The 576,716-nt window shown below is 37.5% G+C and overlaps 3 protein-coding genes across 3 annotated transcripts; 1 reads left to right on the top strand and 2 right to left on the bottom strand.

Annotated features, from left to right (window-relative positions):
- Positions 1–175,523: 175,523 nt before the first annotated feature.
- Positions 175,524–437,535, bottom strand: LOC150081813 (mitogen-activated protein kinase 1-like). Its single transcript, XM_090379718.1, has 12 exons — positions 437,416–437,535; positions 407,832–407,958; positions 365,630–365,685; positions 350,594–350,783; positions 331,131–331,263; positions 322,969–323,040; positions 306,023–306,102; positions 287,985–288,063; positions 256,982–257,091; positions 211,631–211,782; positions 194,439–194,614; positions 175,524–175,744 (listed from the first exon to the last, which is right to left on the bottom strand). The coding sequence occupies exons 1-10, from the start codon at positions 437,532–437,534 to the stop codon at positions 211,651–211,653; spliced, it is 1,098 nt and encodes a 365-aa protein (XP_090235844.1). The 5' UTR covers position 437,535; the 3' UTR covers positions 175,524–175,744; positions 194,439–194,614; positions 211,631–211,650.
- A 4,798-nt stretch (positions 437,536–442,333) lies between these two features.
- LOC150081812 (zinc finger MYM-type protein 1-like) lies at positions 442,334–443,095 on the top strand. The gene has a single exon (XM_090380326.1). The coding sequence runs from the start codon at positions 442,334–442,336 to the stop codon at positions 443,093–443,095; it is 762 nt and encodes a 253-aa protein (XP_090236452.1).
- A 22,912-nt stretch (positions 443,096–466,007) lies between these two features.
- Positions 466,008–574,565, bottom strand: LOC150081811 (uncharacterized). The gene is made up of 6 exons (XM_090379717.1): positions 574,549–574,565; positions 572,820–573,062; positions 544,996–545,223; positions 512,750–513,006; positions 481,023–481,244; positions 466,008–466,442 (listed from the first exon to the last, which is right to left on the bottom strand). Exons 2-6 carry the CDS (start codon positions 572,824–572,826, stop codon positions 466,020–466,022), a joined length of 1,137 nt encoding a protein of 378 aa, XP_090235843.1. The 5' UTR covers positions 572,827–573,062; positions 574,549–574,565; the 3' UTR covers positions 466,008–466,019.
- Positions 574,566–576,716: the final 2,151 nt, after the last annotated feature.

Raw genomic sequence — 576,716 nt, 5'->3', positions numbered from 1 at the left:
CTAACTTTTCTTAACTTACTGGCTGTACTTAAACTTATCTAACTTCACTACTCCATCTTAACTTTGTCAGAACTTTCTCAACTGGCTGACTTTTTTTGTACTTATCTATAACTACACAAATTACTACTCCATTTTCCCACTAATACTGTCAAAAACTCAACTGTGTCCCACTAACTCATTTTCATAAACACCCACATAAAACTCAACTCTGTGTCCCTTCCTAACTCATATTAAAAAGCACCAACAAAAACTCAACTCTGTCTTTGACTAACTCATATTTACCGACAAATATCTTAACTTTCCCTGTCTTTACTAACAGATTTCCACAAACACCGACAAAAACTCAACTTTGTGTCCCTCTTGGCTGCGCACACTCTCTTTTTGTTTTCCGAATTTGTGTACCGCCCTTTTGTGTTGGCCCACCTTCGCCCAAAAATTTAACCACTTGTACATCAATATTTAAATTTACATCCTGACTATTCGCTAGTGTGGGTTTCCCATGCTATGTCCATCCCCGCTAGATTCAACCTCCCATTTTAATATCACTGTTCCCTTCCCAGGCCGTCTGTTCTCTTTTGAAAAAGTTGACATTCTACAGACACGTGTTACTAGATTCGCACCTACCATAAATTTCTTTGGGACGAGCTATTGCAGACTGCCAGACGCTAGCCCTATTGTTTTGGACACAGTATTAGTCTTGTATTCACTTCCTGTTTGTCTCCGATCAAAGGGATGCTCCGACTAATTCCGCTCACCTTTCATTGTTCTCGAGCGACCCCCCCTTGTCGCCCATTCACCGATGGTTCAGTTTTAGATCTTAAGATTTGTTTACGGTACTTATAGATGAGTGTTTATCCATCTGTTGGTAGAAATTTCGTTCAGTAATTCCTATGGCTCTTCCTTGCCTTCGATTAGCCCTCTCCTTAATTTAATCTTCCCCATATTTTTTAACGATCCACTTTGTTCAATTTATTTGATTTGTTATATTTTATTTTACAATATAACTATTCCTGACGTATACTTTCTTATAAAATTCTCAGTTTGGGAACGACGATCTGTTATCTTTATATACAATTTACTTATAAGATTTTACATCTTACAAAACACTTTTAATAGAGAGCGGCCCACTGAGATCGGTCTCAAGTCCTTAGTTTCCTTTGGGTTTCTTCTTTTGGATATGGGTTGTACACTGTAGTGATTCCACATTACCATCTTTGGACATACCATCGACACCCGCACTGACTGCAAGCAAGAAAAGAAAAAACTAGCTGCCATGCTACTACAAATCTGGAAGACAAGATGGGAGGAGACGGACAAGGGCCTGATAACTAAGAAATTCATCCCGGATGTCAAACTAGTTTATCCAAAGTCGCCGCCTTGGTTCTCTCCTGGCCTCTACTGTACATATATTATAACTGGACACGGCTCTATAAATCATAAGTTGACTACCTTGGGAATCATCAATAATCCCTACTGTACATGTGGAGAAATTGAAGATTGGGACCATCTTCTTTATAACTGCCCAATTTATAACGATCTTCGAGGAACACTGTACACCAGGCTACAACACATACCTCAAGGACAGGAGCACCTGCTAATTTCTGAAGAACAATATTATAAATCATTAACGGAGTACGCACAGAACCTCTTTTCTAGGCGCAGGACTCTACAACCAACTCAAGCCAGGGATAGAAACTTGTAAAGGACTTACTCAAACTCGAAATAAAAAAATCTGTACTTGACTGTTTTACCAGCATCGACTTGCTAACCCTGGAACATCCAAAGTAGGATTACCTGCTAACTTTCCATATGGTTTGGTAGGCTCCAGTGGTCTTGACCACTCCACCGCAAAATATAAGTCGCGCTCAGCACTCTCGCTGAGTGGTTTTTCTACCCTTCTGGAGTTATCCCCTCCCCCTTTTCTCCTGGTGGGGCATATGCTCCACTGTCAATTTATGGGATGCCCTTACCTACATCCCCTTACTCTTACTTTCATCCCCCATCTTCTTCCGTACACCCTGTACTGCCGCACTCTACCTTATTTTTTTATTTATTATTTTTTTTATTATTTTTTTTTATTTATTTTTATTATTTATTTACTTATTTATTTTTTTATTTTTATTTTATTATTATTATTTTTTTTTATTTTTATTTATTTTTTATTATTATTATTTTTTTTATTTTATTATTATTTTTTTTAATTAATTTTTTTATTTTATTTTTTTATTTATTTATTTTTTATTTATTTTTTTTATTATTATTATTTTTTTTTTATTTTTTTATTTTATTATTATTATTTATTTTTTTTTATTTATTTTTTTTTATTATTATTTTTTTTTTTTATTTTTTTATTTATTTTATTTTATTATTTTTTTTTTTTATTATTTTTTTTTTTTTAATTGGTCTCCGTTCAGGAAGCTCAGGCGACTCTGACGGAGACCTGCCAGAGAATAATGGGCAGCCTGGCTACCTCCTAGTGGTGTGTGCGGGCAACGTGGGGTTCCACCAGGGGCCCTGCGGCCAAATGCCAGGACATACAACAGAACCCAACACAAAACTACACATTCAACACACTACACTTTTTCTGGCATTTACAGTGTTCTGTATTTCTTCACAGTGTACATATGGCGCAGATGTGGGAAACCACAGGTGGCGCCCGACCCTAACACTATGCACACTATGCACACTATGTCGGGATTGATCCGGACTTCAATATATGATTAAAGATTATAAGAAGGGGCTCCGCAGTGAAGGCACTACACACTTTAACCATGAATAGAGGGAAGCCGTCAGAACCAATTGTAGGTTTATTAGAAAGTCTATTGATGGTATTTATAAGGTGTTGTTTGTTAGCGTTATAGTTGAAAGACGATGTCTGGAGTGCATGACGAAATCACGAAGTATTATTAATAATTATTATTATTAACATGACGAAGTATTACTAATATTATTATTAATATTAATAATAATATTATTAATATTAATAATTATTATTATTAACATGACGAAGTGTTATTAATATTTACAGAAGTAAATATTAATAATACTTATTAATATTTACTTCTGTCCCCGGGAATAATAATGGTGAATGTTTATTTTCCTATTTGTAGAAGAATAAGAGAAGTTTACCTCAACATGATACGTTGGGGTGGATGCCCTCGAAGGATATAAATTGAGGGGCCTATCAACTCTCAGCTGCCCATATCAACACCAGAGCTTGCACTTGGTCATTGCGCGACACAGCGGCAACCCCCAAGGCAGAATGCGTTGGTCCCACAGGAACTAGTAGTTGTTGGTGTCTCTATTGTCAGGGAAACGGGAACATGCTTTTTAAAACCGATAGGTGGAACAGGACCAGGGTATGTCTGCCAGGGGCAAAGGGTGATGACGTTGTAGATCGGATATCATCTTTTAAGGGCACAAAAGGTGATATTGTTGTACACGTTGGCACTAATGATATTAAGAGTAGGAGACTGGCAGAATTACTTAACAAGTACAGGTCACTTGAACAAATGCCATGAATTAGGGTTGAATTTGAAAATGCCTGCAATTCTGCCCAGACACGATAGGAGGGAGTATATGATGAGAGTCTTGTCGATCAATTCGGCCCTGGAAAGATTGTGCAAGGCTCAAGGGATAGAATTTTTTTCAGCCTGGTCTGTACTTGTTAACAGGAGAAACTGCTTCTACAGGGATAGGATACACTTAAATAGAAAGGGTGCAAGAATATTTGCTGATGCTATCGAGGCAGTGTTAGGTGGGTCGGAAAACTGCTCGCTTGGAGGGGATACAAGGACTAATAGTTTAACAGTAGCCGCAGGCAGAGGTGAAGGTGATTCTTGCACAACTTCTATTAGAATAAGTAGCGACCTGGAGGGAGGGGTGTTGGGGGTTTCTGGGACGGATGGCAGTCATCGTGAAATAGGTGGGTATATGCGATGTGTTAGGGTAACTAGGAATAGGAATAGGTGCCTGTATGCTTTCCGCTTTCCGTTTAAAGTAAATAAATTTGTTGAATTTGAAGTGTTGGTCAAGACATCAAAGACGGATATTGTTGGGACAGCAGAGACGTGGTGTCGCCCAGATATAAGGAATGCAGAACTGGAATTTGGGGAGTACAATGTGTACAGAAAGGATAGACAGGACAGGAAGGGAGGAGGTGTTATGCTTTTAATTAAGAAACACATAATATCAAAAGAAGTGCATCCGGTTGACATGGGTGGACAGTACATTGTTGAGTCAGTTTGGTGTGCCATAAGCACTGGGAAAGAAAAAATAAGAGTAGGAGTGTGTTATAGGCCTAATGACTCGAACGAACAAATGTACAGAGAAATAAAGTGGACTAGTAAATCAGAATGTCTTATAATGGGGAATTTTAACTTCCCAGATATTGACGGGAACTTGTGGGTTGGTCACTCACACACTAGTCAGAATTTTGTGGATTTATTGGATGATTGTTTTCTGCAGCAGCATGTTCGAGAGGCAACCAGAGAGAGTAATACTCTTGATCTGGTTATCAGAAGTGATCATTCATGTATTAAGAATTTGCAGATAAAGTAAATCCCACACCAGTACACTGTATCACTGCCACACTAGGTAGCAGTGATACAGTGTACTGATGTGGGATTTACTTAAAGATTTAATTACCATCAGGGGTAAAGGAAAGGGTTTTTGCTTCCGTAAAGGTGAATACAGTGGTCTCAGACAGTTTTTAAATTCTGTACAGTGGGATCAACTGACGATGTTACCAACAGTAAATTCTAAGTGGGAAGCATTAATTCAAGGAATTAATCGTGGATGCTACTAAAAGTTTCATAGTTTCTATTAAGAAATATTGTTCAAGGTTTAGGCCTAAATGGTTATCAAATGAACTAATGAGACTCGTAACAGAGAAGAGAAATGCATGGGATGCATATAAATTATCAAGCGACTCAGAAGCCTATGGCAGATATAAGCTAGTCTGTAATCAGGTCGCAAAGGAGGTTAGGCAGGCGAAGGCAGATTACGAGAAATCTTTGACAAAGGATGCTAAGAAAAACAGCAAGGATTTCTTTACTTATATAAACTCTAAAAGGAAGGGGATGAATCTGATTAGTCCACTTGACATCGATGGTTCGACTGTTGATGATCCTGCTCACATAGCAAACAAACTGAATGAGTATTTCGCATCTACATTCACACGTGAGGAATTATTAAGGTTTGAAAATGGCAGAAGGTTATCAAATTGCAGCAAGATACTTAATGATTTTGTAATAACTGAGAGCAAAGTGGAGGAGAAATTGTTGAAGTTAAACATAAAAAAGGCACCTGGGGTGGATGGGATCTATCCAGTTATATTAAAGGAAGCGGCAAAGCAACTAAGCAAACCCTTAGTCATAATCATAATTATGAGAGCATCCTTGGGGAGGTTCCCACGGACAGGAGATGTGCAAATGCATCCCCAATTCACAAAGGGGAATCGAAAGGTTACACGAGTAATTACAGACCAGTTAGTTTAACTTCTGTTCCAGGTAAAATAATGGAGTCACTGGTTAAAGATGCATTGCAGGATCATCTAGACAAGACTGCAGCAATAATTCAGACACAGCATGGGTTTGTTAAGGGAAAGTCTTGTCTGACCAATTTGATTGGTTATTATGATGTGGTTACAAAGGAACTGGATGCAAAAAATAATTTTGATATCATATATTTGTTTGTTTTTCAGGAAAGCTTTTGACACTGTTGCGCATGGAAGACTATTGTACAAATTGGAGCAGAATGGTATTAAGGGTAAGTTGCTACAGTGGATAAAAGGATGGTTGAGTGGGAGAAGACAGAGGGTGGTAATCAATGGGTGCTGCTCTTCGTGGACTAATGTTATTAGTGGAGTCCAATAGGGTTCGGTGTTGGGTCCACTGTTGTTTTGTATATTTATCAATGATATTGATGAAGGTATATCAGGCTTAGTGTCGAAGTTTGCAGATGATACAAAGTTTGGCAGGGTTGTTAATGACAGTAATGGCAGTGTGCTACTGCAACAGGATCTAGATAATTTGGGCAGATGGGCTAAGAAGTGGCAACTGAAGTTTAACGTTGACAAATGCAAAGTACTGCATATGGGTAGAAGTAACCCGAGAGAAAAGTACCAATTGTGTGGTACTACACTTAAGGTGGTAGAAAATGAAAAAGACCTAGTAGTAATTGTGCAGTCAGATATGAAGTTCTATGAGCAATGCAGACAGGCTGCCAGGGCAGGTCATGGGGTTTTGTCAATGATATATAGGAATTTTGCTAGCAGAGAAAAGGAGCTGATTGTCCCTCTGTATAAGGCAATGGTCAGGCCATGCCTTGAGTACTGCGTACAGGTCTGGAGGCCTCATTTTAGGAAGGATGTCGATTTGCTTGAGCGTGTACAGAGAAGGGCAACAAGATTGGTGAGGGGAATGAAGGGATTCTCTTACCAAGAGAGACTAAAGTTCTGAAAAATTGCAGTGGCTGGAGACTAGGCACCTGCGCGGTGATCTGATTGAGGCGTATAAGGCCTTGAATGGGTTGAGCACGCTGAATTCTGATGGGATCTTTCCACTTGTTCAGATTACGAACCTAAGAGGTCATAAATTCAAATTAAGAAAAGACAGATGTAGAATAGATGTGTGGAAATTTGCCTTTAGCCAGCGGGTGGTTAATTGCTGGAATAAACTTCCATCTGTCGTTGTGGAAGTTGATAGGTTGAATAAATTTAAGGAGCAACTGGACAGGCATTTGGAGGGAATGGTGTGATTTTTTTTTTTTTTTTTTGACTGATGCTGCGTAAGCTCATACACTTGCTTTCTTGCATCACATGCCACTACTACTACTACTACTACTACTACTACGTAGAACACTTTGGAACATTGTGGCCATGTTTTGAAAATGGATAAGTGGGACAACTTGAAACTGTAATATGTAAAATCTTAGAAATATATTATTTTATAGAAAAGTGAGATTTATTTAAAGTAAAACTTATAATATGGCAATAGGGGGAGACAAAGTTTAGATTGTTGTCGGCGTTTGGGAAATTGAGTTAGGACAGAGAGTTGAGTTTTTTTCGTGTTAGAAAATGTGAGGAGAGTCAGAACCCCGAGTTGAGTTATGTGGGTTTTTATGGAAATGAGTTAGGGGAGACACAGTTGAAGTTTTTTTTTGTGTTAGAAAATGTGAGAAAAGACAGAACCCAAAGTTGAGATTCATGTGGGTGTTTATGGAAATGAGTTAGGGGAGACACAGTTGAAGTTTTTTGTCGTGTTATAAAATGTGAGTAGAGAGTCAGAACCCAAAAGTTGAGATTCCTGTAGGTGTTTATGGAAATGGGTTAGTGAGATTCTAAGTTGAGTTTTTGTTGGTGCCAGGAAAAATGAAATAGTCTGCGGACACAGCAGTCGAGATTTTCGTCAATATAAGTAAAAACGAGTTAGTAACATGGACAGTTGAGGGTTCTGTTGTGGTAGGAAATGTGTGTCAGTTAACAGTGGAGTGTTTGGTCGTGGTGGGAAAAGAGAAGGGTAGCGCCTTGGGAAGTTTTCTTCTTGAAAGAGTTCTTAATAGGTGGTGCGATAAAACGAGGATAGCATCCTATGAGTTTTTCCTTGTGATAAGTTTTAATAAAGTGGAGTATAGAAGGAGTTAGTGTGAGATGCCCTATGAGTTTTCCTTGTGATAAGTTTTAATAAGGTGGAGAGAAAGGGAGCGAAATCCGCAGAATCAGTAGCTCAAGAGAAGGAGCAAAAATGCGGAATTAGTAGCTCGATGAGAAGGAAGGAAGCAGCGAATGGAAAAGATAGAAGTAGCCCGAATAAGGTGGAGAAAGAACGCCAGTCCCAGTGCAGCAAAGAGTTCCTAAAAATTATCTGTAGCAAATCCAGGTGAAGCAGATGAAGGAGATCCTCAGAGAGCCAAAGATGGAAGGTTGAAACCGCCCAGGAAAGGAAAGGAAGAGAAAGTAAAAAGATAGAAGTAGGTGAGATATTATTAAGTACTGAAAGTTAACAAGGACTGTTAGTGAAACAGTATAGTGATTAATTTAAAAAAAAAAGGGGGGGGGGGTAGCACTAGAAATAAATTGATAGATAAATTATCTCTGAAATAATTTATATATATGCTTATACCAGAGTTATCATGTTAAAAAAGGGTTATTGTAAAATGCAAGAGAAACGAAGGATGAGTAATAGATTAAATTGTTGTTCAGATGATTATAATATGTTAGAAGGATAATTGAACTATATAAAAAACTTTGAATGTTTTAAGGACAGATAATTGAATCCTATGAGAAGTTTTGATTATGTTTTAAGGATAGATAATTGAATATAGTGTTTGTATTTATGAAAAATTGTTGGTTCATCTGAAAGACTAATAACAAATAGAGAATTTAGGAAAGTTATGATTGGTCTTCAGTGTATTGTAACCGAATGGTGAGAACACAGAGTATAATGATGAAAGTAGCATATTGATTGTTAATATAAGAATAATATTGGCAAGGTATCCTTGATTTAACTTTGTATGCATATTACATGTTTTTTTATTCAATTGTATATTATGTTGTATATATGTATGTAAATAAACTTTGTTGTATATTAATTTGTGCTTTTGTCATTCATGAAGCCACAGTCTTTCCGAAGGGAATTATAATTGAGAAGTTCCCTTGGACCTGGAATTCTCCTGTGAAGCTAAGTCAGATGCGTAAGTGGGGGAAATAAGAATAAAGTGGACAAACGCATAATAGGGAACAAAACGAAAAAAAAAAAAATAATAATAATAATAAGAAACAAGGAATAAATAAATAGGAATTATATAAATAATAAAATAGTTCCCTCCATCCACCTTTTCACCCCCCCACAAAACGAAATATGTAGTATTGCATTTTTTCCTTCAAAAAGTAAAAGAAAAATATATAAAATTACAATTTAAATAAATTTTTTTATCAATCAATCACAGTATTTATTTGTTATATGATTGTTGTTAATATGTATTTGTCCTATAAACTATAATATTATTTATAACAGTTATTTTAAAAACAGCAAGGAAGACTACTTTTACTTTAGATTTCGCTACTTTTAAAATTTCTTCTCCTTCCGAAGATTTTAAAAAGTTTTTTAATTCTGAACAGGACATGTTATAGTTTTCTTTCAATATAAGTTCGGCTTCTAAATTTTCTAATAAAAGACGGTTTCTCTCTTTCCCCCAAGTTTTTCAGCTTTCATTAAACTGAAAACTATTTCTGATGAAGCATTTGAATGTGGAATGCTTATATGAAGCTTGCAATTTGAAACAAATTATTTTCCTCCGGAAATTTCGAGAAAAATTGCACCCTTTTTGTATCAACACGCATTTTCTTTTCTTCATTACTCAGTGACGAACAAAATGACTTCAGATTTTCTCTTGTTATTAGATTTAATTTTTAAGACATCCGTTAGATTCCAATAAGAATTAATTTAAAATACGTAAAATCAGGAAATCAACAGTTTTTTCTCTCTTATCGGGACAAATGATGGTATTATCGGGAAGCGGGACTTGAAGTTCTAAATCGGGACGGTTGGCCACCCTGCTTCCGTATGATACTCTCTAGAAATTAAAACGAATATAATTAACGCAAAATGACTACAGTAAAAAATTTAAAACCATAAAAAAATCAACTGAACACAATTAAAAAAATTAAAAGTTTAATGTAAATTTTTAAAAACGATTTTACTTCCTGAAGCTGACAGAGCTTTTCGACCATATGTCGTGATCACAGGAATGGAAATTATAGAGTATGTGTGAGCATGAATCTTAAATAAAGATTATTTGTCTTCGTGCATGCGCGTAAAAGACCACGAATTGGAGATTAGATATGGATGGCGAACATTAATAAAATTCTCATTTAATTTGACTTTGACAGTTTCTGCAATTAATAGTCTCGTGTAATTACGTTGTGCACTAAGTATTTTGGCCTCGTTGAATAAAAATGTATGTTTTCGTTAACGGCATGAAAGGCTAATTCTGACGCTGAACTGTGGACGCGTGTTGTTTTACTCTAAAATTCAGAGGAAATTTCGTCGATCCTTGGTAAGACGAGTCTCAGGTCACCGCGGGCAATGTTGTATACCAGGTCATTTATTTGTGCCGAGAAAGAGGAAAGGGCTGAGAGTTTGTTCAGTATAGCGTGTAATTTCCGTATTGGTCTGGCCACACTCTTAAAATCGAATCTTTAAAGAATATGTTAAGCTGCTTGTGCCACTGTTCAACGTATGGAACAGAAATAAAGTATTTTTTGATGTTACTATTCTTGGTTGGTATAATTGTTTGTATCCTATCCTATCCTATCCTTACCTTGTAACCTAATTCGGTTTATTGTAACAAGAGAGTAACCCCTGTTTAAGAATCTTTTGGTTAATACCTGTATTTCTGAGCATAAAGCAGATTCCATCGACACTGAGATATAGACACTGAGAAATTTCTCAATAATTAAGCCAGGGCTGGATTTACGTATAAGCAAAATAAGCAGTAGCTTAGGGGCCCCGAAAAAAATCCCATAACTTCCCACGAAAAGATGTCGATTACTTTAGATTTTTTTGGCAAAATTACAAGACTTAGCTCGCGACATGAAACTGCATCTATAGCTGATAAAATGGAGACTTTGGAATTCGTTTTTATGTTGAAGCTCTGGAAATACATTTTAGATGAATTCCATAAAGTATCTAAAACTCTTCAAGATCCAATGACATCCATCACTATATGTTCGAAACTGTACTCCGCACTTACAACCTTTGTACAAGATACTCGAAATCAGTTTGATCGTATCGAACATAAAGCGATAGAAGTTTTACCAAATGTTGATTATAAACCTGCAACATCTAGAAGAAAGCAACAGAAGAAACAAGTCAATGATGGCAACGCACCTGATGTTATTGAAAATATAACCCCAAAAGAAAACTTTCGAATAACATCTTTCATTCCGATAATAGATTCGTTATTGGTAAACTTGAAAACACGGTCTGTAGATTACAAAAGTATTCTGGACACGTTTTCATTTTTGACTGACTTGAAAACAAAAGAATCTGTTGTGAGAAATAACGTAAATCAGCTGCTTAAGAAATATCCAAAAAATCTAAATACTGATTTTACTGTTGAAATTTAATTTTTTTTTACGTATGTGAAAGACACATACCCTAATACCAAGTTCAATCACGAAGAGCTGTACTATTTTATATGCCAGGGCAACATTTTTCTAGCATTTCCGAAAATTGAAACGATTTTACGTTTGTATTTAAGTTTGATGATATCGAACTGCACTGGAGAACGATTGTTCAGTAAACTGAAAAGAATAAAAAACTATATGCGCACGACTGTCTCAGGAAAAATTAGTCGACTTAAGTATTCTGAGTACGGAACACGATAATCTGCGAACTCTTTGCTTCAACGATATAAGCAACCAATTTTCCACTGTCAAAAGTAGAAAAAAAATGTTATAATGATTTTGATGTTTTTGATGTGAATGAATGTATTTAAATCGGAAATATAATATATATTTTTAACTTTGTAAGTAATTTTTTTCTTTGTCGCATTTGTATTTATATTTATTATATATAAATTAGGTATTAGGTATTAGGTATGTTCGGGGTCTGACGGCACCTGGGATTTCTCCCATCTCCGCGTATGTTCTCTGTATCGGACAAGCCAGAGATTTAAAAGTGTGTGGGATATGTACTGTGTAGTTTGTTGTGCCCATTGTTCGTCCGGCCTGTTAGCCGCCGGGCCCCTAGTGAGACCCGACGTTACCAATACCTGCCACAGGGAGGCCGGCCGGGTGTTACCAATATTTGTACTCTGGCTGGTCTTGCCACTTACTTTCCTGGGATTTTAGTGGCTAGGACCAAAAAAAAAAAAAAAAAAAAATCGAGGTTGATATTAGTGATACTTTACAAGTTAGTATTAATATTGCGCGACGTGGGGCTGTGCGGTGAAAGTGAGTTTTAAAAACCAAATAGGTTCGGGCAAGAATTTTGATGTTCTCTTTTGATTTTGACATGTAGGGCTAAACGCTGTGCAAGACAAAAGTTTGGGGGGAGGATGAAGACTGGGGGGAAGAAATTGGAAATAAGGGGCCGACAGAGTAGATGGCCCCTGCAGGTAGTGAGGCATGCCCGTGCCCCACCAGAGTGAAAAAATTGGGGAGGCAAGGAGAGGCAAGCCTCTCCTCCCCAGGAGTTTGGAAAGAAAGATCCGCTCAAGAGAGTGCGGATTTGGGTCGCCAATAGGCTGTTCCGGCGGGAGAGTGCCACGTATGTCGTCTCCATCAGTTTGCAGGCCCTAAAAAATTGGCCGTTGAGTCTCATCTAGGTGGGACACTAATAGGGGGTTAAATCTGGATGTCATCCTTCCAGCCTGCATGTGGTCTGGGGCTTATTTTCTGGTCATTATCTTGGGGTCATAATCAAGTCTACTGGCTGTCATTATGGGGTTTTATCCCTTCCGTGATGTTTGCTAGTCCTTACACTACCTTTTGTCATTATGTAGTGGGTCTATGCTGCAAGGTCTTGGGGCAGTGTCCCTTTGTTCTGATGTCACGACTATTTAAAGGTGTTTTTTCGCTTCTATTGGCGGTAATCATGACTCTTGTAGTTCGACAATCTATTGTCACTTGTCTTTTCCTAGTGCATTTTGTAGTCAGTCCAAGGTCTGTATAGTCGGTTCCTCTGTGTCGTCTCGCTGCTATTTGCAGTTTTGTTTTGTCTCATTCCGTTAAGGTCTTCGGTATATGGCGGCTAGTGTTTGGCGCCTGCTAAATAATCCCTGGGCAAAATCAGTTAAGGCTAAATATTCTTCTTGTGTATCTAGTAGATGTGACTCGAGATCCCTCGGTAAATAGTGAACTCTAGTTATTAGTCTGCATCTAAGGTCTTCGTATTGGACACACTCAAACATAATGTGCACCCAGCTTTCTTGTTCCCCGCAAGTACAACGCGGATCCTCCACTATTCCCAATGCTGTAAGCTTTGCATTGAAAGCCCCATGACCCGTAAGGAGGTAGGTCGTGTAAAGTCCGGGTTGCAGCCAGGTTGGAAGAATGGGGTATACTCTGTCTACGTCCGGGATGAACTTTTTGGTGATGTTCCCTTTTGTTGTGTTTGTCCAGCGGTATTGCCAGGTTTCTTTTAGGTATTTCTGCAGCCTGTTCTTTTCAGCCTTGTGGGTTGCATTGTTATCCACTGTGTAGTCTTGGTGGGTGCAAGGCATTCCTTTGGTTATATAATAGGCTATTCCAGTACGTATGATGTCCAGGTCAAGGGGGAAGGGCTCCGGCCAAGACCTGTAGGGCAACAGTGCTAGTGGTGCTACAGGCTCTGGTAATGGTTAACAGGATAGTTCTATGGATTGAGTCGATTATGCGTCTATTTACGGCGGTTGATGCCTTGTGATACCAAACCGCAGAGGCGTATGTTATAGCTGGTAGGAATGTCGTTTTATAATATAAGGAGAGCACGCGACGTTTAAGTCCCCAGTCCCGACGAACCACACGTGCTAACAGTGCAGAGTACTTCCTTATCTTTGTTCTTAAATGTGTGAGATGCTGCTTGAAGGAAAGATTACAATCTAATATCACCCCCAGGTACTTAAGCTGGCTTTGGAGTTTCACTGTGGTGTTGTTCACCTTTATTTGAGGTGGCCTGTGCAGGTCAAGGGAGCCTTTCAGTAAGATTGAGGATGTCTTAGTTGGTGAGATTTTTAGGCAGTGTAAGATGGTCCAGTCCTGTAGTATCCTGATGGCATGGTTTGCTTTTACCTCCAACTGGGTTCTATTGTCGGCAGCAATTTTCAAGATTAAGTCGTCGGCAAAAGCTTGGGTTTGGACGTCACCAAGGTCCATGGCCAGGAACTCATCCAAGACAATGTTCCACAACAGCGGCCCCAGGACAGAACCCTGGGGGCAACCCCTGCAGACACGGCGGTTTACCCTACCATAAGGTGCCACGACACTAATACTCCTGTCGGTAAGGTAAGACTTGATAGTGAGATACAAATTGCAGGGAAGGTTGGCCCGCCTTAGCCTTGCCAGGACACTTGGCCACCAAATGGTGTCGAAAGCCCCGGCAAAATCTATGGAGATGATTAGGTAGTATTTACTGTTGCAACTGGCCACACCGTGCAGCAGATGTCTAAGTGCCTCTACTGTAGAAGACTCAGGCTTAAAGCCGAACTGGGTAGACATGTGCAGTTCAGCACTCTTGTAATGTGTGTCAATTCGGGCATATAGCATTCTCTCAAATAGTTTGCTGATCACTGGTAGCAAAGCTATCGGTCTGTAAGTGGTTGGCTGTTGTGGAGGCTTCGTGGGTGTTTTTGGGATCAGCTTCAGTCCCGCAGTCTTCCAGTTTCTTGGGAAGATGCCTTGATGCAAACAGTTGTTAAACAGATTTAGAAGGAGTTCGGGGTTCAGATCCGTTACTTTTTTGACAATTTCCGGTTCGAGATAATCGAGGCCAGGGCACTTATTATTTCTTACGTGATTTGCCGCGGATTTGATGTCATCTAGCGTGAACGGTGGTTCACGGGAGTCAGTGGTGTATATGTCATTTTCTTGACATATTCTATGCTGTTCAGGTGAAGTAGGCATGGCAGTCTCCGGGAAAATAGTGCCCAGAATATTTGTGATTGACTGTTGCCATGTGGTGGTTTGGCTCCCCTGTGGTGTCAATGTGGTAGAAATAACTTCCCCCCTGGGGAGTTTGTTTGTGATTATCCTATAGACTACCCCCCATGGCTCATTATTTCCTGTTATGCCTGCCAAGTTTTCCCAGGCTCTTTGTTTGCTCTTGTTTATCGCATCCGTATATCTGTTTCTTGCTTCTCTATAGTGCTCCTTTAGTATCTGGACCTCAGCAGCAGGCCATGTGCGTCTTGCCCGTTGAAAGAGTTTTCTTCTTCTCATGGTCTCCCTTCTGAGTTGCTGGATCTCGTGAGTCCACCACGGGACTGCTCCCAGTTTGGGATTTCTCCTCTTCATTGATGCTTCACTCGCCGCAAGTATTATTTCCGTTACCCTCTTTTGATTCTCGTCTGGATCCCCATTCTGGTTTGTTGTTTCCAGGTGTAGGGCTGCAGCGGGCATTAAAACCTCTCTGAACCTTTCCCAGTTCGCCCAGCTGATGGCGAAGCGATTTAGTGTTTGTTTAGGTATCAGTAGCCTGTTTAATGATCTTCTGATTTGGCAGGTAATCATAAAGTGATAATAATAAGTGTATTTTTAAAATTTTTTAAAATTAAACTTTTTTGTGGGGCCCCCAAAAATTTTGTGTTTAGGGGCCCCGCAATACCTAAATCCGGCCCCGGGTGAAGCCATTTTGTCTCTGGGTTTGAAGGGATGAAAATGATAACTCTAATCATCTATATACAGTATTGCATTATTATTACTATCCACACTACTTCTAGCATTCTCTATTTTTACACACTTCCACATATCATTAGCAAGAGAATTATTATCTGATATTTTGAGAACACATTTCGAACGGTACTGATAGGAAAAGAAACATTATCAAAGTATGTATTGCTATAAATTTCCAATTCCGTTATAATTTATGTATCACCAGTTCCAAACCCACATTACACTATCAACCTTTTCGAAAGTTTTTTAACTGAGTGAAAATGAAGTGGATTTTTAATCTTATCATTGCATCTAAAGACATTTTATTTAATTTGCGGGTGTTATTGAATTTTACCGGATAAAAGAAAGGAAAAAAAAAACGTTTACAGGTCACAGTCAGGAATTATTAGAGATCAAACTGTGTTTTCAGATTTCCTTTGCTGCTTTTCCACGTTATTAATGACTCTCTATATTTATGAGGATTTATCCGTGTGTCCAGCTTCCTTACCACATCCCTTGTGGTGACCTGTCGCATTGATATATCTGTTGTCTACTCACATCTACCTAGTAGGGGCAGCCTCAGGATATGCTAGGCTGGCCGTAAATACATGAGTCGTTCTGTTGTCTCCCAGGTGATCGTCGGTATAGACAGTACTGTGATGGACGCTGATTGGGTCAGAGTGCACAGTCCTAGAGCGCTGCTCAAAGTGTTGTCTCTTGGGTATCCTCTCTTTTTCTACTATGACAGATTACTTTGGGTGCTTGATGGCGAGGTACCTGAGGGAGCACTTGGTGTGCACCCGCATACTTCTGTTGAATATTCAGCGGTAGAACAGTCGAAACAGTCCGTTGATCACAGAAACAATGTGAATGACAGATGAGCTTGTATCTGGCACCGATCAAAGAGACGCTTTGTAAATTTCTTCAGGCTATTTTAGCTGCTGTTAGGAATGAGCATTCGTAAGAAATAATATAAAATCATTTGGCCTAAATAAAAAATAGTGATTTAAAATGAAAATAATAACTACGTTATTGATTAGAATACGAATTCTGTGCTACTTCGATCACAATATCAAGAACTTACTAAAGTTTAATTAAAGGGACCTACCAAATTATAAAGATTACGCAGACGAAAGATAAAACACAGGAGAAGGTAAAAAAATTAATGCAGTACGTTCACCTTATTCATTACGCCCATATTCATGGTAACTAACTAGCGTAAATTTAATTTATGATATAAAGCAGTTACAATGAAATATCGTTGCAATCATTATTCTGTAATACTCGTCTAATTTATACAAATTTGTATACTTTATATCGATAAACATTACATTGGCTAAATTTTGATGCATTGACCACTTTGGCATCAGAGTTGTCTTTCAGCGGTTATAAGTAGCACAAGTATGTAGTTAAGAATACAAACAGTATTATGTCTGGTAATATAAATGGAAGTACAGGATTTGTGACAATCATCATCTGAGCAAGACTATTTCTGAATATGTCCCATGTAAGTAGCATAGTGGATATAATCACCATCCTCCCACAATGGGTGGAAAAGGCCTAGGTTCGAATCCCGTCAATGGTGAGAGCAATTTCTATTGGCTTTCTGCACAACGTGGCTGAGTTAGTCGGTCTCAGGCGAGGGCTGTATGGTTTTTCTTCCGGAAATTCGGGATTTTCAACCAGGAAACAGGCAAATCACTACACTATACACTCAATTAATAGATACAATTTGCTGACGCCTCCTAGCCTTAGTCGCTTTGGCGCTAAACACACACCTGAATTCTGAACACGAAGTCTTCGTTTCCCAAGTTATTGTCGTTCGTTGTTGGGTTTTAGGCACATCAGCGACTTAGACTTTATTCCGCCGTATGTATTATGTCTCTAAATTGTGTGCGTTCTGTGGTAAATTTGCTGTTTGCTGGATGAAAAACCCGACTGATCGGGAGAAATAACCATTCGTCCCTCCCTCGCCCGAGAACGACTAACTCAGCCATGTTGTTGAAAAGACTCATAAAAATTCCTCGCGTCATTGACGGGATTCAAACCAGGGCCATTTTACCCGGCATGAGTAGGACAGTGATTATACCAACTGTACTTCCCACGAGGGCGTTCTTTTGCCATAAATGTCAGTGAAGGTGGATAAGTATAATAGTATCATCCCACAACATAGACATTCACACCAGACGTTCCTGAAACCACTATGATCTCTCCTCGTACCTGCTCTTCCCTCATCACCGGCCACTATCAGAACTGAATGAACACCTAACTGGACATCTTCCACGTTGGAACGACGGCACTGAACTGATATATATATCAAACGCAGACACTTCTCGTTGCACCTACCCAACTTTGCAGACCTCCCTTGTTCTGCAAGCTGTCTTCCTTTCCCTGGCCTTCGGTGGGCTCCCAGACCAGGGGTGATTTCTACTGCCTACTTTGACTCCACCACTTCTACTATCTTCCCCACTCTCTTCACTTTTTTTTTTTTATTTGGTCTCCGCCCGGAAAGCCCAGGTGACCCTGGTGGAGATCAGCCAGAGTATGAAGGCAGCCTGGCTCACCTCCCAGAGGTGGTGGCGGGCAACGTAGGGTTCCACTAGGGGCCTGCGGCGAAGTAGCCAGAGACACAACAATAGAACATAACACAATACTGCAATAGACCAGACACTACACTTTTTCTGGCTTATGCAGTAGGTCTGCATTCCATCACAGAGTACATACAGCGCAGATGTAGGAAATCACAGGTGGCGCCTAACCCTAAATACTATGCCACTAGTGTCCTAGCAAGCAACATAGTGATTGTAATCACTATGTTGCTTCCCGCACCGGGTGAAAAAGGACCTGGTTTTCTAATCCCCTCACTGATGAGAGGAAAAAACTTCTGCGAGTTTTTTTCACTCTGAATTGGTCGGTCTCAGAAGAGAATACCAAGGTTTTTTTTCCTTCTGGGAACTGCTCTTTTTTTTTTTTTTTCAGTTATTAGGCATTGAAAATGAGAAATGCCTTCTATTGGTACTGACTGAGCTAATTGGCAAAGGCTTCTCTAATGTTCTGACCGACTTAGGCTATATTGAGCAATGATTGCGCGTTTTATTTATTTATTTTTTCGGAAATATAATATCGGGTTTTCATTCCACAAAAGAGGTAAACCGACCACAGAAAACCAGTAATTTACAGACGCGATGAGCTAACTCCTTATGGTCTATGTTTCTTTGAAACTGACTTGTTATAACCCAAATATTTATTTGATTTTTGCTTTGTTTGTTTTTTAATTATTATGATTCTTTACTGACTCTTCTATGACTCTTCTCTTGATTTATTAATCTGCTAGATCATACAACAGCCCTTGTATTCGTCATTCGACATCAAACTCGATAAAAGAACTTCCCTTTCGTTCATTTCTTCTGCTTTCATTCTTTTGCAACAATCTTCTTATGTTGGCCTCGCAGTATCCACAATTTACGATGGCAAGCCGTCCACAACGTGGCCGAGTTAGTCGGGAGAGGGTTTGTTTCATCTCCCGGAATTTTCATCAAGCGACCGAAGATGTAAGCATATCGATCGGGTTTATGATGCCTTATAGCAGCGTTTCCCAAACTGGGGTTCGCGGACCCTCTAGAACTGGTCAAATTATTCGTTCTATGTATAGTAAATTGATGATAAATAAAGTTTTTATTATATATTTATGTAAAAATAAGAATAAAATTGAGTTGTTTTAAACATAGAACTTTGAATTCATTTTATTTTCAGAAAACCCAGTGTTTATACATACAGTTTATATATATGTATAAGGGTCTGCAAACTTATATTGATTTTTTAAGGGGTCCGTAAACTTTTTTTGATTTTTGAAAGGGCCATTAGGTCTCAGTAATTTGCGAACCACTGCCTTATAGCATTAGTTGCTTTGGCGCTTACTGCATGTATCAGTATATGCATTCATCTTCCGTTACCATAGTCTTAATTTTACATTTCGTTTATTAAAGATCATTAAATTAAAATACTTCGTTAAATCTTATTTCTTTGATCATGTGAGCAGTTTTTGTATTTATTATTCTTTTTTTGGAATATTTAGTAAGTTGCATTAAGATTTAGAAAAGTACCAGCGGAAACAATCAATATTCAAAAAAGCTGAACAAATTACTGGCATCATAGGCGATTTGAGTCCGATACGTTTCAAACGAGTGACAAATCGCAAATCACAAATTTCTGATAAAGTGCGTTTGTTAAATCCAAGCCATTTTTTTTTTCTTTTCGTGTTTATCTTACTGTTACTAAATCAACTAAGCAATAGGTGTTACGAGCTTTTCAAATGCATTTTGTTGTGCTGTACCGTCATCGAGTGAAGTGCTTTTGGCAATCGAATGTTATCTTTTTGCCAGATATCAAAGACTAATTTTACAGTAATTTGAAGTAATAAATTAAAATATCAGGATTTCAAAGTACGTAATCACATATAGTTTTTTACTAATCTTTATTTACAGGGACAAAATTGTACCTCATCCAGTCGCCTGTGACTGGGTGAGTGATAGCTATCTGACCCACGACAACTTTCGTTTGTCCCATAAACACTCAAAAGTACCGGCCGTCGCCTGTAGGCACATTTTTATTTTGTCTGTTCGTAAATCCCACATCTTAACATAACGGGTTTTGAAAAGAGTTATAAATATTTTAAATATATTAATGCTCTTATATGTTTGTTTGAATGTGTTAGCACAGAGTAATATAATACTCGAAATTTTTAAAGTACTCCATCGTTAAAAAATATATTTTGTTGCAACTTTGATAAAATTATATATAATAATATTTTATGATATATAAAACTTTTCAAAGCTTATCAAAACTGCATTTTAAGAATGCATATTTTGTTCTATTCACGCCCAATTAGAAAATAATTTATAAATAAAAATATCGTCTGCTAACAAAAGTACTGAGAGGGAGTAATGTGCCGTTTCATTATTCAAGTAGAATCCGCGCTTTGAGTTCGAATGGAATATTTTTGAATGTAGTGAATTCTGTGATGAATTTAGTAGGTGAGAATACAAAGATTAAATAATAATGAAAGGTGATAATGTAAGTATTTTGATATGATAATGTATTCAATTATTTCAAACAGTATTAAGTGTTTTTATAATACTCAAATTAAAATTAAATCAAATTTTGTCGAGTATATTGTTTACGCTAGAGAGAATGGAAGGTTATTTGGTACGATCCATTAATGCTGTCGAGGGAAGTAGCAAAGCCGTGCCAATGTGTATATCCAGAATCAAATTACGTAATATTTTTTGTAAATAGTTACTCAGCAAATGTAAGCAAAGTTATTTAAAAAGCTTGTACAAAAAATACGATAAGAACTTCGCCTGAAGTGATAAAGAGTAGTAGTAGCGGTAAGGTATATTAATATAATTTCCTAAACGTTTAATTAATTTAGGAAATTAATCTGACTTCCTAAAATAATTTCCTAAGCATAAACTGTACAAGTTTCTCTCGAGTCAGGAGATACAGTGTGAACTCCCTGACCTTGTGGTGATCCCGCAGTATAAACAGAAAATTTATTTTCATTTAGTGATATTTAAGGGTTTGAGATAAACATTTTCTTCGATGATTTCCACAAATGCATTTCGCGTGACTGGAGGGATACTGGTGTGCGCTTGTGAAAACATTATACTATCATGAGAAACACATAGTAGAGGAGTTTAAAGGCTTATAGTTCTGAATTAAGTATAACGTTTAAGGTTTTACTGTCACTTGAACCTCTAAAATTGGTATCACGTTTTGACTTATCCAGTGGCGCATCCAGCCGGACGATAGCACCCCCTCCCCACGCCCCGTGTAAATTTGAACAAATGCTGAGTGTTTTGTGATATTTAAGTTGTTTGGTAACTTTTCGTATTGTATGTGTATTATACGGTATAAAGTCTGTTTAAAAATTCGAGATCAATTCAAACGAAATCTCATAAGCATCATCATGTTGTTGTACCCGTTTTAAAAACACTCTAGACCGTCCCTTGCCTAATTTACACTAATTTGATGCCTCTTCTAATGAGGTGGTAATACCAATAGAATAGTACTAGTACTTCACTTCAAATGAATGGATAATACTTTTTTTTAAAAATTTGAAATTACTGGATTAAGGAATGCAGTACTAAGGCAACTCTGTAATAGTGGAAAAACCACTGTGTGAGAGATCAATGATTATTGTTATAGTTCTTCGTAATAATAATAACAGTAACCTGCCACATTAGGGCTACACGAGATCTAACAAATTGACCCGTGTGTAATATGTCCATGAAGAGCGTGTGTTCTCTGGGTGATCTCCGTGTTTTGGTGGACGGAAAACCCGAGTTTCCGAAGATAGTAGAACCTGTTGTCCACGCCCGAGGCCGACTAACTCAGTCACGGAGTGGAAAGAAGAAAAAAAAAAAAAACATTAAAGTTCATTGTGTCATTGACGGGATTCGAACGTGGGCCGTTTTCACCGGTATGGGGAGAACGGTGATTGTAACCACTACCCTACCCACTATACTGGAACAACCACTGTATGAGAGATCAGTGCCATCACAAAGGATTTTTTTTTTTGTTTGCATTTTGCTATGTATTCACCTGTAGCGACACAGTTTATATTGTATAAAATGCTCGATAAAACAAGAGGTGTTTTGAATAAATATGCGCATGATCATTAGTGAAATTAATAAAACAGACAGTGAATTTGAGGGAAAAAACCAAATTTATTTTTTAGAATCTTTTTATAAAAATCAGCTGGGATGAATAAAAATATTTTTGGACAATTTTTTTTATCCAAATTTACATGTTATTAAACACACTAAAGCAAAAAGGTCATAATACATATTCCGTTATGTTTTACTCCTGAATGAAACGTAGCCGAGTGGTCAGGAGTGTGCGTGTAGTAGTATAATCCCTTTGGTGAACCGGGATTCAAGCCCGTGAATGCTAAAAAAAAATATTTGTATTGATTGATTTATGGTAAACTTCACTCACCTGGTAGTCATGCCGGAGTATAAACAAGAAATTCTTTGAGATTATACTTGTAGGATCATTTTCATCTTTTGTTGTTAAACACAAGAGATGATGTGAACTTTTATTTCAATTTTCACGATTTTATTAATTTGTGATATGTTTCGCCGTGTGCATATTACAGTTAGCACATTTATGAAAGTAGATCCGACCGTGGTTCATGCTCATGTGACCGTAAATTCCATTAATGATCATATTCTTGTCAAATGACTGATCATAAACTATTGTGACTTATTGTGGTCGTGCCTCAGTATAAATAGAACTTTTTTTATATGCTTGAACCATATACCACGCATTCGTGCTTAAAATTCTTTAATTTATGCCAATTTCAGAGTATGTAAACAGTTTGATGCACCTGATTTTTGAGTCTTGAATACGCAGGTGATATTGCTTTACAAGACAACGTAGCACTGACGCGCTTTAGGAGATTCTCTCTGTAAGCCTGACGTAGCGGATTGATTTATTGCAAACTCCGCTGACCTGGTGGCCGTGCCGGAGTATAAACAAGAACATATTTCCTTAGAATGTTTAAACCTTAAAGTTTGGTTATGGAGGACTCCCAGGCCTTTCATAGATAATGACATACGATACAGTATTATTATTTCTCTTGGAGTATGTTAGATGTTAGACGAAAATAAGTGAAGTAGAAGACCATGGTTGCGTATTTGGCTGTGTTGAAGTTTAGATTGAGAAGTTTCAAGCACTCTGCAGGGTATGAATCCTTTCTTTTGTGGCAGTTAAGATGGCATCTGCGAGGACTGATTGGTTGACTGTGAGCAGTTTTATATCATATATGTAGACTTTATGATGTAGACATGTATAGTATCTTATGTAGAACGGCACCTGAACGAAAGTTCAACTCCGCCTTTGTACACTGTGATGGTTACAGAGCACTGTAACAGGCCGGAAATGTGTGTAATATTATGTTCGCGCAGTGTGTGTGTGTGTTGTTTAGCTATTTCTGGCCGTTTTGTCACCAGGCAGGCGATCACCTGGAAAGCCTGCCCAGTGTCCGTTTACACCACGGGAAGGTAGGCCACAACTACGCATGAACTATGGCCAACCTCAACAGTCACGCACTGAATGTCCAAAGCGAGTTTGGAGCCATTCAAAAGAACCGCGTGCCGGCAACAGCGCACGCACACACACACAGCCATTCCCAGGAGACAGGACAGCAGAAGACGAAGAAATAAAGAAGAGAATAGCATAAAGTAAAATAAAAATAAATTAATTAATAAAATATAATACAAAAAAAAATAATAATAAAATAATTAATTAAAAAAATCTTTATCTATGTCTTTGCCCACGTCTTTATGCAGTGCTTCCCAGAGTAGTCCACAAGGAGAAAAGATGTACAGTCAAACAGCAGTAGTAATGTCATTCAAAAACAAGATCAGCAGGAACAAGTTCTAGATATAATTCTGTTAATCTGGAGTGGTATCAGAAGTCACTGGTTGATGACGGTATCACTGTGTAGAGGAACGATTGAGTTGTGGAGAGTCTTGATAAAGGATGAACCAGAAAAATGCAGCATCTGTTAAAATCTTCGTGTGTTCTTTAAAACCAGCAAAATGTTGGACATTATGTTATCAGGACGACAAACGAGGCAATAGGCTGTATTATGATTTATCATGTATTTTCAGTTTGATTGCTTGCATTAACATTGGGGATGAAAGTTTTCCTGCGATTAAAAGCAGCACTGCAGGTTTGAAAGATATGAATATCTTCTCACATCCGGGAGACAAGTTTGGTACTGTTGCTTTAAGAGCCAATCTTAGGTTCTCGTAAATGGAGCATTCAAAAAGTATGTGAGTGGAGTCTTCCGGTAGCCTATATCGACAGGAGACTGTATTAGAAAGCCTGAATTGGTAGAGTTTTGCGTTAAGAGAACCATGTCCAGTTAGTATGTAGGAAGTAAACAGTGAGGGTGAAAACCATTTTCTGGTGGATGATGAAAGTAGTGTAGTTATGTCAGGAACGGAATTTTTTTGTAATGGCTCCTTTTTCGGTAGAATTCCATCTATTCTGCCAGGTGTTCACTAACAAATTCCAACATCGCTTTCGTTCAGTTTTGGGATCAGCCTGAGGATTGACAGTGATTCCCTGAAATTCCGTAGAAATTCCTCGGCGAATGTAAAAGCAAAAACTTCTAAACACAACGTGCAGGTCAAGTGGTATAATGCCGGCAAGAGTATGTAGAGCTGGAGTTCATACTGTTCAGCAAACATGAAGTAGGTTAAGGAGAAAACAACGTTGAATAGTGGATAAGTTAGTTTGTACAGTTTTAAGTGCAGTACGTCTAAACCACTCGGCCTCCGTAGCCGAGTGATCAGGAGCGGGAGTGCAGTAGCACACGCTCTTTGAGTAGACTGGGGTTCAAGCCCCTGACTGCTGAATACTGTCGATCTGCCAACCCGCAATGGACCAGCGTGGCAGCTTATGGACCATTTCCCTCAGCATGAATTGTTGAGGAGCTTCCATCCTGCAGTGGGTTGATAATGGCTGCACTTTACCTTTTTTTTTTTTTATGTCTAAACCAAAGGCTGGCAGCATAGGTTGTATTTGGGATCATGGCAGCATTATAAAATAGACGTAATATAGACTATGATGTATTTTCTGTATAGTGAAAAGAAAAAGGATGGTCGTATATAAGATCCCGGACAGAACCCCCCCCCCCCTTTCCTCTCCTTGAAAGACGCCATGCGAAACTTGGAACGAATGCCTGGAATTTATTTATTTTTTTTCTTTACATTTGTTCCCCAAAGCAGTTAAGGTTGTGATTCTCAACCCTGAGTGCCTACAAATTAGAAGGCACCGAGGATTGCGCTTTATGGTTTTTCGGGATTACACTGTTTCTCGCTCTTCATTCCAAGCGCCTAGAGCAGGGGTTGTCAACCTTTTAATTCCTACCGTCCACTTTTGTATCATTGTTGATGATAAAATTTCCTTACCGCCCACCGGTGCTTCAGTAACTCAATTTAGTCCCTCGTCCACGAGTATTTTGAATATTATCAATATTCAAAATTTAGAGATGGAATTCAAAAGTAAATTGCAAAAGCATATTTTAAAAAGTCAAACTCGCGAAGTTGTTAGCAATGTATTCGATATATGCAGAAAGAACAAAATTTGTAACAACGGACAAAAACCCCCACCGCCCACCATGAAAACTTGAATCGCCCACTAGTGGGCGGTGGGGACCAGGTTGACGACCACTGGCCTAGAGTGACAAATGTTTCAAATCACTGAACTAAGGTTATGAGGTGCATATTTTGGTGAGGGGGGAAAAACAGTTCTGCAGTTTTACACCCAGTAGTGAAAGGACAATGGTCCTCCTCCTTACTACTTTTACCACTCTGCTACCAGCAAAGGTGGCGCCTCCGTATCCAGGTGTGCAGGAGCAGCAGTGCGTAGCACACGCTTCTTGATTAAACCGGGGTTCGAGCCCATACCACCAAATACGGAGGATGCGGAAAGGTCAGGAATGACCACCGCATATCCCGGGAGCAATATGGCCTTAGTTGCTAATGCTCCTAAAAACCAAAATAACAACAACAACCAGCAAAAGTAGCAGAAAATGGGTTTCATCGTAATTGTAGTCAGTTGCTGTCATTATTATATTAATTATTATATTATTTCTGCCTTTTGGGGGTTCCACCCCGTGAAAATACTATGATGTATTTTCTGTATAGTGAAATGGTACTGGTACCAAGTGCACGAGCAGTTGTTATGTCTGGTGTTATGGGGAACTCTCTGACCACCCCACAGGTGTTCAGGATTGCGAATTTCTGAGGAATGTGTTCTCTTTGAGACCTGTTGCTACTAGTCTGTTATGTAGGGTTTTTTGGAACCATACGGGTGGTTGACACGATGATCGGGATGGTCGTTACTTGTTGCATATGCTCCATCGCTTTGATCTCCTGTCTTAGGTCCGCGTACTTCCTGATCTGTTCCTCGTGGATTTTCTGTAGGTTACGAGTGTTGTGCACCGCTATGTCAATCAGATAGGGAGCCTGTAAGATCCCAATCTTACAACTCCAGGAAAATAATAAATTTTTGTAAAGTTTTGAAATTTATTATATATATTAAACAGACAGGGTTAAGAAAATTTCTGTTGCGTTTCCACAGTTGTTTGTTTCAGTTATAGAGCGAATTAGCGTTGTCAATAGGGGGGCAGTTCGGACTAAAACTGAATAATAGGAGTGTTAGTTAGAAGCCGTTTTGTTTACGGTAATTAGAGCGGGAGATGCACTTCAGGAAAGTGAACAAAGGAACACTCCCCCCCACAAGAAAGGGTTAGAACTCCAACAAAAAGAAAGGCCCGGAATTCTAGAGCAAGCCAAGATCTGATATCATAGCGCTGAATAAACAGGCCGACCCCGAAGTGCACTCTTATAAATTTCAAGGGCGGTCACTTCAAAAAGGCATAACGAAAGGGGTAAGTGAACAACGACGGTCAGAAGAAGTGTTCCAGAAATTTCTAAGCATCCAAATGTCCCTGCTACGACTAAAGGAACCCGACCTACCATGGGCCGAGACAACGGAAAAATAATTGGACGAATAAGAAAAAAGAGAAATTAATGGTGATTGGTCAAGGAAAAGGGGAAGAGGGATGAACAAAAAAGAGAAACAAGAATAAAAGAGGAGTGAGACAGAATCTTTGGGGAGTGAGACTGGGTTTGGAAGGTGTATGGAGATTTTTTTGGTGATGGGAGTGAGAACGGGGCCAGCATAGTTCAATGGGTATTAACAATAGTAGAGTAAGGGAAACGATTCAGAAGAAAATCGGCTCGAGTTCCAAGGAATGGCCAAAGCAGCATCCCAGAAGCAAAGCCCTTGTATTGTGGAGGGAACCAACAAAGAGCAGTCCAGAGATGTGCGCCTAGTGAACCAGTAAAGGCCAGGCCCAGGGAGACGACCGCTGGAAGAAGACGTGAAGCCGGAAACCCCCATCGAGGCAGAGGGAAGAAAAGAGAAAGTTAAGTCCTGAAAATTTTGATTATGCTAGGTGTAGAAAACGGGGAAAATGAATAGGACTGTTAGACAATGAATAGGTTGACTGAATACTGTATTTTAAAGGAAAGGAGGGGGAGGAACAGTAGTAGATAGAGAGGAAAAGAGTGAGAGAGAGAGAGTTACCCATCTGTACTAGAAGCATATGTAAAAGAATATATTAGATGTGTTATGTTATTAACAAATAGTCTGTGCTCAGAGGAAACAACCACTAGTCGTTCATAACCCACTGAAGGCTCTGGGAAGGTTGTATGCAAAATTTGATGTTGCCATGTGACAGGAGAGAGGTGGAATGTAAGGTAATTATATACAGGGTGTCTCAAAAATACACTGCATAACTTCAGGAATGAGTTTCTCATGTGTAGACAATAAAAATATTTTGTATCAACATAGTTCCCGAAATGCTTGGTTTCTGAGTTTTGAAGGTCTGTCTATGACACTTAACTGTTCTCATCACCTTATAGTAATTGTTCAAAATGTCCGCCTTCTGCCTGAATACAGGCCTCACATTGACGTCTCATGGACTCGCGAAGACGATGCCAAATTCTTGGCATGTTTCGTATTGTCTCACAATCTGCCACAATTCGATTGGGGAGAGTTTCCACATCAGCTACCTGAGTCGAATACACCAATGACTTTAAATGGCCCACAAGGAGAAATCTAGTGGGTTTAAATCAGTGAGCTAAAGGCCAGGCAGTTGGTCCACCTCTACCTATTCACCGACCAGTAAACCTTCGATTCAGGTAATTGCGGGCTAGGTGGCTGAAAAGTGCTGGAGCGCCATCGTGCATGAAGTGTGCTTGTTGACGAATGATCAGGGGTGTGTCGTCCAAGAAATCAGGCATGTTGCTTTCCAGAAAGTTTCTGTACGCCTGCCCTGTGAGTTTGTTTGGAAGTACATGGGGCCCAAATAACTTATCATCAAAAACACCCGCCCAGATGTTGAGGATGAACCGCTGTTGGTGATGTGATGGAAGAATTGCATGTGGGTTTTCCTCAGCCCATACATGCTGATTGTGAAAGTTTTGGATTTCGTCTCGTGGGAACTGTGCTTTCTCTGTGAATATCACTAAGGCAGGAAAGTGAGGAGTTGTACCACACTGCTGCAAGAACCACTGGCAGAACATTACTCGCGCTGGGTAATTTGCTGGTGACAAGACCTGTACCCGTTGAAGATGATAAAGATACAGTTGGTGTTCTTGCAACATTCTCCAAATAGTCGAACGTTGAACAGCCAGTTGCATTGCTATTCTGTGTGTGCTGATTCCACGAGTCTCGTGGGAACTGTGCTTTCTCTGTGAATATCACTAAGGCAGGAAAGTGAGGAGTTGTACCACACTGCTGCAAGAACCACTGGCAGAACATTACTCGCGCTGGGTAATTTGCTGGTGACAAGACCTATACCCGTTGAAGATGATAAAGATACAGTTGGTGTTCTTGCAACATTCTCCAAATAGTCGAACGTTGAACAGCCAGTTGCATTGCTATTCTGTGTGTGCTGATTCCACGAGTGGCATGCACAACATCCAAAATCTCCTCCTCTACTTCAGGAGTCGTAGATCTTGGTCATCCTTTGTCGGCAGCACGAGGTGTAAAGGTCCCATGTTCACAAAGGCGGTGATGGATACCTTCAAACGCTTTCCTGTCTGGACGTCTTCGTTCTGGGAACCTTTCGTGGTACAAACGACGAGCCTCCAGAGCATTGCCGTCCGCCAAACCGTACATAAAGTGCATATCCACTTGCTCCTGATTTTAGTACATGGTCGGAATGGAAAACCACCAGATTCTGTCAGTACCTTGTGATGCCACGGATGGGCTTCGGCCCAGGTAGTGGATTCTATAATGGAGTACCTTGTGATGAAGGAAATCACTTGGGGGAGATAAGACATTCCGGTTAATAACTCGGGAACGAAGCATTTCCCGAACTATGTTGATACAAAATATTTTTATTGTCTACATATGAGGAACTCATTCCTGAACTTATGCCGTGTATTTTTGAGAAACCCTGTATATGTGTGTGTAAATATATGTTAGGTTGTAAGACACTTTAGGGAAGTAAGTCAAAGATGAGAGAGAGAGAGAGAGAGAGAGAGAGAAGTTCCCACTATTGGTTGTTGTAAAGCGCTTTAACAGAAAAGAAACGTATGTCTGAGTTTATTAATTTTGTAGAGTAGGAAAAGGCTATGGGAAATAGTATAATCATGAATTATTTAGTGTCTGTAATTTCTTTATGATCCTAACGGTGAAATAAACTTTGTTATGTTGATGATATATTTGTCTCATCATTCAAGAGAAATACATACAGCTCTATAGTAAATAAACGGACTTATCCTGGATAGCTTGTAGACCTTGGAAGGAAATCAGGAACCTCTGTTCTGGAATTTAAACACACATCAACAGTCCATAGAGGTTCCAAGGTAAGCTGGGGATAAAAAATAAATAAATAAATAAATAAAATTAAATAAGATAAAAGAAAGACCGGTCTGGGATTGTCCTATCCGTTATTACGGCGCTGTCCCAGTACAGCTTGTAGGAGAGGTGTAAGCTGTACTTGTAAAGTGTCTAGTACAGCTTAGGGTGGGGATGTGGTGATCAGGTTTTGCCACTTCCCACCTGCTAAGAGCCATGTACCGGCCGACAACTTAACAACAGACATATCATAATATTTACTCCCCAACACTACACACAAATGGCCGGTTTTACCTTAAGCTTCAAAATAAGATGTTCAATAGCGGCTAATGGGTGGAACTCCTGGGTTTCCTCCACAACAATACATGAATATCCCTTTTCGGCCATGATGTTCTGGCCCTCCAAGTGGTCTGATATCTTCTTGTTTATGCAGCTGGTCAGGATCTTGTACGTCGTTAGGAGACAGATGATTGACCTGGATTTTGCCAGTTTTCTTGTATGACTTTTGGTCCTCAGCCTTCAGGTACGTAATTCCTTGAGTAAGGAACTGTGAGACTGTCTCTGGGTGACATCATCCAAACTATTACATTAGGGTCACCTGGTAGTTATTACATATACCCATGTATAGTGTCGGTAAATTGCGTGTATGTATTCTCTGGTCGATTTGCCTGTTTTGCTGGACGAAAACTCCCAGTTTCTGAGAAAAAAACCGTGCTATCTACGCCTGAAACTTACTAACTCAGCTACGGAGTGAAAAAAAGCCCAAAAAGAGGTCCTCGCGTCATCGACGGAATTCGAACCCGTGCCTTTTCCACCCGGTGTGGGAAGGACGGTGACGATACCACTGTGCTACCCGCGCATATGGTGACTTATCATCCGGGTGAACTTCTTGTACCAGTAGTTGGGGTATTTTCTGTTTCTGGGGTTCTCCATTTGTGGGACTTCATGAGCCACTGTTGTACTTCTTTCTCCGATTCTCTCATCTCTTGTACATCCTTGTTTTTCTTCCGTTCTAGTTCTATCCATGGGACTTGGCTGTTATGTCTTACTTCACTGCTTCATATGTTTCCCCAGAACAACTCGATCCTCTTCTGTTCGGGCGGTCCGTTCCAGTCTCTTCCGTCTTGTCCGATATTCCTGTAGAAAGCTCTTTGGTCTTCATCGAAGATTCGGTTTATTTTCCTCTGGGAGCTCTCTTTGTATCGGCGTTGTCTTGCTGAGTTCAAGAAGTTTCTGCTTCATTGTGTCTAAGTAATCCCCTGGTCTCGTGTTTGCTGTGGACGTTGTCTCTTTTGAGAATGCTCTTCACTTTTCCCAATCAGTTTCTTACTCCTGTTACCCCATTGATGATGTCAATTGGCTTATCTTGCCTCTTAATTATTCTGCCGAAGTCTTCTTTCCTAAACTGGCGATTAGGAAAGAAGACTTCAGCAGAAGAATTAAGTCTTCTTTCGTAACCCGGCGATTCCTTTTTTTTTTTTTTTTTTTTTGTCTCGTTTCTCTTCCATAATCCTACTGGCTGCTATGGCAGCACAGTACACGGTGTGGGGATCGCCTCCGGTATTGCACCGTTGTTGTCGAGGTAATATGGTATGGTCTGTGCTTCGGTATCACGTGGTCTTTGTGGGTTTGAGTCCTTCGAATTCTGCTAGGGCTTTCTTCCACTCGTCTTATATTCTGGATATCATGACCTCTTCTCTTTCCACTTCAACTGCTCTGGGTTGTGTTTCCTCTTGCTCTTTCTCCTCTGGTTCCATGCTGTCTGTGTTCTTTGTAGTTTGGTTGCTCAGTTGTATTTCCATGATTGCAGGATCCATCAGTTTCTTCTTAACGTGATCCTTCTCTGGTCGGCTGTTCGCTGTTCGGTGACCTAAATATCTGGGAAATATTCCAAACACTTGGTATGTAGTCTCAACCGGTAAATTGTCATATCGGTCTCTATCTTGGTTATTTCGTAGTATGTTCACATGGTGAGCGTATTCATCATGCGATGGTTGGGCTGGATGCTCTTGCTCTTCCCTTGTGGTAGCCATACGGGAGACAGCGCCACTTCCTCCACTGTCTTCATCTGGAGACTGTCTCCGACTTTACGAACCGGCCCTTCTGCCTAAAGCCAGAACGCGAGTGGCTTTATCTTATCAAGTAATAATCATACTGCATCATACTTGATGCAGTATGATTATTACTTCTCTTCGACATCATCATCATCCATCTGTAGAGGTGGACCTCTCTAGCTTCGTCTTATTCAGTGAGTGTTAGTCCTTGGGACCGACACCAAATGGCGCAACTATCTGCCTTAGCCGTCAGTTTGGCCTTGAGGGAGTAGGTCCTCTGAAGCGACTTTCGCAGTGGTTTATTATTATTATTATTGGTGGAATTAATCGATTTTTGATTTTTCCCCTTCTTTTAAATGGGAGGTTGAAGTGAGAATTTTATATCAGTTTTTGTATTTTTTTTTCAAATGCCTGATAATAATTTAATAATTTTAAAATCTTAAATAAAACTAATACTGTTGTATTCTCTTAGTTTAACTAATCTCTTTTTAGTACAATTCTTAAATCTTTTATGTGTTACTTTTAAGAAACTTGTCCATAGCCCATGAAAAACGCTTAAACCTAAATATGTATGGTTTGTGTGTTTTGGGATGTTAGTACAGCACTATTTTTATATCATAGACAAATCACATACAGAAATCATTCAAAGGGGATCGTTATCTTTTGTGAGTTCTTTAGATCAATGATCTTTATATCCGAACCGTTTTTCCAATACAGACTATTTATGTTTCAGGTAGAAACCATGGACTGTTGTAGTTGAGATAGTCTACGGCTAGGGAAAAAAAAAAAAAAAAAAATATATATATATATATATATATATATATATATGCAAATATATTAATAACTTTTTTTTAATTCAATGATGTGTACTCATACTTAATGTATGTAGTACACAAATTATTTTGTATTTTCAATCACTATTTTTGCCTACCCCAAAAAACAACTCTTTTGTCGTCAGCGGACCTCAGAAAACATTGCTTTAGATTACTAAGTAGGCCTATTTCGTATGTCATTTGCAATAATAAGCAAAATGATATTAGGGAACGGTATTTGTTTTGTCATTGTAAAAGATTAAATTGAAAAAGCACTCTTATATTAAATGAAGCGCTTTTTCGCTAGTTTTGGCAATCTTTCTCTACTTAGGTGAAAACGAGATTTAGTGAAATCTCGAGGTGAGCAGTTGTCTAATAGCAGCATTTCAGTAAATAACACTTGGTATAATAGTGCTTTTTTAATAGTTTAGAACGAGAGAGCTTAAGTTTTTTTTTTTTTTTTTTTGTTAGTTGTTGGCGCAACGGCTTTTGTTGCCATAATGCACCTCCCAAAGTTTTTGCATTTTACTCTGATCCAAGGCCGAGGCGGGATTCGAACCCGCGACCTTTGGGTTCACAAGAAAAAAACACTGATGCTTTACTATAAAACAACCTTCCTGCCAGCAATCACCTACGCAGCAGCAGTGGTGTGGTATCCAAAAACGACACTGGTAGTCAACAAAAGAACACTAGAAATGACCCCAAGGACCATACTGCTATCAACAACGCGCGCTTGCAGCACGGTAAGTACCCTAGCATTGTAGGTACTTGCTGGAGCGTTCCCTCTGGACCTGGAAGCTGTTCGGTCGGGGGGTACTGTTTTTGCTGGCCAGGGGAGTGGCCGCTAGCCACCAAGCACGACTGACCCGAGGGGCAACCTAAAAAACGAAAAAATTAGGCTACAGACCCACCTCCTAGATCTTTGGAAAAGAAGGTGGACAGAGACTACAAAAGGCGAAGTAACAAAACGATTTCTACCAGACCTCCGGAAAATATACCCAAAGCAGCCGGCCTGGTACTTCCCAGGGTACCATATGACAACACTATTAACCGTGCACGGACCCTACAAGGAGAAGCTCTTTGGCTTCGGACTCGTTGAGTTCCCCAACTGCATATGTGGAGAGAGCGAAAGCTGGAGCCACATAGTCTATGATTGTCAACACTATGAAGACCTAAGAGTGCTACTAATAACAAGGTTGAGATACCTCCCAAAAGGACTGGAGCACCACTTCCTGGACACTGAGGATGAATATAGGGCGCTCTCCCAGTATACGCAAAACCTATTCACCAGGAGAAAAACGCTAATAGCTATCTACAGCAACGTACATAGAGATCGACAGAAATCGCCGCCAAATGTGACAGAAAACTGAAACCCACAGGGGACCAGTACTTGGACAAGAAGAGTGCTGATCACACGGAAAAGAAAAGCAAGGACGGGGCTCGCCCCATGTGTGACAAAACAGAACAGAACGCAGTGCAGAGAGTAGAGAACAGACTGAACGCAGCACAGCTGCAAACAGCCTGATGGCAATCTGAAGAGGGCACCCTAGCCCTCTTTACCTATTATTCCCACTTCCTTGGGGGGGGGAACGTTTTATGTTCCCTCTCCTCCACCCCCAAACTTCTACTCTGGTGGGGCATGGGCATGCCCCACGCCTGTCTGATTCAGGCTTTGGGCAGCATAATCCAATATTTTTCTCATTTCAGCAATCTTGGCTCGCCTCAGTGCGAAGATTTCTTGCGCATACACGGTTAGTACCTTGTGTGTGTTTTCATCAAGCAGTAGCGAGGACTGCTGATTACGTGGATTCCTTTGAATTGCGGTAACAAATTCGAATCTACTGTTGTCATAGGCAGGACACTCATACATGAGGTATCCCCAGGAGTCTTCTTATCCACAATGGCACCGCGGGTCTCTTTCAATCCCGATAACCGCAAGTTTCTGACGGAAAGGGCCGTGTCCAGTGATGATTAACGTCATGTGCAGACCAAGTGAGAACCAGGGAGGGGGGCTCTTGGTGAGTTTGGTTTATAGTTGGGAGGAATCGCCTCATGAGATCTCCTTTCTGCGTGGTTTCCCAGCTCTTTTGCCATATAGCTTGCAGGTGTTGGGTGATTCTCCTCTTTTCTGTCTTGGGGTCATTTGCAAGATCCAGCTGGAGATTTACTATTTCGGCTGGTGTTCCTTTCCTAAGGTTGTAGAATAGGCCTCACCTGGGGCAATAATGGCAGATGCACAGAAACGAAATTTCCTCCGCTCGTGCTTAGTATTTAGGGTTGGGCGCGACCTGTGGTTTCCCACATCTGCGCCGTATGTACTCTGTGATACTTAGAAGACTAAATGCACAAGGCATATTATTACCTACACCATTTGGCATCTCTCATATTGTGGAATTAACTTCACACATGCCGCGATGGCAAGTTTGCATTACCAGGGTACTGTCCGCCCACCGATGAGTGAGCCAACAAGCTCCGATACGGTGTCGTCTGGTTGGTGGTGCTTACTGAGAATAAATAACAGTAGTCTCCTCTATTAGAGAAGCGTTGTTTATTGGAAGTAGTGCAATACCTGGTATCTCGTTGTGAAGGTAGCCACAGTATGAGATAAAATCGAACGATGCCTTAACACTACTTATGTACACTGGTGTGCAAAACCTAAGGACCAACACTATTTCTAAAGGTTACAACCACAAAATCTTTACTTAAGGTACTCTTTATTGAAGAGAATAGATTCAGTCTCAGCAGCGATTCTGTACGTCAGCTAATCTGGCAGGAGGTTGGCACACGGTATCACCCCTTCAAACATCACTGAAAGGGATCGATATGGCGGTCGAGTTGTTCTCGTCTGGGGAGGCGTTATCTTGGATGGACATACACAACTCCAGATACTGTAAGGTGGTACTTTAACCGGTGCACGCTACCGATTGGCCCCCGAGTTCGTGTTTATGGATGATAACGCCACACCCCATCGCACTGCAGCTGTTGATATGCCTTTGGAAAGTGAGGACATTATTCGTATGGATTGGCCTGCCCGTCCCGCGATCTAAACCCCATCTAACACATATAGGACGCTCTGGGGAGATGCCTAGCGGCACTTCCACACCCACCAGAAAATGTTCACCAGCTGAAGATGGTGCTGACACAGGAATGGACGATGTTACCGCAAGAACTTATCAACTCTGGGGAGGCGTTATCTTGGATGGACATACACAACTCCAGATACTGTAAGGTGGTACTTTAACCGGTGCACGCTACCGATTGGCCCCGAGTTCGTGTTTATGGATGATAACGCCACACCCCATCGCACTGCAGCTGTTGATATGCCTTTGGAAAGTGAGGACATTATTCGTATGGATTGGCCTGCCCGTCCCGCGATCTAAACCCCGTCTAACACATATAGGACGCTCTGGGGAGATGCCTAGCGGCACTTCCACACCCACCAGAAAATGTTCACCAGCTGAAGATGGTGCTGACACAGGAATGGACGATGTTACCGCAAGAACTTATCAACAACATTGTTCTAAATATGGGCAGGCGGTTCAAAGCCTGCATCGACATTAGGGGTGGCCATATCTCCTACTGAAGACCACCTCTTCCCTTTGTTCCATCTTTGGCAGTGAAGCATCTGTATCATGGCAGCCAGTGCTATGTTGACATTTTTGAATAAAATCCCTCTGTACCGTTTTGTTTCCGTTGTTGTCGGTGTTGTTTCCTTCATCATTTCTGTACCTCATGAGGTTCCTTTGGTATGTTTTTGCCATATCCACCCCACTCCTATGAGAAGCTATAGGTGAAAACCTGACTGGTCCTTAAATTATTCACACCAGTGTAGTTAAACTTACGGGTAAACTATGATGTATTTACACCAGTACTCTGTGGTGGAATGCAGAACTACTGCATAAGCCATAAAAAAGTGGTGTCTGGTTTAAGCAGTATTGTGTTATGTTCTGTTGTTGTTGTTGTGTCTTTGGCTATTTGGCCTCAGGGCCCTTTCAAAGTAGGCAAAAGGGGGAGGAAGGGGAAAGAAGGCATCCTCCAGCGGAAAGAAGAGGTGGGAAGGGAGAAGTAGGAATCACTCCTGGTCTGGGAGCCCGCCGAAGGCCGGGGAAAGGAAGACAGCTTGCAGAACAAGGGAGGTGTGCAAAGTTGGGTAGGTGCAATTGGAAGTGTGTAAGTTTGATTGCTATCAGTTCAGTGCCGTCATTCCTACGAGGAAGATGTCCAGTTGGGTGTTTATTCAGTTCTGATAGTGGCTGGTGATGATGGAAGAGCAGGTACGAGGAGAGATCATAACGGTTTCAGGAACGTCTAGTCTGGATGTCTATGTTGTGGGATCAGACATGGAGAGATGATACCAACGCCTCTTGAAGACTGCTGAAAGCTAAAAACGCTTCTTGCATAAAATTGTTGCATTTTTCTCTCTGGCTTTCTTTTTTTTTTTTTTTTTTGTTTTGTATAAATCATGAATTATTACAGTTTGCTAACCCGCCGGTAAATGTAATGCACAAGATACATTAACCAATTTGTTTTTTGTAACGCTGGTGCTGAATAAGCCTGTCTTCCTTTCTTTAGTTTCCTTTATTATTATTATTATTATTATTATACAGCGTTTTCGATGCATAATACTTGTAGAAATCTTTATAGACCTGAAGTTATAAACGCTTCATATATTTCATAGTTTACAGGATATCTCCAAAAATTTTGAAATGAGAGCAAATTTAGTGGGAAATACTTCCATTTCGCTACAGGATATAACGGCACATTGTCTTCATATGGATCCAGATGTGGCTTGGGTGCAAGCCTCCTTCAACCATTATGGTTCCACCTAAAAACGATTTTTTCATACAAGATAATGATAAAAATAAGCTATTAAGTTGTTGTTGAATTGTTTTTATGTGAGAATATTTTGTTTATGAAACAAAATTCCCTTTGTATTGAGCCTGAGAGCACTAAACGGAGAGGGGATGGAAGATAATTCTACACGACGGGAGATTTTACGTTCTTGTTCTGTCTTCTGGAATATTAGCCGACAGCTAGTCAGAAGTGTCGCCAAATGCCTTAAAGAAGCATCATGTCAGCATAAATGAGGTCTTTTTCTATTATTATTAAAAGCAGTGTGGGCGAGAGTTTTACGTCGTCAGAGGCTGTACGGTTCACTTTTAGTACTTCCACGAGCTTTCATTTCCGCTGCGACACTGGACTTTCCATACAGACAGCGACACGTGAGTCGTTATCATACACTGCTATCTGGATTCTGGCACGTTCTCTCTGACTTCAAGAGGTGTGTGTGCTGCATTTCCCATACTCTACTGCGGCTACATGGAAAGGACAACAGCACGTGCACAACAACAGGATAACTTTTAGATGCCACTCTATGCACCAGCACCAGATAGTGAAGTGGGGACATGCTTTTATTCTGGCCGCACAATAAACGAGTTTGTTAACTCAGATGGTTCCGGTCGATTGTAGTAGCTGTCAAAGACGGCAAGAGAAGCAGAAATCGTTTAAGCAATGCATGGCAGTATACGTGGGTGTGTGCGCGCGCAGGCAAGAGAGCCGCCGTAAACTTGTTTGTTAAATATTTTCATGAATTTGCTACAGTTGTAAGAAACCAGCTAAATATTTTCGTGAATTTGCTACAGTTGTAAGAAACCAGCTAAATACAGTCGCTGTGACAAATAATGGGCAGTTAGTTCTGTCTGTAGAAAGATCACGGAATTGTTTAACTCGATTATTTAAAAAATTATTTTATGAAATTAATTTTATATGAATCTTCAGTGCCCTCAACTCAAGGTTTCACTTTTTCTCTCTCTCCATTCATTTATTGTATTCGGGGCCCATTGATAGTTACAAGGGATCATGGGAAATGTTTCAGGGCCCGACTTTTTCTTAACTAAAACTATCCCTCACAGATCGAGGGGGGGTTAGTGGCCGGCAAACCTTTGCGATTGACAAAAACTGTAAAAGGCAAATACTTAAAAGGGCTTGATGTAAGCGGAGTGTTTGATTAAGTACGCTAATACACGTGCTAACCATGTTAAAGTTCTTATGACTGCTAAATACGGTCATGCTTTTTTTTTAAATTCTTTATCGTGTAAACTTCTCTGATTCTGTGTGGCCGACCAAGAGTATAAAAATTAAATTTAAATAAATAAAAAATTTTAAAAGTTTTAAAAGGAGAGTTACGGCCCAGCGAATTGAAAAATACGAAACGTAATTTTTAAGCAATAGACACAGGAAAAATATTAATGATGTACTGTATTCATGAATAGAGGCTTCGGCAAAGATTCATACGATTATGACCAATTGTAATCGTTTGGTGTTCCTGACATAAGCTATCTTTTTGTCTCATGTCAACAACCGATCCAAAAATGGTTCATTACGTATTGTGAAGTGAAAGTTTATTTTCTGTTATGAATTTATGTGGAACCAATTTCCTCAGTTTGTACTGAGGAAATGGGTTCCACATAAATTGTTTACACCTGCATTGACTGGAAAACATACGTTTTCCAGTCAATGCAGGTGTAAACGATTGGTTTCATCGCTCACATTGAATCTTTCTGCAAGCCACCTGGCATGTGAATCTGGCTTCAGTTTGTCGTCTTCAATGGTGATTGAGTCGTCTCTCACGGGTGCGTCATCAAGTGTCTCATCACCTGATTAAATTATTTGAAAGTAATAAATTTATGCCTTTTCACCATAAATTTAAGGATGTGTTCTCTAATTTCTAAAATGCGAAAATAACACACAAAACTCATTTAACTTAAACTTTAGTGCTTTAACTTTAGTTTAATGAAGGTGGATAGAAATAACCTAAGTAAGTTTCTCAAACTAAACTTCAACAGCAGCACACAATTATTTGTCGTTTCAGAGATTCTTTGATCTCTCTTTTCAAGGTGTTACTATTGCATTGTGCGGTTGTTGTCGTTGTGTTTTAGGCGAATTTTTTCTGTGGTCGATTTGCTGGAAGAAAAACCCGAGTTTCCGGTAGAAAACCATGCTATCCTCACCTGAGACCGACTAACTCAGCCACGTTGTGAAAATGACCCATAAAAATTCCTCGCGCCATTGATGGAATCCGAACGCGGGTATTTTCCACCGGGTGTGAGGATGACTGTGATTATACCAACTGGGCTACCCACGAGGGCGCATTGTGCCGCTGTAACAAAACAAGTCTAAATTTTTTTTCTCATACATAAACACTAAATTCAAAAACGTAGTTTCAGTGGACGGTAAATCGCCTTGAATCGCATCTGAATGTAACCTCAGTGATTAGAAAATATGTTTATTATCGGGGATTGGGGCTTGTATCATAAAAAGTTACCCATTCCGAAAATAAAATCAGTAGCCTTAGAATTTATTTAAATTATAAGGACAGTTCTTTGCTCCAATTCTAAGTAATGAAAGCCAAATGAAATGACATTGAAAATACGCCCATTTTAACTGTCATTTTTACAAACTGCGAACCAAGTTTTGTATAAAAGAAAAATGTCTTTTATGCCAGTTAAATTCTTTTATCTCCAATACAAACCAAACCAAGCTTTGTAAGTCTAGAATACGAACATGAAGTTTGTCCAACTGTCATATTTCATCTTTACCCAAGTATGAAGCCTAAACTTTATGGTAAAGTAATAGAAGTTATTTGAGAACAGTTTGCTACTCACTTATATGCATCTTTGCTGCTTTTCATCCATTTGAAAGTTTCTAATGGATTCAAGCAAATTTTACTGTCTTTATAATCTTCAAACCTTCAGTATGCTCAGCCTTGCATTTCCCTAACTTTGTATACGACTACTCGTTGGCGTCTTTCGTTTATCCTTACAGCAACAACAAACATTACCTCCCCCTCTTATAAGTTGTGTTTGTATGTAAATTTTCTTTGCCTTGTCTGCACTTCGTACTTTCATTAAACTGTGCTGGACTCACCTTTCAGATGTGTCTTTCCACCGAACTACTTTGTGTACTGAAGTTCGCTTTTACTGTCGAAGCTTCTTCAGGATCAGTAGCATGGAATAATCAGCCTCCTGAATAATGAATAACAATAAATGCCACAATAGAAGGAGATTGGCATTCCCCTCCCCACCCCACTCCCGTTGTTTATTTGTTTTTGAGGAATTCGGTAATATCTAGTGAGACTCTTTTTAGTGTGTCCCTTTTTTTTTTTCTTTTTTCTTTTTTTTTTTTTTTTGAAGCGCCTGTTGTCTATACCACGTTCGCCTTACCCCGTGTAAAAAAAAAAAAAAAAAAAGACTCTGGGTTGATGGATTTTTATGAAATTTTATATTTGCATTTATTATAAAGATTTGTCATGACACTCGAATTTAATTAAAATCAGACAAATAGAAATCCGGCAATTTTTGTTTTTCATAAACGTTTCGAGTTCTCTATATATTCGCATAAACGACAGTTTCGATTGTTCGAACACCATTCAATAAGAAAATGTGAGATCGACATCAGATTTTTCAGCATACTGTAAGTGGCATATATATAAGAAAATTTATTGGCACTTAGCTCCGAAACTGTAATTGTGCTAAAAAGTATGCAGCAACAGAGTTCTCATTAGAAACTTTCAGATATTACCATTTTATAATATCAGTGAGCTCTATTTACTAACTTTAGTCTTTGTTTTTTTACTTATGGCACGCGAAAATTGTTATACGAGTATTTTTGTTCCATCTTATTCTTGGCACGCAGACGCTTTTAATCCACGAAGTACTTTCTAATCGAACGCATCTGAAGGTAACCTCAATGATTAGAAAATATGTTTATTATCGGGGGTTGGGGCTTTTATCATAAAATATTACCCATTCCGAAAATAAAATCTGTAGCCTTAGAATTGATTTAAATTATATGAAATAGATTATTAAAAAGGTCAAAAATAACACAATCTGGAATTCTTTAAAATTCCGCATATTGTACAAAAAAAAAAAAAAAAAAAAAAGAAAAAAAAAAACCATATTGCAACCAGACATATCGAATTATGAAAGCAATCCGACAGTTGTATTAGCGATCTCATTTGTCTATCCATAAAAGAGTGACATTTCTTCCTTTGAGTTGCTTTCGGTCCTTTGATTTGTTTATGCGGCCAGCAGGATTTAAATTGTATAGGTAATACAGTACAATGATCTTAATTCTTACAACAGAACAAACCTGTCAAAATCAGCGAGTTGTCCTAGTATTGCATTCTTTTCAAAGAGATAACCTTGCCAAAAGGTTAATCGGCCATTTGTTTAAAAGGTAAAGCTGCTATGACAGCCTGTTTCAGCACTAATTGGTCTCAGTGGATAGCAGATGGGCTTTAAGTGGCAAATCGCAAACAGAACGAATTGTAAATAAATTTTCAAAGTTGTAATATAACTACAACTATCTGTAGAACGTTGTGCAAATACTACGGGAACTTTTCGTGAAGGCAGGTTTGTTCTGTGAAAATTAAGACCGTTGTATTTTCCATGCAGTCCACAAAAACAAATGAAAGGACAAGACAGTCATTACAAATTTTTACAGTTGTAAATAAGTTCAGTTGTTTGTGCGTGATGTGGTAATATTCACTGAATATTACCACATGGATGACTGTTGCCAGTTTTTAACTGACACTCCTCTTTGAAGAGAAATGTTTTCAACAGTTCTTTAGTATTTTTTATACTGCAGTTAAATAATTGAATCGTAGTGAAGTGAAGTAATGAAATAACGTTTCATTTCACTGAACTGTATAAAAAGTTGCACTAGCTACTTGTAAGAACGCCATCCTTCGGCTGCTCGCGGAATTGATTCAATTCGATATACTTCAGTTTTGATTCTCGTAATGTTACGTGAACGAACTGTTACGTTATGGCAGAATACTGAAGTGTGTGCATAGCCTTAAGCAGAATAGGGACCTGCTCTAGAGCCCAAGTCTATACAGCGTGCGCAGCATAGTTGAAGATGACGATGTCACTTGTTTATAGAATACGGGTTATTGGATTAGCCTGTGCCGGTAGGAATGTGCCGCACAGTTTCAGCCTCTAAAGAAGTGGAGTGGGTCGTAGTGGACGAAGAAGGGTGATGCGTCGTAGCAATTTCAGTTATTGTTATATGGGAGGAAAGGTAATGCTTTTGTTTTGCCTACTTCAGGTGCTGGTGTTCTGTTGAATGCATCAAAATTACCCCTGGGCTTCTGGCCGTGAAGGATTTGTACAGTATTACTATTCCTTTTCTCATTGTACAATAAAGATTATTTACAATAAAGTGTAATTTCCGACCGTGTTAGCCGACCGGGCTAGCCAGGTGGGTAAAGTGCCTGCCTGGCAACCCAAAGGTCGCGGGTTCGATTCCCGCCTCGGGCTTGGATCAAAGTACTGCAAAAACCTTGGGAGGTGCACTATGGCCACAGAAGCCGATGCGCCAACAACTACCAAACCGACCGTGTTGACATCACAGATGCAGAGGATTTTGCTTTGCAATCCATTGGTATTCGGTTCAAAAATGAACCTCGTATTTAGCAGTTACATGCCTAGGTCTCTATGACTGCTGACCACTGATTTATGGGACTACGAAGTGAGGGTGAATTTTTGTCAGAAAGAACATAATAATTTCGGATTTCAAGCGTAATACAATAATACAGTCGGGTTATCTTATTGCTAATGGTTGTTTTGATGATGGCAGGATGAGAAGGCGGGACCATGGTCAGGAGCTTTATTTATTAGCTTTATGGGTGATAACTATCTTTGCTAGTAGCACAGTGGTATGGTCGCTGTCTTTCCACACCATGTGAGAAAGGCTTCAGTTCAAATTCGAAGAGAGGGGAGGAGTTTTTATTGGCTTTTTTTTTTTTTTTTTGTCATACTGTGATCGAGTTAAGTCTCTGTCGACAGACGGGAACACTGACATCTCTGCATTAGTTGCTTTGGCATAGAAACAAGTTGTAATTTATCTTCTATTTTTTTAAAATGGCCTTTCATATTAAAATATCATTTTATTCCCTCGGTACACTTTTTTAGGTAAAAGAAAGGCGAGTCACTCTCCAGTAGAAATTTCATATGCATGTAATGAACATATAATTTATTTAAACATGATGTGAAAATAAAATAGTTATTTCTAATTCCAGTTTTATGAATTCAATATGTTCAAGATTAAGCAGCAATTTTCTTTCTTATTTACGTTCAATTATTTTATTTTTTTCTGACCCTGTATATTTAGGTTAATATACATAATATACAGGACAATGGAACCAGAGCCAATTTTCATTATAAGAAATGATAAATTAGTATAAGGCAGAGCTACGATGCTCAATACGTTCTACGTTTCTTCTACAAAGAAACAATAAAATACTGTATAAAAGAGGATTTTGTAACTGTAGACCGAACTTCGCTTTTACCACGAGTTGCCTCGGTGAGGAGGCGGTATCTAGAGATCACTGTCTAATGATGAACCAGCAAATCAGAAACAGGCTATCATAAGTCCCACCTTTCATATAAATCGCAGATCAACTTTTTTGGAGATGTCATTTGTTTAAAAGTAGTTTAACATCATTCAATCATCCGAAGTAACTTCGGATGATGGAATATTTCACGCAGATCAGTGTACAGTATTTGAAAGTATGACTGACTATCTAAAGATGGAGTGGATCACAGTTCTATAAAGGCAGTTAAGTTCAGAAGAATATTATCATTCGATGAATCAATAATTATCCACAAACGTGCTGGTCGATATTGAACTCGTAGATCATAATTCCCAATACAGAAAAATCAATCATCCTTTACTACGATAGGAGGGCAGACAAAATCACGAGCAGTGTCAGTGCCTTCTTTATGGCTCGAAGCTAACGTACTAGACTATGCGTATGATACAGGTACGCATCATATCATACGCATAGTCATATGCATCTTCGACGGCACTTCATCACTTGTAACTTCTCCCGAGCACAATTTCTGTAAATTGTCGTCTGAACGTGGATATCCGCATCTCATTCACTCACAAGTTCATTTTTATTCATTTTTATATCGTAAAGCCACTTGTAGATTTGTTATTAGCCAAAGCTATTTGCATTATGGAAAACTATTTTTCCTGCTCCGAATATTCGAATCATGCTTTCTGACTTTGTGGGGGCTCTTGTTTCAACGCTAATATTCTGCAAATAATTTGACGCATGACTACGGAAGATTTTCGAACGTAGGTACGGAATAAAGATTAATAATGACATACAGTATTCCTATGGAGATAACAGACACTTCATTTTGTAATTCATTTCTAGAAAGTAAGAAGGCAGAAGAATAAGAAAAAAACATTTCTTAAACTTTTTATTGATGTACAATGTAGCAATCCTTAGAGAAAGGATTTTTTTATTTTTTAAATCTAATCTAGAAGTTTCTGACTCCTACCATTTATAAAAAAAAATATGTTTCCTATTTGCCTTCGTACACATCTGTCTTGAGTATAGCTCCGCATTCTTTTAAGTGGTTAGCTTCGGAATTTGTGAAAGATTATTTTTGGCGAATGTCGGGTATCGGGAAGTCGTTCGATATCATATTTAGTACTTCACTTACATAACAGTATCAGATCAGTTATAGTGAATCAGTGTTATATGTCGTTATATATAACGATATATAACACTGAGTTATATATCGCTGTTAATATGAATATACAGGGGTTGGACAAATTAATGGAAACACCTGTGAAGAGTTACAGGCATTCACTAATATGGTGTTGGGCCCCCCTGCTTTTAAAATAGCTTGGATTCTACGTGGAATAGATTCAAATAAATCTTGAACTGGCTTAGAAGGAATACTGAACCATCCTTCATGGAGGAACGTTTCAAGTTTCTTGGGTGATAAAGGTGGAGGAAATCTGCCTTTCACTCCCCTCTCCAAATATTATGCTATGCACGCAGTGGTCCAACAATGTTTTTAAGTCTGGTGATTGTGCAGGCCGTGGGAGATGCTAAGGCTCAGTTTCATGCTCCTCAAACCAAGACTGCACACATCTGGTTGTTGTTATTGGAGCATTATCATCTTGAAACACAATCGTTTGTGGGAAACAATATTTGCACCACAGGATGAACCTGGTCACTCAAAATGTCAAGATAATCAGTGGCAGTACCCTGCCCGTTCAGGATGTTGAACAATACCAAGATATTGCTGCACTAAACAACTGTTGATCCTCATTCATGTTTAATAGTTGCCACAAGACTCTCAGGATCATAATCTTCTTTGGCATTTGCCAAATGTAAACGCTCTCTCTCTCTCTCTCTCTCTCTCTCTCTCTGATGTTAGAAAAAGCGTGAATAATAATTCTTCTGAAAATATGACACGTTTTCAATCATCAGGTGTCCAGTTACACCATACACCATTGCATCCTCTTTCTAGTATTATTATCCCTAACGAGTGTCAAGGCACTCTTTAGGGATAAATTTCAGATTTATGAAGTTCTCGCCGAATCGTTTTGCTAAAAATTGGATTGCTGAGACTCACATTAAGTTCTGAAGTTATTTTTGAGGCAGTAGCTTTATGTTTTTCGGTTGCAATCTTTTTCAGTGTTCGGAGGTGTCTTTCAGTCAACTTCGATTTTCTGCCACAGTTCGTCCTGTCAGATTTTGTTTTACCATACTTGGTGAATGCAGACATCACTTTCTATACAGTTGCTCTAGATACATTAAAAAAATCAGTTTTAATCGCCGATGTCCCTGCTAAAGGTGTACCAACAATTTGACCTCTTCAGAATTCAGACAGGTCGGAAAATTTTCTTCATGGACCTTTTTATATCATCTCTAAATAAGCATCAGCTTTTGCCGTCTTTCCTTCGCAATACTACTTTCAAGAAACAAACAGAAAAGATCATCAGTGCCTATTCATAAATAAGTTATACAGCCATTACAAAAACTACTGCTTTCATACCAGATGTTTCCCTTATTTTGTTCACCCTTGTATATCTGTTTTAAGAACAAAATATAATATCGAGTGAGTCTCTGATGCCCGGTATTGGCCTTATTCTCGACTTATTTTCGGTATATTATCACTTAGAACTTGGCAGTGAAAAGAAGAGGGAAACTTTCTTGCCACTTTTTCATGAAGAATAAGATGATTATGCTAGTACGCCTATGGATTAGGCTATCCGCCTGTTCCGATCTCGAAGAGGTGTGGGGGGTTGGGTTTTTTAATTTGTAATGTTTATTATTTTTATTTTCTCTTTTATTTTCTCAATGCATTAAATATTTATTTTCTCATTTATTTAATGCATGTGTCTTGTTTAATTATTCCCTGTACTCTACTGTGCCCCCGTTTAGTCCCCTCCCACTTTACACCTGACTTGTTTGTCTCCCAGAAGATTCTAGACTCGAAGGGGGTCTCAATATTTTAGGTATTCCTCCGCTGGATTGGCTGAAGTTCAAAATGACTGACTGACACTTAAGTACCAAAACATAATAATATTTATTGACACTATATATATACATTTCCAATCAATAGCTACGATTAACTGTGAACTTTATTAAGTGTGTGGCTTTGTTAGACTGCTAGGCTGTATCTGTGTAATTATCCTTGTAATTCAAACTACAGAATTTTCATACATATATACATATCATCGTGTTCTTCGTGTGTCTCATCCTTGGGTTGTAACAGATCTAGGAGTTCATTACATCTCATAATCCTTACATCAGCTTTCCTACCAATCAACTGTCCTAGTAGGTTTACAAGTGGCTTTCAGCGTGGTAATAGGCATTTCAAGTAGCCATATATACATATTTATATCCCTTTCCAAAATTATCACATACATATATATATATATATCTCAGTTAGAAAAACCTTTCCTCAACTACAGACCTGTTCATCATTCATAATCAACAATTGTAATTAACTGTCTTCCCGTATCTAATCCTATAATTCTTTAATTAGCAGGGCACTCAATCAGTGTTTTATCCGTTTAAACAATTTCTATCACACTAAGTTATACTCTCTATAAATCCAAATTCATTATAATATCATATTCAACTACAATCCTTTATTACCTAATTAGTCATTCCCCCAAAATTAACTATTATCTCAAAGTGTCCTTTCTACCCATTAATAAACCTTTACCATAAGGTCCTACTCTTAATTTCACTACAATTCTGTGTACATGGGTACAATTACATTTAGCTTTCTCCCATAGGTTAAGTATTTCCCCTAGAGTCCTTCCTTCACTAACTTAAGATTTTTCCTTACTGAACTATCACTTACTGGTTTTCCAAGTGATTTTTCTATTCAGGGCTGCCATAACCATTAGCCTAACGGCATAGACTAGAAGGCGGGCGGTTGCTCATCCTTGGAATACATCAATCTACCTGAGGTTCGCTCTGTTGAGTTGAATAAGGATCCTTTTCTTACGTCATTTTCTAGGATTCTCCTTGGGCGCTCTCCTTCCTGCACTATGAATTGCATCAGCTTCTCACACTGTTGTTGTATACATTGGCTACTGCTGTATCTTCTTTCTTCTACATGGACACATTCTTTCCCCAACTTTAGACTTACGAAATTTCTCACAAGGAAAATTTCCTTCCCATTACTAAACCATCTCCCCAAAACTCAACAACGACTCTGCCACACGACCGTCTTCCTCCATGCACTTGCAAAGACTCTCCCACACGACTGTCTTCCTCTACACACTTCCAAAGACTCTCCCAAAAAATTCTCTTTCTCCCTACTCTGAATTTCAAAATTTCCTACTCTTTTCACTCTGGCCAATCACTGACCTGTACATCCCTTCCCATGTAATTCCCATTCGTCTCCTATACTCTTTCGTGGGCGTGTCTTCCATCCTTTATATGAGAAGGCTTCCGATTTTCCAGCAATTTCTGGAACTTTCTAGAAAGGTAAACGGAAGTTCCGGTCAGCCAAGAAGTTTCCGGATCTTCTTTGTGACCTCACATCCATACCCATCTACGCCCTGTATTTGCCTGGCTACACCTGTCGTTAATTGCCCCCGTGAAATTTTTAAGGTGTGTACTTAAATTTCTTGAGTATCTCCATTACTGAGCTCCATCTCTATCTTAATTGTTTTTGTTTCGGCTCATTGTTCTTTAGGGGCGAAATGTTTACTCTGATCTGTGCTCAATAACTATGGTCTGCTCCATCAGTTTCCTATTGTATCGCGTGTTCGAAACGCTCCCCCCCCCGTTGCTACGTTAATCTTCCTCTTGCTTAAAGATAATAGGCGAAACGAGCACAATTAAACCTGGGACTTATCTGAACTATTGTATACAAATTCTGTTATTAGTTTTGACCATATATATTTAAAATAGTTGTCTGTATTAATATTCCTTAATAATTTTTCAATATCAATAACTCTCATTATTAAATAACAGTTGTAAGGACAGGTCCTTACAGAGGTCTGCCCATCTTTTCTTTGGTCTTCCTCTGTCTCTTTTTCCTTTTGCTCTATATGTATAAGCTAGTTTAGGGAATCTATTATCTTCCATTCGTTCTACATGTTCTTTCATCTTTGTCTGTATTCTATAATTTTTCCATTAATTGAGTAAATCTTTAATTCCTTTCTAATATTTACGTTTGGTATTTTATCTAATTTTGTACATCCTTTAACATATCTTAAAAATTTCATTTCTGCAGCTTGTATTTTATTAATGTCTCTTTGTTTCGGTATCCATGTTTCAGAACCATAAAGAAGTGTTGGTATTGCCATTACTTTGTAAAATTTCAATTGTGTTTCTTTCCTTGTTTTCTTAGCTAGAGTTCTTTTTATCGTTCCACATATATTTTGAAATTTCGCCAATTTCTGGTTCGTATCTTCTTCGACATCATATGTTATATCGCATCCTAGATATTTAAAATGTTTTACATGTTCTAATATTTTATTGTCTATAACTATTTTTGTTCTCACCGTATTTTTCCCTTTAAAAGCCATTGTTCTAGTTTTCATCGTTGATATTTTAACTTTTATATTCTTCTGTTATTTGGCTTAATTTAAATACTGCTTTTTGTATTCTATCTTTTAATCTTTTACTTGATCATCTGCAAATAACAGTGTATTAATCCTATTCTTTGTATTTAAATATATATACCTGTATTAATTTCTTCTTTCATTAACATATTATATCCTCGATATATATATTAAACAGCGTTGGTGACAAGCTACATCCCTGTCTAACTCCTTGATTTGTTATACTTTCTTCTGTTACCTGTATCTGTTACGATTTTTGTTCCTTGATATAAACTGTATTATTTCTGTAAGATGTTTTTGGTATTCTTTATTACTCAATACGTCCCATAGTTTTCGTCTGTTTACTCGATCAAATGCTTTTTCGTAATCTATATATGCTAAATGTGTTTCTAAATTAAACTCTTTTCGTTTTTATATTATTTGTTTTATTATAAATATATTATCTGTACATAAGCTTCCTTTTCTGAATCCTGCCTGTTCTTCTATTAATATTTCATCAGAGATAATTTTAATTCTATTATTTATTATTTTGCTATACATTTTATATACTGTATTTAGTATGCTAATCCCTCTATAATTCTTTGTATCATTTCTATTTCCATTTTTAAATATTGAAATAATTTTTACTGTCTTCCATTCTTCTGGTATTTTATATTGTTCCCAAAATTTATTAAATAAATTTAATATCCTATCTTTTAAAAAAATTCCTCCATACTTTATCAGTTCTGCATTTATACCATCCATTCCTACTACTTTCCTATTTTTTGTAGCTTTCCATGCCTTTTCCAATTCTTCCTTCGTTATCGGATCTGTCACTAACTGTATCTCTTCTGTTTGATATGTTGGGTCTTTCCACAATTCCTCATAATGTTTTTTCCATTGTTTTTCCTTTATTATATTTATTCTTGAAGTGTCTTTCTCTGTGCTCTTCAAGTGTCTCATCATTTTATATGCCAAATTTTGTCTTACATGAACATCGAGTTCTATTGTGCTTATAAATCTATCCCATGACTCTGCTTTAGCCTTCATTATTATATCTTTAGTTTTATTGCGTTCTTGTTTATATATTTCTTCTTTCTCACTTATCCTGTTTTGTATATATTTAAGATATTTATCTTGTACTGCTTTAGCTATTTCTTCATTCCATATCCCCCCCCTCTTCTTATAGTTTTTCCTGAATTGTCCTAGTGTCTCTTTTGCTATCTTTTGAATTATATTTCGTATATTATTCCATTCTTCTTCTTCTTCTTCTTCTATTTGTTCTCTCTCTGATGTTTTACTTATTTCGTCTTTAATCCTTTTTTCATATAAAATTTGTGTACTTTCTTCTCGAAGTAGATATATTTTATAACCAAACTTCTACTTCCCCTGTTTAATAGCTTTTATTTTCTTCCATTTAGCCTATAACTCTATTTTTGAAGCCACTAAAAAGTGATCTCAATTAATATCATATCCTCTAAACACCCTAGTATCAAAAATTAGCAAAACAAAACATTGTTTTGCTAATTTTTATTTATTATTACATAGTCTATTATTGATTGTGTACCTCTTGCCGACCATGTATATTTATGTATACATATCACGTTTTCTAAAAAAATGTATTTGTTATCTTTAAATTATTAAATGTTGCAAAATCTCTTAATTTATATCCATTTCCATTTACTTTATTTTCTCCATAACATCCCATAGTATTTTTATTGGCTTATTCCCTACCCGAGCATTATAATCTCCCAAAATAACTATATGGTCCTTTTTTTTATATTCTTATCTAGTTATTTTTGTAGCTCTAAATAAAATTTATCTGTTTCTTCCTCTTTTCCAACTTCTGGAGCATAAATTCCAATTATATATAAATAACCTCTGTCTAATTTAAAACTTACTGTTATTATTCTATTATTTATAAGTGTGTAGCTCTGTATTTTGGTTTTCCAATCTATTAATATTGCTACCCCTCCACTAGCTCTTTCCTTTTGATCTACTCCACTGTATATCATTGTATAATAATCATAACCTTTCGTACCTTTTAATTTTTTCTTTGTTTCTGTTATTACTGCTATATTTACTTTCTTCTGTTTTAAATGTTTAAGTAGTTCGACTTCTTTATATCCTAATCCTCTTCTTATGTTCCATGTTGCAATATTTAAAATGCCCGTTATTCCTTTTCGTTTCTTTTTTCCAGTCCGAGTCACATCCCTTTGTCCGTCCAGTTTTCCTCTTTGAGCTTTGAGTTTTTTTTACATGGGGAGGGAACCAGCCTTCCGCACAACTCCCAACCTGGAGGACCAGTATGTTACTCTTTGCAAGAAACAAACAGAAAAAAATCATCATTGCATATTCATAAATAAGTTATATAGCCATTACAAAAACTACTTCTTTCATATCAGATGTTTTTGGCTTGCACAGCAGGATAGCCACATCCACAATACTCAGGATGCCAAGTCAAAGTCGTTTAGATTCTCTGAGATGCGGGAAGTTGAATGACTTGAAGCCAGACAATCGCAGACTGCATAGAATATAATCTTTCTTGTAATGATAAAATATAATCGTTTTCGCCGTAATGTGCCACGCAGTGTCGTATCGGCACTATGGAAGCAATTTCAGGAGACAGAAACCATTACAAAGCGAGCTGGCCAAGGTTTCCCGAGGGCTATGTTAACAAGAATAGACCGCTATCCGGCTCTAACAACAAGACGGGACCCTACGATGTCCTGTCATCAACTGTCTCTTGAGGTTGCTGCGGCCACAGGTGTAAACATTTCCAACCGGACTGTGTAAAAAAAGCTCAATTCAAGTGGACTCTTCTCAAGGAAGCCAGTGATTTGTGTTCCGTTAACCCCAAACCACCGCAGAGCTCGTCGAAACTGATGCCATGAACATGTGACTTAGATCCCTGACAAAAGGGATACAATTCTGTTTTCTGATGATACCCATTTTAGCCTACAAACAGATTTTAAATGTTACTTCATCTGGAGACAACGAGGAATGCGGTACCATCCCTCCAACATCAGAGAAATAGACACTTACGGTGGAGGCGGTGTTCTCGTGTCGAGCGGAATAATGATCAACGGCCGCATCCCTCTTAATGTTTTCGACAGTATACCGTAACTGCGCACAGATGCGAAGAACAGATCCTCGAACCTTATGTGCGACTTTTTAGGGATGCGGTCCAGATTTTCTTTTCATGCACGACAACGCCACTGCATAAAGAGCTCAAGTGGTGGAGAAATATCTTAAAACTGAAGATGTCTAACGACTGCCGTGGCCAGCACGATCACAGACTTAAATCTGATCGAGCATGTCTGGGACGCCCTTGGACGTTGAATTGCACGCCGACATCCAACTCGGTCACTTGGTGAGCTAAGGTTGCGTTGGTGAAAGAATGGGATTTGCTATGATATCGATCATGGGTAACCGCTGTCAGGCCTGTTTATCGTTGGAGGATCGTACGCCGTACAATCATGTGGCCATATTTTCGAGCATCTTGTATCGACTTCTGTATTCTGATGTTTTGGTATTTCTTATTCAACCCCTATAAATGTCTCTCATACCTGTCCGAAGTTTCTCACTGTCTCTTCATTTCATCGTTATTCTATGGTACATCACCATACTAAATTTTGTCCTGCTGTACGAGTTACACCACGTTTTCTAGGCGTTCTGGTTCTTGCCCTCGTGGGTAGCGCAGTTGATAGGATCTCCGATCTCCACACCAGGTGTAAAAGACTTTAGTTCGAGTCCAGTCGATGACAGGAGGAATTTCAATGGTCCTTTTTCACAACGTGGCTGAGTTAGTCGGTCTCAAGCGAGGGTAGCATGGTTTTTTCTACCGGAAACCCGGGGTTTTCGTCGAGCAACCAAAAAACGACCTCGGAACACACGCTATTTACAGACCATATACATGCAGCAATATGACCTTAGTCACTGATGCTCCTAAAACCTTACAACAGCAACAACAACAACAACGTATTCTGTTAATTTTGTCGAGCAGTGTATTATGATGGTACAGTAGTAAAGAAAATAAACGAAATGTAAAGTTATAGAACTTAAAATATTGCCTTCGTAAGAGTTGCCTGCGGTTCTAGGAGTGGACGATTGTCCTTTCCCCCTACCGATTACAGCCCTTTTGCGGCAATCCCTTATGCCAAAGGATGCATATGAGACGCCCCCAAAAGGCATGACGAGGTTTCATTTAGTGGTCCCTACATGGCATGGTCACGAAAGTCGCCAGAAGATGCCGAGTCTTGTTTAATCTGACTGAAGACTACACGCAGTTATAGACGCAACGTGTGCCTCATGTCCTAAGCTACCTTGGCGCTCAACGAACACTCCCCTTGAGTTATTCCTGGTTTGGGTTTTTCGGCAGCCAAACATGTAAATCGGCTCGTGAACATGTGCAAAGTGTGTTAGTTGTCTGACGGCACCAGGAGTTTCCCCCATCTCCGCGTTGTATACTCTGTTTGTGTAGCACAGAACTCTATGAAGGCCAGAGATTTAAAAAGTGGAGTGGACGGATGTGTAGTGTTGTGTACCATTGTTCTTCTGACCATTTAGCTGTTGGGATCCACCGTTATTGCACTTGGCCCCGGGGAGGCAGGTCAGGTACCCAGTCGATTTTTTGTACTCTGGCAGGCCCTGCCACCTAGTTTCCGAAGATTTGAGTGGCACGGGCCTATGTAAAAAAAAAAAGTGGGGGAGGGGGCTAACGCTAGAATATAAAAGGCTGAGAGAGGTTTATGTAAGCGCGGTTTAAATTTGGACATTATTAATTGATAAGTTGCGTGGGATATACACTGCGAGTTAGACAGAGTGGGGGAGACTGATGGCTGGGGGGAAAGACAGAGCTATGGGGACGATAGAGAAGGCGACCCCAGAAAATCATTGAGGCAGGCCCATAATGGGCTTTTTTCACCAGTCAGAAGAAGGGGACGGCAGATGTGATGAGATAGGAACCTGTCTCCTCCCCGCAGCCGGGGAGGAGAGTAAAAGAAAATTAGGCAAGAGTGCTCGGTTTGATTGCCAATGTGGCTTGTTGCAGAGAAGCTGCTGATGTCTCCAATGTCTGGGTTTGGAGTCTTGAGTGGGATCAGGTCCCAGTTGATCTTGCCTGAAGATTCAGTTGCAGATATCAGCCCGATGGAACTTGGATGACGGAAGTGAATTTCAGTTAAATGCTTCGATGAGGTTGGTAGTTAATTCTTGAGCTTCGATGAGGTTGGTGGTTGATGCTACTGGAGAGGGGTACTCAGAATCTCTCTCAGGCTAGAGTGCCCGGTTTGATTGCCAATGTGGCTTGTGGCAGAGAAGCTACTGGTGTCTCCAACGTCTGGGTTTGGAGTCTTGAGTGGGATCAGGTCCCAGTTGATCTTGCCTGAGATTCAATTGCAGATATCAGCCCGATGGAACTTGGATGAAGGAAGTAAATTTCAGTTCAATTGAGCTTCGATAAGGTTGGTGGTTGATGCTACTGGAGAGGGGTGCCCAGAATCTGTCTCAAGTTAATTGGTCTTGGTGGTTTAGGCTCTTTAATGTTCTTCGTCTGTTGAAGACATCCTGTCTGCGCGGGTTGCACAGTGGTATCGTCACCGTCCTCCCCACACCGGGTGGAAAAGGCCTGGGTTCGAATCCCGTCGATGACGCGAGGAACTTTAATGGGCTTTTTTCACTCAGTGGCTGAGTTAGTCGGTCTCAGGCGTAGATAGCAAGATTTTTCTCCCCAGTAACTGGGGTTTTTTCGTCCATCAAAACGGGCAAATCGACCATAGAACATACGCAATTTACAGACACAAATACGGGTTAATGTATTTAATTACGGGCAACCCTAAAATAATAAAAATTTTTGTTGAAGACATCCTGTGCAAAAGTGGTGAAGTATTTATAATTTTCATGGGTATGAATTAGTATATGTTCTTGGTCCTTCGGCAAATTAATAATCTTTGTCAAAGATTATTAATAAATAGTCAGGACAGTCATACATTTTATGATGCCAAGATTCGTCAGTGCCACAGTGGCAGCGTGGATCATATCTGATGCCCAGAGACGTTAATTTTTCTTGTATCGACTCATGGCCTGTGATGAGGTACTTTATGTATAGGCCAGGGGAAAACCGGCTTGGGACTTTTGGGAACGTGAATCTTACTTCAGGGATGAATTTCTTTGTAATTGCTCCCGTAGTGGATGTCGTCCATCTGCCCTGCCAGACCTGCTGCAGGGGAGCGAGAAGGCGCCTTTTCTCTGTCTTGAGATTGATTGCTGGGTTGGCAGCGAATCCAATGGTGGTAGTGGAGATTCCTTTGGACAGATGATACAACATGCTGCATCTAATTATTTCAACGTCTAGAGAGAGGACTTGGAGATCAGGAGTGTTCACCGTGCAGCAGGCTCTGGTGATGGTAAGTAGTATTGCTCTTTGAATGGTGACTAATTTCTTTTGATTTGTAACAATTTTTGCCCGGTGATACCAAACCCCTGCAGCATATGAGATGACTGGAATAAAGACTGCTTTGTAAAGCAGGGCTAGGTACGTCGGTTTAAACCCCAGTCCCTGCAGGTGACCCTTGCCACCAATGCTGTGTAATTTCTTATCTTCTTTTGGATATACAGTACTGTGATGTGGGAGGAAGAACAGTTTTGAGTCCAGGATTACACCAAGTGCCTAAGCTGGGTGCTGTGCTTGATGGTTGTGGCATTGATCTTAATCTGCGGTGGCCTGGTTGAGCTTTGGTTCCCTTTCAGGAGGATGGTGGAGGTTTTCTCAGCCGAGATTGTCAGGTTGTGCTGGATAGCCCATTCCTGGAGGAGCCAGAGTGCTCGGTTAGCAGAAATTTCAAGCTGGGCCTCATGAGCTGGCAGACACGGAAAAGATCAAATCGTCTGCGTAGGCTTGGGACATAATATGCCCAAGATCTTGATTTAGGAACTCATCCAGGACCATGTTCCAGAAAGTTGGTCCTGGGACCGAGCCCTGTGGGCAGCCACTGTGGATCTTTCTGATCACCTTGGAGTAGGGAGTTTCTACACTGACAGATCTGTCACATAGATAGCTTTTAATGCAGGAGTAGATTTTAAGGAACCTGTGCTTGCCTGAGCCTGCCAAGGATGCTTGGCCACCAGGGTGAGTCAAATGCCCCGGCGAAGTCGACTGCAATTACAAGGAAGTATTTCTCAGGTGTGGATTGAGCAGATGTTATCAGGTTATTTAGTGCGTCTGTTGTCGAGCGCCCCTGACGGAATCCATACTGGTTGTTGGCCTGTAGATTTGTGTTTGTATAATACTTGTGAATTTTGAAGAAGATGTGATGTCTCTCAAAGAGTTTGCTGAGAACAGTTAGGAGGACGATTGGTCTGTATGATGTTGACTGTTGTGGCGGTTTCTTCGGATTCTTGAGAAGAAGAAGAAGATTAGCTGTCTTCCAGTCAAGTGGAAAGGATCCTTTTGCCAGACAGTGGTTAAAAAGGTACAGCAGTAAGTATGGCTTGTAGTCTGCTACTCTTCTGACCATCTCGGGGTACAGAAGGTCAGAACCTGGGCATATCCTGTCCTTGAGTTTCAGTACTGCTCGATGAAGTTCCTCTAGGGTGAAGGGCTCTTCGGCTTCCTGTGTGGTGTAGCACTCATTGGATTGGAGCTACACAGTTGGGCTTGTATTGGTGTGAGGTCAGAGATTGGTGGCTAGAAAATGGTATTCAGTATATTATTAATTGACTGCTCCCAGGTAGTGGTTATTGTGCCTTGTGGTGTTGAGAGTGGTTGTCAGAACCTCTCCCCTGGGGAGTTTATTGGTGGTAATTTTATATACAATCCCCAAGGGTCAGCATTCCCAGTCGATGCCACCAAGTGCTCCCAAGAGGTCCTTTTCCTTTAGCGGATAAGAGCCGTATAGATGTTCCTGTTTATTCTATATTGTTGTCTCATGATCTACTTGCTCTTTGGAAAACTTTCCTTTTACTATTTACCTCTCTGCAGAGGCGCTGCAGCTCTTCGAAGAAGGAAACGTTATGGTTGGGATCAATCGTCATGAAACGGACTGCCACCATTAGTGCCAAAAATCCGTTCCTCGTCGTACATTGGCATTTTGGACAACTCCGCAGAATCTATTTCTGCCAATTCCTTGCAACTGGGCCTTTCATGTTCCAACGCGATAATGCTGATTCCATAACGGCAGACTTATGTGCGTCTAATTTGAGGAAAACGAAGTCAATAATTTGTCTGCTCGTCCCACAATCGTAATCCGAAGCCCAAACAACACTTGTGGGATCTGTTGAAATTCTTCACTGTTGCAATGGCAGCGAAGAAGGAATGGAGGTGAATTGGGACTAACCATTGTCGGTAACTGCTTGAAAGTGTACCATGAAGGGTAAATGCTGTCGTGCGGACAAAAGCTAGCCCTCACATTAAAATTTCTGTATTAAAATCTATTTCATTTAACATTACCGGTTTGGTTTACAGAGGACAGAGCATATGCATAAAGGTAATAAGGTTTGTATTGGTGTTACTGTTCTGTTACCCAAGCATTTTTGCAGTAAACGTTGGTCGAGTTCCAGCGTGTGTAAATTACGTATAACGAGTTGTAAGAACAAACCGAGAAAACATTTTACTTTGATGCAATAGACTACAGCGCACGAGGAGAGAAAAGGGAATAAGATGTCAACCTAAGTGCAGATTTGAAATATAAAGAGGCCACAGTGGAGCGTTCTCTTTAAATCTGTAGTTATCATTTGACAAGATAGATAGCACATTTTAACTTCCGAACCACTACTAAAAGACACTGGCTTAGCCATCTGCGTAGTCCAGATAAAGTGTGAACGCTGTTCTGCCTCCCCGGTTTTGTGACAGATCAAATAAAGTTTCCAAATGGGACTGTTAGTGAGAAGTAAGTGTTTTAAAAGCTCGTGTCGGTCTCTAGTTGCCTGCACTATTGCGTTGGACCAAGAGACGGATGACTCGCGTCCAATTTCTTAAAGCCGTTACCAAATGACTTTAACTAAAGCGATAAAAGCAAGAATTCTTTCTTTAGTTTCCCTTTTATTCTCTGCTGAAGGCAGAAACTATCTGTAAAAACCTCTTGAAATTCACAAATATTTAAGATATTTTCGTATTGCTGAAAGGATTTTAATTTTCAGTGGGAAAAAAAAATCTGATTGATTGTGTTGCTGATTTAACATGCAGTATCAATTTAAACGCACCCCCCCCACACAAGCTAGAGTGTGTGATTTTCGCGCACGAGTAGCTTGTCTCTCAACAGATGGATAATGCTTTGAAATGTATCTGATAAACGTAGAGGCATATTTAAAGTGAAGTTGCAAGAAAAAAATATTAAAGCTATATTTCCGCTATCTTTCCAGATTCAGTTTCTTAAGAACAGAAGTAAATTTAAAAACTTACCGTGTTTTTAAATTTATATAGGGGTTCTCTAAAATGTACTCACTTAGAATTTGTTTATTAAAGGCAAGATAATGTACACTACTGTTTCATTCATCACTCGGCAGGAGAAAAGGGGCAAAATTTTATCAACAAAGATTCAGACGCTGTTTTAAGATTACCTCTAGGTTTACCCCGAGGATATGTATGCGCATACATATCCTTGGGGACTACTTCGCGGATGAGCCCTTCTGTTGTCAGTTTATTTGCATAGACATTGTCCTTGGCAGAGCCTGTCCACCATAGTTAAAAAAAAAAAAAAAAAACACTAAGACTTTACATCTGGGAAGTGAAAGGTCCAAAAGAAATGTTTTTTTGTCTGTAAAATATTTCTTTTATAATCTCAAAATTGTTTTGTAGCAGCGCCACTGTTGCGTTTGAATCAGCTGTGCACACGCCCACCCTTGTTACTGTCGATTAACTTGGGTCCTACCAGGATTTTGTAGGGAATTCAGGGTCAACTTTTAGTCTTCTTCTCGAAAATGTTAGTCGCAGCCCTAGGTCCTAGAAACACTTAGTGAATCGAAGCACAGAGCACGTGCACTTTTGCGTCCACGCGGTTGACCACTGGAGGACACAAAAGTGCAGTGCTTTGATGGCCGTGGTTCAACTCGCGTGACTACTAAAACCGTATTTATGCGGTAGAACGATCTTGCGAATTTTTCCAACCTTATGTTGTGGACCCGGAGTATAAACAGAAGAAAGATCTCTCTTCAACTGTAGTTATTTTGACACAGATCTTATCATTATATTTAGTGGTCAGGTAGGTTCAGTGACGAAGTTATGCACTGGCACTACTGGGACTTCCGTCATGGGGGCAAGAAGTGTAAAGTAAAGTGTAAAGTGTGTTTAGGGTCAAGCGGCACCAGGGGTTTCCCCCATCTCCGCGTAGTTTACATTGTGGGTGAACCAGTTGACTGGAAAAGCTAGAGATTCAAAAGTGTATGGACTTTGTATATGTGTGATGCCTTGTACCGTTGTTCATCTGGTCATTTAGCCGCCAGACCCCTACTGAGGCCCGACGTTGTCCCATTTTAGCCCCTTGGAGGCAGACCAGGTACTCACTAGTATATAATTCACTCTGGCAGGACCTGCCACCTAATTTCCTGAGATTTCAGTGGCTAGGACCTAAAAAAAAAATAATAATAAAAAAAATGGTTCGGAAGGTCTTGGAAAGGTGCTGTAAGGGAGGGCCCACCAATTGACCTCGCCCCTCGAATTCTTCAATCCTAATCCCTCGCTGACTGGACTCAGATGCTTTACTGACTTAGACCACTCAGCTATATCAGCTGGACCTCTGCGCCACGTAGGACATTATTTTCATAAAACTTCAGTTCAAGCCTTATTTTAATATGTGTATGGTTTTTTTTTTTTTTTTTTCGAAGAATGCTAATACTTTTTATGATGCTTATTTAATATTACACCCATTGTCTCCTTGCGATTTAGTTAAACAGGTTAGCAGGTTAGCTATTGCGATGAAGCCGTACTTGGCCTTCACATGAGCAGCGAGTCAGATTATTGTCATCTTTGAATAACCATTTAAATTAGAATTGCAGGCTTCAAGTGAAGAAAACAATTGTGAAAAAATAATAATAACATGTGCGTAGACACACTGTGTAAAACAGTTTAAACACATTTGTTCATGCATTATATATGACATCACTATCACGTAAATGTTTACTTAATATCCATACTTAAAACTTTATCACATCCCCCACGCGCCTCCTATCTTGCTATCAATCTAAGGATTATGCCTGTGGACAAATGCTTTTCTAAAATATAAATAAACAACGTCAGGATTATTCCTACATAAAGCTCGTGAGTGCCCGTTTCTGGATAGCTAACCAGAGCAGTTGAACAAAATTTTTAAATTTTCTCTTTACAATGCACGGATCGCCCGCTTCTAAAGGTAGAAAAGCTGGCTAAGTTGGTCATATATATATTATTAACGCAGTATTTGTAGCACGTCATTTCACTAACCCCAATACTACTTCCATACTATTCATGCTATTAACCATATGTACAGTTTATTGATTGTGACGCTTACTTATTTTATCGTTTTATTTATTCAATCCCTTAGATATTTTGATGCCTCAGGTGAAGATCGTTAGAGATTTCAGTGAAAAGTTAAGCTGCAGTTACAATTATTCTGTAAGTAACATTACTTGTGTCTGATTTAATTATAACCACTTTTCGTAACACAGTTTAAATTTTTTTTTTCTTTTTCTTTTTTTTTTTTTTTTTTCTTTTTCTTTTTTTTTTTTTTTTTTTTTGGATTTATACGGTAACCCTATCAAAAGTATTAGGACAAAACACTATCATCTTTGGAAAAACACGAGTTTTAATGAACAGATTAATAAGGTAATGTCCTTTGGTCGGCCAGCTCAATTCATTACGATACACTTATGATCAGCTTTTTGTAGCAGGAATTTGTGTCCATTTCTCCTTCGGAGCAGTCTCCGGTTCAGCTGTAGTGGAGGAATGTACTGGCCGCGTCCTGATTCGGTGTTCCAGTTCATCCCAAAAGCGTTAGATCAAATTCGGATGTGGTTAGTTGTGGATCTTCAGGTCAGGTTTTTACGCTGCTTGCGGTATGGAGAGGAGCATTATCGTGCTGATCCCTGGAGTTCTATGGAAATGGCTCCACCCATTTCCATAGAACTGACAGAACGTGGGCACCACGGAATTGGCCAAGATATCAGTACAGTATATGACTCTGCATTAAAGGTTTTTGGCACGTACAGCCAGCGGTGCGATTACGAACCATGGGCTACAACTCCACGTCATGACTCCGTCTCTTCAACTCTACGTTGTGGGCACAATACTCTGTGTTAGATTACGGTCTCCATGCAATTGCACATTTGAAATTCTGTGAGCGCTCTTTTGCGACTCGCACATTTTTAAACATGCTCCTGCTTTACACACATCGCTTTAACTACATTGAGATGTATCCCATTAATTTTGCCAGGATAGTATATATATATATAATAATAATATGTAATTGTTAAACTTTTAAAACTTACCAATAGAGAGTGGTGACCTTTTATCATATTCATGCAGATATTCTATCTCTACATTTATTAGGAAAATTAATTTGAAACCATTCCATTGCTTTACACACATCGCTTTAACTACATTGAGATGTATCCCATTAATTTTGCCAGGATAGTATATATATATATAATAATAATATGTAATTGTTAAACTTTTAAAACTTACCAATAGAGAGTGGTGACCTTTTATCATATTCATGCAGATATTTTATCTCTACATTTATTAGGAAAATTAATTTGAAACCATTCCATTGTATAGCTGCCATTGTTATAGTTTTAAAAGTTGAAGTATTTTCAGGATAGTTGCTCTTCATGGGAACTGATAATCATCTTATGGGAACTGGAATACAGACTCCGCGATAAGTTTTCAAAACGTTTAATTCATTTTTGGGTTAAATTTCAAAATATGGCATAATTGTTCAGTGCCCTTATCAGTACTTTGGTCACATCATCTTTGTGGAGCCTGAACGAAAAGGTTTCCTTTGTTTGCAATTCCACACACGACCGGACTGAAAGAATATTTAGTTGTGATATTGCATTTAACTTTGGACCGAAATGTAAAGCCTAATCTGATTTAACGGATGCTACAAAGTGGTACAGTGTTAAGGATGATGGGGCCGGATGACATTTAAGTAACTGTTTGTGTAACTGATGCAGCTTCAACCTCAGAGCCAATGATGTGTAAACGGAGATGAAGACATAACTAGTCACACGTGCAGCGACCATATCTTTCAGACAGTAGCGTAGTCACTAGAAGCGTCTGACAAATGCTTTCACATCACTCTCCCGATGTGACAGGCAGAGAAGGGGAAACCATAACTGTGTCTGCAACCCCCCCTATCTATCGCCTCCCATATCAAGCAACCATTGACAGTGGCACTGCCAGAAGTCCTCCCACAGTGTTACGCTATTGGATTTGTAATTTGGGAAATTCTGAAGAAATTAATTTTCTGCCAGAGTGCAGTGCGGTGGCTGATGCAAACTTCAGAGAATAAATTCAGCGTTAAAAGTTGATAAGAATGTCATCATCAACCTTGCCGATCGAACACGGCAAATCGATAAATCCACATCCTACTTGCTAGAACTCTGGCGCTTCCCCCGAAGGAGACGTAGGTGACGATAGTACCTGCAATCGTTATCGCCAAACGAGTCCATCATTCTAACGGTGTCTGTAATGACTCTGAGTACAGCTTACTAGGAAAGGCAAGGCATCATCTCTTCTGAAAACGCCGTAATAAATATTCAATAAGTTCATTACGAAAAGTTAAAAGATCGAGAAACTCTTTCGTATTAAATTCTTAAGCATTTAATTGCTTCATTCATGTCGAAGTAATAAGGATTCTATTAATAATTTCCAGTTCTTAGATTGCAAACTGTACTCTAATTAATGTTTAACTTAGAGGAGACTCCAGATGTATTTCTGGATGTTCATTCCAGATTACATTAAAAGTGGATATTTTCTTCTCTCTCTCTCTCTCTCTCTCTCTGTTTCGTTAACTGCTTTCTTAAGAAATATCAAACACGGTGATGTTAATCGCAGTTTGCATGCCGCATATATTTTTTAAATACAAAATCATTTAAAAAATTATGCATTCTGTTTTTATTCACTAACTGAAAATATAATTAAATTTTCATGAATAGTGGCGCCTCCGTAGCCAGGTGGGCAGGAGCAGCAGTGCGTAACACACACTTCTTGATTAGACTGGGTTCGAGCCCGTGACCACCAAATACGGAGGATGCGGAAAGGTCAAGGAATGACCACCGCATATCCCCGGAGCAATATGGCCTTAGTTGCTAATGCTCCTAAAAACCAAATAACAAACAAACAATCATGAATAGTTAAGTCTGGTTTTACTTTCAGAGCTGCTGAGGGAAAGGAATCAATTGATTTGTAGTTTAGTTGAAAGCAATTAAAATAAATCTGCAAGAGCGTTAAAGTTAATTTATTTATTTTTCAGTATTAAATAATTTATAACATCTGTTAATTTTAGCAATTTTTTAAATTAAAATCTAAGTTGGTTATATTTAATTTTGTATTATACGTAGTGGTATTCTAGATGTTTAAGGGGATAATGCTCATTTTTAGGAACAAAAATTAAATTTCTTACCAAACGCACTGTCATTTTTAATTAATCTGTGGATGCATCAGATTATGCATGTGACGGTTGCTCTCTCTGCAAGCGGATGAAGCATAAGAATTAAGTTTAAATCGTAGTATTTGTCTACTGTGACTTGGTAGCTAGGTAACAAATTCCTTTTCTTTTCTTCTCTTTTTTTTGTAATTTCTCGCGAAATTATGCTATATGAATTCAGACTTCATTTAAGCAAATCAAACAATATTTGCGTTTTATAGTAGAATAATAACAAATGCAGAACTCTAAAATGTATAATTTTTGTGCTAATAGAATATAATTATTTTCAATATTTTTACTGAAATAACTGACATACACTGACTTTTATGAAATGCACTGATTGGTTCATTTTACAAAATAAAATGAAAACGGTCTTCACGCTTATGATTGTTTTAATGAAGGGAAAATGCCTTCATTTGGAAATTACTCCAAAACCGTATTTCATGATTTTTACGATAGTAGATTTCGTTAATTGTCCATTCCGATTAGCATTCAGAGATATTCGCAAAATGATTTACTTCTGCAGCATATTTTGTTTTGATGAATAGGTGTGTAGTCATTATTTTTTATTGCAATTTTACTGATTTAATGTAGAAGGTTCTGAAGTTATATTGAGACCTGTTACAAATACAATAGTTCAATGTCAAATACTAAAAAAAATCTATTATGTACTCAACAGTGTGTTTAGTAAATTGAATAAGAAGTTCTTCATTGATAGTAATCATGATCAAAAATATTAGTATTGATTGAAGGTGTTTCTTTATTGGGGAAAATTTTATGCTTATTGCAAGAATCATTTATGATGCAGTCACATGAAGATTGTATTAAAAAAATTTAGTTTCTGAAACGAAACGTTCAAGATTGTCTTGACTTTTATTTATTATTATTTGGTGGGGGAGAGAATGAGAAGGCAGCTCATTCCCCAAGAGCAGATCCAGCCTTTAGGATAACAGCATAGAAATATCATTCTTTTTTATTCGCAGATAACACAGAAGCAGAGCATGCAGGAAAATGCTTTTGGAATAATCATAGGGTAATTACTCCAACGGAAACGCCTGACCAATTTTATGCATTATAAAATATTGCAACAGTTGAATTTATATCGTTTTAACAAGTACTAAAACTACTACTATTTCTAAATTCATTAAGGCCATAACTAGCTAGATATAAAAATTGATTAATTTTAAATACAATTTTCTAAATTCTATATACTTCAGTAATTCCAAATACTATTTTGATTATATTCTGTTCTAATTATTTCTGACAGCCTACATGAGACTATTTTAATTATATCCTAACAATCTACAGTCTAGACCAGTGGTCTCCAAAGTGGGGTGCGCGGATGATCCATGGGGTTATTTGGTAAGCAGAGCGAGCGGTGCATTCCTTCCATTTGGATCAGTGACTTTCTTTGCAATGATTATTAAAACCCCACGTTTAGAAATAAACTTAACTTGGAACCAGATCTTCGGGTAGCTGTGTCCCAAAATATGAAACCAAATACAAAGTAATAATGAAAAATATTCAAGCACTAAAAGTTCCCACTAAAAAGTGCTGTTGATTTGATTTATATCACTTTGAATTTCAATTTCCTTTTTTTTTGCTTCGAATTAGATTGTGATTTTATATATGTGATTCTAGATATAATGCATACCATGTAAATTATTTATAAATAAAACAAATAGTATTACATTTCATTTGCTACACTTGTTACATTAATGATTTCATATCATTTTGTGCTTGAACTTCAATTTAATTTTGTTTTGTATTTTTATTTGTGATCTTTTAAAATTATATGTGATTTTAGATATAATGCCTTCCATGTAAATGATTTATAAATAAAAATATATATATATATTAAACTTATATATTTAATTTTTTATTCCGGGATGCGCGCTAGTCCTTTTAAGTAACATAAGGGTGTGCGACCAAAAACGTTTGGAGACCACTGGTCTAGACATCATCTAACCCACGACTAATTCTAATCCTTTAACCACATTAACTTTGAAGTTCACTTTGATTAATAAATAAAATTTAACTGTAACACAACACAACACAACTCAACATCAAAGAAGGACCTTACCACTTAGCCCCGACTGAAGAGAAAAGAACACTAGGCTGACAACCTTGCATACCCCAATGGGTCGGGTTTCTGTCCCTGCCACTGAGAGGTGGGGTGTACCAACTAGTATGCACTATCAATCTGGTCTTACTTTTGCGACAGTCATTAAAATAAGTAATAGGACTGACTTGCATTAGTTCCGTTTAAACGGTTAGTAAATGTTATAATCTATAACAACGATTAGTAAATCAATAACACAAGTCATTGTCTTCAAATCATAAAGACCTTATAGAGAGAACGACTTTTGACCTCGCAGATCAGTAGGAATCCTCCTCGCAGTCAACTACAGGTCCTTCGTACAAACCGTGCGACATAGGGGTCTTATCCAGTAGAGCGAACCTCTTAGCTGAAAGCAAATGCTTCATAATTATTAATAGAAATATATGATACCAAGCATAGGTCAAAATGGAAAGCAAGCATTCGTATAGTAAATTCAAAGATTTTCCTTTTATGCTCTAACAGCTCGTCAGCTCGATATGTAATAACTTTTTATTAGATATTAAACGTTTAGCATGCTAAGTAAAGCATAATTGCACCTTCGCATACAACCCCAAATATAGTCATACTTCAGTGATACTCCCTGGCCTTCACCACTGGAAACTGATTCTTATTCGGTCTGCCCTTCGGCAGCATATGTCTTTATGACCAAAATTTCAAGTTTGTATTTCCTACTCCAATTCATTAATTTTTCCTAAACAATTTTGGCGCTAGTTTCGATTTTCAGAATTAGCATTACTACTTATCAAAATGACAACTTATCCGGATGAGCAGTAGAGTTCGTTCGCTCAAACTCAGTTTCTAGAAACCGGTCCAGAAACATGTTCTAGGCCTATGGGCTGATAACCGAGTTGTGGGGATACACTCATTCAACACTTAAGGAATCAGTGAAATACACAATTTTGGGGAGTACGGTAACTAGAAGGCTGGTTCTCGTGAAGTTTGCTTTCTGGTAGCGTGTTTTAGATCACTGGAATGAATTGCCTGTCACAGTGGTCTGGGTTGATAGTTTAGTCAAGTTTCAAATTGGAAAGCCACTTTTTTGGAAATGTTAATATTACTAATACTTCTATTAGTAATATTAACATACTTCTCGTATGTTCAGAATACTTTCTTCTTACATAAGCCTTTTCTTTCAGAGAAATATTCCCTGGATACAGAATATACGAGTAAATTATTCACAACTCTCATGGGCTTCAGAATGTCCCCACCCTCACAGCAAGTTAAAAGTCCCACAAAATCAACAAACAAACTCAAAACATATCGCCCCATATATTCATCCACTTTTAACACCTGACATATATGGCATTCTCAGCGGATTTCTCCTTCTTGAAACTATTTGTTCCTCTGAGGATAGATTAACTTTGTATTTAATCATGAATCTGTTAATACGCGACCTTTCATAAAATTTTGCCTTTACGGATAGGAGAGCAATTCTTACACAAAGAAACAAGGCCAGAGATTTGCAGAACTGCCTTCGGCAATCTCTCCTCCCTAGCCAGGCACCCTCATTGCTCTGGATCATATGTTTTACTGTTCTAGTGAGAGACGTAAGTTTATTTAAAAAGTTATATTGCACCACAGCAGTATACGAGTACTATAATTATCACAGTTAATACAGCGCAATACGCAATTACAATAATAATACTACTCGTACATTGTTCCAAGTTGCTATAGCAATATGTAGATATTAGATAAAATTTATAAAACAGTTGCATTATTAATTTTGTATACCTACAGAAGAAAATATTCAAGAATTTTACTTAGGAAGTGCCTTCCAAATTAGAGGCAACGGCTCAGTGTACGTTAAATTATAACACCCTTATATGTTTAGATAAATACAAAAATTAGTAAACTGCGCGATTAACGCACAATCAAAACTATTGCTTTTCTCCAAATTACACTGCTATCTAGTGAAGCAAAGAAACCCGAAAATTATTTTTAAAAACATGTCTTGAATTTACAATATGAATTCATATGTAACGTAGTAATTTTACCGTCGGATGCTGGGTTCTCTGATCAAATACCGTCTATTAATGTTATGATTTGAATTATAAATCGAGTATATTAGATTAAAAATGTTTTAATGTACACGGGAAACAGCATAGCCGAGTGGTCACGAGCGAGAATGCATAGTACGCGTGCCTTGAGTGGACCGGGTTTCGAGCCCGTGACTACTAAATACGATAAATATTTGTATTCACAACAGATCAACAATTACAAACCTCCTTACCGTGCAAACCGCGATACTAAACGCCTTCCAAGCCAGAAATCAAGTTGCAATGGTATATGCAGACATAAAGGCCGCCTTCGATAGCGCGAATGTATATGCCCTACTACGTCTGCTGCAAGACGCCTTCCGAATAAAAGGAAACTTGCTTGAGTTCCTGCATTCCCTTCTAACTTGCCGTTCCATTTACTTCCATACAGACAGTCTGATCCTCCGACTAATCCATACAGGAGTTCCGCAGGGTGGCGTCTTATCCAGACCTCTTTACGGCAATGATGATCCCGTTCTGTAAGAGCAGGGACGATATATACACGTACGCAGATGACATTAAGATCTTAACGACCATCCAGCCGTCCTTGTCTAATAGTGCAGTGTGTGACCAGATAAATCATAAGCTTATAGAGCTATTCATATATTTAGATAAATTTGGCCTGCCCCTAAATCCGCAAAAGACTGTAATGATGGTGTATTCTCTCAAAAAATCACCAACGCTCATATATCCAAAAATAAATGGAATGCCCATCCCTATTGTCACCACTCATAGAGATCTGGGGATAATTTTTGACACCAAACTTACGTTCACGTCGCATATTAATTTACTGGTAAAGAGGATGAACTATCTACGTTGGACATCCAAACAGCACCTTTTGCACGTCAGGCAACCTGCGACAACCGCACGATACATAAAAACAACAGTGTATTCGGCCATATTGTACGGTGCTGAATTGTGGGCGTCTACCACCCCCACCCACATTAGGAGAATATATGCTACTGAATTCTGGCTGCTGAAGTGGGCCAACAATAAGCACCATCTCCCTCATCAATTAAGGACCACGCAGCTTGCGCAACTGAAACTATAGCGTTTACCAGACATCATTGCCTGGAAACACTCATAACTTCAATTAAGATGATGATGATGATGGGCGTGATATCCTCACCGTGCTTTTGGCAGATTTGTGAGTGGCACATCCCGCCATCGGCCTGAAGAGGCACAAAATCTTTGAGGATGAAAGCAAACAGACTGAAGATGGCTGATGGGTTCGTACCAGCCAGGGCGTTGGAATCAATCTGCTGCTGATCTGAATTGACCTCGAAAGGCTGATGGAAGATCCGAAGTACAGAAAAACAACCGCGATGTGGTTCGCTGAGGCTACTGTCGTCTAACAGTTGTGCGCGTTTTTGAAGTGTGTGTACTGAATTGTGTGCTTCTTTGAACAAGTATCTAGTGTTTTTCAGTAGTTGTTATTCTGAGCAACTTTCACGTGAACTGTCAGGACAGAAATGCAGTGTAAATTTAATGAATCTATATTTTCTATTTGTTTATATTGTTTTTTATGTAAATCTCATGGCATTTACTGCCGTGAAGGGAATTTATCACTCACCATTGTAGCAACTTATTTAGTATGGTAGGACAAATAAAGATTATTTATTTATTTGTCAAAATAGTACTTTCATTTAAAGTTCGCGTAGTGCAATACGGTGAAGTTGCTCCAAAATATGAGTTGGAAGCACTTTAGCATTAAACTTAGTTTACTGAATGAAAAATTCAGACTGAGGCTATGGATTATTCAAAACAAAATATAGGAATGTTGTATTACAAGGACTACGCCCTCCTTGGTAGTGTAGGGTATTTTTAATTAGCTGGAGATGTGTAGGTCCAGATCCCATTCAATAGGCGGAGGGAAGTAGGGTTCCCCCTGGTTTTTGAAGTGAAACTTCTTTAGGTGCGCTCCAGGCAGTTTTCAGATGGTATTAACTTGTGTTCATGGATTAACAAAAAACGCAACGAAAGTGCGCTGTTGAAATAAGTAAACGCATTACAGGCTCTATGAACAGTCAACTATCGTATTAGGATAAATGCCCCGGTTTTCTTGCAACCAACGAAGTTAAGCAGCGTTAGGCTAGTAATTAGATGGGTAATTACCTGGGAATACCCGGTGTAGTTGCTTTCCTTTCTTTTTTTTTTTTTTTTTTTTTGTTAACCGCCATTGTAACCTGTGGAAAATATTCTTCCGATTTGCACGTATCTCTTTATTTTGTTAATTGTAAGGTAATAAAGTGTAAATCTGTGCTTTGTACAAATGTATCTCTGTTTTCATAGCCTGTGGATAATATTCCTCCTATTTTCGCTTATTAGAATCGCCGTTACAATAGAATTAAAATTCAATTCATAAACGTGATCACAATGACCGGCGCTTACGCACCGTTCACTATAGGATATGTATAGAGAACAGTATTTTGTTATGGAGTGTCCATCGTAAAGTGTAGTGAGTGTTGTAAGGCGTATACGTGCAATGCGTGCGTGGAGTGACAAAAATCGCCAATAAAATGCCACACGAAATGGTTCATCTCCCCCCCCCCCTCACCATTGTATCACTCCGTACCAGGCACGAGCGATGCATGACCCAATCAGTACCCCTACTGATTGCGTAATTCTCGACTGTATTTAATAAAAAATTTCGATGGAAAAAAAAATATATAATTCAACATGCCGAAGACTAATCGTGAGCATTGTAAGGCGTATTAGAGCAAGTATACGTACAATGCGACCATCGAAACCACCTCCATTCAGTACAAGGGAGAGATCTAAGCTATTTCGACAGCTGAAGAAATTACAGCGTGCGATGGAGTTGAACAAAGAAGCAGGATAAGGTCCATCCACATCTTCAAAGCCTTACATCTCTCCAGAAATGTTAGAAGTGAATTTCGAAGGAGTCATGGAAGTTAATACTGCAAATGAAAAGGGTGAAGAGTCCTCGAAGCCCAGTCGTAAACGAAAAGCGAAGCCAAAACCGACTGCCAGCAGTACTTCATCAAATCGTTCAACACGCAGCGGGCGTAATACACAGCCGGAGCAGCAACAGGATTTTAAGAAACAGGAATTATCCACGTACAGTTTAAACGTACATTCCTGGATAATGATTTCGGTTCATTCTGTTCCGTGTGTTTTGTTAAAGATTGTAGCAGCTCGAGATAACGCTCTTCTTCAAACAGCATTTCCAAATGAGAATGTAAGTCAAATGTCGACCTGTAACAGCATTTCCAAATGAAAATGTAAGTCAAATGTCGACCTGTAACAGCTGTCGTGGCTCTCTCAAGAACAAAGTGATTCTGGCTCTATCGAAGTCAAATGGTTTTACATATCGTCCAATCCACAGCACTTGCCGAAACTAGATTTGGTAACAGAACGTATCATATCTCCGAGGTTCCCATTCATGCAGATTCGTCGCCTGCTGCATTCATACGGGCAATACTGGATCCTCGGTCAAGTGATAAATGTTCGCCTAAAGAAGTTTCACTTAACTTCCACTATGCGTGCTCGGCACACACAATTTTTTTTCCCAGCTGCATAATATGCAAATCGGCTCGCGAACATACCCCTCTAGACATAATGCACACAATACAGGTTATGTGGAGGATCGTATGAAGTCAGCTTAATAAGATGCACCAAGTAATTCCCGACTAGCCTATACTACTACGCAAAAACAGCAGCATTGCTGTTTTATCCACACGCTGAGAAACGATTCGCGTCCCAGCGTTACTGACAGATTATTCTGTTTCGTGTTCCTTTGAGTTGAAGTCCACGTATCTTTTGTATTGTTCTTGAAAGATATTATAATCTAATTAACAACTAGTAACCCGAGAAACTTTCCTGATTCTGAATCTCTGTTGGGAACAAAGGTTGCATTGCATATATGAAATGTTAAGAAGATTTCTATGCATGAGTAATCTATTTTCTCTTGATATTATCTGGTAAGGTTTCTTGCCCTTTGCATTCATCCCTACTTTTATGTGTATGTAAATAAAACTGCCCAACAAAAGGCTTCAACAGCAGGAAAGGGAACTCACATCGTTTACCAAGTCTTAGATCATATCTCCAGAGCATTGTATCAAAGAATTGTTAGCACTTCATTACCAGTCAGGAAAGCCAAGCTTGACAATAGAATATCGCAGCTGTGACCGTATCTATGGCTACTCGGAGGCAACCAAATCAATAGCATGTCGGCAGGGATTTGATCAATTATCGATTTCGGCGCCTCTACGGAAAAGTCATTAAGTAATCTACACCAATATCTAGCTGAAGACAGCGGCAGGCTTTGGTGGCGAACAGCGTTATAGGAGCAATGAAGCATTTAGGGCAGTAATTAATGTGATTGTCCCATTTAGTTCTGGTTTGTCGAAGCCAACTTGGGATTACAGCACAGCAAACATAACTGCTTCGGTTACACACATGACAAAGCGATAAATGGAATATCCGTCGCGTGCGTTGTTGATAACTTTTTTTTTTTTTTTTTTTAATATTTCGTATAAATAAGCGATGCTTTCATCAATGAGGAGTTAGCTTTAATGGGTGCAGATTTCACTTTTTTTAAAAAAAAATTGCGTTAAAAATCTTTATTATTATTTTTATTTTATTTTTACAGTGCGATATCGACTTAAAAATGTGCTTATTTACTGTTCTCTCTAAAATATTAATTTTTATTCTCTACTTCCATTTAAGACTTTGGGCTGCATTAGTGAAACTTATTAAGTCTAATAAAATTTGTTGTATAAGTTAGATTATTTGGAGGCACAAGAGCAATTATATTTAATTGTGTTTTGAATACCAATGGTAAAATTATATTTTAACAGACTGTTCCGTATAGTTCAAGAAAACAATATGACCATAAGAGCATCGTATAATGTAATGTAACTCCATGCAGTCGATAAAATATTTATCGAATTCATGGAGGTATAATTCGATAAAACTATTTATTGAATTCTTATACTAAAAATAATAAACGAGGAAAGAGGGTGTGTAGAGACCGTACAATTATTGATTACACTTTACACTGCTATAAGTTTAGCCTAGAGGTCAAACGTAAGGGTAGTACTTTAGTACACGCGTTTCACTTGACGTGTTCTAGCGCACGTGACTACCGAATACGCTGATGTTCTTGTGTTATCTCTATTTTGTGAACTTCTCTGATATCCTTATGCGGCTTTCCCGAAGTATTTCAGAAAATTTATTTTAATTTTAAAGTTACGATTAAGGATTTATGGCATAGCATTTGTGGTCTGAAGATATGGTTCGGCAAGAGCCCTGAACGTCTGCTGATAACAAATTTAGTGTAGTATCGAGCTTGTATTATATGAGTTAAATAAAACCGTAACGTACTTTCCCAGTTATATTACAATTAATGATATTTTATATTTTGCCCTCTTATTTTGCAGTTCATATTAATTAGTTCATCTATCCAAGTTTTTATTTTCCCGTTAAGTATTCTTTTCGAACCTTTTATTAGGAAGCCGTTATATTATAAAGTGTAATTGCACTTTATAATATATTGAATTTGGTCGAAACTTGCAACGTATTTTCTAAGAACGATTTCATGACACAGGGTGGGACTATTATAATTTCTCTGCATGCTAGGCTTAAGACCTAAAATCCAGAAAATTTCTTTTCTGGCACGCATCCGGTCCAGGGCTCTTCGGATAACGGATCTGGTACGTTATAAAAAGAAGTTTTTACGAAGTACGCGATTCTCCGTTAAGGAAGGCAAAGAAAGTTTTTCAAGCTTAAAAGTATATCATTCAGACGGTTGCATAGCTACAGAGATTCATTAAATAGACAGCAATAACGGGACTGTGATGGATGCTTGTTCCCTTGGCTACCGTCTCAATGATGGATTGCTTTCCAGTTCGGTTGAAGCAAGTCGCACACGGTTGATATATGCGAAAACGGTAAGTAGGCCTTCAAGGATGCAAGTGAAAAAACAAAACTACAGACAACACGTTTAGCAATCTGAGGAAATGCAGAAATCCGTATAGGAAATATAGTTTTCGGTTTTTTTATGGAAAATAAAAATATCTTACAATAAGATTCACTTTTTCCCTTGCAGAATTCAGAATACGAGTGCATTCAAGCCTACTTATGTATATGTGATACTGCAGTCCATTATCACAGTAAGGCCTCTTAAAATGAGCTGAAAACGATTCCCCCCCCCCCACTTAGGTCTGTTTTATTGTATGCACTCATCTTTATTTGGAAATTATAAAAATAATAATATGTATTTAATTAATTACATTTAGAGAAAATGATTCTGTATGCAACCGACAACAAGGTCTTACCTTGAACATAATACAACACAATAATGACAAAAACATTTTAAAAAAAAAGTATTATGTACTTATTATTGACGTTGTCCCAGGACAAGATTTTCCTTTTCTGAATTTCATATTGATGCGCTAAAGATTTGGGTCCGTTTAAAAAAAATAAATAAATAAAATAGCTAATTTTAATATTGATACTGAAAATGAAGAGTAGTTTTTACTTAATTTGATGTATGGATGTGGGCCTTGGGTCTGGGAACGAAAAGTTCCCACAGATATGTTTTGCCAATGCGAAGACTGATGAATGCATGTTCGTAAACTCTATATGTAAAGTTTATATCCAAAAAAAAAAAAAAAAAAAAAAAATATATATATATATATATATATATATATATATATATATTAATTGAGGGTGGTAAATAATTTTTCCCATAATCATTTAGGTATGTCAGTTCTCATGGAACCCGGCCCAACGTATACGAGTAATTTGCAGGCATGTAATTGTGTGGAATGAATTTTTCACAAAATAGGTTACAAACTTAGGAAAGGCTTCAAATGCCATTTAACTTTCTCACTCTTGCAACCCTTTCACCAGTGTAGTGTGGGGGGGGGGGATAGGGTGGTGTATATGCCGTATATTGCCCGCTTCTTTCAAACAAATATCATATGCCGTCCCTCCCCCTTTTTTTGATTAATTGCCATTGGGATGGCTGTCTTACTTTTGCATACGGTCTTCCCAATGCATTATTCTTTTTATTTATTTATTTATTTTATTTATTTATTTTTTTTTTTCACCACAGCACACTGTATTTCATATCTTCATGCTACTTCACTCCAGGTGTATGGGAAACAAGAGACGCTTTCAAACGATCCACAGTAAGTGGCGCCGTTGTTTTCTTGGTTAAGTTAACCTTGCGATTGGGCATGGCCTACCTTACAGTTCAGGAGACACCCTCCCTGACAGCTAATCGGCACCATTCATCGTTGTCGGCTATTCGTATGGGTTTGATGTCCGTCAACGACGGATGAATTTCAAAAAGTCCTCTTCATTTGAGTCTGTAGTTAGCCGGAGTGAGTAGGGTTCCCCTATATACGCCGCCTGTGATCGGCTAACTATAGACGTGAGTTATTCCGTGTTTTTCATCCTGCACAACATGCAAATTGGCCGTTGAACGCACACCTCTATAGACATAACACAATACGGTTATGAGCGCACGCTTGAGGGCCGTTAATACTTATATATATATATATATATATATATATATATATATTTGAATAATGGCTTTAAAAGTTAGAATGAAATAAAAAAATAAAATAAATATAAAGCTATCATTAGAGGCAGCAAAATGCACAACCTCCACATGATGCCCAGTACATAACATATAATTAATTTAAAAATAAAAATCAAATTAATACATATGCCAGTAGCATGGCAAAACTGTAGAGCGAAAAATTAACATAAAAATTAAATCAACAGGGAGGGGGAAGTAAAAGTAACAAGACTGAAACTGTAGCCGAAAGTCTCCAAATAATTTAGAAGTTCAATTAAATCCAATTAATAATAAATCCATTTTAAATTTAATGACGTGAAATATCACCAAAACGGGAGTAAAACTAATATTTATGGGCCAACGCACTTGCAAGAGCAATGATGCATTACGACCATAATGTGTATATAATATGTTGTATATAGCAATTAATACTGAAGACAATACCAAGATAGATTTATAGAAAACGCAAGGGATAATGTAAGGTTAGTAGAAGGAATGTTATTATTTGGTTTTTAGGAGCATTAGCAACTAAGGCCATATTGCTCCGGGGATATGCGGTGGTTATTCCCTGACCTTTCCGCATCCTCCGTATTTAGTGGTGACGGGCTCGAATCCCGGTTTAATCAAGAAGCGTGTGCTACGCACTGCTGCTCCTGCCCACCTAGCTACGGAGGCGCCCTTTTAGTAGAAGGAAGAAAAAATATATATACAAAAAAAAAGGGAGAAAGAAGAGAATATAAGTTAAAATATATATACACAAAACTTAAGTTCTCCTACACTCTTTGTTCTTATTTCTCCGAAATTATTAGGGTAATCTGAGGATGTAGAAGAAATTACTTCTTATTTGTACTACTATATTTTCGCTTTCATGGAGTTCAGGTACTATTATTCCTACTCTATTAGTTTTTATTCACCTTACTATCCGCATGTTTCTCTTTGCGTTAACTTAATTTTAACTAATTGGCTATTTACCACTTCCATCACATAGGGGTCACCACATGCATATTAACTCTCACTAGAGGGATTTGCATTTCTTTCATAACGACTATTGTTGTTATTACATCGCGTCTTGGATACGGTAGATGTGCCTTACATTTATTCTTATTTTAATTAATAAATTACGTTCTCTGTCGGGTCAACGATGTTCTTCAATATGTGCTTGCATTATTACTTTATATTATCTTTCTTTGGATTCTAAATTTTTAACTACCTTTTATGGTTTAGTATTAGTAATGGCCACATGGTGCAAGAAGCCTATAGCTTATGCTGCACCAGCCAAAAAAATAAATAATAATAATAAATAAATAAATAAATAAAATAAATAAATAACTAAATAAATTAATTAATAAATTAATTAAATAAATAAATAATAATAAAATAAAATAATAAAATATAAATAAAATAAAATAAGAATAAAAACATAATAAGAATAAGAAAATTTAAAATAAAATAATAATAAAAATTAATAAAAGAAAAGGAAATGGACAACCTATTTTTCCCTCCTCCCTTAGGTAATTATCTAGCTGACCTTTGAATTTCCCCAGACTGTCAGCCTCTACCACCCATGTAGGTAACTTATTCCAGTAATTTATAACTCGCTGGCTAAAATAAAACTTCCTGAAATCCAGTCTAAACGACTCCTCCCCTCCCGTAACTTGAAATTATGGCCCCCTAGTTCTAGAATCATTTATAACCGTGAAATTTTCGTCCTTATTCATTTTGCTTATGCCTCTCAGAGGTCTTAAACACACCTCAATCAAGTCTCCGCTAACGTGCCTAGTTTCCAATCCCTGCAACTCACATATTTGAAGTCTTTTCTCATATGGACGCCCTTTTGCCGTTCTCACCAAGCGAGTTACCCGGCTTTGGATCCTTTCAAGAAGAACAATGTCTTTTTTTAGGTCTGGTTCCATACTTGAACACAGTATTACAAGTGTGGTCTAATAATAAATAGCCTTATATAATGGGATTAGACGTCTTTATCTCTACTAGCGATTGTTCAATAAATCATCCATAGGGCATCATGGGCCCTCATTGCAACCATGTAGACATGTATAGTATCTTATGTAGGACAGCACCTGAACGAAAGTTCAACTCCGCCTTTGTACACTGTGATGATTACAGAGCTCTGTAAGTGGAAATGTGTGTAATAATATGTTTGTGCACTGTATATGTTTTTTTTAGTTGTTTCTGGTCGTTTTGTCACCAGGCAGGCGATCACCTAGAAAGCCTGCCCAGTGTCCGTCTACACCACGGGGAGGTAGGCCACAACTATGCATGTACCATGGTCAACCTCAACATAGTGGCACAATGTTTTGTGAAAGGCGCCACTGGTGGTTTCCCACATCTGTGCCATGTGGCACAGATGTGGGAAAACCACCAATAGACATTCTGTACTTCTTCACAAAGTACAGCATCTCTGTAAAAGCCAGAAAAAGTGTAATATCTGGTTTCTGTCAGAGTACCGTTATGTTTTGTTGTTGTATCTCTGGCTGCTTGGCCGCAGAGCCTCTAGTGCGACCCCCCGTTGCCCACCACCACCACCACCACCACCACTTGGAGGTGAGCCAGGCTGCCCACCCATCATACTCTGGCTAGCCTTTGCCAGGGTTGCCTGAGCTTCCTGACAGAGGCTAAGTTTAAAAAAAAAAAAAAAAAAAAAAAAAAAAAAAGGAAACATAAAACAGGGATACAGTTTAGAAGGGACAAAAAGAGGGCGGACTGAAAGTTGAGGAGTCCGCTCTTTGTGAGGCGAAAGTAGGGATCTGGGAGAGGGAGTTAAAATTGCAGGGGGCAGGTGCCCCTGTATGTTCACCAGAGGCCAGTGGACCCTGTATCCCGCACTTGTACAGTGCCAGCAGTATCCAACCCTGGATACTGGTTGGAGTCTAAATCTCGCACTCAGGTGTTCTCCAGAGTGCCAGCAATCACGCACCAGAACGGTGCCGGCTGATCCTACCCTATAAGGGGTTTGCAGCAGTATCCCGCACCAGAATGGTGCCAGCGGTGTTCCTAATCTTAAAGGATTTCCAAGTTGTCAGGGCACAACAACCAAGCAAGAGGCTCAATCTATCATCACCAATCCAACAGTCAGTACCCTAGGTCTTACAGCAGAAATCCCTAAAAAGAGAGGCCCATCCATACGTATATTTGATGTGGGCAAGGATATCACTCCAGATAACATCACAGATGAACTCTTCAACAGAAACTTCCAAGAATTAACTGACATAAGTAATGCCAAGGAACACATCAAACCAAAATATCACACTAGCTCCAAGTCTCCCCAGCTATACAATTGGGTGGTGGAGCTTTCTCCACAGGCATGGGCCGACCGGGCTAGCCGAGTGGGTAAAGTACCTGCCCGGCAACCCAAAGGTCGCGGGTTCGATTCCCGCCTCGGGCTTGGATCAAAGTACTGCAAAAACCTTTGGAGGTGCAATATGGCCACAGAAGCCGATGCGCCAACAACTACCAAATCAAAAAAATCAAACCACAGGCATGGAACATCCTCAAACTACAGGACAGAGTCTTTATGGGTTGGAGCAGTCACCGCTTCAAGGAGCACGTGCCTGTTCCAAAGTGCTTCCGATGCTGCCATTTTGGGCACACCACCCACACATGCATGCAAACCGTGTCTACCTGCGGGCACTGTGCCCAAAAAGGGCATGACTATAATTCTTGCCCAAACAGATCTACAGATGCAGTTTGTGCAAACTGCAAAGCAGCAAAGCTCGATGCAGCACATTCTCTCAGGGACAGTAAGTGCCCTGTTTATCTAAAAGCTAAGAGGAACCAACAAATAAAGACCGATTATGGCAGCACGCCCTAAATCATTCAACAGCAATATCATAAAGTTTATCCAACTAAACGCCCAGCGAGCCCGTGCAGTAAGTGCCCAGATTAGAATCAGAGCCGAAGAGGAAAATGCTGACATATTAATTCTACAGGAGCCATATACCCATTCAAAGCAAGTCAGGGGATACCCCCTGACTTTCAAAATCATACATACAGATGAAGATACGCCCTGGGCTGCCATAGCTGTCCGTAACCCTAACATCATGGTTACAAGGATTTCCTCCCTATGCACTGCATGGGCGGCGTGTGCCCATGTAATTTGCCCGTTGGGAGCCTTCTACCTCATCTCCCTCTACTGCAGACCTGGCCAAGATATCACTCCAACAATAAATTATCTACGTACAGTCCTTGCTACACTTCCCAACAGCAAGATTATCCTTGGGGCAGATGTAAATTGCCGCTCTCCTACCTGGTACAGCCTGACCACTGATCGCTCTGGGTGCTACAATGGGCAGCTTCTTGAAGATTTCCTGGCCACTTCTCCCTTCCTGGTTCTGAACAAGCCCAATAACCTGCCTACCTATTCCAGCACTCTGTGGGAATCCACAATAGATATCTCCATAGCTACACGATCCATTTCCAGCAAAATTTCTGGGTGGCAGGTCAATGAGGCCTGGACCACCTCAGATCACAGAGCTATTACATTTCAACTTACAAGATCCATTGATCCAACTCCACCACCTCACTACAATATTAGTCGCTATGCCATTAACAAGGCCAATTGGGAAATCTTTTGCTCCACGCTGCAGACCATGATCCAGAACCACAACTCTTCTGATCTTCCAGCACTGGACCACAACCAACATCAAAAGCTCACAACAGAAATCATCATCCAGGCCTGCAATCAATCAATTAGAAAGAAAAGACCAATGCCTAATGCCGTCCCATGGTGGTCCCCAGAGCTGGAGCACCTTCGCCGAATTGTACACTCCAAAAGAAAAGCCTTTCAGAGAGCTCGTACCTCTTGGCCCCCAAATGAGGTCAACACCCTCCGTGAAGAATATCGAAGAGTCAGAAACGACTACACCTCCCTTATAAGGCAGTGTAAAAGATCATCTTGGGAACGACTCGTCAAAACGACTGGCAATACTGAACCCTGGGGGGTGGTGTACCGCATCACCACCAACAAGCTCCCGAGGGGCGAAGTTATCCAATCCACTCTCACACCAAACGGCACTATGACTACATCGTGGGAGCAGTCTACGGCCAATATTCTGGACACACTTTTTGGTACAGATACTGATCCTCTGACAGTACAACAGCAAGAAATATGCCAGGCAAACAACATGTACTTCAACAGTGCTGTAGAAGACCAATTTACCACAGATGAACTGCAGCAGGCTCTTACCAAAATGAAAGAGAGGAAATGTCCCGGACCAGATCTCATTGAACCCGAAGTCCTTAAAAAGACCGCCCAAATTAACATCCAGTTTCTACTCGACCTCTTCAATAAGTGCTTGTCCCATGGATCTTTCCCAGAAGAATGGAAAAACGCCAATGTAAAACTGATCATAAAAAATCCGTCTAAACCACTCCAACAACCAGAGTCATACCGACCCATTGCCCTTTTATCCATGGTCAGTAAACTGTTTGAACGACTACTCCTAGTACGGCTCCAAGACCATTACACCAAAGCTGGGCTCCAGTCCAACTTCCAGTTTGGATTTCGACCTGGGCGTTGCACAGAAGACGCACTGCAAAGGATCATCTCTGCAGTCTCAACTTCTACCTCCAAATACTACCTACTAATAGCAATAGATTTCGCAGGAGCATTTGACAGGCTCTGGTGGGCAAGTATCCTTCGCAGACTTAGGCAAGCAAATATACCATTAAATTTATACAAATGCATCGAAAACTACTTATCAAATAGGAAAATTACAATCTCCTCAACGTACCGAAGAATTACCAGGTCAATCTACAGAGGTTGCCCCCAGGGTTCAGTCCTTGGTCCTTTTTTGTGGAACATTGTCCTGGATGAGCTCCTTGGACTGGACCTAGGTCCTGTAGGTATACAAGCCTTTGCTGATGATGTGACCATTTCGATTGAGGCTGACAGCAGAGCTTCTCTGGAAGCCAGAGGAAACCAGGCACTTCAAATCCTTCAGAACTGGGCAGCCCTACACAAACTAAGACTCTCACCCCAAAAGACACAATCCATTCTCCTGAAGGGATCACTGCAGCCTACTAGAAACCCCACTATCAAACTTCTAGGCCAAACCGTCAAGCTAGTTTCTACGTTAAAACTACTGGGAATAGTACTTGACTCTAAGCTCACTTTCTCTCCGCATCTTGCACACCTCCACGCGAAAGTGAGAAACTACACTGCTCTCATCGCACGGGTGAGTCGTCGCGATTGGGGATTGAACCGACGCACCCTTAAGATTCTGTACAAATCAATCTTCCTTCCCTTCATAACGTATGGATCAGGGGTCTGGTTTCGCAGGGCAACTCTTTACAACAACAAACCTAAACTGGGAACCATCCAGCGCACCATCCTTCTTACTATTACAAGGGCATGCTGCACAGTTAGCAACCCAGCCCTTCAGGTTCTTGCGGGCGTCCTTCCGCTTGATCTGGAGGTTATTCGAAGGGGCCTCCACTACTGTCTATCCAGGGGTATACCAGCAACTATCCTTGGACACTCCATCAATAACCTGAATGAAATCAGGCAGGAAAAGAAAAAAATTGCCATCCTACTACTTCAGACCTGGCAGGACAGATGGACTGCTACCGACAAGGGCCCAATCACCAAGAAATTTATACCTTATGTGAATGCCGTATTTCCTAAATCTCCAACTTGGTTTTCTCCTGGTCTTCATACCACCTACCTCATCACTGGACACGGATCAATAAACCATAAATTAACATCCATGGGAATCATTGACAACCCCTACTGTGCATGTGGTGAAATAGAAGACTGGAACCATCTAGTATATACCTGCCAACACTATGAGGACCTCCGCAGCATCCTGTTTACTCGTATACAAGATAACCCTCAAGGAAACGAACACTTATTCATCACAGAAGAAAACTACTACTATGAGTTTACCAAGTTTGCACAAGCCCTCTTCACAAGACGGAGCACCCTATTGCCAACACAAAATAGGAACAACCCAAACATCTGATCCTAACCTAACTGGCCAACCGATCTTAACCTGGATAGGATCAACTGACGTATGGACCATCTCATTCCTCAGTGGCAAATTGCACACGGCTCTCTTGCTGCCTTATTTATTGTCCTTCCCGGGTTCCCCTTTCAACTGATGGCGCTTATTGCTCCATTGATAACCTGGAGGATACCTTCGCCTACATCCTCCATATTTCTAGCTATACCCTCCTTTCTTGCGTACACTCTGTACTTCCCCAACTCTACCTTTTTTTTTTTTTTTTTTTTTTTTTGTCTCCGTCCAGGAAGCTCTGGCGACCCTGGCGGAGACAAGCCAGAGAATAATGGGCAGACTGGCTACCTCCTAGTGGTGTGTGCGGGCAACGTGGAGTCCCACTAGGGGCCCTGCGGCCAAATGCCAGGACACACAACAGAACCTAACGCAATATGTCATATACAACACACAACACTTTTCTGGCATTTACAGTAGTACTGTATTCCTTCACAGCGAACATATGGCGCAGATGTGGGAAACCACAGGTGGCGCCTGACCCTAATACTATGCACACTATGCACACTATGTCAGGGCAGTGTCCTCTAGCAGAGAAGGAGCTAACCCACGCCTGTGTGATTCAGGCCTTGGGCAGCATGATCGAACGTTGTTCTCATTTCAGTAATCTTGGCTCGCCTCAGTGCGAAGATTTCTTGCGCACACACACAGTTAGTGCCTTGTGTGTGTTTTCATCAAGCAGCAGCGAGGACTCCTGATTACGTGGATTCCTTTGAATTGCGGTAACAAATTTGTCTACTGTTGTCATAGGCAGGGCACTCATACATGAGATGCCCCCAGGACTCTTCTTCTCTACAATGGCACCTGGGTGTCTTTCAATCCATATAGCCGTTAAGTATCGTCACCGTCCTCCCCACACCGGGTGGAAAAGGCCTGGGTTCGAATCCCGTCGATGACGCGAGGAACTTTAATGGGCTTTTTTCACTCCGTGGCTGAGTTAGTTGGTCTCAGGCGTAGATAGCAAGGTTTTTCTCCCCAGTAACTGGGGTTTTTTCGTCCAGCAAAAAATTTACAGACACAAATACGGGTTAATGTATTTAATTACGGGTAACCCTAAAATAATAATTTTTTTTTGTTCGGTACACTATTTCTTTTTACTATTGTAAACTGTTCTCTTCTATTTCAGGGGATGTCTATTTTTCTTCCCCTTATCTTCTATCCAGCTTTCCCTTCCCTTTCCTTTCAATCCGCATACTTCTCATTTTTATTTCCACTTCCTTTCCCTCCAACACCTTGGGGCTCCCAGGCTTGCCTGATAGCCCCAGTAAGTGTAACTGATTGGAGGTTTTTATAAGATGGTCTTGGTTGTGTTACATAATCACGTAAACATCACTAAGGCTACTTCCATAAGTGTTTTAAATGCACCGATGGTAAAGGGAGGAAATCAGCCTCTTTGATCTCGAGCTCCTTATTTTCATTCTGATTGCTAGCTTGGAAAATAATTTTTGTATGCTTATTGGTAGCTTGTGTAAGTGTCTTCCATAGATTTTCATTCTGTTTGCTATCTTGGCCAAATAATTTTTATATGTGGTAAACTGCTGATGTTATTTGTTGGCCAGTTAAGAAGTAGATGTTAACGTTAATATTGGTAATTTTAAGTTTTTGAAAAAAACAATGTTATTTGTTGGTCTCTTAATTAAGAAGTGCATCTCGGTTTTGCATACACACTTTAATTGCTTGACAAAACTAAATGGTTAAGCGTAACATGTGTGTTATGGTTTCGTTTTTGGAAATTTAAGTCGAGTCAAAAACGCACTTGATAATTCTAAAATATACAGTTTTATTCTTGATGTAACATCGAAAATAACCTAAAATATCAATCTTAACGTTAGTAATTTTCACTTAAACTCATTTAAACAAGTACACTTGATGTCGCTTAATATACACTTTTATTGTTGTTGTGACAGCTAAAACGCCTAACTTAACTTTGGGAACTTTCACATTAACATCTTCTGCTAACCTCTAAAACAACAAAATTACAATCTTAAGGAAAAACTAACTGTAGTCACTGAGAAATGGTTTTGCGAAAAATGAACACAAACGGGCGTCAGAACCACTAGCGCAGCGGTTCCCAACTTTTTTTGACTCGCGAACCCCTTTCAACAAAATATTTTTATCGCGAATCCCTAAGCCTATATTCTCTGAAATCGTATAATATTTCTGAATTTTTATTATAAAATATTTCCAGTACTACGTTTTTTATAAGCGACATTGCGTAATAAAACTTATTATTAAGTATTATTTATACTTTGTAAACAGTTATTAATTAGTCCAAACTGGATTTCGAACAGGCTAAGAGTAGAAAACTTGCTTCTTATCCAAATGGTAGCCGAGCATTCTGGTCTTTCTAAAGCTATTGGCTGCAATTTTTGCCCATCTCTGTTCCCGCCTCTGTCAAAACCAGATGGTTCTGTTGAAACATCAGCCAAAGGTAAAAGCTGACCTGCTAGCAACCTATTTTATTTCCAACTCATGTATAGATGATCTTGGTAAATCACCTGAAACCGTCCCAGTGCACTCCATTCAATGAATCCTGTGGTTTTCCGTCAAAAGGATGTCAGAAAGGTTTTGATGAATCTGATGCTACGAAAGCTCCAGGTCCTGATGGTAGTTCTCCACTTGTTCTCAAAACCTGTGCCAGTGAACTTACTGTTTTGTGTCGTCTTGCTTCACTTTCTTATCCCAAAGGTGTTTTTGCTTCTGCTTGGTAATTTGCTCATATCCAGCGAGTTCCTAAAAAAGGGTAACAAATCCTTTCCTTCCAGTTATCGTCCCATTGCGATTACTTCTACTCTTTCCAAAGTAATGAAGAACTCAATTAACTACCAACTCTTAAACTATCTGGAAATCTTTCAACTGGTCAACGATCGCCAGTATGGATTCCGTCAGTGTCGTTCCACTGGTGATATTCTTGCTTATGTACATTTATGGGCAAATTCAATGGAAAAGTTTTTGGTGAAACTCAAGCCATTGCTTTTGACATTTCAAAGGCTTTTGATCGTGTTTGGCATAAAGATCTTTCAAACAAACTTCCATCCTATGATTTGCCAACTGTTCTTTGTAATTGGGTATCCAGTTTTCTCTCTGACCACTCATTGCAGTTGATAGTAGACGGCTCTCTGTCTTCTAACGTCTCCACTAATGCTGGTGTTCTCCAAGGTTCAGTTCTTTCTCCCACTCTTTTCCTCTTGTATATTAATGGCCTTCTTCCTTTGACCGGAAATCCTATCCGTAGTTTTGCTGGTGATAGCAAATTACTTTCCACCTTCCAGTTTGAGAAACCTTGCCCAAACATCTTCAACTTCACTAGTATCCACTGCCAAATCATTAAATGCTGATCTCCAGGCAATTCTCCAGTGTGGCAAAGAAAACTTAATTTCAATCTTTCTAAAACTCAGTCCTGTCTTATATCACGCAAAAAGGATTCTTCTGCTCCTATGCTTATCTTCGATGACACTCCGATTTCTAGGCAAATACCCTGACTTCTAATCTCTCTTTGCACAAACACATTACAAATATTGTTTCCTCTGCGTCTAAAAACTGAGTTTTCTCTTTCGCCCTCGGTGTTACTTTTCTTCCAAACAGTTGTTGACTTCGTAGAAATCGCTAATCCGCCCTACCATGGAATTTTACACCCACAAGTGGGGCGGTGTCCCCCAAACCGCTCTCAGGCTTCTAGATTCCATACAAAAGAGGGCAGTTAGGTTAATTAATGACTCATCTCTAACAGAGTCTCTCCACTCTCTGTCTCATAGACGCTTTATAGATATTTCGCTTTATAGACGCTCATAGATATTTCCATGGGCATTGTTCTTCTGAATTGGCTTCTATAATTCCCGCTCTCTCTTTTAAAGTAGTCCGAACACGTGATGCAACCAGTCAACATCAACATCCTTTTACTGTCCAAGTTCAATCCCCAGAACCAACTTTTCTTCTTCCTCATTTATTCATTCAACTTCTGTTTTCTGGAACAACCTTCCTGAAAATTACAATCTACATAAGTTCAAGTCTAATGTCAACAAGTATCTTCTTTCATATGTTCAACCTTCAACCCATGCACGGTACTAAGTACTGTAGGTTCTAAAAAAAGTACCTATACATAACAATGATCCTTGAGAATGAAAAAAACAAAACAAAACAAAAATAGTATGGAAAACATTTATTTAAAAAAGGTTGTTTAGGCATGGGTAATGCACTTCCATCATTTCTACTACCGAGGTAGTATGAATGCACCGTTTATTCATATCTCATATTGTGAATCAACCTTCACAACGAGTGGCCGAGGTATTGCATTGCTTTGAATAAGTAACTTTACCAGTGGAGAAGACTGAATGTCACTTATTATCGGGGGATACCACCACCCAGATGGCACCGTTTCGAAGCTTGTTGTCTTACTCATCAGTGGTGGGCAGGTACCCTGTTTTTGCAATAGTGACAACCCGGTTATGAAGTATAACTCCACAATATGAGAGATGCTTGATGGTGTGCATAGTTTAATCTAAAACAATTTCAAGACTAAATATCCAAGAGTATGAAAAAGGTTGTTTATGAATGGGTAATGTGCACTTCCGTCATTTCTACTACCCAGGTAGTATGCTCGCATCGTTTGATTATATCTCGCATTACCCCTGCATAAACAACCTTTTTCATACTCTTAGACATTTAATCAAGAAATAATTTTAGATATTTATTTAATATGATATACTGTAAGATAGTAAAGTGATTATAAGTAATTGTGAGAGATGTGGTTTATTTCTTTGGCAATTCTTTACTTTTTATTTAATTTTATTTTTTATTATTAGTTATATTTTTTAGTTTACAAGAATATATCTATGTAAGCAGACGCAATTACAGAATTTTCAGTGCGAACCCCCTGGAATACTTTTTTTTTTTTTGGTTGGGAACCGCTGCACTAGAGGAACAAACAAACAAACACAGGTTTAATTTTCAGCTTTTCAAGAACAGGTGAAGTTTGTAAACAGTTACTGTGTCTGTGTGACTCTTTAGTATTATACAGAAAAATGACCTTTTAAGTGTTTAATAACTGTTTAATCATAAATTTTACCTTGGAATAGATTTTATCTCATTTTATCTCATCAAGTATATATAGAGATTTCAGAAAATAACAATCACTGCAGATAAACTTGATAAGACTTCAAGGAAACACAGAGGTTTAATTTTCAGCTTTTTAAGAACAGGTAATAACCTTTTAACAACTGCTTAATCTTAAATTTTATCTTGGACATCAAGGTAATATTTTATTTCTTCATATTTTACACATCAAGTAGCCTTCAGGGACTTAATCTTGGAGGCTAATAGGCTTTTCATTCCAACTAAGAGATACTGTTCAAGGTTCAGGCCTAAATGGATTGTCAGACGAATTAATGAGGCTCGTGACAGAGAAGAAAAATGTATGGGATGCATATAAATTATCAGGTGACACAGAAGCCTATCTCAGATATAAGCTTGTCTGTAATTAAGTCACAAAGGCGGTTAGGCAGGTGAAGGCAGATTACGAGAAATATTTGGCAAAGGATGCAAAGAAAAACAGCAAAGAGTTCTTTACTTATGTAAACTCTAGAAGGGAAGGGAAGAATCAGATTGGACCATTTAACATACATGGGTTGACTATTGATGATAATGCTCAGGTAGCTGATAAACTGAATGAGTATTTTGCATCTACATTCACACATGAGGAGTTATTCAATGAGGGGAATGCGAGAAGTTTATCAAACTCTAACGGGGACTAAGTGATTTTGTAATAACTGAGAGCAAAGTGGAGGAGAAATTGTTGAAGTTAAAAATAAGGAAGGCACCTAAGGTGGACGGGATATATACAGTTATATTAAAGGAGGCAGCAAAGGAAGTAAGCAAACCGTTAGCCATAATTATGAGAGGTTCATTGGACTCAGGGGAGGTCCCCATGGACCAGAGGTGTACAAATCTATCACCAATTCACAAAGGGGATTCAAAAGGTGACACAAGTAGCTGTAGACCTGTTAGTTTAACTTGTGTTCCGGAGAAAATGATGGAGTCACTGGATAAAGAAGCATTGCAGGATTCTAGACAAGACTGCAGTAATAATTAAGACACAGCATGGATTTGTTAAACGAAGGTCTTGTCTGACCAATTTGGTTGATTACTATGATGTGGTTACAAAGGAACTGAATGTCAAAAATAAGTGGGATTTACTCAAAGAGTAAAAATCCCAAAAATAAGTGGGATTTACTCAAAGAGTAAATCCCACTTATTTTTGGGATTTACTCTTCAGGAGTAAAGGGAAGGGTTTTTACTATCGTAAAGCCGAATACGGAGGTCTGAGACAGTTTTTAAATTCTATACGGTGGGACCAAGACCAAGTGATGATGTTACCAACAGTAAACTAAAAATGGAAAGCATTCAAAGAATTAATCTTGGAAGCTACTAGGCTTTTCATACCAACTAATAAATATTGTTCAGGGTTTAGGCCAAAATGGAAGTCAGATGAACTAATGGGACATGTGGCAGAGAAGAAAAATGCATGGGATACATATAAATTAACAGGTGACACGGAAGCCTATGATAGATATAGGCTGGTCTGTACCCAAGACACAAAGGATGTTAGGCAGGCAAAGGCAGATTACGAGAAATCTTTTGCAAAGGATGCAAAGAAAAACAGCAAAGAGTTCTTTACTTATGTAAACTCTAGAAGGAAGGGGATGAATCAATTGGTCCATTGGATATCGATCGTTCAACTGTGAATGATCCTGCTCAGGCATCTAACAAACCAAATCAGTATTTTGCATCTACATTCACACATGAGGAGTTAGTCAGGGAGGGGAATACCAGAGTTGAATTAAACTCTGGCAGTAAGATAATGATTTTGTAATAAATGAGAGCAAAGTGGAGGAAAAATTGTTGAATATGAACATAAGAAAGGCACTTGGGGTGGATGGGATCTATCCAGTTATATTAAAGGAGGCAGCAAGAGAAGTAAGCGAACCCTTAGCCATAATTATGAGAGCTTCCTTGGACTCGGGGGAGATACCAATGGACTGGAGATGTGAAAATGTGACTCCAGTTCACAAAGGAGGATCAAAGGGCGACACAAGTAATTACAGACATGTTAGTTTAACTTCTGTTCCAGGGAAATTAATGGAGACACTGGTTAAAGAAGCACTGCAGGATCCTCTAAACAAGACTTTAGTTATCGCTCGGACACAACATGGTTTTGTTAAGGGGAAGTCTTGTCTAACCAATTTTATTGGATTCTATGATATGGTCACAAAGGAACTGGATGCAAGGAATAACTTTGATATCATATATTTGGATATTAGGAAGACTTTTGATACTGTTGCACATAGAAGACTGCTGCACAAATTGGAGAAGTGTGGCATTGGAGGCAAATTGATACTATGGATAAAGCGATGGTTGAGTAGGAGAAGACAGAGTGGTAATCAATGGACACTGCTCTTCGTGGACTAATGTTATTAGTGGAGACCCTCAGGGTTCAGTGTTGGGTCCATTGTTGTTTTCTTTATTTATTAATGATATTGATGATGGTATACCTGGCTTAATGTCCAAGTTTGCTGACGGTACGAAGGCTGGCAGGGTTGTTAATGACACTAATGACAGTTCGCTGCTGCAACAGTATCTAGAAAAGTTGAGCAGATGGGCTGAGAGGTGGTAACTGAAGTTTAATATTGACAAATGTAAAGTACTGCGTATGGGAAGCAGTAACCTCAGAGTAACGTATCGACTGTGTGGTACTACACTGACTGTGGTAGAGAATGAAAAGGGCCTGGGGGTAATTGTGTAGGCAGATATGAAGTTTTCTGAGTAGTGCAGACGGTCTGCAAGAGTAGCTCATGGTGTCTTGTCAATGATATACATGAATTTTCTAGCAGGGACAAGAAAGTGATTATCCTCTTGTATAAGGCAATGGTCAGGCCGTACCTTGAGTACTGTATGCAGGTCTATAGGTCACATTTTAGGAAGGATGTAGAGCTGCTGGAGCGAGTGCAGCTCTACATCCTTCCATATTTCAATATTTCCAAATACTATTTCCCACCAAATCGGGACCCGCCTCTATCCCCGAAAAATCGGTTCATATTTTGGGACCCGCATCCTCCTGGGAACCCGTCCCCGCAAATTCCGTTCCTCCTACTTCCAATACTAGTAACTAGAAGTATGGTGCTTTACGACAAAAGTCTTCAGCGCTCAATGTTGAGACCGAGGGGTCTGAACACTACGATTCTGACAGTGGGGAAGATGTCCCACATTTTTTGTAAAATTGATATCGCCTTCCCAAAGAATTATTAGCCCGTTGGACTAGGAGAGTTGGCTGGAAAAGAAGCTTCCTATATCTAAAATAAAGGTAATCCCTGTTGTATTCATAATAATACTAACGTAAATAAATTGCGTTTTTGTAGCTATTTCTGTTTTCTTACTTCGCTTCGCCAGCTATATTATTTTATAGTGGTGAGGAATCACCGCACCTTGTTAGTCTAAGGGTTTTGAAAATTTAGTAAAACTGGATTTTCAATAAGAAGCAATTCCTTTCGCTTCAGAGTTCGCACTAGTGCATATGCGCGCTTTGTCAAAGACTTAGTAATTTGGAATCTACTATTTTTTTTTTGTTTTTTTTTATCTTCTCTGGCTTAAAATCTTTCTACTACCACATTCTGGAAAATTCATCTGTTGCCTCTATCATAACTCCACTAATCACTTGGAACTCTTTGACTTCCTCTCTTTGAAACTTTACTTTCTCCATTCCAACTTTCCTAACAGTGCGGTAATTTTCCTTGGTGTTTTTAATGTTCACAACTCCAGCTGGCTCTTCCATATTCAAGTCACACGGACCGAGCTGGTTGAGATGCTGAAGCTTTTGCAATTACTAATGACCTCGCACAGATTGTTCATTTACTTACCAGAATGCCAGGCAATCCTAATAACACAGCCAACACTCTTGATTTTTTTCTCACAAACAACCTTTCTAAGTACACAGTGGAGGTAGGTGGTCCTCTATGAACCTCGAATCACAACTTTGTGATGATCTCTTCTTCTTCAGGAGCCTTTCTCTTGTGGCCATTCTCAACCTCTTGTTGTTTGGCATTGCAAGAATGCAAAATGGGACGATGTGCGAGATTTCTTTTCCATTGTCGGATTACTGTTTCAAATCTTCTGATGTGCCCTCGTGGTTAGCATAGTTGGTAGGGTCGCCGTCCTCCCCCACACCGCGTGGAAAAGACCTGAGTTTGAATCCTGTCGATGACGGGGGAAAATTTTTATGGGTATTTTCACAACGTGGCTGAGTTATCGGTCTCAGGTGAGGGTAGCATGGTTTTTAATCCCGAAAACTCGGGATTTTTGTCCAGAAAAACAGAAACTGACCACAGAATACAGGCAATTTACAGACGATATACACGGATATACAACAACAACAATCTACTGACGTCAGCTCCAGATCGTGTCAGCGAAATTATTCTTGTAGGAATGAAATTCTTTATTCCACCCTCCACCTTAAAATCTCTCCTTTATCAAAACCTTTATCATCTTGAACAGCAATAGCACCAGATGTGCTAAGACTGTTCAAGATGAGTTGGCTTGCATTCAAATCTCCAGATTCATTTTCTGCCTGCATGAAAGCACGCAACAAAAAATCAGTCCAACTAGATTTTTAACAGGCTATTAATAGAAAACTTGCTCCTTGTCTAAATGGTAGTCGAGCATTCTGGTCTTTTGCTAAAGCTATTGGCTGCAACTTTTGTCCATCTCTGTTCCCGCCTCTGCCAAAACCGGGTTGTTCTATTGCCACATCAGCTATAGATAAAGCTGACCAGCTACCATCCTATTTCTACAAGCCAGTTTTTCTGCCTGTAGTTACGTACGCAGCATCAGTATGGGTATTTAATGTGCCCAAAATAAAATTTAAGGCTAAATTATATTCAGTGCAGAGAACAATGTTACGGTATTATCAATTCAAAGAGTGTGTGTTATATGACTGTTTCAATACATGCGCTGCAGGTTATTGCAGGATATATGCCTTTAGATTTGTATGTGGTGTAAGAACTTTTTGCTGTTTTATACCCAGAGGCCATCAATTTGAGTTTATGAATTTGTCATATGATATTCCTGCAGATGTTAAGAAAGAGAAAAAGCGTATTCTCGATAATTTAGTAGATATTTGGCAGAATAGGTGGATTAGTAGTCTAACGGGCTCAGTTGCGCGTTTATATATGCTTGATGTCAGGTTGTTATATAAATGTTTTTTTCCTAGTATGGAGTTGTATTTATTTACAGCATGGTTCACTTAATGAAAAGTTATATTATTTTGGATTGAAATGTAATCCGTTTTGTTTATGCAGTGTTGAAGAAACATAGCATCATATATTATATGACTGTTCCCTGTATAATGAATAGAGATCTAATTTAAAGTTAGTTTTATCAGGACTACATAGGGATAATGATCACATTATTTGTTGAATAGCAACCGTCTCTTTTTTTTTTTTTTTTTTTTTTTACGGGTGTTCAGCATGGTCTGCTGGCACGGGATTGGCGGCGTATCAGTCTGCATTTTTTTTTTTTTTTCTGCTGTATGTATACTGATATGTAGCGTGTTTTTTTTTTTTTTTTTTTTTCTTCTTCTTCTGCTGGTGTTTAGCATGGTTTGCTAACACAGGATTTACGCACATCAGTCTTTACTTTTTTTTTTAAATGTTACTGGCGGTGTTAGCATAGTTTTCTGCTGCAGGATTATTGTAAGCTGATGTCCGTTTTTTTTTTTTTTTTTTTGACACTCTCAGGCTGGGCAACCTGAGTGTGGAGGGGTTTGGCACTCACTCGTATAGCACTACCTCAGGTGAGTGTGGAGTTGGTGTAGATCACAAAGACCGTAGAACTATAACCATCTACATACTTTGTATAACAGTAGCCATTTATACTACGGGAATTTGGACCTAAGTCTAGGGGCCACCTAAGAACATATACATACTTATACTTAGCATTCTGCTTTCCTTCTAACTCGTACATTGATGATCTGGTAAACCACCGCCTACCATTCCCAGTACAGTCCATTCAATGCCTCTTATGTTCTGTCAAAAGGATGTCAGAAGAATTTCGAACAGCCTTGATACCAAGAGAGCAATAGGTCCTGATGGCATTTCTGAACTTGTTCTGAAAATCTGTGCTCCTAAGCTTCCTTCTGTTCTGTGTTGCCTTTTTTCACTTTCTTATTCCACCGGTGTTTTCCCTTCTGCTTGGACATTTGCTCATATCAAGCCAGTTCCTAACAAGGGTGACAAATAACTCCCATCTGATTATCCTCTCATTGCACGTCAACTCTTTCTGAAGAAAGGAGAAATCTATTAACCACCAACTCCTGAACTATTCAGAAACCTTTTGTCTGAGCAATGATCGCCAGTATGGATTCTGTCAGTGTCAATCCACTCGTGATATTCTGGCTTATGTTACCAATCTATGGACAAATTCAATGGAAAAGCTTGGAAAAAGCAGTTTTCCTTGACATTTCAAATGCTTTTGATCGTGTTTGCCCTAAAGGTCTCCTAAATAAGCTTCCATATCTCGATCCCGAACATGACTTCGAAATAGTGGACCACTCACGACACTTTCGCCACCGCGCATGGCTAGAGTCACTTAATATATTGAACAATCCGAAAGCCATAAACCGCTGCAAAGGGATGAGAATGCACCCCAGCCAGGAGACAACCATTTTACACCTCGACAAACACTGGAGTAAAACAGCGCATGTCCGTGCGACAATAGGAAACCAGCTTGAATAACGTGACTTCACTCTCAGCTCACTGCACGCATAACTATATCAGTTGCATTCAAATTTCAATCTATTAGTTGATAAAGAGACTCGTCAGCCTCGAAAGCTTCTACTGTATCTTATTATATTTATTGTGTTATTAAATACATTCACTGGATTATACTGTATTTTTTTCTTAACCATGGACCCCAGTACACCAGGCCTTTTCGTGATAATAGCTTCCATATGGTTTGCCAACTGGTTTTTTTTTTTTTTTTTTTTTATAATTGGGTACCCAGTTTTCTCTCTGACCGCTCACTGCTTCCAAACCAGTTCGAACACGTGCGGGAAACAGCCAGCAACTCCTGAACTTTCCACAATGCATACCAGTTTGGAAATTATGTAAACAAGTTGAAGGAATAGCTGTCAAAAAGCTTGAAACACTCTACGCAATTATTTCATAATTTTTTCTTTCATACTTGTTATTGTAAAAGTACTCACAATGTAATTATAAGTACTGTTGTTAACCACGCGACATGTGTGGTTAGTTTACGAAGTCTCTGTAATGGAATGTAGAAATATGTCCGATTCATGGTGTATCTGGTTTGATTGTTATCTTTTTCAAAGGGAACACCCCCTAAAAAGCCACTGGCTTATGTGTTCTCCCTCCCTCCCTTCTTGCTGTTATCTCCCAACAATTGTAACACGAAATAGGGATAAATAAATTATCAATTATCAATTATTTTACTGTCTAACTTCAAACTCACTGAACCGACTTTTCTTCTTCCTTATTTATTCCTTCAGCTTCCGTTTTCTGGAACAACTTCCCTCCATACGTATTTCCTGAAAATTACAATCTACAGAAATTCAAGTCTAATGTTAACAAGTATCATCTTTCAAGTTCTAAACTCATGCAAGGGATAAAGTACTATAGGTTCTAATACCTCTCGTGTTTGGGATTTTTATTTAAAAAAAAAAAAATATATCGTAAACCATTTGTGAGTGAGATTTTATGTATCTGCTGTGCACTAATTGCGAATAGACACTGATCCTGCTAGTATAATTTAATCGATTATTTATTTATAAATCAGCAAAAATTAAGAACATAGCATTGAATTAAAGCAACGTAGTAACAATGTGATAAACATCTGCAGATCTAATCATACTGTTGCCTTTGGAAAAGTAAACGTCAGAACAGCGTTCTTCCAAAGTTCTTTTTAAGCGAAGAGCTGCTCTTACCTTTTTTAAAAAAACAGCAGATTTCTTTTGTTTGCAATATGCGCAAAGTGAATTAATTTCCTTCCACTCCTAAAATCTGTTATAGATAACTCTCTGTGAATATTTACAGGAATCTCAGCGTGGATGATTTACTGTAAACGACAGCGCTGTTTTTTTTTTTAAAGGGGAAGTATGGCCTCTTCATTTCGCTTTCGCCTTCATTATTTATCTGCTACAAGGCACAAGGAATACAGCTCAACCTCCCATTGCTTGTCTTCCGGAGGCGTGGAACTGAAACATGAAAACGGCGGGATGCCCTCCTTTGCACTGGAAGGAGGAGGTCGCCCGTCCTGGAAGACTGTGCCGCCTCCTTCCCACAAAGTTCATGTATCCTTAATTACTTTATTCTCTTTCACTCAGCCGCAGGGACGTTAGAATTTTACTTTAACGGAGGCTGCAAATTTCGCTGGGAAGTCCACTTGTTAGGGGAGGAAAAAATAGGGAAAAATCCAATTCAACAGTTTATTGAAAGTTGAACTCAGTGGGATTGCATGATCTGAGGGAATTGGACGTTCAATATTTCGATGATGTTAGAGAATATATTTATAAAAAAAAAAAAAAAAAAAAAATAGAAAAAAGATTAGGTTGATCTAAAGATATATATAATTCGCCGCTGTGCGCTGAATTATATTATATTTTTTTCCCTGAGGAATTCAGTTAAAAATCTGTCAGTGATGGGCGTATTTAATAAGGATTTATCCCTTTAACTCCCATTTGTTCGCCACCGTTGTTTATGTTAAGAACTCTGATTATTGTTTCTTTGAGTTCATCCACATTGCTTGATTTTGTGCTATGTACTTCTTCCTTTACCCACTCCCACAGGAAGAATTGATATGGGAATAAGTGAGGATTGGGGTAGTAGGGAAAGGGAGTACATTCATGTATGCCACATCATGCGGTCTTACTGGGGAATGTACTTGTGCAGCGCCTCTCACATAACTTTGGTGGTCGGGGAGTGCTCCATCCAGCCTAAAGCGAAGATATTCAGTGATATTCCCACAATATCCTGCTGGACATACTGTCTCTTATCCTGTTGAGCCATCTGAGAAACTGACGTTCAAGCCCTATAACGGCTTTAAGATAACAACTAGTCCTGGCGTAGCCTAGTGGTCAGGAGTGAGAGTGCAGTAGCGCATGCTCTTTGAGTGGACCGTGATTCAAGCCTGTGACTACTTATTGTAGTTGATTGTATTCGCATTTTATTCTGAACTCCTGTGACCTGTGGTATTAGTAGTCTTTATTAATTAGTACAACGAAAATCTCTATGTGCAAATGGAATGGGCAAGCAAGTGTGAATGCCTTATGGGTGACTTCAGTCTGCTTCTAATCGTCATGCGGAACAAAATTTTTAAATAAACTAGGTGATTGTTATTTTTACCAGCATGTTAGATAAGCTACTAGGGCGCCTTCGTGGGTAGCTCAGTTGGTAGAATCGCCGTGTTCCCCACACTGGATGGAAGAGACCTAAGTTCGAGTCTCGTCGGTGACGTGAGGAATTTTTATGGGCCTTTTTCACAGCATGACTGTGTTAGTCGGTCTCAGACAAAGGTAGCGTGGTTTTTTCTCCCGGAAACTCTGGTTTTTCGTCCAGCAAACAGAAAATCAACCACAGAACACACGCAATTTACATACAGGATACGCAGAGCAGTATGTCCTTAGTTGCTGATGCTCCTATAACCTTAATCAATAATAATAATAATAATAATAATAATAAAATCAATAATAATAATATTCTTCACCTCATCATTACTCACGAATAAGATGACGTCATAGGGCTTGAAGTACAGGAACCATTGACAGGTAGTGATCACGCAGTTTTTAGTTGGAAGATGCAGAAAGATGTTGCTGTAGTTAAAGGTAAAAGCATGGGCTTTAATTTCAGAAAAGGGGACTAAGGCAGTTTAAGGCGCTATATGGCGTCTATTAATTGGGGATTTCAGAGGGAGGGCGAATACAGTAGAATTTTGGAATACCTTCAAAGCAATAATCACGGAAGCCATGAACGCATATTTTTCTATACATGAAAGTAATTTTCCTACTAGTGATATTTATTCAGCCAATGAGAGAAGAGGGATGCGGGTTACCTGGTAAGTTGTGAAGCGATTCCACAATATGAGAAATGCCAAAAGGTGCACAGAATCCTTTTGGTACAGAATCCATCTCTCATATTGTGGAATCGCTTCACAACTGGGTTGGCATGATCGCAACGCCAGGGTACCTGTATCGTCCATCGTCGATAGGCCAATAAACCTTGAAACGGTGCCGTCTGGGTGGTGGTGACCACTGAGAATAAGTAACAATAGTCTTCTCTATTAGTGAGGCGTTACTTATTCCAGGTAGTGCAATACTTGGTAACACGTTGTGAAGGTAACCACAATATGAGATACAATTAAATCTGTCTTTACACTACGAATGTTTATTTATTTTATTTATTTATTTTATTTTTTCCTTCTTCACTTTTTATTTGTATTTATTTACTTGTTTACTTTTGCTGGTTCCCTGGGTTTGGGCTGCCCGATGGACAGGATTTATTATCTAGTTTTTATTATTTTCTTACATATATATATATATTTTTTATTTATTTATTTATTTATTTATTTTTGTTTTTATTTTTTATTTTTTGTTCTGATATTAGGGCAGTAAGAGCTGGTAAACCAGAGTGTTAGGAGGGCGGTCGCGATACATGCTAGTTGTGGCCTACCTCCCCGTGGTGTAGACGGACACTGGGCAGTCTTTCCAGGTGATCGCCTGCCTGGTGACAAAAGGCCAGAAACAACAATACAACAACACACACACTTCACGAACATAATATTACACACATTTCTGGTCTTTTTCAGTGCTTTCTGTAATCAACACAGGGTACAAAGGTGGAGATGAATTGACGTTCAGGTGCCATCCTACATAAGATACTATACATGTCTACTACGAATGTAGTTAATTTTTATGAGCAAACTATGGTGTATTTACACTGATATTTTATAGTTCATTCACGCTCATATTCTATTATGCCTCGTGAATTTATTTTTATTACAGTAGCGTATTTATGTGTGTGTTTCTTCCTTCATAGCTGAGGAAAAACACACACGGTAAGTATTTTATTTTATTTAAAGCAGCGAGCAGGGGACGAAGCCCCCTAGTATACCATTAAGAAAATATAGCACGAGGCTGCTGGAATGGGTGAATACCGAGGTGACCAGTCTAATAGAGCAAAAAAAAAGACAGCACGGAAAAGTTACAGAGCGATGCAAAGTACTGAAGCCTACAACAGATACAAGCTGATTTGTAATAGTACCACAGATAAGGTTAGGGAGGTTGACTATGAGAAAGCACTGGCTAAGAAAGCCAAAAAAAAAAAAAAAAAAGGGGGAGGGGGGACAAGGAGTTTTTCATGTATGTGAATACAAAGAAGGGAGAAAAACATCGCATCGGACCCTTCTGTACGGATCGGAGAAGTGTCAACTTATCGCCAGTATATAAAAGGTAGTTCCAATGGTGAAGTCGGTAACTAAAGACCGATTAGTCGGACTTTAATGTTCGGGAAAATCTTAGAGGCAATGATTAAGAGTGTAATCATAGGGACATTGATAGAAATGGCATTCTGAAGGACACACAACGTGTTTTGTGTTACAGGGAAAAATCATGTTATACTAATCTGGTAAGCTATTTTGACACAGTTACTCATGAGGTAGATGTAGGGAACAATTTCGACATACTATTTGGATTTTAGCAAGGCATTTGACTCAGGCCCTCATGAGAAGTACTGTATAAGCTCGAACACGTTAGGACGACTGAAAAGATTCTAAGATGTATTGTAGGATGGCTGCAGGGCAGAAGGTTGTGATTAGTGGATTTATGGAAATTTTTTATTTCCTAAGGAAGCTAATTTGTAATTGAGGGATGAACCAGGCATTCGCTGTATCCGAAAACCTGATGTCCCTTAAAGCATCCTCCAGAGCAGTTGGAATAATTTGTATTCCATCAGAGTGGTGATTTTGTCTACAGATTTTGACAGCAGGTCATTCCAGTTGTATTCAGTAAGATTTTTTTAAAGTGTGATTTCGGGCTTGACGTATTTCATGGAGAAGATCCTCCTGCTTAGTTCAGAGTTCGGGCCATCTTCCTGTATATGCTTAATTCATTTTTAAAGATACCTCAACAGTTAATACACCATGATCAGATTGAACTTACTGCAGTTGTTAAATAACGTAATTCTCAAGGCAACATTTTTATTGTTCGAAAAGGCTGAGGCTTCATACAATATTATCCATAATGGCAAGCAAATGCCAGGAATTTCACATCAAATGAATATGAGTGGAGAAAAGTGATGTGAGAAGCGGCTCACTTTTTCATACTCTGGATTCGGAGGACTGGGGGGTTTGGTAAATACATATTAACAAAATTTTTAGAAGTACATACAGTCATGATACGTGAAATATATTAGGAATCAGGAAAAATATAATAAAATCTTTTACGCCATTTATACAGAGGAAATTTCTATACCATATTATACATATTTACAGATATTTTATACACATGTACTAACACAGCTGATTTAGATGAATTGATTTTCAGTCCGAAATGGGCTAGGTACTCTGCCATCCGAATGCGATTGTGGGTTATTTCATTAGTAACACGTTGAGTGTTGCCCTGGTTGCGGATAGATATCATCAGTTTAATGTAATCAGTTGAATGTCTCTTCTTCTGCCAAAGACGAAGGGGACTAGCAGAGTCGTGGAGTGGATTCCCGAGAGAACCCCTCTTTGAGGAACCGTTAACTTTACCTATATATATAGGTTTTGTCATGAGATTTGAGAAGAAGCATCCTTTCTTGGAAACGGAGGTAAAGTCCGTGTCCTTATACCACCTCTGGGTATCAAGTTGCTTTAAGTTAATAGCTTCAAGAACTATGTTGATTCATACTTAGGCTCAGTGGCATATTTATGATCTCTGGTAATTTTGTATCTTCATTTGGATTTAAATTCGTAGCTAGTCAACTAAAAAGTTCACCTCTGGATTCTTTTGTATGATTTGGAGGGGAAATATATTGTACATATATAAAACTGTGTTTTGTGAAGTCGCACTGGCCACTTCAAAATTTTCTGAGCTGGATATTCTCTCCTTCTTGGATTAGTATCTGTCTTGCTGTCTGCTCTCTCACTTCTATTTGCTATCTCCCTGCCTAAACACTTGTAGTTAGCGGCATTAGCTAATTTGTCAAATGTTCTGTTAACGCATAAACAGGTTTCAACCAACCAAATGAAGTCTGGATTATCCTGCATCATAAGGGATTATAACTTGTTTGTCTCACTCCTTACGCTTTGTTCGAAGCAGGTTATAGTTTTCTTTATTTCATCAGCGGACTGTGCTTTTCTTAATTGCTACGAGCGCTACAAGCTGCTCGTATTGCTTGCGAACTATGATCGCCCATATATATTTCATTTATTATTTTCTTTATTTATTCTTTCTTTAAAATTTTTAAAATACTGAAGTCATCAGCGGACACAAATCGCAACTCTGGCTGCAATTTTCAGAAAATTCCAAATTCTAGGGTGTGTAAAGCGGTGCGATAGCAGAGCTTGAGGACAATTTTTTCATAAATAACAACTTTTAATAAGCATTATACAGGCAACCCCCGTATAACACGGTTTCACCCTAACACGATTGATAAATTGCGACAATCCTCGCACAACACGGTACTTATATAACACGGTTTCTCACTAACACAGTTAGAGAATTGCAGCAAACCTCGCATAACACGGTATTTTTGAACTTTTGTGCGGGGGGGGGGATTTTTTTGGATTTAATTTTCAACATTTCCATTCTTTTTTGTGAATCTCCGCTGTTGACTCACTAATCGTTATGCAAAAAAATTATTTGAGGTTCTGTGCTATTGAACTTGTGCTTGTTTGAGACCAAAAAAAATGTGACTTCGAAGCGTGCGCAGTTCGTGACTTTTAAGGTTTTTGTAAGGTTATTTGGTTTTTATTTGATCGTTTATAAATTTTCCGGTATGTATTACTTAAACTTTGCTCTTAAGAAATGTACTGGAATGATTTGTTTGTTGTGAATTAAATTCCAGCCATAAATTATGACTAAGGAACTTAGACATAAGTAGACTAACTGCCGATTTATTTAAAGAATGGTTTCTAAATTGTTTTGTGCCAGCTGTGGAAAACATTTAAAGCGGCAAAATATAGATTTCAAAGTTTTATTACTATTGTATAACGCGCCAGGCCATCCTAAACGTTGAAGTAACGTTTAGGATGGCCTAACTACCACCTAATACTACTTCTTTAATTCATCCATTAGATCAAGGCATTATATCTACCCTTAAAACTCATTACATCTGAAAATCGGTATAATGGATTTCGGAAAAAAATTGATTCCGAGTCGATTGAAGTGATGGAAACATTTTTCAATTATGGACTGCATCGGAATCATAGCTTTATCGCTCAAAGAAGTGAAACCGTCAACACGTGCGCGTTGGAAAAATGTATTGCCAGAGTCAGCTCATTCAGAAAATATGGTCGAACCGCTAGAAAACAGAATCGGTACGATAGTAGAACTTGCTAAGTCGGTCAGAGAGGAAGGTTTTGATGATATAACTAGTGAAAATGTTGAAGAATTGCTTATAGAAAAAGAGGCTGGCGAAGCGGATTTGGAAATAGCATCGGAGGTAAACCAACTCAATTCAGAGGATGATAGCGCAGATGAAAATTCTGAAGTTCCAAATTTTACACTAGAAGGCATATGGGAGGGTATAAAGTTAGCCGAGCAATTACAGTCTTATTTTTTGAATGCAAATCCTTCGACTGAAAGGAAGACAAAGTTCAAAAGGGAGTTTCAAAAATGCTTAGCTCCATACCAAGAAATTTACAAAAATCTATCAAGCAAAAACAAACAAATCCAGATTCTGATTTTTTTAAAGAGAGCAAAAGATACACGAAATCTAGATGCTTCAGAAGAAAGTTCAAAAGGTGAAGATATTCTGCAGCAGAGAAAACGTTCTCGTTTGATTGTGCTTAGCAGCAATGAAGAGGAAGGAAGTTAAATGAACGTACATAATCTGACATATGCATCACAGTTTTCAAGAAAATGGTAATATTGAAATATTTTTTATTGAAAATAGTAATATTTTCAATAAAAATTAAGTTTCCGATAGTTATAAAAAATGAGGTATTTTTGTTAGCTTTTAGAACATAACCCCATTTTATGTACTGGTTCTTACTCCCGTACAACACGTTTCGCAATACACGAGATTTTATAAGAACCTAACTACTGTGTTATACGAGGGTTACCTGTATAACAATTGACATAAATAACAAAATTTTTATGAGACTTATACAAAACAAAATTTAAATATATACATACAAATTCCAAATTTAAATTTACTTATATAGGAACTATGATACAAGACAATTCACTATCTCACACACACATCGTCAACTATTCTCAAATATTCCTCGTACGCATAATTTACGTTGGTTAACACAACCATTCCCTTCCCTTTTCCTTATTGGTAATCTCTCACACACAATTAATAAATTCCAACTATTGCTTAGGAAAAGGTGCTTCTCTTCCTTTACAGGTTTACACATATCACTTTACATCAGTTGTCTCTTACTTACTACAGACCAACAATGTTTATCAATCACCTACCAAATCAATTACTATTTTCATCACTTACATTAGTAATACTCACTACAACTCACTTGTTTCTATCAAATCACCTATCTATCAACATCTATCTAATCAGTTACTACTTTCATCACCCTACATTAGTAGTACTTACTACAACTCACTTATTTCTATCAAATCAATTACTATTTTCACCTTATATCAGTAGTGCTTACTGCAACCTCCCACAAGCATCTTTGTTACTTCCCTGTTCTGATACAGGGTAGGGTTCCCCTTTTCTCTCAAGGTTTCTGAATAAAAATAAATTTTTTCTTCCTTTTATACATTAACACATTACCTAGAATCTTATCTGTTATTTTATCATCTGTAACACATTGTCTAGAATAATAATATAAAGTTACCACCTTCTCAACCTACTACGCCCAAGATTTATTCTGTTATTAATTCCCTTATATATGTTTTTTTTTTTCTTTACCCCTTCAGTACCCTTATATCATGGTCATTAACTGTATCTATAATCTAACCTACTTAATAATTTAATTGTACGCAACAAAAAAAAAAAAATTCCATTGAAAGACTCTCCAATAATATCTCAGATTTCAGTTTATAAGTTCGGGTTTCAATAAAGCTGAACACAGTTACCTTCCGAAATGGGCCGCTACTTTCAGTTCTTTTGCACATGGTTTCTCACATCCGTTTCAAATCTTTCTGGTCACCCATGACTTCTTCAGGGGCTCATGGACTGGACAAGCCTTCTCACGTAGATTTCTCGACTCACATATCTACATAACTGACTCATTCTCGACAGGACCGGATATAGACTCAAGTGTAGCTTCCTACATGATTATACTTCAGAAATACAGCATGCGATTTCGTTGCTAGATATGCCGACCAACCGACTACTGGACACCCTCCACCTTTACTTTATACTTTGGAACACATGATCCCCGCTCGTTCGCACTTCCAAAAAAAAAAAAAAAAAAAAACAACTCTCTCTCTCTCGTTTCTTTTCTCTCGTCTCACCTCTCTGACCCGAACTCGTCATATCCTCACCTCCTCTCCGCCTCACTTCCACACCTTTTTTTTCTTTTTCATCTCACTTACATAAAATCCGAACTCTCTCTCTCTCCAAATTGTAATTCCCACAAACTCTAACAAACTCAACTCCAACTCACTTCTCCCCCCTCCGACTCGCATCTCAACCCTTTTCCCTCAGCAGTTTGAACCTCCTCCCACAGAACTCTCAACCAATCCCACTACTCTACTAATTTCTCACTCTTTCCCATTTTTCTAAAAAATCTTACCACAACTCTCTCCCTCGTAAACAAACCAAACTCCTCTCTTGTAATTTTCTTGTTTACTTTATTTCTGACCCCCCCCCCCCGCATTAATCTGGACATGTGTATATGTAAGGGCGGCACCTAGAACGTTTGTTCAACTCCGCTTCGTATCTCGGTGAAGAACAGTATCACTACAAATCGGCCAGATGTGTGTGACGTAGGTTTGTGTGTATTACGTGTGTGTTCTGTTGTTGTGTCTGGCCGCTTGGCTACCCAGAAGCATCAGTCACCTGGAGATGATTCTGGGTACTCGTCCACAACACGTGAAGGTGGGCCAGTCCCAGTAAACACGTACCGTCTAGAAAGATACACTGACCCACCTGGTGTTGTCAGTAGATGGGCCAGGAACCTCTGGGGGCCCATTCCAGAGGGAAGAGAGGAAAAAAACAAAACACTACCCGTGGTGCAGGTTGTAAAAAAAACATAATAAAAAAATAATAAATAAATAAATAAAATAATAATAATAATAAAAATAATTAAAAAATAATAAAATAAAAAATAAAAAAATTAAAATAAAAAAAATAATAACAATAAAATAAATAAAATAGAATAAAAAATAATAATAAAGCTAGTAGTGCATGCAGGTAATATATTATAATAATAAAGTAATATATTTATATGTGAAAAATAAAAATAAATAAAATAAAATAAAAATTGATAGTATGGCAAATTTTGCAAAAAGAAAAAAAATAACCGAACTAAAAAAAAAAAATTATAACAATGATATATAATAATAATAAAAATAAACACTAAAAAAAAATATATATATAGAAAAAAAATTTTGAACTTAGCCTTCTCCTTGACAAGTGTGAAATCTAGGCTGTAGAATTGTTTGTCTGGTTTTGATTGGCATTGGCATACAAGGTCTTTCGCTGGGTAAAAATGCCGGATGCAAAGGCCTACAGGGAGGAAAGATTGTCTGGAGTCTGGATTAGTTGATCCACGTTGTCTGGGGAGAAGTTCAGAATGTCTCTCCGAAGTTGACCTCTGAGATCCTCGTACAAGTCATAGTCAAAAAGAAGGTGGTACCAGTTTTCCTTGCCTCCACAAAAGCATAGGTCGGTAGCGAGAAGCCCCAGTTGGTACAGTTTTTCATTCAGGGAGCCGTGGCCGGTCACGGTAAAGGGGTCAGCTAAGGACTAAGAACAGTAATCAGCATTTTGTGCTCGAAGATCAGCATGTTCGGGAAGGTCTTCCAAGGGGTTATCAGTTGGGAAAAGATTGTCCAGAATGAGAGTCCGAGTCGTGCCAATTAGTTGATTCATTTGTTCCTACGACCACAGACCCTAAGATGTCTGAGGTAAAAGTCTTCCCCCTTGTAATTTTGTAGAAGAGCCCCAGGGATTTGCATTGCCAGCGTCCTTAACAAAGTTGGGCACGTTTCTTTTTTCCTGTTTGCTATTGTATACTGATTCTTTTTAGTGATGCAGTCATTATAGAGTCGGGCAACATCTGGAGGAGGCCATCCACGATGCCGCTGGTACTGTTTACGGGCATGATGGACATCTTTACGCAGTTTACTAAGTTCCACTGTCCACCAAGAGCAGGTCCTGGGAGTGAATGTCTTCTTCTTGGCTGATTTGTATGAGGCTTTAGTTAAGGATTGCTGAACGAGATCACATAGTTCGGTGGCCAAAGCAGTGTCAAGATGGGCCAGCATGGAGAGTGGGAAGTCATGCTCAATTGATCCATCGAAGGCTGCCCAGTCAATTGATTTTGTGGAGAAACGGACAAAGGCAGGCATTCTGAAATGAGAGGGACAGATGGAACTGACAGGAGCAACCCCGCATTAATACTCTTTCATGTCTGCCGACTCCAAAAATACCTATTTTCGTGTTTACACTTTCTATGCTAAATGTTGCCAACTTACCTAAAATCCGCCACTCTGGCGCGGTTTTAAGACACTACGCCAGACTGTTCCAGTTATTTCTATTTCCGTCAAACTGCGTCCTATTGTTTTGCCCTTAGTAATCCCTTACTCGCCTGTTCGCAAACGACCACTCTTTCCCAAGCTTCCTGTGATTGCTCGGCTGGCTGTTAACTGACTGTGACTTTGTTATTGGTGTTTAACTGACTGTGACTTTGCTACTGGTGACTGCAGGACTTGCTGGATGTCTGGATGTCACACAGTTAACTTAAGCTGTTTATTAGGTTTGTGCCTGCTTCTGGGCTAAAATGCTTGTGTCAAGTTTTGTCGGTTGAATGGTACTGGTCTAGGCATTTTTATGCTTAATTTTTTCTTTGACCTTGTATATAACCTTTAATTTTTTTGATATTTATGTTAATTTTTAAAAGTTAACGAGATAACTTGCATTGTTTACTTTGAAACCTCAAAGTATCATCTGTTTGCCTCAATCTGTTGAGGTTAATCTTGTGTACAGTATTTAATTTTTGTATAGTTGTATAAGATTTTTTTTTTTTTTTTAACTATTTTTGGCTAGAGTCTTTGGCTCGAACTTTGTTGGGCTCTTGGCGTCCTTCTCTTCAGCTGCCGCCGGTTGGTAGTAGCCCCTGGTCTACCTTCCCGTGGTGATGGTGGCGCGTTTACGATCTGCTGATTCCGGGTAGCCAAACTGCCAGTTCATTTCGGGCCATTTCTGCAGAGTCCTGTATCTTAAAAGTGAAACGAGGCAAAGATGAACTAACGTTCCAGGTGCCGCCCTACACAAATACATACATACATTCCCAAGTACGGCCCCTGTTGTTGTTTATTCTCAGTTCACCCTCTTCGTACTACAGTACTTGTTACTTCTGGTCTGCATTTAACTGCTGCTTTAATTCACACGTTTATAACCTCCCTATTTCTAAATCCGGTATTTTCCAAACATTAACATTCACCATATTCAAACCTTAATATTTATCATATTTCAAATTTAATATTCAAACTTTATTATTTATTCTCACTTTTCTCTATCCTACGTGCATTTAATTCAGATAAAAAAATATTTCCATTATATTTGTAAGTGTGCTCTTAACAGAACCATACTAAAACCATTCAGGGATAAATAGGCAAGAATTTTGAGAACTACGTTCTTAGAATTCTTGCCGATTTATTCTTGAATGGTTTTACCAAGGTGCCAAGAAGGCGGGACCCATATCCAGGAAGACATGAAATGATGAGAGCTGTAAGACGGGCGCCTCGTTTTCACTTGCCTGACCTCCACGACCCGCGTGTTCGGCTTCACACATGGTTTTAATCTTAGTAGGCTTTATTGTTGTTGTTGGGCATGACCGATTCATTAGATTATGGCAGATTATTATCAATTATTCAACAGGATCCCGTTTTAACAATTCACTATAATGGAGATATTTCTAGGTTCTAGTCGACTTCTCTTATTAATAATACTTTGTAAATCTAAGGCGACTGCTGTAGCCGAGCGGTCAGTCTAAGGTGCATAAGTACATGTGCTTTGAGCGACCGGAATTCAAGCCTGTGACTGCTGAATACGGTGCTGTTTCTTGTATTCTCTCTATCTTGTGAATTCCTCTGGCCGTGTGATCATTCCAGATTATAAACAGAAAATTTATTTATTTTTTTAGTTTGAACGAAATAGTTCTGACGAAAAATTCAGTCCACCTAATGCCAAAAATATATTGGTTTTCCTATGTGAAAATTACTACTTCAGTTTCGCACCCTGTGTTAATTTTACCACATTTTTGAATGATTATGCTCAGGTCTAACAGGGTATGGCTTATCAGCAATTTTTCACACCACTACCCCACCCTGAAACGTGGACGATGTGAGGTGATGAATTTATGTAACTACCATACTTCTTTTTATTCCTAGTGATGAATATAAAAAAACCCATCGAACTAGAAGGAAACTTTTCCCATTCTTCGAGGAAGGGGGAAGGCCCTTGAAATACGGAGGGTTGATTCAGCCTTTTGATAACGATTTTGACAGTCCTTTAAAACTGCGAAATTCCGTGCTGCCACCACCGGTTGTGTTCTATTTGTTTTCCCTGCTCATGTACTATCGCACGGCATCGCAATTTCTATTCAAGTAAATCCCGCTGCAAAACTGCCAAGTCGATCTTGTCCCATTCCTGTTGACAGACTTTCCAGAAACCTTCAACAGTTCTGGGGTGGCGGTTTCCAAGAGCTCTTTCAAAAGTCCGAATGCACAAAAATACATGGTTGCGGAGTCATGTGATTTAACAGGTATACATATATATTCAAACGAATACCTGTCACCGCTTCCATTCTCCGCCAAAAAGCGCAGGTGGAACGTGACTACGGCTGGACGCTTTATCCTGGTGCACTCAGACCTTTTCAGCGTCAGAACCGTACAATGTGGGTATTTCACGTTCAAACAACGGCTGTAGAAGTTCAGTCTGGTATACACTGAGTTGAATTTCACGTTTTTAGCGACTGTACGCAACTTAAATTTGCCGTTATAAGAAAAACCGGCTACAATCGTAAAACCTCGGCCAAAACTTTCCTTGCACTGATGTGCCCATGCAGCAGCTTCGCGGAATTTTCCTTTGCCATTCAAAACCTTATGGATACCGAACTTCGATACACTAAAATTTTTGGACTTGCACCTATCAATAAATTTCGCATAACTGTACCCTTCTTCGGAAAGTGCGGTTATGTAACCTTCCAACCATGAGTCCAATTTCTTAGGTATGTCGACATTAAAACAACTTCTACAACTGATACACCTATTCATAAGGTCTGGGACTGCGCCTGCGGGAAAAAAAAAAAAAAAATTACATTGCTGCCATACGTCACAAGCAGGATTAATGTCAAAATCGTTATCAAAAGGCTGAATCAACCCTCCGTAATCTAATTTAACTTAAAACGACGATGTGAGTATTCAAGTGCAACTTGAATACTCACATCGTCGACTGCACAAAAGTTAAAATTTTCGTACTAATTCGTGAAAAAAAAAGTTAATTATTAAAAACAAAAGTTGACATTAATATATGCAAAATTACAATTTTACATGTTCTGTGCCATATTTCTAAAACTGTGAGTTATTAGATTTTATATGATATATATCATTTCTTATAAACACAATGATCTCTGAAACAAAAATGTTTACTTTTGTAGTACCTACGTGTTTTGTCATTTTATTTATTCATTATTGATTTTAAAGTCGATATTAGAGTAAAATAAACCCGAAATTGCCTCTATATTACAAAAGTGCATTAGACAACTATTCAAACAAAATAATTGGTACTTTGAAATAACTTCGTCAACATCTGGGTTAGTAACGATTATTCTATTGCTAAGGACATTCCGAATGATTATCAGTATTTGTTACTGGTCTTCGAGGTTTTGATTTCGTTCAATTTACTTTAAAAACTTTCGTTCAAATCACGCAATTTGCAAATGGTAAATGAAAATGTGTGTGTGCGGCGTTGAACAATATTATTACAATTACTTAATAAGAATGTTATTAGTGCCATATGATATTCGTACTTAATGTAAAATGTTTCGTGTTTAGTGTTTAAAAATTATATTGTAAATATAAGTTGATTTAAAAAAATTTAATCTTAATTTGAAAAATGCATAACTATTGGTAAGGAACTGTTCTTGTTGCCCGCAAACTTCAGCGTATTATCTTTTCTGGCCTCTTAATATATCCGGGTTTTTTTTTTTTTTTTTTTTTACATGCTTATTTCAAATATGGGCGAAAATATTTTACAGCACCCTTACGTTTTCAGAAATTTCTAGCTTCATTTTCCATAAAAATACAAAATTAAATATTATTCCTTGCAAAAAAAAATAAATAATAAATAATATATAAATGTTTGGAAGATTTCTTCGTTCGCCTATTATTTTCATGATCCTTTTTTGGGAAACAACTGATATTGCTGAAACGGAGAAGTGTGAAATGTACTTTCTTTCAGTTTCCTTCGCTTAGGATGTAACCGCCATTTTCAAGAGGAAATTTTTATTTTATTATTTATTTATTTATTTTGTGCTAGAGAGTGCACCAGCGATCTGGTGTCGTCTGCCCTTTTTAAGATATACTAACTTTATATTATATTTTACTAAAGTAAGCCATCCGTAGTTTCTTCATTATTCGAATTTCAAATGAATTTAATAATGATTTTTAGCAAATGGTTGTTTTGCCTCGGCTCTGGTTTGGAGTGCGAGGTGCTGTAAGCTTCTGATCTTATTACAAGGTTAGGAAAACTTCCATTCAGATCCATGACAATCAGTTTTAGGATTGTCAAGAAAGAAGTGCATTCCGAGTTATAAAAAGAGGTTATGTATTACTAAACTAAGGTATCTTATTGGACAGGCAACTTGTGTAGTCGAGACCCGCTAATTTTCGTAAAGTCGGACAAATGCTAACTTATTGTGATTTTCTCTTGTAGATCTGTGTTCTCATTTTGAATAAATGTGGTTTCATGGTTTAATAAATGGAAATTTGCTTTTATTCCTTCGTCCTCTTACTGGGTTTATTTCATTTCAATACTATTGTAATTACATCTTAACAGGATGCAGCCATTCCTGAATAAATCTCAGGTAAGAGAATTTCTGACTTAAAATATAATATTCTAACTTAAAATATAATATTTCTAAAATTCAATATTCCAAAAATACTTCCTACTTCCAAAAATACTATTTGGTTAAATTCGCACCATTAATTTTAAATTCAAAATGAGAATACAGATCTATAAGAGAAAATCACAATAAGTTAGCATTTGTCCGACTTGACAAAAATTAGCGGGTCTCGACTACACAAATTGTCTGTCCAACATGTCTAATAAAGTTTCGAGACTTTAGGATTTTCATAATTTTTTACACTATGTCATGCAAACTAAGATATCATGAATGACGTTTGAGTGCTGCCATCTGACGGTACGATTTGTCACTGTCACTAATTCATTTTAGCACTGTAACTCTCTTAACTGCTATCGCATAGGGCCAGTGGTATCCAACTAGGACTTCTCAAATATAGTTTTTTCCTTCCCGGGAAATTTTACCGATTCCCGGGATCCCTGGAATGGTTGTATAAATTTATAAAAAAAATCGACTGTTTATGTTTATATATTTAAAAATTAAACAATTTACAGGAACAAAGAAAGACTAGAACATTATATTTCTTTATTTCCAAGTAAAATAAATTTCTTTGTGAAAAAAAATAACAAAAAATTAGCTTTCATTTTAAAAAATGAAGCCTTTTTATTTAAAATTTCGACATTTACAATCAAAAATGAATTTTTTTAATGTATTTTGATAACTCCTTAAAAAACACAAAGCATCAATACTCCTATCACTAAATCTAGTTCTCAACTTTGTGATAAATAAAGCGACTGCAGAAAATGCTCTGTCTGATTCAACAGAGGTCGGTGGAATGGTTTTTAGTGAATCAACTAAATGCATAATGTTGGAAACTCCGTCCCCAGTTGCCTCGAATAATTGCAATTCTTGCTTCAGAACCAGGCCAAAACACTATTTGTGATCCTGAGAAAAAAGTTTTGTCTTAGATTGAATCGCTGCTTCTAACTTGTCTCTCAATGTCATGGGACTCGTGGGCTGCGCAATTTCTTGATTTTCTTCATATACTGATTGTGAAGAATTCCGGCTATATGGATATTCGTCTTCGTTGAAAAGTCTAATCAATGTCATCTTAGCAAATTCAAATTCTTTTTTTTTTTTTTTTGGTAACGATGGAAGTGAATTCTGCAGGAGTCACTGCAGAATTCACTTCGTTTCCCCCAGTATTTAAATACTGAAGCAGGCCGACCAAATTCGTATTCCTTCTCTCATTAATCCATTTTATAAGAGAATTTTTCATCTTCTTGGCAAATTCTGACTTCTGTTGTTGTAACTCAAAAAAAAAAAAAAAAAAAAAACCAACCAATAAACTGCGAGATCCCGAAATCCCTGGAAAGAAGCCCTATATTCAACCTTTTTCCTACGGGGGGGGGGGGGGCATATTTAAAGTTAGATTTGTTTCGCGGGCCGCACTGAGTGATTCGAGAAAAATTAAGTGTATTACATTTTCCATATCTTGTTACTTGTAAAAGGAAGTTTCTGTTTTCGTCTACCGTTTTCAGGCTATACAAAAAAAGTGCAAATTCCCAACACTTATTGTGCAACAAATCTATGTCAGTGATTTATTTTTTAGATTTTATGAAAACTATAAAAATATTACTTACTTTTGTTTTTTAAAAAAAACTTACTTTTCTATCTATAGGATCAATCTTTTCTATTTTTTAGAAAAAATATAAAACTATTTTTTATATCTATGGGATGAATCTTACAAAACGACGGATCATCCCAAGCAGAGATCAATACGAGAATTACAGACGGCAGAATGACTATCGGCCTGTTAAATTTCATTCTATGGAGCAGAAATATTCTAAATAAAACAAAGAAACTTATATTTCAAACGATAGTACAAAGTCTTTTATTATATGGAGCTGAGACCTGGACTTTGAACAGGCGAGGGGAAAACAAATTGCTCTCCACAGAAATGGATTTTTGGAGACGCTCAGCAAGAACTTCTAGGAGAGATAGAAAAAGGAATGAAGACATGAGAGAGAGAGAGAGAGAGAGAGAGAGAGAGAGAGAGAGAGAGAGAGAGAGAGAGAGAGAGAGAGAGAGAGAGTGTGAAAAGGCATATAATTGCTATTATCGGAGAGAAGCGTTTAAAATGGTATGGACATGTAAAACGGATACAAGAAACCAGATATCCAAAGGCAATCCCGGAATGGGTACCACCAGGAAGAAAGCGAAGAGGAAGCCCTAGGAGGACATGGATGGATGGAGTACGGGAGTGCATGACAGCTCGAGGTCTAATTGACCAAGACATTTTGAACCGCACTTTCTGACGGGAAAAAATTACCACCAAAATTAACTTGTAGGTTGAGGAAAACCATTGCAATTAAAAATACTCCTCTATAAAAAAAAAAAAAAAAAAAAATCCCTCACTTTAGAATATTTAAAACCTGAAAAGGATCACTGCTTTTCAATAAATAAATAAATATAATGATACACCTAAAATTGAAAATATTCGAAAATTTTATTAAGTACAATACACAGTTGCATTTAGTGAACAAAACATTTTTAATTAGAAATTTTTTTTCTTGATTATTAACAAAGTTTTAAATGTTGTTTTAGTTCACTTTATGCGCGGACTGTATAAAAATAATTCGGAGGCCGAATATGGCTCGCGGGCCGTGGGTTAGACACCACAGACCATAGGCCTCCCTTCGAGGTAATCGTTGCGTAGAATTTTACTGAACTAGGCTACTTAATGAAAATATTTTGTAAATTAATTATGTGTACATAAAGTTTCTACTTCGAAGCGGGACACTGACTTCAATATTTGCCCCTTAGCCTCCGTGATATGTCCACAGCATGCTTGGATGAAACACTCTTCTCAGATTTTATCACACCTCAGAACAAGTGAATTTCCTGCCAAAGAACGGTAGATATTCTTCTTCAGCTTTAAGTTGCATTAATATTACAGCAATTAAAATGTGGCGATTTTTTTTAAAAAGAATGTTTCTTAAATACTGTAAAATTATAGGTAACTGCCGGTTTCATTATGTTTGAGGAAAAGCGTGTTGGTGAGCATATGGGAATCATTGGCACACCCACCGGGGGGGGGGGGGGGCTGAATGGTATAAAGCCCCCTAAGAACATTAGGTTTTACATTATATAATTATATTATCATGTATGTACGCTTTTAAAAGCCAAAACAAAATTTCTGGCTGCGTTACTGATGAAAATTATATTTATAGCCAGACCTCATATGTACGTTTCATAAGTTTGATTTTACTTATACAAAATGCAGTAAATTCTGATTTTAACGGACTTCAGAAGTAATGAAGCTTCAACTAATAACCAAGCTTTTCGTCCTTAACAAACACACACAAAAAAAAAACTATTATTTTTAGGCCACCCGAATAATTAAATTCATCTGCGTGTATTTTATAGTCGATTTGTCTGTTTTGCTGAACGAAAATCCCAGTTTCTGGGGGTAAAAACCTTGCTATCTCCGCCTGAGACCGACTGACTCAGCCACGGAGTGAAAAAAGTCCTTTAAAGTTCCTTGCGTCATCGTCGGGATTCGAACCCAGACCTTTTCCACGCGGTGTGAAGACTTTAAGTGACGCTACCACTGTGCTAACCGCGCAGACTCCTTAACAAACATGGTGAGCGACTCCCCTCAGTCTGATGGTATTTACCATCGGTTAAAATATTTTCACAGTAAAGCAGAGTTCCGGGGAGCAGGATTTTCGCCATCTTTCAGCCTGTCAAGGGGGAAAAGATGGCGAAAAGATGACTTTTGGGAGTCCTCTGGACTTCCAGTGATGGTACTGGAGAACTCTGTGAGTAGAACTTTTACTCGCAGCAGTTTCCATTGCTATATTATACTAACTGCAGAAACTACTTTTAGTCAGTTTCTCCACTGCAACTGTAAGACATTTGCAAGCGCTTCTTCTGCACACAGTATAGAACTTAATATTGTGCAGTAAAGTACAGTATTACAGCATCTGATGTTATCATTATTGCTTTTATATTATTTCTCCCTAATTGGGGGTTCCACCTCGTGACGGATAATGCTACCAAGTACACAGGTCGGTTGTTGTTATGTCTGGTGTTACTGTTGGTAGAGGATGTCTTGGATGGCGAGCATGAATCCTTCAGTCTCGGGAAAGAGCGTCCCGCTCGTGAGCCATGCATTGGATGCAGTTTTATTTGTGTGATCTTGATGGAGGTCATTGTAGTGTCTGCCCTGGTGTGTCTTCTTTGCCCATCTTTCTAGCTTCGTTTGGGCCTTCTGGATGGGAGGAGACTCCTCGCTTAGGTTGAGTGGAGTATACCGCTTGTTTATCTTCCTTATGTGCTGCTGTGTCTTTCTGGAAGTAATCCTTCAGGTTAGCAAATGCTGTTTTCTGTTGCTCGATGAGGTCTATCAAACCCCTTCCTCCTTCTTTCCGAGCAATTGTCAGTCTCTCCACGGCTGACTTCGGATGGTGTTGGCAACTCTTGGTCATCATTGTCCTTTATTGTTATTATTATATTATTTCTCCCTGATTTTTTTTTTTTTTTTTTTTTTGTTAGTTGTTGGCACATCGGCTTCTGTGGCCATAATGCACCTCCCAAAGTTTTTTTCATTTTACTCTGATCCAAGCCCGAGTGGAGAATCGAACCCGCGACCTTTGGGTTGGCAGGCAGGCACTTCACCCACCTGGCTAGCCCGGTCGCCCTCTCCCTGATTGGGGAGTTCCACCTCGTGACGGGTATTACTTCCAAGTACACAGTCTGCGCAGGTAGCACAGTGGTATCGTCACCGTCCTCCCCACACCGGGTGGAAAAGGCTCGGGTTCGAATCCCGTCGATGACGCGAGGAACTTTAATGGGCTTCTTTCACTTTGTGGCTGAGTTAGTCGATCTCAGGCGTAGATAGAGAGTTCCCCCTCCCAGAAACGGGTTTTTTGTTCAGCAAACAGACAAATCGACCATAGAACACACGCAATTAACAGACAAAACACACACACAGCACGGCAGATGAATTTAATTATTCGGGTGGTCTAAAAATAGGTTTTTTTTTTTTTTACCAAGTACACAGGGTGGTTGTTGTTATGTCAGGTGTTACTTGATGGTCAAGGAACTCTGAGTATTCCACAGGTGTTCAGGATTGCGATTTTCTGGAGTTCCTTGTAGGTGTTCGCTGGGAGATCTATTGCTGCTAGGTAGGGTCTTTGGTACCCTACCGGTGGTTGACACGATGATCGGGATTGTCGTAACTTGTTGCATATGCCATATCTCTTTGATCTCCTGTTTTAGGTTCGTGTATTCCTGATTTTTCCCCATGGGTTTTCTGCAGGTTGCCAATGTTGGGTACCGCTATGTCAATCAGATAGGTAGCCTTTTTCTTCTTGTCCACAAGGGTTATGTTCAGTCTTTTGTGCGGGATTTTCGTATCCGTTATGATGGCTCGGTCCCAGTACAGCTTAAGGGTTTGGGTCTCTAGTAGTGCGTGGGGTTCGTACTTGTACACTTTCTTCGATCAACTGGTATTTTCTTGCTAGCTTCTGATGTTTTATCCTGGCTACCTGGCAATGTCTATGAGTGTACTCAGTCTGGGTGATCACCTTGCATCCCGCGGTGATGTGTTGGATCGTTTCTGAGGCCAGGTGGCATCGTCGACATGTGTTATCGGATTCTCCGGGCTCCTTGGCGACAAATTAGTTAGACCAATTGGTCGGTGTTAGACCAATCTATGACCCCGAAGGAGTATGTTAGCACTGGGAATGCATAGGTTTTTATAGCTTTAACTGCATTCCCTCCGTTCAGCTTTGATTTCAGCAGACGTCTGAGTCTCTTCTGATGGTATTTTTCGGTCAGGTAGGCCTTAATTTCCTTGTGCTGTAACTGCTGAGCCTGCATCATCCCCAAGTATTTGTAGGCTTCTCCCTCTGCCAATGGATTCGATCTCTTTACCAGTTTGCAGCTGGTAGTTTCGGTAGTATGACTAATTTTCCCTGGTGCATTCCGTGAGTCTTGCATTTGTCTAGACCAAATTCCATCCTAGTATCATTGCTGAATTCTTTGGTGATTCGGAGTAGTTGCTGAAGTCGCTTCTCCGTTCCCTCGTAGATCATGATGTCATCCATGTACATCGGGTGGGTGAGGGTGTACAGGTTCTTCCTTCCTTCTTTGAGGTTGTATCTGTACTTGCTACTGTTGAGCATGGTGGACAGCGGGTTAAGTGCTAGACAGAACCACAGTGGGCTCAGGGTATCTCCCTGAAAGATTCCTCTCCTGGTGGGGATTGGCCTGGTTGTGATGTTTTCGACCTTAGTGGTGGTAATCCATTTCGCCATCGTTTCTTCTAGAAAGTTTGTCACTATCGGATTGACTTTTTAGAAGTTTAGCGCCTCTATTAGCCAGCTGTGAGGCACAGAGTCGAAGGCCTTGCGGTAATTGTTGTAGGCGGTGTACATGTTGTTGCTCTTCTTGTAGGCTTGCTCTATAACCGCGGCATCTATAGTTAATTGCTCATTGCATCCTTTTCACAGCCGCTTGCACCCTTTCTGCTGTTCGGCCATTATGTTCTGGCTCTCCAAGTGGTCTGATATCTTCCTGGTTATGCAGCTGGTCAGGATCTTGTACATTGTTGTAAGGCAAGTGATTGGCCTGTATTTCGCCGGGTTTCTTATATCTTCGTCTTTAGGCTTCAGATATGCGATTCCTTCAGTGAGAAACTTCGGGATTGTCTCTGGGTGCCTTATCATTCGGGTGAACTGCTCTGCCAAGTGCTTGTGTGTGCAAGTTAGCTTCTTGTACCAATAGTTCTGGACGTTATCTATTCCTGGAGTTCACCAGTTGTGCGAGTTCTTGATCGTCTGTTTTACTTCTCGAATCTCCCACTCTCTCATCTCTTGTACGTCCTTGGTTTTCTTGCGTTCTAGTTCTATTCAGGGTGCTTGGTTTTATGTCTTACTTCCCTGCTCCATATGTTGCCCCAGAACTCCTCAATGTCTTCTGCTTGGGTGGTCCGTTCCCTTCTTTCCCGTCTTCTCCGGGGCTCCTGTAGAAGCCTCTTTGGTTCTCATCGAAGATTCGGTTGTTTATTTTCCTCTGGGAACTATCTTTGTATCGGCGTAGTCTCTTGCTGAATGCGAGGAAGTTTTGCTTCAGTGTATCCAAGTACTCTCCAATTCTGTGATTTTTTTTTTTTTTTGTCTCATGTTTGCTGTGGACGCTGTCTCTCTTGAGGATGCTCTTCACTTTTTCAATCAATTTCTTTCTCCTATTCTCCTATTACCCCGTTGGTACTGGGTCAGTTGGTCTATCTTGACTCTTAATTCTTCTATCTTCTGCTGAAGTCCTCTTTCCCAAACTGACGGTTCCTTCTCTTTTCGGTACTTCTGCTGCTGGTCTCTCATTTCTCTTACATTAATCCTAGTGGCTGCTATGGCAGCACAATACACGGTTGTGTGGATGGCCTCCAGTGTTGCACCATTGTTGTCGAGGTGATGTGGTATTATTTGCCGATTGAGGTGGTCTGTGACTCTCCACAAGGTTCTATTTGGGCCTCTGCTTCGGTATCACGTGGGTCTTTGTGGGGTCCATTCCTTCGCATTCTGTTAGGTCCTTCCTTCACTCGTCCTATATTCTGGACATCACGACTTCGTCTTTTTCCACTTCAGCTGCTGTGGGTTGTATTTCTTCTTGCTCTTCCTCCTCTGGTTCAGTGGTGGTATGTTCTTGCTCCTGTGGTTCTAGTGTTGACCATATTCTTTATCCTTTGTAGTTCAGCGCTCACGTCCTGCTTGATTTTTTCCAAGATTGCAGGAGCTATCAGGTTCTTCGTGACGATGGTGTCCTTCTCTGCTCCGTGACCTGAATATCCTGGAATTGTTCCAGCCACTTAGTATGTAGTCTCGTATTGTCATATAGGTCTCCAGCTTTGTTATTTTTTAGTATGCTTGCATGATGTACATACTCATTTGGATGCCTTGTCGTTTTCTTCCTTCCTTCCTTCCTGCGTGGTCACTAACGCAGTTGCGCAGGAAGTACTTCCAGTTGGTGAGGCTGGATGGTCTTTCCCCTCTCTCTGGTAGCTATACAGGGGACAGCGCCACTTGCTCTACTGCCTTCCTTAGGAGACTGTCTCTGAATTTTAGAACCGACTCCTCTATCTAAGGCCTGAAGCGAGTGACTTTATCCTGCGCCACACTTGATGCAGTATGATTAATATTTCTCTGCGAAAAATCATCCATCTATGGAGGTGGACCTGTTTAGCTTCGGCTTATGTCTAGTGGTAGTTTTCGGGAGTGACACCAGGTGGCGCCACAATCTGTCTTAGCCACCACTCCGACCTTGGGGTAGGTAGGTCCATTGGAGCAACTTTCACGATGTTTATTTATTTATTAATTTTTTATTACTATTAATTTATTTATTATTATTATTCTAATTCATTAATATTATTATACTGCTCTGCCATCGTGATGGAGCCGCCAAGGCAGGACTTGAGCCCGGGTCCATCAGGCTGGTAGTCCAGTGTCCTAACCACTGGGCCATTGCGCCCCTAATTATTCCAACAATAACAACTAACTAGGGGGCTTGGCCCCCTGCTCTTTAAAGTTGGTCTCTTAATGGTTGTGTTATTGGAATCTTTTCTGTGAAGTTTTCTTTCCAGCATGTTTCTAGTCACTTTTTGCCTTTAAAATTTACGTGGAGTGCAGTGTTGTTTAATCCCTTATTAGAATCATAATTTTTGTGTTTGTAGTGGATACAGTTAATTTATTGAGGGCAGTCCATTCTGAAAGCCTGGATAAGGTGATATTGCCTTGAGTCTCAAGTACCACTCTGGAGTTACCACGGATGAGAATGTAAAGTTCATCTGTATTATGCTAACATTTTGGCGTTGGATAACAGCCTAAAGCCTAATATACAGCAACTGTATGTTAGGTTTTATGTAACAGGAATTTTATAGTTAAAATTACATTAGGGTTGTACTATAGAATAAGGTAAATACATTCGGATATACATATATAAAAATTAAATTGTTACCTGTTGTCAGACTCCTGCTTGCTGATGCCTTCAAAACGTGTTGTGCATACTGGCAAGAGGTACTGCCAACAGTTACATTATAGGATTAAATCTCTTGACCAATAGTAGAGTGCCAAGTTTTACTATCGTCGATCCAGTGGTTCTTGTTTGAGGTGCGCTACCTTCATGTTCTGAACATCTGCAGGCTGGGGGTCTGGAGGAGGTTGTGTGTGGGCTGCTCTTTAACTATACAAATCTTTACCTTGAATTCCCTAAAATTCATAATTAATAATTAATTACGAATGTTTCCAAATTGTAACGTTTTATATTTTCTCCCCCTAACAGCCAATGTATGGTCTGATAATACGCTGCAGTAAGTTGCCCGAAAAACATCACCTTAAATGTATAATGGCTTGGGCAATGCGAGCTGAATAAACTATATTAATTTCTCATAGTCGAAGAGTGGTTATTACAACAATTAATTTTCATGGAAACAACCACGTAACGTCCTTCCCTAACTATATTATTGCTACTGATTTTGTAAATAAGTCCATGAGATTCCTTATTGCCCAAATAGTTAGTCTTCTTGCCAAGATTTTATTTTATTATATATGGTTTTGGCATATTGTTTTTTGATGATTTTGTATTCCTAATGTAATCTTAAAGCCTCTGAGGAAGAACAGTTGTCATTCCTTTCTGCCTTTTGAAACTAACTTTCGTGGTGTGAACCCTTCGCCAGTTCGAATCTTTTTCTTGGTTAGTTTTGATATAGCTTTTTGTATTATTTGTTGAAAATATACAGCCAATTTTTCAGGGGTAAAAAATCAGTAAAAGCCTGAGTGTCATCGGCAAGAAGGTTCATTCAAACTGTAGATTCATCACTTTTTTCATCGATTGTTACGAGGGGAATATCGTATTAAATCCCTAGGTGGAATAGTAGTAGTTTTCATTGGATGCCTAGAAAAGATCACTCTATGCTGTGAAGTTGTTATATCACCCTTTTTGCCTCATTTTTATATTTTTTGCCTTATTGTTCTTCTGTTTTTGGCGCCCCTGGCAAGGACCCTTGCTGACCCGTACTTTAATCCGGCACTGAAAAAAACGTAATTATTTATTTTTATCAATTTGAAATTAGGAAACTCTGAAATACAAGATTTACAAATTTCACCCGTGGTACTGCACAGTGCTGGGTGGGGGGGGGGGGGGGGTACGTAAACAAAATTAGGACATAATTATGATGATTGTGGGACAACGATTTCAGTTCGTTTACAGCTATAGTCAAGTCTATAAATCTTCAAAAATTCTGGTTCTGTAGGTTTTGCCTTCACAATGAATTTAACTTCAGCGATAATTTATGTAATTTTTATTCTTAATAATTAAAATTCAGTTCTCCATTCTAGAAATTAAAAGAGTACGACCAAGTTTTCTTAACCGTTTACGTTGTGCATGATTACACAAAGTTTTCTCTGAGTTATCTTTCTCTCTGTCTCCCCCATTTTTTTTTTTTTTTTTTTTGTCTCCCTCAATAGAAGACATTCACGTGAGCCACTGTTGCCATAGCAACCAATTTTTGTTGTCTAACTTAATGTAACTGCGAGAAATCAATACCTCGATCAAGGTTCTATCCCTCCTTAGTTGTATACTAGACACGGCACTCTGGCAGGAAGTCATGCACACCGAAGGCACGCAAATTAGCACGAGATTTTTTAGGAGTCTACGTCCTGCACGTTGATACAGAGTTGATTGCAGACGATGCCCAAGTACATTTATTTAGACACTCTGTCTTGCCATTTACCTTATACTCCTCAATTATTTATTTTTATTTATTTATTTATTTTTTCCAGCAGACAAAGTTATATGTGGCAAACTGAATTTCAAAGTATGGACAAGTGAATTTCTCATCTTATCACCATAGGAATTTAGACGAATGAAAGAAATGCAGGAAAGTAAGCTTGCGCTTGAAAGGATATACTATAGTAATAAAGAATTAGAATAGTATGAGAACGAGGCCACGTGAAATTAAGAAAAAGTTTCAAGAAAAGAATTTTTCGTTATTTTATATAAAACTATATAGATAATTAAAACCACTTTTCTTCAGACTTCTTCTTTTTAATGAAATTTATATAACTGGATACTTTCTCATCCCAAATTTATCGTATTTTGTAAGCGAGCAAGTGAATTTGCTCTAAATATATAGTAAATTCAAGATTTGATGTTTTCCAGACGGACTGCATATTTCGCGAGTGTCACTTCGATTATTATTTTGGGATGCTCAGTAGTTTGCACATGAGTTACTTGCGGCATCCCATTACACTTTATCCTACCAAAAGTATAAGAGTACTTCTAAATGTAGTGAACAGTGCATATGAAATGTATGCAAAACAAGTTTAAAAGTGCGCGTACAATAGCAGAAATAACACAAACAGGTAGAACAAGTCACGGCAATTCGCTTATGGTGTTTCTAACAGTCTTAATCATTGGATGTTATATTAGCAGTTTTGTTATTGAGTGCGAAACCTACAAATTTGAACCTCCCAAAGTCAATTGTAGCTGATGTAATCAAAGACGGTTAAACGAGGAAACGAGGGATATGTAGGTATGCACAAATAATCAGGTAGGCCGAAAAAAAAAATAAATAAATAAAATAAGGACGAATGGGAATCCCGATCTCTGATGAAGGTGGTAGAAGCGAACCGAGCGCACTTGGAAAACGTCACATCGAGGCGCCAGGTGTCCACGTAAGTAGCCCATAAGTGCGGCATGGTCCATAGAAAGTGCATGGCATAAGATTTCATAACAGAGCTGCTGCCCTCCCCTCCCCACGTCACACCTTGCAAAAGACTAGCGAACGCTATGTCTTTTCAATGACGCTTATCCCATCGTTCTTGGATCATGGAATAGTGGAAACGGGCTCTGTAGAGCGACGAACCTCGTTTTCGGAACAGAAGGTTGCCCATGGGTGTCGGAACTGTCATCTTATAGCAATTTATTATGCCCACAATTAAGTTCTGACGAAGCGGGTCATGGTGCGAAGTGTGCGTGCGTTGTGTTTTATATAGGACAGCTCCTGAACCCTAGCTCAACTCCGCCGTGGTACACCGTTTAAATGAGTACAAAGGCCAAAAGTTGAGTAAATAAATAAATAAATTTTTCTGTTTATACTCCGGGATGACCAAAACGGTCAGAGGAGTTCACAAGATAGATAGAATACAAGAAACAGCACCGTATTCAGTAGTCACGGGCTTGAACCCCGGTCACTCAAGGCACCTGTACTTATGCACCCGCGCGCCTGACCATGTTTGTGAAGTGTGTCTCATTACCAGGAAACAGCAACCATCAGGCAGGCTGCTTCCCAGCACGTGTACAGCTGTGGCCCAACAGTGAGGTGGACCACAATTGTACATGTACTGTCCTAATTGGACTAAATCTGCACCAATGGTCCAAACATCATACGCCTTCACAATTGAAGAGACTGAATAAAAAAAAAAAAAAAAAAGAACTGCACTAGCAAGGCTAGTTCTAGCGATAGCCAGAGATTTTTCCCATGAAAATAGTAAGGATCTTGCAAGCCTCATTCTTCATTCCAATGAGGTAGGGCATTTTCTTCAGCCCTACCTCATTGGGCTGAAGAAAAGAGAGCTTAGAAGTAGAAACAACTATAGATTGTTAAAGAACATGAAGTATCCCTAATTATTTGAGGGGGCGTCTACGTGATTGTTCTTTAAAGTTATTATGTTAATGAATTTATAGACACTACACTATTATATCACATGGTATATTAAGTTATTGAAATGGGGTGAATTGAGGTGATTCAGTCCCTTTAAATTGTATCATTTCAATAATCAATAACTTAATCTACCACATGATATAATAGTGTAGTGTCTATTAATTCATTAACATAATATGAGGTAGTTATGTAGCACGCCCTTTTATGTACTGGAATTTAGAGCAATTAGGATCCCTTACATTGTTCTTTGCATTTCAGCCTCCTGGCCTTGCAGTTGGAGTAAGCAGGTGATTCTGCTTCATCAAGACAATCGATAAATATTGTCAGACTTGCAAAGGCGATAAATATTATCGCCTTTGCAAGTCTGAGGAGAATGGCCGAAGCCGAGTTTAACATTTAGTTACTACTGCAAAGATCCAAAATTTGTAGGCAGTCCGGTCACCATATAAGCGTACAAGCCTGGATGACAGTGACATAGCCCAGCAGGTACGATTTTTAGAAGTGGCTTTAGGCGAAAAAGGGAACAACTCCTTCAGCAATATCTTCTTGCGTAAATTCAGAGTCCTTCGGGTTTCTGAAATATAGATGCTGAAGAATGTGTGTTTCAGTTAAATCCTTTTCAAGGTCCTAGACAAGCATAATTCGCTTTTTTTTGGTGTGACTATGCCGAAATCAGGAACAGGCTGGAAAGGATGCAATCCTGGCAGCAGAAACGTAACTAGGGTGTAGTCCCAGCCGAAGGCGCTGAATGGAGTTAAAGACTGGATTCATAACTTGTTTTAAAAATGGCAATTGTTATTATCTAAATCAATTATTATAAAAAACCACCTCATGGATTAATAATTTAATAATTATTTTTATGAAAACAAAGGTGTTTTCATAAAAATACCTTTGTTTTCAGGATGTTTAGCACCCTGAAAACAGCAGCAGGATGTTTAGCCAACGAAGTAGGAATACTTGGAATAATATTCTTCTGAGTTACTGCAGCTTACGATATAGAGGATTCCAGAGGTTTGAGAACGTTTCTGGAAATTCTTCCAATAAAAAAAAAAAAAATTCTGTTTATACTCCGGCACGACAACCAAGTCAGTAGAGTTTACAATAAATCATCAATACAAATATTTATCGTATTTAGTAGTCACGGGCTTGAACCCCGGTCCACTCAAGGAACGCGTGCTACTGGGCTATCTCATATACAGTTTCTGATTGTCAACGAGGTGACGGATCACCTGCGGAGAATTATTGGATAGAATGTCCTCCGGTTCTTTTGCGGTCAAATGTAAGACGACAATAAGGAGTATCCGCTACCTGTCAAGCACAAACAATGAATACCGAGTTCTCAAGCAAAGCAAAAAAAAGTTAACTGTGCAGGTTGGACAAATAACTAACGCCAACTCCATGCAGGAGTTCCACAGGGTGGAGTTTTATCAGGACTCCTCTTTACTGCCATGATGATCCCGTTCTGCAACGGTAGGGATGATGTATGCACTTATGCAGATGATATTAAGATCCTAACACCTATCCAACCGTCCATGAACAATAAGGCATTATGTGAGCAGATTAATTATAAGCTTCTGAACTTATTCGTGTACTTGGACAAATTTGGCTTGGTCCTAAATCCGCAGAAGACCGTAATCATGGTGTACTCGCTCAAAAAATCGCCTACGCTCGTACACCCGAAACTTCATGGCAAACCTATCCCAGTTGTTGAGACGCATAGAGATCTCGGAGTAACATTTGATACGAAACTCACGTTCAACTCTCATATTGACCTGACTGTAAAGAAAATGAACTACTTACGTTGGGCAACAAAACAGCACCTCTTGCACGTGAAACAGACTGCAACAACCGCACGATATTTAAGAACCACAGTGTATTCGGCCATTTTGTATGGCGCTGAATTGTGGGCGTCAGCCACCCCTACCCACATTAGGAGAATATATGCAAGTGAATTCTGGCTGCTGAAGTGGGCAAACCATAAGCACCACCTCCCACAACAGTTAAGGACCACGAAGCTCTCTGAACAGCTTAAACTGCAGCGTTTACCAGACATCATTGCCTGGAAACGATTAATAACCACAATCAAAATGATGACTGGCACGATATCATCACCATGCTTCTGGCAGCTTTGTGAGTGGCACATCCCGCCATCTGCATTAAGAGGTACAAAATCCTTGAGAATGAAGACCAACAGACTGAAGATGGCCGACAGGTTTATACCCGCCAGTGCGTTAGAATCAATTCAGTTCCTAACACATATCGGAATTGACCTACTAAGGCTCATAGAAGACCCTAAATATAGGAAACAAACCGCAGTGTGGCTCGCTGAGGCTACTGTTGCCTAGTAGTTGTGTGAATTTCTGTCAAGAACTGTGTACGCAATTGAATAATGTATATCTCGCACAAGTTGATCAGTGGATGTGATGTTAAGATGAACTTTTGTATTACAATTGCCAGGACTCTAGACAGAAATGTAGTGAAGAGTAATGCAATTTATATGTCATTTTTTCGTGTATATTTATTGTATATTTGTTGCCCTTTCTTGTATATTTTAGACATTCTTTTATTCACAGTTTATGGTAATCCCCTGGCATTGTCTGCCGTGAAGGGAATTTGTCGCTTACCAATGTACGCATATATTTTAAATTTGGTAGGACAAATAAAGATTTATTTATTTATTTATTTAAGTTGCTGTATCTCAAAGTCTTAGATCCCCCCCCCCGTTACAGAAATATTCAGTGTAGAGTATTTAACCAATTTCATATTGGTTATACAATTTGCAAAAAAAAAAAAAAAAAAAAAAAACGATTAAGGTAAACTCTCACTTTTCAATAACAGATTTAGCATTTCGTTATAGCTGGTAAATGTTATCTTTAACACTAGCATTCAGTCCAGTAGCCCAGGTAAAGATGAACACGTTTGTTTTAAAGTAAAGAACTTTTCCATTGCAGAAAACCACTGTTAGCAAACTTGTCTCTCTTTTGTTGCGTTTACTTTTTTTTGTTTGACTAATGGACTACTGTTACCGTATTTCCCCGTGTATAAGACGCACCTTAATTTTGGTGCCCGAAATTTAAAAAAATAAATAAAAAAATATATTACATAAAGTTATTGAACTCAAGTTTTATTCATAAAAGTCATACAACTCCTCATAACTTGAATTTAGCACTGTACGAAAATCTTTTCTGAGCCATTTCTGGGCAGAACGTGGCAAAACGTAACCTAATATACCGGTAACAAGTGCGAAACAATGAGCGCAAAGATAACAAGCGCCAAAAAGCGGGAAATGCAAGTAAAAAAAACTACAACCACTGTATAAGACGCACCCAGTGTTTTGACCCAAAATTTTTCGAAAAAAAGGTGTGTCTTATACATGGAGAAATACGGTAACTTTCTGTTTGGAGTCAACTTCGAAATAGTAGTTCGAAATTCGCAATTCCAACTTTCAAAAGAAAATAATTCTCTTCTTTCTCTAAATTCTGTAAGCCTGACTGGAAAAAAGTACAACATTACCAAAATTAGCCTTTATCGTCTGTGAATTAGAATTGCCCCGTATAACAGCTGGATAAATCATCTGTATCCCCTTTAAACACACATTCCTCTCTTATTGTATACTGTATCTTATAAAGATGCTCCTTGTTATCAAGATGTAATCGAATTTAAACATGCGTGAATTATTTCTCTAAGCACATTTGTAAAGAATTCTCCTTTCTGTAACTAACATTAAGAGACAACCACAAACTATTTCCTTTCATTCGCGAAACTCGCCCGTTCTTACAGGAATAGTTTCACTTTTTGTTTAAAAACTCCATAACATTCCACTCCATTTAATGGAACAAGACAGCAAAGTTTAGTCTGTGGGGGGTGGATTTGAATTTTTATTTTTCTTTACTGGGGGAATAAATGTTATTTTGTGGAAGAAATAGAATTGTGGGGGATGAATAGAATTCTTAGCTTTATTATTATTAATTATAATTATTAATAAATCTCTTTAAACTTTCAGACCCACCTCTCTTAACTTTGTATTTGCCCGTTTATTTTCCCCCTAATTTACCCCCTCCCACATTAACACCTGACTTGTATACTGCACAGAAAATCACAGATTCTGGGTGAATAGAAGTTCATGTATGTCTCCTCTGGACTGGCTGAGTATTCAGAATGACTCTTACTACACTTGGTAAACATATACAATATTGTTTATTCACAGTATATATATTAGAAGAATATATAATACATCTTCAATTGGGAAAAATGTTAATTACTAGCATTATATGTGTGCTAAGATGTATAGATAATCACAATTCATATATCTTCATGTCTTTCTGCCTTTTCTCCTTCTGGTTTAGGTTACATCTCATAACATTCTCTTGTCTTCTAACAATTTAAACTTCCCAACTGGGATTACAGCAGTGAGCATAACACCTATATGTGTATTTTCCCAGATTTATAAATCCCCGCTATAATCTTTCTATAATTATCCCTTACAAAATAATTACATGTGCATAGAACATAATCTCAACTTAAAACACACTAGTCTCGAGTACATATATCTAAATCTTCCTTGCTTAATAACTTATCTTTGTGATGAAGCACATATATTTTATCTTATGAACTTTCTCCTTCCCTTTATGCTAAACAATATCAAATCAACTATCAACTAATCTAAAACATTCTCTAGAGTCCTTTCCTTCAAATCAAGCTTAAAACTGTTATCTGGTACTTACATAACAGCTTAGGGGATCATTCTTTACACAACCTTTTTCTCAGGTCAGGGGCGGCCATCATCATCAATATAGGGCATCATCAGACTCCTACTGGAATTAGTCATCGGCTAAGGAACTGCTGCTCATCTACAGGAATTCTCCTTCGTTCAGGAACTCACTCTTTTCTCCATAAATGGGTTGTCTGGCCCGCTTTGGGCGTCTGATTAGCTCGACGATACTGGGGTGCATAATAAAATTATGAAGACTCTCCTTACTGCTTTATCGAGAAGCCAGACTGTATAACTCTTCCTTATCTTTCTATACCGAGACTTTTCGATCCTTATCACTCAGCTCCAGCATATGTGTTTCCATCTTTCATTGGGCATCTCCTTCATATTTCTACGTTGCGGCTGACCTCTCCCAGAACTTGCCTAACGAATTGTCTTTGCGACAAACTGCTTCAATTTCCACTACCACATTCCAGCGATTCTCCCGGCACTTCTCGGGATTTCTTTCCGGCCGCTCATCACTCAGGCACACCCACAGGAACTCTCAAAACTTCCAAAAACTACCCAAACTGTCCAAAAACTGGAACTGTCATTCCCACTCTCTATCTTGCATCTCCCTTTGTTTCAGCCACCCCTTCTATTCTGATCCAATCGCAGTTCGTTCTTCATCATCTCTATATTCTCATTCGCTCTCTCCCACTTCCTCCGTTTTTCTGGCCCTTCCCTTTTCTGGGGAAACATCCGATTCTCGAAATTTCTAGAAGCTTCGATGAACTTCCGGAAGTCTAGAAATTTCTAGATATTTCCTTGTGATCATTCCGATTCACTTACCGCTATTAGTCCACTCTGTTTTTTCTCTACCGCTCCTTGAAATCAGTAAGTGCTCAAGGAGTCGGTTAGTTTTATCTAGCGGCTAGCCATTACCACAGGTGTATGCCGCATCCAGGGTCCCCTCCACCCTCTTAGTCTTTAAAATTCTGCCTCTCCACAAGGGGTAGTCGGTTCCCTTGTTCTTTTCTTCCAAAGAGTTGCTCACTTTCTGTTTATAGCGACTTGAACTGGCCTTACGGTGCTCCCATTGTACCTTTGTGCTCTGTCCAGCTACCCCCCCGTTGTTACGCTAATCCTCCCCTACTTAACTGTACGGTACAGAGCGATCGCAATCTAAGCTGAAAATCATCCTATGTAAATAATATTATTTAATATATACATATATTTTCTTGTTATGTTATAATATTTATTTCATAACATTCCCTAGGATAAGTGTAAGAATTGGGTTCTTACAAGTCATTGAATATCTATGCCAACTATACATTTTCGCCTTTGCGCTTCATCTTGCTCATTTACACGCACGCATATATACGTACAGTACTTAACAGAGTATACAAATAAAATAAAATAAATAAATAAATAAATTTTCTGTTTATACTACTTCCGGACAACCACAGGGTCAGAATCCTTTATCGTGGTGCAGTATAAATGAATATATACTGCATCAGTATATAATTTCCACATTTGAAATACTTTATTTCATTTTAACTGACACTTTATTAAGCCATTAATTTCATTAGAATTTTTTTTTCCCTATTTTTACCGATTGTAAATGCTATGGAATGCATTTATTTTCCCATAATTATTTATAGTATAGTTTTAAAAACTGTAGTAATTACGGGGATACACTGTAAAATATCAGTTGTTATATTCATAACATCAAGAAGGAAAAAAACAAGATATTTTTATTGAAAAATCTTAATCAGTTCAAAAAAAAAAAAGAAAAAAAAAGTTGGCGATCGTAATTAGTAAATATTAAGAAAAACAAAGTTTGTGCTATGATTTGATTAACTGATTGATATCCTGTCTAAAAATGATTGTGTGATATGTATGAAAAAAGAAATAATTTCTATTGATCCGATTTTAATGAAATTTGGAATTACCCGACAATTTTTTCCTAAAAGAGCCAAATACAAAATTATATAACAATCCATATACAGTAAGACCCCCGGTATCCGCAGGGGATACCTCCCAAGACCTACCGTGGATGGCTGAAACCGCGGATATAAGCGAACACCTGCTGACCCCATATATACTATAACGTGATTTTCTTGTACGTACATACGTATAATAAAGTTTAATTGATAAATTAAACACACAGTAAGACATTACCAACATTAAATATGGTAATAATAAAGTACAGCAGATTTACCGGGATTGGATTAACCGGAATACTTCAAGACTCCAAATAAAAAAAAAAATAATAAATAGATAAATAATCAACCAGAAATCATAAAATTCAAGTAATAACTAGAATAGTTATTATACAGGTATAAACAGATATTTTGCAAGTCCTAAATAAGCGACAAAAACCGCTGTTATAAGTCCATAAGTCGTCATTGGGAGATTAGATCTTGAAACCCCCCTGCTGTCTTCACACCTACCGCTCAAAAAAAAAAAAAAAAAAAAAAAAAAGAGAGACCAAATGTTTATTATGATTTAGTGCATCGCGTCGATTGTTGTGTTCCGTTGCACTGCAAAAGCACAAATTTTGTTTCGTTATTTATGTCAGGGATGTCGGAATTTTTTTTTTTTTTATAGTAAGTATTTATTTTATTTATTGTGTAGAAATCGCGAAAATGATGGGCAAATGCAAGAGTTGTGCTTTCAATTAAACAAAAACTTTAAATTATTCAAAAGTTTGAAAACGGTGCATCCGTTAAATCTCTACAGAACCATTATAATGTTGGTGACCAAACTATACGCGACATTGTAAAAAATAAAGGGAAGCTATTAGATTTAAAATGGACATCGTAAAAAATAAAGGGAAGCATCGTATTGGATATGCCAACGGTGGGCAAATGTGGCTCTCAGAGCCGCATGCGGCTCTTCGTTGAGTTAAGTGCGGCTCGCATTGAAAATTTAAATCCATTTTTTTTTATTAATTCAGAACTTCTTTCACTGAATGTTGTTAAATTAACTAAGTAACTAATATTTTGTTATATGGATTTTATGCTGTGTTTATTTTATTTTTTTTTATGTCTAGATATTTTTCTATTTTTATTTTGATTATAAATAAATCTGTGTGCATTTACACTGCTGGCGCCATCAGCGGACTTGTGCAACACTAAACCGGGAGTGGTTAGAAAATGCGACCAAACCTCCCATAACAGTTTCAATTTCAGACTTTGGAATTAAATTTATTTAAATTTTTTGATAACATGACCTCAGAAAATATCAAAACACGAACAAGAAAATAGAATCTTTCAAGAAGAATGGGTAGAGAATTTTGCTTTTATTGACAATAATGGAAAGTCATGTCTTATTTGTAAAGTTACAATTGCAAACTACAAAGTAAGCAATTTACGTCGACATTACGAAGTAAGTCATCGCCACTTTTCAACTCAATATCCACTGAATTCAAAATTGCGAACAGAGAAACTTAAGTCCTTGCAATCTGGTCTTCATAAGCAACAAGGACTCTTGTCTTCTTTTAGTTGTGAAGATGACAGAGCAAACAAAGCTAGTTTTTTGATAGCTTGGAATATTGCTCGTGCCAAACGTTCATATGGAGAAGGAGAATTTATTAAAAGAAACTTGGAAGAAGTGGTTAAAGTTTTGGATCCAGATAACACAAAACTGCATAAATTGATCACACAGGTTCCTAGGTTCCTATGTCACACCGTACAACTGAGCATTGTATTGGTGCAATTAGTAAAAATGTTGAAAATAGTTTGATGTGTGATTTAAAAAAATTGTATAGCATTTAGTTTAGCTCTCGACGAGTCTATACAGACATTCAGGATGTTCCACAATTGGCCGTTTTTGTCCACTATGTTTCTGTAGATGTAAATATGAAGGAAGAAATGTTAGACCTAGTAGCTCTTATCGAAACAACTTGCGGTATCGATGTTAGAAATGCGCTTGATGAAGTAATGAACAGGTTTGAATTGCCTCGTGATAAACTTGTAAGTGTTGCGACTGATGGAGCGCCTGCAATGATAAGGAAAAACCAAGGTCTCATTAGTCTTTTAAACAACGATCCTAAAATTCCATGTTTCTTACCTCTTCACTGCATAATTCACCGTGAGCATCTCATAGCGAAGTACTTTAAATATGACAATGTGTGGAAGATGTTTTGCAGATTGTGAAATTAATTAGAACAAATGCCAAAACACATCATCAATTTAAGAACTTTTTAGAAGAGTTGCGGGTGAATGACGAAACAGATGAATTGCCCAGTGATTTATCCCTATGGTGTGTTGTAAGATGGCTGTCAACTTACAATGTTTTGAGCCGTTTTGTGGAACTCATAAATCCTATCATAACATTTACAAAAGAAAAAGGAAAAAAATACCCAGAATTAGAAAATGAAACTTGGCTTTCTGACTTAATGTTCCTTACAGACATTACAGAACATTTGCAAACACTTAATTTGGCTTTACAAGTAAAGGAAAAAATTATTATTGATCTGTCACAAACTGTATTTAGTTTTGAAGCTAAACTTCGGTTTTTTGTGTACGATCTTAAGAACAAAATATTTAATAATTTTCCACGAGTAAAAGCAAATATAATTAATATTAAAGAAGAAAAGTTAGACGGATACAAAGAAAAATTGGAAGAATTGCAAGCAGATTTCAAACATAGGTTTGAAGATTTGAAAAGTTTGAAATCTACATTTGCATATTTTGTGAACCCATTTATTTGTGATATTATTGAAGATGGATTTCCAATTTCTGAAATAATACTTGTTGAAAAAGCGGCTGGGGAATTGGTGGCGCTAGCTAAATTAGTGCGCCCTTAAAAATTAATAAATAAAGAAGGTTTTCGGGAGTGTTGCTCAAAAAGAAGTTATATTTTAGATAAAATAAGTGTGGGTGAGTGATAGGTTAAGATTTGAGACCTAAACGTGGTTTTATTTTTCGGACTGAACTTTTTAAAATGGTTATCATTGTTATGTTCGGACATAGGAAATTTCAAGGTCATTAAATTTTTAAGGAACTATAATCAGTCACTGGGAATTCTTAGTAGAATAGTTGTGCTACATGATAGCTTTGATGTAGAAGTTTTCAGGATACGAAATTGTATTTAAAAATACTCACGTTTTGCTGAGTTATAGGCCGCCGTAGCCTAGTGGTCAGGCGCGCGGGTGCATAAGTACACGTGCCTTGAGTGACCGGGGTTCAAGCCCGTGACTACTGAATACGGTGCTGTTTCTTGTATTCTGTCTATTTGTGAACTCCTCTGACCGTTTGGTCCTCCCGGAGTATAAACAGAAAATTTATTATTTATTTATTTATTGGTATTTTCAAGGTCACAGTAATTTTACCGAGTCAGCCATTTGGATGTTTCCAGGAGATAAAACTACAGCAGTGCCACCTGCTTGGTCAGTGGTGACTAGAAATTCGGCATAAATTGCGTAAAATTATGACATCACGAGGCAGCTTCATCACCGAATAAGAGCTACTCCATTTATATGGCTGCGGCAGGTTTAGTAGTTTAATTTGTTAAACTACTAAAGCACCGAAAGATATATGCTCCCAGAAGGGCCTTCCATGACGGAAAGGTTTCAGTGGAGACGTCAGACGAAACCCGTTTCAAAAGGTCCACACACGACCTTTTCAACTAAATTGTGATCCAAGAAAGCAACGGGAAACTACTTGGATTATCCTTCCCTTGAAAACTTCAATGATAGCAAGCAAAATAAACCACGGCCCCGAGTCTCGGCGTCCCTTGAATGGGACAGGGGTGCTAAGAATCTCCGAGTTTGCGTCGAAGAATTTTCTGAAACTAGCTACATGGAACGTTAGAAGCCTACTACAACCAGGAAAACTAGCCAATGCTTTACAAGAAATGGAACGCATTAACATCAACATACTTGGGCTAAGTGAAACCAAATGGCCTGGAACAAAGAAGTTTATATCAAACGACCACCACGTCTTCTGTTCCGGAGGAGAAGAGAACACCAAGCAGACGTACGGCGTCGCTTTCGTTGTCCACAAACAACTGGCTAACAAAGTCACCAGTTTCACCCCAATATCGGAACGAATCGCACTACTACAGCTAGCAGGCAACAAGATCAACCTGAATGTGCTCCAGGTCTACGCACCAACAGCGGACAAAGACGATCAAGAAATTGAATTGTTCTACGACAAGCTAAGCAACACTTTAAAGTCGCTGAAGAAGCACGACATGACGGTCATCCTCGGTGACTTTAATGCCAAAATCGGTCAAGGAAAGCTACAAAACATTAGTCGGAGAACATGGCTTGGGGACACGGAATGAACGAGGCGACAGACTCGTCCAGTTCTGCCAAGAAGAAAAATTTAGCATTGCCAACACTTGGTTCAAACTACCACCTCGACGACTATACACCTGGACCTCACCACAAGACTCTGACAACAATATCGTCAGGAACCAAATTGACTACATCTTAATCAACATCAGATATAAGTCAAGTGTCCTCAAGGCAAAAACTTACCCCGGAGCTGACATATCATCAGACCATAACCCAGTAATAGCAACACTACGTCTCAAATTACGAGCAGTCAAACGCACAAGCACAACAAAAAGAATCGACCTGGAGAAACTGAAGAACACCGCCAACAGACGCCAAGTACAGCTTCATCTCAACATTACAATCCGATCGATCGAAGCAGTAACAACAGATTTGCAAGCATTCGGGCGTTCACTCAAACAGTGCATCAATGAAACAGCAGAAACCCTGCTAGGACATCAGGCGTCGAAAAAGAAACAACGGTGGATGACCCAGCACATACTAGACCTAATGGATGAACGGAGAATATTCAAAAGCAACAACAACCGGGAAAAATACAAAGAAATACAACAAAAGATCAAACAGGAAATCCGGAAGGCGAAGGAAAAATGGATGGAAGATCAGTGTGCAGAAATCGAAGACCTAATCAAGAAAAATGACAACTATAACCTGCACAAGAAGCTTAAAGAAGCTGGAAACATCTACAAACCGGCTCCTATCCCAAGTTTATATACGGACAACAATCAACCTATACTAAGCAAACAAGCCAAACTCGACACCTGGAAGAGCTATATATACAATCTGTTCGGCACCAACAGAAAACCGGCAGAAACGCAACAACAAACACAGGAAGACAATCTCCACATATTAACATCTGAAGTGGAACATGCCATCCGAATAACAAAGCCAGGCAAGGCCTGTGGACCTGATCAGATTCATGTGGAACTGCTGAAACAACTAGACTACAGCAACATCCAACAACTAACGAAATGGTTCAATCAAATCTACAACAACAACGACATTCCATCCGAATGGCTCCAATCCATCTTTGTGGCCCTACCAAAAAAGGCTACCAGCCGGAAATGCGAAGACTTCAGGCTGATCAGTCTAATGAGCCAGGTGCTAAAAGTCTTCCTCAAGGTGATTCAGCAAAGGATAAGATGTAAGTGCGAAAGTGCACTAGGAAACACACAGTTCGGATTCTGCAGGGGACTAGGCACCAGAGAAGCAATTTTCTGTTTACAAATATTGCTACAAAGGTGCTATGAACATCAAAAAGACGTGTATATATGTTTTATTGACTACGAGAAAGCCTTCGATTCAGTAGACCCCGACCGCCTAATTGACCGACTGAGAAAACTTGGGCTTGAAAACAATGATATCAACTTTATTACAACTCTCTACTGGAATCAAACAGCCCGGCTTCGCTATGACAACGATCTGACAGACCCAATTCCAATAAAAAAAGGCGTCCGGCAAGGCTGTCCATTATCTCCCATTCTTTTTAACATCTATTCGGAAATGATCTTCGACCAAACACTGGCTGACAAGAACATCGGCATAAAAGTTAACGGACATTGCATCAATAACTTAAGATATGCCGATGACACAGCACTAATAGCGGATTCAGAACAAGATTTACAGACCATCTTGAACGAAGTGGACATAGAAAGCCAAGCATAGGGGCTACGAATCAACAAAAAGAAAACAAAGGTGATGAAGGTCAGCAGGACTGCAAGCAAAATCACGATCAAACTAAACAACGAAAAATTAGAGCAAATACACCGCTTCAAGTATCTCGGAGTACTCATTGATGACCAGCTGAACCATGAGGCCGAAATCAAAAGCAGAATTGAACAAGCCAGGCAGGCATTCACCAAATGGAGAACCCTCCTCACCGACAGAAGCTTGAACATCATGCTCAAATGACGCACATTGAAATGCTACATCTGGCCAATACTGCTCTACGGTGTAGAAACCTGGACTCTAACATCAGCCACTACAAAAAAGCTCCAGGCCTTCGAAATGTGGCTCTACCGAAGAATGCCGAAAATTCCGTGGACAGCCAAGATAACCAACGCACAGGTCCTGCAGGACATGCACACGGAACGGGACCTGCTCAAAACCATCATCAGCAGGAAATGCAAATACCTAGGTCACATCGCTAGGAACCAACAAAAATATCACCTACTACCACTCATCCTGGAGGGAAAGATCGAAGGCAAGAAACGCCCAGGCAGACCGAAAATGGCATGGCTAGATAACATCAACACCTGGCTTCACATGACAACAGCACAAATTCTACACGCAGCGCTAGACAGAGAACAATATCAAAACGAAGTCGCAAACGCCATTCGGCAGCATTAAAGAAGAAGAAGAGATGAAAGAGGATCAGGCATTGCAAATGCAGCACAAATCTACTTCTATAATTGAATTTTGGAAACTCATGTCAAAATCAAAATATCTACATTTAAAGAAAGCTGCTTACCGTCTAATTTCAATTTTTGGTACAACATATTTCTGTGAATCTTTGTACTCCACAATGAAGTTCGTGAAGTCGAAATATTGCTCACAGTTGACCAATCATCATCTCACTGAATTGCTGCGAATGGCTTTAACGAATTTTACGCCAAATTTCAAAGATTTGACCAAAGGTCTTCGTTAAACGTTATACTTTTTATTAATGCATTTTTATTATATTTAATTTTTATTATTAAAATTTTGAAATAATTATTTTATATTTTCTTTCTCTTATTTATATTTTCTTATATATGTATATTTTACATAGCACTTAAGACTTGTGTAGAATATGTAATCATATAAATTAAATTAAATTAAATTTGAATTTGTGTATTTAAAACTAGGTAACTATGGTGTGGCTCTTTATAATATATGAAAAGACAAGGGACAAGGTATTCTTGTATTGATTGCGGCCTCCAGGGTTACCCCTATATACCGCTGTAGCATCTGTAGGTTATTTATAGCCGGCAAGTGTGTGTAAGTGTGTGTGTGTGTAAGTATATATGTGTGTTGTGATGGTTGTTGTTTGCCGGCCCTGGAGTCTTAGCAGCCGGGAGGCAGGGAGCAAGCTACCTGCGTCCCGACTCCCGTCCCTAGCCACGTGGAGGCGCTCCAGGAACTATCTAAATTACACTTAGTGGGATTCCAACAAGTGGAATCCCGGTTATAGTAAATAATGAATAGGGAGGATAAAGTAGGAGAAAAGAAAGTAGAAGAAGAAATGAGAGCAAAACACTCTCTCAGGAAAAGAAGAAACAGGAAAGAGGAAAACACTAGTTGGAAAATCTAACAAGCGAGAGAGCTTGAAGAGGTAAAATTTTGAAGCCTGAAGGCTTGTACATTTGAAAGAAAGATTCCCCAAGCCGGGAAGGAAGCCCAACTTGCACCGACAAGGGGAAAAAGAAAAGTCTCAAGGAAAGAACATAGGTAATGTACAAGTGGCTATTAGATAGCCACTTAAAAAAAAAAAAGAATAAATTAAGATACATAATGAATACTTATGTCACCGATATGAAACATAGCAGTAAACATATTAACAAATTACACTGCATAAGCAGAGAGTAAAATATACAATATTTACAAAGTAATTAAAATCTTGGCTGAAAATTAGTCAACCAAGAAATTAACAGAAATAGTCATCCAGAAGAAATGTAGAAACATATATACAAAACACAAAGAGACAAACAGAACTCACCCAAGGCAAATATATGCCAAAGGCAAAACCAATAAATACTGTACAAATAAATTAGTTAACCGAATCAAAAGCAATTCTAAATTTAAATCTAAGTATAACAGATCAAAATAATAAGTTAAGTATTAAACAATAATTAATTAATATGCAGAGAAGATGTCTCTGCACAAGTAATCTAATCTATAAACATATGTACATAACCAGCAAGTGCAAAGCTGCTACCACAAGCTGCGAAAAACAAAACTTGTTTCAAATAACAAGACACGTAGAATTAACAATAATGCATTGGTAAGCATTAAAAAAAAAAAAAAAAAAAAAAGGATGTCAATTGCCAACAAAGCAATTGGATCTGAGAGGGCGGGGAGAGGTCCATCCCACCCCTCAGAACCAAAACCCATTTACAACAAAAAATGCTAGACTAAGAACTATATGGTACTAGCAAAAACCCAACTGATTGCAGCTGCAATCAGGCAGGAAAGAAAAATACAACAAATAATCAGCCCCGCAGGAAAACAAAATTAAATCAAAACACAAGCAGCAAGAAAAGCAGCCAGCAGTAAGACAGGCTAGAGAGGAAAATCATCTCACTCAACCAGAACAGCCAACTGAAGGTTGGATCTGAGGGAGCAGGGAGAGGTCCATCCCACTCCTCAGAGCCAAACAGACAACGCAAGAAGAGAAAAACTGTCTCTTCAACATAATGAGCTAACTACACAAGTAATGTACAATATAAACATTTAAGATTAACTGCTGATTTAAAACACAATAAAATCAGTTACTCTCAGTTCTGAGAGCAAACAACAAATCAAACAAAAGCACCATGATATTAACAAGATAATTACAGTATTTACAAAATACATACAATTTAACACAGAAAATCATTTCAGGCAACCCGGACAGAGTTCGAAGTGGGAGAGGGGAGGTCCATCTCTCCCACTCGGCCAGGCAAAAACCTGAAACAAGTCTCCAGAAAAAGACGCAAAAACTCTGCGTCCAAAACACAAGACAATTTAGGCAAGGAAGAAACTCCTCTCGAAAAAAAAAAAAAAAAAATCAATACAGTAATATATATAAATATTAAGAACAAATAACGAAATCAAGGGTTATTCCTTGATAAAGCCGCTCTTCTCCGGAAGACACAATTAGCAAAAGAAGAGAAGGCAGAAAGAGAGTCCGCCGACCCAACCAGGCGCCAAAAATCATCTAAATTATATACATTTGTACAGATAGACAATTGTTGTCTTAAATCCACATAAATCCACATATAAATTACAATGTAGGACAATATGTTCAACCGTCTCCTCAGAGCCACAAGAGCAGAGAGGAGAGGGGACGAGTCCAAATCTATATAAACGAGAATTAATTCCATGTCCCGTGATTAAGAAAGTGGGAAATAACCCAAGTTGAAGCCAGTTAAAGTTTTTATCTTTAATAAAAACACGAGGAAAGAAAGCGTATGTGATTCTGCCGAGAGAGGAATCATCCCAAGAGTGTTGCCACTCTTCCAAAGCAAGATTGGAAAGTCTGGCCAGATCAACATTTGTAGAGTTCTCATAATTATTAGCAAAATCTCCCACCGAGGCAGGAGAGAGAGATTTCCTATGGTAAGACAAGAAATGCAATATAATTTCCAGGTAGATAGGGAGACGACCATTAATAACAAGCAGGGCATCAGTAGAAACAGTTCTACATGCCCTGCAAGTATAGAGAAGGAAGGACCGCTGCGCCTGCAGAAGGTATTTTTGGACCAGTGAATTAAGAATTCTGAAGCCCCAAGCGCCAGCACCATATCAGACGATGGGGATGAAGATACACTTGTAGTAAAGACCAAGAGAAGACGACTTAAGATTCCAGAGGGAACGGGCAAGACGCAACAGCCAGCCGGTAAGAGAACGGATTTTCTGCCGAAGGTACTTACAATGGGGAATGAAAGATAAACGATCATCAATCACCACCCCAAGGTATTTATATTCACTTACCAATTTAACAGCCTGGTCAAGAATTTTAACCACAGGGGGACGATTACGATTCAGTAGGCCTTTCAGAAGAACCTGTTTAGTTTTAGGGACTGAAATGGAGAGTTTATGGAGGGAACACCACATGTGAAGATCATCCAAGATGTGGTTTGCTTTAATTTCCAATTCTAGACGAGAATTCCCAGGTACAAGCAAGGCAAGATCGTCGGCGTAGGCAATGTTGCCAATATCATCATGAGGGGCATTTAGCCATCCATCAAGGACCACGTTCCAGCAAACAGGGCCAAGAACGGATCCCTGAGGACAACCCCTAGAAACCGGCCTCGTAACCGAGCAAAAACCGGAGGAGACCACAAGGCTTCTATTATCGAAATAACTAGAAATTAGTTTGTAGATAGGACAGGAGACCTCGGCCTCCCGAAACCTCGCCAGGACACTCTGCCACCATAAGGTGTCAAAGGCCCCTTTGAAGTCTACAAAGAGACCGAGAACGTATTTAGAAGGAGATGCTCGAACAGTGCTCAGGAGAAGATTAATTGCATCTGTAGTTGATTTACCTTGCGTGAAACCAAACTGGGAAGAAGAACAAAGATTTTTTGAGTTATAGTAACCCTTGAAACGTGAAACCAGAAGTTTTTCCAACAACTTTCCAAGAAAAGGAAGAAGGGAAATTGGACGATAAGAAGAAGGAGAGGCAACTGGATTGCCAGGACTCTTGGGAAGGATTTTTAAGTTGGCAATTTTCCAGCGATCAGGGAAAACACCAAACCGAAGGCAAGAATTCATTAGGATAGAAATAAGGATAGGTTTGATTTTCCAGATTCTTTTAATCACAGAAACCTCCATGAGGTCCAGACCTGGACTTTTGCCAATAGTAAGGGTATTAATGGCAGAATCAATTTCTATATTAGTGAAGGGATCCTCAGAAGAAGAGCCTTCAAACACAAGATGCTGTAATCTAAAAAGAGTTTGTTCATTGCTCTCAGGAACAGAGATGTCCCTGAGAAGCAATTCATCCAAGATGGCATCAACAGATGCCGACCAAGTTAAAGTTTCAGTGGAATTTGGAACATGGATCGAGGTCTGAGGAATATGTGGGTGGAGTTTAGAGGCAATGACTTTATAGGGTAAACCCCAAGGATCTGATTTAATAGTTCTTTCCACGAGACGAGCCCAAGCCTGGGCCTTCTCCTCTCTAATACTGTTAAAATATCTGTTGCGAGCTGCCTTATACAAGTCAGCAAGCCTATTTACTTCAATTGGTGGCCTGTTATTCCTTCTAGCTCTATTAAGGTTTCGCCTGGTAGTCCTAAGATCTCTTCTAAGAGAGTAAAGACCATCAGACCACCAGGGAACAGAATTGATTCGACGAGATTTTTTAAGAAAACTAAGGTCAGAGACCTCAGTAATAATTCCAGTTATCTTTTCTTCCAGGGAATTTGGATCCAATTCAGAAAGATTAGAGATGAAATCCTCATTAACCAAACTCAAAAGATTAGAGTCGAAAATGCTCCAGTCAGAACCCTTAGTTTTATAGCGAGGGAAATCATGATTAACTCGAGGGGAAGAAGGCCTAACAGTGGTGACCAGGTCAAAAGTGATAGGGTGATGGTCACTGCTCGACCAAGAAGTACGAACCGACCAATTATTTATACCGAAAGAAAAAGCACGATTTGAAAGTGTGATGTCAATGTAAGATTGACCCTGCGAACTGGAAAAAGTTGGGGGATGACCCTGGACATTATGGACAATTAAGTTTTTTGCAACGATGAAATCCTCAAGGAGATCACCCTTGGGGTTAGAAGTAGGGCTTCCCCAAAGGGGAGAAGAAGCATTAGAATCCGTCATAATGATTAACGGAAGACCAGAAAGTCTGGTTAACAACAGTTCCAGGTAATTTAAGAACGGCTCAATAGGCTGTGCATACTGCGAACATCGCATGTACAAAGAGACGGCATAAATCCTACCGAAGGAACCCTCAAGACAGGCACAAGCAGCAAACTTGGAGCAGAGACTATTGATCTTAGTAACCGTGATCAGAGGGTCCACGATAACCAGAGCAGCCCAAACCCTAGTCACCGCGTTGCCTCCAACCCCAGACGTATCAGGGATAGATTGAACTAACTGAGATTGACAGGGCAAACCCTTAATCACACCTTTATAGGAGTATGGCTCCTGGAGAGCCAAAACAGAAAATTTATGTAAAGAAATTAAACTAGATACATCATTAATAACAGATAAACTTCGCTGACAATTTAATTGAAGGAATTTTACACTCATATTTACAACTGTAGTATGGGGTACTATTCATAAGATGTCCTGAACCTCACCTGGTCTTGGGCCCTGAGATATTCGGGACAGGAAATGTCCTTGTAAGAATGGTCAGCTTCGCGTTTCCTAATTTTACAGTTGGGACAAACTATGGGGGAAGATTTACTGGGGCAATCAGAAATTTTATGGCCCTGACAACCGCAGTGCCCACAGGTGTGTTCAGGTGACCTACAATTTTTAGATGAGTGGCCATAGCCCAGGCATTTGAAACATCTAGAAGATATTATGAAATCCTTAATACCGTGGACTGACCACCCAATATAAATTCTATTATTATTTTGTAACAAAATACGCCTGATGGGGCCAGGGACCTCAATCACCCAGTGCTGGCAGTCCTTTTGCTTGGAATTCATCTTAAATCGAAATTTAACTAATTTCTTAAGATCCTCAAGGGAATAATCAGTGCCAATGAAGTTCTTATCATGAAGATCCTGGATGAAATCATCTTCAGAAGTGTCTTTACCAATGTCGTAGATAACTACCGTAGGATTTAATTTCTTTGGAGTGTCAAGAGAAAATTTTAAGTCTTTGAACTTCTGACACGATTGCAGGGAAACAAGGTCGGCTTTAGAAGCTGTTTCGATCACAATACCACGGTCTTAATTTTAATCTTTCTAAATTCGTCCCTGAATTTAGTAGTAATTTCTTTCTTTACTTCCTCACTAGTTTTTAAATCCGAAGATTCAGAAGCTCGAACGATGATTATGTGTTGCGGCTGAATTGGACGCTGAGAAGATTGGGCCGGTGCCGTAGATGCCATGCTGGCATAGGTATTGGAAGGCAATGGAAGAGAAGCCAAAGGTGCACTGACAGAAGGAGCTGACCTTAAGGCACAAACATCCAGGTACTTGTGTTCCAAAACGTTAAAGATCTTAGTAACTTCAATCACAGTGGTTGCAGAAATATTAGGATCTGACTCCAAGACGCGAGTCAGCAGGTCCCGCAAACCAAAAACCGTGTCCACAGAAGCCTTCACAGTAGGGTGAGAGGGAGTAGAAGAAGTAGAACCCCTCTCATTACAAAACATATCAGGGAAATCTTTACCAATGTCACTAACCATAAGTATGGGATTCATATCAGCTCTCAATTCCACAGGGCCAATAGACAGGTTAGGAGGAGAGGACAAAGTATAGGTAGAGTCAAATTCTTGTGCACTTGAAGAGTCCATTTTAATAACTCAATGACGAACAACGCTATAATAACCAAAGCTGGCACACTGAAAGATATGGTAGGGAACAGTCCTCACACCAAAATCAGTCAGAAACGCCCAATAGAACAGGTATTATGGACAACTCAAAACTTTACCACTAGAGGGCGCTGTAAAAATTCCAGAAATTAATAATTGAATTTTAAGTATTCTCCCAAAGAATGAGCTTTATTTAGAAAAATGCAACAGGAAAATTTTGTTTGATCTCAGCAAAAATCAGGAGAAGAAATCGCACTAAAATGAAAGTAATCCTTTAGTTCCCAGAACTGGCCACCAGGTGGCGGTGTCAAACCGAATAACAGGCTGGGAAAAGGCTGTATACTAAATTTCACTTAAATCGGTTAAATAGGGGCTGAGATATGCCTCCTAAACGATTTCACATAAAAATGACAATTTCCGGGATGAAAATAGGGTTTTGGTGAGCTGGTAATATCTCCGGTAATTATTAGTCTATAGAGATGAAACTTCGTGGGTAGTAAGAAATGTCTGTCTTCATTACATATATGCAGTTTCCAGAGGAATAGAGTCACTAGTTGAGGAGATATTTTAGATCTCGTGAGCTGACCACCAGATGGCGCTGGCGATCACTCCAGAAGAAAGAGGACAGTCTAAATTTGTCATTGAAAGTAAAACCAGGATGGTAGGGTCCATAGGAGCTGAGAAATATCCAGTTTTGATAAACAGCCCAAAATAGCCCAAAGTCAATACTTAGGCTTAAGCAGATGAGGGTTGAGCTATGTCATCAATATATAAGTCACACGAATGTTGGAACACTTCTTACCTGTTTCTGAGGTAAAGTTAACTCAAGTCTCACCTAAACTTTTTTCACCTCAGTATACATAAAAAATAAAAACATCTTAAAATGAGAAAAGCAAAGTGGGTTTCTAATAATATGCACCTTAGTATAGTTATAAATGCAATTAGACAAGTCACTATGATTTCTTGCACCCCAGTGTATATAGAAAACTTAGTGCAAGGCAGTATCTACTCTAAGAAAGTACCCATGCTGCATCGAGAAATGGTGCTACTAATATTTTTTCGCAAAGATACAGTTAGGCCTAACCATAACCATAAACACTCAAAATGGCGGATACCACAGAAATCTATATTCACACTTTAAAATGGCAGCCTCCACTGTAGGCAGCCATTAAACTAAACAAGATGTCAGCCTGCATAATAAAAGTTCCCTCCAGAATAACCGGTAGTGATCGGTCATTGGCTGACCGAACGAAGAAGAAGCAATGGCGTCAAGTCGAAACCAAAACTAAAAATCTGAGGGCAAAGCCAAGTAAATACAGTTCTCTTTTATGGCTGGCTATTGACACATAAAAAGTTATCACCATATCCCCAGTGTCACCATCAGCCACCCTAAAGTTCCAAAATTGCTCAAAAACCCTTAACACCCCTACCACAGAGGGTCAAAGGCCAAACACAAGAAAAGTAATCTGACAGCAGAGGAGACAATGTTAATTAGCAGCCATTTTACCATGTTAAAACCTGTTCCAGTAACGCTAATTTTAAGAAATACAAGGACAGTTAGCAGAGCGCTACCCCTGTGCTGACAGACAAACTGAAGGTGTCAACAAACTCACCACAACTTCTTCTAACAGAGGACAAACTTTTAACTTGGGGGGGTGGCCTGAAAACACATTTTTAAAAATAAAATCCAGGAGACTCTGAAAACACGTCAACACAAGGCAAATGCTATCCACGAATTCAATATATGAAAAACCAGAATGCGGCTCTCATTGATCTCAGGCGTGCCCACCCCTGGGATATGCGGTAGTGCATGGTAAGTTTTTTTGCTGGCTAACCGCGGGTAACTGAATCAGCGGATACGGGGCACAACTGTAGTGTGTTTAGGGTCTAACGGCACCACAGGTTTCCTCCATCTCCGCGTAGTATACATCGTTTTTCCTCCAAACATTAATCCAACAACAACTGAGCAGCATGAGATCTGCAGAGAAAATGAAACCTATTGGACTGGACAAGTTGAACCGCAGTTCACACAGGAAGAACTCCTAGCCGCAGCAGCTCTTATCAAAGGGAAAAAATGTCCAGGGCCTGACTTGTTCGAGCCTGAGATTGTGAAGAAGGTTGTGGAGCTTTCCCCGGAGCTATTGCTGCACCTATTCAATCTCTGCCTACACACTAGCACCTTCCCTGATGACTGGAAAGTTGCAAATATGAAACTTATCCTTAAAAATCCGACAAAACCACCACATCTACCAAGTTCGTACAGGCCCATAGCCCTATTGTCCGTATGCAGCAAGCTCCTAGAGCGTCTCCTCCATGTACGGATCCAAAGCCACTATGAGAAAGCAAACCTAATATCTCCAAACCAATATGGTTTCAGACCAGGGCGTTCCACGGTTGATGCTCTACAGGCACTGCTCACTGAGGCCCACCAAGCAGACAGAAAATACTTCCTGATGATTACAATTGATTTCGCGGGAGCGTTCGACACCCTTTGGTGGCCGAGCGTCCTCCGCAGACTCAGGCAAGCAAATGTACCGGACAATTTGTTCAATATCATGAAAAGCTACCTCTCAAATAGGGTAATCACAGTAAATGCACCTTATCAGAAACTCACAAGACGGATACACCGTGGCTGCCCCCAGGGCTCGGTCCTGGGGCCGACCTTATGGAACATGGTGATGGACGAATTTCTATGCCTTGACCTCGGGGAGGTTCGTTCACAAGCCTTTGCTGATGATCTCATCCTGATGGTGACTGCAAATTCCAGGGCCCAGCTTGAGACATTGGCAAACCATGCACTCCAAATCCTCCAGGACTGGGAAAAAACACACTGCTTGACCATATCACCATCAAAAACAAACTCTCTGCTTCTTAAAGGAACTCTCTGTATTACAAGACCACCACAGATTAAAATTGGAAACAAGACCATAAAGTTGTCAGAGCAACTGAAATATCTTGGCATAGTACTAGATAGAAAACTCTCCTTCCAAGCTCATCTCAAATACATCAGAACCAAAGTAAGAAACTATACTGCCATGGTTGCTAGGATATCCCGTCGGGACTGGGGTCTCAGCAAGCGAACCCTCTCATTGTATTACAAGGCTATCTTCATCCCTGTGATTACGTATGCAGCCGGAATTTGGTTTGGCAAGGCTACGACTGCAGTAAACAGACGAATCCTGGATTCCACTCAACGTACGGTCCTGCTCTCCATCTCTCGTGCCTGCTGCACTGTGAGTACTCACGCCCTCCAGGTCCTGGTGGGGGCCCTCCCCCTCGACCTGGAGGTGGTGAGAAATGGAATGTTGTATCATCTGTCTAAGGGCGTGTCTCAGACCTGCTTGGGATTCGAGCTGAATCTTACCAACAACCAAAAATTTGAGAAGAGGAGACTTCAAGCACACATGCAGTGGGTGTGGCAGGACCGCTGGACAAATTCAACCAAGGGGGAAATCACCAGGAGATTCATCCCAGATGTTAGCAGAATCTATCCAAAATCTCCATTATGGTTTTCTCCAGGCCTGTATGCCACGTATTTGCTTACTGGCCATGGTTCAATAAAGGCAAAACTAACAACCTTTGGCCTAGAAGAGGACTCAACATGCGCCTGTGGAGGAATTGAGGACTGGGATCACCTCATGCACGAGTGCCCCCTCTACGATGACCTCCGCTGCCAGCTTATCACAAAGTTGACTTATATACCAAAAGGCAAAGAAAACCACTTACTGGATACTAAGGAAGAGTATCAAGCTCTCACCAACTATGCACAGCAGCTTTTCTTGAGGAGAAGACAACTAATTGCAGCAACATGATAACCCTCTACTAAATGAACCCAGGGACCCTGATGGTACTGGAACCAGGCAGCTAAACTTAACCAGCATTACCATCATTGGTGTGAACTACTATACTTTGTACATTCTCCAAAATGTCACCCACCAATGATAACTACCAAATACCTACCTTTGAATAGAGACAACCCACAAATTAAGACAATCTAAGAAAGACAAAAGGTTCTTATTCTTCTGGACTTGTCTCTCATGGATGTGACCAATAAGACAATCTCCTAGATAAAGACTGACAACGCCACCGGCATGCCACTAGATGTCAACTTCTTTTCTTGGCCAACTAGCTTTCCGAACCATGTACCCTAACTTGGTTCACTTTAATACCCCCTCCCCTGGTAGGGAGAGGGAGGGGACGGGTTTCTGTCTCCCCTCCTCCCTGCTACACCCTTTTTTTTCTCCTAGTGGGGCCAGTCTCCACTGACCTTTCTGGGGTTGCCTTCCCTATCATCCCCATATTTCTATCTGTCCCCCCCCTTCCTCAGTCTTCACCCCTACTCTAACTAAATATGCATTTTATTCTATTTTATTTTTATTTTATTATAATTTTTTTTATTATTATTATTTTTTTTTTTATTTTATTTTTTTTTTTTTATTTATTTATTATTTTTTTTTTATTTATTATTTTTATTTTATTTTTTTTTTTTATTTTTATTTATTTTTTTTATTTTTATTTTTTTATTTTTATTTTTTTATTTTTTTTTTATTTTATTTTTTATTTTTTTTTTTATTTATTTATTTATTTATTTAATTTTTATTTTTTTATTTTTTTTATTTATTTATTATTTATTTATTTATTTTTTTTTTTTTTTATTTTTTTTTTTTTTTATGCCACCTAATTTCCTAAGATTTCAGTGGCCCTTGCCACTGAAATCTTAGGAAATTAGGTGGCAGGGCCTGCCAGAGTAATTACTTCTAATGCGATCCCTCTATGCCTGACCTGCCTCCTCGGGGTTAAGTGTGGGCAACGGGGGGTCCCACTAGGGGCCCAACGGCTAAAAGGTCAGAGGAACAACACAACATGACACTATACAACATAAACATGTACCTTACACTTTTTAAAATCTCTGGCCTTCACAGTGTTCTGTGTTTCACAAACAGAGTACACAACACGGAGATGGGGGAAACCCCTTGGGCCGTTAGACAATGAACACTTTACACTTTATACATCGTAGTGTGATACAGAACACTCTAGAGCCCAGGGGTTTAAAAGTATATGGATATTGTGATGTGTAATGTACTGTTGTTCATCTGGCCTTTTAGCCGTTGGGCCCCTAATGGGACCCGCCATCGCCCACACTGTGCCCTGTGGAGGCAGACCAGGTATACCAGTATTTTTGATATTTACTCTGGCAGGTTCTGCCAGCTAATTTCCTGAGATTTCAGTGGCTAGGACCTTAAAAAAAAAAAAGAGGGATGGGGAGAAACGCTAGAAATTGGGTCAGGCCGAAAGAGATATGCGGGGTAGAGTTAAAAATTTTGAGCGTGGGGCTTGTGTAGTTTTGACAAGGGCCAAACGCTAGTCGTGCGATAGCTAGAGGGGGAAGGGAGACTGAAGACTGGGGGGGGGGTGAGAGACAGAAGTATGGGGACAATAAGCGCCTCCGTAGCCAGGTGAGCAGTGTGTGTGTGTGGTTTGGTTTTTAGGAGCATTAGCAACTAAGGCCATATTGCTCCGGGATATGCGATGGTCATTCCCTGACCTTTCCGCATCCTCCGTATTTGGTGGTGACGGGCTCGAACCCCGGTCAAATCAAGAAGCGTGTGCTACGCACTGCTGCTCCTTCCCACCTGGCTACGGAGGCGCCCAGGTGAGCAGTAGCAGCAGTGCGTAGCACACGCTTCTTGATTAGACCGGGGTTCGAGCCCGTGATCACCAAATATGGAGGAACGGAAAGGTCAGGGAATGACCACCGCATATCCTCAGAGCAATATGGCCTTAGTTGCTAATGCTCCTAAAACCAAATAACAACAACAACAATGGGGACAATACGGAAGACGGCCCCAGAATATCAGTAAGGCAGGCCCATGCCTCACCAGGCGAAGAGTGGGGTGGTGGGGAGGGGAGACACCGTCTCTCCCCGCCCAGAAAGAAGGGGAAAGATAGGGGCATCTCACAAGAGAGTGAGGTACAGATCGCCAATGGCGCCAGCCTAACTAGAAGTTTTCACAGTGTTAGAGTCCATATCAGTTGTCGGAGGTCCGCTGTGAAAGTATTTGCTCTAACGGCACCAGGGGTTTTCCCCATCTCTGCGTTGTATGCATTGTGGGTGTAACACAGAAATCTGTGAAAGCCAGAAATTTACAAAAAAATAGCTTCGAGGAGATTAAATCTTCTTCGATGTAAAACCAGCATATGACCGTGTCAGTATTGATGCATTGATATATATCTTGGAGAACTATTTCAACGTGACTGGTAATGCTCTACGAATTTTACAAGTACTTCTAAAACATAGATAGCTTCTAATCATCCATCAAAACTATCAATATAGGTGCCTTGTCACTAGAGGAGTACCACAGGGAGGGGTCCTTTCCCTCTTACTGTTTGCTGTAGCCCTTGAACCCTTCCTTGCATCACAGCAGGACTTTCTGTCTTATGCAGATGACATTAAATTCTAGATAACATCATCTAATCCTAATCAAGCAGCTACCATCAATAAACTGGCCAATCAAAAAATACAACAACAAGAAATGTATCTAGATTCAATCAGTCTAGAATTTAATCACGCTTAATCGGCCCAAATGACCTTTACAAACAAAAGGTTAAGGAACAATATACAATTCTGTATCGCAGAGGAACCTGTAGCATAAGTCATCTCACATAACGACTTAGGCTTAACGTGGGATGAGGGCCTCACATTTCAGCAGCACCTAAGCGTCACCAAAACGAAGACCTATGCAGCAATATGGCTGCTACGCCAAGGGCTCACAGGAATACATGATCCACAGCTAATAAATAAGATCTTTATTGTAAAGTTCATCGGTACACGCAGGTACAACGATCCTACAATACCCTTCACGGCATCAAGACAGGTCATCCGATATGTCCAACGCTGCCCTTATCCCATTCCATTATATTCCTCCATCATCTGGTCCTCACCGCCCAAAACCCACTTTAACAAATTTCTCGGGTTAGGGTACTGGATCCTTAAATGGCTTAACAGAATAACAGGGAGACAGTATACCATCTCTAGTATACAATAGGCGCCTCCGTAGCAGCAGTGCGTAGCACACGCTTCTTGATTAGACCGGGGTTCGATCCCGTGACCACCAAATATGGAGGAACGGAAAGGTCAGGGAATGACCACCGATCGGTGCTCTACTCGAATTTAGACGTGATGCTGTCCAAAATGTTCTAACGCTTACTAAACTCATAACCGGATGCATAGATGCCCCCAGAATGGACGACATCGTTAGTACTCCAAAGAGAGCAGGACGCTACCAGACGGACCCTCGGCTTCTTCTTCAAACAGGGCTAGACAATCTAGGTCGCCTATTTTCCCCGGAAACACTATCTAGCTTATCAACAGACTAGCGGTTGATCTAGACAAGTTCTGTGACTCAGTAGGATACAGAACAGAGAAACTACAGGAAATTTTCACGTCGATGGAGCTCTAACTTCTGCCCCCACTGGAAAAGCTGTACCTAAATTTGTTTACTGTTAAATCGGCTACTGAAATTTGTAAATATTTCATATTTATGGCTGTTGTAAGTTGACATCCACTAATTGCAAAAACTGATTTATATTTTTCATATTTAATGTAAACTTGTTTGTTTATATAATGTAAATAATTAAATGTATTACGGATCGTCTTCCTGGCTGAATGGCCGCGTAAGGGGTACAGACCATATTTATAGGCTCAATAAACTGATTTAATAATAATAATATGGGCAGTGTCCTGTTGTATGATGTCATCGTATGTTGTACCTCTGACCATTTAGCCGTTGGGCAATATGGGACCTCCCGTAGCCCACACTTGCCCTGTGAAGGCAGGTCAGGGTACCCAGTAGCTTTATATTCAACACTCACTCTGGCAGGTCTTGCTACCTAGTTTCCGGAGATTTCAGTGGCTAGGGCCTAAAAAAAAAAAGTTGTGCGTGGGGCTTATCGCTTTAGTAATGCTATTCCAAAAGAATTAAAGGTTAATTGAATTTTGGAGTTAATTTAGCCCGAGGGCTGACGTACATGGTTACAAAAGTTAGAGTGGGGGAAGAGATTGAAGGCTCGGGAGGTAACAGGTAGAAATATGGGGCTACGGGAAAGGCACCCCCAAGTTTAGCAGTGGTATGAACCACCAAAGGGAGAATGGGGTTGCAGGAGAGCGAGGCGACGAGTAGTCTCGTTTTATTCCCCTCCCCCTGCCGGGAACGGGAGTAAAAGAGAGAGAGCCGGCTAGAGTGCTTGGCTCTGGCCGCGAAAGTCGGCCACTGTTCGTCGTCATTCAGTTATTTTGTCCATCTTCATGGTTGTTCGGCAGGGGGCCAAAAAATCGTTCCCTCACCAAGGGAGAGGAAAGGATGTGGGTCGGCTCAGATGCCTCATTGGAAGCTGCACCCCAGTAGCTCTTTCTCATAGGTGCAGCTGAGTCTGCACCTATGAGAGAGACCATTTACGTGCAGACTCAGTCTGTCTTCTGGGGGGCTTCCTTCTCATTTTTATGACTGCCATAGTTTGTTGAGTTGTTGTGCAATCAGATTCCGTCTTCGCTTGTAGAGATCTGCAAATTTGGAGAAAGCTATATAATCCTGTTTGCTGTCAAGAAGATGGTTTTCCTGGTCTCTAGGCAGGAAGGTAATCCTAGTGATAAGTTGGCGGCGGAGGTCATCGCAGAGCTGACATTCATGCATAAGATGGTGCCAGCTCTCAAACTCTCCACAGCAGCAAGCAGGATCGTCGGGGATGCACAGGCTGTGAGTTTGGCTCTGAAAGCTCCATGTCCAGTGAATAGGAAGGTTGAATGTAGTCCAGGTGAGAACCATGGCGGTGCTTTTGGGAATAATTTGTCCACATTTGGAAGGACCTTTTTAGTGATTTCTCCTTTGGAGGTGTTGTCCCATCTAGATTGCTAATTTTTTGTGAGATTGGCAGTAAGTCTCTTCTTTTCCATCGAGCGATTGGTGGCAGGGTCCGCATTGAAGCCCATGAAGAAGCATGCCTTACCCTGTGATAGCTCATAGAGGACTCCACATCTTGCCACTTCGAGATCGAGTGGGAGGGTTCCTGCCAGCACCTGCAAAGCATGAGTGCTTACTGTTCTGCAGGCACAAGTAATAGCTAGTAGCATGCCTCTGTGGGTGGATTCTAATATTCTATGGTTGACTGCCATTGTCACTTTGGAGTACCATGCTCCTGAAGCATAATATGTTGCTATTGGAATGAAGGCAGCTTTATAGAAGAGCTTGAGTGCTTTGCAGTCCAGTCCTTCCTGGTGACTAGGGCCGTGTAGCATCTGATTTTTTCCTGTGTGTACTGGAGGTGCGCCCTTAAGAAGAACGTGGTGTCGAGCATCACTCACAGGTACCTGAATTCTTTAGATAGCCACAGTATGGTTGTGCCGATCTTGGTTTGAAGGGGTCTTCTGTAATCAAGTGTTCCCTGAAGGAGAATGGAGTCTGTTTTGGTCTCCTAAATCGTGAGGAAGTGTGTGTGTCTTGGCCCACGTTCGCAGGATTTGAATGGCGTGATTTGCCTTCACTTCAAGTTGTGATCTACTGTTTGCAGCGATCGTAACGATAAGGTCGTCTGCAAAGGCTTGTGAGGAAGCTTCACCAAATGTCCATATTAAGGAACTCGTCCATGACTATGTTCCACAATGTTGGTCACAGTACAGAGCCCTGGGGGTATGCTGTGCGTCATTCATGGGGAAAGCCCCATCCGGTGAGGTAGTCTTGATGTTGGTGGTGTTTGGGCTACTCGAGGTTCAATTTGCATGACTCGCCGGGTTATACTTATGTCCAACCAGGGAATGAAATGTCACATTTGCAAATTTCCTTTGTGTGTTGTCTCTTCTTCATCTAGTTGCGTTTAGTGGGTACGGTGAATAGCAATCAATGTTCTTCTCCTGGAGAATAAGTCCTTGGAAAAGCGTGAGAGCGCTCTGCAGTCGTCCTCCGTTTCGAGTAAGTGCTACTCTTGATTCAGCGGCGTGTACCTTATCCTTGTTATTAGGAGGCATCGCAGGTCCTTATTTTGTTCATATCGGTGCATGAGATGGTCCCATATTTCCGCCTGCCCGCATATACACTATCAACCAAGCCAAAGGCTGCCAATTTGACGTTGTATGGGCCTGTCCTGTAATTAGAAAGGTCATGTTCAGTACTGGATGAAACTAGGCAGGAGGCCGGGGTACACCCTGTCAATATCTGGTAGGAATTTCCTTGTCACTTCTCCTTTCGTCGAAATCGCCCATCTGTTCTGCCATGCCGGCTGCAAGTGTTGGATTAGGTTGGCTTTCTCCATCTTCTAATTGTTTGTGGGATCTATGGTGTATCCAGCAAAGGTGATGGGGACTCCCTTTGCAAGGTGGTATAGCATGATTGTCTTGATTACGTCTAGGTCCAGTTGGAGGGCTCCCGGGAGGACCTGCAGAGCATGCGTACTAACCGTACGGCAGGCTCGGGTGATAACAAGGAGTATAGTCCTTTGGATGGTATCGAGGGTTTTTCTGTTTACAGCAGTTATGGATTTTTGGTATCATATATGTGAGGCATATGTGATTACAGGGATGAATATGGTTTTGTAATATAGTGACGCGTTTTTTAAGTCCCCAGTTCCTCCTGGTAACCCTTGCAACTAAGGCTGCATAGTTTCTTATTTTACTCCTTATATGTTTCAAGTGAGGTTGGAACGTCAAGTTGGTGTCCAGAACGACGCCTAGATATTTAAGTTCCGTGATGAGCCTGAGGGTTTTAAATCCAATCTTTATTTGTGGCGGCCGTCGAGGATCCAGTCTTCCTTTCAGGAGGATGGTGAAAGTCTTTGTGGAGCCCTTGCAACTAAGGCTGCATAGTTTCTTATTTTACTCCTTATATGTTTCAAGTGAGGTTGGAACGTCAAGTTGGTGTCCAGAACGACGCCTAGATATTTAAGTTCCGTGATGAGCCTGAGGGTTTTAAATCCAATCTTTATTTGTGGCGGCCGTCGAGGATCCAGTCTTCCTTTCAGGAGGATGGTGAAAGTCTTTGTGGAGGAGATTTGTAACAATTAGGTCGAGGCCCATTTCTGTAGTTTTGTCGTGGAGATTGGGGGGAACCCCTGGTGCCGTTTTACACTAAACACACTTCCGTAGTTTTGTCTTTGCCTGGCTTGCAGTTATCTCCAATTGGGCACTTGAGTCTGCCGATATCATAAGGACGAGATCGTCTGCAAAGGCCTGGGAGCAGGCATCACCCAAGTCCAGGACGAGGAACTCGTTGAGAACCATATTCCACAGGAGCATCCTCAGGACCGAACCTTGAGGTCAGCCCCTGCGGACCGGTCTGGTTAGTCCAGTTGGAGGGCTCCCGGGAGGACCTGCAGAGCATGCGTACTAACCGTACGGCAGGCTCGGGTGATAACAAGGAGTATAGTTCTTTGGTATATTAGGAGTCGAGTTATTACATGCGGATGGATCTTAGTGTTCTTCTAGATGACCGTCTATCCTTCACTTCACACTTACAGCATCTCTCTAAAAAAGATCAAGAACTTTACATCAATGCTCTTCACAATTTCTAGGAAAGAATGGGGACTAAAAATCAAGTCTCCGTATCTTGTATCGTACTGTCTTTATCCCAGTTCTATCATATGCCTCCTGTATTTGGCTTCAAACGGTCAGCCGTTTTACTGTAAAATCCCAACTGGAAACTATACAAAAGTCTTTTCTCTTGGCACTGCTTCGAACATGCCGTACAGCCTCCACATCTGCGCTACAAGCTATCTCAGGCACTTTACCCGCTGTGCTTCGTGTTATTTATAAAGGTCTCTGCTATTATATTAGGAAAGGAATACCTATTACCTGCCTAAATATTACTCTCGATCCAACTTCTGACCCAAAGAAAGAAAAAGAGAAATGTTGGAATCTTCTCACCAACTGTTGGCAATCCAGGTAGTCTTTGTCTACTAAAGGTATTGTAACCAAGTCGTTTATATGAGTATCTGATATTTCATTTACCTTTTATAATATTGTACAGAAATGGTTCTTCCCCAGAATACTTAATAACAGATCATTGAATGTGATGCTCTTACAGTTTAATTTCACCTCTATTGTTGCTTAGGACTGTCAACACGTAATTTATTCCTGCCCAATTTACCAAGACCCTCGGCAACAGATCTAAACTACATCTCATCACTTTGCTCCTGGAAATGAACACGATTTAATTGCAAATAAGGAAATTTTTGAAATTTTCCAAGAATTTGCATAGAAATTTTTAACAGACGGCACCAGTTAACCGGCTTCCCTTCTATCAGGATATCTACCTTATAACTGAATTGTAATTCCACCTATATTGTTGACTGTATATGTTTTTCCTCTCTTCATGCGATTCTGGCATCAATTCTACTGAGTCTTCTGTTCTGCCATGTGTTGCCCTGGCCAAGTCTACCTGAAATTTTATTATGCAACAAGGGCTACCAAACTTTACCTACTGTTTTCTCTGACGACTCGACTACTGCTGATTGCCATTGGATCACTAAGCTACGTGTCGACTACTGAATTTATTATTCCTGGTGGCTTTTTTATGTATTTATTGCTTTTATTTAATTATTTAAATTTTTCTTTTATTATTTTTTTATATTATTTATTTATTTTATTGTTATCATTTTATTTTTAATTCATTTATTTTTATTTAATTTAATTTAATTTTTTTTTTTATTTGCTGGTACCACCGGTTTGGGTTCCAGTGGTAGAGAATTAGCTGGCATCCACGGGAATTAATTTTTCCTCCAGTGGATGTGGGATTCTTACCTTGTCACTTTCGTTTGACAGTACACGTATTGTTGTGGCCCGCCTCCTCGTGGCGTGGACGGGTACTAGGGAGCAGCCATCCTGGTGATCGCTGATCCCTAGTAGCTAAGTGGCCAGATACAACAAAACAACAGAACAAGACACACTTCGCAGACATAACACCACACTCGTATCTGGACATTTCACAGAGCTCTGTATTCATCATAGTATACTGTGGCGGAATTGAACTAACGTTTAGCTGCCCTCGTACATAAGACACACACATGCCCACATGTGGACGGATGTAGTGAAAGCAGTAGGCTGGTTTTTTTTCCCTTCTTTTTTTAATTTTCCCCCTTCCGAAAAAAAAATAAAATAACAAAACTCATTTCACTTGCCCATTTCTTTTATTAATGTGTGCAGTCGAATAAATTTAAAGTACTTACTTCCTCCATAACAATCACTCTTTGAAGTCCGTTTTATCAATTTATGGCCCCTTGTGTGTGTGTATGTTGCTTGAGAAAGAGTAAAGATACGATTAGCATGTAGAGCACACTGAAATTTACAGAACCCAACTTGTAAGAGTACTTGTATTTTGTGCTTACCGCTAATCTTGATGCCGTTCTGGACATCCATTCCAGCAGACCTACGTCCTTAAAATGAAATTTCCAAACCAGAAGGGTTTAAGATTGTGAATGCACCCCAACTTTATTAATGCAGTATTTTGAAATCAACGTGGATGGTGCACATATCTAATCAGGGCAATATTAAGATTGAAGACCGCAAGCTCTAATAGCAGGCAAAGTGAACAATATCAGTATGGCCTTTTCATAAAATGCGGTGTTGAAAATGAATTGAGTATTACTGTACTAGTCTTTTCATTTGTGATGAGGAGGAGGAGTCGACATTTTCTTGTATGTCTGTCTATGGATGTTTAAAAATCTCGGCCTTGCACCAATGTAGATTTACCGTGTAGATTTACGAATTATATTGCGAAACGCACTATGCGAGTTTGCTCTCTAATTTATCAACTACATAAGTGTGAAAATTCATTGTTAAACTCTGTTTATATCGTCAGAAATAAAATGAATGCATACAGGAAGTCCTCAATTTACGAACGTATTCTGTTAATGTTTCCCTTAGAGGTTGACTACATCTATGAGAAAACGCGTTTCTAACGTTCACAATTCTGAAATTGTGAAGGTTATTGTGATTTGCTGGAACGAATATGAACTTTATTATAAAAATAAAATTCATAAAAAAAATGCTGTCGTTAAACACACACACACACACACACGCGCGCGCGCGCGCGTACGTACGTCGGTCGGTCGGCTGCCCTTTCGTATCCGAGTGGTTACGAGCGAGAGCAATAGTACATGCTCTTTGAATGAACTGTGGTTCAAGCCCGTGACTACTAAATATGAATTAACAGTTGCATTCGTGATTTACTGTAAACTTCTCTGACTTGATGGTATAATGGTGGTATGATGGCCAGAGTATAATCGGGATTTCAGGAAAATCATCCTCAGTGACTTTAACTGCTGTCTATCTTACAAATTATGTGGACCGGCGATCTGATTAAAAATAAATCCAATATAAATAGGGGCCTTCTGTTCTCAATTTAGTATACCACTTTAATTTATTATCCGCACATTTAGAACAATTACTTTTTTATTTTGTCATTCCTACAGTACAGTGATAACAAAAACGAATATTCAGTTAGTTCATTCACTGATTGCGACGGGTGGATTTTTTTTTTTTTTTTTTGGTAGTTGTTGGCGCATAGGCTTCTGTGGCCATAATGCACCTCCCAAGGTTTTTGCAGTACTTTGATCCAAGCCTGATGCGGGAATCGAACCCGCGACCTTTGGGTTGCCAGGTAGGCACTTTACCCATCTGGCTAGCCCGGTCGGCTGCTACGGGTGGAGATTAACTGAGAGTTATCAAAGTAGTCCAACGACCTTAAAAAATACAGTAAAGTAACAAATAAAGTATATTTTGTGCTGTTATTTTCGGTTTATCAAGTGTGTGTGTGTTGTGGACATGTGTCGTGCCTTATGTATGGCGGCTCCCTAAACGTTAGTTCAACTATGCTTTGTTACTCTGTGATGATATACAAAACTCTGTAAAAAAAAAAAAGCCAGAAATGATGTAGTGCTATGTTTTTGCAGTGTACGTGAGTTGTTCTAGCCACTTTGCTACTGGGAAGCAGCGATCACCAGGAAGGTTGCTTCCCAGTATCTGTGCACGCCACAAGGAGACGAACCACAATTATGTTCACATACTGTCCTTCGTGGACTAAATATTGCATCCACAGGCAGTAGTGTACGTCCTATGGGTGCCAACATTCCCGTGCCATTGATGCCTAGGCTTCTGTGGCCATAATGCACCTCCCAAAGGTTTTTGTAGTACTTTGATCCAAGCCCCGAGGTGAGAATCGAACCCACGACCTTTGGGTTGCCAGGTAGGCACTTTACCCACCCGGCTAGCCCGGTCGGCATTCTGTCCCTTCACAAGAGTTGAAAAGGTGAGGAAAAAAGAAAGAAAAAAAAATAATAAGAATTAAATAAATAAAAAAATTAATAATAAAATAAAAATTCTGCACCCACAGGCAGTTGTAAGTCCTGTGGGTGCAGGATTTTTATCTCATACCATTGACGTCCAAAGAATAGTACTAGCAAAAAAAAAAAAAAAAAAAAAAAACAAATAATGATAAATAAATTAATTAATTAAATAAATAAAAATAATAAAAATAAATAAATAAAAAAATAATAAAAATAAATAAAATAACACACCTGAAACTTTATGGTGCAGCACCCAAGCAAAGTCCTAGGTATATACAGGGTGATTCACTACCAGTGCGACAAACTTGCAGGTGTAGGGGGCACAAAGACGAATCGGAATCACATAGCATTGCAGGGTCCGAAATGCCTTTGTCATGCGGGAGGTTGCGTGAACAAAGAAGCAAAGAAAAAAGAACAGAAACAGCAACTCGTTAGTGTAACAGAAATCATTTTAATGACAAGTTTTAAATTGGCAAAAAGTCGTGCTACAGAAGGTGTTCGAAAGTTCGACCAGAAGTCACACAGGCTTCACAGTGCCGCCGCATGGAATCCCTAACGTTCTGGAAGATTCCTGACATGTCTCGAATCTCCCCGGTAGCTACAGAGATGCGAGCGACTAGGTCTTCAACTGAATCAACAGGGGTCTCGTATACTCCGTTTGTATATCTTCATTTGACCCCAGCAGAAGAAGTCCAGGCATGATAGGTCCGGCGATCTAGCAGGCCAATGAACCGGACCACCACGACCTATCCAATGCTGTCAAAATGTAACGTTTAGGTGTTGGCGGACGGCATTGGTGTAATGTGGGGGAGCCCCATCATGCTGGAACCACATTGAGCGGCGCAACGACTGAGGAACATGTGCTTCTTCAATAAGTTCGGGCAGGACTTGCTGTAGAAAGATCAAATATGCCATACCGTCCAACGCTAGTAACCCCAAGTAACCCTGAGAGAGAGAGAGAGAGAGAGAGAGAGAGACAAAAGTAGAAGGAAATCACCAAGAAAGAGAAGAATGACGATATCCAGCTCAGGACCATGGGTGTGCCAAGCCCATACTCACCAGATGTGAGCCCCTGATTTTCTCCCTTTCCCCTCTCTCAATGCTCTAAGAATAAGACAAAGGATAGTCAATATGGAAAGAGGTTACAGCAACGAAGAGTATGTGGATATGCACTTTCGTATGAAAAATCCAACGGCAGTGCACTCGAGGCTGCACGTTTGTACCAAGAAACATTTCCCCACCGAAGGCAGCCCAACAGGTGCATATTCATCAGGGTACAGGGTACATCAGGGCCTTAGAGAACATGGGAGCTTCGCACATGTACGAGCAGGTAGGCCCAGAAACATAACACCTGATGTTGAGGAAAGGGTGTTAGATTGAATTTAAGTCTGCTGACCATGCTGGCCAGGGCAGTCATTGGATAGCTTCAGTTTCAAGATACTCCTCCACTACTATGTGTAGTGATGTTGTTGTGCATGAAAATAAAATCTGGACCTACGCCCCACTAAAAAGTCGGTTTTAGGATCTGTTCTTGGCACCTCTGCATAGCTACGGTACCCGCCTATCAAAAGCGTAAAGAGGGGTGCGGCCGTTGATCATTGTTCCCCCTCACACGAGACCCCAACCTTCACCGTAAGCTTCCCTTTCTCTAAGGTTCGAGGGATGATAACACATCCTTCATTTCATGAAGTGCTGTTTTTAAGCTAAAACAGCACTCATCAGAGAACAGAAGTGTACCCCATTTGGCTCCAAGTCACATGTTCATGGCACCAGTTTCGAAGAGCTCTGCGATGGCTTGAGGTTAATGGGACACATTTATTATATTAAGGTCACCCGTAATTCCTGCATTTGTGTCTGTAAATTACGTGTGTTTTCTGGTCGATTTGTCTGTTTTGCTGGACGAAAAAAAAACCATTTCTGGGAGGGGGGTACTCTTGCTATCTACGCCTGAGACCAACTAACTCAGAGTGAAAAAAGCCCATTAAAGTTCCTTGCGTCATCAAGCGGGATTCGAACCCGGGCCTTTTCCACCTGGTGTGGGGAGGACGGTGACGATACCACTGTACTACCCACACAGACTGGTTAATGTACAAAAATCACTGGCTTCCTTGCTTAGTCTACTTGAATTGAGCCTTCTTCATACAGTCCAGTTGGAAATGTTTTCATCTGTGGCTGCAGCAACCTCAAGGAACAGTTGATGAGAGCACATAATACGGTTCTGCCTTGCTTTTAGGGGCCAGATAGTGGTCTGTTCTGGTTGGCCATCTTGGTCAACTCTTCTTGTAATGGTTCCTGTCTTCTGAAACTGCGTCCGTAGTGCCGAGACGACACTGTGTGACATATTACGCCAACATGGCACTTCCCTGCGACTGCTCGGCTTCAAGTCATCTAACGGCCTGCCATCTCAAAAAGTCACCTAAACGATGATGACTTGCCATCCTGAGTACTGGAGATATGGCTAGTTCACTGAGCAAGCCAAAAACTGGGAATGAAGTAATGTGGTTGCAACCCGTGTTTTTTTTTTTTTTTTTTTGGCATGAATATTTTGCTTAATGTGTGGCTCTGTAAGGTGGTAGATCGATTTCTATTGGATACTCAGACTTTACATGCCAGAATGCCTATTATATGAAATATTCTTCGGCGACACTTTTCGCTCTTGTAGTTAGCACAGTTAGTAGAATCGGCGTCTTCGTCACACCGGGTGGAAGACATCTGAGTTCAAGTCCTGTCAGTGACTAGAGGAAATTTTACGGCTCTTTTCACGTGGCTCGGTCTCAGGCGAGGGCAGCATGGTTTCCTCCAAGAAACTTAGGTTTTTCGTCCAGCAAACCGAAAATCGACCACAGAATACACGCAATTTACACTAGTTCCATTAGTTGAAGCAGTTTTGGTAGGATGGCCTTCTCAGAGAACTTATAGACTGTCTATCCAACTGAAATTTGTCTTAGGTCTTTTGTACCTTTAAGATGCTTGACTTGGAACAAGTTTTATGTAATACTGGCTCCTGATTGCAGGGATCTTAACCTCATTTAGTATTTGTTTGTTTTACAAGACCAATAATATAGACACTATAAACTTTCAAGATAAACATTGGAAACCCACCTGAACCCAGTGTAGTTTATTTTACTTTTTTATTACCTGAATTACCTGGTCTCACGTAATTTCAGTTGATTCAATGGCTAGTCTGTTGCATGCAGGAAGTGCTGAAAGGAAGCGACCATCGTATTCTTCTGGTAGGCGGTTAAAACTTTTCTGCCTATTTATCAAATATAATTTCTGAGCGCTACAAAAACAACCCAAAAACACATTCAGGAAAATCATCTTAAGTGCTATCAATATTATTTGCTTGTTTAATTTTAGAGCCCACTGAATCTGTTTCAGAACTCAGAGCAGAACAGAATAACATGCCACCCCTGCGATCCCCTACTGGGATAGAATAATGCAATTTACCCTGGGTGCAGGATACTCACAGGAGCACCTGCTCCTGTAATTTTCAACTCCCTTCTCCATCCTCTTCCTTATAGTGGACTGCCTTCCCTCTTTGGTCCACTCCAACTACTGTTCCCCACTTTTGACCTCTTCTTCTTCTCTTACTCTCCCCCCCCCCATATGCTCTCTTATCTTTTTATTTTATTTATTATTTTTTTATTTTTTTACAGCCTCAACTTTTTTTTTATTTTCACTCTTCATTTTTTTATTTATTTTTTTATTTTATTTATTTTCATTTTTTTTTTATTTTATTATAATTTTTTTTATTTTTTATTTTATTTATTTATTTTTTTATGGCTTCTGTCAGGTAGCTTAGGCAACCCTGGCAGAGGCAGCCAGAGTATAATGAGCAACCTGGCTCACCTCCCAGTGGTTGTGGCGGGCAACGTGGAGTCCCAGTAGGGGCCCCGCGGCCAAGCAGCCAGACACAACAACAGAACAAAGCACAATACTACATTACCAGACATTACACTTTTTTTCTGGCTGTGCAGTAGTTCTGCATTTCATCACAGAGTACATATGGTGCAGATGTGGGAAACCACCGGTGGCGCCTGAACCTAAATACTATGCCACTATGAATCTGTCGACCATGTCAAAGATCTATGTGTTAAATTTTTATCCTTCCTATATTAATGTCGTTATTCGCTGGATTTAATTAAACGCTTATGGAGATGATTCCGATATTCTGATGATTAGAGATGATTCCGATATTTTGATGTTATACAAGCAACTTATTCTTCCTATACTCAGAGCCAGCGTTAGGCGTGTTTAATGTTGTGTAGAGTGTGTTTAGTGTCAAACGGCACCAGGGGTTTCCCCCATCTCCGCGGGCTATACATTGTGGGTGTGAAACAGAACACTGTCAATGCCAGAGGTTTAAAAGTGTATGGATTTTGTACATGTGTAGTGTCGTGTACCGTTGTTCCTCTGGTCATTTAGCCGCTGGGCCCCTAATGGGACCCAACGTTGTCCACACTCTGCCTCGTGGAGGCAGACCAGGTACACCAGTATTATAGTTATTTACTCTGGCAGGTCCTGCCACCTAATTTCCTGAGATTTCAGTGGCAAGGACCTTTAAAAAAATAATAAAAAATAAATAAATAAAAAAACACATTATAGTTATGGGTCAGCCAAAAAGTACTATTTATGCAAATAAATGTTAAGTTTTTGGGTGTAGGGCTCAAGAAATTTAACAATGGTTCAGACACTAGTAATTATAATTAAGAGAGAGAGAGAGAGAGAGAGGGGTGGGGAGACTGAAGGCTGGGGGGAAAAGACAGAAATAAGGGGTCCATAGATAAGATGACCCCCAAATCAGTGGAGCAGGCCCATGCCCCACCAGAGGGAAGAGAGGGACGGCGAGGGGAAGAGACCAGGTCACCTCCCCCTCCCGCCCGGGAAGTGGAGGCAAAGGGCCACACAAGGGAGCATGGCTTAAAAAAAAAAAAAATATAGAGTCCCAAAGGAAGGTCTTGTATCTGGATGAGAGCCAGTTTCGTTGAGTCCAAGGATGGTTAGTTTAGTCGTGGTGACTGTTCTTGATCCCTGTAGACAGCAATAAGTGTCCTCCTTCGGGTGAACAGTCCCTGGGCGAATTTTGTCAACTCCTTATACTCCTCTTGCGAGTCCAACAGGTTTGATTCCCTGTCGCGAGGGAAGTAAGTCAGCTTTGTCATCAGGAGGCAGCGGAGATCCTCATAATTTTCACAGCTGTACATTATGTGAGACCATGTCTCCAATTCCCCACAGACACAGCGGGGATCGTTAACTAATTTAAAACTGTTTCGTTCAGGGCCCCATGACCTGTTAAAAGATACGTAGTGTACAGTCCAGGGTGAAACCATGATGGTGCTTTTGGGTATAATCTTCCGACATCCGGCAGAAATTTCCTCGTTATTTCCCCTTTTGTGGATTCTGACCACCTATCCTGCCAGACCTGCTACAGGTGGGTGGCGAGTTTTGTTTTTTCTCTTTTCAGGTTTCCTGTAGGGTCAATGGAGTGGCCCAGGAAGGTGCAGGGAAGCCCTTTTGCGAGATGCTGCACCATGGCACAACGCACCACCTCGAGGTCAAGGGGGAGTGCTCCCGCCAGAACCTGCAGAGCATGTGTACTCACAGTGCAGCAGGCCCGTGTAATAGAGAGGAGTATTGTCCGTTGGATGGAATCGAGTGTCCTTCTGTTAACTGCAGTAGTTGCTTTCTGGAACCAGATGGGTGACACGTAAGTTATGGCTGGTATAAATGTCGTTTTGTAATACAGTCCCAAGGTGTGCCTCTTGAGTCCCCAATCCCTTTTAGCTATTCTTGAGACGAGGGCAGAATATCTCCTGATTTTCTCTCGGATATGTTTCAAGTGTGGGTTGAATGATTGGTTCTTGTCCAGTATGATTCCTAGATATTTCATCTCACTGAGTAGTTTGATAGTTGTATTTTCTACTTTAATTTGCGGTGGTCTACAGAGATTTAAATGTTCCTTTCGGTAGCATTGAGTAGGTTTTCCCCAGTGAGATCTTAAGAAAATGGACCTTCATTCAGTCTTGTAGAATTTGGATTGCTCGATTTGCCTGGGTTTCCAATCGAAGTCGATTGTCTGCGGCAACAGTCAGTATCAGGTCATCTGCAAATGCCTGTGAGTGGACTTCTCCCAAGTCGAAGGACAGAAACTCATCCAATACCATACTCCAGAGGAGTGGTTCCAGTACTGATCCCTGGGGGCAGCCCCTGTAAACAGGCCTGGTCAGTTTCTTGTACGGAGTCACTACTTGGATTTTTCTCTTGGATAAATCATCATCATCCATCATCAGCCATTTTCAATCCACTGCAGGATGAAGGCCTCTCCAGCAACTTTCAGTTCCTTCTGTTTTGGGCGCAGGCCATCCATTTACTACTCAAAAACTCATGAATTTCATCTATCCATCTCCGCCTTTGCCTTCCAGGTTTTCTTCTAGCTCCTCTTGGATACCATTCTGTTATTTTCTTAGTCCATCTGTCATCATGTCTTTGAGCTGTGTCCTGCCCAAGACCTTTTTAGTTTTGATAAGAATGTCCTTTACTTGAGTTTGCTGCCTAATCCATGTGTTTCTCTTCTTATCTAACAGTCTGATTCCCAATATAATTCGTTCCATTCTTCGCTGTGTAGTTCTCAGCTTCTCTTCCATTCTTTTGGTGAGTGCCCAAGTTTCACTTCCATAAGTCATGGTGGGGAGTATACAGTGGTTCATCATTTGGTTTCAGACAAACTGGGATATTGCTCTTCAGTATGTGACTATATTTTCTGAATGCTATCCATCAAAAATTTATTCTTCGCTTGACTTCCAGCCATTTATCATTACTAAAGCTAATAACTTGTCCCAGATAATGACTCCACCTTTTCAATTACTGCTCCTTCAATCATTATTTCCCTTTCTGTAGCATACTTGTTCATCATTACTTTTGTTTTAGCCATATTCATCTTTAGTCCAAAATCCTTACTAACTGATTAAGATTTTCCTCTAATTCTTTGGGATCGTGGCTTATGACCACAATGTCATCTGCAAATCGTAAATGGTTTAGGTACTCTCCGTTCACATTGACTCCTTTCTATGACCAGTCTGATCTTCCGAAAGCTTCCTCAAGGGCAGCAGTAAAGGAGATATTGTCTCCTTGTTGAACTCCTTTCTCAATTTAAAATTTCCTACTGTCTCTGTCTAGTCTAATAAAGGAGGTAGCACTCCCATATATTTTCTTCAAAATCATAATATACAGGGTATCTATGCCTTGTCTTTGCAGTGTCTGAAACATTGCCTTATGCTTATGGAGTCAAATGCCTTTTCATAATGCACAAATGCCAGGCATAATGGTGTTTTATATTCATTTGCTTTCTCCATTAGCTGTGATATTACGTGAACGTGATCCATAGTTGAGAATCCTGTCCTAAAGCCAGCTTTCTCTTTCGGTTGATTCTCATCAAGTATTCTTTCTAATCTGTTAGTAAAGACCCCTGTGAACAACTTGTAGATGTGGGATAACAAGCTAATTGGTCTAGAATTTCCAATTTCTGATTTATCTCCTTTCTTATGCAGCAAAACTATGATTGTATTATTCCACTGCTTAGGCATCACACCTTTTCTAATGCACTTTGTGAATAGCCTTGCGAGTTTTTGTGTTATATCTCTTCCTCCCAATTTTAACAACTCTACAGTAACTTCATCTTCCCCTGGGGCTTTCTGATTTTTCATTTTCTTCAATGCATGTTCTACCTCATCAGGAAGAATATCGGGTATGTCGTATGTGTTGGTACTTTGCAATCCATCTTCCCCCACTGCTGGCATCATTCCCCTGCTCCTTGTATAATTCTTTATAGTAGTCTTCTGCTTTTTGAATTATGCCTTCTCTGCCGTTTATAAGTAAACCATCGCTATTCTTCAGTTTCAGCATCATTTGTCTTTCTGTATTACTGCTCATGGCTGCTGATTTAAATTCTTTGTTTTCCCTTAATGCTTGTTCTACTTTTCTTGTGTTAAATCTTCTTATGTCCTTCCTGAGTCTCTTTCTAATGGCTTTGCATAACTCAATTTTCTCCCTCTCAGTGTTTTTCTTGCTTTTCATTTGTCGTCTTCGGTTCATCATGACAAGTGTTTCTTGACTAATTTTTTCTTCTTTCTATTTCTTTTTTCCTATAGGTTTCTTGGGCGTTATCACTTTCAGAAAGTTGTAATATTCCTCATCGATATCTTGGTCCTGAGCAGTCTGAGAAGCTCAAACTTGTTCTTAAGTTCCACTACATACTGCTTTTTCTCCTCCTGTTATCTCAGACCTTTGTATTATTTAATCGAGTCAGTTTTTTCCTTTCCTTTCCTACATCTATATCAAGTCGAGCCCGTCACCACCAAATACGGAGGATGCGGAAAGGTCATTCAGGGAATGACCACCGCATATCCCCGAGCAATATGGCCTTAGTTGCTAATGCTCCTAAAAACCAAATAACAACAACATCTATATCAAGTGTACATCTTACCATTCTGTGAACACTTCCAACATTTAACTTATTCAGGACGGTAACATCATTCACGATATATCTTCTGTTAGTGAGGATGAAGTCGATTTCATTAGTAGTTAATCCATTTGGACTCTTCCATGTCCACTTTCTGTTCACCCTTTTCTTGAAAAAAAGTGTTCATTACTGACAGTCCTTGAGATTCTGGAAATTCCACAAGTCTTTCACCAATTCCAAAATCTCCTATAGTTCCCCTTTCTGTGCTGTTTTGTCTTTTTTCAACCTTAGCATTGAAGTCTCCCATAATAATAGTGTAGTGGGTTTTCTGCTCATCTAGAAGACTCAATTTCGGTGTACATTTCTTCAACCTCTTCATCATCATGGCTCGATGTTGGTGCACAAATCATTATAATCTTTAGCTTGTACCTCTTACAAATCGTGAGTACTAATCTTGACACTCTTGGTGATGTACTTTTGAACTCCAAAATGTTTTTAAAATCTTTATGGACTAGAAACTCAACTCCACCTTCACTCCTTTCACTGTTTCCATTGGTGTACAGCAGATTTCCACTTGATAAACTTATAAGTGATTCATTTCTTCTTCTTGTTTCAGCCAAATCGATGATATTCCAATTCACATTTTCTAATTCCTTTTCCAGCTCTAATATCCTGTCCTCACCGATTTTCTGCCTACACCAAAGCTTGCAACAATTGTAAAGCAGTTATTAATCAGTCCAAACAAGAGTTTGAACAGGCTGAGTAGAAAACTTCCTTCTTGTCCTAATGGTAGCCGAGCATTCTGGTCTCTTGCCAAAGCTATTGGCCGAAACTTTTGCCCATCTCTGCTCCCACCTCTGTCCAAACCAGATGGTTCTGTTGTCACTTCAGCCAAGGATAAAGCTGACCTGCTAGCATCCCATTTTTCTTCCAACTCATGTATTAATGATCTTGGTAAAATGCCTCCCACCATTCCCAACACACTCCATTCAATGCCTCGTGTGGTCTTCCGTCAAAAGGATGTCAGGATTTTGACGAATCTTGATGCTAAGAAAGCTCCAGGTCCTGATGGTATTTCTCCACTTGTTCTGAAAACCTGTGCTCCTGAACTTACTCCTATTCTTTGCCGCCTTTTTTCACTTTCTTATTCCAAAGGTGTTTTTCCTTCTGCTTGGAAATTTGCTCATATCCAGCTAGTGCCTAAAAAGGTTGACAAATCCCTCCCATCCAATTATCGTCCCATTTCAATTACTTCTACTCTTTCAAAAGTAATGGAGAAATCAATTAACCGCCAACTCTTAAACTACCTAGAAACCTGCCGTCTGATCAACAATCGCCAGTATGGATTCCGTCAGTGTCGATCCACTGGTGATATTCTGGCTTGTTACCAATTTATGGACTAATTCAATGGAAAGGTTCTGTGAAACACAAGTAGTTGCTCTTGATATCTCAAAGGCTTTCAATCATGTTTGGCGTAAAGGTATTCTGAACAAGCTTCCATCTTATGGTTTGCCAACTGTTTTTAGTAATTGGTTATCCAGTTTTCTTTCTGATCGCTCACTGAGGGTGATGGTAGATGGCTCTCTGTCTTCTAACTTCTCTAATGCCGGTGTCCCCCAAGGTTGTTCTTTCTCCCACTCTTTTCCTCTTGTATATTAATGACCTTCTTCCATTGACTGGAAATCCTATCCATAGTTTTGCTGATGATAGCACATTGCATTCCACTTTCCATTTTGAGAAACCTTGTTCTGCTCAATCAGCTTCAATTTCTTGAAAATCTGCTACCAATTCCTTAAATGCCAATCTTCAGGTAATTCTCCAGTGGGGCAAAGACAACTTAGTTGATTTCAACCCTTCTAAAACTCAGTCTTGTCTTATATCTCGCAAAATCTCTTTCTTGGTGATGCCTTTCTACTTCTCTCTCTCTCTCTCTCTCTCACACACACACACACAGGGGGGGTAACTCGTGAATTTTTTTTTTTTTTTTGGCTGGTGCAGCATAAGCCTCAGGCTTCCTTGTACAATATGGCTAATAATAATAATAATAATAATAATAAAAAAAAGGATTCTTCTGCTCCTATGCCTATCTTTGGTGACACTCCGATTTCTAGGTAAAATGATATATCTCTTTTGGGGATTACCCTGACTTCTAATCTTGTTTGGCACAAGCGCATTACAAATATTGCTTCCTCTGCATCTAAAAAACTTGGTTTTGTCTTTCGCTCTCAGTGTTACTTTTCTTCCGAACAGCTGCTCACTCTGTATAAATCTGCCCAGCCATGGAATAGTTCCCACAACTGGAGTGGTGCCCCCAAAACTTCTCTCTCGGGCTTCTTGATTCCATTCAGAACAGGGCAGTTAGGTTAATTAATGAGCCAGCTCTAACAGTCTCTCCACTCGCTGTCTCATAGACATACTGTTTCTGCTGTATGCCTCTTCTACATATACTTCCATGGGCACTGTTCTTCTGAATTGGCTTCTATAATTCCCGCTCTCTTTCAAAACAGTCCGAACATGTGCCACAATCAGCCAACATCCATTTACTGTCCAACTTTTCATCTTCCTCGTTTATTCATTCAACTGCTGTCTACGAACAACCTTCCTTCATACATATTTCCTGAAAATTACAGTCTACAGAAGTTTAAGTCGAATGTCAACAAATATCTTCTTTCGTCTTCTCAATCTCCAACCCAAGCACGGTACTAAGTACTATAGGTTCTAATACCTCTCGTGTTTGGGGTTTACATAAAAAAAAAAAAAAAAAAAAAAAAAAAAGTTCGTGTAGGGCTACTTGACCCACATGAATTTGCTTGGTATGTTAATCCGAATATGGCTCGTTTTACAGTAGGAATATACTGCAATTGTCTTTCCCATACTGTTTCAAGTTGCTTATTTAGGTGAAGGCAGTGGAGAAGGTTCAGGCAAAGATTAACCTGCAGGGCGTCACTTCCATCCCTTCTCCATACGAGGCTCGCGACCTTGACGACTTAGCTTGAGCAGTCCGACCATGCGAATAGTCATTTATTAACAGAATTCTCGAAAAAGTTATTAAAGGTTTCACCTGCTGTACCTCTCCTATAGAATGGAGATTAACACTGTATGAAGGGTGCATTGCGTCCTCACAATAGGCAAACTTTCAACACCGTTAGTGACCTAGTAAAAATGTGACCGCACTGATGTATCTTTCCCTGAACATTAGTATGCACAATATATATATTTTAGTAAAGGGCAGTCTGGTCATATAAAAACAGATGAAATATGGATCAACATGATTATCTAAAAAATCTCTGAAATGCTCTCTGACTGCATTAGAACCCCATGGGCTCACATCTGGTGAGTATGAGCTTGGCACATCCAGGGTCCTGAGCTGGATATCATCATTCTTCTCTTTTTTGATGATTCCCTTCTAATTCTGATTCTTGTACTCTCTCTCTCAGGTTAATTTAGAATTTTTTTTGGCTGGTGCACCATAAAACTCAAGCTTCCTTGCACCATATGGCTAATAATAATAATCAGACATACATGTCAAACATAACACCTTCGTGCCAGTTAAATGCACACCCACTAAAGCAATCAAGTGTCCTTGTGGGTCAGTCAAGGACGCTTGCTGCATATATATTGATTGCGATATATTTTATTTCTTGCCATCCCCACCTTCCAACAACCTGCAGAATTCAGTTCCAGGTATATATTCAGCATGGGAGGATTAAACCAATGAAGTCTCAATTATGAGTTGGGCTGTGAAAGTGACTGCCCAAGTTGGGGAACACCACTGACCACCCTAGTTCTTTGAGAACTAGTAATATGATTTGATTGCAAGTGTGAGAACTCTAGCTGTGAAAATTCAGAATTGGCTGATATTATTACATGATTCAAGACACTTATGCCATGAAAACATTAGAGTACCCGTACAACTATCTTTGAGCAATTATAGCTAATTAAGTCCTTAGTGGCATACACCCTGTGGGTGCACAATGACCATGAAGGGATGCAGATGGTCTACAAGGATGGATATGTAACTTGGACCATTCAGAGATGCATCTAGACATACCAGGGACCCGTGTGCCAGTTGAACATGCCCCAGACCATTACCGACTGTCCACCTGCCTGAACGGGTCCTTGTTGACACAATGGGCACATACTGTTGTGCAGTTTCCGCTAGATACACACCCTCCCATCCCCTCGAAATAATTGGAAACGGGACTCATTGGACCTGCCTCAAATCATTCAAAGTTCAGTGCCAATGTTCTTTTGCCCAATTGAGGCATAGAGTCCTGTGCTGTGGTGTTAACAATGGGACTCTGGTGGGTCAGCAGTTCTCATAACCTATTGCTACTAATGATCGCCTGATGGTCTTGGTGGAGACATTTTTGGCACCTCTCTTGTTGAAGTTGGCGGTGATTTGTGCCACTGTTGCTCTCCAGTTGGCTGAAACAGTGCAAGACAGATGTTGACGGCCATGTTCATCCACCACCTTTCTCCACACAGTGCTGTCTAGAATGTTATTCCAGAAATGGCATATTCCCGCTACACTCTTGATACTGTTGAACAGGAAAAGTGCAATTTCTATACCACCTCCGCGATCAAGTGACTCATGCATCGGGCATCCACCATCATCATCCCTCTTTCAAAGTCGGTTAACTCACAATGTTTAGCCATACTAACACCAAAGTGTTATCTGTGTGAATGCATTGTACCTATATACCTGCCAAGCGGTGGGTTCGTCCAACATTCTCAGGAACTCCATGAATTCTGTCCTCAGTGGATTTCTTGTTTAGTAAAAAAAAATCTTTTGTTTAATTTACTCACGAACCTGAGTTTAAAACATTTTAACTCTTGAACTGAATTGGTTCAAGATAATTTATGCATCTGAAACCTTGCCACCAGAAGAGTAATGTTACATTTTGACATCCATGACCAAATAAATATTAGAAATGCACCTGTTTTTATGAAAATAATTAAATTAAAATTATAGTTATGTTGTATTATAATATATTATTATTACTAGCTATATGGTGCAAGGAAGCCTGAGGCTTATGCTGCACTAGCCAAAAAAGATATTCCTGAGTAACCCTGAGTGAGAGAGAGAGAGAGAGAGAAAAAAGTAGAAGGAAATCACCAAGAAAGAGAATGATGATGATATCCAGCTCAGGACCCTGGGTGTGCCAAGCCCATACTCACCAGATGTGAGCCCCTGGGGTTACAATTATTATACATGAGATAGTACTTTCATACAAAAAAAGTTTTTATAATAACTGATTTAGATTGCTAATTGCTGTTTTTAACCTGGCAGTAGTGGTGCAGACCTGACAGGTCTTTTCAAAAATGCTTTGCATTACTCTTTAATTAATGATTAAAAATCTGAAATTCTTTCTAGCTTCTTAAATGTAATCAAATTTTTACTGCAATAGGTCCTGATTTTTTTTATTATGGTTTCCAAGGAGTAAATAAATGCGAGTACCTGCCAGGTGCCGATCCACCATTTGTGTAATGCCTTTTCTATTTGCATAAAAATTATTTTTTTTTTACTGTAAAGCAGTAGTTTTACAGCGTGCAAAACTGCTACTTAAGTAAAATGATTCTGATTTCTCTCACTTGACACTGAACTTGATTTTAGTCTGTTGTACGCCTGAATACATTCAACAAGCTGGATATCATCATTCTTCTCTCTCTCTCTCTCTCTCTCTCTCTCTCTCTCTCAGGGTAACTCAGGAATTTTTTTTTTTTTTTTTTTTTTTTTTTTTGGCTGGTGCAGCATAAGCCTAATAATAATGTGTATGTTAGTACAATTTGGCTGGTGCACCATATAGCTAATAATAATGTGTATGTTAGTACAAATGCACTTATAACTGTTTATTTTCATTAAAAAGAAACTGCACAGTTCGTGAAATGGAATTTTTATACTTGAAATAAAATCCCTGCTGAATTTCTATGAGCAAAGTATATGAACAATCTTAAAAGTTACAGACAGAAAGAATGAAAGCTTCTTTAAACATTTTACAAGCTTCACTTATAAAAAATAAAAATCCAAAGAAGCACCATTTACTACTAAATAACATGTTTATACGTTGTAATGATATGTTTACAGTTAGCAATTTCAAAGTGTATTCTCATCTTTTTACATATATAAAAATTGCTTTGCTATTTATATTCCATGCAAACACATATAACACTATCACTGCTGAAATCAGATAACCAACTTTAATAATATAGGTACAATATAGTTACATTACTGATAATCACAATTTAAGGAATGTTTGGTCAAAAAACAACAAATTTTAGAAAAATTTTACTCCCAAGTTCAAAGTCTACCAAGTAAACAAAAACAGCTCTTTTTTTATTGTATGAAAATGGTTGCTTAATAGAGTAACAAGATTATCAACATATCAACTTTATTTCATCTACAACTTAGAAAAGCAGAGGACACAAAGGCACTTCTATATAAGTAATATAATTTTTTTTTCAAAAACAAAGTTTAACTTTTGTGTGGAACACTGGGTACTTAAATAATAATTATCTTCACAATCCTTGATTTTTAAGAATAAAGTATAGGTGCCAGGGAAAACTGCATAGGATATGAAATATGTAACTGAGAAACTATATGGATAATATTATTTTGGATGGAAACCATTATTCAACTCTGCCTCTTATTTAAAAAAAAAAAAAAAATATACAGTAAAGAGCACCAGGCAAATTCAAAATGCACACCTAACAATCATGCAGTACAGGCCTACAAACTGTGTTTCCCAGACACCTAATATATATATATATATAACCAACAACTGTATACATGGAAATGTGTATGCATATGCATTCACTGTAGCATAATGTGCTCTCAAATACAAATAAAATCACAATATTTACATATAATTACAGAATATGAAAACATAGAATATCCAAACTTGTATATAAGTGACTTTTCAAAGCAATATTTATAAATCAAAAGATTTTATATTTCTGTACAGGTTTTACATACCAAACACAATTCAGATTCCAAATAAAATTAAACTTCTGTGTATTCTTACCTAAAGTCAGACACAAATAAATAAATAAAACAAATATTACTGCTTGAATTGCCAGTCATATTTCATGGAATGTACATATATTATTATATGTAATATAAATGAATGCAATGCAATTATACTAGCACATGCACATCACCAATAACACAAATATTTTACCTGAAAATGAGTATCTGCATTCATTTTCATTATTCCAAAGTTGATTAATTTTTCAGTTTACGTTCTAATTTACTTATGAGGTTTTAAAAGTTTTATATTTCCTAAACTATGCAAAAATATTTCTTTTTATAAAAAAGATATTAATCCAAATAAATAATGTAAATTCACAATTTATCTATTTGAAAAGTTAACTCATGCAAGAAGTTTGAATGAAATTTATTTTAAACTGTTTGAGGTGGATAATGAAAGTAAAAAAATAATTTTTATTTATCAATCTTTATCACTAGGTAGGCTAAGCATTTTCAGATAATAAATGGCATTGATTTGGCAGAAAAATAATCACTGAGAATCTATATTATTTACATAAAGGAATAAACTGAGGTTTTGGTTTTTCTGTAATTCAGGGTATTGGAGCACATATATTAAGTATTCTGTTGTAGGTATAGCTGGTTATACTGGAAGTAAAGATTAAAAAAATAAATAAATAAAAATTATTTGGAATATGTTAACAAATTAGCAAATTTTATTAGATATACTAAAGTTTCAATGACATATGAAATAAAAGCCAAAATTTCCAGACTGGCCACTTGGAGCACTAACCATATGTAGGATAGCAGTGCACCATTACCAGAAGTAGCACTAGCGTTTGTGGTGCCCAAGGCAAAACCTTGTCACAGTGCCTAATTCATATCGTATCTTAACAAGCATATATATATATATGCAGTAGTGCATCTAGCAACACCCATTTTAGGCAGTGCTTGTGAAAAGTGCCTCACTTGTGCACCCCCAAGTTCCAGGCCTGACCATTACATACCCCTGAAGTAATTTATTGTGAGTTGGTATGTGAGTTTTGCACCAATAGGATGTTATGCAATTAGTGTTTAAGTGTGTTTCTGTTGAGCACGCCTTGCAATTTTTGTAACCAAGTAGGATGGTGGGCATTAAGGAACGGTGAATTTACATCAAATTTCTTAAACTCATGACAACAGCTTTGCTGACATACAAAATGCTTAAAGAAGCATTTGGTGATGATGCTATGGGTAGAACACAAACTTTTTAAAGGTATTTACATTTCCAAAGCAGCCAAACTTTGACTGAGGATTTTTTGCACTTAGATCCCCCATTGGCAAGTCGCACTGTTGAAAATGTGTATCAAATCATTCATGAGGACAGGTGGCATACGATTAATGATTTTTCTAGGCCTGTAATATGGTACATACTGACACATTTTAAGTGAAAATTTAAATGAGGCAGATTGCTGCAAAATTTGTGTACCATTTTCTGAGTGATAAACAGAACCAGCTTTTCATGCACAGGGACCTGCAAGCACACAGGCTAGAAAGGACAGAAACCTCTTTTCTAAGATCATAACAGGAGATGAAACCTGGGTTTATTGTGGAAGGCAGTTCAGATCCAGTGTTAAGAGAATGCTGTTTGTTTTCTTTGACAGTGAGGAAATAGTTCATCAGGAGTTTCTTTTGTCAGGCTAAACTGTAAATCACCAGCTCTACAATGGGGGCCAAAAGGCAATTGAGGGAGGATGTCAGGAGAAAATATCCAGATAGGTGCACTTAGGATTGGCTTCTGCATCACTACAATGCTCCGGTCTACACAACTTTGTCGGTTCAACAGTTTTTAGCCAAGATCAAAATGGTGATGGTCCCGAACCCCTCCCTATTCTCCAAGCCCCCTTGTGATTTTTTTTCCCTGTACCTGAAATGAAAATCAAATTAAAAGGACAAAAATTCAAAGACACTGCAGAGATTCAAGCTGAATCGTAGAAAATGGTGGACAGCATAACAAAACAGAAGTTCCAGAGATGCTTCAAATAGTGGAAGAAGCACTGGGATCGATGTATAAACTCTAGAGGGGACAATGCCAATATGTAACTAATGCAAATCTAAATTAATTTTATTTGCCCCAGTCTGGAAACTTTTGCCTTGCATCTTGTAGTTACTAGAAAACATTCCAGTTGGCATTTCCCATTACTAAATAAATAAAAAGAAAGACAGTTATAAACTTGTGTACATATTGGGATATTTTTCTGATAAATATTAAATAACTACTTCATAAGATATTATAAAACAAAATTTATAATACATAAACTTGAGTAATAAATTAACATGTAAAATTTACAAAGGGAACAGCTTCATCCTATGCGTGTCTCCATGGCCGAAGCCCATATGCACATTTACAAAGGGGAAAACAAATAGAAATGTTAACCTACTTTGGGACGTCTCTGTGCAAAAGAAATATACCAAGGGACTTGAAATTATCAGAGGCCACTACAGTTAGCATAAAAAAAACTGATAAAGACTGTGCAGTAAATATAGGCACAGGATTTAAAAAAAAAAAAAAAAAAAAAAAAAGGAACAGTTCCTTTCTCTCTTTTTGAAGAGCCCTGTGCAATTGCAGCCATGCTATTAATATACAAAGAAAAAAAAAAAAAAAAAACAACACACACACACTGAATTATTTATGAATTTATTCTAGGGAGCAGGAGGTATTCCATTTCATCATAGAAAAGGTAGATAGTCACAATTTTCCTTATGCAACAATTTTGAAAATACTAAGGAATATCATCTCAAGTTTGTAGTTCATCACATATTTTAAGTGACTAATTATTATATCAGTGCAATGCAAATATACTACCAACAATTTATTAATAACACTAATCTGCAAAGATTTTAAATGGTTTATAACAAGTATTGTATGTTGAAACCAAGAATGATATTCTGTTTTACCCAATTAGGTACAGTTTTGCAGATAGCAATGTAATTTTATTTAATATTTCTAAATAACTATAAAGATCTGTTTTGATTATGCAGTTTTTTGATATTGGATATAAGTACATTAGCAGTAAATTCACTTTAATCTCTCACTCATGAGAGATTAAAGAGGGAATAATGAACCAAGGTGAGAGAAAAGCATTGCTTATTATTCCAAAATGTTATTCACAGCTTCTTGGAAGAAGGAAGATCTGAATTTAAAAATGACTGGTGAAAGCATGTTCATTAAGTTTCAAAAGTTCAGTTGCAATACCAGCTTAAAGGTTCCCTTCATGCATTCCCACTTGGAAATCCTTGTAGTGTTAGTGTAGAACAAAGAGAAAGATTTCACTAGGACACTAGAGAGAAAGATTTCACTAAAGTCAATGGAGAAGTATCAAGGGCTGCAGAATGTGAACTGTTGATTATTTCTAGTCACTGAAAAGGCAGATCTCTAGTGAAACAAAATTAGAAAAAAACCCAGAAAGCATTACTTAATTGTACATAATTCATAAAATTAATTTCATTCCTTCATTTGACAAATTGAATTAATTAATAAAAACCTTTGATAAAAACTTAGTAAAGTCTAAAATCATACCATAAGTCTACCAAAACAATTTTTTTTTATTAGGAAAAAGCTCAATAATGGAATAAAATAAATGTCATATTTGCAGTTATTGCATTTTTTTTTTTTTTTAAATTTGCAACCTGTCTATCAACTAATCTCAATTATTTCAGAGCTTAAAGTTTAATACTACTAATTTATATGGTACTTCAACCAGCAGTGGGAACACTTGAATCTCGTTCATCACTTCAAATTTAATATTAAAATATCTATTCAAATTATGTCTGTGTGAATTTTAATGTGCCTTTAGTACAGTTCAGTGTGCCTGCTCATGTATAATTTTCCTCTAGAGTTTTGGTTTCTGCTTTGATTTCTCTTGCTCTGTATTGGACATAACTTTTAGGATAATAAAGACTATTGTATAACTAAAGATATTTGTTTTTATTATCCAATATTGTGTCAAAGTAAGAATAGAATTATTAAACTATTTTTTGTGTTTTTATCAAAAAATTGAGATTTGATATAATGCAATGATATAATATAAAAACACATGCTGATGTATTTTCAGAAGTTGCAGAAGCATTTGGATCTGTGTATACAGCATCAGGGAAATGCTGTATACTGCTGTGAGACTGTTTTCATTCAAGAACCAATATAATGTAGCAGTATTTAAAATTGGGTAAGTTTTTATCTCTCACATTTGTAAGTTAAATAAATAATCCATATTGAGACACCAGAGCCTAGTAATAAGGGAGAGGCACATGTTCATCACAGCAGTATACAGCATTTCCCTGATGCTGTATACACAGATCCAAATGCTTCTGCAACTTCTGAACGCATTTGTGATAGGCTTCTTTTGGAATTGCTATTAGATCCTGTGTCACATTGTTCTGAATAATTTCCTAGTAGCTGCAAATTTGTGACCTTAGGGGAGCCTAATCTTAGGCGGAAGTGATTGCAGGGAGCTAAATCCAATGAGTATGGCAAATGGGTCGATGGATAAATGGAGGATGAAAAGTGCAGTGTGCAAGAGCATTCATAATGCAAGCTGCAATTCTCTGAAGCCCATGTTCCTGGCTTTAGCATTAGTAGAGGCATATGATGCAAGAAAGCAAGCTTATGCAGCATCAGCCAAAAAAAAAAAAAAAAAAACCACTTCCACTTCACCCCTCTGTTCGTTCGAAATACCTGTCCAGCTGAGCCTTAAATTTATTTAGGCTATCAACTTCTACAACAGGGGATGGAAGTCTGTTCCACCAACCAACAACCCGCTGGCTAAAGGCAAATTTCTGCACATCTATCCTACATCTGTCTTTCCTCAGTTTGAATTTATGCCCTCTCAGGTTATTATTCTGAGCAAGAGGAAGAATCCCATCAGCATTGAGCATGCTCAAACCATTCAACACTTTATATACCTCTATCAGATCACCTTGCCGGTGCCTAGTCTCCAGACACTGTAATTTGCAAAACTTCAACCTTTCTTTGTAAGAGCAACCCTTTGTTCCATTCACAAATCTTGTTGCCCTTCTCTGTACTCGTTCCAGCAGCTCTACATCCTTCTTGAAATGTGGCCTCCAGACCTGTATACAGTACTCAAGGTGTGGCCTGACCATTGCCTTATACAAGGGAATAATCACCTCCTTATCCCTGCTAGAAAAATTCCTGTATATCATTGACAAGACATCATGAGCTACTCTTGCAGCTCATCTGCACTGCTCAGAAAACTTCATATCTGGCTGCACAATTACCCCCAGGTCATTTTCATTCTCTACCACTATCAGTGTAGTACCACAGAGTTGATACGTTGCTCTGGTTGCTGTTTCCCATATGTAGTACTTTACATTTGTCAATGTTAAACTTCATTTGCCACCTCTCAGCCCATCTGCTCAACCTTTCCAGATCCTGTTGCAGCAGCATAGTGTCAGTAGTGTCCTTGACAACCCTGCCAACCTTCGTATCGTCTGCAAACTTGGACATTAAGCTTGATATACCATCATCAATATCATTATAAAAACAGAAAACAATAATGGACCCAACACTGAACCCTGAGGGACTCCACTAATAACATTTGTCCACGATGAGCAGTGTCTATTGATTACCACTTTCTGTCTTCTCCCCCTCAACCACCCCTTTATCCATAGCAGCAATTTGTCTCCAATGCCTTTCTGAATGGGTTTCTCAGAAGAGCATCAGGTAAATGTGGTAGAACTGTTTTATAGTGTTCATGGTTTACTGTTTGACCATACAGGCCAAATTTATAACGAACAAGATCCTATGAGTCAAGAAATATGATAAGCATGCCCTTCACATTTGACCAAGATTGTCTTGTTTCTGAGCCTTGGAGGAGGAAGGTGGGAAAAGGTCCACTCCTCCCAATGGAAGGCCCAAACCTTTGTTTCCAAGGTCATAGCCGTGCACCCACAGTGTCTCATCAGTAATGAAAGAACAAACAAAGTGTAGGTTAGCAGCAGCAAGCTGTTCTGATAAGCACAAACTCTGCACTCACTGTGATCATGGGGCACAAGATCTACAAAGCACTAATGATAATAAGAGTTTAGCATTAGCAGAGTCATATATGCAAGAAAGCAAGCTTATACAGCATCAGCCAAAAAAAAAAAAAAAAAAAAAAACCCCTTCCCATTTCATCCATCCATTCCTTCCTTGAATTTATTTAAACTATCAACTTCCATAACAGATGGAAGTTTGTTCCAGCAATCAACTACCTGCTGGCTAAAGTCAAATTTCTGCACATCTATTCGACAACCATCTTTCCTCATTTTCAGTTTATGCCTCCTCAGGTTTGTAATCTGAACAAGAGGAAAATCCCATCAGCATTGAGCCTGCTCAATCCATTCAAGGCCTTATACACTTCAATCAGATCACCTCGCAGGTACCTAGTCTCCAGATGCTGCAATTTGCAGGACTTAAGCCTTACTTTGTGAGAGTGTCCCTTGTTCCCCTCACCAGTCTTGTTGCCCTTCTCTGTACTCATTCTAGCAACTCTACATCCTTTCTAAAATGAGACTTCCAGACCTGTACGCAGTACTCACGGTGTGGCCTGACCATTGCCTTATACAAGGAGATAATCACCTCCTTATCCCTACTAGCAAAATTCCTGTATATCGTTGACAAGATCACATGACCTGCTCAGAAAACTTCATATCTGATTGCACAATTACCTCCAGGTCTCTTTCTTTCTCCACTTCCCCAAGTGTAATACCACACAGTTGGTACATTTCTCTGGGGTTACTTCTACCCATATGCATCTGCAACTTTTCTAGATCCTGTTGCAGTAGCATACTGTCGTTAACAACCCTGCCAACCTTTATCATCTGCAAACTTCGACATTAAGCGTGATAAATACAGAAAACAACAATGGGCCCAACGCCAAACCCTGGGGAGGGCTCCACTAATAATTTTAGTCCATGCAGAGCAATGTCCATTGATTATCTCTCTCTCTCTCTCTCTCTCTCTCCTCCCACTCAATCATCCTTTTATCCATTGTAGCAACTTACCCTTAATGCCATACTGCTCCAATTTGTACAGTAGTCTTCCATGTGCAACAGTATCAAAAGTTTTCCTGAAATCCAAGTATAGGAAATCAAAATTATTTTTTCCATCCAGTTCCTTTGCGATCACATCTTAGTATCCATGGCCAGACAAGACTTCTTCATCTTGACAAACCCATGCTGTGTTTGAATTATTACTGCAGTTTTGTCCAGATGATCCTGGACAAAGCTGCAGTTTTGTCCCCGGAACAGAAGTTAAACTAACAGGTCTGTAATTACTCATGTCACCCTTTAATCTCCCTCTGTAAATTGGAGATACATTTGCACATCTCCAGTTCGTGGGGACCTCCCCTAAGTCCCTCTGTAAATTGGAGATACATTTGCACATCTCCAGTTCGTGGGGACCTCCCCTAAGTCCAACGATGCTCGCATAATTATGGCTAAGGGTGTTTACTTCCTTTGCCACCTCCTTTAATATAACCGGATAGATCCCATCCACCCCAGGTGCCTTTCTTATGTTTAATTTCAACAATTTCTCCTCCACTTTGCTCTCAGTTATTACAAAATCATTTAGCTCCCTGTTAGAGTTTAATAAGCTTCTGTTCTCTACTTCCCTATAGAGTTGTCTGGGCCCTGGAAATATTTTTGGTATAGTTAAATTTTCTTCATTAATATAACTGCCACAATGTAAAAAAAAAAAAAAAAAAAAATGTAGAGCACCAACTTTTTTAATTTTTTTATTAACATATCTAACTTGTATGCTTAACCACTCATGATGAAAATTGAAAAAAATAATTTTTTTTTGTATGGCAGGACATGCTCCACTTGTGACAATACCCAAATGTAAAAATTGTCACTTCTGGTCATTTAGGCCTGATGTAGCCCAGAGTGCATAGCACGCATTCCTTGATAAATATTAGTATTAACGATTTATTGTAAACTCTACTGACTTGGTTGTCGTGCCGGAGTATAAACAGAAAATTTATGAGATATGTAATGAGTCTCAACACTGCTTGTCTTGTATAAACATACACCTGTTTATATTATGCCATTTATTTCTTTGAAATGAGTTTGTGAAGTTGCACAGCATCATATAAATAATAATTATGTTTACTTATGAAAAACAATGCAATTTCATTGTTTTTCTTCATAAGTACAGACATGAAACCTCCACCTGACACAGTGGACAGTGAGAGCCACAAGGCTCATCTCGGAGTGAAAACTAACAAACAAGTGATGTTTTGTTTGATGTGCTTCTGTGTTAAATATTAACCAAAGTATTAGTAATATGTGAAGAATGGTTTTTACAAGGACTTTGTGCACTATAACAACATTATTATTATTAAAATTTTCCAATGTAAAAGCAACAATAATTTGAGCATTTAATTGTAGTATAAAGATTTTTATAAAATTTAAAAAGTACTCTGTGGTATATGAGGTTTTTTCTAACGAAAATTATGTTTGTATTTATGTTATGTTAATATTTATAATATAAACACTGTTTACAATATTGTTTTATTGTATTTGCATTATTGTATTTTTTTAGGGCGGTTATATAGTTCTCCCTTTATAACAAAGGAAACATAAAATGGAGTGTCCAATAAAGCTTAATAATCTTATTAGATAATTTCACATCCCTAGTGGGAAGTGTACTTTATACTTCCCACTGTCTGCCATCTCAGAGATCATACGAATGAACAGCATAACATGGCAGGTCTCGAGGCCTCTTGAACTGTAGAGAGTGAGATACAGCTCTTGTGTCACAGTAGTTATCAGTTAATATTTTACGAGTTTTCACTGTAATATTTTAAGAGTATTCACTATATCATATTTAATAATGACAAAATATTAATAATAATAAAGATAAAAAATCAGTTACAAAACTTAAATAAAAAATCAACTTTTTAGCAATGAAGTCCATAAACATTTTTCACTGTCACTGACAGTTTGATGTGTAATCATTACTACTTGTTAAAGTTTTAACAGAAAAATTAAAGGTTAGGCTGTTCATGAAAGGGATTACAAGTTGCAGTGAGGTAGATTTATTTTAAACACACAGGCAATTACCCATAAGCAATTAATAGGTGATACCTACCTGCCTATGTGCTTAAAGGAAATATGTACTTTGAAAAATCAGTGATAATCAAATCAAATCACAATAATTTAAACTACAAAATCTAACCTGTTGCATTATGGTTACACCATCTTCTAGTTTTCAATTCTACAAATACCATCTTGTCAAATAGTAGTTTGTGTTTAAACAAACAAACAAACAAACAAACAAACAAACAAACAAACAAACAAACAAACAAACAAACAAACAAAAACCCTAATGATATTAGCTGTGGATGCAAAGAGATTCTTAGAGGGAGACAGTTCAAGGCATTTAGGACTTAAAATGGTTATGTTAATAAGCAAAACATCTGCCAACCCACACTGTATCAGAGTGGCAGTCCATTCCCTTAACATGGCTTCACAACAAAATAAATGGCCCTCATTCCCTAGAGGCCTGGGAGCTACTACCTATGTCAGCAGGAAGATCAGCTCAATGGCAGAGGGTGCTAAGAATCACTGGCTCGATCAGGCTGCCATTTAGGAATTGCTATTGCATTGGACTTGAGACATTGGAGCGCATAACATTTGGTCTACGAGTACAGAGTCATGCTTAGTAGAACTATTACAAGAGCTGAAAAACATCACTTAGCACATCATTGGTTTTTATGTGAGATTTAAAGAAAAAAATGAACATTGGCTGTCCTACGAAGAAACAAGTAATGGGCGGTGTGGTGGAACTGGGTCCCTGATTAACAAAAGACTAACAGATTCAACCATAAAAGTAGAAAGTATTACCGAAAGAATTGCTTGCTGTGCTATTAAGCTAAATAGTCGCTATTCTTTTCAAATTATTCAAACTTATCCCCCTACAAATTAATTTTTAATTTGTAGGGGCATAAGCTTCAAATTATTCAAGCTTATGCTCCTACACTGCACAAAAATGATTTAAAGTAGCCATAGTGGTGATGGAGTTGAAGAATTTTATGAAGATGTATTGTGCCTTTACAAGCAGGACGACTACCATTATAAAATTGTAATGGCCAATTTTAATGCGAGAGTTGCTAAGATCCAAAATGGGGAAGCTCTGTTGGCTCATATGGAACTGGAAAAAGAGATGATTGAGGCAGTCTACTAACTGAATTTGTAGAGAAATAAATATTTGTTTATCATGAACTCATTCTTCAAGAAAAAGGCCCAAAGAAAATGGACATGGAAAAGCCCTCTTGGAAATACTAGTGAAATTTACTTCATACTGACAAACCATTAAATGATATTCATTGACTGCTCAGCCTTGAACTATTTTAACGTTGGAAGCGACAATCGGTTATTCAAAAATTGATTGCATGAAAGAATGAAAGAAATTGGTCAGATCAACTAAAGTGAAGAAGATTGACACTAACCAACTATTTAAAAAATCAAGACTTTGAACTAGAACTGTCCAATCATTTTTGTGTACTGCAAGACCTTCCTGACACAGATATTCCAACTGATAATGACAGAAGAACACTAGAAGAAAAGGGATAAAGAAAGCAAAACGAAAAATGGTTACACAAAAGAATCAAATGTTTGCTTTGAAGCTTTGAGGATGGCACAACAACAAATACTAATGCAAATGGAAGAATTTTATTCAAATCATAATAAGGTTAAAGTACAACTGGATCCCATACCAGATGCAAAAGCTGTACCTTTTTTTGGTAAAAAAAAGTAGATGTTATAAAATCAATGAAAAATGATAAAGCAGCAGGACCCAATAAAGTCACTCTTGAAATATTGAAACCTGAAGGCCAGCCAGTATATGAAGCTCTAGCTAAACTATTTTCAAAATGGCTTCTACTGCACAAAAAAAAAGGTGACAAGGTTTATTTAAAAAACTACTGATGAATAAGCCTATTTCCAGTTGTCTACAAGGTTTTCACTAAGGTCCTTTCAAGAAGAATAGTCTCAATACTTGATGCAGCACAACCCAGGGAACAAGCAGGTTTCAGAAGAAGCTTTAGTACAATGGATTACATCCAAACAGTGCAGCAAGTTATAGAACTGCACAAATACAACCTTCCATTATGTATATAGCCTTCATTGACTATGAAAAAGCATTCAACTCAGTCAAAAAACAAGCAATAACAACACCCTAATCAACCAAGGTGTAGGTAGAGCTTACATCAATATTCTCCAATCAATATATGAAAAGCACAACCCAGGGAACAAGCAGGTTTCAGAAGCTTTAGTACAATGGATTACATCCAAACAGTGCAGCAAGTTATAGAACTGCACAATGAATACAACCTTCCCTTATGTATATAGCCTTCATCAACTATGAAAAAGCATTCAACTCAGTCAAAAAACAAGCAATAACAACACCCTAATCAACCAAGGTGTAGGTAGAGCTTACATCAATATGCTCCAATCAATATATGAAAAGGCAACTGCATCAATATGGGTCAATCTCCCCGAAACTATTTTCTGCTTGTTTAGAAGAAATTTCTTTGCAAACTAAATTCAGATAATAAAGGACTCAAAATAAATGGAGATTACCCAAAAGCTTATGTATATATAAAGAGGGACTGGATTAATACTTAGAAGAAACGGATAAAATAAGTTCATTACAATTAATGGAATCTTTAACGTCTGACACTATATAAGCATTACTTCTTTGACTCATTTTGCCAGTATTAATATACAGATCAATTTACTTTACTTGTAATTGTCTGATTTGCTCTAATATTACTGTAAACAAATTGAGATTATTGTAAACACTGTTAGTGCCTTGCACACCTATTGTAAAACAAGAAAAACCAACCAGAAAATGTGCATAAAAGAAGAAATGCACAAGTTTAATGTTGATCTTGTCAGAAGGACACTAGAAGAAAAGGGCTAAAGAAAGCAAAACAAAAAATGGTTACACAAAAGAGTCAAATGTTTGCTTTGAAGCTTGAGGATGTCACAACAACAAATACTAACACAATTGGAAGAATTTTATTCAAATCATTATAAGGATAAAGGACAACAACTGGATCCCATACCAGATGCAGAAGCTGTACCAGAAATTTTGGTACAGAAATTACAGAAATGTGGAAAAATTATTATCTTTTCCCTTAATGCTAAAAGTGACAACACCATGTAAGTATTAGCAAACTGATTACAATAATCTTTGAGTATAAGCATTACTTCTTTGAATCATTTTGCCAGTATTAATATACAGATCAATTTACTTTACTTGTAAAATTATCTGAGCTGCTCTAATATTATTGTATACACATTGAGATTATTGTAAACACTGTCAGTGCCCTTGCACCTATTGTAAAACAAGAAAAACCAACCAGAAATACACAAATTTAATGTTGATCTTGTCAGAAGAACACTATAAGAAAGGGGCTAAAGAAAGCAAAATGAAAAATGGTTACACAAGAGTCAAATGTTTGCTTTGAAGCTTGAGGATGGCACAACGACAAATACTAACACAGGTGGAAGATTTTATTCAAATCATTATAAGGATAAAGGACAACAACTGGATTCCATACCAGATGCAGAAACTGTACCAAAAATTTTTGTACAGAAATGTGGAAAAATGATCTTTTTCCCTTAATGCTAAAAGTGACAACACCATGTAAGTACAGTGGATTCCGGTTAATCGGGGCAGCCATTTATTTGGGGCAAATCTTAAAAAATAGAACCCAATCGAGAAAATAGCCAGGGTTTACTTCGCTTAATTGGGACAACATGCCGTTTAATTGGGGCAGGAGACCGTAGCACTGGAGATTACCTTACGATTGTCTCCGACCGAACCATGTCATTTGGTTGGATTTTAGGAGGTCAAATCTGTAACAAAAAACAATTAGCAGTTACCTGGTTTATTGGGCTTTTCTGTTAGTGCAATCTATCATAAACGGATAGTAAACTTGATCTTATTGAATTTGCAATAATACCGACAGCTGGAATTCTGTGGGTTATTATGGTGAAATGTGTTTACACTTCCATGGCATCTTCAATCATATAAAAAATCATTTCCTATTTTTAAAGGAAATAACTTGTTACTTCATAACTTGTTACTCTGTTCTCACTTGCGCGTATCGTGTTACTTGCAATTTGTGTGTGCTGTGTTCTTTTTTATCGATTGCTTATCTTTTTATTGTTTTATATTTTAACCCCCACCCACAAATGTCAGTGAACAGAAATGTCAACTAGTTAGTTTGTACATATTACAGTACATATTAATTATTCCGATTATCACGTATCATTTAATTTTTTAATTGGTAAGGTAATAAAGGGTAAATTTGTGCTTAATATATCTTTACTTTTATAGCCTGTGGATAATATTCCTTCTATTTTCTCTAATTAGAATCGCTGTTTAATCGAATTAAAATTCAATTCACAAACGTGATCACAATGACTGGTGCTTACTACACATCATATAGTGAACGATACTTTACTATGGCGAGTCCATCATGACGTGATTTGATTGTACAGTGAACCAATTGTAAAGCGAGGGTTCATTGTATTTTTAACTATCTACGTGAAACTCTGGATAACTGGGGCAGCCACTTAATCGAGCCGAAATGCACTAGTCCCAATGTGTCCCAAATAACCGGAATCGACTGTATTAGCAAACTGATTACAAGAATTCTTTGAGTTATACTTAAGCAGAAAAAATAATGCACACATTCAGTGACGAAGTTTAAAAACTCATCTTACATAAAAAAATATATTTATTAATCAGAAACAATTACTGCCAAATGCCAATTTAGTGTTCTTACATTTAGTGAAATTATGTATTTATTTAAAAAATTTTCTGGTCCCACTTGATGTCCAGCATAAACAGTGTACAGGCATACCTCGGTTAACGTTACCTCTGATAATGAAGTCGGCAATTTCAAACCTCATTTAACATAAAAAAATATTCCAGTTTAATCACCTGAAATCTAAACAAACTGAAGAAATTACGGAAACCTTTGGGGCTTCTCGTGGTTGGTTCGAGAAATTTAAAAACCGGGCCAGGATTCATAGTCTAAAATTAACAGGAGAAGCTGCAAATAAGTTTCCAGAAAAACTAAAGGAAATAATTGAACGTGAAAATTTTCCAAATTTGGTGTTCAATGTTGACGAAAGCGGTTTGTTCTGGAAACGGCTACCAACAAAAAGCTTCATTTCTATTGAAGAAAAATCAGCTGCTGGGTTCAAAGCAGCCAAAGACCGTTTAACGTTACTCTTTGGATAAAATGCCTCTGGCGATTATAAATTAAAATTGTTATTAGTTTACCATTCAGAAAATCCGAGGGCGTTAAAAGATAACATAAAAATGAATTTACCTGTAATATGGAAAACAAATAGAAAAGCGTGGGTTACCAAGGAGTTATTTACTGATTGGTTTGTTAACCACTTTTGTCCTGAAGTAAAACGGTATTGTCAAAAAAACAACTTTGAAGAAAAAGCTCTTTTGTTGTTAGACAATGCTCCGGTATTATCTGCATCGAACATTAAGCAGTTTAACTGAACTAGAGGATAAAGAGGAAATGACAGTTAAAACTTTTTGGAAAAACTACACCATTAAAAACACAATTGAAAACATTGATAGTTCTTGGAAAGAAGTCACTAAGAAATGCTTAAATGGAGTTTGGCGCAAAATATGGCCAGAAGTTGTACTAGAAGAAGAAAATAACATCCAAGAAATTAAAAATGAAGTTATCCAGATGGCTCAATCAATATGTTTCGAAAATGTCGATGAAGAGGATGTTAGAAATTTATTGAATGCAGAAGATGATGGTTTTTCAGTGGACGATTTAGAAAACCTTGTTAGCAACGAAGACGAAGTTAAAGAAGTTCCTGCCGAAAAAGTGTTTAACAACCAAAGATTTAAAAAGGTGCTTAAATGACATTGAAAACGTTTTAATTTTTTTTAGTGAAAATGATCCTGATTTAGGAAGAAGTGTTATTGTTAAGCGATCAGTGTTAAATGCAATAACTCCGTATAGGCAATTGTTAAATGAAAGAGAAAAAAAGCATAAGCAATCAATTTTAAAATGTGATTTCACTTTGTATGTAAGTTGACTGTTTATTTAATAAAACTTTTCTTTGTTCGAAAAAAAAGCTTTTCATTTTCTTTACTTAGGAACGTATCCCTATTCTGGCCATAGTATTTTTACCTCTGAAAACGAAGTTTCGCTTAACGAAGTAATTTCGTGGAACGCATCCTATTCGTTATTCGAGGTATGCCTGTATTATTTTTCCATATTTACTGACAATCAAGAAAAAAGTTCAAATTATCCATCAAATATATAAAAAAAAAAAAAAAAAGCAGTAATTTAGTAAACCTATAATTTAGTGTAAGAAATTTTCAGTCTTCATACACTAAATTTAGAGTAACTGTGATTGAAATAATTAATATTCACATTTTCTCTCCTCCAGAAATGGTTAATATAGACATACAATCTGCAAGTGCCACTTATGGTTACAATAGAATGTAGTAGTAAATTTCATTGTAAATGTTTCTTCATTGTGTTTTTTAATCTCTTGTTTATTATTTCTACAAAAAAGGAAGAAGCTGACAATCAAGAAAAAAGTTTCAATTATCCATTAAACGTAAAAAAACCCAGTTATTTAGAGATAGCATGAAAATGTTATCTTCAAAATCTTTAAGCTGAATAATGAAAACAGAGTCCTTTACCTGCCTTGTACTTTTGTGACCAGTAAGATTTAACTTAGTTATAACCTACTTAGTTAATACAATGTTTTAATGTTCATAGCAAAACAAACTTTTCTGTAATCACAAGCTGTCTAGGTATTACACTACTTTCAAACAAATGACATTGCTAAAATTTAAGAGCCAAGACAACTATCACAGTAATGTTTCAGCTTTCAAATAAATGACTAACCTTTAAAACCTTTTGGCAATGTCAGTTGTTTGAATTAATGCAATACTAAGGCTGTTCTGCTCTGTTGTCGGAATTTAGGCACTTCAGCAATTTGCATAACTGGGTATTATGTCTGTAAAAGTGTGTTCATGGGCTGATTTGCATGTTGTTTGGGTTTAACCCAGAATAACTTATGGGGGGAAGACCTACTCCCTCTGCCTGAGATTACACCTGACCTACAACTTAAATATAAGAGAATTTTAGAAAATCCTCCAGTCACTGATGGGAACTGAACCTAGACCTCTCCAAACGAATGACAAGAGGTGAAACCACTATACTCTCGTGGAAGTTTGTTCAGCTGTGATCACTATTAAGATTATTGCATTATTTATGCAAGTTAAATCCCACTGGTTGTAAAAGCCCAAGGGAAGACAAGAGAGTTCTACTTTTTATCATTCGGAAAGGGCCAAAAGCAAAATAGCATACAGTTGAACTTGTTTATAACGAGCCTGCTTACAACAAGTTCCTGGATACAATGAGTAAACTGAGATATTTTGTTTGGTCTCATTTAAAAACACACAGCATTCACAATTCAGATATAACGAGCACACTCCGGATATAACGAGGGAACATACCGCAATGTGCAGCAAACCAAGTGCTTCTTGTCATCCTTTACAAACGAGAAGTTCCTATTTGTCCTTCAAAAGAAAGTTTATAAAATTGCCTGCGAAATCTGCTGTCTAGAACGATCAATGTCAAAGCAATGAACGCTTCTAAGCTCTTGAGAGATCTGGTTTTACCTAATCTGCAGCAGCTAGCTATTGGTCATCAGCAAACCAATCAACAAGCTGTAAAAACACACCCCACTCCTTTTACGTTGACCACTGCTGAATAGATAAGCAGATCTCTAAAGAGCTTAGATGCATTCGCTGCTTTGACGCTGGTCGTTTCAGATAGTGGATTTCGTAGAAAATTTTATAAACTGTCCTTTTAAGGATGAACTCTATTCTCACTTCTAAAGGACAGTAAAAGAAACTTGGTTTCAATCTCAGAGCCCAAAAATGTCAAAGAGGAAAGCTTTATCGATGAAGGAAAAAGCCAAAATTACTGAAGAACTGCAGACTGGTCAGAAGAACATAGAGATATGCAAGAAGTATGGGCTTTCTTCATCTACTATTTCAACAGTGTGGAAAAATAGGGATACAGTGTTGAAGGCCTGCTATGATGACGTAACAAATGTGAAGAGGCTCAAGAAATGCCACAAAAATGACGTTGATCAAGCTCTGCCGAAATGGTTCACTGCAAAAGAAATGCAGGTTTACCCATAAATGGACCAATATTAAAGGCTAAAGCAGAAGAATATGCACAGCTTTGCAGGATTTTGTTGCTCAAATGGGTGGCTTGATCGTTTTAAGAATCAGCATAAAATTTGTTATGGCAAAATCAGTGGAGAAGCATCTGCAGTGGACATGGAGATAACATCTATGTGGATGACCGACGTGTGGCCACTTCATTCTCAGGGCTACAATGCCGATGACATCTACAATATGTATGAAGCTGGAATTTTCTATAATGTCATTCCTGACCAAACTTTGAAATTCCAGGGCAAAAACTGCATTGGAGGAAAGTTGTTGAAGAATAGACTTACAGTGGCTATCTGCACGAATATGTCTTGGACAGATAAAAGAAGGCTTTTAGTGACTGGAAAGTCTGCCAAACCAAGATGCTTCAAGAATGTGAAACAACTTACAGTGGCTTATATGTCGAACAGAAAAGCTTGGATGACTTCAGATATTTTCACGGATTACCTCAAAAAGTAGCACAAAGATCTTTGTACAGAAAAACGCAAAATTATACTTGTTGTAGATAACTGTCCTGCACACCCACAGAAAGTCAACAATCTAAGTCACATAATGCTTGTTTTTTTTGCTTCCAAACACTACAGCAGTGCTACATCCAATGGATCAAGGTGTGGTCAGAAGTTTCAAAGCTCATGTTCGTCACAACTTGGTCATTTTGCTCATTAACAGAATAGACAAGGGAATTGAAATAAAAATCTCAGTTCTCAATGCTATACACTTTATGAGCGATGTGTGGGAATGCATTCAAAACTGTTTCAAGAAGGCTGGATTTCAGTCAAAGCAAGATAACGTTACTGGCGAGGAAGATCACATTCCGTTATCTGAGTGGTTGCAAAAAAGGAGTCCAGAGTATTTGAATCAATCAAGTCTGATCAGAAGACCAGTCAAATGACCCTACATTCATTCCTGAAAATTGGATAATCACTTTTTGAAACAATCGTCCCTTTTTAGGGCCAAAAATAATTTCCATACGTAGGTTAAAATCTTTTTACAGTTTGCAATTCATGTTTACCTCTGGTTCCTACACTTATATTGTTCCGAAACACCTAACCAGAGTATAATGAGTACTTGGATACAGCGAGCACATCTTGCGGTCCAGTAAAACTTGCGATAAACGATTTCACCTGTATTTTATAAGAAATTTTATAATTTAAGTATTTTCTAATTTCAGAGCCGAAAAGCAGAGGAAGAGCAAATATGGGAAAGAAAGTAAAATCTTCTCCATATGATGAAGTAAAAGTTTTGATGGAGTGCTTTGAAGTAATGCTTTATTTAAGCCTATCAATCAGTGAAATTCTAAAAAAATAAATATATTGAGTGAAACCATCTAATAATAATAAAAAAATTTGTTTATTTATGAAAAGAAACTGTTTAACAACCATAATTATATACAGCAAGGTTGATGAAAAAAATGGACAATTTCTTGATGTAATTTTGTACAACTCCCATTTAATGAAAACCATGATTTATTATAATAAAGTTAAGTGTATTTTATATCTAATGTTTATATATGTGCTATGCTATGACTAAAGAAAGTCAGCCAGTCATTTCTGAACCTTTCATGTCACCCAGCTACTTTAAAGCTTTTTAATATAATCCAAGTGATTTGAGTTGCATTGTGTTTTACATATTAAAATTTTCCTTATTTAACAAATAGTTAATGTTTTTTGAAATCTAAGACAAATCTATCCAAGCACTGATTTTAAACTACCTAATTCTGTAGAAGCGTCTCAGGGTTCACAATTGTCCCATAAATACTTTTATAATTGATTTTTTTTTTTTTTAAATTTGTATAAAAATAATGAGGCTTCCTGGAAAATTTGGGTTTGCATAAGGGTTTAAAGAAGGGAGGAAGGAAGAAGAAAGAATAACGTACAATAACTAATTTGGCCTTTTCATAGTACAGCATAACTATGAATGGCAAATTCAAAGAAATTGTTTAACTTTCTAAAACTTAAGTCCAATTACTAGTATAATCTAAGTTGTATGATAAAGTATATCATCATGCATTTATACATCAAAACTTTTATGAAGAACAGAACATACCAAAGCTCAGCAAACCTTGGCATAAATAAGGAAATGACAATACACCAATATTTTTACTAATGATGAAAGACAATTAGATGCACCACTTGTTCATGGCAGTATCAGCAAAATGAAGTTTTAATCTGTACATCTGTGTAGTTAATGGCCTAGGCTTCGGAATCATAAAGATCATCTACCTGTTTTTAATATTAAAGGAAAATATATTAGTCTTAAATAACAGAAATCTTAATAGGTGAATAGTATTGCAAAGAACAATTTGAATAATGTAATGCAAGTTATGATAGAGTAACTATGAAGTGATTATAAATTTTCTTCTGGAAGTAACTTATATATAAATGGAACAATCTATGTTCTTGTGATATATATACACATCTTCTTTTCCAAATTCTGTATGAGCAAATTTATGCTGAATAGTGAATAATGTATTAAGCTGACACAGCAGCTGGTTTCCCCCTCTCAGAGGTAGATGTTTACTTCTGTTGATATTTATATGTATTGCTGCATTTAGTTTTTATCTTGGGACGTTTTTCTTTCCACACACCATCTGGTTGTTCAATTAAACTCGGTACTTAGTAAACTTATCGAATAACTTTGTTTATATAGAGCTCCCTGTTATCTGATAAGTGATCAATATGTCTTGAAATAACTATCATGACAGTTCCTTAGTTTTAAACAAATAGATAGCATATTCACATTTTTTTTGGTGAAACTAATTTATAATAAAATGATATCAGCAATTTAGACTGATCATGGAATGATGTTATTTCTAATGTGAGCATAAGCCCCAGGTGGGCCACCGTTCACATGGATAACAGCTACTATTTGCTTAGGCAGTGACTCTAATAAATGTCTGAAGCCATGCTACCTTCAAGGCTTTTCAGAGTATTGGAATAGGTGATGGTTGCACGTCCATACACCTCACTTCCACTTCCAAAACATCTCACAGGTATTTGATTAGATTGAGGTCAGGAAAATATGGAGGCCAATAAAGATGGGGGATATTTTCACTGTGTTCCCTGAACCACTTGTGCCTAGAGTGGGTCCAATGACATGTGCATTATCATCTTGGTTGTTGTTGTTGTAGGGTTTTTTGGCGCAAAAGCAACTTTGGCCATATTGCGCCTATCTATTAATGTTTATGTGACAAGGAAGTTTATATTTCTTAAATGTGATTTATATCTGGTCAAAATATCCTATTAATTTTAAATAAGTGAATATATTTTCAATGTTGGAGTTATCGCCTAGGATTTGTGATAAGGTCAGAGGATCTTGGAAATTTATAGGGAGATGGAAGGCTGACTGTCGCGCCATGTGGTATTGTGGACATTCTATGAGGAAATGTTTTACAGTGAGTTGACAAGAACAGTGAAAACATTCTGGGGGGTTTGCTTTAGTGAGTAAGTGAAAGTGCGTGAGATGAGTATGTCCAATGCGCAGTCTCGTTAAAATGACTTCTTCGTGCCGATTTTTACGAAGACTCGATTTCCATGGCTGAAGTTCATGTTTTATTTGAAACAGTTTATTATTTGATTCATTTTGCCACATTTGTGACCACTGAGTATGGAGAATTTTTTTTATAATAGGCCTGTAATCGAAATGTGGAACTTTGTAAAGCTTTAGGTCTGTGTTTGTAGGATTCTTTGCTGCTCTATCGGCTCTTTCATTACCTTCAATGCCTGTATGTCCTGGAATCCAACAGAATTTTACTTGCCTCATTTTACTTTTGAGTTTCACAAGATGAGTTTGTATCTGATGAAGAATGGGATGCGATGGAGTCTGCCTTTGTTGCAGAGCGTGTATTGCACTCAATGAATCTGTGTATATGAGATGTTTCAGATGCGGGGAAGTTGCTATGTATTTTAAGGCCATTAGTATGGCGAATAGCTCGGCAGAATAGCTGCTGCATTGGTTTGGGAGTTGCTGTGAGATAACAGTCTGTGGAAATACCACTGCAGCACCAACTTTGGTGTCTGTTTTAGAGCCATCTGTATATATATGAAGGTATTCAGGGAACTGTGATGAGTGGGCTGCATGCATCTGTTTTATGTTGACATTTGCAAGAGTGCTTTTTCCCCATTGTTGGAAATAAGTGTCACAGTTAGGCGTGAAAGTGAACCATGGTGGAATACTTATCCTATTATCCTCATGTATGTTGTCAAAACTTAGGCCCCATTTTGAAACTATTTCTTTTAGTCGTATTCCAGCTGGTTTATTTACTGTAGGTTTATTGTTGTAGAGAATTTCCCACTGTGGGTTAAAAAGATACTGCCAAGTAGGATGATGAGGAAGACTTCGGATTTTAATTGCATAGTTTAATAGCAGCATTTGCCTCCGGAGATATAGTGAGGGTTCGTGGGCCTCTGCATATAAACTTTGGACTGGTGATGTTCTGTATGCCCCTAAGGAGATTCGTAAGGCACTATGATGTATGGAATCGAGCCATTTGATGACACTTGGTCTACAAGAACTATACACAGGGGCTCCATAGTCTAGTCTTGATCTGATTATAGCATGGTATAGGTGAAGTAGTGTGAACCGATCAGCTCCCCACTTCATTGCAGAAAGAACTTTGAGGATATTTAGTTTTTTTTGACAGGTTATTCGGAGGCATTTGATGTGATCCAAAAAGTTAAGTTTTTTATCTAGAATGAGGCCAAGGAAACGTATACTATTTGCTAGCGGTATCAGCTGGTTTTCTAGTCTTATTTCTGGATCTGGGTGCATTTTTCGCTTTCTACAGAAATGTATAGCCATTGTTTTTTGTTGTGATATTCTATAGCCATTGTTTTTAGTCCATAATTCTATTTTTTTTACTGCGCTTTGTAACTGCCTTTCAATCATTTTCATGTTTTGTGAATGGCACGAAATAGTAACATCATCTGCATATAGGAATGTTTCCACTGTTTTTGGCAAGTCTTTTGTAATAGAATTTATTTTGATTGAAAACAAGGTTGCACTCAGTACTGAGCCCTGAGGAACTCCTTCTTCCTGAGAATATATTTGTGACAGATTGTTTTGATATTTTACTTGGAAGGTTCTGACTTTCAGGAAATTTTTTACTAAGAGCGGTAAGTTGCCTCGCAAACCAATGCTGTGGAGATCTTTAAGAACGCCGTATCGCCAGGTAGTATCAAAGGCCTTTTCTATGTCGAGACTGATCATTATTAGATGCTCATTCCTTAGAAAAGCATTTCGGATATTTGCTTCTGCTTTTATCATGGGATCTAGAGAAGATCTATTTTTACGAAAACCGTATTGATTTATGTTAAGTACATTATATGTTTCTAAAAACCAGGTTAATCTGTTGTTCACCATTCTCTCGAGGATTTTCCCAAGGCAACTTGTTAGTGCTATTGGACGATAACTTGTGGGAATCGTATGATCTTTGCCAGGTTTAGGAAAGGCAATTACAGTGGAGTGAAGCCAGGAATTTGGATAGTAGTTTTCCATGTAAATTCTGTTGTATAGCATAAGCAAAGCCTTTAGGGATTTTTGATTAAGTTGTTGGATCATTTCATAGTGAACTCCATCAGGTCCTGCTGCACTCTTCCTAGACTTAGCCAGAGCTTTTTGCAATTCTTCTATGTTGAAAGGTTGGTTATATGGGAGTTGTTGTCTGGTATTAAAGTTTAGTCTGTATTTTTCAGCTACAGTTTTCGTTTTCTGAAAGGATGGGGTATATGCCGATACTGCTGATATATTTGCAAAAGTAGTTGCAAGTAAGTTTGCGATTTCCTTGGAGTTAGTTATTTCCTGTCCATTCCAGATTATTAGTGGAGTTGGAACTGAAAGAAATTTCCCATTAAGTCTTCTGATTTTGTTCCATATGACACGGGTATCTGTATTTTTATTAATTGTGGAGGCGAATCGTATCCATGAATCCTTTCTACTTTTACGCTGGATATATCTAGCTCTGCTCTAGCTTTCTTAAAATTTATGAGGTTGATGGAAATGGGATTTATCATCTTGGAAGATTCTGTTTTTGCCTGGGGAAAAATGCAACATAGTAGGGTGCACATGGTCTCTTGTGGACTGCCAGTAGAACCACACCATCATTGGTCCTAGTTCTTGCCAGAAAACACGACCACATTAAGCAACCACCTGCCTGAATAGTGGACACACCATGCACAATGGTTCAATGAACTCATGTTGCTTGTGCCACACACGAAGCATCTATCGGCATGTTGCACCTGGTATTTGGCCCAGTCCACCAGCACACTTGTTTTGTTTTCAGCCCTCCAGTGTCCAACCAGTGAATTGTTGACACCACAGCATTTGCAATTGGTGATGATCAGCAGTGAGGAGATGGTGTCTTTTGGGTTGTTGGAACCTATAAGTCTGAGTGTGTGGCGCATCATCATTTGGGATATTGTATTGTGATATCAACTGTTGCACAATGACCTGCCATTAAGCCCATACAATGTGCTGTACCCTTTACTCACCATGAACATCAACCTTATGTAATCTTTACAGTTTTGTCAGAGAGATGCGGTTTGATCCTTTTGACACCATTCTTCATACACCTTAACCACAGTAGGCTGTGTGCAACCAACAAGACGTGCTATTTTCAATACTGAAGCACCTGGTGCATGAGCTCCCACAATCATGCCCTTTCAAAACTCCACAATCTTTACTATGTCCCATAACTGCTACTTTATCACTTTGATTTGCATAATAAGATGCAAATTATGACTGCTGTAACATATGAAGCTGTTTGGCTTTATATCCTGCGAGCCATGCAGTATGGTCCACTACAGATGGGATAGTCACAATTCAGTGATCACTGAGCATATATACCTTATTCCAGTGAAATGGCACCTGCATTAGCTAATCGTGTTATAAGCAAAACTGAAATTTAATTTTTTTTATACAAGTACACAATAATTGAAAGATATGAACTATTATTTTTTTTTTTTTTTGGTAGTTGTTGGCGCATAGGCTTCTGTGGCCATAATGCACCTCGCAAGGTTTTTTTTTTTTGCAGTACTTTGATCCAAGCCTGAGGCAGGAATCGAACCCGCGACCTTTGGGTTGCCAGGCAGGCACTTTACCCACCCGGCTAGCCCGGTCGGCATATATATGAACTATTAAAAGTGTTATAATCGCCTTAAATTTTATTGGCTCTATACACTTTACTGCAATGTACTTATGTTTCATGTGTTCTTTATGGAATAATCATATTTATTTATATATTTTATTTTATCAGATAACTAACTAATGGCATTTTTGTTTTTTTCTGTACATAATTCTTAAGAAATAATTCCGTGCTTACATGAAAATGTTCAACCTAAATACTGCCATATACTTATAAAATAAATTTTGGAAATTGTCAATTTCTTATAGCAATTGTGATAACATGATCATGACTGGCAAAGTTTTGTAATATGGTAATTTACTAATACTGTTGTGTATTACTCAATAGGGTGGCCTCCGTAGCCGAGTGGGCAGGAGCAGGAGTGCAGTAGCTCTTTGAGTAGACCGGGGTTCAAGCCCCTGACTGCTGAATACAGTTGATCTGCCAACCCGCACTGGACTAGCGTGGCAGATTATGGTCCATTTCCCTCAGCATGAATTGTTGAGGAGGCTTCCATCCTGCAGTGGGCTGATAATGGCTGCACTTTATTACTCAACAGTATTAGTAAATTTCTGGAGTCAGAGGCCTAAAAAGACAATAAATGCATCATGCATAGTTAAAATAATATAGTATATATAGTAAAAATGACATACAATTTAAAAATGCTGTGAGGAAGATTTCTGATACACTGTCTGGAATGTTGCAGTACAACATCCAACTGTAATATGCTAACGTATGTTAGTTACAGAAACTTTGGTAGCAATTTTCCATTTACTTAATGTCTCGATGGAATCGTTCCCCATTCATTACTAACTGTGTGAAGGTTATGGGAAAGAAGTCTAATGCCAATGCAAGAAATTAAGTTTCAGCAGTTAAAAAAAAGTTTTCACAAAGCCATTTGAAAGCCTGCAATGCTTTCATCCACAAAAGCTCACCAATTTCAGGTCCTGCAACGATGCACTCTTTCACTTTTGTGGCACGAATGTTTAGAAATTTCTTAAGTAATGAAATCCTATTGAATTACCTTACCCATTGCTTTCATTTTCATTAAACCAAATTTAATGTGGAGCGGAGGAAGGAAAATCATTGTATCCACTAATGGAACATACTGTGCAATACTCATTCCTAGCTCATATGTGCTTCTTTGAGGCCAGTCGTCTGCTATGGTCTACAGTAGAAAAGCTGTCCCATAGGCACAGGAAACAACAATAGTTTGTGAACCCTCCTTGCAGGCCCACCAACAACATATCAATGACTTCACATTGCAGATATTCCATTGATGAGTGCCCACTATTTAAAGCAATTTAAAATTGCTTTAAGTAGTGGGTTTGTGCTATGTATATATTAAGTGCAATAGCATCATTAATACACAGCCATTTCGAAATGGCTGTGTATTAATGATGCTATTGCACTTAATATATACATAGTCTAAATTTGCTCGCAGCTTGAGGCTTTAGCCCTGAATGCATCTTAGTAGTGGGTTTGTGTTATTGTATGTCTCCTTTAGATGAACAGAGTGGACAAAAGAATAGTGGCTTTAAGCTCCTGTTTATGCAAGAAAACAGCTTTCAAATTTCACTGTGAGGAGTCCATAAAGGTGTGCCATTCGGATAGTGATAATTCCCTAAAAACTCCATTAATAGCATGGCAGTACAGAACAAACTGTTTACTGCAAAGAATGTCACCAAAACTTGGTTTCTCTTTCAGAGTGAGACACTTTGAAGTTCCTAAACAAATGTTTCTGCTTTAGTTTCAAGAAGAGAAGTTCAGCTCTTTGGAGAGGGCTAGATCTCTAATGACATCATTCAACTCTTCTCAGGTAAAATGCTCTGACATCTGTTTGCCAGGTGTGTACTAGGGATCAACTATAGTTTTCAGGTCCCTGCCAATTGCACCTTCATTGCATTCCATTTCATTGTCTAAAGAATATAGCCAATGGTGTAGAGCAGGGGATCTTAAACTGGTGCTCGCGAGCACCCTTGTGCTCTTTAAAAAATAAACTTTGCTTGTGACCGATCCTAAAATGGGTGCTCGTGAGCACCTTTCCTTAAGCTAAAAATTTATATATAGATTTTTGTACTTAAAAAAGGTGCTTTCTGTTTCTCAACTTTCTTCAACATGTATTTTTTTCACCGACTCATTCTACAAAATAGCATAGGATCATATAATAATGTCGTAGAATTCAGTAGTCTACGGTCAACACAGAACTCGATTTCAACAGAAAACATGCAAATGACCACCAGTTACCTTCTTCCTATCAAGAACTTCTGTAAATGCACTTATTAATTAAGCCTACATAATAGGTTCATAATAATAGAAAATGTAATTTTATGTAAGAGATACTCTCCAACTTTTTTGGAAAGAAAACGTCTTTATAAGTTTTTTTGCCTCCATTGCATTCATGATGTATGATGCAAATTTAGTTAAAACACATTGTTCCTCTTGGAAATATTCAATTCAGTAAGAAAAATTTTTACAAAATACTTTGTTGAGAGTACAATCATTGTTGCCCTACAGCAACAATGATCGTACTCTCAAATGTCGCTACAGACCGAGGATACTGCCTCGTGATTCTTAATTTCTCGTTTTAACAGGTTAGAATAGATTTGAACAGGTTTCTGCCGGGTTACACTCAGTTGCGCTGCTGCAATAGCTATTGTATATGTATAGTGCTGAATTTAAAGGTGATGAAAGTGTTATAGTAAAAAATCTTTTGATTTTGTGTGGAAATGCTTAAATGTATTTTCTTTTAATAGATTTAACTAAACTTACTAAATCCTTTCAAAATGGATGTTTTTAAAAAGAAACTGAAATGAACATGATGAGGAAAATAATGATGCATTGACACTACCTTCATAGTCATCTGATTTAGACCTACAAGTTTCAAATGCAAAGAAACAAAGAATTAAAAAGTATGTATTTCAGTGCTCTTGGGAATATGATTATTTGGTAATAGATAATAGTAATGGAACTGGTGTAATTTGCTTGTTATGTCAGGCATGTTTGGCTGGCTATCGGAAGTCAAATTGTGAAAGACATTACCCAAACATGCATAGGAATTTTCATGACACTTTCCCCAAATTCAGTGATATTAGAAAAGCTTTATATTTTCTTCAAGAAGAAAAAAAGAAACTTGAAAGACAAAAATATTTTAAATTTAGGTCAAGCAATAGTAGTGAAGTGTTAGTGAATGAAGTTTCATTTATTTTATCAAATATAATTGCAAAGAATTCATTACATTACACTAGTGGTGAAATAATAAAAAATTGTGTAGTGTCATCATTAGAAGTGCTTGTTAGTGTCTTACCAGAAAAACAGAGAACTACCTTGATTAGCTCAGCCAAAAATATTCCTTTGAGTAATGATACAGTTTCAAATCGAGTTCGTAAATGGCAGATGTAATATTCAATGAATTATTAGGTAGATTTGAAAGCTGTGTATTTTTTTTTTTTTTCCACTGGCACTTTAGTCGACTGATGTTTTGGGCATATCACAACTCATGTGCTTTGTTCGTTTGATTCAACATGATGGCAGCTGTGAAGAAGATTGTTTGACTATTTTTGTGCTTACTGGCCATACAACTGGAAAAGATGTATATGATGCCTTATGAAATTCCTCACAGTGCACAAAATTAATCTGAGTAAACTTGTATCACTTGTTACCGATGGTACGCCTTCCATGATAGGTAAAAACAAAGGCCTTATTGCTTATCTTAATAGAAATGAAAGGATACCTAATTTTGTGCATTATTACTGTTTGATTCATATTGAGGCCTTGTGTTCATGAATGAAATATAAAAAATAAAACCTTTTTAATGAAATTTTTACTGAAGATTTCAAGATTACACTTTCATTCATGGCTTACATCTTGTAAAAGATGTCAGCCATGAATGAAATGAGTTAAATTTGAGGCTAAAGGGAAAAGATAAATTTGTGGTAGTTTTATACGAGGAGATTATTGCATTTGAGAAAAACTTCAGGTGTTTCAAAATCAAGTTTTAAAAGGAAATTTACTTCATTTTCCTACTCTTAAAAAATGTCTGGAGGAAACTACTGGAGAGTGCCCATTGTTTGTAATAAATGTAGTCAAAGATCTTAGTGACCAATTTCAAGAAAGATTTGAATACTTGAAAGAGCTCCTCCTAAAATTTGAATTAACGATAAATTAGAAAAATTTTGAAATCATTAACTTGGAACAAATTTTCAGTCAAAATGAAGTAGCCACCGCAGAGTTAGAACTTGTTGATATGCAGTCATCTTTAGCTTTTGTGTTGGAAAATGTCTTTTCCAACACAAAACTATTTTAAAATTCTGGGGTTCTTCCAACTACAAAAATTTCCTTTATTAGAAAGAGAAGCATTCAAAGTACTTTCTATGTTTGGATCAACATACTCATGTGAGTGTTTTTTTTCATTAATGAACATTATCAAGAGAAAAAAAAAAAAAAAAAAAAACACAAGATAGTTGACATCACATTTGGAAGAAAATCTTCGATTATCTCTTCATAATGGAGAAATTAATTTCAAAGGTTTGGCATCATCATCTCTTCAAAGTCAAGGTTCACGCTGATAAGGCAATAAATATTAGCACCCAAAAATTTTAATTGAGAAATACAATTATTGTATGCATTTTTAATCTTTAAGCAAGAAAATTTATATTTAATATATGGTGCTCTCACGTATTGTAAGCTGCAAAATCTTGCTCACTTAAAGCAAAAGGTTAAGAACCCCAGGTGTAGAGGAACCAAAATTGGCATGCTGTCATTCTGAGAGACTGGTCTCGTAGGTTTGAATAAATAATCTGGTGCTTATTCTTTGCTAAGAACCTAGCTATAATTCAAATTATACAAGTAACACTAACTATTGTGGTCATTTAGTTATTTAGCATAGTTGTGAATTTTTGATCTAATTGGGGAAGGACGTTATGTAGTTCCTATCCATATGGTAAATTATATATAATAATACATAAAATATAATGATAATAAATGACACTATTACACCACATGAAATTAACAAAATAGGTTTTATCAAACTCATATGGAATACAAGCTCAATTTCTACACTGAATTGTTAGCAGGTGACATTTCAGGATTTTTGAGTTTAAGAAAACTTATTTTGTTAATAACTTCACTTGGTATAATAGCATCATCATTTATTATATTATATACAGTATATAATTTACTGTGTGAAATTTTGACTTTCAAAAAGCTGGAGATTTTGGGCATTTGTAAGCAGGTAGGGAAATACACGAAAAACAGGAGATTTTTTGCAAAAAATGAACAGAAGTGGTTTTTTTTGGTGAAGTCCACACTACACATAAAATTAAATTTCACTGGCAAATGACCGCCAATGCAGATTCCATTAGTGTTGATCCATTGGTGATATACTGGCTTATGTTACTCATGTTTGGAAAAAATTGGTGAAATTTAAGCAGCTGACCTTGACATTTCTAAGGCTTCTGATCACATTTTGACATAAAGGCCTTCTAAACAATCCCAGCTTATGAATTGCCATCTGATTTTTGCAATTGGGTAGCCAGTTTTTCTCTGACTGCTTGCTGAGTGTGATGGTATATGGTTCTTTGTTTTTCAACTTCTCAACTCATGATGGAGTCACCAAGATGAGGGCCGCCTTGGATGACTCCATCAGGTTTTGAAAATGAAATGGAATCAATCCTAGAATATCGGGTTTCATTTTCCCATCTATGCTGTCCTTGCTGTTAGCACAGTGGTTATAATCATTATCCTCTCCACACTGGTTTAAAAGGCCTGAATTTGAATCCTGTGAATGATACAAGGAATTTTTATAGGTTTTTTCACTCTGTGGCTCAGTCAGTCTCAGGCAAGGATAGTACAATATTTTTTTTATCCCAGAACCTCAGGTTTTTATATCCAGCAAACCAACCAGAGAATTCACACAATTATGGATGTAATACACATGGACAGATGAAGGTGTTCCAGGTAACTCTAATACGACTTCCTCCATTGTTACTTTAATTAATTTTATTTTGTTTCTGAAAGATTAATAAATCTTTCAAAAACAACCAGGGATGGCAGGGACTGCAGATGTTTATTGAACTAGTGAGAAAAGGAAACCAAGTAATAACCTGAAAATTTAATACAAACACAGTGTCCATGCTTGTCAGCACCATGCCACTCTTCAATCAAAAAGCCAAATAGTAGCAAAGAAGATGGTGAGGCCCATTTTTGTATAAAAAACTGTAAAAAGACATCACTTCAAAACAGTAGTGCAGGAACACTTTGGCATTAGGTGCCAAGGGTGTAGACAGCAGAAGGGCATGACTGATAGGCCACATTAGTTCCGTGCGAAGCTATTTCAACACCGGAGGCTAGCCGACAAACTGCTGCCTCTAGATGATGTCAAATCAGGATGAGAGCACACGGCGGGGTGAAAATTAATTTTCGCTAAATGGTGTGTTTTTAGATGGCAATTCAAGCCTGCATGCATCCTTAAATCTGAGTACTGCATAGCAGCATAGATCTATATGCAGTTCAGAACGTAACTCTGAAGGGACCAATCAGGCGGTCCCTTCAAAGCTTCATCAGCTCATGCTCGAATGTACAGCAGTTCGCAATTTACGTGTTGTGTACATACGGAATAAATTAGAAGTTATAGTGTTTTTGTGATTGCTATATAAACAGGTAATCATGAATATTGTGATTTATAATTTAAATAAAACAACAAAGGCCCAATTAATTTTAAACAAGTTGAAGTTATTTTAAAAGAATTAGAAAGCATTAAAAATAACTAACAACAGTTGTGCAGGCCAATTTACTAATTATGGGTCTGTACAAGATCTTGGACTTCTATGTAGCACTGGGCACATTCCAGTTCTATTAGTGATAGGCAATTGGAGTTTTCTAGAGTAAGAGTGAAGCTTTCTAATTTCGGTTACCCCCCTGGTGTTTTAGAGGTGCGAGTTATTTTCAGATGGCTCGCAATTTTGTCTCTATTGCCTACATCCCTTACGGAACATCTTGCTAGAATTTTATGCTCTTACCATATTCAGTGTGTACAATTCCCTGGTAGGAAATTGCATTCCATTATTTACAGAGTGAAAACACACCCAATTCCTCCTTTTTTACGGAGCAGTTCCATTTACTGTATTATGTGTTTGGATTGTGGTGTTATTTTGGTGAGACTGCCAGGAGGTTAAAAGATCGTGTCTCAGAGCATGAGGTGGCTGTCTTTGAATACTCTGCTATTGCTTAATATTATTGAGTCAAGCAACATAACCTTTATCCCCAATGCGACATTGAAACTGTCGACTATTCAAGTGACTACCACCAAGACTCATGGTTTGAGGCACTCCACATAGTCAGCTGTAATCGTAATAGGGGAGTTCACATACACTCCATTATGGAGTCTGCCATTCTACAGTGCAATGAATATTATGTAGTGCAGTATTACTGCATGCTGGCGTTCCTTATGCATGCATAATACTGCATTACCACCACTGGAGTTGTCATTTTATGATCATGCCCACTCGTCTTCTTATTTTATCTAATGCATATGTGTACTCAGTACACCTGACACCAACTAGCTGATGAACAGGCACCTCAACCTGAAAGCATTTATTTTATTGCCTTTTATTTATATATATTTTAATGCTTTTATTTTATGTCTGTTTTAGTGCTTTTTTTTATATACACAGCAGGCCCTTGTTATAATGCTATTTTTATATTATAACCTATATCTCACTCTAACGCTGTCACAACTCACTATAGCGCTGTTTTACCAGCGTACAGATGGAATTTTTGGCATGTTTAACGAAAACGTTTCATCTGATGTAGTCGATAGCTTGAAAACAAATAGCAAAGTTTCCCAAGCTGACTTGCTAAATTTTCCCACGCTCAGTGAAATTTTCTCCCACACTAATTTAATTGCACTATGGTGACTTGTTACCTAGTTCCGAGATCAATATTTTAAAAAAATGATCAAGTATATATTGCTTGTAATATTTGTGTTATATGCATTTATCTGAAGTCTAGTCATCACTCGGTACATTGTTAGACATCGTTAGTTTACTCGAACATTGTATCATAATGCAATGCTCTTACATTTTCGAAGATTAATAATAGCAGATAAGAATTAAAAAGGAACAATGTCTGGATACGGTACGAAGCCTACTAAGGTAAGAAAAATACCGAATTTGAAAATTAAATTAAATTATACGTTTTTAGGCGAATCGATTCCATTCAACGACAAGTGGATGTGTGCAATAATTTAGGACTGGCAGATTCCACTGTAAGGACAATTATAAAGAATTAATTTTAGCAGCGGGAAAGACAGCTGTCCCACTGCAAGCAACTAGGCCGGCTATTATAATTGAAATGGAGAGACTTCTAAATAATTTTATTGAAGGTAATATCCAATGCACAATTCTGTTAAGTTAAATATTATTAAAGAAAAATTGATTAGCCTATATGATGATCTGAAGAAAGCTCACCTTTAAAAAAAATAATAAAATAAAATGTGGAACCATTTAAAGCTAGTCAGGGCTGGTAAGATAAATTTAAAATCCAGGCAGAAGCCACAAGTGCAGATCAAGAAGGAGCCGAAACTTTCAAAAAAGAACTTCTAAAAATTATTGAAGAGTGGTGTTAAACTTCTCAACAAGTTTTTAACATAGGTGAAACAGGACTTTTTTGGAAACGAATGTCTAAAAGGAGTTTCATATCGAAAGAAGGAAAAAAAAAGCATCTCAGGCTTCAAAGCAGCGAAGGATTGGTTGACTTTGTTGTTGGGTGGTAACGCTGCAGGTATTTTAAAGTAAAACCCCTTTTAGTTTACTAGGAAGACAGCCAAAGTACAACCCAAAATCGACCAAAGTTACAAAAACTTGACAGCCCAGGGCTATCGGATTAATAAATTCACGATTTTAAGTTTAATTTTGATACGTAATGAAGTTACTTTCCACATAATTATACACATATGTAATGGAGAATATTTTATATGTACAAATTTTTAATATTAAATATTTTGACCGATATTTGTGCATCTTTTCGCTACTGTTTATTATTGATTAGGAAATATCCTATAGCATAGATCGCGACTCACAAATACACATGTTACATTACGGGAATACGGTGCTTGCTTAGTGCTCTGTTTTTCGGGAACGAATTATCAGTGTTAAGCGGGGGTCACCTGTATATCTATTTATTTATTTTAATAAAGTTTAACTTAAACCAGTCTACCGGCTGTTACTAGAAATTATAGTGAATCTAGATTAATTTTGTAAGAAGAAAGATGATAGTACCAAGGATCTACAAAGCCTCAATTTTAGTCTTTTAAGTTCCTGTTAAGATGGAGAGTGGTTCAATTTTCAAGGAGTCTTGTAAAATAAATTGATGTGTGCTGAAATCAATAGAAGTATTTTTAATCTAGCTTTATTTACTTTAATAATAAATTGAGGATGAAAGTTTATTGTTTCACCGGATTGATAACAAATGAATATATTGCTCCTTATCCACTGTTTCTTTAAAAATTGTATTTTTATAGAATCAATTAATAACATATATCAAGAGCCCATTGTATTATTATCATCCATATAGTGAAAGGAAGCTTCAAAGCTTTGGCTGCACCACCAAAAACTAAATAAGTAAATAAAAAAAAAAATAAATAAATAAATAAAACAAAACAGTAAACTACCTATGCATTTCCTTCCTCGTGTAAATAATTACCCAGATGACCTTTGAATTTCCTGAAGCTGTAAGCCTCGGGAGGCAAATTATTCCCAGCTGACGTTGAATTTCCTCAAGCTGTAAGCCTCAGGAGGCAAATTATTCCAGTAATTAACAACTTAATGGCTGAAAGGAAACTTACTTCCTGCAATCCAAACCTCTTCTCCCATAATTTGAATTTATGGCTATTTTTGGAATCATTTATAATAGTGAAAATTCTGCCTTCATTAATTTTACCATCCTCTCTTGGAGCCTTATTAGACCTCAATAGCGTCCCCTCTAAGGTGCCCTTTCGCAGTTCTTATCAGGTGCAGGTTGCCTACCTTAGACCCTTTTCAAGAAGCTTGATGTGTTTTTTCCAGTGCAGTATCCATCCCTGGACATGGTATTCCAAGTCCAGTCTTATAACTGCTTTGTACAATGAGATTATGACCTCCTTATCTCCAGAAGCAAGTGTTTTATAAATAATCATCAATAAATTCTCGGGGACAGTCTTACCACCTGTCTAGTGCATGGAGAACAATGTACAACTTGAGCAGGAGTCAGGGCCTACATATTCATAAGCACTAAATACTCACAAAAAATTTAAAAAAAAATAATAAATAAAAATAATCATTTCTAATAGCACTGGAACTTGTCACTTATATCACATATTTCACATATTGTGTATTTGTCAGTGTGTGTGTGTGTAGGCCTGTATGCATACCATGTGGACTGAAAATCCCAGAAAAACTCATGGGCACTCCATTTGCCCAAGATTGACCAACTGTTGCCTCACCCCTGAAGAAGACTAGAAATTCCTCCAATCATTGATGTGAATTGAATAAGACATCTCCAAATGAATGGCAGATGTATCATGCCAATTATGTTGACATGGAGGACATATATTCGCATATTAAATTATTATTTAATGGCACTAAAGCCTGTTACTCATATCTGTATGGTACACTTATCTACAAATTCCCACAAATACACACTTCTACAGAAGCGTGGGCTAAAACACCTGGAATAACTCGGGCGGGGGGGGGGGGCTATTTCATTAGCCTGAGATTAGCTAACTACCGCCTCAACTGAAGAGGGCTTTGGAAATTCCTCCAGTTATAATAGTCTATATTCACACCTGACTAGCCTGAATCCTTCCCTTTCCCTCAGATCATGAGAGTAGAAACATGGTATTAGCCTGGTTGACCCTTGCAGGTTAGCTCACTAGCCAATTAATCCTGGGCAAGCCTTATCCCTTACCTGTATCCTATTGCTGAAGCAGGAAACAAAATAGTCTGTGGGAGCTGGGCTTCCTCAATCACCAGGATCCCCATATGAATTATCACTGGTCACACCGCATGACAATTATTAGCCTACAACCAAATCTGTGGGTGTTCCTGCAATGCTAATTTGGAAGATCAGCAGCATCACTGAGAGTACCCCCCCACCATATGTATAGGTGCCTATATTGAGGGGTTACCCTGGATAAAAGGATGGTTAAAAATAACTATTATTCTGCATAATATTATAAATAAAAAGGACCCAGCACTAAATTTGGTTCAGTGCCTTTTACTGTTTCTGAGGTTCATAAATTGAGGGTCAAACAACGTTAATTACAAAATCATTTTGTAGTTGATGTTTTTGTAATTAACCGAAAACAAGTGATTTGACATTTTCTTGATTTACCGGAAATGTACTTACAGCCTGAGCTAACTTGTAAAGTATTAGAGAGATACAGTTCTATGACATGATATACATTGTTATTTGTAAAACTAAAGTTATCGCAAAAAGAAAATGTAGAAAATATTTTGTAGTTAATGTTGTTTGATACTAAACCCTCGAAATGACAATGATAATGAGTAGTATTACAGACTTGATGTTAGTTAAGAGTTTGCCAACAATACAAAGACAGACAAAATAGTTATTAACAATAACTAGAGCATAATACTTCAATAAGACCACGATAAATTATTTGCATGATCTGAAAAATGGCAGACTTAGGTGGTAAAGATATAATTTGATATCAATTGTAGATATTTAAAATCAAGTCTTCTCAGCAATTGTAGTTAGTCTAATAAAATAACATACAGAGTCCTTGCCACGATAGACAAAGGGATGATTATTCCGCATAGTATTAGTTAGGTATACCTATTTTATTTTGTGGTAGTAACTCTGTCAGAGTCCTGTTACAATTAATATTGGTCCTGGAAGTATGACTGTCCAACCTGACAAAGAACCACTATAGTGTTATGAGTGCACTTCACAGTCTAGTATTGAGAATGTCCTGGTACTGTGTGCGTGTGTGTGTGTGCGTGCGTGCGAGTGAGAGAGAGAGAGAATGTTACTACTGTAGTTTAAATATTCTGTACTATATTCTTTGGAATTAAAAAATAATTTAAATTTCTCTGTAAAAATTTTCATTGTAATTGCTCACCTTTTACAGCTTGTTTGCTGTTATTGCTGATGAAATTCCATTCCTAATCTTTTTTTGAATAACACAGTTTCTTCAAATACTAATTCCTTCAGCCTTTCTTTGGGTAAATCATCAAGCTCCATTTCAAATTTAAAAGGTTCTTGAGCAACAGGCTGAAATACGTTAAGTTATTACAAGCAAATCAATCTTAATAAATGCTTTTTTATAGAGGTTTTTATATTTAAACAAAATTTACTAAATTATACAGAATTACAACTACACTATTCTTTTGAAGAAAGCTAATATAATCATTCTTAGCTCTACTGAAATATTAATTAAAAGCATAAAAAAATGGTTTTGTATATGTAATAAACCATATACTGCAACTGTTTCAATTTTTTTTCAAAATTGTTTATTTTAATATAAGGATGCATCTTATAAGTGGTTTAAAAAAAAATTTTTTTTTTATTGTACTCATTAGCAATGGAGTTGAGTTGCCTATGGAAATTTGTCACCTAATTTTATGAGGCCTCTCATCAACTCAAAAGTTTAAGCTGTTTTAAATTAGTTAGAACATTATGTGGAATTACACTGTTAAGTAGGTTTAGTAAAGACAATTTACTATATGAAGTACTTAATTAGTTTATTGGAATGAGAGGATAATTATTACAATAGACTATACAATATTAAATACTTCACATGGCAGTGTCTTTACTACCTACCATGCAAACCTGCTTCTTGAATTCTGTGGTAAACATTAAAAAAGAAATACAAAAAAACTTAAGTTTCTGAAACTGATTGAATTTCTTTAACTCATTGCAGCAAGTTTGAAATCAGAAATCCTATGCAGTGTTCAAGAAAGACCCATGGGTCTCAGAGCTGCTCAGAATAAAAGGAGAAGAAATTAATGAGTTCAAAGTTGGACTGTGGATGGTTGCATGTGTTCAGAGTTCAGAGTGGTTTGGAAGAAAGAAGTGAAATTACAAATGATAATTCAGATGAATAGTACCCATGGAATTATTTGTAGAAAGGGGCATGCAACCCAAACAAAATGTCTATGCAGCAGGAAACAGTGATTTACTGATAGAGGAATAACTGACTAACCTGAATGCTCTTTTCTGGAAAGCATAATGGAGGGTAACATGCCTTAGATATGGCCCCCCCCCCAAAAAAAAACAGATGAGAGAGGTTGTCTGTGGAAATGTGTCATAATCCTTAATAGTTCATGTCTCAGTCTTAGGATGTTTATCCCCCCCCTTCTGCTTTTTTAAAATAGGAAAACAACTTCTACAGATGGTGTGTGTTATCGGTAGTAGCAGTAGTAGTTCATAACAATGTATTGATTAGTTTTTTCTTATTATTAAAAGCAGATTATTGGAGTTCATACTTACAGGTACATCCCCCCCCCCAGACTGCCTCAGTCTTAGGGTGTCTATCCCCCACCTTCCTGCTGTTTTAAAATAGGAAAACGACTTCTACAGATGGTGCATGTTATTGGTAATGGCAGTAGAAGTTGTTTTCCTATTTTAAAACAGCGGGAAGGGGTTGGGATAAACACCCTAAAACTGAGGCAATTTGGAGGGTGTACCTGTAAGTAAATTTCAGCCGCAAAAACACTTATGAACTCCAATAATCTGATTTTAATAATGAGAAAAGACTAATCAATACATCATTATCAACTTCTGCTGCCAATACCTATAACACGCACAGTCTGCGTACCAAGAATGCAGGGAGAAACTGTGGTAGTGGGAAATCAGTTTGTCAGGTAAGTTTCCCGAAGTGTGCCGTAGTTCTTGTGTTGGCTTTCTTTACCTTTGCCAGGCAAACTCATCTCTGATTGGTCAATCAGAAAAATCCAACCTACTCTCTAAAGATCACTTCCTCTTGTAATTATATACATTGATTTTAATCCCCGAGTCAAAAAAAAAAAAAGCAATAATCACATGGAACTAAGTCTAGTGAATATGGAGGGAGTAATACCTCAAACTTAATCTCCTCTGTCTGATTCAACGTTGAATTAGGCAGTACAAGCATTATCATGCTGCATACACACACACATCCAACGATATCAAAAGATGATGTTTCTTTTGAATTGCTGGCTTTAAATGGTTCAGTTACATATCACAACATTTGTCACTGTTTCTTTTCTCTCCAAATAATATTCCAGAATCACTCCTTCATGATTCTGTAATATAGTGAGTAATACTTTTCTGGCTAATGCTTGGGTATGGACTTTCTTTAGTGAATGTGAGCCTGTATAGTGCCACTCTGAATTTATGCATTTGCTTTCTGGTGTGTAATAGTACACCCAGGATTCATCTCCAGTCATTACATCTAAAAAGGCACTGCCTTCATGCTTGTACCATCCAAGAAGAACGACACACATTAAGTTGTTTCTTCAGTTGTAGCATTAGAAATGCCAATAAATCCACCAAGCACACACACTTTTCAAAAATGTAACTCCTTGATAATGATAATATTTGCTGAACCAATTGAAGAAATTACCTTGCACAGCATGGTAATTTCTTCAATAATAATGAAATGGCATCCTTGTATAAATTCTTCCACTATTGCTATGACTTCAGGTATTATGACACGACATGCTTATCCTTGTCAAGGAGAATACTCAAACTTTCAATTTTAAACTTATTCAGCCATTCATAGACTTGCTATTTACTCATGCACACTTCATACTGAGACAACATTCTGCAATAAATTTCAGCAGGTTCATTCCTTCTGCATTCAAAATTCAGATTATAGAGTGCATCTTTAACTTGGTGCAAGACTGCAAGCATGCCCCATCTTTAATACTGACTATTTCCAAATAATGCCAGCAAATAGCCAACACTGAATAGCCATGTGGCTATTCAGTGTTGCCAATGTTGTAACACAACATTATCAGTTTATGCATGATATGCATTTTTATGATAGTTTACAGTTTTTCATTTGAATGATGTCTGTAAAATAACAGTAATTGAGATTGGTGCATATATAAATCTCTGCTTTGATATTAGCCTTGTTTAATTTGTTTTAATCTTTGGAGAGATCTCCAATAAGACTGTTTAATGAGATCACATTAGTAAACCTCATTTTCCTTGTTGAAAGTGTCTGAGGATGATTCAAAGATGGATTAGAAGATATTTTAAAGAACTTAGAACATAACATTCACATCCAAATTGGCAAACAAAACAGTTAATCCCTTAAAAATTAATACTGAAGCAGTCAATAATAATTGCACAGTACTTCAATAACCTTTATATGTTAATAATAGCAACTGAATCAAGTTATGGAATTCTGAAAAGAGGAGAGAACTACGCGATGTGCTCTTATTAAAAATTATTTTTATTTACATTTTCAAGGAGGAAATTTCTAAACTAAATACTAAGTAATAAGTACTAAGTACTAACTAAATAATAAGGTGATAAGCTTGCATAGTTTGGTAATTCAAGTTTCTCTCCAAGCCCAGTAAATGTCTGGTACATTATTAGGTAAAAAAAAAGAAAAAAAAAAGAGTACATCCATAAATTAACAGTTCTGAGATTTTAATATACTGAATACATACTATAGGAGAGATATACAATTTGATGAAATAATTTAGTAACAAGGCTGGAGTACATTTTTAATCAGGCTGTCAGCTGTTTTTACTGATGTATTTCTTTATATTACTTTTTCATAATCATTATATGATTATAACTATATACAGTCTCATTTCATTGTGTTAAGTATGCACTAAATACAGTGACAACCAATTGCATAAAATTTATAGTTATACTGTCAACAAGAATTAAAATTTGTGATTCATATAAAGGCAATAAAAACAGGATAAAAATCAATGCAGGTATTCAAGAACTGTCCTATGGATGCTCCACTGATTAAATGATAATGGCAAATGATCATGTGGCAGTATTTTTCCCCCCTCTTTTAATTTATGAAATAGCAAGTTTAACCAACAGTTTATTTACGTATCCGAAATATTTATTTGAATTCAAACAGCATAGTTTGAAAATTTTTTAAATTTGTTTAATGAATGTTTCAGACAGCTTATTATAATAAAAAATTTCCTAAAAGTGTTCAAGATTGTGGGTCAATTAGAGATTTGCATTAACTCTAAATGCATTATGTATATGGAAGCCTTTTTATAATGTGAAGTTATCTGTCACATGGATGGTATGACAGATAACTCAGACATTTTATTACATGACTTCAGCAGAGTTTAACACCATATTTTGCATCTGTTATCTCAATTACAATGAAAATGTGCAAAATAGTTGTATTAAAAAGGCTTAATTTTTTACTTTATATTCTAAATCTAGAGTGACATCTCTATTTCATAAAATTTGCTGAGTTCTACCCAAGATGATCCATTTCTCCATATAATACAACAACAGCAACCAATCTCTCTCTCTCCAGCATCCATAAAGCCGTCAACATTACTGTGCAACTAATTCCAAAATGTCAAGATTTCCCCACACATTTTTCCCACCTCTCAATACACTTCTGCAGGTCAGTTTTGTAGAAATCCTGACTGTCCTTTAAACCATAACTCGGAAGCAGAAATCACCTCATCATTAGCAGCAAAGTATTTTCCACGAAGAAAGGACTTCAGGGCAGGAAAGAGGAACAAATCTGATGGTGCAAGGTTGGGAATAAGCAGGATGCGACAATATTTCAAACCCACATTCATGGGCACTCCTCGTGGCAGCAGGCAAGGAATGTGCAGGGGCATTATCGTGGAGAAGGTGCATACCTTTTGACAGCTTTCCATCTTTTTTTTCTTTTATAGCTAGTTAGTTATTTTGGTTTTTTAGGAGCATTAGCAACTAAGGCCATATTGCTCAGGGAATATGCTGTGGTCATTCCCTGTCCTTTCTGCATCCTCCGTATTTGGTGGTGACGGACTCGAACCCCGGTTTAATCAAGAAGCGTGTGCTAAGGACTTCTGCTCCTTCCCACTTGGCTACGGAGGCGCCTTCTTTTATAGCAGCATGTAACTTTATAAGGAAATTGAAATAATACTTGGTCATCACAATACAGCCCTTTTGAAAGTAATCTGTTGAGATCACCATGATAATCAAAAAAAACTGACAGCTTCACCTTACCAGAACTTGGTTGCACATTTCCTTTTTGGGAAATGGTGATTCTGCATTCTTCCATTGTTTTGACATTTGTTCAGTTTCAGCACCACAGCGATGGATCCAAGTTTCATCCATGGTCATTAGCCATAAAAAAACTCCTATTTCTTATCCTGGAACACTGACATTTAACATGCACATTGTGCCCTTTCCTTCTTCTAGTAAGGTGCTAGAAGTCTTGGAACCCATCCAGCAGAGATTGTTGTTGTTGTTTTTGGTTTTTAGGAGCATTAGCAACTAAGACCATATTGCTCTGGGATATGCAGTGGTCATTCCCTGACCTATCCGCATCCTCCGTATTTGGTGGTGACGGGCTCGAACCCCGGTCTAATCAAGAAGCGTGTGCTACGCACTGCTGCTCCTTCCCACCTGGCTACGGAGGCGCTCCAGCAGAATTTACTCATATGCAACTGTTGATGGATGATGTTTTCCATGGACCCTACACTAATTTGGAGTTCTTCAATTAGTTCTTTGGTGTTAATATGGAGATCGTCCAGGATTAGTGCCTTAATTTTTGCAACACTTCTGTTACAGCAGTTGCTAGGCATCCTGGGATTTCTTCATAATGCACTGAGGTTCTTCCATGTTTGCATTCATACCAGTGTGCAACAACACTATAACCTGGGCAGTCTTCTCCATAAACAGTGACCATTTCTTTATGGATTGTTTTGGGTGTTTTCCCTTGGAGAAAAGTGGAATACAGATCAATGATTCACTGATCTGCATTTCACTTTATCCATTGTGACACCACTTCATTCAGCAATGCAAAGAAAAAAAAAAAAAAAAACTATCAGATCGAAACCAAAATGTGTGCGGTTTCTATAGAGTTCAAGGTCAAACAAAAAAAAATTTCATCTTTCTATTACAACTACCTCTGGGTGAATTCAAATCTTTTTTGAACTTCCCTTCATAGTGTTCAAGAGATTTTATTGATATGGATGATTCAGAAAAATTCCACACAAACAGCAACTTAACTAACCTTTACAGTTCCACAACTTCTAGTCTTATCATGACTAACTCACACTCTTGTTGTCTGATCCACAAGTTATATACAGGTAGTTCCTGACTTTACAAGTTAAATTCGTTCCTACCACGTGCTCGTAAAGTGAAAACTTGTAAAGCAGGAATTTTTTTCCCATAGACGTTACGTTAATAACAGGGGTTACAACAATGAAATTTGACCATAGTAATGTAAAATAAAGGTCAACAAAACAACAGTTTATGCTTAAACAATGATTTATTTATCAAAATAAATGAAAACATAGCCTTTAAGCAAATTATAATAATAAAGAAATTATTTATGTCATACAAATGTTAAAGAATGCTCATTCTTCATCATCATCATTGTTGGTTTTCTGGAAACAGGAGTCATCTCCATCAGAAATGCTTCAAGATTAGTTTGTTTCCAAGACAGTCTTCTCTTTTCTTTATAAATTTCACGATAGCATGCATAAGGATTTTTTAAATCTGTAGCAAATTTTTTAGCGCACTCTAAATTTGAATCTTGTGACTCGAAAATCTCAATTGCTTTTTCTATGTGTTAAAAAGCTTTGCCAAGCCTCTTGAGAGTGAAGGAATGAACAGGAGTTTCAGCTGTTAAATCTTCTTATTCTTTAGCTTCACATTTTGCCATTTCAAGGAGGTCTTCATTTGTGATCTCTCCATTGTGTGCTTGAAGTAGATCAATGACATCAGTTGTAGAAACCTGAAGTTGCAATTGGTTAGCAACAGTATTAACCAGAGCTTCTGTTTCATTTTGTATGATCTCTGCTGTTTGCGTATGATCTCATATTTTGTTTCCAATGAAATGAGACAAGACTGAAAATGAAGAGCAACATAACCACTCTTTGTAACGTCAGTGTGGTAACTGCTTTATGTTATGTGAGTCAGTGAGATGCTCTTGTCTGCATGAATGCACAGTAGTATTGTATTGTATAGCTATGCATGTGATTTGAAATTATGTATTTATCAATGTTTAGCATTTATTTAGTGCAATTAATGTTCATATTTTTGATTTTGTTGATACTTGAAAAAAAAAGAACTCATAAAGCGAAAACTCGTACAGCAGAAACTACCTGTATTACATACAATTTATATACACAAAAACCAATATTCAACAGGATAAGTAATCTTGACTGTGCCAAAAGAAGTCCAAAGAAGAGTTAGATTAAGGGAGGAGGAGACAATGTCAACAAAAGCTATTTCCTTATGATATACATGGTGGGTGGTCGACCCATAGCATCTGCATCCTGACCCCCATATTCATATTTTCTTCTCTTACAACTGCTATTAGCCTATGTACGTATTTGAATTAATTTTTTTGAAATTCTCATATATGAAGAATGAAGAAATTAAACCAGAGATGTTTGACCAATCTTACCTCAACACATTTAGGGTAAAGACCTTAATATGAGATCACACATAGATCAATATGAGAGTGATGAATTTAGTAACCAACTTTGTTTGCTCAATACCAAAATACAACTGAGGCTTTTTCCTTCCCATACAATTACATTTTATAGCTCTCATGGCATGAAGCCTTTGCCCTAAATTCATTAAGCTTTTAAAATTTCTGCACCACCAAGCATCTCACAATGTGGATATTTCTTATCACTGGGCTGTTAGTTCATTAACTCCTGATGCATACTTTGCCACCCAGGGGTGTAACGAGGGTATGGTGGCATCCAGGGATAATACAATATATTTGTGCCCTCTTACTACAAATAAATAGTGCCATCTGGCATCCCCAGAATGCCTGGTGAATGCCCCCTACCCATTATACCACTGTCTTCATTAATGAGGTACCAACTAGTGCCAAAAATGTAGTATGTGAAATGACATATATAAAAAAAAAAAACAATACATTTCTCTGTTGGAACCGTGTTTATTATTTAAAGTGTATAGCATAACACCAATGCAACTCATGAAGTGCATCCACAATATAAGACTGCTGTACTTAGTAGCAACCTTTGCTCAATGCAAATAAACAATGTATAAACTGTGGGTATGTCCTGTCTGTGAATTTTATTGTTCAGTAATGTAAAATTTTATGTTCTTGTAACCATAACAGTTTTATGTGGATAATAAAGCATTTTGCCAGCTTTAGCATGGAGTGGTGTTCCTTGATTAAATAAAGAAGTCTAGATAAATTCCTTCAAGATTTATTCATTTTAAATAAAATATTCAATTTACAAGTGATAAGTTTCTTCATTTGGTACTTCCTTTCAGAATTGAACTGAGCTCTGATAGTTCCCCTTCCCTTTATATTTTGATTGGTGTGTACATGAAAACAGTTTTAAGATTTCAGCACTATTTAACCATAGTTGTCTTATGCAGTTCATCATATTACTGTCTATGCTTGGTACTGTAATGATACCCGAGGCTGAACCTTTTCAAAACCAAAACTGAAATGAGATACACAAAGCTGACTGTTTGATTCAGTTAAAAAAAAAAAAAAAAAAAAAAAAAGTCTGTTCAGTCTCATAAAATCACAACATACAGCTGAAACTTCAATTTCTTTTCTAGAATTTGATGTAATAAAACATAGGTAGGGTGATAAACACAACAGAGTCCAAATAAGATTATTTAAAACCACTCTTTATGTAATTAAAATAAAGTAAGTTCTTGGTGATCATCTTTTACAGTGGCAAAATCCAAGTAAAGTTTTTATATTCTCTTTTAACAAACTGGAGACTAATAAAAGCACAATATACAGGTTCTACTGTGAAAAATATCTCACTCAGTAGTTAAGTAGAAAAGTGAGTGAGTGAATGAGTAAAGAAAGTGAGGAATCACGAGCAATAACCAGTACTAGGACAACATAAACACAACTGGCACTAGATCAGATTCTCTGGTAGCAGAATGTTTCTCTTCTCATTCTGTATAAGAATGAAAAGAAGAAAGCATATTTCTATATTTTTATATCTAGAGGCCTCATAAATCAGGTTGTAGACAGCCTGTGGACTGTTTTCCTACCACTTCTGAACCTGAAGAATAAAACTGATGTCACTTTGTCTACTTGACCTTTGATTCACTGAATCACTGTGATTTGTGGTGTGACAATAATTTTTTAATTAAACCTCATTACCTAAAAAAATAACTAAAAATATGCCATCTTTAATGAAATTTATGAATTATCTGTTATTTCACTAACTTTCCTATATACTTTATACTAGAATACCCATGATGCATATTTCACCAAAACTATTTCAGAGAAGAAGTAAAGATTAACATCAACGCAATTACAAAAACCTTTCCCACAGATCCCTTCACTGCTAGTTAGTAGGATGGACTTGGGTAAAAATGCAATTTGATAATTTTTTACATGTAAGACTATATCATCCTTTAAATAAATTATAATTATTGCACAAAAATTACGTGGATATGGAAATTACTATGTAAAGTTGTCCATGAGCAAAAATGCCAACTTTGTTGAAAGTCTAACCCTGAGATTTGTTGATTGTGATGACAAAAGCTAAGGAACTGTTTTCTCTTCAAAGTAAATGGCAAGTTAGTTTCACTGGGAGCTAAACGAATTCATGGGATTTGAAAATTGGTCAGAAACTTTTTTTTTTTTTTTTTTGTTTCTCTCAATATTATTGCTAAACTGCAAAAGGAATCAGGCTTAAGCTTATTTAGTCTGAGTTAGTCAAGTTCAAAGAGCATGCTTGACAGAGGGACATAAGCAAATTATTATACAGATTGCACTATTTCTGAATATCTTTGTGCAGGATCCATGTCTTAGCTTAATCATGTGTCTAGATAAGTGCCTAGTAATTACTTGAAATTGTTTTAGATGAACCATTATTTTAAATACTGATTGTGTGAAATATTTGTTAAAACAGAAATGTTAACGTTTAAATAGAAGCACCAATTTCCAACAGGATTGTTAGCTATGACTGTACATTATGTGGAATTTGAGTGCGAAAGAGCTAAAGAAAGAGTGGAGTTTTGTACAACTTAAAGTGAAAGGACAGTATATAGGTGGCCATAGAAGAAATTTGCATAAAGTTAACATATGAAGATAGATGACAGAACTATAATGGAATGTTTTAAGCACAATTATCCCCAAAACATTTCATATCTGAATTGCCATTGAAAATCCACTGTTTCTGCACAACTTGTTTAATGTGAAGAGTATGAAAAGCCATGCAACAGCTGGCTATCTAAACAAGTAGTTTATTATCTAAATGGAATGGACTAAGCATTGGATAAGTTGAAACAGATAGCATTTGCTATTGCTAGGATCCAATAAGATTGTGGAAAAATAGTTGCCAAAAGGGATTACTTACCAGTATGAACAGCTATGAGAATAAAACAGGATGGTGGAGAAGGTGCTGCTTTCCTATACAATCCTGCATGGTAGCAGAAGAGAAAGAGAGTGGAGTTTTTTACCACAATCAAAAGAAGTGAAACGATAGTCAGCACCAACTGCATATCACTTTTCCCTAAAAACAAAATAAATCAGGTTGCTAAAACACCCTTTTCGTGCTGTCACCGTATTCTACATTAATAAAAGTGAATCAGTTCACCCTAAATGCTTCATTTCACTTTATGATACTGAAATAATTATAGGTTACAAATATTAATGCAGTTACTGATTACAAAGCTTGCCTTCCCTCCAAGAAAAAATGAAAGTATTTCAAAGAAGACACCACTTAGTCACCCTTGCTTCCAAATTTCACATGTTTATAATGTCCAATTTACAGATAATATTAAAGGTATAATCCAAATGCTTGAAACTAAAAATATAAGTACACTACGGCAAGACTAGAATGTGCTAACTAGGGCAATATAATTAAAATACCGTATTTCCCCATGTATAAGACGCACCTTAATTTTGGGGCCCGAAATTTGTAAAAAAAAAAAAAAAAGTATTACATAAAGTTATTGAACTCAAGTTTTATTCATCATAAAATTCATACAACTCCTTGTCACTGTCAAAACTCCCATCCATTAGCTTGCCCTCATCTGTGTCTGATGACGAATCACTGTCTTCATATATTGCCTCGTCCTCAGTTGCATCTATGGCATTTGAAATGCCACACTTCTTAAATGACTTGACAATGATCTAAATCTTGATATTATCCCAGGATCTTTTCACCCAGGTACAAACTTCTCCTATAGTTGGTTTCTTCACTCTTCCTGCTGGTGTCAAATTGTCCCCAGAAGACTTCATCCATTGGTTCCATTCGTCTCTCATGGCAGCTTTGAAGGGTTTGTTAATGCTGACATCAAGTGGTTGGAGCTGGGATGTCAAGCCTCCACGTATGACAGCAAGTTTTGTTTTTTGCTCTGCAGCAATCTTCTTTGTGTTTTTTGTTATGTGTGCCCTGAACTGATCAAGCACCAACAGGGCAGGTTTGCGTAAGAGCCCACCTGGTCTCCTGCTCCAAACTTTCTCAAACCAGATCTTCATCCCATCCTGATCCATCCAACCCTTGTCATGAACGTGGACAATCACTCCTCGAGTGAATGTCTTCTTTTGGCATTGTTTTGTGTTTGAAAATCAGCATAGGAAGCAGCTTGGTTCCGTCGGCAGAACAAGCTAGAATAACTGTATAATGGCTCTTTCCATGTCCACTTGTCTTCACAGTTACAGTTTTTACTCCCTTCTTATCAATAGTTCTGTTACTTGGGACATCAAATTGAAGGGGGACTTTGTCCATATTTGCAATCTGTCCCAACTCAAACCAATGTGTCTTCCGACATTGAATGACAAAACGATGAAATTCAAGGACCTTCTGCTCATAGCTTTCAGGTATCTTTTGGACAAGCCTGGTGCACGTATGCATGCTTAGTCCATTCCGTTTCATGAACTTGAAGCACCAATTGTGTCCTCCTTTGAAATCAGTAACTTCTTTTTCATCAGCAGTTCTTTTTGCCTCATGCTGAACCATCTTTGTGGACACAGGAATTCCAATTGCTCTTTGCTCTTCAATCCATATCTTCAATTCCCTCTCTAAATCAGGCCATTTTGCTGACTTGCCTCTCATGGCCTTCTTCTTCTTCTTCTGCCGTGGCATTTTCAGTAGGGTTTCTTCTTCCCGTAGCCAGTCTTGGATTGTTTTCTCAGTTGGAGGAGGACCAAACTTACATTCAGCAGCACGATTTTCATTCACTTTTGCAAACTGGATCACTTTTAACTTGAATTCAGCACTGTACGAAAATCTTTTCTGAGCCATTTCTGGGCAGAATGTGGCAAAACATAACCTAATATACCGGTAACAAGTGCGAAACAATGTGCGCAAAGACAACAAGCGTGAAAAAGCGGGAAATGGAAGTAAAAAAATCTACAACCACTGTATAAGACACACCCAGTTTTTAGACCCCAAATTTTTCAAAAAAGGGTGCGTCTTATACATGGGGAAATACGGTAACTCAGGTAGCGATTCCAAATTATCTCGAACCTCTGAGTTCTGTGTGATCAAAATAGATTTCTATTAAATAATTTTAGAATTATTTTTGAATAATTGCTTTAAATTATTTTTAAAATGTCTTGTAATTTTTAAGTCATTTTAGGAGCTTGTTCACAGGAAAGCATTTAATAACCTTGACAAAATGAAAGCTTACTGCTGTACAGCTGTTACTGATTATGCACATCATTTTAAATTAAGATACATAGACGTGGGCAGTAAAAGTTATGAAGTTGCAAATAACTTGTTATTTTTTCCCCAGGTAACTAATTATAGTGATAAGTTGAAAAGATCTGCTAAAAGTAATAGATTTCATGTTGAGTTAGTTCAGAACTAACACCTGTTGTTTTTTTTTATATATATATTTTTACTTGAGGGAAAAAATTACATAAAAAAGGGAATCTAAATGAAAAATTAATTAAAATTTTTTTTTTAAATTACAAAAGAGTTACCTCAATATCTCTTCATCCCCATACACAACTCTACTAAAGCAACTTATTTAAACACGATTTGAAAATGATTTAAAATACATAAAACTTCATTAAAATTCGATTAAATGTGTTCAATCCTCTTAGCCCATTAATGATCAGACACCCCCGGGATCACAGTTGAAAGCCCCACCCCAACCACAGACATATCCAATTCACCACGAAACCCTGAGTGACTAAAGACATTATGTCATAAATTAAAAATAAATGCCGCTAAAAATATCATGGAATATACTAAAACTTTGATGAACTTTGATTTTTTTTAAAGCAATTAGTTTTCATCTCGGTGTAAACTTTCACATGCATGCATATTAACGAGTACTCTCCCATTAATAAATAGTGTGGGGAATGCACACATATCGTACCAGTATTCTCCCCAGGACCTGTCGAATGGGCACCGCCCAGTGAATTTAACAGACCGCCCAGCTAAAATTTAAGTGATTCGTGAGGTACTGTATAGTACTGCACACTGATCTCAATCAATATTAATTCAAACGTATTATGCAAAGTATTACACTTTCCCACCTGGCTACTTCATAATGCTACCCGGTTGGAAAACTTTTTTCTGGGGAGAACACTGCGTGCATTTGTATTCCATCCTGTGAACATGAAAAAAGTCAAAAAGTTTGGTCCCCATAAGGAAGGAAGTTTTTTAGAAAATTGTTTTCATTGTAATTTATTTATTTATTTTCGTCATCAAAGTTTTAGTATATTCCATGATATTTTTGGTGGTGTTTATTTTTAATATCTGACATAATGCCTTCAGTCACTCAAGGTTTTGTTTTCTAATTGTGTTTACTGAAGAGGAAATCCATTGAATCGCATCTAGGATGCTGATTTTCTTTGCAAGGTCACTCGCATATGTTACATCGTTCATGTTTGCAATGAGATGTCTTAAAACACGTTTTCTGTAGTGAAGTTTAAAATTTTTTATTATCCCTTGATCCAAGGGCTGACACTATGCAGATGAGTTTGGTGGCAGAAAAACGATTTGAATGTTGGACAATTCAATGTGTGGGTGAGATGCAGCATTATCCATGAAAAGAATAATTTTTTTGTTTTGATGAATCATGTTTTGGTTAAAGTGACTTATCCATTCGCTCATGATATCTTGTGTCATCCACGCTTTTTTTATTAGACTTCCAGTCAACATTCAAAAGATTCAACTTTATGCCCTTGAAACAACGAGGATTTTGTGGGTTTCCTATAACAAGATGTTGTTCAAAGTCTCACAGCATATTTGTACACAATAGTACAGTCAAGCGTTCCTTAGAAATTTTTCCGCCCTGGCACTTTTCGTTTTTTAGACTCATTGTTTTTTCAGGAAGAGCTTTAAAAAACAACCCTGTTTCGTCACAGTTGTAAATATCCTTAACTTCAAAATCACGACATAAATTTTCCAATTTGACGGTCCACTCTGTTACAACCCCAGTATCAACAGATCCACCTTCACCACTTACAGTTTTCCAAGAAATTTTATGCCGAGTTTTGAACTTGTCTAGCCATCCCACAGAAGCTTTGAACTCATTTACTCCCATAGATTTCGCAACCTCCAAAGCCTTTTCCCTAATAATAGGCCCATTAATGGGAATTTTTTTAGCACGTTCGCGACAAAACCACTCATACATTGTCAATTTGAAGTCCAACAGTTTTCGGGAATGATTTTTGAACCTGACCATTTCTGTGCCAAAATTATTTGAGCAGTTAATTTTTTTTCTTTAGGATGTCGCTTACCTGCGTCTTCCCGATTTTGAATTTTGCAGTGAGATTGCGAACACTATTTTTTTTGCCGATCATACGCATTAATGAGTTCGACTTTATCTTTTAAAGTTAAATGTTTACGAGAAGACATTGTGCATTTCACACGACACTGAACAAAACTGAAAAGACGAAAGGTCGACCATATTCCCCCCCCCCCCCCTGCACACACCGAATTCATCAGAAGTTTTACACATGCCTTAAAATTCGTGAAAAAGGGTTTAGAACCGCGACGTAAACCTTGATAAAAGATTCTCTGAATTCTTGCTGGAATTCAGAGAATCGGAAATAGAAAATAAACACACGATTGAGGCAATACGTGGAAGAAAAGTTCCTAGAAAAAGGGCCGTAAGCTCACCCGGTGTCCGTTATGGGGGGATCAAATTAAGTGCTAATCTAAACGAAACAGTGCAGATTGCCTGTCCGCGTCCGTTACAGAGAATGTCCGCTAGACAGAAGCTGCAAACACGTTAAAACCAATAGAGGTGAGTTGGGGAATTTGAAAATGTCCGTTGTAGAGAGATGTCCATTAACGAGAGGTGTCCGTTAGGAGAAGTTTCACTGTATTTACAATTCAGAAATTCAAGCTAATATTCTAATAGTGTTTTTTTTTTTTTTTTTAAATATCACTAAGGGCAACAAAGGCCCAATATATCCATTGTTTTAATCAAATTTAAAAATTACGAAAGAGTTACCTCAATATCTCTTCATAGGGTGACTTCTTTACACAACTCTCCTAAAGCGATTTGTTTAAACACAATTTGAAATTGATTTAAAATACATAAAACTTCATTAAAATTCAATTAAATGTGTTGAATTCTCTTAGTCCATGAATGATCAAACCCCTCCAGGATCATAGTCGAAAGCCCCAGCCTATCGGGGCTTTCGACTATGACCCCAGACTTTACAAAACAGATCACTGTCGTGAACTGTTTTGTAAAGTCTGGCTTCTCAAACGCAAAAATTGAAGTTGTGAACAGCAATGTGGAGCACCAAGAAGAACAAGAACTTCAACATCTATTGATAATATACGATACTTCAGCTACAAGTGACCCTGGCTACAAAGATATAGACTCGAACCTCACTACAGAAGATGGTACTATAGATATCAACGACATTATCATCAATATTTTTCAAGAAGTTCCTCATGAGGATGAAGAAATGGAAGGAGGTCATTCTGTCGAAGAACATATTAACGACGAACCACCGATGAAAATAGAAGCGCTCATACAAATCAAGCGTTTAAAAATGTTTTTCGCCGCTGAAGAAGATACTGAAGGACTTTCGATGGTTTCTTCACTCCAAACAAATGTTGAAAACAAAATTATCAGCCGGAAGAAGGTGCAGAAGAAAATAAGTGATTACTGTATGTATTTTTCTTAAGATAAAGTCATAATATGCATAGCACAATTGTATGTATATTATTTACAAAAATATTGTGCAAAATCTGTATATATTTTAATTTAATTTTACATTAAACGTTAAATGATTTTTCTTTCTTTCTTTTTTTTTTTCTCCCTCAGACTTCTAGTTAGCGGACACTTCTCTCTAACGGCCACATTTTCGTTCCCCATGGCTGTCCGTTAAAGGGAAGTTTCACTGTATATCATGTGGGTGGGTAATAATTCCCAAAAATTTTAAAAGCAGTAATCAGAGATTAAAGTGTTTTCAAAATAGAGATTCAGCTAATTGAGTTTTCAAATTAGTAGTGTAGTTACGTGGCATTTCTCTTTCAAACCACTGAATCCTATATTTTTATCAAATATTCTCCTTTATTTTATCTTCTGAAAATAGGTAGTCAATAGCCATATATGAAGAATATTTTCAAGCAGCTGCCCATCCATGATAGTACTGGCTGTTGTTGTATTTGGGTTTTCTGGCACAAGGGCCTCTTGGGCCATATTGTGCCTGTTTGATATTTGCTTATCACAAATTTCTCATGTTATTGTGATCATAGGCTATTATAAAGATTTATCTGTTTCAAATAAGTAAACAGTTCCTCCAAATTTGCGTCATTGCCAAGAATGTGCAATAAGGTTACCGGTTCCTTCAAATGGGATAGGGAGGTAAAGCTTGATTTTCTGGTAGTTGAAAGTTGGGGACATTCAATGAGAATATATATGATTTATTGTCAATTGCGACTGGCACAACAAACACTGAGGAGGGTTCTCTCCCATAAGCAAATACAGAAGAGTTGGATGTGAATGTCCGATGCGGAGCCTTGCTAGAATTACTTCTTGTTGCCTGCTTTTCCTGATACTAGATGTCCACAGTTTTGGCTCTTTTTTTTATCTGCAGCAGTTTATTATTTATTTGAGCTTTCCAGAGGTCAGACCATTGCTTCCTACATGATGTTTCAATGATGGATTTGTAGTCTGTGTAAGGCACTGTTTGTTGCCTGGAAGTACCTGAGTCAGGGTGTTTAGTGGCGGCTTCCGCTTGTTCATTACCTTGAATGCCTACATGATCAGGTATCCAGCAGATGGTAACCTTCTGGTTGGCTTTTTGACAGTAAAATAACTTGGGCTGTATCTCTTTAAGAATCGGATGAGAGGGCGACATGGTAGTTTGAATGGCAGTGATTGCGCTTAGGGAGTCTGTGTATATCAGAGATTGCTTTACACAGCTGTTGTGTATTCTACCTAGAGCTAGTTTAATTGCAAATAATTCTGCAGTATAGATACTGCATTCTGTAGAAAGAGACGCAGCAACTGAGAAGGTGTAAGAAACTGCTGCAGCACCAATGGCTGCATCTGGTTTGGAGCCATCAGTATAGATAGGTACTTTATCTGAGTTTTCCAATGAATGAGTTTTATGGAGCTGTTGATAGTTGATATTTGCCAGAGAGGATTTTCCCCATCTTAAAAAGAAATTATCGCAGAGAGGTGAGAATTCAGTCCAGGGAGTTTCAGGAGTAGCAAGGTCTTGGAATATGTTGTGAAATTTAATATCCCAACTGATCATGAGTTCTTGCAGTTGAATCCCTGCGGGGCGGTTTTCATTAGGCTTATTGTGATATAATTAAGCAAACAGGTTCAAACTGCCAGCTGGTGTGGGATGGTATGCTTTTAATTTTTGCTGCATAATTACACAATAAGGATTTCCTCCTGGGATGCAAAGGGAATTCATTTGCCTCAATATACAGGCTGTGGACCGGAGATGTTCTGAAGGCTCCCACAGCTATCCTAAGAGCACTATGCTGTATGGTGTTCAGACGTAATAGTGAACGTTTCCTAGCGGAGTCAGACAGGTGATCCATAATCTAAGCGTGATCTTATTAAAGCTCTATAGAGATGAAGGAGAGAGCTTCTGTCAGCACCCCAGGACTTAGCAGAGACTGGTCTTAGGATGTTCAGTTTTTTAAGACATGTAGTTCGAAGGAAAGCAATATGGGAAGCGAAATTAAGTTTATTATCTAAATATAACCCCAACAGACAAAAATTGTTAGTGACAGGAATCAGGTTGCTTTTTAAAAATATTTCTGGATCTGGGTGAAGTTTGTGTTTTTTACAAAAATGAATTGCACTAGATTTCTTTTCTGATAGGGAATAGCCATTCCGCAATGCCTATGATTCAATTTTAGCAATGGAAATTTGAAGTTGTCTTTCAATGGTGTTCATGGTTTGGGATTGACAAGAAACAATGAGGTCATCAGCAAACATATACGATTCTACCGTATTCGGTACATCCTGCGTCATGTTTGTAATTCTTATTGAAAATAACGTTGGACTAAGAATGGATCCCTGAGGAACACCCTCCTCTTGTTCAAATGATTTGGATAAATTGTTCATGTATCTAACCTGAAAAGTTCTGTGGCATAAGAAATTTTGTATAAAGTGGGGTAAATGACCTCTCAAGCCAAAAGAATGAAGATCTTGAAGTACACCGTATCGCCAGGTGTTATCAAAGGCTTTCTCAATATCGAGATTGATCATGGCCAGATGTTGTCCCCTTATGAAGGCATTTCGGATGTTTGCTTCTGCTTTTATCATTAAATCTAACGTGGACCGGTTCTTTCGAAACCCGTACTGATTGTTATTTTGCAAGTTGTTAGTTTCCAGGAACCACGTTAGCTGCCTGTGAACCATTTTTTCCAGGACTTTGCCTACACAGCTGGTCAGTGAAATTGGCCTGTAATTATGTGGAAAGCTGCGATCCTTTCCTGGCTTTGGAAAGGCTAGTATAATTGAGTGACACCAGGAGTTTGGGTAAGTATTTTCTAGAAATATTTGATTGTAATATTTTAACAATGCCCTTTTTGTTCTGTTGTTTAGTTGGCTTATCATGACGTAGTAGATCCCATCTGGACCAGCAGCACTACTGGAAGTTTCATTGAGCACCCCCTAAAAGTTCTGTTAATGTAAATGGCTGGTTGTACGGGTGTGAAACTCTAGTGGAGAAATTGATCTTATGCTGCTCTGATGATTTTTTAATTTGCTGAAAGACTGGGTTGTGGGTGGATACCCCTGATATACTGGCAAATGATTCGGCTAAGGCATTTGCAATTTCTACCGGAGAGGACAACCCCTTTCCAGTTTAACATTGAAGCCGGGGACTGGACATATTTGCCATCAAGTGTTTATATATTTTCTTCCAGATGAGTCTGATATCCGTGTCCTTGTTTATACTAGAGGAAAAACTAATCCATGCTTCTTTTTTTGCTTTCCTTCTTATTTGGCAGAACTTAGCTTTCATTCTTTTAAAACTAATTAGGTTATTAGTTGTGGGGAATTTGCAGAACAAATTCCAAGCCCTATTTTTTTCCTGTTTAGCATATGTACAATCCGGATTCCACCAGTAATTATTGTGTTTGCGTTTCCCACAGGCAAGGACTTTGGTATTGTAGAGTTGGCAGCTTGTAATATTTGATTAGTTATATGTTGTGTGACATAATCTATGGGCTGGAGTTGAATTAGTTCATCATCTAACTGAACATTTGAAGCATATTCATTCCAGTGTGCCCTACGAAATTTCCATTTGGAGCGACCCAGCAAAGGGGAGTTTACCCGTGTTTGCAGCTTGCAGAGAATTGGTAGATGATCACTATTTAGTGGATTTTCAAGAACAGACCACTCCGTATTAGTACATATGGAGGGAGAGCAGATTGAAAGGTCTATTGCACTCATGGATCCTGTATAAAAATGAATATAGGTAGGCTCACCAGTGTTCAAAAGGGTAAGTTGACACACATCGAGAAGAGTTTCTATTAGTTTACCTCTTCTGTCGATTGTTGGAGAACCCCACAGCGAATGATGAGCATTGAAGTCTCTGAGCAAGTAGAAAGGAGGTGGCAGCTGGTCTATTAGATATTCTAGATTTTCTGAGGAGAATGAGGAATTTGGAAGAATATATATATAGATGCTATTGTAATAGTCATGCCAATTTCTGCACGCATTGCCACTACCTCAAAAGGAGTCTGAAGAGCAACAAGCTTAGATGGAATATTATTTCTAACAAGAATCGCCACGCCTCCACGGGCCGGCGAGTCGATACTCCTATCTCTTCTGAATATGGTATAATTTTTAATGGTAGGACAAACTTGTGGATTTAAATAGGTTTCTTGTAGGGATATACATGCTGGTTCATAGCGGTTGACGAGATCATGCAAGTCGTCTTTTGCATTACGAAAGCCTCTACAATTCCACTGAAGAATTCTTTCCATTATGCATTCTTGTTAGTTGTTTTTGTTTCAGACTGTTTTTTTTTTTTTTTATACCTCTCTGTTTTTACTTTGTCTTTCTTAGGAAAGAAAGGACGTGTCATGTCCATCTCATCAGTTGTGTGAAGTTCTAAAATTCCATCATCTGAATTATTCTGCTGATCAATATCTATTTCCTTTGAAATCCGTGGATGCACCATTAGGGTTTCTGTAGCTTTTGGTTTCATTGTTGTAGACGCATCGACTGGAATGGAGATTGGAGTATTGCTGGCTTGTTCAGTTGTTTGTTGTGAAGGACACTGTTTGGGAGAAGTGAGTATGGATCGTGCCCAATTCGCGATAGATGTATTAGGAGGAACTGTAACATCTGTTTGGATACTTACTGATTTAGCAGCTGTGGCATACGTATGCTTTGGCTCCATTTTGATTATTTCTCTTCTCGCCTTTGAATAAGTGACTTTGTTCTCCACTTTATATTTCTGTATTTTTTTCCCTTGCTTCCATAGTTCGCATATTTTGGAGAAAGCTGGGTGATTCCCTTTACAATTTGGGCAATGAGGAGTGGTAGCATTGCAATCGGATTAGTTGTGCTCCTTTGAACCGCAGTTAGGACATATTGCCTCACCTCTACATGCAGTCTGAGAGTGTCCATATTTTTGGCACTTATAGCACCTGATTGGGTTTGGGGTGTAGGGTCGGACATGGCAATGGAGATAGTCTGCTTTGACAGATGTTGGTAAGATGGGAGAGCTAAAAGTGAGGATTATGCTCCTTGTTGGAACGAGCGTACCATCTTTACGAGTCATGATTCTCCTGGCTTGGATGACTCTTTGTTCTCATAGCTCTTTGACTATTTCCTCCTCCGATACGGTTAATAGGTCCCATTCTGCAATTATTCCCTTAGAGGAATTTAGGGTGGCATGGGGAGTGACTTTTATTGGATGTCCGCCGAAAGTTGTCAGATTTAATAACTTTGCAGAATGCTGGGATTTCGTGGTCTCTACCAGAAGATCCCCAGACTGGAGTCGCCTTACTGATTTTGGTGAACCTGCAACAGCCTCTAAGCATTTTTGCACAAGGAATGGGGACAATTTATTCAAAGGCTGGTCTGATGTAGAGTGCAGTATGAGGAATGCTGGTATCTCCTCTTGAGGACTTGTTTTCATCTCTTGGGTTGGGAAAAGTCATCATCAGTGTGTTTTGTCGCTAGTTTTGAGCTCGAAGGCTCTAAAGGTGGGAACGTATTGTTATCCATCTTTGCTCCTTTCAGCCCTGGGAGAGTGGATTTCTTCTCCCAGGTTACCGGCCCCGCCACGGGGAGGCAGGAGCAGTGCTGCTAGAGTGACCAAGCGGTATAAAAGTTAGTATGTTAGTTAAATGGAAAAAAGAAAGGTGATCTGCCTTTCTGAAACTTAGTTACAGATCGTAAGACTAAGTTTACTATTATTTAATGAAATAGTAAAAAAACTTTTATAAATGAACAAAAATTGCAGCTGCGAGAAACACGCTCTAGAAATCACTGAGAATCGCTTGATCACTATAACGCTTGGCACCCGGGGCCTGATAGTACTGGCAAAATCTATAATTTTGACAGCCATCTTTGCATTGCGTAGATGAAGATTCTCTCGATAACAATCAGAACTATGTTGAAATAAAACATGTTATTCAGCAAGAATTCCAAAAAACAAAAGATGAAACTGGCCATGAAATTGAAAATAGAAAATTCTAATTATAATAGTTGGCCAGACCTATCAGTGTACAGTGGTGCAATTACTACAGGGAGCCTAATCAATGCAATTAGTATAAAAGTTGGTTGGTTTGATTTTTTATGGAATAGTGGCAGTGATGTGCCAAGTCGAAAATAAAAACATAAAAGTTACCATGTTAAGGTATATGAAATAAATGGGCAGTAAATAAAATCAGAAACAGGTAAATAATAAGTGTATATTATAAGTATTAAAAGAGGGGGGGGGGAAACATTTATGTACACTATCCAGTCGAAACATTATGACCACCTACCTAATAAATGAGTATGTCCTCCTCTTGCTACCAACCAATACCGCCACCAAACAGCGAGGTATGGACTCTGTAAGGCTTCTGAAAGTTGCAGGAGGTATGTTATAGCACACTACACGGATTGTATCCTGTAGATCTGTGATAGTTCATGGTGGAGGATCCAAACACCAGATCTGTTGATCCACATAATTCTAAGGATGTTCTATGGGATTCACATGTGGTGAATTCAGCAGCCATAAGTGGCACCTGGAAGTGGCTTTTGTGTTCAGCGAACCCCTCTCGAACAGCATTGGCAACGTGCACTATCCTGCTGGAACCCACCAGTGCCATTTGGTAAGAATTGCCATGAAGACGTGTACCTGATCAACCACAATGGATAAGTTAAGTAGTTTTCAGCATTCAAAGTGTGGTATGAAGGCTCCAAGAGATTCCCAGTAAAACATGTACAACACCAAAACACTGCTGCCATCTGTCTGTTTGTTGGAACAGGACATCAGAGTGATTCCTTTCTGCAGTTTTCATTGTATCCTTTATCTACCATTCATGTGGCATAGCAGGAAACATGATTCATTGGAAAGGGCAATTCCAGTCGTCAATGGTCCAATGATGCATTTATATTCAAACTTTAAGCGTCATTGTGATGGGTAGCCATAACCATGGATACCTTGATTAAGTGCCTTAATCTTGGAGACGTTTCTGGTCAATTTCTGGTTAAAGTCCATGGTCGGCCATTTTTCTTCTAACACCTCGCACAAGACAGCCTATGTTCATCCCAACCATTCATGAGGCATGGGTGCCTGCCAGTGGCTTGGCAACTGCTGCTCTGTTCACTATTCATCCAGTCTTGGAACACTATAACTACAGCACTTTGTTAACAGCCCACAAGATTCCAACCAGTACCCATCAGACCACATTCCTTGCTCCTGCCAATCAAGTACTTTGTATGGATTGCATTCCAGGAACCTGCATTATCAGATTTACCAGTTCTCACCACAACACATGTGCTACCGGGTGGAAGGAATGGCCGATTGCTAAAACACGGAATGGTCATAATGGTTTTTGTATGTTTGTATAAGTTTACATATTGTAAAGTGTTCAGAGCTTAAAGCCTCAGACTACAGGAAATTTATTAGATAAGTTAGTGCAAAGCATCATTTTAGTTTGCTAATTTGGTGACCTACTACGAACTAAAATGATGCTTTGCATTAACCTGTTCGTCTAGATTGTAAAAATTTTAAAATTTGCGACATTTTCTCTGTCACTTAAAGTCTGACTAAACGTATAAGGCTCAGTCAATGGTTAAACTGCTGAAACATAAATGGCATGCAAAATTAAAATTGGGACACTTGGTAAAAATGTGTCACAGTGGTCACATTATTCACACAGGAAGGTCATCAACCCTCATCAGAAATGAACGTATGATGACTATGTCCTATGCAAAGTTAAGCTAGAAAACAATTCCTTTATGATTCCTGTTCAGACTAGAATTGCCACTGTTCAATCTCATTGCCACTGCTTAATGTCATATAATTTTTTGCAGTCTTTTCTTTCCATGTATATTGCTATTTAGAAACCAGTTTCTTTTGTATTACTTGTAGGTAGTCTTTATAGGGCACTAGCAGACAAGCATTATTCAGGGTCACTGCTGATTTGGCTACAGATCCAGCAGAAATGAATATCAAATTCAGATTAGGTTTGGTTTTTTTTTTTTTTAGGGGCATTAGCAACTAAGGCCATATTGCTCCAGGATATGCGGTGGTCATTCCCTGACCTTTCCACATCCTCCGTATTTGGTGGTGACAGGCTCGAACCCCAGTCTAATCAAGAAACGTGTGCTACGCACTGCTGCTCCTTCCCACCTGGCTACAGAGGTGCCCAAATTCAGATTAAAAAAAGTAATGTAATCTCCTGTACCCAGGACAGGATGATTACAAGGTCTACAATGAACTTACAGGATGTATATGTAATGCACTTTTGGTGGTGGCTAGTATAACAGTGTGGTCTTTTTTAGCTTAATTGCATCTCATTCTGTAATTAAGTCTTCATTTTTTTGCCTTTAAATCTATTTATATTTCCAATTTGTTCATAGCCCATTAAAATAACCTACAAGCTTATATATATGGCAAACATTAGAAAATGTCCTCTAAAAGCGGGTGGTTGGTTGGTTCCACCAACCAACCACCCGCTGGCCAAAGGCAAATTTCCGCACATCTATCCGACATCCGTCCTTCCTCAATTTGAATTTATGCCCTCTGAGGTGATTATTCTGAGCAAGATGAAGAATCCCATTGGTATTGAGCATGCTCAAACCATTCAAAGCCTTATACACCTCTATCAGATCACCTCGCCGGTGCCTAGTCTCCAGACTCTGTAATTTGCAAAACTTAAGCCTTTCTTCGTAAGAGCAACCCTTTGTTCCATTCACTAATCTTGTTCCCCTTCTCTGTACCCGTTCCAGCAGCTCTACATCCTTCTTGAAATGAGGCCTCCAGACCTGTATACAGTACTCAAGATGTGGCCTAACCATTGCCTTATACAAGGGAATAATCACCTCCTTATCCCTGCTAGAAAAATTCCTGTATATCATTGACAAGACACCATGAGCTACTCTTGCAGCTCGTCTGCACTGCTCAGAGAACTTCATATCTGCCTGCACAATTACCCCCAGGTCCTTTTCATTCTCCACCCCTGTCAGTGTAGTACCGCAGAGTTGATACGTTGCTCTGGGGTTACTGTTTCCCATATGTAGTACTTTACATTTGTCAATGTTAAACTTCATTTGACACCTCTCAGCCCATCTGTTCAACCTTTCCAGATCCTGCTGCAGCAGCATAGCGTCAGTAGTGTCCTTAACAACCCTGCCAACCTTTGTATCATCTGCAAACTTGGACATTAAACTTGATATCCCATCATCAATATCATTCATAAACACCGAAAACAACAACGGACCCAACACTGAACCCTGAGGAACTCCACTAATAACATTAGTCCACGTTGAGCAGTGTCCATTGATTACCACTCTCTGTCTTCTGCCACTCAACCATCCCCTTATCCATAGCAGCAATTTGCCTCCAATGCCACACTGTTCCAATTTGTGCAGCAGTCTTCCATGTGCAACAGTATCAAAAGCCTTTCTAAGATCCAAATATATAATATCAAAGTTATTCCCTGCATCCAGTTCTTTTGTGACTACATCATAGTATCCAATCAAATTGGTCAGGCAAGACCTGCCCTTAACAAAACCGTGCTGCGTCTGAGCTATAACTGAATTCTTGTCTAGATGATCCTGCAGTGCTTCTTTAACCAGTGCCTCCATTAATTTACCTGGAACAGAAGTTAAACTAACAGGTCTATAATTACTTGTGTCAGCCTTTGATCCTCCTTTGTGAATTGGGATCACATTTGCACATCTCCAGTCTATGGGTACCTCCCCTGAGTCCAAAGAAGCTCTCATAATTATGGCTAGGGGTTTGCTTACTTCCTTTGCTGCCTCCTTTAATATAACTGGATAGATCCCATCCACCCCAGGTGCCTTTTTTATGTTTATCCTCAACAATCTCTCCTCCACTTTCCTCTCAGTTATTACAAAATCATCCAGCTCACTGCCAATGTTTACTTTACCTACATCATTCTCCTTCCTGAATAACTCCTCATGCGTGAATGTAGATGCAAAATACTCGTTTAGATTGTTAGCCACCTGAGCAGGATCCTTTGGTGGAACCGACTTCCATCACTTGTTGTTGAAGTTGATAGCCTAAACAAATTTAAAGCTCAACTGGACAGGTATTTCGAACGAACGGAGGGGTGAAATGGGAGTAGTTTTTTTTTTTTTTTTTTTTTGGCTGATGCTGAATAAGCTTGCTTTCTTGCATCATATGCCTCTACTAATGCTAATGCTAAAACTATGTGCCAGGGTCCCACACCACCAAAATCCAGCATTACTTGTCACACAAAACATCTCTTCAATTACGAAATCTATTTTTAGACCACAATTCAGGATTACCATCATTTGACCATATAGAAAGAATGTTTAGTGTTGTAGGGGCATTATTTAAAAACAGATGAAAATTATTTAATGTAATTTTGAAATGCAGTTGCTATTGAAATTTAACAAATATTTCATGCAACTGAGATATAAAAATAATAGAATAAATATATTTTTAATTTCACGTCTCCCAAGAAGTTTTAGTATGCTTTCTTTTAAAAACTTCTTCAGTGTAAGGTAAGGTGCCATTAAGATAACTGTACAGGTTTGAGCAATAGCCTCAAATTTAAACGTAACTGCGAGGAAACAATAGGCTCGCTACAAACATCTCATCTGATATTGTGGAAGCACTTTACATGTGTTTGTCTTGGCATTGCACTAAGCATTTGAGCCCATTGGCTATTAGTCTAGTGTATTCTGTTCATCAAAAACAGAAACACTACAATATTTAAATATCTATTAGAATTACAAAGAGTTGTTTGATAAGTTTCTAGCCTAGCACAGAAGGTGTTATTATCTGATGGAATATAATCTACCATTATTAACCCTTTTGAATCCCAAAAGACAGATGCCAATGGGACTGACTTGGCTTTCTTTGGAGGTGGTGAATTAGCATGTTTTCCACTGTTTTGATTGCAGTTTTGACTTTGGCTGTTAGTGATGAAGTCATGTTTCATCCATAATTACATATCTGGTTACAAAGTTTCCAGGATTTAATTAATAAAGAACAAGAAGTTGCATTAAAGTTTTGAATTGAAGATGTTTCTGATCAGGTATTGAAACTCAGGAGTGCCATCATGCAGAAACCTTTACCATACCTAATTCATTTGACAGATTGTTTTTAACCTATTCAAATTAGATATCTGTGGCCTCTATTATTTCTCTAACAGTCACCAATCACCAAACACCATATCACAAACTTCAGTGCAGTTTTTTTGGAATGGTTGCTGTTGATGGATGTCTACTGCATTGTTGCACATGATGGGACAAATTCTCCTGATGTTTTCGTCATATTTTCATGAATATTCTTGCCTGATAACTCCTTTCTGAAAAGATATTTTATTACAGTTCCATGCTCAAGTTTTTCCATTTATGCAAGCTCAAACTTCAATAACCTAAAAAAAAAAAAAAAAAAGTATTGCAAGTTATGAACCATCTCCCTTCTAAGAAAGGCTAGAAACGTATCAAACAACCTTATACTTAACATTAGCAGTAGTGCTATATAGTTCTCTTAATAAAATTTTCATTATCAAAAAATGTTAAAAGTAATAAATGTATTTTACCAAGAAGTTTTTCATTTCAGTGTAACTTAGAAATCATTCAATTATTAAACTGTAAAATAAATCGCAATGCATTTTCACCATTGCAATTTATTACACAGTTTATAATGCTATATGATTCTTGGCTGTTATGGGTTACAAATATTAAATTTTTCTGAGCAATTCCAAAGAGATTCATACTTGTATATTACTATTGAAATTCTCGATACAGATTCTCTAACCAAAATGTTAAAAATTATGTCTGAATATATGGAACTATTAGCATGTGCCCTGATTACAGCTTATTGCCACAGATTATAATTAGTATCCAACAGCTCAATTATCCCAATCCTGTAGCAGTTCTAGTCAAAATGAGAAACAGCGGCTAACAGAAGTAGAATTAAAAAAAAAAAACTTGTTAAATATATCTTTCATCACAGACAAATGAACTGTCATCTTTAAAAGCAATTATCAATAAGAGATATGAAGTAAAGTATAATGAAATAACTTCTTTTATTCATTTTTAATGTTATATAAACATTATCCCTATTAAGAGATGTGATAAAAGCAGATCAAAAAATGGGATTCTTGTTATGGTTCCACTGGTGAACATTTGATTCTCAACCAACAGAAATGATAATTTGAGAATGACAATACATGCTGATTATCCATAGATTAATTATGTAATGAAACATTCTTATACCATATCAGTAATTCAAAGTAGTTTACTAAGTACTTATGACCTAATTACACCAAACTGATAGAGAGGTGATGTTTCAGGACCCTAATATTAATATATGAATATATGTGTTGAAGCCTATTAAAAATAATAAAAGCTAATGTTAATGTTACACAAATAATGAAATATAGTTAAATAACAATCGATTAATTTTGCACACACCTTAGAATCTATTAAAACATACCTGATAATAATCTCACTCCTTGGCTATCAATCTAGGACTGCTGCTTAACACATCTGCTTCCTCTGATGCACATAAGCATTAAACAGCACCAGAGTGATGTGCCTTAATGTATACAGGCAGTCATTCTTAAATGGTCAATTAAGCAAGTGCTGTAAAAGTAAAGGCACACGAAATTAGCAACTGCTGAATATCAGCACACTGATTCTGAGCTATTTACAGCAAACTTTGATTTTTGTTTATAGACCTGGTATACAGTTTTATGTGTTCCTTGTTTGCATTGAAGTTAGTTTATGTACATGGAATAAACCTTTGATAAAATTTTAGGGTTGTTATGATTTACAGCTCAGCCCAAAATATAAGTGTTTGCTTTTAGCTATGAATTCCAGACTTTTACTTGTCAACCATTATTTATGAATTTTCTCAACGTTGAGAAGCAATAAAGTTGCTGCTCAACATTCTGAAAATTACATCACATTCAATAAGACCGCTCAAACATAGATGGCAGCGAACATGTCATTATTTGTTTAACATAATACTATCATCACACATCTATATATTTTTATGCCTCCTTTTACTCTATATAAATTTTAGCCTAGTAAACTGATGTAATGATAGGTCCTGCAAAGATCCTAAAACATTGCTGTGGTATCAAATTTAATATAATTAGGTCATTTAGTACTTAAACTAATTTGGATTACTCATATGGTATGAGTGTTTCATTACATAATTAATCTATCAGCAGAAATAAATTCAATGATAAGGATTTAACAAAACCGTTTTTTTTTTTCTCAAGTTTTCTCTGTGCACTTTTGGTGGGTATGGTTACGTCTTGTGTCTATTTCATCTGTCAACAGGTGCAAATTTTATTGTCTGTACCGATATACAGTATAGACAATATTATTAATATCCTATAATTTTTCTCTTAAGCATCTAGGGCCTCCTAGAGTTAATCTCTTTGGGGATGTAAGTTTAGCTATGCATCATAAATCTCAGACATGGCCTCCTTAAAAGTTTGGTCATGTTTATGCACACCAGGTGAATGTAAGGAGTAAGGCCTGTTTTTTGAAACTTAAAGATTATTAATCATCCATCCCATAATGGACAGTTTGATGCTTCTGTGATATGAGATCAGTATTTAACACTGTAGGAGGAATGAGTGACATGACAGAGAATAGCTTGGACATGGTTCCATCCAATACTTGGAACCACATGCAGGTTATTTTCCAGTTATGATTATCAACCCCAAAGGAACATTCAAAAGAAAACAATTGACTTTTTTCGCTTCATATTTTATTTTCATATATGCATATCAATTAGATATCCACATCTCTGAATAACTAATCACGGATGTTTATAAGTATGTACTAAAAGTTTTGTATCTATAAATTATTCACCTGATTATGAAGCTCAATTAAAAGTTTATTGTAATAGGTATCATAAAACAGTTTTCTGCACTTAATACAGCAATTCAAAGAATTTCTTATCACACAACAGTCTTCAGTAGCAAGTAAAACATCAAGTAGCTGATTCAACACTGAAAATGTTTTTAGTGACAAAGTGACATTCTACCTGTCTGATAACGTTAAGAGACACAATTGGGGATCTGAAAATCCCACTCTGTTTGTGAACATGAGCATGATAGTCCCAAGGTAAACGTGTGGTGCACACTGTCCTTCAGCCAGTTGATGGGACCATTTTTTAACCCACAAAAACACTGTGAACACTAAAATTACTCAGATATATACTTAAATTGTACACTGCAACTCAGCTGGAAGATAGGCAGCCGCATATTCTACCATCAAAATGGGGCACCATCACACTGCTGCTTGTATGTGTGCAATTTCCTCAACAAAAAATTTCTTAACTGATGGATCGGTCAGGATGGTCCCATTCCGTGACCTCTTCATTCTCCAGATATCATACCTATGGATTTCTTTGTACGGGGCTACGTAAAGGACAAGGTGTATGCAAAAAAGTTAACGATATCAGAGAAAGTTAAAAGACTGGACTAAACAGGCAGTGACTTCCATTTCTCAAGAGATGCTTCAAAACATTGGAATGAAATCGGCCACCATCTTGACATTCTACATGCTACCACAGGTATCCATGTGGAGGTTTACTGAAGTGCAGTTGTGTGATAAGAAATTCTTTGAGTTGCTTTTTTAAGTGCAGCAAACCGTTTTACAATACCTATTACAATAAAATTTTAATCAAACTTCATAATCAGGTGAATAATTTATAGACACCCTGCATTTGAACAAGGGAAAAATAATGAGTAATCAAATTCAGTTTATCTCATGAACTTGTTACTAATTTATTAACATTAAATCACTATGAGACAGTGTTTTTGTCTTTTCTTTTTTCCTCTCTCTCTTTTTATTTTAAATTACACCATGTGATGTGACATTTATGTCACAGTTCACTTTACTGTTTGAACTATATATCACAAACAGCATATTTTTTAATGTAAAATTAAACTAGATGGCTCGGCACACCAAATATGATTTTGATTTACATTTTTTGTGAATAGGTCAGGATAAATTTGGCATAGTGTATCGATCAATAATTATATTTTTGAAAAACAAAAGCATGGTGGTCCCTAGGAATCTATTTTTTATTAACATTATGGTAATCAGAATGTTACAATACACTTGCTGTGCTATGTACACCTGCATTTTTCAAATAACACACAATGTGACTAAATAGACATGAGGATTTAATTCCCCACTTCCTATAAATTAAAAAATGTATATTATATACACTCTACAACACTGAAATTTCAGCAGCCAGAAGGAATGATCAAAATTGCATTCAAATCAGTAGGCAGATGAGTTGCATTGAGATATACAAGTCATTAATATGGGACCAACTGGATGGAAGCTTTGGCTGATATAAAAATGAATATAGAGATCATGGAATTCAAAGTAAAGCATGTGATGCAGCCAAAAGGCTTATATCTTACAGGAACCAATTTCAGAGTGCAATGGGATTGTAGAGAATGCTGAGATACCACATTCACCACCAATATCAGCAGCTCAGTGACTTTGACAGAGGGCAAATTATCGGCCTTTGAGAGGCTGGATGGTCGCTTCATCATGTAGCAGAAAGTGTGGGCTGTGACAATACCACAGTGCACAGATGTTGGTAACAGTGGCTGCAGGAAGATAGATTGCTCATCAAATGTGTAGTGGAGTATGGCAGAGAACTACAGAATGGGAGGATCAGCTTATCTTCCCATAAGGTTTACACTATATCTACAGCCATGTTGACTATCATACAGTGTAAAGTGTGTTAGTTGTCTGACGGCACCAGAGGTTCCCCCCCATCTCTGCGTTGTATTCTTTGTGAGTGACACAGAACTCTGTGGAGGCCAGAGATTTAAAAAGTGTGTGGGGAGTGGTCTGTTGTGTAGCTGTTGTTGTTATTTTGTTTCTCTGACCATTTAGCCGTTGGGACCTACCATTGCCCAAACTTTGCCACGAGGAGGTAGGTGGTCCCTAGGAACCTATAGCACCCAGTAGATTATTTGAGTACTCTGGCAGGCTCCATCACCTAATTTTCAAGGATTTCAGTGGCAAGCCTAAAAAAAAAAAAAAAGGGGGGGGGGGGGTACACTAGAATTTGGCGGCATTGTTAAGGGGTGTATTCGGTTGGTTTAGTGATAGATGGGGGGAAAACAGACAGAAGAATAGGGACAATAGAGTAGGCATCCTCCCAAAGAGGTCAGTAGAGACGAGTCCCACCAGGCAAAGTATGGGGGGGAGGCAGGGTAGGGAGGAGACAAACACCTGTCTCCTACCTCCCCTGCCTGGGGATGGGGTTTTAAAGGGAACCGGGTTAGAGTACCCAGCTCAGATCATCAAATTGCATGTCGGCAGCAAAGTCATGTCTTCAAAGTATGTCTTCGTTGGTGATGGTTGTCAGTTCCACGTAGCATCGAATCAGGTAGGAAGGTCAAACTGCACATCCCGCTCTGGGGGTAGGACATGTTAGCCAGCAGTGGGGAACCCACCAGGTGAAGGGGTGGGGAAGAGACACATTTACTCCATTCACAATCTCATTCTCATTTTTTTTTTACATACTTTTTTCTTATATTTTATAAATTTTTTTTCCAAGTTTTTTTTTTTATATATACAGTCATACCTCTGTTAATGTTACCTCTGATAACGAAGCTTCGATATAACTAAGTCTGCAATTTCAAGCCCCATTTAACATAAAAAAATATTCCAGTTTAAGGTCAACGCCCGACAATCATCCGATTGGTGACTGACGGTGACTTGTTACGTACTCCCGAGTGCTCCTGACCTGCGGGTGTGTCTGTTATAACAGTTTTGTGCGTCATTTGCCTAATTTAGTTGTTGTTTATACTTCATAGGGTGTGTTTCAGTGTGGTGCATTGCAACGATCCGTATCTGTCAGTTTTCTTGGTATGCCAGATCGTGATTTTTAACTCTCCTCCATTTCCTTTACATGATTGATGTTGTTTCAGTGTGGCGCATTGCAATAATCGACATAGGTTCTTTGATAGAATTACATAACGTAGATTTTGTAAATTTTAATAGAAATATTTTTGTTTTAGTTAAAATGTCAGAATCAAAGAAAAGTTTAGTTTCCGAAGATATTTCTTTGGAAACTAAACTAAATATTGTCTGACGTGTTGAAAGCGGCGAAAGAAAATCTGATGTGGTACATTCTTTAGGATTAGTGCAATCATACTAAGTCAATCAGAAAAAATAAAACAGTCTGCCCAGAATTGTACAGATGTTACGGCGGCAAGATTAACTCGCTCAAGGAACCCAATTTTAGAAAAAATGGAGAAAATGTTAAGTTTGTGGATAGATGATATGTCATGTCATATGCCTTTAAGTCAAATGGTGATTCAAGAAAAAGCATTATTTTTGTTTAATCACCTGAAATCTAAACAAACCGAAGAAATTACGGAAACCTTTGGGGCTTCTCGTGGTTGGTTCGAGAAATTTAAAAAAACGGGCCAGGATTCATAGTGTAAAATTAACAGGAGAAGCTGCAAATAAGTTTCCAGAAAAACTAAAGGAAATAATTGAACATGAAAATTTTCCATCCACCAAATTTGGTGTTCAATGTTGATGAAAGCGGTTTGTTCTGGAAACGGCTACCAACAAAAAGCTTCATTTCTATTGAAGAAAAATCAGCTGCTGAGTTCAAAGCAGCCAAAGACCGTTTAATGTTACTCTTTGGATCAAATGCCTTTGGCGATTATAAATTAAAATTGTTATTAGTTTACCATTCAGAAAATCCGAGGGCATTAAAAGGTAACATAAAAATGAATTTACCTGTAATATGGAAAACAAATAGAAAAGCGTGGGTTACCAAGGAGTTATTTACTGATTGGTTTGTTAACCACTTTTGTCCTGAAGTAAAACGGTATTGTCAAAAAAACAACTTTGAAGAAAAAGCTCTTTTGTTGTTAGACAATGCTCCGGACATCCTACTGATCTTAACACGTTGGACACATGCATTCCTGTCAAAGTTGTGTTTCTTCCAGCAAACACAACTTCCCTGATTCAACCATTGGATCAGGGAGTAATAGCATCATTTAAAGCATATTATCTGCGTAGAACATTATGCAATTTAACTGAACTAGAGGATAAAGAGGAAATGACAGTTAAAACGTTTTGGAAAAACTACACCATTAAAAACGCAATTGAAAACATTGATAGTTCTTGGAAAGAAGTCACTAAGAAATGCTTAAATGGAGTTTGGCACAAAATATGGCCAGAAGTTGTACTAGAAGAAGAAAATAACATCCAAGAAATTAAAAATGAAGTTATCCAGATGGCTCAATCAATATGTTTCGAAAATGTCGATGAAGAGGATGTTAGAAATTTATTGAATGCAGAAGATGATGGTTTTTCAGTGGAATATTTAGAAAACCTTGTTAGCAACGAAGACAAAGATAATGAAGACGAAGTTAAAGAAGTTCCTGCCGAAAAAGTGTTAACAACCAAAGATTTAAAAAGGCGCTTAAATGACATTGTTTTAAATTTTTTTAGTGAAAATGATCCTGATTTAGGAAGAAGTGTTATTGTTAAGCGATCAGTGTTAAATGCAATAACTCCGTATAGGCAATTGTTAAATGAAAGAGGAAAAAAGTATAAACAATTAACTTTAGACTCATATTTTAAAATGTGATTTCACTTTGTATGTAAGTTGACTGTTTATTTAATAAAACTTTTCTTTGTTCGAAAAAAAGCTTTTCATTTTCTTTACGTAGGAACGTATCCCTATTCTGGCCATAGTATTTTTACCTCTGAAAACAAAGTTTCGCTAAACGAAGTAATTTCGTGGAACGCATCCTATTCGTTAATTGAGGCATGCCTGTGTACATATATATATATATATATATATATATATATATATATATATATTTTTTTTTTTTTTTTCACTCACACTCATTCATTTCTTTTTCACTATCATATGTTAACTATCATACAATGAGCTGTGACATCAGCTCTGTCACCCCATAAAACTATTGCACACTGACTGACAGAAAGGGGCTACCATGCATACTGACCATTGTGTTGATTACTCCTGACCACTGCCGAGCCCCAGGGCAAGTGCTTATTTTGGTAAGTTCTTGAGCATACGAGCAATCTTTTTATCAGTGCAAAGCATAGACATTTTTGACTTTATTTTTTGTGTGTGAGTGATCCCTAAGAACTTTTAGAGAAAGTTACCGAAGAAGGGTCTGCTAGGACTCCATGCAGCCAGAGTGCTCTGGTCGACGAAGCAGTCTAGAAGTAAGATAGGACAAAGAGAAAAAACTTTTACCAACTTTGATAGAGTGTGGTGCCAAAGAGCCTGATCTTTTGCTGTTTGAATTAAGGCTCTGAACAAGTCTAAACTCTGTTTGTTTGAATTCAGACTCTGAGTTTTGTTGAAGTGGACTTAATTTCCACTAAAATTTTATTAATTGAATTATTGTTCTTAAAGTTTGTATTGCCCCTCCAGCAACAGAATCATTGCTGGAGGGACATGTGAGACAAGAATTAAAAGAGGCTGAGAAGTATTTAGAGAAAATTTGAAGATAGTAAAGGATGGATTCCTACTCAAGGTGAGAAAAGTGATAAGTGAAAAAGGTGAGAAAAATGTAGTGGTGGGAAAGGGTGAAAAAATGCGGTAGTGGAAAAGACTGGTGGAGCTTGTGCAAAGAAGACAGCTAGGAAAGAAGAGGAAGTGGTAGTGGTAAGTGAGATAGTTGTGGATGAAAGTGAGAAGACAGGTGTTGATAAAGAGACTTGGAATGAATTCTTAGAAATAAGAAAGATGAAGACCAACCTCTGAAAGTTTCTTCTATTTACTGATGCAAATAAAGTAACAAGAGCTGCAATGAACGGTATTTTAGGAATGTGGGATATCTTAGAGGATAGAGTGATTAGAATGTTTGTTGAAAAGCATGTTATGGAAGCAAGAAAAAGAGATTGCCAAGGATTGGCAAAACAACAACAGGTGGAATTTGAAATGTATGCTTCAATATTAAAGAAAGATGTCCCAAAAGAATCAGTTCAGGAGAAGGACACGCATATGGTATTTATTAAAGCTGATTGTGATGAAATTAGAACTAGTAATGAGGTGGAAAAGAAAATACAGAAAGAAGTAAGACCTAGTATGAAAAAAGTCAAAGTTAAAAAAAGATCAAGAAAAATTAGGGATAGAGGAGTACTGTTGGAATTAGGCTCTTTAGAAGATATTAAAGAACTGCAAAGTAATAAGAGACTGATATATATCAGTCTCTTATTACTTTGCAGTTCCCTGGCTTCTTGGGGACCTTCTCTGCAAGTGGAGGTTCCCAGGAAGCCAGGACTTAAAGTTATAGCATATGAAGTTGATAAAGATATTGAAAAAGAGGAATTCATGTCAGAACTATGGAAGAGAAATCTACAAAAGCATGGAATAACCTAAGAAATAATTAGGTCAGTCTCAGAAGTGAGTGCTAAGAATGCAAATAATTGGATTCTGGAAGTGACTAAAAGAGTTAGAGGAATATTAATAAGAAGATATTTGTTGTTGTTATTTGGTTTTTAGGAGCATTAGCAACTAAGGCCATATTGCTCCGGGATATGTGGTGGTCATTCCCTGACTTTTCCGCATCCTCCGTATTTGGTGGTGACAGGCTCGAACCCCGGTCTAATCAAGAAGCATGTGCTACAGACTGCTGCTCCTTCCCGCCTGGCTACGGAAATAAGAAGAGAGGTTGGTTGGTTGGGTTTTATTGGCGCATTAGCAAATAAGGCTATAATGCACAATAATAATAAGAAGAGAGAGAGAATATACTGTCAATGGACGTCATAGAGGGTGAAGGATATTATCCCTGTCCCTAAATGTTTTAAGTGTTTAGCATACGGCCACGTGCCATACCAATGTAGAGGTAAGACCATGTTTGATCACTATGGAGGAGAGGGCCACGTATATAAGGATTATATCAAAAAGCAAGGTGATCCTATATGCATTAATTGCAAAAGAAAGGGTTTGACTTTGGCCATTCAATAAGAAGTAGGAACTGTAAAGAGTATAAAAGAGTGTACGAACAATACAAGAATAGATCCAATTATGGATAGTACAAATAATAATATGATGAGAAAGCTTAAGGTTGTGCAAGTGAATGGCCAAATCTTGTATAATGTGGCTGTACAATTAAATAAAAAGATGGAAGAAATGGCTGTGGGTGTTCTCCCCCTGCAGGAGCCATACATGGCTGATGTTGTAAGAGGTTATAATGTAACAGATAGAACTGCCCAATATGGTAATGGTTGTCAGACTGCTGTCGTAGCATGTAATCAAGACTTAGTATTGATTTGGTTATTTGGTTTTTTTTTTTTTTTTTTTTTTTAGGAGCATTAGCAACTAAGGCCATATTGCTCCGGGATATGCGGTGGTCATTCCCTGACCTTTCCACATCCTCTGTATTTGGTGGTGACAGGCTCGAACCCCGGTCTAATCAAGAAGCATGTGCTATGCACTGCTGCTCCTTCCCACCTGGCTACGGAGGCGCCATCTTAGTATTGACACAAATGTGTTTTACACATGGGATATGTGTAGAAATAGTCTCTGATATAGGAAGCATTTATTTTGTGAGTATCTACTGCCAGTTTAGGGATGAATTGGCACCCTATCTAGTTTATTATTATTAATAGCCATATAGTGCAAGGAAGCCTGAGGCTTATGCTGCACCAGCCAAAAAAGAGAGAGAGAACAAGAGTCAGAAGTAGAAAGGAATCACCAAGAAAGAGAAGAATGATGATATCCAGCTTTAGAAAGAGTTTGTGAGATATTAAGAGGTAAAAGGATAATTATTGCAATGGACATAAATGCAAACTCTAGAACTTGGGAAAGTGACAGTACTAACACAAGGGGTGAACTGATGGAAGTACTGGTTAGCAATAAGCTTAATGTGGTCAACAAGTTAGGCCAACCCTCCACATTTCCATCAACACTCGGAGAATCAAATATAGATATAACCATAGCAACCGAGTCAGGATGGAATAAAATTAGAAAGTGGAGTGTTAAGGAGGGTTGGTCAACGAGTGACCACTAGTGCATATTATGAAATTAGTAGGAATGTTGTAAGTAGCACATTTGTTAAGGATAGGATCGATTTGGATCATGAACTGGCAGCAGTTTGAAAATAAGGTAGAGGAATTATTGTTATTAAATAGAAAAAAATTGGACAGCAGCCTGGCACAAGAAAGGTCTGAAATTGTGGGCTATATATCAGAACAGGCTTCTTGGCAGTTCTATGAAGAGTTGCCGAAATTGGACATAGTTGTTATTTGGTTTTCAGGAGCATTAGCAACTAAGGCCATATTGCTCTGGGGATATGCGGTGGTAATTTCTTGACCTTCTGCATCCTCCATATTTGGTGGTCACGGGCTCGAACCACGGTCTAATCAAGAAGCGTGTGCTATGCACTGCTGCTCCTGGCTACGGAGGCACCAATTGGACACAGAAGGAATTATAGAAGGCCTTGGTGGAATTGCTCAGTTGTCTGAGGAGGAGGGGAGTAATGCAGGCCAGGAGGCAAACAACAATTCTTCAAAGAGCAAGAATTGCTGAAGAAATTGATTAATTAAAGTCTGTTTATATAAGGTTAAGAAAAGAATATACTTTCAAGATTCAGAAAGAAAAGAGACTAGCATGGCAAGAATTTGTATGAAAAAAGATGAATCAAAATGTTTGGAGTATACCTTGTAAAATGGCATTTGACAAGTTAAAGACAGAGAAAGTTTACATATGATTAAGAGTGGGGATTTCAGAACATATAATTGGGCATCCTTCATGGAGGGCATGCTCTCCTTGTTTCTTGAAAATCAAGAGACTGATGAGACTGAAATTCAGAAATAAATTAGAAGACTGAATGAAGAATATGAGGGGAGTATAGAGGATGAAGATTTTAGGGCAGAGGAACCTGAGCAGGCTTTGGATAGAACCAAAATAAATAAGGAACCTGGTATTAATGGAATCCTGCTGGATGTAAAGGGTCGTTAAAATTAAAGTATCTCTATGTAGTTGGGCTTTGGAACGAGTTCTAAGGCTTGTACTAAAGAGAAATTTGGACAACAGGTACAATAATTTATTGGAAAAAAATATTAGTTACAAAATTTGTCACTATATGGCGCTGTGGCGATACAAATCACTTGAACAGCGCTACAATTGTTCAATGTGTCCTCCATTTTGGTCAACAACAGTTTCCATTTGAAGAACAGAACGTAAACATGTCAACTGGAATAGCCAGCACATGATGTCTCATGCTGTCCTTCAGATCTGTCAGAGTTTGACATCCTTCCTGATACACCTGGTTCTTCAAAAAACCACCGCAACCAGAAGTTGCATGGGGTGAGGTCCAGTGATCGGGGTGGCCAAGATGTCTGGAAACAACAGCTGATGACCCGTTCATCCGTAAATCTTTGGACACAACAGTGGATGTGGTGTGGCGCACGATCTTGAATGAACATGGTATCCTGAAAGTACCCACGTTGTTGCAGCTCTGGTATTGCGAAATTTGCCAATATTTCATAATATCACTATCCAGTGACGGAACAGGTGCGGGGTCCAGTCGGTGTTACTCCAAAAAAATATGGCCCAATCATGAATGTGGCCATAAATCCACACCACACTGTCACTTTTGGAGAATGCAACAGGACCTCTTGAATAACTCGAGGGTTTTCTGTTGCCCAAATGCAACAGTTGTGCGTAATCACTTGTCCACTTAAGCAGAAGTGGGCTTCATCACTCCAAAGGATGTTCCATGGCCAAGTGATATCCACTGTCATTCGTGCCAGAAACTGAAGTGCATATTTGAAACGAATATCTGCATCACCATGCTGTAGCACGTGCATCTTGTAAAGATAGTACCACAACACCTGATGCATTACTAGCCTTACAGTGGAATACAGCATGTCCACTTCAAGAGAAACTGCTGGCACACTTTCACTCCCACATGGAGATTGATTTGATAAATCCAGGACAGCCATAGCCACATCTTCAACACGAGAGGATCCACTCGTTTTCGACCTCTACCTGGTTGAACACCAAGATGTCCTGTTGCTTCAAATTTCACAATCATTTTGTGGACAGCACGAACAGTCAGAGGTCCATGCCTTATGCACTTCTGATGCCGGAATTTTCTGATAGTCACAGCTGCATTGTTGCTGTTCTGACAGTACAGATTCACTAATAGCACCTTTCCCTGCAGTGTTGTTGGCATTGCTGCTGTAGTGCAGGCAAACATCTACTGTATGATTTTGAAGAGACTGCTTTGCTTTTATACAGTACAGTACAGTAGAGCTGAGTACTGGTTCTGTGACAATAACTTATGATTATGCAAATAACATAGGTTATTTGCATAATCGTAACTAAGATAGTTACGCACCATACAGTGACAAATTTTGTAACTAATTTTTTTTCCCAATAAATGGCAAGCGCATTCTTTATTGTACCTATTGTCCAAATTTATCTTCAGTACAAGTCTTAGAACTCACTCCACAGCCCTCTACATAGGGATACTTTAATTTTAACAATCCTGTAGTAAAGCATTTTGGGAGTAAATATAGAAATGAGTTGTTAGTATTATATAATGTTTGTTTAAGGGAAATGATATTTCCTAAACCAGCAGTCCCAAACTGCGTGCCGCAGAATATTTTAAAATTTTGAGGGAAACACTGTGATACTCGACATGTTGGACACTACGCGAACTACTAGCTCGAAGTAGTTCACAGTTTCAACATTTACTTATTAAGTTGTTTGGATCTGACTACTTAATAAATGGAACTGTTAAGTATTTCTTTTGGCCTAGGGGGGTGCCATGAAAAAATTACTGAGACACTAAGGGTGCCATGAACTGAGAAAGATTGGGAAACTCTGTCCTAAATAATGGAAAGAAGCAAATGTTAGGATTCTTCTTAAAAGCCCAGATAAGGATCCTACAGGCCTATTGCCTTGTTGCCAGTATTGGGAAAGGTTTTAGAGAGGCTGTTTATGAATAGGCTTGATAAAATGTATGAGGGAAAAGAAAATGTGCAGCTCCAGACAATATGGGTTCAGGAGGGGTAAATCTACTGATGCTATTCAGCAGTTAGGTGTCAATGTTAGATTGTTACATACTATGTATCCTCATTGACTTCAAGGGGGAATTTGATAGGCTGTGGTGGCCGAGTGCATGTGTCCAATTAAGGAAATTGAGTTGTACTAAGCAAATTTCTGGAGTTATGAAGGGCAATTTCATGAAAAGATAAGTATTACAATTACAACTAGTTATGAAAATGTAAGGAAGGAAGGAACTGATGAGAGGTGCTCCTTAGGGCTCTATTGTTGGTCCTTACTGTTGGAATTATGTAATGGACGAGATTCTGGAAGACAATGGACCGGCTCTGAACCAATTGTCTATGCTGATGATTTAGTGCTGTTGGTTTATGGGCAGTTAAATAGCTGGACGAAAGAGCTCAGACAGCATTGTAGACTCAGTAGTCTTGGGTTGAGAGATATAAACTTCAAATATTGCTCCAAAAAACAAATATGGTTTTACTTAAAGGAAAGCTTAGCGAAGGCAGAAGATCTACAGTTAAGGTTTTCTCGAGCCCCATAGCGTATGATCCTCGGTTGGATACCTGGGAGTGATCATTGATGAGAAATTGACTTTCCTACTCCATGCCTGATATCTAAAAGATAAAGTGAGGTTAATATATGTTAAAATAAAAAGATTGGTTAGACTGCAGCGGGGTATCAAGGGGAGATCTCTTGACCTCCTTTATAAGTGTATATTTTTACCAATTGTTACATATGCATGTGGAGCATGTAGTTATAGCATTGAAAATAGTCATGTATGAAGAAGTCTTATATCAGCTCTGAGATTTGCTCTTCTTGTGGTGACAAGGTCCTGCAGAACTGTCTTGAATGAAGCCCTTCAGGTTGTTGTTAGCAAACAACCAGTTCATCTGGTACTTGCAAAAAGAACCTTGGAGTATGCAACAAAAAATAATATATGTAAAGAAATTTTTGGAATTAGATCTTGCCCAGATATGAGAAGGCAAAATGGAAAAGTGGACTTGAAGTTAGAAAAACAAAGGTTCCAAGATGAAATATTAAGAATATGGCAAGATAGAGACGTGATAATCCCATTACATAAGGCTTTTGTTAAACCACACTGGAATACTGTGTTCAAGTATGGAGACTGCACCTAAAGAAAGACATTGAGCCTCTTGAAAGGGTGCAAATACGGGTAACTCGCCTGGTGAGATCGGCAAAAGGGCGTCCTTATGAAGAAAGACTTCGAATATGTAAGTTTCAGAGTTTGGAAACTAGACACCTTAGAGGAGATTTGATTGAGGTGTTTAAGGCTCTGAGAGGCATCAGTAAAATGAACGAGGACGAAATTTTCAAGATTATAAATGATGCTACAACTAGGGGACATAAATTCAAGTTACGGGGGAAATGTTTAGATTGGACTGCAGGAAGTTTTATTTTAGCCAGCGAGTTATAAATTACTGGAATAAGTTGCCTACATGGGTGGTAGAGGCTGACAGTTTGGGGAAATTCAAAGGTCATCTGGATAGTACCTTTGGGTCAGGGAAGCACATAGGATGATAGGTTTAATTTCCTTTTCTTTTATTAATTATTTATTTTTTTATCATTGTTTTATTCGTGGTTTTTTTTTTTTTTTTTTTGGCTGGTGCATTATAAGCCACAGGCTTTCTTGCACCATGCGGCCATTACTAATACTAATAGATAGATAGGATGATTCTGACTTGGGCTGAGTCACCCATTAATTCATGTCTGAGGATGCAATAATAATACAAAACAAAAAGTGGCCAAAATTAGGGATATTTGCAACCATGCTGGTGACGGGGCATGGTCTGGGGAGGAGACTGGTGGAATTGGGAGTTGAAGAGAGTAACCTTTGCCTATGTGGTGCAGTAGAGGACACTGAGAATGTCCTGAGGCAATGTGTCATATATCAGGATATAAGGAATGAAATGTAAATTAAGATTGGCATTGACTTGTATGACTGCAGGGAGCTCTTTCAAGATGAAATTAAATACTGGGCCTACCTGGACTTTGCGTCAAAAAAGCAAAGGAAGGTAGGGCTGCTGTGATGTAAATACGTATATATGTTATTTTATTGTATTCATTGTGAGTTTAGAAAGTTCTTAGAAAGAATTTATTATTTATGAGTTTATAATTGATTAAGAGTTTAGAGATTTAGGGTTGGAATTTATATATATATAAAAAGTGAGTTTTATACTTATATTGTTGTATTAAGTTGTTCAAGAACTAACCAACTAAAGGTGAGAGAATGAGAATGCAAAGTTGCTAGATAGTGGAGATCTGCCTCCTCGGGGCAGGGGCGGAAATGTGCTCCCTTATATCGGGGGAGCACATTAAGGGATCAAGTGAGAGAGATAATATCAAAATTATAAGAGGGAATAAGCATTGGCTCTTGGAGTGCCTAAAACATTAGTGTGTGTGTGTGGTGAAGATGACCACTGCCCATTGTCAATAGTGATACAGAATGGCATCAAGTGGTCTTCAGCAATGAATCCCACTTCTGCTTGGGGCCTGAGGATTATTGCATACACGTGTGAAGACATTTTGTGAACATAACAATCCTAAAGAGCTTACTGAATGCCATGCTGCACACCCTGCTGGTGTTATGACATGGGAAGTGATCAGTTTTGATAGCAGGTTGTTGCTGGTGTTTGGCAACAGCAGTCCGACTTCTCACTGCTATGTCACTAAGATTTTGGTGTAAGACACCATGCATACCTGAATATATGAGTATACCATAGGGATTTCCTCCGTGTTTCTTCAGGACGTGGATGTACTGTCTGGCCAGTTGGGTCCCTGGAATTTTCCCTCATTGAGCATGTGTCACTAAGATTTTGGAACCTGTTGCTCTCCCCCTTTTTTTTACTGAGGTGCCTTACGCCATTTTTCAGCAGGAAATGCTAAAAAATGATCTAAGATGCCATGCATGGCTGAATATACGAGTATACCATAGGGATTTCCTCCGTGTTTCTTCAGGACGTGGATGTACTGTCTGGCCAGTCGGGTCCCTTAATATTCCCCCATTGAGCATGTGCAGGCCATGACTGGATGGCATCTACAGCGTCACCTGCAGCCAGCACAGACCACAGATGTTCTGTGGAACCAGGTGCAAGGGGCTTGGTGGGAAGTACTGTAGAAGGCTATTTGACACCTGTAAGAGATACACTTAGCTCAATGTATCCAGAACCAGATCAACGTGATTTATATCATATCGATCTGTCCATTGTAAGCATCATTTTGTGTTATCAAATGTGTTCACATACACATTAGCATTGCAACTTTTATCACGTGTTCCATAACTCTTTGGCTGTTGTTTACGCTAAGTATCCTCACTGTATTCCTGTTCCTTCAGGGTGCTGCAATTTCAATGTCACAGAGTGTAATCTGAATAATGTGTTTCTGGAGAAAATTCTACAGATGCAAGAGCTACTAAAATTAAATACAGATAAGTTCACTAATCCAGCAGTAACAACACAAAAGGCAAAGATAAGGATGACAAGAATATATGAAGAATAAATCTTTTAACTTTTAACTTATTTGCTACCTCATAAATAGCTAACGATATTTTTTTTTATTCCAGATTCAGATTATATTCCTCATTTTACCATTCATAACAAGTCACAAATCTCTAAAGTGACCATCAGCTGAATTTAAGCAGTTAGGAAGGGGAGTGAATGTTAAAAGAGGATAGTTAAATACAGACATAATAATAAAAAAATATATTGTCAAAAAACCATAAAACTTGCCTTTTTTTCCCATATGCACTGTAAGTTACACTATTAAATTCTGTCTCCCCTTAAATTATGGGGAAAAACAAGTTAATATTTGTTGATAGTAACTGCTGTACACAATTGTTTTTTTTTTTTGTTTGTTTTTGTACTAAAGCTATGTGGCATTAGTGTACTGTGCCTGTAAACTATATTCTATGCTTGGTTTGCCTGTTTTACTATATGAAAAATTAGAGTCCCAACAGTTCATCTTTTCTTGATGAGATTTTAATCCAGGGCCACATGGTGTGAAAGAATAGTGACTGTAACTGCTGTGCTATCTATGAGGTAGCACAACAATTACAATCAATTTTTTTTTACTTAAAATTAACAGCAGTTTTTTTACTTAAAATGTTGGCATTTTAAGTAAAAAAAAATAACTGTTACTTACTTCATCTTCAGGATCATAATATTCAGCCAAATATGGATGTGCAAGAGCCTCTTCAACTGTAATCCGTTTGTGTGGATTAAATGTTAGCATTCTGTCCAAAAGATCTAAAGCTATAAATAAAAAAATAACAGCTACATTAGCGAAAATTAAGAAACAGTGGATTCTTGTTATTTGGACCACCGGTTAATCGGGGCAGCCATTTATTTGGGGCAAATCTTAAAAAACAACCAATCGAGAAAATAGCCAGGGTTTACTTCACTTAATTGGGACAACATGCCGTTTAATCAGGGCAGGAGACCACAGCACTGGAGATTACCCTATGATTGTCTGCGACCGTACCACATAATTCAGTCGGATTGCTGGAGGTCACAACCATAAAACAATTAGCAGTCACCTGTTTATTAGGCTTTTCTGTTAGTGCAATCTATCATAAATGGATAGTAAACTCGATCTTATTGAATCTGCGATAATACCGACAGCTGGAATTCTGTGGATTATGGTGAAATGTGTTTACACTTCCATGGAATCTTCAATGATATAAAAAAATTAATTTTCAGAATGTTCTCTTCATTCCTATTTTTAAAGCTTCGTAACTCATTACCCCCTTCTCACTTGCGCGTATCGTGTTACTTGCAATATTGATTGCTTATTTTTTTTACTGTTTTAAATTTTAACCCCCACTCACAAATGTCAGTGAACAGAAATGTCAACTAGTTAGTATGTACATATTACAATACATATTAATTATTCTAATTATCACGTATATTCTTCCAATTTTCACGTATCATTTAATTTTTTAATTGGTAAGGTAATAACAGGTAAATTTGTGCTTAATGTGATCACAATGACCGGCACTTACTACACATTGTATAGTAAACGGTACTTTACTATGGTGACTCCATCGTACAGGATTTCATTGTACAGTGAACCAATTGTAAAGCGGGGGGGGGTTCCCATTGTATTTTTAACCTTTTTTTACGTGAAACTTCGGATAACTGGGGCAGCCGCTTAATCGAGCCAAAATGCACTAGTCCTGACGTGTACCAAATAACCAGAATCGACTGTTAAACTAAACTTCATTTATATATGAAGTTTCAATTACATATAATATAAATAAAAAAGTATATGTATATACAGTATATATAAAATAATGTAAGTAATATTATTTTATATAATAAATTAATATAATATAATATAAAAAGAATACACATATAAAAATAATATAAAGTAATATAATAATACATATAAATAATATACAGTACTATATAATGGCATATGGGTTAGTGCAATTGCATCATTTTTATATGCAGTAAACTACCAAGGTAGATGAATTGGCATGGTTTTAATTATATCTTGACAAAATAACAAATGAAAAGTACTGCATGTAGGTAGCAGTAACATATCAACTGTGTGGAACTACACTCAATATAGTAGAGAATGAAGAAGACCTGGGTGTGATTGTGCAGTCAGGTATGAAGTTTTCTGAGCAGTGCAGACGGTCTGCAAGAGTAGTTCATAGTGTCTTGTCAATGATATACAGGAATTTTTCTAGCAGGGATAACGAGGTGATTATCCCCTTGTATAAGGCAATTGTTAGGCCACACCTTGAGTACTGTAATCAAGTCTGGATGCCTCATTTTAGGAAGGATGTAGAGCTGCTGGAACGAGCACAGAGAAGGGCAATGAGATTGGCAAGAGGAACAAAAGGGTTGCTATTATGAAGAAAGGCTTAAGTTCTGCAAATTGCAGGGTCTGGAGACTAGGCACCTGCAAGGTGATCTGATTGAGGTGTATAAAGGCTTGAATGGTTTGATCAAGCTCGATACTAAGGGAACATAAATTCAAATTGAGGAAAGACCATTGTAGAATAGATGTGCGGAAATTTGCCTTTAGCCAGAGGGTGGTTGATTGCTGGAACAAACTTCCATCTGTGGAAGTTGATAGCTTAAATAAATTCAAGGAGGAACTAGACAAACTTTTAGAGCGAATGGATGTGCGAAATTTTTTTTTTTGGCTGATGTTACATAAGCTCATACACTTGCTTTCTTGCATCACATGCCTCCATTACTACTATTATTATTACTACCACCACCACCACCGCTGTAGCATCTGAAAAGGCATAAAGCCAAGGCCGGCAAGTATGTGCATGTAGGTGTGTAAGTATGTGTGTTGTTATGTTGAGAGTTGAGGCAGCACCTGCCGACTTTGCAGGCAGGGGCAAGAGACATCAGGTCCCCTGACTCCCAACCTTGGCCACGAAGAGGCAAACCAGGGGCTACTTTTTACCAGAGACTCTTACTGGGGCTATCAGGCAAGCCTGTGAGCCCCAAGGCGTTCAGGGGATGGAAGTGGAGATAAGAATGAGACGTATGGGGAATGGAAGGGAAAGTTGGATAGAAGATAAGGGGAAGAAGAAATAGATATCCCCTAAAATAGAGGAGAAAACTTAAAGTTTATAGAAATAATGTATATTCTATTACATTTAAACTCTAATCTAAAGATTCTTTTAAATATCTGAATAGAGCTGCAAATCTAGCAACCAAACAGTATCAATGAAAATTATATACAAGTCTACAACCTATAGACAGCAAGTAACATTAACTGCCATATGTCTCCAAGAGAAAAATATTCATAATAAATGTCAACAGCAAAAAAAAAACGTAGTTTCCTGCAAGTTAATACCTTTGGTCTTGTACATAGTCATTAAAATTTGATACCTATAATGTATATCATTAACAGAACTTATTTTCCTGCAAAGACATAACCATTAACCTTTCATAAACACAAGATTTAATTTTCAACAACAGTTCTTATGAACAACTTACAACATAAGACAGTGAAACTCAGAGCGAAGAAAACCTTATAAACTCTTTACAATGCATTGTAAAGTGTAACACTTTACAATGCATTTTTGTCTCCTAAACACACTATCAGCAAAATCAGAGAAATACAAGAAATTCTCCCTTGTTTCCACCAAACGTGGAAAATCAGTGGGACTATATACATTTGTCAAAATCTGCAGCTGATTTCTAACATCTAAATAATGGTTACATTCTACGATTAAATTATCAATCGTCTCAACAGCTCCACAAGGGCAGAGAGGTGATGCAGACAATCCAAGTGCATTTAGGAGTTTATGCTCTCATGACCTGTAATCATAAATATGACATTCAAACCAGGACCAAACCATTTTAACTGCTTAGTGTATTCAAAAACATTAGGAATAAAACTATATGTAGCCCTGCCCAAAAGAGCAGCATTCCATTCCAATTGCCAGTTTCTCATAAACTCAAATATTAATCTAGCAACAGCCTCCTTTTCAGATAAATCCATATTCAAAGTATACACTGGTGTTCTAAGAAAGTGCATCACCCCTTAAAATTGCAATTGCTGTCCGAATAATATAACTATATGGCAATATTTCTTACAGATTGCATTAGATAAGATTGACACACATAGGTGATGAAGTAATATTGCATCAGCTGTTACTTTCAACTATATAAGCACGGTCTGCAAGAGTTGCAGTCATTCCCTGCTTGTGTCAGGATGGCAAGTTACGTGCAGTTGACGCTATGAAGAAAGAGTGCTATTGTTGCTTTACACGAGGAAGGATGTTCTTCCTGTCATATTGTTTATAGAGTGTGTTGTAATCAGTTGACAGTGAGTAGATTTCTTTACAAACTCAAAATACTGGTTCTGCTGATAGGAAAAAAGGAACCGGATGCAAACAAGTCTCTACGCCAAAACAAGACCGCGTTTTGAGGGGCTAGCTTATGCCTTAAAAACTGTAAAAACCGTAAAGCTTCTTCATCTGAGCTTAAAAGAGAATGGGAAGAACATACAAGAGTGGTAGCAAGTGCAGTAACAGTCAGAAGGCACCTCTTCAACAATGCAGCCTGTCCTAAGAAGAAGCCCCTCCTCACACAAAAAATGAAAAAGGCTCGATTAATTTGGTGTGAGAAGCATGTCAAATGGACCCCCAAGCAGTGGAAGTCAGTTATTTTCTTGGATGAGAAGAAATTCAACCTGCATGGCTCTGAATGGGAGACAAACGATTTGCCATAGATGTGGTGAAGAATAACATCCAGACTGTATGGTGTCTACAGTGAAATTCCCTACCAGCCAAACGATATGGGGGTGCTTTTCGTATTGCGGAGTAGGTCACTTGCAGTTTATAAAAGGTTCCGTAAATGCCAATGGATACCTGGCTATATTGGAAGGCAAATTGCTGCCAACCATTACAGACCATCTCTGTCTCTCTCTTTCTCACCATTTCAACCTACCAAGTAATTGCATCTTTCAGGACAACTCTGCTCCTTGTCATTGGTGAACAGTATAAGTAGGCACTTCTGTAGTTACTTTAGCTTCATTTCTGCATTAGAGATTCGACAGTAATATGTTTACATTTGTTACAGGTGAAAAAATGGTTGGAAGAACAGTCCATTACAACTCTTAGCTGGCCAGGAAACAGCCCAGACCTGAATCTTATAGAGAACTGTTGGCATTGTGTGGAATCTGCAGTTGCCAGAAAGAAACCAAAGAATCTTTGTGAACTTCAGGAAGCCATAATTCATGTTTGGAACCACGAACTATCAGTTGATTATCTTCAGAAATTGATCTTGTCAGTGCGTCGATAGTGCACTGCTGTCATCAGGACCAGAGGCGGTTCAACTAAATATTAGTTTGCACCTGGTGAACTTTTCATTTTGTTTTCCATTTAAAATGATAAATTGCAGCAAACTGAGGGCTTCTGATAACATTTCAGCGCTAATTGTTATGTTTACCAAAACTGTTGTATAAAGTAGTCATGTTTACCAAAACTGTTGTTGCAAATGCACATTTTGGAATGTTTATATTTCTACTTGTGATGCAAATTATTATAACATGCCATTGCAAAAAAGGGTTAGAAATGTGAAATTCCTAGGTGATGCACTTTCTTTGAACATCAGTGTAGTTACCAATATTAGCTGGGGGATATAATCACCACAAAGTATTCAAAGTATTTTTGTTTACTGCAGCCTCCAGGGTTTCCCCTTTTGCCGCAATGATTCTTGTAGGTTTTTTTTTTTAAGCCGGCAAGTGTGTGTATGGGGAGGTTTTTGTTTGAGTGTTTGTTTGTTTTGTTGAGTGTTGTATGCCGGCACCTGGAGACTTTGCAGCCAGGAGGCAAGAACAGATATATCTTGCGTCCTGACTCCCGTCCCTAGCCACGTGGAGGCGCTCCAGGGAGTCTGGTTATCACAAAAGGAGGTTCTTGAACCTCTATATGTTTATACAATAATATTAAAATAGAGATAAATATAGCAATAAAAGAGTAAATCATCAAGTGTGGATAGAGTTGGTTTAGTTGAGTGGGGATCAATTAATGGAGTGAATGTTTCTAGTGTGTTTTACATACAATATGGTAATAATTTAAAATAAGTTAAGTTTCGTCAGGAGATTAAAACATAGCGTGTGGATGAATTTAGATTTAGTTAAGGGGAGCAGTAAAGTAGTGGGTGTTTCTAGTGAGTTTAGCATGTTCAATGTTTAGGTTGTCCAATGATCTATACCAAATATTGGCCCTTGTAGGGGCCCATCCTGCCAGAAGAGGGCACGGCGTAACAATCAATTCCATGCACCTGCGGCAGCCACGACGGAGCCGCGGCGACAGACACAAACCAGTGCACCACAACCGTGGCACCCCCGGAGCCACAGCAAACCTGAACAAAAGTGAACACTTCTAAGTTAGTAATTACTACAATTTTACAGTTGACAATATAAATACTTGGCAAAACAGCCACTGTCGCAACAACACTACGGCCGAAGACACAACCAGTGTCCTTAACCACAGCGCTACCGCAACAGCAACTTAACAGTTCTAAGGTAGTTAAGAATATCTTATAATTATCATAGCTATACAGTTCACAGTTATCTTTGCTCGTCCTACAGGGTTTAATTTCATCTTGAGGGGAAGCACCGCATTCAAGACACACATTCTTGCAGGGCTCAATCCTGTCCTAGAGTGTATGGAGATGAGTTCATTGTGTGTTTTGCGAGTAGAAGGACGGACAAGCCAGTGTGGCAGGGTAGTTAACGGGAAACATGATTATTGCCAGTGGCTTCGACCCAGTCCTGTAGGGCTATAACCAAGTGGAATTCTCGATTGCTCAGCTTCTCGTAGATCTCGGTCCTGTCCTATGAAGGTAGGGTCCTCACTAATAAAAAAAAAAAAAAAAACGCACATACTGAAGACACTATGTGGCCTATGACATCGACCCAGTTCTTTAGGGCATGTTCAGTGTTAGTCACTAATTTCAAGGAAGCTACATCACAGTTATGTGTGCTCCGCTGCTCCTAAGCTGTGGGGTGTCTTGTTCTTGAGTCCTTACTTTTGCTTCTTATTCAGTTCAGTATAATTGTGTTTCCGTTCTGCGTTACTTCCTATTTTCTTGTTCTGTTGAGTCCCTTCCACTTCATTCCTTCTTTTCATTTTCCCATTTACCTACTGTCTCTCTGTGCTTCCTGCTGGAGGGCCGCCCTTCGCCTGAATAATTTTCCTGCAAAAGCTGAAAGAAGTTTGAGCGATTCTGCCCCAGCTATCAGTTGTGGGAATTCTCCAGCGTTAGTTACGTTAGTCCCCAATAGCAGGGGATGTCTCAGATCTGTGTAGAGGTAACAGTCAAGTATGAGGTGTTTCACTGTTTCTTCTTCGCCGCATTGACAAAGGGGGGAGAGAGTTAGGCCTAATTTGTGGAGTTTGGAGTTGAGACTACCATGTCCTGTGATTAGAAAAGTAGTATGCATGCTTGGTGTCCATAATCACCACAGTGAAATTCCTCATCACCAATTTCAGAATGATGCCACATCTCAGTTTGATGGGTGTTTGTACCAGACTACTAACCTAATGTAATAGCTGTATCGATCAATAGACAGAATAACTGATATTGCAGCTTGTGCAGTTTTGTTTTCATTTACAAAGCTCAAAGAGATTTTTTTTTCATGTAATATTCCTCCTTTGTAAACATCATTAGAATTGTTATCACCATATTAGTGGAAACGTGCTTCAGTACATGTTTAGTAGTTTTGTTATATAAAGAAGATTGCTGTTATATTTATTTGTAATATAATTACTTCAATTTTGTTTTTATCACAAGAATGAAATAGTTTAACTTTGGTAAATAACAGTTCTCAAAATGTAAGGGGGAAGAGAAATTTTTATATATGCACATTGCTTCAAGTATCTGTTACATTATTTGTATTTGTTACCCTGCAGCTTTAATCCCCGGTGCCTCTGACCGGGGTTCAAGCCCGTGCCCACCAAATATGGAGGATGTGGAAAGGTCAGGGAATGACCACTGCATATCCCCGGAGCAATATGGCCTTAGTTGCTAATGCTCCTAAAAACCAAATAACAAACAAACAACAACAGGCTTTAATCCCAGGTTAAACCAATATGAAGTTTGTTATCTGGGAGTTTTAAAAGTTGCACCTGGATATTGCTGTTGTTTGGATAGTCCTAGAGGGATAGTGACAATGGGATACTAAAGTTTACAGTAAGAAGGGGACAAATTATCTCTTAAGTTGGTTTTTTTTTTAAAGAAAGTAGTTAACATTACAGAATATTTGAAATGGATGTCAATCAGTTTTTTACTAGCAATAAGCCTTTAAGTAAAAAATTTAAAGGAGTTTATTAAAAAGGCCACCAATAAGATTTTGGTTTAGCGATTTTACAGTTTGTTATCTAGAAACAGCAATTTTTCAACTGGAGTAATTCTGTTGATTTATTTCATTTCTAAAATATACTCAGAATTATTATTATTATTGGTTTTTTTTTTGTTATTTTTTGGAAAATGTTTTCCTAGGTGATTGTGGATTATTGATTTGTGTGACAGACATGACATTATGCACAAAATGAAGAGTTTTCAGGCTTGTGATGCTAGGGAATCTCAGACTGGAAACTGGATTTAGATATCCACATTTTGGTTTAGTAATTTTTCTTATTAAATTTAACCCATAAATTTAGATAAGTAGTTCCATTGGTTGCACTGAACCTAGCGAATACTAAACTGTTCACATGCAGACATACTGCCTCACTTGTTTAACTAACTTTGGTCTAGTGGTATCTCTATCTTGACGTGGTAGTGGGGCTTGTGCACGCTAGTGATCCTGAGAGCTATGTCAGTGGTAGCTTAGCTACTGGTAGGGCCTCCCAAGCTGGACAGGACGAAGGTTAGACAGACACAAAGAGATACTCTGGTCCTCCGGGTTGGGCACAGAGCTGACAACTCTGCCCTGTAAAAAAATTTAACCATTACGTATAACTTGATGAATGAAATTCATCAAGTTATACGTAATGGTTAAATTACGGACAGCCCATATGGAAACAGACCAGCCCTCAAAATAAGGACACAAGTTTGGTATTGAGATTTGAAACTTGGAATGTGAGTACCCTGTTGCAGGCTGGAGCTATGAACAGCACAGCAGAGGAAGTTGAAAAGTTTAAGATGGATATTGTTGCTCTCCAAAAAGTTACATGGAAAGGTAAAGGTGTGATTAATAAATCAATTTACAATTTATTACTCTAGTAGTATTAGTAGTAATGGAGGCATGTGATGCAAGAAAGCAAGTGTAGAGTGAGCCATAAAAAAATAATAATAAAATAATAATAATAATAAAAAAAAAAAAACAATTTCACAAATCCATTCCCTCTAAAAGTTTGTCCAGTTCCTCCTTGAATTTATTTAAGCTTTCAACTTCCACGACAGATGGAAGGTTGTTCCAGCAATTAACCAACCACTGGCCAAAGGCAAATTTCTGCACATCGATTCTACAACTGTCTTTCGTCAATTTGAATTTATGTCCCCTCAGGTTCTTAATCTTAGCAAGCGGAAGTATCCCATCAGAATTCAGCATGCTCAACCCATTCAAAGCCTTATGCACCTCGATCAGATCATCTTGTGGGTGCCTAGTCGCCAACCATTGCAATTTGCAGAACTTAAGCTTTCTTGGTAAGAGGACCCATTCATTCCCCTCACCAATCTTGTTGCCCTTCTCTGTACATGCTCAAGCAACTCTACATCTTTCCTAAAATGAGCCCTCCAGACCTGTATACAGTACTCAAGGTATGGCCTGACCAATGCCTTGTTACAAAGGGATAATCACCTTTTCCCTACTAACAAAATTCCTGTATATCATTGACAATACTCCATGACTTGCTCTGGCAACCTGTCTGCATTGCTCAGAAAGCTTCATATCTGATTGTTTGTTTGTTATTTGGATTTTAGGAGCATTAGCAACTAAGGCCATATTGCTCCGGGGATATGCGGTGGTCATTCCCTGACCTTTCCGCATCCTCTGTATTTGGTGGTCACGGGCTCGAACCCCGGTCTAATCAAGAAGCGTGTGCTACGCACTGCTGCTCCTGCCCACCTGGCTACGGAGGCGCCATATCTGATTGTACAATTACTCCCAGATCTTTTTCATTTTCTACCACCCTAAGTGTAGTACCACACAGCTGGTATGTTTCTCTGGGGTTACTTCTACCCATATGCAGTACTTTGCCTTTGTCAATGTTACACTTCAGTTGCCACTTCTCAGCCCATCTGCCCAAATTTGCTAGATCCTGTTGCAGTAGCACACTGCCATTAACAACCCTACCAACCTTTGTATCATCTGCAAACTTTGACAATAAGTCTGATATACCTTCATCAATATCATTAATAAATATACAAAACAACAGTGGGCCAAACCCTGGGGGACTCCACTAATAACAGTAGTCCACGAAGAGCAACGTCCATTGATTACCACTCTGTCTTCTCCCACTCAATCATCCTTTTATCCATTGTAGCAACTTACCCTTAATACCATACTGCTTCAATTTGTACACTAGTCTTGCATATGAAACATTTTCAAAAGCTTTTCTGAAATCCAAGTATATGATATCAAAATTATTTTTTGCATCCAGTTCCTTTGTAACTATATCATAATATCCAGTCAAATTTGTTAGACAAGACTTTCCCTTAACAAACCCATGCTGTGTCTGAATTATTACTGAAGTCTTCTCTAGATGGCCCTGCGATGTTTTTTTAACCAGTGACTCCATTATTTTCCCCAGAACAGAAGTTAAACTAACAGGTCTATAATTACTCAGATTCCCCTTTGTGAATTTTGGATACATTTGCACATCTCCAGTCCATGGGGACTTCCCCTGAGTCCAAGGATGCTCTCATAATTATGGCCAAGGATTTGCTTACTTCCCTTGCAGCCTCGTTTAATATTACTGGATAGATCCCACTCACCCCAGGTGCCTTTCTTATGTTTAACTTCAATAATTTCTCCTCCACTTTGCTCTCAGTTTTTACAAAATGATGAAGCACCCTGTTACAGTTTGATAAACTTCCGGAATTTTCCTTCCTTAATTCCTCATGTGTGAATGTAGATGCAAAATACTCATTCAGATTATTGCTAGCTGAGCAGGATCATCAACAGTCAACCCATCGATATCAAGTGGGGCAATCTGATTCATCCCCTTCCTTCTAGAGTTTATACAAGTAAAGAGGTCCTTGCTGTTTTTCTTAGCATCTTTTGCCAAATATTTCTCATAATCTGCCTTCGCCTGCCTAATCTCTTTGTGACTTGATTACCGACTAGCTTATATCTGCCATAAACGTCTGTGTATCCCATGCATTTTTCTTCTCTGCCACAAGTCTCATTAGTCCATCTGACATCCATTTAGGCCTAAACCTTGAACAATATTTCTTAATCCGTATGTAAAGCCTAGTAGCTTCCACGATTAGTTCCTGGAATGCTTCCCACTTAGAATTTGCTGTTGGTCACATTATCAGTTGGTCCCACTGTACAGAATTTAAAAACTGTTTGAGACCACTGTAGTCACCTTTACGGAAACAAAAACCCTTCCCTTTACCCCTGATGGTAATTATATCTTTAAGTAAATCCAACATCAGTACACTGTGATCACTGTCACCTAGTGGTTCCTTATCTGCAAATTCTTAATGCTCAAATAATCACTGCTGATAACCAGATCAAGATTATTACACTCTCTTGTTGCCTGTTGAACATGCTGCTGCAGGAAAAAAATCACTCAATAAATCCCCAAAAGTCTTGCTAGTGTGTCGAGTGACCAATCCACAAGTTCCAGTTAATATCTGTGAAGTTAAAATTCCCCATTATAACAGAATCTGATTTACTGGCCCAATCTATTTCTCCATACAACTGTTCGTTGTACTCATTAGAACTATAATATTTTTGCTTTCCCAATGCTTATGTCACACCAAACTGACTCAACATTGCACTGTCCATCTATGTCAACTGGATGCACTTCCTTAGATTTTGTTTTTCTTAATTAACAGCATAACCCCTCCTCCCTTCCTATCCTTTCTGTACACATACTCCGCAAATTCCAATTCTGCACTGCTTATATCTGTGTGACACCACGTCTCTGATGTCCCAACAATATCTACCTTTGATGTCTTGACCACCACCTCAAAGTCATCAAATTTATTTACTATACATCTAGCACTGGTGTAAATGCAAGTATACATGCACTAGTTACCCTAACACAGCCAATGTATTTATTTGTTTTATGATGACTCCCACCACTCCCTAAACCCCAGGCACCCCACCCTCCAGGCCACTGCTCACTCTAATAGAAGCAGTGCAAGAATCACTTTCACCTCTGCCTACGGTTACCATTAACCTTTCAGTCTGTGAATCTCCCCAAGCTAGCAGTTTTCAAACCAACCTAACGCTGCCTTGATAGCATCAGCAAACACTCTTGCACCCCTTCTATTTAAGTGTATCCCATCCCTGTAAAAGCAGTCTCTCTTGTTAAGAAGCACAGACTACTCTGAGAAAAATTCCACCCCACGAGCCTTGCACAATCCCTCCAGGGCCGAATTGATGACACACAGGGAGAATACCGGTGTAGGATTTCTAAGAGAATGCGCAGTTCAGTACTCGCCTTCACACCAGCATCTGGGAGAATTTGCAGCCTTAGAATTAAAGGGAAATTCCATAATGTGATCTTTATTAATGTGTATCCAATTGAAAGTGTGGATGATGATATTGCAGATGGATTTTACGATGAACTCCAGGCTGTGTGTGCGTGTGAAAGAATTTCAAGACACAATGCTATTATAATTCTCAATGACTTCAATGCTAAACTAGGCAGGGAAGAAGTTTTCACGGGTGTATTTTGGAGAGAGAGCCTCCATGAAGAAACAAACAGTAATGGTCTTAGAATAGCACAATTTGCGGCTGCCAACAACTTTTAAGGCCATGGTTCCCAAGGAAGAATATTCATAAAGGTACATGGAAAATCCCCGATACAAATCAGGCTAATCAGATTGATCGTGTACTGGTCTCTAAGAGGTGGGCTACTGCAATTGAAAATGCCCGTTCTTTTTGGGGCACCAACTCTGATTCTGATCATTTTCTAGTGGGAGCCACCAAGTATAAAATAGCCCTAGTACCAAGAGGAAAGGCTGAGAAAACGAAGCGATGGAATTAGAGGAATTGAAAGACAGACTTGTAGAAGACTGCAGGAACAGTGACAAGACTGAAGATGAATGGACTTGCATAAAGGAAGCAATTCTGGGTGCAGCACGCATAACCTTGGGTGAGACCTCAAGGCCGAGAAATGAGGAATGGTATGATGATGAGTGCCGAGTAGCAGTAGAATTGAAGAGACAAGCCAGGGTGAAATGTTTGCAGCAGAATAGCAGACACTACAAGGAAAAACGGATTGCCACAGCTAAGATATGTAGAAAGAAAAGAGAAAAGCTTTGGGGAGGAAGGTAGACAAAATGGTGGAACATTACAAAAAGAAGGAAAGTAGAAAGTTTTATAAGATTAAAGAAAGTACACAGGAATTCCGATCAAAAGCTACTGCATGTTATTTGTTATTTGGTTTTTAGGAGCATTAGCAACTAAGGCCATATTGCTCCAGGGATATGCAGTGGTCACTCCTTGACCTTTCCACATCCTCCATATTTGGTGGGCACGGGCTCGAACCCCGGTCTAATCAAGAAGCGTGTGCTACACACTGCTGCTCCTGCCCACCTGGCTATGGAGGCGCCGTTACTGCATGTACAGATAGTAAAGGAAACTTGCTGACTGAGAGAAAGGAGATTCTGAAACGGTGGAAAGAGTATTTTGAGAGCATCTTGACAGGAAGTAAGACCGAAACAAAACAGCTGTTGTACTATACAGTAGAACCATGCATTGAATGCCCTAACTTCGAAGAAATTCGAAAAGTTATTAAGTCCTTAAAGAACTTTAAAACACTGGGAGCTGATGGAATAAGTGCAGAATTGCTCAAGAACGGTGGAGTGACACTATGGAGAAGAATACATAATCTGATACTATTAATATGGTCTGATGAAAAAAATCTGAGATGAATAGTCACTTGGAATCGTATTTGGAGGAGATTCACAAGAAGGGTGATAAACTGTTTTGCTCTAACTACAGAGGAATTACATTGCTGAGCATTACTTACAATGTTTTGTTGGCAGTTATTTATAACTGGCAGCGTATTCAGAGAAAATCATTGGAGAATACTGCAATTGAAAATGTCCATTCTTTTTGGTGACCCAATCGCTCAACAACTGACCAGATTTTCATCTTGAGGCTGATACAGGAAAAAGCATTTGAGTACAATATACACTGATTTAACCTATATGTAGATTTCAAACAAGCTTTTGATTCCCTCAACAGAGAGGAAATGATAAATGATCTCTTTCTCTTGGACATACCTGCAAAGATTGTTAGGCTCATAAAAGCAACCCTGGCTCTAAGGCAGTAATGAGAACTGACAACAAGTTGACAACTCCCTTTGACATTAATGCTGGTGTTAGACAAGACATAGGTGATGCACTCTCTACTGTGTTATTTAACTTGGTTTTAGAGGCGGCTGTCAGAAAATTAGAAGTGACTGGACACATAGGGACAAAGACAGTGCAGGTCTGTGCATATGCTGATGATATTGCTATTATCAGTAAGACTAAAGGACTAAAGGAGCACTGGAGGAAACAGTGGCCAGGCTGGATAGTGAAGAGGACATAGGATAAATAAATAAATAAATTTTCTTTTTATACTCCGGCACGACAACCAAGTCAGTAGAGTTTACAATAAATCGCCAATACAAATATTTATTGTATTTAGTAGTCACGGGCTTGAATCCCTGGTCCACTCAAGGAACGCGTGCTATGCACTCTCGCTCCTGACCACTGGGCTACGTCAAAGGCAAAATATATGGAAGTCCAGAGAACAGCAAATAACATGGAAAATTTAAGAACCAGCGGCCTCTCGTTTGAGAATGTTCAAAATTTCTCCTATCTAGGTTTGCAGATAAACCAGTCCAACTCTATTACTAATGAAATTAAGTCCCATATCCTGAGTGGAAACAGATGTTTCTATGCACATGAAAAACTAATGAAGTCCAGAGTATTGAACAGGCATTTAAAATTAAGAATATACAAAAGCCTCATTAGACTAGTTGTGAAGCTCGGACATTAACGAGTAAAGATGAGCAGTTGTTGAGAGTGTTAGAGTGTAGAATTTTACAAAAAGTTTTTGGGCCCGTACAAGACGTTGATGGATCCTGGAGGAACAGAATGAACCATGAACTTGACCATCTTTATTCGGGGTGCAGACATCGTCAGGTTTGTGAAAAGCCAGAGACTTGCCTGGTTGGAACATGTTATGAGAATGGATGACAGCAGAACAACTAAGAGTATAATGAAATGGAAACCTACCAGTAAGAGGGCGAGAGGAAGGGTGCAGAAAAGATGGATGGATGATGTAGAAGTGGACATAAAGATCATGAGAATAAGAAGCTGGAGAAGTTTGACTGCTGGGAGGGCTTACTGGTAGAACATCATCGAGAAGGCCAAGACCCACCCTGGATTATAATGCCAGAAGAAGAAGTAAGGTGATATGGTAACTTACGTATTTTGTGCATGAATTCATTTGGTAAGTCAAAGTCTTTGAGTTCTCAAATAACATACACAAATACAAACAAAGGAGGAAAAAATCCCTGACATACATCTTGATTACTTAGAACTACACTTACCAATACAGTACTGCTGAGCATCTGAATTGATAATAGAAATATACAGAGTAAATGACATCATCATCATTCGGGTAATTAGTTTTAGTTTAAATATTGTAATATTTAGAATGTACTTGTCTGCATATTACAGTTGTTATATTATATGTTGTTACTTTATATTGACTACTGTCATTATACTGTACATTAGTCGGTACTGTTTTGATCTGTATATGATAAATATTGGCTTTAAAATCTATTTTTTCATTCTAATAATATTATTTATATTGATCATGTAATGTTTAATTGAATTGAAAAAAAGCATTAATGCTTGTTAGTGGACTATCTTAAAATCAAATGCTTTACTCTCATATTTATGTTATACATATATGTACATATAAGAATAAAAATTGTAAGCTAATAGAAGAATAAACTTTTTAAGCTAAAAACATGTATATTCTCAAGGAACCCTTCTACAATAATCTTTATCAATAGTCTACAGGTTTGGGCCAACATTAAAAGAACTAAGTCAGATAATACTAAATTGCTGCTTAAGATGGATCTGAGGCAAAGTCTAAGAATTTTCTATAGGTAGATCCAAATCTTGTCATCCTGGGTCAGCAACTTACCCAAAAACTGCACAAAAATGGTGGCATGAATGTGAAATGGGCAACTTCACTTTGGCACCAATAACAAATAAGTACTGATAACTACAAATGAGTATAAGACGGACAACTTGAACTGCATAATGCAGAAACCCAGATGGAAGAAACAAAAACAAAGCAATGACAAAACCTTCAAGTACTTAATAATAAGTCTTATTGCAATGATGACCACATCCTATTGAAGGCCTTAAGTCCCTTAAGACAGTAACCCCACCATGATGAAAATGCTATCTAAATGGTTAAGTGGGTATCAAAAATGACACTCAAGAAACCTGAGATACTAGGAATGAATCAACAACTTTTAAATTAATACATTGCTATAAGGTTTCTTATAATCTCTTATTAATAAACCTACATTATTCCCCTCTGAAAAGATGAAAAAATGTTTTTAATAAAAAAATTTCTCATTTATGGCAGCTTAAAGCTCCATATATGCAAACAAATAAAAAAAATTCATATTATATATACATGCATCACATTAAAGTGCCTAAAATAAAACTATAATAAAATTTAACTGAATTACAAACTTTTTTTTTTTTTTTTAATTACTCTGATCTATGCAACATCTTTTTGCTGTGATGAACTTAAAAAATAACCAAATGAGGACAGAATTTTTAAGTTAGCTTCTTTGTCATCTTTGGGATTTCCAATGAATTTTGAATGGATTGAGCAAGCTCAATGCTGATGGCATGCTTCATCTTGTTCAGACTATATACATAATTGGTCATTGAGGAAGGATGGTTGTAGGATAGATATGAGGAGGTTTGCCTTCATCCAGTGGGTAGTTGATTGATGGAATAAACTTCCATCTGGTAGTTTGGCTGGTACTTTATTCTTTTTTTTTGGCTGGTACTTTATAAGCTTGCCTTCTTGCATTATTTGCCATTACTAATAAACCTTCTGGCAAGGTTTTCAATGGTTCAATAGTATTTTGAGATGACACGCAGGATCCCCCTTTGGGAATCACACCCAAACAGGTTTCTCCAGGGACTGGAAGCATGGATACAGTTCCCCATTTTCACCTGTATGGAAAATTGCTTGCTTTTTTGCATGAAATGAAGACATTGTTGAAAACAGAAAATTTGCATAACCATTCCTGTGACTAGAGTGAACTGAGAAAGGTTTCAGTTCTGAAAATTGCAGTGTCTGGAGATAGGCACCTGCAAGATCTGACTGAGGTGTTTAAGGCTTTGAATGGATTGAGTAAGCTCAATGCAGATGAAATCGTTTCTCTCACTCAGACTACACACACGAGGAGAAAAATTCAAATTGAGGAAGGATGGGTTCCGGATATATGTGTGAAAGTTCGCCTTAAGCCAACAGGTTGCTGATTGTTGGAACAAACTTCCATCTAGTAGTTGTAGAAGTGGATAGTTTGAATAAATTCAGGGAAGAATTAAATAGCTATTAGAAGGAATGGACAAGTAATATGGGAAGTTTTTTGTTTTATTTGGCTGATGCATATGCAGCATCAGCCAAATAAAGCTCCTCTCCTTTTTGCCAGCCTTTTCACTATACTTGCTAATGTTGTTATTTATAAGTGTGTATCTGTTAGATATGTGCTCTAAATACTGATCTGCGTCTTGAAATTCCAAGTCATAATTCATGTTCATTATGTCCGATGGAAGGAGATGGTCGAGCCATGAAAGTTGAAAAATGGTTAACCTTTTGTGACGGGCCGAACTGATATTATCACCTTCGATGATGATATAAAGCTGTTCACTGCTATCAACCCTGGAGACACTGCTGACTACACAAATGTCTTAATCGTACAGAAAATCCAGAACCTCGAGGCCTTCCTCTCCGGTTTCGGCCTTCACATCAATCCTGAGAAGTCGAAACAGTTGACTTTCTCGCTCAAACGGAACCCAACAATGGTGCAACCCAATATAAGATGATCCACGATTTCTGCTGTTCAGCAACACACCGATCTGGGTGTTATTTTTGACCAGAAGCTCTCCTTTCTACCACACATAGACCACCTGCAAAAAAAATTCTGTTGACTCTGGTGGATGCTTAAGCAATAACTTATGCATGTCCATGACCAGACTGTTGAGTGCAGGTATATTAAGACATGTGTCTATCCGGTCATTCTTTATGGAGCAGAAGTCTGGACCTCAACTGCCGCAATGCATCTGAGACAGATTTTTGTAGGCGAATTTTGGCTATTGCAGTGGGCCATATGGAAATTTTGGCTTCTCCCCTGCACCAAGGACCACCTAGATGGCAGAAGCTGTAAACATCAGACGTCTTCCTGCTATTATCCATGAGAGAAGACTCGTCTTTGCTGTAAAAATGATGGTTGGCATTATTTTGGACCCAGACTTCTGGGCTAACTGCGGTTGGAGAATCCCAGTCCCAAGCCTTCGGCCAATCCAGTCCTTCAAGCCACCCCAAACTGGTTAAAGTTATCTGATCGGTTCTTACCCGTGCAAATGCTGCAGTACATATACTCCTTGGATGGCGACCTCTACAAGTTCGCATTGGATAAAAAAATACAGGCAGAACTTACTCCATCCACTTCCTTCTCAGGACCATGTCACAGGACATTAGAACCTGCTCCCAAGGACCTGTCCATCCCTCTCTACATTGTTCCAACTTTCTGCTCCTGCTTAGATGACTCCAGCACTGTAAAAGGACTGCTCCCTGGAGAATAATTTAACATGATAACATGCTGTAGCCGATCGGGCTAGCCAGGTGGGTAAAGTGCCTGCCTGGCAACCCAAAGGTCGCGGGTTCGATTCCCGCCTCGGGCTTGGATCAAAGTACTGCAAAAACCTTGGGAGGTGCATTATGGCCACAGAAGCCTATGCGCCAACAACTACCAAAAAAAAAAAAAAAAAAATAACATGCTGTTGTGTATATATGTTCATATGTAAATTTTTCATTTGCTTTCCTACACTTGTATAATTAGTAATATTATTATTTTTTTCTCCTATCTCATCCTTGTTTATTACATTGTATTAGCCTTTACTGTAATATTGTATTAGCCTTTGTAACCTTGTATTAACCTTTACTGTAAACCTCTGGTTTGTAGCCGTGAAGGGATTGTGTACGGCATGTGCGTTTTGTATGCAATAAAGAGTTCTTCTTCTTCATACTAGAATGCACCTATTGGTTTCTATATGTCTTAAATCAAATCTGTGGAACAGATTTGATTTAAGACATATAGAAACTGACCTTAACCAGAATTTCCTTTAATGTTTTGTTTACATGCTCCACCATCCCTTTTCTCTGTGGATGGAATGGGGTGGTAAAGACCTTAATTTTCAGAACCTTGCATAAGAAGAGTTAGGTCCTCTATCAGGTAACAGAGTATGAGGGGTCCACGTGTACAAATAATATCATCTACCAAGATTCGAGCTATTATTTCACATCTCTGATCAGGAATTGGAAATGTCTCAGTCTAGAAAAATCAGAATGAAACAATTTCCTTTTGATGTTTGAGACAATGGCCCACAATCTCCACGGCTACAGGTTGGAAGCTTCTGTTCAGCAACATTACAGGCTATAGAAGAGCTCTTCGCCTGAATACACCTCTTGGCTGATGTTGGTGACAAGCCTTTACATAACTGACTACATCCTGATACAGGAAGTCATCGACTTACGACCTATGCACTTTACGACTGATTGACTTATGACTGCTACTGCATCTCACACTGCGTTTCAGTCTGAACTGAGCATACATACAAGATTGTTGCTAGGAAGAATGCTATATGCAAGTCAACCCCCCTCTCTTAATGCAGTACTCTCAGATTTTTCTACTACACTCACACGCCCTATCCGTGTGGTCCCCGTAGCCCCGAAGCCTAATGGGAACAGTTGTGTGTGTAGCGTCAGCCCACTGCCCAGTAACATGTGTTTGGCGCGGATAAGCTAGTCTTAATCCGTTTAGTCAGCTTTGCCATCACAGTCGAACAAAACATCTTACCGATGTATGTATGTCGTGATTCACGCTTCTCAATCTCTGTTTGCATACATATTACATTCACTATTTTTGTTTAAGTTATATTTGTGTTACAATTAGCATTTTTTAAAAACCTCTAAACATGTCAACCAAGAGGAAAGTGCCTTTGTCTACTCCTAGACCTGTCAAGAAAGAAAGAAAGAAAGAAAGGCCATTGATTTAGACACAAAATTGAAAGTGATCAAGCAGAATGAAGAAGGAAAGAAGGTGAATGCGATCGCACATTATTTTAAGTTATCTCATTCTACAGTGTCAACGATTTTGAAAGACAAAGAAAGGATTCGTGAAGTTGTTAAAGGTTCGGCACCCATGCGAGCAACAGTGATAACGAAACAACGTACAGGGCCCCATCCATGAAATGGAAAAATTGTTTCTTTGGATGGAAGATCAGATACAGAAGCGAACACCCTTAAGCCTTCTTACAGTGCAGTCGAAGGCTAGAAATCTCTTTCAGATGCTGAAGAAACGTACCAGAAAAGATTACACTCAGACATTTATAGCAAGTACAGGATGGTTCAAAAGATTCAAAAGAAGCTCAAGAGTTTGTTAAAAGTCTGGATGAAATAATTACGGAAGGAGGGTATCAACCAGAGCAGCTTTTCAATGTGGATGAGACTGGATTGTTGTGGAAAAGGATGCCAGAATGCACTTACATTCACCAAGAAGCCAAAAGCATGCCTGGTTTTAAGGCACTTAAAGATAGGCTGACTTTGCTCCTTGGCGGGAACATCGCAAATTTTAAACTGAAGTCTTTTTTTAATTTATCATTCTGAAAATCCCCGTGCGTTTAAGAATGTAAACAAGCACACTCTGCCTGTATACTTCCGTTCAAACCGAAAAGCCTGGATGACTCAAACATTGTTTGAAGACTGGTTTCTAAATTGTTTTGTACCTCAAGTTCGTGAAGAAAGAAATTCCTTTCAAAATTATATTAATCTTAGATAATTCACCTGGCCATCCACCTCACCTAGACCACCTCCATCCAGATGTAAAAGTTGTTTATTTGCCGCCAAATACAACTCTACTCATTCAGCCTATGGACCAAGGGGCGATTGCCACATTTAAGGCGCACTATCTTCGAACCACTTTCGCCCAAGCTACAGCCGCAACAGATGCCAACCCAGAACTGTCTTTGCGAAAGTTTTGGAAACAGTACGATATTTATAAATGCATCAAAAATATTGCGGCCACGTGGGAGGCTGTGACAAAGAAATGCATGAATGGAATCTGGAAAAACTGTGTCCAGCGTTTTGTTAATACTATTGATGAATTTGATAGTGAACATGAACTTGAAATGGTTACGGAAAATATTGTAACACTGGCAAATGGACTTTCTTTAGAGATTGAAGTGGAAGATGTTGAGGAGCTGCTAGAGCAAGAATCTGGAGAACTTACAAATGAAGAACTTATTGCTTTGGAAGAAGAAAGAATGGCTGAAGAAGAAAGGATGGAAGAAGAGAAAAATGAAGATTAGGAAGAACCAGAAAGAAAATTCACCACTAGAGGGTTATCTGAAGTTTTTTCTCTACTAAATAAACTTCTTACACATTTTGAGGAAATGGACCCAAACATCGAATGATTTGCAGGGATTGAACGAATGGTACAAGATGCTTTTTGGCCATACCGTGAAATTTACGAGCAGAAAAGGAAATGAACAATTCAGACAAAAATCACCATGTTTATGAGAAAAACAACTCCCACTACATCAAGTGGCGGCATTGATGACCCGCAGCCAAGCACGAGTGGTCAGTAAAATATTTCTTATCTATTTTCTACATATGTTTTGTTAAGATAAAATATTTTTTTAGGTTTTATACAGTACTTGATATCTTTTTCATAATATTTTTTTATTTTTGTAAATAGTAAACCAATTGTGTTGTACACAGTGTCTGATTTACCTAAACTGGTCCAACTTATGTTCAGATCGCTTTACGACCAGTCGGTTGGAACCTAACATGGTCGTAAGTCGACGACTACCTGTACATATTTTTCCATATGTATCTCTGACCAACTCTAGCAGATGTTTTGTCTGTATCAAGATGTCCACCCAAATTACTGTTACATATATCCATAGGATCCAAGGATGCATCTTATGAGGTGCAATGATGGATCAGTGGTCCTGGCCTTATCAAGCTTGCATCTCAAAACCTTCTTCTAGTCTAAATATATGCCTGAGTAGTTGTGATTTTGCTTCAGTCTGGTATAATATTGAGTTTAGGTTCATCTTGTTCCTTAATCAATCTAACAAGATTCCACTCATCAACATGACAAACAGAAAAATTCTTCACTGGAGATGGGAGGTCAATCTCCAAAATTTGTGTTGTTAAGGTTTCTGCATCACCTTAACCACATTATCATCAGCCAGTATTAGAAGTTTGTTTGTTTGTTATTTGGTTTTTAGGAGCATTAGCAACTAAGACCATATTGCTCCGGGGATATGCGGTGGTCATTCCCTGACCTTTCCGCATCCTCCGTATTTGGTGGTCACGGGCTCGAACCCTGGCCTAATCAAGAAGCGTATGCTACGCACTGCCGTTCCTGCTCACCTGGCTACGGAGGCGCCCAGTATTAGAAGTATACACTCCCACCTTCACAGGATAATAAAAAGTTATCCTATGATGGTTGGGAGTGCCCATTCCCTCCCATCAATTTAACCTTCTATCAAGATAGTCTACCCAACTCTTGGTCTTGTTGTTTTGGTTTTTAGGAGCATTAGCAACTAAGGCCATATTGCTCGGGGATATGCAGTGGTCATTCCCTGACCCTTCCGCATCTTCCGTATTTGATGGTGACGGGCTCGAACCCCAGTCTAATCAAGAAGTGTGTGCTACGCACTACTGCTCCTTCCCAGATGGCTACAGAGGCGTCTCTCTTGGTCTTGTCTTGTCTGCTTGCATCAGAAGTCCAATAAACATAGCTTACTCATAATGATATCATAGCCCAAATGCTTAAATCTATCCATCACATAGATGAAAAAGTTGAAGCATTCTTGAGGAAACAAGGACACCTTGATCAGCCTGTCCACAACTATGACATTTGATGGTGTTAACAGCTTTAGTGAAGTTGCAAGGAGTGTATCATCACAACTATTCTTTTATCTTATCATACAGTTGTTTAGAGATAAAACAAACACCAGAGCCTATATCTAGCAATGTGATGACTACCATACTAGAAATTACCACATTATTGTTACTGGATACACCTGGGTGATTCACCAATGAATGTAGCAAGCATTACTAGTTTCCCTTCAGCACTATTTTGCAGTTCACTGGGCCCTTGTAGAAGGAGAGGTGGTAATGCTAACTGTAGAACAGATTTTGGTAATGAGTTTCGTGCTGATTGAAAGAACCAATTTTCAGACCCACCATAAGCAGGACAGTTTTAGAAGTTTGTCCTGACACAGTACATCTGTAACAAACTACGGGTTCTTTCCTATGTTTCCTTTGTTCTTACGATGAGAATACTGTGCACCTATATTCTGAGCAGTACATGGTAACTGCAAACTTGAAGGATTAACAACAACGGGAGAGATCAAATTAAGATGCATGGTGCCCAGTAATTATTGTTGTAAAGACTGCATTTGCATCACTGCTGTCATTCCATAATCTCTGAGAATTCTGTTGCTCTGTTACCTTTCGCAATTGATAAGGGATTTCAGCTAGTTATTTACTGTCAGGACTATCTACGACACCTTCCTTGTGGTCACTCTTGAGAGACTCATTAAAGTAGCAGAATTCCATCTCTTTAATTTCCTTAGTTTTTTCTAAAGCAGGATCAATTGTCATAATATTATTTTTGATTATGGACAATTTAGTATCCTCTAAAGTTCCTAGTAAAACTATGTAGAATTTGAGCCTCTTGATGAAATCTTGTTCAATTTCCCTCAACGGTACCACATTTAAAAAAAAAAAAAAAACATATTTATCCTGTTTACAAACTGAGCTGTGTCTTCTCCTGATTTCTGATGTAAAGAGAAAACACAGGTAATAAGTATGCTAGTCTCCTCCGTTGAAAACTCAACAATTCTTAATCTGTCTACTTCAGAAAAAAAATTTATATAACTGGGTATTCAGGATTTTCCACAAAAAATAATGGAATGAAGAGCCTGGGTTGTAATTCTGAATAGTAATGGCAGACTTAGTACCAGTAACATACAAATCATTTGCATTTTCGGCACTGTTGATATGCTGTGGAAAAGGCCATTTTAATAAACTGAAAAATTATCACATAGAAAAATCTTTTTTCTCTAATTCCTTAATCCTTCAGAAAAATTGAGCAAAACAGCCTATAAAATACAAGTGAACAAACAATCTTGTTGACCGTGCCATAATATTCTATGTGAACTACAAGTAACAAAGGTTCCAGTTTATCCCCTTTAAAAATTAGGTCAGTCTCCTATGTTTTCTATATTTTAAACCAATGAGAAGTTTCTGGAAGCTCAGTGAACAACGCCACACAAAATAAGAGAAAGGATATAATTTTCATAACTAAGGAATTACATGTAATAAGAATATAACTCCCCTTCACAAACTAAGTTCCATTTCTCATCAGTATAATTACAATGGTCAAGTGGAGGGAGCATTACCTCTCTCTCCCTCCCTCCCTCCCTCCCTCCCTCTCTCTCTCTCTCTCTCTGAGAAAGTTGAATTGCCTACACAAGTTCAACTAGCTGAGAGAGTGGTAATGTTGCAGTTATAGTGGGAAAAAAAAAATAAATAAAGTGGTTAGTGAAAAACAATAAAGCACAAACTTAAAATTTCCAAGCTTTATTCTTTTTTATTTATCAACTTTAATTAATTAACAGATTAATTAGTTTCAAATTTTATGGTAGGATGCAAAATGTTCCATTATATAATAGCAGCACAAATTGAAAGATATAAATAGTAAACTACACAAGAAAACTTAACTGTGTCAGGAGTGTTGTCATTAAAACGAGTGAATTCAAACTCATGGCTAGGACAACTAGTACAACTGAAACACAGAATTCGTGCAGTGAGAGTTAGCTGGGAGCAAAGGTATAATGAGAGTGGGAGTAATCCATAGACCAAAATATTGTGAAGAATATGAGCATATTTTACGTGCAGATGGAATGGGCATGCAAATGTGAATGTCCGAGCATAGGTGACTTCAATGTTTCTCTAATTGATTGGAATAAGTGGAAGGGAAACTCACCATGGGGAACAAAATTTTTTAAACAAACTAGATTATTATTTGTATGAGCATGTTAGAGTAAATAATATGGACAAAAATATTCTAGATCTCATCATTATTCAAGGATCACATGATATCACAGAGCTTGCTGTACAGGAATCATTGGCAGGTAGTGATCGTGCAGTTGTTAGCTGGAAGGTGAAGAAAGATGTTGAAGTAGTTAAAGGTAAAGGAATAGGTTTTAATTTCAGAAAAGGAGACTATGTCAGTTTAAGGCACTACATGGCATCTATTAATTGTGCAGAGAGAAGGCAAATACATTAGAATTATGGAATATTTTCAAAGTTATAATCACAGAAGCTATAAACACATATATACCATTAAGAAAATATAGCACGAAGAGGATGCTTAGATGGAGAATGTGGAGTTGGCTAGTTTAACAGAGCAGAAAGGCAGCATGAAAAAGTTCTAACATAATTATAGAAACAGTAAAAAGCTTCACTGTTTCTATTAGATAGCGTAGTATTGACATTTAATTTAATTTAATTTATTGATCTTATTAATTTAAAATATCATGCCCCAAACTAGAGCAGCAAAGCAACAGGCACAAAGTGGCAGGAGTGCTGTGACTCGGGGGAGAACTGAGGGGGGCGATTCTCCAATGCATCACAGCCTAAAAAAATGTGCAACTTGTGAAATGTTTGCCGAACTATCTGGAACGGTACATGATATTGCCATGGGGGATGTCTTTGTGTGTGCGCGATGTAAGGAGTGTAAGGAAATCAGGCGACAACTCAGCGTTGTTATGGGCCTATATGAGAGTTTGAAGGACAGGGTGGATGCCCTCGAAAGATCTAAATTGAGGGGCCTATCAGGCTCTCAGCTGCCCACATCAACGCCAGAGCTTGCACTTGGTCATCACGCAACACAGCGGCAACCCCCAAGGCAGAATGCGCTGGTCCCATAGGAACTAGTAGTTGTTGGTGATTCTATTGTCAGGGAGACGGGAAATATATTGTGTAAAAAGGATAGGTGGAACAGGACCAGGGTATGTCTGCCAGGGGCAAAGGTTGATGACGTTGTAGAGCAGATATCATCTTTTAGGGGCACAAAAGGTGATATAGTTGTACACGTTGGCACTAATGATATTAAGAGTAGGAGACCAGCAGAATTACTTAACAAGTACAGGTCACTGATTGAAAAAAGCCGTGAATTAGGGCTGAATTTGAAATTGTCTGCAATTCTGCCCAGACATGATAGGAGGGAGCATATGATGAGAGCCTTGTCGATCAGTTCGGCTCTGGAAAGATTGTGCAAGGCTCAAGGGATAGAATTTTATTCAGCCTGGACTGTACTTGTTAACAGGAGAGACTGCTTCTACAGGGATGGGATACACTTAAATAGAAAGGGTGCAAGAATATTTGCTGATGCTATCGAGGCAGTGTTAGGTGGGTCGGAAAACTGATAGCTTGGGGGAGGGGTACAAGGACTAATAGTTTAACAGTAGCCATAGGCAGAGATGAAGGTGATTCTTGCACAACTTCTATTAGAATAAGTAGCGACCTGGAGCGAGGGGTGTTGGGGGTTTCAGGGACGGATGGCAGTCATCGTGAAACAGATGGGTATATGGGATGTGTTAGAGTAACTAAGAATAAGAATAGGTGCATGTATACTTGCATGTATACTAATGCTAGAAGAATAGTAAATAAATTTGATGAATTTGAAGTGTTGGTCAAGACATCAAAGGCGGATATTGTAGGGATATCAGAGACGTGGTGTCACATAGATATAAGGAATGCTGAACTGGATTTTGGGGAGTACAATGTGCACATAAAGGATAGACAGGATAGAAAGGGAGGAGGTGTTATTCTGTTAATAAAGAAAAACATAAAATCAAAAGAAGTGCATCCAGTTGATATAGATGAACAGTGCACTGTTGAGTCAGTTTGGTGTGGCATAAGCACTGTGAAAGCAAAAATATGAGTAAGAGTGTGTTATAGGCCTAATGACTTGAATGAGTACAATGAACAATTGTATAGAGAAATAGAGTGGGCTAGTATATCGGAATGTCTTATAATGGGGAATTTTAACTTCCCAGATATTGACTGGAACTTGTGGGTTGGGCACTGACACACTAGTCACACTTTTGTGGATTTATTGGATGATTGTTTTCTGCAGCAGCATGTTCAAGAGGCAACCAGAGAAAGTAATACTCTTGATCTGGTTATCAGCAGTGATCATTCATGTATTAGGAATTTGCAGATAAAAGAACCACTAGGTGGCAGTGATCACAGTGTACTGACGTGGGATTTACTTAAAGATTTAATTACCATCAGGGGTAAAGGAAAGGGTTTTTGCTTCCGTAAAGGCGAGTACAGTGGTCTCCGACAGTTTTTAAATTCTGTACAGTGGGATCAACTGACGATGTTACCAACAGTAAATTCTAAGTGGGAAGCATCCAAGGAATTAATCGTGGAAGCTACTAAAAGTTTCATAGTTTCTATTAAGAAATATTGTTCAAGGTTTAGGCCTAAATGGTTGTCAAATGAACTAATGACACTCGTAACAGAGAAGAAAAATGCATGGGATGCATATAAATTATCAAGCGACTCAGAAGCCTATGGCAGATATAAGTTAATCTGTAATCAGGTGACAAAGGAGGTTCGGTAGGTGAAGGCAGATTACGAGAAATCCTTGGCAAAAGATGCTAAGAAAACAGCAAGGATTTCTTTACTTATAAACTCTAAAAGGAAGGGGATGAATCTGATTGGTCCACTTGACATCGATGGTTCGACTGTTGATTATCCTGCTCAGATAGCAAACAAACTGAATGAGTATTTTGCATCTACATTCACACGTGAGGAATTATTAAGGTTTGAAAATGGCAGAAGGTTATCAAATTGTAGCAAGATACTTAATGATTTTGTAATAACTGAGAGCAAAGTGGAAGAGAAATTGTTGAAGTTAAACGTAAGAAAAGCACCTGGGGTGGATGGGATCTATCCAGTTATATTAAAGGAGGCGGCAAAGCAACTAAGCAAACCCTTAGCCATAATGAGAGCATGCTTGGACTCAGGGGAGGTTCCCACGGACTGGAGATGTGCAAATGTATCCCCAATTCACAAAGGGGGATCGAAGGGTGACATGAGTAATTACAGACCAGTTAGTTTAACTTCTGTTCCGGGTAAAATAATGGAGTCGCTGGTTAAAGATGCATTGCAGGATCATCTAGACAAGACTGCAGCAATAATTCAGACACAAAATGGGTTTGTTAAGGGAAAGTCTTTTCTGACAAATTTGATAGGATATTATGATGTGGTTACAAAGGAATTGGATGCAAAAAATAATTTTGATATCATATATTTGGATTTCAGGAAAGCTTTTGACACTGTTGCGCATGGAGGACTATTGTACAAATTGAAGCAGTATGGTATTAAGGGTAAGTTGCTACAATGGATAAAAGGATGGTTAAGTGCGAGAAGACAGAGGGTGGTAATCAATGGGTGCTGCTCTTCTTGGACTAATGTTATTAGTGGAGTCCCACAGGGTTCGGTGTTAGGTCCACTGTTGTTTTGTATATTTATCAATGATATTGATGAAGGTATATCAGGCTTAATGTCGAAGTTTGCAGATGATACAAAGGTTGGCAGGGTTGTTAATGACAGTAATGGCAGTGTGCTACTGCAACAGGATCGAGATAATTTGGGCAGATGGGCTAAGAAGTGGCAACTGAAGTTTAACTTTGACAAATGCAATGTACTGCATATGGGTAGAAGTAACCCCAGAGAAACGTACCAACTGTGTGGTACTACACTTAAGGTGGTAGAAAATGAAAAAGACCTGGGAGTAATTGTGCAGGCAGATATGAAGTTTTCTGAGCAATGCAGACAGGCTGCCAGGGCAGGTCATGGGGTTTTGTCAATGATATATAGGAATTTTGCTAGCAGGGAAAAGGAGGTGATTATCCCTCTGTATAAGGCAATGGTCAGGCCACGCCTTGAGTACTGCGTACAGATCTGGAGGCCTCATTTTTGGAAGGATGTAGATTTACTTGAGCATGTACAGAGAAGGGCAACAAGATTGGTGAGGGGAATGAAGGGATCCTCTTACCAAGAGAGGCTTGAGTTCTGCAAATTGCAGTGGCTGGAGACTAGGCACCTGCGCGGTGATCTGACTGAGGTATATAAGGCCTTGAATGGGTTGAGCACGCTGAATTCTGATGGGATCCTTCCACTTGTTCAGATTACGAACCTAAGGGGGCATAAATTCAAATTAAGAAAAGACAGATGTAGAATAGATGTGTGGAAATTTGCCTTTAGCCAGCGGGTGGTTAATTGCTGGAATAAACTTCCATCTGTCGTTGTGGAAGTTGATAGGTTGAATAAATTTAAGGAGGAACTGGACAGGCATTTGGAGGGAATGGTGTGATTTTTTTTTTTTTTTTTTTTGTTGGCTGATGCTGCATAAGCTCATACATTTGCTTTCTTGCATCACATGCCACTACTACTACTACATGGCATGGAAAAGTACTGAAGCCTACAACAGCTACAAGTTGATCTATAATAGTGCCACATAAGGTCAGGAAGGCCAAGGCTGAGTATGGTAAAGCACTGGCTAAGAGAGCAAAGCTTTTGATATGGCTCCACATGAAAGACTGCTGTACAAATTGGAGCAGTGTCACATTAGAGGCAAGTTACTGCATAAAGGGATGACTGAGTGGCAGGAGATAGAGAGTAGTTACTAATGGCCACTTCTTTTCATGAGACTGTGTTATCAGTAGAGTCCCTCAAAGTGTCCTTTACTGTTTTCAATATTTATTAAGACATTGGTGAAGGCCTATAAGTTTAATGTCCAAGTCTGCTGACGATAAAAAGGTAGGCAGAGTAGTAAATGAGAGCAATCGGGATACGTTGTTCCAACAAGACCTGGATGAATCAGGCTGAAAAGTGATAACTGAAATTTAGAATTGATAAATAATTCAAGCTACTGCATTTGGATAGCAATATAGTACCTTGCATTAACCTCAACTAGGTGGTCCCATGTGTTAGGTGTTAGAGAATAAAAAAAAAAAAAAGGGTAACTGTACAGTTCAAAATGAAGTTCTCTGAGCATGCAGATAGACTGCTAGGTTAGCTCATGGGATTCTGTCACTAACATACAGGAATTTTGCCAAAGAGGTGATTATGCCCTTTTATAACATAAGGTTAGGCCACATCTTAAGTACTACATATAGGCTTAGAAGCTTCAGTTTAAGTTGGACATGGATCTGTAGGAATGGGTGCATAGAAGAAAAATAAGATTGATCAGGGGCACAAAAGAGTACTCTTAACAAGAAAGAGTTGAATTCTGTAAATTACACTGTCTGGACACTACCTGTGAGGAGATCTAAGGCAAAGTGTTTAAAGCTTTAAATGGATTGAGTAAACTAGATGGCGATTGTAGCTTACTCTTTCTCAGACAACAAACACAAGGGGGCATATATTTAAATTGAGAATAAAAGACTAATGTATTTTGACTTCATTTGATTTGCTCTCAAGCTGGAGTGTAACTGATTGTTGGAATAAACTTCCATATGGTGTTGTGGACAGTTTGAATAAATTTAAAGAATGATTAAGCAACTTATAGGAATGGGCAAACAAAGTGTGTGGGTTTCTTTTTTTTGGCTGTGCTGTATAAGCTTCCTTCCTTCCTTCCTGCCATTCAGACAGAGTCCACAAGATCAATGGGACCATGCATAGCCTTAACAAATAGACTGCCACACCAGACAGTAACGTTTTGTTAGCCCAACTCTCAATTGATGATGTTATATTCTCAGTGTTAAGTTTTCTCCAGTGCAAACTAAAAAAATTTCATTAAGTTAAAATCAGACCTGATGTAACCGAGTGATAAATGCAGGAGTGCAGTAGGCCACTAGAGGTATAAACTTTTTTTTTTTCCCCCCCAGGTATGATAACAATGCTTTGCTTATTCAACATGCAAACAGCTCCATTATAACTTTAGTCATGGACAAAGGCTCTCAGCTCAGAGAACTACAAGCATCTGGCAACAGTTACACAGCTGTATTAGTCAAAATTTGTCATTAAATGCATACCACAACTAACATGGCAAAATATGTCTTTCATTTAATGCCAGTCATATAATAAAATTATGTAAACCATGTCACTAAATTACCTTCTGATTTTGCATTTGGGAAAAGTTTAGTCCATGGAACTTTAGGTTTCTTGGGCAAAGACTGTAAATATGTTCTTGCCTGGTAAAATACATGAAATAATAGAATATGATTTTATTAAAAATTTATTTAAGAACTTGATAATATCTTAGTAACAAATTTTTCATTTAATTAAAAAAAAAAAAATATATATATATATAAGAAGTATAGGCTGGATTGTATTAAAGCCTCTCTTATACAATATAACTTCTCCAATTGGACTACATACAGTTTTTACAATCTGTATTCTTCTTTTAGGATATATTTTTTCAGCTAGATATTTCAAGTGATTTCATATTTCAAGTTGCTCGGTACAGTTTACAGATGGTTACTGAGACGGTTACTTCGAAGGCATTGCATATGCATTTTCTATTCGTTTTGATGCATTATGACATGCCATTTGGTTTTAGATATATGAATTTGACCCAATTTCATTTCATATACTCCTTTTACAAGTTTGGACTCAGTAGTTTTTTATTGCTTTTTTTCTAATACTGTTCTCAATACCTTTTGAAATTGCTACCTACTCTTTCATTTTTGGAGTATCACATTCCTGTCTTCCATGTATCTATTTATTAATGTTTATCGATTTAGATATGTTTTCTCCTCGTCAACACTTTTAGCATTTCTCTATATACTTACTTTTCAAAACAATTATAGAGGTCACTAATTGTCAATTTTTCGCAGCTCTCTCTCTCACATCAGCTTTATCACTATAAATTAATTTGAGCGCTAAGAATTGTTCATATATACTATTGCATTAGTTACAGCTATCGACTCAACCGTATATGTTTGCACTGTCATTTCCCCCCTTCGTTTTGCTACTACACACTAGAAGTATATTCCAGGTACTTTTGTGTACATTTTTTAGAAATCTGTTACGAATAGAAATACTGTTTCTGAATTTAGACTTGGGCCTTTTTCTGTTCTTATTTTCAATTTTCCAAAACGCATGCATTTGGTAGTAGTTTCTTTTTTTCATACTAATATTCACATAGCCAGGGTCCTCACTAAAAGGATTGGATTTATGACCCCCAGCTTACTCAGTACTTATAATTATTTATTTTCTTAACTTTTATCTTTATACCTCTTATTTTTTCCCATTCGTAAAGCTATTAGTGCAACATGAGGTGATACGAACATTCCTTAATCTCTTGCTATTTTTGCCTTTATTTAATTCAGATACACTTTTGACCCTATCTCCAATTCACTCCCCAACCTTACACCATTTGCAAGCTCTAATTTTTAATTTTTAATTATTTTATACAACATACACTGTGTTGGGACTACACTGTCCACATTTTGTGAGAGTTTTAATACTTTTGATCCTGATCAAAAATATTTTATTAAATTTCTTCTCTTTTACATTTATGGACAAGTACAGAAACGCAGTCCTTGGTGCATGGTCAAGTGTAGTCCCCTGATTAAATACCTGGTATCAATATTTACTTTTATTGGCATCAGACTCTATTGCATATTTGCTCTATCCCTCTTTTAAATATAGCCAAATTCTATCCGCCCTAATCTGATGCTAGTTACCATTACTTTAATTTATTTATCAATTTTACTTTACAGGTCATCCCTCTCTAACTGGCCATGCTTTTGGCATCTTGTGTAACTTTCACTCATATCTTCACTCCAACTTTCACTCATATCTTCACTCCAACTTTCACTTTTATTAACACACACACACACACACACACACACACACACACACACACACACACACACACACACACACACACACACACACACACACACACACACACACAATATAACCTTTGATTTCAATTAAAACATGGCTAAATATTACAAAATATTCCTGGAGTTATCATAATAGACCGCTTACGAATAGAAGATTGAGAAACCTGTCATCTATTTTATACTTATCTGGAAGTAATATGCAAGTACTTACAGAAAAGTTAAGTCTAAAATAATCAGATAAAACAGGTCTCCAATTTTTTAAGAAGTTGACAAATGGCTTCTAGTCACAGCCTACATTGAAGTGTGTAAGGTAGGAGTATCCCATATCTGGCTTTAAGCCATGCAGTCCATCTTTCCAGAATAGCATCTTCCTTTGGATGTCAAATGTCTGGACTTACAAGTTAATACAAAATAAATAAATTCAAGTATTTATGACAATTTATCAGATGATTCTTCTAAGGCAGGCTCATTCCATGTGTGTTTAATTCTAAGGTTTGTCCTTATCCAATTTATTTTGGAGCATAAATTGATGCATGCATATGTGGTATACTTACAGATAATAATGGCAGTGTAAACTTTGGTAAAAACAACAGTGTTCTTCAAATACTAAAAAGTAATAAAATAACAAAAAATAAATAAAATGAAATAATAAGAATAAAAATAAAATAATAATAACAAAAGAAAAGGAAATAGACAACCTGTGTGTTTCCTCCTACCATAGGTAATTATCCAGCCAACCTTTGAATTTCTACAAACTGTCAGCCTTTAACTGGCTGGCTAAAATAAAACTTCCTGTAATCCAGTCTTAACACACCCCCCCGTAACTTGAAATTATGGCCCCTTGTTCTAGAATCATTTATAACCATGAAAATTTCGTCCTTGTTCATTTTGCTTATGCTTCTCAGAGCTTTAAACACCTCAATCAAGTCCCTCTAAGGTGCCTAGTCGCCAAGCTCTGCAACCAAAATATTCGAAGTCTTTCCTCATATGGACACTCTTTTGCCGATCTCACCAGGAGAGCTACTTGGCTTTGGACCCTTTCAAGAAGAACAATGTCTTTCTTTAGGTGCGAACACAGTATTCTAAGTGTGGTCTAACAATAGCCTTATATAATGGAAGTATGACATCCTCATCTCTACTCACAATTGTTTGATAAATCATCGATAGGACACCATGGGCCTTCCTTGCAACCAGTCTACATTGCTCGGAGAACTTCATGTCTGACCGTATCATAATACCCAAGTCCCTTTCCTCCAGTACTGGCTATAGTTCAACTCTGCCAAGTATATAACTTATTTTGGGGCTACTGTTCCCCAGGTGCAATACTTTACACTTTGCTGGATTAAAGCATAGCTGCCATTTTTCTGACCATTCCTGAAATTTATCTAGTTCATTCTGAAGAAGCTCTGCTTGGCGGTGATCATTAACTACTCTACCAATCTTTACTTCATCTACAAATTTAGACATCATGTTCTCTATCCCTTTTCCGATGTCATTTATGAAAATCAAAAACAACAGTGGTCCTAATACTGTTCCTTGGGGAACCCCACTTCTTACATCAACCCAATCTGAAGAATAACCATTTATCATAACCCTCTGCCTTCTGCCCTGAAGCCATCCATCTAAGGATTTTCCCTGTGATTCCAACCTGTTCCAGCTTATAAAGCAACTGCTCATGTGGGACTGAGTCAAATGCTTTGCTGAAATCCAAATAAACAATGTCGAAATTATTCCTTAAGTCCAGCTCTTTAGTAACCCTGTCAAAATAGCTAATCAGATTAGTTAAACATGATTTTCCCTTTACAAAACCATGCTGAGTATCCTTCAGAATTCCATTTCTATCTAAATGATCCTGAATTCCACCCTTGATCATTATAACCATGATTTTCCCTACTACTGAAGTTAGATTAATCGGCTGGTAATTTCCCACTTCACTCTTCGAACTGCCCTTGTATTGGAGATACATTGGCACTCTTCCAATCCAACAGAATCACTCCCGGGTCCAGTGATGCTCTCATAATTAGCATAAGTGGTTCTATGCACTCACTTCCCACCTCCCTTAAGATTATAGGGTATATGCCACCAACCCAGGAGCCTTACTGGCCTGTAGGCTCAAAAGTTTTCTCATTAAACAAACATGAAATTTCAACGTCATTAATTATAGTTTTTTCAACTTCACTCCCATAATTTCTCATTGACGTAAAGGGTTTTTCTTCTGTAATAATATTAACTAATAATTTAACTATTAACTAATAAAATATTAACTAATAACTGACTGCAGGGCAGATGGTTGTGATTAATGAATATTCTTCAGATTTGTGTAATGTCAGGAGAGGGGTCAAGAACTGATCCTTGGGGATCAGTTCTTGGATCAGTTCTGTTTCTCATTTTTATAAATGACATAGATGAAGGGATAGAAGGCATGTCAAAAATTTGCAGATGATGTAAAGATTGGCAGAGTTGTCAATGATCTGTGCCAAGCAGTGCTCCTTCAGGAATGACTTCAACAGACTTCAGTTGAATATCGTCAGAGAAGCGGCAGCTATGTTTTAATGCAGCTAAATGCAAGGTCATACACTTGGAGAAAAGCAATCTACAAATAAATTTTACACTTTGTGGGGTTGAATTAAAAATAGCAGAGGAGGAAAGGGATCTCGGTGTTACATTTTGGGCAGATATGAAGTTTTCTGAACAATGTAAACAGGCAGCCAGGAAAGCCCATGATGTCCTACCGATGATTTATCAAATGATATCCTGCAGAGATAGGGAGGGCATAATCCCATTATATAAGGCAATTGTAAAACTTTTGGAATACTGTGCTCAAGTATGGAGACCTCATCTGAAATAAGACATTGAGCTTCTTGGAAAGGTCCAAAGACAGGAACTCGAATGGTGAGATCGACAGAAGGAAGACCATATCAGGTAAGACTGATTATGTGGGCTACAGGGCTTGGCAACCAGTTACCTCAGAGGTGACCTGATTGAGGTTTATAAGGCTATTAGATAAACTAATAGCCTTATACAACCACTGCATGAGAGATGGACATTCCCTAAAATCTGGAAAAAGGCAGTACTAAGATTAATCCTGAAGAACCCAGAGAAACTGCCCAGATCCAAAATCATATAGACCAATAGCTGTGCTCCTGGTACTAAGGAAAATATATGAAAGACTAATTTACAATAGGATATCTGTGTATTATACAGAAGCAGGCTTTCACTCAAATAATTAGTATGGTTTTAAGCAGGGAAACTCTATGGAGGATGCCATGCACCACCTACTGATAACAGTAAAAAATATAGAGGAAAAGTACATGTTGGCAATTTCTATAGACTTTGATGGTGCAGTTGATTCACTCTGGTGGCATAGTGTCCTTAGGAGACTCCACCAGGCAAATGTCCCACAAAACCTCTATAAGGTATCAAACAGCTATCTTAAAGACAGAAGTGTCTCAGTTTGAATAAAGTTCCAGGAATTGACACGCCCTGTAAACAAAGGTTGCCTGCAGGGCTCAATCCTTGGCCCTTTCTTCTGGACAACTGTTCTAGATGAATTTCTGGCCTTGGATCTAGGCCCAATAGAAAGCCTAGCCTTCGTGGACAATTTGATTCTCCTTGTAAAGCGAAACACAAGAATGGTTGTGAAGCAAAGATCAAATGTCACCCTCATGCAACTGCAGAAGTGGGAACAAATATACATGCTCCGGATATCACCGGAAAAAACTAAATCTATACCTTTTGAAAGGAAACTTAAGGAGACCCCTCAAATTAAAATCAATGGAAAAACTGTAAAAATGGCAGGGCTGTGCCAAGCCATTTTAGTACCTGAGGCAAGAATGAAAAATTGCACCCTGCTGTTAATCATGGCAACATTGGCAATTATTTAATATTTCTTTTGGTGTCCCCTTTAAGCTTTTAATCTGAGGCAAGAGCGTCGTTTGCCTTGCCCTCAGAATGGCTCTGGAAAATAGTATCAGAACTAAAATACTTAGGGGGGGTTGTTTTTGACTCAAAATTAAATTTTTATCTTCATTTGGCATACTTGGCAAAAATAAGTGAGAAACTATGCAGGGATGATTGCCAGAATCAGTCAGGCTGACTGGGGTCTCGAAAGAAGGGCCCTAGCGGTCATATACCGAGCCTGCCATCTTGCCTGCCATCACCTATAGAGCCGGTGCGTGGTTCACCCATATGGCCATAGTCAAAAACAGGAATAAACTTGAAACAATACTTCTCACTATACCCAGAGCGTGTTGCACTGTGAGCACACACACGCACACACACACCATCACTGCAGGTGCTGGCTGCCACTCTCCCACTTGGAAGTAGCCAAAAGAGGCTTATTAAACTACAGACTTTTTTTTTTTTTTAATTGGATTTGAGTTCAGTTTTGCAAAACTTAAAAATTCCACAAATAGACTCACTCCACAGAACACATTGTCATAGAAACACTACCTGTATCTCGCCTGTATTCAAAAAATTCATTGTCATTGGCCAATGCTTGTGAAATGGTTAAACTCAACATTATATTCCTGTGCATCTTATTGAAGAGAATTGTTAAATCAAATTATTTAGCTTTATGCATTACATATATATATATACAAAGAAAATGTGGCTTAAGGTTACAAGATGAGTATATATCTACCATTCTTTTCCCATGTGTCTTCACCTATTATATGCAATACAGACTAGCAACACCTGATATTCATTGATTGGAGACAAATAACAAAATTGAATGCATTCCGAATTTAACAGAAAGCTATAGTGTTATGAGCTTTTGTGAAAAAGATGGAGAAAAATTAGAATGAAGATTAATTACTATAATTAATAATCACTCTTATACCATGTTATAAGTTTATTAAGCTTATAGCCCAAACCACTATACATTTTCTATTAGCCCATACAATATCTATTGGGCAACAGATTTAATACCTCACGAATAAATTAACTGTTGGCAGCACCTCTTTCCAGTATGCACATCAGATAAGAATTTAATTTTTTTTATGCTTATCCATGTGTATTTACTTATTCTTAATCTCTGTTTTATTGTGTAACTAAAATCTTTTAGACTTAAAATTCACAATTAATAATTATTAGAATATAATTAAAATTGTAACCCTTTCTATTTTTGTACCCCTAACAGCATGATGATGGGTATCGGTAAGATGATGGGTATCATCACCTTAAAAGTATAGTGGTTTGGCCTATAAGCTTAATAAACTATATTATTAATTTCAAGTGGTATAAGAGTGGTTATTAATTATAGGAATTAATCTTTATGGAAAACAACTAGGTATTAGAATGTATTAAAATACCTATATGTATTAGAATGTATTAGAATACCTATATGTATTAGAATGTATTAGAATACCTATATGTATTAGAATGCACTAACTGTATTAGAATGGTGAGCAGGAGAATGGGTTGAACAAAAAGAGAATTAATGTCTCACTTTTATGGAACCAATTAACAATGGATATCAAGAGTTCACTGTACATGTTTTAAGAAGATGTATACTCATTTATAAATGGGTAAAACACTAAATTGTATTTCTTTGGCATCTTATTGAAAAATACTATTAAATGAAATTTGGCTTTGCATCACACAACGAAAATACAGTTTAACATTGTGGTATATCTGTCATTTCTTTTCATGTGTCCCACATATTTTATGTAACATGGACTAGCACACCTGATAGTTAATTCATTAACTAGAGAAGAAACAATGATATTTCATGCACAAATTCACATATTTCTTTAATTCCAACATTAATAATGAAACCAAGTTTTATGGCTGTGAAAGAGACTGAGAAAAACTATATTATGATCAGGGATATGATTAAAAAAAAATTCAAAAGAGATGGCAACTAGGGAAAAATAATAAAAAAAAAAATGGGTGTACTTACCTATAACTAGGGCAGTGAATTTTTCATGGGACCTCCATAAATTATGAAGTTTTCTTCAAAATTCAACAAATTTAGCTGTTTTTACAAAATTTTTATATATATATTTTTTTTTGTCTAAAACTTTTTGATATCCAATTTTTGTTTAAAACTGTTCAGCTGTTTACAAGTGAATTAGAGAACCCAGTATATACTGCTGCATAAGAGTAAAATTATTACTTTAAATATGTATTTTATTAAATGTGTACATTAAATCCATTACTGATTAACTTTTCTGTGATGTGGGAGGTTTACAGGAGCTGTAAAAAGCTAAAGCACATCATGCTTACTAGCTGGATGATACTGGTTTCAGGAATGATTTTACTGTCATTCAGTTTGCATTTTATGCTTATTCCATACATGCCTTTTTCATTTTACTGTTTCTAATTTTAAAATGAACCATATAAGTAAATAAAACAACTAGAGTGATCCAGGAGCACATTCAGAGGGAGCAACTTGCTCAGCTTCAGCTCTTTCCAAAGAGACAGAATAAAACAGATTATTTTTCATTAGGTCTAAAGCAGCAGATCTGCCCCTCAGAATCCTCCCTCCCTAAATCACAACATGCTACTGGTGTAATCACACAGTTATAAAAAGCAAATTCTGCTCATATTTAAAAAAAAAAAAAGTGTACAATATTCGCAAGGAAAAAATCTGCAGATTTCAGCAACCGGGAATAACTTTTTTTTAAATCATGTTTAGTTTTCAATTCTAATCAACTTGGGTGTTTAGATATCTGTGCAAGTGATGCACATAATATTGTGTTCAACGATACACCCATGTTTGAAGATGATAACAACTAAAAGCTGAATATAGTGCATGAACTTGTGAAGTAATTAAATACCACTGAAAACTTAATGCTTTTCTGGTTTTCCTAAAAAAGAATCACTTTTTGGCATAACAGAAATAGCATCACTCTGATGTTTGTTAGCTCCTATGAATAGGGCTGATGGGAGCAACCTTTTTTGAAATACAGTGACATTCTATAAGCTCAAAACCTATCTACCCTAGTAATAAAGAACAACATAGCCTAATTTTTTTTCTATGTATATTTCCTCCTACCACTTGAGTTAAATACATGCCCTTCAATTTGAGGGCAAAGAGGAAATACCTGAAAAAAAGAAGCCTCTGAAAAGAAAGTAATCACTGGAGGAGTGACTCTTGTTTTGATTCTGAATTCCAGTGTTAATTCATGTTTCATCACCAGTTACAATTTTTGAATGCAATCCTTGTAGATCTAATCATTAATGCATAAATTTTCCTCACAAATTTGAGGAAAATTCTTGCTCTTGTTGTTATTTAGTTTTTAGGATCATTAGCAACTAAGGCCATATTGCTCCGGGGATATGCAGTGGTCATTCCCTATTCCCTGACCTTTCCACATCCTCCGTATTTGGTGATCACGGGCTTGAACCCCGGTCTAATCAAGAAGCACGTGCTACGCACTGCTGCTCCTGCCTACGGAGATGCCTGAAAATTCTTGCTCTGTTTCAGAAGAGGTCCAACCATTCTTGGTACACAGTGAGGCCAGACCGTTTGATGTGGCCAAGTGTTCTTGAAGGATGGTTGGCCAGTACCAACTCTTCAAAAGTGCTACATATATCTCTCTGAAAAAACTAGCCTAATCATAGCCAGGTCTTCAATTTTTTGGCATATTTCTCAAGTATTGGTATTCAGAAGGGGCAACATCATCATATACAGCTTTCATGCACTCATAAGTAATTTGTGGTTCATTCCCTTCTTTTGTCAAAAATTTGATTATGGCCCAATGCGCCAATTTCTTGTAGCTCAAAAATTGAGCTTTGGGTTGGCTATTTTAAATCTCTTTTGTTCTTCTGTACTTCATCGTATTGAACTGGATCTGTGCAAATAAGATACAGACATTCATGTGAGTTAGATAAAACTTTTTTTTTTTTTAATATATGAAGCTTATATAATAGTTAAAGTAGATAACTAATAGAATACCCCTCATACATAAGGTGTGAAGTGAACCTAAATAAGGCAAATCATTTTGCTTTTCTTTCTCTTTCTCTTTCTCTCTCTCTCTCTCTCTCTCTCTCTCTCTCCTTCTTCTGTTTTTACATGGAATTCAACTATTACTACTTTGCCGATGTGAGTGTGACATGAGAATTTTATTGTTTGGGAATCCAAAATATGTGCAAATTTGTAATTTTGTCCCATGAATTTTGATGGATTTCCCCAACAAAAAAATTCACAGATTCACCTATAGCAAAATAAACATGGTACAATTAAAAATCCCCGACTGGTCACATAGTGCTGTCATTAAACAGTGCTTCAAATATGCTGTTGTGAAATTGAAAGTTTCAACCTGCATCTATAGGTATGCAGAAATTGGTTAATTATTCAATATATGCTTTGTTGTTATGTGCATTTGAAGTGCCTTTATTTGATTATGATTTCTGAGTGTTAAAAATTGTCAAATTTCGGACGTTGCAGAAACATTGAATTTTGTCAATGCTTAGGGAAGTCTAATCTATTTTGGAAACACTGGAAATGATGGATCAGGTTTACAGAGAGGATTCATTCCCTGTCTCATGCTACTATGCTGAATGACACTGTAGATTCAAAGAGGGAAGAAAAAGTTTAGCAGATGATGACTGTGCTAGTAGATCTTTAACTGCTGCTCATAGGCGCCTCCGTAGCCAGGTGGGAAGGAGCAGCAGTGTGTAGCACACACTTCTTGATTAGACCGGTGTTCGAGCCCGTCACCACCAAATACGGAGGATGTGGAAAGGTCAGGGAATGACCACCGCATATCCCGGAGCAATATGGCTTTAGTTGCTAATGCTCCTAAAAACCAAATAACAAGCTGCTTATACATAAAAAAAAAAAGCATCAGAACTGCTGTGTGACTGTTGTTAAACTTGCAGAACCTTTAAACATTTCAAGTGGAAGCTTTCATGGAATTTTAATTAATGATTTTAAGAGGCATTGGGTTGCTCAGTAGTGGTACCTCGTGTGCTTACAGACAATCAATGTAATGAGTGAATGACAATTTCAAGTGATCGCATAATGGCATCTGATAGCGATATTATTCCTAGAATACATCATACCGTGGGTCACAGTTGGTGCACTATGACCCACAAACAAAGTGTGAATCACAGACTTAGAAATTGCCTTATCAAAAAAATTGTGGCAGGACAGGTCAAAGAGGAAAGCAATAATAGAAGATTTTTTTTTTAACTACTGCTGTATTGTGCACTATGAATTCATTCCTCAGACATATAAGGTGTTGCACTAACTATGAGAGAGAATGAACTTTCACACCACTCATCTTGTGCAACAAGAGATCCCTAAACACAACACTTTTGTGTTAGACATCCTCCTCACTTGCCTGCCCTCTCACTATGTGATTTTTCTTTTTTTTGAAATGAAACGTTTATAAGGCCATTGTTTCTGTAGCGAACAAGAGATTATTGATGCAACTCAAGATGCTCTCTGCACTAGTCAGTCAGTCAACAGTTCCAGAACTGCAACCAGCAATTGTACTAACAGTGGCAAAAGCGCACTATTGCTCACAAAGAATACTTTAAGAGTAGCTGTGTTAAACCTATATTAAACGTAACTAACTTAGATTTAGTTATGTTTAATATAGGAGTCCATAAAAATGGCTAAAAAATTATCACAACACCTTGAATGCAAACCACATCCATAAAGTTGTGAAATTATCTTCTTGCAGTAGCTTTCTGACTTTCAGGGATTTTTTTTTTTTTTTTTTTGTGAAAAGATCGGTATGCAGTTTTAGCATAATTTATCTCAGGAAATTCCGAAAAAAATGTACCAAAAAACAACCTCCCTCTTCCTCTATGATATCAATAACTGTCATTCGTCTCATCCAGTTTTAGATATATCAGTGATGGAAGTACTTTGCTAGGAGAGATGAGTGACTTATTAATGACATTTTTATTTCCAGGTGTGAGATTCTCTGTTTGTCACATTTTTCTAATCCAATGATCAGCTTTAGCCATTTTCATTCACTTATAAAGCAAGGGAATTTCGAACCCAAAAGTTGTTCAAGAAGTATTATTACTTTAAAACTGTTTCACTTATGATCACAATATTTCACCTTTTCTAACAATCTAACAAGAATTTCATGTGTTGTAAGTTTTCTTTAAGTATATGGAAGAGGCAACAATGATAATGTTTTATTTATGTTGACTGATAGAATGTGAAAAATCTCAAAAAAAAAAAAAAAAAAACCCACAGGGGAGAATATGTTGATGCTTCAACATTTAATCAAATTAACGTTCAATCTAACAATGTAAACTGCTGGACTGGCTGCTGATCTTCCTTCCTCCCACACATCAGCTCTGACTGCCTCTATTATTGTTCATACAATGCAACAATACCAACCAGTCATTAGGAAGTTAGCCCCAACAGTGAAAAGATCACCAAAGCTCCAGCATCCTGTACAACAAAACCAGCCAGCAGGAAGGAGCACTCAAGGCATGTGACCACCCTTTTTCCAAGCATGTGACCTACCTAGGGTGCAGTACAATTTAAGGCATTCTTTGTTGTAAGTACAGGTAGCCCTTGGTTTACAATGGCTAAACCAAGGGCTACCCAAATGGGGTTCCGTTCCTGAAGGAATTGTTGCAAAAAAAATAATAAAAATCTGTGTAAAATGAACCTAAGCATATAATGTAAGTCAATGAGAAGTAAATGAATTATGTTCCAGGCCCCTCTCAAAACTGATATGAAGTAATATAATATTATTATATTGAAAATATAATAATAGTATAATAATAATATAATAACCATTGGTGAAGTGTTACTTATTAGAGGTAGTGCGATATCATGGCAACTCGCTGTGAAGGTATTCACAATATGAGATATACTTAAATTATGCCAATTATGTACTACTTTAGTAGGTTGCTGCATATTAAAATGATGCAATAGCATTAACTTATATGTCAATGTTATATTTAAAGCTATGAATGTAAAAACAGCATTTTATGAATATAAATCAATTAAATGTAATACAGTATAAGATAACCAAACTAAATTTAATTAAATAAAAAAATTAAAATTTGTACATTTACTTTGATATGTTTGAAGCCCAGACCGAAAGTTTTTGTAAGCACCACTGAAGGGCTCCTGCATTGATCTTTTTTGACAGTGGTATAATGTAGAGGATTTTACTTCTCTGATGAATTCCCTAGTTGAGGATCTCCCCTTTTTTTGAAGAAAGCATGCAGTGTTGACTGTTAAGATTTCCTCTTTCTTTCTTTAAGAATCTAATCTCAGAATAAGGTCCAATGGATACAATTACACTCCTTTTCACTTTCGCTCCCAGTCGTGGTCAATTTCACAGAGCTCATCAGTGATGGTCTCCATTGCTGAAAGGATGCACTGTATAATCACTTATATTCATAGATTTTAGAGGAAGCTCTTCATCTCTTTCTTTCTCCTCCTTCTGTTGGCTTAGTTCTTTAGCCAATTCTTCTAAGTCTTCAATGGAAAGCTGCTGGCCATGGCTATCCAACAACTCTGTTACATCTTCAACAATGTTCTCCAATGGCTGTAATCCTGTGAAGCTTTACATAAATTCTGGGAGAAGTTTGTGCCACACTCCATTCAAACAGTTCACTGACACTTTCTCCCAAGCTGGGTTTATGTTATTAATGCCCTTCAAAATGTCAAATGGGTGCCAATAATCCTTGCTAGTTTTGTCTGACCTGTCCAAAACTCTCACATTTCCATGTGAGACTTTAAATGTAATAGACTTTAAAGGTTGCTATTACTCCCTGGTCAATTGGTTGCAAAATGAAGTGGTATTTGATGGCATGTAAACAACATGTTGTTTTTTTCACGCATGAGGAGTTATTCAGGAAGGAGAATGATGTAGGTAAAGTAAACATTGGCAGTGAGCTGGATGATTTTGTAATAACTGAGAGGAAAGTGGAGGAGAGATTGTTGAGGATAAACATAAAAAAGGCACCTGGGGTGGATGGGATCTATCCAGTTATATTAAAGGAGGCAGCAAAGGAAGTATGCAAACCCCTAGCCATAATTATGAGAGCTTCTTTGGACTCAGGGGAGGTACCCATAGACTGGAGATGTGCAAATGTAACCCCAATTCACAAAGGAGGATCAAAGGCTGACACAAGTAATTATAGACCTGTTAGTTTAACTTCTGTTCCAGGTAAATTAATGGAGGCACTGGTTAAAGAAGCACTGCAGGATCATCTAGACAAGAATTCCGTTATAGCTCAGACGCAGCATGGTTTTGTTAAGGGCAGGTCTTGCCTGACCAATTTGATTGGATACTATGATGTAGTCACAAAAGAACTGGATGCAGGGAATAACTTTGATATTATATATTTGGATCTTAGAAAGGCTTTCGATACTGTTGCACATGGAAGACTGCTGCACAAATTGGAGCAGTGTGGCATTGGAGGCAAATTGCTGCTATGGATAAGGGGATGGTTGAGTGGCAGAAGACAGAGAGTGGTAATCAATGGACACTGCTCAACGTGGACTACTGTTATTAGTGGAGTTCCTCAAGGTTCAGTGTTGGGTCCGTTGTTGTTTTCGGTGTTTATGAATGATATTGATGATGGGATATCAAGTTTAATGTCCAAGTTTGCAGATGATACAAAGGTTGGCAGGGTCGTTAAGGACACTACTGACGCTATGCTGCTGCAACAGGATCTGGAAAGGTTGAACAGATGGGCTGAGAGGTGGCAAATGAAGTTTAACATTGACAAATGTAAAGTACTACATATGGGAAGCAGTAACCCCAGAGCAACGTATCAACTCTGCGGTACTACACTGACAGTGGTGGAGAATGAAAAGGACCTGGGGGTTATTGTGCAGGCAGATATGAAGTTCTCTGAGCAGTGCAGACGAGCTGCAAGAGTAGCTCATGGTGTCTTGTCAATGATATACAGGAATTTTTCTAGCAGGGATAAGGAGGTGATTATTCCCTTGTATAAGGCAATGGTTAGGCCACATCTTGAGTACTGTATACAGGTCTGGAGGCCTCATTTCAAGAAGGATGTAGAGCTGCTGGAACGGGTACAGAGAAGGGCAACAAGATTAGTAAATGGAACAAAGGGTTGCTCTTACGAAGAAAGGCTTAAGTTTTGCAAATTGCAGAGTCTGGAGACTAGGCACCGGCGAGGTGATCTGATAGAGGTGTATAAGGCTTTGAATGGTTTGAGCATGCTCAATGCCAATGGGATTCTTCATCTTGCTCAGAATAATCACCTCAGAGGGCATAAATACAAATTGAGGAAGGACGGATGTCGGATAGATGTGCGGAAATTTGCCTTTGGCCAGCGGGTGGTTGGTTGGTGGAACCGACTTCCATCACTTGTTGTTGAAGTTGATAGCCTAAACAAATTTAAAGCTCAACTGGACAGGTATTTCGAACGAACGGAGGGGTGAAATGGGAGTGGGTTTTTTTTTTTTTTTGGCTGATGCTGAATAAGCTTGCTTTCTTGCATCATATGCCTCTACTAATGCTAATGCTAACACCGAGTGCTACTTTGGTTCGGCAGAACAGGGGCTCACATCTGGTGAGTATGGGCTTGGCACACCCAGGGTCTTGAGCTGGATATCATCATTCTTCTCTTTCTTGGTGATTCCTTTCTACTTCTCTCTCTCTCAGGGTAATAGGGAAATTTTTTTTTTTTTGGCCGGTGCAGCATAAGCCTCAGGCTTCCTTGCACCATATGGCTATTATTAATAATAATAATAATATTAATAATAATAACATTGTCTAGAGATGTTCTGACTTTAGCAAAGTTTGCAAGATGACCAGGGGCAAGAGAAGAAGAGCTTTGGCTGGTAACTCATTCTCTTGACAAAAACAGAGAACAGTAGAGCAAAACTAGTTTGCATATCAATCAAAGAACATTTCTTGTGTCACTCAAGTGATCCTGTTCCATTTCCAGTAGACTGGCAATATGGCTTTGTTTAGGCCCTTGAGAGCATGTGGTATCTGTGAATAGTACACCAACATTGGTTTTAATTTTAAAGTGCCAGAGACATTTGTGCCCATCAGAAGCGTTAGTCTGTCTTTTGCAGCCTTGAAACCTGGTGCAGACTGCCCTTCATGGGCAATGAAGGTTCATGATGGCAATTTTTTCCAATAAAGCCCAGTCTCATCAATATTAAAAATGAGATCAGGAGGATAATTACACCCCCCCCCCCCAATACAATGGCTTGAAACTCTGATGGAAATGCTGGAGCTGCCTCAGCATCTGCACTTACCTCTTTGCCACTTAATTTCACACAATGGCACTTATTTGGAGATTTAAATTGCATGAACCATCTCTTACTACCTAAAAATGTCTCATCACTACACTCTTTTTCCTTAAGATCTTAAAAAATTGACTTTGCCTAATCAGTAATAATAGCTTGAGTCAATGGAATGTTTTTTTGATTTAAGTCATCATCCACAATGACAATAATTTCTCCATTTCTTTTAAAACGGGTGGTTGGTTGGTGGAACCGACTTCCATCACTTGTTGTTGAAGTTGATAGCCTAAACAAATTTAAAGCTCAACTGGACAGGTATTTCGAACGAACAGAGGGGTGAAATGGGAGTGGGTTTTTTTTTTTTTTTTTTTTTTTGGCTGATGCTGAATAAGCTTGCTTTCTTGCATCATATGCCTCTGCTAATGCTAATGCTAAAAAGTTTACCTCTGCTATAACTTGCTGTCATAGCATATTGCATTTTCTATTTTATCTGCATTTTTCATTATGGTACTCAAAGTCGATGAAGGCAATTTCATACTTCTATACACATTAGGACGTGTCTGACCATCTTCCATTCTACAAATTACCTCCATCTTTTTTTCCAACGTGATAGATTATGTGACTTTTTAGAAATATTTTCACATTCACTTGGCTTTACTGCACTTCACTTACTAGACATGGCAGGCTCTTATTTTATTAATTTAATCAACAATTTATAATTAAAACTCACAAACCGATACTTTGGAATAGTGGCCCAACAGAACTGAGTGTTTATCTCCTCTCATCTCTGGCCACCTCATCTCTGATTAGCTGTGCTGTTTCTTTACAGTATATCCAGTATTTATAGGTGCACATTTTTAAAAATTTTTTTATGGTTATTTGACATTTTTGGCCATCTGGTTTCAAAACCATCGTTATTGTGAATTGCTGCAAAATGAACCATTGTAAACCAAGGGCTACCTGTAAATAACAAAAGATTTACTATATTTTTGTGCTGAGATTTTTTGCTCAAATATGTAATTTAAAGTACAAATTTTTTGTATTAATTCAATGAAGAAGATTCAAGAATTGAAATGAAGTTTTAGTTAGCCCTCACTAAATTTCCTTCCAATGAATACACACAGAGGAGGAACTTCCTTCATAATTATTATGCCTTTCAATGACCATATTAGATGCGCAGATGTGGGAAACCACAGGTGGCGCCTGACCCTAATACAATGACCATATTAGATAAGTTTTCTTTCCTTTTCTTGGTTTGGCATTTTTATTATGTGTTTCTGCCTCACATTAGACTTTTGTTGTCAGTTTCTGCAATACATATATATAAAAAAAAAAAAAAAAAAAAAAAAAAAGAGTCTCAGACAGATTTACAATTACCAACCACCAATAATTCATGCCAGATTACAACAGTACTACCACTACTACTACTTCTTCAATCTGTTCCATTCATAATATCATCCTATCTCCAGGATCACATTATAAAATATAACAGCAGTTGGCAGGCTTCAGTAAAAACAAATTATAATCAAGGAAAGGCAAAGGCTTAAGTCACATGTGTTGTACAATATACTGTGAGAATTCTAATAATAGCCAATTATTTAAAACATATTAAATTATCTCCAAAAAGAGATTAAAAAAAAAATCCAATAATTGGCTGCCATAGGAAAATTTTCGTATAATATGAAAGAATCTAATTGGTTTCAGACTTCTTTACTTAACCACTTAATTTATTTTTGGTTAAGCATACTTGAACTTGAATTTCAATAATTAACATTATTATTTAAATTGTTTATGAATTGTTTATATTTAAAACAAACATTTTTATATTTGTGATTTTGCATGCTGAGTGATTTTAAATGTCAGTAATATATTTCAGGAGGGGGGAAAAAATGACAGTATCATTCATTTTAGTAGCTCATAATTTTACCTTCTTCCCTTTCAGAGAGAGCAGCTGCTCTTTAAGGTAAACATTTTCAGAAATAAATATTAATGTCAACAGCATTTTAAATAAACAACAATGAAAAATAAACAACAATGAAACAAGGAAAAAAAAAAAACATTAATATAATTCACAAAATTATATTTCCCTTTTCCTTATAAAATCATTCTAAATTTAAAAAAAAAGATTACCTTTTCATTAATAATGCAATTCATATCATCCTGATTTGGTGAGCCCAAAATATTTAGGATATGATTTAGCTGATCTAAATCTGAAAGCAATTGACATATACCATTTTATAAAATGATTCTGACTAAGCATAATTTCATTAAGAAAATAATACGGATAAAAAATTAATAACTGAGAGCAATTAGAAAAATAAAATTAAATATTAACCATCATGTTAATAATAATACTAATAATACATGTGAGCTACTAACTGTCAGGCTGAATTTTCATTAGACTAAATTGGTACTGACTATAGTTCTCCAGTGAAAAGGGAATTCAGAAATTTTTCATCAAACCCAGACCTTTTGAAAAAGGGGTAACAATGGCAAAGCCATAACATCCTCAATAGTGGACATTATGTCAGTGTTCAATCAACGATGAAAGAATATATATTTTGATATTTTTTACAAGTTTGGTTGAGAGCATTTTTTAAACCTGTCAAATGGTAAATAACTGATCATATTATTTTCATATTATTTTCTAAGCTGATTCTAACAAGCTAATTCCCCACACATGGCAGTCTCAATTAAGTGAGATGAGGGCAACTCAAGATAACGACAAAATCAGATAAAATGAATGAAGACATATGGTATATAATAATTACTGTATATGACATCTGCAGGCGCCTCCGTAGCCAGGTGGGAAGGAGCAGCACACGCTTCTTGATTAGACCGGGGTTCGAGCCCGTCACCACCAAATACGGAGGATGCGGAAAGGTCAAGGAATGACCACCGCATATCCCGTAGCAATATGGCCTTAGTTGCTAATGCTCCTAAAAACCAACAAAACAAACAAACAAACAAACAAACAACATCTGCTTTCCTCTGTTTGACTGTTGAAGTTTATTTTTTTGAAGTAAAGTCATGCCATCACTTAAGATACAGCAAATTGGCTGAGGTTCCTTCTCCCTGTTGCTTGACATATTAAGTTAATCCTTCTATAGTTGCATGCACTGCAAGGGATTTCTTTGCATTTGATACCAATTCATAATGTTCAGTTGTTAGATACAGTTGTTACTTTTTTTTGAGGTGAAGAGATTTTCTTGGCATACTGACTACTTAGATCATATAATGCCACATTACATCAGTTCCTCTGATATTGTTTGAGTTAGAAATATGTGTTCATGTGCTAAATTTGCATGCTACATAGAATCCAATTTTCACTTGATTTAAGCTGGCACATGAAGGAAAATTTTGAGAAAGACTCAAATGATCATCATTTTCATGTTCTTTGATTTTTGGTTCATCATTCATTATCATCCCCTCTCTCTCTCTCTGAGAATGAATTTTCAGCAAGTTTTCATTAAATCTTCTCAGGCTCCTGTTTTTCAATAGGATACATCTTTCATGTTGATTTTCTTTAAGAAATTGACAACGTTTGTGACATGCTCTACAGCTCCAAGCTGTTTTCAGTTTATTTTCAACAACCTCCAGAACATCTTGACCTGATGGCCAAGTTTGCAAAATGGTGACTACATTTTCAAATAGAACAAACACCCTTAAATTGTTACTTCTTAATCTGATTTCATTTGGGTGCAGTGGAAATTTTTCAAGCAAAAGCAATATATTTATTTATTATTACAGCAGACCCTCGATTAACCGGGACACTTCAAGACTCCAAATTATAAAAAAAAAAAAAAAAAAAATCAACCAGAAATAAAAAAAAAAAAAAAAAATTAGAGTAATAACTAGAATAGGCATAAACAGATATTTTGCAAGTCATAAATAAGCAACAAGCGGCATTATAAGTCGTTACTGGGAGATTAGTGTACCTATTATCTTGCAATCCCCACTGTCTTCACGCTCACCGCTCAAGAAAAAGAAACCAAATGTTTAGTTTGTTTTAGTGCATCGCGTCGACTGTTGTGTTCCGTTGCAGTGCAAAAGGACAAATTTTGTTTCGTTATTTATGTCAGGGATGTCGGAATTTTTTTATAGTAAATTTTTTTATTTTTTGTTTAGAAATCGCAAAAATGATGGGTAAACACAAAAGAGTTGCGTTTTCAGTTAAACAAAAACTTGAAATTATTCAAAAGTTTGAAAATGGCACATCTGTTAAATCTCTAAGGAATCATTATAATAAGGATGTATCAAAATAGCCAAACATTAACAAGTATTGTGCAGAATTCAGATTTGTCAATAATAATATAGTAGAAATATATTATTAGTCATTCCTGAGTTATGTAAAACTCGACGAAGTAAGAAGTCCTGGAACGTATCTCTTACGTATGTCGAGGACTTGTATTTTTGGATTAACAGGGAAATCAATTATCCGGGATTTGTTTTTTACCATCTAGCCCGGAAAATCGAGAGTCTGCTGTATTTTTAATAAACTGTTGTTTATGTTTCTGGCTTAAACTCAAATTCTTTGATAAATCACATTAAAAAATATATATATATATATTTGATATCTGTAGTACACAAATAAACTAGAGACACTGGCATTTTAAAATTTTCTTGGATGGAAATTTTAAAGCATCCCCCCCATGATCATTAAACTCAACATTATAGATCAAAAATGTGCTAATTCTTCTTTGTTTTAGAGAGCAGCATTTTGTAATTTTAATTCATAAGAGTTGTAGATTTGGTCCAGGGATAGGTATCACTGGCAAAGATAACTCTAAACTTAGTTTTGAACTGCACAATAACTTCACAATTTGCTGATAATTTTTTGATACCAATGTTATTAGTACTGGCAATATGATGCAAGGGAGCAAAACTTATACAGCACAACAAGCAAAAAAAAAAAATATATATATATATATATATACCTTCCTTTCAATACTTTATCCAAACTTTCTTTAAATTCATCCAAACCATAAAACAAGGTAGCAACTTATAACAACAATCAGTTACTCTTTGGCCTGAATGCAAATTTGTGAAGACTATACTGCAACCATCTTTTTTAATTTAAATTTATGTCCTCTTGTATGTGCATTTGAAAAAGAGTAAATATGCCATCAGCATTTAAAAGGATTAAGTCTTTAAAAGAGTTAAATTTACTTAACCCTTTGAAAGCCTCGTACACGTCACATTTTTTGCCTCCCAACTAATCTTGCTACTTTTCTTTGCACCCTTTCCAACAGATCATAGTCCTTCCTAAAATAAGGCTTATTCAGTTTATGCAGTATTCCAGATGTGGTCTAACAATTGGCTTATAGAATAGGATAATCATCTGTTTGTCTCTGCTGGAAAAGTTCCTGTATATCACTGATAGAACTCTATGGGTTGTTTTAGCAGCCTGTGTAAACAGGTTGCTAAACAAGCCCATAAGTTCAGAGAATTTCATGTTAGACTGTACAATTACCCCTAGGTCTTTTTCCTCATCAACTACCTTGAGTTTGATGTAACTGAACTGGTATATTACTCAGTGATTATTGCTACCCAAATGCAGTACCTTACCTTTATGAATGTCAAACCTAGGCTGCCACTTTCGGCACATCCAATTTATCTAGATCATCTTGAAGTAGTATACCCTGATTACTGTCATTAACTATTGTACCCACCTTTGTATTATCAGCAAAATTAGACATCATACTTGAACTACCTTTATTAGTACAGGTACTGGACCATTTATCTGGCAAGCTTGGGACCAGACGTTACCTGGATTACTGGTTTTCTGGACCAAGGCTTAATATATACTTAAAATATAAAATAAACAATGAAAAGTAGAGAAAGAAATTGTATTTGACAGATACAAATTAATACACTTCTAAAGCAGGGTCTGTTTAATCAATATTAATCCACTAATCTTCATCTGAAGACATATTCAACATCTGGGGTGACAGGTACAGGAAGAGAAGAAGCACAGGCATTGGAGGTTAAAGCTCAGACTGAACTTCACACTTGAAAGTTTCTGGTTGATTTTTGGAAATATGTCCTGTAGATTCTGTTGTTTCATATACTTTGGTTTTTCTTTAATGAAAACCTCTTGTATTTTATACATCCACATTATATGCTGCTCACTGATGAAGCTCTTTTGCTCCATCCACGAATCAGTTCCTCAGTCAGGCTGATGCACCTATCTATAGACACTTTCTCTTTTTCTTTCAGTGCACTGTCATCACCACCGTCATCATCACTCTCATCTGATTTGTTCTTATCAGCATTCATTACCATACCTACAATTTCACTATCAGTGAGTTGGAGCACAACTGGAGCATCACCATCAATGTTTATACACTCTTGTATAGCCCCTTCATTGAGTGACTTGGCTACTACACATAACAAAGTGGTGCCTCCATAGCCAGGTGGGAAGGAGCAGCAGTGCATAGCACACACTTCTTGATTAGACCGGGGTTCAAGCCCTTCACCACCAAATACGGAGGATGCGGAAAGGTCAGGGAATGACCACCGCATATTCCCAGAGCAATATGGCCTTAGTTGCTAATGCTCCTAAAAACCAAATAACAACAACAACACATAACAAACCTTTTGCATATTCCAACAAACTCTTCACTATTTCTTCCTCACCAGACATATGAAAACCACAAAAAATCAGGTTCATCATCACCATGGTCAAAAGAAATAAGTTAGATGGCCATAGTTTATGCCAGCCGTTTATCAAAGTATCCTTGGGAACATTGTCCCGGGACTTTGCTGCACTTCAAAATGCGTCTTTAACATTAAATGCTTTCTGAAATTCTTTTATCCCTGTACCTTTGTCGCAAGTGTCTAGCATTTTCTGCAGAAATACATCCCTGTACCTGCACTTGAACGTACGAAGAATGCCTTGGTCTAAAGGCTGAATTAGTGAAGTACAATTGGGATGCAAGTAAATAGCACATACATTGTCCTTGACTAGAACTTCAGCAGGAGGGTGTGCAGAACAATTATTAAGCACCAAAATAATTTTGCAGTCATCAGGTAGTCCCACAGATTTACAATGAGCCCTGGCATCAGGCACAAAGTTATTTAGAAACCAATCGGTGAAAATCTGTGTTGTAATCCAAGCTCGTTTATTTGCCTTAAAAACTACAGGAAACACCCTGACTCCCTTAAATGCCCTATGATTCTGACTTTTCCCAACAGTGAGTAATTTGCACTTGTGGGTGCTGGCTGCATTGGAACATGCAAGAAGGTAAGTTGTTCCCTGGAATCCTTATACCCTGCTGGTGCTGACTCATCTGGCGTTACATATGATTTCCTTGGTATGTAATGCCAGAATAAAGAAGTTTCATCTGCATTGTACACCTGTTCAGCTGACAGTCTCTCATCAGAAACTAATTTGGCAAATTCATCTAAATACGCCTTTGCAGCATCGTGAACTGCAGAAGCCTTTCTTCCACAAACCTTCAGATTGCGAATGCCATGCCTTTGTTTAAATCTGTTGAACCACCCAGATGAATTCACATGGAGTTATCAAATTTAATTCCTTGCAAAAACATTTAGCTTGGGCCATTATAATGGAACGATCAAGTGGAAATAATCCATTCAAGCAACACTCTGTCCACGTCTACACTCTTCGACTGGTATAAAGTTTTTTTGCGTGTCCATTAATTTAGGCACATCACTGTTACCTTAGAATTTAAGTGTCTGTTCCTTCAGTTTCTTGATATCATAGGTAGTAGATGTACCAACACCATACTCCTCACTCAAATGCTGCATTGAAGCACCTTTATCGAGTCTCATAAGTAACTCTACTTTCTTCAATATACTGAGTGAAAAATGTTTCCTTTTAGACATGGTATTAAATGAAAATTATAATAAATTTGGACATATAATCACATAAATGTAGAAGGGCAAGTATACACAACAGCTGTCATACTGAAACTGATGTGCAATTGATTGCTATGATTCATGCTTGCTATATTCTGCACCTGCATGCTGTCAAAAAAAAAGCCTGCCAGTTTCAAAAATAGCTGGTTTTCTGGAAGCCTGATAAATGGTCTGGTACCTGTATTATTAATAAATATTAAAAAGTAAGTACCCAAAACAGCACCATTCGTCACATTAGTCCATGAACAGCAGTGGTCATTTATAACGACTCGTTCTGTCCTACTAGTTAACTACCCATTTATCCATAATAGTAACTTGCATCTAATGCCACATTGCTCCAATTTACACAACAATCATACATGTGATACATTATGAAAGGCTTTTCTGATATCTAAGGATATGTCAAAATTATTATTTGTCCATTTCCTTTGTGCAATAGTATATCAGAGTGGTCAGGCATGATCTACCTTTAACAAATCCATGATTGTTATAATCCATAAACTATTAACTGTTATTTTCTTTGGCACAGATGTCAAACTTACAAGTCTATATTTATCCATTCCACCCTTTGTAAATAAGAATCTTCAATATGTAGGGATTTCTCCTGAATCTAAGGATGCTCTTATTATTATGGCCAAAGGGTTTAACAATCTCTTTTGCAGCTTCCTTTCATATACTGGCCTCAGGGGAGGTCCCCATAGATTGGAGATGTGCAAATGTATCCCCAGTTCACAAAGGGGGAGGAATCGAAAGGTGACACAAGTAATTACAGACCTATTAGTTTAACTTCTGTTCTGGAGAAAATAATGTAGTCGCTTGTTAAAGAAGCACAGCAGGATCATCTAGACAAGACTGCAGTTATTGTTCAGACAAACATGGGTATGTTAAGGGGCAGTCTTGCCTGACCAATTTGATTGAATACTATGATGTGGTCACAAAGGAACTGGATGCAAAACATAATTTTGAAATTATATACTTGGATTTTAGGAAAGCTTTCAATACTGTTGCACATGGAAGACTACTGTGCAAATTGGAGCAGTATGGCATTAAAGGCAAATTGCTGCTATGGATAATGGGGTAGTTGAGCAGGAAAAGACAGAGTCATGGGCAAATGTTATTAGTGGAGTCCCCCGGGTTCAAGTATTGGGCCCATTGTTGCTTTCTGTATTTATTAATGATATTGATATATCAGGCTTAATGTCCAAGTTGGCAGACACTAATGAAAGTACACTACTGGAACAGGATCGAGAGAAATTGAGCAGATGGGCTGAGAGGCGGCAACTGAAGTTTAACATTGACAAATGTAAAGTACTGCATGTGGGTAGCAGTAACCCCACAGAAACATATCAACTGGATGGAACTATACTCAGGGTAGTGGAGAATGAAAAAGACCTGGTGTAATTGTGTAGTTAGATAGCTCATGGTGTCCTCTCAATGATATGTAGGAATTTTTCTAGCAGGGATGAGGAGGTGATTATCTCCTTGTATAAGGCATTGGTCAGGCTACACTTTGAGTACTGTATAGAGGTCGGGAGGCCTCATTTTAGGAAGGATGTAGAGCTGCTGGAATGAGTTTTGGTCCTTGAGGTTGTCATAGACATTCTTTCAGATATGCCAAACAAGCTGTACTTACTACTGGTAGTCTAAAACGCTGATGGAACTGATATTCAGGTGATACTCAAATCCAGTGGACCAAATTTCGGCGAAGTCCAGACGGTCTGTGACAGCCAAATCCTCTGCTTGCACCTTCACGAAGGTGCGACTGTTAGTAATCCTGGGTATAACCGCCATCCACAAGTACATGGTGGGTGACCACCCAGGTGTGAACCAACGTAAGCAGGGATCGAGGTGTGGAGCCCACACCACATGGAGGAACGTCGCCCCTCTATGTTGCCAGGCAGTACAAGGTGGTACCTGCTGTTCTAAAACGGTGTTCGCAGGCTGGCTGCTAGTTAGTACACCGGACCGAACCTATTGGTAACTCTCTAGGAGGCTTCCGGATCAGCTAGTGTATAATCTTGCTACCTCTACTTTGCCAGATAGTGACTGTAGGGAGTTCGAGTAGTCTGTAAACGGGGAGTATTGTCGAGGCCACGTTATGTCAAGAATCTGGGTATATTCTTACCATGTGTACGCCATATCCAAAAAATTTCATTACTTCATACAGCATATCCCACCCACTTTTTCTTACTACTGAATACACCATGAATTGTCAAACTAATTGAATAAGCTTATCTGCGAAAAGATCTAACCTCCCAAGCACTTCCTAATTCATTTCACAAATATATACGTAGTCTCAATTCTAATCTCCACGATGTGCATTTCCACTTGAAGTCTGCCAAACCCCATGTACTTTTTCTGACAGAATCTCAGTTATCAGTCAATTCAACTACTGCTCATCTCAGTTGCTCAACTTATTCGCTGTACGATTCCTTTCACCTCAAAGGTGGTACTTGTGCATATGTCTGTTCTGATATTCCCTGTCAGAGACTCAGTAATTTGGAATCTCCTCTTTTTGATCTTCTCTGGCTTAAAATCTCTCTACCTCATTGTGTCAAATTCATCTGCTGTCTCTACTGTTCTCCCAACTCCACTAATCACTTGGAGCTCTTTGACTTCCTCTCTTTGCAACTTGACTTTCTCCAGTCCAACTTTTCTAACAGTGAGGTAATTTTCCTTGGTGATTTTAATGTTCACAACTCCAGCTAGCTTTCGTTTTCTAGTCACACCAACCCAGCTGGTTGAGATGTTGAGGCTTTTGCAATTACTAACGACCTTGCACAGATTGTTCATTTACCTACAAGAATACCAGACAATCCTAATCATACAGCCAATACGCTTGATCTTTTTTTCACAAACAACCCTTCTAAGTATACAGAGGTCCTTTAGGCACTTCAGATTACAACTTGATGATTGTCTCTTCTCCAAAGGAACCTTTATCTCATGGCTATTCCCAACCTTGTGTTGTTTGGCATTACAAGAATGCAAAATGGGATGACCTGCGAGACTTCTTTTCTTATTTTCCTTGGTCAGATTACTGTTTCAAAACTTCTGATGTCAACGTTTGCTCAGATCGTGTTAGTGAAATTATTTTTGCAGGAATGGAATCCTTTATCCCACACTCCACTTTAAAATCTCGTCCTTTATCTAAACCTTGGTTTTCCAATAAATGTACTAAGACTCTTAAAGAGAAGAATGTTGCATATCGTAATTGGCTTGTTTCTAATTCTCCAGTTTCATTTTCTGCCTACACCAAAGCTCGCAACAATTGTAAAGCAGTTATTAATCAATCCAAACAAGAGTTTGAACAGGCTAATGAAAGAAAACTTGTTTCTTGTCCTAATGGTAGCCGAGCATTCTGGTCTCTTGCCAAAGCTATTGGCCGCAACTTTTGCCCATCTCTGCTCCCACCTCTTTCCAAACCAGATGGTTCTGTTGTCACTTCAGTCAAGGATAAAGCTGACCTGCTAGCATCCCATTTTTCTTCCAACTCATGTATTAATGATCTTGGTAAAGCACCTCCCACCATTCCCAACATGCTCCATTCAATGCCTCCTGCGGTCTTCCGTCAAAAGGATGTCAGAAGGATTTTGACGAATCTTGATGCTAAGAAAGCTCCAGGTCCCGATGGTATTTCTCCACTTGTTCTCAAAACCTGTGCTTCTGAACTTACTCCTATTCTTTGCTGCCTTTTTCACTTTCTTATTCCAAAGGTGTTTTTCCTTTTGCTTGGAAATTTGCTCATATCCAGCCAGTTCCTAAAAAGGGTGACAGATCCCTCCCATCCAATTATCGTCCCATTGCAATTACTTCTACTCTTTCTAAAGTAATGGAGAAATTAATTAACCACCAACTTTTACACTACCTAGAAACCTTCCGTCTGATCAACGATCGCCAGTATGGATTCCGTCAGTGTCGATCCACTGGTGATATTCTGGCTTATGTTACCCATTTATGGACTAATTCAATGGAAAGGTTCGGTGAAACACAAGTAGTTGCTCTTGACATCTCAAAGGCTTTCGATCGTGTTTGGCATAAAGGTCTTCGAAACAAGCTTCCATCTTATGGTTTTCCAACTCTTTTTAGTAATTGGTTATCCAGTTTTCTCTGTGATCGCTCACTGGGGTGATGGTAGATGGCTCTCTGTCTCTTAACTTCTCCACTGATGCCGGTGTCCCCCAATGTTCAGTTCTTTCTCCCACTCTTTTCCTCTTGTATATTAATGACCTTCTTCCATCAACTAGAAATCCTATCCATAGTTTTGCTGATGATAGCACATTGTATTCCACTTTCCATTTTGAGAAACCTTGTCCTGCTCAATCAGCTTCAACTTCTTGAAAATCTGCTACCAATTCCTTAAATGCCAATCTTCAGGTAATTCTCCAGTGGGGCAAAGACAACTTAGTTGATTTCAACCCTTCTAAAACTCAGTCTCGTCTTATATCTCGCAAAAAGGATTCTTCTGCTCCTATGCTTATCTTTAGTGACACTCTGATTTCTAGGCAAAATGATATATCTCTTTTGGGGATTACCCTGACTTCTAATCTCTCTTGGCACAAGCACATTACAAATATTGCTTCTTCTACATCTAAAATACTTGGTTTTCTCTTTCGCTCTTGGCATTACTTTTCTTCCAAAAAGCTGCTCACTCTGTATAAATCGCAAATCCGCCCTACCATGGAATATTGTTCCCACATCTGGAGTGGTGCCCCCAAAACCTCTCTCAGGCTTCTTGATTCCATTCAGAATAGGGCAGTTAGGTTAATTAATGATTCATCTCTAACAGAGTCTCTCCACTCGCTGTCTCATAGATGTACTGTTTCTGTTGCATGTCTCTTTTACAGATACTTCCATGGGCACTGTTCTTCTGAATTGGCTTCTATAATTCCCGCTCTCTCTCTCTCTCTCTCTCTCAAAACAGTCCGAACACGTGCCGCCACCAGCCAACATCCATTTACTGTCCAACTTCAAACTCACAGAACCAACTTTTCATCTTCCTCGTTTATTCATTCAACTGCCATTTTCTGGAACAACCTTCCTTCATATGTATTTCCTGAAAATTACAGTCTACAGAAGTTCAAATCCAATGTCAACAAATATCTTCTTTCGTCTTCTCAATCTCCAACCCAAGCGCGATACTAAGTACTATAGGTTCTAATACCTCTCGTGTTTGGGGTTTACATAAAAAAAAAAATAATAATAAAAGAGTACAGAGAAGGGCAACAAAGCTTGGTGAGGGGATCAAAGGATTGCTCTTATGAAGAAAGGCTTTAAGTTCTGCAAATTGCAGAACTTAAAGCACCTATGAGGTGATCTGATTGAGGTGTATAAGGTCTTGAATGGTTTGAGCAAGCTCAATGCTGAGAGGACAAATTCAAATTGAGGAAAGACAGTTGTAGAATAGATGTGCAGAAATTTGCCATTAGCTAGCGTGTGGTTGATCGCTGGAACAAACTTCCATCTGTTGTTGTCAAAGTTGATAGCTTAAATAAATTCAAAGCAGAACTAGACAAACATTTGTTGTGAATGGATCGGCGAAATGGGAAGGTTTTTTTTTTTAATGATACTGTATAAGCTTGCTTTCTTCATTCAATGCCTGTACTAATGCTAATGCCAATATTTGTATAGATTCCATCAGATAGCAGTACTTCATTCTCTTTTAAATGGAGCACTTTTTTTTCCACTACTATAAAATCATTTAATTCTCAATTCATATTAAAGAGATTTTTGCGAACTCTGTCTCCAAAAAATTCATATGTGAATGTACATTCAAAATAGTTATTCAGTTTGTCAGCAATCTGTATGGGATCATCAATAGGCTATGCCATTCATATTTGATGGGATTCAATCCTTTCCTTGTAGTTTTGAAATACCCACTCCCACTTTGCATTCTTAGCCAAAGACTTTTCATAATCTCCTTTAGCTGCCTAACCAACTGTGTAGTTAGGCAAGCTAAGGGAAATTATAAGAAGTTCTGATAGAATTATGAGAAGTATTAAGCTCAGTCATCTAAGTAACTTAATTATAGACTAGTTTATATTTACTGTAGTTTATATGTTTTCAGTGTATTCCCTCAAAATTTGTAATTATCCCATTTCTTTACTGCTCACTAAACCCATCAGTTCATCTGACATTTCTTTTAGTCTGCCCTTAACCATTCATCAGTCACTATGTATCTTTCAGAACATACAACCTATCTTTCTTTTTTTGGAACAAGATGTAACAGCACATGTGTGCTTCTCAGTAGCTTCCTGCATTGGTTTAGTTTTCCCATGCCGTTTGGTTCGATTCAATCTGCTGTTTGTTTTATCTGTCAGGTACAGTGTGACTGGCTGCGGCGTCACACTGTACCTGAAAGGATAAACTTACAAAGTGGAGGAAAGTAATGAGATCAACACAAATTCGGTGCAGATCTCAAATCTAACAAAACTGCCTGGAGTTATTGGTCAAGCAAAAAACACCAGCATACCCACCAAAGCATGGAACTGCCTTATTAGACAAAATTTTAGATGAAATTGTTGAATACACAAATCGGTACAGTCAAACTGTTCAGTCAAACTACAGCCAGGAAAGAGATGCCAAATTTACAGGCAAAATTGAGATTAAAGCTTTCATTGACCTTCTTTATTTAGCTGGAGCACTTCGGAGTAACAAACAAACTAGAAGATTTATGGGGAACTGATGGAAATAGTGTTGAAAAACTTTGCTTAGTAATGAACCAGAGACACTTCAAAAAGTTTCTCATCAGACATACAAGATTTGATGATTGAGCAACTAGGAATTAGAGAAGAAAACATGAGCACCTTGCCTCCATAAGAGAAATTTTCATCGAATTTGTGGAAAACTGCAAGAAGTGTGACTTTCCAGGTTAGAATCTAACTACTGATGAGAAATTAGACACCTTCAGAGAAAAATGTGGTTTAAAACATTACATACCTTAAAAACCCAACAAATATAGACTCAAAATATATGCCGTAGTAGATGCTAGGGTGCTGTACTCTTACAATCTTGAAATATATGCAGGGAAGCAACCTGAAAGTCCATATACCAAATCAGCGATAGACCAGTTTATACTATATCAGATAGACTCAACATTAGACCATCCAGTGTCTACTGGTTGTGCTGTTTTAGAATTCATATGCGTAACTCATCCTCACCCTTCCGTCATGTCTGTCATTTCTGTACACATTATAATTAGCATAATTAAATTCTGCCTCCTCAATGTCAGAGTGACACTACATTACTGTTATACCTATAATGTCAGCATTTGATGACTTTAATTCTTTAAACTCATTAAATTTATTTACAGTTCTCTTACCATCAGTGTACAAGCAAGTAAACGTGTATGTTTTTTATCTGTTTTTAGTAACACTTACACAGTCCCTGTAATTGCTGGTCCCATATGGATCCCCAGCATGCTTTGTAATCCTAACACCCTTGCTTTCCAGAATTTTACATGTCGCAGTGGACGCATATGCAAGATTAAATTTCACCTCTGCTTGTGGATACTCTTAAACTGTGTATCCCATTCTTGTAAAAACAGTCTCTCCTGTTAACAAGCACAGATTACATCAAACAGTGGGTAGAATTTTTCTCTATGTCAAGAAAACTTCTACCCTATGAGCCTTGAATAATCTCTCCAAGGTTGAATTGACTGACAGGGCTCTCATCATGTATTCTGTCCTATATTATGCCTGGGCAAAATTCTGGACTCATTCAAATTTAATCCTAACATGCAGTTTTTTTTTTCTCAACATTGTCCCATGCTTATTAAGTAAATCCTTGGATCGCCTAATCTTAATAAATTTGTGCAACAATACCACCTTTTGTGCCTGTCAGACATACCATGTTTCCATTCTGCATATCCTTATGGCATAAAAAATTCCACATTTTCTTGAAAATAGAATTTCTAACAATATATGTACATCCTGTGAAACCAAATGTATGAGAGTGGTGCTAACATTAAGATGGGTAGTGGAGTACACGATGAATTTACTGATTTAATTCCTTCGACAGCAAAGACCCTTTCTTCATGCACTTACATTTGTCCAACAAAACACTACATTTCAATTTAATTTCTTCTGTCTGTCTGTCTCTCTCTCTCTCCTCACACTTGGCATACAAAAAGGCAACTTATGTGGCATTATGTCTGGCTAGAGTCATGTCTGTATATAATATGAAACAAGGCCCTGGAAAAAGTCTATGAAACAAGATGCAGGTGCCAAGTCTCCACACACTGCAATTTGCAGAACTGAAAGTTTCTTGGTAAGACCACCCTTTCATTTTCTTCACCAATCTCCTTGCCCTCCTCTGCAGCTATTCCAGCAGATCTACATCCTTCATAAAATGAAGCCTCCAGACATGCATGCAATACTCAAGATCTGGCCTAACCATTGTCTTGTACTGTACAGTGGGATAATCACCTCTTTATCCCTGCTAGCAAAGTTCCTGCATATCATTGACAAAACCACATGAGCTGTCCTAGCAGCCTATCTACATTGCTCAGATATCTGACTGCAAAATCCCTTTTTTACCCCCTTTTTGCTGTCCACTATCCTGACTGTTGTACCACACAGTTTGTACGTTAATATGGCATTACTGCTACCCATATGCAGTACCTTGTATTTGTCATTATCAACTGCCATTTCTCAACCCATCTGCCTAATTTTTTTTTAGATCTGGTTGCAGAAGCTTACCCTGATTACTGTCATTGACAATTCTGCCAACCTTTGTATCATTTGAAAAATTAGACTTCAAGCCTCATATACCTTCATTAATATCATTAATAAAAACAGAAAACAAAAATGCACCCAGCACTGAACTCTTGGTTGTTGTTGTTGTTATTTGGTTTTTAGGAGCATTAGCAACTAAGGCCATATTGCTCCGGGATATGCGGTGGTCATTCCCTGACCTTTCCGCGTCCTTCGTATTTGGTGGTGACGGGCTCGAACCCCGGTCTAATCAAGAAGCGTGTACTACGCACTGCTGCTCCTTCCCACCTGGCTACGGAGGCGAACTCTTGGTAACTCCACTAATAGCATTAGTCCATGAAGAGCAGCGTCCATTAATAACCACTTTCTGTGTTCTTCCACTCAACTATCCCTTTATCTAAAGCAGTAACTTGCCCTTAATGCCTCACTGTACCAATTTGTACAGCAGTCTTTCATGTGCAATAGTACATGAAAGACTGCTGTCCTGAACAAAAGCTTCTCTGAAATCCAAGTATATGATACCAGTATTATTTTTTGCATGCAGTTCTTTTGTTACTGCATTACAGAATCCAAACAGACTAGTCAGACACAACCACCCTTTAACAAATCTATACTGTGACTACAGTATAATTGCATTCATATCTAGATGGTCCTGCATTACTTCTTTAACCAGAGACTCCATTATTTTCCCTGGAATAGAAGTTTAAGCTAAAGGTCTGTTTTGTTTGTTTGTTATTAGAAGCATTAGCAACTAAGGCCATATTGCTCCAGGATATGCAGTGGTCATTCCCTGACCTTTCCGCATCCTCCGTATTTGGTGGTCACGGGCTTGAATCCCAGTCTAATCAAGAAGTGTGTGCTATGCACTGCTGCTCCTGCCCACCTGGCTATGGAGGTGCCTAAAGGTCTGTAATTACTCATGTTATCTTTTGATCCCCTTTGTGAATTGGGGATACATTCACACATCTTCAGTCCATAGGACCTCCTCTGAATCCAAAGATGCTCTCATAATTATGTCTAAAGGTTTCCTTTACTGCCTCCCTTAATATAATTGGATAGATTCTAACCACCTCAGGCACTTTTTTATGTTAAGTTTCAACAATTTCTCTTCCATCCATTTTCTTCTCAGTTATCACAAAAACATTTATCTCCCTTTTAGATTTTGATGAACTTCTGATACCCCACCTCCCTAAAGAACTCTTCACGCAAGAATGTAAATGCAAATTAACTATTCAATTTGTTAGCAACCTGAGCTGGATCAACAGTTAAACCACCAACTTCAAATAGACCAATGCGATTCAACCCCCTTCCTTTTACTTTTAACATAAGTAAGAAGTCTTTACTGCTTTTGTTGATATTCTTTGCCAGAGACTTGTCATAATCTGCCTTAGCTTGCCTAACCTCCTTGCAACTTGATTAGAGACTAGTTATATCTACCTTAGGCTTCTTTATCATCTGATAATTTATATGTGTCCCATGTGTTTTCTTCTCTGCACACAAGACTCATCAGTTCACCCATCCATTTAGGTCTAAGCCTGGATTGGTATTTCTTAGTTGGTATGAAAAGCCTAATAGCTTCTACAATTACTTCCCGAATACCATCCATTTAGAATTTGCTGTTGGTAACATAATCAGATGGTCCCACTGTATAGAATTTAAAAACTGTCTGAGACCACTGTAGTCATCCTTATGAAAGCAAAAGCCCTTCCCTTTACTCTTGACAGTAGTTATGTCTTTACTGGGGAAAAATTATATGCTTTTGTGAACTGTTCTAAAACATTTTGTGCAGAAGTGTGTTGAGATTACACAAGGGAAGCCCCAAAATTTAATCAGATTTCTGGTTACTCTTATGTTCTGGCTAAGCAGTTCCACTTCTGGGCTTAGTATATTCTAGTTAATTTTTATTTCACTTTTTTTTTTAATATGGCAAGATTAATAACCATATAAATTCCCAGACAAGTGCACTATATCTAACTGAACAACATGTTTCATAAAATTGTACTAGATTTCTTTCCCAGAAATTTGTGTTGAAATCTTCTGTTTTTTTATATGCTGCTTCCTCTTTTAAACCTTTCCCTCTGTTGCACACTCTTTTCAGCTTTCAAACAGAAATATAAAAACAGTGGTTACTAATCACATACACTATGTTAAAACATGTAATATATATTTTAGACTGCTTCCATTAGAAAAAAATACTTCAAGATAGATATTTTCAAGTTAACATAAAAATGCCCTATTTTAAAAAAAAAAAATCATCAAATTATACAACATTAAGACCCAAATACTAAAATTAAACTAAGCAAATTGATTTGAAAATTAAAATGAAATTCACGGAACTACAGTATATACAAAAAATTTGAGCAAAAACATGGATTTTAAAAAGTTGCATATCTACAGGGTATACTTAACGGTGTCTAAGTAATTTACATTAAGTCAATATTAACTTATGTTGAGTAATATAATTCCCAATTATATACTTACAATGTTTTCCAGGAAAAATTGGCTTGTTTGAGAGCATCTCTGCTAATATGCAACCTACTGACCAAATGTCAACTGAAAAAATGCAGTTAAGAAATAATTTGCAAAGAAGTCTAAATGTGTAAACACAGTTTACAATGTGCAAAGAGATATGTACATGTTCAGAGATATGTGTAGTTTCACCCTCTGTTCCAGTTTAGATGTGCATTCTTTCTAATTAGCATCTGCATGAAAACTGTTTTCATATATACAATGAAACCTGTATATTGCACTCTTCCTTGTTTGCTAATTTTCAAGAAATAAAGAATAAAATGTTTTACATCTGGATTTATCACCAAGAACTTGCTCTTTTACACTATTTTTATCTAACAAATAATAAAAAAAAAACTATTATAATATCAAATATTAAGTCTGAGGACAAATGATCTTGAATAGATTCTACTTTGATCAACTAATTCACCTGTATTTTTAAAATGACAAAGTGGCAGAAAAAAATTAAGAGTTTTACCTGAATCTTGTGTGTTACTATTTCTCTAGTCTCCATTAAGACTGGAGAAATAGTTACTTATTTTTTCAGTATGGGCAACAAGCTAGTGTGTTTTATTTGTTTAGAATCAGCAATAATTATGAAAAAAATCTGGTATCAATAGACACTATTATTATTCCACCAAACAAATGGTAGGACTTATTTTTTTAATGAAAACTCAAAACACGAACGGTATTAGACAACCTATAATACTTACAGTAGTTATGGTGAAGGGAAATTCAAAAATGGTTGAAGGACAATCAATAGCTCCCCACATCCATCTCACTCTATCTATTCTTCACTTTCACATAATTTGTGATACAGAGTACTGAAAGCAAGCACTGCATTTTTAAGACTAACAGTTTGTTGATGAGAAGGAGGTGGTGATATAGCATGAATGTGATGTGGAGAAGCTACTGAATTACCTTAATCTGTCTGTAGATGCTCTTGACTTTATCATGCACAGTTTGAAGATTGAGAAGACAAATGCTTGTTGACAATTTGGCTTGAATATCTGTAGATTGTAATCTATTGGAAACACATGTGAAGAAAGGTTGTTCCAAAGAAAGAACTGAAGTAGAAGGTTTAAATGAGGAAGAGGAAAAGTTAGTTCTGCGAGTTGGTGTTGGACAGTGAATGGATGTTACAATAAAAAACTCACTTAAGGCACATTATAAGTTATGCAGAAATTTGGATAACAATAAGTGAGTGTATATGTACCACTCCGTATGGGAACATTATAATGTTTAAGGTCTGAAGATTATGAATAAGCTTATCATAAAAAGTTAAGTTAAAAATCTAACTTAAATATTTAACTGACATTTTGAAGTCTACTTTGCCTCCTTTTTCTGAGCACAGTATGCATGTACGTAAACATCAGTTCAATTCCTCTGAGTTATTCAGTGATGTTATTATACTCTGTACAAGATGGGTAGTGGAGTACACGATAAATTTCCTGATTTAATTCCTTCGACAGCAAAGACCCTTTCTTTGTGAAGACCAGGTGAAAGCTTACGTGTGTGTTTGTGTAGTTTATGTGTGGGAGTTGTTGACTAGTTATACCTGCTGCTTAGCTATCAATGTCTGTCAATGATATACAGTAACTTTGCCAGCAGCAACAAAGAGGGATTATCTTGATGTATAAGCAATGGTTTACGCCAGACTGGAATAATGCATATAGGTCTGGAAATCTCAATTTAGGAAGGACATAGATACGTTGAAAGACTAACATATGTGTTATGTTAGTCTTCAGAGAAATGCCACAAGATTAGTTAGGATACAAAAGAATATTTTTACCAAGAAAGACTGGGGTTCTGTAAATTGCAGGCTCTAAAAACTAGGCATATATGTAGCAACCTAAGTGAAATGCATAAGGCTTCGAAAGTTAAATAAACTAAATGCAGATGGCATCTTTACTCTTTCTCAGATGGCGCACACACACACACACACACACACACACACACACACACACACACACACACACACACACACACACACACACACACACACACACGGGGACATCAATTGAAAAATGAAAGTTGCAGAATAGATGTATGGAAAATTGAATTTAGTCAAAGTTATTGATTTTTGGAATCAACTTACACAGAGTGTTTGTGGAAGTGATGGTCAGGTCAATTTAAAGAAGGTTCAAGAAAATTCTAAAAGAAATGGGCAAATGGTGAGTGAGTGAGTGAGTGTGTGCTTTTTTATTTGGCTGGTGGTGTACAAGCTTTGCTTCCTTGGGGCATGTTAGCAATACGATTACAAAATTTTTCTGTTTTTGATGTATAAAATAACCTAGGGTAGCAGCTAATGGATTAAGATCAGTTAGGGATATTTGCAAAAAAAAAAAAAAAAATAGCAAGTTAGTAAAATGCATTTGGATTTTACATGAATGAGCAATTTTCTCATTACCAACTTTAAAAAAACTGTTCCTGCTCCTTGAAGGAAGAAATATCGTTTTGCAATTGTTTTTTTTTTTTAACAATTTTTTTTGTTAAATTAATTTTTTACTCAATATGATAGCTTGGCTTAATTTATTATGGTACTCACCTTTTTATAAAATCTGCAATTGATGTTTGAATAAGGTGGATGATAATTTTTAACTCCAACTTAAATTAAAAATTATCATCCACCTTATTCAAACATCAATTGCAGATTATATAAAAAGGTGAGTACCATAATAAATTAAGCCATACTATCATATTGAGTCAATTATAAATGGTATTTTAAGAAATCTACAATTATCAAATTAATTTTTTACTTAATTTTTAATTGTGTTCATTTGATTTTTAATTATTGTCAATTATTTCTTACTGTAATGTAAGAGTTTTGATTTTTTGATTTTTTAATTGTTTTCATTTTAATTTCTGGAGAGTATCATATGGAAGTGTTCTATGTATCATATTGAGGTAAACTTCTCTTATTCATTTACAAATGTTGTACAATAAAGTATATACAATGAAGCTGCTGAAGAGAACACTACTAGGTTGCATCTACACACGGTGTCCATTTATCTCTGTTTCTATTTTTATGAAGTGGGTATGGGAGCAGTTGCATTAGTGTACAGTGCACTGTCACTGTACACTAATGCTGAACTCTCCAAATTTTTAAATGGCATGATGATTTAGAACAATGAGTACATAGCAGCTTGCTGACAGAGTCTTCATACACTTTGCCAGCCACATTTTCCTCATACTCCATAATAAAAAGATCAATAAATGGAACCAGCGATAGCTTGTTCCATTTATTTCTAATTATTATTAATTACAGTAATACCCCGACTTACGCTACCCTGACTTACGCGAACTCGGAGTTACGCGATTCTTGATTTTTTCGTTTGGCAACACTGCCGCCCACTATCTTCAAGGTCGTTTTTCATGTGTTATCGATATACGGTGCGACGGCGGAGAATGAGAGCGAAAGATGAACAAAATTCAACTTTGCTGCTTTTATGTTTTTTATATCAGTGAAGGGGAAACACATTTCATCATAATAACGTAAAATCCAACACAATTCCAGCTATCGGTATAATCGCAAATGCAATTAGATCGAATTTACTACCAGTTTATAACAGATTTCACTAGCAGAAACGCAACTGGATTTTTATTGTTTTATGGTAGTAACCCCTAGAAATGTGAGGTGTTAATAGTGTATCTCTGCCTTTATGGTGTTGTTTATTCAGTTGCTACATGGGCGCAGCTTTATGCGTATCAAGCGTGCCTCCTCGTTTTATAATTGTGCTTTATTCCCTAAAAATGAGTAAAATACTTAATTAAAAGGTGTGAAAAGGAAGCGTCCTGGTGAAGACACTGCAGATTCAGAGAGAAAAAGAAAAGCAATTATCGATAAACAGAGGCGGACTGGATCAAAAATTCTTACCCGGAAAAATTTATAGTGGCCTCATACTATGGTTTATGACCAAAATCACACTGGCCCACCGGGGTTTCCCCGGTAAGGCTTATGGCCAGTCCGCCTCTGTCGATAGAGAAAAAATATAAAATTGTGAAACGCTTTGAGCGAAATGAAAGACCATGTGATATTGCACGTGCTACAGGCCTAAACGAAGCAACGGCGAAAAGCACATGACAATTGCAAACTTGACAGGTTGAAAATTGAAAAGGGCTCAATTGTAAAGGGCTTAAAAATTTTAGAAAACAGTGACTCCAACGAAGAACGCGTTATAGCTACAAAGCAAGAAATAAAAAAATTATTAGCTTGCTACGAAGAAATTCTGCGTGAAAAAAAGAACGCGCTGTGTCGTTAGATGAATTTGTTAGATTTTATGAAGCCATCGACATCGAAATAACTTTTTAACGTAAGTCATTTGTTTTTTAATACATATTTTGTATTAATATGTATAAAGAACTGCAATTTTATTAATATTTTTCTTCTAAACTAGTGTTTTTGTTAGTCCTTGGTCCCAATTAAGCAAAATTTATATGTATTTATATGCAAAGTTTTACCCCGACTTACGCGAATTCGACTTACGCGATTTTCGTCGGACCCACCTATCGCGTAACTTCGGGGTATTACTGTATTAGTAGAGAGAAAGGATTTTTAGATAATGAATATGTGCATAAAATTAAAAGCATTATTTGAGGGGAAAGAAGCAAAACTTGACATATTTTTCAAATTTGCTTACAGGGCAACAAATAATTTTCTATGAACTCCAGTTACCAATTCCTTTTGAAAATGCAATAAAAATGGCTGCTTGTTTGAAATATTTCATCCTTTTATATTTCATCATGCAAAGAATCAAGTCCTCTGCCTTCTCTTTTAAGGTGGTGAGGAGAAGCAGCAACTTTACAGCTGACAGAAAGGTAAGGTTTTATCAGGTTTGATCAAAAGAAGTGAACAATATTAATAAATACCATTTGAATCACTGTGTAAGCATTGTCGCCCAGAAGACTGGAAAGAAATAAGGTAAAATGTTTCAGACTCTATTGTCTCACACTTATCTTTCTGTTCATTCCTGGAGAAATTCTGTGATAATCAATTCCTGACAAATCCAATCATATGAAAATTACACAAGTTTGGTTTATAACAAAACAACGCAATCTGTTTGCCGAGACATTTTTGTATTGCTAATAAACAAAGCTGCTAATGTGTGGCAGAGTTGCACAAACACAAGTGTGTAAAAGCTGCACATTGAAGAAGCAGGCAAAACTTGAATTTAAAACATGCAAAATACTAGGAAGTCACTTAATTTGTGAATGCTTCTAACTTTTATGATTTAAAAGTGGAAATGATGGAAAGGTGTTTGCATTGGTAACTGATGCTGCTTCAGACACTGTCAAGGCAGCAAAATCACTGGATGTATTCTATCCAAACTAGATTTAGGTAATTCGTTTGACAACTGCTCAAGTCATGTTGAGCAGTTGTCAAACAAGTTACATAACTACTCAAGTCATGTTGGCTTGTAGAGAAGATAATATGTGTATTCCTTGATATGAATATTTTATTTCTTCTGTCCATACAGTTTTCCTAAATGCAAATCTGCATAGAACAACATAAAAACTCTTTTTTAGATGTAACACTTGCCAGTTTTATCCAGATGGAATACCTGGCTTGAAGCTATTCATTTCATTATCAATACTTTGGTGATTTCAACTCTGATGCATGTGATGATGCTGTTTGTATTGCACAATGCAATATGAAATTCAAACATGCATCAAAACCCATCTATTATTCACAATCCTTTTCAACCTATAATCAGCAATGGTCAAATGTGAAACTAAATTGCAAGAAAAATGATGATCATTTCCAACAATTCTGGTTTTCAGAAAATGGTGTCAATCAGCAAGCATCTGGATAGAATTCTTCCTTCTGGTGTGTCTTCATTGTTGCCATCATCCAATTACATTTGCTGAGAGATCTTTCTCTATTTTAAAAACTAATTCTTTATGTCTAATATAGTTGTGGAAGTACGTTACACGCTTGTTTTCCATTAAGATTATTACTATATTTAATACCACTCATATACCACGTAATATACTAGGTTGCATCTACACATGGTGTCCATTTATCTCTGTTTCTATTTTTATGAAGTGGGTATGGGAGCAGTTGCATTAGTGTACAGTGCACTGTCACTGTACACTAATGCTGAACTCTCCAAATTTTTAAATGGCATGATGATTTAGAACAATGAGTACATAGCAGCTTGCTGACAGAGTCTTCATACACTTTGCCAGCCACATTTTCCTCATACTCCATAATAAAAAGATCAATAAATGGAACCAGCGATAGCTTGTTCCATTTATTTCTAATTATTATTAATTATTAGTAGAGAGAAAGGATTTTTAGATAATGAATATGTGCATAAAATTAAAAGCATTATTTGAGGGGAAAGAAGCAAAACTTGACATATTTTTCAAATTTGCTTACAGGGCAACAAATAATTTTCTATGAACTCCAGTTACCAATTCCTTTTGAAAATGCAATAATTTTCAAAAGATTTTAGATTTTAGATTTTAATTTTAGATTTGTGACTTTGGCTTGGCACGAGTAGCTGAAATTTTAAAAACTAATTCTTTATGTTTACTAATTCTTTACGAGTAGCTGAAATTTTAAAAACTAATTCTTTATGTCTAATATAGTTGTGGAAGTACGTTACACGCTTGTTTTCCATTAAGATTATTACTATATTTAATACCACTCATATACCACGTGAAATTAGTAATATAGTTTATTAAGCTATTCTCCCACACTACTATACATTAAGGTGATATTTCAGGCATCTTACCAATATCCATCATCAGACCATGCTACCAACAGACTCCTCTTGCCGACGTTCCCAGAAACCTATGCACATCAGGTTTTTGGGAGCATTGGCAAGAGAAGTCTGCTAGCAGTATGGTCTGATGATGGGTATTAGGAGGAGTTCTAAAAGGGAAAGGAACAAAAGGTGAGAGGAACAAAAGGGTACTCACTTAGTGGCGATTTAGTTTTTTAATTTTTTAGCTTTTGTTTAGTGGTGATGCTAAGATTTCATGTAAGGCAGGGACTGATGTTTGCTGAAACCTTAATGTCCTTCCCTTTCTATCCATAGAAACTGAATAATTAATGTAAACATCTCACCAAGCCTTCGAAGGAAATTCTGTGGCAGTGTATTGTTTTTCTAAAAAATAAAATTGAATTTATGAAAACAATTCTTGAAAATGAACTGCTTCAGTTATTAATGTGACATTCTGTATTTGTGAACACAGTTGTAGGATTTATTTTTTTTCTGAGAGAACAAATAAAAAATATTAATATGCATTCAAGTCATAAACATTTGAAAATTTGCATTTTTAAAAATTTACAAATGAATCCACTATAGTTGTGAACACAATATTTAATTTCCATAAACCTTACATCGTTAATCAAAAAATTTAAAAACCAATAAGAAATAGGCAATAAACAATATAAGTATTTAAGTGTAGTTATATTGTTTATTGCCTATTTCTTATCGGTTTTTAAATTTTTTGAATAACAATGTTATAAAGTTTATAGAAACTAAATAAATAGTGTTCACAACTATAGTGGATTCATTAAACAATATAAAATAACAATACCTAATGCCAACCATGTTATAGTGCTTCAAACAAAGCTCAAGTGTTTAAAATAATATTTAAACTGATAAATTGCTTTTAAGCCAGTGGTGGTGGTGGTGGTAGCAGCAGCAGTGAAAAAAACGTATTGCACAAATGGTGGAATTAAATAGGTGCAAATTTTCTTTTTACTTTTCTGGAAAAACTTTTAGGTGTTTTTGAATTCTGCATGATCAGTATCAATATCTAATTTTTTTTAATGGATTGCAATACTTATTTCATGCAATACTTTTTTTATTTTTAAATAAAAAAAATATTTTTAAAATGCCCTGTTTTTGTTCTTATAATCACTTGTTATTTAAAAAAAATTAAAGAAAAATATGAATTCTTCTGAAAATAATAATAATAAAAAAAGCTTCAGATATAAAATATACAATGAATTGGTTTGCCTGTTCCAATTTTCCAGCTGAAAAGACTTAAGCGTGCAAAATTTTAAACAGAAAGAATTAACAATTAATTTCAAAATCTAATTTTGAAATACAATACATTAAAAAATAAATATCATGCATAAAAAAATTATTTTTTTATATTATTCCATAAAAGGATACTAGATTTTGTATAACCTTTGCTATTTAGCATGATTTCTGGAGCCCTATACCACCTTGTTGCAACATATTCTGTCAAGAGGCCAGTATGATCGTGGTCAGGATCAGCTACTCGTGCCAAGCCAAAGTCACAAATCTAAAATAATTAATTAATTAATAAGCAGCTTAAAAATATATTAACGGTTATGTACTTCAGACAAACTAGTCTATGTAATCATGTTATAAATTTTCATTACACACACATATGTACCAAAAAAAAAAAACCTAAAGGCATGGGAGTAGGTTGTTCACATCTGTACATATTGCATACACATTTGTCTGTATAAATGTTCGTTCATGGGCTGATATACAAGTTGTGCAAGCTTCAGAACATAAATTAACACACATGGTAAAAACCTACTTCATTTGGCTGAGACTGGATGACTGTAAGCCTTGACTGAGCTCTTTTAGGATAATTTAAGTAACAACTGACTGATGCGTGCATGCAGTGTTACTACAGTAAACTCTTGATGTTCATGAGAGATACATTCCTGAAAATCACTGCAAATATCTCAACAGTAAATATTAAGATCAAAGCATTATGGGAGAAAACACGGAGGTTAGGCAGACCTTTATGATTTTTTTTTTTTTTGGTAGTTGTTGGCGCATCGGCTTCTGTGGCCATAATGCACCTCCCAAGGTTTTTGCAGTACTTGGATCCAAGCCCGAGGCGGGATTCGAACCCGCGACCTATGGGTTGGCAGGCAGGCACTTTACCCACCCGGCTAGCCCGGTCGGCACCTTTCTTATGAAAATAAAGAAAATTCTGAATATAATATGAAATAACCATACTCATTATAACTAAAACAAATAAAAAAATAAAATGCAGGAAGGCATATTAGTGAAGAATGGGTCCACCTGAAGAAGATCCTTCTGGGAAGGCAACTTTGAAGAGTCTGCAGACAAAGAATGTGCAGTTGTGATATTCTTAAAAAACCTGATGTTGACATTTGTTTGCTTCATCTTTTGTGGCTAATCCTTGTAGGTTCATTGTAAGTAGCTGTATACAAACTACTAATCCCCTTTTACATTTTAGACTACACCAGTGTCCATTTCAAAAACTTGTTAGCCAGGACTTTAGACGTACAAAATCTTCAGGGCTTTAAATGATAGCTGAGGCTTTTGAATCACATCCCTTTCTTCTTATTCTCTGCTGTTTTCTTTCAGATTCCCTCTCCTTCTACATCATGTACCAAACTCTGCAGCTGTTCTTCTATAAGTGAGAAGCTGTTCCCGTTTTTCATTCTGCCTAGCAACAGATTCCAGCCAGTTACTTCAGCACTGAAAAAGGTCACTGAAAAAAGCCAATCTTTTTCAATGCTGGAGTAACTGGCTGGTGGAAAAACTTCCATCTGGTGCTGTGGAAGCAGATAATTTAAATAAATATAAAGTATTGGATCAACAAAACAGTTTTCACCTTGAGAAAGGGGAAGAAGTCCACATTTGCTAGATTGAAAGAGTAAGGTGGATGGTTGATCTGCACAATGCCACGTTTCATCAGAAATGTCTTCACAACAAGTGCAGAATTAGTGAGAGCTAGGGCTCAACAATACCAGTATTTTGGTATTTTTAATTTATGAAACCGGGATACCGGTATTCCAAAAAAACATTTTTCGCAATAAATTTTAACGACAATTAGGTACAATAAAGTAAGGAAAAAACAAGTAATTACTTGAATTCATGTTTTAAATCAAACTTTTATTACAATAATAAATATTATAGCAAAAATTATGAAACATACAGTTATTCTAAAAACAAAAAAATAAGCATTCACACTACCTGGCTGAATAAAATGAGCTCTTAAGAAACTCAATAGTGTCATTGTTTAAACTGGATCTAATTTTGGTACATATTTAATTAGAGCAGAAAACGTCCTTTTGGATTCTGTGCTGGTTGGTGCTGTGTACTGAGATAGTTATAGACAAGTTGCAGTTTAACCCCCCTCTTATTGCCTCATCTTCAAAAAAAATCTTATTTGCTTTTTATCAAAAATAAAAAATATTTCCTTTTTGACTTTTTATGGCACTATATCCGTATTAATGAAAGAAAAGAACTGACAGTTAAGCTTAGTGAGGAAATCAAATCTAAGTTGTGTGGGGGGGGCTTATTTATTTTATTTATTAATTTTTATTTCCTGTACCTTAGTATTGCCGTCAGTGGCCATTGTTATGATTTTCGTACAGCAGCTCCCCTCAAGCTACCTGACTGCATTAAAAAATGAGAATATCCAGGAGCTGAGGGATATTCCCCCCCCCACACACACACGAGTATATATATTATATGTGAGCTGTCAGTTTCTCAAGAGCAATGACACACATAAAACAAAAGTCATTTATCATACAAATCTACTTACAATACATAACTGGTGTTCATTTACATCTAATCTATTCATTTTTCTCATTTAATCTGTTAATACATGCTATCATTTCCATAAAATTTCTCTCAATTAACAATCTCAACTCTCTCTACGGCTTCAAACACTAAACTAATTCGATCTTAATCACTTCCTCATTTCTCTTAATCACCAATATCATTTGTTTGTTTGTTATTTGGTTTTTAGAAGCATTAGCAACTAAGGCCATATTGCTCCGGGATATGTGGTGGTCATTCCCTGACCTTTCCGCATCCTCCGTTTTTGGTGGTGACGGGCTCGAACCCCAGTCTAATCAAGAAGCGTGTACTATGCACTGCTGCTCCTTCCCACCTGGCTACGGAGGCACCTTCACCAATATCAATTCTCTTCACAACAGTAATCCATAAGATGCTAACAATTCATGTTATCTCTCTTAATTTAGCAATATCAATTTTCTTTACAACTTCAACCAATAAATCAACTCAATGCTAAACATTTCCTTATTTCTCGTGTTTCTTCAACTTCAACCTTACTCTAAAATAATCTCCCACTTTATCTAAGTATCATTTCCAAAACAATACAGTTCAGGAGACTTACCTTCCTTCTCTTTCACGGTGGGATTCCTTGTTATTCTCTCTCTCTCTCTCTCTCTCTTCATAGTTGAACTCTGCATCTCTGCTGTATAGCTCTTCCAGTACTGTCTTATTTCGGGATTATGAGAACAGTTCTCTGTTAATACTGAAGGAAATTAAAAATTACCACAGCAGTAGTAGAAGCCAGGGCACTATCTGACTGTCTTGTTATTCAACTTCCGGATTAACTTCTTAGCACAGGAACATGCCCAGTGGAACCCTTCACTATACGGCTGGACAATGCCAGAACAGGATCCGAACTGAACCCAGAACTACCACTGGAAGTCTGCAACCCCTCCAAACAACAACCACGAACCCCTCTTTTGGTGTGAGCACCTTATTTATTTCCTTCTCATTTATTTATTTATTGAATTGATTGCAAGTTACAATTGCCCCTTGTACTACTTTTTTATACGCAAGCTTATGTGCAAACCCCAGAAGGATTTGCACATAAGCTTCTGTATAAAAAAGTATTTTAAACCTGACCCAATCACGGTGTTATTCTTTAAACTCACTCTTCTTCCTTTGGTGGAAAAAACAGAATATATTTCCCACACAATGAAACGCTTTCATCTTTTACCTCAAAATCACCTGTTCACAATACCTTTGAACTGCTCCATACCGACACCCTTTCCCAAAATACACTGTGTTGCATCCTCAAGTAGCGGTATAATAGAGAACTATTGTCAGAAGCTTTTAATTTTAACCCTTCCACACCTGCCAAACCATTGTTCACCATATTCCTTAATTGCACTACCAGGCCTATTGCCTCTAATGGAAATATTTCCATAAAGATGTTTTCATTATTCCTTAAGTGCTTTACTTCCACACACATTATACTTACTAAGAGAAATACATTTGTCAGATTTTGTCTTACAGTTTCATGACATTTTCAGGTTTCCATTGCATTTGTACTGTGTGTAACAATCCATCATTTGCAAATTCGGCAGTATTAATGATTTATTGTTGTTGATTCTGTAACCTTTATGTGAATAAATCATGATAATTATTTTTTTAAATTAGTATTGAAAAACTGGTATTTTTGTATCAATACCGGGATTTGAATACCAGGGAAAAAATGACCAGGTTCCCAGAATTGTAAGCTCTAGTGAGAGCATTGTTGTGAAACAAGAACCAGCTACCTTTCTCTCGAAAGTGTGGCCTTACCAAGAAATGTGCTTTACAGTAAATATAGCACTTTACCTTGACAAGATGTGTTTTGTTTGATTGATATTTCTGTTCACTGACATTTTCTTTTTTTTTTTTTTTTTTGATTGTAAAATTTAACAGTAAAAAAGAAAATAAATCAATAACGACGAACATGGGACACACAAATTGCACAAGTGAGACAAGTTTATGAAACTTAAAAAACAAAAATGAAGAGAAGATTCTGAAAATTTATTTATGTTTTTTATATGATTGAAGATTTGGTGGAAGGGGAAACACATTTCACCATAATAACATAAAAACCACAGAATTCCAGCTATCAGTTTAGCGCAAATGCAGTAAGGTCAAGTTTACTACCTGTTTATAATTAGGCACTAACAGAAAAGCCCAATAAACCGGGAACTGCAAATTATTTTTATTGTTTTATAGTAGTGAACCAGAAATGTGCTCCTCCGCTCACAAAATTTCTGTTTGAACAGAAAAATGTGAGTTCCTGAAAACTTTAGTCGGCCTACAATATCAGCTATTACCTTGTGAATACAGCAAATGACAACAGTGTGTTTCCGACCAATACAACTGCAGTAAATGGGAAAGCTCTCTCACACATTTGAACATTTGACATTTTTTAAGCTTCGTAAACTTGTATGTATTGCTGCGCAGGTCGCTACGTTCAGCTTGGTGTCAAGTTTTGCATTCATATGGTGTTACACACAGACGGAATCAAGCATGAGCCAACGCAAAAATCATGTTATACTCCACATTGTTCCCTAATATATCAGTTGCATTGGAGCAAATTTGCGTTGCAAAAATGTGCATTATAGCAGGACTGATTGTACTACTGTTTCCTGCACTGTCATATTTTGAATGCAGATTAGATCTTGGTGAGAACCACATCAAGGATATTAGAATTCCACGTACTTTCTCTGATATGTTGAAATAATTAACAATCATCCAGATGATTTAAAAAAAAATTGTTTTCCCATGGCATACTGCCTGTCCACATTTCCAATCAACGAGTAGACTATAGTCATCATTGTAAGGTCACACTGAATAAAGGTATGTACACTGATAATACTTGTTTTTTATAAAAAAAGATAAATGGAAATACAAATATGAGAAAAAATTGTGGGTAAATTCTGCTAAAGAAGCAGAATTGTTTCTGAACTTTTGCATGCCTAACAGTATAAGATATAAAAATGGAACACTGAACTCGGTTCAGACAATGCTGCTGCTGTTGTTGTTGTTATTTGGTTTTTAGGAGCATTAGCAACTAAGGCCATATTGTTCCGGAGATATGCAGTGGTCATTCCCTGACTTTTCTGCATCCATATTTGGTGGCCACACCCCGGTCTAATCAAGAAGTGTGTGCTATGCACTGCTGCTCCTGCCCACCTGGCTACGGTGGTGCCTCACACAATGCTGAAGGCAAACTATGTTGAATGCGAAATTCCTGGTATGCTATTCAACGTAAAAGGATTGCAATATGATTGGCTTCACCTCTTCAAATGGAAATAAATATATTTGAGTTTGAGTTAGTTACTGAATTTATGAAGAGAGATAAAGCAAAATTTAGGATGCTTTTATGCAACTTGAATTTTATATTAAAAGACAAGTTTAGATTTTTAAAGTTGAGGCAGATAAGTAACAGATCCCGCACATGAGGTAAACTTGGCCTTTTGTTTGAGTGATCATGACTAGTTTAGCTTCTCTGATGGTGAGAGAAGTACACAAAATTGCCTTATACTAACAGTCTAAAAATAGCTCATTTGATATTCAATGACATGCACTACATTGCCGCAGTTATCGTAATACATTCTGCTGATCAATGGGCTGCATAATAAATGGATAATCCAGTGTGTATATAAAAGTTATGTCACAAAATTAATGAGAGTGATTTTATAAAATGCAACGTGGCAGCACAGCGCATGCATACTGCATATCGGTGTGTATGCTGAACCCCCCCCCCCAACCACAAGAGAGTAGTCGTGTCTCATCATGTTAAGTGTGTATCGAGTTATGTGAAGTAAGCAACCAGGTGTTTGTCGACAGTGTCATGAAAAGGCCTGACGTAGCCGAGTGGTCAGGAGCGTGAGTGCAGTAGTACGTGCTCTTTGAGTGGACCAAGGTTTAAGCCCGTGACTGCTAAATACAATTAACATTTGTATTGATGATTTATTGTCAGCACTTGGTTGTCATGCCAGAGTATAAACAAGAAAAATGGAGCGGAAGAATATTGAGCAACGTAATACCATAAAATTGTGCATCAAACTCAATGAAACTGTCACAGAAACAAAAAGTTAAAGAACTTGTGGAGATCAAATTTTATCCTGAGCCCAAGTTTTCTGATGGCACAAGACTATCTTGGAAGGATATAAAGCTGATGAAGATGTATCACATGCAGGAAGACCTGTCTTGGCAAGAACAGGGTTGAATGTGGAGAGGGTAAGGGCTCTGACTGTGTCTAACCAGTGACTGTGAGATTGATGGTAGGTGAGCTGAACATGAGTCGTCGAGCCGTCCATGACATTTTAAGAGCATTTGGGCATACACAGAATTTGTGTGTGCAAAAATATCACACCAAAGAACAGAAGCAAAATCAGAAGAACATTTATCTCAACCATCCTGACTGTTTAAACTGAACCACAGTTCCTTCAAAAGATAATAACAGGTAATGAAACATGGATTTTTTGAGTAAGATCAAGAAACGAAAAGAGTAGTACACCATAATTTCACTAAGGCCAAAGAAAGCATGAATAAGCAAATCCAGAATCAAATTGAGGTTTGCCTGTTTTTTTTTTTAAAACAGTATGGAGTGGTGCATAAAGAGTTTGTGCCTGAAGGTAAAACTGCCAACCGAACTTCCTCGACAAGTCTTTGAATGGTTACAAAAAGGGTCCTGCATGTTTGCCCTGAAAAGTCCAAAAAATGGATTTTGCATCAAGACAATGCAAACTGCACTGCATGATGTCTGTTATGAAGTTTGTGACCTTCAAAGTAATTCCAGTGCTCCCATTGCCACCATATGGATCTGATGCCATGCAACTTGATTCTGCTCAGGTAGTTGACAAACTGAATGAGTATTTTGAATCTGCATTCACACATGAGGAATTCTGTAGGGAAGTGGAGGACAGAAGCTTATCAAACTCTAACAGGAAGCTAAATAATTTTGTAATAACTGAGAGAAAAGTGAAGGGGAAATTATTGAAGTTAAACATAAGAAAGGCACTTGAGGTGGATGGGATCTATCCAGTTATATTAAAGGATGTAGCAAGGAAGTAAGCCATGATTCTGAGAGCATCTTTGGACTCAGGGGAGGTACCAATGGAGTGGAGATGTGCAAATGTATCCCCAATTCACAAAGGGGAATCAAAGGGTGACATGGGTAAATACTTCTGTTCTGGGGAAAATAATGGGGTCACCGGTTAAAGCACTGTAGGATCATCTAAACAAGACTGCAGTTATAGTTCAGACAAAACAAGGGTTTGTTAAGGGGAAGTCTTGTCTGACCAATTTGATTAGATACAGTAAGTCCTCGTATAACATGTGTTTACATGACATGAATTCGATCATACATGATTTATAAATAGGGGAACAATATTGTGTATAACATGAACCGAATTCGCTTATGCACGATTCCCTGTGTTTACAAGAAATGGCAGTCGAACACGGAATCACCCCAACTGAACGCAGCACAATAGGAATGAAGAGAAGATTCTGAAAATGTATTTATGTTTTTTTATATTAGTGAAGGGGAAACACATTTCACCATAATAAGGTAAAAACCCACACAATTCCAGCTATCGGTGTTATCGCAAATGCAATTAGATCGACTTTACTAGCAGTTTATAACAGATTACACTGGCAGAAATGCAACTGGAAATTGTTTTATGGTGGTGACCCCCAGAAATGTGCTTTAGTAAAATGTGAGGTGTTTAATAGTGTATACTCTGCCTTTACGGTGTTGTTTATTCAGTTGCTACATGCAAGCAGCTTTGTTTGTGTATCAAGCATGCCTCCTCATTTTGTAATTGTGCTTTATTCCCTAAAAATGAATAAAATACTTAAAAGGTGTGAAAAGGAAGTGTCCTGGTGAAGACACTGCAGATTCAGAGAAAAAGAAAAGCAATATCAATAAACAGAGGTGGACTGGGTCAAAAATTCTTACACGGGAAAATCTATAGTGGCCTCATACTATGGTTTATGGCCAAAATCACACCGGCCTCCGGAGTTTCCCCGGTAAGGCTTATGGCCAGTCAACCTCTGTCGATAGAGAAAAAATATATAATTGTGAAACACTGAGCGAAATGAAAGACCATGTGATATTGCACGTGCTACAGGCCTAAATGAGGCAACGCCGAGAATTAGAAAGATGCATAAAAACAACTTTCATAGCAGGAACAAGGAACAACTCAAAGTGTAATTAAAATCCATTAGATCAAGACAAAAAGAATTGGAAGAGATGGAACGGCTGTCATCTGTTTCAATAGAAAATCAAACAAAAAACAAGTTTGCTTATGATAGAAGCAAAAGCATCAGCAATATTTTATTACGTAATAGTCGTTTACGTATTTTATTACGATAATTTGTGTTCGGTAATGTTTTGGTTACAAATGTGTGTTCAATCTTGGGTGATCAGCACATAACCCTATTTTTCCCATAGGGCCTGTTGTTTATATTGCATGATTTTGCATTGCATGAGGGTTTCTAGGAACACAACTATCGTGCTATACGAGGATTCACTGTACTATGATGTAGTCACAAAGGAACTGGATGCAAAAAATAATTCTGATATCATATACTTGGATTTTAGGAAAGCTTTTGATACTGTTGCACATGGAAGACTACTGTACAAATTGAAGCAGTATGGTATTAAGGGTAAGTTGCTACAATGGATAAAAGGATGGTTGAGTGGGAGAAGACAGAGTGGTAATCAATGAACACTGCTCTTCGTGGACTAATGTTATTAGTGGAGTCTCCCATATTTTGGTGTTTGGCCCATTGTTGATTTCTGTATTTATCAATGATATTGATGAAGGTATATCAGGCTTAATGTCCGAGTTTGCAGACAATACGAAGGCTGACAGGGTTGTTAATGACAGCAATAATAGTACGCTACTGCAACAGGATCTACTAAAGTTGAGCAGATGGGTTGAGAGGTGGCAACTGAAGTACAGACTACTGTACAAATTAGAACAGTAAAGCAACTATTCTAATTTGTATAGTAGTCTGTACTTCAGCAGAAGTAAAACAAATTGCTGCTATGGATAAAGGGATGGTTGAATGCGAGAAGACAGAGAGTGGTAGTCAATGGACAATGCTCTTTGTGGACTAATGTTATTATTGGAATCCCCAGAGTTTGGTGTTCGGCCCATTGTTGATTTCTGTATTTATCAGTGATATTGATGAAGGTATATATCAGGCTTAATATCCAAGTTTGCAGATGATACAAAGATTGGCAGGGTTGTTAATGACAGTAAATGGCAGTGTGCTACTGCAACAGGATCTAGAAATTTTGGGCAGATGGGCTTAGAAGTGGCAACTGAAGTTTAACATTGACAAAGGCAAAGTACTGCATATGGATAGAAGTAACCCCAGAGAAACATACCAACTGTGTGGTACTACACTTAGGGTGGTAGAAAATGAAAAAGATCTGGGAGTAATTGTGCAGTCAGATATGAAGCTTTCTGAGCAATGCAGACAGGCTGCCAGAGCAGGTCATGGGGTATTGTCAATGATATATAGGAATTTTGCTGTTTATCATTTGCATTTGTCAATTTAATCTTGACAAATGCAAAGTACAGTACATCCCCTACATATGTAAGAGATATGTTCCAGGACTTCTTACATAAGTCGAGTTTTATGTAACTTGGAAATGACTAATAAAATATTTCTACTCCATCCCTGATTATGCTAAAATTACTTAAACCACATAATATCCTCACAAGCATGAAAAAAATAGTTATACATTTTTAATTAGTTCAATTAGCGGTGAAGTAGCTGGAGTGGCACATAAGAAAAGAAAACGCATGTTACTGTACTATAAAAACTGATATGGATTTCATAGTCTTGGTTGTTATAGTTGACTTCGTTGGTTGTTATAGTTGACTTCGATCCCTTCACCGCTTATCGTATTCAGTCTTTGTCACTTTATTATTGTGGTCACTGTTGACACTGACAAATCTAAATTGAATGGGACACTTCTTAATGTTTGACATTTTCATACATGCTTATTATTTTGATTTTCTGATCCAAATCAATCGCTTTCCTTTTCTTGGTAGATTTACTAGTACCGCTGTCACTTATTCACTTAGTCGGCACCATAATAACATGAAATTTTTCTGTAAAGAACTTCACAGCGTTAAGTGGGGAAACACACTATTATCACCTCACGCAAACTCATATTTTACTAATGCACATTTTGGAGGCCACCATAAAACAATAAAGACAATTTGCAGTTTTCAGTTTATTGGGCTTTTCTGTTAATGCAATTCATTAAACGGGTAATAAACTATCTTACTGCATTTGCGATAATACCGATAGCTGGAATTCTGTGGGTTTTTACATTATTAAGATGAAATGTGTGTGTCCCCTTCACTGAAATGTTCAGTCATATAAAAAAAAAACAAATAACATTTCAGAATCTTCTCTTCATTCCTATTTTTTAAGCTTGTTACTCCGAATCTCACTTGTGCAATTTGTGCGTGCCATGTGTTTGTCGTTATTGATTGCTTTTTTTTTTTTTTTTTTTTACTGATTTAAATTTTACAATCCTTAAAAAAAAAAAAAAAATTTGAGTGAAAAAAATTTATGTAAGTCAGAAGTAATCTAACGAGGGGACTTACTGTACTGCATACGGGTAGCAGTAACCCCAGAGTAACATACCAACTGAGTGGTACCACAATCAGGGTAGTGGAGAACGAAAAAGACCTGGGGGTAATTGTACAGTCAGATATGAAGTTTTCTGAACAGTGCAGACTGGCTGTGGGAGTAGCTCATGGGGTTTTGTCAATGATATACAGGAATAAGGAGGTGATTATTCCCTTGTATAAGGCAATGATCAGGCCACACCTTGAGTACTGCATACAGGTCTGGAGGCCTCATTTCTCATTTTAGGAAGTATATAGAGCTGCTGGGACAAGCAGAGAGAAGGGCAATGAGATTGGTGAGTGGAACAAAGGGTTGTTCTTACCAAGAAAGGCATATGTTCTGCAAATTTCAGTGTCTGGAGACTAGGCACCTGTGAGGTGATCTGATTGAGGTGTATAAGGCCTTGAATGGTTTGAGCAAGCTCAATGCTGATGGGGCATTAATTCAAATTGAGGAAAGACAGTTGTAGAATAGATGTGCAGAAATCTGCCTTTGGGCAGTGGGTAGTTGATTGCTGGAAAAACTTCCATCTGTTGTTGTGGAAGTTGACAGCTTAAATAAATCAAGGCAGAAGCAGACAAATTTTTGGAATGAATGGACGGGTGAAATGGGAAGGTTTTATTTATTTTATTTTTTTGGCTGATGCTGTATAAGCTTGCTTTCTTGCATCAAATGCCTCTACTAATTCTAATGCTATCTTTTTTCTTTTTCCAAAGTAATTTGAAGGACATCATTTTGGGACAAACATCCACAGCACTACAACCAATGCACAAGGACCTCAAAGAAGAAGACTTCCAGCAGTTCTTCCAGGGAAAAGGGTGCTGAGGCGATGTGTAGTTTCTCAAGGAAGCTACTTTGAAGGAGAGAACCTTCAGTTGCAGAAAATTCTATACTAATTTTTTTTTATAAAAATCTATTTTAGTCTATTTTATTTAGTCTATAGTCTATTTAGTCTATTTTATAAATTATTATATATATATTTTATTATAAATATTTTGAGACAGGCCTCGTGTCCTACTAATACAGGTAAACAACTGCTCTTTTTTTAAATACAACTGAGTTAAAATAATATTATTATGTTATTTTTATAAAGATGTGCAAGAAGTGATTCTTAGTCAAGTGATACTAAGACTAAAATTTACTAAAGACTTTAAACTGACATAATATTTTGAATCTGAGTTGTTTTAAGGCAAGAGGCATATTATTAATCAGTTAATCTAAATTGATTCTTGAAACTCTGAAGAAACACAAACTCAGCAAACCCAGTTACCCCTCCTGCTGTTCACAACCAATGGACTTGAATATAAGCCTATTGTCTGCTGCCCTTTTCCATTCATGCTTCAAAGAAAATGCCAATGCATATTAGTCAACTGAAATGTATGCTCTCATTTATACAGAGCATTCTTAAATTTTCACCACCCATACATACATTGAAGGCAAAATATGTTGATCAATATGAAATTGCCAGTATATTATTTAATGGAAAAGGATTTCAATATGACTGACTTCATCTGTTTGAATGGAAATAAATATATTTGAGTTTGAGTCAGTTGTTGAATTAATAAACAGAAATAAGGTGAAATTAGGGAGCTTTTTTTTATGGAACCTGAGTTTTACATTAAAGCAGATAATTTTAGAGTTAGTAAACTGAGGTAGATAAGTTTCAGGTGTATCTCATGTCATACCAAGTGGTGCACTCCTGATTCGGGCCCCAGAACAGAATAACCAAGTGCAAACTACTCTGGTTCAAAAAAACTTAGTTTTATTAGGAGACTATTGTCAGGGAAATGGGAAATATTTTTTGTAATAAGGATAGGTGGACTAATACCAGGATAAGTCTGCCAGGAGCAACTATTAATGATGTCAGGAGGCCTCATTTCTGACTGTCAGATTTTAAGGGGGGGAAAAGAGAATATTATTATTCATGTGGGGACTAATGGCATTAAACATACACGATCTGATGATTTGTTAGACAAATACAGGACCATGCTGAAGAAATGTCGTGAGGTAGGTCACAATGTCTATGTGTCTGCAATTCTGCCAGGCATGATAGGAAGGATTATATGCTGAAAGCCTTGTGGATTAACTCAAGACTTGAAGGACTCTGCAAGGCTTTTGGGAGAAAATTTCTATCAGCTTGGCCTGCACTTGTAGGTAGAAGGAATCTGTTTTGTAGAGACGGGATACATTTAAACAAAGGTGGTGCAAGAGTTTTTGCCAGTATTATCGAGGATACCTTAAAGGTTCAGGGAATAATTAGCATTAGCATGAGCACATGATGCAAGATGATGAAACTGCTAGTTTTGGGGGGGGGGGAGACAAGGGTAATACAGATACGCGTTCATCTGATAGTATTGGTCAAATTAACACTTGCACATACCTCAAGAGTATTTGTTTGTTACCGCAACAGAACATAGTAGCAAGATGTTCTGAGGGCACAAATGTTTCAAATGAGCAGGGAGCAAATGCCAGAGAAGCGAGCTTAAATAACTTTAAGGGGTGTGTCAGGGTAGTTAACTATACAAGAACACTAAATCTAAATTATTTATACTGTAATGTCAGAAGTGTCGTCAATAAAATAAGTGAATTCGAACTGCTGGTTAGGATAAGTAATGCTGACATAATAGGACTTGCAGAAACGTAGTACCACTGGGAGATAGGAGATAATAAGTTTCAGTACAGTTTGTATAATGTATTTAGGAAGGACAGGAAAGATAGAAGGGGTAGCGAGGTCATGCTTCTTATCAAAAGCAGTCTGAGTGCAACGAAAGCTTTCCGGGATTCAGACATTTTGCATGCTACTATAGAATCTGTATGGTGTGAGATAGTTGGAAGCAAAGGTATAATGAGCGTGGGAGTAATCTACAGGCCAGGTCATTGTGAAGATTATGATGAGAGCATATACATGAAAAAGGAATGGGCAATTGTGAATGTCTTATTATGGGTGATTTTAATTTGCCTCTAATTGATTGGAGCAAATGGGAAGGAAATGCCACATGGGGGACAAAATTTTTAAATCAACTAGATAATTGCTATTTGTATCAACATGTCAGGGAAAATAATACTATAGACCTCATCATCACCCACAAACCAGATAACATAATAGGGCTGACAGTACAGGAACCAGTAGCAGGAAGTGATCACAGAGTTCTATGGTGGATGATGAAGAGAGAGGTAGCAGTAGTTAAAGGCAAAGGAATGGGTTATAATTTCAGGAAAGGAAATTATGATGCCTTAAGGCAGTGATCTCAAAATCAAATTGCATGCGGGCCGAATGCACGATCTGAAAGCAGCTGACGGGCCGGAATTTTTTATTTTTTTTTTTAAATGAGAGTGAATATAAACACCATATTTACAACAAATACATAATTGAAATGTATTCGGGGGCCGTGTAAAATTGCTTCGGGGGCCCCGCCAGTTTGAGACCACTGCCTTAAGGTGCTACATGGCCTCTATTAACAGGGTAGATATCTCACAGAGAGCGAATACAACTGAATTATGGTATATGTTTAAAACATTAATCACAGAAATCTTGAATGCTTGTATACCATAAAAAATATACTCCACGAGGGGAATTCCAAGTTGGATGAATAATGAAGTTGCCAGATAACTTGAGCAGAAAAAGACGGCATGGAAAAGTTACAGAGCAATAAAAAGTACTGAACACTATAACAGCTACAAATTGATCTGTAATAATACCACTCTAAAGGTTAGGCTGGCAAAGACGGCAAAGAGGGGGGGGTAAGGAATTCTTTACATATATAAATGCAAAGAGAAGGACAAACCAGATCGGACCCTTATGTGATGGACGTGGGATAGTATTAGATACCACAGCTGATATTGCAGATGAACTCAACAGTTACTTTGCATCGATATTTACAGAAGAAAAGCCCTTTATGTCAATGAGAAATTATCGGAGTGAAGTTGAAAAAAAATGTAATTAATGATGTTGAAATTTCACATGTTTATTTAATGAAAAAAAAACTTTCGAGCCTACAGGCCAGTAAGGTTCCTGGGGTTGATGGCATTTATCCTTTAATCTTAAGGGAGGTGGCAAGTGAGTGCACTGAACCATTGAGGCTAATTATGAGAGCATCACTGGATTCGGGAGTGATTCCGTTAGATTGGAAGAGTGCCAATGTACCTCCAATACATAAGGGCAGTTTGAAGAGTGAAGTGGGAAACTACCAGCCAGTTAGTCTAACTTCAGTAGTAGGGAAAATCATGGTGATAATGATCAAGGTTGGAATTCAGGATCACTCAGATAGAAATGGAATTCTGAAGGATACTCAGCATGGTTTTGTAAAGGGGAAAATCATGTTTAACTAATCTGGTTAGCTATTTTGACATGGTCACTCAAAAGCTGGGCCTAGGGAATAATTTCGGCGTTTATTTCTACAAGGCATTTGACACAGTCCTACGTGAATGGTTACTTTATAAGCTGGAACAGGTTGTAATCGCAGGGAAAATCCTTAGATGGATAGCTGGAGGGCTTCACGTCGGGAGGCAGACAGTTGTGATAAATGGTTATTCTTCAGATTGGGTTGACGTAAGAAGTGGGGTTCCCCAAGGAACAGTATTAGGACCACTGTTGTTTTTGATTTTCATAAATGACATCGGCAAAGGGATAGAGGGCATGATGTCTAAATTTGCAGATGAAGTAAAGATTGGTAGAGTAGTTAATGATTGATGCCAAGCAGAGCTTCTTCAGAATGACCTAAATAGACTTCATGGATGGTCAGAAAAATGGCAGCTATGCTTTAATCCAGCAAAGTGTAAAGTAATGCACCTGGGGAACAGTAATCCCAAAATAACTTATACACTTGACGGAGTTGAACTAAAGCCGTTAGTGGAGGAAAGGGACTACTTGGGTATTACGAGACGGTCAGACATGAAGTTCTTCGAGCAATGTAGACTGGTTGCAAGGAAGGCCCATGGTGTCCCATCGATGATTTATCAAACAATTGTGAGTAGAGATATGGATGTCATACTCCCGTTATATAAGGCTATTGTTAGACCACACTTGGAATACTGTGTTCAAGTATGGAGACCGCACCTAAAGAAAGACATTGTTCTTCTTGAAGGGTCCAAAGCCAGGTAGCTCTCCTGGTGAGATCGGCAAAAGGGCGTCCATATGAGGAAAGACTGCGAATATTTAGGTTGCAGAGTTTGGCGACTAGGCACCTTAGAGGGATTTGATTGAGGTGTTTAAAGCTCTGGGAGGCATAAGCAAAATGAACAAGGACAAAATTTTCATGGTTATAAATGATTCTAGAACTGGTTATAACTGGCTATAATTTCAAGTTACAGGGAGAGTTGTTTAGACTGGATTGCAGGAAGTTTTATTTTAGCCAGGGAGTTATAAATTACTGGAATAAGTTACCTACATGGGTGGTAGAGGCTGACAGTTTGGGGAAATTCACAGGTCAGCTGGATAATTACCTAAGGGAGGAGGGAAATGCATAGGCTGTCCATTTCCTTTTCTCTTATTAATTATTATTTTTTAAAATTTTCTTATTATAATTTTTTAAAATTTTCTTATTATAATTTTTTAAAATTTTCTTCTTATTATTTTTAAATTTTTTTCTTATTATGTAGGTTAGTGTGAATGCATCGATTTAACAAGTTGCAATATGATGCGAATGCATCATATTGCAACACCAAGGTACCTGCCCACCCACCAAAGAGAAGCCAACAAGCTTTGAAACGGTGCCGTCTGGGTGGTGGTATCCGCTGAGAATAAATAACAATAGTCTTCTCTACTGGTGAAGTGTTATTTATTCGAGGTAGGCAATACCATGGCAACTTGTTGTGAAGGCAGTCACAATATAAGATATAACCAAAATTATGCCAATTTAATTAATTAATTTAACTACTTTGGTAGATAGCTATGTTAAAATGATGCATTCGCACTAACCTACATATTAGTCATTCTACCTCGTAGCACGAGGCCTTTGCCCTTAAATACTTTAGTTTTCTTCTTATTATTAATTTGTTTTTACTCTTATTATTTTATTTGTTTGTTATTTATTTTATTATTATTTTTTATTTTTTTTTTTGGCTGGTGCAGCATAAGCCATAGGCTTCTTGCACCATGTGGCCATTACTATACATGTGGGATGCATTACTGTAGGGCAATAAATCAAACTCAGTTCCACTGCAGTAGCCAGAAAATATAGATGAGCTACCAAGGAAGTTCACAATATGAGAGTTGACTAAAATTTTTCATATGACTGGCTGTGAACTAACAAATAATAAAATAGCAGGCCTAAAATGTTGGATGTTTGACTGCAGATGTCCAAGAACAATTATATTTGGAAGAGCTAAAATTGTCTTTGAAGAGCTAAAGTTTCAAAGTGGTCAAGATGTCAGGGACACCTTACCTCCCTGACTTTTTTTTTCTGTGAAGATAACTAAAGAGCAGGCATTTGTGAACAATCCACACTCAACTGAAGAACTAAAGACCACCATCAGAGTTGGTGCTGGTTCCCCAGGACATGCCTCACATATATCACTAAAAACATGTCATCTGATTCAAACTTTTTAGCATAAAATGGCAAGTACTTTCAACATCTCTCAATGCATTGTGATGTTATACAGGGCATCTCAAAAACACATGGCATAACTACAGGAATGAGTTCCTCATATGTAGACAATAAAAATATTTTATATCAACATAGTTCCGGAAATGCTTGGTTCCCGAGTTATTAACCTAAATGTCTTATCTCCTGCAGGTTATTTCCTTCATCACAAGGTACTGACAGAATTTGGTGGTTTTCCATTCCAACCATGTACTCAATCAGGAGCAAGCAGATATGCACTTTATGTACGGTTTGGCGGACAGCAATGCTCTGGAGGCTTGTCGTTTGTACCATGAAAGGTTCCCAGAACGAAGATGTCCAGACAGGAAAATGTTTGAAGGTATCCATCGCCGCCTTTGTGAACATGGGACCTTTACACCTTGTGCTGCCGACAGAGGACGACCAAGATCTACAACTCCTGAAGTAGAGGAGGAGGAGATTTTGGATGTTGTGCATGCCACTCCTGAAATCAGCACACGCAGAATAGCAATGCAACTGGCTGTTCAACATTTGACTATTTGGAGAGTGTTGTGAGAACACCAATTGTATCCTTACCATCTGCAACGGGTACAGGCCTTGTCACCTGCAGATTACCATGCACGAGTAATGTTCTGCCAGTGGTTCTTGGAGCAGTGTGGTACAATTCCTCACTTTCCTGCCTTAGTGATATTCACAGATGAAGCAGTTCACACGAGACGGAATCCAAAACTTTCACCATCAGCATGTATGGGCTGAGGAAAACCCACATGCAATTCTTCCATCACATCACCAACAGCGGTTCAGCCTCAACATCTGGGCGGGTGTTTTTGGTGATAAGATATTTGGGCCCCATGTACTTGCAAACAAACTCACGGGGCAGGCAGGCATACAGAAACTTTCTGGAAAACAACATGCCTGATTTCTTGGATGACACGCCACTGATCATTTGTCAACAAGCACACTTCGTGCACGACGGTGCTCCTGCACATTTCAGCCACCTAGCCTGCAATTACCTGAATCGAAGGTTTCCTGGTCGGTGAACCAACTGCCTGGCCTCTATGCTCACCTGATTTAAACACACTAGATTTCTTCTTGTGGGGCCATTTAAAGTAATTGGTGTATTTGGCTCCGGTAGCTGATGTGGAAACTCTCCCCAATTGAATTGTGGCAGATTGTGAGACAATACGAAACATACCAGGAATTTGGCATTGTCTTCGCAAGTCCATGAGACATCGATGTGAGGCCTGTATTCAGGCAGAAGGTGGTCATTTTGAACAATTACTATAAGGTGATGTGAACAGTTAAGTGTCATAGACAGACCTTCAAAACTCGAAAACCAAGCATTTCCAGAACTATGCTGATATAAAATATTTTTATTGTCTACATATGAGGAACTCATTTCTGAAGTTAAGCCGCGTATTTTTGAGACACCCTGTATAACAGATCTACATGTCAACCAAATTATATGTTGTTCTCACAAGTGTAACATACATTTGAACTGAACCCACACATTTGGAGATATATCCAAATGTATGAATTCAGAAACTTTATAAACACCTTGTACTTCTTTATGTAACTAATAATTTGATTCAAAATCCAGATTCTAAGTTATAAACACTATTTTTTTAAATTTTCATTTTAATTTCAAAAAAAATTTCATATTACTAACTCAATTTCTTTTGCCCTTTTTTCCACAACAATTTGTGAAATGGAAATGACAAAGTAAAATTATACATCAAATAAAAAATCTCCCAAACTTATTATGGTATCCTTTGTGGGGGGGGGGGAGAACTATTTTTAAATGAATATGTAAAATATGTATTCAAATATCAGAACAAACAACATTACCTTTAGGTCACATGTAGTGTTCAACAATAAATTACTTGGCTTAAGATCTCGATGTAGGACATTAGCTGAATGAATATATTTTAAGCCCCGAAGAATCTGATATAAAAAGTAACAAATATGATCATTTCCAAGCTTCTGTGTCCTCAGCAGTTTGTAAAGATCTGTTTCCATTAAGCACTGCACTATATAACTGTGGATTGCTAGTCAAGTTAGTATAACTTATCAAAGTGTGATCAGAAAAAAAAAAAAAAAAACCAATGAAATGAAACATAAAACATTTAATCAAGTTTACTTTTATATAGGAATGTCTTGATAGATGAACATTTGATATAGTTTCAATATAATGAACTTCAGACTTTTTAATGATTATTTTAATATGCATATGAACAAGACTACCTGAATTAATTTTTTAACTTCTTGAATAGATATAACTTTCTCTAAAGAAGCTCATATTTATTTTTAATTGGGGAAATTATCCAAAATTGAATCAAATTTATAACCATGGCAATATCTTTTCCAAACATTTCCCGTTAAAAAAGTTCCGATTGCATTCTGTCTTAAGCATTATGCAAACAGTAATAAAATATTGGATTACGTGCATTTGCACTTACCCAAATGCATATTGTAGCCATTTTAATCGCTAGCATGTATAAATCACATGAATATTATGGAAACACCATATTTTGTTAAGTTGATCGACATTTCAGACATTAAACTTAGAAACATGATTTCAATCAGAGGAAAATGTCAATGGTGTTTTTCTTTAATTCTCATGCCATCAATGAAAGTACATTCAATGAATGTATAATAACAGTTTAGTATTGCTATAAACTTACAGAACAGGTAGTCAATTTTACTCATGCCATGTACCTCAAGAGAAGTGAAAAGTGACTTTTCGAAGGACCTATAAGGGATAATCCTTGGTAAGCAGGATTATCCCTATCAATAAATGACAAAGTAAAATTATACATCAAATAAAAAATCCAGTTTTCAAATTATTTTTGAAAACACATAAATCGAAACATTCCTGACAAATCTACCTTAAGAAAAAATTATCTTAATGCAATTTATAATGATATTATTTCAGAAATTCATCAAAATATTGGAGAAAAATGCATCTGGATGTCTGCTGATTAAATGACAGATGCTTGTGGCAGTAATACCACACATTTAGTATGTGGAAAATTAGAGGCAGAACCTTTCCATCTGCATTTCTTGCTTGTAGGGGTCTTGAAAACATGACTCGCTAATCAACTGCAAGATCTGTGAATAATTCTTACAGCCAGACTGAGAATCACCTCATTGTGAAAAAAAAGTCTGTATTTTTGTAATGCTGCTTCAGGGATGTTAAAAGCTGCTTCTGCATTAAAAGTTTTATATCCAAACCAAATCCAGATTCTAAGTTATAAGCACTAACTAGCTTAGGCATGGCGTGTAGAAACAATTCAGGATATTTTTGGAAAAGCTAATAAATTTATTTCTAGTGTAAATTTTTTTTTTTTTTTTTTTGTTAGTTGTTGGCGCATCGGCTTCTATGGCCATAATGCACCTCGCAAGGTTTTTGCACTACTCTGATCCAAGCCCGAGGCGGGATTCGAACCCGCGACCTTTGGGTTTCCAGGCAGGCACTTTACCCACACGGCTAGCCCAGTCGGCATTTCTAGTGTAAAAAGTATCTTCATAAAAGCACAGCTATTTACAGAGATATGCAACCTGGCCTTCTTTCCACCAGTGCCTATTTTGACAAGGTAAAAAATATGGCTACCACATCAAAAATTTTATTTCCAAATAAAAAAAAAAATGTTGTTGATATTTTGGATAGTGTAGCTACTGCACTGCAAATTCAATAATTTACAATAATTTAGTTACAAAACATTTGCTGTTCATTAAGCCTCATTTTGCTGGCTTACCTAATTCTGTAACCAAACATGAAATGTGGAGACTTTCTTTGAGAAGTGCAATTGAAGAAGTAGAGAAAGTTCAGTTAGAAACTGACCAACCATCCCTGCAGACAAAGAAGGGAAAATAAAAAATAAATTTAATTGCTTTAAAAACTATGTATATCTTAGTGCACTTGCATCATTTATACACAGCCAATTACAGATTAGCAAATCTGTAATTGGCTGTGTATAAATAGTGGCATCGTTTAAGTTACATCTCATATTGTGAATACCTTCACGACTTCGAATAAGTAACGCTTCACCCGAAGGAGAAAACTGTTACTTATTCTCAGTGGATACCACCACCCAGACGGCACGGCACTGTTTCAGGGCTATTTGGCCCTTCTTCACTGAGAATAAGTAATAACAGTCTTCTCCTTCGGGTGAAGCGTTATTTATTCGAAGTAGTGCAATGTCATGGCAACTCGTCGTGAAGGTATTCACAATATGAGATGTAACTTAAACGATGCCGCTATTGCAAATTTGCTAATCTATAATTGGCTGTGTATAAATGATGCAAGTGCACTAAGATATACATAGTCTAACTCTTTCGCAGCTTGAGGCATAAGCCCTTAATGCATTGGAGTCCTAACTTATACATACGCCATCAGGCATCTCTCATATTGTGGAGATATACTTCACAACTGTTTTGTCATCATTACATTACTTGAGTACCTACCCACCCACCAAAGAAGGGCCACATAGCCCTGAAACGGTGCCATCTGGGTGGTGGTATCGAAGTAGTGCAGTAAGCCCTTAATGCATTAGAGTTGCTTTAAAAAATAACTCCATATTTCTTATTTTAAGGAAAGTAGATGAGACCTTTTAAATGGAAATGAACAAAAACTTCCATTCTTTTTTACTGCTTGCGCTAATGCCCAAGGTCATCTTCAAAATCTCATATCCTGAAGTCTAAATTCAGCTTGATATAATCACTTATTCAACCAATGGACAAGAGTCTATTGGTTGAATGAGTAGTTTAAGTGCCCATCATGAAGCTGCTATCAGCTTCATGAAAGGCACTTAAAATACTGAAGCAGCCTGGGATGAAGTTTCTGCCAAGTGTTTGCTGTATGGAGGAAAACATGGCCTGAAACAGTCAACAATTTTGTAGACTGCTTCAGGACAGTTATGCAAAGTTGACAGCATCAAATGAACGAGAGTTGGTTTTTTATGAGGAAAGAGCCATAGTGTAGAAAACATTAAGGAACTAGATAAGTACCGAGTGGCAAAAAAAAGAAAGTGACAGTATTCAAGAGGTTGTTCTCGAGAGAAACCTCACAATCAAAGTTCTTTCTGAGGTTTTAAACCAATTTTCTGATGCACTGGAAATACCCTCAGCACATGACCCAAATCTTGGATGAAGCAACACCATGCAGAAGGCTATTATGAATGATATCAGTTATTACCAAATCATTCCTAGTGATTAGCATAAAGGAAATGAACCAATGATTTGCACCTTCTTCAAAAAAAAATACAATAATGTTATTTTTTGTCCTCCTTGTAGACTACCTCCTTATCTTGTTGAGAAGGTTTGAGTACACAATGATCCTGAGAGGTATGGTGATGGGAGCTTAAGTTACTGGTAGGGTCATCCTAGCCAGACACATCAAAGGATAAGGGTAAGAAGTGTAGTCCGCCACTGAAGTGAAGTGAAGAGAAGAGCTAGCAACCCACTCTTTAGATGTAAAATTAACATGCACAAAAAAAAATTAAAGGATAGAAACTGAACTGAAGTTGATTACCAATGGATTAGAGAAAATCGATAAGGAGAAAGGAATAATAACAATTGGAACAAGAAATGTAGGATCAATTAATGGGAAAGAAGAAGAAACAATAGGAGAATTAGAAAATAGAAACATTAAGATCTGTACACTAACATAAACTAAAAAGAAAGGGAAAGGCATAATAAATATGGCTAATTATGCACTCAGTGATCACATAATTATGACCACCCCATTTGTTGGACTATGCCACATAGCTCGCAGCATAAAAAACTGAACAGCTTCCTTTGCTACACCAATGGTAATTTGCATCTGGTCATGGAAGTCAAAATGATAAAACAGAAGTTATAGCAGTAGTAAAGATATCATGGAGTTTCAAAAGGGCATGATTGTGTAAGTTCATATGTTGGGCGCCTCCATATTGGAAATGGCACGTCTTGTCAGTTGCTCATGGCTCACTGTGGTTGAGGTGTATAAAGAATGGTGCGAAACAGATCAAACCACTTTCCACTGACAGAACTGTGAAGGATTATGCAAAGTGAATGTTCATGGTAAGCTAAGGGTGCAGTATGTTGTATAGGCTCAATGGTAGATCACTGTGTAGCAGTTTACACTGCAATACAATACGGGGAATGCAAGAACAATATTCCAAATAATGATGTGCTGCATACGCAGATCTATGGGATTCCACAGCAGACAACAAAAGAGAACCGATCGCTGTTGACAACAAATGCTGTGTTGGACACAGCATTTGCTGTGTCAAACACAGCATTTGCCAAATCTTGAGCATGCTGGTTAAATGAGGCCAAATACCTACTTCAACATGCTGAGAGACACATTTGTGATTGGTGCAAGTAACACAAGTCTATGGATCCTTCGTGCATGGTGTCCACTATCTAGGCAGGTGGTGGTTGCTTAAAAAAGGATCTTCTGAGATGATAATGCACCATGTCATTGGGCTCACATTGTGCACAAGTGGTTTGAGGGAAACAGCGAAGATATTACCCATCTTGATTGGCCTCCAAATTCGTCTGAACCTCAATCCAACTGAACACCTGTGGAATGTTTTGGTATGGGATGTGAGGCATATGGACACACAACCGCCATCTATTCCAACAATGTGGAAAGCCTTGCAGGCAGATACCGGCTGTTGTCTTTGTAAACAGTGGTGCAACATGGTAATAGATAGTTGGTCATAATTCAATGATCATTGAGTGTATATTAATATATGGTGGGATGCAGAAAATTGAAAGGACTATTATTATATGTAAAACTGAAATTGGAAAATAAAACATTAAACATATTTAACAAAAATTCCCAAAAGAGAGAAAACTTAAATAAGAAATTGATGAATTCTAGAATCAATTACAAGATTTAACTAATAGGATATATAATAAGAATGAATTAGTGATAATAGTAAGGGTCTTAAATGACCTAATAGGACATAAAACAATACCAGGAATTCGTCAATGGATTAATGAACATAAGGTGAACCAAAATGGGAATAATTTACAGTTGTGCACAAACTGTGAATACAGAATTAACAATACTTTTATTTTTTAACATAAAGAAAAATATAAAATAACATGGACTATAAGAGGGAGTAAACTCACTAATATAAATATAAAACCAGAAAATATAAAGGATCAAAAGCAGTACCAATCAGTAGGAAGTGAAAGCAAATAAAATAGTATTGGGAACTTTCAGGTTTAAAGAATTATTTAAAGTGAAAAAATAAACAAAGATAAAAGAAACAAAATGCAAGATTGAATTTATTACAAAATGAAAACATTATGGATCTACAGTATATATGTTACGGTAAATTTGATTAATATGGTGATTATGAATAATTACCAGTTAATATGTATAATCACCAATAATATTGGAGAATTTAATAAATATATAGCAATTTATTAAATATACCAGCCATTTTACATATTCTCCAGTGCTCGCTGGTGTATTTGATAAATAGGACAGAGAAATCATATGAATGAAATGAAGGGAAGTGCTTCTGCGCACTGTCGAGCCGACTAGCCGCTTCTAAAACCTATAATATACCGCCATTTAGTTAGTGCAGCGCTGTTGGGCTGAACGAGAACGACCGCTGTGTCTACATTTCTACCGTTTAGTGCAACATACAACAACACATCAGCATTTAGTTGGTGCAGCGTTGTTGGGCTGAACTAGAACAACCACTGAGTCTGCATTCTTACCGTTTAATGCAACGTTATACTTATAGATAAAGTTAAACGTATTTAGTTTATGTCCATAGGTAAGTTTTCTTTGAAAAACAATTAGAAATTAACATGTGATGAAAATTTTTGTGGTTTGCCAAAGTGTAACGGTTATGGATACCATTGAAAGAATGAAAGAAGGTTTTACTGCAAATTTAACAAAAGTAATAGAAACAAAATGCAGTAACAAAGGTTTTATAATGAAAGAAAAATATATACAGCTGATAAATGACATTTTTGCACTAAAATTGAAAACCACAGGTAAAACTCCAGCAGATTACCAAAGACTCAAGCGCTATGATATAATTAAAGTAGGTGATTGTAATAAATTGATTTACCCTGTTCAAGAAAATAACCAAAGCATAAAATATTATGTCTGCACTGAGGAAATTTTTGATACAATACATAATATTCATATAGCTATTGGCCATGGGGGAAGAAATCAGATGATGAACGAAATTCAAAAAAAAGTATAAAAATATAACCGCTGAGTCTGTAATGGTATATTTAAACTTATGTGAGCCTTGTCAGAAGAAAAGTAAAGTTCCTAAAAAAGGCTTAGTGGTTAAGCCAATGGTGTTTAACAAAATGAATAGTAGGTGTCAGGTAGACCTGATTGACATGCAAAGTCAGCAAGACAAGGGATACAAATTTATTCTTATATATCAAGACCACCTAACAAAATTTGTACAATTGTGTCCCTTAAAAAGCAAACATGCTGAAGAATTTGCTTATGCTTTATTGGATATATTTACTATTTTTGGAGCTCCTTCTATCCCTCAAAGCGATAACGGTCACAAATTCGCGAATAAAGTTATCGAAGAATTATGTTCTTCTTGGGAAGAACTGAAAATCGTACAAGGTAAACCTTGGCACAGCCAGAGTCAAGGTTCTGTCGAACGTGCAAACCAGGACATAGAGAATATATTGAGCACGTGGCTAGAAACTAATGAAACACGCAACTGGAGTGAAGGATTACGATTTGTTCAATTAATGAAAAATAGAGCATATCACCAAGGAATTAAATGCAGTCCCTATGAAGCTATGTTTGGTTCTCCCATTAAAATTGGCCTCAAAACCTCATGGCTTCCCAAAGAAGTTGTTGTTAATTTAAAAGAAGAGGAAGAACTAGAAAACATAATGAAACAATTTAAAAATGATCATATGATAGAGAAGGAATCAAATATTTATGATTCTGGAGAGACTGCAGGAGACACTAGCATTATGACAATATAATGGATGGAGAACGTTGAAGAGAATATGGAGAATGTTAAGGAGAATATTAAAGAGAATAACAAGGACTTGGATAATATTGTTGTGAATAGGAAAGCACAAATATATAGAAAACATAAAATAGTAAAAGAAAATCTTAAAATACAAGCTAAAAAAATGATAAACGTGTCCAACAAAAAGTTTCCTACTGGAAAAGTAGATGATACGGTACATATAAGAATTCCTGATGTTGACAGAGCCAGAAGTGACCCAAGAAATTGCTTGGCAGTTATTATGGATATTGACAATAGTGGACTATATAAATTGGGTACAAAGAAAGGGAAATTGGCCAACGTTTATACCAGAAATGAGTTTTCTATATGCCATGAAAAATTTTTAAGTGTCGCGGAAGTTCCAGACTCAGAATTACTTTGCGGGAGTGTGTTAAGAAGTTTTCCATATATGGTGGTTAAGGTTACAAAAAATGTAATTGTAAAGGAAAATGCAACAGTAATAAATGTAGTTGTAGAAATAGTAACAAACTGTGCAATTCAAAATATCATCATAGTTTATTTTGTAATAATAAATAACATTAAACTTTGATTTTTTTTTGTATTCTGTTGGCATCTAATTTCAATTAATATATATTACCAGTAAGCATTGGAGATTATTCGTAATATCTGGTATGTTTGATAAATTAAACATATTCTCCAACATTATTGGGAATTATACATAATAGTCAGTAATTATGTATACTTTCCGATTTATCATATTGCCCATAACATATAGATTAAAAATAAATGAATATGTTAAAATAATAAACTTATATTATGTAGGTAAATAATTTTTTTTTTTAAATTATAAAAAGTGAACAACAACAAATATTAGAAAACAAAGGAAATAGCATTAATGAAGAGAACAATTAAATGCAGAGGAAATTTTAAAAAAATAGAAAAATTAAAAATAATAGAAGTGCAGGTATAGATAAAAAAATTAATGAACTATTACTAAAATATGAAGGATAAAAGTTAACTACAGAATTAATAGAAATACTGAAGCAAATTTTTAAAGAAAAGAACATAAGTAATATGAAAAAAAAAAATATAAAAATACCAACATATATATATATATATATGTTGGTATTTTAGCGGATATATTAGTAAATATATCCATTGAAATATATATATATATATATATATATATACTATCATTGAATTATATTAAATAAAATTAAATTATAATGAAATAAGTAAATAAATAGTTAAGCATTCATTAGACGCAGCGACATGCAATTCCTCCATATGAAGCTGAAATACATCCAATATGTTAAATTAAATAAAACATAAGCCAGTAGTATTGCAAAAACTGTAGAGCGAAAATTAACGTAAAAATTTTTATGTTAATTTTCGCTCTACAGTTTTTGCAATACTACTGGCTTATGTTTTATTTAATTTAACATATTGGATATATATATATATATATCCAGGTATGAAAAAGCAAATATTAAATGTTTTAATAAATATAAATATTATAATAAATATTAAGTAGTCACATAACCAATTAATGCCATCTAGTACGATTAAACATTACATCGGTCTGTATAAATATGAATATGAGTTAAGTTGATAGTGGTAAAAGTTTTTAAAGGTAAAAATCTAAACTATCAATTACGCACATATGCCTAACAATAATTATAGCTCTTTCTATAATTTTAATTTAAAATTTTGGCTATCCGTCGGGCTAACAGTCATCTTGCCAGCTTACTGCTAAATTTGGGATTAATTAACAAAATTTTATTACTACCATTTAGCTCTAACTTACTGCTAAATTTGGGATTAATTAACAAAATTTTATTACTACCATTTAGCTCTAACTTACTGCTAAATTTGGGATTAATTAACAAATTTTATTACTACCATTTGGCTCTAACTTACTACAAATTTTATTCTCGTCACTACCTTTTGGCTCTAACCTAATACTACTATTTTACATATATTTGGACATAGTTATGCTGGACGATGACTACAGAAACGGATAGCTCGTTAATTATGGTTGATACATTGAAAGGGTTAGCCCTCGAAAAAGTCCCTTTCAATGTATCTTATTGCCATAATTAACATTTTAATGGTATTTTTATATATGTTTATAATTTATTGCTTATGTCATAGCATAGATTGATTTTTTCCAGGTCACGTTGGGTACCCGCCATGGTTTATGGTTTGTCTGATAAGCTAGTATATCATATTTTACCTTTAAAAACTCTTACCACTATCAACTTAACTCATATTCATATATATATATATATAAGATAAGAAATGAGATATAGTTAACTCATTTCTTATGTCTTTGTTACTTCATTTCTTTTAATTCTTGATTTCTACCTTATTAACTTCTCGTAGATTCGATAGTAATAACCTTCTCCTATACACTTTAAATATATCACTATTTACACATTATGGTCATAGGGTTCATTTGCCTAAGCAGTATCCCTGGTTCATAACACCAAATATATTTAATTTTATTTTTTTTATTCTAATCCTTTTCCATTATTTATTTACTTATGTACTGCCCTCTTTCACATAATTTCGGTGAATTACCTCTGACAAAAACATTGAAATTATGAGTTATACTGCAATATGATATCTTATTTTATTTCATATTATTTTAGTTGCTTTCACTTTATTCTATTTTATTTCATTTTATTTTACCTCATTTCTTAGTCATTTCTTTTTGGTTCTTTATATTTGTTTTTTTTATTTCATTTCTTTTAATTCTTGATTTCTATCATTAACTTCTCGTGTATACTGTAGATTCGATAGTAACAACCTTCTCCTATACACTTTCAATATATCACTATATATATATTGTTAATATTTGTAGGAGAATAAGAGAAATTTATCTCAATATGATATGCAGAACACTTCCGCATGATATTCTCCAGAAATTAAAACAAATAAAAAATTAACGCAAAATGATTACAGTAAAAAATCAATTGAAAACAATTCAAAAATTAATTAAAAATTCAAAAAACAACATAAAAAATTAATTAAGGTTTAACATAAATTGTTTTTCAAAATTTACGTTAAACCTTTATTTTTATTAAATTTTTTATATTGTTTTTTTACTCTAATCATTTTGAGTTAATCTTTTATTTGTTTTAATTTTTGGAGAATATCATTCGGAAGTTCTACACATCACATTGAGGTAAATTCTCTTATTTTCCTACAAATATTGATATCAACGTAGAACGTATTGAGCATCATAGATCTGTTATATACTATCAAATTATTTTGTTAAATATATGTATTAGTTTATGGGGAAGATTATCATAAAAGACATACCTACATAAATCCATGGAGAATGCATGAGTGAAGTACAAGGGGGGGATACCAAAAAGTTTGTACCCTTACCTAGAAATAATAGCCCTAGAAAGATGAAAGGAAGTTTAATCCTTTCTATGTACTCTCCATGAAAAGGATTAAACTTCCTTCACAGTAAGTTTAATCCTTTTCTATGTACTCTCCATGTATAGTAACACATTTCTCTCATCTATGGATCAGTTGTTTAATACTTTGATCATAGAATTCCACACTTTTTGCCACGATTCCACTTCACAGATGACTTCCTGAGACGAATCAAAGTGGCAGCCATGCAATGGTTTCTTCATTTCTCAAAACAAGAAGTCTGACGGAGCTAGGTCAGGAGAATGGGGTGGATGCTGCAGTAGTTCGAAGCCGCACTAGGCAACTGAGTTGCTGGTGGCAACGGCCGTGTGAGCCAGTGCATTGTCTGACAGAAGACTGATACCTTTAGTTAACATTCTGTGCCTTTTCACCTTCAAAGCATCGCATAACTTTTTTAAAAGATTTCTGTAGTATTCTCCACTAAGTATAGAACCACAGAGTAGGTAATCTGTGAGGATAACCCCTTTTCTGTTCCAAAACACGGACATCACCTTCTTTGCAGATGAAATGGACTTTGCCTTTTTGAGAGGTGGGGAGGAGATAGGAGTCCGCTGCTTTGACATGTCTCCGGATCATACTGGTACACCTAGCATTCGTCATTTGTCACCAACAATCAAAAAAGGTCTCAACATCCGCATTGGATATATATATATATATATATATATATTGTTGGATTGGACAAAGAGGCAGTGTTGAGTTCCCTCCACATTCTCCAGATCTAACATAATTGGATTTTTACTTATGGGGACACCTCAAAGATAAAGTTCATGCCACAAAACCAGCAACAATCACTGAATTACGGCAAGCTATTGAAGCAGAATGTGCAGCAATATCAAGAGATGTCTTAAGTGATGTACGCAATTCAGTTTCTCAACGATGTCAACAATGCCTGGATAAGAATGGATGACAATTTGAACACTTGCGTTAATGCAATTTTTTTCTCACATTTTTTCTTCATTATAAAATTATAAAATTGAATTTATGAAAATAAACAACGAAGTTATTAACAATCAAAGTGTGTATGCATTTTTTTTTTTTTTTGGACACTGTATATACAGTAAGACCCCCCCCCCCCGTATCTGCGGGGGATACGTTCCAAGACCTACTGTGGATGGCTGAAACCGCAGATATAAGCGAACACCTGCTGACCCCATATATAACGTGATTTTCTTGTACGTATATATGTATAATAAAATTTAATTGATAAATTAAACACACAATAAGACATTACCAACATTAAATACGGTAATAAAAAAGTACAACAGACTCTCGATTTACCAGGATTGGATTAACCGGGACACGTCAAGACTCCAAATTTAAAAAAAAAAAAAAAAAAAAAATCAACCAGAAATCATAAAATTCAAGTATTTTGAAAGTCGTAAATAAGCGACAAGAACCGGCATTGTAAGTCATCATTGGAAGGTTAGTGTATCTATTATCTTGCAAAATCCCCCACTGTCTTCACACCTAATGCTCAAAACAAAAAAAAGAGAGACCAAATGTTTAGTTTGAATTAGTGCGTCGCATCAATTGGTGTTCCGTCGCACCGCAAAAGGACAATTTTTTTTTCATCATTTATGTCAGGGATGTCGGAACTTTTTTTTGTTTAGAAATCACAAAAATAATGGGCAAACGCAAGAGTTGTGCTTTCAAATTAAACAAAAATTTGAAAGCGGTGCATCCATTAAATCTCTAAAGAACCATTATAATGTTGGTGACCAAACCAATATCACTGTAAAAAATAAAGGGAAGAATCATATTGGACACGCGAGTAGTAAGTGTTAAGTTTTTTTGTTTTTTTTCTGTGGGTAACTGAATCAGCGGATACGGGGACAAATCTGCATATAAAACAAGATTAGCAATTGGAAGAAAATTTTAGCGGTATTAATTTATTTAACAGGTTGTTGAAACTGTATACAAAAGTAACATCAGAAATATTAAATAACATTATAAAATTAAGTGATGAGCAGCAAGGATTTAGGAAAAACAGATCATGAATAGATAGATGCCTTATTTATGATAAAGCAAATACGAGTAACAGAAAAATCATTTAGAGTACAATAGACAAATTTATACATGTTTTGTAGATTTAATAAAGGCTTTTGATAGAGTAAAAATAAGACATAATATAAATATTAAAGCTACACAATGTTCCTCAGTAATTAACAAAAGATGTAATCTCTGCATCTAAAAAACTTGGTTTTCTCTTTCACTCTTGGCGTTACTTTTCTTCCAAATAGCTGTTCACTCTTTACAAATCACAAATCTGCCCTACCATGGAATATTGTTCCCACATCTGGGGTGGTGCCCCCAAAACCTCTCTCTCAGACTTCTTGATTCCATTCAGAAGAGGACAGTTAGGTTAATTAATGATTCATCTCTAACAGAGTCTCTCCACTCGCTGTCTCATAGACGTACTGTTTCTGCTGCATGCCTCTTCTACAGATATTTCCATGGGAATTGTTCTTGTGAATTGGCTTCTATAATTCCCGCTCTCTCTTTCAAAACAGTCTGAACACGTGCGCCACCAGCCAACATCCATTTACTGTCCAACTTCAAACTCACAGTACCAACTTTTCATATTCCTCGTTTATTCATTCAACTGCCGTTTTCTAGAACAACCTTCCTTCATACGTATTTCCTGAAAATTACAGTCTACAGAAGTTCAAGTCCAATGTCAACAAATATCTTCTTTCGTCTTCTCAACTTCCAACCCAAGCACGGTACTAAGTACTATAGGTTCTAATACCTTCATGTTTGGGGTTTACATAAAAAAAAAAAATCTGTAGCCTTGGAGGCAGCATGGCTGCAGTTCCCTATGAATGTCTTCAGACATCTAGTGGAGCCAATGCCTAGGTGAATAACAGCTACTATCCATGCAAACAGTGGCCCAACACAGTATTAGGTAGGTGTTTATTGTCATCAGTGATCACAGTGTGTGTATATATATATATATATATATATATGTGTGTGTGTGTGTGTGTGTGTGTGTATATACAGACAATAAGTTGGTAGATGACTTTCATCAACCGGTGAAATACCACCACTTTGCTTATTGGAGGCTTGAAGTGGTGAAACCCATGTTTAGTCTCTAGAGCAAAGTTTCTGGCATCCCCCCCCCCATATACTTCTCCTTCAACCCATGCACGGTACTAAGTACTATAGGTTTTGATACCTTTCGTGTTTGGGGTTTTCATAAAAAAAAAAAAAAAAAGTGGATAATTAAAACAAATCAAGGAAATAATACACATAAATAACTAAAGGAATAAGACAAGGAGATTCACTAAGCCTATTCTCTGCCTGATAATGGATGAATTAACAAAGTAAACACAATACAGATAAAGGAATTAGAATGAAAAATAAAAAATTCAATATAATATAATATACACATGTTGAAGCTCTAATGGCAGAAAATTAAAACAATTTTAAGGTAAGGACTGCTATATAATCTTAATAAGAAAGCAAGAGAATACAATATGGAAATATCTACAGAGGAAACAAAGAGCCAATTGTCAAAAGAACAACTGAGATGTATATTAGAATTAGAAGTAAAGAAGTTTAACTATTTTGGAATACAGATAAATAGTTTAGGAATAACTCAAGAAAAAGTAGAAGGACAAGCATTATTATCAAGCAGAATATTGAAAGGATTAAATAACATAATATGGAGCAATCCAAACATTAATCAGGACACCAAAATTAAAATATATAAACTTACACAAAGACTAATAATAATGAAGTTGTGGGATGAGGTACTATAAAACAGATAAATGAAACTGTAGAAATGAAAGAATTAAGGGTAACTAATAAAACATTAAGAGATGAAGTTAGAAGCAAGGAAATTAGTAAACAAAGTAAAATAAAAAACTGCTATTATTACAAAATACTACCATAATAAAATAACAAAACTTTTTAAAAACAAATTACTATTAATGAGTGAACATATAATAGGAATGTTAGTATCAATGGATATAACCGCCATGTGCAGGTCTTGAAATACAGCATCGAGTACTTGAAAAGATCTCAATAAGTTTATTGTCATCAATATTCACACCCAGCATTTCCAAACAGATAGCAGGTAACAGTCAATATACTGCTATGCAAAGAATGCTAGTATTCTGTATCTATATGTTTTCTAGACCAATTGACCCGTCTGAGGGATTAAGAAAAAAAAAAAAAAGAAGAAGAAAAATCTTATATTGCTACCTGAGACTGGCTAACTCAGCTATCATTTGGAAGGATTTAAGTTCTTCAAAATGGGATTTCAGCTTAAGAGCTGAGCAATACATCACTTAGCCAGAGAGAAACTATTCGTTGTTAACATTATATTATGTTTAAGGCACTTCTAAAGGCACTACAATAAAAACTATGCATATCATAAACTACTACTATACTATGCTGCTACATAAGCAGCCAAATAGCATAATCTTTCAATTATAAAACTATTAAAAAAAAAGGATACACATCCTTCATCTGTTCTACTGTTGGAGCTCTGATAATATCCCTAATATCTATGATCTTGAAAAGGATAAAAATAACATTAAATATTACATCAAAACTAGAGATTCTTTAAAATGTCATATTTATTCACTGATACAAAAATATACATCTTAGGGGTATGGTAATTTGCTTACAGCACACTTACTAAGCCCCCCTCTTTTTTCTGATCATATCATAAAAAGCTTACTTGCAATAATGTATACTTTCAAAAATATGTCTACTTTAATTTTTACTTAAAAATCATTACCAATGTATTATATGCAATGATGTAATTATGGTCTAGTGAGTCTGGTATATGTTGTATGGCTTCCACAGACAAGTCCTTGATCACTGGTGACATGACTAATATGACATATGCAAAATAACATTTATCATGCTGCAAATAGAAAATCTTACAGTGATCAACACCATTTGCTTTTGATGGCTGTCTCCAGGCTGAGGATATCTTTCAGAAATGTGCAATACCGCTTGCTGCTAATTGTTGACATGGTTTTTGGTTTCCATGTCCAAGAAAACTGACAACAACCTCTCCAGCTGATGCTGCTTGAAAATTTCTGGTCTTTGGCAATGAAAAATAATGTCATTCATTACTCATTCACTTGTTTTCAGGTTAGAAGTATAGTACGGCGTTATTATCTGGCAACATCAGGAGCCTCCCCCACCTCTGTTATTGCTCTGGGAAGAATACAATACCAGAATGGGGTGGGTGTGTGTGTGTGTGTGTGTGTGTGTGTGTGTGTGTGTGTGTGTGTGTGTGTGTGTGTGGTTTGCAGTATTAGTATGGGTTATATTGGAGCATTGTTCATCTAGACTGTTAGCCTGCAGGCCTGTGGAGAACCACCAACTCCCAGTTACCAAACATCACAATGTGTAGGACATAGGGAGATGATGTTCTAGCTAGGCATTCCCCAGAGTTGCCTGAGCTCTGGGGGAGCCCAAGAAAAATAAAATAATGTGAAGTATGGGAGATAATTTAAGAGGAAGTTAAAGTGAATAGGAAAAAAGTGTGTGTGTGTGTGTGTGTGTGTGTGGTTTGCAGTATTAGTATGGGTTATATTGGAGCATTGTTCATCTAGACTGTTAGCCTGCAGGCCTGTGGAAAACCACCAACTCCCAGTTACCAACCATCACAATGTGTAGGACATAGGGAGATGATGTTCTAGCTAGGCATTCCCCAGAGTTGCCTGAGCTCTGGGGGAGCCCAAGAAAAATAAAATAATGTGAAGTATGGGAGATAATTTAAGAGGAAGTTAAAGTGAATAGGAAAAAAGTGGTAGGGGGAAGAGAAAAGAAGACCTCCTCCAGTTGAGAAAGGTAGGGAGGGAACAAAGTGTCTGAATATCTCTGAGTTAGGTTCCCGCCTGACCCAGGGAAAGAATAAAAAGCTTGCAGGGCAAGGGGGCCCCTGCAAAGAGGTGCAGCATACAGCATCCCACATCCAAATCTGAATGTCAGCAGCACCTAACACACAGCAAGGTATACAGGTGCAAATCCTAACCTGTTGGGGTAGCAAATCCTGCACGCTTAATGAAAGGGTATTAGTGTGTCATGTGATGGTAGCACAATACCAGCAGTGTGAGTAAGTGAACACATGTCAATTTGATGAAGAGATGTACCACTGGGTAGCCCCCAGAGAATCAGTGAGGGCACTGGTGGAACTTATTAAATATTGCAAAGTGTTCCAGGTCTACCATCTGTTTGGGATGCATTGTTCTTATGTGGTAATGAGTCAGTTATGGGGCAGTAAAAGATTTGCCTTCTTTGTGGAGAAAGCAGCATGGGAAAATTCTGAGAGTTGTCTGTAATGCAGCTTATCAACGACATAGCAGAATTTTTCACCACGTGGGTGAGTGTGAAGTTCCATAATCATTTTACATATAGGAGAATGATAAAGATGCCACTTATATAAAATGTGTTCTCAACCTTCTGGACTCCCATGGGATCTGCGGAGAGACCCAAGTCCTCAGTTTCAAGTTCAGAGAGGCATGACCCATAAGTAGTATGTTGAAGCAAAGGCCTGGCATGAACCACAGCGGCAATCAAGGAAAGGTGATGGAGACTTTTTGTAACAGACCCTTTTGTGATGGTGTTCCAGTCTTCCTGCCAGAACTGTATCAGATGGACCACAATATTTTTCTTTTCTTAGTTACAGCTGTTGGTAACATTTAGATTGTAACTGAGAATAGAGACCAGTAGTGAAGTCCCCTGGCAATGACTTTAAGGTGAAGTGGGAGAGCACTAGCCAGGACCTGCATGGCTGGTGTGCTGCTGTACCATCGTGATGAGGGCATGCTGAATGAAACCAGACTCCCAAACCATAGCACACTGCTGGGAGGAAAGTTAGAGGTACTGGACCCAACAACTGTGCCCCTTCATAATACAAGAAAGTTGCTGCCGTCTTGATAAGCTGCCATGGCACCAAACATGCATAGCTTTTGTTGAATCACAAATATTTTTGGACCAGATCACACACAAATACAAAATTCATAAGAAATAATTCAGTGAGGCAACTGAATCATGTGCAGCTTTTCTTGAATCGGGCCTTCTGCTTAAAAACTGCATTATAACATGAAGGGCTAATTCGGATATAGTGCCATCCTGAGATAATGCATTTAATTACAAGGAACACAGGTGTGTTCCTTGTAATTAAATGCATTAACAGGAGAGAGAGAGAGAGAGAGAGAGAGAGAGAGAGAGAGAGAAAAAGCTGAAGGAAGGGTGGGTATATTTCTTATCAAAAGCTGCCCAAAAGCAATCAGATTATATCCAGACTCAAAGAAAGCCAGAAACTGAGTCTGTACAAAGTGAATACCTCATTATGGGTGATTTTAACTTATCTCGTACTGAATGAAATCATGGACCAATAACACATTGTGGAATGTTCAGATTTTTTGAATTAACTGGATGACTGTTATTTATTCCAGGATATTGGAGGGATGGAAGAAGAGGGTCAAATGTCCTTGACCTGGTTCTCACCAAGAATCTACTAGCATCAAGGATATGACACTAACAAAATTTGAAGCAATTAGTGTTTTAAAATGGTTAATGTGTCCAAGAAAATTTCAGTTTTCAAAATAAAGGGTGTGGACTTCAATTCTGGGTTGGAGGATAGTACTTTTATAGTAGTTTGAAGTATTTGTTGGACTCTCTTAATTGGAGAGGCAAACTTGGCTGTATATGCTGTGGGACATAAGACATTATGGAAGTGTTTATAGGATTTATCCAGAAATCACTAATACATTCATTTCAGTGCTGAAGGAACCACAAAAGAAAGATTCCAAAATAGATGGCAAGGGAGCTGTAAGGTTTAATCATGAGAGGAGAAAGCATGAAAATAGCTACAGACTACTGTAAGATATTGTTTTATATAAAATTTATAAACATATTTTTAACAAAAATACTGATGGAATAATATAGACAAACAGCAATTATGAGAAATCTTTGACAGAAAACTAAGAACAAGGATAAGAAGTCCTACTCAGGTGAATACAAGAAAAGAGGGAGTAAATCAGGTAGTCCTTTAAAAGACGACAGCAATGGAATCATGGACAACAGCCCGATAATACAACCCATGAGTTGAATAGGTACTTTGCAACTGCAACAAACTTCACAACTGAAAGTGCTGTTAAAATGTTCACTGTGTCTGACATGCATAAGCATCAAACAGCATTACAAGTGATGTGCTGTTATGCATATAAATGTTCAAAACCCACCCAAGTGCTGTGCTGTAATGCACATGGTCAGTCATTCTTAAGCGATCAATAAACGAGTGCTGTCAAAGCAGAAGTACAAAAATTAACAACTGCTCGATTCTGTTGGCACACTGATTAAACTCTGGGTATTAGCAGTAATGCTTGGCTTTCATTTAAAGCTTGGTATGCTGTTTAATTTTTTCTGTTGTGCTGCAGTTAATGTACAGGAAAAAAACTTTTTATGAAATTTTGAAGTTTGTTCTGATTTACAGCTCAGCCTGAAAGTAAGTGTTTGCTTTTAGCTATGAATTCTAGACTTTACTTTTCAAAAATTTTTTACAAATTTTTGGATTGTTGAGGTTTTTAGAATGTGCTGTTTCTCAAAAATTCAATACACTGAATGTACTCTCAAATATAAGTGGAAGCAAATGTGTTAAACTAGGAATAAACAGCAAAGTACAGTTATTTTGTTGAAAAATTAGAATTATAACTATCTCTGAGAAGCATTTATCAGAAAATTTATAGAGGCTGGGGGAAGGTAAAGACCCTACGGATGGACAGAACACATTCAATTATATTAAAAAGCTGTTATATGAGTGAATCAAACTATTAGTAATGTTAGTATGATTATCTGTAGACCCTAGCTGGTTTTCTTGGACTGGAGAAGAATTAATGATTCTTCAAATTCATAAGGTAAGACCTAAAATGGTGATGGAAAACTACAGAATGGTCAGTTTAGCTTCTGTGGTGGGAAATTTTTCAGTCTATGGTTAAGGTATGAGATTCCACAATAAGAATGAAATCCTAAAGGGATCAAAACAAAGCTAAAGATAAAAGTGACTTAATAGTATTCTACTTTTCTTCTAACTCTTCTAATAGTGATCTTGGGAAATCGCCTCCTACCATACCGAACATCACTCAATGTCTCCCCCCATGGTCTTCTGGCAGAAGGATGCTAGAAGAATTCTGACCAATCTTGATGAAAAGAAAGTGACAGTCCTGAAGGCACTTTCTCACTTGTTCTCAAAACCTTTTCTTCTGACCTTGCACCTGTTCTGTGTCACCTTTTTAAAATTTCTTAATCCACTAGTGTTTTTTTTAATCCTGCTTGGAATTTCACCAGTTCAATTCAACCAGTTTCTAAAATGGGTGACACATCCCTTCCTTCGAAAGTAACAGAGAATTCGACTGCCAACTCTTAAACTGCCAATGATCAATGATTGCCAATAAGGATTTCATCAGTGTTGATTCCCCCTGGTGACACTGGCTTATGTTACTCATCTTTGGACAAATTTGATAAAAAAGTTTGGTGAAACTCAAGCAGTTACTCTTGATATTTCCAAGGCGTCTGATTATGTTTGGTATAAAGGTCTAAACAAGCTCCTACCATATGGATTCCATTTGTTTTATGCAACTGAGTAACAGGTTTTTCTCTATCCACTCACTGCATGTAATGGTAAACAGCATTTTGTCTTCTAATTTCTTAACTAACACTGGTATCACATACGATTTAGTTCCTTCTCTTACTCTTTTCTTTTTGTATATTAATGATCTTCTTCCACTGACTGGAAATCCTATTCACAGTTATGTTGATGACAGCACACTACATTCCATCCTCCAGTTTCAGAAACCTTTTCTTGTAGAAACAGCTTCAACTTTTCAAATATATTCTCCTGCCATTCAACCATTCCTTTATCCATAGCATTAACTTGCTCCTAATGCCATGCTGCTTCAATTTGTACAACAGTATAGGCTTGCTTCCTTGCATCATATGCTTCAACTAATGCTAATGCTAAACACCAATTTGTTGAATGTCGATTACCAGGTGATTCTTCAATGGGGTAAAGAGAATTTAGTTTACTTCAATCCTTCTAAAACTCAGTCTTGTCTTATTTCTTGGGGGGGGGGGAGAAAAAAGTCTACAGCTCCCATGCTGATTGTCCATGACACACAGATACCTCAAAGAGATCACCTATCTCTATTGGGGATTATCTTCACTTCTAATCTCTCCTGGCATAAGCACCTTACAACTACTGCTCTCCTCTGCATCAAACAAACCAGGTTTTCTTTTTAAGCTTTTGGTTTTACTTTTCTTCTAAATAACTGCTGACTCAATAAATCTCAAATCTGTTCTATAATGGAATACTGTTCCCACATCAGGGGTGGTGCCCCCTAAGCCTCTCTTGACCTAGTCTATTCAAATGATTGCAGTTATGGCAATTAACAACCTGTACCTTATGAAGTCTCTGCACTCTTTGTCTCATAAACATTCAATTTCTGCTGCATGCCTGTTCTACAGATACTTCCATGGGCACTCTTTCAAACTGGAATCTGTAACTCTGCACTCTCTTCCAAATCCAAAGTGTAACACAACTAGTCAATATGCATTCACTGTCTACCTCCAAACTCACAGAACTAAGTTTTCTTCTTCATTTATATTTTACCTTTATATATATATTTATTTATTTATTTTTTAGAAAAACTTTCCTTCCCATATCATGTATATTTCCTGAAAATTGGAATCTGTAAAATTTAAGCCTAATGTCAACAAGTATCTTGTCTTTTGCAACTCAACTTCAACCCATGTATGGGTTGAAGGCTGAGTTGGAAAGATAGAAGATACTAAGTACTATAGGTTCTAAAACCTTTAATGTTTTAGAATTTTCATGAAAAAAAAAAACAAAACATATTTCTTCTTATTATTCTTACCTGCTTGTGCACTCAATGGGTATTAGGTACCTCACAGTAGGCAGAAGGCACATTAAATGGAACTCTTATTAATCTGGCAGTGGTGGAACTGGGCAAATAAATCTTCTTAGTTCTCAGATTTCTTTTCTTTATTTACAATGCTCTAAAACAAAAATAGTTACAAGGAGGCTTCCACCCTATCAGAAGTGAATCTCACATATCATGTTTATTCTCTGAAAACAATAACAAATCCTTCAAAAACAACTCACGTAAGACTGTAAATATTTATAAAGCTAGAGGAAGAATAACAGCAATAACCTTGCAACTACCAAATAACACAATCTGATAATTCACAATGCTGGCACCTGTCAGGTCTCATGTTACTAATAAGGAAAATTGCAACAGTGGTGCAGCACCTCACAGGTTCTTGTTCACACTTAAGACTGTCTATATTTAAAAAGGCAGAAAAAGATTCAGATCTTCACCCAACTGATAATGTGGTATCAATATTTTCAAATGGAACCTGTGAGGTCCCATGCCACCAGTGCCAGATTAATAATACACCTATTCAATGTGCCCATCTGCTTGTTGTGAGGTACCTAAGCACTCAGTGAATGCACACCTTTCACACATTAAGAACTTGTGTAGCAGTGGACTCTCACAACACTACGTCCTGCATGACTTTTGCCATTATATGCCTGTTTTCCCACACAGTGTCTTCTACATGTTTGATGTCTGCCATGACAAGAATGTGGGACTAACTAGGTTGTGGCATATGAACTGCTTGTCCACACGGAACTATTTACACCATTGTTTCACACAGACAAAGGACAAACAGTACTGCCCATATACTAGCCACATTTGTTGATATATGGATGTTTCACCAAGGTCTTAAGTGGTTAAAACATTGATTAAACCCATGTTGCTCCTCTGGGATGTTTGCCTAATGCAGGCAGGGTATGTTTCCTCTCTTATTCTGCATGAAACACCAGTGGCCGCACAATTTGAAGCTTACAGTGCTCTACACATATATATATACACACAGGGTGAATAAAAATTACAAATACACACTTTAATAATTCATAATAAACCATTTTTAATAATCCATAATTCTTCAGTTAGATGACTAATTTATTTAATTTTTCTAATTGGCTGAAACCTATAGAAATGACAGCGAACATTCATGTGAGTGTGAGAGAGAGAGAGAGAGACAGAATTCTTAAATGATACTGGAAATTTGAAAATATCAGTGTTTTAGCATGCATGAGAAAGACAATATGAAACAAGGGCACCTACTCATCTAACAATAATCTGGCTGCATGATAAGTTTGAGGAACACGGAACTATAAACAATATAAATAAGACAACCAGTGGGAGGAAAAGGACATTAAGAAGTATCAAAAATGCTGAAGCTGTCATAATACATTTAAATATTCCCACAGAAATCAACAAGTGTTCATGAGAACTGCAAATGAGTCAATTGAGTGTTATAAGAATCTTAAAAGACATAAATCTGAAGCCTTTTACACATTGATTACTTGGTGCAACAGAGGAAAATGATCCAGATTAAAGGACATAATTTTCGGAGCAGTATTGTCCTAAAAATGGTGGAACTGGTGCTTATGTATAGGCATAAGAAGCCATATTCAAACTAAACACTGAATTGTCAATTGAACTGGATTAGACATTGAATTGGACAAATCCAAATGTGACTAGCCTGTTATAATGTGTTTCTCACCCAGAGAAAATGTTCGTTTTAGAAATTGTATTATTTTATGTGTTTGACCTCTATGCATAACTTCATATGTACATTTTCATAAATATATATGTTATATGTTTTTGCAATTAATTTAGGTGTAATATTAACTATATAAATGTTATGGATTCATAGTTCAGGTGCTATTAGTGTGCATATATTTGAGAGCATGATTGTATGTATTGTGTGAATATTAATTGTTGTGTAATTATGTGTGCATAATAATTTTGCTTGATTGAGGCTCTCTGCCATGTCCGCATTGCTGGACATGATGGAAGGCTCTAGTCCGTGTTTCTCTGTCTTCATGTGCATATGAGCAATGAGTGAAAATGTGTATGGCAGTGTGTGCTTACCAATGGCTCTCAGTCACATCCATGCTGCTGAACATGACGGAGAGCTGTAGTCTGTTTTTTAAGACTGGAGTATGTATGCGTAGTAAGTGAAAATGTCTGTAGCGCTGTGTGCTTGCTTGCAGCTGTTAGTCATGTCTGCATTGTTGCACTTGATTGATATGGAATTGCCAAAATATATTCCCTTCCCCCAATGTGTAGAAACAAATGCATGTTTTAATTAATTAAAAGTAAATATTGTGGATTAAATGTAAAAATGAATAATGTAAACAAAGAAATATCTGTGATAGTCTAATCATATAGTCTATAGGCGTGGGAAACTGAATGTTTGCTTGTGTGCGATTGTGCATAAGTCACTAAGTAATTATAAATATTGTTATTATTTCATATGCATATCTCTATTCAAGTGCTGGGTGGGAAATGTCTGCTCAACTTGCAAGAAAAAAAGTGTAAGTGTAGTTCTATTCGAGGGCCTGTAGTAGTGAATGGAATAAGTGAGTGAAAAGGATAGCTGAATGTGAATGTCCTACATAATGTACCCTGAATATGTATATAAAATATAAAAATAAATTTTTATTTATTTATTTTTATTTATTATAAAAATAAAAAATAAAATAATAAAAAATAAATAAATAAAGTTATGCTTGCAGGTTGAGTTGTATTTACGAGGTACTACCCAAAAGTTTCCGAAATGTATTTATAAAATAAATTAGCCTCACCCTGGATCTTACTCATCACCACCACCTTCGAAGTAGTCTCCTTGAGAGAGTAAACATCGATCCCAGCACATAGTATTCAGCACTGCCTGCGATTCGGTTTGGATATCCTCTGCACTGTCAAATCTTCAACCCTTCAGCTTGATTTTCATTCTTGGGAAGAGGAAGAAGTTGCAGGGAGCTAAGTCTAGCAAATAAGAGGAGTGGGAGATAACTGTCATGTTGTTGGATGCCAAAAACTGTACCACAGCAAGAAATGTGTGGGCCGGCATGTTGTTATGATAAAGGACCAGTTGTTTGTGAGCCACTTTTCTGGACATTTCCTCCTGACGGCTTCCCTTAATCGCTTCAGGACATCGCAGTAGAACTTTGCGATGATGGTCTGGCCAGGAGGAATGAATTCCTTATGGATAATCCTGTCAATGTATAAAAAATAGATCAGCATGGACTTCACATTGCTCCTCGCTTGTCAGGCTTTCTTCAGTCGGGGCGAAGATGGGCTCTTCCACTGAGATGATTGTTGCTTGGTTTTTGGATCATAATACCCACATACCCAACTCTCATCACCAATGATGACTGTAGAAAGGAATTCTGATCATTCCTAGCCCGTTCTTGAAAATCTCTGCTAACTTTCATGTGCTGCTGCTTTTGGTCTTCACTCAGTAACCATGGCACGAACTTGGCCGAAATCCTTCTCACGTTCAACTCGTCTGACAAAATCTGCTGACACATGCCGTACGATAGTCCTACAATGCCACAAATGTCATGGATGGGCCTCCTGAGGTCTTCACGAATCGCTACCCGAACTTTTGCAACATTTTCCAGGGTGGTGCTCGATGATGGATGCCCAGAGAAATCATCATCAACCAACATTCAACCGTTTTTAAAATGGTTAAACCAGTAGTAGGTTTGTGTTTGGCCTAAAGCCAAAAGCTTGTTTCGACTTCTTATGGGTTTCTGATGCTGTATCATTAAGAAGGAAACAAAACTTGATGCAAGCACATTGCTCTCTCACATCAGCCATCGCAACAATCACAAACTATGTAAAACATACTGCCAAATAACTGTGCATAAATATTCAAGGACTCTATCCAGCCTGACACCACGTGGCACACTGATTCACAAAGAATGCATGCAGTGTTACCTAACACCACAAGTCCATACTAGATATTTACTGTGCAACATTCAAATTTCGGGAATATTTGGGTAGCACCTCGTATGTGAGTGAATGTTAGGTTACCTGTGTAAACTATGCAGTGATGAGTAAATGTTTGTAAAGAGTATATAAAAAATAATAACAATAAAATAAATGTGACTGTCTGACAGTTGCCATGTTCAGGTGGCACCTGCATCATGTCTGGCTGAATGATGATGAATGCAAAATGAGAAATGTGTGTGAGTTGTCTTATGTCCTAAAAGCGTACGTGTGCATATGTATGTGTGACAGGAGTGTAGATGGGCCAAATATGTGGAGAGTGTGTGTTCTGATAGGACCCCAAATTAGACTGCAGTGGGAGGCAGCATATTAGAAGCTCCACCCCCCATGCCATGCCTCTTTCCTCTGGCATCGGAACTGCTGACATTGGCTCCAGCTGGTCTGGCTAGTGTGGGATCTTATACAGAGAGCCACTGTGCATCCACAATGTAATCCTCCCCATATAGGGCACCCTGGCTGTATGATTTTACCCTCAACCAATCCCATATCTCTGCCCCAACTCCTCATCCAAACGTTTCGCCTGGTGGACTCTACCACAACAAAACTTTTACTGTTCTCAATGGCCCATGTGGAGGATGAGCACCTTCCACAGGAGTGCCCATCTATTTCTCATAACTCTCTATTTCCAGGTGGACAGTCTTCCTATCATCCAATTCCTTATAGTCATCTATTCCTTCTTACCTTCACTATCTTCCCCTGCTCTCTCTTCACCTTCCAGGGCTTTTTTTTTTTGTCTTCGGGTCCTCCCAGACAAGCTCAGGTTTGCACCTGAGCTTGTCTGGGAGGGCCCCAGCTACAGTTTGATTTGATTTGATTTTGGGTTTATTGGCGCAAAAACAACTAAGGTTATACTGCGCCAGGAAACGATTAAAATAACAATAAAGATAAATTCTGGTAACCTTTAAAAAGGTTACCTCGTCAAATTGTTATTTATATATATATATATATATAAATATATATAAGGCAGTATAAGTTTAAAAATAAATGATCCAATTTATATATGTGTGTATATATTAATAGCTTGTAAAAACTTAAAAACTGCTGGCACGTGGTCGTTGTCTGATAAAATCTGACTGAGTGTATAAGGCTCAGTCGGATGAGTAAAAGCGGTAAAATATATATTGCGAACATGGGTAAAATTAACACAATATTAAAATATGCTTTGAAGTTAAAACGGTGTCGCAAGACTCACACATAGGAGGGTAATCCGCCCTCAGCAGAAAAGAATGTGTCAAATGACTGTGTCCTATGCGGAGTCGAGCAAGAACAACTTCCTCGCTCCGATTCCTGCGCAGACTAGACTGCCATGTTTCTATTACAGCCTTTATTTGGTATAATTTATTTGTTCTCTGTCTGTGCCATAGTTCTTGCCATTGGGAATATATCTTGTTGCGTATTATTTGCCTGTAGTCTGTATAGGGGACTGACAGGCAACAATTACGAGTGGGTGTTGTGATTTGGGAAATGATTCCCTTTATCCCACATTGGGATAAAGGGAATCATTTCCCTTTATCCCAATGTGGCTAGGAATCCAGCAGAAGCGGATATCAAACTTGTATTCATGAAGAGAATGTATCTTCTGCTGAACCCAACAAAGAACTGGATGAGAATTGTGTCTCAGAGATAATAAAGCCTGTAATACACTCAAAGAATCAGAATATATTATTGACCTTTGGAATTGACAAGTTCGAATGTGATCCAAGGCTAGCTCTATAGCATACAGCTCTGCAGTGTATATGCTGGATTCAGGAGGAATCTGCTGAGATATTATAGTGTCCGGAAAGACAGCAGCAGATCCTACGCACGACTCAGACTTCGAGCCGTCTGTGTAAACGGGCAGGAAGTCTGAGTGCTCAGCTTGGTGTGCAGAGTAGAGCTGCTGGTAGACAGATGATGAGGTCTCAGACTTTACCCATTTCTTAAGGGAAAAGTCGCACGGTGGGGGATGAGCATGCCAGGGTGGAGGAATTTCTTTTCGTGTTTGTGCAACCTTGTCTACCATGATGTTAAACTCTGAGTAGCTCTTGGACACGAATGCCAAAAGGTCAGTTGGCAGTCTTACGGGTATTGTACAAGTTTTCCCAACGTGGCTCAAAAACGGATGTCCACGTTAGGATGGTTTGGCAGGGATTTCAACTTTAAAGCATAGTTTAAAGACAACTGCTTACGTCGAAGGGATAATGATGGTTCGTTTGCTTCGACGTATAAGCTCTGGACAGGAGATGTGCGATATGCTCCAGTAGCGATACAGATGGCCTGATGGACAGGGTCAAGCCATCGAAGGGCACTGTCTCTGGCTGAGGAGTATACCTGGACCCGTAGTCTAATTTGGGTCGTACAAGTGCACGGTAAAGCCGTAGTAGGGTGCATCGATCTGCTCCCCAACGCGTGGAGGAGAGAGAGCGGAGAATATTGAGTCCCCTCGTGCATTTTGTACGAAGTTGACAAATATGTTCGGGAAAGGTCAACTTTTTATCAAACACAAGTCCCAAGAATTTTGTGTCTGACACTACTGGAATAACAATTTGTCCGAGCCTTAATTCAGGTTCAGGATGAAGATTACGCTTGCGACAAAGGTGTACGCAAACGGTCTTCTCCAGCGAGAACCTGAAGCCATTAGCAAGTGCCCAGGAATTAAGGCGATCAATGGCTTTCTGCAGTTGTCTTTCAATAACCCTCATGTTGCATGACTGACAAAATATGCTAAAGTCATCAACATAGGGGGCACTGTTTACAGTTGGAGGAAGTTGTTCTGTGATGGAATTTACTTTGATGGCAAAAAGCGTGACACTTAATACTGATCCTTGTGGTACTCCCTCCTCTTGGCTGAAGGAACGAGAGAGTGAGGATCCCACACGAACTTGGAAAGATCGATTGGCTAAAAAGTTTTTAATAAAAATGGGGAGTTGTCCCCTAAGGCCAAGGCTATGCAGATCTTTTAAGATGCCAAATCTCCAAGTTGTGTCATACGCTTTCTCCATGTCAAAGAACACCGACACCAAGTGTTCGCGTTTTAGGAAAGCATCCCGGATGGATGCTTCCAATCTAATAAGATGGTCCAAAGTGGACCGGTTCCTTCGGAAGCCACACTGGATGTTGGAGAGAAGGTCATTTGATTCGAGATACCATATTAAACGAGAATTAACCATTCTCTCCAGGATTTTGCACAGACAGCTACTCAGAGCAATAGGACAATAATTGGTGGTGACTTTTGGATCCTTTCCTGGCTTAGGAAAGGCAAGAACGATTGCCTTTCGCCAGGAGTCCGGAAACTGCCCTTCAATAAAGATTCTGTTATACAGAAGGAGCAGACAATCCATAGATTTTGGTGAAAGATGTTTAATCATTTCATAATGGATGCCAACTGGTCCAACAGCACTTGCTTTGGAAAGAGTGAGGGCTCTTTTCAGTTCCTCCATATTGAATACCCCGTTGTAGGGATAGAGGCCCTTGGACTTAAAATTAAGTGCTTGTTTTTCCAGTTTATGTTTCAGGACCAGGAACTCTGGGGAATACGAGGATGTTGCGGAGATGTTAGAGAATGTTTCCCCAAGAGCGTTGGCTATTGCAGTTGGGTCTGCAATAGTGCATCCATTATAATCTACGATTGAAGAAGGGTGGGATGTATATTTTCCCTTCATTTTCCGGATTTTATCCCAGACTACCTTAGAGTTAGTAGACTGGTTAATAGATGATGTAAAACGGATCCACGATTCCTTTTGACTCTGACGGTGGATGTAGCGTGCTTTGGCTTGTGCACGTTTGAAGGCTATAAGGTTGTTCGTGGTAGGATATCGGCGAAATATCCCCCACGCTTTGTTTTGAGCCTTTTTTGCTGTTGTGCATTGTAAATTCCACCGAGGTTTGGGAAATGGTGGAAACCGGGCAGATGTTTTTGGGACAGCATTAGCAGCTGCTTGGACAATGATTTCTGTGATGTACTTTACTGCGTCATTGATAGGCTCCCGACTGACTGTACTGAGGTCAAAATTTGCCTGATGTTGGAAGGCATTCCAGTCACCCTGATCAAACTTCCACCGTGGTAACCTAAAAGGAAGACATGGGCGCCCACTGTGTAACAAGGTTATCACGGGAAGTGATCACTTCCGTATGGATTCTCCTCCACCTCCCAAGTGAGTGAAGGGAATAGAGAAGGGGAGCAGATAGAGAGATCAATGGCAGAAAAAGTACGGGTAGGCATGTGGAAGGTGTTTGTTCCAGTATTTAGAAGGGAAAGGTCATTGTCATTGAGCATACGCTCTATGACTCGTCCCCTTCCGTTGCTGTTAGCACTACCCCACAGGGTGTTATGTGCATTCATATCCCCGAGAAGTAAGTAAGGGGGAGGCAACTGCGTTACAAGATCATCAAGGTCTCCCTGGGGGATGTCAGTCCCAGATGGCAAATAAAGAGAGCAAACTGTTAATATAAATCCCACCGAAAGGCAAATTGCAACAGCTTCAATGCTAGTTGTAATTAGCAAGGGCTGCACTGGGGTCTGATTGCCGACGAGGATAGCCACTCCTCCATGAGCAGAGCCATCCGCAATTCTATCCTTTCGAAAAATTGTGATGTTGTGCATGGTGGGATCGTCATTTGCCTTTAGATATGTCTCCTGCAAGCAAAAGCAAACTGGCTCGTGCTTTTGCAGGAGGGCCTTGATGTCATCAATATTTCGCCGGAATCCACGACAATTCCATTGTAGGAATTTAGCCATTATTTTGGCTTGGTGGGTCCATCAGGTGGCTTCCAAGGTGCTGAGGGCTTACCTTTTTCAGTTCTGGCTTTCTCCTTCCTGGGGAAGTACGGACGCTGTCCAGTGTCCATTTCCTCCTCAGCAAAGAGCTCCAAAACTGAGTCTTCTTGTACCTCCTTCTGCTCGACATCCATGTTTTCTTGGGTACTAGGTGCTATTTCACCTTTCTTATTCTTTTCTTTTGCATTTGCTTTTGTTATTTGTGGAGCATTAGGAGGTACCGATATAGGAGTGGCAGCTGATTGGTCCTTCTGTGCAGGTTTTAGGGAGCTTAAAAGATAATGTGCGATGGGAGTAAATGATTCTTTTGGAGGGACGGACATGTCCATCTGAGTCCCAATCGAACACCTCCCTGCTACCTTCTGGGCATAGGTAGGTTTGATGTTGAGAGGTTTCACTGCTTTCCTTGCCTCCTGGTACGATATGTTTAGCTCTGCCTTCAGCCGTTGAATTTCTTTTTCTTCTTTCCACCTCTGGCATGCTCGTGAGTAGGCCGGGTGTTCGCCTTCACAGTTAATGCAGGTGGGTTTCGTGGCTGAACATGCTGTTGTTTCGTGGTCCTTTGCACCACATCGAGCGCATGCAAGGACTCCACGGCAGGCCATTTGAGAATGTCCATATTTCTGGCATTTAAAACACCGTAAAGGGTTTGGAACATATGGACACACTGGACAGTTGATGTAGCCAGCTTTAATCTCATCAGGAGGTTTGGGAGAGTTAAAAGTCAGGATAACACTCCTGGTTTTAACAATTTTTCCATCCCTTCGCACAGTGATTCTCTTGACGGCAATAACTCCCTGTGGTTTTAATTCGGAGCAGATTTCCTCCTCGGTGACGTCGAGAAGGTCCCACTCCGAAATGACACCTCTCGATGAATTTAGTGTTCTGTGTGGTGTCACTGTTATGGGTATTCCTCCGATTGATGTTACTCGGAGTAGATGGTCAGACTGCCTGTCATTTTTTGTTTCAATCAAGAGGTCCCCAGAACGGAGCCTCTTAACTGACTTGGGTGTACGTACCTGCTAACCCATCCAACCCTTTTTATATAAAAAAGGGTGACATTTTACCAATCGGAGTTTCGTTGGTGGAATGCATTATTAAGAACCTTGGGACAGGCCCTGATGGTTGTTCGGTTCGCTGCCTCTTTGTAGCAATAATGCTATCTGCCTCTCAGTCAATATTTTCAGATAGGGACCAGGTTGGGGCCCCTGAAGGAATATGTTTATCAGGATTCATGAAGTTTTAAAGTGGTTCAGTGCCTGGGCTCCCCACCCACCACCGAGCCCAAAGGGACGCCCACTACCCGGCATGCAATAAATGCGCTCGGGAGTGGAACGCCAGGGCTACCCAGACACTATACCCGCACCGCTGCCAGCCTGAATCCTGTCCCTCGGACCATGAGAGTAGGGGCGTGGCATTGACACGGTTGACCCTCGCAGGCGAGCCTACTAGCCGATTGATCCTAGCCGGGCCTTCCAGGACCACCCGTCTTGTCAAAGCAGGGGCCAAAGTGGTGTATTGAAGCTCAGCTCCTCAACCACCAGGATCCCCCTTTCCGAATTTCCACAGGTCGCAGCGCACGGCAAACATGCCGGATTCCATTGATGTAAGCCTGGAACCTGGGCTGTGGGCGTTGGATCCCAGTGATGCTAGTCTGGAAGTCCAGCAGCATCACTGGGAGGTCCCCCCACCATGTACAGGTGCCCACGTCGAGGGGCCCAGCTAGAGACTATCTCTCCTACTATACCCAGCTGCCTCCTCAGGGCAATGGATGGGAACATGGGAACTCACTAGGGCCCCACGGTAAATGCTGGAGGAACAACAGACCAACACAACTCAATACTAAACTACACAAACCAACACCAAAATTTACACTAACTCTGGTGTTTACAGAGTTTGTACTGTGACATAGAGAATACTACGTGATTTTAGGGAAGACCCCCCCCCAACCCTGGTGCTGCTTGACAATAAACACTATATAGCCTTGACTGAAGAGGACTTTAAAAATTCTTCCAGTTGTCAATAGTTAGTTGTTTTGGCATTTATTGGTGCATCAACAACCAAGGGCATATGCCCTCCCTCAACCAAAAATTCAAAATTAAAGAAAGAGAACACAGGAGGCATTTCAATTCCCTACTCTCTGAAGGGGTTCCAGCCTATGAAGGGCTAACTGAAAGACAAAATCACCAGAAAAACCAACGATTTTGTTCAGTGGCATAACTATGCCAATGCAGATGCATTGGGACCCGAGCTTCAAAGGGGTTTGTGAAATTTGGAAGATGGATTCATTCCTCAAGACAAGTAATGAATTTCATTAATAAACAAGAAATTTGTTTAATTAAATGTAACACATTCTTATCAACCCAGCCACTGGCTGCCCGAGTATTGTTTAGACTCGATGCCATGCTTATAGAAATATTAGTAAATAGATGGTCATGAAATATTCAGCAAAACCAGTGACAAATATAAATATACATCAGTCTGATTTTATTCTAGTGTTAGTGAATTTATTTTACATTGTGTGTGTGTGTGTGTACTCTGATTGTTGTCGGAGGGCAATACGTTTTATTTTATTTCACAATACAAAAATTTGTGACATAACAGTCTAGCTATGGCCAGCATTGTCATTTTAGCACCCAGGGTGGCCATATTTTGAAAATTGGTAAGCAGAACAACTTGAAATGAAATGCCTGGTATAGCATTTTTTTCTTCAAAAAGTAAAAGAAAAATATAAAAATTACAATTAAAATACATTTTATTATCAATCAATCAATCATAGTATTTATTTGTTAAATGATTGTTGTTAATACAGTCAGTCCTCATATAGCACGATAGTTGTGTTCCTAGAAACCCTCATGCAATGCAAAATTGTGCAATATAAACAACACACCCTATGGGAAAAATAGGGTTAGGTGCCAACCACCCAAACTGAACACACATTTTTAACCAAAACATTACCAAACACAATAAATTACCGTAATAAAATACGTAAGTATTTTATTACAACTATTACGTAATAAAATATTGCTAATGCTTTTGCTTCTATCGTAAACAAACTTGTTTTCTGTTTAATTTTCTATCCAAACAGATGACAGCTGTTCCATCTCTTCCAATTATTTATGTCTTCATCTAATGGATTTTAATTACACTTTGAGTTGTTCCTGCTACGAAAGTTATTTTCTCTGCATTCTTTGTAATTCTCGGCGTTGCCTCATTTAGGCCTGTAGATTGTGCAATATCACATAGTCTTTCATTCCGCTTAAAGCGTTTCACGATTTCATATTTTTTCTCTATCGACAGGGGCGGACTGGCCATAAGCCTTACCGGGGAAATGCCAATAGGCCGGTGTGATTTTGGCCATAAACGCTAATATGAGGCCACTACAAATTTTCCCGGGTAAGAATTTTTGACCCAGTCCGCCTCTGTTTATCGATATTGCTTCTCTTTTTCTCTCTGAATCTGTAGTATCTTCACAGGACGCTTCCTTTTCACATCTTTTAAGTATTTTACTAGTTTTTTGGGAATAAAGCACAATTACAAAATGAGGAGGCATTTTGATACACATAAACAAAGCTGCGCGTGCGTGTAGCAACTGAATAAACAACACCGTAAAGGCAGAGACACAAAACTAGCTCACATTTTACTAAAGCACATTTCTGGGGGTTACTACCATAAAACAATAAAAACAATTTCCAGTTGCGTTCCTGCTGGTGGAATCTGCTATAAACTTGGTAGTAAACTCGATCTAATTGCATTTGCGATAATACCGATAGCTGGAATTGTGTGGGTTTTTATGTTATTATGGTGAAATTGTTTCCCTTTCACTGATATAAAAAACATAAATACATTTTCAGAATCTTCTTTTCATTCCTATCGTGTTGTGTTCAGTTGGGGTGATTCCATGTTTGACTGCCATTTCTTGTAAACACAAAGCAAATTGTGCATAAGCGAATTTGGTTCGTTTTCTCTTGTTATTAGAATTAATTTTTAACACATCCATTATATTCCAATAAGAATTAATTAAAAATATGTAAACTCAATAAATTAACAGTTTTTTCCTCTCTTATCAGGAGAAATGATGGTATTATTGGGAAGCGGAACTTGAAGTTCTAAATCGGTACAATCCTGGCCACATCGTGACAGTTGCCCACTCTGTTATCACCTTTCACACTAGATTTGGCTTTTTTTTTTTTTCCTTTTTTTTTTTTTTTGTTTATCCAAAATGAAAAACTACAAGGACTGGGAATGAGTTATTACTATGCTAACCAGAGACAACTAAATTGAGGATCCTTTGATCCTCGTATGATGTTCTGAAACTGACAAGTGCATTTTGGAAGGAATCCTTCCTGTAATTCGCATTTATCCCATGGTGTACAGAGGGTGGAATAAATAATGAAGAGGGAAAGTAAAGTGTCTACTTGAGTCACTCCAAAACACGCAGTTTTGTTAAATTTATGATTTTGAGTTTCATTTGGCATTCCAACAACATTCAACCCTTGTCTACTGCTTTGTTTCTATACAGCCAACAGGACCCAGACTTTGTCGCTGGCCATGAATAATATTTTTAATAACCCTTTTACATGTATCTGTTCTGTTTTCATTTGTGGTGGGAAAATTTGTTGCAAAGTTACTTGAAGGAGAAACTGGGGAAACGACAGTGGGAAATGAAACAAAAAAAAAAAAAAAAAAAAAAATCAGCCAATCGCAAAGGTTTTCATTTGCTTTACTGGCAGAGAAAGAAAGTTCTGCTGCTGTTATCAAGCATCGTGTACTATTCTGTGATTCTACATTTTCAAGTGTAGTGATTCTATATTTTTAAGTTTCTCAGAACATGAAAAAAAGTTACTCATTACCATTACAACCATTCTTTTCTAACTTGTGATAGAAAGGCTGAAGATGTAAGTAAATTTATTATTCCAGTTATCATTAGTTTACATTATTCACAAATTATGAATGATCCACGATGTCAGCGATCGTCAAATGTTGTCAAGTTTTGATACTACTATATACTACTCATTGCTGTAATCTATTTATTAATTTTTTTTTACTATTATTTGCATTTTGTTACAATTTGACAGAATGATTTGTAATTTTATTACTCTGGTGTCAGTAAATTTTTTTTATTGAAAACTTTTTTTGATGAATCATTTACAGATTAGAGAAAGATATAATATGAATTTCAAAAAGTTATTTTTCTTGTCCACACTTTTTTCCCTTTTGCGCTCAGTGAACAATGAATGCACACCTCCGAATAGAGAAGTATGCATTTCTTTGCTCTATGTGCGAAATGCAATGCCAACTTTGTAGTGATTTTTTTTTTTTTTTTTTTTTTATGAAAACCCCAAACACGAAAGGTATCAACCTATAGTACTTAGTACCGTGCATGGGTTGAAGAAGTACTGGGGGGGGGGGTTTGCCGGAAACTTTGCTCTAGAGACTAAACATGGGTTTCACCACTTCAAGTCTCCAATAAGCAAAGTGGTGGTATTTCACCGGTTGATAAAAGTCTTTTATTATTCCATGCAAGTGAATTTATTATTCCAGTTTTCATAAGTTTACATGATGGAAATGGGTATAAACTTGAAAAACCTAAGAGGATAAGGGTATGATGGCACTGGTGCATGTGCGGTAAAGTAACTTTAAAATGAAAGTTCTCGACAAGTATCCATCTGCACTCTACGTACACTGTGATTCCCGTTGTCTGAATCTAACCATAAGCCATGCTTGCTCCGAAAAAAATATAAGAAATTTAATGGGAATAGTTGAATCGTGCTATTCTTTCTTCATTACACCAAAAAAGAAACAGTCTTCTTCAGGAATGGATTGGTAAATTATGCCCTGATACAAAAAGGCAGAGATTAAAGCAGCTATTGTTGTTATTTGGTTTTTAGGAGCATTAGCAACTAAGGACATACTGTTCTGGGGATATGTGGTGGTCATGGGCTCGAACCCTGGTCTAATCAAGAAGCGTGTGCTATGCACTGCTGCTCCTGCCCACCTGGCTATGGAGGCGCCTAGAGCAGCTATGTTCAACTAGGTGGGTCGAAAGACAATCAATCACTGTATTTGTAGAATTATTCAAACCTTTTCTTCTTTGGAAATTACTGAGCAGTGGACAGATAAACAAATATGAGTAAATGGAGCTTTATTACTCCATTCAGTAAAAAATCCTGTTTGTGATTGCATTACTTTCCACGCAAGCATTGCATTCTTATACGTTGTCGCTGAATAGAATGCTGCTTCTTCTAAGTCGATCGACTTAGAAGCAGTTCAAATGGCTGAAACTGCACACGTAATTGAAAAACTGAAAGAAACATGTAATGCCCCTGTAGTTAAAAAACTGAAAGAAACATGTAATGATGTTGATGCAGTTTGGCAAAATTTACAATACAGATATTAAGTTGCTGAAAGACGTCATATGTGAAAATTACAAAATTCGTTTGCTGAGTCATATGCTGAGCATTGATTTTTTTTTTTTTTTTAAAGCCTTTAACAACTGAAGTGCTGTGATTGCCACTCCTTATTGGAATATGCTTTAAATAGACTACTCTCCATACAGTGGATACGGGGGGAGGGGGGTGATTTCTGTTTACAGGTATGCAGAATATGCCTAAATTTTAAGCATATAAAACACTCAGTGACAGGTATGTATTCTCGGAATCTGTAACTTGACCAGGCCAGGATGATATGATCAGTGCTTTCTGTTATGCTCCAAACACTAAAGACAGCTCAACAATTCAACTGACATTTTCCCTGGCATTTGACTTTGTGGTAAACTGCAGACAGACCTGTTGACCATGTCTTCTTTAAAGAAGAACGTTCTGAAATTTTTGGTATGCAGTTCCTCCAACTGCTCTTCCTCTGTTATGTTCTTTTTTATGTTGTATATTGCATGGGCTACAGGCTTTAGCAGTTTCAGTTTTGAAGCTGGCCTTAGCAACAACAGTGTTCAAGATTATTTTTGTAATATCTGCTTTAGTAGATGTTTCTATGACCACTCCATCACTTTTTATCTTTCTAACGTTTTTGATTTTCAAAGTTTTAAGATGAAATTTCAATTTTGTGTGTATTGTGTCTTTTGGTGCTCTTAAGTGAATTGCCTTCTCCTGCCTTTAGAACAAACAGGTTGGTTTTTTAATACAGTGGTCATTGTGTGGTGGTGGGAGGGGAGTGTTTTTTGACGGCTACTGCACATGTAGTGATTCTTCTTGTTTACATAGGCAATGCAACATGGTCTGCAACTTGATGGTTTGTTGTTGCATCTGCTCCATAGCTTTAAGCTTTTCATTTTCCATGATTCAATTTAGAATGATCTCCATTGTTTTTCCTTCATTATGGATCATCATTACAGCTTTACCAATTTTGTTTCCTTCAATTTTCAATAATTCTTCCAGTTCGGAATGTAATACACAAACCTGGTCCAGAGCAATACATTCCTACCCCAGGATGATCTACGATTGGGGGGAGGGTAAGCAGCAAGACAGATAGTGCTGCTGAGGTGGTATTGCTGCTGGCTGTGTAAATGGTATCATCGTCCAAATCAACAGAAGATAAATTCTTTTCATTTGGTGTTAGTGATAAATTATGTTATCAAAGGCTATTATTCTTTATATATAATATCTTTTGTTCAAGGTATATATAATATATTTTTGTTCTTAGACCTAAGAGAGTTAGGCATACTACGACAGTTTATGAGAAGTCTTTGGATAAAGAACTTAAATTCAAAGAAATTAGCAGACTTCCATACTTATGCAAATACTAGAAGGAAAAGGATGAATCATATTGGTTTGCTATTTACAAACAGTATAACTGTTGATCCTGATCAAGTTGCTGACAAATTGAATAGATACTGATCGTCTACATTCATGTGAGAAGAATTTTTTAGGGATAGAGATGCCAAAAGTATATCAAATTCTAAATGGGCTAAATGATTTTGTAATCATCGCTACCTTTAGCTCAGCTGCCGTTGGTCACCTGATATCTCTGCTCTAGAAATATTACTGCCTCTCAGGACCCCTGCTGATTTAAGTGGTTTAACAGGTATGTATCAACAGGTATTTTACGAACACTCTTATCTTCTCTAACAAATCCACAACCTGTACTTGGAACATTAGCTTAGGCCTGCCCCATGGAGGAGAAGCTCTCTCAGTCATACTCTTTTCTTTTCTTTCAAGTCACTTGTACTTCAGTTATTATGTTGATGACATTTTTCTGGCTCTTCCAGCCCCTCTGGCAACAACATCAGCCTTTTTAAATTCATCATGTAGGGCTCAACAACTGAGTGATGACTTCCAGGATTACACTGAACTTTTTGGTTTGCATATTAACCTATCAAAGATCAAGTATCTACTACTACTCCATTGACAATCTCCTCTTTCTTACAAGTTAGAATCCAATCTAAATTATTCCCCTTTGTAAACCAGATTAAATTTTTTGGAGTACATCTGGATTCTGAACTTCTCCTCTCAGTCCATTGCACAAAGCTTCAGTCTAAAATTCTAACAGCATTTTGGTTTATGAAATATGATCTTACTCTCATTCATAATTCAAACGTTATACCAAAATATATTGCCATCTATATCCAATTTCTGAAGAAAATCAACTGATAATTTGTGGTTCCAAATAAATTATGGAGTTCACAAAGGGGCTTTGGTTTCTTTCTGGCAACTGCAGATTCCAAACGATGCCAACAGTTCTCTATAGGATTCAGGTCTGGGCTGTTTCCGGGCCAGCTAACAGTTGTAATGGACTGTTGTTCCAATCATTTTTTCACCAGTAACAAATGTAAACACATTACTGTCAAACCTCTAATGCAGAAATGAAGCTAACGTAACTACAGAAGTGTCTACTTACACTTTTCCCCCGATGACAACGAACAGAGTTGTCCTGAAAGATGCAGTTATTAGGCAGGTTGAAATGGTCTCTAATGGTTGGCAGCAATTTGTTTTCCAATATAGCCAGGTATCCATTGGCATTTACGGAACCTTTTATAAACTGCAGGTGATACGAAATGCACCTCATATCATTTGGCTGGTAGGAAATTTCATTGTAGACACCATACAGTCTGGATGGTATTCTTCACATTGTCTACGGTGAATCGTTTGTCTCCCATCAGAGCCATGCAGGTTGAATTTCTTCTCATCTGAGAAAATAACTGACTTCCACTGCTCGGGGGTCCATTTGACATGCTCTTACACCAAATTAATTGGGCCTTTTTCCTTTTTTTTGTGTGAGGAGGGGCTGCTTCTGCTTCTTCTTAGGACGATGAGCTACAAGTCCATTTTTGAAGAGGCACCTTCTGACTGTTACTGCACTTGCTACCACTCCTGTATGTTCTTCCCATTCTCTTTTCAGCTCAGACAAAGAAGCTTTATGGTTTTTAAGGCATAAGCGCTTCAAAACGTGGTCCTGTTTTGACGTAGAGACTCGATTGTGTCCGGTTCCTTTTTTCCTATCAGCAGAATCGTATTCTAGAGTTTGAAAGAAATCTAATCACTGTCAACTGATTACAAGACACTATATGCAGGGAAAAACATCCTCACGAAAGCAACAATAGCACTCTTTCTTCGTGGCATCAACTGCATGTAACTTGCCATCCTGACACAAGCAAGGAATGACTGCAACACTTGCAGAACGTGCTTACATAGCTGAAAGTAACAGCTGATGCAATATTACATCATCGCCTACATGTGTCGATCTTATCTGATTAAATCTGTAAGAAATATTGCCATATACTTACGTTATTCGGACGACAATTACAATTTCAAGGGGTAATGCACGTTCTTTGAACACCAGTGTATATTTATTGATGATATTGACAAATGCATATGAGGTTTAATGCATTTGATACAAAGGTTGGCAGGATGGTTAATGATAATAAGGGTATGTCACTACAAAATTTAAAAAATTAGGAACATGACCTGAGAACCAACAACTGAAGTTTAACATTGACAAATGCAAAGTATCACATATGGGAAGCAGTAATCCCAGAATAACATACCAATGTGTGGTACCGCTCAGGGAAATAGAAAATGAAAAAGACCAGGGGATAATTGTGCAGTTAGATATGAAGTTCTCTGAGGAATGTTGAGGGATTTTGTCAATAATATAGAGGAATTTTGCCAGTAGAGATAAGGAGGTAATTATTCTGTTGCGTAAGGCCACATATTGAGTACTGCATAGAGATCTGGAAACCTCATTTTAAGGAAGGATGTGGATCTGTAGGAGTAGATACTGAGAAGAGCAACGAGATTAGTCAGGGGAAGAAAAGGGGCACTCTTACCAAGAAAGACTTCAATTCGACAAACTGCACCTGCAAACTGGGCAAATGTAAGGTCTGATTGATTGAGGTGTTTAAAGCTTTGAATGGACTGAGCAGCATTATCTGACTTGCCCACACAACATGAGAGGACATAAATTTATACTGAAGATGGATGGTTTCATAACAGATGTATGACAATTTGCTTTCAGCTAGTTGATTGTTGGAATAAACTTCCATTTGGTGCAGTGGAAGTAAGTGGGTAGTTTGAATAAATTTAAGAAAGAACTAGACAAATTATTAAGGAGATAAACAGGCAATGTGGGAAGTTTTTTTTTTTTTTTTTGATTATGCTGTATAAGCTTCTTCCTTACATCATCTGCCACTACTGATACTAATACTAAAAGTAGCAAAGACTTCTTTGCTTATGTTAATACAATAAGGAAAATAATGAAAGGTATTGATTCACTGTGTATGAATGATATAACTATTAAGGATCCTATAAAGGTTTCTGACAAACTGAATAAATACTTTGCATCTACATTCACAAACATTTTCAGAGAAGGTAGGGGGGAATACTGATACACTTAATTCTATACAATGGTTAAGTGATATTACGAAAACTGAAAGAAGGTGCAAGAGAGATTGTTGAAGCTAAAAGTGAATAAGGCACCTGGGGCTGATGGAACGTATACAATTATAATAAAAGATGCTGGAAAGAGGTAAGTACCTTTAGCCATAATATGAAAGCATTCTTGGATTCAGGGGAAGTCCCAACAGGCTGACGATGTGCAAATGTCTCCTATTTGCAAAGGGGGATCAAAGGGAAAAGTGAATAATTACAGACTTGTAAGCTTGACTTCTGTGTCTGAAAAAATAACGGAGTCAGTGGTTAAGAGGTAACACAGGATCATCTTGACAGGAATACAGATATACAACAATCATAGCAAGGATCCATTAAGAGCACATTTTGTTTGGCTAATCTGATTAGCTATCATGAGGTAGTCATAAAATAACTGAAATGACTGCTACAAATTGGAACAGTGTAGCATCAGGGACAAGTTACTTCTATGGATAAAAGGATGGTTGACAGAGTAGTTATTAATGACCCCCCCCCCTCCTCCCACTGATTTTCAGTATTTTCTAATGATATTGATGTAGGCATATCACTGGGTAGAAGTCCAGAATAATACCATCTGTGTGGTACCAAACTTGAAGTAGCAGAAAATGAAAGAGCTAACGATAATTGTACAATTCAACATTGGGTTTGCTGAGACAGCTCATGAGGTTTCTGTCAATGGTACACAGGAATGTTGAGAGCAATGACAGGCAATTATCCCATTGTACAAGGCAATAGATAAGCCACATATTGAGTACTGCAAACAGGTTTGGATGCCTCATTTCAGGAAGGATTTGGATCTGTTAAGAGCAAGTGCAGATAAGAGGAACTCAATTTACAGAACTCAAGCCATTCTTTGTAAGAAACTAAGCATCTGCCGGATTTGAGAAGTCTAAGCCTAATAATTTAAGCTTTAAATGGGTTGAGTATTCTAAATGTTGATGGTATCCTTATTCTTTCTTGAATGACACACACACACACACACACACACGCATGCACAAGGGGATATAAATTTCAACTGGAAGAGGATGGCTGCAGAAAAGATACACAGAAATTTCTTTCAGAAAGAAAGATATAGAGGAATGTTGATAGCAATGACAGAGGCAATTCTAGCAAGTCAATCAATCAAACAATGGGTTTTTGGAATAGACTTTCAAATGATTTTTGGAATAGACTTCCACCTGGTGTTGTGGATGTGGTTAGTTTGAATGAATTTAAATATTTGCATAAATTATTAAAAGGGATGGCCAAATAATGCATTTTTTTTTAGCTGTATCTAGGAAACAGACTGTGTGTGGGATGGAGAATAAGAGTTAAAGGTGATTGGGGAAGAGAGGGAGACTTTAGGGTTATGATACAATGAAATATGAAACTACACATTGTAAACAGAAAGCCAAGAAATCACATGGTATCTTGTTAATGATTTATCAAAGGTTTGAAGTATGTGAAATAGTGAGAGGCATAGCTGGAATGCAGTGAGCTAGTTTATGAACATCGGATTTATGAACTTTTGATCTTTGAACAAAAGTTTTTGACACCAGACATTTGATTTAAAAATTCATATATCCATCTTAAAAACTCTGCGAGTTTATAAACCATCATCTTTTGAAAATAAAATGGGTAAGAATAAAATATTTTCAGGTTTTATGTACTGCATTAAACATATGTAATATATACTGTACGTGAAGTTAAATAAGATACACTATTCAAAGCATATTTTTGGTGCAAATTATCAATGATATCACCTATTAGATAAAAGTGATTTCTGTTTAGAATAGTTTAATTAATTTATTGCCCAAGAAAACTGTTTGTTATTCTTTCCGAAGTCATTTCATGTTTCCAGTGATAAATAGCAGCATTTTGATAATTTTATTACAGCCATTTACATAAGGTATAGTTTTCATTTTAGTCATACTGCAATTTGACTTGTAGAAGGGGGGGGGGGCTAAGGGTTAACCAAGTTTAAATTAAAATTTGAAAAGTGTTACTGTTCTTCTGTGACTATTTATTTCTGTTTAAATGATACAATAACTGTTTTACTATTTAAATATACAGATGTAAATCAAAAATAGCTTAAATATACAGATGTAAATCAAAAATAGCTTAAATATACAGATGTAAATCAAAAAATCAAAAATGTGTTCACTACAATCAACATGGGATGATAGTGATAAAATAAAGTTGGAGTTTTCATGCTCATTTGTTGCTGAAGTAGTCACCTGTAGTACTGCTGTAGTGTAAAGAAATGACAACACACTGATATAGAAAGTGCACAATGCATTTTTGGATGGAATAACTGAAGTTCATGATGCAAGTAAGCAGAAATTTCATATAGAGTTCAACAAAATTGCACAGAAGACATTTGCTCCACCACTGGTGTAAGCCATTTGTAGTTATCAGATGTTCTGTGCATCATAGCAAGAAGACCAGAAAGCCTACCTTAAGTGAGGAGTCTCATCCACAGTCCACAAAAATCAACACATCAGACCAGCACAGAACTTAATGTACTGCAGAAAATAGTGTGGAGAGTTGCACCACACTGAGAGCAAAGTGGAGGAGAAATTGTTCAAGTTAAACATAAGAAAGGCACCTGGGGTGGATGGAATCTATCCAGTTATATTAAAGGAGGTGGCAAGGGAAGTAAGCAAACCCTTAGCCATAATTATGAGAGCATCCTTAGGGGAGGTACCCACGGACTGGAGATGTACAAATGTATTCCCAATTCACAAAGTAGGATCGAAGGGTGAAACGAGTAATTACAGACCAGTTAGTTTAACTTCTGTTCCAGGTAAAATAATGGAGTCACTGGTTAAAGATGTATTGCAGGATCATCTAGACAAGACTGCAGCAATAATTCAGACACAGCATGGTTTTGTTAAGGGAAAGTCTTGTCTGACAAATTTGATTGGATATCATGATGTGATTACAAAGGAACTGGATGCAAAAAAATAATTTTGATATCATATATTTGGATTTCAGGAAAGTTTTTGACACTGTTGCACATGGAAGACTACTGTACAAATTGGAGAAGAATGGTATTAATGGTAAGTTGCTACAATGGATAAAAGGATGGTTGAGTGGGAGAAGACAGAGGGTGGTAATCAATGTCCTCTGCTCTTCGTGGACTAATGTTATTAGTGGAGTCCTACAGGGTTCGGTGTTGGGTCCACTGTTGTTTTGTGTATTTATCAATGATATTGATGAAGGTATATCAGGCTTAGTGTTGAAGCTTGCAGATGATACAAAGGTTGGCAGGGTTGTTAATGACAGTAATGGCAGTGTGCTACTGCAACAGGATCTAGAAAATTTGGGAAAATGGGCTGAGAAGTGGCAACTGAAGTTTAACCTTGACAAATGCAAAGCACTGCATATGGGTAGAAGTAAACCCAGAGAAACGTACCAACTGTGTGGTACTACACTTAAGGTGGTAGAAAATGAAAAAGACCCGGGAGTAATTGTGCAGTCAGATATGAAGTTTCCTGAGCAATGCAGACAGGCTTCCAGGGCAGGTCATGGGGTTTTGTCAATGATATACAGAAATTTTGCTAGCAGGGAAAAGGAGCTGATTGTCCCTCTGTATAAGGCAATGGTCAGGCCACGCCTTGAGTACTGTGTACAGGTCTGGAGGCTTCATCTTAGGAAGGATGTAGATTTGCTTGAGCGTGTACAAAGAATTGCAACAAGATTTGTGAGCGGAATGAAGAGATCCTCTTACAAAGAGAGGCTCAAATTCTGCAAATTGCAGATGCTGGAGACTAGGCACCTGCGAGGTGATGTGATTGAGGTGTATAAGGCGTGTATACACCTCAATTGAATTCTGATGGGATTCTTCCACTTGTTCAGATTACGAACCTAAGGGGGCATAAATTCAAATTGAGGAAAGACAGATGTAGAATAGATGTGCAGAAATTTGCCTTTAGCCAGAGGGGGGTTTAATTAATGGAACACACTTCCATCTGTCGTTGTGGAAGTTGATAGGTTAAATAAATTTAAGAGGAACTGGACAAACATTTAGAGGGAATGGATGTGTAAAAAAAACTTTTCTTTTTTTGGCTGATGCTGCATAAGCTGTTGTTGCTGTTATGAAATTTAACGACACATAGGCTGCTAAGGCCATATTGTGTCTTTCTAATGGTTAATAGGAAGTCTAACTATATTGTAATATCTGTTATATTTTATGGTATATTCCTACGTTATTTAAGAAGGCAAACAGTTGTTTTCTTAGGGTCATCTTCAAGAATCTGTAATAAAGTTAGTGGATATTTTGCATTAGCACATGATTTAAAACTGTTTCAGTGGATATTGAGAAGGTGAGGACAGTAATAAATGACGAATAGTCAGTTGTACATGGAATGATATGCATTGAGGAGCGCTGTCATTCGTTAATAGATAGAGGTGTGTTAGTAGGGTAGGCCCAATTCTTAGCCTTCCTAGAATTACTTCTTCTCGTCTGCTTATCCGAAAGCTGGAGAGCCACAGCTTCGGATCTGGTTTTATTCGGTAAAGTTTGTTCCCTGGATAACCTCTCCAGATTGTTGACCATCTATTGTAACAGGCTTTACGGATGATTGGTTTGAAATCGGTATATGGAACTTTAAAAGTCTTTAAAATAGAAGCATCTGGTTGTTTGGCTGCAAGGTCTGCTTTTTCATTTCCTGCTATCCCACAATGCCCTGGGATCCAGCATAATGTCACAATTTTGTTTCACTGATTACATGCAAGTAATTTAGAATGTATTTCTTTTATTACAGGGTGAGAGGAATTGGTATTAGTATTTATGGCAGAGACAGCACTGAGCGAGTCAGTGTATATTAAAGCAGACAGAATTAGAAGTTCAATAATGAGACAGAAGTGGTGAATGATGGGAATATTACCGCAGCACCTACTTGGGTCTCAGTTTTTGATCCATCATTTGATTTACTATTGTAAAATAACTCCCATTCAGTATTAAGCAGACATCTCCAACTAGGGTGAATGGGAAGACTGCAGATTTTTGTGGCATACATCAAAAGTAATGCTTTCCTCCTAAGACGTAGGGAAGGTTCATGAGTTTCGATGTATAGGCTCTGAACCGGGGAGGTTCTGAAAACCCTAGAGCGACTCTCAGAGCACTGTGCTGGATGGTGTTTGAACGCTCTAAAGTACTTTTTCTAGCGGAGTCATACATGGAGAACCATAAGGGTATATCAATCAGTGCCCCCATGACATGGATGATACACACCAGAGGATGTTCAATTTCTTGGGTCTCAGTTTTTGATCCAGCATTTGATTTACTATTGTAAAATAACTCCCATTCAGTATTAAGCAGACATCTCCAACTAGGGTGAATGGGAAGACTGCAGATTTTTGTGGCATACATCAAAAGTAATGCTTTCCTCCTAAGACGTAGGGAAGGTTCATGAGTTTCGATGTATAGGCTCTGAACCGGGGAGGTTCTGAAAACCCTAGAGCGACTCTCAGAGCACTGTGCTGGATGGTGTTTGAACGCTCTAAAGTACTTTTTCTAGCAGTGCCCCCATGACATGGATGATACACACCAGAGGATGTTCAATTTCTTCAAGCAGATGGTTTGAAGGTAGGCCATATGTGCTTGAAAGTTTAGTTTCCGATCAAGTATCAGGCCAAGGAAATAGACGGTGTGAGCTAGAGGAACTGGCACATTATTTATCGTTAACTCTGGATCAGGATGAAGCGACCGGAGTTTGCAGAAATGAGTGGTAATAGTAGATTTCTGTTCAGAGAGAGATGGTATCCATTGCATAAAGTCCAGGATTGAATTCTAGTTAGAGCAATTTGCAGCTGTCTTTCGATGGTATTCATACTTTGCGATTGGCAGGATATGGTGAGGTCATCAGCATACATGTATACTTCAATCGTTTTTGGAAGATCTTCCAATATATTGTTGACCCTGATAGCAAATAATGTTGGACTCAATATCGAACCCTGGGATACACCCTCTTCTTGAATGTGAGAAGCTCACAGCATGTTTCAATATCGGACTTGAAATGTGCGTAATTTTAAAAAAGTTCTGAATTATTAAAGGGAGGTAGCCTCTCAGTCCTAACTGATGCATATCTTTAATGATATTATGATGTCATGTGGTGTCAAATGCCTTATGAATATCCAGGTTGACCATCACTAAATATTGCCTCTTGACAAATTTATGAATGTCGGATTCAATTTTTACAAGTAAATCTAGGTTGTTGTTGTTGTTATTTGGTTTTTAGGAGCATTAGCAACTAAGGCCATATTGCTCTGGGAATATGCGGTGGTCATTTCCTGACCTTTCCGCATCCTCCGTATTTGGTGATGACGGGCTCGAACCCCAGTCTAATCAAGAAGCAAGTGCTACGCACTGCTGCTCCTTCCACCTGGCTACGGAGGCACCCGTAAATCTAGGGTGGACCTGTTTTTGCAGAAACCATACTGATGATCAGAGAGTAGATTTTGGGAGTCTAGAATCCAGGTGAGCCTCTTATGCACCATCCTTTCAAATATTTTGTCCAAACAGCTTGTCAACAATATCGGTCTATAATTCTGAATTTGAGAAGGATCTTTGTCAGGTTTTGGTATAGCACAAATATAGGAATGACGCCAAGAGAGAGAGAGGATATGTATTTTCTGAAAAGATTCGGTTGTAAAAGAGCAATAGTATGGTTAGGTCGGGTTGACATAGATGCTTGAGCATACTGTAGTGAATGCTGTCTGGTCCAGATGCTCTAGGTGGAGATTTGCTCAGGGATTCTTTCAGCTCAGATAGGGTAAACGGTTGGTTATATGGAAGTGAGTGAGTGACTAGTTGAAAAATTCAATTTAATAGGTACTTCATTGGTTTTAATGTGTTGAAAGGAGGTCACACAAGAGGAGGCGGCAGAAATATTATAGAAAGATTCTGCTAAAGCATTTGCAATATCATTAGGAGAGGATAAGTTCTGCCCATTCCATTCTATTATTGGAGACTGTAATGGTAGAAATTTGCCATTAAGTGCTTGTATTTTTTTACAGATTATCTAAGTGTCCGTATTGTTGTTAATAGTTGAGGCAAAATTAATCCAGGAGTCATGTTTTGCTTTTTCCTAATTTGTCTAGCTCTGGTTCTGAGTTTTTTGAAAACAATTAGGTTGGCAGTAGTTGGAAATATGCGAAACTGGTTCCAAACACGGTTTTTTTCTCTTTTCGCGTTTGAGCAATCTTCATTCCACCACTGGTTTTAGTGTACCCGTTTGCGCTGGTCGGATTTTGGAATGGAAATTTTTGGCTGCCGATAATATATGGCTGGTAATGTGTTCGGTTACATTATCAATATGTTGTTGCTGTACATATTGGTGCCTCTGTAGCCAGGTGGGCAGGAGCAGATGTAGCACACGCTTCTTGATTAGACCGGGGTTCGAGCCCGTGACCACCAAATACGGAGGATGCAGAATCAGGGAATGACCATCGCATATTCCCGGAGCAATATGGCCTTAGTTGCTAATGCTCCTAAAAACCAAATAAAAACAACAGCTGTACATGCTGTCTGTTGAGTAGGATACAAGTAGAGTAGTTTTCCCAGTCTGCTTTGTGGAAATTCCAAGATGTATGGGCTTTAGGGCATGATACGACCTGTGTTTGTATTGAGCTTATAATGGGAAAATGGGTACTGTGGAATGGATCATTCAACACCAACCATTCCATGCTTGGAAAAAGAGATGCTGAACAGATGGATAAGTCTATGGCAGATGTACCTGTAGGTAATTGAACATGAGTTGGAGAGCAAGCGTTTAATACAGTTAGATTATGGTTATCTAGGAATGTTTCAATTAATTGGCCTCTCTTATCCATAGTGGAAAATCCCCACAATGGATGGTGACTGCTGAAATCACCGAGTAAACAGACAGGGGGTGGCAGTTGTGTTATAAGGTTGTTAAGTTCAGTCTGGGAACAAGGATAATTGGTTGGTATATAAACAGATGCAAGGGTTAATGATATTTCCATTGCCATCCTAACTGCTACAACTTCTAGGGAGGTTTCTAGTTGGAGATATCTTGATGGTATGGTAGTTTTGACAAGTATACCTACCCCTCCATGAGGAGAAGAGTCAGAATCCCTGTCTCGCCTAAACAGTATAATTTTTGAATGTGAGTGAAACTTTTGTTGATAAAAATGTTTCCTGTAAGCATACTCCTACTGCATTAGTTTGTATGAGTAAATCATTCAGGTCATCTATATTACTGCGTAATCCTCTGCAGTTCCATTGTAGGAATTTGTTCATTGATTGGGTTTATTTGAGGAAGATTGATATGATTGTTTTTTCTGAAGTTTCTGTCTGTTTTGTTTTGATTTTTCATTTCTGGGAAAGGTTGGGCGTCCTGTGCCCATGGAATCATTGGCATGTAATTCTAGTACTGTGTCTTCGTCCTCTGACTGAACCTCCATTTCCCTATTGCTATAGTGTGGTTTCATTGTCTTTTGATTTTCAACTCTATCAGATTTTGTTGTTTCGGGCGAGGTTGAGATGGCATCAGTTGGGATACTGATTAGAGTGTTGCTGGTTTCATTAACTGTAGATTTTTTATCGCATGTTAGTATAGTTTTGGCCCAGGTGGCAAAGGAAATGTTGGGTTCTATAGAGATCTGTTTGAGTTGCGATTGACCAGCTGTTTTTAGTGACCGATGCGTATGATCGGCTAGGCATGGTTAACCGGATTTGCTTCCTTGCTTCAGGGTATGTGACTTTACGCTCCACTTTATATTTCTGGATTTGTTTGCCTGCTTTCCAAAGGTCACATGCTTTAGAAAATGCAGGATGGCTTCCTTTACAGTTAGGGCAAGTAGGAGTGGAAGCTGTACAGTCTCCTTGGGAATGCTCCTTAGATCCACAAACAGGACACACAGCATCGGCTTGGCATGCCGTCTGAGAATGGCCATACTTCTGGCACTTAAAGCAGTGAATGGGATTTGGGATGTAGGGTCGAATCTTGCAGTTTAAATAACCTGCTTTAACAGAAGATGGAAGCGGAGTACTAAATGTCAAAATAATGGACCTGGTTGGTAGTAGGTTGCCATCTTTTTTGGTCATTATTCTCCGTGCACGAGTCACTTTTTGTTCCCTGAGTTCTTGTATTATCTCATTTTCAGACACAGATAGCAGGTCCCATTCGCTGATAACGCCTCTAGAGGTGTTCAGAGTGTTATGGGGCGTAACTGACACTGGAATACTGTTAAATGATGTTAATTTTAACAGCTTCTCGGAATGTTGTCTTAGAAGTTTCAATTAGAAGGTCTCCAGATTGGAGACGTTTAACCATTTTAGGAGATCCACAAACCGATTCTAGACATTTCTGTATAAGAAAAGTGATAGTTTGCGTGGATAAAGAGTGCATTATAAGAAATGCTGGCACGTCTTTATTCTGATTTTTTGTCTGCAGTCGCTTCAGACGATTGAAATCATGGTCGTTATCAGGAATTTCTGATCTTGAGGGCTCTAATGGTGGATAGTTACTTATATCCATGTCCCTTAAAATACTATTCACTGTTCAAGCAGCGAGACCTAATTCCATGCAATAGATGAACTTTCAACTTTGTCCTGCTTCGTACTTCTTAATTAATCATCTTCATTTCTAAATCAATTTTGTTTCGTTTCCTGGTACTGCCAGCACTTGCACTTTCCATTGGTCCCGTTCCCTTCATCATTGTAATACATAAATAAGAATGAAGAGAAGTTTCTGAAAATTTGCTTTTTTTATGATTGAAGATTTCAGTGAAGGGGAACACATTTCACCATAATAGAGTAAAAACCCACACAATTACAGTTATCGGTATTATCGCAAATGCAATAAGATCGAGTTTACTACCCATTTATAATTAGATGCACTAACAGAAAAGTCCAATAAACCAGAAAGTGCATAGTGTTTTTTGGTCGTGACCTCCAAGAAAGTTGCTTTAGAAAAATATCACAAAGGCGTTCAAAATTGATTCTTATAACAGGAACTTATGATAACAATGAAAGGGTAGTGCAATTTCCATTATAAATATGACCTTTTAGCGAGATAAATAGCTTAGTAATATAGCGAAATTTTAAACTTCAGAGGTCTTGGAATGAATTACCAAAAAAAAAAAAAAAAAAACAATGTGTTATTGGGTTCACATTACAATATTTTCATGATACCTCCATTTATTCTTATAGGATGCAAAATACATTTCCGTGATTTTTTTAAGTTTGCACCGGCTGGCAAAAACTTATGTAAAGTCGAATTTCCATACGTTGGGGAGTTCCTGTAGTGGCATGTGATGCAAGAAAGCAAGTGTATGAGCTTATGCTGCAGCGGTCCTGGGTGCCAAGCGTTCCGTGGCCACGCGGTCTAAGTGCGTTTTTCAAAGCAAGCTATCTAAAAAGCTTTTGCCATTGTATATATTCTGTTTTTTATTTCTGGATACTGTTTTCCTTATTTTATATTTCAGTAGCTCTTTCGTTCTACAAGAAGTAAGCAAAGGCCCAGAAAGGAAAGAAACCTTTCTGTTTCTTTTTTTTTTATTACTAATACAACTAATAGCTGCTTGTTCACCTCGTGGCACTGCTCCTGCCTCCCCGTGGCTGGGCCAGTAACCTTGGTGGTAAATACAAACCCCCAGGGCCAAAAGGAGCAGTTTACATGCTATATCGAAGGTGGAAAAGCTATTAATAATATGGATGGAAAATCAGATTCAGAAGCAAGTGCCCCTGAGTCTAATGAACATCCAAGCAAAAGCAACAAGTATTTATAAAGATAAATACAAGGATTAAGGATAAGTATGGCGAACTCAACCCAAGTTCGTGGCAAGTAACGAGTGGTTTAATAGGTTCAAGCATCGCACTGGTTTCCACAACGTTAAAGTATGCGGTGAAGTCTCCAATGCTGATTCTGCAGCTGCAGAGAAATTTTGTGATGTTTTGGAAAAAATTATTGATGAAGGCTACTCAACGCTGCAAATTTTTAACCTTGACGAGACTGCTCATCAACGTTACAATTTTTTTTTCAATACAGTATTGGAAAATAATGTTGGATCGAACATACACTGCAAAAGAGGAAAATACAATACCAGGTTTCAAGGCGTCAAAAGATAAGGCCACGCCCTTGCTTGGGACTAAAGCAGAAGGAGATTACAGATTAAAACCTCTGCTTGTGTACGATTCTGGAAATCCTCATGCATTTAAGGGCATCAATAAAGCCACCCTACCCATGCATTTCCGATCGAACCAGAGAGCATGGATAACAATATCTCTTTGAGGAATCGTTTAAATGCTGCTTCATTCCAATATTTCTTTACAATATTTTTCAATGAAAAATATTGTAAAGACAATGACGTTCCTTTCAAGATTTTGCTTCTATTAGCTAATTCTCCTAGACATCCTGTGCATCTAGATGATTTCAGTTTGAATGCGAGAGTCATATTTCTACCGCCAAACACGACTTCACTCATCCAACCTATGGATCAGGGTGTTATTTTGAATTTAAAAGCATACTATTTACGCACAACATTTGCTCAGGCATTGTCTGCAGTAGACAGTGAGAAAAATTTTACGTTAAGAAACTTTTGGAAATCTTACAATACTTACCACACCATCTTAAACATTAATAAGGCCTGGGTGGAAATTACTAAAAGTTGTTTAAATGGCGCATAAAAGAAAATATGCCCATGACATGTAAAAGGCTTCAATGGATTTGAAAAAGACGAATCATACAAAAAGGTTACAGATACAATTGTAAAGGTTGCAGAGCAACTTCATTCGGAAGTTGATGCTAAGGAAGTGGAGGAGTTAATAGAGGAACAAGAGAAGGAATTATCTAACAAAGAACTTATTGACTTGAAAGCAGCGATAGTGAAAGAAGAAAATGCTGACGAAGCTCAAGATGAACCAAATGAGCAGCTGAGTTGCTTCATCGCCAGAGAGATGGCAATGGCATTTCGTGAAATTGCATCGGCAATGGCGAGGTTTGAGAAGATGGATCCTGACAGCGAATGATTCTTAAAAGTTAACAGAGGGGTGAATGATATGCTTGCTTGCTACAAAGAAATCTAAAATGAAAAGAAAAAAAAACCACCATCCAGTCATCCATTAATATGTTCTTTCGTAAGGTTGAGTGGCCAAACATTTCTAAATCTCCACAGCCCTCAACCTCTGCAGCGGCATATTTTTCAGCTGAAGACGTCGATTCTGGCAAAGATGCTCGAGAGGTAAAAGTTACTGATGTCTGTCTCCTCTCTTTTTTTGTAATTTTATAACTTTGAAATTATTTTAAATTGCACACTTTTGTAATTTTTCCTGCGCATGAGATAAAAAAATTGAATAAATACAATAAATAATTCTATTTACATGTTCGTCGAACATTTCTTTTTTTGATTCAATCAATTCAGCGAGCACAGTTGAGTGCTGCACAAGCAGGGGGGAAATTCCGTCTTATGTAGTGTTCTGCGGAATGCAACCCTTACGTAAGTCGGGGAGTTACTGTATTACTACTACTACCACCTAAAAACCATACAACAACAATCAGGTCAGAAAATTCTGTATAGTTATGTTTACTGACATGGAAGAAGGTGAAGAGATGCCTAAAAGTTTTGTATTTAGCATTGAGCACACTTTACATCACAGGCAAGGTGAGCACACATGAAAGTGTGAGGTAATGAAAAACTCAATATGGTTTTGAAATACATATGCAACATTCTCAAAGTTGGTGGTGTTTTGTGCTCCTAGTTGTGGTGTCTAATTCTTCACGCAACGAACAATCACTTGACCTGTGTATGATGCACTGGGAAATTATGTGATCGACATTACTGCTTGGGTTGATCCCAGCAACAATGTGCTCTTCCAACAAGACGGGGCATTTTCCCTTTCCATAAAGATATTAGAGCATATCTGAATCTCCACTTACCAGGTTGATGGGTATTGTGCATAGGTCCAGTTCTGGAGACAGTTCACTCACACCACTAGACTCCTTTTTGTAGGGTACAGTAAGGACCAAAAGTGTCACTTGTCGATTGAAATGACTCAAAGAGAAGGATCACTGCAATGAACAGAATTACACCAGGCATGTTACAACACATCTGGCAACAGATGATTACTACTGGAAGTCATATTGAAACGCTACAACTTGGGACTTGCACAAATTTTTTTTCCAGCACAACATTTATTCTATGCAAACATAATAAAAAGTTATGAAGCACTAAATGTATGAAATTATTTTGACTTTATGCATATATCTAAATATATATAAACCATGGTTACCTTAGTTGCCATGAATTTTTTGGAGTGAAGATTTATTTATTTGTATAGAATGTTTCATCTTCTTCATTATTTTACCATTTTCTCTAACATCTGCTCGTTATAGCATTACAATCAAACACAGTTAAAACATCACTGGAAATAATGACAGCCAGCTATAATTTGACATTTAAGTCAGTTAAGAAAAATCTCCATATATTTTATCCCACTTTACTTTGGATACAACATAATTTCAAAATTGTATATCTTGACTGTACAGTCACTCCCCAACTTACGTAAGGGTTGCGTAACTCTACGTAATTTGGAATTTTACTTAAGTCGGAAATGCAGCACTCACAAATTTTATTGAAGCAAAAAAGAAATGTTTGATGAACATGTAAAGAGAATTATTTATTCAATTTTTTTTTCATGCACAGGAAAAATTACAAAAATTTCAAAATTATAAAATTACAAAGAGAGGAGACAGGCATAATGTCAGCAAGTTTTACTTTTCGAGCATTGTTGCCAGAGTTAACTCTCCAGCTGATAAGCACATCGTTGCGGAACTGAGGAGATTTAAAAGGGTTTTTTTCCAACACATCACAAAATTTCTCTGCAGCTGCAGAATCAGCACTGGCGATTTCACTGCATACCTTAATATTTTGGAAACCAGCGTGATGCTTAAACCCATTAAACCACCCGTTGCTTGCCATGAACTTGGCTTGGGGTTTGCTGTACTTATCCTAAATATCTTCACAAATACTTCTTGCTCTTGCTTGAATGGCCATTGGACTCAGGAGCACTTGCTTCTGAACCTGATTTTGCATCCACATTATTAATAGCTTTTCCATCTGTGATATAGCACCTGAATGCTGTTATGTGATCACTGGTGATCTTAAATGCGTTGTTCCTTTAACATGTTCTTTTATACGTGCACTGTCCCTTAAAATAGTATTCAATGTTGAAGCAGCAAGACCTAATTCCATGCAATAGATGACAAATTTGTCCTGCTTTGTAATTCTTAATTAATTATCTTCATTTCTAAATCAATTTTGTTTCATTTCCTAGCAATGCCAGCACTTGCACTTTCTGTTGGTCTCTTTCCCTTCACCATTGTAATAAGTAAATAGGAATGAAGAGAAGATCCTGAAAATTTAAGTTTTTTTTTTTATATGACTGAATATTTCAGTGAAGGGGAAACATATTTCACCATAATAACGTAACAACTCACACAATTCCAGTTATCAGGATTATTGCGAATGCAATAAGATCACAATTTACTACCTGTTTATAATTAGATGCACTAACAGAAAAAACTCAATAAACCGGAAAGTGCAAATTGTTTTTATTGTTTTATGGTAGTGACCACCAGAAACTTGCTTTAGAAAAATATCGAAAAGGTGTTCAAAAATACCTTTTTGATATTTGTTTGATATACGTTTGTCGTATATCAAAAAGGCATTATCACATGTTCTGTTCTTATAATGTATGATAACAATGAAAGTGTAGTGCAATTTCCATTATAAAAATGACCTTTTAGAGAGATAAATAGCTAAGTGATATAGCAAAAAAAAAAAGCTTAGTGATATAGCAAATATTTCAACTTCCAAGATTTTGGAACAAATTACTAAAAAAAAAAATAATAATAATAATAATGTGTTATTGGGTTCACATTACAATATTTTCACGATATTTATTCTTACCTCCATTTATTCTCATGTATGCAAAATACGTTTGCACGATTTTTTTAAGTTTGCACTGGCCGGCAAAAACTTACACAAAGTTGAATTTCTGTAAGTCGAGTATTACATAAGCTGGGGAGTGGCTGTAATATCAAACTATCCAACAAACTGGCCAGCAATATGTTCATATTTGATGTATAAGTTGAAACCCACATCCCCTTTTCATAGATATCTTTCACATTTTGTGTAGCGGTGTATTATCTTGCATTAAGATCCACTTGTCTACTTTTTTAACAAGCATATATAGCTCCCTTATTCAGGTCACAAAACCAAAAACCTACAGGCATAGGTAACGATGCGACATTACACTTATTGATGCTCTTATTATGCAACTGAGCCACTCCTTATGGTGCGATCAATACTGTAATACTGGACTGCAATTGGTTTCTTTGTAAACAATGCCTCATTATTGAAGCGGGTGTGCTACTCGAGAGTTTACTTTTCGAGAACCTAAACGTAAACTCAAGCATTTAATATTACCCACACATGTGTAGTTAACCTCTGTTCAAGAACACTATTTTCATTTTAAATTCCAGGCATTTTCCATCATTCCTTTGTAGAGATTAAAATGTGGTTTTCACACAATACAGTACAATATTTTTAAAACGGATGACAAACAAAACATTTTAAGTGTGGATGATAAAATGAAAGTTATCAGAGAAATAAAAAATGGGAAGAAAAAGAAATGTGTTGTTGCTCAAGAATTTAATGTATACAACAGTATATACAATTTTGAATTCAAAACAAAAAATTATCAAGTCATTTGAAAAGAACTGTAGCAAAATGAAATGCATATGTAAAATCAAACATTCTGATGTTGACAAGGCTTTTTTAGAGTGGATTAAATAGCAAAAGAGTTAAAATATCCTTGTAGGCAGTTCACTTTTAATGATTAAAGCCGAACCATTTGTTTAAATTCAAATTATTGAATGAGAATTTTGTGTTTCACTGGTTGGATAGATCCACTAGAAATAAGACGTGGACATTATCTTGTGAAGTTTAGCATAGAGCAATGGTTGTTATGGAATTTGATTGTCACTCTTTGTAGTAAGTACAAGTTCCAGCCAGCACACGGTGCTTCTCTTTCCTTATATTATTTGTTTCAGTTTTGTCATTAAAAGAATGAACTGAAATAAATTTGTAAATACTTACATTTTCGTGTTTAAACCTAGTGAGAATTTTTATTTCCCGTAGCGTTCTTTGACAGTAAGTTTGATGCTCAAATGGAGAAATTTTCTTGATGGCAACTTTTTCCTTTGTTACATTATCAAAGGCAGATCTGGAGGGAGAGAAAAAATTAAAGCAATAAAATTACTCAATTCCATCAGAAATTTTAAATGTATATACGTACCCCCCCCCCTTTTGTACTTTTTCTTAGTTCCATATAACATGGTTTCACATAACATGACATTTTATAGGAACCTAACTACCATGTTATATGAGGGTTACCTGTATAAATATGTTAATTTTTGCTTTTAATGCTAAATGTGTGAATATGCATTTAAAATATACAATAAAATCCTGTTAGAACAAACTATGGGGGTACACAGATCATTTTTCGTTCTAATGAATAACAGTGAAAATTATTTCAAATGAACCATTTGTTTAAGTAAATTCAGCTGCACTTTAAATTTATACATAGAAGTAGTAATTTCTGCTTTATTTTACTTGAATATTAACTTAAAAAAAAAAAAAAAAAAAAAAAAAAAAAAAAAAACACTCAATAATAAATAAATAAAATGGCAAAATATATGCCACAAAAGTTAAAAATATTCTGTTCAGACAGTATTGTTGAAAGCATATTTTATTTATAAAAAATACCACAATCAAGAAATATGTACAGTAGATACAGTACAACTTATTGTTACTTTTCATATATAGGCAACCCCCCCCCCCCCGTATAACACTATACCTCTACAACAGGGTTTCGCTCTAACACGATTGATAAATTGCGGCAATCCTTGCACAACACAGTACTTATATAACACAGTTTTGCTCTAACATGGTTAGAGAATTTTGGTAAACCTCGCATAACAGGGTATTTTGAGCTTTTGTACGGGGAAAACCCTGCTATTATGTTGAATGTAATTTTCCAACATTTCCACTCTTTTTGAATCCCCGCTGTTGACTAGCTAGTCAAAAAAAATTGAGAAATCTCTGTATTTATTTTGTTAGGAAATCCCTGTGTTACGTTCCTTGCTGTTGAACCTGTGGAAAAATCTAGATTTCAAAGATTTATTACTATTGGATAGCACACCAGGCCATCCAAACGTTGAAATTATGTTCCTATCAATACAGTTGTTTCATTCAGCCATTAGATCAAGGCATTACATCCACTTTTAAAACCCATTACATCAGAAAATTGTTACAATGGATTTTGGAAAAAATCGATTCCAAATCTATTGAAGTAATGAAGCCATGGAAACATTTCTCAATTGTGGACTGTATCAGAATCATAGCTTTATCGCAGAAAGAAGTAAAACAGCCAACGTTAAATGCATGTGGAAAAATGTATAGCCAGAGTCAGTTCATTCAGGAAATATGGTCGAACCTGCAGAAAATGGAATCGGTGCGATAGTAGAACTTGCCACGTCGGTAAGAGGGGAAGGTTTCGATGATATGACTACTGAAGCCCTCGTGGGTAGCACAGTTGATAGAATCGCCCTCCTCTCCACACCAGGTGGAAAAGACCTGAGTTTGAATCCTGTCAATGATGGGAGGAATTTTTATGGGTTTTTTCACAACGTGGCTGAGTTAGTCGGTCTCAGGCAAGGGTAACATGGTTTTTTCCTCTCGGAAACTCAGGTATTTTGTCCAGCAAAACAGAAAATCAACCTCAGGACACGCGCAATTTATAGACAACATACACAGAGTAACATGGCCTTAGTTGCCTATGCTCCTAAAAAAATAAAAAAAATTATATGATTACTGTAAACATTCAAGAATTACTGGTAGAAAAAGAGGCTGGCAAAGCAGATTTGGTGGTAATGGCATCGGAGGTAAAACCAAATCAATTCAGAGGATGATAGCGCAGATTAAAATTCTAAACTTCCAAATTTTACACTAAAAAGCATACAGGAAGGCATAAAGTTAGCCAAGCAATTAGAATTTTTTTTTTTTTTTTTTTTGAATGCAGATTCTTGAATGAAAGAAGCCCAAAATTCAAACGGGAGCTTCAAAAATGCTTAGTTCCATGCGATTATATTCACAAAGATTTATCAAGCAAAAGCAAACAAACCAGATTACTGATTTTTTAAAGAGAGTAGAAGATGCATGAAATCTAGAATGGCATATTTTTGTTAATGAAATAGTGTATTTTTGTTAGCTTTTGGAACGTAACCCTCCTTTTTGTACTTTTTCTTAGTCCCATATAACACTGTTTTGCACAACACGACATTTTATAGGAACCTAACTACCGTGTTATACAAGGGTTACCTTTATAAATAAGTTAATTTTTGCTTTTAATGCTAAAACTTCTTATCATCAACTTGCACCAAGTTGAATTCAATTACTAATTCTGATACTTTGTTTGGCAATTGAGCAAAAGTTCAAAGTGAATATAAGCAGATGAGCTTCAAATCATGAAAACTGAGGCCTGTTTCATTTTCTTTTTTTATGAAAAACTTGCAAAACAACATTTTCAACGACCAGACATAAACAATTTAATAATTAAATAATTATTTTACACAACTATTAAGAGGGCTGTTTGAAAACTTTCCGGCCTACCTTATACAGTGTTCGAAGTAGTCACCGTCAAATTGATAGGGTGGTTTCTGTGATTAAAACTGAGAAAAAAAGTTCTAATGAATATATGGTCACAAATGTTTTGATCTGAAGTTATCACAGAATAAAGGTTACCAGTAAAGTAGATTTGAAACATTAGCCTTCTTAATGCTCCACTTCTGTATGAAGTAACATCACAATAATGACTGTTTATCCCCACTTTTATTCTCTCTCTGCTCTTGCCAATCTTCTGATGATGCATCACCAGAGGCAGTATTATGTGTACGATCACAGGTTTTGCTTGTTATTTGTGTTTTGTCGTATTTTTGGTTGGCTACTTTATTTTATTTGAAAATAAAGTTTACAAACAAAAGTATGCAGATACATTTATATGTGAGATGAATTCCTCAACAGCGTATTCCATATCAAAGTATATCTAAAGCTGTCCACAAATGTTTGTGAGAAACTGCTACATTGCACATATGGATTCTAGAAGAAACTAAAACAATTTATTTGAGGCAGAAGTACTTAACATTGTAGAGAATGGCCCATACATCAGCACGATAATTACAATTGTTCATTTATGATATTTAATTAGTGATAACTTTAGATGGAAGCATTTGAGACCAATATCTTCATTAGAACTTTTTTCTTATTATTAACATAGAAATTACCCTATCAATTTGGTGGTGACATTTTCAAACACCCTGTATGTATGTATATATATATATATATATATATATATGATATAGCTTACAAAGAATGATGCAATCTGGAAATTAAGTTTTGTTCAATATAGTCACTCTTTAAAGGTTACTTCATCTTTTCTACAGCACCTTATCTATATAAGTTACCCACTATTCTGGTCCTTTAATAGTGAATGAAATTTTTTTTTTTTTTTTTTTTCATGATTTTTTTTCAGTGCAATAACCTAGTAATCAGAGGTGGTGGTATTGGATGTGTTAATTCATAGCCTAAATCATTGACTGTGTCTGTGGTTACACAAGCTATATGACTGGGTATGTCGTTATTTTGGTGTATATGGTTATAAACGGCGTGTATTTAAAAATCTTGGACAGTCAATAACGATATGTTTCAATGTTAAAAAAGTTGTCACAATGCTCACACATAGGATAGTCATCAGCCCTCAGCAGAAAAGCATGCATCAGATGACTGTGTCCTATGCAGAGCTGAACTAAAACTTCTTCTTCTTTACGGTCCCTGCACAGACTAGACAGCCAAAATTTGATTACAGACTTAATCTTGTACAGCTTATTTTCAGCCTGCCCGTGCCAAGGTATCAACCCTCCTGTCCATTTGAAATTTCTGGTGGTGAAGAGATTCTTCATAATGCCGCTTCGTGGATTGCAATTTAGTCTCTGGATCACAGTAATGAATCCAAGCTTCATCCATGGTCACTAATAGCTAACAAACTTGTCTGGATCTGAACAAACTTCGCATGAACTGTTTGTTATTGTATAATTCCTCACCCTATTTTGGTCTATATTCAATCTTCTAATAAACACAAAGAATTGCACATTAAAATTTTTTATTTTCAATTCTTTTGGAAAATAAAATGGACCCCTTCAAAGATTATGTTTAGTGTGTTTGCTACATATTGCAATCCAATCCTATGAGTTCTTTCACAATTTGATTATGAGTAGTATCAATGTATTCCATTGTACAGTCAACTCATTCCAGACTATGAATCATCTTCAATCACTCTATGGCTTCTTTTGAATTCAGCTCAGTCCTCAATGTTACTGTATGGTTTTATTTTTGATATGCATTAGTTATGTTACAAATTAAGAAATAAAATGGCTGCTGTAGCCTACTAATCGGTATACTCCATGGGCAATGCTTTATGTGTGTGTGTGTGTGTGTGTGTGTGTGTGTGTAATAGCATTAATCTCAAATTTTTTTGGATTTGTATTCTTGAATTGGCTTTGTGGTTGACAATGGCTGTTTCTTCAATTACATTGCACCTGTGGTCTTGTCTAATTAGAGAATGGAGGTATTCTCCCAAAGAAGGGGGAGGGGGCAAGGTAATTAAATGGGCAGATGTACTCTGCTCGCTGTACAAAATGAATAAAATCTATCAGTTGGAGGGGGTGTAACCAATCAATGGTTATACAGTCGTGAGCCAACAATTACTCAGTTATGATATTTGTGATATAAATTTGCAAAACTGGAGATGGATATCCTACCAAGAAACAGGAACGGGGGCCCAAGCGATTAAATGGACAGATGTATGCTGTTTATTAAAACAAAATTAATAAATATATTAGTGTGGAGGGGGGGGATGTATCCAACTGCTGGTTATACAATTTCTCACCAATTGTGACTGTTTGTTGCTCTACTCAACTGCATGGCTGAATTCCTCGTCCAATTACTGAATGAAGATTGTGCACTATCAAGAAGGGTATGTGGGGGGGGAGCCAAATGCAGGTAGATTATTTTTGGCATGATGCTAACAATTCTGAGAGAGGCCCAAAGTGCATCCATGATTGCTGATTCAAGTCTTATTCAATGCAAAACTTAAGAGACAGGCACGGCTGCCAATACAGTGCTCTGATGTGAATTTAAAAATATACGTTTTCAATATAAAATGGATTGTTCAGAGTTGTGTTCATAAAAGATTGAAAATAAAGGGTGACATCAAAAAATTAATTTTAAATTATTTAGTGCTGATTTTAAGGTTTAAAAAGGAAACAATCAAGAGAATGCATGCTCGTTGGCAGGACAGGGTTGGCATGTCTGCACAAGTTACTGTGATTGAACCTCCTACCAAATCACAATGAAATTTTAACATGATGCATTTATGGCCTTTAAGGCCCCAGACTGCAGGAATTTTCATAATGTATAGATTACTGCATACACAAAAGAATCATTTTTAGAAGCAGTAAATTCAAAAAGAAAAATTAAATTTGCAGAACAGTATCATTACTACATCTCATATTGCAAATATCCTTCATGCCTAACTTTGAATAAGTAATTCTTCCCAAATTGAGAAGACTACTATTCTCAATTAAGTGATACCACCCAGATGACACTATATCAGAAACAGCTGACTCTTCATCAGTAGGTAGGTAGTTGGGCATCCATAGTGTAAGAGATGACAATCACTTGTGAATTATTTTCATATTATGAGGGATGCCAACCACAGTGTATGCTCCATATGCATTTTTTGAAGTGTACACTTCAATATGAAGTAAATTCAAAAAGAGAAAACTAAATCTGCAAAATTACATCATTATTATAACAGCTTCTTATGAATCCCTTCACAAGTTTTTAAATTTTGGATATTACTTTAATTTTCAAAGCATTACCTATTTATTTGAAGTGTAAGACAAGGCAACATTGAAGGATTTCACAATATGATATTAGTATTAGTATTAGCAATGGCCACATGGTGCAAGGAAGCCTATGGCTTATGCAGCACCAGCCAAAAATAAAAAATAAATAAATAAATAACCATAATAAAATAACAAAAAAAAATAAAATAAAATAAGAAAAAATTTAAAAAAAAAAAATAATAAAAAATAAATAAATAAATAACCATAATAAAATAACAATAAATAAATAACCATAATAAAATAACAAAACATAAATAAAATAAAATAAGAAAAAAATTTTAAAAAATAATAATAATTAATAAGAGAAAAGGAAATGGATAACCTAAGCGTTTCTGCCCTCCTGTAGGTAATTATCCTGCTGACCTGTGAATTTCCCCAAACTGTCAACCTCTACCACCCATGTAGGTAACTTATTCCAGTAATTTATAACTCCCTGGCTAACATAAGACTTCCTGCAACACAGTCTAAACATCTCCCCCCCGTAACTTGAAATTATGGCTCTTAGTTCTAGAATCATTTATAACCATGAAAATTTTATCCTCATTGATTTTGCTTATGCCTCTCAGAGCCTTAAACACCTCAATCAAGTCTCCTCTAAGGTGCATAGTTTCCAAGCTCTGCAACCCACATATTCAGTCTCTTCATATGGACGCCCTTTTGTCGATCTCACCAGACGAGTTACCCTTCTCAGGACGCTTTCAAGAAGAACAATGTCTTTCTTTAAGTGCAGTTTCCATACCTGAACACAGTATTCCAAGTGTAGTCTAACAATAGCCTTATACAATGGGATTATGATGTCCTTATCTCTACTAGCAATTGTTCGATCATCATCGATAGGACCGGGAAAGCAACCTGTCTACAATGCTCAGAGAATTTAAAGTCTGACCGCATCATAACACCCAAGTCCCTTTCCTCCACTATCGGCTTTAGTTCAACTCTGCCAAGTGTATAAGTTATTTTGGGATTACTGTTCCCCAGATGCAATACCTTACACTTTGCTGGATTAAAGCATAGCTGCCATTTTTCTGACCATCCCTGAAGTCTATCTGGGTCATTTTGAAGAAGCTCTGCTTCGTGGCAATCATTAACTACTCTACCAATCTTTACAACATCTGCAAATTTAGATATCAAGCCCTCTATCCCTTCATCGACGTCATTTACGAAAATCAAAAACAACAGTGGTCCAAGGATCAGATCAACAGTCTGATCTTTGGACTGATGCTACATAAGCTCATATTTTTGGGGTGATGCTACATAAGCTCATACGCTTGCTTTCTTGCATCACATGCCTCTATTACTATTTTTATTGACTTTCTCAAAGAAATAGAGGAACAGCCAAATAGAAGTACAGTCAGTCCTTGTATAACACGTGTTTACACTACACGAATTCGATCATACACGATTTATAAATAGTGGAACGATATCGTATATAACACGAACCGAATTCGCTCATGCACGATTCGCCTTTGAGTTTACAAAAAATGGCAGTAGGACGCGGAATCACCCCAACTGAACACAACACGATAGGAATGAAGAGAAGATTCTGAAAATGTATTTATGTTTTTTATATCAGTGAAGGGGAAACACATTTTACCATAATAACGTATAATTCCAGCTATCGGTATTATCGCAAATGCAATTAGATTGAGTTTACTACCAGTTTATAACAGATTCCACTAGCAAGGAATGCAACTGGAAATTGTTTTTATTGTTTTATGGTAGTAACCCCCAGAAATGTGCTTTAGTAAAATGTGAGCTAGTGAGGTGTTAATAGAGTTGTCTCTGCCTTTACGGTGTTGTTTATTCAGCTGCTACACGTGCACAGCTTTGTTTATGTGTATCAAGCATGCCTCCTCATTTTCTAATTGTGCTTTATTCCCTAAAAATTAGTAAAATACTTAAAAGGTGTGAAAAGGAAGCGTCCTGGTGAAGACACTACAGATTCAGAGAGAAAAAGAAAAGCAATATCAATAAACAGAGGCAGACTGGGCCAAAAATTCTTACCTGGGAAAATTTGTAGTGGCCTCACACTAGTGTTTATGGCCAAAATCACACCGGCTCCCAGCCCACCAGGGTTTCCCTGATAAGGCTTATGACCAGTCCGCCTCTGTCTATAGAGAGAAATATATGAAATTGTGAAACACTAAGCGAAATGAAAGACCATGTGATATTGCACATGCTACAGGCCTAAATGAGGCAATGCCGAGAATTACAAAGAATGCAGAGAAAATAAAAACTTTCATAGCAGGAACAACTCAAAGTGTAATTAAAATTCATTAGATTAAGACACATTGGAAGAGATGGAACAGCTGTCATCTGTTTGGATGGAAAATCAAACAAAAAGCAAGTTTGCTTACGATAGAAGCAAAAGCATTAGCAATATTTTATTACGTAATAAAATAAGTAATTTATTACGATTATTTATTGCATTTGGTAATGTTTTGGTTACAAAATGTGTGTTCAATCTTGGGTGGTCAGCACCTAACCTTATTTTTCCCATAGGGCCTGTTGTTTATATTGCACAATTTTGCATTGCATGAGAGTTTCTAGGAACACAACTATCGTGCTATACAAGGGCTGACTGTATTTTATATTGTTTAGTTTTCGTGTTTCCTTTTGCCTACTTACAGTACTTATCAGTACTTTTTCAGTACTTATCTCTCTCTGCATCAATAAACAGCACTGAACAAGTGCATTCTTATTTCAATGTTTATTATTATCAATCACTTATACTGTTATCAATTAAGCCATAGCCTGAAGTGATCACAACAAGCAGTGTTAGGTGGGTCAGAAAATTGCTAGTAGCTGCTGGCAGAGGTGAAATTGATTCTTACACTGCTTCTATTAGAATGAGCAGCAACCTGGTAAACAAGGTGCGGGAGATTTATGAGACTGCTGGGAGTCGTTGCTGAACAAGTAAATACATGGGCTGTGTTTGGGAAGCTAAAAATAAGAACAGGTGTATGTATACTTGCATGAACACCAATGCTAGGCGTTTAGTAAATAAATTTGAAGAATTTGAGGTGTTAGGATCAAAGGATATAGGATATCAGAGATGTGGCGTCACACAGAATTCATTGATATTGTGGGACACCAGAATATCAATGAAGAAATGGAATTTGGAGAGTAGAACGTGTACAGAAAGGATAGACAAGAGAGGAAGGGAGGAGGGGTTATGCTATTAGTTAAGAAACACAAAATCTAAGGAAGTGCGTACAGTTTACATGGGTGGTCAGTGCAATGTTGAGTCGGTTTGGTATGACATAAGCACTGGGATAGCAAAACTGAGAGTATGAGTGCGTTACAGGCTTAATGACTCTGATGAGTAAAATGAACAACTGTACAGAGAGATGAGATTGTCTTATCATGGGGGATTTTAATTTCCCAGATATTGACTGGAACTTGTGGTTTGGGCACTCGCACACTAGCAAGGCTTTTGTGGATTTATTGACTGGTTGTTTTCTACAGCAGCATGTTCAGGAGGCAACCAGATGGAGTAATACTCTTGATCTTATTATCAATAGATTATTCATTCATGAGATACAATTAAAACGATGCCTTTACATTATATATGAAGTTAAAATATATGGGTAAACTATGGTGTATCTACACCGATATTATATAGTTAATTACCGAAACCCATAAGAAATTATGCCTTGTGCATTTCATCTTCTAATACATTATTATTACCTACACCATTTGGCATCTCTCCTATTGTGGAAATAACTTCGCAACTGTGATGGCATGTTGCATTACCAGGTACCTGCCCACCCAATGATGATGAAGCCCGCTAGCTTTGAAACGATCGTCTGGGTGGTGGTATCCACTGAAAATAAATAACAGTAGTCTTCTCTACTAGAGAAGCATTATTTATTTGAAGTAGTGCAATACCAGCTATCTCGTTGTGAAGGCACCCATAATATGAGATACAATTAAAATGATGCCTTAAGACTACATATGTAGTTCAAATTTATGGGTAAACTATGGTGTATCTACACCGATTTTATATAGTAGATTATTCATGCATTAAGAATCTGCAGATAAAGGAACCACTAGGTGGCAGTGATCACAGTGTGCTGATGTGGGATTTTATTATTATTATTATTACTACTAGGCATATAGTAAAAGAAAGCCTTACAAAAAAATTTCCGCGTTACCCTGAGAGAGAGAGAGAGAGAGAGAGAGAGAGAGAGAGAGAGAGAGAGAGAGCCAGAAGTAGAAGGGAATCACCAAGAAAGAGAAGAATGATGATATCCAGCTCTTTTTTTTTACTCAAAGAGGTAACTACCATTAAAATGTTTTTGTTTTTGTAAAGGTAACTATGGTGGTCTGAGACAGTTTTTAAATTCTATACAGTGGGACCAGCTGATGATTAGCATTTCCATTAGCAAAGGTACATGATACAAGAAAGCAAGCTTATATAGCATCAGCCAAAAAAAACACCTTATTTCACCCATCCACTCGCTCCAAATGTTTGTCAAGTTCTGCCTTGAATCTATTTAAGCTATCAACTTCTACAACGACAGATGGCAGTTTGTTCATGTAATCAACCACCCACTGGGTTAAAGCCAAACTTCTGCACATCTATCCTACAACCGTCTTTCCTCAATTTGAATTTATGCCCTCTCAGACGATTATTCTGAGCAAGAGGAAGAATCCCATCAGCATTGAGAATGCTCAAACAATTCAAGGCTTTATACACCTCAATCAGATCACCTCGCAGGTGCCTAGTCTCCAGACATTGTAATTTGCAAAACTTAAGCCTTTCTTCATAAAAGCAACCCTTTGTTCATTCACTAATCTTCTTGACCTTCCCTGTACACGTTCCAACAGCTCTACATCCTTCTTAAAATGAGGCCTCCAGACCTGTAGACAGTACTCAAGGTGTGGCTTGACCATTGCCTTATACAAGGGGATAATCATCTCCTTATCCCTACTACAAAAATTCCTGTATATCATTGACAAGACACCATGAGCTACTCTTGCAGACCGCCTGCACTGAGGTGACAAACTTCATTTGCCACCTCTCAGCCCATCTGCTCAACGTTTCTAGATCCTGGTTGCAGCAGCGTACTGTCATTAGTGTCATTAAAAACCCTGCCAACTAGGACATTAATCCTGATATACCATCATCAATATTATTTATAAATACAGAAAACAACTATGGACCCAACACTGAACCCTGGGAGATTCCACTAACAACATTAGTCCACGAAGAGCAGTGTCCATTGTTTACAACTCTCTGTCTTCTCCCACTCAACCACCCCTTTATCCATAGCAGCAATTTGCCTCCAATATGCCACACGGCACCAATTTGTGCAGCAGTCTTCCATGTGTAAGAGTATCAAAGGCTTTTCTAAGATCCAAATATATGATACCAAAGTTATTCTTTGCATTCAGTTCCATTGTGACTACATCATAATATCCAATCAAATTAGTCAGACAAGACTTCCCCTTAACAAACCCATGCTGTGTCCCAGCTATAATTGAAGTCTTGTCTAGTTGATCCTGCAATGTTTCTTTAACCAGTGCCTCCATTAATTTCCCTGGAACAGAAGTTAACCTAACAGGTCTGTAATTACCTATCTCCCCCTTTGATCCTCCTTTGTGGATTGGGGGGTCACATTTGCACATCTCCAGTCCATGGGTACCTCCCCTGAGTCCAGGGAAGCTCTCATAATTATGGCTAAGGGTTTGCTTACTTCCTTTGCCGCCTCCTTTAATATAATTGGATAGATTCCATCCACCCCAGGTGCCTTTCTTATGTTTATCTTCAACAATTTCTCCTCTACTTTACTCTCAATTATTACAAGATTATCTAGCTTACTACCAGAGTTTAATGCACCTGTGGCATTCCCCTCCCTGAATAACTCCTCATGTGTGGATGTAGATGCAAAATATTCATTTAGTTTGTTAGCTACCTGAGCAGGATCATCAACTGTTCAACCATCGATATCAAGTGGACCAATCAGATTCATCCCCTTCCTTCTAGAGTTGACATAAGTAAAGAACTCTTTGCTGTTTTTCTTTGCATCCTTTGCCAAGGATTTCTCGTAATCTGCCTTTGCCTGCCTAACTTCCTTTGTGACTTGGTTACAGACCAGCTTATATCTGTCATAGGCTTCTGTGTCACCTGTTATTTTATATGTATCCCAAGCATTTTTCTTCTCTGTCACATGTCTAATTAGTTCATCTGACATCCATTTAGGCCTAAATCTTGAATAATATTTTTTAGTTGGTATGAAAAGCCTAGTAGCTTCCAAGATTATTTCTTTGAATGCTTCCCATTTCGAATTTGCTGTTGGTAACATCATCAGTTGGTCCCACCATATAGAATTTAAATACTGTCTCAGACCACCATAATCACCTTTAAGAAAGCAAAAACCTTTCCCTTTACCCCTGATGGTAGTTACCTCTTTGAGTAAATCCCACTTCAGCACACTGTGATCACTGCCACCTAGTGGTTCCTTTATCTGCAGGTTCTTAATGCATGAAGAATCACTACTGATAATCAGATCAAGAGTATTACTACCACTAGTTGCCTCCTGAACATGCTACTATAGAAAACAATCATCCAATAAATCCACAAAAGCCTTGCTAGAGTGTGACCAACCCACAAATTCCAGTCAATCTCTGGGAAATTAAAATCCCCCATTATAAGACTCTCTGATTTACTGGCCCACTCTATTTCTCTGCACATTTGCTCATTATATTCATCAGATTCATTAGGCCTATAACAAATACCTACTCTCATTTTTCCTTTCCCAGTGCTTATGTCACACCCAACAGACTCAACATTGCATTGTCCACCAACATCAACTGGATCCACTTCCTTAGATTTTATGTGTTTCTTAACATAATCCCTCCTCCCTTCCTGTCCTGTCTATCCTTTCTGTACACATTGTACTCCCCAAATTCCAATTCTGCACTGCTTATGTCTGTGTGACACCATGTCTCTGATATCCCAACAATGTCTGCCTTTGATATCTTGAGTAGCACTTCTAGCTCATCAATTATTAACTATACTCCTAGCATTGGTGTACATGCAAGTATACATGCATCTGTTTCTACTCTTAGTTACCCTAACGCAGCCCATGTATTTTCTTCTTCCACTATGACTTGCAGCAGTCCTGAAAATTCTCATTGCCTTGCTTTCCAGGCTGCTGCTCAATTCCATTTCAATAGAAGCAGTGCAAGAATCACTTTCACCTCTGCCAGTGGCTATTGTTAATCTATTAGTCCGTGTATCCCCCCCCAAGCTAGCAATTTTCCGACCCACTAACTCTGCCTCAATAACATCAACAAATAATCTTGCACCCTTTATATTTAAATGTATCCCATCCCTGTAGAAGCAGTCTCCTGTTAATGAACACAGAGCAGGTTGAGAAAAATTCTACCCCTTGAGCCTTGCGCAATCTCTCCAGGGCTGAATTGATCGACAAGGCTCTCCTCATATACTCCCTCCTATTGTGTCCGGGCAGAATTGCAGACACTTTCAAATTCAACCCTAACTCATGGCGTTTTTTTCATCATTGACTTGTACTTCATAAGTAATTCCGCCGGTCTCCTACTCTTAATAACATTAGTGCCAACGGGTACAACTATATCACCCTTTGTGGCCATAAAAGATGATATCTGTTTTACAACGTCCACGACTTTCAACCCTGGCAGACATACCCTGGTCCTGTTCCATCTATCCTTTTTTGAACAATATGTTTCCCGTTTCCCTGACAATAGAGTCACCTACAACAACTAGTTTCTTTGGGACCAGCGTTCTGCCTTGGGGGTTGCCACTATGTTGCATGATGTTCAAGTGCAATCTCTGGCATTGATGTGGGCAGCTAAGACCTTGATGGGCCTCTCAATTTAAATCCTTTGAGGGCATCCACCCTGTCTTTCAAGCTCTCGTATAAGCCCGTAACAATGCTGAGTTGCACCTGATTTCCTCACACTCCTTACATCGTGTACACACAAAGACATTCCCTTGGCAATATCATGTCAAGGGGGATGTTACCAACAGCAAATTCTAAATGGGAAGCATTCAAAGAATTAACCTTGGAAGGCTTTTAGACTTTTTATACCAACTTGGAAATATTGTTCAAGGTTTAGGCTTAAATGGATGTCAGATGAACTAATTAGACATGTGGCAGAGAAGAACCATGGGATAGAAGCCTATGGTAGTTATAAGCTGGTCTGCAATCAAGTCACAAAGGAAGTTGGGCAGCAAAATGCAGATTAAGAGAAATCTTTGCAAAAGGATGAAAAGAAAAGCAGCAACAAGTTCATTACTTATGTAAACTCTATAAGGAATTGGATTGAATCAGATTGGTCCACTTGATATCGATGGTTCAACTGTTGATGACAAACTGAATGATTATTTTGCACCTACATTTACACGAGGAGTTATTCAGAGAGGGGAATGCCAGAGGTGTATTAAATTCTAGTAGTGAGCTAAATGATTTTGTAATAACTGAGAGCAAAGTGGAGGAGAAACTGTTGAAGTTAAACATAAGAATAGCACCTGGGGTAGATAGGATCTATCCAGTTACATTAACACATTGACTGCCGCGTCAGCCGTATATGTCCGACACTTATGTTTTTCAGGTGCCGTGTCGGACATATATTGCCGACACCCACTGTTTCAGTGGGAGCCGCATCAGCTGTATAGCACTGACAATTGTTGGAAAGTTACGTTATTTTTGAAAAGCATAAAATCTCCGGTGTTACATGTGATGAAATTTGCATGGCACCATGAGAAAAAATAAGCGAGTAACTGGTCATTATTTAAAAATTCTCTATTATTATAAATTTTATAATTACAAAATTATAAAATTGTAATTATATTTATTTTGATTTATGGTGTTGTCCGAAACACTCCAAACACATGAAAGGCTGATGAATGCAGTCTGGGCAATACGTTGAAACTCTTTTCCCCTTTCTGCTAGCAACTGATCTTCCTTCTAACTCTTTTAATTTTGCATAACAAAAAACACACATCCTTATAACTTTCTTGTTTGCGTCGATTTCTGTTGTTAGTATATGAGTATTACCACATTTTGGCTTTTCATGTTTCTCTTTCCGTTCTATATTTAGCAAATCCGTAACTACCTCTTCCCAAAAGCTTCTTATTTTTATTTGTTTTCATATGGCACTCTTGTATACCATGTACACATTGACAACTGATATTCCGAGTATATATTCTATCGCTAATTTTCAGTACCACTTTACCCCCTTTCTTAGCGTTGTGGCATACAAACCCATTTGATCCGACAGATCAATGCCTGCCTTTCCCTTATTATAAGCTAGAATAGAAAGTGGGTTTTTTTTTTTTTTTGCTTCTTTTCGTCTTCCTTTACTGGTGGATGGTCCATCAACCATTTCTGGGGCTTGCTTTGTTGTTAGTAGTCTCACATCTCAAGCATCTCACCACTTTAGAACAATAATTCCATTTTTTTCTTCCTTGACAATCATCTCCCCTTTATTTAGCTTTGAGTACATAACTTCTTTGGATATAAATTTTTTTTGCTCGTAATGTACCAACAACGCGAGTTTTTTTATGAAGAAACAATAACGCCAGATGGTAGCTGGTATAAAAGTTGTCTACGTACAAGGTGCGACCTTCGTTTAGAAGTCCTTGCAATAACTCTTCGCAGACCTTAGCAGCTAAACCTATGGATTTTATATAATTTTCAGATTTATTTGAATAGATCGAGCTGTTCAAGTTATGTTCCTTCAGTGGAACATAACATAACTTGAACAGCTTGATTCCATACCTGTGCACTTTATTTGGAATATACTCTCGGAATATCAGGCTGCCCCTCCAAGGAATGAGAATTTCGTCAATAACAAAATCTTCGGCGGGGAAAAATATTTTCTGATATTTCAGCCAAAAAACATCTATCACGTGTTGTATCTTACTGAGTCTATCCCCTGGAATAGCAGTTTCATTGTCTGAAAAGTGAATGAGGCGCAGCAACAATTCAAATCTATTGCGAGAAATAATTTTTGTAAGTAAATTATTTTTAGAGATAGGTTTAGTTGACCAGTAAGATGCAATACTGCCCAATCTTACTAGTCTCATCCATATAAGAAGCCTGAAAAACTTTCTCATCTCATCAGCAGCTGTTGAAACCCACTATTTTAGACGACTCTGCCGCGAAGCTCGGGTACTCTGAATTTTCCGTTCGGCATATCTGTTTGTTTCTGTTACAATAAGATTTATTACTTCATCATCAAAAAATAATGAAAACGCCTCAAGGTGAGCAATTTTTCCTGATACCTCTATTTGCAGTTCCGATTTTCCAGTAAAATCAAATCTTTTTTGGCATCCTTCGTATTCAGTCCATTCGATAGCATCATTTGTTTCAGTCGCTTCAATCTCAGGTTCTTTGATATTTTCAAATTGCTCATCCGTGTTTTCTTCTTTCTTCTTCCATCCAGTCTTGAAGAACTTCTTCAATATTTTCCGGTATTTCAGTATCTCCTTCATTTGAAGAAATATCCCAGTCAGGATCTTTTACCGAATCATCAGAGTCGAAATCTTTTTCATCTTCAGCAATTTAGCTGCAGCAATACAGTTTCAGCAAATTAGCAATTTCTCTCAGTTCCTCTTCTTTCAGCCATTGCTGCTTAGATTTTTTTTTTACAATGCACTTGTACAAACTTGCGGAGAAACACAACACAATAATAATTGGGATAATACAGTGCGCTAATGAACTTGTTTTCACAAAATCTCTAACAATACTGACAAACTTATTACGACGTTTGAGAGTTTATATTATTGCGATTAGTTTTATTGCAGCGTGAGGTGCGTGTGCAATATACTAATCACAAACGACCTTCATATGTATCCCTTAGTAGTAGCATCACATGTATGTGGCCGACATGGCACCTCAAGAAATAAAGTAACCTACCAGGACACATAAGCGAAACAAAAAAAAAAAAAAAAAGACTCTTTTGATATTTTAAGCGAAAAACTGCATAACACTGACATTTAAATTTTTATTTTAGAATTACTAATCAAATTATTTACTAAATATTTTTTAGCCTTTGGGAATTTTTTTCTTAAACTAGCTTGGCAGTCAATGTGTTAAAAGGAAGCAGCAAAGGAAGTAAGCAAACCCTTAGCCATAATTATGAGTTTTCTTGGACTCAGGGGCAGTACCCATGGACTGAAGATGTACAAATGTGACCCCAATTTACAAAGGAGGATCAAAAGGGTGAGACAAGTAATTACAGACATGTTAGTTTAACTTCTGCTCTGGGGAAATTTATGGAACACTGGTTAAAGTGGCACTGCAGGCGCATCTAGACAAGACTTTGGTTATAGTTCGGATGCAGCATGGGTTTGTTAAGGAGAAGTCTTATCTGACCAATTTGATTAGATACTATGATATGGTTACAGAGGAACTAGATGGAAAAAAATAATTTTGATATGATATACTTGGATCTTAGGAAAGCTTTTGATACTGTTGCACAAAGAAAACTGATTGGAGCAGTGTGGCATTGGGGGCAAACTGCTGCTATGGATAAAGGGATGGTTGAGCAGGAGAAGACAGAGAGTGGCAAACAATGGACACTGCTCTTCGTGGACTAATGTTATTATTGGAGTCCTCAGGGTTCAGGTGCTGGTTCCATTACTGTTTTCTGTATTTATTAATGATACTGATGACGGTATATCAGGCTTATTGTCTAAGTTTGCAGACAATATGGAGGTTGGCAGGGTTGTTAATGACAGTACACTAGGTGGTAGATGACTCTCATCAACCGGTGAAATACCACCACTTTGCTTATTGGAGGCTCGAAGTGGTGGAACCCATGTTTAGTCTCTAGAGCTAAGTTCCGGCCAACCCTTCTTTATCTCTTCCATCATGCAGTATGATTGATGATTTTTGAGGTTATGATGAATGTCGTGGCGAGATCCAATATTCCTTACATTTCGAGGGTACAGCTCTAAAACGGTGTTCGCAGGCCGGCCGCTAGTTAGTACACCGGACTGAACCTATTGGTAACTCTCTAGGAAGCTTCCGGATCAGCTAGTGTATAATCTTGCTACCTCTACTCTGCCAGATAGTGACTGGAGGGAGTCCGAGTAGTGTGTATGCAGGGAGCATTGTCGAGGCCACGTTATGTCAAGGATCTGGGTATATTCTTACCACATGTACGCCATATCCAAAAATTTCATTACTTCATACAGCATGTCCCACCCACTTTTTCTTACTATTGAATACACCATGAATTGTCAAAATAATAGAGCAAGCTTATCTGCGAAAAGATCTAAACCTCCCAAGGACTTCCTAATTCATTTCACAAATATACGTGGTCTCAATTCTAATCTCAATGATGTCCATTTCCACTTGCAGTCTTCCAAACCCCATGTACTTTTTCTGACTGAATCTCAGTTATCAGTTGATTCAACTACTGCTCATCTCAGATGTCCAAATTATTTGCTGTATGATTCCTTTCGCCTCAAAGGTGGTACTTGTGCATATGTCCGTTCTGATATTCCCTGTCAGAGACTTGGCAATTTGGAATCTCCTCTCTTTGATCTTCTCTGGCTTAAAATCTCTCTACCTCATTGTGTAAAATTCATCTGTTCTCTCTACCGTTCTCCCAACTCCACTAATCACTTGGAGCTCTTTGACTTCCTCTCTTTGCAACTTGACTTTCTCCAGTCCAACTTTCCTAACAGTGAAGTAATTTTCCTTGGTGATTTTAACGTTCACAACTCCAGCTGACTTCCGTTTTCTAGTCACACCGACCCAGCAGGTCGAGATACTGAGGCTTTTGCAATTACTAATGACCTAGCACAGATTGTTTATTTACCTACAAGAATACCGGACAATCCTAATCATACAGCCAATACGCTTGATCTTTTTCTCACAAACAACCCTTCTAAGTACAAGGTTGAAGTGAGAGGTCCTTTAGGCACTTCAGATCACAACTTGGTGATTGTCTCTTCTCCAATGGAACCTTTATCTCATGGCTATTCCCAACCTCGTATTGTTTGGCATTACAAGAATGCAAAATGGGATGACCTGCGAGACTTCTTTTCTTCTTTTCCTTGGTCAGATTACTGTTTCAAAACTTCTGATGTCAACGTTTGCTCAGATCGTGTCAGTGAAATTATTCTTGCAGGAATGGAATCCTTTATCCCACACTCCACTTTAAAATCTCGTCCTTTATCTAAACCTTGGTTTTCCAATAAATGTGCTACGGCTGTCCAAGAGAAGAACGTTGCATATCGTAATTGGCTTGTTTCTAATTCTTCAGTTTCATTTTCTGCCTACACCAAAGCTCGCAACAATTGTAAAGCAGTTATTAATCAGTCCAAACTAGAGTTTGAACAGGCTAAGAGTAGAAAACTTGCTTCTTGCCCTAATGGTAGCCGAGCATTCTGGTCTCTTGCCAAAGCTATTGGCCGCAACTTTTGCCCATCTCTGCTCCCACCTCTGTCCAAACCAGATGGTTCTGTTGTCACTTCAGCCAAGGATAAAGCTGACCTGCTAGCATCCCATTTTTCTTCGAGCTCATGTATTAATGATCTTGGTAAAACACCTCCCACCATTCCTAACATGCTCCATTCAATGCCTCCTGTGGTCTTCCGTCAAAAGGATATCAGAAGGATTTTGATGAATCTTGATGCTAAGAAAGCTCCAGGTCCCGATGGTATTTCTCCACTTGTTCTCAAAACCTGTGCTCCTGAACTTACTCCTATTCTTTGCCGCCTTTTTTTACTTTCTTATTCCAAAGGTGTTTTTCCTTCTGCTTGGAAATTTGCTCATATCCAGCCAGTTCCTAAAAAGGGTGACAAATCCCTCCCATCCAATTATCGTCCATTATAGCCTCAGTTGCTGATGCGCCAATAAACCCCAAACCTCCAATTATCGTCCCATTGCAATTACTTCTACTCTTTCTAAAGTAATGGAGAAATCAATTAACCGCCAACTTTTAAACTACCTAGAAACCTTCCGTCTGATCAACGATCGCCAGTATGGATTCCGTCAGTGTCGATCCACTGGTGATATTCTGGCTTATGTTACCCATTTATGGACTAATTCAATGGAAAGGTTCGGTGAAACACAAGTGGTTGCTCTTGACATCTCAAAGGCTTTTGATCGTGTTTGGAATAAAGGTCTTCTAAACAAGCTTCCATCTTACGGTTTGCCAACTGTTTTTAGTAATTGGTTATCCAGTTTTCTCTCTGATCGCTCACTGAGGGTGATGGTAGATGGCTCTCTGTCTTCTAACTTCTCCACTAATGCCGGTGTCCCCCAAGGTTCAGTTCTTTCCCCCACTCTTTTCCTCTTGTATATCAATGACCTTCTTCCATTGACTGGAAATCCTATCCATAGTTTTGCCGATGATAGCACATTGCATTCAACTTTCCATTTTGAGAAACCTTGTCCAGCTCAATCAGCTTCAAGTTCTCGAAAATCTGCTGCCAATTCCTTAAATGCTGATCTTCAGGTAATTCTCCAGTGGGGCAAAGACAACTTAGTTGATTTCAACCCTTCTAAAACTCAATCTTGTCTTATATCTCGCAAAAAGGATTCTTCTGCTCCTATGCTTATCTTTAGTGACACTCCGATTTCTAGGCAAAATGATATATCTCTTTTGGGGATTACCCTGACTTCTAATCTCTCTTGGCACAAGCACATGACAAATATTGCTTCCTCTGCATCTAAAAAACTTGGTTTTCTCTTTCGCTCTTGGTGTTACTTTTCTCCCAAACAGCTGCTCACTCTGTATAAATCGCAAATCCGCCCTGCCATGGAATATTGTTCCCACATCTGGGGTGGTGCCCCCAAAACCTCTCTCAGGCTTCTTGATTCCATTCAGAAGAGGGCCGTTAGGTTAATTAATGATTCATCTCTAACAGAGTCTCTCCACTCGCTTTCTCATAGACGCACTGTTTCTGCTGCATGCCTCTTCTACAGATACTTCCATGGGCACTGTTCTTCTGAATTGGCTTCTGTAATTCCCGCTCTCTCTTTCAAAACAGTCCGAACACGTGCCGCCACCAGCCAACATCCATTTACTGTCCAACTTCAAACCCACAGAACCAACTTTTCATCTTCCTCATTTATTCATTCAACTGCCGTTTTCTGGAACAACCTTCCTTCATATGTATTTCCTGAAAATTACAATCTACAGAAGTTCAAGTCCAATATCAACAAATATCTTCTTTCGTCTTCTCAACCTCCAACCCAAGCACGGTACTAAGTACTATAGGTTATAATACCTCTCGTGTTTGGGGTTCTCATAAAAAAAAAAAAAAACTGCAACAGGATTTAGAAAAGTAGAGCAGATGGGCTGAGAAGTGGCAACTCAAGTTTAACATTGACAAATGTAAAGTACTGCATATGGGTAGCAGTAACCCCAGAGTAACATATCAACTGTGTGGTACTACACTGAGGGTGGTAGAGAATGAAAAGGACATGGGGGTTATTGTGCAGTCAGATATGAAGTTTTCTGGGTAGTGCAGACAGTCTGCAAGAGTAGCTCATGGTGTCTTGTCAATGATATACAGGAATTTTTCCAGCAGGGATAAGGATGTGATTATCCCCTTGTATAGCCGACCGGGCTAGCCGAGTGGGTAAAGTACCTGCCCGGCAACCCAAAGGTCGCACGTTCAATTCCCGCTTCGGGCTTGGATCAAAGTACTGCAAAAACCTTGGGAGGTGCAATATGGCCACAGAAGCCGATGCGCCAACAACTACCAAATCAAAAAAAAAAAATCCCCTTGTATAAGGCAATGGTCAGGCCACACCTTGAGTACTGTATACTGGTCTGGAGGCCTCATTTTAAGGATGTAGAGCTGCTGGAACGAGTACAGAGAAGGGCAACAAGATTAGGAATGGAACAAAGGGTTGCTCTTATGAAGAAAGGCTTAAGTTTTGCAAATTACATTGTCTGGAGACTAGGCACCTGTGAGGCGATCTGATTGAGGTGCATAAGGCCTTGAATAGTTTGAGCAAGCTGAATGCTGATGGGATTCTTTCTCTTGCCCAGATTAATCACCTGAAGAGACATAAATTCAAAGTGAGAAAAGACAGTTGTAGAATAGATGTGCAGAAATTTGCCTTTAGCCAGCAGGTGGTTGATTGCTGGAACAAATTTCCATCTGTCATTGTGGAAGTTGACAGCTTAAATAAACTCAAGGCAGAACTAGACACAAATGTTTGGAGCTAATGGATGGGTGAAATAGAAGTTTTTTTTTTTTTTTTTGCTGATGCTGTATAAGCTTGCTTTCTTGCATCATATGCCACTACTAATGCTAATGCTAATAATAATAATTATTATTATTGTGTGTATTATTTTGGTTTTTTTGGCTAAAATTTTTTTTTTGTTATTTATTTTTAGTTCAAAAAAACGTATGTGGCTTGCCTGCACTATATGGTTAATACTAATACTATTATAAAAAAGTTAAGTGAACATTGGTAAGTATATGTAATAAAACAAAAACAATTACTTCTATGTATTATTAGATAATTAGTAATAAGATAACAGTTACTTATAATGTAACTGGGAAAGGACATTTCATGGATTCTATTCATATGGTGAAATTTATACTATATATAATAATAAAATGACACTATTATACCACCGTAAAAATTCTTAACAAACAGGTTTTATTAAACTCATATATAATACAAACTCAATACTAGACATATGATAGCAGGAGATGTTTCAGGATTCTTGCCAAACCCCATATTCAGACCATAAATGAGAAACTTTTGAGTTTCTCCACTTTTGAGAAACTGGACTTCTTACTTCCCTTGCTGTAATACAAATGGGTTTGTATTACAGTGAAATATTTGTCACTGAGGGAGTTTCTTAATCCATTTTGCTCTCTCTCTCTCTCTCTCTCTCTCAAAAAATCAGCAGTAATCTCTCATCATGGATCTGTCCTAATGAAGCATTTCACTTGCTGACCATTTACATCTCCCATTTTGAGGAAAACACTAAGATGGGAATAAAGAAAATTAATTTAAAGACATTTGGCAGCCCAAATATTTATAGCATTGCAGTGAAGTTGACACCAGAGATTCAAAATTATCTTGTTTCCTTTTACAAAGAAATCCATAAAAAATTGCTTTTAATTCAATATCTTGAAGCTCTGTATCAAATACATCACCTTCGAGGAGTTTCTTTATTTGAGGCACAATAAAAATTACTTCTTTCAATTTTGCATCTGTCAAATTCGGAACACTTCTCTTATAAAAGGAGGTGATTGTCCCTCTGTATAAGGCAATGGTCAGGCCACGCCTTGAGTACTGCATACAGGTCTGGAGGCCTCATTTTAGGAAGGATGTAGATTTGCTTGAGAGTGTACAGAGAAGGGCAACAAGATTGGTGAGGGGAATGAAGGGTTCCTCTTACCAAGAGAGGCTTAAGTTCTGCAAATTGCAGTGGCTGGAGACTAGGCACCTGTGCGGTGATCTGATTGAGGTGTATAAGGCCTTGAATGGGTTGAGCACGCTGAATTCTGATGGGATCCTTCCACTTGTTCAGATTACGAACCTAAGGGGGCATAAATTCAAATTAAGAAAAGACAGATGTAGAATAGAATAGATGTGTGGAAATTTGCCTTTAGCCAGCAGGTGGTTAATTGCTGGAACAAACTTCCATCTCTCGTTGTGGAAGTTGATAGGTAAAATAAATTTATGGAGGAACTGGACAAACATTTAGAGGGGACTGTTTTGTAATTTTTTTTTTTTTTTTTGGCTGATGCTGCATAAGCTCATATACTTGCTTTTTTGCATCACATGCCACTACTACTACAGCAGAATCCACTTCCTCCTTTATCCAGAGCCTTAACAAAATTCTTCACTAATTCAAACTTTTTATGCAAAATTGGAAGAGCCTTTTTTTCAATCAGTGGAATACATTTTATATTATTTCTCCTCTGGTAAAAATTCTTCCCTCTTTTTCCATTGCTACACAGTATGTTTTTCTGTTGTATGACTGCCCCACAAACAGAGAAAACACCACAATTTTGTGAAACCTCCCTATAGACAAATGAGTAATCCAATTATGTTAAGATTACAGACATTCCAAACAAAGTTATGGTACTTTACTACACTCCAGATCCTAGACATACTTTCGTGTTTCTTAAAAGCTAACAGCACGAAGTGAAGGATCTGATGGTAATGCATGCCCACTGTGCAGAAAAACTGCTTTTTAAACTTAATTTTAAAGTAAAAATAAATATAGATCACTCATCAGGTTTATGTTCAAGGCCCAGTTCATTCATATCTTTACAAAAACACATTATGTTTTTCCTGCTTTATATTGGTAGACAATTTCTACCAATGTAAACTAGAACAAAGGAGTTCTGCTTGACCTTTAGATAAGTTTAAATCAGAAACTACATCATTCATTTCTACTTGCTGAATTAAGTGTAGCATGTTATAATTTTTTGATTGGTAGTCCAAATCTGTTGAAATGGACCATCCAGGAAAGCGTGCAACACAAGAATCCTTTCTGTATTCATCAGTTCTTACTTTATCCCATAATTTTGGAGGATATGGTATTGGCAGGTCTTTATTACAAAGAACAAACAACCTTACTGCAAATGATATGTTAGGATAATTCATGCTACTTGCTTTTTCTGGACACCCCTGATATTTTTATCATACAGAAATAGCAAATGTCAATGTGGTTTCATAGTACTTGCCACACCATAGGAAAGAGGCACAGCAAAAGGCATATTTTTAAGTTTCCCAGTTAGCCACATCCTCAGGTTTATGGTACTGGTAATACAGCACATACATGAAGTGCACATTTTGCCTGATCACCTAAATCCTGGAACTCAAATAATGATAGTGCCGTTTCCATCAAACTAAAGCCCCTGTCATCCGGTTAGTGGTAAATCTTTTGTGTTCTTCAACTTGTTTTCTTCAGTAGCATTGTCATCAAGCCTTTGAGATTCTAGTTAAATTAAATCTTCATATGTCAACTCCTGGGTATCTGAACACGAAAATCTAATAATAAAGTCCTCTCCTGTCAGATCTAGTTCAAGTTGTTTGTGCCCATCTGGACAAGATCCATTAACATATTTGTCTCATCCTCTACTTTCTCAGTAAGATGAGAATTGTTAAAGAACAAGTGGCATAAGTGTTTCCATTTACCACTCATGTTCGTATTTGTTAATTCACACCAGGAAGCATCGATATTTTTTATGGCCTTGTAAATACCATAGTTCCCAAAACTGTTTCAGTGTTACTCAATTATTGCCTTCTGCTGCCATTACTGCCTTTCTGAATGTTCCTGTTAGATAACATTTCTTGAAGGGCAAAATAATTTTGATATCATATACTTGGATTTTGGGAAAGCTTTTGATATTGTTATACATAAAAGATTGCTGTAGAAATTGGAGCAGTGTGGCGTTAAGGGCAAGTTGCTGCTATGGATAAAGGGATGGTTGAATGGGCAAAGCCAGAGAGTGATAATCAATGGACACTGCTCTTTGTGGACTAATGCTATTAGTGGAGTCCCCAGGGTTTGGTGTTGGGCCCATTATGGTTTTCTATATTTATCAATGATACTGATGAAGGTGTATCAGGCTTAATGCCAAAGTTTCAGATGATACAAAGGTTGGCAGGGTTTTTAATGACAGTACACTACTGCGAGAGTATCTAGAAAAGTTGAGCAGATGGATTAAGAAGTAGCAACTGAAGTTAAACATTGACAAATGCAAAATACTGCATATGGGTAACAGTAAAAGCACTGTTGACAAGACCCCATGAGCCTGTTTATATGGCTCTGAAGTTTTCAGAGTAGTGCAGACAGGCTCATGGTGTCTTGTCAACTAATTACAACATAATTACAAAACTCAGCATAATTGCAAATCACAGCAGAATTTACCAACCAAGAGAAGGGGTGCACTCTTCTTGTTTTTTTCCAACTATTAAAAAAAAAAGTCTCCAGTCTACCACTGCTCATAATTATACATAAATTTTGAACATGATTTAAGAAGAGCCTTGCAACATGGTATAAAAAAGCAGCATCTTGGCAGAGGTGGTAACGAAACAAAGGTCAGTGTCGGCAGCAGAGCTGGTTCAAATAGGCTAGAGAAAGTTTGAGGGTTTCTCTATGAAAAGCCTAGAGAAATTCCTAAGATGTGCAAGCTGTGAGCTTAAATTGTCAAGGACAACAGTATGTCATGTTTTATCACTGTCTGATGATGAAACCATACAAGTTACAGCTCATACAGAAGCCAGTGTGATACACAACAAAACTCAGGGGATGGAATTATGTTGGTAAATTTCTCTGTGATTACAGTTTCATAATTAAGCTGCCATTTACTGCAGAACACACATTTTCTAATTGGAGATATCTTCTATCACTTGGAAGTGGATTCATATAGTATCATATACTCTATTCATGCAACAACATTTTAGTTTTGTAGATGAAATTTGTAGATACCCTGTACATTCAATAAAAATGCTATGTGATGCTTGACAATACTTTCATAACTGTTTTAGCAACAGCATGGCCACTTTTTTAACTGAGGGACGATGACAATTTTTCTGCGCAGTTGCTTGCCACTTTCAATCGGCAGTGAGAATTGGTGGTTGTTTGAGTTTAAATATGAAGTTTGTTTGTGAACACATTTTCCTTTAGACTACTGGTAGAAATTTTCCTTGGCATTACATTTAATGTGTGCTAATTTTTTAAGATATGAAATTTCTTGCTGTTTGTGGCAGGGCTGCATGCAGAAATTTAAAAAGGGTGAGGGATTAATATTTTATATATTAAAAAATTATGTGAGCAAAAATGATGACATTAAGGATTAAAAATAGTAAGTGATCTAATTACCTAAAATGAAATTTTAATTGCAAACATGGAAAGCTCTAAAAAAAGTTATTTATATTCATTTTTAGTAAAAGTTAATTAATTGAAACACATATGTACAATGACAATCAATAAAAAAAAAAAATTCTTAATAAGCAGCAGGTTACAAGGAATTTCACTTCTGCCTACAGATTATTCCAAATTGGCTACACTGTTCTCTGCAAAGTGGACACTTCCCTATAGCAGATTTATTATTATTATTATTAGCCATATGGTGCAAGGAAGCCTGAGGCTTATGCTGCAAGGCGCCTCCGTAGCCAGGTGGGAAGGAGCAGCAGTGCGTAGCACACGCTTCTTGATTAGACCGGGGTTCGAGCCCGTCACCACCAAATACGGAGGATGCGGAAAGGTCTGGAAATGACCACCGCATATTCCTGGAGCAATATGGCCATAGTTGCTAATGCTCCTAAAAACAAACAAACAAACAGCTTATGCTGCACCAGCCAAAAAAAAAAAAAAAATCCTGTGTTACCCTGAGAGAGAGTCAGAAGTAGAAGGGAATCACCAAGAAAGAGAAGAATGATGATATCCAACTCAGGACCCTGGGTTTGCCAAGCCCATACTCACCAGATGTGAGCCCCTGGGGATATACTTTCTTCTGACCCAGTGGTGTCTGCTTTAGCTCACTGTATACATAATATTGTGGAGATGGGGGTCCCCTGGGGCTGTTAGACACAAACCGCTGTATACGTAATATGAGCAAAGAAAAAGCCAAAGTAGCAGGGTGTGTGTTGTGAGCCGAAACAGCGTGCAAAGTCCAGTATAATAAAATTAATAAAATATAAACGGATTAATTATGTACACAAAATGCCAACTATTAACAAAATACGCTGAATGGAACATAATCAAAAGCTAGCGCCATTCAATATGTCCAAATTAAGTCCGGTTCGATGGATACTTACTGTCTGCCATTTCCAAAGTCTGTTAAACTGAAGTTGATTAAAGCGACAGTGTGCTGTATACATACACACACACACACAATACTTTCCTGATATTCATCTGAAATTTTACCATTAACACAGTTGGTTTATTTCTAACAAAGTTGGATTATCTCAATCAAAATCTTAAAATATTTTTTTAGGCACAGTAAAAAGTATCGACAAATGAATTACAATCATGAATCACAGTTTAGAACAGACAGCAAAAAAAAAAGACCTTAGTAAATGGTTGAACAAATTAATTGATAAATTTCATGAATTAAATGAGCAAATTTAACAGAAAAAGTGATGTGACAGAGTAATAAAAAATAATTAGATTAGCACAAGTGTATTAATATTATGGCTGACAAATTTAACCCATTAATGTATGTCATTATTGGATGCTTAAACATTATTTTTTTTATAAATATTGTTTACATTTAGTCTGTTTCAATCCATGATTCTATGTTGCTTACATATAGCTATCAATGTTTACAATAACAAAAATATTTATGGATTAAATTTTGTAGTAAGTTATCAAATTTGAAAAGAGCCTAATTTTACTGTTGGGAGGTGGTTATTTATAGAACTCTGTGCTTTTTGGCTTTTCCTGAAATAATGGAGCACAAACTTGATAGTGCATAAAATAAAATAATTTATACTGTTGTCATGTTTCTTATAAGTGAAAATAAATCATTCCCATTTTTCAGGTAAGAAACATTACATGCTATGTAATGTTTCCGACCTCTAAAAGTGACAGGAAATACAGATAAACTATTAGTAGAGAATTTAAATTGCTCTCATCGGTCTGTTGATGAAATGACAGTAAAACATTATGGATGTCATGGATTGAAACAGTTTATCTGGGGAAAGCCAATCTGGTTATAAATTTTGGATGCTTTTCAGAACAAAGAATGACTGTTTCAAATTTACATTCTATTTATGAAAATAAATAGAATGTAAATTCTATTTGAATTACTCAGCTGTGGAAAATCCAAAAACAAGCATGATGTGTTACATGATTTTATGAAGAGATATTTTCTGATTTACTTGAAAAAACTGCTTTTTGAGTTATAGATGTTTGTAAAATATAAATGGAAAATTCTATCCAAATCAAGCAAAGATGTAACCAGACAACTCGTGGTTTAACATCACACAGCAAGGAAGTACTGGATAATTTCGAATTGTGTTGGGTAACAGCAATTCCCTTCACGAAGTTATATACACAAAAGTTAAATGCAGTCAAAGTACAACTTATCCTTACCTGAACCAGATGTGCAGTATGATAAAATGGATGATTTTACTGGATAAAGAGACAAACAGTATTATTGCAAACAAAAAAAAAAACTGCACAGTGCATAGTTAACTTTTTGTATAACATGCAGTGGATTTTCTACAATGTTTCTTTTTATATTATAAACTGTAATTATGTAAAGAAATAACATATGAAATAAAATTGTATATTATTATACGCTTGTTCTTCTCCGGTGTTCTTTAAAACACCCTGGCCCTACTGCCCTATAACAATTAAAAAAAAAACTATTGTTGTCATAAAAAAAGAAAATCATATCCAATTTAACTGACTTCTGGCGTTATCGGCTTGATACGCACAACCTTAAGCCATCTTTTATTATTTTTAACACTTCTAATAGCATTACTCGCTTTCATCCAGTACTAAACGTGATAAAACCCATTCAAGTATATATGTGTTAAATCGAGAGAAAAGCGCTAAGGACCGGTGGCTAAACCATTGCACACTACATGCTAATTGTTATCGTAGATATGTATTGAAGTGTTCCAGTGACTAGCTGTGTATGTGCTGATGGCTCTAAAATATCAATTCATGAGACGAACAGGTGGCGATTATATCTTACTCACACAACCATTCCATATGCACCCTCTCCTATGTAAGCTAAATCCACATATCTTGGCCCAACTTCAAATACTTGACTCCTAACTACTTCTATCACTTTCCCTTCGTCTTCGCTGGTCGCCATTTCCCGGCCACCAGTTGTGGAACAGAGTAGTAACTAGCGTTGCCAACTCTTAATAATACTTCCCGCTAGCCGCATGCTCAAAATCCGCTATTTTCAACACTCAACCCGCCAACATTTTAAATTTTCATTTGGGTTAAATTCTATTAATGGGTGCCATAAAAAATTTTAAGACCCTACATTATGTGCAGACAAAAACCTCCAAATTGCATATCAAATGCAGTTTATTCTGAGGAAGAAGTCAAAAATAACCGTTTAACGGAGTTGATGAATTTATGCAGTGCCAATATTAATCACTTGATTTCTTGGTCGGCGAAAAATCACATTTTGCAAAGTACAGCTTTTAGTGAAGTTTACAGACTTGAAATGCGGCTAACAGAAAGTAAATGTTTAGATGGGGTTGTAAGAAACCTTGCCGTAAAACAGAGAATTGGACATAAATCATTTTTTGATGATAGTACATTAACGTTATCTCAAAATTTATTATTTCTATACTTCTGGTCCTAAGATTGGTCTCAAGATCGCATTGCTCTTGATTTAAATAACAATAAAAAAAACAAAACCCTGTTATTGGAAAATGCAAAGATTTGAGGTAGACCAGCATAATATCAATAATTGATTAAGACAGTTAACCCAGGGGGATTTCAAAAAATGGAATACCTATCGAAGTTGAAATTGATGAATCAGCATTTTTCAAGAGAAAATATATAATAATCCCATGGACTCACATCTGGTGAGTATGGGCTTGGGATACCCAGGGTCCTGAGCTGGATATCATCATCGTTCTTCTCTTTCTTGGTGATTCCCTTGTATTAAGAATTTGCAGATAAAGGAACCACTAGGTGGCAGTGATCACAGTGTACTGACGTGGGATTTACTTAAAGATATACTGTAATCACCATCAGGGTAAAGGAAAGGGTTTTTGCTTCCATAAAGGTGAGTACAGTGGTCCCAAACAGTTTTTAAATTCTGTACAGTGGGATCAACAGACGATGTTACCAACAGAAAATTCTAAGCGGGAAGCATTCAAGGAATTAATCGTGGAAGCTACTAAAAGTTTCATACCTATAAAGAAATATGGTTCAAGGTTTAGGCCTAAATGGTTATTAAATGAACTAATGAGACTCGTGACAGAGAAGAAAAATGCATGGGATGCATATAAATTATCAAGCTACTCAGAAGCCTATGGCAGATATAAGCTAGTCTGTAATCAGGCCACAAAGGCAGGTGAAGGCAGATTACGAGAAATCTTGGGAAAAGGATGCTAAGAAAAACAGCAAGGATTTCTTTACTTATATAAAATCTAAAATGAAGGGGATGAATCTGATTGGTCCATTTGATATCGATGGTTCGACTGTTGATGATCCTGCTCAGATAGCAAACAAATTGAATGAATATTTGCATCTACATTCACACATGAGGAGTTATTAAGGTTTGAAAATGGCAGATCGTTATCAAATTGTAGCAGTGTGCTTAATGATTTTGTAATAACTGAGAGCAAAGTGGAGGAGAAATTGTTGAAGTTAAACATAAGAAAGGCACCTGGGGTGGATGGGATCAATCCAGTTATATTAAAGGAGGCAGCAAAGGAAGTAAGTAAACCTTTAGCCATAATTATGAGAGCACCCTTAGGGGAGGTACCCACGGACTGGAGATGTACAAATGTATTCCCAATTCACAAAGTAGGATCGAAGGGTGAAACGAGTAATTACAGACCAGTTAGTTTAACTTCTGTTCCAGGTAAAATAATGGAGTCACTAGTTAAAGATGCAGCAGGATCATCTAGACAAGACTGTAGCAATAATTCAGACGCAGCATGGGTTTGTTAAGGGAAAGTGTTCTGACAAATTTGATAGGATATTATAATGTGGTTACAAAGGAACTGGATGCAAAAAAATAATTTTGATATCATATATTTGGATTTCAGGAAAGCTTTTGACATTGTTGCGCATGGAAGACTATTGTACAAATTGGAGCAGAATGGTATTAAGGGAAAGTTGTTACAATGGATAAAAGGATGGTTGAGTGGGAGAAGACAGAGGGTGGTAATCAATGGGTGCTGCTCTTCGAGGGCTAATGTTATTAGTGGAGTCGCACAGGGTTCGGTGTTGGGTCCACTGTTGTTTTGTATATTTATCAATGATATTGATGAAGGTATATCAGGCTTAGTGTCGAAGTTTGCAGATGATACAGAGGTCGGCAGGGTTGTTAACGACAGTAATGGCAGGGTTGTTAATGATAGTAATGGCAGTGTGCTATTGCAACAGGATCTGGAAAATTTTGACAGATGGGCTAAGAAGTAGGAACTGAAGTTTAACCTTGACAAATGCAAAGTACTGCATATGGGTAGAATTAACTCGAGGGAAAAGTACCAATTGTGTGGTACTACACTTAAGGTGGTAGAAAATGAAAAAGACCTGGGAGTAATTGTGCAGTCAGATATGAAGTTCTATGAGCAATGCAGACAGGCTGCCAGGGCAGGTCATGGGGTTTTGTCAATGATATATAGGAATTTTGCCAGCAAGGAAAAGGAGGTGATTATCCCTCTGTATAAGGCAATGGTCAGGCCACGCCTTGAGTACTGCGTACAGGTCTGGAGGCCTCATTTTAGGAAGGATGTGGATTTACTTGAGCGTGTACAGAGAAGGGCAACAAGATTGGTGAGGGGAATAAAGGGATCCTCTTACCAAGAGAGGTTTAAGTTCTGCAAATTGCAATGGCTGGAGACACTAGGCACCTATGAAGTGATCCGGTTGAGATGTATAAGGCCTTGAATGGGTTGAGCACGCTGAATTCTTATGGGATCCTTCCATTTGTTCAAATTACGAACCTATGGGGGCATAAATTCAAATTAAGAAAAGACAGATGTAGAATAGATGTGTGGAAATTTGCCTTTAGCCAGCGGGTGGCTAATTGCTGGAACAAACTTCCATCTGTCGTTGTGGAAGTTGATAGGTTAAATAAATTTAAGGAGGAACTGGACAGGCATTTAGAGGGAATGGTGTGATTGTTTTTTGGCTGATGCTGCATAAGCTCCTACACTTGCTTTCTTGCATCACATGCCACTACTCTCTCTCTCAATAATTCCGGATTTTTTTTTTTTTTCGGCTGGTTCAGCATAAGCCTCAGGCTTCCTTATTATTATTATTAATAATAATAATAATAATAATATAGCTAATAATAATATAGCTGATAATAATAATAAAATAATAGAGCACGACTAAGAGGAACACAATGGGTTTTTGGTGCATTCGAAAGAATTACCAAACGATGTTTTTTTTAGTTCCTGCAGAAAATAGAGATAAAACAACTCTATTATCAATTATAAGAAAGAGAATATTGTCACGTACAAGAATCATCAATGATGGATGACCTGCATATAAAGATCTCTACCGAGACATTAATTATACCCATGATGAGGTTATTAATCGCTATAATTTTGTTTTTCCAGATGATTCAAGTACAACGAAGAAAAATAATCAAATGGCATTCCTTCGCGGTTTCAAAAAAAGGTGGGGCTAATTCATTAGTATTTCTTCCACATATTTAGATTTATTCAACAATTTAAAGCTAGGAACCAACGGTCATATCGTTTGACCACGAGGGTAAATACGTATTGAAATTGTTGTGGTTCCCCTCAGGGGATCCCTGAAAAACCGATTCTTCGCTTTATAAAAAAAAAACTATTAAATAAGATATCTCTACTATGTTTACGTTGTATATCAATAAAACATTTCAATTATGAAATATTTATATTGCTAAATAAATATTTCTTAATTTAAATGTTACATTGCCAAAATATATAAAATGCTAAACATATTTAAAATTTTTACATTTAAACTCATTTAGCTAAAAAAACAGCTATCGCTATTACATATTTTAATCCGCTGAACCTGAAGCAATTTCGCTAAATATAGCGGGAAAACCGCTAAATTGGCAACACTGGTAGTAACATACTGTATGCAGAGGCGGATTTAATGGCTAACGCCCTGGGCCACGACTTCTGAAGGGCCCCGCAAAACCCCAACTTTTCACTTTTTTCTAATGACACCAAGTTTGGTTTCATATGTGCAATTTTAATTAGGTACAAATTTACAATCGGCGGTAAAAACTGATAGTATGTTTATATTCGCTTATTTTCATTATTTCATTACTACGCTGCATACTATACACATACTACGGTGTATAGGCTGTACTACCGCTCGTCGGAGTAATAGAATCGTATTTGCTACTTTGTACTTACAAAGGTTCTCCTGCAGTGCAGACTTAAGATATACGCAAATACGCGTATATTGTTGAAATTATATTAAGATAAAATTAATTCCTGTTGTTACATCAGCGCCTGGATTTTCGTAGTTTATGAATAATTTTTGAATTTTAATTAATCATTAATTTATTGCACTATAACGAAAAATCTCTTCTCTAGTATTCTAATCATTCAGACTATTAAATTTTATATTTTTCTTTTCATTGGTAGGCTACCAATGATATCTAGAAAAATGAAACGACATTTATCAGGGGCTGAAAAAAGACAAATTAAAAAAAGACGCGAGCAAGTTGCCAACCAACGGAAAGGAGCATTAGACAAATTTATACCTGGTCCTGGCCATTCAGGCCATCATAATTCGAGCAACAATGAGGATGAAGAACAAGGAGCTTCCATCAGTCCACAAAAAGAGTTAGTTGAAGTTGAAAACCATAGAAGAAAGCAACAATGCAAAATGTTTTCGGGCTCAAAGTCTAAGTTGACTACAGGGTTCCAAAATTGGAAAAATATTGGAATAACTTTGTCCGAGCATGAAATGTCAAAAGAGCACGTCGCTTCAATGTGTACATTATACAAGCGCTCCTCTACGTTAAATCGCATTGATGATCAAAATCTGCAAATTACACTGCAAAAAGAAAATTATTGGAGAGAGATTCTGCGAAGAATTGTATCCACAATAAAATTCCTCGCAAGTTTGGGCATTGCTTTTAGAGGCCATAATGAGAGTGCAACATCTTCGAGAAAAGACAATTATTTGACTAGTTTAGAGTATTTGAGCGAATATGACGATTTTTTAAAGTTGCACTTACAAAAGTATGGAAATCAAGGTAGCGGACATGTAAATTACTTATCGCATCAGACGTGTGATGAACTTTTGCAAATAATTGCCGATTACCTTATGGCACACATTGTGGACGAAATAAAATGCGCAAAATACTATAGTATTATTTTAAAGTCTACACCCGATGTTGTGCATGTGGATCAACTTACTTTTGTAGTGCGCTATTTATCAGCAAATGGGGATGTTAAAGAAAGATTTTTAAAGTTCTTCCCTATAGAAAGACATGATGCGGAGTATCTAGGAGAGACAGTTTTATCTACCCTGCAAAATTTGCCAGTAGATATAAAATATTGCCGTGGACAATCGTACGACAATGCAGCAAATATGTCGGGCAAGTACAATGGTCTCCAATCAAGAATAAGACAACATGCTCCATCAGCAACGTTTATTCCGTGCTCCAGTCATTCACTTAATTTAGTTGGTTATGTTGCTTCAGAGAGTTATTATTATTATTAACCATATGGTGCAAGGAAGCCTGAGGTTTATGCAGCACCAGCCCAAAAATAATTTGAGTTACCCTGAGAGAGAGAGAGAGAGAGAGAGAGAGAGAGAGAGAGAGAGAGAGAGAGAGAGAGAGAGAGAGAGAGAGAGAGAGAGAGAGGGAGAGAAGTAGAAGGAAATCACTAAGAAAGAGAAGAATGATGATATCCAGCTCAGGACCCTGGGTGTGCCAAGCCCATATTCACCAGATGTGAGCCCCTGGGGTAGAGTTGTAGTAATGCTTCCAGATATTTTTTATTCGTGCAAAATTTGTTTGTTTTTTTCTCTGCATCAACGTTTCGATGGAACACGTTATGCAATAAATTGGATAAAGGTTCTTATACATTAAAGAAATTGTCAGATGCAAGGTGGTCTGCCAGGGCTGATGCAGTTTTAGCGTTAAAATTTGGCTACAAAAATATAAAAGAGGCATTAGATGCGATATGCAATTCCACAAAAGAAAAAAAAATTGTTGTGATTGAAGCAAAATCATTACTTAAATAAATGAATGATTATGAAACTGCTGTAATGACAATCCTATGGAATAAAATTTTGCAAAGAATCGATGCAACGAGTAAATCTTTACAATCTATTGACTGCACAATTGTTAAAGGTGCGTCATTATTAAAAAAGTCTAGAAATTTTTATTAATGAAAACATAAGACATACTTTCACCGAAATCGAATCAGAAGTTAAAGAACTAACAGATAAAACATTTGAAGATGATCGCGAGCGAACATGTACAGAAAATCGAAAGGAATTTTTTTACATAATATGCTCTACGTAATATGCGATCATTTAATAGCAGAACTGAACAGACTCGGAAAAATCAATGAAAATGTTATAAGTAATTTTAGAGTTTTTTTTTTCCTGTTTACATTATGTGTAGAAGAAAAGAAACAATGCGTTAATAATTTAATAGAAATGTATAAAGATGACCTTGATTCGAGTAATTTTAAAGATGAGTTGGAACAGTTTTTAATCTTTTTAGATGAAGAAGACAAGAGGTCAATTAATAATATATACAAAAAAGCATTAGATATGAAAGCAACTTTTCCAAATGTGGAAATTATTTTGAAAATTTTGTTAACCATGCCAATTTCAAACGCATCGGGGGAACGCTCATTTTCTTGTCTAAAAAGAGTAAAAAATTATCTAAGAAATTCAATTTAAGAGGAAATACTAAATAATACGGCTATTTTATATGTATAGAGAACGATTTACTTAAAATTATTGATTGTGATGAGATAGTTAATAAGTTTGCAAAACGAAAAGCAAGAAAAAAATTTATTTAAATATTTTCACATTTTTAATTTTAATTTCAAGTAAAATTCTATGATTTTTTGTTCAAATTTCTGATTGTTACTCCTATTATACGTATACTATCATTAATTATACTTTTACATATGTTCAACTACTAGTTCAAAACTTTGTGATTATTATTATGCTATTATTAATTATATTATACATATATTATATTCAAATTTTATTGGAAATAAAACATTAATAGTACATAATATTTTTTATTTATTTAAAAAAATGGTTAACATGTATTTTTATTTTCCCTGTCTCTCTCTGTTTTTTAAGGGCCCCAATATTTTCTTCTGCGCCCGGGGCCTCAATCGACCTTAATCAGCCTCTGACTCTATGAGTTGTGGCATATTAAGTTATACTGAAATATGTATAAATAAATAAAGATATATATATATATATATGAAAAATATGTACATTTTCGCTATATGATTACATTTCTATTAGATATGATTATATAGCGAAATGATTTTATCTAACCACACATACAGTGGCGGGCAAAAAAACTGCATCACCTTAAAAAAAAGTAACATTTGTAGTGAAACGTATAAGAATTTGTTTAGTTACAGTCATTTTGTTTGTCGAAAAGCAAAGGTATTGCATCAGCCGTTTCTATAAATACGACGTTGGAAAGGTATACACGCTCATTAGTATCCTGTTTTGCGGAGGTGTAAGCCTGACTCCATATGTTCAGTTGACAACAAGAAAAAAAAGAAAACGTGTAGCTGTTCCTCTGTCCCAGGAAGGGCTTTCTACGCATGCTATCGCTGATAAAATAGGCTGCCACCATTCCGGGCAGAGGAGTGATTTTGGAGAAGAGTGATGGTCAAAATCACACCTCACCGGTATGATTTTGACCATAAACAATACGACCATAAATACTAGTATGAAGCCGCCACAAGTTTTCTAGGGTAAGAATTTTTCACCTAGTCCGCATCTGATCCCGGGTGCTGAAATTAAAGCGTGAAACCGGTGACGTGAAGAAAAGACCTGGATCAGACCGTACGAGGTGACTACTCCTTCCCAAGATCGATATTTGGATATTCGTAATTGCCATGCTAGTGCTCCCGAGCTAAAACTGGATTTTGAGATTGTCTCTGGTGTTGAAACAGTGCACGAACTGTCCAAATATGACTTTCGGCATATGGTCTGCATGCCTATCGGCCCAAGAAGAAGCGACTCGCTTGGGCTAAAACGCATGTTTCATGAACAAAAGAGCAATGGGAGGAGTGCCTCAATTATTAGGGATCACCACACACAGATGTACAAAACTGCATTTTTCAACAAGGCTCAGCACCATGCCACACAGCAAAATTGGTACGTTTTATGCTATTTAGATTTATGATGAGTTTGTCTTCTTATCTCACAAGACTTAAAACATACTTAGACCAATGTTTTCCCTCGTTTTTCTCCATTAAGGTGTTGGACTGGCCCGGAAACAGTCCAGATTTGAAACCTATTGAAAATTGCTAGTACATAATATCATCTAAAATTGGTCAGAAGAAGCCAACAAGTAAGATTCAGTTGCAGGAGAGCATTGTAAGGGTGTGGTACCACGAAATTGGGCAACAGTATATCCAGAAGTTGATTAACTCTTTGACAGTTCGGTTCGTTGTAAGGCTGTAATTGCAGCTCGACGAGGAACAACAAAATATTGAGGACTTATTTTGCTGATTTATAGTACATAATAACATTACGTTAACTTGCCATTTCAGTTTATACATTTAAATGCAATAAAATGTATGTTTGGGAAGATATTTATGGCAATTAGGTATATCAGGTAGAGTCTTTTTATTGAATTTCATTCACAGAGATATACAATACATCCCATCTAACAAATGCATTGCGAACATTACTGCAAACCCACAATGCAGCGCAAAACACATTATTTGCAAAATTCACAAGGGATGCAATTTTTTTTTGTCCACCACTGTATTAGAATCACCTAGTCCGCATCTGATCCCGGGTGCTGAAATTAAAGCGTGAAACCAGTGATGTGAGAAGACCTGGATCAGACCGTAAGAGGTGACTACTCCTTCCCAAGATAGATATTTGGAACGCCTATGCTTTCGTAATCGCCATTCTAGCGCTTCTGATCTAAAACTGGATATTAGAATCCTTGAATCAATATCTAATAGTCTGTACACGTGAGGGCATAGTGTCTGATTTAGTCCAGCACTTAACATTTTTCCGTCGGAATATTTGTCGAATGCTGCTGTTGAATTGTGGTCTATAGCCTTGCCTTTCCAACTTATCATAGACATTCTCCATTGGATTCATGTCCGGAGAATTAAGCAGCCATGAAAAATGGTGGAAATATTGGGAATGTTTCTCGAATCATTCAGATACAATTTGCCCTCGTGGCTAGCACAGTTGATAGAATTGCCGTCCTCCCCACACTGAGTGAAAAAAACCTGAGTTCGAGTACGTCGATGAGGTGTGGAATTTTTATGGGCATTTTTCACAACGTGGCTGAGTTAGTCGGTCTCAGGCGAGGAGAGCATGGTTTTCCTCCCGGAATTCGGGTTTTCGTCCAGCAAACAGAAAATCGACTACAGAACGCATGCAATTTACACAGAGTATATACGGAACAGTATGATACCACTGTGCCAGAGGAGAGCGTTTTTCATGGAAATTCGCTTTTGGAATTGACAGGCAGATGTTGTAGTCTGGGTTATTTCTTTAGCGTTCCAGTGGGGGGTTAATCAACTAAGCCACTAAGGAATTAGTCTGCGCGGTTAGCACAGTGGTATCTATGGTATCATATGGCCTTAATACAGCCTTATAGCGTTAGTTGTGGATGCTCCTAAAAGAAAAAGACAATAATTTTTGCATGGGGACATTTGCATTGTCGCCTTGAAAGAATTCATGGCAATCAGGAGAAAATGAAGCATTTCAGAATGAAGTTGGTCCAATACAACAGGATATTCATTGGTCCATATCATGATTCCACTTTCAGCCGCTGAGTGGTGAACACGAGACAGACTGGATCATGCCTTCTTGAGGATCAGTCCACACGTCCACCTACCATTGGTGCAAAAAAGTATAAATCAAAACACGTCAGACATGATTTTTTTACCTTGTTCCGCAGTTCAGTTTTTGCTTTGACAGTAACGTAACTAGAAAAAGTGGGCCCCCAATGTAAAGTTTAGTGTGCCCCTTGGAAATATTTCTTTTGGTAAAATAAAACATTAACAATACAGCAGTAAACGTGTATTTAAAATCTACCAATACAGGGTGTTTAAAACAGGTGCCCGTGATTTCACTTCTAATTATCTTCGGAAATATTTGATCGATTGCTGTGATCGCACCAGCAAACAGTATGGTAACTCACCAAGTTTTATTTGACACCTCAACAATAACTTTGGCTGCGCATTGAGTGTGCACAGAATGACTGATCCGCGCACCGCCTCAGTCAGTGTCAGTAAGGTGGCCATGCAACAGAAAGCACAGTAAGTGTGTTTTGGTGCGCTGAATTTCAATACCGACCTCGGCATTGAACGTCGGTATTGAAATTCAACATACCACAACACACACTGAGCTTTCTGTTGCAAGGCCATCTTACTGTCATTGACTGAGGCAGTGCGCGTAGGAGTCCTTCTGCGCACGCACACACCGGAGTCAAGGTCTTTGTTGAGGTGTCAAATAAAATTAGTGAGTTACCACACTGTTTGCTGCTACGATCACAGCAATCGATCAAATATTTCCGAAGATAATTAAAAGGGAAATCACGGACACCATCTTCGATGACCCTGTACAATATAAAAACAAAAATAATATTAAATTCTGTAAATGAAAAAAATGAAAAAATAAATTCGGAAAATTAAATAAATTAATATATTGACTTGCGTATTTTAGAATGGTTTTCGTCTAAAGAAGAAGTTAAAGAAGCATTGCTGGTTAAAGAAGCATTGCAGGATCATCTAGACAAGACTTCAGTTATAGTTGAGCCACAGCATGGGTTTGTTAAGGGGAAGTCTCGTCTGACTAATTTGATTGGATACTATGATGTAGTCATAAAGGAACTGGATGCAGGAATAACTTTGATATCATATATTTGGATATTAGAAAGGCTTTTGATACTGTTGCACATGGAAGGCTGCTGCACAAATTGGAGCAGTGTGGCATTGGAGGCAAATTGCTGCTATGGGTAAAGGGATGATTGAGTGGGAGAAGACAGACAGTGGTAATCAATGGACACGGCTGTACGTGGAGTAATGTTATTAGTGGAGTCCCTCAGATTTCAATGTTGGATCCATTGCTGTTTTCTGTATTTATAAATGATATTGAGAATGGTATATCAGGCATAATGTCCAAGTTTGCAGACTATACGAAGGTCGGCAAGGTTGTTAATGACAGTACACTGCTGCAACAGGATCTAGAAAAGTTGAGCAGATCGGCTGATAGGTGGCAAATGAAGTTTAAGTTTGACAAATGTAAAGTACTACATATGGGAAGCAGTAATCCCAGAGTAACGTAGCAAAACTGTGGTACCACACTGACAGTGGTAGAGAATGAAAAAGAACCTGGGGGTAATTGTGCAGGCAGATATGAAGTTTTCTGAGCAGTGCAGAGGGTCTGCAAGGGTAGCTCATGGTGTCTTGTCAATGATATACAGGAATTTTTCCTACAGGAGGCGATTATCCCCTTGTATAAGGCAATGGTCAGACCACACCTTGAGTACTGTGTACAGGTCTGGAGGCCTTATTTTAAGAAGGATGCAGAGCTGTTGGAACAAATACAGAGAAGGGCAACAAGATTAGTGAATGGAACAAAGGGTTGTTCTTACGAAGAAAGGCTTAAATTTTGCAAATTGCAGTGTCTGGAGACTAAACACATGCGAGGTGATCTGATTGAGGTGTATAAAACCTTGAATGGTTTGAGCATGCTCAATACGGATGGGATTCTTCCTCTTGTTCAGAATAATCGCCTGAGAGGGCATAAATTCAAATCGAGGACATAAATTCAAATAGCTTAAATAGATTCTAGGCAGAACTAGACAAACATTTGGAGCAGGGTAAAATAAAGGTTGTTTTTTTTTTTTTTTTTTTTTTTTGCTGATGCTATATAAGCTTGCTTTCTTGGATCATGTGCCTTTCCTAATGCGAATTCTATGCTGTTGCGATGATTGCTTTTCGAAACAAGAGTTAATTTCATTGTTATCTGAATTGTAGCTCCTTTTCTGGACCCCCAGCAATCAGTAACAGCAAGACGGTTCTCCAGATATAGGACACCCCCTACTGGAGATCACATTGGGGTAATCAACAACCACCATCACAAGTACATAAACAAATAATAAGACGTTAACACACATGGATATAGACCCATCACACACACACACACACACACATGTACACTGAAAGGAAAGAATTCATGGAATACTTGTTTCCAGGCAATGCGACGCCGTCACCTACTCTCGCTAGTAGGTGAACCCACGGCTTGCAGGTATACAGGTACACTGCATTCACGAAGACGATAATTCGCTGTCAGTATGGATAAACGTCGTGGGTTAACCGACGACCTTGACAGGACGATAATACGAGTGCTCGATGCATCGTTCACTTTATCGCGGAGGTACTACAGAAATTGCACTATCCCCATTCGATAGTATCACGAGTGTATCGGTAATACGTCATCCCCGAATAACATCTAATCGTGGACACCGGGAGCAGAAAGGTGGTGAATGAACGTGTCCGTCGACGGATGTCTCGCGTTGTTTCAGCCAAACTGAGAGCGACCGTGGCACAAATCACCGCCGACTTCAGTGAGGGAGGTGCCAATAACGTCTCCACCAAGACCATCAAGCAATTATTAAGCGCATAGGTTATGGGAGCCGCTGACCCACCTGAGTGCCATTGCTAACACTAAGACACAGGACTCTACGCCTCAACTGGGAGAAAGAACGTCGGCATTGGACTCTGGACGATTAGAGACAAGTCTCCCGTTTCCAGTTATTTCGAGCGGACAGGAGGAAGCGTATCTGACGGAATCCGCAGGAAGCTATGCACCCGTCATGTCAACAAGGAACCGTTCAGGCAGGTGGACGATCGGTTATGGTCAGAGACGTGTTCAACTGGCAAACGTTGGAATTTGTGATACGTCTAGCCGCATCGCTAAACGGTCTAAGTTACATGTCCATCCTTGCAGACTATCTGCATCCCATTCGTGGTTATCGTGCCCCAACGGGGCAATGGACTCTTCCAGCAGGACAATGCGCCTCCCCACAGAGCCGCGGTGACTAGAACATTGTTCGAAGAGCATTTCGCAGATTTTACCGCCATTAGCATTAGTAGAGGCATATGATGCAAGAAAGCAAGCTTATTCAGCTTCAGCCAAAAAAAAAAAAAAAAACACACCACTCCCATTTCACCCCTCCGTTCGTTCGAAATACCTGTCCAGTTGAGCCTTAAATTTGTTTAGGCTATCAACTTCAACAACAAGTGACGGAAGTCGGTTCCACCAACCAACCACCCGCTGGCCAAAGGCAAATTTCCGCACATCTATCCGACATCCGTCCTTCCTCAATTTGAATTTATGCCCTCTGAGGTGATTATTTTGAGCAAGATGAAGAATCCCATTGGCATCGAGCATGCTCAAACCATTCAAAGCCTTATACACCTCTATCAGATCACCTCGCCGGTGCCTAGTCTCCAGACTTTGTAATTTGCAAAACTTAAGCCTTTCTTCGTAAGAGCAACCCTTTGTTCCATTCACTAATCTTGTTGCCCTTCTCTGTACCCGTTCCAGAAGCTCTACATCTTTCTTGAAATGAGGCCTCCAGACCTGTATACAGTATTCAAGATGTGGCCTAACCATTGCCTTATACAAGGGAATAATCACCTCCTTATCCCTGCTAGAAAAATTCCTGTATATCATTGACAAGACACCATGAGCTACTCTTGCAGCTCGTCTGCACTGCTCAGAGAACTTCAAATCTGCCTGCACAATTATCCACAGGTCCTTTTCATTCTCCACCACTGTCAGTGTAGTATCGCAGTGTTGATATGTTGCTCTGGGGTTGCTGTTTCCCATATGTAGTACTTTACATTTGTCAATGTTAAACTTCATTTGACCCCTCTCAGCCCATCTGTTTAACCTTTCCAGATCCTGTTGGAGCAGCATAGCGTCAGTAGTGTCCTTAACAACCCGGCCAACCTTTGTATCATCTGCAAACTTGAACATTAAACTTGATATCCCATCATCAATATCATTCATAAACACCGAAAACAACAACGGACCGAACACTGAACCCTGAGGAACTCCACTAATAACATTAGTCCACGTTGAGCAGTGTCCATTGATTACCACTCTCCGTCTTCTGCCACTCAACCATCCCCTTATCCATAGCAGCAATTTGCCTCCAATGCCACACTGCTCCAATTTGTGCAGCAGTCTTCCATGTGCAACAGTATCAAAAGCCTTTCTAAGATCCAAATATATAATATCAAAGTTATTCCCTGCATCCAGTTCTTTTGTGACTACATCATAGTATCCAATCAAATTGCTCAGGCAAGACCTGCTCTTAACAAAACCGTGCTGCGTCTGAGCTATAACTGAATTCTTGTCTAGATGATCCTGCAGTGCTTCTTTAACCAGTGCCTCCATTAATTTACCTGGAACAGAAGTTAAACTAACAGGTCTATAATTACTTGTGTCAGCCTTTGATCCTCCTTTGTGAATTGGGATCACATTTGCACATCTCCAGTCTATGGGTACCTCACCTCCCCTGAGTCCAAAGAAGCTCTCATAATTATGGCTAGGGGTTTGCTTACTTCCTTTGTTGCCTCCTTTAATATAACTGGATAGATCCCATCCACCCCAGGTGCCTTTTTTATGTTTATCCTCAACAATCTCTCCTCCACTTTCCTCTCAGTTATTACAAAATCATCCAGCTCACTGCCAATGTTTACTTTACCTACATCATTCTCCTTCCTGAATAACTCCTCATGCGTGAATGTAGATGCAAAATACTCGTTTAGATTGTTAGCCACCTGAGCAGGATCCTCAACTGTTGAACCATCAATATCCAGGGGACCAATCTTATTCATCCCATTCCTTCTTGAGTTTAAATAGGTAAAGAACTCTTTTCTGTTTTTCTTTGCATCCTTTGCCAAGGATTTTTCGTAGTCTTCCTTTGCCTGCCTAATCTCCTTTGTGACTTGGTTACAGACCAACTTATATCTATCATAGGCTTCCATGTCACCCATTAATTTTTATGTATCCCATGTATTTTTCTTCTCTGCCACATGTCTCATTAGTTCATCTGACAACCATTTAGGCCTAAACCTTGAACAATATTTCTTAGTTGGTATGTAAAGCCTGGTAGCCTCCACGATTAGTTCCTTGAATGCTTCTCATTTTGACTTTGCTGTTGGTAACATCATCAGTTGGTCCCACTGCATAGAATTTAAATACTGTCTCAGATCATCGTAGTCGCCTTTACGAAAGCAAAAACCCTTCCCTTTACCTCTGATGGTAGTTACCTCCTTGAGTAAATCCCACTTCAGCACACTGTGATCACTGCCACCCAGTGGTTCCTTTATCTGCAGATTCCTAATGCATGAAGAATCACTACTGATAATCAGATCAAGAGTATTACTCCTTCTAGTTGCCTCCCGAACATGCTGGTGTAGAAAACAATCATCCAATAAATCCACAAAAGCCTTGCTAGTGTGCGAGTGACCAATCCACAAATTCCAGTCAATATCTGGGAAATTAAAATCCCCCATTATAAGACTCTCTGATTTACTGGCCCACTCTATTTCCTTGTACAATATCTTATTATACTCATCAGAGTCATTAGGCCTATAGCACACTCCTGCTCTCAATTTTGATTTCCCTATGCTTATGTCACACCAAACTGACTCGACACTGCCCTGTCCATCGATGTCGACTGGCTTCACTTCCTTGGACTTTATGTGTTTCTTAACTAATAGCATAACCCCTCCTCCCCTCCTGTCCTGTCTATCCTTTCTATACACATTGTATTCCCCACATTCCAGTTCCGCATTCCTTATATCTGTGTGACACCACGTCTCTGATATCCCAACAATATCTGCCTTTGATGTTTTGAGCAATACCTCAAATTCATCAATTTTATTTACCAAACTCCTAGCATTGGTGTACACGCAGGTATACATGCACCTGTTTCTATTCTTAGCTACTCTAACACAACCCATGTGTTTACTTGTACCGCAATGACTCCCAGCAGGCGCTGAAATATCCTGCATCTTGTTTTTCAGGCTTCTGCTCATTTCAATAGAAGCAGTGCAAGAATCACTTCCACCTCTGCCAGTGGCTACTGTTAATCTATTAGTCCTTGTATCCCCCCCCCAACTAGCAGTAGTCCACCCACCTAACACTGCCTCGACAGCATCAGCAAAAATTCTTGCACCCTTTCTATTTCAGTGTATCCCATCCCCGTAGAAGCAATCTCTCGTGTTAACAAGTACAGTCCAGGCTGAAAAAAATTCTACCCCTTGAGCCTTGCACAATCCCTCCAGGGCCGAATTGATCGACAATGCTCTCATCATATACTCCCTCCTATCGTGTCTGGGCAGAATTGCAGACACTTTCAAATTCAACCCTAATTCACGGCTTTTTTTCAACAGTGACCTGTGCCGACCGGGCTAGCCGAGTGGGTAAAGTACCTGCCCGGCAACCCAAAGGTCGCGGGTTCGATTCCCGCCTCGGGCTTGGATCAAAGTACTGCAAAAACCTTGGGAGGTGCAATATGGACACAGAAGCCGATGCGCCAACAACTACCAAATCAATCAACAGTGACCTGTACTTGCTAAGTAATTCCGCTGGTCACCTACTCTTAATATCATTAGTGCCAACGTGTACAACTATATCACCTTTTGTGCCCTTAAAAGATGATATCCGCTCTACAACGTCATCAACCTTTGCCCCTGGTCCTATTCCGCCTATCCTTTTTAAATGGAGCCATGGAACTGCCTCCCCGTTTTACTGTCCTTATTCGGGCGAAAGGTGGGTCCGTTACTAGGTAGGTATCCCATGACTTCTGTCCCCTCAGTGTACACATACGAATCACATGTTAACACACATAGTTACTAGGTAGGTATCCCATGACTTCTGTCCCCTCAGTGTACACATACGAATCACATGTTAACACACATAGTCACACACTCATTATTCACGTACGCACAAACAGTTCGCACTCATATGTTAATTTACGTGGACACATACTCATCGTTCACGCACAAGAACACGCAGCAAATTCCCCCCCCCCCCACATTCAGAGGGCCTACATAACCACAATGAATACTCACTCTTATCATTCTCTCAACACAGCTACTGGGTATACAATTGTACACGTTACATGTGTTTTTATAATATCAGCACGCACACACTAACATCATCCATATGCACACACAATTACTGACAATCATCCTTATGTTCTCTCTCATGCAGTCGTTCATGCTTTCATTGCTTCAATTAAACCTAAGAATTTCATGAGCTCTGTGTATTACCTCTTTCAACTTGAGATAATTCTCAGGACGTCTCTAAATTGGGTGCCAGCCATCACTCACAAAGTGACTGAGTTAATCAGGCGAGATAGCAGGGTTTTTATCTCCCGGAAACTCGAGTACAGACAATATACATGGAGCAACATGGCTTGGTCGCCAATGCTTCTAAAAACCCAATAACAACAACAACAAAAATAGCAGCCATCAGAAAAAAAAAAAAAAAAAAAAAAAAGAACAAAACTATTATATTAGGATCACACGGTAATTTCTTACATGTGTGTTCTCTGGTCGCTTTTACTGAAAAAAACCCAGTTATTGGTGGGGTGGGGGGAGAACCTGCCGAGACCGGCTAACTTAGCCAAGGAGTGAAAAAGCCTTGTCATGTCTAGTAAGCCGTATCTTGTAATGGCGAATTTTAACTTTGAGATATTGCGTGGAAATTTGGTTGGTCATTCATACAATAGCAGAACATTACTGGGTTATTACTTAACTATTTTCTGTTCACAACAGAATAAATTTTTAGCGACACCAATCTATCTCTTCTATATATAAAAGAATATTTTGCTTTTTCGTTAGGCGGGGTTAACTGCTGGTGCCTCATACTACAACAAAGTGATTGACAGTGAAAGACGCTTTTACGAACTCTTAATATTTTGGTCTTTAAATTTTTCTATATATAAAAGAATATTTAGAGTGCTTTTAATTTTTAGAATTCTATGTCTCAAGGCAGTGATTCAATTTTTTCAAAAGTTTCTTCAGCTATTTAACCCCGGGGCTCACATCTGGTGAGTATGGGCTTGGCACACCCAGAGTCCTGAGCTGGATATAACCATTCTTCTCTTTCTTGGTGATTCCCTTCCACTTTTGACTCTCTCTCTCTCTCAGGGCAACTTGGGAATTTTTTTTTTTTCCTGGTGCAGCATAAGCCTCAGGCTTCCTTGCACCAATATGGCTATTAATAATAATATTAGCAATGTTGTTAATAATGGCAGTAATAGAAAAATTAATAATAATATTAGCAATGTTGTTAATAATGGCAGTAATAGAAAAATTAATAATAATATTAGCAATGTTGTTAATAATGGCAGTAATAGAAAAGAGAAAGATCCTATGAGAAAGGCTGAGAAGAAAAGATCTTGAGAACTTAAAAATCCTGAAAAAATCGAAAAAAAAAAACAAAGTGATTATTGAAAAGTGTGAAAATAAGTTAAAGGCTTCACAGTTAAGTAAAGAAAGATACGGAAAACTACTTTTATTTCACAAACTATGTGTAGTGGAAATAAGGAAGAAATGTTTGGTTTGTGAACATGCCAGAGAGCTGGATCGAAAGCATATATTCCACGGATTCATATGTATTCAAACAAAGGGGAATATAACTTCATTTTTCAACGAACACAGTTTCCTGTGAAATTGGCTTTTAGTATTACAATAAACAAAAATCAAGGTCAAACATTATCTAACGTTGGTGTTGACTTAACATCACCTTGTTTTTTGCATGGACAATTGAAGGCAGCTAAAAATCTCTTTGTATTAATTAACGGAAAACGAATCTAAAATGCTGAAGAATGGGGGGGGGGTTCCCCGATTTTATATTTAAAATATAAAAATGTATAATTTAGACTCGTGGGAGCGAAGCAACCTTCTGACTTGTACATCAAATTTTAACTAGGTATTACACTATGTTTCACAGCTGAAAGAGAAATTAATATTAGTAGATGATACAAAGGTCAGCAGGGTTGTTAATGACAGTATGCTACTGCAACAGGATCTAGAAAAGTTGGGTAGATGGGCTGAGAAGTGGCAACTGAAGTTTAACATTGACAAATAGTTATTAAACTATGTTTGACAGCTGCAAGAGAAATTAATATTAGTAGATGATACAAAGATTCAAAGGTTGACAGGGTTGTTAATGACAGTATGCTACTGCAATAGGATCTAGAAAAGTTGGGTAGATGGGCTGAGAAGTGGCAACTGAAGTTTAGCATTGACAAATAGTAAACAAGAGTCAGAAGGAGAAGGAAATCACAAAGAAAGAGAAGAATGATGAGCTGAATATCATCATTCTTCTCTTTCTTGGTGATTTCCTTCTACTTCTGACTTGTTTTATATTTCTCTCTCAGGGTAACTCAATTTTTTTTTTGTGCAGCAAAAGCCTCAGGCTTCCTTGCACCATATGGCTAATAATAATAAATGCAAAGTACTGTACAGCAGAACTTCGATTGTCCGTCAGTCTTTGTTAACCGTCACTTATTCTCACTACACCGTAATGCATTGTGATATGGCGCCGTGTCACTCTGTTTACAACAAAATATATATTGTTGTAATAAAAATTATTAAAATATGAAACAAGAGGTTAAACTCTTGTTTCATATTTTAATAATTTTTATTTAGTAAACCTATTGAAATGACAGATAAACGTAAGCGAGTAGTGTTGGGATTATCACAAAAAATTGAAATAATCAATCGTCTAAGAAAAGGTGAATATCCAGTGCTACAAGAATAGCATCGGTTTATGGAATAGGAACAACAGTAAATGATATTAAGCATGATGCAGACAAAATTGAAAACCATGTGTCGAAAATGGAAACCAATGACAGTATTGTTAAAAGTCGTAAAACAATGAAGCTTGCTAAAAATGAAGTTGGATACTGCAATGGTTTGTTCTAAAAGGGGCTCACAGATGTGAGCCCCTATTGTTTTCACTATAGGGGCTCACATCTGGTGAGTATGGAATTGGCACACCCAGGGTCCTGAGCTGGATATCATCATTCTTCTCTTTCTTGGAGATTTCCTTCTTTTGACTCTCTCTTAGGGTAACTCGGGAATTTTTTTTTTGGCTGGTGCAGCATAAGCCTCAGGCTTCCTTGCACCATAAAGCTAATAATAATAAAAAAAAAAAAAACTTAGCCAAAGAATTCCATTGTCGGGACCTATAATAATCGAAAAACCATGGAAATCAATATAAAACTAGGCAAAGATCCTCCATTCAAGGCTAGCATCAGATGGTTGGACAAATTTAAGTTTTGCCCTGGTATTCAACAGTTGTCGCTCCAGGGTGAGAAGCTAAGTGCAGCAATTTCTGTTTGTCGTGAAAAACTACAGAAGGAAAAAGCTGACTGAAGTTCAGTTAAAGACCAATTATACAACTATGATGAGTCTGGCCTTAATTGGCACTACTTCGAAAGACACTGGCCTCAATGACTGAACATATGGCACTGGGATGGATATAAGATGCAAAATGATGGCATCACTATAATGATATGTGCTAATGCCAGCAGAAGTCATAAATTTTGTTGTTATAGTGGCATATCATTGTGGGGATCATGGCGACGTTTTTTTTTTTTTTTAACACCTGCATTCTTTTTCTTTAATTTCAAATTTTTGGTTGGGGTGTTTCCTATAACACCCCTTTTTTTTTTTTTTCACTCCGTGGTCTCAGGCGTAGATAGCAATGTTTTTCCCTCAGAAACTGGGGTTTTTCGTCCAGCAAAACAGACAAATCGACCATAGAACACACGCAATTAACAGACATAAGACACATAGCATGGCAGATGAATTTAATTATTCGGGTAGCCTAAAAAAAATATATTTTTTTTTTATAACACCCCTGGGTTGTTATAGGAAAACCAAAAACGCCTAGGTAATTTAAATGCTTTGCCAGTTAAATAATTCTCAAAAACAATGCGTGGATGAGCTAAGATATATTTCATGATTGGGTTTCATAAAATATTTGTCCCATGTGTATGATCAGATTTGGCATTAAAAGGTTTACCACAATATGCAATGTTACAGATGAACAATGTGCCTACTCATCCCATACACGTATGTAATTTAAAAAGTGATGATGGCAAAATATTGACACTTTCTGCCAGCAAACATCTCTCATTTAACCGATGGACCAAGGCATGATTGAGAGTATGAAACATTATCGCAAAATGTTCATTCATAAACCTATTTCGGCAGAAAATAAATTAGATTTGATAGTTTTGGAAAAGTTACACTATAAAAGATGCAATTTTCAATGTCGCTGATGCCTGGAATGATGTTCTAGTTCAAACAATACAAAGAAGCTGGACTAAGTTGTGGCCAGAAATGTATTTAACTGATACAGAAACCATTCCAAGAGAAACCGAAATTTTGCAGTTATGTTCGAATGTTTCTGGTTTTAAAAATATTTCTATGTAGGAAGTAAATTATTGGCTGGATATGGACAAAACAGATGTCGGATGCGAAATTTTAGACGATGATGAAATTGTGCAAAGAGTGACGACAATTTCGGATGATTCTGAAACTATGTTGTCAAAGTGCCTCTAGTGGTTCGAGGTACAAGAAGCAGATGCTACGCAAGTGTTACTTTTGCATAAGATTTGTAACATTGCCTCCCAAAAGACACCAGGGGTAATGAAACAAAAGAAATTAACTCTGTTTTAGAAAAGAAATTTAATTATGTAATTGTTTTCTTTTAATTTTTTATGACATTACTAGACCACCATAATTCAAAATATTATGCTACCCTCTCGAAAGACGGACAGAGCCCTACTAATTCAGCCATGTTGTGACTTATTGTTAAAACTACCAATAAACAACTGTATTTGCAGTAGCAAACCAATAATACTAATTGGTTACGGAATTCAAATGTGGACAATTTCCTCCTGGTGTGGATAATTGATTGGTTTTTAATGGCAACACATTGGCAGCTGCCATAATGCGGATAAGACAATGGTTATATTCACTGCACTACCTGCGTGGATGTCACATCTTGAAAAATACTGATGATAATCTCTTTGATCATTGATGAGATTACACTGATTAAAAGAATTTTTTGCACACCTCCCCAGCAACAATCCTCTTTCAATTTAAATTTGTCATGTATTACTTGAGAAACAGTAAGAATGTCCCAGCATTTAATTTCCTCAATCTATTAAAAACCTTAAACATTCAATAAAGTCTGCAATTATAGAAGATTCCTCAATCAAATTAACTAACAAGTGCTTACTTTCCAGGTGGTGCAATTTGTAGAACTGAAGCCTTTCTTGGTTAGTATCCTTTTCTTCATGTTATTGTTGATCTTCACTGCACTTGCTTCAACAGACTAATATCCTTACTTAAATTAACATAATTTAGGATTGCACACAGGCTTCCAGACCTGTATGCAATCCCCAAAAAGCATCCTGACAATGGCCTTATAGACTGGAATAATCATGTCCAACATGTGCATCACTGACAGAACCTGATTAACAGTGCACTTCTTGGCTTGTCAACAGCTCTTCTCTTCAGATGTGGGAAGTAGTGGCAAGGGTTTTATATATATGCCAAGGCTGAGGCTAAAGACCTATTCTCCTGTTGGCCAATGGAAGACAGGCATTGAACCCTTAAAGCCAGAGGCTATTTCTAACTTTAAATGCCTCATAACCAAATAAATGTCATGGCTTATTAGTAGTAAGAGTAATGGCAAATGATGCAAGAAAGCAAGCTTATACAGAATTAGCCAAAAAAAAAAAAAAAATCCTACAAGTTCACCCATTCGTATTTGTCTAGTTCTTCCTTTAATTTATTCAACCCATCTACCCCCATGACAGGTGGAAACCCATTCCAACAATCAACCACCCACCAGCTGAAGACGCTTCTTGATTAGACCGGGGTTCAAGCCCGTCACCACCAAATACGGAGGATGCGGAAAGGTCAGGGAATGACCACCGCATATCCCGGAGCAATATGGCCTTAGTTGCTAATGCTCCTAAAAACCAAATAACAAACAAACAAACAAACCAGCTGAAGGCAGAACTTCAGCACATCTATTCTGCAACCATCTTTCCTCAACTTGAACCTATGCCCCCTTACATGTGTAGTCCCAGCAAGTGAAAGAATGCCATTAACATTCTGCTCACTCAATCCACTCAAGGCTCCCAAACACCTCAATCAGATCTCCTCGCAGGTGCCTAGTCTCGAGATGCTGCAATTTGCAGAACTGAAGCCTTGCCAGTCATGCGCACCCTTTTGGTGCCATCACCAGTCCGGCTGCCCCTATCTACCTGTTCCACATCCTTCCCAAAGTGAGGCTCTCAGACCTGCATATAATATTCAAGATATGGCATAAACATGGTCTTATATAAAGGAATAACCACCTCCTTATCCCTGATAGCAAAGTTTCTGTATATCACTGACAAAAACCCCATGAGCTTTCCTGGCAGCACATCTGCACTGCTCAGAGAATTTCATGTCTAACTGCACAATTACCCCAGATCTTTTTCATTCCTTCACTACCCTGAATGTAGTACCACACAGTTGATAAGTTACTCTGCGAATACTGCTATCCATATGCAGCACCTTGCATTTGTAAATGATAAACTTCACCTGCAATTTCTCAGCCCATCAACTTAATTTTCCTTGATCTTGTTGCAGTAGCACACCTTGATGACTGTCATTAACCACCCTGCCAACCTTTGTATCATCTGCAAACTTAGACATTAAGCCTGAAGTCTCACTTCCAAAAAATTCTCAACCATGGATTGGATCTTGAAATGCTGTGTCAGACTTGTCTGACCTACCACTGTGAACATCTTTTTTATGTTAGTTCAATTGCCCATGCAATTCTCCAATGTAGATACCACCAGTCCAATATTTAAATCAGAACTTTGGGATTATTAGAGTTGCTGGTTGGTTGTTGCACTGTTTGAAGAAGGGTGAGCCTCTGTAGAAGTCCACTCTCTGACCTCATATTTTCATGCTTCCTTCTTTGGCTATTTTTTTCACTCACAACTGGTAAATAAGAGATGCAGAGTTTGGTTTTATTAAGTTGGTTGCTTGCATTGATTGTTTCATCCCTTGTTTTGTTAATCCTGAAGTGGTAGCAACCTTTAATAGCAAAAAAGACTAATGCACGACCTCACATGTGACAACTTTAATTTCTGAAAAAACTTTAAAGGTTTTTTGAATTCTGCTGAGTATATCAATATTCCAACTTTTTTTAATATATTGCAATAATTATTGCATGCAATAAAAAATATTTCAATATAAAATAAATATTTTAAAATGTTGTTTTTAAGCTTTTTATTGTCAATAATCAGCAGTTATTAATTCTGTTGAAAATTAAAAACCTTAGTCAAAGTATAAAGTGAATCTGTTAATCTTCCATTTTCCAGTTTAAACAAACTGGAAAATGGAAGTGAAATTTTCCAAATATATGCATGCTCATATATTTTTACTTATTGTGTGCATCAATCATTTTAAAAAATTATAAAAATATAATTGATTAGATACTATTATTACTTTCATTTTTAAAAAACTGTATGTGAAATTTGGCATGCCATAAAGCATGTTGATAACTATATTGTGAGTGAATGTCACCTTTCTGTTATTCAAATATAATGACTTTAATCGAGATGTTTTCTTCCTGGTTTATCCATCAACAAAAACTATTGAAAACACTTCATCACGATAAACAATTTTAATTTCATTCTCCCCTTGTTTGTTTAGTCACCTGGCTAAAATTCTTTTTTAATTTTTCATAGTCTTTTTTTTTTTTTTTTTTTGTGGTCTCAAACAAGCACATGTTCATTAGCGCAGAACCTAACATGGGAATTTCCGAACAAAATAAAATACGGAGATTTCCCAATAATTTTTTTTGCATAATGATTAGTGAGTCAACAGCAGGGAGTCACAAAAAAAAGAATGGAAATGTTGAAAAATTGCATCTAACATAATAGCAGGGATTTCTCCTCGCAAATACTCAATAATACAATTATGCAAGGTTTGCCGAAATTCTCTAACCGTGTTATACAAGTACTGTGTTGTGTGAGGAATGCCACATTTTATCAATCGTGTTTGAGTGAAACAGTGTTGTAGAAGCACCGTGTTATACAGGGGTTGCCTGTACTTACTTTCTTCTCTCCTCCACCCACTTGCAGTTTTCTTTTCTTTTTTTTTTTTTTGCAGGCACTGATGAAGATAGTCTGTGCGGGATATCTTGCAAGTTCAGGTACTTATTTTTTAATTTTTTTTATCTTATTATTATTTTAAATTTTATAATTTTTTTAAAGTTTATTTTATTATTATTTTCTTTTTCTCACAATTTTTTTTATTTCTCTTGCAGGAGTGTTTATTATTGTTATTATTTTTTTGCTGGCATCAGTTCAGTTTACTGATGTGGGATTTGAAACCCCTGTGGGAGGTTTTTTTTTTAAATTGCGAGCTCCTGGGTTTGGGTAAGGATTGGTGGCCCCCACCAGTCTTGCACATCCACTGGTGGGTGTGGGATCATAGTGCTTGATAGCAGACAGAATTAGTGGATCCAGCCCTGACTCCACGTGTCAGGGATGGACACCAGATAGCATTTGCCCAAGTGGTGGCTACTCCCTGGTGGTGAAGTGGCCTGATAGAACAACACACTACACTATATTAACACACATATACTTTACAGGCCAGTACTATGAATTCATTTTGCCCACAGAATATACAGGTGGAGATAGACAAAAGTCTGGGAGCCACCCAGACTACATACATGTAGCTCTTCAATCTACTTCGTACTTTCAAATTAATGTATGGTCAGCTTCTAATTATTTTTATGTGCTGGAGCCTTAAAGCAAACTGTGGACTTTTTTCCTAACTAATCTTTGGTATCTATGAGTTACTGTAGCATTATCTTTATCTGCTCTGAATATATGGATGGATTTATCTTTCCACAGATTGGTCAATGCTCATCTTTCTGGTAAATCTTGAGTAGTTTTTTTTGATTTTGAGCATCTGTATGGCAGATGCTTAAAAACATAAATCACAATAAGCAGACCTTTCAACCAAAGTGTGGCAGTGAAATCAAAAGCCCCGACAATCTACCAATAACATGCCGTCAACCAGCAGTGATAACACTTTATTCATGAATGATATTCTGAATAAAAGGAGTGACATTTTACCATTTACTTTTCTCCTGTTGAATGCACAATGAGGTTCAGGAAGAGGCACACCTTCTGTTTAATGTTTCTTATTAATTTGATATACTTTCTTCTTAAGGACCACAGGGGAAGTAAAAAAATTTAAATTACTCATAGGAGTAAGATAAAATTTCATTATCTTTAAGGCTTTCTTTTCCACCCACCACTCAAAGGCTATTAGGTACTTCATATGGAAAGGAGAAGTCAGAGTTACCTAGATACTATACCTGCACATCCAACAGGCCTTGAACATATCTAGGACAGGAGGGAAGGAGACCTGTTGGAGTATAGTTGACTCTAGCAAGTAAACTTGCTAGCTGACTGATCCTGAGCAGACCAACTCAGGACCAAAGTGGTGTTTTAAAATAATACTTGGCTAAAGCAGGGCCCCCTCAACCACCAGGCCACCCCTTTCCAGCAAGTGATGGCAATCTAGAATCTATAAATTGAACACAGGGACAATTCTTGGTGGAAACAACCACAGTCATTATCTTTAAGGCTGTGGAACCCAGTCATTATCTTTAATTTCTTTACTAAGCATTTCATCGGACTGCTTCATATTGTCTGTTAAGTATTCCATCTCCTCTCCTCATGTTTCTGGCTATGTCATATGCCATTAGTGAAGGTGTTCATGTGTGGGTGTTGGATCCCAGTGATACTAATCTTTAGAACCAGCAGCATCACTGAACAGTTTCCTTACCACATATGAGTGCTTGTGTCAAGGGGAGGGAATTCGGATCAAGTGATGAGGGGTGATAAATGCAGTCCTAAGGCACCTAATGAAAGGTTTCAAAACTAGATTACCAAACTCCCACAACATTGGAACTTTCTTAAGGTGGGAGTGATCTTGTAAAGGGAATAATTTTATTTAGTTGCGACAAGGTACAACTAAAAAAAATTAAATCTTTAACTTAAAATGAGACTGGCCTGTTTGTTTACAGAGAACCAGGAAGAATTAGTATATATTAAATAAATAAATATTAATTACACAGTGTATATTACTGCAATGTAAAATAAAACTAATATAATTTACAATACATATAAAAAATAATTATTCATACAACAAATGGCACACATGTTTTTATTAACCAGCGGCAATTTCCAAGCACATTATGGTCTTGGCATTTACACTTGATTGTAAAATAAAGTACTGCTTCTTGGGGTAGATGGTCAGTGACACATTCAATTGTAAATGACTAAATACTTGCCCCACACTTGGTGAATTATGGTGAGAGATATAGTTCATATGATGCCATAAAAGATGCATGGCCCATTGTTAGCAATGTCACTGGTACATAAACTGCCTTCAGGAGATACAATGAAGATAAAAACTTCACTGGTTCCTAGGGAGACTACATCAGAGTATAAAAAGAAAATTTTCTATGAATTAAAAAATCCACAATCAGTGAGATTTCATGGTATGTACTTTTTAAAATTTTGTTCTTTGCCAAAGACAAATACTACTATTTCAATTAACAGCATTAAATTAAATTAACTTAAATATTTATTTTAGGAGTATTTAAATATTATTTTAAGCATTTACTCTACTACAATATCTACAAAAAGATATGAACTTTAATGGATGATTTAATATAGAACTGGTATAAAAGACTATCTCATAACTCAGATATAAACCCGAGTTATTTATTTAAAAAATTTAACCAGAGTTCTACCATGTTCTTATTTGACAAATGAGATAGTCTCATTTGTCAAATAAAGAACTGAAAAACTTTATTTGACAAATGAGATATTGGCATATTGACTGAAAAATGACGTTGGCATATTGACTGAAAAACTGAAAATTCACTGATTAACATCAGTGCATTTTCAGTTTTTCAGTCAATATGCCAACGTCAACTTGATATCATAAAAAAGAAGAGAAACAGACACATTTTTACAAGTCGATACACAGAATATTAAAATGTACCAAAGCTGAATTTTTTCAAAAAATAGCTCTGTGCAATATTACTATTATCAAAAATAATAACTCTAATCTTAATTCATCATAAAAGCTCAACTTTAAATTATAGTATAAAACCTTTTACTACTACTACTACTACCTTCATAATATTTAAATGCAAGAATCTGATAAAAAAAAAATATATATGTATATATATATATATATATTTAAATGCTACCAAGCAGACACAATAACAGGATTAGAGTGTGTTTTTATTTGAAAACTAGCCAACCATATGATAAAGCAACTTCACTATCAGCAGTAAAGTTTTCTTCTGGAGTTGAGCATTGTCCTCTAGTTGTGGCAAGTTCACACAATGATGAAGCCTTTAATTCAACTATATTCAGTAGTTTTGTATTTTTCATCATGCATTTAGCCCCTGTTTCATTATCTCTATTCAGCAATTTCTTACTACTTTCTTTCGTTATAGCATCTTTTCCATCTTCAGTTTTATTTTTAGTTTGTACATTACTGGCACTTCTTATCTGGACAGTGTGCCTTGCAGAAACCTGTCTGGTAATATCATTTAGTTTTTGTGATACAAAAGCTTCAGAGGATTTGTATAGTGCACCTTGCAATTTTATTTCTTCTCCTTCCAATGTAGTATTCTTCTGCAACCCAGATGTAAGTTCATCCTGAAATAAGAAATGAATTGGAGAGGATGGGATAAAAAGTAGCAAATTAGTCAATAACATAAGTATTACAATAAAGGATATTTTTTAAAAGAAAATTATTAGTCTTATTTTTAGCAAAAATTAAAATTTGGTTTCACTTTGTAGCTACGCGAATAGAAAATGGTCTTAGTCCATTGCTGTTGAGAAGAAAATATATAATATAATATAAAACATTGGATACAAATATCAGAAATAACTGCATCATATTCTACTATCATTATCAAACAAAGACATGTGCACTGTTCAGTTCTCAAAAACTGTGTAAGATAAATCTATCTTTTAGAGTGTGAGCAGAGTTTTGTTTCAATTAGTTTGAATCATTCATAAAAGTTGCTTACACTTCATTAGCATGGAAAACTAAATTTGAAATTAATTTTGAAATGAATATGAAAATGGAAGTAACTAATAATATTGAATATATATATAATAGGTTTTTGTTTTAATTTTTTAATAATAGCAGGGGGCAAAGCCCCCTGCTATTATTAAAAAAATTTATTTTATCAAACGAATTATTTTTTAATAATTCTTTTGATATTTAAAAAAAAACTGTATTTTATCAAAAGAATTATTAAAAATTAATTCTTTTGCTATTATTAAAAAATTGTATTTTATCAAAAGAAGTGAGTGCAGCGAGCAGGAGGCAAAGTCCCTTGCTCGCTGCATTCGCTTCTTTTGATAAAATACAATAAAATACTTACAGAGGCTTTCGACACTGTGTGTCTCTTCCTCAGCGATGAATACATAAATACGCTACAATATCAATATAATATTGGTGCAGATACACCATAGACAACTCTTAAAGAAAAACTATGATCGTAGTGTGAAAGGCATCATTTCATCTGTCTCATATTGTGCTCATCCTTCACAATGAGTTACCAAGTATTGCACTACCCCGAATAAGTAACGTTTCACTAATAGAGAAGACTATTATTATTTATTCTCAGTGGGCACCATCACCCAGATGGACCGTTTCAAAGCTAGTTGGCTTTTCATCGGTGGGTGTCTTTTACACTACCAAGAAGTTTTAAAACAGTTGAGAGATGCAGTCTGCCATAAATTAATTAGAAAATGGCTGTCTTCTTCTCCATGACAATTGTGCAGCATTACATTTACCTTGCTACCCCTCAATTTTTGACTGAAAAACATTCCTTCCACTTTTGTGCTGCAACTACCTATCTTATTCACCTGATTTGGCACCATAAATCACATTAGAAGTCTTCTTTTATCAATTATAAATCCAGTCAACACAATGAACCTCCAAAAAGCATTCACAAAAGAAGACTTATAAAAATGTTTTTATTGGTGGCAGGCATGATGAAAAAGGTGTTTGGTTGCAGAAGGAGATCATATTGAAGAATATTAACAATATAACCATTTCTCATTGAATGAAATTAATTTTTTGTAATTCACTGAACTTTTTGAATAAACCTTTTATTCTATTGTTGCATTAAGCTTCACTTATATTATCAGTAGCTAGTGAAAGAGGCACTGCTTATAATTATAAATATTTCTGATGATCTGTTGTTGTTGTTATTTGGTTTTTTTAGGAGCATTAGCAACTAAGGCCATATTGCTCTGGGGATATGCAGTGGTCATTCCCTGACCTTTCTGCATCCTCCGTATTTCATATTTGGTGGTCACGGGCTCGAACCACGGTCTAATCAAGAAGCATGTGCTACGCACTGTAGCTCCTGCCCACCTGGCTATGGAGGCACCTCTGATGATCTGTAACTCTATGATAATGCATTTTGAAATGCTAGTAAGGGGTCAACAGCAACAGATAGATAAAAAAGAAAAAAAAAAAAACATGATAGGCATAATGAAGTCCTTATCATTTTGGTGGCATTTATTCTAATGTTTAATAATTACTGGCATTTTAAATTATTTGTAATACTCACATAATTTATTTCAAAATGTTGCTGAGTGATATAATCTTACTTAAATATAAGTAAGATGATTTTTAAGAAAGAATTTGTGTAATTTAGCTACATTTGCCTGTTCTTCTCTCTTTACAGTCACAGAAGAAGTGGTACAGGAAATACCACAAACATCTGGGAATAATCTGATGCCCTAAAGAAATTAAAGGCAGGCTATTCTATACACCAGTTGAGGCACTTATTTCCTCACTATTCTCCATTTGATCTACTTGCTCACCATGCAACTAATATATTTTTTTACATAACCTAATATAGTTATTTTGCATCCTTCTTCAGAGACAGAAATAAAATTACACTTTAAACACTGAACTGCATTTGTGAGAAAAATATAGTAAAATGGAATACTGAAAATCACAAAAGGTTAAAATGTCTCATGTATGATTGGCAGATGAATTGGTTTTCAGTCCCAGAGTGCTTCTAAGTTAGGTATCCATTCCTATGATTGGAAGGCCACATATGGTCAAAAGTTCTCTGGGTCAAATGGAGAAGCTTCATTCTTAGGTGAGAATATGGTTGAACAGGTCCTATCAGCTGTTGATTAGGGCATGGATGAAGTAGAACTGGATATGCAGCTTATTCTGCTGTTGTAGGATAAGCTATGGCTGGAATAATATTGATGATGGAAATTTTCTTAATTTGGTTATATAGTATGAATCAGAGCTGTAATACTCAATACGTTCTATGTTGATATTAATATTTGTAAAATAATAATAGGAGTTTACCTCAATATAATACGCAGAACACTTCCATATCATACTCTTCAGAAATTAAAATGAAAAAATCGAAAACTTACATTAGAGTAAAAAATAAATAATTAAAAATCAATTTAACACAATTAAAAATATTAAAAAGAAACTAACGAAAATATTCAAAACGATTTTTCTTCCTGAAGCTGACAACGCTTTTCGACCGTATGTCGTGATCACAGGAATGAAAATTACCGAATAGGGTTGAACATGAAACTTAAATAGTGATTATTTGTCTTTGTGCATGCACATAAAGGTCCACGCATCGGAGATCAAATATGGCCACCGAACATCAACAGAATTCTTGTGTAATTTAATTTATACGGTTTCTGCAATTAATAGTCGCGTATAATTATGTTGGACATTATAAGTATTTTGGCCTCGTTAAATAAAAAAGTATGTTTTTCGTTAATAGCATGAAAGGCTAATTCTGACGCTGCTGAACGAGAAGCACTAACTGAGGCTTCATGTTGATTTACACGAATATTCAGAGAAAAATGCGTCGAACCTTGGTAAGACGAATCGCAATCAAAACAAGAAATGTTGTATACTAGGTCATTAATTTGTGTTGTGAATGCGGAAAGAACCGAGCGATTGTTCGGTATAGTGTGTAATTTCCATATTGGCCTGGCCACAATTTTAAATTCGGTATCTTTAAAGAATTTATTAAGCTGTTTGTGCAACTGTTCAACATATGGGACAGAAATAAAGTATTTTTTGATATTACTATTGTTGGTTGGTGTAGTATTTTGTATCCTATCCTTAGCCTGTACCCTAATTCGGTTTATTGTGGCAAGGGGATAACTCCTGTTTAAGAACCTGCTAGTTAATATTTGTATTTCTGAGCCCAAAGCAGATTCCGTCGTTGAATATTTATAGGCATTTAGAAATTGATTAAAGATAATAAATCTTTTGTAGGTGAAAGGGTGATAGCTATTATAATGTAGAAGCATACCGGTGTTTGTAAGTTTTCGATAGATGCTAAATTGGATTTTATTCGAGTCCCGAGTAAGCATGAAATTTAGAAAGTTTAATGACTCTGTATCCGTATCCTCCCTTTCCATTGTAAATTTGAATCTAGAAAGAATATTATTAAACGTATGTAAAATGTCTTGGATAGTACTACTATCAGTAATAACTAGAACATTGTCTAAATACCTCCTATAGTATGTGATACGGGGTTGAAAAAGTGTCAAATGTATATGCTCAATCGTTGAGAGATAGATCTCTGACATTAAGCTGCTCAGGCTCAAAACCCATTGGCAATCCAAATATTTGTTTGTACACCTTGTCTCGAAAGGTGATATAGTTGGCTTCAACTAACAGTTTAATTAAGTGAAAAATTTCCTTAATAGGTAGCTTCGTATAATTAATCGGTATCGAGTTTTTATTTAACATATCCCAAATAATATCTAATGTGTATTCAACGTTTACATTCATATATATAACGAAGTAACATCTAGTGATGGCACCTCCGTAGCCAGGTGGGAAGGAGCAGCAGTGCGTAACACACGCTTCTTGATTAGACTGGGGTTCGATCTCCTCACCACCAAATACGGAGGATGCGGAAAGGTCAGGGAATGACCACCGCATATTCCCAGAGCAATATGGCCTTAGTTGCTAATGCTCCTAAAAAAAAAAAAAAAAAAACCCAAACATCTAGCGAGAATAAATTGTCATTGTCGCCACGTCTACAGTCTTTAAGATTATTAAATAATGTATTGTAGTTCTTAATCCCAAATTGTATTACCTGTCTAAAGGGTTTTATAATGCTATATAGATATGTGGCTAAGGATGAAAATGCCAAGTTCCTGTAGGAAACAATATGTTGAATAGGAAATCTAGTCTTATGTAGTTTCACCTGACCAAAAAGTGCACGAATATTGTATGTTCTGGCCTTCAATTCCTTTAACTGGGCCATAGTAATGTAGTCGTTTTTTCGATATGTGGTTAACGTTTTATTGTATTGATTGACCAAATTGGTAAAAAGTGTCGGGTCGACTTCAAGATAAGTGGAGTTATCTGAAACAACTGAACCTAACCTATTAATATAATCAGGTTTACGTAGTATTACCATTGTATCTCCTTTATCTGCCCTCTGTATAATAATGTCCTTATTTCCCCGAAGTTCACGTAAAGCTAAACTGTCATGTGTATTTAATTTAGGAAGTAGTGTTTCTTTTATGTTATTTACTACTTGGTTAACTTGTTGGATTAAATAAATCTTTTTGTGGAACATTAGAAAGTCCAAATTCAATATCAATTACGCACTGTTTTTTAGGTTTACGCACTGTTTATTCGAGGTAATAAATTATAATTTAGTCCTTTGGATAAAAGTGAAATCTGGTCCTGCGATAGCGTACATGAGGAAAGATTTGTAACCTGTTGATATGTCGCTTCGTTGAATACTGGGTGAGGGGGGTGTTTGTGAACAAGACTGGATTTCCTATTCAACCTATTGTTTCCTACAGGAAACAATAGGTTGAATAGGATTTTCATCCTTAGCCACACTTATAAAACCCTTTAGACAGGTAATACAATTTGGGATTAAGAACTACGATACATTATTTAATACTTAAAGATTGTAGACTTGGCGACAATGACAATTTATTCTCGCTAGATGTTACTTCGTTATATATGAATGTAAATGTTGAATACACATTAGATATTATTTGGGATATGTTAAATAAAACTCGATACCGATTAATTATATGAAGCTACCTATTAAGGAAATTTTTCACTTAATTAAACTGTTAGTTGAAGCCAACTATATCACCTTTCGAGACAAGGTGTACAAACAAATATTTGGATTGCCAATGGGTTTTGAGCCTGAGCAGCTTAATGTCAGAGATCTATCTCTCAATGATTGAGCATATACATTTGACACTTTTTCAACCCTGTATCACATACTATAGGAGGTATTTAGACGATGTTCTAGTTATTACTGATAGTAGTACTATCCAAGACATTTTACATTCGTTTAATATTCTATCTAGACTCAAATTTAAATTGGAAAGGGAGGATACGGATACAGAGTCATTAAACTTTCTAAATTTCACGCTTACTCGGGACTCGAATAAAATCCAATTTAGCATCTATCGAAAACTTACAAACACCAGTATGCTTCTACATTATAATAGCTATCACCCTTTCACCTACAAAAGATTGATTATCTTTAATCAATTTCTAAATGCCTATAAATATTCAACGACGGAATCTGCTTTGGGCTCAGAAATACAAATATTAACTAGCAGGTTCTTAAACAGGAGTTATCCCCTTGCCACAATAAACCGAATTAGGGTACAGGCTAAGGATAGGATACAAAATACTACACCAACCAACAATAGTAATATCAAAAAATACTTTATTTCTGTCCCATATGTTGAGCAGTTGCACAAACAGCTTAATAGATTCTTTAAAGATACCGAATTTAAAATTGTGGCCATGGAAATTACACACTTTACTGAACAATCGCTCAGTTCTTTCCGTGTTCGCAACACAAATTAATGACCTAGACAATATTTCTTGCGGTGATTGCGACTCGTCTTACCAAGGTTCGACGCATTTTTCTCTGAATATTCGTGTAAATCAACATGAAGCCTCAGTTAGTGCTTCTCGTTCAGCAGCGTCAGAATTAGCCTTTCATGCCATTAATGAAAAACATACTTTTTTATTTAACGAGGCCAAAATACTTAATGTCCAACGTAATTAATTGCATAAATTAAATTACACGAAAATTCTGTTATGTTCGGCGGCCATATTTGATCTTCGATGCGTGGACCTTTACACACATGCACGAAGACAAATAATCACTATTTAAGTTTCATGTTCAACCCTATTTGGTAATTTTCATTCCTGTGATCACGACATACGGTCAAAAAGCGTTGTCAGCTTCAGGAAGAAAATTCGTTTTGTATATTTTTGTTAGATTCTTTTTAATATTTTTAATTGCGTTAAATTGATTTTTAATTGTGTTAAATTGATTTTTAATTATTTATTTTTTACTCTAATGTAAGTTTTTGATTTTTTCGTTTTAATTTCTGGAGAGTATCATACGGAAGTGTTCTACATACTATATTGATTCTCTTATTCTTTTACAAATATTAATTTGGTTATGTCTCCCCAACCTCCTCCAATCAACAGCATTCCAGCCATAGCCAGATGAAGAGAATCCAGCTAATGGCTAGCAATCCCTCCAAGAGCACTCCCCAACATTCCAGCCTAAGTAAGTAAGTCACTGTCTCAGAGATCCACTATCTCATCTACTCTTAAAATCTAGTTCTACTTCATCTTTGCCTTGATAGCAGATGGTAGTCCTTGTCAAACTATATGCTCTTTAATTTCCTGTTTTTATATATTTTCCCCTGCATATTTATTTTGTAGCTTTCTCTGCATTATATTTTATAATATATAATTTTTTCTAGTCCTCTTCTAAGATCATTTTATTATCAGGAATTTAGCTTTTGGGCAAGATTTTTTATATATAATGGCATAAAAATATCTGAGAGCATTGATTATTCATTTTTAATATTTTTTATGTCTCTTATTTTTAGTTATAATTATCACTTTTAATTTGTTTAACATGCGAGGATAGTCACTTCCAATCTAAGATCCTCTTATATACATTTATATTTTCAACTAATTGTATAAAATCCTATTCTATAATTATAGTCAGTTATACCTTGCTTGATTCTGTTACGCTTCCTCTGTGTAAACTCAAAGCTATCATTATGCTGCAATACTGTGTTTATAATGAACAGTGTGTGGCATGCATAAAATTCCAGCACCTTTTATAATTTTTGTTGGAATTGCCTTTGTCTCTTAGTTTTCTAAAATATCACTGTAAAAATATAATTTCCTACCCTGTATAGGATAAATACAGTGAACCAGTGCAATGCACCAGAACCTCCAAATGCCCTTGACGAGAATTTATGTCAAACCGATGTGAGAGAGAGAGAGAATAGAAAAAGTAGAATGCACCCACTCTTCATCCTTTCAGGGGCCAATTCTGTTTAAAATTTTCTTTAAGTGGGAGCTTGTGGATTGCCACAAATGGTTTTTTTGAGACTTTTTGGCCCTAAATCCTACACATTAAACTACAACCCAATTGGCATCTCTCGTATTGTGAAACTGATTCACAACTGTGTTTTCAGCTGTTATACCATCGAGGTACCTATCCACTCACTGATGAGGAGCCAAATAGCCCTAAAATGGCAGTCTGGGTGGTGGTGGTGGTGCTCACTGAGAATAAGTAACGATAATCTTCTCTACTGGGGAAGCATTACTCTTTTGAGTTGAGATAAACAACTCATTGTGAAGGAATTCACAATATGAGATGTTATGGAATGATGGCATTGCACAACTTCTGTTTTTTTATTGTGTATAGAAACAATGCTGTACTACCATATATGACAGTAAACTCTTCCCATAGAGTGAGGCTTTTTAACCCTAAATACTACATCATCACTTGGCATCTCTTATACTGTGAAACTGATTCAGCTGTTATACCATCGGTGTGCCTACCCACTAATGGACGAGGTGCCAAATAGTTCCGAAATGGTTGTCTGGGTGGTGCCGCCCAGTGAGAATAAGTAACAATAGTCATCATCTCTATCGGGGAAGCATTACTTATTTGAGGTATAATGAGAGGCAACTTGCTGTGAAGAAATTCACAACATGAGATGTTATGCAATGATGCTACTGCACAACTTTGTGCACTGGCATCATTACATAACATAAAAATTGCTTAAACATCAAATTAAGGATCTCATTTAATGTTCAGCAGCAGTTTAATGCAGATTGATATTACAATGAGGTTTTTACAGAAGTCCTCCACTAACATGGATGGTTTCTGGATGAGCGAATTTGAAGTGTACTTAACTTCATAAATTTTGTCCTGCTTCTACCTTCATTAAAATTCACATTAAAGATTTATTATTATTATTAATGAGATTAAGAAGAGTGAGTGATTAAAAAAATATACAGGAACTCCCTGACTTATGTAAGTGTTTCGTTCCGTGGAACGCTACATAAGCTGGATTTTCCCCCACGTGCAGCACTCATAATTATGCTCGCTGAATTGATTGAATCAATAAATAAATGTTCGACGAACATGTAAATAGAATTATCTATTGTATTTATTCAATTTTTTATCTCATGAGCTGGAAAAATTACAAAAGCGTGCAATTTAAAAATTATAAAATTACAAAAAAAGAGGAGACAGGCATTACACGTTAGTAAGTTTTACCTCTCAAGCATCGTTGCCAGAATCAACGTCTTCAGCTGATAAGTAAGCTGCTGCAGAGGTTGAAGGCTGTGGAGATTTAGAAGGGGTCAGCCCTTCAACCTTACGAAAGAACATATTAATGGACGACTGGATGGTGGCTTTTTTCTTTTTATCGTATATTTATTTGTAGCAAGCATATCATTCACCCCTCTGTTAACTTTTAAGAATAGTTCGCTGTCAGGATCCATCTTCTCAAACCTTGCCATTGCCGATGCAATTTCACGAAATGCCATTGCCATCTTTCTGGTGATGAAGCATCTCGGCTCCTCATGTGGTTCATCTTGAACTTCGTCAGCATTTTCTTCTTTCACTATTGCTGCCTGCAAGTCAATAAGTTCTTTGTTAGATAACTCCTCCACATCTTTGGCATCACCCTCCAACAGAAGTAGTTCTGTGACCTTTACAATCTTATCTGTAACTTCTTCATATGATTCGTCTTTTTCAAATCCTTCGAAGCCTACTATGTGCAGTGGGCATATTTTCTTCCCTGTGCCATTTAAACAACTTTTAGTAATTTCTGCACAGGTCTTATTAATGTTTAAGATATTTTTCAACCTCGGGAATGAAGCAGTATTTAAACCAATTCTTAAAGAGAGATATTGTTATACATGCTCTCTGGTTCGATCAGAAATGCACGATCAGGTAGGGTGGCTTTATTGATGTCCTTAAATTCACGAGGATTTCCAGAATGGTACACAAGCAGTGGTTTTAATCTATAATCTCCTGCTGCATTAGCCCCAAGCAAGAGCGTGGCCCTATCTTTTGACACCTTGAAACCTGGCATTGTATGTCCGATCTGGAATTTTTTTCCAACACAGCAGTCTCATCACCGTTAAAAATTTGCTGCGTTGAATAGCTGCCTTCATCAATAATTTTTTCCAACACATCACAAAATTTCTCTGCAGCTGCAGAATCGGCACCGGCAACTTCACCCATTAAACCACCAGTTGCTTGCCACAAACTTGGCTTGGGGTTTGCCGTACTTATCCTTAATATCTTTATAAATACTTGTTGCTTTTGCTTGAATGGTCATTAGATTCGGGGGCACTCGCTTCTGAATCTGATTTTGCATCCACATTATTAACAGCTGTTCCATATTCGATATAGCACCTGAATCCTGTTTTGTGATCACTGTTGATCTTAAGTGCGTTGATTCTTTGACATGTTCTTTTATACGCGCACTGTCCTTTAAAATAGTATTCTCTGTTGAAGCGAGACCTAATTCCCTTGCAACAGATGACAAACTTTGTCCCTTCTTACTCCTTAATCATTTTCATTTTCATTTCTAAATCAATTTCCATTCATCATTGTAATACGTAAATAGAAGACGAAATGCACAAGGCATAATTTCTTATGGGTTTAGATAATTAACTATATAATATCTGTGTATATACACCATAATTTACCCATAAATTTGAACTACATATATAGTGTAAAGGCATCGTTTTAATTGTATCTCATATTGTGCTTGCTCACAATATGAGATATGAGGCACCCACAATATGAGATACAATTAAAACAGTGCCTTTACACTGCATACGTAGTCCAAATTTATGGGTAAACTATGGTGTATGTACACCGATATTATGTAGTAAATAGGAATGAAGAGAAGTTTCTAAAAATTTGTTTTTTATAGGATTGAAGATTTCAGTGAAGGGGAACTCATTTCACCATAATACTCTAACGTAAAAACACAAAGAATTCCAGTTATTGGTATTATCGCAAATGAATAACATCTTGTTTCCTACCCATTTATAATTGCTTACAGTAAAAGAAAAGCCCAATAAACTGGAAAGTGGAAATTGTTTTTGTTTTATGGTTGTGACCTCCAGAAATATGCTTTATAAAAATATCACAAAGGCATTCAAAATTGATTGTTATAATGAAACATATGATAACGATGAAAGTATAGTACAATTTCCATTATAAATATGACCTTTTAGAGAGATAAATAGCTTAGTTATATAGGTATAATCCCCAGCTTAACACTGATAATTCGTTCCGGAAAAACAGAGTGCTAAGTGAATCGCACTAAGCGAGCGCTGCATTCCCATAAGGTAACATATGTATTTGTGAGTTGCAGTTGGTGCCATAGGATATTTCCTAATCAATAATAAATGGTAGTGAAAAGATGCACAAATGTCGGTCAAAATATTTAATATTCAAATATTTGTACATATAAAATATTCTGCATTACATACATATATAATTATGTGGTAACTACTTACGTATCAAAAGTAAACTTAAAATTCCAATTGAAATAACGATTTTAATTGATTTAATTTAATTGATGAATTTAATCATGAAAAATGTGTCGATTTTGGGTTGAACTTTGGCTCTCTTCCAAATAAACTAAAAGGGTATTAATTTTAAATAGATTAATTTTAAATTAATTTAAAATTAAATTTAAATTTTACCACCCCCGCAGTGTTACCACCCAACAATAAAGTCAACCTGGCATGTTTTTTCTTCTTTCAATATGAAACTTCTTTTAGACAGTCGTTTCCACAAAAGTCCTGTTTCATCTATGTTAAAAACTTGTTGAGAAGTATAACACATAATACCCCTCTTCAATAATTTTAACAAGTTTTTTTTGAAATTTTTGGCTCCTTGATCTGCACTAGCAGTTTCTCCCTGGATTTTAAATGTATTCAACCAGCCCTTACCAGTTTTAAATGGTTCAACATATTTTTTTTTTTTTTAGGCGAGTTTTCTTCAGATCATCATATTGGCTAATATCTTTCTCTCTCTCTCTTTTTTATTTTAATATTTAACTTAACTGAATTCTGCATTGGAATATTATCTTCAATAAAATTAGTTAAAGTCTTTCCATTTCAATCCTAATAGCCGGCCTAGTCCTAGTTGCTTGCAGTGGAACAGCTATTTTTCCCCGCTGCTAAAATTAATTCTTTATTTTTTTATAATTGTTCTTACAGTTAAAGTTGCAAGTCCTAAATTATGGCACACATCTGCTTGTCGTTGACCGGAATCGATTCGCTTCAAAACGTCTAATTTAATTTTCAAATTTCAGTTTTTTTTCTTACATTTATAGTCTTCATACTGCGCCCAGATGTTGTTGCTATAGCAACTCAGCGTAAAGCGAACCGCGTTATAACAGGGGCCTGCTGTATAGCAAAAATTTCATCTTCCGAGGTCTTGGAAAGAATTACCAAAAAAATTAGTGTGTTATTGGGTTCACATGATATTTTCACGATACATCCATTTATTCCTATTGGATGCAAAATATATTTCCACGATTTTTTTAAGTTTGCACCGGCCGGCAAAAACTTATGTAAAGTCGAATTTCCGTAAGTCGAGTATTACGTAAGTCGTGGAGTTCCTGTAGTTTTATTTTTATAGCAGCCTTCATAATCCTTCATTTTTAAACACCCTTTGTTTAACTCTGTATTAGGTGTATGGGATCAATTCGACCTTGACAATATCTCATTTTAGCAATTTGCGCTTTGTCTACTCCATACACACAGCCAAAACTCCTAATACCTATTTTTGAAAATGTTTTCATTGAATGCTTCACAGAAAATTCCAGAAATGTCTATCAATTAGGAAAAAAAAAAAAAAAAAAAAAACGCAATTATGAAAAAATCACGACTAAGTAAAACTAATTACATGCATATGTTGCTTTACGTATGCCATGAAGAGTTATTGATAGTGAGTTCGCTTTACTGCTGTATGCTTTCCTTCAATCAGTAATATGCTCTAAAATTGTGACAATGATGTATCGCCTGAAATCAAACTGTTCATGCATGCATATGCACTTCATGTTTCACGCAGAAAATACTCCTGTTACTCACATGTTTATACAGGTGACCCCCGCTTAATGCTGATCATTCGTTCCGGAAAAACAGAGCGCTAAGTGAATCCGCGCTAAGCGAGCGCCGCTTTCCCATAAGGTAACATATGTATTTATGAGCTGTGGTCAGTGCCATAGGATATTTCCTAATGAATAATAAACAGTAATGAAAAGATGCACAAATGTTGGTCAAAATATTTAATATTTGCACATATAAAATATTCTGCATTGCATACGTATAATTATGTGGTAACTACTTGCGTATCAAAAGTAAATTTAAAATTCCAATTAAAATAATGAATTTAATTTAATTGATGAATTTAATCATGAAAAATGTGTGCATTTTGAGTTGAACTTTGGCCCTCTTCCAAATAAACTAAAAGGGGTATTAATTTTAAATCCCCCGCAGCGTTAAAACCAACAATAAAGTCAACCGATTCTTCACCGCTTTGAAACCTGGCATGTTTTTTTCTTCTTTCAATATGAAACTTCTTTTAGGCATTCGTTTCCACAAAAGTCCTGCTTCAGCTATGTTAAAAACTTGTTGAGAAGTATAACACATAATACCCCTCTTCAATAATTTTAACAAAAGTTCTTTTTTGAAAGTTTCGGCTCCTTGATCTGCACTTGCGGCTTCTCCCTGGATTTTAAATCTATTCAACCAGCCCTTACCAGTTTTAAATGGTTCCACTTTTTTTTTTTTTTTTTTTTTTAGGCGAGTTTTCTTCAGATCATCATATTGGCTAATCTCTTTCTCTCTCTTTTTAATATTTAACTTAACTGAATTCTGCATTGGAATATTATCTTCAATAAAATTAAAGTCTTTCCATTTCAATCCTAATAGCCGGCCTAGTCCTAGTTGCTTGCAGTGGAACAGCTATCTTTCCCGCTGCAAAAATTAATTCTTTATTTTTTTATAATTGTTCTTACAGTTAAAGTTGCAAGTCCTAAATTATGGCACACATCCGTTTGTCGTTGACCGGAATCGATTCGCTTCAAAACGTCTAATTTACTTTTCAAATTCAGTCTTTTTCTTACATTTATAGTCTTCGTACTGCGCCCAGACGTTGTTGCTTTTTCATTCCTATCAGCCATTATTAGCTCTTCGAAAATGTAACTGCGTTGGTTGAATTAATTACGATACAATGTTCAAGTAAACTTTCCATTACGCACAATGTCTAATACTCTACTGAGTGATGACTAGACTTCGGATAAATGCATTTAACGCAAATATTACAAGCAATATACTTGATTATTTTTTAAAATGTTGATCGCGGAACTACGTTACAAGTCACTGTACTGAAACTAAATTAGCGTGCGAGAAAATTTTACTGAGCGTGGGAAAATTTCTCAAGTCGGCGTGAGAAACGTTTTAATGCTGTTTTGCTATTCATTTTCAAGCTATCGACTCCATCAAATGAAACGATTTCGTTAATATGTCAAAAATGTAATCTGTAAAAGAGCGTTATAGTGATCTGTGACAGCGTTATAGTCAGATATGGGTTATAATATAAGAACAGCGTTATAGCGAATCAGCGTAAAGCGAACCGCGTTATAACGGGGGCCTGCTGTATTTGCATTCACTTGCCAACAGGTCTAAAGTGAGTTTTAATTTTCAAAAATATAGGTAGTATCAAAAAAAATTTAACACTTTTGAATTATTTTTTGCTAATTTTTTCAAGTTTCCAACTCAGGCTTAATTCACAATTGTGCATAAAATAAAATCAGTGCTAAAAGTAAACTAACACTATCATTTCTTACCTTCAGTTTTGAAGCTTTGCTGAGAAGTGACTGACTTCTTTGCAAAACTGCATGCTGCACTTCTAAGACGGCTGATATTTCAGCAGAAGAATGTAGTATTTTGCTTGCTGCAGCAGATAAAAATATTTTCTTTTCATCACTATCAATGGGAACTTTGTCTTTTTCTTTACTAAAATTGAAAGACTCCACTGTCACATTTTCAATGAACTTTATCGCAGAAATCTGTGAATAACAAAGAATTAGTTTTTAGATATACAGTGTGTTTCACAAGTGATGGTCAATAATTTAAAGGTGAACTGTACAGACTACAATAAGCAAAAAAAGCCTAGTAAACATGGGTCATTTTCGAAATATTGCACATTGCTAATTGGGATCTATCACTGACAAAATGAACTGTACAGAGCTGGGATCCACCGCTGACTTGTTTGTTTAGGTTCGATTATGCCCAATCTCTCTCTCTTTCCCCTCTTTCTCAATGCTCTGAGACAAAGCAGGCATACCAGTACTTGCCAAAGGATAGTCAACATGGAAAGAGGTTACAGCGATGAAGAGTATGCGGACATGCACTTCACGTATGGTAAAGCCAACGGCAGTGCACTTGAGGGTGCATGTTTGCACCAAGAAGCATTTCCCAGTGAAGGCAGCCCAACAGGCGCACATTCATCAGGGTACATCGACGCCTTAGAGAACATGGGCACTTCGCACATGGAGTACGAGCAGGTAGGCCCAGAAGCATAACACTTGATTTTGAGGAAAGGGTGTTAGAAAGAATAGAACAAAATCCAGGAATTTTGACGAGGGTTGCTCTGCTAGAGTGTGTACTGAGTCACAGCAGTGTGTGGAAAATTTACATAGCCAATTACTGTACCCCTACCATATCCAGCGTGTACAAGGTCTCAGCAATACAGACTACCCTCCTGGAGTGCTCCCATAGTCAGTGGCGCATCTTAACAGAAAATGTGCATTATCTCGAACACGGTTTATTTGCGGCCTGATGTTCACTGGGACTTTTCACCTTTAAAATATTGACCATTTTTGAAACGCCCTGTATAGAAAGAAATATAAAATATTTTCAATTTTAATATTATACCAATTTAAAAAAAAATAAATAAAAGAATGGCTGGTTGTTTGGTGTTTTTGGCACACACAAATTGCAAGTAACAGGATATGCGCAAATGAGAATGGAGTAACGAGTTACAAAACTTTAAAAATAGGAATGAAGAGAAGATCTGAAAATAAATTTTTTTATATGATTGAAGATTTCATGGAAGTGTAAACACATTTCACCATAATAACCCACAGAATTCCAGCTGTCGGTATTATCACAAATTCAGTAAAAACGAGTTTACTGTCCGTTTATGATAGATTTCACTAACAGAAAAGCCCAATAAACAGGTGACTGCTAATTGTTTTTATTGTTTTATGATTGTGACCTCCAGAATTTTCGACTGAACCACGTGGTACTGTCGGAGACAATCGTAGGGTACTCTCCAGTGCTGCGGTCTCCTGCCCTGATTAAATGGCATGCTGTCCCAATTAAGCGAAGTAAACCCTGGCTATTTTCTCGATTGGTTTCTGTTTTTTAAGATTTGTCCCAAATAAACGGCTGGCCCAAATAACCGGAATCCACTGTATATATTAATACTTCCAAATATTTCTATACCAGGAAATACTACAGAAAAAAAACTTTACTCTGGTTATTTAATGAGCTTTAACATGCTTTTCTGATCACAAGCATGGGATCAGAAAGGCCGGAAAATCTCAATTCCAGTAAGACCAATGAATATTTTAAGGTAAACAATCAGTGAAATATTAATAGCTGCTTTAATCCTTTCTTGTCAATGAATGAAATAAAGTTCAGCAATCATACCTCAACTTTCATCTGTAGGTTCCTGAAACACAGCTATTAAATATTATTAGTGGGTTTAATTCATTGAGTACAGGTTACTCAAAGTACTTTAGTAAATAAAACTTTCTTCTCTTCATATATATATATATATATATATATATATATATATATAAATACTAGTAAGGCCAAATGATGCAAAGAAATGGACCTTTTCTGCATTAACCAAATATATAAATGTAAAATAAAACAATATTCATACTATTCCCATTCATAGTGCTCTCCTTTTTCTCAGTGCACAGAGTGAATATCGCTTTGCATGCTTACTTTATGATTATAATCTTTAAAAATTGCGTGTAAAAGATTATAATCTTTTATACGCGATTTTTATGCATGAATGGAAAATAAGCAATTTAATAACAGATACAGAATTTAAAAATATAAAATTAACTTTTCTTCACAGTTTTAACAAATTTTATAAACTGCAGAACAATTGGAAAATAATCCTTATATGCATCTCCCGTACACTCTAAAATGACAGTACAATCTCTTATCAGTGAGGATTAGGAGGTACATTTTCTCGAAAAATAATTTCTTTGAATTGTTTGTGCTATGGTTATTCTAAGTTTTTGTGCACATTGTTCTTAACAGGTATAAAGCATACTTTATATTTCAGTAATTGAAAATTGAATTCCTTTCATGATTAGTCTGTGGCATATGCGACCAAGGTGTGCCTATGTTTGATTTCATTTAAAAATGTAGTGAGCACTCAAAAAATTTAGTGTGGCCTTCCAAAACCACTATGCAGTCATGCAGGTACACAGCTTAGAGGGAACTCTGTTCCTATTCTTTCTTAGCCTGAAAATTTCCAACTCTCACTGGCATCAGTGTAATCTTAGAGTTATATTCCTTACTATCAATCGTTTTTTATTTTCTAGTTTTTTTTTTAAAACCCAGGTTTCGCTTATAACAGTGTTTTGTCCATTATTCAACAGTCTATTCTCTGATTCTATCTTGACATCGAAAAGGTTTCAGTTATGTGTATAATTACACCATGGTCTCAAATGAATGCAAAAATCATTGTACTTCACAAGTACAATGATTTTGCAATCCGTTTTCTGTAATATAAGTAGGTGGTATATCCTACTACATTCCAAGCTCTTTATAGCGACCCTCTTTTTAACATCCCAAGTCATAGCATCCCATGTGGTTGATCCCGGCCAATTTCTCATTAACCTAATGCTATTTTACATTAAGTATAATGACATTGAAAATAAAAGGGTTATTATTATTATTAGCCATATGGTGCAAGGAAGCCTGAGGGTTATGCTGCAGCAGCAAAAAAAAAAAAAAAAAAAAAAAAAAAATCCCGAGTTACCCTGAGAGAGAGAGAGAGAGAGAGAGAGAGAGAGAGAGAGAGAGAGAGAGAGAGAGAAAGAGAGAGAGAGAGAGAAGAGAGAGAGAAAGAGAGAGAGAGAGAGAGAGAGAGAGAGAGAGAGAGAGAGAGAGAGAGAGAGAAAGGAATCACCCAGAAAGGGAAGAATGATGATATCCAACTCAGGACTTTAATGAAATTTTGACGTCATTTCCATTAAGGTTACTAACCTCTGCATTTCTTTTAGGTATTTTGATTTCTATATCTTGGTTACAAAATAAGAGCTTTTGCATCGTAAATATTTTATTCATCATTCACAAATTTCCATAATTTCAGCTGGAAGACAAGACAGAATGGATTTATGATAACCGAGGTAAGATCATGGGACCTTTCTTACTCAGAAAATTATTGATGTGAAAACATCTAGGCACCTAACAATGGAATGTAACAATACAAATTCTTATTGATTGCAACAATACAAATACAGTGGATTCCGATTATTTGGGCCACCGGTTAATTGGGGCAGCCGTTTATTTGGCGCAAATCTTAAAAACAGACACCAATCGAGAAAATAGCCAGGGTTTACTTCGCTTAATTGGGACAGCATGCCGTTTAATCAGGGCAGGAGACCGCAGCACTGGAGATTACCCTACGATTGTCTCCGATGATACCACGTGGTTCGGTCGAAATTCTGGAGGTCACAACCATAAAACAATTAGCAGTCACATGTTTATTGGGCTTTTCTGTTAGCAAAATCTATCATAAACGGACAGTAAACTCGATCTTACTGAATTTGTGATAATACCGACAGCTGGAATTCTGTGGGTTATTATGGTGAAATGTGTTTACACTTCCATGAAATCTTCAATCATATAAAAAAAATTAATTTTCAGTCTTCTCTTCATACCTACTTTTAAAGCTTTGTATCTCATTACTCCGTTCTCACTTGCGCATATCGTGTTACTTGCAATTTGTGTGTGCCGTGTGTTTTGATATTGATTGCTTATCTTTTTACTGTTTTAAATTTTAACCCCCACCCACAAATGTTAGTGAACAGAAATGTCAACTAGTTAGTATGTACATATTACAGTACGTATTAATAATTCCGATTATCACGTATATTCTTCCAATTTTCACGTATCATTTAATTTTTTAATTGGTAAGGTAACAAAGGGTATATTTGTGCTTAATATATCTTTGCTTTTATAGCCTGTGGATAATATTCCTCCTACTTTCGCTAATTAGAATCGCTGTTTAATAGAATTAAAATTCAATTCACAAACGTGATCACAATGACCGGCGCTTACTGCACATCGTATAGTGAAAGGTACTTTACTATGTTGAGTTTGTCATAACGTGATTTGATTGTACAGTGAACCAATTGTAAAGGGGGGGGGGGATACATTGTATTTTTAACTATTTACGTGAAATTTTGGATAATTGGGGCAGCCGCTTAATCGGGCCAAAATGCACTAGTCCCGATGTGTCCCAAATAACCGGAATGGACTGTACTTGTATTGTTACAATCACTAATCAACAAATGGCTACAATCAAATGGGTAATTAGGCTACTGGCCTAACCTCTTCCACACATTGATTCAGTAGTGTAAGCAGTGGGCACGTGCATAAAACATTACATCGTTCGTACTAAATATTTCAGATTGAAGTATGAAGCTAACATTGATTCAGTAGAGTAAGTAGCGGGAATGAGCATAAAACATTACATCATGATTTTGGTTCTAGCTGTTCAATTTTAAAACGGTTCTGATTTTTGTTAAAGATGTTTACACATAAAACATCTTTCGTGCATACAAGGTACATGTGCAGTTTTTTATTTTTTATTACAATATTCACATTTAAAAATGACAGAATGCTTCAAATATATTGAAGTAACTGATGAGCTTGCAACCTGACTGTGAGAATTCATTTGTTAAGATTTCCCATGCTCTTTTCTCACAGTGCGGTAGAGAAATAAACATCAGCTAGAAGTTCATTTCATTAGTTAGAGTGTTGTTTATTGGTATGACTCTAAGGAAGTGGATAGCTTTGTCAATTGCAGATAAATTAGGATTTTTCCATTCCTAAGTGTACTCTGTTCACTATTCTGAAAAACTGGAAAAAGATTGAAAGTTTAGAGAAATTTGCTGCACTGGGTAGGATTTGAGCACAAAAGGCAAAGTATCTGGATCTTGTAAACGTACTTTTGGAATGGCTAAGGCTGAATCGTTTGCACATCGAATGGATATTGAAGAATTTAAAAGTTCAGATGGATGGTTCCAGAAAATTTAAGACTTGTCATGGCCTTTCAAAAAAGTGTATGGCGAAAGTGTAGCCGTGGACATTGATGCTACAAAGGAATGGAAGGAAAATCGTTTAAAAAATGTTTTGCTGACATACGACCACAATGACATCTTTAACGTTGATGAAACGGGATTCTTTTTTAAATTGCTACTGGATAAAACATATTTAAAGGAGAGAAATATAGTGGCAGAAAAAAAGGCCAAACAATGGATTACCATCACCTACAGCAAACATGTCTGGCAAAGAGAAACTTCCTTTTTTAATCATTGGGAAAGCCCAGAAGCCTCGATGCTTTAAAGGTTTGAAGCCATTACCAACTATGTATCAAGCAAACCAAAAGGCATGGATGACATCACAAATCTAAGAAGAATGGACTAGAGACTTGGATCACAGGATGAGTCTGAAAAGAATAGAAAAATTTTGCTGTTTGTGGATAACTGTAACCCTCATTGTCAAGTAAACAACCTATGTGCAATCACTGTTGAGTACCTATCACCAAACATAATGACAGTTCTTCAGCCACTTGATCAAAGTGTAATCCAGTGTTTTAAGAAAAACTACTGAAGGATGCAACTAAACAAAATTGTGCCATGTCTTGAAAGCAAAATTCAATGCAAAATCGACATCCTGCAGGCGATGTATTTATGTTTTTCAGCATGAGATGAAGTTGATGAAAAAGTGGTCACCAACTGCTTCATACATTCTGGATTTATTACCTTGAATGACGCAATGTATGAAGTTTCGCACGCTTTTTCCTCTATTAATTGTGAAGACCATTCGGATAATAAGGAAGAAATATTTGGGCATGTGCATCACCTAAACTTACAGGAAAACTTAAGCTTCAATGATTATGCAGAAGTGGATGTAGACATTGCATGTTTCAGGATATGCACAAATGAAGAGGAATGCATTGCAGATATAATGGAATCTTCTTAAATTTGTAGTGATGAAGTTGGGGAATCTACTGTGGTTGAACAAGAAGTTTCAGTGAAAGATGCTCATCAAGGATTATAACTTGTACATTTATTTTTTCAAGCACAGTCTAACTGCGAAAGTGAAATAACTGCTATCGCACACATTCATAATTCTCTTAAAATAGCTCTACCGTTGAAACAGCATGTTTTGGCAGATTATTTTAAAGTATGAAACAGTTCTCTTGTCAGGTCTTGATAGGTATGTAGCCTATGTAGTGAAATTTACAATTTAATGGTAACCTTATTGCGCTATATAATCAATGCAAAATTTACAATCATAATTTTCTTGTTTAAATACTGGAGTCAGTGGCGTAGCTACCATGTAGGCAGGCAAGGCAATTGCCTCCAGGCCCAGGCCCTTTAGGGGCCTGGCATCTTTCGCTGTCTCCTGTATTTTCCGTTTTCATTAATTCAGTAGGGGCCCGAACATGTTCTTTGCCTCCAGGCCCATAAAAGGGTAGCTACGCTACTGACTAGAGTAACACTGCAGTACATATGAATAACAGTATACTATATTGTATCCATAAAGTGCACACATGGACTTTTATGGACACACTGTATAGTTATGGAAAGGCATTTCTAATGCAAGTTTAAGAGATAACACACAGTAAATTTTCTGTTTATAATCCGGCACAACAACCAAGTCAGTAGAGTAGTGGCAAATGATGCAAGGAAGCAAACTTATACAGCATTAGCAAAAAAAAAAAAAAAAAAACACCACATCCTATTTTTTCATCCCCTTTAATAATTTAACTAATTCTTCCTTAAATTTATTCAAACTACCCACTTCCGCAATATCAGGTGGAAGTTAGTTCCAACAACCAATCACTTTCCAGCCGAAGGCAAATTTTTGCACACCTAGTTTGTGCAATTGTCAGTTCCCAAAGCAAAGACCACCATACATCAATTCTTTCTTCTTTCAATACAGCATTTGGTAGGTTGTTGTTGTTATTATTTGGTTTTTAGGAGCATTAGCAACTAAGGCCATATTGCTCCGGAGATATGCGGTGGTCATTCCCTGACCGTTCCGCATACTCTGTATTTAGTGGTCATGGGCTTGAACCCCGGTCTAATCAAGAAGCATGTGCTATGCACTGCTGTTCCTGCCCACCTGGCTATGGAGGAGCCCATTTGGTAGGTTCTCAACGCTAAAGTCACAGAACTGACACTGTAAAACATTTGTTTTTTTTTTAATGATGCTAATAAGTAATAGTAAATTGTGCAGAAAACCTTTAAAATCTGTGCACCATGTAATCACATGCAGCAATACAGCACTTTCTCACCAAACAAATGAACAGAATCTTCTCTTCTTGTTTTAGATTCTTTATAACCTTAGCTGAAGAAATACCTATGACTAAGTCAGAATCGTGCTTGATTTACAGTCAAATCACGTTAATACAAAGTTCAAGGGACCTAAATTTTTACGTTTTGTAATAACAAGGACATCCAAAAGTGTCAAAAATTTACTGATTTTTTTTTTTTTTTTTTGGTACACATTATATCTAAGAATAATAATAATAATAATAATATCAAAAATAAATGAAAAAATAAATCAATTTAAATTAATAAAATAAAATAAAAAATAAATAAAAACAAAAGCGTTTTCTAACAATACAGTAACAATACATTTTTTAAAGATTATTTTATTTGTAAGATAAACTAAAAGAAAAGCAATTAACAGAAAATGAAAATATTGTACAGTATATATTTTGATATATACAATACTTTTGTATCACAGTAAAAAGAATTACAATCAATTTATAAGAGGAGACATACAAACCATTAACTTTTTAATAAATCAATCTAATTTAAAAAAATAATCCAATGTTGTTTGCACAGTTTTTGTCCTATATGCATTTTTAACTACAGCACAGACATTATTAAATACGATAGTTGTTTCATTATCAATGTTACTGCAGGCCAACACATTTTCTATTATGCTTAATGCATTTTGGGCATGTTTTTTAGATGGTAATGTGTGTGCTCCTTCACTTTTGCTGTTGCTGGTAACAAAAACATCAACGTTTTGCTTGGTGCTCGGCACCTCTTTTGGTGCTGGCATTGCTATGGCAGCAACTTCACCATCCACCTTCACAAACCTCTTAAAATTCGCCAACAAAATCCATATGTGCTTTCAAATTCCTCCATTCCTCACTGTTGCTATAACATTCATCTGCTGGATCATGTTTTTCGATGACATTCTCTCCAAAGGCACTCTTTCTGAAGCAGTTTATTATTACACTTGATGCAATATTGTCCTGAGCAATAACAAGATTATGGATAGGATCCAGACATTCCAATTTGGCTGCAAATTGTTCCCTCCTATATTGTGCATCAAGTACCTTATCAGGCAGGCTCTATATGCTCTCTTGAGGTTATAAATAATGCCTTGATCCAGTGGCTGCATAAAATGGTGGTACTGGGAGGTAAAAACAACAGCCGTATATTTGTCAACTTAAGTATCTCGGCAGAATGTGCTGTACTACGATATAGAATCATCAAAATGTTCCTTTTATCTGAAGCCATTCTTCTGTTCCCTCCTATATTGTACTTGATCCACAATATAGGAGGGAACAATTTGCAGCCAAATTGGAATGTCTGGATCCTATCCATAATCTTGTTATTGCTTGGGACAATATTGCATCAAGTGTAATAATAAACTGCTTCAGAAAACTGAAATTTTGAACATAAGCCACGCACTTCTATTGGTCTCATAATCTCATGGAAGTTGGTTAACTTTTTCAAAACATCTTGGCTTGGAAAACTTACTAATCACAAGTGGGCACAGTTTTGTAATGCCATCCGAATTGCAGCATATCAGAACAGCGAGTCTTTTACTTAATTTTCCATCATGACAAGAGTCTTCGAATGGCAAATGTTTTGTTTGACAGCAAATTATAAAATAAAACCTGTCTCATCAAGGTTAAAAAAAATATCCTTTGCCTCATATTTTTTAAGAATGGACTGTACAGAACACAACCAATCTGTAGCCTTTTCTTTGTTGACTAATCTAGACTCACTGCAAACATTTTGCGAAACCAAGTTACTCCTGTCTAAATTTTTGGAGCCAGCCAGTGCTGCATTTGAAGTTGCTAATTCCATGTTGCTGAGCTAGATAATTTGCCTTTTCTTGCTGTTGTTATTTGGTTTTTAGGAACATTAGCAACTAAGGCCATATTGCTCCGGGAATATGCAGTGGTTATTCATTGACCTTTCCGCATCCTCTGTATTTGGTGGTGAGGGGCTCGAACCCCGGTCTAATCAAGAAGCGTGTGCTACACACTGCTGCTCCTTCCCACCTGGCTACGGAGGCGCCGCCTTTTCTTGCAAAATCGAGCCTGATATTGTCAAATTAGATCAGTGAAGACACCCTAAATACATTATGAAAAAGTAATGAGGGAATTTTTTTTTGAAAAATGCATGAAAAAAAAATGTTTTGGTTTTTGGTACAAGATTTTTAAACAAATTTTTTTTTTTTTAAATTGGCCACATACTGCATTTGTGCACAATTTCTATATCTCTAAGAATAATAAATTGTATGAAAAAATCTAAATTAAAGAAATAATATTCAATTGTTTTTTCACACTTATTTTAATGTTTTTAGAACAATAAGTACATTTTCTAATTTATATGCAGAAACTAAAATAATTCAAAATTTAAAAAAAATAATAATAATACAAAATTATATTGAAATTTTATTAATTTTAGGAAAAAATGCACATTACAATAAAAATATATTCTTAAAAAGAGAACAAAATATAAAACAATTAATGTGAATCATGTGCTTGATGCGATTTACAGTTAGTTTATATTTGGGCATATTTTAGAAGAACAAAACTGACTTCAGTCTTTCCCTTTTTTTTAGTTTTGATATTAATGAGCATAGAAAACCCGAGTTCACACAAGTAAGAAAATTGTATCAAAACTTTAAGTGCTCTGGCTGCTATGTTGGGATATTCCTTCTTAATTAATATCCAAAAGGATTCGAGGGAAATTTCAGAGTACTTTAATCGCAACGTACAGTCGTTGCAAATTTGTATCAATTTCTCTTCTTCTTTAAGGCTTAACTCCATTTTATTAGATGTCAATTCAACAAACAGATTTCGTATCCAGTCAAAACTGTCGATACATATATCAGGAAAATAATGACAAATCTATTCTTCTAGATTTGACTTCTTATATTTTTATTTTTTAACTTCTTTAGAAATTAACTTCTTTATATTTTTATTTTTTGTTGCAGCTGTCTTTGAAAATATTTCCATGTTGGCTTTGTTAACTTTAATTTTCCAAAATGTCCTTGTCTTTAAAAGTGGCAATTTATCAGATGATTTTTAAAATTTTCATCTCAGCCTTGCATACAGGATTTTACATTATTCAATTGTTTAAATATATGTTATAAAAGCAAATTTTGTACCCCAAAAATCATTTTTCAACAATTGACAAAATTCATGCTTGTTTTCTTGTTCAAAAAAGGGAGTAGTTCTACTTTTAATTCGTAAACACGACTCAATACTCGTCTTTGGACAGCCATCTGACATCAGTATGAAGAAGAAGGTTCAAATGCGCAGATCCAAGTTCTTCATACAGTTTTGCAAACAACCGTGATTTGAGAGGCCTGCTCTTAATATAATTAACCGCCTTAATTATTTCATTCAGGACAGTTAGTAATTCCTCTCCTAGTGTTTTTGCGATGTAAAAAACAATGAGTAGATATGATATTCTTATTTTCTTTTTTGGCTAGTGATAGAAAACCCTTTAATGACCCAACCATGGATGGTGCCCCATCTGTGCATATTCCCACACATGATTTCCATGATACATCTATAGATTTTAAATATTCATTCAAAACCTTAAAAACATCTTTACCTTTTGTGGTTTGTTCTAATTCTTTGCAACATAAAAATTGTTCTATTTTTTTTATCATTTTCAATAATACGAACAAGTGCCAGTAGTTGGGCTTTACCTCCAAAATCTGTAGATTCATCTACTTGTAATGCAAATATAGGAGATTCTTTAATTTTACAAAAAACAATTTTTTCAATATTATCTGACATTTTGCAAATACATCTGCAAACCATATCATTAGTCAAAGGAATTTTCTTTAATTCTTCTTCTATCCCAAACATTGCTTTACAAATTACTGCACAGGCGGGGAGAATTAGTTTCTCTCCAATATATGCGGTTTCATTTCTTTGACCATTATTTCTGCCACTAAATAATGGCTTCTTGTGCTTGCTCAGCAACTTTAAATTTTTTCATAAAACTAGTGCTTTGTTTTTCTTGCGATTTTAATAATCTTTTGAAGTAATCTGGTGTCTGATTAGAAAGGTTACTATGATTTGTAGTGAAATGTCGCGATAATTTGCTTGGATTCATAGCGCCATTTGATAATATTACTCCACAAACAATACGCATAGGATTAGATGCAAAACTATCACCACACCTGTAAACCCCATTTCTAAGTAACTGTCTTAATACATACGAGTTTTTTTCTTTTTTATAGTTTTTCTGCTGTTCTATGAAGTATCTTCGTTGTGTGACACTATTTCTTAATTCAAGTGTTCATTACTATCTTGATTTTTTCTCTTTTTAATAATAAAGTTTTCCATGGCCAATGTTTTAAAGTATTTGAAATAGAAATATTAACTAAAACTTTAACATGCAAAACACGCTCGACTATATGCACAGCTAGGCACACTGATATGCCAAAGGAGGAATGCAAGCTAAGGGCCAAGATCTGCTAAGCGAGTATGAGCATTCACAGCGGCATGTGCTGTTTCAAATACAGTGTACATGACGGACGGCTTGGCTTGCCTGTTCCATATATGTAGGTGTATGTACATAAACACTGCGATGCGGTCAGCAATTATTTCATGAAGACTTCTAATTTACACAGTTGCATGAAAATCAGTGACCTTTTGTAGAGATGGCCACGATGTAAGCCGATGATAAATTTGATGTCACGGCACCCACTTTGAGAATCACTGAATAAGATGCACGCACTCGTTGGTACCACTCGAAAAGTTCTGTTTGAAGCTCCTCGTGTTTTGCACCATGAATTCGTTTCCTGTTTTTTTTTTTTTTATTGCCGCTCAAGTGTGATGCACTACTTCATGTTTTTTTAGGTTTTTCAGTATTGTAGATAAAGTAGGTGGGATGTTGTATTCCTTTGCAACGTCTGTTTTACTTTGACATAGCCGAGTGGTTAGGAACAAGAGTGCATAACACGCGTTCCTTGAATGGACCAGGGTTCAAGCCCGTGACTACTAAATACGATAAATACTTGTATTGACGATTTAATGTAAACTCTACTGACTTGATTGTTGTGCCGGAGTATAAACAGAAAATTTATTTATTTATTTATTTGATTCATCCTATCAGCCTCTTGTATAATTTTCAGTTTAATTTCCAGGCTTAATTCCATCCATTTACGTTTTGTCACCATAACACTGCTAGATGAGATTTAATATAAACAAACTTAAAATTAATTTAATTTAAAGACAAGTTTCAAAAAAGACATCAGCTCAGATAAAGTGGTACAAAAAATAGATTATACTATAGTGTAGTAAAAGATTGAACTGGCATATCAATTGCATCTGACCTTAACACAGTGACTGCCAAGGCTTATTTGGGTAAACTGGTATCTGACGCCAATTTGAGTTAGGCATGTTAAATTATCTTCAAATAGGCTTCTGGGGTTGGGAAATATTCATATTCATGATAATTACACAATACACCAACCAATGCTATAAATAGTGTTATGTTTATTAAAATAATGTTGTAAATGAAATAAAATAAAATAAAATTCCAATAAAAACTGATAAAAAAACTAACTGTACAATATAATATGAATTTAAACTTTATTTACAATAAAACAATGTAGATGAAACACAGGATGATAAAAGTGCTAAAATACCGTAGCTTTCAGAGGCATCCACCTCCTTTTTTCAACAGTGAGGCTAATCATATGGCACATCCTTAAATATCAGCAGGCTCACGGTTCTCAGCACGTGGTTCCACAGGAGCATGGGCAGCGCTCTCCCCATGTGCACTGGAACCGAAAATGGCTCGGGAGCGTGCCAGGCGGAACCGCTCATCCCGTCCAAGAACCGCTGCCTCGAAGAGGGGATGAATGCAGATTCCCGTCTCTATTAATGGTATTGCTCTCAGAGGAACAAATCCGCAAGGTCTCGGACCACTTGCGGTCCCAAAATCGATGTGCCCGGTCGACGATAACTGCTTCGTCTGGGGAGATTTGATGGTGCTCCTCCCAAAAATGTTCTGCCACAGCAGATCTTCTATAATCCGCAGTCTTTAACGCTTTCATATGCTCCCCCAGGCGATCTTTGAACCGCCGTTTCATTTTAATAACATAACATTCCCCACAATCCGGGCATCTAATCTCATACACGACCCCACTTGTAAATTCCTTTGGTACGGGGTCCTTAACCTGTGACACAACTGTGTGCAACCTATGCCCTGGAAGCTGCACACAGCGTGTCTGGCAATCTTACAATACACGAGCTATGTGTTCAGTTAGGCCCAGATAGTAGGGAATGTATGCTGTGGCCACTGATGTGAATGGTTCTATTCGTTCGTGCTCACCTCGGATGTATTTGTCTATGATCTTCTGGGGGTAGCTGCATTTTCTGAGATCTGCTGTGACACGTTTGATTTCTTCTTTTTTATCCTCGGAGGTGCTGCAATGGGACCTAACCCTATCCAACAATGCCCTGATAACACTATTCTTGTGATGGTTAGTTTGCACCGTATTATAATGCGTATATTGGCCCCGGCACATGGGCTTTCTATATATATACACTAGTTTTTAGCCTAGGGCCTTCCCTATGCACCAACACATCAAGGAAAGGGAGGGTACCCTCTATTTCCACCTCCGAGGTAAACAATAAACGGGGAGAAGCTATTAAGGAAACTAAGCACTTCATCTTCTCTCCCCTTCTGAATAATTGTGAACGTATTGTTTCCATGCATGCATAGGGAAAGCCAACCCATCAAAAATCCTAGCTTCAAGCTCCTCCATAGCTAAATTTGCTATGATAGCACTAATAGGGGAACCCATTGCTGCACCATGAACCTGCTTGTACATTGTGTTTTGAAATACCATAGTGGTTCTTGAGAGCCATAGCTCTACCCCACTACAAATGTTCTCCAGGCTTAACGGAGTCCTATTATTTAGAGTGTCATCCTTCTCTAATGCTATGTGTGCACATCGGATCCCATGGTCAATAGGAATACATGTGAATAAGGATATCACATCGAATGATAACCTGGCCTCACCCTCTTCTATAGCCTGATCCCTTATGAATCGCATGAAGTCTCCACTATCCCTGATGGTGAAATCGGAACATCCAACTATAGGGGAAATTAGTCTGGCTAGAAACCTGGATAAATCATGTATATGACTGCCTATAAATGACAAAATCGGCCTAAACGGAACCCCTGCCTTATGAGTCTTTGGAAGTTATGGCCATCATGTGTTACAGTTCATCCGAGAATTTCAGAAGTGCAGTGTAGGAGAAGCCAAGCAGAGACATTTGAGGTTTACACATCGTTGCAAAGCATATGGGATTGTACCCCACGGATTTCGTGTCAAGTTGCCCTTTGAAGATGATCGTTTGTTAATTGCTGCCAAGTGGTACCAGAAGAAAGTATTGAACATTTGGATCAGAAAACTACACAGTGGTTTGAGCTATACTAGAAGACGCAAAGGTTTGTTTTTGAAAAATATATGTTTTTGCTTATATTTCTCAAAATATTTCTGATAATAAGCAAAAAATGTGCCCCGGCACATTTTTTGCTTATTATGAGGGTATTGTCAGCCAAAGCAGCCCAAATTTCAGATAACTACAGACAAAGGCAAATGGGCAAGTTCAACAGATTAATGGAGGAGGCTGCGGCCGAGCATAATTCTAGAAGTGGTAATGTTACTAGTAACTTTATATATTATATAATCTGAGTAGCAAACAATTAACAAAGGAACAAGAGGGAGTGTTAAGTTTAGGTACAAAGTTTGCGATGATCGCTCCTAATCCACCAATTGCAGAAGTAGCTATGGGTATTAAAAGGGTGGTAAGTAAATTACCCGAGTTCGTGGCCAATGAAATCTGCCTAAGAACCTCAGCCATCTTGAGTCAGGCTAGGGCAGCTCCCTACAACCTCAGCATTAGCCAGAAGAAAGCGCTTAAGGAGCTTAGACAAGATGATAGTATCGTGGTCTTGCCCGCAGATAAAGGTAGGTCAACGGTGATTCTTGATAAAGAAGAGTATAATAGTAAAGTTTTAGAACTTTTGAATGATAGAGCAACATACAAGGTTACTTGTAGGAATCCGCTGGTGGGTTTGGAATGTCAGATAAACAAGATTATACAAGTTTGGCTAAAGGCTGAAAAGATTTCCAAAGATGTATATTGGACATTGCATGCAACAGGTTGCCGATTACCTAGGTTTTACAGCCTTCATAAGGCGGGGGTTCCACTTAGGCCGATTGTGTCATTTATAGGCAGTCCTACACATGCTTTGTCCAGGTTTCTAGCCAGACTGATTTCCCCTATAGTTGGACGTTCCGATTTCACCATCAGGGATAGTGCAGACTTCGTGTGATTCATAAGGGATCAGGCTATAGAAGAGGGCGAGGCCATGGTATCATTTGATGTGATATCCTTATTCATGTGTATTCCTAGTTCACACATGGTATTAGAGAAGGATGACACTCTAAATAATAGGACTCCTTAAGCATGGAGGACATTTGTAGTGGGGTAGAGCTATGTCTCTCAAGAACCACTATGGTATTTCAAAACACAATGTACAAGCAGGTTCATGGTGCGGCAATGGGTTCCCCTATTAGTGCTATCATAGCAAATTTAGCTATGGAGGAGCTTGAATCCAGGATTTTTGATGGGTTGGCTTTCCTCATGTGCGCATGGAAACGATACATTCACAATTATTCGGAAGGAGAGAAGATGAAGTGCTTAGTTTCCTTAATAGCTTCCCCCCGTTTATTCAGTTTACCTCAGAGGTGGAAATAGAGGGTACCCTCCCTTTCCTTGATGTGTTGGTGCATAGGGAAGGCCCTAGGCTAAAAACTAGTGTATATAGAAAGCCCATGTGCCAGGGACAATATACACATTATAATACAGCACAAACTAACCATCACAAGAATAGTGTTATCAGGGCATTGTTGGATAGGGCTGGGTCCCATTGCAGCACCTCCGAGGATAAAAAAGAAGAAATCAAATGTGTCACAACGGATTTCAGAAAATGCGGCTACCCCAGAAGATCATAGACAAATACATCCGAGGTGAGCACGAACGAATAGAACCATTCACACCAATGGCCACTGCATACATTCCCTACTATCTGGGCCTAACTGAACGCATAGCTCGTGTATTGTAAGATTGCCAGACACGCTGTGTGCAGCTTCCAGGGCGTAGGTTGCACACAGTTGTGTCACAGGTTAAGGACCCCCCGTACCAAAGGAATTTACAAGTGGGGTCGTGTATGAGATTAGATGCCCGGATTGTGGGGAATGTTATGTTGGTGAAATGAAACGGCGGTTCAAAGATCGTCTGGGGGAGCATATGAATGCGTTAAAGACCGCGGATTATAGAAGATCTGCTCCCAAAAAACCATTTTTGGGAGGAGCACCATCAAATCTCCCCAGACGAAGCAGTTATCGTCGACTGGGCACATACATTTTGAGACCACAAGTGGTCGAGAGCTTGCAGATTTGTTCCTCTGAGAGCAATACCATCAACAGAGAGAGGGGAATCTGCATTCATCCCCTCTTCCAGGCAGTGGTTCTTGGACGGGATGAGCGGTTCCGCCTGGCACGCTCCCGAGCCATTTCTGGTTCCAGTGCACATGAGGAGAGTGCTGCCCATGCTCCTGTGGAACCATGTGCTGAGAACCGTGAGCCTGCTGATATTTAAGGATGTGCCGTACAATAAGCCTCACTGTTGAAAAAGGAGGCGGTTGCCTCTGAAAGCTACAGTATTTTAGCGCTTTTATCATCCTGTGTTTCATCTACATTGTTTTATTGTAAATAATTCTTTGCAGTTTAAATTCATATTATATTGTACAGTTAGTTTTATCAGAATTTTATTTTATTTTATTTCATTTACAACATTATTTTGATAAACATAACACTATTTATAACATCGGTTGATGTATTGTGTAATTATTATGAACATGTTAAATTATTCAAAACCCAAATTATAATATATATTCATCACCAAAGCTCATAAAAAAAGCTTATTTTTGTAAAAAAATCGTGAATTATCTTGTAGTTGGCATATGTAATAGAAAATTCTTTGGTGAAGTCAACTACGAGTTAACTCGATTAAATCAGATGTGTTGTAACTTGCAGAATTCTCTGTATATGAATCTGTGCTGTGCGTAAATCCGCTGCAGTGACACAGACTTTGCTGTGTATGTTGTATTTAGTACTTTGTTATGTACTAAAAAGAACCTAAACATGGATAAGAAGAGACCACTGATCGAAGAAGGGCTCGAGCTCTATGCTAATATGAGCGATTCGGAATTTGAGGAGCTTTTTGACGAGTTGTACAGTCCTGGTTCATAGATCAATTGGATCAAATGCTCTTGTATTATTCAGCATTAAGAAAAACTAAGATATGTCCGAAAAAAAAAACCGCATTACATATTATAGAAATATATATGCATAACGCATACACCCTTTTCTGTCATGCTACAGGTTTCTCTGAATTTCAGACATTTTATGGTGGAACCCATAACTATACAGAAAAGTTACATTGAATCTTTGATTGGAGAAAAAAAAAAAAATTCTAAACGTTCCAAAAGAGATTAGGTCTGAACATAAAATTCATTATTTAGAATTTCAGTTGGCTATACCACCAACTGAAAAAAAAACCATGCCCGACTAAGCCATGTTTGAGTATGTACGAGAAATAAAAAACGCCACAGAACATGCTATCAATTGTCTAGTGCGCTAAGAGAAGCTAGCTCTTTATGTGAAGAAAATATTTCTTTTTGTTAGGAATGAAAAATCAACTGTGGTTGATTTTTCATTCCTATCCCAGAAGCCAACTATCCATCAGTTGCACATATTTGCTACGAATATACTTGTAGCTGCGCCTGAAAGGCAAGTCATACCAGTCCGAGTTAACTCGTAGTCGGCATTCAACGTATTAATCCCGTGAAGAGTGAGAGAGTGTAACCATGCAAATTTCTTTATTGAAGTTAGAAAAGGGGACCACAAATGGCTAGTTCTTTTTCTTGAGTTCATCATTTTGTCTTCTTTCAAAACTTTTGTTTCATGAACTGATTTGAACACGAATCAGTGCCACTTATCAGCAATCGCTCATTATACTTTTCAATTTCATAAATCTCAAAAGTGCTCATGTGACTTTTCTCACCACTTCTAACATTTTCTTTAAATGGACTTATTAAAGATTGACACTGTTTTACCAGTCTAGTAATACATTTAACCAAAGATGCCTAATATGCACATACATGCTTCAAAATCTTTTTAAAATTTATCTTTCATCCACTTTCACATGAAGGCATGTAGTCCTTTTTATGGCACACAAATTAATAAGATAACATGGATAGTGCTAAATTTCCTCTTTTAATACTCTTGCTACTCCAGTTATTAAGCCTATCATAACAAGCGTAATATCAACACCAAGTGCCAGACAGTTTTTTAAAGGAATCCATGCTTTCAGGTTGTTTTGGTTTGTATTTAACTTTTGACAATACTAGAAATGCAAGCTGGAGCTGTCATTCTGCACGTTTTTTTTTAATTTGAAACAAATATATTTTTTATAGTATTTTGATTCATCTTTATATTAATTAAATCTTTACTGCTGTCTAAAGTGAGGGAGAGTACCACCTCATATCCTTTGCACTGTTCTAGAAATAAAAAACCCACAGAACAAAATTTACTTGTTGGCTCAAGGTAAGCTTTTCTCATTTTACCCTGGGGGCTCACATCTGGTGAGTATGGGCTTGGCAAACCCAGGGTCCTGAGCTGGATATCATCATTCTTCTCTTTCTTGGTGATGCCTTTCTACTTCTCTCTCCCTCTCTCTCTCTCTCACACGCACGCGCGCACACACACACAGGGGGCAACTCGGGAATTTTTTTTTTTTTTGGCTGGTGCAGCATAAGCCTCAGGCTTCCTTGTACCATATGGCTAATAATAATAATAATAATAATATTAATCATTTATTATGGCCATATTTGTGTCTCTAGATTTTTTAATTACCTACAATATAGCTGTTCAATGTTTCATTAAGTAAAACAGATATGCATATACTGTATTAAAGGTATATGAACAAAGCTATGGAGAATTTCTTTCACAATTGCAACTTTCATTTGATGATTAAGAGTACAAGCAGCCATTCAGAAAACTGACTTCTCTCCTACCTTCAAGTTTGCCGAATAAATTGTTTGGCACTGCATTACATATAGAAAGATTATTATCCAACCTCTGCATCCTGAATAAAATATATTATAATGTGTTTTCTTTTCTGAAGTGATGACTGTTTTTTTTTGCATTGATTTCAAGGTAATTGAAGTGTTCCAATAGCTGTGGGACACTTTCCCATGGCTACCACAGCAGTGGGAAAGTGTTTGGTGTTGATCACGAAAAGGGAAGGGGAGGAGAAGAGATATCTGAAAAACTTCACTTTTATTCTAAAAATGTATGAAAATTATCTTGTAAGAAACATCCCATGCATTATTTTTCTTTTCTTTTTTTTTTTTAAATGATCTATTACTGGAAAGATTTTATAGGTGACTGCATTGTTCTCATTTCCAAATTTTGATCAATAGCCCAGGGATAAAAGAATAAAATAATGTAATTAATAAAAATATGTTAACCATGTATAAAAACTATCAAAAAGTAGATCACAGTGACAATGCATTCTCTCTTGTGCCTGAATTTTGACATTTCATGCTTGATTACATTTATTGTCCGAAAACTGGCAATCTTCTGGTTATGAGGTTGTTGGATTTTTAATGTTACACATGTAATAAATAAAATAAAATAGCTAAAATGTGAATAGACCATGTGGAAATGAACACAGCCCCTGTGTACAATATGCCCATTTATAAAAACTTTCCATATACCAAAATAGTATCAATAAAGTAAAACTGTTGCATCTCTTGTAAAATTAAAGTACTAGCAGAGAAACAACATGGTGTAGTAGAACTAGAGATCTCACATAAATTATAAATCAATCCCCACCCCCATAGAAATGTAGAGTTTTCCTTGTAATAGTAAATGGAAGAACCCTATGTAATTTTTTATATGTCAGCCAATTAATTTATAATTCCACTAATTTAGAAATCTGCTAAATAATTTAAGACCAACTAGTACCCTATTCAAAAAATTTACCCATATTTTTATAGTAACTTCCAAACCAATGTACCATTTTTTTTTTTATGCACAGCAAGCTCAACCTTAAGTGTCAAGCCATATTTGATCAACTGACCTGTAGTTCAAAATATTATTGATTCAACTGTTTATGGCAATGCTGATAGCACTGTTCACAGAGAAGATAATGAAACCAATGTGAAATTTACTGCTTACCACTTTAGATTTGAATTTTTTTTTGCTAAAATTAGGTGACCAACACGTGAACAAATCCACATTACAGGAACTCCCCGACTTACATAATACTCAACTTATGGAATTTCGGCTTTACGTAGGTTTCTGCCGGCTGGTGCAAACTTCAAAAAAATCGTGGAATCATATTTTGTGTCCCGTAGGAATAAATGGAGGTATTGTGAAAATATTGTGATGTCGATAACACTTCTTCTTTTTTTTTTTTTTTTTTTTGTAATTCGTTCCAAGTGCTTCGAAGTTGAAAATTTTGCTATATTACTAAGCTATTTATCTCTCTAAAAGGTCATATTTATAATGGAAATTGCACTACCCTTTTATTGTTATCATATGTTCCTGTAATAAGAATCAATTTTGAATGCCTTTGTGATATTTTTCTAAAACACATTTCTGGAGGTCACTGCCATAAAACAAAGTAGGAAAGCCCTAGGAAACTCGACCTCATTGCATTTGCGATAATACCGATAACTGTAATTGTGTGGGTTTTTACGCTATTAAGGTGAAATGTGTTTTTCTTCACTGAAATCTTTAATCATATAAAAAAAACAAATTTTCAGAAACTTCTCTTTATTCCTATTTATGTATTACAATGATGAAGGGAAAGCGACCAACGAAAAGTGCAAGTGATGATAGTGCCAGGAAACGAAACAAAATTGATTTAGAAATGAAGATGAAAATGATTAAGAAGTACGAAGCAGGACAAAGTTTGTCATCCATTGCAAGGGAATTTAGGTCTCACTGCTTCAACAGTGAATACAATTTTAAAGGACAGTGCGGGTATAAAAGAACATGTTAAAGGATCAACGCACTTAAGATCAACAGTGATCACAAAACAGCATTCAGGTGCTATATTGAAGATGGAACAGCTGTTAATTATATGGATGGAAAATCAGATTCACAAGTAAGAATTCAAACCTGATTCTAATGACCATTCAAGTAAAAGCAACAAGTATTTATAAAGATATTAAAGATAAGTATGGTGAACCCCAACCCAAGTTCACGGCAAGCAAAGGGTGGTTTAATAGTTCAAGCATCGCACTGGTTTCCACAACATTAAAGTATGTGGTGAAGTCGCCAATGCCAATTCTGCAGCTGCAGAGAAATTTTGTGATGTGTTGGAAAAAATAATTCATGAAGGCGGCTATTCAATGCAGCAAATTTTTAACGTTGACGAGACTGCTCTGTATTGGAAAAAAATTCTGGACCGAACATACATTATCAAAGAGGAAAAGACAATGCCAGGTTTCAAGGCTTCAAAAGATAGGGCCACACCTTGCTTGGGACTAATACAGTGAGAGATTACAGATTAAAACCATTGCTTGTGTACCATTCTGGAAATCCTCGTGTATTTAAGGGCATGAATAAAGCCACCCTATCCGTGCATTTCCGATCGAACCAGAGAATACTGATAACAATATTTCTCTTTGAGGACTGGTTTAAATGCTGCTCCATTCCCGAGGCTGAAAAACATTGTAAAGATAACGATGTTCCTTCCTTTCAAGATTTTAGTTCTATTAGATAATGCTCCTGGACATCCTGTGCATCTAGGTGATTTCAATTCAAATGTGAGAGTTATATTTCTTCCACCAAACATGACTTCACTCATCCAACCTATGGATCACGGTGTTATTTTGAATTTAACAACATGCTATTTACACACAACATTTGCTCAGGCATTGTCTGCAGCAGACGATGAGAAAAATTTTATGTTAAGAGACTTTTGGAAATCTTACAATATTTACTACGCCATCTTAAACATTAATAAGGCATGGGCCCAAATTACTAAAAGTTGTTTAAATGGCGCATGGAAGTAAATATGCCCACGGCATATAAAAGGCTTCGAAGGATTTGAAAAAGACGAATCACATGAACAGGTTACAGACAAGATTGCAAAGGTTGCAGAGCTACTTCAGTTGGAGGTTGATGTCAAAGATGTGGTGGAGTTAATAGAGGAAGAAGAGAAGGAATTATCTAACAAAGAACTTATTGACTTGCAGGCAGCAATAGTGAAAGAAGAAAATGCTGACAAAGTTCAAGATAAACCAAATGAGGAGCCGAGACACTTCATCACCAGAGATGGCAATAGCATTTCATGAAACTGCATCAGCAATGGCAAGGTTCGAAAGATGAATCCTGACAGCAAACGATTCTTAAAAGTTCACAGAGGGGTGTGTGTGTGGTATGTGTGTTTATTGGCGCATTAGCTGCTATGGCTATAGTGCACCTATTCATAGCAATAATAAAAAATAATCCAGTTTAAATTAGTTTCAATTCTGAAGCCTATTTTCACAGAGGGGTGAATGATATGCTTGCTTGCTACAAAGAAATCTACGATGAAAAGAAAAAAGCCAGTGTCCAGTCATCCATTAATATGTTCTTTCATAAGTTTGAGTGGCCGACCCCTTCTAAATCTGCACAGCCCTCAACCTCTGCAGCAGCATACTTATCAGCTGAAGATGTCAATTCTGGCAACGATGCTTGAGAGGTAAAACTTACTGATGGTTATGCCTGTCTCCTCTCTTTTTTGTAATTTTTCCTGCGCATGAGATAAAAAATTGAATAAATACAATAAATAATTCTTATTACATGTTCGTCGAACATTTATTTTTTGATTCAGTCAATTCAGCAAGCACAGTTGCGAATGCTGCAAAAGCATGGGGGGAAATTCCAACTTACATAAAATCTGACTTATGTAGCATTCTGCGGAAAGCAACCCTCTCTTTTTTTTGTAATTTTTCCTGCGCATGAGATAAAAAATTGAATAATTCTATTTACATGTTCATCGAACATTTCGTTTCTTATTCAATCAATTCAGCAAAAACAGTTGTGAGTGCTGCACAAGCATGGGGGAAACTCCGACTTGCGTAGCATTCCGCGGAACGAAATCCTTATGTAAGTCAGGGAGTTCCTGTATTCTGAAATGCTGTAACCTAATAATATACCTGTGTACCTTTTTTTTTCTTTCATAAGTTAGATTGCCAAGTCTGATTACTTCTAAACTAAATCTCTCTCTCTCTCTCTCTCTCTCTCTCATATTTGGATGCTCCTTGGTTTATGTTATTCTGCAAGTCTAAATAAACAGTGAAGACAGACTGCTGCTTTTGTAGGTACTCTTATTTTTCTAAATATGGAGGGTAAACGGCTTTTTCTAACCACTCAAAACCTGAACATTATAACATCATCAAGGAAGCTGTACATCTGAACGGAATTATTCAGATTTCATTTATAATGATGCAGATAAAGATTAGCTAAATAGGAATTGCTTGCATCCATAGAAATAGTATTTGTCATATAGTGCAAGGAAGTCAAGGCTTTTGCTGCACTGACAAAAAAAAAAAAAACCAAACTAAGTAGATAAAAAAACAAATTATATGATTTTCTCATCATACAGGTAAGTATCCAGAATTTATTCAAACAGTCAGCCTCAACTTCCTGCGAGGGCAACTTGTTCCAGCTATCAACAACTCGCCGGCTAAAAGAAAACTTCCTACAATCGAATCTACACCTCAAGCCCTGTAATTTGAATTTATGACCCCCTAGTTCTGGAATTCTTTGGAACAGTGAGAATTCCACCTTCATTCATTTTACTAATCCCTCTCAATCAGGTCACCTCTGAGGTGCCTAGTTGCCAAGCTCTGTAGCCCACATAATCGAAGTCTTTCCTCATATGGTCATCATTCTGCTGATCTCACCATTCAAGTTGCTCATCTTTGGACCTTTTCAAGAAGCTCGATGTCTTTTTTATCAGATGAAGTCGCCATACTTGAACACAGTATTCCAAATGTGGCCTTACAATTCCCTTATATAGTCGGATTATGACCTCCCCATCTTTACAGGATAGTGTTTGATAAATCATCAATAGGACAACACGGGCTTTTCTGGCTGCCTGTTTTTACACTGTTCAGAAAACTTCATATCTGCCTGTACTGTAACTCCCAGATACCTTTCCTCCTCCACTGTTTTTAATTCAACCCCACCAAGTGTATGACCTTGCATTTAGCAGCATTAAAATGTAGTTGCCACTTCTCTGACCATCTTTGAAGTCTGTTCAAGTCATCCTGAACGAGTGCTGCTTGACACTGATCACAAACAACGCTGCCAATCTTCAAGTCATCTGCAAATTTTGACATTGCACCTTCTATCCCTTTGTCATTTATGAAAATGAAAAACAACAGTGGTCAAAGAACCGATCCTCGAGAGGATCACACTCCTGACATTACACCAATCTGAAGAGTATCCATTAATCACAACCCTCCACCTACAGGCACCCAGCAATTCATCGTAGAATCTTACCAGTGATCCAAACCTTTTCAAGCCTATACAATGCTTTGCTAAAATCCAAATAAACTATATCAAAATTATTCTCTAAATCCAGCTCATGAGTAACTGTGTTATACAATGCTGTATAAGTTTGCTTTCTTGCATCATATGACGCTACTAATGCTATCGCTAAAGTAGCCTAATAAGTTAGTTAAGCATGATTTACTCTTAACAAAGCCATGCTGTGTGTCTTCAGAATGCCATATCTATCTCTAAACGTCGCTGGATTGTGCTCTTAATCATTGCTTCTAAAATTTTTCCTACCACTAAAGTCAGACTAACCGGTCTGTAGTTACCAACTTCACTACTAGAGCCACTTTTATGTATTGGCGATACATTGGCACTTCTCCAATCCAAGGAATCTCCCGAGTCCAAAGATGCCCTCATAATTAACCTCAATGGTTCAGTACACTCCTTGAGCTCTTCCTCAAAACTACAGGGTATATGCCATCAACTCCAGGAGCCTTACTTCCTTTATGCTCAAAAGTTTTTATAATAAACAGTCATCTGTAATTATGACATCACTAATTTCATATGGCTCAGCCTCTCTCACACAGCTTCTTTTCAGCATGAAGTCTTTTGTCAGTAAAGACAGATGCAAAGTACCTGTTCAATTCATTCACAATGTCAGCTGGGTTGTCTAAGACTTTCCCACACCCAGTGCACAAGGGTCCAATCTGATTAGTTTTTTTATTCCTTGTATTGACACATGAAAAATTCCTTGTCCCCCATCCTTTTCTCTCTTAGCCAATGCTTTCTCATATGCAGCCTTGGCCTCCCTAACCTTATTTGTGGTAGTATTAGAGAGGCCAAGGCTGCATATGCATCCTGTTGTAGGCTTCAGTACTTTTCATCACTCTGTAACTGTCTCAAGCTATCTTTTTCTGCTCTATTTGACCAGCCAGCTCTGCAGTCATCCATTTTGGCATCCTCCTCCTACAATATTTTCTTAAAGGTATATGTTCATTCATGGCTTCTGTAATTTTTTCTTTAAAAGTATTCCATAATTCAAATGTATTCGCATTCCCTCGGCAACCCTCCAGTTCACAAATATCATATAGCACCACCTTAAACTGTCAAAGTCCGCTCTTCTGAAGTTAAAACCAACCCTTTACCTTTAACTCCTCCATCTAATTCCATAGCATTATGTAAATCTGATTCCTGAAGAAAAAAGAGTGTTAGCTGGTCATTTCAGTATTTTTTATTACAATACAATTCTTTGTAAAATTCATCACAATAGTTATTGAAAAAATATTTTTACATAAGAGACACTGGCAAAGAGGTTTTTGGTCATATGTATTAGCATAGTTTGTTTTGCCATAATCTCTTTTAAGGGATCAAATAGCATGGCATTGTTAAGAATGACTTTAGGACTGTCAATATTACCCATTATCATTTTCAACAGGAACTTGCCACTTATTAAAGCTAGTTTTACCTATGATAAACCTAAATGTGACTGGCTTTTTACTGATATTAAGCACTGTTATCCACCATCTTATAGTATTGCTATTATAAAAAAACTTCTATTTGGATATACTCTGAACAGACTGCATTCAAGTAGATTTTTTTTTTTTTTTGTATATGATGCTGAAATTACTAGCTGGCTTTTCTGTTTTTGTTATTTATAAAATCATCATATAAGCTTTTTGACTGTTATTTCAACAATTTCAAAAATTTGTACAGTCGGTCCTCGTATAACACGTGCTTACATTACACGAATTCGATTATACACGATTTATAAATAGGGGAACGTTATCTTATATAACACGAACCGAATTCGCTTATGCACGATTCGCCTTTGTGTTTACAAGAAATGGCAGTCGAACGCAGAATCACTCCAACCGAAAGCAACACGATAGGAATGAAGAGAAGATTCTGAAAATGTATTTGTGTTTTATATCAGTGAAGGGGAAACACATTTCACCATAATAACGTAAAAACCAACACAATTCCAGCTATCGGTATAATCGCAAATGCAATTAGATGGAGTTTACTACCAGTTTATAACAGATTCCATTAGCAGAAACGCAACTGAAAATTGTTTTTATTGTTTTATGGTAGTAACCCCAGAAATGTGCTTTAGTAAAATGTGAGGTGTTAATAGTGTATCTTGGCCTTTATGGTGTTGTTTATTCAGTTGCTATACGCGCGCAGCTTTGTTTATGTGTATTAAGCGTGCCTCCTCGTTTTGTAATTGTGCTTTATTCCCTAAAAATTAGTAAAATACTTAAAAGGTGTGAAAAGGAAGCGTCCTGGCGAAGACACTGCAGATTCAGAGAGAGAAAAAAAAAAGCAATAACGATAAACAGAGGTGGACTGGATCAAAAATTCTTACCCCGGAAAATTTATAGTGGCCTCATACTATGGTTTATGGCCAAAATCACACCGGCCTTCAGCCCACCGGGATTTCCCGGGTAAGGCTTATGGCCAGTCCGCCTCTGTCGATAGAGAAAAAAATATGAAATTGTGAAACGCTTTGAGCGAAATGAAAGACCATGTGATATTGCACGTGCTACAGACCTAAATGAGGCAACGCCGAGAATTACAAAGAATGCAGAGAAAATAAAAACAACTTTGATAGCAGGAACAACTCAAAGTGTAATTAAAATCCATTAGATTAGGACACAAGAATTGGAAGAGATGGAACGGCTGTCATCTGTTTGGATAGAAAATCAAATAAAAAACAAGTTTGCTTACGATAGAAGCAAAAGCATTAGCAATATTTTATTACATAATAGTCGTAATAAAATACGTAAGCATTTTATTACGACTTACGTATTATAAAATACGTAAGTATTTTATTACGACTATTTTATTTAATATAATAAATTTTTTACGAATAAAATACGTATTTTATTTGTAAAAAATACTTTTTTAGTATTAAAAAATACTAAAAATACTTTATTATAATATAATAAATAATATTTATTTTTTATTATTTATTATAATAAAAAATATTATATTTTTTATTACGTATTTTAATCATTATAAAATACGTAAGTATTTTATAACGATTAAAATTACCGGATTATTTATTGTGTTTGATAATGTTTTGGTTCCAAATGTGTGTTCAATCTTGGGTGGTCGGCACATAACCCCACTTTTCCCATAGGGCCTGTTGTTTATATTGCACCATTTTGCATTGCACGAGGGTTTCTAGGAACACAACTATCATGCTATAAGAGGACAGACTGTATATTGTTAATATAATCTTGAGATTATATTAACAATATAACCATGTTAACGGAACAAATTCCGTTAACATGGAGGAAAGCCATTATCGTACCGATCCACAAGAAAGGTGATAACCAGGACTGCAAGAACTACCGTGGCATCAGCCTCCTTTCCATCATCGGAAAGGTCTTTATGAAGATCATCCAGTCAAGACTGCAAAAACATCGCGAGCAAACCAGTCGAGAAGAACAGGCAGGATTTAGACCCGGGCGAGGATGCTGTGATCAAATCTTTGCCATTCGTCAGCTGATGGAGGAGAGGATCCGGTGTGGACAGCGAACCGTCATTGTTTTCATTGACTTTAAGTCTGCTTTCGACTGTGTCCACCGGCCTGCCTTATGGAAACTACTAGAGGTTGAACATGTACCTCGAAAAGTCATCACACTCCTCCAAACTGCATACAACGGTTTAACCAGCCAGGTGCGCATCCAGAACGATTTATCTGAGGAATTTACCATCCAAACTGGAGTCCGCCAAGGGGATGTAGCCTCCCCGTTGCTTTTCAACATCGTGGTCGACGCCATTATGAGGCAAGCATTCAGAAACAGACAGGGCATACAATATGACAAGGATCACTATGTGACTGACCTGATGTTTGCTGATGATAGTGCTATCCTTGCCGGTAACGACGCTGAAGTCACGGACATCCTCTACGACATTGCCCGCATTGCCCGGCCATACGGTTTGAAGATCAATGCTGATAAGACAAAGGCCCTGACAACAGATGGGTCGCAAGCCACCATCTATCTCGAAGGCGTCCAGATCGAGCAAGTGCAGGACTTTAAATACCTTGGGTCGCTGGTCCAGGAGAAGAAAGTTGCATCCACCATGGAAATCCACAGCAGAATTGGACAGGCGGCCACTGCGTTCGCCTCGCTCAAATGGTGTCTATGGAAGAGGACCAACATTTCCACAAAGACTAAAATCCGACTCTTCCAGACTTTGATCCTGCTCATTCTTCTTTACGGATCGGAAACATGGATTTGTCTCAAGTTAGATTTGAACAAACTTGAGGTATTCCAAATGCGATGCCTGCGTCAGATCTTGGGCATCTCTCTTCGCGACCACATCACTAATGATACCATCCGCGCCAGATGCCAACAGCAACCAACCATTGCCGACCAAATCCAGAAGCGAAGGCTCAGATGGTTTGGCCACGTATGTAGAATGGGCACGAACAGAATACCATCTACACTCCTTTGGAGACAACGACCCACCCAATGGAGCATCCAACGGACCGCGTCTAGGAAAACGTGGGCCGAGCAAGTGGAAGATGACTTGAAGAGCCGACGTCTCGACCTTAACCAGGCCAGGACTGAAGCCATGGATCGTAAGGTATGGAAGAACATCACAGAGCAAGTCCGAAACCCTGCGGCACCTACAGCAGCATACTGGTTGCGTGGCCAACCGCCTCCCCCAGCTGCCAGCTAAGGACCAAAGAAGAAGAAGAAGAGAATCTTGAGATGAAATCCTGATATATAACTGATCAATCATACATTGAATGCCTCCACAGATAATGTTACATTTGTAAGCAATTTTTTTTTATGCAGAATTGAAAGAGATATCAATGTTTACTGATGTTATCCAACTTATAAATATTATTTAGCCTGAATTTAAAACCTAGTTTCACAGCTTCCCTTAACTTCTTGAATATAAAAATAACTCTAGGTTTCTGTAACCCAATGCTTTCCAAACTTTTTATGCCAAAAAATTATGTGCATATCAAATATAATTCAACACCTCCTGTCCCCTTTCTTCCTTATCTTTAAGTTGATGATGAATGCAATGGCAAGATGTAAATGGGGAGAGAGAGCTTCTGATGAATGAAATAAATGAAGTGAAACATGTAATGAACATTTCCCACTTCTCCTCAGATTTAGACTGTGCAACATAACATTTATGCTGACCTAGTTTTATGGGAACAAATCACAAAACTGCTGTTATCAAGGAAAGCATTAAATTCAGTTTGAATTAACAAAGAAGTTTAAAGTATTATTTGTATAGAGGTTTCGATGGGAGGATCGTCAGGGTTAGAAATAGCAAGAAATTCAACTTAATAATGTTTGACTACTTAGAGTCTACCATATATGAATTTTAAAATTTAGCTTTGAAATTGCATCTAATCAGAATGCTGTATTTGCACTGAACACAAGGTCTTCATGCTGACTATACTTCACAACTGCAAGTAATGTCACCATTACTGTGTGAGAGTAACCAATTTACGCAATTGATAAACATATCATCACACAGCAGACAATCTATTTCAAAGATTAAGGGCAGGCAGCATGTCAGTTTTAAAGACTAAGCCTACCTGTAATGCATAATTAATTGCTAATTTTAACAATTTATTTAACTAACGCTACCTGACTGGTAAATGCATATTATAGATAGAGTGGATTTTATTTCATAATTTATCACTGTAACACTGATCATTTATCAATACTTGAGAATTGCTTTCATCAAGGTTAAATTACAGAAGTCAGCACTGATTCTCTGGACAGTCGTAACAGAAACTCCAATTAATTCACTCACACTGCTTGCAACTATTAATCAACTCTCCAGTACCTTCAGCATAAAGTTTAGAATACAAGTAGTGCAACCTCATTTTTCCTCTCCTGTAGATTCCGTAAAAATGTGCACCTTTAGACATTTTCACAAAGCATAATTCTTAGCTTTAATGAGAAATTTTTTTGCCACTTTGTTAATAGTTCAAATTGATCAGCAGTAGCATGCAACTGTTTCGAAGTCAAAGCTTTCAAATTCTTTTTGTTCTAAAATTTACTTGAGTTTCAAATCCAGAAAGTACCCGCTGCAGACCATGCAAATATTTTTGCATGGTCTGCAGCAGGTACTGTAAAATTTGTGACATGCTTAATTTTATATTATTTTTTATAGAACTCTAAATTCACACAAGCTGGGTTATTCATTACATGGGCCTAACCAATCTGAGAACCACTGCATTTCACTTCCTTGTTTATTAAATGTAAAATTCTTTTTCCTTTGCAAAATAATGAACCTGTAATTAAAAATATTTAAAAACTTTACTTACTAAATGGGTAAAGTAATATCCTTCTTCTGATTTTACTATGCAGTTATCATTGCTAAAATACAAAATATATTTAGTGTTTGAGCTCAAGCAAGGAGGATTTGCTTTTATGATTACATATACCAAAACAGGTAGGAATTCATCAGCACTTCCTTCAAAATTACGATTATTTTGTAGAATAGAAAATATTTTCTTGCTGCAGTTCATAATACACTGAAGCTTGTCTACATGTGATTTTTTGAAGTTCATTTCAATCATATCTGTAAATAAAAAGAAAGGGGGAGTGTTAATTTATCTTTCTATCAGAAAGTTGGTGCTACATAAATTAAAATATTAAAAGTTATAAACTCAAGAAGACAAGCAGAAACTGATTCAAACGAAACAGAATGTAGTGGTAATATTTATTTTATAAAAATTTATCTGTTTAGTGACTTATAATTAAGATATACTTGATACCTCTTCTATACACTTTTAATTGATATGAAACAATAATTCATCTTTTTATAATAAAAACCAAGTTGCTATTTAGAATAAACATCCAATAGCATAGGATGCCTTCAAAGAGGAATAGTCACAAATTTTCCATAATATTTTTGTTAACTCAACTGGTTCAGTGGCAGCAAAGAGTTGAAAAAGTTGTGTAGTGGCAGAATATCATACATGTTACTAAGGGTTCAACTTCACTACACCTCTGCAGCTGATTGAGTGGGATGTTTAGATAAGTGGGCAAGTGTCAAGATGGCATAGGCATGAGACTTCGGTATTCCTGTTTCCAACAGGAATTGAATCAAATGTAAATCTTATTCATATTATGCATCTGGCAGAATAAATCATGACAGACTAATAAAAACTATGTTTTTTTTTTTAAATAGAACTATTAAAAAAAATCCTAGCACAAATATATTAACTTATAAAAAAATGCATGTGAGATCAAAGGAAAAAAGTCAGAATAGGATGCGACATTGTCAGGATGCTTTATAGTGCAAGGCAACTAAAAGACCATAATACGCCAATCAAAAGTCAAAATAACATTCCTAATTAATGCACAGATCTTCCAAAATACAAGGTGTGTCTGAAAAGTTTTAGGACTACATTCATAAAAAATCAAAATCTCAAAAGAAAAAATTTATTACTATTTAATCTTTAAAGTACATCCTTCATAACTCAATACACCTCTTTGCATGGCCATACAGTTTCTCTGGATGGCTCTGTGGAACTGATCTCGTGGAATCCTGTTTAACTCGCTCGTCATGCTGGTTGGATCTCTGAAATGCTATTAAAACTATGTCCCTTCAGATGGGATTTTATTTTGGGGAACAGAAAATAATCAGGTGATGCCAAATCTGACAAATCAGGGGATGGCAAAGCACTGTAACACCCTTCTGTGTGAGAAAGTGTTTGACAATGGTTGCATTGTATGAAAGTACATTGTTGTTAAGCAAGAACCACTCTCCTGACTCAGCTACATTTAGCCTAACATTCTGTCCATTACTCCTCTGTAAAATTCAGAGTTGGCTGTTTGTACTGCCGATAAAAATTCTTTGTGCACAACTCCTTGTCAATCAAAAAAAAAAAAAAAAAAAAGTCACCAACATCATTTTGGTTTGAGACAAATTGGAACTAGAGTTTCTTTGGCCTTGGAAAATTTTCACCAACCCATGCAGCTGATTGTCTTTTTTGTTTTGGGTTTGTATGCAAAGCAATAGGATTCATCAACAGTTATTTTTTAAAAAAAGTCTGGATCACTGTCTGTGATCAATACCAGACTCTCTTGTCTAATATCTTTTGACTCCCATTCCCTTCCCCCACTCACCTAGTGGAGTTTATTCCACCTAATAATTTTGAAGATGGCTTCCTCTGTGCCTCAATATTTCTTATTATTCCCCTCCCCTCACTTGATTTTCATATTCCCCAATCTCTATCTGTTTATAAAAATATATATGTCCTGTCACGGAAAGCTCAGACAATTAGGTGTCAGGACCTGTCAGAGAATAATGGGGAGCTTGTTTTACCCCCTAGCGGTGTGTATAGGCAACATGGGGCCCTATTGGGGGTCCTGCTGCCAAAAGCCAGACAACAGAAACCAACATAATACTTCTCACATTCAACACTTTTGTCTGGTTTTTACAGAGTAATGTATACTTCACAAGAGTACTTATGGCACATTTGTGGGAAACCACAGCTGGTACCCCCCTTCCCAAACACTATGAAACCATGTCTGCCATCTCAATCAAATCTTGACAAGCAGCAACTCATTCTGCTGTCAATGCATGCAAGTACAAAGTGCCGTACACTTTCCTTTTTTCAAATGTTTGACAACAATCGAACACGCAGTAACTGGACTGGCTCCGTGCCAAGTTACTGTGCTTCGCATCCTTGCTGACGTGAAGCTGGTCTGCTATCATTTGGAGGGACAGGTGACTATCTTTCGTTAACAGGTGCCGAAATTTTTTGATGGTTGAGTCAGCACAAGACTGGGATGTGCGACCACTTCACACATCGTCCTGAACATCTTCCCACTCATCACAGAACTGCAACTGCCCATATAGCAAAAAATGTTCGATCGTGATGGTACTTCATGTCCATAAGCTGCACTTTTTCTGGCTTTAAAACAAATTTTATTGCCACTATTTGCTCAGTCCTTGAATCCATGATGACATGACTTTTACTGCACTAACTTAAACACAACTTTTCAGAAGAAAACCTTTGTGCACACTGATGAAACTTGGCACAGAGCCAGTTAATAGTTTCCAATAGTGACTAATGTATGATGCTAGTAGTTTGTTTAAAAAAAAAAAAGTCCTAAAATTTTTCAGACACCCCTTGCACCTAAAAATCCTCCAAAATCTGTGTAAAGATGCACAGATTTTGGAGGATTTTTAGTGCATTAGATTTTGTTATAGCATGGCGTCTTTCTTAGGAAAGAGAGAACTGCACTTATGCAGGGTGTGACTGATTGATTGATTTTGATTTTACTGGTGCAAAAACTTATGCGGGATTTATCATCAAATAGCTATTTCAGGGTAGAATGGATTGGGTTTTTTTCCTTAATGCGAATGTAGTTTGCCAAACTGTTGTAAATAGGGCAATCAAATGATATACCTAGCTCCAAGACAAGGTGCAAAATGTGTAAAAAAAAACAATGGGGCCAGCATTAAATAAATATATATATATAAAAAAAACAACTAAAGTGTGTGTAAAGAGAACAACAGCAATCTAATTCAAAAATAGTAGGTCTGAAACAGGTGAGTAGGAAACACTATATGGAGAAAAACTTCTATTCAGGCATGGGCCACACCAGACAAATTAAGCAAAAGCAAGCTACAGCAAAATGAAGAGCACACTAGATGAAATCAAATCTACAACTCTGACTATGACTAATAAAATGTTACGTGCAGTGTATCTTACTTTGTAGTTATGAATGGTCCTCCAAGAAGGAAGCGGAGAACAGATACGAGACTTGAAATGTCGATACTGAAAAGAATGATAAATATTAAAGAGATGGGCAAAATTTCAAATTAAAATATTATAAGATAGTGGCACAAAAGAGAATTTAAGAACAAAGTAAATGAGCGCATCACAAATACCTAATATAGTTCTGGAAGGGAAACAAAAATGCAGAAAACAAAAAAAGGTGAAGCTGGATCGAGATATAAAGGAATGGATAAGTTTGAGTACGCAAGAAATCATTCACCAAAGCAGAGAGAGAGAGAGAGAGAGAGAGAGAGAGAGAGAGAGAGAGAGAGAGAACAATAGTGTTTATTAGCATCCAACCACTGAAACGGAAACAGCACAAGGTGACGTTCAGGGCTACACTCTCAACATGCAAGTAATTTTCAACCAGTTGTTGTTGTTGTATTTGAGGTTTTTGGCACAAGGGCCTCTTGGGCCATATTGTGCCTGTTCATGGTTTGGGTATCACTGATTTCACGTTATGATTAGAGACTATTATATAAATTGACGCGTTTTAAATACTTAAACAGATCCTCGAAATTTGCTTCGTTGCCAAGAATATGTGATAACGTTAAGGGTTCCTGCAAATTGGAGAGGGAGCTGAAGCTGGAATTTCGGACAGATGAAAGGTGTGGACATTCAATGAGAATATGTTTTATTGTTAGTTGCGACTGGCGGAAAAAACACTTAGGAGGAGTCTCTCCCAAAAGCAAATGCAGATGAGTTGGGTGTGAATGACCGATGCGAAGCCTTGCCAGAATTACTTCTTGTCGCCTGTTTCTTCTAAAACTAGATGTCCACAGTTGGGGCTCTTTTTTTATCTGGAACAGTTTATTATTGGTTTGAGATTGCCAGAGATCAGACCATTGTTTCCACATGTTTTTTTAATAATGGATTTATAGTCTGTGTATGGAGCTTTCAGTTGACTGTAAGATCCAGAGTCGGGATGTTTAGCAGCCTCATCTGCACAATCATTACCTTGGATGCCGACATGACCAGGAATCCAGCAGAAGGTAACCTTGTAGTTGGCTGTTTGATGGTAAGATAATTTAGACCGGATCTCTTTAAGAACGGGATGAGAGGGAGGAAAGGTAGATTGAAAGGCATTGGTTGCACTTAAAGAGTCTGTATATATCAAAGATTGTTTGATATGATATTTGTTTATGTTATTTAGAGCCAGTTTTATTGCAAATAATTCTGCAGTACAGATACTGCATTCAGTGGGAAGAGAGGCAGCTGTTAAGAAAGTGGCGGAAACTGCTGCTGCACCAACAGCCGTATCTGTTTTGGAGCCGTCAGTATAGATATGAACTTTCTCTGAGTTTTCCAAAGAATGCAGTTTATGTAGCTGTTGAATGTTGGTATTTGCCAGGGAGGATTTTCCCCATCTTGAAAAGAAATTGTCACAGAGAGGTATGAATTCAGTCCAGGGAGGTTCAGGAGTGGCAAGGTCTTGGAATATATTCTTAAAGTTAATTTTCCAACTGATCATGAGTTCTTGCAGTCGAATCCCTGCGGGGCGGTTTTCATTAGGTTTATTGTGATATAGCACGGTGTGTTGAGGATCAAACAGATACTGCCAGCTGGGGTGGGCTGGATTACTTCCAATCTTTGCTGCATAATTTAACAATAACATTTTTATCCTGAGATGCAGAGGGGATTCGTTTGCCTCAATATACAGGCTGTGAACCGGAGATGTTCTGAAGGCTCCAACAGCTATTCTAAGGGCACTATGCTGGATGGTGTTCACACGTAATAGAGAACTTTTCCTAGCGGAGTCGTAGATAGGTGCTCCATAATCTAAGCGCGATCTTATTAAAGCTCTATAGAGGTGTAGGAGAGAGCTTCTGTCAGCACCCCAGGACATAGCAGAGACAGCTCTTAGGATATCAAGTTTTTTAAGACAAGTATTCCGGAGGTATGCCATATGGGAAGCGAAGTTAAGTTTGTTATCTAAATGTAAACCCAACAGACGGAAATTGGTAGTGACAGGAATGAGGCTGTTATTTAAAAATATTTCTGGATCCGGATGTAGTTTCCGTTTTTTACAGAAATGAATAGCAGCAGACTTCTTTTCTGCTAGGGAATAACCATTCCGCAATGCCCATGATTCTATTCTAGCTATAGCAATTTGAAGTTGCCTTTCAATGGTGTTCATAGTCTGGGATTGAGTAGAGATAATGAGGTCATCGGCGAATATGTACGATTGTACTATATTTGGTACATCCCTTGTCATGTTGGTGATTCTTATTGCAAATAACGTTGGACTCAGAATGGAACCCTGTGGTACACCTTCCTCTTGTTCAAATGTTTTAGATAAATTATTCATGTATCTGACCTGAAAAGTTCTATGGCATAGGAAGCTTTGTATAAATTGGGGTAGATGACCTCTCAAGCCGAAAGAATGAAGATCTTGTAGAACACCATATCGCCAGGTGGTATCGAAGGCTTTCTGAATATCTAGATTAATCATGACCAGATGCTGTCCCCTTATGAAGGCATTCCGTATATTTGACTCTGCTTTTATCATTACGTCTAAGGTGGAACGGTTTTTTCGGAACCCGTACTGATTACTATTTAGCAAGTTGTTTGTTTCCAGGAACCAGATTAAACGCCGGTGAACCATTTTTTCCAGGACTTTGCCTAAACAATTGGTCAGTGAAATTGGCCTATAATTATGTGGAAAGGTACGATCCTTTCCGGGCTTTGGGAAGGCTAGAACTATTGAGTGACACCAGGAGATAGGGTAAGCATTTTCTAAGAATATTCGGTTGTAATAGTTTAACAATGATCTTTTTGCTCTGTCATTTAGTTGTTTTAGCATTATATAGTAGATCCCATCTGGGCCAGCAGCGCTATTTGATGTTTTATTGAGCGCTCCAAAAAGCTCTGTTAATGTGAATGGCTGGTTATATGGATGTGAAACTCTGGTAGAGAAATTAATCTTATGCTGCTCTGCAGTTTTTTTAATTTGCTGAAAGGCTGGTTTGTAGGAGGCTATTGCTGATATACTGGCGAATGATTCCGCTAAGGCATTTGCTATTTCTCCCGGGGATGACAACTCTTTCCCTTCCCAGTTTAGTATTGTAGCTGGGGACTGAATGTATTTGCCATTAAGCATTTGTATTTTCCTCCAGATAATTCTGCTGTCTGTATCCTTGTTTATGCTCGAGGAAAAGCTGATCCAGGCATCTTTCTTTGCTTTTCGTCTTATTTGGCGGAACTTGGCTTTCAGTCTTTTGAAGTTAATTAGATTGGTAGTTGTGGGAAATTTACGAAATAAATTCCAAGCTCTATTTTTGTACTGTTTGGCGTGTGTACAATCTTGATTCCACCAGTAATTACTATGTTTCCATTTCCCTGAGAAAGATTTTGGTATTGCAGAGGTAGCAGCTCGTAATATTTGATTAGTTACATGTTCTGTGACATTGTCTACGGGTTGAGATTGGATTATTTTGTTGTCTAACTGCACATGAGAGGCATATTCATACCAGTGTGCCCTACGAAATTTCCAAGAGGAGCGACGTAGTGAAGGAGAGTTTACCCGTGTTTGCAGCTTGCAGAGAATCGGAAGGTGGTCACTGTTTAGCGGATTTTCAAGAACCGACCACTCCATAATACTATATATGGAAGGAGAACAGATTGATAGGTCTATTGCACTCATGGATCCTGTCGAAAAATGAATATAGGTAGGTTCACCAGTGTTCAGAAGGGTAAGTTGATAAGAGTCCAGAAGGGATTCTATTAACTTGCCTCTCTTGTCAATTGTTAGAGATCCCCACATCGGATGATGAGCATTAAAATCTCCAAGTAAGCAGAAAGGAGACGGTAGCTGTTCTATTAGATTTTCTAGGTCATCTGAAGAAAATGAGAAATTAGGAGGAATATATATAGATGCTATTGTAAGAGTGATGCCAATTTCAATGCGCACTGCCACTACTTCAAAAGGAGACTGAAGAACAATATGTTTCGATGGTACGTTGTTTCTTATAAGAACCGCCACTCCTTCACGGGCTGGAGAGTCGATACTTCTATCTCTTCTAAAGATAGAGTAATCTTTTATAGTAGGACATACTTGTGAATTTAAATAAGTTTCCTGAAGGGATATGGCTGCTGGATCATAACGGTGGATGAGATCACATATATCATCTTTTATACTGCGAAACCCTCTACAATTCCATTGAAGAATTCTTTCCATTAAGCGGTTTTGTTGGTTGTTTTTGTTTCTGATTGCTTTTTAGTTGTGACTTGTTTACATCGATCCGATTTTCCTTTGTCTTTCTTTGGAAAGTAGGGGCATGTTACGTCCATCTCATCAGTCGCATGAAGTTCTAATATGGCCTCTTCGGAGTCATTGTGCTGGTCAATATCCATTCTGGTTGAATTTGGTGGTTTCAGTACCATGGTTTCTGTCACTTTTTGTTTTTCTGTTGGGTTTACATTAGCTGGAATGGTAATTGGGGTATTACAGGCTTGTTCAGTTTTTTGTTGCGAAGGACACTGTTTGGGAGCAGAGAGAATGGAGCGTGCCCAATTAGTGATGGACATATTTGGGGGAACGGCAACATCTGTTTGTGTACCTACTGACTGAAATTGTTTAGCAGCCATTGCATAAGTACGTGTTCGATCTGTTTTTAGTACTTGCCTTCTGGCCTCTGAATATGTCACTTTATTCTCAACTTTATATTTCTGGATTGTTTTTCCTTGCTTCCAAAGTTCGCAACTTTTGGAAAAAGATGGGTGATCACCCTTACAGTTTGGGCAAACAGAAGTCGTAGCAGTGCATTCAGTTTGATTGTGCTCCTTCGATCCACAAATTGGACATACTGACTCACCTCGACATGCAGTTTGGGAGTGTCCGTATTTTTGGCACTTGTAGCACCTGATTGGGTTTGGGATGTAAGGCCGGACACGGCAATGGAGATAGCCTGCTTTAACAGATGATGGTAGGATGGGAGAGCTGAAAGTGAGAATTATGCTCCTAGTGGGAACAAGAACACCATCTTTCCGAGTCATAATTCTCCTTGCTTGTATGACTTTTTGTTTACCTAGCTCTTGAACTATCTCCTCCTCTGATACAGTTAGCAAGTCCCATTCTGCGATTACTCCCTTCGAGGAGTTTAAGGTGGCATGGGGAGTAACTTTTATTGGTTGTCCGCCAAAAGTAGTCATCTTTAGTAATTTTTCGGAATGCTGTGGTTTCATAGTCTCTACAAGAAGGTCTCCAGACTGGAGCCGCTTTACTGTTTTTGGTGAGCCTGCAGCAGACTCGATGCATTTTTGGATAAGGAATGGGGACAGTTTACTCAGAGGCAGCTCTGATAGAGAGTGTAGTATGAGGAAAGCTGGTATTTCCTCTTGTGGGGTTGTTTTCAACCTCTTTGGTTGAGAATAGTCATTTTCGGTGTCTTTTTCTAGTCTTGAGCTCAATGGCTCTAAAGGTGGAAAAGAACTGTTTTCCATCTTTGCTCCTTTCAGCCCCGGGAGAGTGGATTTCTTCTCCCAGGTTACCGGCCCCGCCATGGGGAGGCAGGAGCAGTGCCGCTAGAGTGACCAAGCGGTATAAGGGTTAATGCGTTAGTTTAAAGAGAAAAAAAGAAAGGTGAATTTCCTTCCTGTAACTTAGTTACAATTCGTAATACTAAGTTAACAAATAATTAATGGGAACGTAAGAAAACTTTTACAAATGAATATAACTGTAGCTTTGACAAAAACGCTCTAGAAATCACTCAGGGAATCGCTTGATCACTATAACGCTTGGCACCTGGGGCCTTCAACCAGTGAGTAGATTTTTAGTGCTAACTAAATCATGGTTGGAATAACATTTGAAACTATTTTAGAGGTGAATATACTGGTTTATTTAAAAAATTTCTAATGATCCACCTTGGTAGAAATTAAATATATACAATATACAATTCTTCCTTGCAAACAAATACAATTCTTATACACAAAAGATTCTCTCTGAGCAGTGTAGACAGGAGGCAAGGAAGACCCACGGTATCCTATTGATGATTTATCAAAAGTTTGTTTGAAAAGATAGAGAGGTCATAATCCCATTGTATAAGGCAACTACTGAGCAGACTCTTTGTGCACATGCCAGTACTTGTTGAGCTAACGTTGTGCAAAGAGAGTTGTTTTAGCCACATGTCAGTCAGTTAGTTAGTTAGTTATTTTTGGTTTTTAGGAGCATTAGCAACTAAGGCCATATTGCTCCGGGATATGCGGTGGTCATTCTCTGACCTTTCCACATCCTCCGTATTTGGTGGTGACGAGCTCGAACCCCGGTCTAATCAAGAAGCATGTGCTATGCACTGCTGCTCCTTCCCACCTGGCTACGGAGGCGCTTTAGCCACATGTCATTGACAATCATTTTTAAGCAAGTATCATGTCGGACATACATATTGAACAGTGATATGTGATTTCTTATTGTGTCAGAAGGACTTAAATGCACTGGAAACAGTTAAAGAGATGAATGAAGCATATAGTATTGAGTGTCTTGGTAGAATGGCCATATTTAAATAGCAAAAGTGATTCAGTGAAGGCCGTGAGTCTGCTGCAGATGACTCAAGACCTTGTCAGCCTACCTCCTCAAATCACAAAGCCCAAGAAATCTTGGATGAAGAAAAAAAGCAAGTTAAACTTTGTGAATTAGCTGTTAGAATGTCCATTTCATACAGTAGTGCTCACAATATTGTGAAAGATCACCCAAAAATGTTGTGAATCTGTGCCTGCTAGATTCCACACAATTTGATTCCAGAGCAAAAACAGCAATGAGTAGACTTGTGCAAAGACATGCTTGATCGTTTTGAAACACAGGTTCAAAACTTCCTAAATCGTGACTTGTGATGAAATTTGGATTTTTCACTATGATCCAGAGACAAAACAACAGTCGAGTGAGTGGAAGCATTCTGATTCACCAAGACCTAAGAAATTTTGAGCAAAAAAATGGTTCTTGTGTTTTTTAATATAAAATGCATAATCTTGGGTGAAGAAAAAAGCAAATTACACTTCGTGAATTAGCTGTTGGAATGTCCATTTCATACAGTAGTGCTCACAATATTGTGAAATATCACCAAAAATGTGAAACTGTGCCTGCTGGATTCCACACAATTTGATTCCAGAGCAAAAACAGCAATGAGTAGACTTGTGCAAAGAAATGCTTGATCATTTTGAAATACAGGGTCAAAACTTCTTAAGTTGAATAGTGACTTGTGCTGAAACTTGGATTTTTCACTATGATCCAGAGACAAAACAATAGTCAAGTGAGTGGAAGCAATCTGATTCATTAAGACCTAAGAAATTTTGAGCAAACAAATGGTTCTTGTCTTTTTTAATATAAAATGCATTTTTGTTACACATTTTGTGGCTTTTGGAATGACTATGAATAAAGAAGCATACGCTGCAGTTCTCAGAGTCAAACTTCACCAGTGCCATTCACATTCGTGAGAAACGTCAAGAACTTTCCAGTGTGAAGTGGTTTCTCCATCAAGACAATGCCACGCCCCCACATGGCTAATATCGTGCAGCCAGTGATCAATGCCATAGGTTCCAAAGTTCTGCCATATCTCCCTTATTCACCAGACATAGCCCCATGTGATTTCTTCCTTGTTTCTATGTCTGAAGAAAGCTCTGAAAGTCAAGCATTTCGTATCCAACAACAATGCTCGCAGAGCCACAATGGAAAAAATGGCTTGCAAAGAAGCGTAGTGTAGTTGTTGTTTAGGAACATTAGCAACTAAAGCCATATTGCTCTGGGGATATGCGGTGGTCATTCTCTGACCTTTCTGCATCCTCCGTATTTGGTGGTCACAGGCTTGAACCCCGGTCTAATCAAGAAGTGTGTGCTATGCACTGCTGCTCCTGCCCACCTGGTTATGGAGGCGCCTGCAAAGAAGCATATAATGCGTAGGTATGACGGTGGTGAAAGTTGGTAAAGTTCAAGTGAGAGCATTTCGAGAAGGAGAAATCCACAGAAGGTTCAGATGATGACAATTAAGATAAGACCTTGCACAACTCCGTTAATTAAATTATCACCCCCTCGTAGATAGTGAAATACGCTTTGTGCACTTTATGGGCATTTTGGACAATTAGAAATGAAACTATCTTTCAGAAGCATTACATTTATAATCTATTTGCAGTACAGATTTTAAGAGTTGTTTATATTTATACATCCTTTTCTATATACCGGATTTATAAATAGCATATTTTCTCAAATTATCTGTACATAATAAATTGGTAAGCAGGAGTATATAATGACAGCAAAGTAAATATCACAGTTGTAAAAACACTGCAAACTGTCTTCATTAGGTGAGTATATCAGTTTATTTAAAGAATCTGTATGATTTTCATTAGTTACACATATTACGACATACAATTCTTATACACGGAAGGGAGGATCATTAGACAAAAGATGCTAGATGATCACTAAAAACTGACTATGATTACTGAATGATTGATATCTGTGGTCCTCAATAGGTTCCAAGTACTGGTTGCTCAGATGGAAGAAACAGGATAATAGGTAACTCATTCCCCATTTCGTTAGTCATATTCTATTCTAATCTAAACATAGTTAGACAATATAATAACCTTATATATCATGTATATAAGTGTTATTGTACCTGGATTATTCTCTATGAATAACCCATGCTCAGCCAGAGGTAAACAATTTCGGTGTGACACAAGAACTGGGAAAGCAAAAACGAGAGTAAATCTGATTATCAGCAGTGATTATTCGTGCAGTAAGAATTTTCAGATAAAGGAATCACTGGGTGGCAGTGATCACAGTGTACTGTTTGTTTGTTTGTTATTTGGTTTTTAGGAGCATTAGCAACTAAGGCCATATTGCTCCGGGATATGCAGTGTCATTCCCTGACCTTTCCGCATCCTCCGTATTTAGTGGTGATGGGCTTGAACCCCGGTCTAATCAAGAAGCATGTGCTACGCCTTCCCACCTGGCTATGGAGGCGACCACAGTGTACTGATGGGGGATTAACTTAAAGAGGTCAACACTGTAAAGGGAAGGATTTTTGCTTTTGTAAAGGTGACTACAGTGGTCTCAAACAGTTTTTAAATTCTATACAGTGGGATTAACTGATGATGTTAAAAACATTGAATTCTAAATGGGAAGCCTTCAAGGAATTAATCTTGGAAGCTATCAACTAAGAAATACTGTTTAATATGTAGACCTAAATGGATGTCGGATGAAGTAATAAGGCTCATGGCAGGGAATAAAAATGCATGGGTGCATATAAATTATCGGATGACAATGAAGACTATGGCAGATATAAGCCAGTCTGTAATCAAGTCACAAAGAAGGTTAGGCAAGTGAAGGCTGATTAGAAGAAATCCTTGGCAAAGGATACAAAGAAAAACAACAGACTTCTTAACTTATGTAAACCCTAGAAGGAAGGGGATGAATCAGATTGGTCCACAATATCAATGGTTTGATTGTTGATGATTCTGTTCACATAGCTGACAAACTGAATGAGTATTTTGCATCTACATTCACACATGAGGAATTCTATAAGGAAGAGGAAAAGACAGACGCTTATTAAACTCTAACAGGGAACAAAATGATTTTGTAATAACTGAGAGCAAAATGGAGGAGAAATTGTTGAAGTTAAACATAAGAAAGGCACCTGGTGGATGGGATCTATCCAATTATATTAAAAAAGGTGGCAAAGGAAGCTAGTTAGTTAGTTAGTTATTTGGTTTTTAGGAGCATTAGCAACTAAGGCCATATTGCTCCGGGAATATGTGGTGGTCATTCCCTGACCTTTCTGCACCCTCCGTATTTGGTGGTCATGGGCTCGAACCCTGGTCTAATCAAGAAGCGTGTGGCAAAGAAAGCAAGCAAATCCTTAGCATAATTATGAGAGCATCCTTGGACTCAGCAGAGGTCACTACGGACTGGAGGTGTGCAAATGCACCCCCAATTGACAAAGGGGGATCAAAGGGTGACATGAATAATTATAGACTGTTAGTTTAACTTCTGTTCTGGGGAAAATTATGGAGTCATTTGTTAAAGAAGCATTGCAGGATCATCTAGACAAGACTGCAGTAATAATTCAGACACAGTATGGGTTTGTTAGGGAGAAGTCTTGTCTGACTAATTTTATTGGATACTACGATATACTCACAAAGGAACCGAATGCAAAAAAATAATTTTGATATCATATACTTGGATTTCAGGAAAGTTTTTGATAGTGTTACACATGGAAGACTACTGTACAAATTGGAGCAGTATGGCATTAAGGTCAAGTTGCTACAATGGATAAAATGGATTGTTGAGTGGGAGAACACAGAGAGAGTGGTAATCAATGGACACAGGTCTTTGTGGATTAATGTTATTAGTGGAATCCCCCAGAGTTTGGTGTTAGGTCCACTGTTGTTTTGTATATTTATCAATGATATTGATGAAGGTATATCAGGCTCAATGTCCAAGTTTGCAGATGATATAACAGGTTAGCAGGATTGTTAATTAATGATAGTAATGACAGTATGCTACATGATCTTGAAAAGTTGGGCAGGTGGGCTATATATTGGCAACTGAAGTTTAACATTGACAAATGCAAAGTACAGCCAGTCCTCGTATAACGCAGTAGTTGTGTTCCTAGAAAGCCTCACGCAATGCAAAATCGGGAATAAAAATAACAGGAGTTATGGGAAAAATAAGGTTATGTGCCTACACCCAAGATTGAACACACATTTCTAACTAAAACATTACCAAACACAATAAATAATCGTAATAAAATACGAAAGTATATCTGTTATAATAAAATACTTTCATATTTTATTACAATTATTGTCATAAAATATTGCTAATGCTTTTGCTTCTATTGTAAGCAAACCTTTTCTTTGTTTGATCTTCTATCCAAATAGATAACAGATGTTCCATCTCTTCCAATTCTTTGTCTTGTTCTAATGGATTTTGTTACACTTTGAGTTGTTCCTGCTATGAAAGTTGCTTTTATTTTCTCTGCATTCTTTCCAATCATTCTCAGTCTAGATCTAAATGAGGCAACGATAAATTCAATTGTTGCCTCATTTAGGCCTATAACATGCGCAATATCAGGTTTTTTCATTTCGCTCAAAGATTTTCACAATTTCGTATTTTTCCTCTATCGATATTGCTTTTTCCCCTCTCTGAATCTGTAGTATCTTCACCAGGACGCTTCCTTTTCACACTTTTTTTTAGGGATAAAGCACAATTACAGTATAAAAAGAACAAAAAATGAGGAGGCACATTTGATACATAAAAATAAAACAGTGCACGTGTAGTAACTGAATAAACAATGCAGTAAAGACAGAAACACACTATTGTCACGTCACTTGCTCAAATTTTACTAAAGCACATTTCTGGAGGTCACTACCATAAAATAATAAAAATAATTTGCAGTTTCCAGTTTATTTAATGTTCCTGCTAGTGGAATCTGTTATAAACATAGTTATAAAGGTGGTAAACTCATAAAAAAAGAAAGGTAGTATATCTGTTATAAATGAAGTAAACTGAATCTGGGGAAAATTGCATTTGCATAACTGCATTTGAGATAATACTGTTAGCTGGAATTGTGTGGGTTTTTATGCTATTATGGTGAAATGTGTTTTCCCTTCAATGAAATCTTCAATCATATAAAACACAAGTTTTCAGAATCTTCTCTTCATTCCTTGTGTTCATTTGAGGGAGGGTGATTCCCATGTACAACTGCCATTTCTTGTAAACACAAATGTGAATCGTGCATAAGCAAATTCAGTTCATGTTATATACAACATTATTCCCCTATTTATAAATTGTATATGATCGAATTCGTGTAGTGTAAATATTTGTTATAGGAGGACTGACTGTACTGTGTATGGGTAGCAGTAACCACCAGAGAAACATACCAATTGCGTGGTACTACACTCAGGGTGGTAGAGAATGAAAAAAACCCATGGGTAATTGTGCAGTCAGATATGAAGTTTTCTGAGCACTGCAGACAGGCTGCCAGGGCAGGTCATAGGGTCTTGTCAATGATATATACAGGAATTTTTCTAGTAGGGAAAAGGAAGTGATTATCGCTTTGTATAAGGCAATGGTCAGGTGACACCTTGAGTACTGTGTACAGGTCTGGAGGACTTATTTTAGGAAGGATGTGGTGTTGCTAGAACACATACAGAGAAGGGCAACAAGATTGGTAAGGAGAATGAAGGGGTCCTCTTATGAAGAAAGGCTAAAGTTCTGCAAATTGCAGCGCTTGGGGGATTAGCACCTGTGAGGTGATCTGATTGAGGTGTATTAGGCTTTGAATGGTTTCTGCAAGCTCAATGCTGATGGGATTCTGTTCAGATTATGCACTTGAAGGGGGCACAAATTCAAATTGAGGCAAGACAGTTGCAGAACAGATGTGTGGAAATTTTCCTTTAGCCGGCGAGTGGTTGATTGCTGAAACAAGCTTCCATATCATTGTGGGAGTTGATAGCTTAAACAGATTAAAGGAAGAACTGGATAAACATTTGGAGAGAATGGATAGGTGAAATGTGTAGTTTTTTTTTTGTTTTTTGGCTGGTGCTATATAAGCTTGCTTTCTTGCATCATATGCCTCTGCTAATGCTAATGTTCGTAAAAAATCATTGACTTTAATATAAGGGTCAGTAAATCACAATGTAGGGGAAGGAGTGGAAAGAAGCAAGCATGAAACTGACCTCAACATAACATTTATTTATCAAAATAATTACTAAAATTATCAAATTCTGGAAAATTGCTGCATAAAAAATACATCAGTGGCTTGTTATAGGTAATGTGCATCATCTGACCTTTGCATCATCAAAAAACATCACTTTTTATTGTAATTCACTATAAATGGATCAAGATCTGGAAATAAATCTATCAATGCAATGCAATGCAACACAACGGAAGAATCCTTGGTTCAATCTACCCTCCCAACAAAGAATATAAGTCTGTGCCATTAACAAGGCAGGTAATAGTGGTTGTTTTACAAGACTGTCAGAGCACTTTTTTGGTGTTTTTCAAAAGCCCTGGCAATACCATGACTGCTGGTCATGTTCATCCTTCTGAATATACCTAGGGACTTAATTCACAGAAAAGTACCTGGGATATTGAGAGACAGAATGCCATTTCTGCATGAAAATGCAACAGTATCAAAATTTTTCCTGAAATCCAAGTATATGATATCAAAATTATTTTTTGCATCCAGTTCTTTGTGACCACATCATGGTATCCAATCAGATTGGTCAGACAAGATTTCCATTTAACAAATCCATGCTGTGTCTGAAGTATAATTGCAGTCTTAGATGATTTTGCATTACTGATTTAACCAGTAACTCAATATATGCCCCTGGAACAGAAGTTAAACTAGCAGGCCTGTAATTACTCGTGTTATCCTTTGATTCACCTCCATGAATTGAGGATACATTTGCACATGTCCAGTCCATAGGGACTGGAGATGTGCATCTCCAAATAGCAATTAGAGCACCCTGAATTCAAGGGTGCTCTAATGATTATGGCTAAGTGTTTGCTTACTTCCTTAATATAATTGTATAGATCCCATCCACGCCAAGTGCCTTTCTTAAATTTAACTTCAACAATTTCTCTCAGTTATTACAAAATCATTTAGCTCCCCATTGAGTTTGATACACTTCTGGCCTCCACTTCTGCCCTATTGGAGAATTCATGCCCCCCAACACGTGCATTCATAGCCAAGTGGTCAGGAGTGGGAGTGAAGTAGTACATGCTCTTTGAGTAGACTGGGGTTTAAGCCTGACTGCTAAATACAGTTGATCTGCCAACATGCACTGGACCAGCTTGGCAGATTATGGTTCCTTTCCCTTAATATGAATCATTGAGGAGGCTTCTATCCTGTAGTGGATTGGTAATGGCTGCAGTTTACATTTTTACATGTGCATAGGCTGAGCAAGAGGAGGAACGGAATTAGTTTTTTTTTGCTCAATCAGATTGCTTTGCAGGTGCCTATTCTCCAGATGCTGTAATTTCGAGAACTGAAGCCTTTCTTGGTAAGACACCCTTTTGTTCTCTTTGCCAATCTTGTTACAATTCTCTTCACTTATTCCAGCAGATCTAGATCCATCCTAAAATGAGGCCTCTAGACCTGTATGCATTACTTAAGGTGTGGCCTAATCATTGCCATATACAATGGAATAATCAGCTCCTTATCCCTATTAGCAAAATTCCAGTATATCATGGACAAAACCCATAAGCTGTGCTGGCAGCCTGTCAGTTGATTTGGATGCTGAGAGCTTGACCTCCCATTTTAATTGGTTCAAGGGCATCCATCTGTTCTTCAAGCTCTCATAAACACCAATCAGAATGCTGAGTTTGCATCTAATTCCCTTGTATTCTTTGCCAAAAACACACACAAATACATCCCCTTCCTTTGGATAGACTAATTGTTTCATAACTGTTAAAATCTGCTATATAGGCAGAAAATAAAGCTGGAGATTTGTATACAATTTAATTATTATATGCTACATTCTTATCTTGAACAATGCTAGCAAATTTATTCAAAAACCAAGATTTAGATAAAGGACAATATTTTAGGGTGGAATGCAGAATAGGAGAATTTCACAGAGTAATCTAATCAAGGAAAAGAGGAACAGAAATAATCTCATTTCACATTCTTGTAATGCTAAACAACACAAGGCTGAGAATGGCCATGAGAGAGAGATCGAGAGAGCCTCCACTGAATAAAAGATCATTGCCAAATGATCTGAAGTATCTAGAGGATCACCAATACTGCTGTATACTTTGAAGGGCTGTTGGCAAAAATAAACATCATTGGGTGTGTGATTAGGATTGTCTGATATTCTGATAGGTAAATGCACAATTTATGTAAGATCATTACATAACCACAAAAAGCATTATAACCATGTAACTAGAAAACTGAAGCCAGCTGGAATTGAACTGAACACACTAAAATCACCAAGAAAAATGACTTTGATAGAATGGTGCAAAAAAATTTAAGTCAAAGGGATCAATAAGAGGGGATTCTAGATTAGGAAGTCTATGAGAAGAAACATACAAGTGCACAGCTACTACCTTTAAAACAAAAGAAATCATAGAGCAAGTAATAAATTCCTTCTTGAATGTTTCCTTAAAATGGTATTGATTTAATGGGTGCTGCAGTTTAGTCATATGACTGAAGAACATGCAAAAATTAATTTCAAGAGGGCAGCCAATTGAAACCAAGGTTTACAAACTTATCTTTTTATTCCTTATATATAAACAATAGGGATGAATATAAAAGTTATTAGCCAGATCAGATTAATGCCATCAATAGCAGATTGTACATTACATCAGTCTGTAATCTAGTTATTATAAGCAAAAGCAGAATAAGTACTATAAGTTATAATAAGTTAGTAAAAGCAGAATAAGTACTATACAGATGCTGAACATATATATGAATACAACAATATACAGCTTGCAGTAGGCCATAAGGCCAAAATAACTTATAAAGACCAAAATAGCCCACGTAGGCCTACAAGGCCAAACCCTGGAAATAAACATATAATTAGTAATAAAATATAAATATATAATTGGAGCAGAAATACATTGAAAGGGACTTTTTCATGGGCTAACCTCTCAATATATCCTACCAATAATTAACGGAGCTCTGTTTCTGATTGCCATCTGCCTGTCTATCAGTGTCCAAATCTTAAACTTAATTTTGTTATAATTTAGTAGCAAACAGGCACGATAACATTTAGCCCGACAGATGCCTTCAAAATGAATATATAGAAAAAGGAAATAAGAAAAAAGAAGGCCAACTATAATTTTCAATTTCTGTTGTGGTATTGTTTTTTATTTATACAAAAGCAGGCTATAGCTAACATAAGGAGAAAGGAAGTAAGGATAAGTACAGTAATAGTACCTCAATTTCCCTCAAATTTCTCTAATAGATCTTGAGGTATGAAAAATTAGGGTTAGATAGTAAAAAGTGAAAAGTAAAGAAAAAAGCATTTATATAATTGTACATGGGATTTAACCAGGAGCATAACTGCCCAACCCTTTAGTAAGGGATCCTGGTATGTCTATAAGAGGACACCTTATGGTGTTAAATAGATAAAGATAATGATGAAATATAGAATAATATAGAAAATTAGAGGAATGGCTAATTCTTAATACCCAATTAATAGCTGATTTATCATAAATTATCCCTGAGTTGGCACCTAATTTTTGAGTTGACACCTAATTTCTCAGCGTTCTGAGTTGGCACCTAATTTCTTGCACTATGTCATATGTCTATGAGAGCTTGAGGTGTAGGGTAAATGCCCTTGAAGAAATTAATATAAGGGGCCCATCAACCTCTAAGCTGCCAAGCCCAATGGCAGACTTGAGTCACATGCATCAGGCAACTCAGAGGCAATCTCCAAGGCAGAATGAGCTGGTCCCAAAGGAACTAGTTATTGTTGGTGACTATTGTCAGTGGGACGGGGAATATACTATGCAAGCATAGTATATTCGGCAAAAAAAGGGACCAGGACAGAACCCTTGCCCCTGGAGCTTTGCCCCTGGCAGACATACCAGGGTATGTCTGCCAGGAGCAAAGGTTTATGATGTTGTAGAGCAGATATCATCTTTTAAGGGCAAAAAAGGTAATATTGTTGTAAACGTTGGAACTAAGCATTAAGAGTAAGGGATCTACAGATTTACTCAACAAGTACAAGTCAGTGTTGAAAAAAATTCACTAGTTAGGTTTGAATGTGAAAGTGTCTGCAATTATGCCCAGACATGATAGGAGGGAGTATATGATGAGAGCTTTATTGATCAATTTGACCCTGGAGAGATTGTGCAAGGCTCAAGATGTACAATTTTTTTCAGCCTTGTCTGTGCTTGTTGACAGGAGAGACTGCTTCTACAGGGATGGAGTACACTTAAATAGAAAGGGTGCAAGAATATTTGCTGATGCTATCGAGGCAGCGTTAGGTGGGTCAGAAAACTGCTAGCTTGGGGGGATACACAGACTAATAGATTAATAGTAACTGCTAGCAGAGGTGAAATTGATTCTTGCACTGCTTCTATTAAATGCAATTGAGCAGCAGCCTGGAAAGCAAGGCAATGGGGATTTCCAAGACTGCTGAGTCATTGTGGAACAAAAAAATACATGGGCTGTGTTAGGGTAACTAAGAAATAGAAATAGCTGCATGTATACTTGCATGTACACCAATGCTAGGAGTATAGTTAATAAATTTGATGAGCTTGAAGTGCTACTCAAGACATCAAAGGCAGATATTGTTGGGATATCAGACGTGGTGTCAGACAGACATAAGCAGTGCAGAATTGGAATTTGGGGAGTACAATGTGTACAGAGGGGATAGACAGGACAGGAAGGGAGTAGGGGTTATGCTGTTAGTTAAGAAACACATAAAATCTAAGGGAGTGCATCCAATTGATGTGAGAAGACAATGCAATGTCGAGTCTGTTTAGTGTGACATAAATACTGCAAAAGGAAAAATGAGAGTTGGTGTGTTATAGGCCAAATGAATCTGATGAGCATAATGAGCAATTGTGCAGAGAAATAGAGTGGGCCAGTAAGTGTCTGCAATTCTGCCCAGATACGATAGGAGGGAGTATATGATAAGCATTGTCGATCAATTCGGCCCTGGGGAGATTGTGCAAGGTTCAAGGGGTAGAATTTTTCTCAGCCTGGTCTGTGCTTGTTGACAGGGGAGACTGCTTCTACAGGGATGGGGTAAACTTAAATAGAAAGGTTGCAAGAATATTTGCTGATGCTATCGATGAAGAGTTAGGTGGGTCGGAAAACTGCTAGCTTGGGAGATACAAGAACTAATAGATTAACAGTAGCCGCTGGCAGAGGTAAAAGTGATTTCCGCACTACTTCTATTGAAATGCAATTGAGCAGCAGCCTGGAAAGCAAGGCAATGGGAATTTCCAGGACTGCTGCAAGTCATAGTGGAACAAGTAAATACATGAGCTGTGTTAGGGTAACTAAGAGCAGAAACAGGTGCATGTATACTTGCATGTACACCAATGCTACTCAAGACATCAAAGGCAGTATTATTGGGATATCAGATGTGGTGTCAGACAGACATAAGCAGAGCAGAATTGGAATTTGGGGAGTACAATGTGTACAGAAAGGATAAACAGGACAGAAAGGGAGAAGGGGTTATGCTGTTAGTTAAGAAACACAAAATCTAAGGAAGACCATCCAATTGATGTTGGTGGACAATGCAATGTTCAGTCTGTTTGGTGTGACATAAGCACTGGGAAAGGAAAAATGAGAGTAGGTGCAAGTTAAGGCCTAATGAATCTGATGAGTATAATAAGCAATTGTGCAGAGAAATAAGAGTGGGCCAGTAAATCAGAATGTCTTATGATGGGGGATTTTAACTTTCCAGATATTGACTGGAACTTCCTTTGGTGACTCGCACACTACCAAGACTTTTGTGGATTTATTGGATGAATGTTTTCTACAGCAACGTGTTCGAGAGGCAACCAAAGGGAGTAATTTGCATATAAAGGAACCGTTGGATGACAGTGATCACAATGTACTGATGTGGGAATTACTTAAGGATGGAACTACCGTCAAGGCTAAAGGGAAGGGCTTTTACTTTCGTAAAGGTGACTACAGGGGTCTCAGACAGTTTTTAAATTCTGTACAGTGGGATCAACTGATGATGTTACCAACATTGAATTCTAAATGGGAAGCCTTCAGGGAGGGACTTAATTTTAGAGGCTACTAGTCTTTTCATTCCAACTAAGAAATACTGTTCAAGGCTTAAATGGATGTCAGATGAACTTATGAGGCTCGTGGCAGAGAAGAAAAATGTATGGGATGCATATAAAGTATCAGGTGGGCTATGGCAGAGATAAACTACTCTGTAATCAAGCCACAAAGGAGGTAGTAATAGTAGTAGTAGTAATATTAGTGGTGGTGGCATGTGATGCAAGAAAGCAAGTGTATGAGCTTATGCAGCATCAGCCAAAAAAAAAAAAAAAAAAAAAAAAAAATCACACCATTCCCTCCAAATGCCTGTCCAGTTCCTCCTTAAATTTATTCAACCTATCAACTTCCACAACGACAGATGGAAGTTTGTTCCAGCAATTACACATCTGCTGGCTAAATAGAAATTTCCGCACATCTATTCTACATCTGTCTTTCCCTAATTTCAGTTTATGCCTCCTTATGTTCGTAATCTGAACTAGTGGAAGAATCCCATCAGAATTCAGCGTGCTCAACCAATTCAAGCCTTATAGACCTCAATCAGATCACTTCACAGGTGCCTAGTTTCCAGCCATTGCAATTTGCAGAAATTAAGCCTCTCTTGGTAAGAGGAACTCTTCATTCCCCTCACCAATCTTGTTGCCCTTTTCTGTACACGCTCAAGCAAATCTACATCCTTCCAAAAATGAGCCTCCAGACCTGTACACAGTACTCAAGGCATGGCCTGACCATTGCCTTATACAGAGGGACAATAACCTCCTTTTCCCTGCTAGCAAAATTCTTATATATCATTGACAAAACCACATCACCTGCCCTGGCAGCCTGTCTGCATTGCTAAGAAAACTTCATATCTGACTGCACAATTACTCCCAGGTCTTTTTCATTTTCTACCACTCTAAGTGTAGTACCATACAGTTGATATGTATCTCTGGGTTTACTTCTACCCATATGCAGTACTTTGCATTTGTCAACGTTAAACTTCAGTTGCCACTTCTCAGCGCATCCTCCCAAATTTTGTAGATCCTGTTGCAGTAGCACACTGCCATTACTGTCACTCCTTTGTATCATCAGCAAACTTCGACACTAAGCCTGATATACCTTCATCAATATCATTGATAAATATACAAAACAACAGTGGACCGAACACCAAACCCTGTGGGACTCCACTAATAACATTAGTCCACGAAGAGCAGCACCCATTGATTACCACCCTCTGTCGTCTCCCACTCAACCATCGTTTTATCCATTGTAGCAATTTATCCTTTCTTCCATGTGCAACAGTGTCAAAAGCTTTACTGAAATCCAAGTATATGATATCAAAATTATTTTTTGCATTCAGTTCCTTTGTAACCACATCAAAATAACCAATCAAATTTGTCAGACAAGACTTTCCCTTAACAAATCCATGCTGTGTCTGAATTATTGCTGCAGTCTTGTCTAGATGATCCTGCAATGCATCTTTAACCAGTGACTCCATTATTTTACCCGGAACAGAAGTTAAACTAACTGGTCTGTAATTACTCGTGTCACCCTTCGATCCCCCCTTTATGAATTGGGGGATACATTTGCACATCTCCAGTCTGTGTGGACTTCCCCTGAGTCCAAGGATGCTCTCATAATTATGGCAAAAGGTTTACTTACTTCCTTTGCTGCCTCCTTTAATATAACTGGATAGATCCCATCCACCCCAGGTGCCTTTCTTATGTTTAACTTCAACAATTTCTCTTCCACTTTGCTCTCAGTTATTACAAAATCATTAACCACTTTGATAACCTTCTGGCATTTTCAAACCTTAACTCGTCATGTGTGAATGTAGATGCAAAATATTCATTCAGTTTTTTGCTATCTGAGCAGGATCATCAATAGTTGAACCATCGATATCAAGTGGACCAATCAGATTCACCCCCTTCATTTTAGAGTTTATATAAGTAAAGAAATCCTTGCTGTTTTTCTTAGCATCCTTTGCCAAAGATTTCTCATAATTTGCCTTCGCCTGCCTAATCTCCTTTGTGACTTGATTACGGACTAGCTTATATCTGCCATAGGCTTCTGTATCGCCTGATAATTTATATGCATTCCATGCATTTTTCTTCTCTGTCATGAGTCTTATTAGTTCATTTGATAACCATTTAGGCCTAAACCTTGACCAATATTTCTTAATAGGTATGAAACTTTTAGTAGCTTCCACGATTAGGCAGGAGAAGACAGATTACGAAAAATCCTTGGCAAAGGATGCAAAGAAAAACAGCAAAGAGTTCTTTACTTATGTAAACTCTATAAGGAAAGGGATGAATCACATTGGACCAATTAACATAGATGGATTGACTACTGATGATCATGCTCAGGTAGCTGATAAACTGAATGAGTATTTTGCATGTACATTCACCCATGAGGAGTTAATCAATGAGGGCAGTGCCTGAAGTGTATCAAACTCTAACAGGGATCTAAGTGATTTTGTAATAACTGAGAGCAAAGTGAAGGAGAAATTTTTGAAGTTGGACATAAGGAAGGCACCTGGGATAGATGGGATCTATCCAGTTATATTAAAGGAGGCAGCAAAGGAAGTAAGTGAACCCTTAGCCATAATTATGAGAGCTTCCTTGGACTCAGGGAGGTCACCATGGACTGGAGGTGTGCAAATGTATCACCAATTCAGAAAGTGGGTTCAAAAGGCGACAGAGGTAACTATAGAGCTGTTAGTTTAACTTGTGTTCCGGAAAAAATAATGGAGTCCCTGGTAAAGAAGCACTGCAGTAATAGTTAAGACACAGCAAGGGTTTGTTAAAGGGAGGTCTTGTCTGACCAATTTGATTGGATACTATGATGTGGTCACAGAGGAACTGAATGCCAAAAATAATTTTGATATCATATACTTGGATTTCGAGAAAGGTTTTGATACTATTGCACATGGAAGACTGCTGTACAAATTGGAGAGGTATGGCATTAAGGGTAAGTTGCTACAATGGATAAAGGGATGGTTGAGTTGAAGACAACAGAGAGTGGAAATCATTGGACACTGCTCTTCATGGACAAATGTTATTATTGGAGTTCCCCAGGTTCGGCGTTTGGCCCATTGTTGTTTTGTATGTTTATCAATGATATAGATGAAGGTATATCAGGTTTAATGTCCAAGTTTGCAGATGATACAATGGTTGGCTGGGTTGTTAACGACAGTATACTACTCCAACTGGATCTAGATAAGTTGGGCAAATGGGCTGAAAAGTGGCAACTGAATTTTAACATTGAGAAATGCAAAGTACTACATATGGGTAGCAATAACCGAAGAGAAACATACCAACTGTGTGGTACTATACTCAGGAAAGTGGAAAAGACCTGGGGGTAATTGTGCAGTCAAATATGAAGTTCGCTGAGCAGTGCAGAGGGGCTACCAGGGCAGGTCGTGGAGTCTTGTCAATGATATATATAGGAATTTTGTTAGCAGGGACAGGGAAGCGATTATCCTGTTATACAAGGGAATGGTCAGGCCACACCTAGAGCACTGTGTACAGGTCTGGAGGCCTCATTTTAGGAAGGATGTAGAGTTGCTAGAACAAGTACAAAGTAGGGCAACAAGATTGGTGAGGGGTACAAAGTGGTGCTCTTACCAAGAAAGGCTTAAGTTCTGCAAATGCACCTGGAGAGTAGGCACCTGTGAGGTGATCTGATTGAAGTGTATAAGACCTTGAATGGGTTGAGCAAGCTGAATGCTGATGGGATCCTTCCTCTTGCTCAGACTAAGAACCTGAGTGGGCACAGATTCAAATTGAGGAAAGACAGTTGTAGAATAGATGTGTGGAAATTTGCCTTTAGCCAGCACATAATTGATTGGTGGAACAGACTTCCGTGTTTTGTTGTGGAAGTTGATAGCCTAAATAAATTTAAGGCTGAGTTGGACAGGCATTTGGAATGAATGGAGGGGTGAAATGGAGGATTTTTTTTTTTTTTTTTTTTTTTTTTGGCTGATGCTGCATAAGCTTGCTTTCTTGCATGGTTTGCCTCTAATGCTAATAACTGTATGAGTAGGGGTGCTGACCTGTCAGGTGTAGTTACAATGGAAAAAAATTAAAAAGTGCGTGAAAAATAAAAGCAGATTAAAAAAATAAATGAAAATATATAAATGGTACTTAATGCTATAGATTCTAAGATTTTAACTATGTCATCAAGGGCTGACAGCCACAATCAAAGGAAATACAGCAAGAAGTAAGGCCTCTGTTTCTGTTATGATATATACATAGCAGACAGAAAAAGTGAGCAGACATATACATCATAGCCGACGTGACAGAGACAAAAAAGAAAAGGAATAAAAAACTAAACAAATATAATAATAAATAAAAGTAAAATGAAATATTAAGCTAAAATTAATACCAATTAAAGAAAAACTGAATGAATAGCAGCACACAGCCCTCCTTGAATTGTAACAAAGAAAGTGTAATTTAAAGGCAAAAAGGATATATTCAGAATATGACAACTTACTGTTGAGCCTGGCAGGAGACAGTGAAATGGGCTGAGAGAAGCGAATGCAACAGACTGTATTGGAGACCAAAGAGGTTAGCCAAACGTTCCTGGCAAATTTATAACTGTTAAAGTAACCCAGTGAAAGGGAAAGAGATGTAAATAGGTCAAAGTAAACCTTACCCGTGTAATGGGGATGTCAGTAACTAAAAAAACGAAGCAAATGGACCAGCAAAGCGGAGAAATCAATAACAAAGTAGCATTGAAAAGACTCTAATAAACTTTGTCAGAGAAGAAATGGCCTTAATTTTTTTACCTGATTCTTCTACATGGATGGGATGCACTTAAATAGAAAAGGTACAATAATATTTGCTGATGCTATCGAGGCAGAGTTAGGTGGGTCAGAAAACTGCTAGCTTTGGGGGGGGGATTCACAGACTAATAGATTAACAGTAACTGCAGGCAGAGGTGAAAGTGATTCTTGCACTGCTTCTATTGAAATGCAATTGAGCAGCAGCCTGGAAAGCAAGGCAATGGGAATTTCCAGGACTGCTGCAAGTCATAGTGGAACAAGTAAATACATGGGCTGTGTTAGGGTAACTAAGAGTATAAACAGGTGCATGTATACTTGCATGTACACCAATGCTAGGAGTATAGTTAATAAATTTGATGAGCTTGAAGTGCTACTCAAGACATCAAAGGCAGATATTGTTGGGATATCAGACGTGGTGTCAGACAGACATAAGCAGAGCAGAATTGGAATTTGGGGAGTACAATGTGTACAGAAAGGATAGACAGGACAGAAAGGGAGGAGGGGTTATGCTGTTAGTTAAGAAACAAAATCTAAGGAAGAGCATCCAACTGATGTTAGTGGACAATGCAATGTTCGGTCTGTTTGGTGTGACATAAGCACTGGGAAAGAAAAAATGAGAGTAGGTGCATATTATACGCCTAATGAATCTGATGAGTATAATGAGCAATTGTGTAAAGAAATAGAGTGGGTCAGTAAATCAGAGTGTCTTATAATGGGGGATTTTAATCTCCCTTGACTGGAATTTGTGGGTTGGTCACTAATACACTAGCAAGGCTTTTGTGGATTTATTCGATGATTGTTTTCTATAGTAGCATGTTCAGGAGGCAACTAGAGGGAGTAATACTTTTGATCTAATTATCAGTAGTGATTCTTCATACATTAAGAATCTGCAGATAAAGGAACCACTACGATGCAGTGATCAAAGTGTGCTGAAGTGGGATTTACTCAAAGAGGTAACTACCATCAGGGGTAAAGGGAAGGGTTTTTGCTTTCTAAAGGAGACTACGGTGGTCTGAGACAGTATTTAAATTCTATATGGTGGGACCAACTGATGATGTTACCAACAGCAAATTCAAAATGGAAAGCATTCAAAGAAATAATTTGGAAGCTACTAGGCTTTTCATACCAACTAAGAAATATTGTTCAAGATTTAGGCTTAAATGGATGTCAGATGAACTAATTGGACATGTGGCAGAGAAGAAAAATGCATGGAATATATATAAATTAACAGGTGACACAGAAGCCTATGATAGATATAAGTTGGTCTTTACCAAGTCACAAAGGAGGTTAGGCAGGTGAAGGCAGATTGTGAGAAATCTTTGGAAAAGGATGCAAAGAAAAACAAACAGCAAAGAGTTCTTTACTTATGTAAACTCTAGAAGGAAGGAGATGAATCAGATTGGTCCAATTGATATCGATGGTTCAACTGTTGATGATCCTGCTCAGGTAACTAAAGAACTAAATGAGTATTTTGCATCTACATTCACACATGAGGAGTTATTCAGGGAGAGGAATGCCAGAGGTGTATTAAACTCTGGCAGTAAGCTAGATAATCTTGTAATAACTGAGAGTAAAGTGGAGGATAAATCGTTGAAGATAAATATAAGAAAGGCACTTGGGGTGGATGGAATCTATCCAGTTATACTGAAGGAGGCAGCAAAGGAAGTAAGCAAACTGTTGGTCATAATTATGAGAGTTTCTTGGACTGAGGGGAGGTACCCATGGATTGGAAATGTGCCATAAAACCTGTGTCTCCCTTTGATCCCCATAAATGAGGATCAAAGGGAGACACAGGTAATTACAGACCTGTTAGTTTAACTTCTGATCTAGGGAAATTAATGGAGGCACTGGTTAAACAAGCACTGCAGGATCATCTAGACAAGACTTGAGTTATAGCTCGGACACAGCATGGGTTTGTTAAGGGAAGTCTTTTCTGAACAATTTGATTGGATACTATGATGTAGCCACAAAGGAACTGGATGCAAAGATTAATTTTGATATCATATATTTGGATCTTTGAAAGGCTTTTGATACTGTTGTACATGGAAGACTACTGCACAATTGGAGCAGTGTGGCATTGGAGGCAAATTGCTGCTACAGATAAAGGGATGGTTGAGAGGGATAAGACAGAGAGTGGTAATCAATGGACACTGCTCTTCGTAGACTAATGTTATTAGTGGAGTCCCTCAGGATTCAGTGTTGGGTTCATTGTTGTTTTCTGTATTCATTAATGATATTGATGATGGTATACCAGGCTTAATGTCCAAGTTTGCAGATGATATGAAGGTCAGCAGGGTTGTTAATGACAGTATGCTGCTGCAACAGGATCTAGAAAAGTTGAGCAGATGGCTGAGAGGTGGCAACTGAAATTTAACATTGACAAATGTAAAGTACTGAATATGGGAAGAAATAACCCCAGAGTAACGTATCAACTGTGTGGTACTACACTGACAGAGAGCGAAAAGGACCTGGGGGTAATTGAGCAGGCAGATATGAAGTTTTCTGAGCAGTACAGATAATGTGCAAGAGTAGCCCATGGTGTCTTCTCAATGATATACAGAAATTTTTCTAGCAGAGATAAGGAGGTGATTATCCCCTTGTATATGGCAATGGTCAGGTCACACCTTGAGCACTGTATACAAGTCTGGAGGCCTCATTTTAAGAAGGATGTAGAGCTGTTGGAATGAATGAGAAGAGCAATAAGATTAGTGAATGGAACAAACTGTTGCACTTACGAAGAAAGGCTTAAGTTTTGCAAATTACAGTGTCTGGAGACTAGGCACCTGCGAGGTGATCAGATTGAGGCGTATAAAGTCTTGAATGGTTTGAGCGTGCTCGATGCTGATGGGATTCTTTCTCTTGATTAGAATAATCGCCTAAGAGGGCATAAATTCAAATTGAGGAAAGACAATTGTAGGATAGATATGTGGAAATTTGCCTTTAGCTAGCGGGTGGTTGATTGCTGGAACAAAACTTCCATCTGTCATTGTAGAAGTTGATAGCTTAAACAAATTCAAGACAGAACTAGACAAACACTTGGAGCGAGCGGATGGGTGAAACGAGAAAGGTGTTTGTGTGTGTGTTTTTTTTTTTTGGCTGATGCTATATAAGCTTGCTTTCTTGCATCATGTGCCCTTACTAATGCTAATCAATAACTTCTTTATAAAAGAAGAAGTCTGAATGGCACCTCCCTCTAATTAATTACAGCTGTAAAGAAGTCTGAATGACTTCTTTAGAGCTGTTTTTTTTCTGCTTTAGTGGGCAGGGTACCTGCCCGCTAAAGACCACCTGCTATCTAATGAAGTTAGTTTTACCTGAAATAAGCTATCATAGCAATCTCATCTTAAATGGCTGGTTACCCTTTTGACAAGACAAAAGTTGTCTATTTGTAAATAGTACAATCCAATACAATTCGTTATTAAGGCAAATTTATTCTGCTGAGAAAATTAAGACCATTACTCGTAGTGAACTGTTCAAGTCCTTATTCAAAGGTTACTTACTACTTTGAAAAAGGCGTTACTTATTCAGAGCAGTACAATACCTCGGCAACTCATTGTGAAGGTTAATTCAAAATATGAAATACAATTAAAATGATGCCAATTTATCGAATTGAACAGTTCACTACGAGCAAAACATGGTGGAAAAGCACTGACCGTTCAATAGTGAATCTTATGCATAGTCCCATTGCTTCATGCAAAATAATTGCCTTAGTTTATACTATTACACATCATCAGGCACCTCTCATATTGTGGACTTATACTTCATAACTGGGTTGTCACTACTGCAACAACAGGGTACTGCCTACCCACTGATGAGTAAGCCAACAAGCTTAGAAATGGTGCCGTCTGGGTGGTGGTATTTGCCAAGAATACGTAACATTAGTTTTTTCCACTGGTGAAGCGTTACTTATTCAAAGCGGTACAATACCTCGGCAACTCGTTGTGAAGGTTGATTCATAATATGGGATACAATTAAAACGATGCCAATTTATTGACTTGAACAGTTCACTACAAGCAAAACATGGTGCACTGACTGTTCAATAGTGAATCTTAAGTGTAGTCCCATTTCTTCATGAAAAACAATAGCCTGAGATTATAATATTAATGTAAATATATTTTAATCTTGTGTTTGTGACAGAGAGAAAGAGAGAGAGACAGACAAACAGAATTCACCAGCTTAATTGCTCTGTTTTTTAGATAGAAATGATAGCTTACAGAAAAATTGTTAGGTGCACCGTCCCCATATATAGGAGCAGTTTTTTATGGCAATGCAAGTTTTAAATTTATACTAATTAACAGCTGCTCAGAAGAAAAATAATGTTGAGAGCAAAAGAAAAAATCTAATTTTTCTTTGATTTAGAGAAGTGATAGTCCTGATATATTTACTAAAAATGAGCAGGGTTCAGAATACTGCAAAAAGCAAACCATTCTTATTCTAAAAATCTGGGTATTTTCAAAAGTATACATTTGTTTTATATTCATGTTAACTATGCAATATTAAATAAATTTCTTTAATCCTCTGACATCTGCTAATTTGCCAGAATGGTTTAGATCTTCAGCTGATATACCAGGGCCACTGTCAATGATGAGCCATGCCATTTGTGGTGATGCATGGATTCAATCTTGCAATGTGTATTAGTGGCTGTTGTTGTTGTTTTGGTTTTTAGGAGCATTAGCAACTAAGGCCATATTGCTCCGGGATATGCGGTGGTCATTCCTGACCTTTCCGAATCTTCCTTATTTGGTGGTGATGAGCTCAAACCCCGGTCTAATCAAGAAGCATACGATACACACTACTGCTCCTTCTCACCTGGCTATGGAGGCACCATATTAGTGGCCACACATTACTCATGAATACTGCTGGTCCAAATTAATAATGTCATTATGAATTAATGTTTTTCTGATGCATTATCTGAATATTCCTGTGTAATTTGAAAGACAAAACCATTTTTTTTTTAAAACGAAAATTCCTATAGGTAGTTCTTTTACTGGCATGGTAAAGGTATAAAGATATGGAGAAAAGAGACGATTTAAGCACTTCAGTCTGCATAGAGTAAGGTCTGCCTTTAACTTAGTGACTCAAGTATAAATTACAGGTAATGCTTACACATTTTGTGTACAACAAATTCTCTCTAAATTATGCAGATCTACTTTGGGGGGGGGAGGTTGGCATATTATTTTAGATGTTACCAATAAACAAAAGTGAATTTCAAACTAAAATCTCTATTTATTAAAAATTCTTTATGTTCACTGAGTTCCAGTGAATTTATTATATTATCAGTAAAACTGAACAATTTTATACAGAGTGGTCATTAATATAAATGCTTTACCTACCTATTGCTGCTTTATCTACTAGTTCCATCGTATAAATATTTGATTCATCGATATCTGCACCCAATTCTCTAGGTTTCACCCAGTACAGCTGATGTATTTTATCAGAAATTGTTTTATCTTGAATCTTCTCCTCTTCACACATTTTAGTAAAGATGAAATCATGCACAGTTGACATCATATAAATTTCAACTGTGTTTAACACCTTTTCTTGCTCTTCATCTGAGTAATCTACAAAAATCCAGAATTACCAAGACATAAAAAAAAAAAAAAAAAAACAAACCTGCTTGGAATGAAAAACAAACTTAAGATATCAGTTTTATAAGGAAATAGACAATATTTGAACATTAAAATAGTATTTGCAAAGTGGAATAGAAGTATGAATACTAATTACGGCAAAGCCACAATTAGTATAAATAATGAATCCTCTGAAATCATCATATTAAACAAATTCATACTATTCAAAGATATTATAACAGAAAGTATGATAATTGGTCCCATCCCAATGAAAATATACAATAAAAATTTTTAAGCAAAAGTTTTTTTTTTATGTTTATTAACGTATATATTACAAAAGGATAATAAAAATGATTCAAGTTTATTATAAACTAAGCAAAGAAAACATTATTACATTTTATTAAAATCTTTTAGCAGGCTAGACTTAACTGTCTCTCTTTCTTTAAGTTTTCATACATGGCGCTTGTAGTCGTTGAAAACTTTATCCATATCTCAGTGGACTTGCATGCTTCGGTCGACATCCATAACTTGTTGTTTTAAATCTTCCAGAGTTTGAAATATTTTTTTGTATTCTTTGATGGCGAACTCCTTCATTTGCACATTGTCTGCTTCTTCACCAGCACTGTAAGCTTCTTCAAACACACGCTGTTGATCTAAGTTAAGGTCTCCATCAGTCATTTCTTCCGAGTGTGATTCAAGCAAGTCATGGACATTTGTAGTGTCCAGTTCATCTAAACCAAGCAGTCTTCAATATGTCTGTTATTTCTTCAACAATAGCTTGCACTTGAGAGGGAATGTCATCAAAATTATTTGCACAATGAAGCAAAATAAGTTTCCACACTGCATGCATATTGCTTGCTATTAATTTTTCCCAAGCATGGGAAATATTTTCAATTGCATGTTTGATGCTATATTTTTTCCAGAAGTCAATTAAAGAAATTACATTGTCACCTGTTGTTTGAGAAATTCCCCGTGCAAAAACTCTTCTTAGGTAGTAGGCTTTAAACATTGTTATTGTTGTAATGGAGTTTTATGACACAGACTGCCAGGGCCATATTGTCTTTCAAATGGTTAGTACAAAATACTAATTTTATTGCAATGGGTGTTTTATTACAGTTTAGGAAGGTAAATAGCTCTGTTTTATTAGGATCATCTCTAAGAATCTGCAATAATGATAATGTTGACTGTGCTTTAGCAAAACTGTGATTTGAAGGTGTTTGAATGGATATTTAGAAACTGGGGACAGTCTATTAATAAATGACGAACAGTCAGTTGTACATGACATGATGAGCATTGGGGAGTGCTGTCATTCATTAATAGATATAGGTGAGTGAGGTGAGTATGCCCAATCCTTAGCCTTCCTAAAATTATTTCATCTCGCCTGTTTTTTCGGAAGCTGGAGAGCTACAGCTTTGGTTCTGGTTTTATTCGATAGAGCTTGTATCCCGGATAATCTTTCCAGATTAGAGACCAGCAATTATAACATGCTTTAAGGATTGTTATCTGTATATGGAAACTAAAAAAGTCTGCAAAATAGTAGTTTCTGGTTGTTTGGCTGCTCTTTCGTTGCCGGCTATTCCAGAATGTCCTGGGCAGAATGTCACAGTTTGGTTCGACTCATTACAAGCAAATAACTTGGAATGTATTTGTTTTATTATAGGGTGAGAGGAGTTGTTACTACTAATTATAGTGGTGAGAGGAGTTGTTACTACTAATTATAGTGGTGACAGGAGTGAATCATTGTATATTAAAGCAGGTGTAATTAAAAGTTCAATAATCCGATCAAGAGCTATGTTTAAAGCGTAAAGCTCAGCAGTAAACATATTGCATTCTATTGGTAATGAAACAGAGATGGTGAATGAAGGGAAGATTGCTGCAGCACCTACTTGGGTCTCCGTTTTTGATCCATCTGTATAGATTTTACAGGCCTGTGAGTTCGAAACAGAGCAAGTTTCATGTAACTATGCGATATTGGAGGGGGACAAAGTGTTCTTCCCCCACTGTTGAAAATGTCTTGAAATATATTGCTGATTTCTATATTCCATGTTTGAGTCAGTTCTTTAAGTCTAAGTGGAGCAGGTCGGTTTTCATGTGGTTTACTATTGTAAAATGATTCCCATTCGGTATTATGCAGACATCTCCAACTAGGGTGAATGGGAAGACTGCAGATTTTTGCAGCATACATCAAAAGTAATGCTTTCCTCCTAAGATGTAGGGAAGGTTCATGAGCTTCGATGTAAAGGCTCTGAACAAGTTCTGAAAGCCCCTAGAGCAACTCTCAGAGTACTGTGCTGGATCATGTTCATTTGCTCTAAACCCCGGGGGCTCACATCAGGTGAGTATGGGCTTGGCAAACCCAGGGTCCTGAGCTGGATATCATCATTCTTCTCTTTCTTGGTGGTTCCTTTCTACTTCTCTCTCTCTCTCTCAGGGTAGCTCGGGAATTTTTTTTTTTTTTTGGCTGATGCAGCATAAGCCTCAGGCTTCCTTGTACCATGTGGTTAATAATAATAATAAAAAGTAGTTTTTCTCACAGAGTCATACACTGGACAGCCATAGTCCAAGCAGGACCTAATGAGAGCTCTATAAAGATGGATCAAGGTATATAAATCAGTGCCCCATGACACACACCGGAGTATATTTAATTTCTTCAAGCAGATGGTCCGAAGATAGGTCACACGTGCTTGCAAGTTCAATTTCCTATCTAGTACCAGTCCAAGAAAATGGACAGTGTGAGCAAGGGGTATTGGCATGTTATTAATCTTTAGCTCAGAATCAGGATGAAGTGACCGTAATTTGCAGAAGTAAGTAGTAGTGGATTTCTGCCCAGCAAGACGATATCCATTGCGTAAGGTCCAGGCTTCTATTCTGGCTAGAGCAATTTGCAACTGTCTTTCGATAGTATTCATACTCTGTGACTGGGAAGGATATAGTGAGGTCATCTGCATACATGTATATTTGAATGGTTTTTGGAAGACCTTCTAATATGTTGTTGACTCGAATTGCAAATATGGTAGCACTCAGTATTGAACCCTGCGGAACACCCTCTTCTTGAATATGAGATGCTGATAGCATGTTTCGATATCAGACTTGAAAGGTGCGTAACCTTAAAATGTTCTGAATTATTTGAGGAAGATAGCCTCTCAGCCCCAACTGATGCATATCTTTAATAATGTCATTATGCCAAGTGGTATTGAATGCTTTTTGAATATCTAAATTGACCATCACTAGATGCTGTCTCGTGACGAAGGCATTGCGTATGTTGGATTCAATTTTTACAAGTAAATCTAGGATAGACCTGTTTTTGCAGGAGCCATACTGGTGATCAGAAAGAAGATTTTGGGAATCTAGAATCCAGGTGAGCCTCTTATGTAACATCCTTTCAAAGATTTTGGTCAAACAACTTGTCAATGTAATTCTGAACTAGGGAAGGATCTTTGCCTGTTTTGGTATTACACAAATATAGGAATGACACCATGACAGAGGATATGTATTTTCTGAAAAGATACAGTTATAGAAGAGTAATAATATGCCTAGATCAGCTTCACATAGATGCTTCTGCTTCTTCACATAGATGCATACTGTAGTGAATGCCGTCCAGTCCTGTTGCACTATTTGGAGATTTACTCAAGGATTCCTTGAGTTCAACTAGAGTAAAAGGCTGGTTATAAGGAGGTGAGAGTCTAGTTTGAAAATTCAATTTTTGATGTGCTTCATTAGTTTTAATATGTTGAAAAGAGATCACATAAGAAGAAGAGGCAGAAAATACTATAAATTGACTTTGCAATATCAGTAGTGGAGGATAGGTCCTGCTCATTCCATCGTATTATTGGAGATTGCAACGATAGAAATTTCCCATTGAGAGCTTGAATTTTTTTCCAGATAATTTGAGTGGCAGTATTTTTGTTAATAGTTGAGGCAAATTTAATCCACGAGTCATGTTTTGCTTTTTTCTTTCTAATTTGCCTTGCTTTGGCTCTGAGTTTTTTGTAAACAATTAGGTTGGCAGTAGTTTGGAATTTGCAAAGTTGGTTCCAAGCATGGTTTTTTCTACTTTTGCTTTGGAACAAACTGATTCCACCACTGATTTTGGTGTATATGTTTGTGCTGGTCGGATTTTGGGATGGAAATTTCTGCTGCAGATAGCATATGGCTGGTAATGTGATCAGTTACATCATAAAGATGTTGTTGTTGTTGTTGTACATATTGGGTGTCGAATAGGACACAAGTGAAGTAGTTTTTCCAGTCTGCTTTTTGAAAATTTCAAGAAGTACAGCCTTTAGGACATGACACGACCTGTGTTTGAATTGAACTGATGAAAGGAGAGTGGTCACTATGGAATGGATCATTCAGCACTAACCATTCCATGATTGGAAAAATAAATGCTGAACTGATGGATGAGTTTATGGCTGATGTAGTACCTGTAAGTAGTTGAACATGAGTTGGAGAGCCAGAACTTAACAGTCAGATTATGGTTATCCATGAATGTTTCAATTAATTAGCCTCTCCTATCCATGGTGGATGATGATGATGATGACCATTGAAATCACCGAGTAAACAGATAGGAGGTGGCAGTTGTGTGATCAGATTGTCAAGTTCAGTCTGGGAGCAAGGATAATTCGGTAAGATATAAATGGATGCAAGGGTTAATGATGTCCCAGTTGCAATTCGAACTGCTACAACTTCTAAGGAGGTCTGTATTTGTAGATGTCTTGACAGTATAATAGATTTGCAAAGAGTAGCTACTCCTCCATGAGCAGAACCGTCAGAATCCGTCTTGCCTAAATATGGAGTAATTTTTGAATTTCAGAGAGACTTGTGGTGATAGAAAGGTTTCCTGTAAGCATGCCCCCACTGCATTAGTTTGAATAATCATTCAGGTCATCAAAATTACTGCGTAATCATCTACAGTTCCATTGTAGGAATTTATTCATTGTTTGGGATTGATTGAGGAAGATTGATCTGACTGTTTTTTCTGAGAAGACTTCAGTCTGCTTTGTTTTAATTTTTCATTCCTGGAAAAGGTTGGGTGTCCTATTTCTATGGTATCATTAGCATGTAATTCTAATACTGAGTTGTCATCCTCTCGTTGAACACCAATTTCCATTTTGCTATTGCATGGTTTCACTTTTTCCTGGTCTTCAACAATTACTAATTTTGCTGTTTCGGGCAATGTTGAGATAGCATTCGTTGGGATACTGATCAGTGTATTGCTGATCTCATTGACAGTTTCTTTTTGGATGTTAGTGCAGTTTTGGCACAGGTGGAAAAAAAACTACTCAGTTCTATGGAGACATCTGTTTGTGTTGCAACTGAGCAGCTACTTCTGGTGACCGATGCATATGATCAGCTAGGCATGATTATCAATACTTGCTTTCTTGCTTCAGGGTATGTGACTTTATGCTGCTCTACTTTATATTTCTGGATTTTTTCCCCGTTTTCCAAAGGTCACAGGCTTTAGAAAATGCAGGATGGCTTCCTTTACAGTTTGGGCAAGTAGGAAAGGAAGCTGTACACTCTTCTTGGGACTGCTCCTTGGAGCCACAAATAGGACACACAGCATTGCCTCGACATGCCATCTGTGCATGGCTGTACTTCTGGCACTTAAAAGCAGCGAATGCGATTCAGGATGTAAGGTATTGCAGTTTAAGTAACCTGCTTTAACAGAAGATGGAAAATTTGGAGTGCTGAATGTCAAAATAATGGACCTGGTTAGTAGCAGTTTGCCAACTTTTTTTGGTCATTTTTCTTACAACACCTTAAATGTTGTGATTATTCCTTGGTCCATGGGCTGTAATAAATATGTTATGTTTGCTAGTAAAAAAATGACTTTTACATTCTCACACAATGTAACAAGTGTAGTTGGATGACCAGGGGCATTATTTAAAATCAATAATGCTTTAAAAGCAATATTGTTATCCTTGCAATAATTTTCAACAGCTGGGAAAAAAATATGTCGAAAACCAGTCTTCAAAAAGAGCTTTAGTCACCCATGCTTTATTTGAAAGCCAAAAAACTGGAAGCAATAGCTGATTGTAGCCTCTAAGAGCGTGAGTAATTGATGAATGATAAATGAGCATTGGTTTCAATTTGAAATCTCCTTCTGCATTGCCTCCCAATAAAAGTGGTAAACGATCCTTAGCCACTTTATATCCAGGTTAACTTTTCTTTTTTGGAAATATAAGTTCTGGAAGACATTCTTTTCCAAAATAATCCAGTTTCATCAACATTAAAAATTTGTTGGTCTGTGCATCCACCACTTTCTTCCACTATTTTCTCCCAAATATCAGGATATTTAAATGCAGCTTCTTTATCTGCCCTGGAAGGCAAAAAAAAAAAAAAAAAAAAAGTTAAACTGCAGCCATCATCAACACACTGCATGGAATTGGAAGCCTACTCAACAATTCACGTTGAGGGAAATGGACCATAATCTGCCATGCTGATCCAGTGCGGGTTGGCAGATCAACCGTATTTAGCAGTCAGGGGTTTGAACTCTGGTCTACTCAAAGAGTGTGTGCTACTGCACTCAAAGTGCAGTAGCACACGCTCTTTGACCACTCTCCTGAGTGGTCAAAGCTGAGTAGCTGAGTAGCTCTGTAGCTGAGTGGTCAGGAGACCAATAAGCTACAGAGCCCTTGAAGACTCACCAGTAATTTTATCAATATGCAATTGAATTTGATTTCTAAAATGGTCAAAGCAACCATTGCTTGCAATAAAAGTTTTTTCAGTTTCTGCATAAAATCCATTTTCTTTCACTACCTTAAAGAGACTCAAAGGTTTTGTTTGAATTGCTGCCTTGCTAAGAGGAATACATTTTTGGTTGCAGTCTTCCACCCACACTGATAAGAGACTCTCCATTTCTATTATTATAACACTTCTATTCCTAGAAGCAGTTGTTTGCAAGCCACAAAAAAAGTTGATGCAACTTTACATTTTTCTTTATTTTGTTTGCGTATTTTATAATATTGCATAGATTCATGCATTCCAACATCTTGGCCTATTTTAGAATTGCTATCGCCACGTGCATGTCGTTTTATTACATCAAATTTTTGTTCTAATATAATACAAGGCCTCCTCTTTTTTGCACTTGCATTATTTACACTACAAGTATTCTTCCATTTGTCCATATTTTCCAGGGGCAGTTTATCAAAATTTAAAACATAATACAGTACTGTACATGTATAGGATAACAAGTTGCAGCATATCTTCACACAACAATAGGCAGAGGCAGACTGATGAATGAGTGCTTGGTGGTGCAACGTGGTGTGAGTCATTGATGTAAGGTCGTAATCCACATTGATGTAACCCACATGTAATTTTTGGCACAATTTGGAATAAAAACTCATACTAACTGAATCTCGAATCGTATTAAATAAGGTCTAATATCATTTTATATTTTGTACTAATGGAGGCTTTGCTGTATATCAATTAAAATATATATTTAATCACTGGATTACTACAGCTGATGTAATAACTTTGAAAATTTAGTGTAGTGGAAATATATATATTAAATCAATATGTGATATATGCATGTAATACAGAAAAAAATAAAAATAATTTTTAAGCCAGTTTATAAGATTACACCAGATTACTATACAAGTGTTCAACATGGAATCACGATGAACAATTGCATAGTAACAGGAACTCTGCACTCGTGAGTTACTCTGAAACAATTTTTTTAACAAATAACATCGCCAAAAGCATATATTCATTTTATTTAAAATATGAGATAGATACCACCGTGGCAGCCTCTACCAGTGGCCTCAATTTGCAAATCTCACATCTAGTGAAAACTGAAGCAGTTCCAAGTCAGTTACTGCTGTGTGTTGTAATGAAGTTAAATATTAATTACCCTATGTAACAAAAAAAAATTGTTTAGCTGTTTTCTATGTGTGTTTTGTGTACTGAATCGAAAAGTGTCACTGGTTTTTTCCCTAGTGAATATTTTGAAATAATTTGAATATTTATATGTATTTACACAAATGCATACCAATATTGTGATATATAAGAGCCTGTATTATTCATATAATATAAGTTGTATTTTAATTATTTATTTTATTTTTTTGCAGTTAGCAGTACAAAGTTAGCCAAATAAAGTTTTAAATTATCTCTAGACTTTGGTTATTATATGGGTCCAAATCAGATGAAGCATACCATTATTAGCATAACAAGAAAGAAAGCACCAAGTTTTGGAATGCCACCGTGGAGACAGTTCAAGACACGACAGTTCAAGACAGTTCAAGTAAACGTCTGAAAGCCATGTTACTTCATAATAAGATTATATACCAATTGATTCCTTTTGAGAATTCTATTCATATTAAAAAAAAAAAAAGAGTATGGAAATGTGAAGCATGTGCTAGAGAAGATCAAGTATGACCATTATAAATGTGGACATGTGTGGGGATCTCAACATGCTAGGGTTCCCTCTAGGTTTGCAAGTTGGTTTTGCTAAGTTCCCTTGCCTTCTCTCCCTCTAGGACAGTGGGATGGTTGTTAAGCACTATAGGAGAAGAGAAGGTCTGCCAAAATTGAATTGCAGCCTGATGCATGCAATGTATTAAACAATCAATCTCTTTGGCAAGCTGAAACTGGTCAAACAATTTGTTAACCCATTGAATCCTCTGAATTATGATAATACCTTCAAACATATTTTTCCAAAATTGTCTGAGATGCAAAAGAGAAGGGTGGCATATTTATTGGTACCCAAGTAAAACAGACTTTTGTTTTGCAAAAATAAAGAACTGGAAGACAAAATGGCTGCTGCTAAGTAATATGTCTGGCAGTTGTTTCACTTCATAGTGAATGGCTTTATTGATAACATTACAAAGAACTAGTTGACAAAAGCTGACTGAAACTTACAGAAAAATGGCACAATACCAATCAAGTTTCATTATTTGCACTCCTCTGAATTTCTCAGAGCAAATCTAGCAATGTTGATGAAGAGCATGAGGGGAGATTACACCAGAACGTACAGTCAGTAGAGAAAAAGTAGTAAGGAAAGTGGAATTAAGCTCTGTTGGGTGACTTATTGCTTTTGGGTTGATCAAACTGACCGCAAGAGACCCGCATGGGGTTTTGTCAATGATATACAGGAATTTTGCTAGCAGCGAAAAGGAGGTGATTGTCCCTCTGTATAAGGCAATGGTCAGGCCACGCCTTCAGTACTGTGTATAGGTCTGGAGGCCTCATTTTAGGAAGGATGTAGATTTACTTGAGCGTGTACAGAGAAGGGCAACAAGATTGGTGACGGGAATGAAGGGATCCTCTTACCAAGAGAGGTTTAAGTTCTGCAAATTGCAGTGGCTGGAGACTAGGCACCTGCGCGGTGATCTGATTGAGGTGTATAAGGCCTTGAATGGGTTGAGCATGCTGAATTCTGATGGGACCCCACTTGTTCAGATTACGAACCTAAGGGGGCATAAATTCAAATTAAGAAAAGACAGATGTAGAATAGATGTGTGGAAATTTGCCTTTAGCCAGCAGGTGGTTAATTGCTGGAACAAGCTTCCATCTGTCGTTGTGGACGTTGATAGGTTAAATAAATTTAAGGAGGAACTGAACAGGCATTTGGAGGGAATGGTGTGATTTTTTTTTTTTTTTTTTTTGGCTGATGCTGCATAAGCTCATACACTTGCTTTCTTGCATCACATGCCACTACTACTACGTTCAAATGTACATTTCTAAGAAAATTTTTTGATTAACCTGGAGGAGGGTTTCTACATTTTAATTAGTGATTTTTTAGCTCACTGTTTACTTGTAACAAAGATTAATACTCCATTTTGTATAGAAGTTAAACATAGTTAATAAACCCCAATTTATTAACTATGTATTTATTAACCCAGTTTATTAATTATTAGTGGCTTGCCCACAAAAGAAACAGTTTCTTTTCTGGGCAAGTCACTAAAGCTATGTAGATAAATAGAACCTTTACCATGGTGTGTTCTGTATGCCAAAGAAACAAAAAAAACTTAAATATTCAATCATCTACTAGAATTATATCAGTTTGAATTTCAGTATTCACTTCTTACCTGCATCATTATTTTTTAATTGGAAAAGTAGAGCCATAAAAAAATTCTTTATGATACTATGTTAATCAAAAAACACCTGTTCTATGTTAATTTTCCATGGAGTTTTGGTTTATTTTTTTCCCATCCAAATTGCTACCCCAAGGTTACAGTGTAAGGCAGCCGGGATTATATTATTTTATTTTTTGGATAACAAGACTACCATATATTAGCAATTTCCAAACTGGAAGGCGCAGACTAGTGCAAAAGGAGGTGCGAAAAGTTTAACAGAAATGTAATTTTCATAACATAACATATATAAATTTAAAAAAAATATACATATAAATAAACTTTAATAACATAACATTAAATTTTATAACCTATTTTTTAAAGCATTTATCGCCACCTATCTCACTAACTTCGATATAAACATGAGATAAACATTTGGAAAAAAAAATATTATATTTTGCTGAAATGGATTGATGAATTATGTTGATATGATGTAATGTAATATATATATAATTTAGTGCATACTACGTATGACATATATAGGTAGATTGCATAGTATAGCATTAGCTGCATGGTTGAAAATATGGTTTCAGCAGTGTGCGATTGTGTTTTTTATTGTTTTTGGTGTGATTACTTATAATAATCGTTAGTAATTTAGAAGTTGTAGTTCTAAATTACTAACGTAATTTAGCATCTGTAGTTCTAAATTACGTTAGTAATTTAGAACTACAGATGCTTATTATTTCATGTAGTATTAATAATTATTGTATTAACATATTAAAATAAGAAATTGCATAATTATAGATGCTTTACTTCAAGGGAGGCGCTGGGAAAATTTTACAGGTGCAAGGGAGGCGTGGGCCCAGAAAGTTTGAGAACTGCTGTCATATATAGTTGTCTTTTTGATAAGATCAGACGTTTTTTGATTTTATCAAATTATAATGGCAGAATTAAGAATGAAATTTTAAAATTTGGTATTTTAAGAAATTTATTGTCCCCCCCCCACCACAAAGAATGATGTATAAAATTCAGCAGCACCTGCTGAAAATTTCACATGCCAGCTAGAGGGTTAATAAATCAGAAGGCATATGGCCTTAGAAATAAATTCAGTAATCTAACATAATCCTTACAGCCATTAATTTAGATTACTGAAGCAAGCTATGGTAAAGAATATGAAAAAAAAAAAAAAAAACAGAACTGGACATCAACTACATAAAAACTTTGTTATTAGAGTTTAAAAATGTTAATGAAAAATGCATAAATATTTAAATGAAAGGATCACACATTATAGCTCACATCTTTGAGCCGTCTTCATAAAAATCCTTTCTCTAACCTGGATGGAAGAGGACTAGTTGTGTTATTGCCTGTTTCTTGATGGCACAGTCTGATTAACAGGTTGCTTGTTAGGTTACAGTTACTTTTTCTTCTTTTTTTTTAAATTAGTCATTACAAACACAAAAGCCATTGGAACCTTATAATACTTTAGCACTGTGTATGGATTCAATGCTGAAAAGACAGTCTTGGATTTTTACAGACTGTCATTTTCCAGAAATACATAGCAGAAGGCTGTTCCAAAGAACAGAAGTAGAAGGGATAAATATAGAAATACAAGTGGAATTACAAATGTTAAATGAGAAGAACAGTGGCCATAGAAAATCTGTGAAAAGGTATGCAGCAGAAACTGAATGTGATAAGAATGGAGTGAGTTTGTGAATGAGGAGTCATTAACTAGGCTGCCTTTTCAGGGGAAAGTAAAGGGATTTTAAAAGGAAAGTTTTGAGGACATGACCCAGGGTATGAGAATAATATTCCATGGTAGATTTTTACAGTCATTAACTGTTTAGAATAAAAGCAGAGCTGGGAGTTTATAGCAAAAACCTCTTTTTTTTAATATAGATAAAGCAATACTTGAGTTATGCTTATACCAAGAGATTTTAGAGATCGGAGTTTTCCCTAGTACAGATATGTTATCTTGTTTAGTTTAGCAATTTGAGCATTGCTGAACATAATGCATGAGAGCAGCAGACTCATTTTTATGAGAAACTTAACAGTGGGTTTATAGAAGAACTGAAGTTAACTATATTTAACTTTACCCCAGTGGAAAATTACCCCCAGTTCAGCATTTAAGAAACTAATGAAGGATATTCAATGATGGAAAAATGCATGGGATACATACAAATAGAGCAGGGAATGGATTTGTTGAACTCAAAGGTGGAATAAAATTTACTATCATCCACAAAACTGGGGACAGAATTCCAAATTAACAGAAGGGCATTAATATACAGAAGAAAAAGAGTGTAGATGAAAGAATAAAACCTTTGGGAACTCCAGTACCAGTAAAGAAGTTAAAAGACAGAGCTGTCTACTATCACATTCAGTGAGTGGTATCACACAGACAGGCCTGGCTACCCAGGTAAGAAAAAACAGATAGCAAATCAAAAGACGGAAAGCTTGTTAAGTAAAACTTTATGCCAAATATGCCTTAGGAAAGAGCCTTTGAGAGCAAGTGCCTAAGTTTCTCCAAAATTTTCCATTAATGATGTTCATCTTCAGATAAATGGAATTTATCCAAAGATGAGCAACAGCCAGGATCAAAAGCCAAGGTTCAGTGTATTGATGTAGGATTTATTTAAAGAAGTAAATATTGTCTAGGGCAAAGGGAAGGGCTTTTGTAAGAGTGATTACAGTGGCCTCAGATAGTTTTTAAATTCTATTCAGTGGAACCAACTGTTGACGGTACAACAGCAAATTCTAAATGGGAAGCATTCAGGTAAGTAATCATAGAAGCTACTAGGCTTTTTTATGCTAACTAAGAGATACTGTTCAAGGCTTAGATATTGTTCAAAGCCTGAATGGATGTCAGATGCACTGATGAGGAAGACAAGCAAAATGCATGGGATTATATAAATTATCAGGGAGCAAGGATAATTCGGTGAGATATAAATGGATGCAAGGGTTAATGATATCCCAGTTGCAATCCGAACTGCTACAACTTAAAATAAGATGCAGGATATTTCAGAGACTGCTGGGAATCATGGGGGTACAAGTAAACACATGGGTTGTGTTAGGGTGGCTAAGAGGAAGAGCAGGTGCATGTATACTTGCATGTACACCAATGCTAGGAGTTTAGTAAATAAATTTGATGAATTTGAGGTATTGCTCAAAACATCAAAGGCAGATATTGTTGGGATTTCAGAGACGTGGTGTCACACAGATATAAGGAATGCAGAACTGGAATTTGGGGAGTACAATGTCTATAGAAAAGGATAGACAGGATAGGAAGGGAGGGGGGAGGAGGGGTTATGCTATTAGTTAAGAAACACATAAAATCCAAGGAAGTGAAGCCAGTTGACATCGCTGGACAGTGCAGTGTCGAGTCAGTTTGGTGTGACATAAGCATTGGGAGATCACAATTGAGAGTAGGAGTGTGCTATAGGCCTAATGACTCTGATGAGTATAATAAGAAACTGTACAGAGAAATAGAATGGGCCAGTAAATCAGAGAGTCTTATAATGGGGGATTTTAATTTCCCAGATATTGACTGGAATTTGGGGGCTGGTCACTCATACACTAGCAAGGCTTTCGTGGATTTATTGGATGATTTTTTTCTACATCAGCATGTTCGGGAGGCAACTAGAGGGAGTAATACTCTTGATTTGATTATCAGTAGTGATTCTTCATGCATTAAGAATCTGCAGATAAATGAATCACTAGGAGGCAGTGATCACAGTGTTCTGAAGTCGGATTTACTCAAAGAGGTAACTACCATTAGGGCTAAAGTGAAGGGCATTGCTTTCTTAAAGGCGACTATGATGGACTGAGACAGTATTTAAATTCTATACAGTGGGATCAACTGATGATGTTACCAACAGCAAATTCAAAATGGGAAGCATTCAAAGAACTTATCTTGGAAGCTACTAGGCTTTACATACCAACTAAGAAATATTGTTCAAGGTTTCTAAATGGATGTCAGATGAACTAATGAGGCATATGGCAGAGAAGAAAAATGCATGGGATACATATAAATTAACACGTGACACAGAAGCCTATGATAGATACAAGTTGATCTGTGACCGAGTTACAAAGTAGGTTAGGCAGGCGAAGGTAGATTATGAGAAATCGTTGGCAAGGGATGCGAAGAAAAACAGCAAAGAATTCTTTACTTATGTAAACTCTAGAAGGAAGGGAATGAATCAGATTGGTCCACTTGATATCGATGGGTCAACTGTTAATGATCCTGCTCAGGTAGTTAACAAACTAAATGAATATTTTGCATCGACATTCACACATGAGGAGTTATTCAGCGAGGGGAATGCCAGAGGTGTATTCAACTCTGGCAGTAAGCTAGAGAATCTTGTAATAACTGAGAGTAAAGCGGAGGAGAAATTGTTGAAGATAAACACAAGAAAGGCACTTTGGGTGGATGGGATCTATCCAGTTATATTAAAGGAGGCAGCAAAGGAAGTAAGCAAACCCTTAGCCATAATTATGAGAGCTTCCTTGGACTCAGGGGAGGTACCCATGGACTGGAGATGTGCAAATGTGACCCCAATTCACAAAGGAGGATCAAAGGCTGACACAAGTAATTATAGACCTGTTAATTTAACTTCTGTTCCTGGAAAATTAATGGAGGCACTGGTTAAAGAAGCACTGCAGGATCATCTAGACAAGACTTCAGTTATAGCTCGGACACAGCATGGTTTTGTTAAGGGGAAGTCTTGCCTGACCAATTTGATTGGATACTATGATGCAGTCACAAAAGAACTGATGCAGGGAATAACTTTGATATTATATACTTGGATCTTAGAAAGGCTTTTGATACTGTTACACATGGAAGACTGCTGCACAAATTGAAGCAGTGTGACATTGGAGGCAAATTGCTGCTATGGATAAAGGGGTGGTTGAGGGGAGAAGACAGAGAGTGGTAATCAATGGACACTGCTCATCGTGGATTAATGTTATTAGTGGAGTCCCTCAGGGTTCAGTATTGGGTCCTTTATTGTTTCTGTATTTATAAATGATATTGATGATGGTATATCAAGCTTAATGTCCAAGTTTGCAGACGATACGAAGGTTGGCAGGGTCGTCAAGGACACTACTGACACTATGCTACTGCAACAGGATCTGCAAAGGTTGAGCAGATGGGCTGAGAGGTGTCAAATGAAGTTTAACATTGACAAATGTAAAGTACTACATATGGGAAACAGCAACCCAGAGCAACGTATCAACTCTGTGGTACTACACTGACAGTGGTAGAGAATAAAAGGGACCTGGGGGTGGTTGTGCAGGCAGATATGAAGTTCTCTGAGCAGTGCAGACGGGCTGCAAGAGTAGCTCATGGTGTATTGTCAATGATATATAGGAATTTTTCTAGCAGGGATAAGGAGGTGATTATTCCCTTGTATAAGGCAATGGTCAGGCCGCATCTAGAGTACTGTATACAGGCCTGGAGGCCTCATTTCAAGAAGGATGTAGAGTTGCTGGAACGAGTGCAGAGAAGGGCAACAAGATTAGTGAATGGAACAAAAGGGTGCTCTTACGAAGAAAGGCTTAAATTTTGTGAATTACAGTGTCTGGAGACTAGGCACCAGCGAGGTGATCTGATAGAGGTGTACAAAGCCTTGAATGGTTTGAGCATGCTCAATGCTGATGGGATTCTTCCTCTTGCTCAGAATAATCACCTGAGAGGGCATAAATTCAAATTGAGTAAAGACAGATGTAGGACAGATGTGCGGAAATTTGCCTTTAGCCAGCGGGTGATTGGTAGGTGGAACAGACTTCCATCCCTTGTCGTGGAAGTTGATATCCTAAATAAGTTTAAGGCTCAGCTGGACAGGTATTTCGAACGAACAGAGGGGTGAAGTGGAAGTGGTTATTTTTTATTTATTTATTTTACTTTATTTTTTTTTTGGCTGATGCTGCATAAGCTTGCTTTCTTGCATCAAATGCCTCTACTAATGCTAATGCTAACTTCGACACAGAAACATACAGTAGATAAAAACTAGCCTGCAATCAAGTCCTGAATAAGGTTAGGCAAGCTAAGGCACATAGAGAGAAGCCTCTGGCAAAGAAAATAGCAAAGACTTCTTTCCTTACATAAATGACAGAAGGAAGGGGATGAACACATTAGTCCACTAGATGTGAATGGTTTAATTGGTAATGATCTTGCTCAGGTTGCCAACGGACTGAATGGGCATTTTGCATTGACATTCACACAGAAGTCATTTTTTAAAGGATGGGGATGCCAGGAGTTTTTCAAATTCTAGAAGGAAGCTAAACAACTTTGTGAAAACTGAGAGAAAAGTGTTAGACAAATTGTTGAAAAGTTGAAACTAATTATAAAAAAGGCAACAAGAGTGGATGAGATCTATACAATTACATTTAGGGAGGTAAGCAAACCTTCAGTCATAATTATGAGAATATCCTGTGTCCTTTGATTCATGGGAGGTCCTTATGAACTGGAAACATGAAGTATGAAATGTGGCAACAAAGTTCCTGGACTGGTGCTGTTGCAGTCATGTTCAATGGATTTGAAAATAAACAGTAGAGTATGTTGTAGTTTAAACTTCTTCTAACAGACAGTGGTACAAAGATTGTTCAATAAGTTGACAGATTTTTAGTATCATTAATGTTCCGTGTCATGATTTTGCAATGGAGCAAGAAATATAAAATTATAAAATTTAAAATAAAATAAAAATTAAATATAAAATTTTGCTTTACATTGGGAAAATCTGTAACAGAAACATTTGAAATGGTGATTTTAAGTTTATGGTGTTTATGGTGATTTTAAGTCATACCAGTTTGTCTGAATAGTGTAAGTAGTTCAAAGACAGATGTGAGGAGGTTTGTGATGACCCAAGAAGTGAGCATCGGTCAACCTCTCAAAATGAGGAGAGAGTTCCAAAAGTTTGGGAAATTGTGGCAAGTGATTATCGTTTGACCCTCAGAATGATGGTTGATGAGTTGGATGTGAATAAGGAGATGATTCATTAAATTCTGCATGAAGATTTAGGGGAAGGAAGGTCTGTACAAAACTTGTGCCTCACAAATGAGAAGGAGCAACAGAGTGTCATCATGCAAAGACGTCACTCGTTAAGACAATCCTAATTTTCTCAACTATATTTCAGTGGAGACGAATGTTAGGTGTTTCAGTAATACCAGAGATGAAGTGTCAGAAAACACACTGGACTTCAAAATAATACCAAGGTCCAAACGTTTTGTTTAGAAATCCAGTATCAAGATGACACTGATCACGTTTCCTACAAACAGGGTGTGATTCACAAAGAATATTATTTATTATTATTATTAGCTATATGGTTCAAGGAAGCCTGAGGCTTATGCTGCACCAGCCAAAAAAAAATTCCCGAGTTACCCTGAGAGAGAGAGAGAGAGAGAGAGAGAGAGAGAGAGAGAGAGAGAGAGAGAGAGAGAGAGAGAGAGAGAGAGAGAGAGAAGTAGAAGGGAATCACCAAGAAAGAGAAGGATGATGATATCCAGCTCAGGATCCTGGGTGTGCCAAGACCAAACTCACCAGATGTGAGCCCCTGGGATACCTGAATGGGAAGAGAGTCAATGGCATGTTCTACATACAGGTGCTTCAAAGACTACCGAAGTGCATTTCCCAGGTGAGGCTGCAATTTTGAGAGAAAGGTAGTAGTTTTCATTGCAAAACAATGTCCCTTCTCTCCACTCCTCTCTTGTGTTTGTAAAGACATTTCTCAAGAAACATGGCATTGTACAAATCAGCCATCTGCCCTACTCTCCCAATTTAGCACCAGCAGGCTTCTTCCTGTTTCCCAAGCTTGAGGACATAACGAAAAGTGTAACCTCCAAACTGAACATAATCTCTTTGCATGTCATCGCTGAGTCTTTTCAGAAACTTTTAGAATGGTGTAATAAGTGCAATAAATTATGTGATGATTCCTATGAATAAAAATAAAACCATTTTAGTGCTCCTTCACATTGTATTCTTTTTATTGCACCAGTTCCAATTCCAGAAACTTTATTGACACACCTCATATATCCAGTTCACAAAAGGGTTCAAAGGGGGTTCTTGAGTAATTACAGACCCGTTAGCTTGATTTCTGTTTCAGGAAAAATAACAGTTTATAGTAATGCAGATATACTGCAGTCACAGGATGTATTTGTTGAAGGCAATCATGCCTGAACAATCTGATCGGACACTATGAAGTAACAAAGGAACTGGATACAAAATTTTTTTTAATATTGTACACTTGATTTCGGAAAGGCTTTTAATATCGTTGCATATACAAGACTGTTGTACAGACCAGAGCGGTGTGGCATTAAGGGCAAGTTACTGCTGTGGATAAAGGGATGGGTGAGTGGAGAAGACAGAGTAGCTATCAATGGCACTGCCCTTTGTGGACTAATATTATTAGTCCATGGGATTCAGTAATGGGTTCATTGTTGCTTTCTGTGTATATTAAGATGAGGTCTGGAAGCCTCATTTTAAGAAGAATGTGGACCTGCTGGAACTGGTGCAAAGAAGAGCAATGAATTAGTGAGGGGAACAAAAGGGTGCTCTTACAAGGAAAGGCTTTGGTTCTGCAAAATGCAGTGCCTGGAGACTAGGCACCTGCAAAGAGGCCTGACCTGATTGAAGTGTTTAAGGCTTTGAATGGTTGAGTAAGCTCAATGCTGATAGAATTCTTTCTCTTCCTCAGAATACATATGAGGGGGCATAAATTCAACTTGAGGAAGGATGGTTGCAGGATCAATTTCAGGAGATTTGCCTTCAGCCAGAAGGTTGGAACATTGATTGTTGGAACAAACTTCTACCAGGTGTTGTGGAAGTGGATAATTTGAATACATTGAAGGAGGGACTAGATAAACTATAAGAGGGAGTGGACAAATAATATGAAAAGTTTTCTTTGGCTGATGCCAAACAAAATACATATGAGGGTGCATAAATTCAACTTGAGGAAGGATGGTTGCAGGATCAAACTTCTACCAGGCCTTGTGGAAGTGGATAGTTTGAATAAATTGAAGGAGGACTAGATAAACTATAAGAGGGAATGGACAAATAATATGAAAAGTTTTGTTTGGCTGATGCCGCATAAGCTTGCTTTGTTGCATCGTTGCCACTATGATTACTATTGCAATAATACTATCACGGTGGACCTACAGTGATGGAATCATATTATTAATCACCGACTCTTTTTCTTATCACGACTCTATATATATATATATATATATATATATATATATATATATACACACACACACATATGGACTTCCATATTTGGGCACTGTGGAACAAGTCCGTACGTACATATATGCATGCTTTGAAGGTTGTTTCAATGCAATATCAATAAATTTTGTCTCTCTCTCTCTCTATATATATATAGCTCCTCCCTATAGGGAAATGCTGCCATCTTTTAGTTGAGTTTACAAGTAACAGTAGTAATTTTTATATTTAAATATGATGTTTAATATAAATATAAATAAATATAAATTTAACTATTTAAATATTAGATTTATATTTCAATAGTTAAAAAATTGAAGTAGGAGGTGCACCCTTTCAACAACAGGTTTTTTTTTTTTTTTTTTTAATATGGAATTTTTCTCTTGATTTTACTTTTCACACAATAATCTCACTCTATTTTCTGGCTATACAGTGAGAATAGCATAAAATTATATTTAAAAGTGTCTATGTACAATTTTTCAGTTTTAACAAAACTTACAAATTCCTAAAAAAAAAAAAAAAAAGCTGGTGCTATATAAGCTTGCTTTCTTGCTTGAAAGCAAGAAAGCAAGCTTATATAGCATCAGCCAAAAAAAAAAAAAAAAAAAAACCCCTTCCCATTTCATCTATCCATTCACTCCAAAAGTTTGTCTAGTTCAGCCTTGAATTTATTTAAGCTGTCAACTTCCACAGTGACAGATGGAAGTTTGTTTCAGCAACCAGCCATTTTCTGGCTAAAGACAAATTTCTGCACATCTATTCTAGAACTGTCTTTCCTCAATTTGAATTTAAATCCCCTCAGGTAATTGATTAATCTGGGCAAGAGAAAGAATCCCATCAGCATTGAGCTTGCTCAAACCATTAAAGGTCTTCATCATCATCATCATCAGCCATTTTCAATCCACTGCAGGATGAAGGCCTCTCCAGCAACTTTCCAGTTCCTTCTGTTTTGAGCACTGGCCATCCATTTACTACCTACAAACTCATGATTTCATCTATCCATCTCCATCTTTGTCTTCCAGGTTTTCTTCTAGCTCCTCTTGGGTACCATTCTGTTATTTTCTTAGTCCATCTGTCATCATGTCTTCAAGCTATGTGTCCTGCCCAAGACCATTTTAGTTCTTTAGTTTTGATAAAAATGTCCTTTACTTGAGTTTGCTGCCTAATCCATGTGTTTCTCTTCTTATCTAACAGTCTGATTCCCAATATAATTCGTTCCATTCTTCGATGTGTAGTTCTCAGCTTCTCTTCCATTCTTTTGGTGAGTGTCCAAGTTTCACTTCCATAAGTCATGGTGGGGGGGAGTATACATTGGTTCATTATTTTACATTTCAGACAAACTGGGATATTGCCCTTCAGTATGTGACTATATTTCCTGAATGCTATCCATCCAAAATTTATTCTTCTCTTGACTTCCAGCCAATTATCATTATTACAGCTAATAACTTGTCCCAGAGAAGTATATGACTCCACCTTTTTAATTACTGCTCCTTCAATCATTATTTCCCTTTCTGTAGCATACTTGTTCATCATTACTTTTGTTTTAGCCATATTCATCTTTAGTCCAAAATCCTTACTAACTGTGCATAACTGATTAAGATTTTCCTATAATTCTTTGGGATCGTGGCTTATAACCACAATGTCATCTGCAAATCGTAAATGGTTTAGGTACTCTCCGTTCACATTGACTCCTTTCTGCGACCAGTCTAATCTTCTGAAAGCTTTCTCACGGGCAGCAGTAAACAGCTTCGGAGATATTGCGTCTCCTTGAGCTCCTTTCTCAATTTTAAATTTCCTACTGTCTTTGTCTAGTCTAATAAAGGAGGTAGCACTCTCATATATTTTCTTCAAAATCATAATATATGGGGTATCTTTGCCTTGTCTTTCCAGTGCCCGAAACATTGCCTTATGCTGTATGGAGTCAAATGCCTTTTCATAATCCACAAATGCCAGGCATAATGGTGTTTTATATTCATTTGCTTTCTCCATTAGCTGTGATATTACGTGAAGGTGATCCATAGTTGAGAATCCTGTCCTAAAGTCAGCTTGCTCTTTTGGTTGATTCTCATCAAGTGTTCTTTCTAATCTGTTAGTAATGACCCTTGTGAACAACTTGTAGATGTGGGATAACAAGCTAATTGGTCTATAATTTTCAATTTCTGTTTTATCTCCTTTCTTATGCAGCAAAACTATGATTGCATTATTCCACTGCTTAGGCCTCACACCTTTTCTAATGCACTAGTCACAACCAAATACGAAGGATGCGGAAAGGTCAGGGAATGACCACCACATATTCCCGGAGCAATATGGCCTTAGTTGCTAATGCTCCTAAAAAAAAAAACCAAAATAAATAATGCACTTTGTGAAGAGCCTTGCCAGTTTTTATGTTATGTCTCTTCCTCCCAATTTTAACAACTCTACAGTAACTTCATCTTCCCTCGGGGCTTTCTGATTCTTCATTTTCTTCAATGCATGTTCTACCTCATCAGGAAGAATATCGGGTATGTCGTTATTTTGTTATTTTGGTTTTTAGGAGCATTAGCAACTAAGGCCATATTGTTCCGGGAATATGCGGTGGTCACTCCCTGACCTTTCCGCATCCTCCGTATTTGGTGGTGACAGGCTTGAACTCCGGTCTAATCAAGAAGCCTGTGCTACGCACTGCTGCTCCTTCCCACCTGGCTACGGAGGAGCCATCGGGTATGTCGTATGTGTTGCTACTTTGCAATCCATCTTCCGCATTAGCATTAGTAGAGGCATTTGATGCAAGAAAGCAAGCTTATGCAGCATCAGCCAAAAAAAAAAAAAATAACCACTTCACCCCTCTGTTCGTTCGAAATACCTGTCCAGCCTAGCCTTAAACTTATTTAGGCTATCAACTTCCACGACAAGCCATGGAAGTCTGCTCCACCTACCAACCACCCGCTGGCTAAAGGCAAATTTCCGCACATCTATCCTACATCTGTCTTTCCCCAATTTGAATTTATGCTCTCTCAGGTGATTATTCTGAGCAAGAATCCCATCAGCATTGAGCATGCTCAAACCATTCAAGGCTTTGTACACCTCTATCAGATCACCTCGCTGCTGCCTAGTCTCCAGACACTGTAACTCGCAAAACTTAAGCCTTTCTTCGTAAGAGCACCCCTTTGTTCCATTCACTAATCTTGTTGCCCTTCTCTGTACTTGTTCCAGCAGCTCTACATCCTTCTTGAAATGAGGTCTCCAGGCCTGTATACAGTACTCTAGGTGTGGCCTGACCATTGCCTTATACAAGGGAATAATCACCTCCTTATCCCTGCTAGAAACATTCCTATATATCATTGACAATACGCCATGAGCTACTCTTGCAGCCCGTCTGCACTACTCAGAGAACTTCATATCTGCCTGCACAACCACCCCCAGGTCCCTTTTATTCTCTATCACTGTCAGTGTAGTACCACAGAGTTGATACGTTGCTCTGGGTTGCTGTTTCCCATATGTAGTACTTTACATTTGTCAATGTTAAACTTCATTTGACACCTCTCAGCCCATCTGCTCAACCTTTCCAGATCCTGTTGCAGCAGCAGCATAGTGTCAATAGTGTCCTTGACAACCCTGCCAACCTTCGTATCGTCTGCAAACTTGGACATTAAGCTTGATATATCATCATCAATATCATTTATAAATACAGAAAACAATAAAGGACCCAATACTGAACCCTGAGGGACTCCACTAATAACATTAGTCCACGATGAGCAGTGTCCATTGATTACCACTCTCTGTCTTCTCCCCCTCAACCACCCCTTTATCCATAGCAGCAATTTGCCTCCAATGCCACACTGCTCCAATTTGTGCAGCAGTCTTCCATGTGCAGCAGTAACAAAAGCCTTTCTAAGATCCAAGTATATAATATCAGTTATTCCCTGCATCCAGTTCTTTTGTGACTGCATCATAGTATCCAATCAAATTGGTCAGGCAAAACTTCCCCTTAACAAAACCATGCTGTGTCTGAGCTATAACTGAAGTTTTGTCTAGATGATCCTGCAGTGCTTCTTTAACCAGTGCCTCCATTAATTTTCCGGGAACAGAAGTTAAACTCACAGGTCTATAATTACTTGTGTCAGCCTTTGATCCTCCTTTGTGAATTGGGGTCACATTTGCACATCTCCAGTCCATGGGTACCTCCCCTGAGTCCAAGGAAGCTCTCATAATTATGGCTAAGGGTTTGCTTACTTCCATTGCTGCCTCCTTTAATATAACTGGATAGATTCCATCCACCCCAGGTGCCTTTCTTGTGTTTATCTTCAACAATTTCTCCTCCACTTTACTCTCAGTTATTACAAGATTCTCTAGCTTACTGCCAGAGTTGAATACACCTCTGGCATTCCCCTCGCTGAATAACTCCTCACGTGTGAATGTCGATGCAAAATATTCATTTAGTTTGTTAGCTACCTGAGCAGGATCATCAACACTTGACCCATCGATATCAAGTGGACCAATCTGATTCATCCCCTTCCTTCTAGAGTTTACATAAGTAAAGAACTCTTTGCTGTTTTTCTTCGCATCCTGCTCAGCTACCTGAGCAGGATCATCAACACTTGACCCATCGATATCAAGTGGACCAATCTGATTCATCCCCTTCCTTCTAGAGTTTACATAAGTAAAGAACTCTTTGCTGTTTTTCTTCGCATCCTTTGCCAAGGATTTCTCGTAATCTGCCTTCGCCTGCCTAACCTCCTTTGTAACTTGGTTACAGATCAACTTGTATCTATCATAGGCTTCTGTGTCACGTGTTAATTTGTATGTATCTCATGCATTTTTCTTCTCTGCCATATGCCTCATTAGTTCATCTGACATCCATTTAGGCCTAAACCTTGAACAATATTTCTTAGTTGGTATGTAAAGCCCAGAAGCCTTTACATACCAACTAAGAAATAGTAAACCCTATTTCTTAGTTGGTATGAAAATCTTAGCTTCCAAGATAAGTTCTTTGAATGCTTCCCATTTTGAATTTGCTGTTGGTAACATCATCAGTTGATCCCACTGTATAGAATTTAAATACTTTCTCAGTCTACCGTAGTCGCCTTTACGAAAGCAGTACCCCTTCCCTTTACCCCTAATGGTAGTTACCTCTTTGAGTAAATCCCACTTCAGAACACTGTGATCACTGCCACCTAGTGGTTCATTTATCTGCAGATTCTTAATGCATGAAGAATCACTACTGATAATCAAATCAAGAGTATTACACCCTCTAGTTGCCTCCCGAACATGCTGATGTAGAAAACAATCATCCAATAAATCCACAAAAGCCTTGCTAGTGTGTGAGTGACCAGCCCCCAAATTCCAGTCAATATCTGGGAAATTAAAATCCCCCATAATAAGACTCTCTGATTTACTGGCCCACTCTATTTCTCTGTACAGTTTCTTATTATACTCATCAGAGTCATTAGGCCTATAGCACACTCCTACTCTCAATTTTGATCTCCCAATGCTTATGTCACACCAAACTGACTCGACACTGCACTGTCCAGCGATGTCGACTGGCTTCACTTCCTTGGATTTTATGTGTTTCTTAACTAATAGCATAACCCCTCCTCCCTTTCTATCCTTTCTGTAGACATTGTACTCCCCAAATTCCAGTTCTGCATTCCTTATATCTGTGTGACACCACGTCTCTGAAATCCCAACAATATCTGCCTTTGATGTTCTGAGCAATACCTCAAATTCATCAAATTTATTTACTAGACTCCTAGCATTGGTGTACACGCAAGTATACATGCACCTGCTCTTCCTCTTAGCCACCCTAACACAATCCATGTGTTTACTTGTACCCCAATGATTCCCAGCAGTCTCTGAAATATCCTGCATCTTATTTTCCAAGCTGCTGCTCATTCCAATAGAAGCAATGCAAGAATCACTTTCTCCTCTGCCAGTGGGTACTGTTAATCTATTAGTCCTTGTATCCCCCCAATCTAGCAGTTTTCCAACCCTCCTAACACTGCCTCGATAACCTCGGCAAACATTCTTGCACGCTTTCTATTTAAGTGTATTCCATCCCTGTAGAAGCAGTCTCTCCTGTTAACAAGTACAGACCAGGCTGAAAAAAATTCTACCCCTTGAGCCCTGCACAATCTTTCCAGGGCCAAATTGGTCGACAGGGCTCTCATCATATACTCCCTCCTATCGTGTCTGGGCAGAATTGCAGACACCTTCAAATTCAACCCTAATTCACGGCTTTTTTTCATCAGTGACCTGTACTTGTTAAGTAATTCCACCGGTCTCCTACTCTTAATATCTGCTGGCACCATTGCTGGCATCATTCCCTTGCTCCTTGTATAATTCTCTGTGATAGTCTTCTGCTATTTGAATTAGGCCTTCTCTGCTGTTTATAAGTACACCATCGCTATTCTTCAGTTTCAGTATCATTTGTCTTTCTGTATTACTGCTCATGGCTGCTGATTTAAATCCTTTGTTTTCCCTTAATGCTTGTTCTACTTTTCTCATGTTAAATCTTTTTATGTCCTCTCTGAGTCTCTTTCTAATGGCTTTGCATAACTCAGTATACTCAATTTTCTCCCTGTCAGTGTTTTTCTTGCTCTTCATTTGTCATCTTCGGTCCATCACGACAAGTGTGTCTTGACTAATTTTTTCTTCTTTGGATTTCTTTTTCCCTATAGGTTTCGTGGGCTTTATCACTTTCAGAAAGTTGTAATATTCCTCGTCGATATCTAGGTTCTGAGCAGTCTGCAGAAGCTCAAACTTGTTCTTAAGTTCCAGTACATTCTGTTTTTTCTCCTCCTCTGTTATCTCAAAGACCTTTGTATTATTTACTCGAGTCAGTTTTTTCCTTTCCTTTCCTACATTTCCATCAAGTGCACATCTTACCATTCTGTGATCACTTCCAACATTTACCTTATTCAGAACGGTAACATCATTCACAATATATCTTCTGTTAGTGAGGATGAAGTCGATTTCATTAGTTGTTAATCCATTTGGACTCTTCCATGTCCATTTTCTGTTCACCCTTTTCTTGAAAAAAGTGTTCATTATTGACAGTCCTTAAGATTCTGCAAATTCCAGAGTCTTTCACCTCTTTTACTTCTTTCACCAATTCCAAAATTTCCTATAGTTCCTCATTCTGCGCTGTTTTGCCTTTTTCCAACCTTAACATTGAAGTCCCCTATAATAATAGTGTAGTGGGTTTTCTGCTCATCTAGAAGACTCAATTTCGGTGTACATTTCTTCAACCTCTTCATCATCATGGCTCGATGTTGGTGCATAAATCATTATAATCTTTAGCTTGTACCTCTTAGAAATCTTGAGTGTTAGTCTTGACACCCTTGGTGATGTACTTTTGAATTCCAAAATGTTGTTTTTAAAATCTTTATGGACCAGAAACCCAACTCCACCTTCACTCCTTTCACTGTTTCCATTGGTGTACAGCAGATTTCCACTTGATAAACTTATAAGTGTTTCGTTTCTTCTTGTTGTTTCAGCCAAACCGATGATATTCCAATTCACATTTTCTAATTCCTTTTCCAGCTCTAATATCCTGTCTTCACCGATGAGTGATCTTACGTTATAACAGGCCAAGTTCAGTTTCCGTGCATGGCAGCCGGTCGTACCCAGAGATTCTTAGCACCCTCTGCTTCCACTCTGATCCTCTTGCTGCCGTAAGAGGGAGAGTGAAAGCTGCTGGGGACTGAGGGCCATTTGCTTTGTCGTGCTGTCACATGCTGGAGGGTTTGGTCTTTTCCTCTTCACGCTGACCAGGTGTCTTGAAGAGAACCACTCTACACGTTCGTTGCCACCTAAGTGACATAACAGGGCTTACCATTGAGAAGGTGTGCATGAGTGGATTTTAGGGAGGCAGGCCAACGGACTTCTCCTAAATCTTCTGTAATAGAGATATTGGATCCATCAGTGTTTTAGGCTGAGTGTCTGATAACACACAGGATACCTGTTCCCCTCTAAGCCCCTCTAAAGGTCTTATACACCTCAATCAGATCACCTCGCAGGTGCTTAGTCTCCAGATGCTGTAATTTGCAGAACTTAAGCCTTTCTTGGTAACAGCAACCCAGATGCAAGGGTTAGAGGAAAATAAAGTCACCGTTATCTTTCTATGGAACTATCAAGAGATAACAGAGGTGAATGTATGGATGTAGTAATTGCAACCAATAGTTTTGGCAAGAGACCAGAAGGTTCGACTACCATTTGGGCAAGAAGCAAGTTTCCTACTTTTAGCCCTTCCAAATTTGAATTTCGATTTACTAATAACTTATTGGAGTTCTCTCTCTGATCAACCTATTCAATTCCTATAGATATAGTTGCTATGAACTTTCTATAATCTGTGAATTTAAAAGAATAATGAACTAGTATGCAATCATTCATACCTTTCATCTGAGAGTGTTGTGTCAATATTTTCTCCACATCAGAATAGAATGATTGAACCAATAATGCTAGATCTGCACACTCATTTTTGCTTGACTTAATCTGTTCACTCAGATCAAACAAACATTTTCGAATATGATGACCTGATTTTCCTAATGATTTCACAACAGAATTAAATTTTCGAGAGCTCTGTTTATCTTGAATGCTTCTAAAATGACTGTATGTCTTCAGAGGGATACCATTTTCTGAAATAATCAACACAGGGTAAAATATATATAATTGAATAAATGTCATAACAATCAGTAATAGCATACCACAGATACAACAATATTCATGTTGTTCAAGAAAAATTTTGTATCATTCTTTATTAAACAACCCTCATATTATATATGCACAGTACAGCAACTGGAAAACAAGAGTGATGCTAGAAAAATTTATCCTGTGTACGAGTAAACTGACCTTGGTTTATCCAAAGTAGCTTCCTCCTACATCCACACATGCACGCAGCGATCACAAAGTGATTGGAATGACTGGTGGAAGGCTGTGACTGGTATACTGTCCAATGTTTTCATCACAGCCCTTTGAATGGTGTTGATATCATGAAAATAACAGCCTTTAAGTGGTGCCTTGAGCTTCAGGAACAAAAGGAAGTTGCATGATGCTAAGTCTGAGGATTACGGTGGTGAGAAAGAATGCAGACTTTTTTGCTAGCCAAAAACTCCCGAACAGTTAGAGCCTCGTGGCTTGGTGTGTTGTCATGCAAGGGGAACCAACTGCCGTCTCCTCCATACTGAGGCTGCATACGACAGATTCTCTGCAACAAACGTTTTAAATGTCCAGACAGTGAGCTGCAGTAACACTTTGACTATTGGGCATAAACTCTTTGTGCACAATTTCCTTGCTATCATAGAAGATGATGAATGAGCATGGCTTTGATTTTTGACCTTTCTAGGCAAACTTTTTTAGCTTTAGGAGAGTTTGTCAACTTCCACTCTGCATTTTGTTGCAGGATTATACTGAAAACACCATATCTTGTCACCTGTAACGATCAAATTCAGGAAGTTGGATTTGCTTTCAATGGCCTGAGTTCTCTGCAGTGTTCAACTTGTGCCTGTCATTGATTGTCTGTTAATGAATGTGGAACAAACTGTGCACAGACCTTCATTTCCTTCAAATCATTTCCTTCTTCATTTCCTATTATTTGTCGAATGGTTTCTTTATTAATGCACAGATCTTCTGAAATCATTTGGAGCATTGCACATCGGTAATGATTTCCTGCCCCATTTCAATCAACTCTGGCGATCTAACCATTTTCAACAAACATCTAGGCTGGGCTTAGATGTTCATTGTCTTCCAGTGATTCTCTTCCATGGGCAAAACGTTTATGCCTCTCCATACACACATGCACAACACAGACACTTCTCTCCATATACACTTGCTTCATTATTTGAAATGTTTCTATGGCACTTTGAACACAAAACTTGGTGTTTGTTCTTTGTTCCATTTTCCCTCCATAACACAGACACAGGAGAGACATGCAGTTCAGCTTATACTATGTTCTGAAATGGGAGCAATTTCTGCTGACCTTGACTGCGGTGTTTGAGGAACAATCACTTTCATTTCATGTTTACTACTAGTAGATGGCAGCACCAGCATCATCTCACAACAGTCTCGTTTTCCAATTCCTGCACTGCGTAATATTATATATTACTACAATTTTATACTACATACCTCCCCCAATGGTATTCTCCACCTTGGCGAGTCCCGATGACCTGGAGAGCTAAGTCGGCAGCAGCTTAGATACTGATAGGGCCTCCCAAGCTGGACAGGTCAAAGGGTAGGGGCCAGATTAAGAGAGAAAACCTGGTCCTCCAGGTTGGGAGTTGCTGCAATGGGCTACCTCCTTGTTCAGTGTAAAAAATACACAAACGCTAAACGACCTACAAGTGAAAATAAAAATGGACTGCACTTTCGGAAACGACTCGGCAAACGAAAAAGGTTAATAATTTTGGGATGCTGGAATATTGAAGGTCTTTCAACTAAAAGAAACTTTCTTCCGGATGAACTGCAAAAATTCAATTTAGACATCATTGTGTTATCAGGGACAAAGAAAAAGGGATGTGGAGAGGAAATAATGGGAAAATACTACCATTTTTGAAGCAGTCAATAAGAGTGAAAGAGCAAGAGCAGGAGTTTCTATTGCTGTTAAAAAGAAATTAAGACATAACATCAAAAACTGGCAATTTATTAATGAAAGAATGATCTCATTGGAATTGACAATGTATGGGAGAGAAATATGTATTTTGGGAATATATGCCCCGACTAATGACCCTGCTGATACCTTGAAGGATGAATTGTGGGAGGATCTGACAGAACTAATAGAAAAAATCCCTAAGAACAAAGAGATATTTATAATGAGGGATTTCAATGCAAGAGTAGGAACGAACAAAATAGCAAAGTTATTGGAAGATTTGGAGAGAAAAAGAGGAACGACAACAGAGATAGACTACACAATCTTTGTGAACAGTTCGACTTGAGAATAAACAACACATTTTTCCAACACAAGGATATCCATAAATATACTTGTGTCGCAGGAGACCAGACAAATTAGATCAGTTATAGATTACATTATTTCAAAACATTCAGGGACATACGTGTTGAAATATGTCAGAATTTATAGTGGAGCCAAATGTGGATCTGACCATTTTCTTGTTAAAACACCTGGATTACAGAGAAAATAAGAGTTGCTGTAGAGGAAAAGAAACTTACAAATCAGAAACGACTGAGTGAAAGGAATGATGCATATAGGAACATTTATGTTGAAAAGAAGAAAATAGTCAATCAGTCGGTAGTAGAAGTGAAAAATGAAGAATGGGAAAGGAAATGTGTGACTATTAATATCAAATTGGACTTCAAGCGATCACCAGTTTGAGAAAACAGAATAAGCACAACTCTGGTTTGCAATTAATACCTTTGAAAGACTGCATGAAGTACTATGAAGGACTTTTAAAAGAAGGCCGGGAAGGGTTCAAGATGGTGGAGGATTTCGGTGTGGAAGACTCGGGCTTAAAAAAGTTTCTGTTAGGGAAGTGGAACGCTTACTAAAGGAAGGAAGGAATGGCAAATCACCTAGACCTGGAAGAGTTTATATGGAACTTCTGAAATACGGAGGAAGAGGAGTGGCTGTTTTGATACAAAAACTGTTAAATGGTATACTGAGAGGAGAAGAAATACCGAAAGAAATGACAACAGAATATATTACATCAATTTATAAGAAGGGAAATCGGAAAAGCTGTTCAAATTACAGAGGAATATGCGTCCTGAACCTGCTGTTAAAGACTCTTGGAAAAGGATCAGGAACCATTTAGAAGCCCGAATCGAGGTGTCAGAAGAACAAAGTGGTTTTTCAGCCAGGAGGTCATGTATAGACCATATCTCAACAGGTCCTTGAAAAATGCCAATCGAAAGGAAAAGAAATCTTTATTATTTTCATTGACCTTGAAAAGGCATATGACAGTGTTCCAAGAAAACTCTTATGGGAAGCACTGAAAGAGGCAAATATTGGTGGACAATTGATTAACATTATTAAGACAATTTACAGCAGTGGTGTCCAACCTACGACCCACGCGGAAAGTGAACTAAAACAGCATTGATCCCCCACTGCGTGTACAGGCATGCAAGTGTCCAGCTCGACTGTGTCAAATAGGTACATGTGGTTCAGGGCAGTCATATGTACACTAAATACAGTTATGTATTTTGATATAGCTTGTTCATTGCATTGAATTAATTATTAATCTGTATTGAATTAAAAAAATTATTCTTAAAAATGTTCCAAAAGGGGAAAATCGATTTGGAGTGTCGTGTTTTTGATCCAAGGCGGACTGAAAACTATTTCTCCA

This window comes from Mastigoproctus giganteus, chromosome 8 (genome assembly GCF_048544385.1).
Source record: "Mastigoproctus giganteus isolate SK-2022 chromosome 8, ASM4854438v1, whole genome shotgun sequence".
Lineage (NCBI taxonomy): Eukaryota > Metazoa > Arthropoda > Arachnida > Uropygi > Thelyphonidae > Mastigoproctus > Mastigoproctus giganteus.
This window is presented reverse-complemented; position numbering and strand designations above follow the sequence as displayed.

Bases quoted from the DNA above. Each gene is read 5' to 3' on its own strand.
- LOC150081813 (XM_090379718.1), bottom strand. From the start codon at position 437,534: ATGGCGACCAGCGAAGACGAAGGGAAAGTGATAGAAGTAGTTAGGAGT. The intron at 407,959-437,415 runs GTGAGTAAGATA...CTCTCCCTCCAG, and splicing joins GGTGCATATGGAATGGTTGT to ATCTGCCTTTGATAATGTAA. The intron at 306,103-322,968 runs GTAAGTATATAA...AATTGCTTTCAG, and splicing joins AATTTTTCCTGGAAAACATT to ATTTAGATCAGCTAAATCAT.
- LOC150081812 (XM_090380326.1), top strand. From the start codon at position 442,334: ATGTCAAAAGAGCACGTCGCTTCAATGTGTACATTATACAAGCGCTCC.
- LOC150081811 (XM_090379717.1), bottom strand. The intron at 481,245-512,749 runs GTAAGTAAAGTT...TGTTATTCACAG, and splicing joins GATATTACTTTACCCATTTA to ATTTCTGCGATAAAGTTCAT. The intron at 466,443-481,022 runs GTAAGAAATGAT...TTCTTATTTCAG, and splicing joins GCAAAGCTTCAAAACTGAAG to GATGAACTTACATCTGGGTT.